Below are 546,915 nucleotides of genomic sequence, written 5' to 3' on the forward strand. Positions count from 1 at the left end.
TAGACATTTTTCCAAGAAAGATATACAGATGACCAGTAGATATATGTTCAGCATCACTAGTTATATAAGAAATACAAATCAAAACCAGAATGAGATATCACTTCATACCTATTAGAATGGCTATTATTTTTATTAAAAAAAATTTTAACTGATTTTAGAGAGAGGAGGGGGGTGGGGAGGATCAGGAAGTATCAACTTGTGGTTGTTGCTTCTCTCTTGTATGCGCCTTGGCTGGTCAAGCCCAAGGTTTTGAATGGCGACCTCAACATTTCAGGCTGATGATCCATCTACTGAGCCATACAGGTTAGGCTAGAATGGCTATTATTAACAAGACAAGAAATAGCAAAGTTTGGAGAGAATGTGGAGAAAAGGAGCCTTCCATATACTGGTGGTGGGAATGTAAATTGTAAGACTAGGACTACCTTATGATCCAGCAATTCCTCTTCTGGGTAATTACCTGAAAAACATGACAACACTAACTTGTAAAATATATGTACTCCTATTTCATTGTAGCATTATTTACAACAGCCAAGACATGGGAGAAACCTAAGTGTTCATCGACAGTGCCATCATACCTTTCCTTCTTCAACCTCCAACCCTAGACTGTGGCCCAAGGTTTTACAGGTGAAAAAGACACTGCCCATCACAAGTACTGCTCCAACCGAAGACCCATTCACCCCCTACCTTCATTTTTTAAATTTTTTAATTTTAATTTTTATTTTTTTTGTATTTTTCTGAAGCTGGAAACGGGGATAGACAGTCAGACAGACTCCCGCATGCGCCCGACCGGGATCCACCTGGCACGCCCACCAGGGGGTGACGCTCTGCCCACCAGGGGGCGATGCTCTGCCCCTCCAGGGCGCCGCTCTGTCGCGACCAGAGCCACTCTAGTGCCTGGGGCAGAGGCCAAGGAGCCATCCCCAGCGCCCGGGCCATCTTTGCTCCAATGGAGCCTCGGCTGCGGGAGGGTAAGAGAGAGACAGAGAGGAAGGAGAGGGGGAGGGGTGGAGAAACAGATGGGCGCTTCTCCTGTGTGCCCTGGCCGGGAATCGAACCCGGTACTTCTGCACGCCAGGCCGACACTCTACCACTGAGCCAACCGGCCAGGGCCCCTACCTTCATTTTTAACATTAACAAAAAACTGGCTGACACTTGGAATTCACAAGATTATATTTGGGCCAACTTGAATTCTTAGGCAGGGATATCTATCACACCAACTGCTGTATAAGAAGAATGGGGTCCTTACCACCCATTCCAGCCCCTAGAGAAGGCCCCTAGCAACCACGATTTGGGGTTTTGGGTTTGTTTTTATTTATGTTTTTCAATTTCCTTACATGATAGGTAATGTAAGTTTGGGTTTATTACAAAGAATAAGTATGAAAAAGCTAATTTAAATGATTCATAGTCCAGACAGAGGTTAGCGTTGCTGAATAGATATTCTAGTTTTTATGTTTCCTATGTCATTTTTAAGTAAAACTGGGATTTTATTGCATAAATTATTGCAGAACTATTTCTTGTGAGAGAATATTTCTGTTTGCCTTTCCTCAACACTCTCTTAGATGATCATTTTATTTTAATTTGAATATAATTCACGTATCATTTAACTCTATTAAATTATACATTTCAGTGGTTTTTAGTGTATTCACAAAGTGGTACAACCATCACCGCTATCTAATTCTAGACCATTCTCTATCTGAGTAGACATCCCCTATCTACAGCAGCCACTCCCTATTCTCTCTGCCCTCAACTGTGGCAGCCACCAAGTTACTTTCAGTTTTCATGTTTTTTTTTTTCTATTTCAGTTTTTTATATAAATGGAATCACACAATATGTGGCCTTTTTTTTTTTTTTTTTTGCATTTTTCCGAAGCTGGAAACAGGGAGGCAGTCAGACAGACTCCAGCATGCGCCCGACCGGGATCCACCCGGCATGCCCACCAGGGGGCGATGCTCTGCCCATCTTGGGGTGTCGCTCTGCTGCAATCAGAGCCATTCTAGCACCTGAGGTAGAGGCCACAGAGCCATTCTCAGCGCCCGGGGAAACTTTGCTCCAGGGGAGCCTTGGCTGCGGGAGGGGAAGAGAGAGACAGAGAGGAAGGAGAGGGGGAGGGGTGGAGAAGCAGATGGGTGCTTCTCCTGTGTACACAGGCCAGGAAGCGAACCCGGGACTCCTGCACGCCAGGCCGATGCTCTACCACTGAGCCAACCGGCCAGGGCCTATGTGACCTTTTATGTCTGGCTTATTTCACTTACCATGATGTTTTCAAGGTTCAAACATACTATAGCATTTATCAACGCTTCATTTCTTTTTTATGACCAGATAATATTCCACTGTATGGATATGCCACAATTTGGCCATTCATCAGTTGATAAACATTTGAGTTGTTTTCATTTGGGGCTATTATGAATAATGTTGCTATGGATACTTGTTTCAAGTAGACATATGTTTTCATTTCTCTTGGCTATATAACTAAGTAGAGTTCCTGGATCGTATTGAAACTCTAAGTTTAAGCATCAACTCATAGTTCAGGCACTTTAGCTGTTTTTTTATTGCTTCTCATATGTGCCTTGATGGGGTCAGGGGTCACAGCAGGGGGCTCTAGCCAAGCCAGCAACGCCTTGCTCAAGCCAGCAACTATGCAATCATGTCCATTATCCTGCGCTCGAGCCAGTGATTCTGCACTCAAGCTAGTGAACCTGCGCTCAAGCTGGTGACCTTGGAGTTTCAAACCTGGGTCATCAGAATTCCAGGGTGATGCTTTATCCATTGTGACACCACTGGTTAGGCAGCAGAGTTGATTGTTGTATAATTATTAATTATTGCATTATTTTCCGTACAAACAACTGTCATCTACTTTGCCATGTGATTTGAAAATTTCTTCTCCCGTTCTGTGTGCTGTCTTTTAACTTTCTGGATAGTGTGCTTTGAAGCACAAAAGTTTTTATTTTTGATGAAGTTCAACTTATCTTTTTTGTTATTGTTTGTGCTTTTTGGTGTCATATCTTAAAAACCATTGCCTAATCAAAGGTCACAAAGATTTACACCTATAATTTATATTAAGTTTTGTGGTTTAAGCTCTTTTTTTTAAAAGTTGTTTACTGATTGCTTCTCATATGTGCCTTGACCAGGGGACTCAAGCCAAGCTAGTGACCCCTTGATCAAGCCAAAGGCCTGGGGTTCAAGCTAGTAAACTTGGGCTTCAAGCCAGTGACCTTGGGCTTAAGCTAGCAACCTCGGGCCTTTGGATCATGTTGATGATCCTACACTCAAGCTGGCAAGTCTATGCTCAAGCCAAAGAGCCTGTTCTAGCTGGTGACCTTGGGTTTCAAACCAGGGCCCTCAGCATCCTGGGCTGACACTCTATCCACTGTACCACCACCAGTCTGGCGGCTAAACTTATATTTAAGTCTTTACTCCATTAAGAAAAATAGCTTTAATGAAGTATGATTGATATATAATAAACCGCACATATTTAATATATAATTTTGGACATAAGCAAACACCCATTAAACCATCACCACAATCAAGGTAATAGAACTGTTTATTAAATCAAGTTTCTTTGAGTTCTATTTATTTTTTCTTTAATCCTTTTAAAGTTAATTTTTGTATATGGTGTAAGGCAGGAATCCAACTTCATTTTTTTATATTGGATTTCTAGTTGTCCAAGCACCATTTATTAAAATTTTTTTCTAACCCTACTGGATTATCTTGGCACTCTAGCCAAAAATTAGTTGATCATTAATATAGGGGTTTATTTCTGAATTTTTAGTTCTATTCTATGTTTACCCTTATGCTACTATTACACAACATTTTTTTTTTTCTAGAAAAAAGAAAACACCTGTGAATTTGATAAGGATTGCATTGAATCTGTACAACAATTTGGAGAGTATGTTATAGCAATATTGAGACTTCCAATCCAGGAACATGGGATATTTTCCCATTTATTTAGATTTTTTTTTTTAAAGTTCCTATTGATTTGAGAGACAGAGAGAGGAAGGGAGAAAGGAAGAGAAACATCAACTTGTTCCGCTTAGTTTCATTGGTTGCTTCTCACATGGGCCGTGACCAGGAAGAGATCCAATCTGTGACCTTGGTGTGCCATGGGGATGCTCTATGCATAAAGCCACTTGGCCAGGGCCTAGATCTTGTGTGTGTGTGTGTGTGTGTGTGTGTGTGTGTGTGTGTGTGTGTGTATTTTTCCAAAGTTAGAAGCGAGAAGGCAGTCAGACAGACTCCCGCATGCACCCGACCGGGATGCACCCAGTATGCCCACCAGGGGCAATGCTCTGTCCATCTGGGGCGTTGCTCTGTTACAGCCAGAGCCATTCTAGCACCTGAGGTAGAGGCTATGGAGCCATCCTCAGAGCCCAGGACAACTTTGCTCCAGTGCTGCCTTGGCTGCAAGAGGGGAAGAGAGAGACCGAGAGGAGGGAGAGGGGGAGGGGTGGAGAAGCAGATGGGCGCTTCTCCTGTGTACCCTGGCTGGGAATCAAACCCGGGACTTCCACACACAGCGCCGATGCTTTACCACTGAGCCAACCGCCCAGGGCTAGATCTTCTTTAATTTCTTTTAATAATGTTTTATAGTTTTCAATGTATAAGTGTTTACTTCTTTTGTTATTTCTGAGTATTTTATTGCATTTGATGCTACTGTAAATGGCTTTTTTTTAATATAAAAATAATTTTATATCACACAGTTCAGTATTATTAGGTACATTCATACTCTTATGCAACCATCAGCATTACCCATCTCCAGAACTCTTTTCATTCTGCAAAACTGAAACACTAACTGCCCATATCCCTCTCTACCCAACCTCTGACAGTCGAAGTTCTACCTTTTTCCCTGTGAATATGACTACTCTAAAAACATCAGATAAATAGGGTTGTCCAGTATTTAACCTGTTGTGACTGGTTCATTTTTCTCACAGGGTCTTGAAGGTTCATTCATTTTGTTGTATCATGTGTAAAATTTTCTTTCCTTTTAAAGGCTGAATAATATTATAGCCGCAAGTTTATAAAAAATGTTTTGAAGTTGCAGAGAGTGAAGTGGCCGGCAGCTTCCTCTCCACGATGCTGTTTGAGGCTGCCTTGCAGTCTGAGGCTTTGCTTTCCCAGAAGTGACAGATTTCCAGAACACCAAAAATTCTTGTCCTGGAATTGGGAGGAGAGATCCATCTGTACCTGGCAGATGAGGTTCTCATCTGGGTTCCACGGACAGTCCAGCACCTGACACTTAGCAAAAAGGTTTACTGTTTTAAATATTATGCACATATATAATTTTAAACAGTAGAAATTGAGTTTCTAGAGTCAAAAGGAGTCATTCAAATATCTCAGCACAATGCATCAGAAGCACCTGGTGAAATAGACCCTGAGATTCTCCTCCTGGTCTCTGCCCGCTCCAGCTGAGTCCTGGGCAGTGTCTGCCCATCGCCTCAGTTTCCTGGCCTTGGGCTGGGTCAGGTTCTGTCCTCAGCTAAGTGCTCCTGGAATTCCATGGAAAAGGTCCACCTGACAACCACTCTACTCTCACCTGGGGATTCCCATCTCTCTCTCTCTCAGAATTTCCCAGGATACTGAGAAGTTGTGGTCTCAAACCATGAAAAGGTCCTTGAAGACTCATGGCTTTACCCAGATCCTCAAATATGTGATTTGATGCTCATTCAGGGTAGGAAATTTGCAAGACTTTCAATAGTACAATTCATTTATTCATTGAATGTTATGGAGTGCTTTTTGTGGTTTTTTTTGTTTTGTTTTTTGGTTTTTTTGTTGTTTTTTTTTACAGACAGAGAGAGAGAGTCAGAGAGAGGGATAGATAGGGACAGACAGACAGGAATGGAGAGAGATGAGAACCATCAATCATCAGTTTTTTGTTGCAACACCTTAGTTGTTCATTGATTGCTTTCTCATATGTGCCCTGACCACGGGCCTTCAGCAGACTGAGTAACCCCTTGCTCAAGCCAGCGACCTTGGGTCCAAGCTGGTGAGCTTTGCTCAAACCAGATGAGCCCGCGCTCAAGCTGATGACCTTGGGGTCTTGAACCTGGGTCCTCTGCATCCCAGTCCGACACTCTATCCACTGTGTCACCATCTGGTCAGGCATGGAGTGCTTTTGACATTAGGCCACATGCTAGTCCCCAACCTCGGGAGCACACACACACTGCAAGAATATTTTAAAACTTATTTATAACATACCAGCAATTGTGATATGCCAGATGTTCCAACCATTTTCAAATATTAATTATTTAATACTACTCACAACCTTAGACAGAGGTCTGTTTATTGTTATTGCCAATAATCTTACAGAGAAACTGAGGCACAAACAATATTACTCTAAAACCTTATAACTGTAAAGTATATATTAATATCTCACAATTACAGTGGACCAGGCATCTGTGCATGGCTTGGCGGGGGCTTCTGCCACTAGGTCTCTATGAAGCGTGGGTGTGTTTCAATGGGGGATTCACTGGGGGCGGATCTGCTCCCAAGTATCTTAAGTGGTTATTGTCAGGGATTCAGCTTGGACTGAAAGCCGGAGTTCCTACTTGCTGGCCTGGGGACTCTTCTTGATTCTCTCCCACAGGGCCTCAGCATAAGGGAACTCAAATTATTGGCACTTACTCTCCCAGGTCCAGGGACATAATGGGAGGGGGGGATGGAAGAAAGAGAAATAGACAAAAAAGGGAAAAAACTGAAGAATGCAAGAATGATTTTCTCTAATTTCAAGCCCTTAAAAGTACTGACCTGAAAATGAGGCCAAGATGGGCAGTGACCTTCCCAAATCACACAACAGGAAACTGCGTCTGTTTTGAGTGGTATTCCATGCTAGGACTTCCTCAATCCTTTAAGTCCTCCATTTCTGTGTATGTGCATCAGATTTATGTGAACAGTCCACAAGTATTCTAGATATTACCTACATTTGGTATTGTCCTTAGCAAATGTTTTTCTATTACCATTGTGCAGGTTGGGGGACAAAGAAGGCCCCGAGAGGCACAAAACCTTTTGAGAAAACAAAACTTGTAAGAAAAAAAGAGGTCTGAACTCAAGAATGAGAACCTGGTACATTTGCAGAAAACTGTCGGGAGGAAGACTGTTGGATAGTGGTGTACAGTTAAGGAGAAGAAATGGGCAAGGAGGGGAGCGGTTAAAAACCCAGAGGGGGCTTTGGGTGGGTCTGGTTGGAGGCAGAGGCCCAGGTAATTGAACCTAGAAGAAGTGACTTTACTGCCTTGATGACAGACTCCAACAGAAGTTAGAACTTTGGTAACAGGCACCCATATTTTAAAGATGGCCCCCTATACAACTCACTTGACCAGAGACATTCGAGAGAGTAGATGCTCTCTTGTAGTTCCCAACTTTCCAAGGCCCTGCACTGAGAAGAGACCAAACTGAGAGCTGTTTCTGTTGCTATCGATGGTCGCTCACTCCTCACCTGCAATGCTTCGAGCGATTTGGCACGAGGCAAGCTCAAACAACACGGGCAAGCTCAGGACAGGCCAACCTAGGCCAGGCCACAAGAGTGATCCCACCTGGGCAGCCCCACACCTATTACTCCTCATGGTGTGTGTGTGTGTGTGTGTGTGTGTGTGTGTGTGTGTGTGTGTGTGTGTGTGTGTGTGTGATGGCGGTGAGGAGGGTTGGGATGTGGGCCCATCTTGTGCGGGGCCTAGAGGGTCTGTCTTGTTCATACCCCAGGTCCTGTCTGGCGAATGGGAAAGTAAGCACTGGGGCCAGGTTCCTCAACCCACTCATTAGTCCTGAGCTCTTCAAAGTGCCATCTCATTCTTTCTTTGGCTAGAGTTCTAGGCAGATGCCCCTCTGCCCCTGACCTTGGCGGCAGAATTTGTGGTGGGCCGAATCCCCTGTGGCAGTGCCCAAGCAGTCCACAGATGCCTCCTGGCCCAGCCACTGTGCACTGTCATTCCAGAACTTCCACCCCGGAGATCATGGAGGAGTTGGTGTGTGGGAACAACCATTCCCTGTCCTCAGACATGGTGCAGGTGCAAAGGCAACCAACAATGACCAGGGCTGGTCTGAGGTAAGAGGTAGCTCAGAGGGGTCTCCACACCCAGAACACATGATGACCATGGGCAGCTCAGAGCCCAAACTCAACTCTGGAAACCCCCAGGGGTTTCCTAGGGCTTTTTCACTAGATTGTTCCAATGTCCCAAAGGAATCTGGACCCACACTCTTCTCCTCCAGCTACACGGCAGGGTAGAAAGACACTTCTCACATATTTCTAGGAATATTAGAGAAATAATTATGTTCTTTTTACTTCACAGTAGACCATAAGCATCTATACATTTTGTTCTTTTTGTCTTAACTAAGTACCCCAGGTATCCTGTGCAGCAATCAGCTTGACTGTCCTTAAGATTTCTTCTGAGCCATCATCACACTCGATAGCAAAGTTCATACAAAGAGAGTAGATGGGATTAAGTTATTCAGTGCGTTTTTCTGAAATCATGGGGAACTGCCATGTGAGGAGCTGTGAATCGTATTCATAACATCCCATAAGGCCTTTTGTAACAGCAGGCAGCCTTTCAATACTATTGGATTAAAATAGTTGATGCAGTTCAATGCAGGTGCCATTTTAGCAGTGCCATTGGGAACACTTAACTGTGCCCTAAGGGGTTGACATAATATCTTACCACTTTGGGTGGTGTAAACGGTAGGCATTTATTTTGTCACAATTCTGGAGACGTCCCAGTGTGAGATGAGGGTGCCAGCAAGGCTGGTTCCCCCTGAGGGGTGTCTCTGGGCTTCTAGGTGGCATTTGCTAGCTGTGTTCCAGGCCTTCCCCTGTGCGCCCAGGTGTCCTCCCTCTTCTAAGGATGCGTTCATCGTGGGTTAAGACACACACACCAACAAATTCACTTCACCTTAATTACTTCCTTAAAGACCAGAAATCCAACTAGAGGCATGTTCTGAAGTGCCAGGGGTTAAAAAGTCAACATGGGAATTTGGGTGAGGCAATTTAGCTCACAATACATACCAAGTCCCTGCTGGAGATGGACACCAGGAAATGGGACTGCTGGTGAAAGGGTAAGCCTAAGTAAACTATTAGCAATTCCAAATTGAAGAGGCTGCACAGGTGATGTTGCCACCAGCAGTTTCTTGTGATGGCTGCTTCTTTGCACCCAGCCTGATGCAGGGATTTCTTGTTCTTTTAAAATTTTAACAATCTGGCCCTGGCCGGTTGGCTCAGCGGTAGAGCGTCGGCCTGATGTGCGGGGGACCCGGGTTCGATTCCCGGCCAGGGCACATAGGAGAAGCACCCATTTGCTTCTCCACCCCCACCTCCTTCCTCTCTGTCTCTCTCTTCCCCTCCCGCAGCCAAGGCTCCATTGGAGCAAAGATGGCCCTGGCGCTGGGGATGGCTCCTTGGCCTCTGCCCCAGGTGCTAGAGTGGCTCTGGTTGTGGCAGAGCAACCCCCTGGAGGGGCAGAGCATCGCCCCCTGGTGGGCAGAGCTTCACCCCTGGTGGGCGTGCCGGGTGGATCCCGGTAGGACGCATGCGGGAGTCTGTCTGACTGTCTCTCCCCGTTTCCAGCTTCAGAAAAATACAAAAAAAAAAAGAAAAAAAAAAGAAAAAAATTTTAACAATCTGACATCAGGTTATCTAATGCAATCGCATTGGTTCCTTGATTTGCAATTGCATCTCACGTACGTTGAATCACATGACAGTTTTTCGTCAGCCCCATGAGTTTTTCCCCTCCTGATTCCTGCCCAGTAATGAGATTTCTTCACTCTGGAATCTCCTGGCATTTGCCCCTTTGCTGAATCTGAGATTCATAATGAAAGTCTCAAAACACCCTGGTGCTTGGTTCTGCAGATTGGGCTGCTGGACACGCTGTGGTTGTTCATGGTAATAATTTTTTCCTCCCACAATACAAGTCAGATGTCTGCTTCCCCATCACTGGCCAGTGGCATTTCTTCAGACTTTATCTGCACCACCAGGGCTCCCAGGGCTCCAGGCTGCCCCTCTGATTCTGGAGTTACACCATCAGTTCTCTTGGCTCTTGAACCTACTGGTACATGCAGCAGATTTTGGACTTGACAGTCTCCATAATTGTGGGAGCCAATTCCTTACAATAAATCTTTTTCTCTCTCCTGGCCGTTGCTCCATGGTAGCATATATGACCAAGAAGAGGGCAGAAGAAGCAGCAGAAAACCTTAGGAGCTGCTGAGGAGGAGTCCAGATCCTGAAAGTCCAGGATTTTGAAAATTCTCTTCATCAGGTTGAGGCATTTCCTGTCCATTACTAGTTTGTCAAATGTTTTTATCATGAAATGTGTTGAGTTTTTCCCCAAATGTTTTTTTTCTCCATCTATTATGATGCTCATGTGGTTTTTGTCCTTCACTCTATTAATGTGGTATTTTGCATTAATTGATTTTCACATGGTGAGTCAATCTAGCATTTCTTGGCTAAAACTAACTTAGTCATGATGTATAATCCTTTTCATGTGTTGCTGGATTTGATTTGTTAGTATTTTGTTGATTTTTTTTTTTTTTTGTACATACCTTCACAAAGAATGTATCCTTTTGTTTTCTTTCTTTGTGATGTCTTTTTCTAGTGTTGGTATCAAGACAAACTGGCCTCATGGAATGAGTTGGGAATTATTCCCTCCTCTGCTTTTGAAAGACTTTGTTAAGTATTTGTGTTATTCTCTATTTGGTGAGATTTACCAATAAAGTTTCTGGGACTGATATTTTTTGTAGGAATTTATTTTATTTTATATTTTAAACTACAAATGGCTTAATCAGTGAATTCTTTGCTTGTTATAAGTTCATTTAAATTTTCTATTTCTTCTTCAGTCAGTTTTAGTATTTTGTATCTTTTTATGAATTTGTCAATTTTATGTAGGCTATCTAATTTGCTGGCAATTGAGTGTGCATAGTATTTCCTTATAATTCTTTTTTACTTATGCAAGATCAGTAGTAATATCCCCTTTTTCATTCATAATTTTAGTAATTTAAGTCTTTTCTCTTTTTTCTTGGTCATAGACTCTTGGCTTTTAACAAAGATAAAATGATTTGTGCCTCCATGCTTTCAGAATGCCACCTCACCCCAACTCCTCTTGGTCTTGCATCTTTCAGAAATGTATGGGTGAGTGGTCCAGAATCAAGACCATAAATTTACAAAGAGAATAAGGAGTCATGTATCCACCTGGCCCTGGCATAGGGACCCCCAAGTACTGGGAAACAGGTAAGCAAAGGCCATCCTGTATTATTGTTCTAAGTAACAATTCTGCAATAGTTATTCTAGATTAAATTATTCAGATTTTTAGAACTAAACTCCTGGCAATCACTGTGTCCTATGGATTGTTCTGGTTGTTGAGACAGATTGTAGGATAAGGCATACCAATGTGGCCAGGAAATTGGTGTTTCTTTGAATGAATCAAGATTCTCATTATGAAGAATTGAAATGTGACTCTCCCTAGAAGAGGGAAAGAGTAGCGAGATGACCTCAAGACAAAAAACCAGACCCAGAAATGAACTATTCCTATGAGTGGAATTCTTAAGAGGTTTCCTTTGTTTACTTGGACTCTGGAAAGTTATATATAGCATTCATGGCTTTAACTTAGTTTCAGTTTTGAGTAGGTAATAAACACACAAAGAAAAAAATATTAAACTACACAAAAGACACATAGGGAAAATAAGTCTTCCCCTCCACTTCCCCTTTAGTCACCCAAAGACATTTTCTTGGATCAATCTCAAACCTTGACTAGAGCATGTTACAATCCACAGCCTTGTTCAATGGTACTGAGAGGACCTGATGATGAAAAGTATGGCCTTCTCAGCCTATCTCCTCCTTTGAGGCCAGGTTGGTAGTAGCAGCATAATTTGGGGTGTTTATAGTTGTCTAGGAGTTTGAGATAGCACCAAGTAGAAGACCACAGCATGGCTCAGAGAACCATTAAGAGCATAGTAAAGGCTCAGGTTGCAGTGTGCACAGGCAATAATCCGATGTGAGGTTAAAACTCCAGTCTCCAAATGTATAACTGAAAACTGACCCTTGAAAGAAAGGGGTGGGAGGAGGCTCCATCTTACTCTTACAAGAATAAAGGTGAGCCAATTAGCAAATGTGTAGATCAAATCAGGAACCATGACGTCCACCTCCCAAAACACACAAACAATAAGCATTTTAAAGCTATTAGGTCTACAATTTTTTTTCTATAAACTTTGGCTTTTGTTGGGTCTCTTCTTTGCTCTTCCACTCTCCTTTTACCTCGTTCTCTCTGCTGTTCTGCCCCCTCCTGTCATACCCACACATGCCCAGTCTTTATTGCAGTGCCATTTACCTCTGCCCCAAGAAGAGTATAATCCTGACGGAAAAGAGATCCCTCACTTTTCTCTTTAATGATACTATTTTGTGACTATTAAGGCAAGCCATTTAACCTTGCTGAACCTTAATTCTCACATCTATGAAACTGATGACTGCTTATATATTTCCCAGGCTTACTAAGCAGAGCAATTATAAAACACTTAAGCAGAAAAAAAAAGATGCATAAAGTTTGTTCATCATTCTGTTCAAACTTCAGACCTCTGTTGTTCAGAAATCTGTCAGTTCTTGCTTTGAGTATTATGGTTGCTGCAGTCTGGGACCTCCTATGCAAGTTCTTAGTACAGAACATGTCATCCAGAGAGAACATCTTATTGGATATTGTTCTGGTCTTAGAAGAGGGATAGAAATCTGCAAGAACCAGTTTCTTCCAAAAAAAAAGAAAGAAAAGAAATGGGGAATGGGGAGAGCTGTGGTTTGGAGGGCAGGCCACTGGGAGGACAGGGCTGCCACAGGGAGGCTGCTGGTGGCCGAAGGACTATTTAGAAACTGAGATTTGAGCTTGCCTCAACGTGGCAGAGAGTTGAGGAATGCTACTGAGCTGAGAGCCTCAGCAGGATCAAATAACTTACAATAACTTTAGAACACATTTCCTGTATGAGGAATAACCATGTAAGGGTAAATCCTTATAACCATATAAGCCATACCCATATAAGGCTAAAGTAAAAGAAAAAGTTAAAATCAAACCTGTGCATCTGTATATCACATTTGCATGTATAGTTGATTTATTCTCTCTTTATATCCCAAACTTTCCACAGTTAGTATATTTATTTATATAATCAGAAAAGAATAAGTTAAAGTTTATTTTATAATGGAAGCAATCTAATAGTTCCAAATATAAAAATGGTAATATAGTTATGGAACTTTAAGAACCATTTAAAAAGCCCTGGCCAATTGGCTCAGCGGTAGAGCATTGGCCTGGCGTGTGGAAGTCCCCGGGTTTGATTTCTGGTCAGGTCACACAGGAAAAGTACCCATCTGCTTCTCCACCCTTCCCTCTCTCCTTTCTCTCTCTCACTCTTCCCCTCCCGCAGCCAAGGCTCCAAGATCAAAGTGGGCCCAGGTGCTGAGGATGGCTCCATGGCCTCCGCCTCAGGCGCAGAATGACTCCCATTGCAAAGAATGGCTCCCATTGCAACAGAGCAATGCCCCAGATGGGCAGAGCATCACCCCCTAGTGGACATGCTGCGTGGATCCCAGTCTGGTGCATTCGTGAGTCTGTCTCTCTGCCTTCCTGCTTCTCACTTTAGAAAAATACAAAAAGAAAAAAAACAGAACCATTAAAGATAAATAAAATGTATAACAAATCAATATGGAAACATGGTTATGGCATAGTAAATATAACACTAAAAGAGAATATACCAAAACATTAATAGTTAATGTTTTCTGAAGGCATTTATTTATTTAGGAGACTTAGAGGTTTAACTTGTATAACTGACCCTGGCTCTCTCCCCACTTCAGGACTCTGATTCTTGTTCCTCCTCCTCGTCTGGTGCAGAACTCCTTTTGCTCAAATCCAGTGCAATTTGGTTGACAGATGCTTCAGTGTCATGCACCAACATCTCATCTGACTGCTCATGTGCAGCTTAAGAAGACAGTAACTCATCCCCTCTTCTAGAACAAGTCATTGATTGGAGGACCAGTTCTTAACCCTGGAGCCGGTTCAGCTGGGCAGTCAGTGCGGCCGTCAACCCAAGCAGCGCCGCCTCCCCCTCGCGCGGCGCTTGCAGCCGGCTCAGCATCCCCACTTCCTCTGCCCTTCACGTAGCCAGTTTGGCAGGCTCTGGTGATGACACCCCTTTGAAGGGCTTTTTAAATGTATGAGCAGTTTTTAAAATTTTTTCTAAATTTTAACCTTTCTTCGTGATTGTTCTATTCACTTCAAAACTTAAAATATATTAAAAATGATACAATTATATACTTTTTCAGGATTTCTGGGATCTGAGCATATAGTTAAGAATAGAGCAATAAATCCAGAACACAAACCAGTCATTCACATGGAATGCTTTGACTTGTGGTGGTGAGGTGAGTGACAGGCATCTACCAGGAGGAAGATGTTTGAGGCCAAGGATGAAGGGCACGGGGGGTCCTGCTTCTCTCGGGGGGCTCTTCAAGTGGAGCTGGTCTGTGTGATCGTGAAGGGTGACCTGGACCTTGTGAGTTTGGGGATTCATGTTGTTCTTTGTGTTTACTCTTTTTAATCCCCAAGCCTTCAAGTCTTGTTCAAACACACTGGCCTCATTTGTGTCCATTCTTGGGGACAGCTACACTTCCGGGGCTAGAATGTCTTACAAGGAGAAACCACCAGCTGAGCATGAGCTGACAGGCATGGAGCAGAGAGCCCTCAGCTCAGCTCTCCTTTCCCCTGGGAGAATGTCCCCCGGTGAGGACCGGAGACTTCAGTGCTTTATTTTCACTCTGGATATAGGCATTTCCCACCAGCTGTCAAGCAGCTTGGAGTAATGGGAGGGCAGGAGGCCACAGTCCCAGGATAGCATCTCTGTAGCTGTAGTCTAAAGTTGTCAATGTGGCAGTTGCTAACTAAGTGACCACATTCCTTAACAGTCTTCAGTTCTGTCCAGTTTCAAAATGACACTTACACTGCTCCATGTCTTCTTAAAAGCCCAGCTCTGTAAAGATGAGATTGAAGATTTGATATCTGTAAAGCCAGTAGCCATGGCCACCATCACAGCCGCCTGGCCCGTGCAGGTTCACATTAGATTTGGAGAGATGGTAATGAAACAATGAAGCCAAGAACTGGTGGGACATTAGCTTTAATCCTAGCTTGCATCCAGTGGGTGAGAAATACACACAGTGGGAAAACACTTCCCTTTCCATTCAGGGCTCCCAAAGCCACTGATTTATTCAAGTTTCCTAGAATCAAAGGTTTCTAACCTCACCAGTCTTATTCACCTCTGTTTCCCATCTCCTTCTCTCTTCACAAACTCTGCACAAACTGGCTTCTCCTTCAGCACTCTGCCATCTTGGCTGACTCTCCTCTCCACCATGTGGCCTTTTTTCTGCTCTCTGCTCTCCAATGCTAATCCCAGGAATTGAGAGAGAGAGCAAGCTCCCAATCTGCCAAATTTTATAGTGTAGAAATCAAAACCTTTAATCCAATATACAAACAAAGAAGTCTCTGATACAAAGTCACTTATCTGAGGCATAATGGGATTCCTCATGAAGTGTACCACCCTACATCAAAAAGGGTGGGAAATGCCCTGGCCAGTTGGCTCAGTGGTAGAGCGTCAGACTGGCGTGCAGGAGACCCGGGTTTGATTCCCGGCCAGGGCACACAGGAGAGGCGCCCATCTGCTTCTCCACCCCTCCCCCTCTCCTTCCTCTCTGTCTCTCTCTTCCCCTCCTGCAGCTGAGGCTCCATTGGAGCAAAGTTGGTCCGGGTGCTGAGGATGGCTCCATGGCCTCTGCCTCAGGCGCTAGAATGGCTCTGGTTGCAACAGAGCAATGCCCCAGATGGGCAGAGCATTGCCCTTCGGTGGGCATGCTGGGTGGATCCCGATTGGGCACATGCGGGAGTCTGTCTGACTGCCTCCCCATTTCCAACTTCAGAAAAAAAAAAAAAAAAGAGTGGAAAAGGCTTGGTCTTAAAACTAAGCCTTAGGCTGTAATGACTTTGCCAGTTTACAGCCTATCTCCCACACCAAAAGCGAGCAAATATATATGTCATATTTAAAAACTATTTGACCAACAATATCTCAGTGTATTCTCAGCCAAGACTTATTTCTCCCCCCAGAACCAATTGTCCACTGCAATGTAACCTCCCGAAGAGCTCTTATCCACCCTTGCTTCTGTGTTTCTACTACCACTGCCTGTGCTGCCCCATGATTTTCTGTCTAGTTTTTTTTTTAATAAATTTTTATTAATTTTAATGGGGTGACATCAATAAATCAGGCTACATATATTCAAAGAAAACATGTCCAGGTTATCTTGTCATTCAATATGTTGCATACCCATCACCCAAAGTCAGATTGTCCTCCATCACCTTCTATCTAGTTTTCTTTGTGCCCCTTCCCCTCCCCTCCCCCTCTCCCCTTCCCTCCCTCTGCCCCCCATAACCACCACACTCTTGTCCATGTCTCCCAGTCTCGTTTTTATGTCCCACCAATGTATGGAATTCTGCAGTTCTTGTTTTTTTCTGATTTACTTATTTCACTCCGTATAATGTTATCAAGATCCCACCATTTTGTTGTAAATGATCCAATGCCATCATTTCTTATGGCTGAATAGTATACCATGTATATGTGCCACATCTTCTTTATCCAGTCTTCTATTTTTTTTTTAGAGTGATTAAAGCCTTTAAGCAAACTCTTGGCCAATACAGCAAGAATCCATAAAAGAGTAGTGTCCTTAACATGTTCACCAAGTCCAGGTTGGCACCATCACCATGCCAAATCCCTTAAAAATGCAACCCAACCCCAGTCAGTCTGTTAGGAGCTTTCACAAGGAGCAGGAGTCCAGGAAAAGTCCACATCCAGGAAAAGTCCGCATGGCACTAGAATTGTTGTCACAATTCTATACTTTGCAGCTCACGTCCAAATCCCATTGACTGCTGCTTCTACCTGGTAATGATTCAGGTAGACTGGAAAAGCCATCTGCAGCATGTGTGGAGATAGAGCTTCTGTTCTCTGCTGCCTGGAGAGATGAGACCAGGTTGCTTTTCTCTGGAGCTCTGCGACTGTGGCTTGGTAAAGAGAACCTTGGGATACACTAAGTTGGGTGGCAAAGGTAGATTCATAATAGAAGTTGGCAAAAGGGAGAAAGAGAGCTCTAAATTAGGAGTAGGTCCCAGCCTGAAATATGAGTGGGGCATTGAGGTAGGAGGAATAAAGGAAACACTATATATTAAACAAAGCAGCAGAAAATAGGACTATCAACACCCACAACAGAGATCTTCGAGGGAAGAATAAAAAACCTGACTATTCAGGCAAGACATAGTTAAGTGGCCCTTGTGCAAATGAGATCAGTTTACCTGCTTCTTGGGAGAAATACCCTAGGCTCGTCCACAGTGTCGTAGATGGGGCCGACAGCCCTAGGCACCTTCAGCCTTCTGTGGCAAAACCCAGCATTCTGGGCAAGGTTAGGTCATAGGTGGCTGGAGCAAAACTGGAAGAGACTGAACCCTCCCTTAGAGGAGTGAGGGGGAAGCCTACCTTCCAGTGTCCCTGTTTCCTCACAGCAGAGGCGTGTAAGCCTGGCAGGCTTTAGCTCAATGACCTTCCTTTCCACTACTGAAGCAGGACACAGATGGCATCCTATGAGACCCCTTTGGGGCATTGAAGCCTTTAAGGGTGTATCCTAAAAGCTGGTAGTTCACCTGATCTCTTTTGGGCTTTTTCTGCGTCTTGGTATCTTAAAAGCCATGCTCAGAAGATTTGGCTGAGGGGTTTGAGAATCCCCACTCACTTATATAAATCTTTTCCATATATCTGGAGCTATTTGGAAAAAGACAAAACAGTGTTATTAGCTGGATCAAATAAAAGAAGGTAGTAGTTTGCAGGAGAAAAAGATTTGGTGTCTCCTGTTCATCAGCATTCAAAAGAAATTTAAAAAATTTTAAGTAAAAAGCATGATATGGTAGACCCATAGGAGTTCCAGGATATGACTCCCCCCTTTTAAATTTTTTTAAATTGACCTTAAAATATTTGCTGGGTACACTTTAATAATACCTTGTCTTTAAAGATTGTAAGAAATACACATAATTTGAAAGGTTTGACAAAATACAGTAAATGCTTTTGCTCCATATGCAGGAGAGCATTATCAGTTTAACCAGTTTAGGAAATCCAATAATAGAACAATGCATACAGACAATGAGCTATAACATGCTTAGCAGCCTTTCCTGTTCTGACAAAGGTTACTATAAATCCAGAATAGGTATCCAGTGTAACGTGGACATAGGACTGTTTGCCAAATGAAGGTATATGAGTAACATCCATTTGCCAAAGTTGTCCTGGTAGGGGTCCTTGAGGGTTAACTCCAAATGAAGGGACAGATTGTAGTATAGGACCCCTTGGACAGGATTTCCCAATCTGCCATGCTGCTTCCCGAGAAAGTTGAAACTGTTTACACAGGCTGCAGCATTCTGGTGATGAATAAATAGTATGAGACTGAATTGCTCGATCTGTCATGATTGCTCCAAATAATTTTCTTTTGGGTAGCTTGATCAACAAGGGCATTCCCTTGTGCTAAAGCTCCAGGGAGCATGGAGTGAGCTCGAGTATGTCCTATAAAACATGGAGCTTTATGTTGACATACAAGTCTTTGAAGAAGAAGGAACTGCTGATATAGTTCATCAGCATTTGTCCCTAAAACAGCAGTCTTTATAGTGGAAACACCATAAGTAAATATTTGCTGTGTGTATATAGATTAAAGGGGGAATATGGCAAATGCTGAAAAGCCATGATAATGGCATATAATTCTAGTCTTTGAGCTGATTTTAAGTTGACAGTTTCAGTATAAAATTGTCCATTGATTTGCAAGAGCGATTTGCCATTTAGTGGAAGTTTCCCAGAGCCATTGTTGTTGATCCTTTGAAAAAAGGAACAACAAAAATTTTGAGGCTCAAAACCTATAAGTTGTAAGGGTTGCCTATGCCCCTTGATAATCCAGAAGGCAACAAGATCAAAATATGGAAGTGTATTCCAGGGGCTATTAGATGGTTCAATGTGCCCAAGCTGTAGCTGCTCTTGTACCAATTGAGCAGCTGCCCTAAGTTTCTCCTGAGAAAGGGGCCGTTGGTCTACCCATATAGGATTATCTGATTTCCAACTAATTGGGTCTGCACAATGCATTATTGAGGTAGCAGGAGCTATCAAGGCCCCTATGCTAAATTTTGATATCCTAATCCACACCTTCTGGTATTGGGTGCCATTTCTATAGGGGTGAGAATTCCTCGCTGTTCTTTTCCTAGTCCCTTGGTGGGCAAAAATCCCCGATCAAGCATCTGAGTACTGACTAAACCATTAGGACTGACAAGCAATGCTCCAATATTTTTCAAAACATCTCTACCCCACAAATTAACTGGCCATCCAGGGAGCTCATAAGGCTTAAAAAATCCAGAATAACCTTCTTAATCTTCCCAATGTAGAAAACTAGAACTTTATTGAGGGGATTTACTCTGCCCTATACCTTGTAATTCTGTGGCTGCTGCATGAGTGGGCCATGAAGGAGGCCAATGTAGGTTAGCAATAACAGATACATCAGCTCCAGTATCTAAAAGTCCTTTAAATGTATGCTCATGTATTGTTAGTTCCATTTCAGGGTGATCCTGACCTATTTTTTTCAAATCCAATTGGCAGAATCAGAAGAGTCAAATCACCAATTTTCTTGGGGCCCCTTTTGCAGGATGTGGCCTGAGAAGCAGAATTAGCATCCTTATACTATTCTTCTAACTGCCTGAATTAGCCATGAGACAAATTATTTTTTTTTATTAATTTTGATGGGGTGACATTGATAAAATTGTCTTCCGTCACCTTCTAACTGGTTTTCTTTGTGCCCCTCCCCTCCCCCAACCCCCTCCTTCTCCTCCCCCCACCCTGTAACCCCAACACTGTTGTCCATGTCTCTGAGTCTCATTTTTATGTCCCACCTATGTATGGAATCATACAGTTCTTAGTTTTTTCTGATTTATTTATTTCACTCAGTATATTGTTATCAAGGTCCATCCATGTTTTATAAAAGATCCAATGTCATCATTTCTTATGGCTGAGTAGTATTCCATAGTACATATATACTAAAGCTTTTTAATCCACTCGTCCTCTGACGGACACTTGGGCTGTTTCTAGATCTTTGCTATTGTGAACAATACTGACATAAACATGGGGGTGCATTTCTTCTTTTCAAACAGTGCTACGGCATTCTTGGGGTACATTCCTAACAGTGGTATAGCTAGGTCAAAAGGCAGTTCGATTTTTACTTTCTTGAGGAATCTTCATACTGTTTTCCACAGTAGCTGTACCAGTCTGCATTCCCACCAGCAGTGCAGGAGGGTTCCCTTTTCTCCACATCCTAGCCAGCTCTTATTCTGTGTTGTTTTGTTGATGAGCACCATTCTGACTGGTGTGAGGTGATATCTCATTGTAGTTTTAATTTGCATTTCTCTAATGATTAGTGATGTTGAGCATTTTTTCATATGCCTATTGGCCATCTGTATGTCCTCTTTGGAGAAGTGTCTATTCATTTCTTTTGCCCATTTTTGGATTGGATTGTTTGTCTTCCTGGTATTAAGTTTTACAAGTTCTTTATAAATTTTGGTTATTAATCCCTTATCAGACGCATTGTCAAATATATTCTCCCATTGTGTAGTTTGTCTTTTTTTTTCACTTATTTTTTTTTATAATTTTATTTTTTTAATGGGGCGACATCAATAAATCAGGATACATATATTCAAAGATAACAAGTCCAGGTTATCTTGTCATTCAATTATGTTGCATACCCATCACCCAAAGTCAGATTGTCCTCTGTTACCTTCTATCTAGTTTTCTTTGTGCCCCTCCCCATCCCCTTTCCTTCTCCCTCCACCCCCCCCCCCGTAACCACCACACTGTTATCAATGTCTCTTAGTTTCACTTTTATGTCCACCTACATATGGAATAATGCAGTTCCTGTTTTTTTCTGATTTACTTATTTCACTTCATATAATGTTATCAAGATCCCACCATTTTGCTGTAAATGATCCAATGTCATCATTTCTTATGGCTGAGTACATAGTGTATATGTGCCACATCTTCTTTATCTCTTCTTTATCCAGTCATCTACTGATGGGCTTTTTGGTTGTTTCCATGTCTTGGCCACTGTGAACAATGCTGCAATGAACATGGGGCTGCATGTGTCGTTACGTATCAATGTTTCTGAGTTTTGGGGGTATATGCCCAGTAGAGGGATTGCTGGGTCAAACTATTTTCAGTTTTTTGAGGAACCACCATACTTTCTTTCATAATTGTTGTACTACTTTACATTTCCACCAACAGTGTATGAGGCTTCCTTTTTCTCCACAGCCCATCCAACATTTGCTATTACCTGTCTTGTTAATAATAGCTAATCTAACAGGTGTGAGGTGGTATGGTATCTCATTGCAGTTTTGATTTGCATTTCTCTAATAACTAATGAAGATGAGCATCTTTTCATATATCTGTTGGCCATTTGTATTTCTTCCTGGGGGAAGTGTCTGTTCATGTCCTCTTCCCATTTTTTTATTGGATTGTTTGTTTGTTTGTTGTTGAGTTTTATGAGTTCTTTGTATATTTTGGATATTAGGCCCTTATCTGAGCTGTTGTTTGAAAATATCATTTCCCATTTAGTTGGCTGTCTGTTTATTTTGTTATCAGTTTCTCTTGCTGAGCAAAAACTTCTTAGTCTGATGTAGTCCCATTCATTTATTTTTGCCTTCACTTCTCTTGCCTTTGGAGTCAAATTCATAAAATCCTCTTTAAAAGCCAGGTCCATGAGTTTAGTACCTATGTCTTCTTCTATGTACTTAATTGTTTCAGGTCTTATGTTTAGATCTTTGATCCATTTTGAATTAATTTTAGTACAAGGGGACAAACTGTTGTCCAGTTTCATTCTTTTGCATGTGGCTTTCCAGTTTTCTCAGCACCATTTATTGAAGAGACTTTCTTTTCTCCATTGTGTGTTGTTGGCCCCTTTATCAAAAATTATTTGATCATACATATGTGGTTTTATTTCTGGGATTTCTATTCTGTTCCATTGGTCTGAGTGTCTATTTTTCTGCCAATATCATGCTGTTTTGATTGTCGTGGCCCTATAATATAGTTTGAAATCAGGTATTGTAATGCTCCCAGCTTCATTCTTTTTCTTTAGGATTGCTTTGGCTATTCGGGTTTTTTTATAGTTCCATATAAATCTGATGATTTTTTGCTCCATTTCTTTAAAAAATGTCATTGGAATTTTGATGGGAATTGCATTAAATTTATATATTGCTTTGGGTAATATGGCCATCTTGATTATATTTATTCTTCCTAACCAAGAACAAGGAATATTCTTCCATCTCATTATATCTTTTTCGATTTCCCTTAACAATGGTTTATAGTTTTCATTATATAAGTCCTTTACATTCTTTGTTATGTTTATTCCTAAGTATTTTATTTTTTTTGTTGCAATCGTGAAGGGGATTATTCTTTTGAGTTCATTCTCAAATGTTTCATTGTTGGCATATAGAAAGGCTATTGACTTCTGTATGTTAATTTTGTATCCTGCGACCTTACTGTATTGGCTTATTGTTTCTAGTAGTATTTTTGTGGATTCTTTGGGTTTTTCGATGTATAGGATCATATCATCTGCAAAAAGTGATACCTTTACTTCTTCTTTTCCGATAGGGTTGCCTTTTATTTCTTTGTCTTGTCTGATTGCTCTGGCTAGAACCTCTAGTACCACATTAAATAAGAGTGGAGAGAGTGGACAACCCTGTCTTGTTCCTGATTTAAGGGGGAAAGCCTTCAGTTTAGTGCCATTTAATATGATGTTAGCTGATGGTTTATCATATATGGCCTTTATCATGTTGAGTTATTTTCCTTCTATACCCATTTTGTTGAGAGTCTTAAACATAAAATTGTGTTGTATTTTATCGAAAGCCTTTCTGCATCTATTGATAAGATCATGTGGTTTTTGTTCTTTGTTTTGTTGATATGGTGTATTACGTTAACTGTTTTACGTATGTTGAACCATCCTTGAGATTCTGGGATGAATCCCACTTGATCATGATGTATTATTTTTTTAATATGTTGTTGTATTTGATTTGCTAGTATTTTGTTTAGTATTTTAGCATCTGTATTCATTAGAGATATTGGTCTGTAGTTTTCTTATTTTGTGCCATCCTTGCCTGGTTTTGGTATGAGGGTTATATTGGCCTCATAAAATGTGCTTGGAAGTATTGCTTCTTCTTCTTCAACTTTTTGGAAGACTTTGAGTAGAATAGGAACCAAGTCTTCTTTGAATGTTTGATAAAATTCGCTGGTATAGCCGTCAGGGCCTGTACTTTTATTTTTGGGGAGGTTTTTAATGGTTTTTCTATTTCTTCTCTACTAATAGGTCTGTTTAGGCTTTCTGCTTCTTCTTGACTCAGTCTAGGAAGGTTGTATTGTTCTAGGAATTTATCCATTTCTTCTAGGTTGTTGAATTTAGTGGCATAAAGTTTTTCATAGTATTCTACAATAATTCTTTGTATATCTACGGTGTCCATGGTGATTTCTCCTCTTTCATTTTGGATTTTGTTTATATGAGTTCTTTCTCTTTTTTCCTTGGTAAGTCTTGCCCAGGGTTTGTCAATTTTGTTGATCTTTTCAAAGAACCAGTTCCTTGTTCTATTAATTTTTTCTGTAGTTTTTCTGTTCTCTAATTCATTTATTTCTGCTCTGATTTTTATTATCTCCTTTCTTCGGCTGGTTTTGGGTTGTCTTTGTTCTTCTTTTTCTAGTTCCTTAAGGTGTGAAGTTAAGTGGTTCACTTGGGCTCTCTCTTGTTTGTTCATATAGGCCTGAAGTGATATGAACTTCCCTCTTATCACTGCTTTTGCTGCATCCCATAGATTCTGATATGTCGTATTGTCATTTTCATTTGTCTGTATATATCTTTTGATCTCTGCACTTATTTCTTCTTTGACCCATTCATTTTTTAAAAGTATGTTGTTTAGTTTCCACATTTTTGTGGGATTTTTTTCCTCTTTTTTTGCAGTTGAACTCTAGTTTCAAGGCTTTATGATCAGAAAATATGCTTGGTACAACTTCGATTTTTCTGAATTTGCTGATGTGTTTTTGTGGCCCAACATATGGTCAATTTTTGAGAATGATCCATGTACACTGGAGAAAAATGTATACTCAGTCACTTTGGGATGAAATGTCCTGTAGATGTCTATCATATCCAGGTGCTCTAGTGTTATGTTTAAGGCCACTGTATCATTGTTGATTCTCTGTTTGGATGACTGATCTAGAGCCATCAGCAGTGTATTGAGGTCTCCAAGTATGATTGTATTTTTGTCAGTTTTTGTTTTAAGGTCAATAAGTAGCTGTCTTATATATTTTGGTGCTCCTTGGTTTGGTGCATATATATTAAGAATTGTTATGTCTTCTTGATTCAGTGTCCCCTTAGCCTTATGAAATGACCATTTTTGTCTCTGAGTACTTTTGCTTTCTAGTAGTCAGCATTATCAGATATGAGTATTGCTATGCCTAGTTTTTTTGGATGTTATTTGCTTGAAGTATTGTTTTCCAGCCTTTCACTTTGAATTTGTTTTTATCCTTGTTACTTAGATGAGTTTCCTGTAGGCAGCATACAGTTGGATTTTCTTTTTTAATCCATTCTGCTACTCTGTGCCTTTTTATTGGTAAGTTTAATCCATTTACATTTAGTGTAATTATTGACACTTGTGAGTTCCCTATTGCCATTTTATATATTGCTTTCTGTTAGTTTTGTGTCTTGTTTGATCCTTCTCTTTCATTTTTCTATCTTTTGTTTTTATTTGGTTGTATTCCATACATCTTTCCTCTGTTGCTATCTTTTTTAAATCATGTGCTTCTGTGGTGTTTTTTTCAATGGTGAGTACCTTTAAGTAATGAAAAGGGTTCCTACCCTGTTCATTGTCGTGCACTATTTTGTGAGTATTTTTGCACTCCATCGTCCTTTGCTGCTTTTAATCTCCATCCTCTCCCCCCTTTTCTTTTTGTTGTTGTCACAGTTTAAATTTGGTTTTATTGTGTTCTTCTTGGAGCTTTTACTTGTGGCTCTGTTTTTTTTTTTTTGTTCTTTGTATCTGATTGGAGAACCCCCTTTAGTAATTCCTGGAGTGGGGGTTTTCTGATGATAAATTCCCTCATCTTTTCTGTATCTGTGAATGTATTTATTTCTCCTTCATATTTGAAGGATAGCTTTGATGGGTATAGTATTCGTGGCTGAAAGTTCCTCTCTTTCAAGACTTTAAATATTGGGGTCCACTCTCTTCTAGCTTGTAGTTTCTGTTGAGAAATCGGATGATAATCTAATGGGCCTTCCTTTATAGGTTGTATTCTTCTTTTCCCTGGCTGCCTTGAGAATGTTTTCTTTGCCGTTGGTTTGTGCTGATTTCATTATGATGTGCCTTGTAGGAGGTTTGTTGGGGTTTAGAAAACTCGGAGTTCTGTTTGCTTCTTGAATTTGAGGCTTTAGTTCTTTCCACAGGCTTGGGAAGTTCTCATCTATTATTTGTTTGAGTATGTTCTCCATTCCTTTTTCTCTCTCTTCTCCCTTTGATATACCTATTATTCTTATGTTATTCTTTTTGATGGAGTCAGATAATTCTTGTAGGGCTATCTCATTTTTTTAAATTTTTGAGTCTCTTTCTTCTTCTCTCTGTTGTGCCTCAAGTTGCTTGTCTTCTATTTCACTAATCCTACCTTCTCTCTGGCCTGATCTATTAGCTAAGCTTGTTATTTCATTTTTCAGCTCGTGAATTGAGTTTTTCATCTCTGTTTGATTTGTTTTTATAGTTTCAACTTTCTTGGAAATGTATTCTTTGTGTTCATTGAGTTGTTTTCTGAGCTCCCTAAATTGCCTTTCTGTGTTTTCTTGTATATCTTGGAGTATTTTTAGGATTTCTATTTTAAATTCTCTGTCATTTAACTCCAAGGTTTCCAATATATTAAATTTTTTCTCCATAGATTTTTTTCTCATCTATCTATGTTACCTCTCTTTCTTTTGTATCCATGATATTCAATTATCTCTTCCTTAATGGCATCTGAGGGTGGTTTTGTTGATAGTATTAATGAGATTTAATAAAGAATAAAAAGTTAAAAGAATAAAAAATCAAAAAGATTTAAAAAAAATTAATAATGAAATAAAGAAAAATAAAATAAAATAAAAATGAAAAAAAATTATTCCTCCCCCTCCTTTTTTCCTCTCCTCTCCTCTCCCCTCTTTCTTGAGAAAATCTTGTGGTGAACTGTGAATTATATTGTACTAAACAGAACAAACAATGCCTGTAATGAAGGGCCTCAATTGGCGAGAAGTAATAAAGAGGCAAAAAAAAAAAAAAAAGAAGAAAAGAAAAGAAAAAAAGAGAGAAAAAAAAAGGGAGTATGGACCCACTAAAAGCAAATAAGAAAAAAATTTGAGTCAAGAATAAAATGATTTGCTTTTAGGTGTTGGTTGACTAAGAGTTATGATGAGAGGAATAAGAGGGAAACAGGAAAATGGGGGGACAAATTAAAAAATTACTATTGTATTTAGTGGAACAAGAACTAGATAAAATGGAGAGCCAGGGATGGGAGCACTGCTAGTAAGTTAAAAAGGTGAAGTAAAAAACCCCGAAAATGCCACAAACATAAGTTTGAGTCCCAGATAAGATAATTTGTTCGTTATTGAGGTTTGAATGAAAGGAGACGTAGAGGAGAAAGGAAGAAACTAATATAGAGGGAGAAAAGAAAGAGAGAGAGAGAAAAAAAGAGGGAACCACTAAAAGAAGAAAAAAGAAAAAAGAGGACAGAGAGAGAGAGAGAGTTAAGGGTTTTGGAGTGTAACCCTCATAGAGAGAAAGGAAGAGGAAAGAAAAGATAATGGGAGATGTAACACTTATAGGTAGTGTAGTTCAAGGAGAGGAGAGAGTAAGACCGGCAGAGAGTTAAACGACCAAATTGGAGGAGGAAAAAAAAAAATCAAGAATGAAGATAAGAGAAACAAACGAACAAATATATAAAATGGGAAGGTTATAAAGTCTGCGGATTATTCTTGATTTTGAGAGGTTATCTTCTTGCTTTTTCTTTTCTTTCCCTCTTCCTGATCAGTGACTCTGTACCCCGAGTTCTGCCCCTTTGGCACGCTCAGGTAGAGGTTTGCAGTTGATAAGTCTCTATGGCGATGTCATGTATTGTGCTTCAGTTTCGTTGGCAGTCAAGGCTCATTAGCATTTATAGGCTCTGACAGTGAGAGAGTCCATGTTCCTGGAGCCTCTATCCTAGTCTTTCCTTCCTCAATTAGTAGCCTGATAATCCAGCTATGGGGTTGCTGCTGCCTGTGCCTGGATAGTAAGAGGCACAAAGAGCTGGCAACTCCCCACTCTATTCCCACTCAGCACAGGGCTCTGGGTAAGGCTCAGTCAGTCAGAGCTGCTAGCATAATCAAGCGGGGCTTCCCTCCACTCAAAGACCTCTGGCTCTGCCACTCTGTCCAGTAACACGGGTGGGCGCCCACTCCTGATGTGCTCGGAGGACTCTCTTGGCCACTCTCCATGTGTACAGACCAGGATATCAGGCCGGCCGTCTTTCACCCTCTGAGTGAAACCCTCGCCCGCACGGAAAAGTTTCAGCGTTGGAATTAGTTCTTGCTCCCTCCCTGTGCACGGCTTTTTCAGGGTGCTGGGGAGGCCTGGGGATTCCGCTTTCGGCCCACACAGAGGCCTCTGACTCTCCCTCTCTGTGGGATAACACTCCTGGGGCTTTCAAAGGAATCTCTTGCCGACTATCTGTGCTCGCTGACCAGGAGATCTGGGCGAATGGCTGCCCCACTTGTCTTTCTTTGTCTGGGTTTGGTGCGAGTGCTAGCTTGTATTGCCTGGGTTGCCACAGGAACAGTTTTTTCTCGGCTTGGATCTCTGTGCCACAGCCTGGTTTGGCCGTTTGTGCCGCGGCCTGGATCTATTCACACCCTTTGCCCGCCTTGGTTTCTATACTCTCAGTTCCCAGTGAAAGTAGCTCTATTTAGGTTAGTGAGGAAGGCGGATCATTTCTTACTTCCTATTTCCTTCGGGGTTTGATGATATATTTAGCCAATTTTTCACTCGACCATACCTTTGGGTGTATTGCAAAACATCTGGAGGCTCCAAGGATAGGTTTTTCTGTTTCTGATTGAAGATCTTGTTGAGTTTTGGGGGAGATTTATTAGTACAGCTTCCTACTGTGCCATTACTCTGACGTCATCTCTAGTTTGTCTTTTTATTCTGTTCTTATTGTCTTTAGCTGTACAGAAGCTTTTTAGTTTGATATAGTCCCATTTGTTTATTCTTTTGTTTCACTTGTCTGTGGAGTTAAATCAGCAATATATTGCTGTGAGAGATTTCAGAGAGCTTACTGCCTATGTTTTCTTCTAAGATGCTTATGGGTTATGGCTTACATTTAAGTCTTTTATGCATTTTGAGTTTATTTTTGTCAATGTTGTAAGTTGGTGTTCTAGTTTCATTTTTTTGCAGGTAGCTGTCCAATTTTCCCAACACCATTTGTTGAAGAGGCTGTCTTAACTCTATTGCATGCTCTTACCTCCTTTGTCAAATATCAGTTGTCCATAAAAGTGTGGGTTTATTTTTGGGTTCTTAGTTCTGTTTCATTGATCTATATGCCTGTTCTTATGCCAGTACCAGGCTGTTTTGAGTACAGTGGTCTTATAATATAACTTGATATCCAGAAGTGTGATACCTCCCACTTTATTCTTCCTTTTCAAGATTGCTGAGGCTATTCACGTTCTCTTTTGGTTCCATATAAATTTTTGGAATATGTGTTCTATATCTTTGAAGTAAGTCATTGGTATTTTAATTGGTATTGCATTGAATATATAAATTTCTTTGGGTAATATAGACATTTTAATGATGTTTATTCTTCCTAACCATGAGCATGGTATATGCCTCCACTTGTTTGTATCTTCCCTAATTTCTTTTATCAATGTTTTATAATTTGCCAAGTACAAATCTGTAATCTCCCTGGTTAAATTTATTCCTAGGTACTTTATTTTTTTGGTTGCAATGGTAAAGGGTATTGATTTTTTAATTTCTCTTTCTTACTGTTCATTGTTAGTGTATAAAAATGCTTCTGATTTCTGAGTATTGATTTTATATCCTGCCACTTTGCTGAATTCATTTATCAGGTCTAGTAGGTTTTTGAGTGTGACTTTAGGGTTTTCTATACACAATATCATATCATCTGCAAATAATGATAGTTTTACTTCTTCTTTTCCAATTTGGATGCCTTTTATTTCTTTTTCTTGTCTGATTGCTGTGGCTAGGACTTTCAGAACTATGTTGAATAATAGTGGTTAAAGGGGGGCACCCCTGCCTTGTTCCTGATCTTAAGAGGATTGCTTTCAATTTTTGCCCATTGAGTATGATGTTGGCTGTGGGTTTGTCATAGATGGCCTTTATCATTTGAGATATGTTCCCTGTATTCCCACTTAGCTGAGAGTTTTGATTATGAATGGGTGCTGGATTTTATCAAGTGCTTTTTCTGCATCTATTGAAATTATCATGTGGTTTTTCTTTTTCCTTTTGTGTAGGTGATGAATCACATTGATTGATTTGCAAATATTGTATCAGCCTTGCCTCCCAAGAATAAATCCCTCTTGATCATGGTGTATAATTTTTTTTCATATATTGCTGGATCTGGTTTGCTAATATTTTGTTTAGGATTTTTTCATCTAAATTCATCAGGGATATTGGCTTCTAATTTTCTTTCTTTGTGTAGTCTTTGCCTGGTTTTGGAATCAGAATTATACTCGCCTCATAAAAGGAACTTGGACATCTATTTTCCTCTTGAATATTTTGAAATAGCTTGAGAAGGATAGGAGTTAGTTCTTCTCTGAATATTTGGTAGAATTCACTTGTGAAGCCATCAGGACCATCTATTGTTGTTCTAATATCTTTGAGCATCCTAACAATCGTTAATTTAAACTCTGCATCTGGTAATTTGGTTATATCTGATTCATTCATTTCCTTTTCTGGGGATTTCTCTTGGTTCATTTGTGTTGCATTTCTCTGCCTTCACATTTTCTTTGTGTAAAGGAAGGTTTTGGCCACTGGAGTCCACTGGGTTTGGCCTCTGTTCCATAGGTATGGTCTGTCTGTAGGCCCGCCATCCCCTCTTCTGTTGCTGCCTAGGGCTTTTGGGTTTGGGCATTGCCAGGGCCTGCCCACTGGGGCTGTTGCTGTGCTTTCCACCTCTCCTTCATGGGAATGGCTGTGATCACGTGCTTGGGTGCACAAGCCTTCATGGCCTTGTCCTTTGCCCCACCCCCATGGGTGGCTTTATGCTCGGCCCTGGGGACAGTGGCGAGCACCTTTGCTCAGCTGTGCATCTCTTCCTGTTTCTGGGCTTTTGCCCCGCTTTTGCAGGAGAAGCCCGCTGGTGGAACTGCTGCTAGCCTTGGTTCTACCAGCCGGGCAGGAGTGTGTGCCCACCCTCAGCTTAGTGGCGGAACTCTGCTTGTTCTGGGCTTTGGGCTCCACCTCCATGGGAGGAGCTGGCTCCCAAGTCAGGCCACAAGCCAAGTTCCGCACGCGGGGCAAGGCTGTGCTCCTGCGCCCTTGCTCAAGGGCTGGTCTCCACCCCTTCTGGGGTTCCCGCCCTTCTCCCGCAGGCTGGATTACAGGCTGCTGGCAGCTGGGTTTGACCACTTTTGCACGCCTACTCCTCCCCAGCCGGGCAAGTCCGAGCTCACACCTGGGGCTCAGTGGTGGCCAGCAGGTTTCCGCCCTTGCCAACAGAACCGCACCTCTGCGTCCTGCCGCCACCTGCCCTCCAGTGAGCCCTCAGCCGTGTGGGTGGGGGCGCTGCAACTCAGACCCTAACACTCACTACTGTAGTCTCAAAAGCTCCCTCCTTCTAAGCGACTCTTCTCTGAGTTCTGTGGGAGAGCTTCTTTGGCTGCTCTCCTGCTTCCCTTTGGTGGTATTGCTCTTTCAGGGGGATATATTCACTTCAGATTTGGGGAGAGACTGGTCCCAAGGGTTAGGGTGGCTGTCCCTCAAAATGTTTATCCCTATGCCTCCTAGATTACACTCTTTTCCTGCTACTCTGGTACTCTCCTCTCTCTCCCCATCCCCTGGAGCCCCAGGTGAGTGGTTGTGAGAGAGGTTTTCTGCACAGTCCCTTTAAGAAGAATCCTGGGTATGAGAAATCAGTCTTTTTTTCACAAACAGTATCCTGACTTGTTTCCAGCTAAATACTGTCCATACACCTCTTCTAAGCTCTGGGGCTGCAGGCTGGGACTTTGTTCCTGGGGCTCAGGACCCTCCCCTCTCTACTAAACTCACTTCCCACCACGTAAATCTCTCCCGGCTGCCGTTCGCTCTGGGGAGCTAGGCAGCCCTCTCTGCATTTCTGCTTTTCCTTCCAGTCTCAGTGTGGCTTCTTCAGTGTTCCTTGGTTAGAGTCCTCTTAGTTTAGTCCAAAGTTGGTTTTTCCAGATGATAGTTCTTAAAATTAGTTTGTAATCCACTTTAGTTCTGGGAGGTGGATGTTGGTACGTCCGCCTACTCCAGCGCCATCTTGTCTTACCTTCTCTCTAGTTTTTGTAATAGCCTGGAAACTGACTTCCCTGCCTCTGTTCTTAGAAACCCCACCCCCAAACGACCAAAGTGGTATTTTTAAATGGATTTGAGCATGTTACTCCAATGTTGAACCCTCTTGCAGCTCTTACAGGACTACAGGACCTAGTCTGAATGTCAGTCTGAGATTTAAGACCCTCTAAAGTTTCTCCCTGTCCTCATTTCCCTTTTCGTCTTTGACCATAGGCCCCATGCTCAAGCTGCATATTACTGAAAGGTCCTTCCTTTTTAATCTTTTTTTTCCTTTTCTCTCCATCTTCTCATTATCTTTTTATCCAAATTTCTTAAAACAGTAGTAATAACAGCAATAAAACCTATAAACATGGGAAATAAAAGTGAAAGAAAAAAATCACAATCCAACCACCCCAATGCATAATTACTTTTTTATTTAGTATCATTTATTGGTAGTTAATTATTTATTTATGTGCATACTAATTATAAGTCAGAGATATGTTTATTATTACTGCCTTTGAAGAAGAAGAATCAAAGTTTCAAAGAAATCACATTTCCTCATTTTTGTGTATGTTACTTCACAGATCTCACTTATGATTTTAATCACAGGTTAGAAAGTATGAAATTTAGTTCTCAAGTTCAGAAGGATAAAATACTTTTCTTCAGTTTTCTCTGACTCAATTTATTCATTTCTGTTTCTGACCCTTTTTTTTGGTTGTGGTGGAAATTTCATCAATATTCTATACCTCTCTCCCTTCTGGGTTACATCTATGTTTTAGGGAGCTTGTGTTGGATATCCAATGTCATCTAGCCACACTGATATTGTCTGAAATGAATACCATCCTGATTTTCCCTTGAGCATTGGTTAATGTCAGCCACTGACGAGAGCAACATTGTACCAACCTATGCGGTTTTGTCTTAATTTAGTGTCCCCTCTGTGCCAGTTTTGAGTGTGGAGGGGTCATTGTTTAACTCTCACCAGGACAGGGCTGGGGGACTCTGCAGGGCTCTCAGCCATTGCCCATGTCAGTTTCTTTTCTCTGGATCTTGCCTCCTCTCCAGAGCACAGCCTGTTGAGGGAAGCATCAGCCCCTCTCTATGATGCCTTGTAGGGTCTCTGCTCTCGGTGCTTGTCCAACTCTCCTTTCCTAATATTTTTCTAATCTGAGTCCTTTCTTTTCTCCTAAGGAACTAGACTCAGACATTTGAAAATACTTCTTTTCTCTGCTTGATGCTATCTTGACTTTTTCCTGACACAAAGGTCTAATTTGGTGTTTGAATAGAGGGAAGGGTCAAGGAAGAAAAAGGAATACCAAGGAAAATTGTTAATATTTCAAAAATGCTCTTCTGACAGAATAGCATAGATAAAATTCTGTTTTCTGCTTTTTCTGTATTGACCATAAGTAGGTCAAATATTATCACATAGTGTTTAAATGACAGTTTTTAGCACTTGCCTAATATGTTGTTTAAATTCTGTGAGGGTGTGGGGTTTGTTGTGTTCTCTGGTCTAAAAGAGACAGGTGAAGCATGCCGGAATGTGGTTGGCTTCAGGACAGGGTAACGGGAGGCTCTGTATCCAAGGTGACTTTGGGATCCTCGACTTGTTGCTGCTAGCGATAGTGCTTTAGAGATATAGACATAATAGAGATAATGAATTAAACATGTTTTATTTGGGTTTCTAGTCCTGTTTATATTGAACAAAGTTCTATGGTTATGTGCTTCCTCAAGAGGCTGATGCTTTGAAAGACCAAATAATGTTCCCCATATTCTAAAGCAGCTCACAGCTGGGTGAATAATACTGACTAAAGGCATTTTGGATACACAGAGAGCTGTAGAAAATAAGTAAAAAGACTCAGTTTCATGTAATTTTTTTTTTAATAGAGAGGAAGGGGGGGGAATATTGGTCTGTTCCTGACCAGGGATTAAACTGGCAACCTCGGTGCTTCGCAGTGATGCTCTAACCCAGTGGTCCCCAACCCCCGGGCCCCCGACCGGTACCGGTCTGTAGAGAAAGAATAAATAACTTACATTATTTCCGTTTTATTTATATTTAAGTCTGAATGATGTTTTATTTTTATAAAATGACCAGATTCCCTGTTGCATTCATCTAAGACTCACTCTTGACGCTTGTCTTGCTTACGTGATACATTTATCCACCCCACCCTAAAGGCTGGTCCGTGAAAATATTTTCTGACATTAAATGGGTCCGTGGCCCAAAAAAGGTTGGGGACCACTGCTCTAACCAACTGAGCTACCCAGCCAGGGCTGGGTTTGATTTTAAAACATTTAGTTGATTGGCCATAATGCAACATCTAGTACACTAGACTTTGAATCCAATGGTTCAAATTCAAATTTCCATGCCAATTAATTTTGTTTGCTTGTACTATGACATAATGCAAAGCACTTCCATTTCTAGAATTTCTATATACAGTATACAGAATTATCTCAGATGTGGCAAACTTGTTGGATGGGGGTGGGGGTGTGAGGAGATCAAAGCAAATTATTCTGAAGCAGAGTTTGCACAGCAAACATAAGACTTGGTTTTCTTTAGCTTGTGTATTTGGGTTGGGTGTGTGAGGCAGGACTGAAGCCACCCCCAGCCACCTAGGGCACAGGCACTCATTTTTGATGCAGGTTTGGCGTGTCTAACAGACCTTGTCACATGATCTTGAGCTTAACTTCACTTCACCTGACTTCTCTAAATGTTAATTTTCTCATTTAAAATATTGATAACCATACCTACCTGTTAAGCTTGTTGTAAGGATGGACAACAGTGTGAAGTGCCTGGCACACAGTAGGAATTAAGCATAGGGTAGCTATTTTTAGTATTAGTATTGCCTGTGAAAAGGTTCAGTAACCTAAACAGAATGATTAGGGAGAAAAGAAGAGGTTTAAAAAAGTAGTACCAACAAAAAAATCACTTAGCCTGTTATGACTGTCCTTTGGGGAGTTTTAAAAGCTGATCATTGCTTGATTTCATGATATTACCCTTCTCTGGGCCCCATGGAGTATTGTGTGACATGTTTATTAGTTTAAGTAATTTAGCTTCTTGAGACTTTAGACTTTGTGCTACTGAACATTCTCTGGGGAGTTACAAAACCAAAATTAAGATTTCCTTTAAAATATTAACAAAAAAAGTAAATAAATATAGTATCTTCTTCCTAACATAAATAGGATCTTTCCCTTCCTCACATAAGATGCCATCTGATAAATGACTGGCTTTAAACCTACACTACTTAACCATCCTACCCTTCCTTCCCACAGCCCACCCCAAGTTAGCACTGGAAATTAAAAGCTTAAGTTCCATCTCAAAGCAATGCCTGTAGATCAAAGATAGGACATTCCAAAGGGCAGAACAGTGCATGTACTTGAAAAAAGAAAAGAAGAGAAACCAGAGAGAGAGACAAGACCAACAAGCATCGTATCTGAAGAGCAGCTCTGGGAAGAGGTAGGTGTGGGAGGTGGTGACACAGGGTCGAGAAGAAAGAAGAACTGAGTCTGTAACCCAGCGCACCCTCTTGACAACCCTAGGGCAGCTGGCTCCACTCAGTCTCATCCTCAAAACGTTATCTCCCAGTGATCTCGCAAACAGCGTAGCTTTCAACTGAAGGCACAACTCCGTATAAATAAACATCAATGATGACTCTTACCTGAGAATATTCCCACTAGTCTTGGAAACCAGAATTTCTCAGAAAACCTGAGTGATTGGCACTGTTCTGCTACTAATGATTTGAGAGAACTCCAGGAAATCACCTCAGTGCCCTCACTTGTATGCTTTTGTTTAGCAAAGTATTGAGTGGTGCCCATCAGCTAGGTATGTGATAAATCCTGATGATGAAACAGATTACAAGAGGGCAATGGTCTTTACCATTATGTTGCTTACTGTGTAGTAGAAGTAGACCAAAAACAAACAACGAAAAGAAATCATTTCAAATGATGGTGGGTCCAACAGGTAAGTGAAGAAAGAGCGTTAAGGCTAAAGCAAGTTGATGACCAGAGAGATACCCTGGGGCTGGCAGGATGGCCGAACGTGGGCACTGCCGGCAGAGGAGACGCTGGGCACAGCGGTGAGAGGTGAAGCGGAAGGGTGCCCTGTGGACCCACCCTGTGGGACATGGGAACGTGGGAAGGCCAGGCCACGGGTTCATTTGAAGAGCAGTGGGAAGCCCTTGGTGGATTTTAAGCAGAGATGATCTCATGACACATGTATGGTATGTGAATATTTCTATATCCCTGTCAATCTAAAATTCCACTGTTCTCATCGTCCCCTTCAAGTGCTTATGGCCCAAGTAATCCCTTTGACATAAGAGAAGTTAGAAAACTCCTGTCTAGGTACTCGCTGACCACTCTTCCCACCTGTCCCATTTGCCTGGAACACTTAGCCCTCTGCTGTTGTTTCATATCCACATCTGAAACCGTTTGGCAACTCCCTGCAAGTCCCATGTGGGATATATGACCTGAACCTTCGTGACTTTTGATAAACTGTGTCCCAACTTGCCTTCCATTCCCTGTAAACTCAGAGCATAGCCTGACTAAAGCCTCTAGCCTAGAGTTCTCAACCACAAGAATTCTTTTTCATGAAATCATTTACTTTCGTAACAGTTTGCTTGAGGACAGTTTGATAAGCTCCTTGTCAAAGAAGACAGAAGGAATCCAACAAATATTTGTACGTGTCCTGCTTGCCCACAAAGATAAAGTTGTTATCTCCAAATTATGACCTCCAAAGATGTCCTAAGCCTTTGGGCTTACGTGTTTAGGACATACAGTTAGAACGCAATGGACACAACATGGCAGGGAACCATAACCTCAACGTCTGCTTTTAAGCAATTTAACTCAGGGGATCTGAGCAAACAACTGGCCTTTTAAGACTCCTTTTCACACAGAAGTACATGTAATTTCTTCATCATGCCTTCATTTAGCTTGGTAATATATTGCAGCTATTGTGCTGCTTTCGTGTTCTTTACAGCGCGACAGGAGAAGAGGAGAAGCAACAGCTCGAATACCTTCCGATCTGTATGGATTGCTGGTGCCCAAAGCCAACCTTTCCCAGGAGCTGATAAACAGCTTTAAGATTCAGTGTCCTCTCTGCTGTCATTTGCCTGGAGAGCTGTAAATGTCAGTCTTGTTAACTTCCTCACAAACAGAGCCCATTGGTGAGTCAAAGCAGGCAGATGCATGCTCCTGATGAACATATTAAGGCACTTCATTCCCTCCTTCTCCTGGGGACAGTGGGAGGACAGAGCTGTGGAAAAAGCCTGCGCAGCTTACAGATGAACTGCGTTCTTTAAGCTGAGCTGCAAGATGAACACTCACCTGAAACATGCCAGTGAAACGAAAGAGCTATTTTCATCAGGTTTTCCTAGGGTTGGAACAATTTGGAACAATAAGATTGAATTGTTAGGTCACAAAGGACGGCAATTGTAATGCATAGGCCATCTTCTTAGGATAGGTGATCTTAATGACAGGAATTAAAAAAAAGCAACCTCTTTCTTGGCTGTTTACATTTATTTCCATCTTTGCTAAAAACTCCCACTCTATCCTTTACATTTTCCTGTAGGATTATGTGTAAATTGAAGTTGTTTTAAAATTTCAATCACTTCAGACTTATCTGTTAGGTCTTTTTTTTTTTCTCCTTCTAGAATGCTAATAAGTCCTCCAGGCAAAGTCTTATACAATCTGTTTTCCTTGAAACTATAAGAACCTTGTTAACTAAGTGATATGCAGTAAACCAAACATTGTGTGGTGTCTGTCTGCCTAGGAGATAGAGCTGTTCTCCCATTCAAGTCCTGGAAGCCGTCAATACCCCCTTTGCTCTAGGCATTTCAGGACAGTTCCCAGGGAAAGAAAAGAGAGAGAGAAAGGAAAAGAAAAGAAAAATGGAAAAAACAGTTTTACAAACTTTTGGGATACATAGAGAATCACAGTCTTTTTCAGTAAGATAATGAATATACTTGGGGAAATAAACAAATTGAAAAAAAGACGGAGACAAACACATGTTGACTATTTTTATTCTTTGGCAATAACCTAATAAAAAGTTTTCAAAATACATTATTTTGACCAGGCTTTTAATATGAAAAATATTACTAGATGTAAAGCAGCAATCTCTTGATTTTTAAATTTTAGCTTCACGTGTTGAATTTTTCTAAAAAAATAAAAACTGCTAAGTCCAGTAAATTAATAATTAGAAAGATACCAAAATTGATAATAATGTCTTCAGTTTTTGCCAAGGGTTATGGAAATGACCAGGCTTAATTCTAGCTTTTAATAAACTTTTTCAAATGTCACAAATTCAAACAGCTAAAATTGAATTTAAAATCTTCTGTACGTCAGCTTTGTTCCAAACTTTTCTCCAGGGTTATGCCAATTTAGAAATTGTCCTTAAAACCACAAGGTCCCACAAATCCCCTTTGAGGATTGAAATGCTTTGCTTAAGGAACAAAGGATATCTCTTGTGAAAACCTCTTACATTAAAGAACATAATTACAACAAGTGACTTATTTATTATTTAGTGAATTATAGTGTTTTGTTATTCTAGCAATGTCTCAGTTTCTTTATTTTCTAAATTAGAATCTCCCATACATATAATGTGTCGTGGTCACGAACTTTATCTTCCTTCCCCCCTTCTCTCTCTCTCCCTCTGTGTTTATGGGGCAAGGGGAATGGTTAGATAGAATACAATATGGTCAGTTATGTCTAAGTAATTTATTTTATTTGAAATAAAAGGATCATATTACAACTTGAGAAATAGTCAAATCTGGAAGAGCTAGACTACTGTTCCCCTAATTTAAAAGCTCAGTAAGATGATTCAGTTATTATTTGTAAGCATAACATACTGTACATCTGAAATTGCAAACATGGACCTCAACTTACTTTTTGGGTAATTTCCTAGGGGAACCCTTAATTAAAGTTACTCACTTCCTGCCTTGTGCCCTCCTCTCCTGCTCTTCCCTGGTGTCCACTGGACACGATCAAGGAGGAAACTCTGATGTATGCAGTTAGTTTCTCTGACCTGCAATTGGCTCTTCCATTGAAAGTAGATCTTCCTATCTGTGCTATCAGCATTTTGCTGAAATACTTCACTGATGTGTAATAACTCATTTAATACAGATAATAAATGGCAACAACAGAAAAATTTATCACAATCTGAGAGACTTAGATATAATTTCTGAACAGAGTAAGTTGGAGGATCCTAGAGGTATTTTCTTCTAACAGCATCACAACTATATTAGGAGTTGGCTGAAAACTCACGCTAGTTGTTTCAAGGGTTCAGCGTGAGGCCTGATTCAGATGAGCAGGAAATAAGTGTCTTTGTGAGCATCACTGTGGATAGGACTCTGTGATTCTGAGATCTGGAAGGCTTGGAATTCCTCAGGAGCAGCCACAAGAATTTCTGCATTTTTTTGTAGTGCCTAAGGACAGTTCAAAGGGATCAGTACTCTGATTTCTAAAGAGATTAGGGTTAAAGCAAAGAAGGAAGAAATAGGAGTAGGGAAGGAGAAAGGAGAGGGAGGGAGGAAAGAGGAAAGAAAAAACAAAAGACAACAGAAGTTTGTTTAATATTTAAAGGCCAAAAATTATGGCATACTTATCTCTGAGTACTTTCTCCCCTTATGTTCTATGCGCATGTGTGGGTGTGCACCCACATGTGTGAGAGAGGAGAGGAGAGGAAAGAAGGAGAAAGAGGAAAAGGAAGAAGAGGAAGAGAGGGGAGAAGAAGATAATGGGTATAATTGGTTTGTATTTTAATCTTCATTTCACAGAGTCATTTTTAAATTAGTTCTCCTTAACCTACCGCCATCTCTGACCACCCCAAAACACTAAGATCTGGTGTTTATCTTCTTGTCCTCAAAACCTTCCCTGAGCAGCCCCGCCCAGGGCAGTTTGCTCCCTCAGTCTCTCACTTACTATTTGCACTAGCCATTTGGCCCCTATCTATGACAGCCTGGTGGTGCCACTTATCTTGTCCCATGTGTATGTCTTATCTGTCCAATTAAATTCAGAGCTCTTAAGAGCAAGATCTACTTTGTTTTTTGTTTTTAAATCGTATCCTTCATGGGAGCTGACTGAGTACAGTGCTTTAAACATGTTCAATAACAATCTGTTGATTGATTAAACAGTTGAGAAAATAGGACATTTTTCAAGATCACTCTGTTGGCTAAAAAGAACAAGGTTTAACAATCTTCATGAGCAGGAAATCTTTATGAAGAACCGAACTCCTTCAAGGTTTCATTTTGTGTGACGGGAGGTTGAGGATAATTCCAATTCTCTCTTCTAGTAATGCCTTATCTTTCATAGACAAACTACCCACCTTTGCTGTAGTATCCATTTCAAGTTATGCATTTTAACAAAAGAGGGTTTTTGAGGCGCTCTGTGTTGAACAGTTAGAAGCAAATACAGGAATCAGTTCCTGGAGTAGTAGCCTTTCTGTTCTCACATCTCCTTCAACACATCAAAATTTCCTTCTTCATATTTCTCTCCAGAAGCACCGTTTTTCACGGTAGCAAAGTTCTACTTAGGACTAATTTTCCTTCCTGCTGTTTTTAGTGCAGATCACATCGTTCTGCTTAGATTAGCAGTCAGGGGGTATTTCTTGGTATCCTGGACATGTATAGAAATTGAGTTGGTCACAACAAGCAATAGTTACGGAGCACTTAATATTTGTGAAGTGCTTATCAATCTTTTACCAGTTTGCCTTTGGAAGAATATTGTTGATGTGGGCTGCTATTTTCTGAATTTCCAGATGGAAAAGAGCAGAAAGGTTAAGTGACTTGCCTGAAATTTGATAGTATGTTGCCAGTAGTGCTCCAGTATTAATGCTCCACAATTCTTGAGTGAAAAATGTTATCCATGTTTTCTTTCCATTTCTGAAAGCAAATATAATCCTAGAGCTACCCATTAGCCACTGATTTGTAAGACGATGGAAGTATTTGATTCGTGGTTTTCATTTGTTAAGAGATTAGAAGGGCCTTTAACAAAATAAGACTCGTTCAAGGAGTTCTAGAATGAAGAAATTCATTTTGTGGTATAGAGGTGCAGATAAAGTTACAATAGGACTTTTTTCCTTTTCTTTATTAACCACAGTAGCCAGCTAGTCAAAAACCTCAATTTAAAAGTTAACAATAAAGCTCTTCTTTGCTAAAAACACTTTTTAGGCATACTTTTTATTTTTTTTGAAATAATTTTATACATCAAGAGAAGTGAGGGGATAGTGTCAGACTACTGGGATTGGGTGGAGGATGTTTGTAAAGGTGACCAGCTCTTATCTGATCTGTTCCCAGAGTAATTTCTAGGACTTATGTGGAAGAAAAAGCCAAAGGACTTGTCTTTAGCGCTTCTGTAGCTACATTCACCTTATGTCTGCATACAGCCTTGCTTTAGAAATATGGCCTTTAGTCCTTGTTGTTATATTAATTAACATCTAAAAGATTTTATAATCCTAATATTGACTTATTTTTGATAACTATAATTATTCTTTTTCCTCTACATATCATTAAGGGCTTATTCAATTAGAGAGGACTTTCTTGCCCCAAGAATTTAAGAGTCAAATGAAAAAGTCATTTTGGAGGTGACCTCCCAAGGCAATGTCACTCTGATAATCCAAGCACAATGTAACCACAGAGCACATTTATTTTTCATTTCACAGCTAGCATGTTAATTCCCAATTTATTTCACTCTGTCTATCTCTGGAAAAAGCTTGACATTAAAGATATTTTTCCTTTTACCAGACTATGTCTTTGGACTGTGAAGAAGAAACCTGAGCACACATGGCAGGGCATTTGGCTCTTTGTGCACTAATAATGCCCAGCAAGTTCACCTCCTCAGGTCAGGTTTGTTAACTTCCTATTAAGAAGGACTTTTAGGACAAAGATTAGTTGGGCTTCTGCATTAATAGCAGAAATAATAAGTGACATTTATCGACTGTGATCTGTATGAGAGGCAGTGACACAACGACTTTACATGTACAACAACCCTATGAAATACGAATACAAAGCCCAGGATACTTTCAGGGTAATATTATCTTGAGTGAGCAGATGAGTGAGAGTGGACTTAAAATGGATAAGGGAATTGCATGGGAACTAGAACTGGAATCAGAACCTGGGCAGTTTTATCCAGAGGCAGGTCCTTAGACCTTCCAGAAGCTTCATCCAGTTGCTGTTTCTGGGTCAACATTTAGGGAGGTAAGAAAACATCTTTCCATAGCTAATAGGCTATAGTTCACTGTCTGCTGAACACTCATTCTATGTAGAATATCAAAATTCATAAACTCATGAAAAAAATGGGTCCACAAAATACTGTGAAAGAGAATGAAATTTAATTTATCGTAAAGAATATATGTATCCCAGTGTGCTGAAAGGACCGAAAGAGAAGAGCAGAGTTTCTTTATTTTGGTGGACAAAAATTTTTTATTTCCTCAAATCCTTAAAATTGCTGATTAGGGTGGAAATGCCAGTCTGCCAGCACCTAGAACAAGGGGGCATCGTGCTTTCTTCCCACCCCCAACAGTAAAGTGACTTTAACAAATTGTGAGGAGTTTTAACAAGGGTTGCCACCTGACAGTCAATGGTTTAAGAACTTCAAGAATAATATAATAACCTTAAGCAAGTTGAGATTTTAGAAATAATTAATGCATATAATGGGTCAAATTATGTTATATATGTATGAAAAATGAATCTTGACTTACCTCACACCATATCAAAAAAGTAATTACAGATGGATTATGTGACAAAATGTGAAAGGAAAAATAATAGAGCTTCTAGAAATTAACATAGGAACATACCTTTGTAACTTTGGAGTAGAAAAATATTTCTGAAACAGTGTACAACAAATATTAACAATAAAAAAATGACTGGCATATTGGACTTTGATAAAATTTAGAGCTTCTGTCATCAAAAGTCACCTTTAAGAGACTAAAAAGGCACCCACAAAATAGAAGAATATATTTGCAATGCATAGAACTTACAAATGACTCATAGCCACAATATTTAAACAACTTCTGTAAATCAATTAAAAATAAGGTAGACCATCCAGTAGTAAAGTGTGTGCAAAAAACTAGAGCAGAGATGCCACAAAAGAAGATACTTAATAAATATTATTAGTAATCAGGGAAATACCAATGTGATTTCACTACACCTTTACAGAAATGGCTAAAATTGAGAATGCTGACAATACCAAGAAACCAGCAAAGACACAGAGTAACACACAACTGCTGGCAGGAATGTAAGTTAGTACAATCACTTAGACAACAGTTTGTCAGTTTCTCTTAAAGCAGGACATGTGTATATCCTATGATTTTACTTCTAGGAGTATATAATAGAAAAACATCCATATGTTTACAAAAGACATGTTCAGAACAACATTATTTATAATAGTCAAAAACTGAGAACAGCCCAATTGACCATCACAGGAAAATAGAGAAATGAATTGCGGGTATATCTATATAATGGTATATACTACAGAGCAATAAGAACGAATGTGTTACAAAACATGTAGCAAAATGAATGGATCCCATAAATATAATGTTGAGGCACAGAAGTTAGACTCGAAAGAATGCATACCATATGATTTTCTTTATATGAAGTTCAAAGACAGGCAAGACTTACAAATAGCAATGGTAATGGAAATCAAGATAATGGTTATGCAGCATAATTTCACCTACCCTGACTGATATACTACCAAAAATGCTGTCTTCTCTCCAACCACTTCTAGGAAGAAGCTTTACAGTTTAACAAGACTGGCTTTGTCAGTGGTTGCTCTGATCCTAAAGTAAAGCTGTCATGGACCAGCCCTGACGGTATGGTTTGATTGGCCAGAGCATCACCCTGATAGGCAAAGGTTGCGAGTTTCAGTTTCTCTCTCTCCCCTCCTCTCTCTCCAAGAAAGCAATTAAAAAAAAAAGTTGTAATGGACCAGAGGCCCCATTCAAACCATGATGGATAAGTAGCAGGAACAAGAAAAAAATGTAGGTTGTCTCTATGTAATTAAAAAGACTGACTTCATTTTTTGATGTTGCACTGCTGACATCTTTTAAGCCTCACCCCTCAAAGCAACTCACACGACTCGGGATGCAAAGGGGTAGGAAGAGTGCAATCTACCACGTGTTTAGCAGGAGGAGAACCAGAAATACTTGGTGAACTGCACTGTTGTCTTCCATGAGCGAATCTTACAGGCCCAGTAGGGTATTGACAGGGAAAGAAAGAACACTGTTGAAACTGAAGGAATAATGTGAGCAGACACGTGGAAGGGTGGGTGGTGCGCCTTAATTAGAGAATGCTTAAATGAACATGTGGGAGATGAGATTAGAAAAAAGGATAGAGTTTAGTAATAGAAAGCTTTGAAAATTAAGCATTTTGGACTTGTAGCATAAAATGCAATCAACAATTTTGAGGGTATTAGACGTGCGTTTTCAGTTAGATAGTTTAGATAAAATAATAAGTTAGGAATTTATTATAACAAGGAAGAATAAAGACTGAACTTTGGAAAACATCTGCCTTTAGGGAGTATGCTGAACATAATGGAAGCTAGTAAAGAAAACCAAGAGGAATCTATCGGAGACAAAGGAGAACAAGATTCAGGAGTAGAGAAATCAGGGGCGAGGAGAGTGGCCAGAGTGCCTCCCAGGGCCAACGGGCAAACAGAGGAGCAACAGAAAGAGACACTGGATTTGGCTGTTGAGGGGTGATGAGTGCTGTTTGGGAAAGACATTTTAGCAAAGACGTGGGATTAAACAGCAGGAAGATTATGGCAAAAAAAGGACGAAGCGAATATAGGATATGCTTTTGGTAAATTTGGGATTGAAAAGATGGTAAAATATGTATGGGAAAATAGCTTAAGAGAAATTTTCTGGAAGACTTAGCTGTATACCTTGGCATGCTATTCTTATATACTTTCCTTAGAGCAAGGTCTTAATTTAAAATAAATTGTGCTAAAATCTAGCTACAACTCTTGGTAAATTCTATATCCTCAGTGCTTTTTAGGTGTGGCCAGGGAGAATTCCACAAGAGTGGGTATGTGATTCAAGAGGGCCAAGATGGAATCAGCCCCAGGACGTGTCTGCAGTGATCCAGAATTCTTCTACTGGGTTTGGAAATTGGCCAAATTTAAATTGAGAGCTGCCAGTGGCCATTTTCCATTACATGGGTTGAACCTGCCTAAGAGTGTTACCAGCACTGAGAAAAAAAGAAACAGAATATAAAGGTAGAAGCCTAGTCCCAGCATGGCCCGCCTCCAGCTGTGCCTGAAACAAGTTCTAAACGATACATTTCTGTTAGGTAAGCCAATCAATCTCACTTTTTGCTAAAACTAGTTTGAGTTGGGTGTTCTGCCATTTGTAACTGGGAGAGTCCTAATACCAAAGTCACCTAAAGCTACTCACACATACCCTGCGCAAGAGCCTTCTACATCACAAGTGGGATTTAAACAAAATGAACACTTGTTAAAATCTGTGAAGCTGTGATTATAAGAAATTCTGAATAGAATTAAATTGAACATTTGTCTTTCCTTAGATTTTGATGGGTTTCACTGTAGGAACAGAAAAAATGTAATAAAATTAGCATTAACTTTTGAGTCATCAGTTTACATTGTTTTCTTGAAGATATAGTTATGGGAAACATATGCAACAGATTATTTAGTTGTTTTCCTCAAATGGAGCATTTAAAAAAAAGTCACAGCATTGCCAGTAAGACAAAGGATAATTAGTATCTCTGATCTTTTTAAGGGAGAAATTTTCCATTTCTATGATATAATTGCAAAGTTCCACAATCGAAAAGAAACTTTTCCCACCCATGCTGCATGGGCTGGTCTTCCTTATTTGTTTTTGGATTAGTTCCCAATTGACATCAGACACAGCAGCACGACCCTTTCTCTTTCGTGTGGTATCGGGAAGCATTAATTTGTAAGTTGTAAATACGCAGCTCTCTCCTGAAGGTTAGCCTTCACTGAATTGCCCCGGGGACAAGAGATGAAGAAGTCTTCCTCTTGCAGAATTTTTTTTAATCTAACTTTCAAAAGGAGCAGGAAGCAGCTTGTCCATAATAAATCACCAGCAAGTGCTTAAGAAGGCCTTGCAGTATTAAAACATGTGCTGACACCAAGAATAAAGGGCACTCATGTTGCTTTTGATTCTATGAAAAATTATTTAGATGCAACTTATGACACTGCAGTGGCTTTTGAAGAGACTGTGGACCATGTAGGGCAGCAAAATAAAGCACCATCCATGGTTGAATTTCTCTGCAAAGAATGTCCAAAAATTCGTACTCATGTTAATTGTATAGACAAAAAAGATGTCCCAGAAAAACAGGTTTATATGAGAAGATGCTCCATGAACATTTTGAAATAAAAGATAAGTTGCTTATAGAATTCTGTGATTCACTGGATCCAGAAAGAAGAAACAAATTTCCTGGGAAAAGTTTTAATTGTAAACTAAGTCTCAAGAAGACTTTGCCCTCATTATGGGCCCTGATCACCGATCATTTGACTGCTGACATGCGTGTGATGGAGGCTGGAAGGGATCTGTGTGTAAAGCTTGGGCCTATGGAGCTTGACGCAGCTGCTTGCGGCTCCGTATTAAAGCCTAGGACTGTCCTAGGCAGCAGAGGCTCCACGTTGTTTATAACTGGCTGCTGCACACTACATCACATTGTTTCCGAATTTAATCAGAAGTGCAAATAAAGCCTTGTTGACTGAACATCGAAAAGTAAACAAATAAGTAGGTAAAAAATGAATTGCCAGCAAGCAATTGTTCCAAGGAAGAAAAGTTGATATTAATAGAGGCAGTATTTTTCTTTCAGTCGGAAAGATCTTTTAGTAAATTTGGAACAGACAACCTTAAAAACCTAGTCAGCTAAGAATTAGAATGCCACATAAGAAGAAATGTGTTTTATATACTCAAGCATGCTTCTTCCTCTAATTGGGAGGTAGTTGCATTCAAATATTTATATTTAAATTATCTACAGCATTTGTAAATTCCACACATGTGAGCCACAGTTTCCTTTTTGTTTATATGCCAAGGAGTCTTACTAATCCATTTAATTATCAATGGGAATAAGGCATCAACAAGGACAAAATTGTGGCATGACAAAGTTGTTCTTTGAACCCTGCATGTAATTATACAGAAATATTTTTAATACATTATCATATGTTAGAAGAAAAAAGGCAATGGTCTGGGGTCAGAAGACTGGTTCTTAAGTCTTGCTTTACTGCTTCCAATTTAGAACCATGGATAAATTAGTTCATCTCTCTGGATCTCAGTTTCCTCAGCTGTTACAGGGGCTTGTTGAGGAGGAGTCTTTGAGACTTTGGTTAATGTCTGTTGCTATTGCTATGTAACAAATCATTCCAAATTTACTGGCGTAAAACAACCACTATTTTATTGTGTAAACAGATTCCATGGGTCAGATAGCCAGGCACGGCTCAGCTGGGCAATTCCCTTTGAGGTGCTCAGCTGGCAGATGAGAAGGTCTGGAGGGTTTAAGACAACTTAGTTAACATTTCTTGGCAGAGATGAGCTCAATCTGCGGACTGGAACACCTGCACCTAGCTTGTCCATCATGGTAGCTTTTCCAGCCTGGTGGTTCAAAGGCAGTCAAACTTTTTACATTCCAGCTGGCTTTTCCCAGAACAAGCACACCAAGAGAACCAAGTGGTTCCAACCTCGTTTTGGAAATCACACACCATTACTCTCACTGTATTCCGTTTGTCACAAACTTTCCAGATCCAAAGGCAAAGGAGATAGATTCCACCTTCTGATGAGGGCAATGTTGAAGGATTTTGAAGCCGTTATTTTAAAACCATTACACCTATTTATCAGGTCCCAAATACTATTTCTCATTATTCTTGTCTAACAGTCTGTCCATTCTCTTCTTCTTTCTTCCCACCCTTCATCTCTCTCTTTCTTTTTTTTCTGTGACAGAGACAAAGTCAGAGAGAGGGACAGATAGGGACAGACAGAAAGGGAGAGAGATGAGAAGCATCAATTCTTCGTTTCAGCACCTTAGTTGTTTATTGATTGATTTTTCATATGTGCCTTGACTGGGGGGCTATAACAGGCCGAGTGACCCCTTGCTCGAGCCAGCAACCTTGGGTCCAAGCTGGTGAGCTTTGCTCAAACCAGATGAGTCCGCACTCAAGCTGGTGACCTCGGGGTCTCGAACCTGGATCCTCCACATCCAAGTCCAACGCTCCATCCACTGTGCGACCACCTGGTCAGATTCTCTCTCTTTCTTTATTTCTTTTTCTTCCCCTTCCTTCCTCCCTCACTTCCCCCTCCTTCCCTCCCTCCCTCCCTTCCTTCTCTCTCTCTCTCTCTCTCTCTCTTTCTTTCTTTCTTTCTTTCTTTCTTTCTTTCTTTCTTTCTTTCTTTCTTTCTTTCTTCTTCTTTCTTTCTCTTTCACCAAATATATTAGTCCTGACTCTGGTCAGACATACAGTAAAATTGAAGACAAAACAGAAGCATAACACCTTGTCTTTATGGAGTTTACAGTCCAATGAGTGACACATACACATTAATCAGATGCAAGTATTTATAAATTTTACTAAGTGCCACCAAGGAAAGGTACAAGGGTCTCTGTGGTGCCACATCAGAGAGACATGTTTCAATCAAGGAGTCTTCCCTGAGGAAGAAATGTTACTTTTGAGACCTACAGACTATGTTGTATAGGTGAAAGGTATCAATACAATCCCACTCAAGACTTTCTCCAGTTGCCCTGTTGCCCCCAAATTTCTTTATTTAGACGACCCTTTCTTTCTATCCTACTTGATGGCTCCTTAGTAGTTGTTCGTTTCAGAAGTTATATGTATGATGTTGAATACGTCCCTCCTATCTTCTTGCCCTCAGGTACCTGTTCTGGCTCCCTACTTCTAGCTGAATAGAATCAGTAGGTTAACATGGCGTTGGAGGTCCTCCATGCACTGGTCCCGTCCTCACTTCCTGACCTCAGTGCCCCATACCCTTCCCTTCCCCTCCCCCAAAGTTAGAAGTGGGGAGGCAGTCAGACTCCCGCATGCACCCGACTGGGACCCACCTGGCATGCCCACCAGGGGGCAATGCTCTGTCCATCTGGGCTGTTGCTTCGTTGTGGCCAGAGCCATTCTAGCACCTGAGGTGGAGGCCGTAAAGCTATCCTCAGCACCCGGGACAATTTTTGCTCCAATGGAGCCTTTGGCTGCGGGCGGGGAAGAGAGAGGCAGAGAGAAAGTAGAGGGGAAAAGGTGGAGAAGCAGATGGGCGCTTCTCCTGTGTGCCCTGACCGGGAATTGAACCTGAGATTTCCACATATCGGGCTGACACTCTACTGCTGAGCCCCATACCCTTTTTGAATTCCATGTTCCAGCTGAACCAGTCTACTTGCTATTCCTAGAGAATGCATTAATTTCTAGGCCTCTGATCTTTGTCCTCACTGTTTTTTCTTTCAGAGATGACCTTTCCCTTTTCTCTACTCTTAAAATACTTTTATTTTTTCCAGGTTGTAATGAAGGGCCACCTCAATTGTAAAGCCTTTCTTACTCCCTGAGTATAATTATTCTATCCTCTAAGTGCTCCCGACAGCCCTTTACTGACCTGCTTTCCATTCTGCTTTGTTAGCTACTTCCTCACTCCTACTAGACTGTAAGGCCCACGAAGGCCGGAACCATTACGAAATCTTGCCTGTTCTCAAAGTGCCCACCTCAGTGCTTTTCCCATAGTCAGCATTTGATAATTGTTTGAAGAATGAATGAATAAATGAATGAGTGAATATACTATTTTTATCAGATTATAGGATTATGAAGTATCGGAAATTTTGCTACCTTTTTAATATACTTCAGCATTTAGTATGGTGGGTAGTACCTGAGAATCCTGAGAAAAAAAGACACCTACTAAGAAGGGCTCCTAGTGGCTAACTGGGCTCAAATAAAAAAAAAAAATGCAGAGCCTTGGCAGTCACTTCTGCACAGGAGCCTGTCACACAAACTGCACTTCAAGGACAAGCCTGTGCTCAACTGCCTGCCTCTACACAGAACTGCCTGCCTGCACTGTGTTTCTGCCATCTGAGCGAGCCTTTATAAAGGAGTTCCTAGAATTCTATTTCAACCAATAGAAGTGAGGCTTTTCCCATCCAATTGGAGCAGTGCAGCTCCAACCAATCAGAGCAGCTCTATTCTGACCAACCAAGACATTGCCTTTTGGACCATTCAAACTATAAGGATTTGGAGTCCTCCTTTGCATGAGAATGGACCAATCAGGGACAAGAGTAGGGACCTCTGTCCTTATAAGTCAGCTTCCCCCTAGCTTGGATAGTGCAATTTCCTTTTACTGAAGTCTGTCTCTCTAGCTGAGCTGAAGCACTGATGATATCTCGCCAGATCAGAGTAAAGTAGACCCACACAGTGCAAAGTAGACTGGCATCAAGAGCGGAGCAGAGCAGAGCTGACCGTGGAGGAACAGAGCAGAGCTATGTAGCCAGAAAGGGGATGGGCCTCAGGGCCACCTCACAACCAAGCTTTTTCACAGCCCATGCTGCATCACAATTGAGCTTTTTGCATAAGTTTCCTTCTTCACTGCACCCCAGATTGGGGATTTCTGTTGGTGTTGAACTGCACCAAAAACCATCGGTTGACATACCCAAACTGATTTTTGACTGTAAAATCATTTGTAGCTTTCATATGTACATATTTTAAATACCCCCAAACCAAAATGTTTTGCACACAGTGTTGATTACATTTTTAACCACTTCCACTAAATCATAAGTTCTTTGGGCAGGAACTGTGTTTTCCTTACATTTGTGTCTTTTATATTTCCAGTTATTTGTTTTATATATATAATCACTGATATGAAATAAAAATACTTGTAAACTATTTCTTAAGTTTAAAAGTTATTCTTTCACATTTATTCTGCAGACATCACTGTGCTGAGAAATATGTAAATATGGGTGCGCCTCTATTCATGTATTAAAAGTCTGTGTGAGCCTGATCAGGTGGTGGCACAGTGGATAGAGCATCGGACTGGGATGCAGAGGACCCAGGTTTGAGACCCCGAGGTTGCCAGCTTGAGTGCAGGCTCATCTGGTTTGAGCAAAAGCTCACCAGCTTGGACCCAAGGTCGCTGGCTCGAGCAAGGGGTTACTTGGTCTGCTGAAGGCCCGTGGTCAAGGCACATATGAGAAAGCAATCAATGAACAACTAAGGTGTCGCAACGAAAAAACTGATGATTGATGCTTCTCATCTCTCTCCGTTCCTGTCTGTCTGTCCCTGTCTATCCCTCTCTCTGACTCTCTGTCCCTATATAAAAAAAAGGTTTAATATTAAAAAAAAAGCCTGTGTGAATACAGTTGGCTGCGGATTTGGACATGCTATGAAGGAAGTGATCTAGTCTGGGAAGTAACCACATTTAGCCATAAGTCTTGGCTATAGCTTAATAACTCGTAAGTAGATCTCTATCTTGTCCTTTATGTAGGTGTTTTCACTTGTTTGCATATTTTTTTTTATTTTTGAAGAGGATGATAATGATAACTCTCTGGAGTGGTGAGGATAAAGGCTGGAAGTAGAATTGATAGTCATAAAATGACAAAGGGTTAGACTCAAAGAGGCTAGAAAACTAATGAGTCCAGCTCCTTCATTCTACAAATGGGGAAACTGAAGTTCAGGTTCACACTCTTGCCTTTGTATCCCACAATGCTCAATTTTGGGGAGACTGACATAAACAAGGAGACAAGTTAAAGGAAACATAAAATTTATTGAGTGTTTTTCTTCTGAGGGTCTCTTCCAAACAGCACTTCTCTGCAACACATGTATTGGATCCCAGTCAGAGCTTAGAGAGTGCACTTATTTATACCACAAACGACATCAATCATACATCTTGGAAGCCACAGTGCTCACCCCCATGGGTTCACAGCCATTGCTAAAAAGTCCCCTGATTTCATTGACCTCTGTGTGTCCTGGAGCCTTGACCTGTAAGGCTCCCTGGTGCCAGAATGTCTGCAGCTGTAGGATCAAAGACTCTCAGGGGAAAAATCCACTGAAATGAAGACGGGTAAGTTATTAGACAAACCAGCTATATGCCCCAGAATCCTTATTCATCTGGAAAATGTCTGAACTGTATCCCAAATAAAAACATCAAACCCTGTGACTTAAGCATGGCACAAGCCAGAGGCAGACTTCTACCTGCCAGGCCAGGCCACATTGCACCTGGCCTCCAGAAGTACTTGATCTGCCTGGCACATAGTACATGCTTAATAAATAATCTGTGAAATAAATGAATCAATGAGGTGTCATGTAATGAAAGGTACAGATATAGCAAACTTGTTCAGAGCAAAAGATCAAGCAAGTTAAAAGTTTTTTAATAGGGGGTTAGCTATTTAAGTTTAAGTCCTGAGATTGATGTCTAGATTCCGTTTCCAGCTTTCTGGCAAGCAAGCCAGAGTGATGCAGTGGGCTTCACTTAGTTTTACTGTGGAGGAGCACACAGGAATCCAGAGGCTCATATGTTTTCTTATTTCCTAGAGAAATGAGGCATGTGAGGAATCCCTCTACAACACACAAGTGTCATTTATGTCTTGAGGACTTGTGAAGGTTCTTCCTTGGTTTGCAGCCAAAGTGATTGTTTGCAACAAATTGGCAATACCCTCCCAAGTGGTGGTTGTCCAAAGTCTCTGCTTAAGGAGAATAACTCAGTTTTTGTTATCACCCCTGTCTGCCTGTGCCTGTTGTTTCTGCATGATCCTCAGCCAGGACCCGCTGTTGGAAGCTGAGCCTCAGAGCATTCTTAAAATACTTTCTATGTCCTCTTTCCTTACAAATGCCCTTCCTCCCATAGTCTTATAGAGTTAGATGCTATGATATTTTTGCAGTCTGCTATACTTAGCATGGCTTATAATCCTTGGCCACGTTATCTCAGGCGCCCCCTTAAGAATTCCTTCACAAATAAAGTAACCTGAGTAGAATAAAATCCTTGATGATTGATTGATTGAGAGAGGCTCGCAGTACACTACAGCTCTTTGCTCTGGTCCCTCCTGCCTGGTCTGTCCATTCCATTTAGATCTTTTCTCTTATTTACAGCCAAGCTCCATGTTTTCCCTACTGTTGTTTGCTAGGTCTATAATAGCATCTATCACTGTATCTGCAGCCATAATTCAAATTTGAGCTTATCTTCCTCATGATATTTGCCAAACAAAGTACGGGAGATTTGTGCACTTTAAATTTACTTTTCACACTGGCATATATAAAATTTAGTCCCAGAATTTTAGAACTACAGGGACCTTACACTTAATTTTAGCTCTTGCATTTTACTCATGAGAAAACTAAAAACCCCCAAAAGTAAAACGATACGCTTTGAAGTCCTTAGCCTGGTAAGTATTGAACCTATTCAAACTCTTTTATGCTGTTTATTTCCATGTCATCGCTGTTTTGTGAACTAGATTTCATTTCCCAATTCATTATATGATAATTTGTACCATAAAAAGCACTCAATGTATTTTTAGTTGATAATAAATGAATGAACTAAGTGAAATAATATCATCATCATTTATTTTATATTCAATTTCAACCACAAAAATAATGAATTAGTACATAAATTAGAGTCACTTTAAAGTAAAAATACATAAAATACATAAAATCTTTCGGTCATGATATTTTATGGCAGAATTGATGAGTTTTTCATTGTTCTAAATCAGCCTTATTATAGAATATCAATTACAAATACCTTTTTTAAAAAAAATTTAATTCTGACAATTATTTCTACTAAAAATATTTGTTTTAATATTATGAATTTTAAAAATCACCATGATGTAGAGAATCTATCTACAAAAGTAAATTCCTTCTTCTAAAATGCCAAGTCAATGAGAGTCTTGTATGTAAGAAGTAGATTTATAAAATAGAAAAACAATTCAATCTTTGCAGAAGCTTCTACAAACAGCAGCTGTGAGAAGTGTTCAGAACAAAGAAAGGGTCATCCTTTAAAAATACAGGAAGCTTTGATCTTTTTCCATGCCTAGAGCAAGGTGAAAGGGTAGAGTCTCAAACAAGTCTGTGTATTTAAGTTAAATGACACTTTCAACATGTGCGGGCAGGTGGAAGGGTTACTCAAATGGTGAAAAACACAGGGTGCTGATCTTGTAACTATAAAAATATACCAGATGTAAAGTAAAAAACAATAGGTTGAACGATCGGAAATAATGCGCCCTTACAAGCGAGTGACTAGATACTATAAGAATGTGAGTGAGTATCCCAGTCTGTTGAGGCGCAGTGGATAAATGCTGAGGTTGCCAGTTCGAACCTCTGGGCTTGCCTGGTCAAGGCACATGTGAGAAACGATGAGTTCATGCTTCCTGCTCCTCCCCCCCACCCCTTCTCCTTCTCTTTCTCTCTCTTTCTCACTTTTCTCTTAAATCAATAAATAAAATCTTAAAAAAAAAATAGAATGCTGAGTAATAAAACCCTAGTAATTTCGGAGAGTTTATATTCTTGCTCATAATTTAAAGTTCTATAGTTCTTTCTGAGCTTGTTATGCTTCCTAGCCACGTAGCCACAGATGCTTTGGACAGACCTGAGGAATAGTGACTCATTTATGAAGATCCAGCTTTTGAGAGAACACCCGCAGGACAGTGAAGGAAAGTTGGGACAGCTATGCTTGTGTTTTGACTCATGATAGCGAAATGTTAAGCCCTTCAGATATTTGCTAATTTTTCCAGAGATAGCATATTTGTCTCTGCGAGGTCCATCCAGTCACTGCGTAATGATTTGTGGAAACACTCCTGATTTGTGAGAGCTGTGTAAACAGTGCCTCTGAACATCCTTGACACCCACCCACTCAACTTCCAAAGAAAGCTTAAATCTGTTTGGCAAACCCAGCACAATATTTAGAAACACTGCTTCTAGTGAGTAGTCCATGATGGATACTTGGGTTTTACCTTTCTGAAGTCATAACTGTTTGATTTTATTTATTTATTTATTTATTTATTTATTTATTTATTTATTTATTTATTGAGTAGGAACTTTTCACTCTTGCTCACTCTCTCTCTTCTACTGATGGAAAAGTGACTCAGAATTCTTTTTTTTTTTTTTGTACTCTTTTTGAATTTAGAAACTAAATGTAATGGGGTGACATTGATCAACAAGAGCACACAGGTTTCAGATGAACATCTCCATGGCATTTGAACTGTTGATTGCTTTGTGTGCCCTTCACTCATATATTTGTTCCTCTCATTTTGTTTTTAAATGGAAAGAAGAAGCACCAGTATGCTGTTCTCTTCTGCCTATTGCAATCAGTCATTGCTTGGTGGGTTCTACTAATTCCCAGGAGAATCCAAGCAGGGAGATCAGAAGAAGAAAAATGAGAGCGCATCCTAAGACCCCTCGTTTCACTGTTTGTGGGGCAGTTCTCCAGTCTGTGATGGCAGCTCAAGGGAATAGACCTTCAGTCCGAGGTAGCACTCACCTGGCACCCAGACGCTGGACCCACATACAAGACAAAAACCCAGTTATCAGAAATAAGCCACCAGGCCACAGATGCAGACAAGGGCTGTTTGATGTGGAGTCCCAGTGTATCGGCCCGAGCCCCGAAATCCTTCTCGCCTTGATTCAAGTGTCTGCAGTGGCCTGGAGCAGGTCTGTCTGCATGTGGAGTCCAGAGCAGGGCCACATGTGGGGGACCAGCAGTGCCACTGCAGTTATGCAATGTGCACACAAAATCGCCTGACCAGGCTGAGACCTAGCCCCAAACCCCTACTCACTAAACCAGGGGTCCCCAAACTACGACCTGCAGGCCGCATGCGGCCCCGAGACCATTTGTCCAGCCCCCGCCGCACTTCTGGAAGGGGCACCTCTTTCATTCGTGGTCAGTGAGAGGAGCATAGTTCCCATTGAAATACTGGTCAGTTTGTTGATTTAAATTTACTTGTTCTTTATTTTAAATATTGTATTTGTTCCCGTTTTGTTTTTTTTACTTTAAAATAAGATATGTGCAGGGTGCATAGGGATTTGTTCATAGTTTTTTTTATAGTCCAGCCCTCCAACGGTCTGAGGGACAGTGGACTGGCCCCCTGTGTAAAAAGTTTGGGGACCCCTGCACTAAACCACGTGCCTCACACAGCTTGTGTGGGCGCCTTGGCAGCACCTGTTTGTAAATCACCAATAGGGCTGTCTTTGTGCTGCACATCATTCCTGGGGGCTCTATCGATATGCCACTTTCAAAAATAAATCAGAAAACTCTTTGTAAGCATCAAATTATGTATTTTTGTCTTAAAGTAGTAATTGTTTTAACAAATAAAAACTTCCACAATTTTGATAATTAAGTTATAACACACCTTCATTTTAAAGATATCAAGACTGTCATCAAATAAAGTGGCCTGGCTCTCTCTCTCTCTGACCTCTGAAGAGCCCCTGCCAAGGAACAGAAGGAGGGAGCATGGGCTGGAGCGAGCCCGGCGGCCGGCCACCTCCCTGGGAGAACACTGCCCTAACCGGGCTGCCTGTCCGCTCTGATCATTTCTCCTACAGGAAATGTCATTGCTCCATTGCATTGCAAGAAAATGATGTCATCGTGGGGCCCGGATCCATTTCCTGACTTTTAACCTGAGTCTTGTAACCTTTTTCAGCTGTACTGCACCCAGAGAAAATGAAACACATTGAAAAGTAAAGGCCAGCATGTCTCATAAAGGCCTTTGAGGTCCAGGGCGGGGCTCACTTCTGCATAAATATTAATGATTAAAGTACAGTTTTGTTTGGCTATCACATCCTGGATATGGCACGGACCCAGTATCTAGAAAAGGAGAGGGGAAGAAAATGGTATTCAGGATGTATCTGTCATTTCTTGGCAGAAACCCTTCCTTTTCCTATATTGGGTTTAATTAGTAGGGACAATGTTCAATTTAATTAGGATGTCTTGTTTCATTTAAATAGTGGTGGGAGTTTTTGTTGTTAAACTCTTTGTAAATAATGATCCCAAAACTGATATTTTAAATCTTAAATATTGCATTTGGGTCTCTATGTTTTAGGATTGGTTAAAACCTCAGCCTAAATGACATTATTAAGCTATTTCCTGGAATGTCAAGGGCTGAAATTGACCTGTCAAGAACAACTCTGTTCTTTCAGGGATTTCAGAGAACAAGGGCTCAGATTGCATTCTTGCTCTGTTATTATAAATTTTTCCCTGGCAGGAAACCACAGGGTCTCAGATAATTTGCATACATCCAATGAGAGCGATCTACTATTCTGTGGAGGTTTTTAAAATTGCATGACAACACCATGGAAGAATCTCATATGGGGAAAGGGGATTTTTTCCCCCTTTTTCTTAAGCCTCATTTTAAATAGCTTCCTTCCCACAAGCTGATGTGTCCACATTCAAAGAATTATAAGTAACCAGCCCAGTTTTCAGCCTTGGATTCTGTCACTCGTCCAGTAATATTAACAGTCACACAAAACTGGAAACAGGCTGTTTAGAGTAAAGGTGCCTTATTCCTTCTGGTCTGTAAAGCAGACATTTTGGCACAGGATGGTGAGCGTTAACCATTTAGTTCTCTTTGGGCAAGTGCATAGCAAAATGTCTGTTCATTTTTTTTTTTTTTTTTTTTTTTTTGTATTTTTCTGAAGCTGGAAACGGGGAGGCAGTCAAACAGACTCCCGCATGCGCCCAACCGGGATCCACCCGGCACACCCACCAGGGGCTGATGCTCTGCCCATCTGGGGGGCTCCTCTGCTGAAACCAGAGCCAATCTAGCACCCGAGGTGGAGGCCATGGAGCCATCCTCAGTGCCCGGGCCAACTTTGCTCCAATGGAGCCTTGGCTGCAGGAGGGGAAGAGAGAGATAGAGAGAAAGGAGAGGGGGAGGGGTGGAGAAGCAGATGGGCGCTTCTCCTGTGTGCCCTGGCCAAGAATCGAACCCAGGACTCCCACACGCTGGGCCGACACTCTACCACTGAACCAACTGGCCAGGGCTGTCTGTTCATTTCTTTGTGAACACAAAAGTAAGAAATAACTCCTCATATTTCTTGATATCTGACTATATGTTTGAACAGCTTATACATAGGATTCTAGTTAACCTAAAGCACCTGGTATTAGACTACTTCACTTAGTCTTCATTTGAGATCCTCAGAGTTTTGCACATTTGCCTCTTGCTCAAGTTCTGGGAAGTGACTATTGAACTTCACGGGTCCTGTAGTTGGTGCCACAGGAGCTGGCACTTCACCTCTCAATACAATGCCTAATAGTCACCTTAAATTCTTTCAGAGCCAAGTGGAATATAAGTAAGGAAGCAAAATGTAAGTGAGTCAATAAATAGTCAGGATGTCCAGTATTGGGTGGGAATGCTCAAATAATATTAAAATTAATTCAGACAGTATTCTGGTAAATTTGAAGTCCCTACCTATGTGATCACCAGGCCCAGGACTAGATGTCATATTGCTGCATTAAGTGACAGATAAATATATTGATTGAAGAGCTGAGGCCTGGGAGGCACCTTATAGGACATCCAGACACCAATAGTTTATCTGTGTGTCCTTGAATATGTCGTTCAGCTTTCCTGAGGATCATATTTTATTTATGATATGTCTAAAGTGTTATATCTAAAATTTTTATTCTGTACTTGTCTATACCCAAAAACACTGATGTTCAAAGGAATCTAATAAGTGTGTTGAATGAATCCATCCATAACTCTAGACACTATTTTTGAGTGCTTAAGGTGTGTTAGATTTTCTGCTATGTGCTTTACTTATATCATATTACTGAATTCTCTCAGCAAGTCTGGAAATTAACTCTATTTGAACTGAGGCTATGGCTTAAAATGGCAGAGGACAAGGATCTGAATCCAGGGGTTTCTTATTCCAAAGCCCCTACCTCTTTCTGCCACACTACACCAGTGGTTCCCAAATGTTATCATGCATCAGAAGGGCTTCTTAAAATAAGGCTGTTGGGACCTAGCCCCAGAGGTGATGGTAATTATGCTGGTTTGGGGACCACATTTGAGAACCACTGCACTGTGCTATTAGGAGCTACAGGTGGGACCAGGACACAGAGAAGATAAGAGCAGATCTCTGGACAGATTTAATAAAAACTTCTTACATTCAGAGACATTCAACAGCTGGAGGGGGTTGCCTCTGGGGAGTGGTTCAGCTGTCATATGGGTCTTGAGGTATTTGATGAAAAGTTGGAGTAAAGGGTGTCTAAGATTCTTTCTTACTATTAAACTGTTTGTCAGGAGTGCCAAAAACAGACTTCAGAGAGGCCAGGAGGGAAGGTTAGACTCTCCTCGCAGGGCACCTGTCTCATTATGGCTGCTATTCAATGTGTCAATTGTGTTTGAAGATCTAAAGTCACTCTGGTAACAGCAGTGAAGAACTAAAAAAAAAATTCCCTTAATTTAGGTATTTTGAAATTACAATTTAGTGAAACATCACCCAGGAACAAGAGAAATTTGAAGAAAACATTCATTCACTGCAAATTTTTATCTCAGTTTTTAAAATTTCTATGCCAACAATGATGAAATTTCAGTTTTTCAATGATAACATGTAAATCAGAAAAAAACAAGGTTAACAATTAAAAAGGACTAAAATTTACAATTATTTCAATTTTTTATTTTATAAGAACACAGAGGAAAAATGTTCAAAGATCAAAATAATTTGGCCAATATTTCAAAATAATGGCCACAGACATAACAAATTTAAGGGGAACATTGCTTCAAATTTATTGTTCATTCTTTTGACCCTAGGAAGAGAAGAAAAATAAAGTAGTGTTTATTTCTACAATTTATCAAAGAGAACAGAGTGTCACTTCTGACATTTAATTTAGTCTTTTTTTTTTTTATGTCAATGGAACCCAGTGAAGGATGACGGAAGTAACAGCACCAGGGTGCCACTTAAGAATTTAAGAGTAATCACCAGAAAGAACAAAATTGGTGATACTGGTAAAGGGGGGTGGCAGACAGATATAAAAGAGAAATATATGTGTAATAAGATATGTGGTGCGAGTGCAAAGCAGTCAGGAAGAACTATGAGTTTTGTGGGCAGGGGTCATTTAAGGAAGTGGGGAAACTTTGAACTTTGTGTTGAATATCTCTCCTGGTCATTTGCTGTTTGTTTTGTCTGGTTTGGATTGGTTTGGGGATTTTTGAAAATTAATATAAAAGGTAAAGGGCATTTTCCAAAATCTTTGGATGGCAGCCAAGAATTTAAATTTGATTAGAAGGAATGAGAAGATAGCAAACGTTTCTTGAGTACTTATCAAGTCCCTTGCCCAGTGTAAGGCTCTTAGCAGTGATCACATCATTTCATTTTGCAACATGTGAGGTAGATGTTATTTCCATCTTACAAATGAGGAATCTTAAGTTCAGAGAGGTTTGATATTGATTTGCACAAGGCTACTCAGATAGTATGTGATAGATGAAACAATTACACCTCAAACTGTCTGATTTCGAAAGTACCGTGGCATATCAAGTTCCCCGTGTGCCATAAATAATGCTGAAAGCAATTTTTCTTCAATAAACCACTGCTCCTCGGTATGGAATTCAAATCTCCTTTTTCCTGTGCATTCCTTCCTGGAGATTCTTCTCGGATTCCAATCACCACAGTAAATTCCCCATGACACGTGAATTATTTTTAAATTTGAAATAGTCCTGCTGTAGGTGTAGGTAAGCGTTCAGCCATGGCTAGGAAGACCTAAAAGTGACATTTAGTATTGCAGTCTACTACTCTGCTACTTTGAATTCTATACTCTCAGTCCCACCTTTCCTGCTTACCTTAGACAGTCCCTGTCCTCACGGAACTCAAATTTTTAAAGAGAAGCTAGACATGTGGATGTAACAAGAAGGAGGTTGGCTGTAACCCGAGTGTGAAGGGGAGCCACAGAAGGATGGAAAGCAGGGGAGTAATAGGAGCAGATTTGAACTTCAGGGAGCTTATTTGAGAACCCAGGTGTAGAATACTTCTTAAGAAAGACAAGATGAACAACTAAGGTACTGCAACAAAGAATCGATGCTTCTCATCTCTCTCCCTTCCTGTCTGTCTGTCCCTATCTATCCCTCTCTCTGACTCTCTCCCTGTCTCTGTAAAAAAAAAAAAAAAAAAAAAAAAAAGAAAAGAAAAAGAAAGACAGGATGGCAAGACTAGAAGCAAAGACATCTTAAAGACAGAAGTTGGAGGGCAGAACTAGGGCCATGGTTAGCACAGAGAATGGGAGACACAATGGAGGAATGTTTAAGAGGTGCAGTTATCAGGATGTGGTGACTGACTTAGGTGTGAGGAGTCAACCTTGACTCCACGCGTTAAATTTTTCCTGAGTGCTTCCAGTGCTGGCGACTAAGCTGGAGATGCAGGAAGAGGAGCAGGTGTGGGGGACAAGGAGATGATCAGCTCCATGAACATCGTGAGTTTGATGTTTCTGAGGACACCCAGGAGAATGTCCAAAAAATAGTCAGATGTAGAGCTCATTAGAGCAGAAGAGGAAACTGAGTTACAGGTATAGATGTGTCAGGCATCAGCTCTGAAGTGGTAATGAAGGCCACCAGCCTTTAAAGCAGGGGTCTCAAACTCGCGGTCCACGGGCCGCATGCGGCCCACCGAACAATTTTGTGCGGCCCGCAGACTAATTCACGAAGTTCAAAATATTTTGGATAAAATTAAGTAAGCCTAGGGGCCTACTTGTATTTTTCATTTCTCTAGCATCCTAGCTAGATATTAGCTTAGTTAACAGCAGTTGTGATGCGAACTACAGTTTCTGGTCGTTTTGTGACACTGAGTAAACTGCATGTACGATTGTGCTTGTTGTACTGATTTTTTTTTGTTTTCAACTGCAGTGAGAAAAGTGTTGCGTAACAGTTGCCTTTTGTAGACCTAGTGCGGCCGCCGAACGGCTGTGATCTTGCTCTGCGGCCCACATGCTGAGTTGAGTTTGAGACCCCTGCTTTAAAGGGTGAATAGGGCAAAAGAGCTCTCTCAGGTGGAGGAGGAAAACCATGAAGAAGGAAGAGAACCAACGCAAAAGGAGCCTGGAAGTCAAAGGGAAGAGGATTTCATTAAAAAAGTGGTTGATAGTTTCAAAGATTGTAGAGAGGTCCAGGAAGATATGGACTGAGAAGGCTTTATTAGGCGTGGTTATCTACAGGTCAGTCTTTGCCATGGGAGATCCAGCGGAAGAAAGGCAAAGTTGCTAAATAAATATGGACTAGATTCAAACCGTCTCATAGCCCATGTCCTTCGATACTAGATGTATTCTAAACTCAAAGCAAGTCATCATTAACATCTGATATGTGACCAACAAAAGTCATAAAATGTCCAATGGCAAGCTCCAGTACCTCATTGGCTAGACTCTCAAGCTTAAGCCCTCTGATTTCTTATGAGTTTTCACAGTGGTTTTTAATTAATGATGAGATGTGGAACTGAGTATTTACCCCAAATGAAAAGAGTAAGACTTTCACATTGACTCCAATTGCTCTATCTTGTCTTCATGGTCAAGAAACCCCTTTGCATCTTCTTGGGCCCCTCCAATGTCCCACATTTTCACTCTTGCCAAGTCGTATTGATTCTACCTCTTAAATATCTGTTACATGTATCACCTCTTCTCCATGCCCACCATCACTCCCTCACTCAGATCTTGTTCTTCTTGGTCTCCTGGCTCAAGTCTTTTTTTTATTTTTATTTATTTATTTATTTTTTTACAGAGACAGAGATAGAGTCAGAGAGAGGGATAGACAGGGACAGCCAGGAACGGAGAGATGAGAAGCATCAATTATTAGTTTTTCATTGCGCACTGCGACACCTTAGTTGTTCATTGATTGCTTTCTCATATGTGCCTTGACCATGGGCCTTCAGCAGTCCGAGTAACCCCTTGCTCAAGCCAGCGACCTTGGGTCCAAGCTGGTGAGCTTTTGCTCAAACCAGATGAGCCTGCGCTCAAGCTGGCAACCTCGGAGTCTCGAACCTGGGTCCCTCTGCATCCCAGTCCAATGCTCTATCCCAGTGTTTCCCAACCTTTTTTGTGCCATGCCCCACCTTAACCTTTCTAAAATTTTTATGTCCCCCCTATGTAACATACATAATTTTTAACATTAAAAAATTGATTTGTTCACTTAATAAACATAAATGATAGGTTCTAGGAAGAAATCACTATGAAATTGTTAACAAAACACAGTAAGTAAAATTTCAAAACATATAATGAAAAACAGAAATTTAAATTCCAAATAATTTTAATACAAATTTTTCTATATTAATTTATTATTTTAATTTAGTGTGATCCTTGAGCTTGATGCTTGCTGCACAGAGATTTTATATTAGGTTCCAATTTGGTTAGCTTTAGTCTCAAGTCTCCACGTTGTGTTATATCCAGCCGATTTCTTTTTTTTACCAGTAAATCATTTACAGCACTAAATTCACATTCAGCTAAAAATGAAGATGGAAACGGTAGCAATAGTTTTCTTGCACATTTGGTTGAATTTGGGTATTTGATTTCTGTTTCCTCACAAAGCCATGCCATTGCTCCTTTGATATTAAATAAAGCTTTAACTGACTCATCATTTTGCAATTCTGCGAGTTCTTCTTGATACTGCATATTTGATATATCAGACAAATCCACTAACATTGGCTGCATCATCCATGTTGGGAAATCAATTTGTTTTAAATCAGAAAATCTTTTTTTTAAATCAGCCAATAGAATATTCAAATGTTGACAATAACAAGTAAAGCGGTATCAGTTACTTCACATTTTTGGAGCCAATGAAACTGTTTAAAGTTTTTGTTGTTAATATGTTTCTGACATAACTCAATATTGGTAATGAAACAAAATATCTTTGCTTTTGCATTGACAAGAGTTTTATTTGTTCCTTGAAGTTGCTTATTTAATATATTTAGTTTTTTAAAGATATCGGCTAAATAACTCACAAATGCTTTACCATCTATTGTTAACAGATACTTCATTTCAGGTTTGTCGCTTAAAAAATCACTAAGAGTATCAAACAGTTCCATAAATCTTTTCAAACAATTTCCTTTAGATAGCCATCTTACTTCAGTATGAAGTAAAAGTCTCACATGGTCTTCATTTTGTTCTTCACAAAATAGCTTGAAACGACGCTCACATTTGGCACTAGCTTTTATAGCATTAACACACTTTATTACTGTATGTAATACTTCATTCAGAACAGGCGAGATGTTTTTAGCTATCAAGTTTTCCCTATGAATAACACAATGCACAGGAATCATTTCTGGATTCACATCTTTCATCAATTTTAAGCAGCCATTTTTCTTGCCCATCATATTGAGAGCACCATCTGCAGCACAAGATGTTATATTTTTCATTGGTATATCATTGACATCTAAGTAGTTTTTTTAGCTTATTATATATATCTTTGGAGGTAGTGGTGCTTTCTAATCTTTTACAGAACAACATTTCTTCAGCAAAATGTCCTTTATCAATATATCTTACGTAAGTTATCAATACTGCCTCACTGTCTCTCAAAGTTGATTCATCCATTTGCACGGAGAATTTTCTTGTTTTCAGCTTTTCAATAAGTTGTTTTTCAATATCCTCACTCATTTCGTCTATTCTTCTGCCAACAGTATTGTCACTGAGTGGCATAGCTTTTACATCTTTGTCATCTTTTTCAAGAACCGTTTTAAGAAATGCTGATATTGACAGTTTAATTAAATTCTCTCCTATAGTGTGATTTTCTCCAGTTTTAGCGATGAATAAAGAAATTTGATAATTAGCCTCAAGAACACGATTATTAGTTGAAGTATGAGCAGTAAATAGAGACTTTAATGTTGTTCTTTTTTCAAAATTTTTCTTTAAAGTTTTAAAGTAACTGAAATCTGAATTAATATGAGCACTATGTTTCGCCTTCAAATGCGCCTCAAGACGACCTCGTTTCATTGATTCATTGGTCAAGCATTGCTGGCATAAAAGACAAAAAGGAATCCGCTCATTGTGAACAGCGGGTATGAACCCAAATTTTAAATATTCCTCTGAATATTGATGAGTTTTTTCTTGCTTGCACCACTCATTTTACTATGGGCTATAAGAAATAAAAATAAGATCAATTAAAAACTAATATTAAAATATGTGTTAAAATATATTCAATGTGACATAGAGTAAACATATACTAAAAATTCATATTTATTTAAATGTATATAACACATTTACTACACTACCACCGCAAATCAAAAGGTATCTATATTTTTCCACTTGACAAAATTTTCCGGAAAGTTATGCTTCTAAAATTAAAATTGTCGTGCATACACTATAATAGCCCCAATAATATTTATAAAATATTAGTGCTTTCTAGCCCCGATGCAAGAAGTACTTACTAAAGAGTTTAATATTGATAAAAATAAAATCAAATACTTACCAATTATATCTATACAATATATATGTAAATTTATTAAATCAACGAGCTTTTACAACAGTTTTGACTGACACTTATTTCAAATTAACACCAACTGAATGATGTGAAACACTACAGAAGTTGCGATGGGCCAATTAGGTGAGAATAACTGCGTTGTTTAGTGAATTTTTAAAACGTCCGTGGTTCCCCGCGGTAGACGGCACGCTCCGCGGTGAACCCAGGACAAAGTTTACTTGACGATGCCAATCACCCAGTTGATATTTTGGTCTCGTCAAACGAAATTATACTTAATAATTATTTACCGCAATTATTTAAGAATTGCATTTTTTGTTAAATTTGGCACCGATATCTAGCATTGCATTTAAATGGCCTGGGGCGAAAGAGTTAAAGTTGTGTCAAGTCCATTTTCAAATTGCCCCCTTAACTATCGAATTGCCCCCCTGTGGGGCGTGGGCCCCACGTTGGGAAACACCGCTCTATCCACTGCACCACTGCCTGGTCAGGCCTGGCTCAAGTCTTATTTCTCCTCAGGCCCTGCAAGTCAATGGAAGACCTGAATGTGTCTTGATCATCTTTCAGTCTCTACCCTTTACCCTCTAGCATAATTTTGGGAGTTAATATATGCTCAATAAATATAAAGAATAAAGTATAAGTAATGATTGTTGTATTTAGGTCATTGGGTTCTTACTCCTTGAGAAAAGTCATATTTAGTAACAGAGAACAGAAGATATTTCTCTTATCAAATAGATACTAGTTACTATCCGGCACCTAGTGATTCATTGCTTTAACTGGCAGCTTTCCTTCTCATCTAGAGTACTTAAGTGATAACTAAGAGAAGAAAAACATTTTAAAACAATCTTTTTTTTTTTCCAGATAATCTGGAGTTATAAGTTTCTTACTTAAACAGTAATATGACAGTAATTTTTTTTTTAAAAAAAGACAGCTTAACAAGATAATTGGGTTGGTTTGATATGACACATTGAATTTATTTTCTGGTTTCTTTCTCTTTTTTTAGATTTTATTCATTTTAGAGAGAGGAGAGAGAAGGCAGGGTGGAGAGGAGCAGGAAGCATCAACTCCCATATGTGCCATGACCAGGCAAACCCAGGGTTTTGAACCAGCAACCTCAGTGTTCCAGGTCCACGCGTTTATCCACTGTGCCACCACAGGTCAGGCGACATATTGAATACTGAGCAAAGAAAGGTGTTTTTCTAAAGCGGTCAAAGTGAGCTGTGAATCTGTGACAGCTCTCAGACTCTCTCCTGAGTAATATTGCTGGCATATGTAACTTCTTGAACTATCATAGTAAGGCTATGTGGTGTACCCCAACGACACATTAGTGCGGCATAGGACAGGCAAAGAGCCAGTCATTGCTGCTCAGATTTCCCCCTTCTGAATGGTGATCTTCTCCAATGGAATAAAATTGTATTTCAAAATCACAGGCTGAAACAGCTTGGATTGGTCTTAAGAGGCTGGCCAGCAAACCCTGTGGTCTTAGAGATGAAATTTCACGTTCACCTCTACCGATGTGTGCAGTGGTAGACTGCTGCGTTGTCCAAAGTTTCTGCTGGCTCCTGGGCTAGTCTGGGAGGGAAAGTATCATTGTTATTCCCCCACTCCACACAAATCCCATTGTTTTTCACCCCATTTACTTCCTCTGTTTCTCTTCTGTCTTTCCTATGGGAAGTGAACTCAGGCATCCAATGATAGTCTTTAATTCTCTTCTTTAATTAATAAATGTTAAAGTCCCCAAGTAACACTGTTACATATTTAAATGGTTTCGTGCTTACATATTAGTACCACTATAATCATTCTGAAATAGTTACTAGAATAAATTCAGTTTTCTTTGTTGAAAACTCAATTTATACAATTATAGAAAATGGAGACTTCTGATTTCTACTCAATATTTTGTCTTTTCAGAAAACAAAAATTTGTTATTTGTTTTAAATATAACACTTAAATTTTGATTGAGAATATATTATTAATAATTACATCTTACAATACGAGTAAGGAGCAAAAAAAAAAAAAAACCCACTAGGGTAATTTATATTAAAAAACTAAATTGACTTCATGTCAAAAGGAAAATATGTTGACACTAATTTATAAAGTAAAAATTGACAAAGAGCTCTTCTCAGGCTACTAACCCCTTCCCACTTATTGTTTTCTCTTTGAAAAAATATCAAGCTTATTTTAATATATTACTTTAGTTTCACTCCGTCCCTTAGTAAGTTGCTGTCACCCTTAGCATGGTTCCCCTGATTAAATATAATTAAAATATTCTGGAAAAAATAGCTGTTATTTCTAAAATATGAGTTTATTTTTGTCTGTGAGAAACATAAGAAAGATTGTCCACAAAAAGCAAAACCATGCAAGGTCACTTGGAACAGAGAACAATGAAGATGCCCAGCTAGGAGGTGTGGCCCAGTCGCACGAGCCTGGGCTCCGAACCCACGAGACCTGGGGGAGAACCCTGGCTCCTCAGCTGGGAAATGCAGATAGTAAGCTTTGAAGTTTTGTGGAGAATAAAGGAGGTAAAGCACCGAAATGTAGTAACTGTCCAATAAAGAGCACCTACAACTGTCCTTCTATTATCCAGTTTTATGTCATGGCTATCACTATTCCAGACAAAATAATGAGATCACAGAAATAGTAATAGCCTGAATTGTGATTATTTTTCTAGATTCTGATGTTTTTTTCTACTGACCAATTTGAAGAGACCACATAAAGAAATTTGTAAGGAAGAAATACAATGGATTCTTATTGTTCTATAGTCCTGCTTGAGTTTTATTTGAGTTTAATCCAAGGGGATTTATTTCTCAAAAAGCACCAGAAAGATCTACTTATAGCCCAACCTGAGGCCTCAGACCTTGAGGATGAGTTAGAGATAAACTCATTTCAAAACGTACTTATAGCTTGACCAGGTGGTAGGTGGCTCAGTGGATAGAGCATCAGACTGGGATGCAGAGGACCCAGGTTCAAAACCCTGAGGTCACCAGCTTGATCATGGGCTCATCTAGCTTGAACGTGGGCTCACCAGCTTGAGGGTGGGGTTGCTGTCTTGAGCATGAGATAATAGACTTGACCCTATAATGGCTGGCTTGAGCCCAAGGTCATTGGCTTGAGCAAGGGGTCACTCGCTTTGCTGTAGAACCCTGGTCAAGGCACATATGAGAAAGCAGTCAATGAACAACTAAGGTGCCACAACAAAGGATTGATGCTTCTCGTCTCTCTGCCTTCCCTTCTGTCCCTATTTCTCTCTCTCTCTCAGTTTCTGTCACAAACAAACAAACAAACAAACAAAACAAACAACCCCCCCCCACCATATTTATATTGCTAATGATTATGGGTAGGGCCACTGGTAATTCAGAGCCAGTATATTGCTACTTGCTATGTCTTCATTTTGGAAGAGTCCTCCACTGATAAATATTCTGTCCTTATATGTCTTTTTTTTTTTTTTTTTCTGAAGATGGAAATGGGGAGGCAGTCAGACAGACTCCCGCATGCGCCCAACTGGGATCCACCCGGCATGCCCACCAGGGGGCGATGCTCCACCCATCTGGGGCATTGCTCTGTTGCGACCAGAGCCACTCTAGCACCTGGGGCAGAGGCCATGGAGCTGTCCTCAACACTCAGGCCAACTTTGCTCCAATGGAGCCTTGGCTGCGGGAGGGGAAGAGAGAGACAGAGAGGAAGGAGAGGGGGAGGGGTGGAGAAGCAGATGGGCGCTTCTCCTGTGTGCCCTGGCCGGGAATCGAACCTGGGACTCCTGCAAGCCAGGCCGACGCTCTACCACTGAGCCAACTGGCCAAGGCCTGTCCTTATATGTTTTTCAACTGCATTTAAAAGAGTTACCTACAACTTTTATGGAAAGCAAATGTTTTTCAATTCATTGAAATAAAATAAAACCACTGTCTCACATGATAAGGGGGAAAATATTTTCTTTCTCCCTTTCATTAAAAAAAAACACACCTAAAACCCAAACATAACAATGAATAATGAAAGGAAAACAAATGAAGCCATTCCATTCTGTGGAGGAGGGCAGAGTGGCTGCAGGGGACAGCTGCAGTGCGTTTGGCGTCCCAGTTCTTTTCTTCCTGTCACTTTATTACTTACCGAACCAAGAATGTAGACAATTCTGGCTATGGTTGTTTTGCGTTTTAGTTTCTCGACTTAAAGTCTGTTGTGCTCATTTGCTTCTTGTGTCCTAAGCTGACAGGGTCACTTCAGCCTGTGTGCATGGAGCCACACAAGCAGGGGGGATTTACTCCTTTCGCAGCTCCACCCCTTCCCAGGAGGCCCTTGAAATTTGGAAGGGCTCACTGCCTCAGTCAGCTCAGGCTGCTATAACAGGCTACCATAAACTTGGTGGCTTAAACAACAAACATGTATTTCTCATAGTTCTGAAAGCTGGAAGTCCAATATCAAGGTGCCAGCAGAGTCAGTGTTTGTTGAGAGCCCACTCCTTTGTTTGAAGATGACCATCTTCTTGCTTTTTCCTTCCATGGCAAACAGAGAGCTATGTCTGGTCTATTTAATGTCTCATAAGGACACTAATCTCATAATGGGGCACTACCCTTAAGACCTCATCTATACCTAACTACCTTCCAAAGGCCCCAGTTCCTAATACCATTACAGTGGAAATTAGTGCTTCGACATGAATTTGGTTGAGGTGTGACAGACACCTAGAGCCCTCACACAATGCCTTTGTGAGTGTTTATCAAAATTGTCAAGCCCTTTATGACTCAAGCATTTTTCACTGTGGTTTTGGTTGGGTACCCATTCACTGCATGCTCACATACCATCACTGTGTGACCTTCAGCAAGATGTTCTCAAATGTTTGTGTCTCCCCTCCTCAACCCCTATGATGATATTTGGAGGTGTATCATTAGAAAGGTAATAAAGTTTAGGAGAGGTCATGAGAATGGAACCACCATAATGGGATTAGATCTTCCTCTTTTCAGAAGCAGGCACAAGAAAGGTCATGTGAGCACACAGTGAGAAAGCAGCCATCCATAAACCATGAAGAGAAGTTTCACCAAATACCAACCATTAATTTGAACTTCCAGCATTCAGAACTGGAAAAAAAAATGTGTGTTCAGTAAGCCATCCCATCTATAGCTTTTTGTTATAGCAACTCAAGCTGACTGGGACACAAGATGACTTCAATTCTACTAAACTGAAAGGCACAGGAGTAGAAATAATGAATGTGGTAATTCCTAAAGGGGTGTTTAATTTATTTTTGAAAACATGTTTTTAAACTTATAGAACAAAACTCTTAGAAGTGAATATATATTTTTAAATTTTATTTTATTGATTTTAATTTATTCTGTTTACCTAGACTCTAAAGTCCCCCCAAATGCATCCCCCTCCCCCGTGTTCCCCTCAACATCCACTTTGCCGCCCTCCCTGCAACACCCTCCCCTTTTCTTCCAGGATTATCCCATCCTATCATCCCCTTTCCCTCTGTCTCCTTTCCCTCTGGTCCCTTTGATCCCACCTCTGTCTCTATTCCGCTCCTCAGTTCACATTGTTCATTGGATTCCTCGAATGAGTGAGATCATATGATATTTTTCTTTCTCTGCCTGGCTTATTTCACTTAGCATAATAGTTTCCAGGTCCATCCATGTTGTTGCAAATGGTAAGATTTCCTTTTTCGTGGCCCCATAGTATTCCATTGTGTATATGTACCACTGCTTTTTAATCCACTCGTCCACTGACGGACACTTGGGCTGTTTCCAGATCTTCGCTATTGTGAACAATGCTGCCATAAACATAGGGGTGCATTTCTCCTTTTGAGTCAGTGCTATGGTGTTCTTGGAATATATTCCTAAAAGTGGGATGGCTGGGTCAAAAGGCAGTTCCATTTTTAATTTTTTGAGGGATCTCCAAACTGTTTTCCACAGTGGCTGCACCAGTCTGCATTCCCACCAGCAGTGCAGGAGGGTTCCCTTTTCTCCACATCCTCGCCAGCACTTATTCTGTGCTGTTTTATTAATGAGTGCCATTCTGACTGGTGTGAGGTGATATCTCATTGTGGTTTTAATTTGCATTTCTCTAATGGTTAGTGATGTTGAACATTTTTTCATCTCCCTATTGGCCATCTGTATGTTCTCTTTGGAGAAGTGTCTATTCATTTCTTTTGCCCATTTTTTGATTGGATTGTTTATCTTCCGGGTGTTGAGTTTTATAAGTTCTTTATAAATTTTGGTTATTAACTCCTATCGGATGTATTGTCAAATATGTTCTCCATTGTGTGGTTTGTCTTTTTATTTTGTTCATATTGTCTTTAGCTGTGCAGAAGCCTTTTAGTTTGATATAGTCCCCTTTGTTTATCCTGTCTTTTATTTCACTTGCCTATAGAAATAAATCATCAAATATATTGCTGCAAGGGATGTCAGAGAGCTTACTGCCTATGTTTTCTTCTAAGATGCTTCTGGTTTCAAAGCTAACATTTAAGTCTTTTATCCATTTTGGGTTTATTTTTGTGAGTGCTATAAGTTGGTGGTCTAGTTTCATTTTTTTGCAGGTGGCTGTCCAATTTTCTTAACACCATTTATTAAAGGGGCTGTCTTTACTCCATTGTATGCTCTTACCTCCTTTGTTAAATATCAGTTATCCATAAAGGTGTGGGTTTATTTCAGGGTTCTCTGTTCTGTTCCATTGATCTTTATGCCTGTTCTTATGCCAGTACCAGGCTGTTTTGAGTACAATGGCCTTGTAGTATAACTTGATATCAGGAAGTAGGATACTTCCCACTTTATTCTTCCTTTTCAAGATTATTGAGGCTATTCGTGTTCTTTTTGGTTCTATATAAATTTTTGGAATATGTGTTCTATATCTTTGAAATATGTCATTGGTATTTTAAATGGTATTGCATTGAATTTATAAATTGCTTTGGGTATATAGACATTTTAATGATGTTTATTCTTCCTATCCACGAACATGGTATATGCTTCCATTTGTTAGTATCTTCCTTGATTCTTTTATCAATGTTTTATAATTTTCCAAGTACAAGTCTTTAATCTCCTTGGTTAAATCTACTTCTAGGTAATGTGCTTTATATTTTTCATTGCAATAGTGAAGGGGATTTTTTTCTTAATTTCTCTTTTTGACAGTTCATTGTTGGTGTATAAAAATGCCTTTGATTTCTGAGTATTAATTTTATATCCTGCCACTTTGCTGAATTTATTTATCAGGTCCAGTATTTTTTTTACTGCAACTTTATGTTTTTCTATATATAGTATCATATCATCTGCAAATAATGGTAGTTTTACTTCTTCTTTTCCAATTTGGATGCCTTTTATCTCTTCTTCTTGTCTAATTGCTGTGGCTAGGACTTTCAGGATTATGTTGAATAAGAGTGGTAAAAGGGGACACCCCTGCCTTGTTCTTGATCTTAAGGGTATTGCTTTTAATTTTTGCCCATTGAGTATGATGTTGGCTGTGGGTTTGTGATAGATGGCCTTTATCATGTTGAGATATGTTACCTGTATTCCCACTTTGCTGAGAGTTTTGATCATAAATGGGTGCTGGACTTTATCAAATGTTCTTTCTGCATCTATTGAAATTATCATATGGTTTTTCTCCTTCGTTTTGTTTATGTGATGAATCACATTGATTGATTTACAAATATTGTACCAGACTTGCATCCCAAGAGTAAGTCCCACTTGATCATGATGTATAATTTTTTTCATATATTGCTGGATTCGGTTTGCTAATATTTTGTTGAGGATTTTAGCATTTAAATTCATCAGGGATATTGGCCAATAATTTTTTTCTTTGTGTTGTCTTTTCCAAGTTTTGGAATCAGAATTATGCTCTCCTCATAAAGGGAGCTTGGAAGTCTTCCCTCCTCTTGTAGTTTTTGAAATAGCTTGGGAAGGATAGGAGTTAGTTCCTCTTTGAATATTTGGTAGAATTCACCTGTGAAGCCATCTGGCCCAGGGCTTTTGTTTATTGGGAGTTTTTTGATAACTGTTTCAATCTCATCTTTTGAATTGGTCTGTTTAGGTTTTCTCATTCTTCCAGATTGACTTTTGAAAGATTAAATGTTTCAAGGAATTTGTCCATTTCACCTAGGTTGTCTAATTTTTTGGCATACAGTTCTTTGTAGTATTTTCTTACAATCCTTTGTATACTACTATGTCAGTTTTTATTTCTCCACTCTCATTTTTAATTTTATTTATTTGAGTCCTCTCTCTTTTTTTCTTGGTGAATCTGGTTACAGATTCATCGATCTCGTTTACCTTTTCAAAGAACCAGCTCTTGGTTTCATCAATCCTCTGTATTTTTTTTTTTTTAGCCTCTATGTCATTTATTTTCACTCTGATCTGTATTATTTCCTTCCTTCTACTTCCTCTGGCCTTTACTTGCTGTTCTTTTTCTTGTCCTTTTAGATGCAAGGTTAAGTTGTTTATTTGAGCTTTTTCTAGCTTCTCAAGCTATGCCTGTAAATCTATGAACTTCCCTCTCAAGACTGCTTTGTTGTGTCCCATAAATATTGAGTTGTTGTATGCTCAATTTCATTTGTTTCAAGAAAATTTTTTATTTCTTCCTTGATCTCATTGTTAACCCATTTGTTATTTAAGAACATGCTATTTAGTTTCCAAGTGTTTGAGTGTTTTTCAGTTTTTCTGTTGTGGTCAATTTCTAGTTTCATGCCATTGTGCTCAGAGAAGATGCTTGATTTGATTTCAGTCTTCTTAAATTTGTTGAGACCACTTTTGTGCCCTAACATGTGGTCTATCCTAGAGAATGTACCATGAGCACATTCAAAAAGAATGTATATTCTGCTGCTTTAGGGTAAAAGGTTCTGAAGATATCCATTTAATCTAGTTGATCTCGAATGTTCTTTAAGTCTGCTGTTTCTTTGTTAATTTTCTTTTTTGAGGATCTATCCAGTGATGTTAGTGGAGTATTGAAATCCCCTACTATTATATATTGCTGTTGATATTGCCTTTTATGTCCATCAAAGTCTGCTTTATATATTTAGGTGCTCCTATATTAGGTGCATAGATATTTATAATGGTTATATCTTCCTGTTGGATTTCTCCCTTTATCACTATGTAGTGACCTTCTTTATCTTTTACTATAGCCTTTGTTTTAAAGTCTATTTTGTCAGATATAAGTATTGCTACCCCAGCTTTTTTTCATTTCCATTTGCATAAAATATTTTTTTCTAACCTTTTATTTTCAGTCTATGTGTATATTTTCTTTTGAGGTCTGTCTCTTGTAGACAGCATATGTATGGGTCTTGTTTTCTTACCCATGCAGCTACCCTATGTCTTTTGATTGCATTATTTAATCCATTTACATTTAAGGCTATTACTGATATGTAGTTGTTTATTGCCATTTTATTCTTTAAATCTACATTTCTTTTTTACTAGATTCCCCCCCCCTTTGTTCTGTTTACATCAGGCCCCTTACCATTTCTTGGAGCATTGGTTTGGTTGTAATGAATTTTTTGAGTTTGTTTGTTTTTGTCTGGGAAGCTTTTTATTTCTTTTTCAATTTTAGATGCTAGCCTTGCCGGATAAAGAAGTCTAGAAGTCTTGGTTATAGGTTCTTGTTCTACATTACTTTGAATATTTTTTGCCATTCCCTTCTGGCCTGAAGTGTTTCTGTTGAAAAGTTGGATGTCATTCTTATTGGGGCTCCCTTGTAGGTGATTGACTGCTTTTCTCTTGCAGTTTTTAGTATTCTTTCTTTATCTCTTAGGTTTGATATTTTGATTATGATGTGTCTTGGTGTAGATCTCTTTGTGTTCCTTTTTAATGGGGTTCTCTGTGCTTCTTGAAGCTGTGTGACTTTTTCCTGCATCAATTTAGGGAAATTTTCAGCCGTGATTTTTTCAATCAGGTTCTTTATCCCTTGTTCTTTATCTTCTTCCTCAGGAATCCCTATCATGTGAATTCTCTCTATGTTGTCACAGAGCTCTCTTAGAGTTTCCTCAGACTTTTTTCTTTTAAACAGTTTTTTAAAATTTATTTATTTATTTATTTTAGAGAGAAGGGACAGAGAGAGGGAGAGAGAGGCAGAGAGAGAAAAAGGGGGAGGAGCAGAATGCATCAACTCCCATATGTACCTTGACCAGGCAAGCCTGCGGTTTCAAACCAGCGAACTCAGCGTTCCAGATCGACACTTTACCCACTACACCACCACAGGTCAGGCTCCTCACACTTTTTGTCCTCTTTTTTTTTTTTTTCTGTTCTGCTTCAGTGCTTTCACTTATCTTGTCTTCTAAATCGCTGATTTGATTCTCTGCTTCACCAAGCCTGCTTTTAATTCCTTCTAGTGAAGTCTTCATTTCTGGTATTCTGTTTGTCATTTCTGTCTGGTTCTTTTTTGTGATTTCAGTGTCATTTTTGATGGTTGCAATTTCTTTATATAAGTGCTCATTAAGTCCATCCATTGTAGCTTTGAGATCCTTAAGCATCATAACAATCATTATATTAAACTCTGCATCTGGTAATTTGATTACTTCCATTTCATTCAGTTCTTTTTCTGGAGATTTTTCTTGTTGATTTATATGGTTTACATTCCTCTGTCTTACCATTGTTTCTGTGTGTGGTTTGCAGGCTTGTTAGAGTTGTTGGTCTGAGGTTGATTTATTTAATTTGGCTTCTCCTCCAGGCCTTTATTCCTCTGCCTCTGTGGGTTGGTTGGATTTTAATTCTCCATAACTAGTAGAACTGCTTTAAAGTCTTGATTTTTCTGCTGGTTGTTTGCTGAACCCAGCAAGGGAGCTTCTGTTTGCTGATCTCAGCAGGGGGCTTCTATGTTTAGGAGAGGGGAAGTGGGCTTATCTTGTTTTTGTTTTTTGGCCCTATTTGAAACTGTATTCAGGAATGGGGTGGGCGTGACCTCTGAGAATTTGAAGGTGTGTTCTGCCTAGTTACTCTTCGAGGACTGGTGCATTTTCAGTATAAAAGGAGAGGTGTCTCAGGTCTTCCTGGAAACCTGAGTCACTGCCCCTCCCCCTTACTTACTCCTTTCCAGAAGGCCTTTCATGCTTTTGGAGCTGGAGAGCTTTTTGGAGGTGGATCACCTGGTTCTACTCTAGGCTTTTGCTGGGTGGAGGGAGTGACCCCTCCCCCAGCTATGGCCACCTCCACACTGGAGAATGAGTCATCTCAGCTCATGTCAGGTCCCCTTGTCTCCCTCTCCTCACTTTCCTCATGCAAGACCAGTCAGTCCTCTCAGCCATCCTTGCCCCCAGAACCCCAGACAAGTGACTGTGAGTGTTATTTTCTGCTCTGTCCCTTTAAGGCTACTCTTTCACCAGCCGCTTCCCACAGACAGAACTCTCATTCTTCTCCCCACTCAATGCTGTCCAGCTATCTTCTTCAGACCCTGGGTTTCTAGACTGGGTCTCTGGTCCTGATACTGAGGACCCCCACCTCTCAGTGTCTCTCTCCTTGTAATGTGAGCCCTTCTGGACTCTCAGCCTCAGCCTCTGCTCGCTTCTGGGAGTGGGGGGAACCTCCACCACACTCTCTACCAGGATTGGTGTGGATTCTTTTGTGCTCCTTGGGTTTTTTGTTTGTTTGTTTGTTTGTTTGTTTTTTTACAGAGACAGAGAGAGAGTCAGAAAGAGGGGCAGATAGGGACAGACAGACAGGAACAGAGAGAGATGAGAAGCATCAGTCATCAGTTTTTCGTTGCAACACCTTAGTTGTTCACTGATTGCTTTCTCATATGTGCCTTGACCGCGGGCTTTCAGCAGACCAGGTAACCCCTTGCTCGAGCCAGTGACCTTGGGTCCAAGCTGGTTAACTTTGCTCAAACCAGATAAGCCTGCATTCAAGCTGGCTGTCTCAGACCTGGGTCCTCCACATCCCAGTCCGAAGCTCTATCCACTGTGCCACCACCTGGTCAGGCTGTGCTCCTTGGTCTTTGAGTCCTGTTCTTTTAGTCTGAAGTTGGTTTTTCACGATGATTGTTCTTAAATTAATTTGTAATCCAGTTTGGTCATGGGAGGTGGCACTCTGTGTGTCTGCCTACTCTGCTGCCATCTTGGAACCCTTACAAGTGAATATTATCTATAATACTGACTGTTACATATGAATCTGAAAAAAATTGATTTTGTTCTATGATATAATAAAGTACAACTTTTTTTCCCAAATCTTTTTTTTTTTCTACAGAGACACAGAGAGAGAGTCAGAGAGAAGGATAGACAGGGACAAACAGACAGGACTGGAGAGATGAGAAACATCAATCATTAGTTTTTCGTTGCGCATTGCAACACCTTAATTGTTCATTGATTGCTTTCTCATATGTGCCTTGACCGTGGGCCTTCAGCAGACCAATTAACCCCTTGCTCGAGCCAGCAACCTTGGGCTCAAGCTGGTGAGCTTTTGCTAAAACCAGATGAGCCCTCGCTCAAGCTGGTGACCTCGGGGGCTCGAACCTGGGTCTTCTGCATCCCAGTCCAACACTCTATCCACTGCGCCACTGCCTGGTCAGGCCCAAATCATTTTTAATCATTTAAAATGTTACTTACTCTTTTTAGCATGTGAGGAATCTAACAATATAACTATATGAAGGTTCAGTAAATATAGAACTACTCTATATAACTCTGTATCTCAAAAAATGATCCACTTTTCCTTTTAAGAAAGTTGTGTGTTTTCTAGAATTTTGATAAATAGTACATTCATTTCACTGCTGGGAATTTTGCCTAATATATTCAAGATTTCTACATGGTAACAAAGGTTTGTTCAAGCTGCATGTGCTCTTTGAGGGCTTGGTGCAGCAGTGTGTTTATTAAGGCCTAACATCATATTCCATTATGTCAGCTACTCATCCTCCCTAGTGAAACATGATCTGCCACCATTGTGGACTAAGTGGTGTCAAGTCATCCAGAAACACTCACCAAAGACATGCTGCTTATTAAATTTATCTGAAACTCTCACCCAAACTAGTGCTGCATTCTATGTAGATGGGAAAAATGCAATTCTGTTTGGAAGTGACACTAAGAGAATCTTGTGCTAGGAAAAGAATTTTCATCAGAATCTCTTGGGTCATGTATTAAAAATGCACATTCCCTGCCTCCAACCCCAGAGTTTCTGACCTGTTAAGAATAGTCTTGGATTAGATCCAGAAATCTTGTTTAATAATAAAGCTGGGCGACTCTGACGTCATTGGTCCACTTGGAGAAACATGCTGCCAGGGTGTGGCACAAGGATGTTTACAGTTGTGAGTATGCAAAACGCAGAATTGACTCTTATATTATTATTTATTAATTATTGTTTTATTTCCCATGTGAACAACTGGAAACCCATTGCTGCCCGCCTTGCTGTCGTGTTGGGTCTTATACCTAGCTTAGAAGTTGTATACCAAGAACTATATCCTGAGCAAGGTAGGCCATTGCAAAACTCTGTAGTTAGAGAACTTTGCCCTGTTTTCAGTTAATTTTCTTTCTTCTCAGGCACTTTAGGTGGCCTTGTATAATTGGGTCTCCACGGGCCTGACTTATCTATTAGTTCTTTGTAAAATTTTCTTTTCTTTTCTCATTGCTTTCTATCTTATGTTAAACCTAAATGTTATAAATGTCATGCCTAAAATTACAGTCAGGTGTCTGATTAACCATCCAAGCTGAGGGGTTATGGTTGCCAACACTTTAATTTGTGTTTTTCTTAGATATATGATCCTTTTAATAAAGAGCTCTAGAAATTAGAGGTGTTCACCACAAGAGAGAAATCTCAAATACAAATCTTCTAGATGCCCTGGCAATACAATAGGGGTGGAAATTTTGGTCTCTTCATCTCAATTCTTGGCGAGCTTCTGGTAAAATCAACTCTGTTCAGAAGAATGTACAGAATTTCCTTTGCAGATTCATGTAGAAGTTTACAAGGACAAGATTGACCACAAACGGCATTGAGAGCATCAATCTTGTCTTTCAGCTTCGATGATTAGTGTTGATAGGATGAAATTGGAGAGAAAGTGGCTAACATTATGTAAATTCACCTAATTTGAATATAATACTGACTTGAATCATAAAGCCAGTTGAGATAAAAATTAGTTGGTGCTACCTACAGCCATATCACCTCAGCATATTTCCAGTTATTTCTACAAAAACAATTATTAAGCATCTATTATGTGCTACACACTGACTGGCTTAGTGATACAGGATACAGTGGTGAATAAGAGAGACAGATTAAATATTAATATACCAAACTTTCCACTGTGGCATTCAGGATGGAATGAGAACCAGCTCCCCCTTTCTTGAAACTTACATTTATGTGTCCATTCAAGGTGAGTCTTGCAGAGAGCTGGAGGAACACCGTCAGAACGCACGGAGCAGGGCAAAGCTCAGGCACAGGTTAAAGGTCTGAAGTGTCAGGTGGTACTCCTCATAGTGTGGTGGGTCCACACAAACTGATTGGAATTTTGCATATGGAAAAGTAAAGGCAACTGCATATCCAAGATAATTGGTCCCTGTAACCCCTGAAAATGAGTAGAAGCAATACAAGCCAAGGAGAGCCGATTCCAAGGCTACTGCAAAATAAAGTGGACAACCCATATGGTTCAGAATCACAAAAGTGAAACTAGCTTCCTACTGCAAATAAAGGAGAAACAAATTGTTACTTTGGGAACTAGATTTTTCCAAAGCTTCTTAGCAATGTGAAGAGAAAGAAGCCAGGTCTTAATCTCTCTTACTGGGAAATGAACAAATGGGTCTCAATCTTGTGTTCTGTCCAATCTACATTACAGAAGAATACCATCAGCCAACTGGGGCAAAGAATAAACCATTTAACAAATTTTCATTTATCTCCTGTCATGTGTTGAAAACCAGTCGGGGGTGGTAAAAACAGATGAGTAAATAGAATCCTTGCCTTATCCGAGGATCTTGCCACTGACATCCCTTAAGAAATTGTTAGAAACGTAGAACTTCAGGTCTTAGATAGTCAGGAAGGGAGAGAGATGAGACACATCAACTCATAATTGCAGTACCTTAGTTGTTCATTGATTGCTTTCTCATATTTGCTTTGACTAGGAGGCTCCAGTTGAGCCAGTGATCCCTTGCTTAAACCAGTGATCTTGGACTTTAAGTCAGTGACCTTTGGGCTCAAGCTAGTGATCATAGCATCATGTCTCTGATCCCACGCTCAAGCCAGTGACCCCATGCTCAAGCTGGTGAGCCCGTGCTCAAGCCAGATGAGCCCGCACTCAAGCTGGTGACCTTGGGGTTTCAAACCTGGGTCCTCACTGTCTCAGATCAACGCTCTATCTGCTGCACCACCACCTGGTCAGGCCAAGGTAGTTTTTCTATATTGTGGGATAACTTGGTTATATACTACTAAAATTCAAGGTCTTAAGACTTTTCATTCTTTTTTAAGGAGAAAGAATACAGGCAGGAGATTTCAAAATGAGGAGTTAAGACTTGAAAATATATACTGAAAGCAGAGAAGCCTAAAGATCTGTTTCTTCAAGATGAGATCCAGGAGCCTTCACACTGGCCGTCCTCCCCCAAGGACAACACATACAATAACCAGGGAAACTTGTGGAAAAGGTTTGGAGCAGGAATCAGGTTTAAAAATTTTAATTGAGAACATAGTTTATTACTAAAATTCATCATAATAAGGAGTCGATCAGAAAGAATTCAATTATAATTGAAAACCACATTTTTTATATTCCACACTGAACTAGTAGAGATTTGATCTTTAAACCCACACCACCATTCTCCTTGATGCTGTAAAAGGGATTCTGTAATAAAACTGACAAGTCCAGTGCTGGGAAGTAACCTCACAGGGTGATCTGATAATAAATAACTAACTGGGCAGATGTGGTAGGTAGTCACATCCCAGTCATATAACTTCTTTAGTAAAAGGTTTATCTTTGCCTTAAGCAAATCTTGTCCATCATTCTTATGTATCTGGGTTAACACACTTTTGAAATGTCTCTTCTCAGACACCTCCTTTTAAGACATAGCCATCTTCAAGAGAGCACGGAGTCCTGTGCGCTGTCCTGTAGTCCAATCCCCACCCGGCTCCTCCACCTCCATGTCATCTTCCTTACGTTCCCTCCTCAATATCAAAGGCTTAAAAGAAACTGCAAAACTGTCACTCTCTGAAGAGGTTTAGATCTTGCTTCTTGGCAATTGTCATCCATTTTGGCTCAAATAAAATCTTTTAAAACTTCTTTACAAGTTTGGATGTGTCTCATGTCAACCATGTCTACGTGCGTACCAAGTATCTCCAGGTCCACTCTTTGGAGCCAGCAGGAGGAGTACGCCAGCTGTGAAGGCCTGCGAGAGAAGACGGACAATAACATCCATGCGAGTATGTACCTCTGCAAAAAGCTCCATCTGTCTCCCAATCTGATAACTTTATCTTAACTAGAAGTAACAGCAAATGGCTAAATGGATTTATGGCTCCAATCTCCTCTTCATCTGTTATGACAATGAGGGAAAGAAGCCATCAGTGTCATAAAGACATGATTCATGAAAGCTCATTTAAAAAAACTTTTTTTCTGAGTTGCCTCTGCCATCACAGTTATATAACCTTTGCTACAGTAAGGTGTCATGGCGATAGAAGCTTGGCTTTATAACCCTTGCCATATACTCTGTTTTGATTAATTGTCTGTCTATTGTTCATCCTTTGTACTAATTGCTGAAACTGCACATGGGAAGAACAGGAATAAATGTGCCAAAAATCCCTGCAAACCTTCTCAGCAGCAGCACTATCTTTTACTATTTGTTTTCTCTTGAAAAAGCCTGCTGGTGGGATACAAATACATGATCCTTGTTTCTCAAGTAACAAAGATTATCATTAGAATGAATGCATGATGGGGCATTTATTGTTCTGGGTGCAGTGGTGTCAAGCTTTTCAAAAGAGAGTTCTTTATAGTCTACATTGAAGTAAAAAGGCACAAAGTGCAGAATAAAAGTAGTTAAACAAAGAAGGGAATGGTGTCACTAGAATTATGCAATAGGTAATGAAAGAAAGAAAAAAAATTCTGGGCTCATCCTTGATCCAGCATTAGGTCTTATAAAGGAGACCTTTGTGGCCATAGAGCCTGTGCTGGTCAAATAAGTTTTTAAATATAACATATATGTTTGCTCGCTTTGGGTGTGGGAGACAGGCTGTAAACCGGCAAAGTCATTATAGCCTAAGGCTTAGTTTTAAAACTAAGCTTTTCCTCACACCCTTTACTGTTGCATAATAGGGGGTGGTGCACTCTCATGAGGAATCCCATTATGCCTCAGATAAGTGACTTTGTATCAGAGACTTCCTTATTTGTATATTGGATTAAAGATGTTGATTTCTACACTATAAAGTGGGGGCAGACTAGGGGCTCACTCTCTTCAGTTCCTGAAATTAACATTAGCGAAGAGAGCAGAGAAAGGCCATGTGGAGGAGAGGTGAAAGCAGCCAAGATGGCGGGGTGCTGAAGGAGAAGCCAGTTTGTGCAGAGTTTGTGCAGAGAGAAGGAGATGGGGAACAGAGGTGAATAAGGCTGGTGAGCTAGGATCCTTTGATTCTAGGAAACTCAGTGGCTTTGGGAGCCCTGAATGGAAAGGGAAGTGTTTTCCCACTGTGTGTATTTCTTGCCCGCTGGGTGCAAGCTAGAATTAAAGGTAAAGGCCCACCAGTTCTTGGCTCCATTGTTTCATTACCATATGTCCGAATCAAACCTGAACATGCATGGGCCAGGCGGCTGTGATGGTGGCCGCGGCTACTGGCTTTACAGCCTGGAAATCACTTATTTCTAACCCATACATCATTTGTTCCTAGTCAAGACATGTTTTGAGATTGAGAGAAAAAAACAGGAAGAGATGTGCTTGTTATAAGATACAGAATGAAGACAGGACTAAAAATAGTATCATTTAGGTTTTTGACAGAGAAATAAACATGAATGGATATATAGTATCAACAAATTTAAGGGCAAAAAATCAGAGCCTGTACCAATGTAGTTTTGTGGTATGCCGCTTTTGTAGCTCCAGATCTGGTATATTTATTATTTTGAGACCTAGCTTTTCATTTTCCTGGCATATTTTATTTTGAATGTTGGACTTAGAGAATTTGAGGGGAGGGGCTTCACACACACACACACACACACACACACACACACACACACACTCACACAAAACTTCTGTGTAGATAAGCCTGAAATTCCAGACTTGGCATCGCCATACCATGAAACTCCCATAGATAAAAACGAAACCATCTGTAGTCAAAAGAGCTGGGCTTGATTCTGTAAGAGGAAAGTTTCCAGGGGATCTTAGGGAGGCTAGGGCAGCATAAATAGTACAACCAAACAGGAGAATTATTAAGAGCAACTGTAGCACTGCCGGCTAAGTCCCGGGCTAGTCTATGCTTTCGGGGGCAAGGTGCTCAAATGACACGTCACTCCTCTGTGAGAAACACTGAAGCCAAGGAGATGGAAGCCAAGGAGACACCCCCCTCCTGGTTTAACTCAGAGAAGACAGCCCACGTTATCAGATGCTTGATTCCAAGTTGCCTTAACTACTTTGAATGGTTTCTTTCCTTTCAAAAGTTGAAAAATGCTGTTGTAGCTGCCAGCTTGAATTTTGCTTTGTTTACACAAAACTTTGAAAAAGACCTTTCATGGAGTAGGCTGGTGTGTGAATAGCAGTAACTTGTTAAATCCACTCTGCAGACGTGGCTGGGGCCGGAGCTGCACACATGCACACTGAGCCTGCGCATCTGTCTTTACTGGTGCCCTCAACTGTGCATGGGAAATGGAGTGGGGGTGTTCCCCAGGACTCAAAGCCCTCCCCTTTTATTTCTTAAAAATTTTTTTTTGTTTTTAGATAGGGATAGGAAAAGAATAAAAAAGGAAGAGATTTGAGGTATGGAAGAGGTCACGTGGGAAAGAAAAGGGAGGAAGGGCGTTTCTGAGTGGTTGGGCAGAACAGGGTAGTCAGGTAGTGAGGAAGGACTGAGAGGGAGGTGTGCTGGGGAGGGTGCACTCTCCTCCCTCAGCTCTTCTTGATAGAAGAGCTAGATGGGCAGTTCTAGGGACAGTATTTGAGTTTTGCAACAGTTGCTGCTAATATTCTGATTGCACCGTAATTGTAAGCCCTCCCACTAAATCTTTAAATTGTGCAATAAAGGGTGCAGTTCCTAGAAGCAGATGCATTGAAGGAAGCAGGCAGCAGTCACAACAGGAACAGAAACTGTTAGAGGAATCATTTTAATATAGGATACCAAAACAAGGGATACCAGAACCAGGAATAATGACAACAGTGAACATTTTTGAGCACTATTCTAAATACTTTACGTGTGTTCATTTTATGACTCTGTGACATAGATCATCTACTTTATATATATATATTTTTGACAAAAGCCATGACATTTATTGTACTATAGTAATTACTATAATGTTTCTATAACTATAACTTGAAATAATCATAATTTTATTTAATTTTATATTATTAAACTTTCTTTTTCTTTCTTTTCACCCTGACCACAGTCAATCATAGCTGTCCAGATGACCAATTTAAATGCAAAAATAATTTCTGTATGTTTTATTTTTTAAATTCACTGCTTTTGAGAGAGTGAGAGAGAGAGAGAGAGAGAGAGAGAGAGAGAGGAGAAAGAGTGAGAAGCATCAACTCATACTTGCTTCACTTTAGTTGTTCATTGATTGCTTCTCCTACATGCCTTGACCGGGGGTTCAGGCCAAGCCAGCAACCTTGAGCTATAAGACAGTGACCTTTGTGCTCAAGCCAGCAACTTTGGGATCATGTCAATGATCCTGTGGTCAAGCCAGTGACCTCACACTCAATCTGGCAACCTTGGGATTTCAAATCTGGGATGTCAGGGTTCCAGGTCGAAGCTCTATCCACTGTGCCACCACTGGTCAGGAATTGCTGCACTTTTAAAGTGAAGCACAGAGAAGCTAAATAAGGTGAACAAGCTCACTAAGTAATAGTTTTATAAATAATGATTTCCACTCTCAATGGAATTTACAGTCCAGATGGGAAAATAGTGCATATATACGATTGTCCACAAAGTAGGCAAGAAGAATGGGTGCTTTCTGTGTGAGAAGAGCTCAAGGACAAGATGCCACTTTCAGAGGCATGATCATGGGGGAAGGCACCGTGGAGGAAGCAAGACTTGGACAGGGACCAGAGTTCCCACCCTGACGCTGCCCTTTGGAATACTGATTTTAAGGGGCTGTTAAGAAATACAAGACTCGAGAGACCTGAAGATGGCAGCGGAGTAGGCGGATGCACAGATGCCCAACTCTCACCACTAAACTGGAATACAAATCAATTTAGGAAAAATCAGCATGAAAAACCAACTCTGGACTACAAGAACAGCTCTCAAAAACCAAGGAGCAAAGAAGAAGCCACAACAAACCTGGTAGGGAGTGCCTGAATCTCCCCTGCTTACAGGAACGAAAGGGGGTGGGAGGTGAGGCTGAGAGCCCAGAGGGGATCTCACTTCAGGAAAAAGAGCAGAAATTACTGCTCACAGCCACTTGCCTGGCGACCAGGGAGTGAGGTGTGTTGAAAAGACCAGTTTATCTCCCAAGTGGAAAGGAGAGAGAGAGAAACAGACTTGAGGGGCTAAGGAATGCAGGAGACGACCTAAAAAAGCTGACTCATTCATGCTGGAGGTGGCCATAGCTGGGGGAGAGACTGAGTCTCCCACAAAACAGTACTAAATTGCTTCCAGATCAGAGATCTCCAGACATCTCTCCAGCTCCAATCAGCGCAACAAGACACAGCTGAAAACAAGAAGTGGGGAGAAGGGGCAGTAACTCAGGTCTCCATGGAGATCTGAGATACACCCCCCCCCTACTGAAGCTGAGAAAACACCCTGGCCCAGAAAGATTAGTTGGTGGAAGAGGCCTTCAGAGTCTCAGGTTACACCCATTGCATTCCTGGATACAGTTTCAAGGAATCCCCCTGCTGAGATCAGTAAACAAGACTAAAACCTGTTAAGAAAACAAACAAACCAAGACTTCAAAGCTGCCCACATCCGAAAGTGGATTACAAATAATAGCTGATACCAACCCAAGAAGACCTAGAAATAACACGACTGAAAACTGGAGGCAGACAACACCAAGCCTAGACTCAACCAACTCTACAAACAAAACACCCAAACACAGACAATGAGAAGACAAAAAAGTTCAATCCAAATGAAACCACAAGAGAAACCTTCAGATGAACTGAGTGGTATGGAAATAATCAAACTTCCAGATGTGGAGTTCAAAATAATGATTGTAAGGATGCTTAGGGATCTTAGAATAACAATGGATGGTCACTATGAACACCTAAATAAAGAAATAGCAAGTATAAAAAAGAATCAGTTGGAGATGGCAAATACAATATCAAAAATAAAGACCACAATGGAAGGAATTAAAAACAGGATAGATAGAGCTGAGGATCGAATCAGTGAGTTAGAGGACAACTGGAATGAAGGCATGAAAGCAGAGAAGAAAAAAGAAAAGAGACTCAAAAAGTCTGAGGAAACTCTTAGGGAGCTCTGTGACAACATGAAGAGAAATAACATCTGCATCATAGGGGCTTCTGAAGAAGAAGAAAAAGAACAAGGGATAGAGGCTTTGTTCAATCATATAATAGCTGAAAACTTCCCTAAATTAATGCAGGAGAAACTCTCACAAGTTCAAGAAGCACAGAGGACTCCATTAAAGAGAAACCCAAAGAAACCTACACCAAGACACATCATAATTAAAATACCAAAGCTAAGTGATAAGGAGAAAATATTAAAAGCTGCAAGAGAAAAAAAAACTATCACCTACAAAGGAGCCCCTATAAGGATGACATCCGACCTCTCAACAGAAACACTTGAGGCCAGAAGGGAATGGCAAGAAATATTCAAAGTAATGCAGAACAAGAACCTACAACCAAGACTACTTTATCCAGCAAGGCTATCATTTAAAATCGAAGGAGAAATAAAAAACTTTTCAGACAAAAAACAACTCAAGGAGTTCATTACAACCAAACCAATGCTGCAGGAAATGTTAAGGGGCCTGTTGTAAACAGATCAAAGTAGGAAAAAATATAGCAAAAAAGGAATACAGCTTTAAAGAATAAAATGGCAATACACATCTACATATCAATAATAACCATAAATGTAAATGGATTAAATGATCCAATCAAAAGACATAGGGTAGCTGCGTCGATAAGAAAACAGGACACCCGTACATATGCTGTTTACAGGAGACACACCTTAGAACAAAAGATACACATAGGCCCTGGCTGGTTGGCTCAGCAGTAGAGCGTCGGCCTGGCGTGCAGGGGACCCGGGTTTGATTCCCGGCCAGGGCACATAGGAGAAGTGCCCATTTGCTTCTCCACCCCCCCCTCCTTTCTCTCTGTCTCTCTCTTCCCTTCCCGCAGCCAAGGCTCCATTGGAGCAAAAGATGGCCCAGGCGCTGGGGATGGCTCCTTGGCCTCTGCCCCAGGCGCTAGAATGGCTCTGGTCGCGGCAGAGCGACGCCCTGGAGGGGCAGAGCATCGCCCTCTGGTGGGCAGAGCATCGCCCCTGGTGGGCGTGCCGGGGGGATCCCGGTTGGGTGCATGCAGAAGTCTGTCTGACTGTCTCTCCCCGTTTCCAGCTTCACAAAAATACAAAAAAAAAAAAAAAAAAAAAAGATACACATAGATTGAAGGTAAATTGATGGAAAAAAACATTTCATGCAAATGGAAATGAAAAAAAAGCTGGGGTAGAATACTTATATCAGACAAATTGGACTTTAAAACAAAGGATATAGTAAGAGATAAAGAAGGCCACTATATAATGATAAAGGGAGTAATCCAACAGGAAGATATAACCATTATAAATATCTATGCACCTAATATAGGAGCACCTAAATATATAAAGCAGACTTTGATGGATTTAAAGGGCGAGATCAACAGCAATACTATAATAGTAGGGGATTTCAATACCTCACTAACATTACTAGATAGATCCTCAAGAAATAAAATTAACAAAGAAACAGCAGACTTATTGGATACACTAGATCAACTCGATTTAATAGATATCTTCAGAACCTTTCACCCTAAAGCAGCAGAATATGCATTCTTTTCAAGTGCTCATGGTACATTCTCTAGGATAGACCACATATTAGGGCACAAAAGTGGTCTCAACAAATTTAAGAACATTGAAATCATATCAAGCACTTTCTCCAATCACAACAGCATGAAACTAGAAATGAACCGCAATAGAAAAGCTCAAAAATTCTCAAACACATGGAAAGTAAATAATGAATGGATTAAGAATGAGATCAAAGAAGAAATAAAAAAATTCCTAGAAACAAATGGCAATGAGCATACAACAACTCAAAATTTATGGGACACAGCAAAAGCTAAAAAAAGCTCAAATAAACAACTTAACCCTGCATCTAAAAGAACTAGAAAAAGAACAGCAAGTAAAGCCCAAATGTAGTAGAAGGAAGGAATTAATAAAGATCAGAGCAGAAATAAATGACATAGAGGCTAAAGAAACAATTCAGAGGATCAATGAAAGTAGGAGCTGGGTCTTTGAAAAGGTAAACAAGCTCGACGAACCTTTAACTAGACTCACCAAGAAAAAGAGAGGGAGGACTCAAATAAATAATATTAGAAATGAGAGTGGAGAAATTACAACTGACACAACAGAAATACAAAATATTGTAAGAAAATACTATGAAAAACTTTATGCCAAAAAACTAGATAACCTAGATGAAATGCACAAATTCCTTGAAACATACAATCTCCCAAAAATCAATCTGGAAGAATCAGAAAACCTAAACAGACCGATTACACCAAATGAGATTGAAACAGTTATCAAAAAACTCCCAACAAACAAAAGTCCGGGGCCCGATGGCTTCACAACTGAATTCTACCAAATATTCAAAGAACTAACTCATATCCTTCTCAAACTATTTCAAAAAATTCAAGAGTAAGGAAGACTTCCAAGCTTCTTTTATTTTTTTATTATTATTATTATTTTTTTTTTTTGAAGCTGGAAACGGGGAGAGACAGTCAGACAGACTCCCGCATGCGCCCGACCGGGATCCACCCGGCACGCCCACCAGGGGCGACGCTCTGCCTACCAGGTGGCGATGCTCTGCCCCTCCGGGGCGATGCTCTGCCGCGACCAGAGCCACTCTAGTGCCTGGGGCAGAGGCCAAGGAGCCATCCCCAGTGCCCAGGCCATCCTTGCTCCAATGGAGCCTTGGCTGCGGGAGGGGAAGAGAGAGACAGAGAGGAAGGAGGGGGTGGGGGTGGAGAAGCAAATGGGCGCTTCTCCTATGTGCCCTGGCCGGGAATCGAACCCGGGTCCCCCGCACACCAGGCTGACGCTCTACTGCTGAGCCAACCGGCCAGGGCCCAAGCTCCTTTTATGAGGTGAGCATAATTCTGATTCCAAAACCAGGCAAAGAGAACACAAAAAAAGAAAATTATAAGCCAATATCTCCGATGAATATAGGTGCTAAAATCCTCAACAAAATATTAGCAAACCGGATCCAACAATATATGGAAAAAATCATACACCATGATCAAGTGGGATTTATTCTGGGGAGGCAAGGCTGGTACAATATTTGTAAATCAATCAATGTGATTCATCACATAAACAAAAAGAAGGAGAAAAACCATATGATAATTTCAATAGATGCAGAAAAAGCTTTTGATAAAATCCAGCACCCATTCATGATCAAAACTCTCAGCAAAGTGGGAATACAGGGAACATACCTCAACATGATAAAGGCCATCTATGACAAACCCACAGCCAACATCATACTCAATGGACAAAAATTAAAAGCAATACCCTTAAGATCAAGAACAAGGCAGGGGTGCCCCCTTTCACCACTCTTATTTAACATAGTCCTGGAAGTCCTAGCCACAGCAATTAGAAAAGAAGAAGAAATAAAAGGAATTCAAGTTGGAAAAGAAGAAGTAAAACTATCATTATTTGCAGGTGATATGATATTGTATATAGAAAACCCTAAAGTCTCAGTCAAAAAACTACTAGACCTGATAAATGAATTCAAAGAAGTGGCAGGATATAAAATCAATACTCAGAAATCAGAGGCATTTTTATACGCCAACAATGAACAGTCAGAAAGAGAAATTAAGGAAACAATCCCCTTCACTATTACAACCAAAAAAATAAAATACCTAGGAGTAAACTTAACCAAGGAGACTAAAGACTTGTACTTGGAAAATTACAAAGCATTGATAAAAGAAATCAAGGAAGATACAAACAAGTGGAAGCATATACCGTGCTCATGGTTAGGAAGAATAAACATCATTAAAATGTCTATATACCCAAAGCAATCTATAAATTCAGTGCAATACCAATTAAAATACCAATGACATACTTCAAAGATATAGACCACATATTCCAAAAATTTATATGGAACCAAAAAAGAACACGAATAGCCTCAGCAATCTTAAAAAAGAAGAACAAAGTGGGAGGTATCACACTTCCTGATATCAAGTTATACTACAAGGCCATTATACTCAAAACAGCCTGGTACTGGCCTAAGAACAGGCATATAGATCAATGGAACAGAACAGAGAACCCAGAAATAAACCCACAGTTCTATGGACAACTGATATTTGACAAAGGAAGTAAGGAAATACAATGGAGTAAAGACAGCCTCTTTAACAAATGGTGTTGGGAAAATTGGACAGCTACCTGCAAAAAAAGAAACTAGATCACCAGCTTATACCACTCACAAAAATAATCTCAAAATGGATAAAAGACTTAAATGTAGGCCATGAAACCATAGCATCTTAGAAGAAAACATAGGCAGTAAGCTCTCGGACATCTCTCGGAGCAATATATTTGCTGATTTATCTCCACGGGGAAGTGAAATAAAAGACAGGATAAACAAATGGGACTATATCAAACTAAAAAGCTTTTGCACAACTAAAGACAATAAGAACAGAATAAAAAGAGAAAGTACACAATGGGAGAACATATTTGACAATATGTCTGATAAGGGGTTAATAACCAAAATTTATGAAGAACTTGTAAAACTCAACAGCAGAAAGACAAACAATCCAATCCAAAAATGGGCAAAAGAAATGAATAGACACTTCTCCAAAGAGGACATACAGATGGCCAATAGGCATATGAAAAAATGCTCAACATCACTAATCATTAGAGAAATGCAAATTAAAACCACAATGAGATATCACCTCACACCAGCCATAATGGCGCTCATCAACAAAACAACACAGAATAAATGCTGGCGAGGATGTGAAGAAAAGGGAACCCTCCTGCACTGCTGGTGGGAATGCAGACTGGTGCAGCCACTGTAGAAAACAGTATGGAGATTCCTCAAAAAACTGAAAATTGAACTGCCTTTTGACCCAGCTATCCTACTTTTAGGAATATACCCCAAGAACACCATAGAGTGGCTCCAAAAGGAGAAATGCACCCCCATGTTTGTAGCAGCATTGTTCACAATAGCGAAGATCTGGAAATAGCCCAAGTGTCTGTCAGAGGACGAGTGGATTAAAAAGCTTTGGTACATACATACTATGGAATACTACTCAGCCATAAGAAATGATGACATCGGATCATTTACAATAACATGGATGGACCTTGATAACATTATATGGAGTGAAATAAGTAAATCAGAAAAAACTAAGAACTATATGAATCCATACATAGATGGAACATAAAAATGAGACTCAGAGACATAGACAAGAATGTGATGTCAATGGGGGTGGGGGGGAGGGCGGATGGGGTGAGGAAGGACAGAGGTGGTGGGGGAGGGGAGGGGCACAAAGAAAAGCAGATAGAAGGTGACAGAAGGCAATTTGACTTTGGTGGAGGGGTATACAGCACAATCAAATGTCAAAATAATCTGAAGATGTATTCTCTCAACATATGTACCCTGATTTATCAATGTCACTGAATTAAATTTAATTTAAAAAAATTTTAAAAAAGAAAAGAAAAAAAAGAAATGCAAGACTCAAGAAGAAACTTTGCTCATCCCCCTTCTTTCTGCCAAAAGAGTCAAATAGAAAAGCCAGCTTCAGGAAGGAAATCATAGGATGTTCCCTTTAGCGTAGTTTAAATTAAGTGTAGTAAATAGGAAGGCTTTAGGCAGGGGCCTGTTACTAGAAAGCCCAGAGTGTCCCATTATTTCTGGGTTGCCTAGCAAGAATATGTCTGTCCTGTGTGCTCAACTCTTCCTCAACCACCTGTACATCACCAGTTCTCACTTCAGAAATCTAAGGTCCTTTTGCCGAACTCTTCCCCACCTCCCCTGCCCTTCTCTTTTGTCCAAAATGTCATATGTACCCAATGTTGCCTCACTGTTTCTGGAATTTTCTTGCCTATGTCAGATTCCCATGCACATGTATTCAAATGTGATTTTCTCTGCCTCTCTTAATTTGATTATTAGCTCAGCTAGAAGAACTTAGTGGGAGGAAAAATATTATTATTTTTAGCCCCTACAAGTTGAACTAGATTTGAAAGAGAGATGTGATTTCAGTGGGAATCAAAAGGAAGTGCGTGCAGGCAGCAGAGCAGCAGGCGCACAGGCAGGAAAGTGGCAGTCATCCTGGGGGAGCAGTCAGGCAGGAGCCCAGGCCTGTGCGGGTCGCTTCTCAGCAGGGCAGAGCAGGAAATCAGGCTTGAAAGCCATGGAAAACCAGGTCGAGGAGCCTCGCAATTCAGGCTGACATACATAAATTTCAGACAATGAAGCAACACTAAAGGTTTCTGAAGGAGGAGGTAGACTGACACAGCAGAGGTTCAGAAAGTTGAGCTTTCTATTTGTAATGCCGGTGGCCGTGGCCATGCAGGTTCCCACTGGATTCGAGCAGACAGTAAAGGAACTGTGGAGCCTGAGGATGGTGGGCCATTTCTTCATTAGTCTCACAATGGTGGATGAAGCAGGCAGGGAAAACCGCTTCTCTCTCTCAGGACTCCCAGACAAAACTGGCTGGGGGAAAATACCCTTTCTCCAGCAAACAATAGCAAGCAATGACCCCTCCCAATGGTGGCAGGCAATCCACAATTTGCAATCTGCCACCCTGAGGGCAAGCACCCGCAGTCTTACACAGACTACACACACGTGGTGCTGCCCCGTGCTCACGCACCAACCAGGAGAGTATAAGCAAGCAAACCTAATGCTCTTGTAACACACTGGCTTGCCCAACACTACTGCAAGCATACTGGGTTGAAATGGAGTGAGCATGGGAGGTCACTGTAGGGCCTTGGTCTTGACATTTTTTTTAATCTCTACTCACAGTAAGAAATATATAAGGTCTACCAGAAAGTTCTGTCCGTTTTTGGAATAAAACAAAATACAAATTTTTCTTACCATCAATAAACTTTACTAAATAATATAATTGCCATTATTATTAATGATTTCTTGCCAGCGTGAGGGCAATTTATATATCCCATTTTTGAAAAATGTTTTATCTTTTGATGCGAAAAATTGAACCAGTGCTTGTTTGATATCTTCTTCATTTTTGAATTTTTTGCCCTTCAAAAAATTTTGTAAGGACAAAAACAAGTGATAGTCGGAGGGTGCTAAATCCGGGGAATATGATGGATGCTTATGGATGCATGGACAGACATACTTCTGTAGCATTTCTTCCTTGTTGAAATTCGTAAAAATTACAGTGGCGTAAATGAACTTTATCAGTAGCCATAGGTACACTATCGCTTCACACATAAGACTAACATGAATCAACTTTGTTTTAGTTAATTTGCTACGTCAGTATGTATACATTAAGTGATAAAAATAGAGAGGCACACATGCGGCAAATAAACATGTGCTTACGTGTCGAAACTTGTTATGATAGAAACGAACAGAACTTTCCGGTAGACCTTATATTTTGGATCATGGCCAAATTATAAATATTTTTATATCTAGCAAGAATAATAATATCCTTATTTTGTGTGGCACACTCTAATATTCTCTGTTCTATTCTATTTGATTCATGTTATATAAATGCTGTTAGCTACACAATGAATTGATTTTATAACTCACCAACGGTGAAAGTGTCGCAGTTGGGCTACCAAAATTATGTAGGCATACAACCTGGGGGGATGGGAAGTGGCCCAGAGTTGGGGGTGGCTGCACAGTGAGAACAAGAGGAGTGAGCAGTGAGGCATATGAGTACGCCTCATAAAAAAACAAAAGTTACTTGGAAACTGATTGTGAAACTGAGGGTCCTCGCAGTTCTGATTCGATTTAAACTGTCATTTTAAAGTTAAACTGTAGTTTTAAAGCAATCATTTTTTGCCTCCTTTTCTCTCTCATGTGACAAGACCATAGTCTCTCACCTTGATGATAACTGACCCCTGAGGTAGCAGAAAATAATAGCTGGGTTCTGACTAACAGTCACAAGGTTTAAGTCCCTGGCAGGCTGAAAAGGATAACATCTTTATCTAAATTGTGTTTTAGCTCCTGAGCCAATAAGGCAGTATGACTCCCTTGGAGTCATTACTTTATCTCTCCTTAAAACTAGTTCTGGATCCCAGAGCTGACCTCGAATTGTCCTCAAGACCTGACAAAATGATTTATTACCCTTATCTCATCCCTGACCAATCAAATCCTAACAGACCTGGATCTCTAACCCATAGTGTCCTGTGACTTACCCCTATATAATCTGTAGTCTATGGTGCCATGAGGGAGTTGGCTTTCTCAGGACATGAGCTTGCCCATCTCCAGATTGGTCAATCTTAATAAATGAATTCCTTTCTTTACTGCAAACCCCCAGTTTGTGTGCACTTTTTGGCCAGAGTGTGCAGACAGAATGAACTTCATTAGTGCACTTTGGTGACAACTGGATACGACGGGGCAGGAGCGGGACAGAGGGTGGGAGGTTTCAGGCAGTGTAACCCAGAGCACAGTCCTGGGACAGCAGGATGAGTCCTTGCGAACTTGTCAGACATGCAGAATCTCAGGCCTTCCCACAGATTTACTGAATCAGAGTCTACATGTTCACAAGATCCCCAGGTGACTCACATACACATTACAGTTCTAGAAGCACTAATTTAGAGGAAAGGATTGAGTCAAACATTGCTCCAAGGTTTAAAATTAGGTTCAAAGACAAGGAAGTCAGAAGAAGAAATAGTTGCTTGTGGTGGTAAGACAATTAATTTCTTTTTTTGGATAAGCTGAACGTTGGTCAAATAAATTTGTAAATATCATGTATATGTTTACTTGCTTATAGTTTGCATTGGGTGTGGGGGACAAGCTGTAAGCTGGCAAAGTCCTTATAATCTAAGGCTTAGTTTTAAGACTAAGCCTTTCCCTCCCTTTTAATGCTAAGGTCTTTTCAACATCCTTCTATTACTAAGATTTTCTCAAAACTAAGCTTTTCCCCACACCCTTGACTGTTGCATGATGTGGGGTGGTGCACTCTTATGAGGAATCCCATTTATGCCTCAGATAAGTGACTTTGTATCAGAGACTTCCTTGTTTGTATATTGGATTAAAGGCTTTAATGTCTACACTATAAAATAAGGCAGACCGGGGGCTAGTTCTCTCTCTCTCTCTCTCTCTCTCTCTCTCAGTTCCTGCCATCAGCATTGCAGAGGAGAGGCAACCAAGATGGCAGAGTGCTGAAGGTGAAGCCAGTTTGTGCAGAAAGAAGAAGATGGGGAACAGAGGTGAATAAGCCTGATGAGGTAGAAACCTTTGATTCTAGGAATACTCGGAAGAGTCAGTGGCTTTGGGAGCCCTGAATGGAAAGGGAAGTGTTTTCCCACTGTATGTATTTCTTGCTTGCCGGGTGTAAGCTAGGATTAAAGCTAATGGCCCATCAGTTCTTGGCTCCATTGTTTCATTACCATCTGTCTGAATCAAATGCGAACCTGCAAAGGCCAGGTGACTACTGACCTTACACTAAACTTAAAAATAATTTAGAATATCTACTCGGAGAATTGACCATCAGGTGGTTAGAAATCACAGGGCCATTGTAGCGTAAGAGACTTGAGCCATGGTGAAACTGAGTCCCTTCTGTAGCAGAGGAGGGATCCGGAAAGGCATGTGGAGATCCAGCCCTACCTTCCTCCCAACTTCCCGTCTCAATGCAGGGTTCTGAGTGAAGCACTTTTGCTCACCATTAGTCAAGTCACTGGACCCTCAAGGTTCAGATCTTGTGAAACTCACTATACTTTGGTTTCTTCATCAGGCTTGATTTAAAAGCCAGGTTTTCTGGGATTAAAGTAGAACTCAAAGAAGAACAAAGACAACCCAAAACCAGCCGAAGAAAAGAGATAATAAAAATCAGAGCAGAAATAAATGAAATAGAGAACAGAAAAACTATAGAAAAAATTAATAGAACAAGGAGCTGGTTCTTTGAAAAGATCAACAAAATTGACAAACCCTTGGCAAGACTCACCAAGGAAAAAAGGCACAGGACTCAAATAAATAAAATCCAAAATGAAAGAGGAGAGATCACCACAGACATCATAGATATACAAAGAATTATTGTAGAATACTATGAAAAATTATATGCCACCAAATACAACAATCTAGAAGAAATGGATAAATTCCTAGAACAATACAACCTTCCTAGACTGAGTCATGAAGAAGCGGAAAGCCTAAACAGACCAATCAGCAGGGAGGAAATAGAAAAAACTATTAAAAACCTCCCCAAAAATAAAAGTCCAGGCCCAGACGGTTATACTAGTGAATTCTATCAAACATTCAAAGAAGTCTTGGTTCCTATTCTACTCAAAGTCTTCCAAAAAATTGAAGAAGAAGCAATATTTCCAAACACATTTTATGAGGCCAACATAACCCTCATACCAAAACCTGGCAAGGATGGCACAAAGAAAGAAAACTACAGACCAATATCTCTAATGAATACAGATGCTAAAATACTAAACAAAATACTGGCAAACCGAATACAACAACATATTAAAAAAATAATACATCATGATCAAGTGGGATTCATCCCAGAATCTCAAGGATGGTTCAACATACGTAAAACAGTTAACGTAATACACCATATCAACAAAACAAAGAACAAAAACCACATGATCTTATCAATAGATGCAGAAAAGGCTTTTGATAAAATACAACACAATTTTATGTTTAAGACTCTCAACAAAATGGGTATAGAAGGAAAATATCTCAACATGATAAAGGCCATATATGATAAACCATCAGCCAACATCCTATTAAATGGCATAAAACTGAGGACTTTCTACCTTAAATCAGGAACAAGACAGGGTTGTCCACTCTCTCCACTCTTATTTAACGTGGTGCTAGAAGTTCTGGCCAGAGCAATCAGACAAGACAAAGAAATAAAAGGCATCCATATCGGAAAAGAAGAAGTAAAGGTATCACTTTTTGCTGATGATATGATCCTATACATCGAAAACCCGAAGGACTCCACAAAAAGATTATTAGAAACAATAAACCAATACAGTAAGGTTGCAGGATACAAAATTAACATACAAAAGTCCATAGCCTTTCTATATGCCAACAATGAAATATTAGAAAACGAACTCAAAAAAATAATCCCCTTCACGATTGCAACAAAAAATAAAATACCTAGGAATAAACATAACAAAGAATGTAAAGGACCTATATAGTGAAAACTACAAGGCATTATTAAGAGAAATAGAAAAAGACACAATGAGATGGAAAAATATTCCTTGTTCTTGGATAGGAAGAATAAATATAATTAAAATGGCCATATTACCCAAAGCAATATATAAATTTAATGCAATTCCCATCAAAATTCCTATGAGATTTTTTAAAGAAATGGAACAAAAAATCATCAGATTTATATGGAACTATAAAAAACCCCGAATAGCCAAAACAATCCTAAGGAAAAAGAATGAAGCTGGGGGCATGACAATACCTGACTTTAAACTATATTATAGGGCCACGATAATCAAAACAGCATGGTATTGGCAGAAAAATAGACACTCAGACCAATGGAACAGAATAGAAAGCCCAGAAATAAAACCACATATATATGGTCAAATAATCTTTGATAAAGGGGCCAACAACACACAATGGAGAAAAGAAAGCCTCTTCAGCAAATGGTGTTGGGAAAACTGGAAAGCCACATGCAAAAGAATGAAACTTGACTACAGCCTGTCCCCGTGTACTAAAATTAATTCAAAATGGATCAAAGACCTAAATATAAGGCCTGAAACAATAAAGTACATAGAAGAAGACATAGGTACTAAAATCATGGACCTGGGTTTTAAAGAACATTTTATGAACTTGACTCCAATGGCAAGAGAAGTGAAGGCAAAGATAAATGAATGGGACTACATCAGAATAAAAAGTTTTTGCTCAGCAAGAGAAACTGATATCAAAATAAACAGACAACCAACTAAATAGGAAATGATATTTTCAAACAACAGCACAGATAAGGGCCTAATATCCAAAATTTACAAAGAACTCATAAAACTCAACAACAAACAAACAAACAATCCAATAAAAAAATGGGAAGAGGACATGAACAGACACTTCTCCCAGGAAGAAATACAAATGGCCAACAGATATATGAAAAGATGCTCAGCTTCATTAGTTATTAGAGAAATGCAAATCAAAACTACAATGAGATACTACCTCACCCCTGTTAGATTAGCTATTATCAACAAGACGGGTAATAGCAAATGTTGGAGAGGCTGCGGAGAAAAGGGAACTCTCATCCACTGTTGGTGGGACTGTAAAGTAGTACAACCATTATGGAGGAAAGTATGGTGGTTCCTCAAAAAACTGCAAATAGAACTACCTTATGACCCAGCAATCCCTCTACTGGGTATATACCCCCAAAACTCAGAAACATTGATACGTAAAGACACATGCAGCCCCATGTTCATTGCAGCATTGTTCACAGTGGCCAAGACATGGAAACAACCAAAAAGCCCTTCAATAGAAGACTGGATAAAGAAGATGTGGCACATATACACTATGGAATACTACTCAGCCATAAGAAATGATGACATCAGATCATTTACAGCAAAATGGTGGGATCTTGATAACATTATACGGAGTGAAATAAATAAATCAGAAAAAAACAAGAACTACATGATTCCATACACTGGTGGAACATAAGAACGAGACTAAGAGACATGGACAAGAGTGTGGTGGTTACCAGGGGTGGGGGGAGGGAGGACATGGGAGGGAGGGAGGGAGAGAGTTAGGGGGAGGGGGAGGGGCACAGAGAACTAGATAGAGGGAGGCGGAGGACAATCTGACTTTGGGCGAGGGGTATGCAACATAATTTAATGACAAAATAACCTAGACATGTTTTCTTTGAATATATGTACCCTGATTTATTAATGTCATCCCATTATCATTAATAAAAATTTATTAAAAAAAAAAAAAAGTAGATCTCAGTAGTTAAGGTGCTATGGTCTCCTTGCTGCATGCTTTCTAGCAGATCATGCCTTTAAATAACTAGTTCAGAAATTTTAGGAAAACTGGTTATCACGTGGCTGGCAGATTCATACTAGCGGAGTCTGAGGACTAAAATTTGTGAAGAATTTAGGAAGCCTTGAATAAAAGGCACCAAACAAATTCAAAGAGCTGTGCCTCTTGTAAAAATCTCTTTCAAGTCTCCAAAGAGATATGGAGTTATTTACAAAGGGAAATGTCAATATGATTGAAGTGTATAAATTATCTTTTTACCAGAGGAAGATACACTTTGCAGGCAAGTTGAGAAGTGACTGGCAAGGAAGGTTGTGAAACGAGTCTGAGATCTTTAGAGGCTGACCCTGATCAGATAGAGCTGTGTGGTTCAGTAGGAAACTCACACTAGGAAAAAGAAATTGTGTTTCAAATTTAAACATTATTAAAAGAGTGAGCACTCTTAATACTTTCCTTTTTATGAGGATTTTTTCCTGCTTCAGTATAAATACCAGCTTGATCTTTAGTTTTTGCAACCTAATCAGAGTTCAACCGTATAAATAATTCTGTACCACTAGCATGGATTGCATGGGATTTGTTCACTTATTCAATAATGTTAATCGGACAATATTTACTGAACATCTAGTATATGACTCATTCTTTTCCAAGTGCTGGAAATACAGCAGTAAACAAAAATTTTAAAAAATCCCTGACCTTGTACAATATACATTGGAGGAGAGCAAACAAACAATAAATAAGTAAATTATATAGTATATTAGATGGTGATAGGGCTTTGGGGAAATAATAGAACAGAAAATACCAATTGTGAGGGAGGTTTGCAATTTTAAATAGGGTAATGAGGGAAGTCCTCATTGAGAAAGTGGCATTTGTTCAAAGAATTAAAAGAGGTTTGGGAACCAGCCACATATGGCAAGAGGCTTCAGGCAGAGAACAGGCAGTACAAAGGCCCTGAGGCAGAAACACATCTTGGCATCTTTGAAAAGAATAAGAAGTCAACCAATGTGATGGGGAAGAAATGAGCTAATGGAGAGTGGTAGGTGATGAAGTCCGGGAGGTAACAGGATGGGGAATTCAGCAGGTCATCAGGGAATGGGATGGGTGCATCAGGTGGCAAGGGATTAGCAACAAAGGGTTTGGACAGAGAGATAGCACCGGTGAAAGGCATGGTGACAACTAGCACTTGTATAGGGCTTTAGTATTTGCAAAGCTCTTTATCATACAATCTATGTTCAAATTGTATTCATTCTGAGTGTCTTAGAGTTAGACAGTTTCTCATAGGCTTTCTTACCTGTAAATACCCACATTTTATAGGCAAAAGCAATGGGGAACTGGCTAAGTGGAGATTCTGCTCCTGACCACATACCAAGAACGTCAAAGCCTCACTTTTAGGTAACATCTCAGTTAAAGTCTGATCTTTTAAAAGACTTAAAATGTTCCCTCTCCCAAGAGTGACTACATTTTAATAGGAAACTTCTTAAGATCAAAAGCTCCACAGTTGAATTCTTCAGTGATGAATGTCACGTAACCCGTGAAATAATGAGTAAAGGAGGCCTGTGTGCCTCTGTAATTCCTCAGTCTTACTACCTTGGAGCCAGGGCTAGATGAGCTCACTTCTGTGACCCACAGAGCCAACCTCCCAGTCTGACCTGTCATATGTGCAATCAGTCATTGAGCAGACTCTGAGCACCTACTCGGTGCTAACTTGTACTTGGCACATGCACACCTTCCTAGGGAACTGGAAGTGTGTGAAATCCATCACTCAGCTTCTTGAATTATTTTCAGGTCAAACAGTTGTGTGCAGAGAAGGAGGGAGAAGTAAGATTTTGGGCTTGTGAATCTGGGTCATGCAGACAAATATCAGCATTTCCAATGAAAGAATTAAGTCTGAAAGTTATTTGACTCTGTTTTCCATTTTAAAATTCTTTCTCATGGTTGATATTTTTTATTGAATTTATTGGGATGACATTGGCTAATAAAATTATATAGGTTCCAGGTGTACAATTCTATATCATCTGTATATTGTACTGTGCGTTCACCACCTCAAGTTAAGTGTCCTTCTATCACCATTTATCCTTCTTTATCCTCTTCTACCTCCCACCACCTCCTGATAATATATAATATATAATGTATAATGTATAATATATATCATATATATAAAATATATATGATATATTATAATAGATATCTTATAATCAAATATATGTATTTAAAATGAAATTATATATATATTATATATATATATTTAAATTCCAGTTTCAAAAAAAGATTTAAATTTCTCAGAATATCAAGGTGAGGGGATTAAAACAAAATAACTTTTTTTGTGTAACAGATACAGAGAGAATCAGAGAAAGGGACAGTTAGGGACAGACAGACAGGAAGGGTGAGAGATGAGAGCATCAGTTCTTTGTTGCGGCACCTTAGTTGTTCATTGATTGCTTTCTCATATGTGTCTTGACTGTGGGCTACAGCAGACTGAGTGACCCCTTGCTCGAGCCAGTGACTTTGGGCTTAAGCTGGTGAGCCTTGCTCAAACCAGATGAACCCATGCTCAAGCTGGCGACCTTGGGGTCTCAAACCTGGGTCCTCCACATCCCAGTCTAATGTTCTATCCACTGCGCCACCGCCTGGTCAGGCTAAAACAAAATAACTTTTTAAGAATTTCTTGAACAGTATTTATGTTATAGTATACATAACGCATGATAAAATGATTTTAAGAAAAATCCTATATTTAAAATGCAGCTAATAGAAATTAATGTACTAGGCTAAGTCCTGATTTTCTGTAGAATTTTGACTTTTTCATATTGTTGGAAAACTTAAAAAGGACATGTATTCTGTTTCCTCTTTCCCTCCCTCCTTCTATATTCCTTCAATATATGTAATAAAATGTTTTCTTACTAAAGCTCCATTCCAAATGGAACAAGCAATCCAGACACTCCATCCGTGAACCAAAGCTTGTAAGAAGAGAGAGGGAAGAAAGCAGTGACTACAGAGAAAACACTGAGAGCCCCCAAAGTAATGAGAACTCAGCCAGCAGCCTGGTACAGGCCCTGCATTTTCCTCTGTGACTTGGGTCCTTGGTCTCAATGATGTTCTGTTACTAAAACATGAGGGTATGTCAGCCCTCAACAAACAGAAGTTTCTTAGAGACGGTAGCCACGACATACGCGGACTGTTGATCTACTTGGAAACAAGACTCTGATTTATTAGACCTATGATTATAAAATGTAATGAAATAATCCTTGAAAGACACAATAAATTCTCCTAATAGTTTACTTTAGAGAGAGAGAGAGAGATCATTCCTCATTTGGGGTTAATGCCTTCATTCCCTTCTTTCTGCCCTGTCCTGGGGAGTGACCACTTCCTGGCTTAATCATATTCAAAATCTTGCTGACTGAGCTAATTGTTTCTCAACTCAACCTGCCTGGTGGTTCCAGCATAAAGCCAACATCCTCTGTGCACAATAGATCCACATTCCCAGCACAATTTCCCACCGAATAAACAAACAAACAAAAAAGCACTTTGATCACTTTTCATTCCCTGTAATGTAAATGATTTAAAGCAAAAATAAGACCTCTCTCTCCCTCAAAGTTCAATTCTATTATAATTATTTTTTATTTTTTAATAGAAATTTTATATGAATTTATTCCTAAATAGGCATACACTTCATTCTGGAGTCCTACACTGTTTTCACTAAACTGGCTTCATCTTAATTATTTTATTGGTAATTCAATTATCAAGTAAACTGCAAAGATAAAAATGTATGCAGTTGTAAAATAAATTTTGATGAGTGATTTAGTAGTTAAATAAAGGACTGACCTCCATTTATTCTTGAATCATAATTTAAGATTTAGAGGTCAGGCTTCTGTACATTTAAGGAATTGCAGAAATCTTCCTTGTATCTAAGAAGATGGTACATACGTGTTTGTGACTTAGAGGCATGTTTGGCTGTCTCTCCAAGATAATATCTTGAAAACACAGACTTTATTCTGAAGCTATCAAAATTATTTTTCTATTCAATGTCAATACCTTTTTATTTACATAAAATGATGAAAAATAATTTTATGGATGGAAATACAGTGGTTTCAAACATGGTTTTGGTCTCAGACAGAGCTAGGATCCTGGTTTTGGCCCACTCTCTGCCAGGTATGTTTCCTTGGGCAAGGCCAATGTACTTAACTATCCAGGTCTGTTTCTTCATATAGGAAATGGGAATAAATCAACGTTTATCTCACCAGGTGTTGACTGAGAAGATTAAATGAGACAACAATGTAAAATGCTCAGCACTGAGCCCCGCATAGCAAAGATACTCAGTTCTTTGTTCTTGTGTTGAGAATTTCATCTTTGGAATTATTTCAGCATGGGACAGAGGCACAGTCATTATGTTGCTTTTTCATCTAATAAACATTAGATTTTTTTTTATGTGGTTATTTTTTTTTATTAATTTTACTAGGGTGACATCAATAAATCAGGGTATATATGTTCAAAGAAAACATGTCCAGGTTATCTTGTCAATCAATTATCTTGCATACCCATCACCCAAAGTCAGATTGTCCTCTGTCACCTTCTATCTAGTTTCCTTTGTGCCCTTCCCCCTCTCCCTTTTCCTCCCCCCCCATAACCACCACACTCTTATCAATGTCTCTTACTCTTGTTTTTATGACCCACCTACGTATGGAATAATGCAGTTCTTGTTTTTTTCTGATTTATTTATTTCACTCCGTATAATGTTATCAAGATCCCACCATTTTGTTGTAAATGATCCGATGTCATCATTTCTTATGGCTGAGTAGTATTCCATAGTGTATATGTGCCACATCTTCTTTATCCAGTCATCTATTGACGGGCTTTTTGGTTGTTTCCATGTCTTGGCCACTGTGAACAATGCTGCAATGAACATGGGGCTGCATGTGTCTTTACGTATCAATGTTTCTGAGTTTTGGGGGTATATACCCAGTAGAGGGATTGCTGGGTCATAAGGTAGTTCTATTTTCAGTTTTTTGAGGAACCACCATGCTTTCTTCCATAATGGTTGTACTACTTTACATTCCCACCAACAGTGAATGAGGGTTCCTTTTTCTCCACAGCCTCTCCAACATTTGCTATTACCTGTCTTGTTAATATTAGCTAATCTAACAGGTGTGAGGTGGTATCTCATTGCAGTTTTGATTTGCATTTCTCTAATAACTAATGAAGATGAACATCTTTTCATATATCTGTTGGCCATTTGTATCTCTTCCTGGGAGAAGTGTCTGTTCATGTCCTGTTCCCATGTTTTTATTGGATTGTTTGTTTGTTTGTTGTTGAGTTTTATGAGTTCTTTGTATATTTTGGATATTAGGCCCTTATCTGTGCTGTTGTTTGAAAATATCATTTCTCATTTAGTTGGCTGTCTGTTTATTTTGTTATCAGTTTCTCTTGCTGAGCAAAAACTTCTTGGTCTGATGTAGTCCCATTCATTTATTTTTGCCTTCACTTCCCTTGCCTTTGGAGTCAAATTCATAAAATGCTCTTTAAAACCAAGGTCCTTGAGTTTGGTACCTATGTCTTCTTCTGTGTACTTTATTGTTTCAGGCCTTATATTTAGGTCTTTGATCCATTTTGAATTAATTTTAGTACAAGGGGACAAACTGTAGTTGACTTTTATTCTTTTGCATATGGCTATCCGGTTTTCCCAGCACCATTTGTTGAAGAGGCTTTCTTTTCTCCATTGTGTGTTGTTGGCCCCTTTATCAAAAATTATTTGGTCATATATATGTGGTTTTATTTCTGGACTTTCTATTCTGTTCCATTGGTCTGAGTGTCTATTTTTCTGCCAATACCATGCTGTTTTGATTGTCATGGTTCTATAATGTAGTTTGAAGTCAGGTATTGTAATGCCCCCAGCTTTGTTCCTTTTCTTTAGGACTGCTTTGGCTATTCCGGTTTTTTTTTTAAATTTATTTATTAAATTTAATGCAGTAACATTGATAAATCAGGGTACATATGTTGAGAGAAAACATTTCTAGATTATTTTGACATTTGATTGTGCTGTATACCCCTCCCCCAAAGTTAAATTGTCTTCTGTCACCTTCTATCTGGTTTTCTTTGTGCCCCTCCCCTCCCCCAAGCCCTCTCTCCTTCTTCACCCCATCCCCCCTCCCCCCACCCCCACCCCTGTTGCCATCCCATTCTTGTTCATGTCTCTGAGTCTCATTTTTATGTCCCTTCTATGTATGGATTCATATAGTTCTTAGTTTTTTTTCTGATTTACTTATTTCGCTCAGTATAATGTTATCAAGGTCCATCCATGTTATTGTAAATGATCCGATGTCATCATTTCTTATGGCTGAGTAGTATTCCATAGTATATATGTACCATAGCTTTTGAATCCACTCGTCCTCTGATGGACACTTGGACTGTTTCCAGATCTTCGCTATTGTGAACAATGCTGCCACAAACATGGGGGTGCATTTCTCCTTTTGGAGCCATTCTATGGTGTCCTTGGGGTATATTCCTAAAAGTGGGATAGCTGGGTCAAAAGGCAGTTCAATTTTCAGTTTTTTGAGGACTCTTCATACTGTTTTCTACAGTGGCTGCACCAGTCTGCATTCCCACCAGCAGTGCAGGAGGGTTCCCTTTTCTCCACATCCTCGCCAGCACTTATTCTGTGTTGTTTTGTTGATGAGTACCATTCTGACTGGTGTGAGGTGATATCTCATTGTGGTTTTAATTTGCATTTCTCTAATGATTAGTGATGTTGAGCATTTTTTCATATGCCTATTGGCCATCTGTATGTCCTCTTTGGAGAAGTGTCTATTCATCTCTTTTGCCCAGTTTTGGATTGGATTGTTTGTCTTCCTGGTGCTGAGATTTACAAGTTCTTAATAAATTTTGGTTATTAACCCCTTATCAGATGTATTGTCTAATATGTTCTCCCATTGTGTAGTTTGTCTTTTTATTCTGTTCTTGTTGTATTTAGCTGTGCAAACGCTTTTTAGTTTGATATAGTCCCATTTGTTTATCCTGTCTTTTATTTCACTTCCCCGTGGAGATAAATCAGCAAATATATTGCTCCGAGAGATGTCCGAGAGCTTACTGCCTATGTTTTCTTCTAAGATGCTTAAGGTTTCACGCCTACATTTAAGTCTTTTATCCATTTTGATTTTATTTTTGTGAGTGGTGTAAGCTGGTGATCGAGTTTCATTTTTTTGCAGGTAGCTGTCCAATTTTCCCAACACCATTAGTTGAAGAGGCTGTCTTTACTCCATTGTATTTCCTTACCTCCTTTGTCAAATATCAGCTGTCCATAGAACTGTGGGTTTATTTCTGGGTTCTCTGTTCTGTTCCATTGATCTATATGCCTGTTCTTATGCCAGTACCAGGCTGTTTTGAGTACAATGGCCTTGTAGTATAACTTGATATCAGGAAGTGTGATACCTCCCACTTTATTCTTCTTTTTTAAGATTGCTGAGGCTATTTGTGTTCTCTTTTGGTTCCATATAAATTTTTGGAATATGTGGTCTATATCTTTGAAGTATGTCACTGGTATTTTAATTGGTATTGCATTGAATTTATAGATTTCTTTGGGTAATATAGACATTTTAATGATGTTTATTCTTTCTAACCATGAGCACGGTATATGCTTCCACTTGTTTGTATCTTCCTTGATTTCTTTTATCAATGCTTTGTAATCTTCCGAGTACAAGTCTTTAGTCTCCTTGGTTAAGTTTACTCCTAGGTACTTTATTTTTTTGGTTGTAATTGTGAAGGGGATTGTTTCCTTAATTTCTCTTTCTGGCTGTTCATTGTTGGTGTATAAAAATGCCTCTGATTTCTGAGTATTGATTTTATATCCTGCCACTTCTTTGAATTCATTTATCAGGTCCAGTAGTTTTTTGACTGAGACTTTAGGGTTTTCTATATACAATATCATATCACCTGCAAATAATGATAGTTTTACTTCTTCTTTTCCAACTTGAATGCCTTTTATTTCTTCTTCTTGTCTGATTGCTGTGGCTAGGACTTCCAGGACCATGTTAAATAAGAGTGGTGAAAGGGGGCACCCCTGCCTTGTTCCTGATCTTAAGGGTATTGCTTCATCAATCTTGTTTACCTTTTCAAAGAACCAGCTCCTAGTTTCATTGATCCTCTGTATTGTTTCTTTAGCCTCTATGTCATTTATTTCTGCTCTGACCTTTATTATTTCCTTCCTTCTACTACATTTGGGCTTTACTTGCTGTTTTTTTTTTCTAACTCTTTTAGATGCAGGGTTAAGTTGTTTATTTGAGCTTTTTCTAGCTTCTGAAAGTGTGCCTGTAGTACTATGAACTTCCCTCTCAGCACTGCTTTCGCTGTGTCCCATAAATTTTGAATTGTTGTATGCTGTGTCATTTGTTTCTAGGAATTTTTTTTATTTCTTCTTTGATCTCATTCTTAATCCATTCATTATTTATCAACGTGCTATTTAGTTTCCATGTGTTTGAGAATTTTTGAGCTTTTCTTTTGTGGTTCATTTCTAGTTTCTTGCCGTTATGATTGGAGAAAGTGCTTGATATGATTTCAGTCTTCTTAAATTTGTTGAGACCACTTTTGTGCCCTAATATGTGGCCTATCCTAGAGAATGTACCATGAGCACTTGAAAAGAATGTATATTCTGCTGCTTTGGGGTGAAAGGTTCTGAAGATATCTATTAAATCGAGTTGATCTAGTGTTTCCAATAAGTCTGCTGTTTCTTTGTTAATTTTCTTTCTTGAGGATCTATCTAGTGATGTTAGTGGGGTATTGGAATCCCGTACTATTATAGTATTGCTGTTGATCTCGCCCTTTAAATCCATCAAAGTCTGCTTTATATATTTAGGTGCTCCTATATTAGGTGCATAGATATTTATAATGGTTATATCTTCTTGTTGGATTACTCCCTTTATCATTATGTAGTGACCTTCTTTATCTCTTACTATATCCTTTGTTTTAAAGTCCAATTTGTCTGATATAAGTATTCTACCCCAGCTTTTTTTTCATTTCCATTTGCATGAAATGTTTTTTTCCATCCTTTTACCTTCAATCTATGTGTGTCTTTTGTTCTAAGGTGTGTCTTTTGTAGACAGCATATGTATGGGTCCTGTTTTCTTATCCACGCAGCTACCCTATGTTTTTTGATTGGATCATTTAATCCATTTACATTTATGGTTATTATTTTTTTTTTTTAAATAAATTTTTATTAATGGTAATGGGATGACATTAATAAATCAGGGTACATATATTCAAAGAAAACATGTCCAGGTTATCTTGTCATTAAACTATGTTGCATACCCCTCGCCCAAAGTCAGATTGTCCTTCGCCACCCTCCATCTAGTTCTCTGTGCCCCTCCCCCTCCCCCCAGCCCTCCCCCTGTCCCCCCTCCCCCCACCCCTGGTAACCACCACACTCTTGTCCATGTCTCTTAGTCTCATTTTTATGTTCCACCAATGTATGGAATCATGTAGTTCTTGTTTTTTTCAGATTTACTTATTTCACTCCTTATAATGTTATCAAGATCCCACCATTTTGCTGTAAATGATCTGATGTCATCGTTTCTTATGGCTCAGTAGTATTCCATAGTGTATATGTGCCACATCTTCTTTATCCAGTCTTCTATTGAAGGGCTTTTTGGTTGTTTCCATGTCTTGGCCACTGTGAACAGTGCTGCAATGAACATGGGGCTACATGTGTCTTCACGTATCAATGTTTCTGAGGTTTTGGGGTATATACCCAGTAGAGGGATTGCTGGGTCATAAGGTAGTTCTATTTGCAGTTTTTTGAGGAACCACCATACTTTCCTCCATAATGGTTGTACTACTTTACAGTTATGGTTATTATTGATATGTAGTTGTTTATTGCCATTTTCTTCTTTAAAGTTGTATTCCTTTTTTGCGATATTCTTTTACCACTTTGATCTGTTTACAACAGGCCCCTTAACATTTCCTGCAGCATTGGTTTGGTTTTAATGAATTCCTTGAGTTGTTTTTTGTCTAGGAAGCTTTTTATTTCTCCTTCAATTTTAAACGATAGCCTTGCTGGATAAAGTAGTCTTGGTTGTAGGTTCTTGTTCTGCATTACTTTGAATATTTCTTGCCATTCCCTTCTGGCCTCAAGTGTTTCTGTTGAGAAGTCTGATGTCATCCTTATGGGGGCTCCTTTGTAGTTGATAACTTTTTTTTCTCTTGCAGCTTTTAATATTTTCTCTTTATCACTTAGCTTTGGTATTTTAATTATGATGTGTCTTGGTGTAGATTTCTTTGGGTTTCTCTTTAATGGAGTCCTCTGTGCGTCTTGGACTTGTGAGAGTTTCTCTTGCATTAATTTAGGGAAGTTTTCAGCTTTGATATGATTGAACAAAGTCTCTATCCCTTGTTCTTTTTCTTCTTCTTCAGGAACCCCTATGATGCAGATGTTATTTCTCTTCATGTTGTCACAGAGCTCTCTAAGAGTTTCCTCTGACTTTTTGAGTCTCTTTTCTCTTCTCTTCTCTGCTTTCATGCCTTCATTCCAGTTGTCCTCTAACTCGCTGATTCAATCCTCAGCTCTATCTATCCTGTTTTTAATTCCTTCCATTGTGGTCTTTATTTTTGATATTGTATTTGTCATCTCTGACTGAATCTTTTTTATACTTGCTATTTCTTTATTTAGGTGTTCATAATGACCATCCATTGTTGTTCTAAGATCCCTAAGCATCCTTACAATCATTATTTTGAACTCCGCATCTGGAAGTTTGATTATTTCCATACCACTCAGTTCATCTGAAGGTTTCTCTTGTGGTTTCATTTGGATTGAACTTTTTTGTCTTCTCATTGTGTTTGGGTGCTTTATTTGTAGAGTTGGTTGAGTCTAGGCTTGGTGTTGTCTGCCTCCAGTTTTCAGTCGTGTTATTTCTAGGTCTTCTTGGGTTGGTATCAGCTGTTATCTGTAATCCACTTTTGGATTTGGGCAGCTTTGAAGTCTTGGTTTGTTTGTTTTCTTAACAGGTGATAGTCTTGTTTACTGATCTCAGTAGGGGGCTTCCTTGAAACTGTATTCAGGAATGCGATGGGTGTAACCTGAGACCCTGAAGGCCTCTTTAGCCAGCTAATCTCACTGGGGCAGGGTGTTTTCTCAACTTTAGTAGGGGGAGGTGTATCTCAGATCTCCATTGAGACCTGAGTTACTGCCCCTTCTCCCCACTTCTTGTTTTCAGCTGTGTCTTGTTGCGGTGATTGGAGCTGGAGAGATGTCCGGAGATTTCTGATCCGGAAGCAATTCAGCTCTGTTTTGTGAAAGGTTCAGTCCCTCCCCCAGCTATGGCCGCCTCCAGCACGGATGAGTCAGCTTTTTTAGTTCGTTTCCTGCATTCTTTAGCCCCTCACAGTCTGTCCTTCTCCCTGTCCTTTCCACTTGGGAGATAAGCTGGTCTTTTCAGCACACCTTGCTCCCTGGTCACCAGGCAAGTGACTGTGAGCAGTAGTTTCTGCTCTTTTCCCTGTGTGAGATCCTCTCTGGGCTCTCGGCCTAACCCCCCCCCTCCGTTCCTGTAAGCAGGGAGATTCAGGCGCTCCCTACCAGGATTGTTGTGGCTTCTTCTTTGCTCCTTGGTTTTTGAGAGCTGTTCTTGCAGTTCAGAGTTGGTTTTTCATGCTGATTTTTCCTAAATTGATTTGTATTCCAGTTTGGTGGTGAGAACTGGGCGTCTGTGCGTCCACCTACTCCACTGCCATCTTTTTTCCCTAAACATTAGATTTGACTCTTCCAGATAAATTTGGTAGAAGCTCCCAAAAGGACCTCCTGTATAGTGAGAAGAAAAGCTTCTTTGATTCCTACTTTTGTTTCTTTCTATTTGTCTTTAATAGCCATTCCACAGGGTAAGCCAGAATCTGAAGCAGTTGCATGCCTGGAGGTACAGAATCCAGGAATCCAGCCTAGGCTTTCTACTGTCACTGTTATTTTCCATCTTCTCTCCACATTGTGAGAGTACAATCCCTGCTTTACATTTTCCTAATGCCACTAGATAAATTCCACAAAGGCAGATGCTTACAAGCCTCATACACCACATAGATCAGCAATTTCAACATTTTTTTGTGTCATAACATACATAAACTAATGAAAACTAAAATTCTGCAGTATACCAAAATTTTTTTTGAAGAACTGACAAAAATAATAGGTATAATTTTGATTCATTCACACCAGATGGCTATTGTTGTGTTTTGGCCATTGTCATTTTTTATCTAAGGGAAAAGATCTTTGCCCTGACTCAATAGTCAAGCATTGTATGTTTTAAAAATTCTTGTTGCACACTGGTTGAAAATTGCTGCCCTAGATGTACATGACATTTCCAACACCTAGAATCGTGCCCAGCTCAGAGCAGTATACAGTTGTTGAATTAGTGAATTAATGCATTAGACTTGTGAGCTATGCATTTGGTGTCCTATGGGTCTGCCAGGTGTGGATCTGCTTTGTGTGTCCACTGTCGCCAGGGTGTGCTAATAATGTTAGTGCTTTTGCTTGGTATCCAGGGAAGCGGTTTGTACTGAAGAAGACTCGTGTGTTAGTATTTGATTTGAGCTGTTTTGACTTTTTCCTTTACTTTTATCTCAAGGTTATAGCTACATAGTATGTCAATATACTGTGTGGGTCAGAACACTTTATCCTGTTTGGAAAATAAAGACTGTTGAAATACTCATGTTAAACAGTACAAAGATGGCAAACAAAGAGAATATTTTTGTTTTAATTTGGGGGTCAGCCCAATTATTGTTTGTAATACTGACAGGCTAACCCTGACATTGCCAATGTGACTTGTAAACTTGAATTTATTAACAATCATGAGAGTTGCCATTTAACATAACAAAGAGAAGGGACAGGTAGAACTAAGAGTTTGTCTGTTTCCCTAGCTGCATCTTCCTGTAGGAATCTTTCCACATGTTCCCGAAAGCAAGGTGAGTTTTAGGGAGGGCAGCAAATAGGCAGGAAGAGAAAGTGTCATTCTGCCCCTGGCTGGGGCTTCTTTTCACATCTCTGTTCTCAGTGTCCAGCAGCCAGCAAGGTTCATAGGGCCTCTGTCCCTTCCAGGACCCTTCCCTCCTGTTTGACACTAATTTACTGAAAGGTGGGTTTGTAATCTTGGTGGACGTGGTGGAGTCGAGGACTTTGCTTTGCAGACTCTACTGGCCCCTGTCTCCAGGGGCTCCCATGATATTGGCTCACAGAAGAATGATAGAAGTTCCACCAAACTCTTCAATCCTTCTTTGCCACATACACAAAAAGCGCCCCCCCCCAACAAACTGACAGTTTGATTCCAACACTCACTCATCCAGCCACACAATAATAAGTAGCTGATCCCCCAAGGAGATGAGACAACACCAGCTGAGGGAAAGAAGCAGATTTGGATGTTCTCTATCTCCTTAAATATGTTCCTTCATCTGTGAACCCTAGAAACAAGAGCTCTGGGTGTGCTACAGCCTTTTTTTTAAAAAATTAGGTTTTAAAGCTACAAAAGAGGTCCATTTTAATTGCCAACATAAAAGAAAATAAAGCTCCAAACAAGAGATAAAATTAAGAAGCTTTATTTCCCCAGCAGCTTCAGATGGCTAGCTTTATTTGTTCACACATCAGAGAGGTAGCACCTGTAGTAGAAAGAGTGTGAGCTTGGCCTGAGAAAGACCTGGGTTTGATATTGGGGATTATATCTGATCTATACAAAAGAAATAAAATAAAAAACCTAGAAAATCAAAACTCTGCTACCCTCAATACATAACTAATAGAAACACAATGCTTAAGGATGCTTTTACAATGGAAAATATGGCAGCCACCACCTTAATCAAGTGATCAAATTTTATATTATCAACACCAGGGCAAACTGACATCACTGCCTCCTGATATGATGCAATGGAAGTACACACTGTCACCCATATAGAGTTTCTGGAAATAATGTTTAGTCTGAATCCAATCCCAAAGCAGCAATCAGACAAATTCAGATTACAGGAACATTTGACTACGCACTAGCCTGGACTAGTCAAAATGTCCATGTCATAAAAGATAATTAAAAAGTTACAGGGATAGTCAGGAAAATTTAAATATGGCATTAATATTAGACAATACTAGTGTATCAGCGTTAAGTACCTTGAGAGTAGGAATGCCATTGTAATCATGTAAGAGAATAGCCTAGAACTAGGCAACAGTGTTCTTTAGGCTTTCTTCCAACATTTCTGTGGCGTTGAAAATTTAAAATTAAAACGTGAGAGAACAAAAGGGAAAGAAAAGATTTAGCTTTATGAACTGCATACAGCGAATGGCCTAACTTTTCCTCAGTCATACAGCCATGGTGGCTCAATGCCCCTTGGGAATATTGATGGGTGTAGGTCGCAGTGTCAGGCAGGTGAGGCAGGGGCTGCTCTGCTCTCCCCCAGCGCTGGACAGAAACTGTCTTCCCACAGCAGGAACGATGGAACAGGTGTGTTAGGTTATCCTGTACAGCTTTTCTTTTTTTGCCTTTCCAGTATTCCAGTTCCAGTTTCTTAACTGGATGAAAAGCCTTTCCAATGCTTGCTTATAATGCAAATTTCCCTCAGCTTTTTACTAGCTGTTGGACTTCAACTCTGAATGAACCCTCTCTTCCCATAATGGCTTGGGGTTTAAGGAGAGGAAAGTTCAATTTTTATCATCCCTAACTGGGAATTGTCAAATTTAAAGCCTTCCAATCTGCAAGATGTTTGGGCCTAAGTAGAGATTTGTGCATCAGCTTGGACTTACCTAATTCAGATTTTATCTGCCTTTTGTATATCTGACCTTCAGATATGTTTTGAAATCATCTGGAATTTATCAGAATTTTCCCATGTTTCTGCAAAGCCAAACAACTTAAGTGTGTCACCGACCAACTTGTACAGCTAGCTGTTGGTTTGCTTTCCCAAGCCTCGCAGCTGCAAGGAAATGCTCTTCCTGGCAGACCTGACCGTGCCAGGCAGCCTCCCACAGGCTACTGTCTGTCTTTCGGAAGGCTACTCACTCTTCTCTTGTTTTATCACGGGGACAGACGGGCCACAGATAGAACTGTGATTGTGACAGTGGTTGTGATTGGTGCTTTGGCAACCAAGGAAAGGAGAGACACTAAGAAAACAGGAAGAGAGAAACAGTGGGGGAATCTGGGGAAGAGGGGGGGCAGAAAAGATGGAGAAGAACAACAAGAGAGGAGTGGAAACACAGAGGAAAACATTTCTGAAGCCAAAAACAGCTTCTTGCATCACTCAGATCCAGAGCCTGGGCCTGGGCAGGGCTGGTTCTGGGACAGAGGAGCAATGGGGGCTGTGGGCTGTTCCTGCATGTTTTACAAAAGGTGTTTGAGGGAGGACAAGGGGAAATAAACAGGAAAACTGACAACAAAAAAGGCAGAATGAGAAAGAAGCTCTAAGTGCTTGAATTGTTCTCAGATTGTGCTGGTGTTAAGTGCTTTTTAGGCACAAACCTTAAGTCCTCTCAAACAGGAAATAATATATTCATTTAGTTCCTTCTCTGGGCATTTTCAAGAAAGAAAAGAACCAAAAGTTGCTTTCTTTCAACCTCTCTCTAAGTTTGAAAATTTCAAATTAATAAGTAAGAGAACAGAAGGGAAGTAAAGATTAGCTTTATTAATTACATAAAATAAAAGGCTAAACTTTTACTCAGACAGTAATGTTGCCTCAATAATCCTTGAGAATCATTGAGAATAATGAGGCTGATATTGTTTAGTGAAAAACTAAACACATTTTTTGATCCAATTATGCAAAAGGCACAGGAGGTAAGGATGATTAAGGTGCATTCATAGAAGTCCTTTATAGTTGTCAGTATTAGTCCCATTTAAAAGATGACAAAACTGAGGTTTTGAGACATTAAATGACAAAGATAACACAACAAATTAGTGTCGAATCCTGATTTTGAACCTAGGAATGCTTAACTCCAAAGTCTGTAATTTTTTTCTCTACTAGATCAGTACACAAGTGTACGTCTTTTTAAACACACGTACACCTGAAAATTGAACCATGAAGTATGCCAAAGCATATGGAGCTATACTCAAACCAAGGACATACAGGAATGGAGACGCTGCTGCATCTGCACAAAAGAGACATTATTAGAACTGCTGATTCTACTCCCAGTTACAAAGGAAAAGAAAAAGCAACAACAGACTTCTTGGTATTTCTGTTTTAAAATTAGAACAAAGGGGAGAGACCTAAAACCAAAGTTTCATTTCTTTGTATTGATGTAAAAATCCCAGAATTCCTAACGAGTGCATTGTGGTGGCTATTTTCCCACTTTTTACTACTTCATGTGTGGGCTCTTTCCCAAAATATGGAGGTGGACCGGGATGGATGGCTGTCACATGCTGGATGGCTGCTTCGGGGGCTAAAACAAAATGAAAATGAGGAGCAGCTCAGGGCAGTAGAAAGAGAGCAGGGCTGTTTGGCTTGAGAACATCCAAACGTCTCATAATCTTGTTGTCCTTCTCAGCAACATGTGGAAGGTAGACTATATAATTTCTAAGGCTCCTTCTATATCTATGATTTCATGACCTAAAATAAATCCCCAAAGAGCAAACACGCCCATGTGGCCAAAATGCCTGTTTCTAAGAAGACTTTATCAGTAAGAATGTAATCTCCGTCAGGGCCAGATTGCCAGCTAGATCCCCCTCTAGCTGGTACAAGCAATGCATACATAATAAGCACTGCACACTGTATACTGGCCAGTGGATTCTTGCTAGAGAGGTTTCAACTAGGGCTCCTCAAAGGTGGCCTCATTTTGACCCTCATGGCACATAAATAGGCCGCAACCGGGGCCAGCATCCACCAGCTGAATAATTAATAGCCTCTGAATAACAAATTGGTGACCTCAGTCCAGCTCTGGTGACAATGTCATAAAATAATTAAAACTTACCTACAAACAGCAGAGGCCAAGGAAGGCAAGAATTGAAGAAACATGAAAATGTCTCACTCCTCTTACCCAGCTCTTAAAAAGGGATGAAAAGCTGGGAAGGAGCTGGTGGCATTCCCAGGCCTGGAGCCCCTGGTGTAGATGAACAGAGAGGTGAGAATTCAGGGAAGCTCTGGACATGCAGAGAATTCATGGCAAATAAATCTTCATCCCCTGGCCAGAGGTGACCAGGTAGAGTGAACCTCTCTAAACCAGTTTCTGATTGTTCAGGAAACAAAGGCCTTACTCCGTGTTTTATAAGCAATTGTTAAAATATCAGGAGCCTCAATTTTCTACCTGACTTTATTCTGTGTAGATCTTGGCTATATGTTTACTATGTGTCTTCTCAACTAGAATGAAGTCTCCATGAAGACAAGGGCTTAGTTCTGTTCACGGCTACATCGCAGAGCCAAAAATAATGCCTGGTCAATAGTGGAAACCTAGGAAGTATTGATGAATGAGGAGGTCACTGTTTATCACAATCTCTATTCATCTGGAGTATTTTGCTATGAAAGTTAGCTCTTCAGGACATCACTTAGAAACATTTAGTATCTTGATACCTTAAATACCTCCATGAAAATCCACACAGAAGCACAAGCACAGTTTTCCAGGTTAGGTCACCAAGCGGTGAGATTTGCACTATAAACGCATGAGCATTGTATGTAAATGTATGGGAGAAGTGGACTCAAATGCCCCGTTCTGGGATTATTTTGGTCTTGCATGTGACATACTGCCATATGACTCTGTGTTAAGTAGAGGAAGACAGCAGGTCACAGACTAACCGCATGAATCCAAGCAAGAACTTCTGCTTCTGGGAGATAGTTCTGATGTGCACCTTTTTAATGCACTGATAATACTCTTAAGAAAGCTCATGTTCATGGTTATCTATCTAATTTACTGGTGTTTATTTTTTCACATACTTTTGTACTTTTTTTTATATGACCACTTTTTATAGAAAATAAGTATTTCCCCTAATCTGTAGAATAATGAAATAATAAAGATATTAAAATTTTTACTTGGGATAACTTTGCAAACTTATGTTCCTATTGTATTTCCATATAGACATTGTGATCTTTTCTGAGATAAGACAACCCCAGTAAATGGAGTGCATCTCTATGACATAGGAACGGGGTAACATAGTATAAACACCACCTACTCTCTGCAGATCATTGGCATAATTTTTATATAAAGTCCCACACTTCTCTTTTTTCTTTCATCAATGCAGATATGCAGATATCCTGCTCTGGCTTTTATTTACTTTGTTTGTTTGTTTGTTTGTTTTTTGTTTAAAGAAGCACAGTAGGAGAGAAGGGACTTTCTTGGGACTTCCCATCACATTGTCCCAGTGTACATAAGCCTGTCTGGTTCTTCCCACGTTCCACAAAAACCTAATCGACATAAAAGAGAAAAGCTAGGCCTAAGTAAATTTCCCTTATCTAATGGACATGTTCACTTAAAAAGACGGTGGGGCAATGAGAATGAAAAGTATACAGGAATAACCTAATTGGAGAATTACAAACACAGCTGAAAGGACTGAGAGATCAGCCAATCCTCGCCTGACGTTTCACAGAATAATTCCATGGTTAAGATACCAAGGGGAAAAGCCATTTAATGGTAACATTAACCTAAAATATAATAAGTCAGCTGTGGCCAAAGATCTCTCTGCTATATCTGCCTTTAACACTAGGTGCTGCTCTTCTGCTATTTATAGACTGGCGTTCCTTTGATATGCGTCAGGAACTGGACCTGTTCATTTGAGTTCTAGTCTGCAAATGCTGAGTTGTTTTTTTTTTAAGATTATAGTCTGCTAGAATATTACATGTTTCATTGAACTAACTTCTATTAAATACTGAACCCACTGAAACAGCTGCTCTGGAAAGTGATCGATATATGCCAGGGAAAGGCTACTCCAAAGTTAAATTTTTCAAATTGTCCTAATTCAAATATTTACTTAAACTCTGTTTTTATATTATGTGCAGTGCAAGGGGAATGACATTGTTAGCTGTGTGTTTACTGGAATTGACTTGTCTGTTACAAGGCCACAGATAAAGTTTGTTTATAGAAAAACAAAATCTAAAAAAAAGTTTAGCGCTGTTCTATCGGGGGTTTAATACTCCCACACAGACAAAGTGGGAGAAAGGACAACTTCCTAGAACTTTTCTTTTCCCATGGCAAATGAGGACGGAAATGCTTTAACCCCCTCTAGTGACAGATGAGCCATTAGATTAGTTCAGTGGTACACAATGGGAATGGTAACACCATAGGAAGAAACAGGTCATGCTTACACAAGTTTGTATTTTAAGAAGAGAGCAAATTTCCAATTCACCTTTCAGTTTATAGGTTATAAAATTCAGGTATAAAATATAAATCTTTAATATCATTACTCAGTTCTTTCCACTTGGTAAAATTTGGTATAAGTTCAGCATAACTGTTCAACTTCTACAAGTTGCATATGTTATAATTATCTTTTACTGCTTTTAAAATTTTTTAGATATATAATAAAACAATGTCTCCCATATTGTTGCTAGACATAAAATTTTGGGGGCTATTTACCAATAACTATTTGTAATACCAATAATCAGGCAGTGATGCTGATAACAGCATAGGTTTTTAGCAGAAAAGAAAGTGGAGGACAGAAACCAAGAGTGGAAGCTCTTAAATCACATTGCAGAGCTTAGAAAAGGGAGAGGAATAGTTCACGTCAAGTTAGCTCGTAGGATCGATCATATAAATCCTTCGGTCTGGTCCTAAAGACAAGGGTTCTTCTCACTTTTATAGTTTTGGTTTTAGGTTGAAAACACTAAGTACTTGGCAGAAGTTTCACTTTCTTACAAAATGTTCTTTTCAGCCCAAACACAGATATTCTTTTCTAAAGATTCTGTTTCCTTTGCATCCTTTGAGGATACAACTATGCTTTGTGGGGTTTTTTTTGTTTGTTTGTTTGTTTTTTTGTATTTTTTCTGAAGCTGGAAACGGGGAGAGACAGTCAGACAGACTCCCGCATGTGCCCGACCCGGATCCACCCGGCACGCCCACCAGGGGCGATGCTCTGCCCACCAGGGGGCGATGCTCTGCCCCTCCGGGGTGTCGCTCTGCCGCAACCAGAGCCACTCTAGCGCCTGGGGCAGAGGCCAAGGAGCCATCCCCAGCGCTGGGGCCATCTTTGCTCCAGTGGAGCCTTGGCTGCGGGAGGGGAAGAGAGAGACAGAGAGGAAGGGGGGGTGGTGGAGAAGCAAATGGGCGCTTCTCCTATGTGCCCTGGCCGGGAATCGAACCCGGGTCCTCCGCACGCCAGGCCGACACTCTACCGCTGAGCCAACTGGCCAGGGCCTTTTTTGTTTTTTGTTTTTTTTTATCTGAAGTTGGAAATGGGGAGACAGACAGACTCCCGCATGCGCCCGACCGGGATCCACCTGGCATACCCACCAGGGGGCAATGCTCTGCCCATCTTGGGGCGTCGCTCTGTTGCAACCAGAGCCATTCTAGCACCTGAGGCAGAGGCCACAGAGCCATCCTCAGCGCCAGGGCAAACTTTGCTCCAATGGAGCCTTGGCTGTGGGAGGGGAAGAGAGAGACAGAGAGGAAGGAGAGGGGGAGGGGTGGAGAAACAGATGGACGCTTCTCCTGTGTGCCCTGGCCGGGAATTGAACCCGGGACTCCTGCACGCCGGCTGACGCTCTACCACTGAGCCAACCGACCAGCGCCTGCTTTGTGGTTTTGATACCAGATTCACTTAAAATGTTTAAAAACAGAGTGAACTCTACTTCTTCTCTCAATTCTGTCTTCACAAAGATTCTCCTTTCCCTGCCCCTTAGAGCCTCAATGATATGTAACATAGTATCCACTGTTATTTTGGCATTTCTTTTTGTTAGGCTCCATATTAAAGTGGGCAACTTTTGAAAAGTCAGGTCAAATTCCTGATCCATGTTCTTGTAAACTTGGGGTGAGGTGTTTATGTGTGAAGAGAATTATTTCCTATAATGGGGAAAAGGAAGAATTTTTGAAGGGTTCCATTTGGAAATCAGCATTTAATGAATGGCAGGAAAGAGCAGCACAGCGCGTTGGCCCTGAGGCAGTCTCTGCCCTGGTTAGCCAGACCCCTTCTCTCTGGGCCATTGGCAGGAAGGAGCAGCACAGCGCGGTGGCCCTGAGGCAGTCTCTGCCATCGTTAGCCAGACCCCCTCTCTCTGGGCCATTGGCAGGAAGGAGCAGCACAGCACAGTGGCCCTGAGGCAGTCTCTGCCATCGTTAGCCAGACCCCCTCTCTCTGGGCCATTGGCAGGAAGGAGCAGCACAGCACAGTGGCCCTGAGGCAGTCTCTGCCATCGTTAGCCAGACCCCTTCTCTCTGGGCCATTGGCAGGAAGGAGCAGCACAGCGCGGTGGCCCTGAGGCAGTCTCTGCCATCGTTAGCCAGACCCCTTCTCTCTGGGCCATTGGCAGGCGAGTCTGTGCAGTGTGTGTAGGGAGTAAGACACAGTAAGAGCTCTGAAAGCAGACTTAACATTTATACACACCCACACACAGACATATATACACAAATCACAAAATACTTACCCTTTGTTTTTCTTAATGCTAAATTGACAAATGTTTTTTTTTAAATACTGCTCTTCTAATGTCATGTACCAATCTTTACCATCCCTTTCTATCCTCCAAGCAGGTTTCATTTTCATAGTTCCAAAAAGTTGAATATGGGTCCTGCTCTTGCTTAAAATTCTTTCCAGCCTAGCTTAACGACCTCTATTTTTCAAGTTCGCTCCAAGATTGAGACAAATTGCTCTACAAAAGGCAAAATAAAAAACAAATTATTACTCTTTTGCCCCATTTTATGTTTTATTATTCAGTGTTTCCTAATAATACATTCTGTAAGTATTGAAATGAGCACACGGTCCGAGTCCCAGAGACAAAGCCACATACAGTTAATGCAAGTCAGGGTCCCAGAAGACAGCTCACGCACAATTTATATTTTCTCCTTACCTGATATAGAAAAAATAAAAATAAAATGGGGTTTAATACTCCCAGTGATATGCATTTTTAGGCCAGTGATAAACCATGGGCTTTTAATACCCACAGCAGGCCCCAGAGAGCCCTCACTGAAGCCTGTGTGACAGCCACAGAAGGGAAGACGCAGTGAGGAGGGCAGACCGCATTACTACAAGGTGCTACTAAGAAGCTTATGGAAGTCTAACATCATTAAAGTACTAGAACTGTTTGACTGTGGTCGGCTAAACCCACACATACTGTGAAGAATTCATTTTTATGTATTTACAACAATAATAATGGCAATACAAATTTCCCCCAAATCTATTTACTTTTTTTCTTGTTAATTCTGGGTTACAAAAAGTAGTAATTATAAGAGACATTTCAATAAACACATATGTTTTGTCAAATACAGGAAGTATTTACAACATAGATTTAATTATGTGTTGAAAAGTGTAATTATTTCAGTTCGGCAAACCTTGTGCTCTTATTTTGTTAGAGGGGAGATTTGCAACATTTTCTGGTGCACTGTAGTGAGCAAACGTCTTCCTTTTGAATACCCATTTCAGTAGCTGTAGAATAAGCAATCAGCTGGTCTCTCTAATCTAAAGGCGGCATTTGTAAACAGAGGATGCTGCTTTGCCCAGGTGAGTTGCCTTTTATCAGTATTTCCTCATAAGGAAAGATGCCTGTTGAAGTACATCACTTTTCTCTTCAGATTTTTCATAATAGTTCAAAACACTATGATTCCCCCGACCGCACCATTTCCCTCTGGCTTTACTGCCACCTGCAGTTAGTTATGGGACTGTCCCAGTTCTCCAGGATAATGTCCCATGTCTTGCTGGGAGTCTGCCATTCCTGCAGCTCAGCCTCCCACACTCATTTCCTCCAGCTGCCTCTAGGTGGCCCTGTGCCTCATGCCTTCCTCCAGCTGCTGAAGTAATTGTGCTGCTGTGTGTCCTTGGCAGATGGTCCCAGTCTGATCTAGCACTTTATCTTTGGACCAAGTCTCTGGCCTTGACTCTCTTTCCTTGGGAGTTTTCTTCCCCAGCGAAGTCCTCAGCCAGCTGGACCTGGAATGTCCCTGAGCTTGTCTGAATCTGCAGTAATTTAGGGTGGGCTTTGGGCCTCAATTATATAAAGATTGCTGCTATTACTATCAGTCACCGACTATTTTGTGCTTAGCATTCTGACTCTAGAAAAAGATGATAGGAAGAAAGGGATAGAGAAGAAAGAAAAATACAGAGGGAAGTGGGAGGAGAGAGAGAGAGAAGAAGGGAAGGAGGAGGGAAGGAAGGAAGGAAGGAAGGAAGGAAGGAAGGAAGGAAGGAAGGAAGGAAGGAAGGAAGGAAGGAAGGAAGGAAGGGAAGGAAAGAAGGAAGGAAGGAAGGAAGGAAGGGAAGGAAGGGAAGGAAGGAAAGAAGGAAGAGAAAAGAAAAGAAAAGAAAAGAAAAGAAAAGAAAAGAAAAGCTGCAAATTTTAAACTGAGATGACTAATCAGAGAGCTATCCTGATGCCAACTAAAAGACTTCTGGCAAACAGTCAATCAACATCCATCAAGCCAAATAGCCAGCTCCTCTTATAGGAGATGTCATTGCAAAAAACACTTCCTCCGCCCAAGACCAAATCCAAGTTCATGATTTTAACAAATGAAAGTAGAACACTTCTAGCCATCAATTTTAAATTCATTTGTGGCCTGGACATCAGAAACAAGCTTAGCTCTAACAATTTTGAAAGAATTTATGCAATATATTTTTACAAATACTCTCATGGGGGAGGAAGTTACAAGTTAGGGAAATTGCATAAGGTATCTGCTCCTTAGCCAATCTAAGTACAGTACTAGGTCCAAAGAAGAGTATGAACTTCGAGAACACCAGCAGCCATAGTGTGGTTGTGTTGGAGTTGAGGGATGTTTCCAAAATTCTCTGGGATAAGAAACATCTCTCTTTTCTCCCCTCTCCAACGCAATACAATTGACCCATATGGGCACAAATATACAAGTAATAAAGGTTGTCATCTAATCAGAGAATGGGGGAACATTTACCTTGTTCTAGGTGTGACATTTTTATTATGCTACCTAACATCCCAGTAGCTTTGGGCCAGGCACCTTGCTGAGCTGAAGCACTCAAGCCTTCTACTGTGTCAGCTCCCTAGTCACCGGCCATCCACAAACGTAGAGTTGATTTGTTGAACTGTACACTCACCACTGCTTAACTTCTTGGTTAAAATCCACTCTCCTATTCTACTGCAGTCATTGTGAATCTTGATTCTGATACATTCCATCAGTTTCCATCTTTAAATGTAATAAACACAAAATTTTGTAAAATTAATTTTAATGAAGTGACATTGGCAAATCAGGGTACATATGCTCAGAGAAAACATCTCTAGGTTATTTTGCCATTTGATTATGCTGCATTCTCATCACCCGAAGTCCAATTGTCTTCTGTCACCTTCTAACTGGTTTTCTTTGTGCCCCTCCCCTCCCCCAATCCCTTCCCTCTCCTCCTCCCCACCCCGTAACCCCCACACACTTGTCCATGTCTCTGAGTCTCCTTTTTATGTCCCACCTATGTATGGAATCATATAGTTCTTAGTTTTTTCTGATTTACTTATTTCGCTCAGTATAATGTTATCAAGGTCCATCCATGTTGTTGTAAATGTAAATGATCCAATGTCATCATTTCTTATGGCTGAGTAGTATTCCATAGTATGTATGTACCAAAGCTTTTTAATCCACTCGTCCTCCGACAGACACTTGGGCTGTTTCCAGATCTTCGCTACTGTGAACAATGCTGCCATAAACATGGGGGTGCATTTCTCCTTTTCAAACAGTGCTATGGTGTTCTTGGGGTATATTCCTAAAAGTGGGATAGCTGGGTCAAAAGGCAGTTTGATTTTTAATTTCTTGAGGAATCTCCATACTGTTTTCCACAGAGGCTGCACCAGTGTGCATTCCCACCAGCAGTGCAGGAGGGTTCCCTTTTCTCCACATCCTCACCAGCACTTATTCTGTGTTGTTTTGTTGATGAGCGCCATTATGGCTGGTGTGAGATGATATCTCATTGTGGTTTTAATTTGCATTTCTCTAATGATTAGTGATGTTGAGCATTTTTTCATATGCCTATTGAGCATCTGTATGTCCTCTTTGGAGAAGTGTCTATTCATTTCTTTCGCCCATTTTTTGATTGGATTGTTTGTCTTCCTGGTATTGAGTTTTACAAGTTCTTTATAAATTTTGGTTATTAACCCCTTATCAGACGCATTGTCAAATATATTCTCCCATTGTGTTGTTTGTCTTTTTATTCTGTTCTTATTGTCTTTAGCTGTGCAGAAGCTTTTTAGTTTGATATAGTCCCATTTGTTTATCCTGTCTTTTATTTCACTTGCCTGTGAAGATAAATCGGCAAATATTGCTGCGAGAGATGTCAGAGAGCTTACTGCCTATGGTTTCTTCTAAGATGCTTATGGTTTTACGGCTTACATTTTAAGTCTTTTATCCATTTTGAGTTTATTTTTGTGAATGGTGTAAGTTGGTGGTCTAGTTTCATTTTTTTGCAGGTAGCTGTCCAATTTTCCCAACACCATTTGTTGAAGAGGCTGGCTTTACTCCAATGTATGATTTTACCTCCTTTGTCAAATATCAGTTGTCCATAAAAGTGTGGGTTTATTTCTGGGTTCTCAGTTCTGTTTCATTGATCTATATGCCTGTTCTTATGCCAGTACCAGGCTGTTTTGAGTACAATGGCCTTGTAGTATAACTTGATATCCGGAAGTATGATACCTCCCACTTTATTCTTCCTTTTCAAGATTGCTGAGGCTATTTGTGTATTCTTTTGGTTCCATATAAATTTTTGGAATATGTGTTCTATACCTTTGAAGTAAGTCATTGATATTTTAATCAGTATTGCATTGAATTTATAGATTGCTTTGGGTAATATAGATATTTTAATGATGTTTATTCTTCCTAACCATGAGCATAGTAAAGGCTTTCATTTGTTTGTATCTTCCCTGATTTTTTTAATCAATGTTTTATAATTTTCTGAGTACAAGTCTTTAATCTCCCTGGTTAAATTTATACCTAGGTACTTTATTTTTTTGGTTGCAATGGTAAAGGGGATTGCATCTGAAAATAATGATAGTTTTAATTCTTCTTTTCAAATTTGGATGCCTTTTATTTCTTTTTCTTGTCTGACTGCTGTGGCTAGGACTTCCAGAACTATGTTGAATGAGTGGTGAAAGAGGGCACCCTGTCTTGTTCCTGATCTTAAGGGGATTGCTTTTAATTTTTGCCCATTGAGTATGATGTTGGCTGTGGGTTTGTCATAGATGGCCTTTATAATGTTGAGGTATGTTCCCTGTATTCCCACTTTGCTGAGTTTTGATCATGAATGGGTGCTGGATTTTATCAAATGCTTTTTCTGCATCTATTAAAATTTTCATGTGGTTTTTCTTCTTCCTTTTGTTTATGTGATGAATTACATTGATTGATTTGTGAATATTGTACCAGCCTGGCCTCCCCAAAATAAATACCACTTGATCATGATGTATGATTTTTTTCATATCTTGCTGGATCCGGTTTGCTAATATTTTGTTGAGGGTTTTAGCATCTAAATTCATCAGGGATATTGGCCTATAATTTTCTTTCTTTGTGTTGTCTTTGCCTGGTTTTGGAATCAGAATTATACTCACCTCATAAAAGAAGCTTGGAAGTCTACTTTCCTCTTGAATTTTTTGAAATAGCTTGAGAAGGATAGGAGTTAGTTCTTCTTTGAATATATGGTAGAATTCACTTGTGAAGCCATCAGGCCCAGGACTTTTCTTTTTTGGGAGTTTTTTGATAACTGTTTCAATCTCATTTGTTGTAATCGGTCTGTTTAGGTTTTCTGATTCTTCCAGATTAATTTTTGGAAGATTATATGTTTCAAGGAATTTGTCCATTTCATCTAGGTTGTCTAGTTTTTTGGCATGCAGTTCTTCATAGTATTTTCTTACAATATTTTGTATTTCTGGTGTGTCAGTTGTTACTTCTCCATTCTCATTTCTAATTTTATTTATTTGAGTCCTCTCTCTTTTTTCTTGGTGAGTCTGGTTAAAGGTTTATCGATCTTGTTTACCTTTTCAAAGAACCAGCTCCTGGTTTCATTGATCCTCTGTATTGTTTCTTTAAGCTCTATGTCATTTATTTCTGCTGTGATCTTTATTATTTTCTTCCTTTTACTAGCTCTGGGCTTTACTTGCTGTTCTTTTTCTAGTTCTTTTAGATGCAGGGTGAAGTTGTTTATCTGAGCTTTTTCTAGCTTCTTGAAGTATGCCTGTAATGCTATGAACTTCCCTCTCAGGACAGCTTTTGCTGTGTCCCATAAATTTTGAGTTGATGTATACTCGTTATCGTTCTTTTCTAGGAATTTTTTAATTTCTTCTTTTATCTCACTGTTTACCCATTCGTTATTTAATAACATGCTATTTAGTTCCAAATGTTTGTGTATTTTTCAGTTTTTCTGTTGTGGTTGATTTCTAGTTTCATGCCATTGTGATTAGAGAAAGTGCTCGATATGATTTCAATCTTCTTAAATTTGTTGAGACCACTTTTGTGCCCTAACATGTGGTCTATCCTAGAGAATGTACCATGAGCACTTGAAAAGAATGTATATTCCGCTGCTTTGGGGTAAAAGGTTCTGAAGATATCTATTAAATTGAGTTGATCTAGTGAGTCCTTTAAGTTTACTGTTTCTTTGTTAATTTTCTTTCTTGAGGTTCTATCTATTGATGTTAGTGGGGTATTGAAATCCCCTACTATTATAGTATTGCTGTTGATCTCACCCTTTAAATCCATCAAAGTCTGCTTTATATATTTAGTTGCTCCTATATTAGGTGTGTAGATATTTATAACGGTTATATCTTCCTGTTGAATTGCTCCCTTTATCATTATGTAGTGACCTTCTTTATCTCTTACTATAGTCTTTGTTTTAAAGTCCATTTTGTCTGACATAAGTATTGCTACCCCAGCTTTTCTTAAATTTCCATTTGTGTGAAATATTTTTTCCATCCTTTTATCTTCAGTCTATGTGCATCTTTTGTTTTAAGGTGTGTCTCTTGTAGACAGCATATGTATGGGTCCTGTTTTCTTATCCACGTAGCGACTCTATGTCTTTTGAACGAATCATTTAATCCATTTACATTTAAGGTTATTATTGATATGTAATTGTTTTTGCCATTTTATTCTTTAAAACTGTATTCCTCTTTTGCTATATTTTTTTTCCCCTTTGATCTGTTTAAAACAAGCCCTTTAGCATTTCTTGCAGCCTTGGTTTGGTTGTAGTGAATTCCTTGAGTTTTTTTTGGTCTCGAAAGCTTTTTATTTCTCCTTCAATTTTAAATGGTAGCCTTGCTGGATAAAGAAGTTTTGGTTGTAGGCTCTTGTTTTGCATTACTTTGAATATTTCTTGCTATTCCCTTCTGGCCTCATGTGTTTCTGTTGAGAAGTTGGAAGTCATCCTTATGGGGGATCCTTTGTAGGTGATAGTTTTTTTCTCTAGCAGCTTTTAATATTTTCTCTTTATCACTTAGCTTTGGTGTTTTAATTATGATGTGTCTTGGTGTTAATTTCTTTGGGTTTCTCTTTAATGGAGTTCTCTGTGCTTCTTGAACTTGTGAGATGTTTTCCTGTCTTAATTTAGGGAAGTTTTCAGCTATGATATATTTGAACAAAGTCTCTATCCCTTGTTCTTTCTCTTCTTCTTCAGGAACCCTTATGATGTGGATGTTATTTCTCTTCATGTTGTCACAGAGCTCTCTTAAAGTTTCCTCAGACTTTTTGAGTCTCTTTTCCTTTTTCTGCTCTGCTTCTGTGCCTTCATTTATCTTGTCCTCTAACTTGCTGAATCAATTCTCAGCATCATCCATCCTGCTTTTAATTCCTTCCATTGTGGTGTTTATTTCTGGTATTGTATTTGTCATTTCTGACTGATTCTTTTTTATTATTTCAATGTCCTTTTTTATATTTCCTCTCTCTTTATTTAGGTGTTCATAATGACCATCTATTGTTGTTCTAATATCTTTGAGCATCCTAGCAATTGTTATTTTAAACTTTGCATCTGGTAATTTGGTTATATCTGACTCATTCAGGTCCTTTTCTGGGGATTTCTCTTGATTCATTTGTGTTACATTTCTCTGCCTTCTTATACTGTCTGTGTAAAAGAAGGTTTTGGCCACTGGAGTCCACTTGGTGTGTGGCCTCTGTGTTCCCTAGGTGTGGTCTGTCTACCCCTCTGCTGCTGCTGCCTAGGGCATTTGGGTATGGGCCTTGCCGGTGCCTGTCCACTGGGGCTGTTGCTGTGGTTTCCGCCTCTCCTTCATGGGAGTGGCTGTAATCACGTGCTCATCCTTGGGTGTACAACACTTGGCCTTGCCCTTCACCCCCATTGGTGATGTTATGCTTGGCCCTGAGGGCTGGGGTGAGCACCTTTAATCAGCTGCGGGTCTCCACCTGATTCCAGGCTTCCGCCTTGCCCTTGCAGGAGGAGCCCGCTCGTGGGACATCTGTAAGCCTTGGCTCAACAGGCCGGGTGGGACTGTGTGCCCATGCTCAGTAGCGGGACTCCACCTGTTCTGGGCTTTTGGCTCCACCCCCTCAGGAGGAGCCAGCTCCCAAGTCAGGCCACAAGCCTCGGTTCCGTGGGCGGGCAAGGCTGCGCTCCTGTGCCCTTGTTCAAGGGCGGGCCTCCACCCCTTCTGGGGCTCCTGCCCTTCTCCCACAGGCTGCATTGCAGGTGGCCCATAGCTGGCCTTGACCACTTTTACAGGTCCCCTCCTCCCCAGCCAGGCAAGACTGAGCTCACACCTGGGCCTCAGTGGTGGCCAGCCGGCTTCCGCCCTTGCTGACAGAACCGCACTTCCATGTCCCACTGCCGCCTGACCTCAGGCAAGTCCTCAGTCGTGTGGGTGGGGGTGCTGCAGCTCAGACCCTAATACTCACTACTGTTGTCCCGGAAGCTCCGTCCTTCTAAGCGACTCTGCTCTGAGTGCCGTGGGAGAGCCTGCCTGGCTGGTGTCCTGCCTCACCCCCCACCCCCCGCTGGCACTGCTGCCTCCAGGGGAAACACCCGCTACAGATTTGGGGAGTGACTCATCCCAGAGGCCAGGGTGGCTGCCTCTCAAAATGCTTCTCCCTGTGCCTTCTAAATTACACTCTCTTCCTGCTACTCCAGTCCTCTCCTCTCTCCCAGTTTCCCGGAGCCCCGGGTGAGTGGTTGTGAGAGAGGTTTTCTGCACGGTCCCTTTAAGAAGAATCCTGGGTCTGAGAAATCAGTCTCTTTCTCACAAACAGTATCCTGACTTGTTTCCAGCTAAATACTGTCCATACGCCTCTTCTAGGCTCTGGGGCTGCAGGCTGGGGCTTTGTTCCTGGGACTCAGGACCCTCCCCTCTCTGATAAACTCTCTTCCCGCCATGCAAGTCTCTCCCGGCCGCTGTTTGCTCCTGGGAGCTGGGTAGCCCTCTCTGCGTTTCCACTTTTCCTACCAGTCTCTGTGTGGCTTCTTTGGTGTTCCTTGATTGAAGAGGCCTCTTAGTTTAGTTCCAAGTTGGTTTTTCCAGATGATGGTTCTTAATATTAGTTTGTAATCCATTTTGGTTCTGGGAGGTGGAAGTTGGTACATTCACCTACTCCATCGCCATCTTGTCTCTCCCAATAAACACACATTTGTTATGTACATCTAGGTAAATAGATGAAGATACCTGGACTCTTGTGGCAACGTGCTCAAGTCATTGCACCAAGAAGATAATCACACATTATAATAAACATAATAAACATTTTTTGGAAATGATGATTCAATCAAGTTTGTTTCCATATAAGTAAAACAATCTGAAGAAAACACACACACACACACACACACACACACACACACACACACACACATTCTTTCGACTTACCAGCCCAAGGCATGGTCATAGTAACTGATTACTAGGGCACTCCTGCTGGCTCACTGTGATTCTTCCTCATCTAAGAAAAATAATAATATTCCTGAGTAGTTTTCTGTTTATAAAAGTAATAAGTGACTCTTTAAAAGTAGGTTTTTCAAAGTAAATGCATAAAGAAGAAAATAAAAGCCTCAAAATATAATTCCTATTATTGTAAACAGTTTGGTTTATTTGCTTTCTTCTTTCTTTCTCTCTGTCCACTGCTCTGTCACCCTCCCCTCCCACAGGCACACCTGACTCAGTCCTCCATGTTAGCCCTGCACCTCCCCTCTCCTCAGCTGAAGTAACTGCACCATAATCACTGGGCACTCTGAGGGAATATGGGCATGACAAAATTGTAAAAAAGAAGGGGGATGAGAGAATTTTACCAAGAGCTTCAAGCCTAACTGTAAAATACAAATGTTTACAGAGTAATTATTCTTGAAACAGATCAAAGGAAAACAAGGAAGGTTGCAGGGTAGATTTGGAGTTATCACAGCCAGGAGCAGCTCAAGATCAAGAGAACATAGCCTCAGCCAATCATGTGCACCAAGGAGCCTCATGGGTGTCAAGTCAGTGCCCAGGTGTTCTTACTGCTGTGCAGTGGAAGCCACCAATCAATAGTGGCCAGCCAATTGTCTTGCAAGTTATACCCTTCTGTGGGCACCACATGACACAGTCCTCTCTTCAATGGCCCCAAATAATATCAGAGGAACAGATAAATCAACTCAATATATATACCCTATACAGGGTCATATATACCTGTACATCTATAGCTACACCTATACATCTCTGTGTACCACCAACCCAAGGTTTTGCCAATGTAGCTGCCTGATCTGTGCCAAATCGAGGCACTGCCATTATCTCCACAGCTGGAAATCTGTGCCAAGGCTCTACCCATGAAAATCAATCTCTCTCACAGCCCTGAGTCCTGACAGCCCAACATCTATTCAAACTGCATTGGGTTAGAGAGCGGTTTTGTTCCATACAGCTTTTTCTCTTCAGCTCTACACGAGCTTTGTTATCTTATTGCACATTTTTAAGATATATATTTCAAAACTCCCAGTGAGGTAAAATATTTTTCATTTACTCATTTGCCATTTAATTTTTTCTTTTTTGCAGGCTGACTATGTAGCTCATTTTTCTGTTTGTTTTCTTTCATGTGCCCCTATTTTACAAACCCTTTGCTCAATGAGTACGGAAATCATATCTGTAGATGTCAGATGCCCTGAAGTCACTGAAGGTCTTACTAATTTCCATGGATTAAAAATAATAATAATATGCCTTATGTCTTCCCCTTGACTACCTATGGAATCCCCACTTTAGTAACTTCTTCACAAAAATTATGAAACCCTAATAAATCCTGGGGCTCTTTGTGGCTCAGTTCTAACAGTCATGACCAAGGAATCACAGTCCAACAAACACAAAGTGCTTTTTTTTTCATTTCCATTTACGTGAAATATTTTTTTCTATCCATTTATCTTCAGTCTATTGTGCATCTTTTTGTTTAAGGTGTGTCTCTTGTAGACAGCATATGTATGGGTCTTGCTTTCTTATCCATGCAGCTACCCTATGTCTTTTGATCGGATCATTTAATCCATTTACATTTAAGGTTATTATTGATATGTAATTGTTTTTGCCATTTTATTCTTTAAAACTGTATTCCTCTTTTGCTATATTCTTTTTCTCCTTTGATCTGTTTACAACAGTCCCCTTAGCATTTCTTGCAGCCTTGGTTTGGTTGTAGTGAATTCCTTGAGGTTTTTTTTTTTGGTCTGGAAAGCTTTTCATTTCTCCTTCAATTTTAAACGATAGCCTTGCTGGTAAAGTAGTCTTGGTTGTAGGCTGTTGTTCTGATTTACTTTGAATATTTCTTGCCATTCCCTTCTGGCCTCAAATGTTTCCGTTAAGAAGTTGGAAGTCATCCTTATGGTGGCTCCTTTGTAGGTGATAGTTTTTTTTTTTTTGTCTAGCAGCTTTTAATATTTTCTCTTTATCACTTAGCTTTGGTGTTTTAATTATGATGTGTCTTGGTGTTAATTTCTTTGGGTTTCTCTTTAATGGAGTTCTCTGTGCTTCTTGAACTTGTGAGCTGTTTTCCTGCCTTAGTTGAGGGAAATTTTCAGCTATGATATGCTTGAACAAAGTCTCTATCCCTTGTTCTTTCTCTTCTTCTTCAGGAACCCTTATGATGTGGATGTTATTTCTCTCCATGTTGTCACAGAGCTCTCTAAGAGTTTCCTCAGACTTTTTGAGTCTCTTTTCTTTTTTCTGCTCTGCTTTCGTGCCTTTATTTATCATGTCCTTTAATTCACTGATTCGATTCTCAGCTTCATCCATCCTGCTTTTAATTCCTTCCATTGTGGTCTTCATTTCTGATATTGTATTTGTCATTTCTGACTGATTTTTTTTTATTATTTCAATGTCTTTTTTTATATCTGCTCTCTGTTTATTTAGGTGTTTGTAATGACCATCTATTGTTGTTCTAATATCTTTGAGCATCCTAATAATTATTATTTTAAACTCTACATCTGGTAATTTGGTTATATCTGTTTTATTTGGGTCCTTTTCTGGGGATTTCTCTTGACTCATTTTTGTTGCATTTCTCTGCCTTCTATTTTCTCTTTGTAAAAAAGTTCTTGGCCACTGGAGTCTACCTGGTGTGGCCTCTGTTCCCTAGGTATGGCCTGTCTGCAGGCCCGCCACCCCCTTTGCTGTTGCTGTGTAGGGCCCCTGGGTGTGGGCATTGCCAGTGCCTTCCCACTGGGGTTGTTGCTGTGGTTTCCGGCTCTCCTTCACAGGGTGGCTGTGATCACATGCTCAGTTGTACAAGCCTTAGTGGCCTTGGCCTTTGCCCCGTCCCCGTGGGTGGCATTATGCTCAGCCTTGAGGTCATTGGCAGCACCTTTGCTCAATTTTGGGTCTCCGCCTGTTTCCGGGCTTCTGCCTCGCCCTTGCAGGAGGAGCCTGCTCATGGGAGGGCTGCAAGCCTTGGCTCCACAGGCCAGGCAGGAGTGCATGCCCACGCTCAGTAGTGGGACTCCACCTGTTCTGGGCTTTTGGCTCCACCCCTGCTTGAGGAGCTGGCTCCTAAGTCAGGCCACAAGCCTCGGTTCCACAGGCGGGGCAAGGCTGTGCTCCTGTGCCCTTGCAAGGGCAGGTCTCCACCCCTTCCAGGGTTCCTGCCCTTCTCCTGCAGGCTGGATTACAGGTGGCCCGCAGCTGGGCTTGACCACTTTTTTACGCCCCCTCCTCCCCAGCCAGGCAAGACTGAGCTCACACCTGAGCCTCAGTGGTGGCCAGCTGGCTTCCGCCCTTGCCAACAAAACTGCGTTTCCGAGTCTTGCCACTGCCCTCCGGCGAGCCCTCAGCCGTGTGGGTGGGGGTGCTGCAGCTCAGACCCTAACACTCACTACTGTAGTCCCGAAAGCTCCCTCCTTCTAAGCGACTCTGCTCTGAGTGCTGAGCGAGAGCTTTTTTGGCTGGTGTCCTGCTTCCCTTTGCTGGTATTGCTGTTTCCAGGGAAAATATTCACTTCAGATTTGGGGAGTGACTCATCCCAGGAGTTAGGGTGGCTGTCTCCCAAAATGTTTCTCCCTGTGCCTCCTATATTACACTCTCTTCCTGCTACTCTGGTCCTCTACTCTCTCCCCATCCCTCGGAGAGCCGGGTGAGTGGTTGTGAGAGAGGTGTTCTGCGCGTTCTCTTTAAGAAGAATCCTGGGTCTGAGAAATCAGTCTCTTTCTCACAAACAGTATCCTGACTTGTTTCCAGCTAAATACTGTCCATATGCCTCTTCTAGGCTCTGGGGCTGCAGGCTGGGGCATTGTTCCTGGGCCTCAGGACCCTCCCCTCTCTGCTAAACTCACTTCCCACCACACGAGTCTCTCCCAGCTGCCGTTCACTCCGGGGAGTTGGGCAGCCCTCTCCGCATTTCTGCTTTTCCTACCAGTCTCGGTGTGTCTTCTTCAATGTTCCTTGGTTTTAGAGTCCTCTTAGTTTAGTCCAAAGTTGGTTTTCCAGATGATAGTTCTCACATTCTGTCTTTTCTATGATACAAATGCCTATCGATTCTGTGATAGTAAACCAGAATCTTAAAATAATTAACACTGTCCTTTCAAAACAAAAGTTGCACTTTAATAACAAGTGGGAGAGTTTCTGCTTTTCAAGGAAAGTTGGGCCATGGTGAGAGCACAGTGAAAGGAGACTTCTGGAAATGCTTCCTTAGCTGACTGACCTCCGGAAACATGTATCACTTATAACAATTCTCATATCTGCCCACTTTAAAGAGCTTAGAGGTAGATATTTCTTATTCCTTTTAAAAATCATATCCAAAAAGACAGAAATGAGTTTTGAGTCTATTTGTTAAATACATTTTAAGATATATAAAAATGCAACACCTCTAATTAGTTGGCAAATATATATCTATATCTATATATATAGAGAGAGATATAAGGTCTACTGGAAAGTTTATGTCTGTTTCTATCACAAGTTTTGACATGTAAGCACATGTTTATTTGGCGCATGTGTGCCTCTCTATTTTTATCTTAATGTATACATACTGATGTAGCAAATTAACTAAAACAAAATTGATTCACGTTAGTCTTATGTGTTAAGCGATAGTGTACCCATGGCTACTGATAAAGTTCATTTACGCCACTGTATTGTATATGAATTTCAACAAGGAAGAAATGCTACAGAAGCATGTAGAAATTTATTGAAAGTGTTTGGTGAAGGTACAGCTTCTGATAGGACATGCAGAAGATGGTTCAAAAAATTCAAAACAGGTGATTTCGACCTTTCTGATAAGCCACGTTCTGGGCGACCATCTTTGATCGATGACGATGTTGTTAAGACCATGTTGGAGCAAGATCCTTTTCTGACAACATCAGCGATCACAGAAAGGCTTAATTCAGCTCAGCAAAACATTTTGGACCATATTCGGAAGATAGGATTGGTGTGGAAATATATTATTTAATAAAGTTTATTGATGGTAAGAAAAGTTTGTATTTTGTTTTATTCCAAAAATGGACAGAACTTTCCGGTAGACCTTATATTTATAGTTATATAAATATATATTTCTTTATGATATTGAATGAATTGGTAGCAGTACAAAAAGGCTTATAAACTCAGGTCCATGATGCCCTACCCACAATTCTAAAATCCAAAAAGCTCTAAAAACCAAAAGCTTCATTTGAAACTCATTTAGCAGCAAAGCCTGCCCAGAATTAACCTGATGCCATTTGCAGTCTTGATTTCCCCATGCATTGTGCCTATTTACATCCTTTGCTGCAGAAATATGAGGGTGTTTAATTATGGGGTGCTGCCCCAGGCCTCCCTGGGGGTGCTTTATAATGTATATAAGCTATATGAATTTTCCAAAGTTCATATAATTCTGAATGTCCCACATTCATCTGGCCCTAAAGATTTTGAACCAATACTGATTTCCAGCAGTTGATATGAGATGAGTAAAGAATTGCAAAGTATTCTTGCTGATATGCAGATGGCTTTTTCATTGTACTTTAATGTTAAGGTTCTATAATTCCAAAATTTATTCCCTAAATTTTTATTGTTATAAGGATAGTAGAGTTACATCTTTAGACAGAAGTTACCATGGAAGTCAAACAGATTGTCCCACCAAAGAAATAATATAAATACGCATACATAAAACATATATAAGTAATATGTAGCATATACTATATTTTTCGCTCCATAAGATGCACCTGACTATAAGACACACCTAGGGTTTTAAGGAAGAAAATAGGAAAAAAATTCTGAACCAAATGGTATGTTAAAATATTTAATAAAATACTGTATTTTTTGCTCCATGAGATGCACGGGCATTTTCCCCTCTACTTTTTGGGGAAAAAAAGTATGTCCTATGGAGCAAAAAATATGGTATATGTTATATATATATAAATATATGTAAAACATATTTATCATTTATAATCTACAGCATAAATATAAAACATTTATATATAAAAGTTTCTATTTTATAATATATAACATATAATTATGAAACATATTTGTATACAAACACATATACACACATACATATATATTTCTTTTTCCACTTTGTCCTTACAGAGGAGTTTTAACTTCTGGGAACACTCTGAGCTCAACTGAAGCTGCAAGCGGAGAGGTTTCTGAGAGATGCTTTGCTATATGCGTGGTATGAGGGTAGGTGTGTCTTGACTGGCCTTACAGATAGCCTGAGGCATGAGTTTGAAAGTGCATGTTTAATGTGCCAGATTGCACAAGTGTGAAAACCTATACCAGCAACAATTTAGTAATAGTGTCCATCGGATTACTACTGGAAAATGAAAAATTATGCAGGGAGTTGAAAATGTTTCAGACTCCTTAGCTGTTAGCAAATGTTTGCCAAGGAAACACTTCCATAACTCTCTGGAGGGTAAAGATTAGAAAGCGCACGGGCAGAGATTCAAGCGGCTCTCCCCCTAGGAAGTTTTGCCAGTCTTACTATCATTAAAGAATACTTTTATAACTAGTCCTTCCATTTCTAGTCTAAGTTATAAACATTTGCTGGTGTAACAAACATAACTTTCTAAATCTAAACTGAAATAAGAAAGTGTAAATTGAAACAAATGTTTGTAGAAACATTTAACTTGGAAAATGCAAAGAATGATGATGTGTAATGGAGTTCGAAGCCAGACAACTGTGAGACTAAAGGTGTAATATACAACTGCAACCAGCACTACAGTTATGAACTAAAGTGCTGAATTGGTTGTATGTTCACTTTGCTGAAGGCTGAGTCACAACTTGATGGGAAGGAAATTTGTCTTTAATTTTGAAATAAGAATATTCATGGTATAGAAAGTGGTTTAAAGGTGGTAGAACAGAGTTCTAGAGGGCAAAACTGCAAGAGCTCAAACTTATATTTCATCATCAAAACATTTGCCTAGCTAAAGATTAAAAAATACAACAGTAATGCAAATGATTGGCCCCATTAAGTGATATCTTCACTAAGTCATCTCCCCATGAACTTGATATTGTCAGGGCATAACTAATGCACTCGCTGAATAAGGCTCATCCTGAATATTTAATCTCCTTCCTTGGTTTTCCTGAATATTGGTTTCTTTCTATTCATACCAAGATGCAGAATCCTACCACTTCCAACACCAGCATGGGAAGCCCACCCTTGCGTGGACTGTGGCTTTGTCTTCATGCTTCTAACCTCACCAAATGCAGTTTATTCTCCATATAGAAGTCAGCGTGGTCCTTCTAAATCAAAAGTCAGATTACGTCAGTCTTTAGCCCAGAGCTTTCATATCAATTAATGTTAAATTCAAACTTCTTCTTAGGAACTTGCTCCCTGCCACCCCCCTCTGACCCATTTTCTATCACTTGGCTCCTTGCTCACCGCATTCTATTCACCTTTGCCTCCTAGTTTCTCGTGAAAACACCAAATGCATTTCTACCTCATGGCCTTTGTACCCTAGTCCCTCTGTCTGGATGTTCTTTCCCAGACATTTACTTGCAAGGCTAGTTTCTTTTCCTCTGCTCCAATGTCAACTTTTCAGAGAGGCCATCTGGGTTGATCTCCTTCACCCCATCCCAGAAATCCTGGTCTTCTTCTTTACTCTGGTTTATATTTCCTTATATTACTCACCACTTCTGGACATATTCCAGGTCTGTCCTCCTACAGAAAAGCACGACTCACCATTTTGTTCATGCAGTATCTTTAGCTACTAAAAGAGTACCTGCAATAGAGTAGACTTTCATGATGTATAAATGAGTGAATACTTATACTTGCTATCCCCTACCTTCATGCATGTAATTTTCCCTAAATTCTCCTTAATTCCAAACACATAAAGTAATCCACAAACTTCCATTCTCTGAAGCATTTTCTCAGTCTGTTGGATCTTGCCTCTAAGCATATCCTCTGTTTGGCTCCAATACATTTTTATCAACATTCTCTACAGATTTGAGTGTTCTTACATTGACAAAATCTCTGACGATATGTAAGATTTGGAAAAATGACAACTCCCAGCAATCAACAAATCTCTCAGGAAAATAGAAATAATTACATACTATATCTGAAACGTATTGATGGCAGCCCATAGCTTAAGTTTATCTCTAAGCAACCTATGACCTTTTTAAATTTTATTCTTCTAGCTCAAGAAAGCAGAAATTCAATTATTGTGAGGGCACTTAATTATACTTCTGATTATAGTTAACAGAAAGACCAATTGTTGTAGGTTAGTGCCAAACATTTTAATGATGACATTTAGGAGTTTGGGAGTTTATTTTAAAGCCAGCTGCTTCTCAATCAAAAGCACTACCATTTCTGAAGGCAAGCCTGTAAGAGTGCAGTTACTTGTGTGTATGGTACCAAATCATCTGTGATTAATAAAACTTGAGAAAGAAGGGGAGGAAAGGGTGTTCAGCCTCTCAGGAACATGCTTGACTTTACTTGCCAAACTTCTCTTAAGCAATACTCTCTATGCTCAGGGGGCCATGTGCTTAATTGTAAAAATCTGTCAGTATCACGGGATTCAAAAGACATCAATCACGTCTGTCAACAAGGAAGGAGTGATGGCCGTGTGACTTTTCTATCATTAGGAAAAGATGTGCTCAAGAGAGAAAAATATAGTCCAAGGAGGGCGAGTTCCAGACTATAAGGTCACCCCTCCACCCCCATTTTGGACTGAGATACTATATTTTTCATTTCATGCAGTTCCATGTGTGCAGTAAGACATTATGTAACTCCGTCAGTCTTGGCTGTGCAATATGCACTAAGTGCTATAAAGTGGCCATCATTATTAACAGTTTGTTGTATGTGGAAGAGATGGCCTCCTTCGGCTTTGGCAAAATGCAACATTGTGTAATGAGACTAGAGCTGGCCTCTATTCAAAACTATACTCCAAAAGGGCTGCTAGTCAAGCCACATGACAACATGACAACTGGTTCTTTTTTTTTTTTTTTTTTTTTCACAGAGACAGAGAGAGTCAGAGAGAAGGATAGATAGGGACAGACAGACAGGAATGGAGAGAGATGAGAAGCATCAATCATCAGTTTTTCATTGTGGCACTTTGTTTGATTTCTTTCTCATATGTGCCTTGACCTTGGGGCTACAGCAGACCGAGTAACCCCTTGCTCGAGCCAGTGACCTTGGGTCCAAGCTAGTGAGCTTTTTACTCAAACCAGGTGAGTCCGCGCTCAAGCTGGCGACCTCAGGGTCTCAAACCTGGGTCCTCTGCATCCCAGTCCGATGCTCTATCCACTGCGCCACCGCCTGGTCAGGCTCTGGTTCTTTTTTTTTTTAAGACTTTATTCTAACTGGACTAAAAACATCAAAATTGCTGTATTCGGACAGTTCCATGGGTGCCATGGGAATTTTCCATGTTTTACTCCTGATTTATTATTTCATGCTGAGATTTCTGAATTAACCCTAGCTTGAGCTTTAAAGACATCAAGACACAACTTCCAGTCTCCTGTGTTCTAAACTGGGTACTTCACTGAGGCTGGATACTTTTCCTTATCTGTCAATTAGCCATAACACCTACTCCTCCTGGAAGTTGGAAGAAGGCTTACAGGTGACCTCAGCAAAACTCCTACTTTTAAATCATGTCACCTCAGGCAAGTCATTGCACCTTTGTGATCAGCTGTTTCCCTACTTGTAAAATGAGCCAATCACAGCTATCAGCTGAATAGATGATAATTTGGTAACACAGGCAAAGCTACTAGAACAGTGCCTGGGCACTTGAGTACCTGATCATAATGCTACTAATGCAGGTGACCACTCCCTAGGTTGACGCGGTTGACTTAATGAAACACTGGGAGAAGAAAAAGACTACGACACCGACACCGGGACCAGGGCCCAGGCCTAGCAGCTGGAGCCTTTAAGCTCCACAGGGGCGGCAGCCGGCACCATGAGGCTCCGGGACTGAAAACCGCTCCGCCCCACCCCTGCCCGGGAGAGTCCGGGCAGCGAGTTCCGGGCGGCGGCGCAGCGCGGTCCCCGTTCGGGCCCTCCCTCCCCTCCTCCCCTCCTCCCTCCCCTCCTCCCCTCCTCCCCGCCTCCCGCGCCTCCAGCTGTGCCAGCCGCGCCTGGGCCCCGAGAACCCGCCGCCACCGCGCGGGTGCCCGCGGCCGACTGGTCCTTCAGGTAGGAGCTGGGAAGGGCTCCCGCGAGAGCCTGCTTTCCGCGGTCCTCGCCCTCCGTCCCTCCTCCTGCCAACCCCGGGCTGCGGGCCGCTGCCCGCCCAACTCGGACGGGACCTTGCCAGAGCGGCGGCTGGCGCCAGCGCCCCGCGGCCTCGCGGGACCGCCTCCCCGGCGACTCTCGGGGTCCTCGGCGCACGCCCTCTGGTCTTGACCCTGCAGAATGGACGCCGACGGCTCGGGGGCGCACTTTCGCGGGGGCGCGGAGCCACGCGGGCCCTGGGCCGAGGCTGGGCGGTGCCTGGCTGGGCGCCGCTGCCCCGTCGCAGCGCAGCCCGTCGGTCACCCCCGCGTCCCCTCGCGCGCTGCGGGGTGACAGGGATGGCGGCGCAGTGGGCAGTGCTGCGTCCCGCGGCTCGGAGCCCAGTCTGCCAGATGCGCGGTCCCGGGCGTATGGACACACAGCTGCTCGCTGTGGCCCTAGGAGGTGATGACTCCGAGGTGGGGCAAGAGACACGGGAGTCTGGAGCGGGGCGTGTGTTAAGGAGGTTGTTTCTTGCCCCAACTTAAAGTTATTTGGGACCTAGATCTCAGCTCCAGGAGTGCAGTGCTCTGAGTTTGGACAGGATTTTGTGACACCCTTCAGAACTGGCCTCACAGACTTAGTCCAGAGCTCCAGCCACGCCTATATTTGCTCCTCCTTATCTCAGATTATTGCCTTCTTTACTTCCTCTCTGAAGTTCTACATGCAAGTAGATTCTTAAGGACCACCAGGGTTTCTGTGTTTGATCGTCCCTGTGTCTTTACCCACAATGGCGAGTTTCGTTAACCTCATCTGCCAGGCCAGTTTTCAGTGGGCCTTCGGAGGGCTGAGGGCCGGTGGGAGACTAGCCATCGAAGACCTCTGTGCTGTGTTAGGATGGGCTAATGAATGGTGGTTCCATGAAAGCCTGAAGAGTCAACAGCGTGTAGTTAACAGACACCGAATTTAAACACTGCCTATTAGAATAAGGATCTCTTTAAGTAGTAAATGTTCTGTCTGTCTGTCTGTCTCTCTCTCTCCTCTCTCTCTCTCTCTCTCTCTCTCTCTCTCTCTCTCTCACACACACACACACACACACACACACACACGTGAGTTTGTACACAGGCTTTTAGCTTGAATTTGTACACAGCCTTTCAGTGTTGTTTGGAGCCTTTTAATTAATTGTTTGAACTCCCAATGTGTCTTCTCAGGACTCAATATAATTCACAACCCAACTAAAAGTTAAGGCTGAGAAAGATGTATGTGTCTTTTACCCCTGATGCCAGAATAGGTAGGAACTATGGTGCTCATTTAGGTTTACTGGGGACATGCTCATTGAAAGTTGAGTACTGTGTGTTTAAAAATTTTTTGTTATAAAAATTCATTTGTCTTGAGCTCTTGCAGGGTTTTTAAAGAGATCATTTTATTGCGGTAAAATACACAAAACATAATATTTGCTGTCTGAACTACTTTTAAGCATATAGTTCAATGGCATTAAGTACTTTCACATGGTTGTTCAGCCATCACCACCATTCTTCCCATCTTTCTTGTCGGGTTTTAATAACATTTTAATGATAATGATGGTGTTGCAGGCTTTAGTTTTCTCACTAAGCAAGGCTTGAGTTCCTTCCCATAGCTTTAGAGAAATGCACTTTTAATGAGAAAGGTGAAAAACCATAACCAGACTGTGTTTAGTGAATCTTATCTCCATTTGGAAAGTTCTGATACCCTGCTGTTTTAGGATATGCTTGTGAGCTATTTAAATTTGTACGTAAAGGTATTGTGAGATTTAGTTTTTAAGAGGGAGAAACAGGTAAGGGACTTGTTGATAGTTTCCTTCCCTTAATAGCTAACAGAAAAATTTTGTGTCCTGGAGCAGTACAGTAGCATTTATTGAAATTATGACTAAGCTTAGATTGTGGCACCTATTTAATAAGCGAAAGCAGTTTGATCCCACTAGCTGGTGGGTGTAGCAATTTCCTCTTCATTCTAGGTGTTGACTAGATTCATGGTAGGGGACCCAGCACATAAGCTATGGCCCTTTAAACTCCCAGTTGGTCTTGGTCATTGTCTTCACTAAAGAAGTGTAGCTGTGACCAGTAGTGGCTCAATGGATAGAGCATCAACCTGGAACACTGAGATTGCCAGTTCAAAACCCTGGGCTTGCCTGGTCAAGGCACATATGGGAGATGATGTTTCCTGCTCCTCCCCCCTTGTGTCTCCCTTCTTTCTGACTCTCTCCTCTCTCAAATGAATAAACAAAAATCTTTAAAAAAAAATTTAAAAAAAGGAAGTGTAGCTGTGCTAGGCCTGGTTTTATGTTTACAATCTTTTAAGTCTTAGCACCAAAAATAAAATGTGTTCTCCTGCTGGGTATGGTTAATTGTTGTTGCAGGGTTAAAATGAGAAACTCATAACCTAAATTTCCCATAAGCTTGTGGTATTGTGATTAGAAAAGGAATCATACAAATTGTTATCTTATGCTGCAGTGGGAACGCATTCCCATGTGTTAGTTTCCCTAAATTCGCGGTGCAGTGTTGAGTCTGGGTCCCAGATGTTTCAGTGCTGAGTCTTTAAACAGACGGTGCACGTATAAGTGTTTCACAGTCACTATTCTTTCTTTTTTCCTTTTGTTGTGAATGTTTTCTAATTTTTGAACTTATGGAGCCAACATTTCAGTGAAAGAATAAAATGATTTGTTTATTTAATCAACACTTATATGCCAGGTGCTACATTAAGCATTTTACAACATGAACATATTTCACACAGGGTTGTTTTGAGAATTAAATGTGCTCATCCCCATTTCACAGATGAAGTAATTCGAGACACAGTAAGATTGTACAAGAAAAGACTGGCACAAGGCAAAGCTGGGGTTTCATTCCAGGCAGCCTGAACCCACAATTTTGAACTACTAGCTCACCAGAAAAATTAAACCTGAGATTCCACCCTCCTAACAAATGAACTTTTTTTCCAGGTTGTTCTATTCCTATCCTGTCCTTGTCCTTAGGGATAAAAAAATTGACATAATTGCAGTCGGAATGTAACACAGTCAATGAGTTCAGCTCCCTTGTTTTTTCAGAAGAGGAAATTAGGTGGAGTATGGTTATGTCCCGGTTGAGAGCGCTGGGGCAGGGTGCTGGCCACCCTCTCCTCAGCCAAGCCTTAACTCTTGATTGTGAGTAGGTTGGGATAGGGATCCTGGGGGGTCTGGAGATCCGAGGTGTGTATTTAGGAGTGGATGGTTCTTGCCAGTTGTTATACCATCCTGGAGCTAACCTGCTTAATAAGGGTCCGGGTTACGTCAGGGGCAGAGAGAGTAGAAGCTGGTGGCAGATTGTGGACCATGGGAAGTCTTGCTGCTCAAGCCTCCGCAATCCCAGATTCCTTCCCCCATAGCTGGTGAGGACTGGGACCCTGGGCTCCCCGCTGGATGAGGGGAATATTTTATTCTGACTTCAATCATTTTTTTAGCTTTTTGGATCTAGAGTTGGGAACTTTTTAAAAAGCCTCTGACGCACATAAGAAAATCAGCCAAGAGCAACATGGAAATAAAAATAATTTCATTTAGTTGATTCTTTTGTTGAGAGAAAGACTTCTAAAGGCATAAACTGACAAACTTTATATTAAGAACAGAAAAATCAAAGTTCAGGATTCAACAGTGATTTTTTTTTCAAAGTAAGCTTTTACAGACAGTATATTTGGGTGAAGGAGAAAAATGAATAAACATGGGGGAAAAGCAGTGGAAAGGGAGGGAGAAGCAATTGCACAGAGAGCAGGAAGTTGAAGAGGGGGGCACAGAAGGAAAAGTCAGGGTGCTAAAACCTTGTCAGGTCTTGATACAAAATTTGATGTTCTACTCTTTTTTTTTTGTTTGTTTTTTACAGGGACAGAGAGAGAGAGAGTCAGAGAGAGGGATAGATAGGGACAGACAGGAACGGAGAGAGATGAGAAGCATCAATCATCAGTTTCTCGATTGATTGCTTTCTCATATGTGCCTTGACCGCGGGCCTTCAGCAGACTGAGTAACCCCTTGCTTGAGCCAGCGACCTTGGGTCCAAGCTGGTGAGCTTTTTGCTCAAACCAGATGAGCCTGCACTCAAGCTGGCCACCTCGGGGTCTCGAACCTGGGTCCTCCGCATCCCAGTCCGACACAGTATCCACTGCGCCCACCGCCTGGTCAGGCAATGTGCTACTCCTTAACAAAGCCCTTTGACATACCAAAGAGGTTGAAAATGATCTTTCATTTGGTTTATCTATGTGATCTTAATGTTGCTTAAAACCACTGCTAATCAGCAAAGCCTGGGTACAAGGAGTTACCTGGGAACTCTTAACCCCTGCTTGGGATCTACATAACAATCTAGTCTATTTTTGTTTACATCACATTTATATTAATGGATTTCATATATAACATCCTCATTAAAATTGTGTTTGCAATTCTTTTGTTTATCATCCATCTTCCCTGTAAGAGGACAAGGCCCTTGAGGTCACGGACTGTGTTTTTGTTATTTTTGTGACTGCCCTGTCCATTGTAATGTACAACAGATGTAAACTGAATGAAAGAGTGCATTGATGCATGAGGGAAGATGGTGCAATTCATTTCATTCCAAATATAACATTTCCAGAAGAGAATGTTTTTATGGCCAGTGTTTTACTTATTTATTCTACTGTGCTGTTAATTCTTACAAATAGATATGTAGATGCGGACTGGCCGCTCTGTGGCATTAATTAGCAGCTATACTCATTTCATTGTGCTTTCTCTGCAGCGTTCTCGACCTTAGTTCTGATAAAGAAGTCCTTTGGAGTGCAGTAACTGTGAGGTAGCAGTGGACTAGGCTGGCAGTTACAGGGCTTGGAGAGAGGGATGGTGTGGATATACAGAACCCAAAGTGGGAAATTTGATAAAAGGGCCTAAGAGTAGAATTAAAAAAAAAATTAGAGATGAAGTTTAGATATTGTTTTTTAAATCTCACCATTATCCCCACTTTGGAATAAAAGCATATAAGCTAAGGTAAGAGAATAGGATTTGGGATAAAATGTCTTTTTGGTGCTAATATGATTGTGATGTCAGAAAGATTTAAAAACAAGAAAAGGAGAGGGGGAAATGCAGCCAGAATCCGATTACCCTAAAGGGAAAACCCACTCGGTAGGATAATGTGGATGGTAAATATTGCAAAGCTAGGAACACGGAGCAAGACTCTAGCCCTAACTCTCACATCCCCCAGCCCCAACCCAAAGCTGCCACTGTCTTGGCTGGAAATGCAGGGTCATGGGGCAGTGGTTAACCCAAGCAGGTCTGAGGCTTGTTAGATACCATTGGGCCCCACAGGTCCTCACTGGGAGAATAATGATTATGGGTCTCAGCCTAGGAGCCAGAGAGTTTGGAGCCACATACTGAGCGCTCTAGCACCATGTAGTATGCGATAAGTAGCTTAAAAATCCCCTATGCCTTGATTTCCCCATCTGTAAAATGGGGATAAAAATAGTACCTCTCTCAGAGGATTATTGTGAGGATTGCAGAAATGCCTGTAAAATGTTCAGCATAGAGCCTGGAACATAAGAGTGACAGTAAATGTTAGGTGCCCCACTTTTACACATCACCCTCCCCTCTCCACCTCAAACCCAGCAGGAGCAACATCTGTAAATGATATTAGTGCTAGAGTAGAGTGGTCCTGTGGGAATACAGAGGAAGGACATATGCATTTGCCCAGGAGGAATTCTTGGGTGACAACGGGATTCCAGGAAACCCCAGTGATAGAAGCAATAGAAAGATTTCTGGCAACAAAACTGGTTACAATTTGAGAGAATGAACTAACTGTACACCTTTGACAATTATGGTACTTATATATACTTGCAGGGTATGTGTTTTGATGTTAGCTAGAAAATTTTTTTTGTTTTTTTCCTGTTTTTCTTTTTTGTTGTTTTTTTAAATTTGATTTTTTTTAAATGTATAACCATAGCATAGCATTTAATAAAGGAAATATGATTTATTTAATAGGAGAAGCATAACATTCAATAGAAGAAGCATGAGCCATTGTTCTTTATTGATGGTGTATGTATAAGGGTATATAATAAAACAATGTTTAGAATTAGGAAGAATAGAGTATACTCTTAAGGTAAGAGTGAACTAGCTCATGCAGTGTTGGAAAAACACCCGTCCCATCACCTTCTGTAGCTTCACATTAAGTGGGAAAAGGGCATAGCTGGCACCATCAGTTTGACAGGGGTGTGGTAATTCATATCTGCAGGAATTGTGGATGTTTGTCAATGGTCAATAACATAGAACAGCAGTTTTCACACTTAAAAAAATTGTGGTTACTGCTCTCCACCTCTGTCTCCCCAAAACCACTTTTCTGATTGAGCTCTTCTATGATATCTCAGTATGTAATACACCCAAAAGCATAGCCGTCCTTCTTGACAATTCCTAGATTTGGATAGTGGACCAGCTGCCTCCTTACATCTCTCCACCCCGCCCACCTCCTGACACCAGCTGCCCCTCAGCTGCTGGAACCGTGGGCTCCTTGGAACAGATGTGAAGGCATCGCCATACCTTCATTGTAGGGAAGAGAAAACTAAGATCTGAAAAGGGAAGGGCAAGAAGAGGCAGTGGACTCTTTTAAAATTTTTGCTCTTGGTGTGGTAGAACTGGCTCATTCTGAGAGCTGATTTTTAAATTTTTATGAATTTCATGAACCAATTGTTAAACATGCCATTATTAAAATTTAAATGATCTAAAGTTTAGATTTTGAACTTAAATTATATTAAAAACAAAGGTAATAAATACCATGTCATCACTTACTAATTATTTTTACTAAATTTTCTGGTATCGGTGCTCTTGACATTATTTACATCTGTTTTTTCTATATGATAAAAATACTACAACTACTGCACATCTTTTCTCAAACTGCATGGTAAGTGACATCATACTGGTAGCTTGAAAGCAGCTATGGTGGGAATATTTACACCATGGGAACTTGCAAACCCTACAGTTAGGGTTTCTCCCCTGTTCCTAGCTAGTTAAGCATTTGTCAGCACACCACTGGTTTTCTCCCTATATGACATCAGAGCTTCTTTGCTCCCTCCTTTCTCATTGTGACTAATGAGATTTGCCTAATTCTTGTCTTTCAGCTGTCACAGTGATTCTAAATTTGGGGATGTGAATTGGGGGCAAGGAATACACTTAGTTGTGCGTTATTTTTATCTGTCTTTTTCTATTAGCTGGTACAGATTGGTTTCAAACATTTTAGATCTCAACTGCACTCAATTTAATCCTTGATCCTATTTTTTTTCCCTGATCCTATTTTTTTTTTTGTAGAAATAGGATTCTTCTTGACTCTACCCTCCTGTCCCCAAAGAACTTGCCCTCTCCCCACCTCCAACCACAGTAATTCTAAGGTCTGGATAAGCAAAATCACCTGGGAACTTATTTTTCATATTCCTAGATCTGTCACATACATACCTGCTATCAACTGATGGTCATTGATGCCAATTCAGTGCTTACAGGAATTTTCAATTTGGGGTGTGGTGAAGAAGGAAACTTTATTCAGTGCAAACAGCTCAGTTGTGATACAGCATGAGAACAGCAGGCTGTGGAACAACTCAATAGTGTTACAGTTCAGTTGTGAAAAAGCACAGCTAATGAAGTGACCCTGGGGCAAGGCCCCTTCCCTGACTAGATAGCTCTACTCTGCTGGCTCAGGTCAGCTCTGATCTGCTTTGCCCTGTTCTGCTCTACCCTGCTCTGACTGCTCTGGACTAGCAAGACATCTTCAGTGTTTCAGCTCCATCCCAGGAAATGCAGTCTTCAGTCTTTGGTAGATAATGGAAACTGCATTCCCTGATCCAGAGGGTAGAAGATTTATATAGTGAGCAGGCCCTGGCCCTGGTCCCTGATTGGTCTGTCCTCATGCAAATGAAGACTCCAAATCCTTGCAGTTTGATTGGTCTACAAGACACTATCCTGATTGGTTAGAATGGAGCTGCTTTGATTGGTCAGTGAAGATACTGATGAGACTAAAGCTGCACAGCTCAGTTTAGGCAGAAAAAGCTTCAGTTCTATTGGATAAAATACGATTTCAGAAACTCCTTTATAAGGTCTTGCGCAGGTGGCAGGAGCACAGTGCAGACACAGTTCAGTGCAGGCTTTCTCCCTGAAGTGCAGTTTGCATAAGAGGCCCCTTTGTAAAAATCACTCCTGGGCTCTGTTTGCTAAATTTGAGCCCAGTTAGCCACCAGGAACCCTTCTCAATGGGAATCTTTTTCCTCAGGGTCCATACTACTACATCAGAATTCTCAGCGTGGGGAGGACTCAATGTAGTAGTTTGTAAGTTCCCCTGGGATTTTGAATAGCATCCCATGCACCTGTTTGTGCATGCTCCTGGGGGCCTTGCTGCCCCGCTGTGGTGCTACATGTGCTCTGTTGACTGTCAGGACAGTTTGGCTGTTGGACCTTTGCCGCAGTGCACAGGAGCCTTTATTTTTATATTTAGATTCAAATTCTCATACTGAGAAACCTAGCATTTAGAACCCAGCTCTTTGCCTCATGAACTTGTTCCTCGTACCAGGGCCTCATTCCCTGAGCTCCGTTCTTTGGAGCCTGGTTCCTACCTAAGGAGACAACCCTTTTAGAGCCTGGAGACGAGCAGGGGATTTGGGTGTGCTGGCTTTATTTCTACATTAGCCTCAATTTTCACCTTAACTATAGTTGCCCATCCCTGGGGATTGCCAGGAGGGTTCTGTTTCTGGAAAACACCAAGCTTCACTCCATCTTAGGGCCTTTGTACTGTGCTCTTCCCTCTGCCCAGAACACCCTTCTCCTAAGTCTTTGCATGGCTGGCTTCTTTTTGACATGTGGGTCAATGACAAAAAGTTCAAATGTTACCTCCCTGGAAATGCTTTTCCCTGACCACCACATCTGCCTCCCCACTCAGCCTACATAGCTTTCCCCACCACCTCATTCATCCTGACCTTTTACAGTAGGTTGTTTTCTTCCTGGCACTTACCATCATCCAAATGCTTTCTCATGTCTTGTATTCTTGAATGCTGAGTTTTCCTCATGAGAGCATTAGCTCCATAAGAGTAGAACTTGCCTGAAATGTAGTAAGCCCTCACTTGTTAAAATGAATGCCTCTCCAATTTCTATATAAGTATATGATATTAGTGTGAACCCTGGATTCCCAAGTGATTCATCTGTTTTCCTAACCATTCTTTCCAGACTTTACAGATGTCACCATGCTCATGACAGTGATTCATTGCTGAGATATTACTGCCATTTGGAACAAGGGCCACTCTCAAAGGAGAAGTGAAATCCATAGCTTTTCAGTAAACCTGCACCTTTCATGTTCAGAGATCTTACAAGGACTTGATTCTGCTGCACCTCTTTATCCTGTAGTTATTTAATCTGTGATAGAATGTATCAACTAAACATGAAAGTAATGTAAAATAAACCTAATCGATTTTTGGAAGTTCTTGTTTCCTCCTTTTGTGAGTTCTATCTGGGCGGTTTGGGGCAGGGTTAGAGGGGTATGCATCACTCTGTAAGACTCCAGGAGGCCAGAAATGCATGTTGGAAATGTTTATCTTGTCTGATCTCACTGCAAGACATAGAATAGGCTTGACTAATGGTGAAGTAACTTTTGTAGATCTGTTGCAAGGAAAGGCCAATAAGGATGACAGTGAAAGCTGTCACCCTGTGTTTGCAATAGTTTCTGCTCATGCTGGTGTTGGAGAATTTATCAAGCACAGTCTCTTGGTGCTGACAGTGCTCAGACAGTCGTAGTGCATCTAAGAGGTGCCTTTGCCTGCATAGAGCTTGTGGTCTATCTAATACAATCAGCTAAAGGCAGGACGGAGTCGTGCATTCGAGTCCTGCCAGACCCCTGCAGTGGGCTTGTATTTTGTAATGATAACAGGCTCCAGTTCTCTTGACAGTGATTTTCAAACAGTTCTGTCTTTCAGGGCAGACTAGACCTGGAGCAGAGGCTGGCACCAGGGCTGTAGAGCAGAGCTCTGAAGCATCTCTAAACTCCAGTTTCAACAGGAGCATCTCATGAAAAATACATAATTTTATGCATTTGACTTTTTAAAAATAAACTTTTTGCTTTAGATTTACAGAAAGTTGTGAAGATAGTATACAGGGGTAAATTATGGTTTTCTATATCATAACACCTTACATTAGGTTGGTACATTTGTTACAATTAATGAAGCATTTTGATACATGATTGTTAATTAGAGTCCATACTTCATTCAGATTTCTTTAGTTTTTCCTTAATGTCCTTTTTGTATTACAATATCCCATCCAGGATACACCATGGCATTTAGTAGTCATGTCTCCTTGGGATATTCCTTGCTGTGTCTCAGACTGTCTGTGTTTTAGTTGACCTTGACTATGTAAAGGGGTTACTATTAGGTGTTTTGTGGAATCAGACTGTCTGTGTTTTAGATGACCTTGACTGTGTAAAGGGGTTACTATTAGGTGTTTTGTGGAATCAGACTGTCTGTGTTTTAGATGACCTTGACTGTGTAAAGGGGTTACTATTAGGTGTTTTGTGGAATGTTCCTCATTTAGAACCTTTATGATGTTTTTCTCCTGATAAGACTGGTTTTGAGAGGAAGACCACAGAGGTAAAATACCATTCTCATCACATCATATCAAGGGGCCTACTGTGAACAGGACTTATTGCTATTGATGTTGACTTTGACCACTTAGCTGGGGTAATGTTTGTAAGGTTTCTCCATTGAGAAGTTACACTTTCTGCCCCCAGTGCTGTACTCTTTGGAAGCAAGTCACTGTGGGCAGCCCACGCTATTGAGATGAGAGTTATGCTTTACGTCCTAGAGAGGGACACATAGCTACATAAACTGTTGGAATTCGTCTATATAGGAGGTTTGGCCTTTTATCTCCATTTGTTTATTCATTCATTTATTTATGTATCAGTATGGGCTCATGGGTATTTATCTCATATTTTGGATTATAACCCAATATTATGTTATTTACTTATATTTGGATTTTTAAAGATTTTATTAAACACAAACATTCTGATGACTAAAGGTGTTAGAAAACTTTTTTCATAGTTTTAAAAATCTTTTCCTCTTTCTTTTAAATTCTATTTATGCATTTATTCACTTGGAACAATAAAAAGCAAGTTATTATTTAGAATTTAATTATGCTTTTTTTTTCAAGAGTCAAGTTAAAATATAAGCATTTAAGTTATTTTTGAGTAGTCGAGATCAAAAGGCACTTTGCCCCTTTTGTAAGCTGAGTTTGTGCTAAGACCTTTCAATTATTGCTGAGATCACCTATGGGGAGATTATAGTCATCTGTCTTCCTGAAACTCCTTAGGGAGTGTAATAACACACAGGGATTTAGGAATAATCTTTGGCCTTCTTTTCTTTTTTCTTCAGATTTTCCTCAAATAGAAACTTTGTAAATGCTACTCAATGTACTTTTTCATTCTTAGCACTGGGAGAGTGGTAGACTGTTACAGGACCCTCACAGCGGCTTCCGTGCTTCCTGTTTCCAAGACAAATCTTCCCTGGGCAGTGTCTTCTCCACTAAAGAATGTAATTAAATAAACTCTATGAAAACGTCTATTTCACCCTTATAAAAGCATCTACAAGTCTAACATACAGCAGATTCTAGCATACTTACTCCCTGGTTTAAAATAGAGAGAACACATGCTAAAAATAGTTCATTCCCTTTTCTTTTTTCAATGTTATAGATTTTCTTTGTATTTCATTAAATAATTCTGTTCTAAAATCCAGTGCTTTTAGGTGTTCTTGTTTCTGTGCTAGTTTATACACACTGAAATTTGGAAGAGTGATTTTAGATGCAGGCAGGTCCTTCTTTTTTTTAAATTGAAGTTGTAGGCAGACAGTTATACTCAGAGACCAGATTACCTGGCCTTTTGGGCCAGAAAGATGCTTGTGACTCAGGTGTTGGTTAGTGGCTTAGTGTGTAGCCCATGCAGCCCTAGTGCTCTGGTGCCCCACTGAGGACTCAATCCTCCTAAAGGAGGACGAGGCCCATTTTAGCATGGCTGACTCCATAAGTTGCCAAGTAAACTTGACCTATGGGTCAGCTCCTAGAAGCCTTAGGTAATATACCCAGAGCTGGGCCTTGAGGTCTGGCTGGACAGGTCTGAAAGAGTTTACTGTTGCAATTAAATAAGAGGTAGCAGTATTAACTTAGGATGTGTTGAGAAGTCATTATTGCATAGTAATTAAGCACAAATTAAGCATAAAGAATAAGCACTTGACTTAATTAACTGTAATTAGAACATTCTCTCCTGATACTACCCAGGATTTTTCCTCAATTCACTTGTCTATTCCATAGGGGAGGAAAAAATAATTTTCCTTCTACCTTTTTAAATTCTTCTGGCTGGGCTAATAATTCAACTAACATCAGACAGATTAAAAGGAGAAAATGTCTTAAGTTTATAATGTATGTACATATGTTCCATAAGACAGACATGAGGACAGATGGCAAAATTAAACCTATGTGCCATCTTGAGCTAAGGAGAAAGGAGGGCTTTTGGGTTGGAACTTCAAAGGGCAGAAAGGCAATTCATGTGGAGATAGAAAAGCAAACATGTGGTAAAGAAATGTTTGCTAAGCCATCTTTAACAGTGGGACATGAGAGGACTTTGATCCAGTGGACCTGGGAGGTTCTTCCCCGTCACACACTAGTTCGTGTTAAACTGAGGTATCTGTGATGGCAGCTCCCTTCCTGGAGCAGGTCCTCTCGCTAAATTCCTTTAGGGAAGGTCAGAGTTTCTCTCTGAGTCGTTTGCTTCTTAAAAATATACGCTTAAGAATAACCTCCTAAAGGCATATTTTGGGGTGGCAAACTCTGCTTCCCCTCAATTCACTGTCATAGACCTTTAATCTGATGGTTTTTATGCAGTGAAACTTTCTTAACACTTTGATTTCCTAGGGCAGAGGACTCAGGGAGGCTATAAAACTTGTACATAATTTTAAATAACTATATGTGTTATGAGCAGGAATCAGCAGAAATGATGAATATACTTTTTCTTTTTTTTTAAGTTTTTATTTATTTACTTTAGAGAGCAGAGAGAGTGAGAGAGAGAATGAGAGAGAGAAGGGGGAGGAGCAGGAAGCATCAACTCCCATATGTGCCTTGACTGGACAAGTGCAGGGTTTCGAACCAGCGACCTCAGCGTTCTAGGTCGATGCTTTATCCCACTGTGCCACCACAGGTCAGGCTACTTTTTCTTCTTTGTAATGGTGCACAAACCAAGCTGGGTCTGGGGCAGGGAGGGAAAGGTATTGCTCAGATAGGCCTGGGCGTCTTTGGTCAGGGGGTCCTCTTCACTGCAGTCCCGGAGCTGATCTGGAACAAGGGAGGTACAGCTCCGGGCCCAGAGGATGGTGACCACCCAGCGGAGGGTCCTTTGGCCCTATTTTCACCTCTGGGCCCACCAGCCACCCTGAAGCCCCTTCTCAGTGTGGACCTGGAGGAAATTATTTCCCAAAACAGCAGTTTGGTTTCCATCAAAGTGTAGATCAGCTGCTCAGTGCTGCAGAGATGGGTTTAGAATAATGTTACAGAAGATGGTATGTGATTGTAATTCACTGAGCACACCCTCTTCATTTCACCCTGTGCCGCATCCCACAGCATTTTAACCGTCCACTTTGACCTTGTCTAAACCACTTTCCTGCTGTTGCTGACTACAGAGCAAGTCTAGATGAGTGTTAAGCTGGATTTGGTGCCCTGAGCACTTTTTCCTTCCCTTTAAAGTTTCCTTAGGTTTCACATTTTAAGGGTCAGTGATACTTACATTTATCTGTAATTTATCTATTATTTTATAAATGAACCATGAAAACGTGGAAAATGAATTTGAAAATTAATCTCATATAACAGTCATCACAATAAGGAAGAATGGTACTTGAGGAGTATTGAGACTAAAAATTCTAAAGATTGAGAGAAAAAGTATAAAATTTCAAAATATTTAGCTAACTTTATTTATTTATTTATTTTAAATAGGAGGTCCAAAATAAAGAAGTGATAAATTTAAAACTTATTTCCATCAGTACCTGCTAGTTCTCTTCTTATTAAGATATTTGCTCCTGACCAGCCGGTGGTGCAATGGATAGAGCGTTGGACTGGGATGCCGAGGACCCAGGTTCGAGACCCCGAGGTCGCCAGCTTAAGCGTGGGCTCATCTGATTTGAGCAAAAGCCCACCAGCTTGGACCCAAGGTCGCTGGCTCGAGCAAGGGGTTACTCGGTCTGCTGAAGGCCCACGGTCAAGGCACATATGAGAAAGCAATCAATGAACAACTAAGGTGCCGCAACGCGCAACGAAAAACTAATGATTGATGCTTCTCATCTCTCCGTTCCTGTCTGTCTGTCCCTGTCTATCCTTCTCTCTGACTCTCTCTCTGTCTCTGTTAAAAAAAAAAGAAAGAAAATTTGCATACATTTGGTTAAAGTTGCTTTAAAAATATTCATTTAAAAATATTTTTAAAAGACAACCTTTTTAATTCGCCTCTAAAACCATTCTGTAAGTATAGTTTACTTTCACAGTGAGTTCTGTAAGGAGTTTGAACAATGCCAATTCAGAGGACAATTCTTCTGTTCCTGCAGGATCCCTGCTTTCGTACAGAGGGCTTCTCTGAGTAAGCCTTCCTGGCCAGCTGAGCTAATCCAGCTGAAGATACAGGTTAAAAAATGACCGGATTTGTTCATTGTACAATCTGTCATATTAGGTCATTTAAGCTCACTATCTGCTATGCTTATGCATGAATTAAATGGTCTACATTCACAATTCAAAACTATGAACATGCTGGAGAGAACTCTAGTGTGATATTAAGGATAACCTAAGTTCTGGTGTGGTCTCTGCTACTATCTTAGTGTGACCCTGGGCAATTTATTTTCAGAAATTTCCACTAATGCTTTTCTCTGTTTTAGGCCCTGCTCTGAAGCTGGGATTACTTAACCCTAATCCTTTTTAAATTAGCTGTATTCCGGGGATTTAAGGTCCAGTGCAGTGGTTCTCAGAGGCCACCATGCATCAGAATTCCCTGGAAGGCTCATCAGAATAGAGTGCTGGGCCTCACCCTACAGTATCTCCACTGTGTGAAGCATTTGCATATGTAACAAGTTTCCAGATGCTGCTGACGCTGCTGGTCTGGGGACCACGATCTGAGAACCACTGTTCTAATGGTTTAGCTGACACATCAGTAACCACAGTTCAAAGATTAAATGCCGGGAAATAAGTACAAGTAATATGCAATGGGAAACGGAATGGAGAAATGGGTCAGAAGATGAATGAGCAGTTGGAGACCTGAGAAGCTCTAATGGGAGAGGGAGAGGTTAAGCAGGATCTTGACCAGTGGAAAGCTCTTTAACAGGAAGGGCATTTGGGGGAATGATAACATCTCAGTCTTCTGATGGGAAGGAGATTACAGAGTGTACATGGGAGCAGGGGTATAGTCTAGCATCTGTGGAGTGGAGGGTTGGTGTGGGGGTGGAAGGAGGAACAACTAGAAACAGATGGAACTGAGAATGAGAGAGCTGGAAATCAAACTAAACATGTTCTTGGTTTTTGGATTTTGGCAGCTAGGGAACAGCATGATCAGAGCCATGCTTACGACGGGCAATTCTGGCTTTGTGATGGATGGCCTCAGAAGAGAATGAGTGCTTTTGGGAGAGCTAGGTGGGAACTGGCCTGAAAAAGAGCCTGAAGGTGTGGGATGAATTGCACAGAAGGTACAGATGTGGTTGGTTCCTGGGGATGAGGGAGAGGGAAAAGTCCAGGGAGACTGAGGAGTCAGGTCTGAGCTGGTGGAGAAGAGTCGTGGTGGCAGGGTTCCGTGGGTTGGGGGTGGGGGCGTAGATTGGCTAAGAAGACAGACCTCTCGGAGCCTTTGTTGCTTTAGGACCAGATGCTCTTAAAGGTCTCTTTTTGTGTGGCTATAGTTATTGTTTTGATGGTTTTTGCTAGCCTGAACTATTACAGAATATATTTGTACAAAGAGTAAATGGTTTATGTATATCAGGCATTCATATGTGTGTTGATTGGTTGATCAGTGTTAATCATTAGTTCTAAAATATTTACATCTGTAAGTAGCCTTCTTTCTGAGCTCTTCTTCATTTTGCTTTTAGTTTTCTTAGTATGTCTTCCTTCCATTTCATGCATGTGAGCAGTTTTTGATCATGCGGTCTATGTATTTTAAGTAGGTGTGGCAGATATTTTGAACCTCTTTGACTCTTCATCACAATAATCATACCACATACTGAGTCATTAGTATACAATGTGGCTTCCCGCTTGATTACAAACTTCTGAGTAAAGAACATGTCTTATCCATTGTTGTCTTCCTCACTGCACTCATCATAAGTGATTTTACAAAGTGGCCAGCAAGTATTTGTGGAATTACTCAGGCAATACTGCGTAATAGTCTAAAGAGAAAGGGAAATGCATGTGTCTTGGGAGGTAGAAAGAGGAAACAGTTAATTCAGTAGACCTTCCTGACCAGAACAGAGATATTCACACACACTTTAGTACCCAGAGCCAGAAGCCCATAAAAACTAAGAGAGTGTGTTTAGCTTTTGTCTTAAAATTAGCCATTTAAAATCTTAGCCCAGACCTTTCTACTCTGGGCTGCAATTTTTCTCAATTCATAAAGTTTTGAAAGGGGTAAATTACAGATTTTTGTAACTCTCTGTACACCCTTTTGAGGAGAATGCCTGGCAGAGGGAACAGCATGAGCAAAGCATTTGAGAGAGGCAGGATTGTGAAGCAGGAGAGGGAGTGGGGGCTGGTTTCAGTGGGCCATCTGTGCTGAGGTAAGGAGTTTGGACTCTACCCTATAAGAAGGTCTTGTGCCAGGGAGTGCCATCTGGGGAGCAGGAGTGAAGGACCAGAGACAGTCACATCGGGGAAGAGATGTTATAGGATTGGTTATTGCCAAAGGCATCTGGTTACTGAATTCTGAAGGATCCTCTCAGGAGAAGTCTTATGAAATGCATCTCAGTGCATTTCATAGAGAATAAAAGGGAGAAGCTTTTATCCAGATATTTTTTCTCCCATTAAATAAAAGCAGCCCCGCTTTTTAGACTTTGTGTGTCTGATTGCCAGGCAGGTTGCCAAGGATGCCACAGGAAGCTGCATCAGAGGAGCCTGGGTGGGAGAGGTCCCATTAGGTTACACTGGTGTGAAGCAGGTTGGACTCTTCCCGGAACTGGCTACCATAACAATGGGAGCAACACCGGGTGAGCAGTCTAAGAGGACTTGAAGTCATGCGTAATAGGTGGCCATCCAAAGAGATTTTGAGTGAGTCTTAACAAAGCAACCACCTAATCAAATTTATACAATAGTGTGTCGGTAAATGTTTAACAACCAGCTGTCCAGAAAAATGTGTATACGTACATATACAGCAAGTCCTAAAATACATCATCTTATTTAATGTTGCTTTTATAATGTTGATGAGAAAAAAAATTGATTCCCAGCCAGGCCACTGCTGCGTGGAGTATTCATGTCCTCCGCACGTTGTGTGGGTTTTCTCCAGGCGCTCTGGTTTTCTCCCACATCCCAGTGACATGCACACGGGGGAGCTGGTCTGTCTGCCTTATCCAGTCTGAGTCTGTGTGTGGGGGTGAGTATGTGTGAGTGGAGCTGCGATGGCAGGGCGTCCTGTTGAGGGTGGGTCTCACCTTGTGCCCTGAGATACCAGGAAAGGTTCTGGGCCACCTTTGACCCTGAACTAGAATAAGTGAGGTGGAAAAGAATTTTCTTACTTGTTTTATTAATCTTTCATAAGCGTATCTGTGGCTCATATTTATTTTAGTGTTTAAAATTAGAAGTGTTTATGTCTTTATTTAAAAGTTTGATGATGTTTTTATGACTAACAATATGCCATAGAAACTTAACTCTTTTTTTTAAAATATAAACTTTTTTTTAGGTTTTATTTATTTTAGAGAGAAGAGAGAGTGAGTGAGAGAGAGAGCGAGAAGGGGAGGAGCAGGAAGCATCAACTCCCATATGTGCCTTGACCAGGCAAGCCCAGGGTTTTGAACTGGCAACCTCAGGGTTCCAGGTCGACACTTTATCCACTGGGCCACCACAGGTCAGGCAAAATTTAACTCTTGTTTATATCAATTAGCCTCTGGTAAAATTGGATTTTCAAGAAACTACTAATGACATTAAGTGACAACACTATATATATGTATTAAAAAATTTACTAATATGAAGAATATGTGGCACACAGTTTACAAATAATACTAAAATATACAATACTGTATCATATAAAGTCCATATAGCTAATTGATTCTGAAAGGTTTTTGTTGGTTTTTGCTGAACTCTTATATCTGTAGCCAACCTGTGGTTATAACTGACGAAGGAAGGTGTTTGCTGTTTTCCTGTTCCTGCATGGAGTGAGATAAAGCGAAACAAGGAAGGTGCATCCGGAACCTCATTTATTCAGGAAGCATCTTCTTTCTGAGTTGGGTAGTAATGGAAGGAAATTTCCTCAACACTTTGTTTTATTCACCCTGGAACCCATAGGCACTACACATTTTATTTTCTCCATCACTTTCATAAGCCTAGGTAAGCAACAAAACAAAAACAAGCTGTGATTCGTAGGGTTTCTCCACCTCTCTGTGAAGGGACTCTCACTGTGGCTGATTTCCAGTCATAGGGAGACACAGCTGCACAACATTATACAGTATTTCCACTTGCAGGTAAAATAAGCATCAGTAACCCTTAAAAGCATAGATATTACTTGTGTACTAACATAATAAAGAAGTGACTAATTTTGAGTATTTATTACTCTTGGGTTTATTATAATTTATTTCATTGTCAGTTTAATTTGAAATGATTTCTGTATTTAACAACTGATTCATAAAATTCCTAAAAATTTACCAATCTGTTCTCGGAGCTGGGATGAGCTAGCCCAGCACACTCCTGGAGTTCTGTTTCTAGAAGGTCATGGGTTTCAATCTGTAGAAATGTTTGGAAGGATGTGTTCAGGAGGCAGGAAAAAAGAACCTGAGTTATGACAGGGGTGAAAAGGAGGAGACAGACTGAGGAAATGTCTTCAGGCCCTGCCAGCACAAGGGTTTGAATAGTCAGGTTAATAGACATAATGCACATGTCACTGGTTCAAATGTGGATGTGTAGGACCTTGAATGAAAGTCTCCTTCAGGGACTCTTGAGTCTCTGAGACAGGGGTCAGGAACCTATGGCTCGCAAGCCAGATGTGGCTCTTTTGATGGCTGCATCTGGCTCACAAACAAATCTTTAATAAAAAAAATAACGTTAAAAATATAAAACATTCTCATGTATTACAATCCATTCATTTCCTACATCTCATGTTCATGGTCGCAGGTGGCTAGAGCCAATCACAGCTGTCCTCCGGGACAACACCAAATTTTTATTGGATAATGCGTAACATACACGGGTCGTTGTATGGCTCTCATGGAATTACATTTTAAAATATGTGGCGTTCATGGCTCTCTCAGCCAAAAAGGTTCCTGACCCCTACTCTGAGATATCTTACCTGTGCTTACAGAGCCCCACCCATTTCCTGTCTTCTGCTTTGGCTTCCTTGTTTTTTTGTTTGTTTGTTTTGTTTTTAATAGGGATCGAGAGAGGGATAGATAGGAACAGACAGACAGGAATGGAGAGAGATGAGAAGCATCAATCATCAATTTTTCATTGAGACACCTTAGTTGTTCATTGATTGCTTTCTCATATGTGCCTTGACCGCGGGCCTTCAGCAGACCGAGCGACCCCTTGCTCAAGCCAGTGACCTTGGGTCCAAGCAAGTGAGCTTTGCTCAAACCAGATGAGCCTGCGCTCAAGCTGGTGACCTCAGGGTCTTGAACCTGGGTCTTCAGCATCCCAGTCCGATGCTCTATCCACTGCGCCACTGCCTGGTCAGGCTGGCTTCCTTGTTGATGACCATATAAGATAGAGGGATGTGGGGGTGAGGCCCCACCTACCAGAGCAGCAGTACCTTCCTAGAGAATGGGATTCATGCCAAGGAAGCCACTTGCCAGGCCTTGCTCTTTCAAGTTTGCTAAACTGAGGGATGGAGCTCCAGAAGGAAGTTGGAACCTACTGTATGCCCCACAAAATTTGTCTCCAGGAGCCTGAAGTTTCTGAGTTTGCTTTTCCATGAACCACAGAGGCAAGGAAGAAGACAGTCTTCTACGTTTCTTCCTGCAGCTGCTGACTGCAGCGGACTCTGCCGGGCTAGAGCTGGGCAGGGCAGCAGCCCCTCTCCCCTCTGGGGCTTGGCTGCTGGAAATCCCAGACGTCTCTCTCTCTGAAGGCCCCCTTCTCCCCTTGCACGTCAGCTGGTCAGATGAATGACCGAAGGCCAGGAGTCCTCGGTCCATCTGCACTCCGGCGTGTATGAATGTAATTTGGAGGTCAGCGAGCCCGCACTACTCGTAGTAGAAAAATAAGACGAAGTTAATAGATGGGTGGACGTGACCTTGGGTACATGGTGGAGCCAGTAACAGGTTTGGAGTATGGCGGGTGGTATATGTGTGGCTGGGCTGTGGGCAAGGGAAAGAGGAGGGAATTGAGATGCCAGGCAGAGAAGTTTAATCATGGTCAGTTTTGAACTTGAGATGATAGGTGTCTGTGGGACAGTTCAGTGAGCTCTGGGCCCTCAGGACAAAGAGGGGAAAGAAATGGGTGGACTGAGAGTAGTAAAGTTGGCAAAACCATGAATGTCTATGAGGCCTGTTCCCATGAGGCCGTAGAATGAGAGTCAACTGGTAGAGCAGCCAGACCTTAGAACCCTGAGGAGAACAGTGTTTAAGGGATGGTGTCGAAGTTAGGAGCCCAAGGACTGGATGGAGAGGAACATCCAGGGACCCCTGACGGACAGAAATGGCACAAACAAAGGAGCTAAGGCACAACAATGGTAGTTCATACTGGGAACACTTTGACTCATTGTGTTCACACTTACAGTTTCCCAAGTTTATCTATTCAGAGTTTTGATTATGTTAACTTCACCTTCCTTCCTCCCTCTGAAAAAAGGAGTCAAAGATACTGCTGTACCATAAATGACCTAGGGTCAGAGAGCTGACACTTTTGCACCACGGTAATACTTTGATCCAGCCTTTTACAGTTATTATGAGGAGAAAAGAAATTTACTTTAAGCTAAAGGTATGGAAAGTGTCAACTTTTTCCTGTTTAATGTTTCTTGCTGTGCTTTTCATATTAATCACTTCATTTTCCCCTTGCTCGAGGGCCTGATAGAATTTTCTCTCACAGTTGTCAGCTGCCTGTGTGTCAGGCAGTATTTTGCCATGATAGAGTGACACAGTGGAGCTCAAGTTGGCCAGGTCACCGCACAGTGTGTGCCACTCTTGGTGGTTCTGGTCACACACCCCCAGAACGCCCAGGGTTACTGAACCAAATTACAGGCTTTAAAATGACCATTGGTTTGCATTCAGCAAAAAATATACCCTAGCCATGTTCAAGGGGCATCAGTTCTGGAGGAATTATATGACTCCAACATGAAAAGGCAGAGCCCTTCTGAAGAGATAATGGAGTGAATTTTCTATAGCACAACTCTGTCGAATAAGTGGATTTGGATGTGACCACAGCCTTGCCATATGAAATGCTATTCCATGGGAATTAATGTTCATGGCTTTGTGAAGGCATTTATCACAGACCAAAAACTTTTCTCAGCATCTTTTGCCAAATCATAGGAGCATGGAGAAATAAAGATGAGCTTTTACCGTGACAGTCTGCTCTAAGTCTCTTAAACACTTAATGTGTCCCCAGCACATAGTGGTGAAATTCAATATAGCCATTCCTTATAATGTAGCAACTTAGATGTGTTAATCTACTGCTAAGGGAATAGGAAAACCAGAGAAAACAGTCCTTATATCAGTTAGGCACTGCATGTAGCTGTCAGGAGCAGAGACCCCAAATAGTGGCATTATTGCTCATGCAAGAGCAGGCTGGAAGTAGGTAGCCATGAGCAGACAGGATGCTGTGGGAATCACCAGGCTCTCAACAGCTCTCTAAACTGTCGTCTCCAGGACATCTCCTTCCCCGAGATGGCTGCTGGAGCTCCAGACATTGTAGTTCCATTCCAGGCAGAGAGGGGAGAGGGCACCCCAGCTCCCTTTAAAGAATCTGGGTATTCTGGCACTTCACTTAATCTCACTGGCCAGAGGTCAGGTGTCTGTTCATACCTAGCTGCTGGCATTTTCATTCACTCTACATCTCTATAATATTATAAACCTCAGTTTTTGAAAAATTGAACCCACCATCCTCTGCTTTCCTGGTCCATATTGCAAGAGACTGGAAGAGAGCGCATAGAAGACTGACATTCTTTAGTGTCTTTCTGGATGGTCCATGCCAAGAGGTCTTTCTCAATGTCCTGTCAACAGTACTGACTGTAGCGTGAGTCAGCCAGGGTTTGAGGCAGAGCAGGTAGGTTACATAGATTTAGGGATTAATCCAAGAAGGAATAGGCTCAACTCAATTGTGGGGCTGCCTAAGAATGCTTGACATAAGGCAAGCAGTCAAAAAATTAGTCTCATGGGCTGGCTGGCGCTCCAAGGGCAGGACTAAAGCTGGGAGTTTCTGAACTCAGAAGGCCTAAGCCCTCTTTTAAAGGCTTTTAACTAATTGCATCAGTCCCACTCAATATAATTTCCCTTGTGACTAATGAAAGTGAACTGATTAGCTATCTTAATTACATCTGCAAATTCCCTTCACAACAGCAGTAGATTAGTATTTGATTTAATGACTAGGAAAAAATGTATGTAGGCTGCAGCATGGCTGCTGCCTTCCTTTACTCTCACCCTCAGGAGAGGCTACCTTCAACTCTTAACAGGCAACAGGGAATCCTGGGGGATTTCAGCCCAGCCACATTGACACATCACAAAGCCATCTCAGGCTATTGTTTAGTTGTCAATTACAGAAATGAGTGAAGAAAAAAAAAAATCAGTGTTTCTTCATGTCTAATATTCTGGCAGATGATGCCCCAAAGCTGTTTGGTAGCTAAAATGAAGTCCTATATGATGTTAATTCTGCCTTTTTAAGTACCCTTTTCTGCTTTGTTTTCCTTCTCCACTTATCATATATAGCTAAGACTTTATTTTTCATGCTTTTGTGAGGTAAGTAAAAAGAGCTTTGCAGTTCATCAGCCATTGTGAGCTCAGCAAAGTTAACAGAACTTAACATTTGCTTTCAAAACTAATGGTAAAATGTTCATTTTATGATTTTTAATGGCACAATCTTTTTTTTCATTTGTATCTTTTTTGTCTTGCTTATACAGAGATACTAATGAACCGTTTTATTCTTTATTCATGTCAATACTGGCTTTTGTAATTAAAGAAGTTAGTAGCATTGCAAATCTGTTTTTGCTGATGAGACTCAGATACTTATTAATCTTTTATTGAGAGTTCTCTATTCTTTTATAAAAATTAACAGCTCTGTTGAAATATGACTCACAACCCATAAATTATATACCTGTAGACTGTACCATTCAGTGACTTTTAGCACACTCCCAATGTGCATTGGTCACCACTAATTTCAGAACCTTCATATTCTTTATATTAAATATATGGGTGAGTGTTTAAAGACAGGTGAAGAATTGGAAAAACTCAGTTCTGTTGTCTGATTTAAATTAAATTCACTTGTAAGGAGATATTAGTGACTTTTGGTAAGAGCAGAGTTGCCAACATTTGGTCTTAATTCTGTAAAGAGAATACATATAAGGCCTTGTTAAGGGATTTTCTAACAAGTTTAAGTATATTATTCCCTCAGATGTAATTAAAAATTGGAACTTTCATTCATTTGTTTAGCAAGTGTTTATTGAACCTTTACTTTGTGCCAAGCTCAATGCTAGGCACTGGCAGTCCCAAGTCAAATGAGACTCTCAGCGCCCTGTGGTCAGGTGGGTGGAGAGAATGGAAGTCATTCTGATGGGTCTTCCTGATGCCTTCTTGACTGTGAGCTCAGGAGGCACCACATGCAGGAATCTCGTAACCATGAATCTGCAGGAAGTAACCGCATCTGTAGAGAAGGTTTTGACAACACATTTGAACATTCCTTGAGAGACCCAAGTCTTTTTAGGGGCTGGTCTCACAGCAGATCTCTTCTGTGGACACAGAGTCTGAGGAGTGCAGAGAATATCGCTGCAGTCAGTGAGGTACGAACTGAGGGGTTCCTACTGCAGTATGGGTGTGTCCTCACTTCCTTGAGATCTCTACTTAAACACCAGAGAGGCTTTCCCTGCCCATCTCTCTGTAATGGAGATCTGTCCTGCTCCATCACTTTGTGCTGCTTTTTATTGCTTCTGACTCTCCTATGTTTTATAGTTATGTGTTACTGCAGCATCCTCACCTTCCCAATAAGAGCAGATTTTTGTCCTGTCTGCTGGGCCTCCCAAGTTCAGTGTTTAGTACCATGACTGGCACTAGTCTGTGCTAATATGATTTGTTGTGTACATGAAGGAGCAAATTATGGAATTCTGTTTATATGGTTCCTTATATAAACAGAAATTAATTTTTTATATATATATTTTCTGAAGTTGGAAACAGGGAGGCAGTCAGACAGACTCCTGCATGCGCCCAACCAGGATCCACCTGGCATGCCCACCAGGGGGTGATGCTCTGCCCATCTGGGGCATTGCTCTGTTGCAACCAGAGCCATTCTAGTGCCTGAGGCAAAGGCCATGGAGCCATCCTCAGCGCCCGGGCCAACTTTGCTCCAATGGAGCCTTAGCTGCGGGAGGGGAAGAGAGAGACAGAGAGGAAGGAGAGGGGGAGGGGTGGAGAAGCAGATGGGCACTTCTCCTGTGTGCCCTGGCCGGGAATCAAACCCGGGACTCCTGCACACCAGGCTGACGCTCTACCACTGAGCCAACCGGCCAGGGCCCAGAAATTAATTTTCTTTCAGGGGTCGTCAAACTTTTTATAAAAACCGCCCACTTTTGCAGTGCTGGTCGACCTGGTCCCTACCGCCCACTAGTGGGCGTTCCAGCTTTCATGATGGGCCAATCGCAGCGCTGTTTGGTTGCACGGTAGGGACCAGGTTGACCAGCACTGCAAAAAGTGGGCGGTTTTTATAAAAAGTTTGACGACCCCTGCGTGAGGCTGGTTTCTCATTGCAAAACTTCCTTGTTTAAGCAAGAAATGTGGCCATCTCTGACTTTTCTGCCTCCCTGCCCCCCTAACTCAGCAGCAACCAAAATCTTCGCCAATGCCCTCTTTCCATTTCCACTGTGGCCACTGCCCAGGTAGGCTCTTAGCTCATGGAATACTGGAATATGGCTGGGTCTCTGCCTCCAGCTTTGCAGAGTGATCTTTCTAAAGTGCAGAATAGATTATGTTATTCTACAGCTTAAATCCTTCTATGCTTTCTGTTACCAAAGAGTGGGTCTAAAACTCCTTAGCATGGCATTCAAAATCTGTCTCAGGCTGTTATAACAAAATCCTGCCAACTGGGCATCTTATGAACAACAGAAATTTATTGATCCACTTGTAGAGGCTGGAAAGTCCAAGATTAAGGCAAGTGCATAGTCATCTTCGGGTGAGGATCCTCTTCCCTGTTCATAGCCAGGTCCTTCTCACTGTGTCCTCACATTGTTAAAGGGGGCTAGGAGCTCTCTGGAGCCTCTTTTATAAATCACTCATCTCATTCATGAGGGCTCCACCCTCATGACTTAAGCTCCTTCCAAAGATCTCCTAGTACAGAACTTTTGGGGATTAGGATTTCAACATATGAATTTTAAGGAAACACAGACATTCAGATCATAGCAAGACCCTTCTCCACATGGCTGTCACCCAGTTATTCCACTTTTCCCAGCTCCCTCAGTCTACTTGCATCCTCTCTGCCTCTCTCCTGCCTCCCTCCTGCCCTAGCTCTGTTGCTCTCTCTGCAGGATTCTCAGCGCCAGAGGATGCTATGTGCTCTCCTGCTCTCTGGCTCTTTGAAGAGGATGTCCTTCTGCCTTTGTCCACTTATGGAGAAACATTCTGTCCCTCTCTGGAGTCTCCCCCTCCACCCACTTTCCCTGCATGCTCAGTCACTTTGGCCCACACCTCCATGCACAGCTCTGTTTATGCACAGTGTACCTTTGTTCGTGGGCCACGGAGGCTGCCCTCCCCAAGACAGCTTTCCATCTTGACTCTGTGGTCCTCACAGTGCCTAGCAGAGAGTGGGTACTCAGTACATATCGAAATGAAGTAATAAAATTTCAATAAGTGGCCTCATTGACAGATGCAAACCAACTCCTATAATGTCAGTGGGGATTAAGTATAAATGGATCATTGGCCTTGGCAAGAGAAGTATATAAACAGATCTGTAATAGTGTTCTTAAACTGTCTTTGGCAGTGATGTGTTTTTATAAATGTAAAGAACCACAGATTAGCAAATATGGCAAAGATCTTTGGTCCAGGACTGCACTGAGTTTTAGCATCATCGTGACAGTACTTTTCTGGGTCAGTGTTCAGGAGACATAAAAAGTTTTTAGAACAATTCAAAACATGTGTAATAAAAGTGTATTTTATTTGTTGCTGTATTGTTTTTGTCTGTTGGCTTTGGTGTTTATTTAGGAAGCTAATGAGAGACAGGTTGTTAGAAGACCAGAGGCAAGCTCTTAGGTTTACTAATGTACTAACTGATTTCAGTTGTATGAGCCACCCAGCAATTATATGCGTTAGGAAAAATCCATCCCTCCCCCCTCCGAGGTGTTGTGAGCTTGTGAATCTGGCTTGATTTTCTCAGCAGCTGGTAAACTGAAAATCCCTCTTCTCGCTCTCTAGCACCCAACTTACTGTTTTACAGGTCCGCACAGCCTCCTTCCAGTCCTTAAAAGAGAAAATGAGGTGCACTCACAATGTTTTATTTTGTTCTGAGGCCAACAATCAAATACCTTAAAAATGTATTACTTTTCATTAAAAAAATTAAGTTAATTCTCATGTTATCTGAGTTGCACTATATTATCAGGGAGAAGATATTGGGAGGCTCTGGAGTTAAACTTGCATCAGCCTGTCTTGTTTCTACCCACCCCCCACATACGTACCACCCCATGAATATTTAAAGAGGAAAATAGGTCCCTACATTTATTTTCTGGGCATGTAGACATCTAAATGAGTTATAATATATGCGAGTCTACTTTAGATTATTTTTTCTGATGTGGAAATTCATAACATTTTCTCTTGGGTTAATATTATGTTATGGTTTTGAGGCTTTTCTTATACAACCAGTTCTTGCAGTGTGAGAGAAGCATAGCCACTTGGGGGCACCCAGGTATTTATTTAGTGAAAAAACAAACTGAAGGAATTACCAGGGAAAAGTAATTTGATCTCAATAAAGAAGAGAGAAAATAGTTAGACCATTTTAATATAACTAATCCCGAAAGTAGGTCTGTGTTGAGTACAGATGACCATATATCCTAAGGAAGGAAATTCACCAGACAGCCTAAGTTACTATACAGAGTCAGTAAAACCTCAGACAGGTTCCTGTTTGTTAGTGGGCACTTCCGCCCAGACACGTAGTCTTGGGGTAGGCTAATAATGAAAAAGCAGAAAGTCATTGGCAGGAGAAGTCAATTGTAAGCTTTCCCAGGGCCAACAACGTGTTTTCTCATCCTTTGTTGTGTGCTGGGTGCCTAAAACTCTACTGGAGACATGCTCTCAATAAATACTTGTTTAATGAATAGCTGGATGGGTGAATTGAGTGAACATACAAGGAACTAGCAAAGAATGCGTGGACAAGGCTGAGGTTTAAGCAATGATAACCTATTAATAAAGGGAGTTAGCATGAGACAACTACAAGGCATTGCATGTATTTTAAGATATATTTGCTTGGCTAGAACATCTGTATGAGAGATGAGAATTGGTGGGGAAATTTCCATGTTACCTATTCTGGTTGAAAGTTTGTTAGGTTGAGTTATTGTGTTATCTATGTATTATATATATAACACATATAGTAGACCTTTCATTTGCATTTTGAGTATGTAATCAAACAACATAAAAGTTGAAACAACATGGACACTCAAATTTTAATTTTATGGCATCATCTGCAAATTTATGATTATAATGTTGCTTTTTCAGGCATGAAAGATTCTCACATTCCTTTTAAATTCTCAAATACATTCTATTATGTTAAAAATTATTTTTAGTGTTCCAAATGCTTTATCCTTTTCTAATTCCTTGAGAATTGGAGGCCCAAGGAACTGCTTTGGTAACTCAGTGGCTTTGCTAACCCCAACAAGTAGTCAGGACTCTGGGCAGAGGGGACTCTGGATGGCGGATTTGGGGGGACAGGACCCTGCAGTGGAGGACTGTTCGGACCAACCATATCCAGAGGGGTCAGGAGTGGCTGCTCCTTGCTTCTAGCTTCCTGAGCCTTTTCTTCAGAAATTCACTTTCATTCATTCAGCCAGGGGCAGATGAACCCTACACATCTGCTAGAAATCAAGCCCACTGGTTACTGATGAAGACCAGTTTACTATTTTATTTGTTTTGAGAAAATTATTTCCACGTACTCTGGGGTTGTTTATTGGTGGTTAAAATATTCTTCTAATGGGAAAATCTTCCATGAAACTTCAGGAAGCTCACCCGGCTCCTTGGAGAGTCCAGAGCAGAGCGAAGGTCACCTGACTCTGGCTTTATCCTAAAGCCCAGTTTCCACCTTGGAAGTCCAACCCCAGAGGTGCTCACTGAGTATCTGTTGCATGTAAAGGAAGGGAGCCGCAGTGGTGGAGCCCTGTCTACGGGGCAAGCCCTGGCTCGGTGCTCGTATACACTTGATTTTACATTGTGGTGGCTGTTAGTCTCACTGGATGGGTAAATCACTGTGGACAGTATAGGGCTGAAAAAAGCAGCCTATGCCTGTAAGGACATTCTATATCTATGCTGTCCAGTTTGATATGGAAACACATGGTTTTTGAGCACTGGAAATGTGGTCAGTTCAAACTGAAATATGTGGTCAGTGTAAAATGCACACTGGATTTCTGAGACTGGGTACAAAAGAAATGTAAAATATCTAATATTTTTTATATTGATCACATGGTGAATAATACAAAGGTAAATCATGGACTGTTTCAGGCTGAAATGTTAGATGATTCTCCCTAAGGGGGAGAATCTGTACATAACTGATAGCTATGTTACCATACACACCACAAGAAACATCTTAAGAGGTATAGTGCACATCTTTGGGGGTTCTAGGGGAGTGTGCTCACTCTTTGTCTTGGAGTCTGTGTTTGAGTTGGAGCCTGAAAAATTGGACAAGTGGAAAGGATGAGCAGATGGAGGGAACTGCCAGAGCAAAAGGTCAGAGATGAGGCAGGAGAAACCTTGGAGGAGGAACAGGGGTGTTCACTTGCCTGGGACATGATGTGTTTGCAGGAGAGGGGTGAGGGCTGGGCTTAATGGTGAGAGGAAGGGCTAGAGAAACTAGACTTTTTCCTGCAGCACTTATGCCAGTGAGAGTGTGGTGCCTCGAGATGGTATCTTAAATACCCAATGGCTGTTCTAAAATTCTGAATGCATGAAAGAAGTGCTAGCATCTTTTTTTTTTTTTTTGAGTGAGGTGACTTAATACTTAAATTAAAAAAAAATTCTCTTAAAGTAACTTTGAGTAGTTTCTTCAGATGCCGTTAACATGGTTTTGTTTTGCTCCAAATAGCAACGTGTTCTCTTTAGGAGTGGAAAATATATGACAAAAAGGGATGTGCTGAGAGTCAAGAAAATATCTTTTTCTCTTGTAGTCAGTTTGTTGAGGTGAAAAATCATACTAGCTCTTGATATTTTCTATTCTATGAAAATAAAGAACACTTCTATAAAAATTGCACTTGAGGCCATGAGGGCAGATAGTGCCCTTGAGTCTTGAAATGACCAAAATGGTACACAAATAGTCTGAACACGTAGAATTACAGAGTGCTGAAAATGCTGAGTGTTACAGTTCGGAGGGTAGAGTTAGGATTCAGACATCAGGGTTCAAATCCCAGCTTTACCATCCACCAGTTTTCTGCTTGCTTCTAATATCCCCAGACTAACGATTTTACCTCCAATTCTTTGAATCTGTGTTCTTTCTGCTTTTCATCAGTGCACTGTGTACCCTACCTTTAACCCGCTGATGACCCAATAGTCCGTGGTCCACTGTTGTGTGCCTCTCTCCTCCCTCTGTTTTGCTCTCCTGCAGAATCCAAGGCTGGTTAAAATCAGGGTTATACAGGCATAACTCTGCACTTTCCTCCAAAGAGCAGAGCAGCCTGGGAAACATACACACACTCACGCACACACATCCGATGACATTAAGTTGATCCCTCCACTCCTCCATGGGCACTCAGCACTTTGGCAACACTACCATATTCCTAGTACGTTTATTCATTCACTCTTCCAGTTGACTATTTCACACTGTTGCTTCTTTGCTCAAACCGCCAGCATCCCCTCCTGTATCTCTCTCTCAGCTGATAGTCTCGCTGCCTATTTCAGTAGGAAGCTAGAAGCGGTCAAAACAGAAGCACCACATCTCCCACCACCCAGTCTTCCTGCATTACCCATAACTGTTCCCCAAACCTCCGCTTTTTGCCATGGATGAACTGTGTGTGCTCCTGGCTGGGGTTCGTCTCACCCGCAACCCACCAGATCCTCTGCTCTTGTCTATTCAGACCCCTGCTTCCACAGTATCCTCCCATTAGCTTCATCCAAGTTCCTCTTCTTCCTGGATCATTCTTATTGAACATTCTAATAAATAACTTCCTTCTGTAGAAATACCCTCCCCTGTTAATCCTTTGTCTCCCACCAGCTTTGCCAAGTTGTTCTCACTGTCTTCAATTCCTTACAATCTTCCCCCACCCAACATTTTCTTGCAAACGTTGTTAAACATACAGAAATGTGGAAAGGATTTTACAATGAACACCTATAGAACCATCACCTAGACTTTATAATTAATGTTTTATTTGCTTTAACACATCTTGCTATTTCTTCATCCCTCTGTGTTTTCATCAATCCATCCTATGTTTTCGATACATTTTATTTATTTATTTAAATTTTATTTTTCTCCTGACCAGATGGTGGCACAGTGAATAGAGCATCGACCTGGGATGCTGAGGACCCAGGTTCGAAACCCTAAGATAGCTGGCTTGAGCATGGGGTCATAGACATGACCCCATGGTTACTGGCTTGAGCAAGGGGTCAGCTGGAGTCCCCCCCCCCTAGTCAAAGTGCATATGAGAAAGTAATCAATGAACAGCTAAAAGTGCTGCAACTACAAATTGATGCTTCTCATCTCTCTCCTTCCTGTCTGTCTGGCCCTCCACAACATAGGGCTTGGACCATCCTGTTTTACAAAGTGTTCCCCTAATGTTTCCAGTGCCCACCTGGCACCATACGTAGTTATTACAACATTATTGACTGTATTTCCTGCTGTACTTTATATCCCTGTGACTGTTCTGTAACAGCCAATTTGTACTTCTTAATCCCTTCATCTTTTTCACTCAAAATTCCAGACCCCCTTCCCTCTGGCAATCACCAATCTGTTCTCTGCATCTATGAGTCTGTTTCTGTACTGCTCACAAAAATTAGGGGATATTTCAAAATGAATATGAAGTGATAAGATATCCCTTAATTTTTGAGCAGTGTATTTTGTTTATTTATTTTATTCTTTATATTCCACATAGAAGAGAAATCTGTCTGACTTATTTTGCTTAGAATAACACCCTCTAGGTCCATCTATGTTGTTACAAAAGGTAAGATTGCATTTTTTTTTACGGCTGAGTAACATTTCATTGTGTATGTGTACCTCAGCTTTTCTATCCACTCATTTATTGATGGACACTTGGGTTGCTTCTGTATCTTGCCTATTATAAATAATACTGCAATGAACATAGGGGTGCACATATCCTTTCACACTAGTGTCTTGACTTTCTTAAGATATATCCCCTGAAGTGGAATTACTGGGTCACAAGGCAGTTCCATTTTAAACTTTATGAGGTACCTCCATACCATTTTCCACAGAGGCTGCACCAGCCTGCATTCCCACCAGCAGTGCAGGAGGGTTCCCCTTTCTCTACATTCTCACCAAAACTTGCTGTTTGTGGATTTATTGATGATAGCCATTATAACAGGTCTGAGGTAATATCTCATTGTGGTTTTAATTTGCATTTCTCTGATGATTAGTGATGTTGTGTATCTTTTCACATGTCTATTGGCCACCTGTATGTCCTCTTTGGAGAAATGTCTATTCAGGTCCTTGACCCATTTTTAAATTGGATTCTTTGGTATTTTTTGGTGTTGAGTTGTATGAGTTCTTTATAAATTTTGGATATTAAACCCCTTTTGGATCTATCATTGGCAAATATGTTCTCCCATTCAGTAAGTTGTCTTTTCATTTTTTTATGGTTTCCTTTGCTGTGCAAAAACATATAGTCCCATTTATTTATTTCTTCTTTTGTTTCTCTTGCTAAAGGAGACATATCAGAAAAATATTGCCAAGAAAAATGTCAGAGATTTTACTGTCATTGTTTTCTCTAAGAATTTTATGATTTTGCATCTTACATTTAATTCTTTAATCCATTTTGAGTTTTTTCTTGTAAATGGTACAAGAAGGTGGTCATTTTTTTTTGCATATATCTGTCCAATTTTTCAACACCATTTGTTGAATGAACTGTCTTAAACCTCATTGCATGCTTATGCCTCCTTTGCGAAATACTAACTGACCAAGGAGATGTAAACTTGTTTCTGGCTTCTCTATTTGTTCCATTAATCTGTATGTCCCTTCTTATGTCTGTATAATGCTCTTTTGATTACTGTAACCTTGTAGCATAGCTTGATATCAGGTAGCATCATTCTCCTAATTTCATTTCTTCTCAAGATTTCTGTGCCTATTTGAGGTCTATTGTGATTTCACATAAATTTTTGAATTATTTGTTCCAGTTCTGTGAAAAATGCCACTGGTGTTTTGATAGAAATTGCATTGAATCTATAGATTGCTTTGGGTAGTATGGATATTTTAACAACGTTAATTCTTTCTATCCATGAGCACAGTATATGCTTCCATTTATTTGTGTACTTTTCAATTCTTTCTTCAATGTTTTATAATTTTCTGTACACCAGGTCTTTTACTTCCTTTGTTAAATTTATTCTTAGGAATATTTTTTGTTGTTGCAATTGTAAATGGGATTGTTTTTTCAGTTTCTTCATTATTAGTGTATAAAAATACAACCAATTTCTGAATATATATTTTATATCCTTCTATCTTACTGAATTCATTTATAAGTTTTTGGTGCAATCTTTAGGATTTTATATATACAGTACCATGTCATCTGCAAATAATGACAGTTTTACTTCTTCCTTTCTGATTTGGATGACTTTTACTTCTTTTTCTGGTCTGATTGCTATGGCTAGGACTTCCAATACTATGTAGAATAAGACTGGTAAAACGAGACATGTCTGTAATTTTCCTGATCTAAAGGGAAACATTTTTAGTTTCTCTGCATTAAATATGATGTTAGCTGTGGGTTTGTAATATATGGCCTATATTATATTGAGGTATGTTCCCTCTATTCACACTTTGTTAAGAGTGTTTATCATAAATAGGTATTGGTTTTGCCAAATGCTCCTCTGCATCTTTTGATATGATCATATGGTTTTTTCTTCTTTTTCTTTTCTTTATTTATTTACTCATTAAATTATTATTAATTTTAATTTATTTTATTAACATGGATTCAAGTGTCCCACTCAATATAACACCCTTACTCCCCACCTCCATGTCCCTCATTACATCCCTTTTGTCCCCTTCTCCCTAATTCCCTCCCCCATTCCCTCTGGGATTTGCTGTCCTGTTATCTGTATCTGTGTGTTCGGTATATATACTGATATAATTTCACTAATCTTTTTACCTACTTTGATCCTATCCCCTCATTCCCCTTTCCTGTGACAGCTGTACCTCTGCCTCTATTCCATTACTTAGTTCACTTTGTTCATTAGATTCCACATATAAGTTGAGATCATATTATATTTATTTTTTTCCCCTGGCTTATTTCACTTAGCATAATAATCTCCAGGTTCATCCATGCCATCACAAAAGATAAGGTTTCCTTCTTTTTCATGGCTACATAGTATTCCATTGTGTATATGTGCCACAGTTTTTAATCCACTCTTCCACTGATTGACACTTGGGCTATTTCCAGATCTTGGCTACTGTAAACAATGCTGCAATAAACATGGGGATGTATATTTTCTTTTGAATCAGTAATTTAGTATTCTCAGGATATATTCCTAAAAGTGGGAGAGCTAGGTCAAAAGATAAGTCCATTTTTAATTTTTTGTGGAAATACCATACTGTTTTCTACAGTGGCTGCACCAGTCTGCATTTACATCAGCAGTGCAGGAGGGTTCCCTTTTCTCCACACTCTCACCAGCATGTATTGTGTGTTGATTTGTTAATGAGCGCCATTCTGACAGGTGTGAGGTGGTATCTCATTGTGGTTTTAATTTACATTTCTCTGATGATTAGTGATGTTGAACATTTTTTTATCTGAGTATTGGCTATCTGTATGTTCTCTTTGCAGAAGTGTCTATTCAGTTCTTTTGCCCATTTTTAAGTGGATTGTTTACCTTCCTGGTGTTGAGTTTCAGAAGTTCTTTATAAATTTTGGTTATTAACCCCTTATCAAATATATTGGCGAATATGTTCTCCCATTGTGTGGGTTGTCTTTTTATTTTGTTAATGGTGTCTTTTGCTGTTCAAAAGCTTTTCAGTTTGATATAGACCCCTTTGTTTATTTTGTCTTTTATTTCACTTGCCCATGAAGATAAATTTTCAAAAATATTGCTACAAGAGATATCGGGGAATTTACTTCCTATGTTTCCTTCCAAGATGTTTATGGTTTTGTGACTTACATTTAAGTTTTTTTTATCCATTTTGAGTTTATTTCTGTGAATAGTGTAATTTGGTGGTCTAGTTTCATTTTTGTGCATGTACCTGTCCAGTTTTCCCAACACCATTTGTTAAAGAGACTGTCTTTAACTCCATTGTATGCTCTTACCTTTTTTGTCAAATATCATTTGACCATAAAGCCATGGGTTTATTTCTAGGTTCTCTGTTCTGTTCCATTGATCTATATGCCTGTTCTTATGCCAGTACCAGGCTGTTTTGATTACTGTGTCCTTGTAGTATAAATTAATATCAGGAAGCGTAATACCTCCCACTTTAAACTTCATTTTCAAGATTGCTGAGACTATTTTTGGGTTCCATATAAATTTTTGGAATATTTGTTCTATATCTTTGAAGTATGCCATTGGTATTTTCATATGAATTGCATTGAATTTATAGATGACTTTGCATAATATAGACATTTTAATGATATTTATTCTTTCTATCCATGAACACAGTATATTCTTCTACTTGTTTGTATCTTCCTGATTTCTTTTTGCAATGTCATATAATTTTCTGAGTACAAGTCTTTTACCTCCTTGGTAAAATTTACTCCAAGGTACTTTATTTATTTTTTGTTGTTGTTGCACTAGTAAAGGGCATTGTTTCCTTACTTTCTCTTTCAGACAGTTTATTGTTGGTGTATAAAAATTCCACTGACTTCTGAATATTAATTTCATATTCTGCCACTTTGCCAAATTCATTTATCAGGTCTAGTAGTTTTTTTTTCGTTTTTTTTTTTCTTCGTATTTTTCTGAAGCTGGAAACAGGGAGAGACAGTCAGACAGACTCCTGCATGCGCCCAACTGGGATCCACCCGGCACGCCCACCAGGGGGCGATGCTCTGCCCCTCCGGGGCGTTGCTCTGTTGCGACCAGAGCCACTCTAGTGCCTGGGGCAGTGGCCAAGGAGCCATCCCCAGTGCCCGGGCCATCTTTGCTCCAATGGAGCCTCGGCTGCGGGAGGGGAAGAGAGAGACAGAGAGGAAGGAGAGGGGGAGGGGTGGAGAAGCAGATGGGTGCTTCTCCTATGTGCCCTGGCCAGGAATCGAACCCGGGACCTCTGCACGCCAGGCCGACGCTCTACCACTGAGCCAACCGGCCAGGGCCTGGTCTAGTAGTTTTTTGACTGAGACTTTAGGGTTTTCTTTGTACAGTATCGTGTCATCAGCAAATAATGATAGTTTACTTTTTTTTCTAATTTGGATGCCTTTTATTTCTTCTTGTCTGATTTCCATTGCTAGGACTTCCAAAACTATGTTGAATAAAAGTGGTGAAAGGGGGCATCCTTGCCTTATTCCTGATCTTAAGGGGATTTCTTTTAATTTTTGCCCATTGAGTATGATGTTGGCTGTGGGTTTGTCATAGATGGCCTTTATTATGTTGAGGTATGTTCCCTGTATTCCCACTTTACTGAGAGTTTTGATCATAAATGGGTGCTGGATTTTATTAAATGCTTTTTCTGCATCTATTGATATAGTCATGTGACTTTTATCCTTCCTTTTGTTTATGTGATGAATCACATTGATTGATTTGCAAATATTGTACCAGCCTTGCCTCCTCGAAATAAATCCCACTTGATCATGATGCATGACTTTTTAAATGTATTGCTGGATCTGGTTTGCTAATATTTTGTTGAGAATTTTAGCATCTATGTTCATCAGGAATATTGGCTTATAGTTCTCTTTCTTTGTAGTGTCTTTTCTTGGTTTTAGAGTGAGGATAATGCTTGCCTCTTAAAAGGAGCTTGGAAGTCTTCCCTTCTCTTGAATTTTTTGAAATAGCTTGAGAAGGATAGGTGTTAGTTCTTTTTTGAATGTTTGGTAAAATTCGCCTGTGAAGCCATCCAGTCCAGGACTTTTGTTTGTTGCGAGTTTTTTTACAACTGTCAATTTCATTTCTTGTAATTGGACTGTTTAAATTTTTTGATTCTTCTAGATTGAGTTTTGGAAGACAGTATGTTTCTAGGAATTTATCCATTTCACCTACATTGTCCAATTTATAGATCTTCATAGTATTTTCTTATAGTTCTTTGTATTTCTGCAGTGTCAGTTGTTACTTCTCCACTTCCATTTCTAATTTTATTTATTTGAGTCCTCTCTCTTTTTTTTTTTTTTTTTATGAGTCCAGTTAAAGGTTTGTCAGCCTTTTTTACCTTTTCAAAGAACCAGTTCTTGGTTTCATTGATCTTCTATATATTTTTTTTAGCCTTTATGTCATTTATTTTCACTCTGATCTTTATTATTTTCTTCCTTGTACTTTCTCTGGGCTTTATTTGTTGTTGTTTTTCTAGTTATTTTAGATGCAGTGTTAAGTTGTTTATTTGAGCTTTTTGTTGCTTCTTAAGTATGTCTGTAATGCTATGAAGTTCCCTTTCAGGACTCATTTTGCTGTATCCCATAAATTTAGAGCTGTTGTTCTTTTTTCTATTTGTTTCAAGGAAATTTTTGATTTCTTCCTTGATCTCATTGTTAACTTATTCAGTATTTAATAACATGCTATTTACCCTCCAAGTGTTTGAATGCTTTTCAGTTTTTCTATTGTAGTTGATTTCTAGTTTCATGCTATTGTGATCAGAGAAGATGCTTGATATGATTTCAGTCTTATATTTATTGAGATTTGTTTTGTGTCCTAACATGTGGTCTATCCTAAAGAATGTACCATGAACACTTGAAAAGAATGTATATTCTGCTGCTTTAGGGTGAAAGGTTCTGAAGATATCTATTAAATCCCACTGATCTAGTGTGTCACTTAAGGCCACTATTTCTTTTTTTTTTTTTTTTGTATTTTTCTGAAGCTGGAAACAGGGAGAGACAGTCAGACAGACTCCCGCATGCGCCCGACCGGGATCCACCCGGCACGCCCACCAGGGGAGATGCTCTGCCCACCAGGGGGCGATGCTCTGCCCCTCAGGGGCATCACTCTGCTGCGACCAGAGCCACTCTAGCACCTGGGGCAGAGGCCAAGGAGCCATCCCCAGTGCCTGGGCCATCTTTGCTCCAATGGAGCCTTGGCTGCGGGAGGGGAAGAGAGAGACAGAGAGGAAGGAGGGGGGAGGTGGAGAAGCAAATGGGCGCTTCTCCTATGTGCCCTGGCCGGGAATCGAACCCGGGTCCCCCGCACGCCAGGCCGATGCTCTACTGCTGAGCCAACCGGCCAGGGCTAAGGCCACTATTTCTTTGTTAATTTTCTGTCTGGACAATCTATCCATTGATGTTAGTAGGGTATTAAGATTCCCTACTATTATAGTATTGCTGTCACTCTTGCCCCTTATGTTCACCAAAATCTGCTTTATATATTTAGATGCTCCTATATTAGATGCATAGCTATTTACAATGGTTATATCCTCCTATTGTATTGCTCTCTTTATCATTATGTAGGGACCTTCTTTATCCCTTACTATAACCTTTGTTTAAAAGTCTGTTTTGTCAGATATAGGTATTGCTACCCAAGTTTTTATTTCATTGCCATTTGCATGAAATACTTTTTCTATCCTTTTACTTTTAGTTTTTGTGTATCTTTAGTTCTGAGGTGGGTCTCTTATAGACAGCATATGTACGGGGCCTGTTTTCTTATCCATGCAGCTACTCTATGTCTTTTGATTGGAGCATTTAATCCATTTACATTTAACGTTGTTATTGATATGTACTTATTTATTGCTATTTTATTCTTTAAATCTACAATCCTGTTTTTCTCAATTTCCTTTTTTCCTTTGCTCTTTTTATAGCAGGGCCCTTAACATTTCTTGCAGTACTGGTTTGGTTGTAATGAATTCCTTGGGTTTTGTTTTGTTTTGGTTTTTTGGTCTGGGAAGCTTTTAATTATTTCTTCTATTTTAAATAATAGCCTATTTAAAATAGGCTGGATAAAGAAGTATTGGTTGTAGTTTCTTTTTTATCATTATTATTCATTTTAATGGGGTGACATTAAAATTGTCTTCCGTCACCTTCTATCTCGTTTTCTCTGTGCCCCTCCCCTCCCCCCAAACCCTCCCTCCCCTTCCTCCTCCCGGGTAACCACCACACTCTTGTCCATGTCTCTGAGTCTCATTTTTATGTCCCACTTATGTATGGAATCATATAGTTCTTAGTTCTTTCTGATTTACTTATTTCACCAGTATAATGTTATCAAGGTCCATCCATGTTGTTGTAAATGATCCAATGTCATCATTTCTTATGGCTAGTATATATGTACCAAAGCTTTTTATTATTTTTATAAATTTTAATGGGGTGACATTGATAAATCAGGGTACATATATTCAGAGAAAACATCTCCAGATTATTTTGACATTTGATTATGTTGCATACCACTCACCCAAAGTCAAATTGTCCTCCATCACCTTCTATCTGGATTTCTTTGTGACCCTCTCCTTCCCCCATGTCTGCCCTCTCCTTCCTCCCCCCCTCCCCATCCCCCACCCTGGTTACCATCACATTCTTGTCAATGTTTCTGAATATCATTTTTATGTCCTATCTATATATGCAATCATATAGTTCTTAGTTTTTTCTGATTTACTTATTTCACTCCATATAATGTTATCAAGGTCCATCCATGTTATTGTAAATGATCCGATGTCATCATTTCTTATGGCTGAGTAGTATTCCATAGTATATATGTACTAAAGCTTTTTAATCCACTCGTCCACTGACAGATACTTGGGCTGTTTCCAGATCTCTGCTATTGTGAACAATGATGCCATAAACATGGGGGTGCATTCCTCCTTTTGGAACAGTGCTATAGTATTCTTAGGGTATATTCCTAAAAGTGGTATAACTGGGTCAAAAGGCAGTTTGATTTTTAATTTTTTGAGGAATCTTTATACTGTTTTCCACAGTGACTGCACCAGTCTGCATTCCCACCAGCAGTGCAGGAGGGTTCCCTTTTCTCCATATCCTCGCTAGCTCTTATTCTGTGTTGTTTTGTTGATGAGTGCCATTCTGATTGGTGTGAGGTGATATCTCACTGTGGTTTTAATTTGCATTTCTCTAATGATTAGTGATGTTTAGCATTTTTTCATATGCCTATTGACCATCTGTATGTCCTCTTTGGAGAAGTGTCTATTCATTTCTTTTTCCCATTTTTTGATTGGATTGTTTGTCTTTCTGGTATTAAGTTTTATAAGGTTTTTTTATATAAATTTTGGTTATTAATCCCTTATCAGATATATTGTCAAATATGTTCTCCCATTGTGTAGTTTTTCTTTTTATTCTGTTCTTATTGTCTTTAGCTGTGCAAGAGCTTTTTAGTTTGATATAACCCCATTTGTTTATCCTATCTTTTATTTCACTTGCCCATGGAGATAAACCAACAAATATATAGCTGCGAGAGGTATCATAGAGTTTACTTCCTATGTTTTCTTCTAAGATGCTTATGGTTTCATGGCTTACATTTAAGTCTTTTATTCATTTTGAGTTTATTTTTGTGAATGGTGTAAGTTTGTGTCTAGTTTCATTTTTTTTGCAGGTAGATGTCCAATTGTCCCAACATCATTTGTTTTTTTCTTATAAATTTTAATGGGGTGACATTGATAAATCAGTGTACATATGTTCAGAGAAAACATCTATAGGTTATTTTGACATTTGATTATGCTGCATTTCCATCACCCAAAGTCCAGTTGTCTTCCGTCACCTTCTAACTGGTTTTCTTTGTGCCCCTTCCCTCCCCCAACCCCCTCCCTCTCCTCTCCCTCAGCCCGTAACCCCACACTCTTATCCATGTCTCTGAGCCTCATTTTTATGTCCCACCTATGTATGGAATAACATAGTTCTTAGTTTTTTTTATTTACTTAATTTGCTCAGTATAATGTTATAAAGGTCCATCCATGTTGTTGTAAATGATCCGATGTCATCATTTCCTATGGCTGAATAGTATTCCATAGTATATATGTACCAAAGCTTTTTAATCCACTTATCCACTGATGGACACTTGGGCTGTTTCCAGATCATCACTATTGTGAACAATGCTGCCAAAACATGGGGTGCATTTCTTTTTTTAAAACAGGTCTATGGTGTTCTTGGGGTATAATCCTAAAAGAGCTATAGCTAGGTCAAAAGACAGTTCGATTTTTAATTTTTTGAGGAATCTCTATACTGTTCTCCACAGTGGCTGCACCAGTCTGCATTCCCACCAGCAGTGCAGGAGGGTTCTCTTTTCTCCACATCCTCACCAGCACGTATTCTGTGTTGTTTTGTTGATGAGCGCCATTCTGACTGGTATGAGATGATACTTCATTGTGGTTTTAATTTACATAACTCTAATGATTAGTGATGTTGAGCATTTTTTCATAAGCCTATGGCCATTTGTATGTCCTCTTTGGAGATGTGTCTATTCATTTCTTTTACCCATTTTTTGATTGGATTGTTTGTCTTTCTGGTATTAAGTTTTGCAAGTTCTTTATAAATTTTGGTTATTAATCCCTTATCAGATGTATTATCAAATATATTCTCCCATTGTGTAGTTTGTTTTTTTATTCTGTTCTTATTGTCTTTAGCTGTGCAAAAGCTCTTTAGTTTGATATAGTCCCATTTGTTTATCCTGTCTTTTATTTCACTTGCCCGTGGAGATAAATTGGAAATATATAATATATTGCTGCGAGTAAGGTCAGAGAGCTTACTGCCTATGTTTTCTTCTAAGATGCTTATGGTTTTATAGCTTACATTTAAGTCTTTTATTCATTTTGAGTTTATTTTTGTGAATGGTGTAAGTTTGTGGTCTAGTTTCCTTTTTTTGCAGGTAGCTGTCCAATTTTCCCAACACCATTTGTTAAAGAGGCTGTCTTTATTCCATTGTATGCTTTTCCCTCCTTTGTTAAATATTAGTTGTCCATAAAGGTGTGCATTTATTTCTGGGTTCTCAGTTCTGTTCTATTGATCTATATGCCTGTTTTTATGCCAGTACCAAGCTGTTTTGAGTACAAAGGCCTTGCAGTATAACTTGATATCAGGAAGTGTGATACCTCCCACTTTATTCTTCCTTTTCAAGATTGCTGAGGCTATTTGTGGGGTTTTTTTTTGGTTACATATAAATCTTTGGAATATGTATTCTATATCTTTGAATTATGTCATTGGTATTTTAATCAGTATTGCATTGTATTTATAAATTGCTTTGGGTAATATAGACATTTTAATGATGTTTATTCTTCCTAACCATGAGCACAGTATTTGCTTCCACTTGTTTGTATCTTCCTTGACTTCTTTTATCAGTGTTTTATAATTTTCTGAGTACAAGTCTTTAATCTCCTTCATTAAATTTACTCCTAGGTACTTTATTTTTTTTGGTTGCAGTAATGAAGGGGATTGCCTTCTTAATTTCTCTTCCTGACAGTTCATTTTTGGTGTATAAAAATGCCTCTGATTTCTGAGTATTACTTTTATATCCTGCCACCTTGCTGAATTCATTTATCAGGTCCAGTAGTTTTTTACTGAGACTTTAGGGTTTTCTGTATACAATATCATATCATCTGCAAATAATGATAGGTTTACTTGTTCTTTTCCAATTTCGATGCCTTTTATTTCTTCTTTTCTGATTGCTGTGGCTAGGACTTCCAGGACTATGTTGAATAAAAGTGGTGAAAGGGGGCACCCCTGCCATCTTCCTGATTTTAAGGGGATTGCTTTTAATTTTTGCCCATAGACTATGATGTTGGCTGTGGGTTTGTCATAGATGGCCCTTATCATGTTGAGGTATGTCCCTTGTGTTCTCACTTTGCTGAGAATTTTAATCATGAATGGGTGCTGGACTTTATCAAATGCTTTTTCTGCATCTGTTGAAATTATCATGTGGTTTTTCTCCTTCCCTTTTTTTTTTTTTTTTTTTTTTTTTGTATTTTTCTGAAGTTGGAAACGGGGAGGCAGTCAGACAGACTCCTGCATGAGCCCGACCGGGATCCACCTGGCATGCCCACGAGGGAGCGATGCTCTGCCCATCTGGGACGTCACTCTGCCGCAATCAGAGCCATTCTAGCGCCTAAGGCAGAGGCCACAGAGCCATCCTCAGCGCCCGGTGATGCTCCAGATGGAACTCCAATGGAGTCTTGGCTGCGGGAGAGGAAGAGTGAGACAGAGAGGAAGGAGAGGAGGAGGGGTGGTGAAGCAGATGGACACTTCTCCTGTGTGCCCTGGCCGGGAATTGAACCCGGGACTACCACACGCCAGGCCGACACTCTACCACTGAGCTAACTGGCCAGCGCCCTCTTCCTTTTGTTTATGTGATGAATCACATTGATTGATTTGTGAATATTGTACTAGCCTTGCCTTAATCCCACTTGATCATGATGTACGATTTTTTTTCATATATTGCTAGATCTGGTTTGCTAATATTTTGTTGAGGATTTTAGCATCTAAATTCATCATGGATATTGGCCTATAATTTTCTTTCTTTGTGTTGTCTTTTTCTGGTTTTGGAATCAGAATTATACTTGCATCATAAAAGGATCTTGGAAGCCTTCCTTCCCCTTGAATTTTTTGTAATAGCTTGGAAGGATAGGAGTTATTTCTTCTTTGAATATTTGGTAGAATTCACTTGTGATACCATCAGGCCCAGGACTTTTCTTTTTTGGGAGTTTTTTTGTTTTGTTTTGTTTTGTTTTACAGAGACAGAGAGAGAGTCAGAGAGAGGGATAGATAGGGATAGACAGAAAGGAACGGAGAGAGATAAGAAGCATCAATTATTAGTTTTTCATTACGACACCTTAGTTGTTTATTGATTGCTTTCTCATATGTGCCTTGTCCGTGGGCCTTCAGCAGATGGAGTAACCCCTTGCTCTAGCCAACGACCTTGGGCTCAAGCTGGTGAGCCTTGCTCAAACCAGATGAGCCCACGCTCAAGCTGGCGACCTCGGGGTCTCAAACCTGGGTCCTCTGCATCCCAGTCTGACTCTTTATGTACTGCACCACCGCCTGTTCAGGCTGTTGGGAGTTGTTTGATAACTTTTTTTTTTTATCTCATTTGTTGTAATTGGTCTGTTAAGGTTTTCTGATTCTTTCAGATTCATTTTTGGATGAGTATATGTTTCAAGGAATTATCCATTTCATCTAGGTTGTCTAATTTTTTGGTATACAGTTTTTCATAGTATTTTTTACAATATTTTGTATTTCTGTTGTATTAGTTATTATTTCTCCAATCTCATTTCTAATTTTATTTATTTGAGTCGTCTCTCTTTTTTTCTTGGTCAGTCTGGTTAAAAGTGCATTGATCTTGTTTAGCTTTTCAAAGAACCAGCTCCTGGTTTCATTAATTCTCTGTATTGTTTCTTTAGCCTCTATGTCATTTATTTCTGCTCTGATCTTTATTATATTTCCTTCCTTCTACTAGCTCTGGGCTTTACTTGCTGTTCTTTTTCTAGTTCTTTTACATGCAGGGTTAAGTTGTTTATTTGAGCTTTTTCTAGCTTTTTTTTTTTTTCCCGAAGCTGGAAACGGGGATAGACAGTCAGACAGACTCCTGCATGCACCCAACCAGGATCCACCCGGCACGCCCACCAGGGGGCGATGCTCTGCCCACCAGGGGGCGATGCTCTGCCCCTCCGGGGCATCGCTCTGTCACGACCAGAGCCACTCTAGCGCCTGGGGCAGAGGCCAAGGAGCCATCCCCAGCGCCCAGGCCATCCTTGCTCCAATGGAGCCTCGCTGCAGGAGGGGAAGAGAGAGACAGAGAGGAAGGAGAGGGGGAGGGGTGGAGAAATAGATGGGCGCTTCTCCTGTGTGCCCTGGCCGGGAATTGAACCCGGGACTTCTGCACGCCAGGCCGACGCTTTTCCACTGAGCCAACCGGCCAGGGCCTTTCTCTAACTTTTTAAGGTATGCCTGTAATCCTATGAACTTCTTTCTCAGGACTGCTTTTGCTGTGTCCCATAAATTTTGAGTTGATGTATGCTCATTATCATTCATTTCTAGGAATATCTTTATTTCTTCTTTGATCTCATTGTTAATTCATTCGTTATTTAATAACATGCTATTTAGTTTCCAAGTGTTTGAGTATTTTTCAGTTTTTCTGTTGTCGTTGATTTCTAGTTTCATGCCATTGTGATCAGAGAACATGCTTGATAATGATTTCAATCTTCTTAAATTTATTGAGACTGTTTTGTGTCCTAACATATGGTCTATCCTAGATAATGTACCATGAGCACTTGAAAAGAATGTATATTCTGCTATTTAGGGTGAAAGGTTCTGAAGATATCTGTTAAATCCAATGATATATGGTATCCTTTAAGTCTGCTGTTTCTTTGTTAATTTTTTTTTTTTTGTGTGGATCTATCTAGTGATGTTAGTGGTGTATTGAAATTTCCTACTATTATAGTATTGCTGTTGATCTTGCCCTTTATATTCATCAAAGTCTGCTTTATATATTTAGGTTCTCGTATATTAGGTGCATAGATATTTATAATGGTTATATCTTCCAGTTGGATTGCTCCCTATATTATTATGTATTGACCTTCTTTATCTGTTACTATAGCCACTGTTTTAAAGTCCATTTTGTCTGATATAAGTATTGCTACCCCAGCTTTTTTTTCATTTCCATTTGTGTGAAAAAATTTTTTTTCATCCTTTTACCTTCAGTCTATGTGCATCTTTTGTTTTAAGGTGTGTCTCTTGTAGACAGTATATGTATTGGTCATGCGTCCGAATGGTATCCACCTGGCCTACCCACCAGGGGGTGATGCTCTGCCCATCTGGGGCATTGCTCTGTTGCAACCATGGTGCATTCTAGCACCTGAGGCAGAGGCCATAGAGCCATCCTCAGCACCTGGGCCAATTTGCTCCAATGGAGCCTCGGCTGCGGGAGAGGAAGAGAGAGACAGAGAGGAAAGAGAGGGGGAGGGGTGGAGAAGCAGATGAGTGCTTCTCCTGTGTGCCCTGGACCGAATCAAACCCGGGACTCCTGTACGCCAGGCCGATGCTCTACCACTGAGCCAATTGGCCAGGGCAGGTCCTGTTTTCTTATTCACTCAGCTACCCTATGTTTTTTGATTAGATCATTTAATCCATTTACATTTAAGGTTATTATTGTTATGTAATTGTTTATTGCCATTTTATTCTTTAAAACTGTATTCCTCTTTTGCTATATTCTTTTTCCCCCCTTGATCTGTTTATAACAGGCCCCTTAGCATTTTGTGCTGCATCAGTTTGGTTTTAGTGAATTCCTTGACATTTTTTGTCTGGGAAGCTTTTTATTTCTCCTTCAATTTTAAACAATAGCCCTGCTGGATAAAGTCTTGGTTTTAGTCTCTTGTTCTGCATTACTTTGAATATTTCTTGCCATTCCCTTCTGGCCTCAAGTGTTTCTGTTAAGAAGTCAGATGTCATTCTTATGGGGGCTCCCTTGTAGGTAGCCTTTTTTTCTCTAGCAGCTTTTAATATTTTCTCTTTATCACTTAGCTTTGGTATTTTAATTATGATGTGTCTTGGTGTTGATTTCTTTGGGTTTCTCCTTAGTGGAGTTCTGTGTGCTTCTTGAACTTGTGAGAGGTTTTCCTGAATTGATTTAGGGAATTTTTCAGCTATGATATGATTGAACAAAGTCTCTATCACTTGTTCTTTCTCTTCTTCTTCAGGAACCCCTATGATGTGGATGTTATTTCTCTTCATGTTGTCCCTGAGCTCTCTTAGAGTTTCCTCAGACTTTTTGAGTCTCTTTTCTTTTTTCTGCTCTGCTTCTGTGCCTTCCATTTATCTTGTCCTCTAACTCGCTGATTCAATCCTCAGCTTTATCCATCCTGCTTTTAATTCCTTCCATTGTGTTTTTCATTTCTGATATTGTTTTTGTCATTTCTCACTGATTCTTTTATATTATTTTAATGTCCTGTTTTATATTTGCTATATCTTTATTTAAATGTTCGTAATGACCATCTATTGTTGTTCTAAGATCTTTAGCATCCTAACAATAGTTATTTTAAACTCTGCATCTGGTAATTTGGTTATATCTGACTCATTCAGGTGTTTTTCTGGTGATTTCTCTTGATTCATTTGTGTTGCATTTCTCTGCCTTCCAATTTTGTCTGTGTATAAGAAGGTTTTGGCCACTGGAGTCCAATGGATGTTACCTCTGTGTTCTATAGGTGTGGTCTGTCTGCAGGCCCCCCACCCCCATTGCCCCTGCTGCCTAGATAATTCCGGTATGGGTATTGCCAGTGCCAGCAACAGCTGTGGTTTCCGCCTCTCCTCTATGGGAGGGGCTGTGATCAATTCCCAGGTTTACAAGTTAGTGGCCTTGGCCTTTGCCCTGCTGCCACAGGTGGGGTTATGTGCTGCGCCTGGCCGCAAGCCTCAGCACCGCAGGCAGGGGTGAGAACCTTTGCTCAGTTGTGGGACTCTACCTGTTCTGGGCTTTTGCCCCACTCCCACTGAAGGAGCCAGCTCATGCATCGGGCTGCAAGCCCTGGTTCTGCGGGCCAGGCGAGGCTGCCCTCTTTCTCTGTACCCTTGCTCTGTGGTGGGTCTCCACCCCTTCTGGGACTCCCACCCTTCCCCTCAGGCAGGTTTTCAGACAGGCCTGCAGCTGGGCCTGATCACTTTCACACATTTCTTTTACCCCCACTGGGCAAGACTGAGCTCACACTCAGGCCTCAGTTGTGGCCAGCCAGCTTCTGCCCTTGCCAACAGAACCGCGCTTCCGCGTCCTGCCACCACCCGCCCTCTGGTGAGCTCTCAGCCATATGGGTGGGGCTTTGCAGCTCAGACCCTAACATTCCATACTGTAGTCCCAAAAGCTTTCTTTTTCTCAGTGACTGTGATCTGAGTGCCATGGGAGAGCTTGTTTGGCTGGTGTCCTGCTTCCCTTTGCTGGTATTGCTGTTTCAAGGGGAAATATTCACTTCAGATTTGGGGAGTGACTCAGCCCAGGGGTTAGGGTGGCTGTCCCTCAAAATGTTTCTCCCTGTGCCTCCTAGATTACACTCTCTTCCCATTGCTCTAGTCCTCTCTCCTCTCTCCTGTCCCCTGGAGCCCCAGGTGGGTGGTTGTTGGAGAGGTTTTCTGCGAGGTCCCTTTAAGAAGAACCCTAGGTTTGAGAAATCTGTCTCTCACAAACAGTATCCTGACTTGTTTCACAGCTAAATACTGTCCATATGCCTCTTCTAGTTTCTGGGCTGTAGGCTTGGGCTTTGTTCCTGGGGCTCCGGTCCCTCCTCTCTTGGCTAAACTCACTTCCCGCCACGCGAGTCTCTCTGGGCTGCTGTTTGCTCCCAAGAGCTGGGCAACTCTCTCCATGTTTCTGCTTTTCCTACCAGTCTCAGTGTGGCTTCTTTGGTGTTTCTTGGTTAAACAGTCCTCTTAGTTTAGTCCAAAGTTTGTTTTTTCAGATGATGGTTCTTAAAATTAAGTTGTAATCTACTTTGGTTCTGAGAGGTGGAAGTTGGTACATCTTTCTACTCCATCGCCATCTTGCTGCTCCTCCCTGGTTGTAGTTTCTTGTTTTGCATCACTTTGAATATTTCTTGCCAATACCTTCTGGGCTCAGATGTTTTTGTTGAGAAGTTGGATGTCATCCTTATGGGGGCTCCTCTGTAGGTAATTAACTACTATTCTCTTGCAAGTTTTAGTATTCTTTCTTTGTTTCTTAACTTTATTTTTTTATTTATTTATTTTTTTAATAAATTTTTATTAATGGTAATGGGATGACATTAATAAATCAGGGTACATATATTCAAAGAAAACATGTCTAGGTTATTTTGTCATTAAATTATGTTGCATACCCCTCACCCAAAGTCAGATTGTCCTCCGCCACCCTCTATCTAGTTCTCTGTGCCCCTCCCCCTCCCCCTAACTCTCTCCCTCCCTCCCTCCCTCCCATATCCTCCCTCCCCCCACCCCTGGTAACCACCACACTCTTGTCTATGTCTCTTAGTCTCGTTTTTATGTTCCACCAATGTATGGAATCATATAGTTCTTGTTTTTTTCTGATTTACTTATTTCACTCCGTATAATGTTCCAATAAAAAAATGGGAAGAGGACATGAACAGACACTTCTCCCAGGAAGAGATACAAATGGCCAACAGATATATGAAAAGATGCTCAGATTCATTAGTTATTAGAGAAATGCAAATCAAAACTACAATGAGATACCACCTCACCCCTGTTAGATTAGCTATTATCAACAAGGTGGGTAATAGCAAATGTTGGAGAGGCTGTGGAGAAAAAGGAACCCTCATTCACTGTTGGTGGGACTGTAAAGTAGTACAACCATTATGGAGGAAAGTATGGTGGTTCCTCAAAAAACTGCAAATAGAACTACCTTATGACCCAGCAATCCCTCTACTGGGTATATACCCCAAAACCTCAGAAACATTGATACGTGAAGACACATGTAGCCCCATGTTCATTGCAGCACTGTTCACAGTGGCCAAGACATGGAAACAACCAAAAAGCCCTTCAATAGAAGACTGGATAAAGAAGATGTGGCACATATACACTATGGAATACTACTCAGCCATAAGAAATGATGACATCAGATCATTTACAGCAAAATGGTGGGAACTTGTTTCTTAACTTTAGAACTTTAATTATGATGTATCTTGGTGTAAGCCTCTTGTGATTCCTTTCTAATTGGACTCTCTGTGCTTCTTGAACTTATGTGACTTTTTTCTTCATCAATTTAGGGAAATTTTCAACTATAATTTCTTCAAACAGATTCTCTATTTCTTCTTCATTCTCTTCTCCTTCAGGAACCCCTATGATGCAGATGCTTCTCTTCATGTTGTCACAGAGATCTCTTAGAGTTTCCTCAGTCTTTTTGAGCCTCTTTTCTTTTTGCTGCTCTGCTTCTGTGCTTTTGTTCATCTTGTCCTCTAAATCACTGATTTGATCCTCTGCTTCATCCAGCCTGCTGTTGATTCCTTCTAGTGCTGTTTTCATTTCTGATATTGTATTTGTCATTTCTGACTAGTATTTTTTTATGATTTCAAAGTCCTTTTTGATACTTGCTATCTTTTTATTTAGGTGCTTGCTCATTGTGTCTATCCATTGTTGGTCTAAGATCATTGAGCATCCTAAAAATTATTATTTTAAACTTTGCATCTGGTAGTTTGGTTACTTCCATTTCATTTAGTTCTTTTTTGGGGGATTTCTCTTGTTGATTCATTTGAGTCACATTTCTCTGTCTGCCCAGTCTGTGTATTAGATAGCCCTGTCTGACTTTGAAATTTTTGTGTGGTCTTTATGAAGAAGATGGACTTGGTGGTACTGACCTCCAGGCCACCTGTTTTCCTTGTTCTAGGAATGCTTCTTAAGGGTACTATTTTTCTCTTTTTGTATTTGAGTATTGAATGCAATTGGTCCTTTTGTGGGTATGTTTATCCCTTTGGTTTGGCTGGCTCTGAGAGTCAACCTTAATCATGTATGTTACACACTATGCAATATGTCTGTCCTGTTGGGCATGTTTATTCTCCACAGTTTCTGGTGCCTGTTGGACTTCTCCTTTGGGCATGCTGCTTGTGTGGCTAGCTGCATCTAGGATTGATGCTGTCTGGCACCCATAAACCAGTTCATTCTAGATTTTCTTGAGTTGGTGTTAGCTGTTGTTTGTAACCCACTGCGGGCAACCTGTCTGCAGCTACTATTCTTTTTGCTATTTGTTTCTGTGTTTTCTTTGCCTGGGTAGTGTGGGTGGGGCCAACCTTTGTATAAGAATTAGCTTCTTCCTGCTTAGAGATGACAGCAGCTCCATAAAGGCCCTAAGCTTCCTAAGATTTATCTCTACTTTTCAGCTGCTCCTCCTCCTCTTGCAGCTGCCTGGTCTTCCCACAGAGTCTTCTGTAGAAAGATAGTCTGTGGGCTCAGACTGGCCTCACCAACCAACCACTCTACAGGTTGCATGCTTGGTGGGTTAGGGGAGCTGAAGTTTGAATACAATGTTAGTGGGATCCCTTACTTCGGGGGTCTCTTGGTCAGGAGCTCAGTCAAAGGAATGTGGCCCCTACTCCAGAGCATAATCCCTCAGCCACTGCTGGATACTGAAATTTTATTTCTCCCCAACAAGGTGAGCATCAAGTTCAGTTTGAGTGTTGCTGACAGTTCCTTCTGCAGAAGTTCTTACAGCTGGTGAGACCCTAGTCTCATGGAGGAAGACTGAGAGAGTCTTCTCCTGGGGCTGACTGTGCCTCCCTAGAAGGTGGCTAAGCCCCTTGACCAGATCCAACAATAGGCTCACAGGGACTCACATGTTAAATGTCCATGCTCCAAGCCTCTCTCCCTTTCCCCCTGTGGAATCTAGTCCTGCAGGGTAGGATATCCAGCACCCAGGCCAGCTGACTGTGAAACTCCACCCTATCCAATGCACATGAGCTGCTGGATATTAAGGGTTGTTAGGTCCTGAACCAATGCTCTCTGCAGATGGCCACTGGATGTGCCAGCCCTGGGCCTCCCTAGCAGGAACCCAGTGCAGACCAGTGGGAGACACTTTCTGTGAGTGGCCCTCAGCAACCTTATTGGAGCTACAAGCAGTCCAGAGTTTATGGCTGCCTCTGCTGGTTCCAGGTGTGCATGGAAATACCAGGTTGCACACCTAGGCTGGCTTTTACCCACTCTGGGCCTGGAGGAAGGTCCACTTAAAAGGCCAATGTTCCTTGAGTCCTGTCTCCTGCAGTCTCTGTCTGCTGGCTGCTTGTTGGGCTTGAGCACTGAAAAAACCTTTGGTAGAGTCTAAAGCTGGTGGCAATTCAAGGATTAGAAAGGGTGCTAGGTGTGGCTTTGCCCCTTTTCCCCAGGTGTCAGTCTGTCCAGACTTTTTTCACAGACCTCAGGAGGGTGTGGCCCCAGTAGTCTGGTAGGTGTGGCCTCTGAGACTCAGAGGTGTGGTCTGCCTGCACTCTGGACAGTTTATACTGAGTCTCCTGTGAGGCAGAAGCACCAGACTTAGACTCAGGAGCCTGTGGGGGGAAAGCTCCAGCCTCCACACTAGAAAACTGAGTTGCTGAAGTGCCCCTGCTTCCTGGCCTCTCAGAACGACCAGTCTCCATGACTGTGGTAGGAGAGACTCCCGACTACAGAGCAGTACCTTTTCCCCAGGCTGATGCTGCTCAGAGGGGACTGCTCCACCCAAGAAAGATGGGCGACTGCAGTATTGGAGAATGACTCAGCACAGGGGTTCTGGTGGCTGTCCCCCACTGTGTCTCTCCCTGGGCCTCCAACTTTACACTCTCCTCATGCAACTCTATTCCTCCTAGCTCTCCCTCCACCAGAGCTCTGGGTAAGTGACTGTGAACAAGATTTTCTGCATGGGCCCTTTAAGATGGAGCCTTTGTCTCCGAGAGCTGTCTCTTTCTTGCAGACTGAAACCTGGCTCTTTTCACCTCCAAATGCTGTCTGGGTACCTCCTCTAGGCTTTGGGACTCTAGGCTGGGGCTCCGGGTCTGAGGCTAAGCACCCACACCTCTCAGCATGACCCTCCTAGCAGTGAGAGTCTCTCCAGACCCTCAGCCTCTGCTCGCTTCTGGGAGCAGGGCAGCCCTTTCCACATCTCCGCCCTTCCTACCGGTCTTGGTGTGGCTTCCTCTGTGATCCTTGGTTATAGACTCCTCCTTGTTTAGTACAAAGTTAGTTTTTCAAGATGATTGTTCTTAAATTCAGTTGTAATCCAATTTGGTCCAGGGAGGTGGCAGTTGTAACGTCTGCCTACTCCATCACCATCTTGGAATCTTCTTTTTCTTTATGTCATATATCACATTGATTTGTGGATATTGAATTAACATTTGGTTTCATTGATATTTTGTACTGTTGTTTTTTTTTTTTAAGATTCTACTTTGTTTATTTATACTCTGAAATTTATCATGTCCTTCCTTCTACTCATTTTGGGGTTTATTTGTTGCTCTTTTTCTGGTTCTTTTAGGTGTGAGATTTTCTTGTTTCTTGTATTTTGAGATTGGCCTGTATTGTTATGAATTTCACTCCTAGGAGTGCTTCATCTATGTCAAATGATTTGGGGTTATGTTTTCATTTTCATTTGTCTCAAGTTATGATTTTTTTTCATTAATCTAATTGTAAACTCATTCATTGTTTAATAACTTGTTATTTAGTCTCCATGTCTTTGTGTGACTTTTTTGTGTGTATTTTTCCAAATTTAGAAGCAGGGAAGCAGTCAGACAGACTCTCGCATGTGCTTGACCGGGATCCACCTGGCATGCCCACTAGAGGGCGATGCTCTGCCATCTGGAGCGCTGCTCTGTTGTGGCCAGAGCCATTCTAATGCCTGGGGTGGAGGCCATGGAGCCATCCTCAGTGTCTGGGCCAACTTTGATCCGATGGAGCTTTGGCTGCAAGAGAGGAAGAGAGGAAAAAGAGGGGGAAGGGTGGAGAAGCAGATGGGCTCTTCTCCTTTGTGCCCTGGCCGGGAATCAAACCTAGGACTTCCACACGCTGGGCTGATGCTCTACCACTGAACCAACCAGCCCGGGCCTTTATGTGATTTTAAATTTTTTCTTGTGATTGATTTCTAGTTTCATACTAGTATAGTCAGGGAAGATTCTTAATATGATTTCAATCTTCTTAAATTTATTGAGACTTGTTTTGTTGCCTAACATATTACCTATCCCAGAAAATGTTTTATGTGCTCTTGAAAAGAATGTATATTCTGCTGCTTTTGGAGAAATGTTTTTAAAATATCAATTAAATCCATCTGATCCAATGTATCATTTTAACTCTCCTTTTTTTTTTTTTTTTTTTTTTTTTACAGATACAGAGTGTCAGAGAGAGGGATAGATAAGGACAGACAGACGGGAACAGAGAGAGATGAGAAGCATCAATCATCAGTTTTTCATTGCGATACCTTAGGTGTTCATTGATTGCTTTCTCATATGTGCCTTGACCATGGGCCTTCAGCAGACTGAGTAAGCCCTTGCTCGATAAGCCTGTGCTCAAGCTGGCGACCTAGGGGTCTCGAACCTGGGTCGTCTGCATCCCAGTCCAATGCTCTATCCACTATGCTACCGCCTGGTCAGTCCCAATGTATCAATCAAGAATGCTGTTTCCTTGTTGATTTTCCGTCTGGAAGGTCTATCCAGTGATATCAATGGGGTGTTAAAATTCCCTACTGTGACTATCTTACTGTCAATTTCCCTTTATGTCCATCAGTATTTGCTTTATATACTTAGGTGCTCCTATGTTGAATAAATAAAATATTTACAAGGGTTATATCTTGTTGGATTGATACTTTTATCATTATGTAATGTCCCTCTTTGCCTCTTATTATAGTTTTGTTTTAAGTCTATTTTGTCTGATATAAATATTATTACCCCAGGTTTTATTTCATTTCCATTAGCACAGAATATATATATATTTTGTCTCTTTACTTTCAGTCTCTGTGTGTATTTCAATTTGAAATTGGTCTCTTGTGGGCAGTATATATATGGGTCATTTTTTCTTATCCATTTAGCTACCTCGTATCTTTTGATTGGAACATTTAATCAATTTACATTTAAAATAATTATATATAGGAACATAGTTATTGATTTCTCTCCTCTTCTCCTTCTGGTACCTCACTGATGTGGATGTTGTTACACTTGATGTTCCAGAGGTTCCTTAAACTGTCCTCATGTTTTTTGGATTCTTTTTTCTTTTTGCTGTTCTGATTGGGTGTTTTCTATTGCTTTGTCTTCCAAATTTCAGATTCAGTCCTCTGCTTTATCTAATCTGCTGTTGACTCCTTCAAGGGTATTCTTTATTTCAGATATTGTGTTCTACATTTCTGACTGGTTCTTTTTTATGGTTTCTATGTCCATTTTTATGCTGTGGTAGTCCTCAGTTCCTTGAGCATCCCTATAACTATTGTTTTGAACTGTATAGTTGGTAGATTGTCTTCCTTCATTTCATTTAGCTCTTTTCCTAGCAGTTTCCACTGTTCTTTCATTTGGGGCATGACTCTTTTTCTACCCACTTTTGCTGCCTTCTGTGTTTGTTTCTGTGTATTAGGCAGGTCTACTATGTCTCCCCGTCTTGGTAGAGTGGCCTTATGTAGTAGGTTTTCTGTGGGGCCCAAATCACCCCAGCTGGGTGCTCTACAGGTGTCCCTTGTATGGGTTATGTGATCCCTCCTATTGTAGTTTTGTCTTGATCGCTATGGGTGGGGTTGACACTCAGGCTGGCTGTCTGTCACGATTGGCCATGACCACAGTGAACAATCTACTGTGTAGGGGTTGACCCCATGAAGAGGAGTTGGTCCCAGCTGGATCTGGTGCCTGCTGAGGCCTCCTTCTGGGTGTGCTTCTTTTGGAGTTACTTGGGTCATGCTCTGTTTTGGTCTGAAGCCAGCCACCAGGTGTGTTGGTTCTGTGGTTTTTTGGGAGGGATTCTGGTGCAGGGCAATGTTAGATGCTATCTGTGACCAGCCCTGGGCTAACTGTTAGGAGCCACAAAGTAATCCACAATGTAGAGCTGCCAGTGCTGGACCTTGGTGTATGTGGGAGGGAACAAGCTGCATAGGCCAACTGCCACTAGTACTGGTCCTGGGGAAGGTTGCAAAAAGTCTAAGGCACACCGAGATGCTGTTGCCTGCCAGCTGCCCATTAGGCTTAACCACTGAAAGAGCCTCAAGCATCATGCAAGTTGCATGAGGTGTGTTCTCAGTTATCACCAGTGAAGGTGAATGATGTTCACTAGGTTATTACAGTTTCAAACTTGGCACCAGTTCTGGGTCTGAGACTATTCAGCAAAATCTCAGAGTACACCAATGCCAGCCACCACCTGCCTGGAGCCTGCAGACCTTTTTGGTGGGGCCTCAGGAAATCATCAGGATAGAGCTAGTTTAGGTCCCCAAGCTACTGCTCAATGGGGGTAGGGACTAACACAGGAATGGTGGTACCAGTAGGGCTTGGGGGGAAATGGTCTTCACCTTAAAGCTACATACTCTATCTCTCCCTGCATGTCCTTGGCACCCCTTCTGTCCCCCACCCCCATCAAACTTGCCTGGAACTCCTTGAGAGATTTTTAAGAAAGTTTGTAACACGGGCCTGCTTCTGGCAGAGTCTGCAACTGTGCACAAACTGGGTTGGGCAGGGCCTTAAGGACTTATCAGGGTATGGGGCTAGTGTGATTCCCCAGGCTAATGCCATGTAGGGTGTGGACAAGGCCCACTGGGGGTGAGGATGACGGAGACACAGAGACCCGACTCCGAAGATGGGTTCAGTGATGCAGATCTGATTTATTCAAGAAGTAAGCTAGCTTATATACACAGGTTCAGCCTATTGGGTGTTACAGCATGTACTTCACAGCCAGTGGCTAAAAAGGTCAGGGAGCTGCCTGGTTGGCGCCGAGTTACTTCCTTACAGCGGGCGAGCTCCCTCCTGGGTGTGCCTAGGAGGGTTTCAGGTGCTGGAGTGTTCTCATAACATTGCATCAGCCACAGCTGCTAGGAATGCGCTCTGCACTCTACATTTCCCCTTTCTCTTTTAATTAGGTCCAGTTGGACTTGATAATGACAGCTTGCTGTCGTTGTCTCTATGGGCAGGATAATGCCAGGGTGGGGAAAAGCAGCCCAAACATGGGGGTCCACCCGGGTCTGGTAGTTAGCGGTTACTATAGCACACATAAGCAGAAACAGTACCAGGGCCTGGGGGCCCGTCAGGGGCCATTCTCTGGGCTTGTTCCGCTAAAGCCTTCATATCCCCCCAGGTGACGGGGTGTACACGTTGGCTGTGAGGTCTTCTTCTGGAGACTCACCATTTCCTGGGTTGGGGGGTTCATTGGAGGGGTCATCTTAGGACACTGGGACTGGCCTTATGGTTCGTCTTGGGATCCAAATTGGCTGAGGGCTGTTTTCTGGGAAGACACAAGCATAACCTCTCCCTTGCGTTAGAAGGGGGTGTGGACCCTGCCACTGTGCCATGGGTGGGTCCTTCCAGCGTACCAATGGTAAAGGGGTTCAGGAGTGGCAACTTCTGCTTCTTCGGCTGGCGGAGCCGATGGCACAGTTAGCAGTTCGGTTGGTTTTGTTTTTGCACGCTCACCCACGAGTGTGTTAAACTCGGAGGCTAAGCCACTTTTCTCCTCAGTGGAGGGGGGGCGAGTAGGGAGGTAGGGGCTCCTCAGGGAGAGGGGTAGCCTGTAATATTTTTGGAATAGAGGGATAGTTCTCGGTGGAAGATGGCTAGTAGGGCAGGAATGAGGCTGAGGGGGAAGGTTTGCCCTTCGTGTACTTCCGCTGAACGGAAGCGCTTAAGAGCTCGGGCCCAAGTATCAGGGTCCCAAAGAGGTGCGTCCGGAAGCCAAGGGTTGAAAAAAGGCGAAAGATTTATGCAATCTGAAGAGAAACCAGAGTATCAAGGGTTGAAACTTGAGAGGATTTCCTAGTAGGTACAAAGATCCTTAACTTTAACTTTAACTCGCCTACAATAGGGCATGGAGTGAGGGAGAAGGTTTCCTATTGCAGGGGGTCACTCACCTGTCCCTTGGATGCTGGTTGGGTCCCTGTTCAGGCACCAGTTGTGGACAAGGCCCACCGGGGGTGAGGATGATGGAGACGCAGAGACCTGACTCCAGAGACCAGGTTCAGTGACACAGATCTGATTTATTCAGGAAGTAAGCTAGCTTATATACACAGGTTCAGCCTATAGGGTGTTATAGCATGTTTTTCAAAGCCAATGGCTGAAAAGTTCTGGGAGCTGCCTGGTTGGTGCTGAGTTACTTCCTTAGAGTGGGCAAGCTCCCTCCTGGGTGTGCCTAGGAGGGTTTCAGGTGCTGGAGTGTTCTCATAACATTGCATCAGCCACAGCTGCTAGGAATGTGCTCTGCGCTCTACCTACATGGGGAACTGGATTACCCAAGAAAGATGGTGTCTGTGGGTGGTACAAGAGAAGGACTCAACACAAAGTCATTGGTTGTCCCTCCAGCCCTCTCCCCAAAGCCACAAAACTCAGTCTCTCCCTGTGTGACTCCAGCACACTCCAAGCTGCTGTCCCTCTGTGGGAGCCCGAGTGAGTGCCTATGAACAAGATTTTGTACATTATCTCTTTAAGATGTATGGTTTCTAGCAGCCTCATCTCTCCTGGGTGGATTGAATCTCTGGTGATTTTCACAGCCAGATGTTATGTGTGCTCACCTTCTTGGCACTGGTGTTCTAGGCTGGGGAGCCCAGGGTGAGGTTGAGACTTCTTCCTCCTCAGGTAGGAACCTTTGCAGCTGAGACATCTTTCTGGATTCTCAACGTCGGCACGTAAGTTAAGCCTTATGGGTGAGCCTGTTTCACATGTCCACTCCTCCTTCTATATGGCTTCTATAGTATATCTCTAGGTATAATATTTCTGTTCATCTAATCTTCAGATGGTTATCCAGGTTAATTGTTCTATAATTAATTGTAACCTCAATATGTCATGGGAGAAAGTGACTGCAGCTTCTCCCTACTCTGCCATCATAGATCTCTTTTCAGAGTCTCTTCTTAACCTGACATCTCCATCTGCAACAGCTGGTACTGCTGGCGGAGAGGCAGTGGATGTTGCCACATGCCCAGGTGATTATCAGCTCCTGCCAGCCCCATACTCCCTTTTTCAGAGTTTCCTGGAGCCAGTGCTACCTCAGACTCCCACTAACATGGGTGGGGATCATTCACCTGTGGAAGTAGCCAGTAAAGCAGCGTAGGGAGAGGAGCTAGATACATCTTAAAGTGAGTTGCAGGCATCAGCATACTCTCACCTAAATATTTTACTGTTTAGTTCAGTTTTGGTATAAAATGTATATATACCAAAATGTGAAAATCATTCAGAGTTTTGACAAATGTATATACCACCTCTGCATTCCAAACCCTTATCAAGGTGAGAAACGACTAACGCTGTGGGAAGTTCCCTCATGCTCCTTCCCAATCAATCCCAGCCCACTCTCCCATCTCCTGCCAGAGGCAACCACCATTTTGATTTTTTCTACCATATATTGTTTTTTACTATTCTAGGAGATTATCAAAATTGAATCATACAGTCTATACTCTTACATGTAAGTTCTTTCACTGAACATGATGTTTTTGGAATTCATCCATATCGTGTATTATTAACTTATGCCTTTCTATTGCTAAGTATAATGTCATTGTTTGACTATACAGTAGTTTATTTATTCATTTTCCTATTGATGGATACCTGGGCTGTTTCTAGTTTGGGGCTATTATGAATAAACTTGTCATGAACAAATACAGATGTCTGTTTGCTGATATATGTTTTATTTTCTCTTAGGAGTGAAATTATTGGGTCATAGGCTAGGTATATATTTAGTTTTTTAAGAAACTGCTAGAGGCCAGGCCTGTGGTGGTACAGTGGATAGAGCATGGACCTGGAATCCTGAGGTCGCTGGTTTGAATCCCTGGGCTTTCCTGGTCAAGGCACATGTCAGAGTTGATGCTTCTTGCTCCTCCGCTATTTCTCTCTCTCTCTCTCTCCTCTCTAAAATGAATAAATAAAATCTTTGATAAAAAGAATAAAACAAACAAAAAAAAGACACCACTAGAGTTTTTTCTAAAATGGTTGTATGGTTTTACACTCTGAATAGTATGTGAAAATTCTGCCTGCTCTACATCCTCTCCAGCATTCGGTGTATCACTCTTTTTTAAAAATATTTTTTAATATTTTATTTATTGATGTTAGAGTGAGGGGAGAGAGAGAGAGAGAGAGAGAGAGAAAAGCAGGGGGAGGAGCAGGAAGCATCAGCCCATAGTTGCTTCTTGTATGTGCCTTGACCAGGCAAACTTGGGCCTTGAACCAGCAACCTCAGCATTCCAAGTTGATGCTCTATCTCCTGCACCACCACAGGTCAGGTGGTTTGTCATTCTTTTTAATATTTATTCTTTCCAGTGGCTATAGAGTGATAGCTCATTGTGCTTTTAATTTAAATTTCTCTGATGACTATTAGCATTAAGTACTTTTCATGTGTTCACTGATAGTTTATCTTCCTCTGTGAAGTGTGTGGCTAAATCTATTGCTTTCTTTATTGAATTGTAGGCATTAAATGATATATTCTAGATATCAGTCTCTTATTGAATATATGATTTGCATGTATTTTCTCCCAGGCTATGATTTACTTATTCATTGTCTTAATGAGTGTATTTTTGACAAGCACAAAATTTTAACTTTAATTATGTCTAATTTTCTTTCTATGTTTATTGCTTTCTGTGTCATATCTGAAAGCTTTATAGTTTTAGATTTTACATTTAGGTCTATGATCCATCTCAAATTAACTTTGTGTATGGTGTGAGTTTGGGACCAAGAGTTATTTATTTTTGCCATATAATATTTACTTGCTTAGCATCATTTATTATAAAGCTTTTTTTTTTTCTCCTCTATTGGATTTCTCTGTCAACTTGTGTGAATTCAAGGGAACATATAAGTACAGGTCTGTTTCTAAGCTCTCTATTCTGTCTCATTGACCTAGTTAACCCCATGCCAATATCAAACTGTCTTGATTACTGTAGACTTACTAGTCAAAGTCTTAAAGTGAGGTAGAGTAAGTGCACCAACTTAGGTCTTATTTTTATGACTACTTTGGCTGTTCTAAGTCATTTGTACTTTTATACACATTTTAGAATTGACTTGCCAATTTCTACGGAAAAGCCCAGTGAGATAATTTTGATTGGGATTGTTGAATCAATAGATCGGTTTGTGGAGAACTGACATTTTAACAATATTTAGTCTTATAGTCTATGAACATGGTATATCCACTTATTTAGTTCTTTAATTTCTCTCAGCAATGTCTTGAAGTCACGTCCTCATTTGAACCCACTCCACTTAGGTTTCTGTGTTCAAATTCCCCTAAACTACTCTTGTTTAGGCCACCTCATGTTTCTGTATCCAGTGGCCAATTGTCTTTTTCTCTCTTCATCTCTTAGCTGCCTTTGGCATAATTGATCATTCTGTCCTTGAAGCATTTATTTATTGGGCTTTGGTCTCACCATGCTATCTGGTTTTCTTCTCATATCACTAACAGAACAGCTTTGGCTTTCTTTGCTAGATCCATTTAGATGGATCTTAAGCCTCCATCCTCAGACTTCTGCTCTTTATCCATTCTCAGTCAGTGTCACGGTCTAAATATGTTGTTGAAAGCCACTTACAGTGTTTAAAGCCATTAGACTCCCAATTTTATGTCTCAGTTCTGAATTCTAGATTTACATATCCAACTTCCTACTGATCCTCATTTAGATATCTAAATGATATTTTAAACTTAAACCATCCAAAGTGGAACTCTTGATTTGCCCCTAAAACATAAGGCAGCTCCTCACTCCCTCACTCTACGCTGCATTTCTCAGCTCAGTAATGCATCTTTTCTCCCTGCTGCTCATATGCCAATCTTAGGTTTTTCTTTAAGACCTCATTTATTTTTCCTACACCCTGCTTCAGAACCCACATTACAAAATTCTCTTAGCTCTTTCTTCACAGTAGATCTGTTTTACAGCCATCACTAGTTCAAGTCACCATCATCTCCCACCTGAACTACTGCAGTATTCTCTAAATAATCTGCTTTCTCTCAGTCTATTCTTTACACAACTGGAGTAATCTTTTAAAATATCCCAGCATTTCACTCCTCTCCATTATATGTAGATGGAACAAAAACTGAACAATGGCTTACAAAGCCTTACATGATCAGACCTCCCTGTTTGCTCTCTGACTTCAGCCTCTTCTATTGCTTTTTCTTTTACATCCTGACTACACTGCCCTTTTTATTTTTCTTGAACTCACCAAACTTGTTTTGGTCTCAAGATCTTTGCAGTTCTGTTTTCTCTGCCTGGAACATTTTTGCCAGATAATTACATGGCTTGATACCTTATTTCATTTGGGTTTCTACTTAAGTGTCATCTCCCCCGAGAGGCCTTATCTGACCACCTTACCTAAGGAGTAAGTCCCTTACATTGTCACTCTCCTGACCCTTACTTTCCTTTGGCTTTCTTCTTAGTACCTATCATTACCTGGTTTGATATTTAGTGGTTTTATTTGTTGATAGTATGTCTCCTCTGATAGAATATAAGCTCCCTGAGGATAGGGGCTTTCTGTTTTGAATCATTAATGCTGTTAACAATGCCTGTTACATAGTAGGTGCTCAATAAATATAAGTTGAGTAAATGTTCATAAGCAAGTTAACCTTGCTGGTCCCATTCTCTTCATCTGAGAAATGGGGAAGGAAAATAATGGTATGTACCTCATAGGACAGATATGAATATCAAATGAGATATTGGGTATAATAATAATTGTGGTGATAGTGTTGACTATTCTTATTGAAATTACTATTAAATAATAGAAATGATTTAAGGCTCATAATCAATCAACAAATAGATGTGAATGCAATGTTAGATAGAATTTGCCAATTATGCATTTTATTGTGGCCAATTTCAGAGGTATGACTTGTGGTTCACAGTTATTGATAACTTAGTTGGAGGAAATAGATATAAGTACACAAAAAGTGAAAGTCCATAAAATATTTAAATAACCAATCCAGACAACACTAAAAATGTCATCAGACATAATTAGTTGTCTACTGCATTTGCTGATGATTTTATTCTAGGTGTGAAATAAAAGTGATTTTCTTTCAAAAGCAGAGTGGTCTGAGAAGGCTCTGTGACGATCTGGGCTGCCCCTTGAAATGCTGGGAAGGATGTGAATTCTTTCCTGGCCAGAGGGGAAGGGCATCTGCAGGTAGGGCTGTGGCACAGACCCAAAGAGGAGGAAGAACTAAGGGTTGAAAAATGAATTAAACCAGTTTGGCTGGAATAAGAGGTCTTATGAAGAAACTTTTTGAGAGCAGTGTAAAGAAAACAGGGCAGGGAAAAAGCAAGTGGCTTTAGGCTACAAGAACTACAGGGTGACAGGAAGCCCTCCCTTAGATTGGGCAAGCAAGGAAGGAAGTGCTTCTGGGTGGTCAGAAGGTAATAAGTCACAGGCTGTGGCTGCAGGTTTAGCCCCTCCCCCACCGGGCGGTGGCTGTGGTGTCACCCTCTTCAGGCTGTGCTGTCACCAGTCTCAGTGGGTGGGCGTGTCAAGTCCATGTGTCCATGCATCTCTGTGTCCACAGACAGGCAGCAGCTTGACGGCTCCCTTTCTATTCCAGGGGCCCAGAAACCAATTTTGAACTTTCTATATTTACCCACAAGAAGTCTCACTCTAGTTTTTAGGTGGCTGTGACCAGGGGCAAGTGGCAATTTTCACTGTCTCCTTATTTAAAAAGAGGAAGGATAAGAAGAAGAAGAAAAGAATAAAGAAACTTGGAAATTAAAGGCTGATCAATAAACATAATAACTTACATTTTAACATGCATATTAAGAAATACTCAACTTGTTTTTCAGAAAAGCATATTATGTCAGTCATATAAAGCCACATTCTCATTATTGTGTAAAATTATATGCATTATTGTGCATGCATTATACAAGAAGGGGCCAAAGTAGCCTGTGAACTGATAAGGTTATAAAAATGAGATAGATTATCTAGCCAACCATGAGATAAAAATTGCTTTAATGATATAATTTTGTGTAGATTTGCAGTAACCTAAAAGGGTGTCTGCTCATGTACCTTAAAATTTTTATTACCAACTTAAAAAATGTCATTACTGCTTGGAGAGTTAGAATAGATTTCAGAGCAATTTGTAGGAATTTAAAAAATTACCCTGTAAAAGTATGAGAACAAAATTAAATAAAATATAGATATGAGCCATGGCAGATGTTGCAGAATAGGGAGTGGACAATAAGCGACATTGTTGGTAATGCAGCCTTGGCAGCGTGCATCGCAGATTCGGTAATGCGCCAGCTGGTGGGCACAGCGAGGGCGGAACAGAGAGCCTTGTTTCAGCTTGTCTGATTTCAAGCTAATTGTTTAAGTCCAGGTTTCTCTTCTGGTTATAGCTAAAGGAAAATGCAACAGTTGACATATTGTAAATCCTGTAATTCACCCTGAATCACCAATCAGAACTAAATAAAATATCTTTGAGCAAAGAATCCAAATAACTTGTCATTGTCCGCAAGTGGAAGCTGGACGAGAAGCAGGACCCACTGGTTCTGCTCTGCGCTCACTGTTCTTTCTCTTCCTGGTCAGGTTCTACCTCATATGATATAGGGTAGTGCTCCCCAACCTTTTTTGGACCACGGACTGGTTTAATGTCAGAAAATATTTTCACGGACCGGCCTTTAGGGTGGGATGGATAAATGTATTACGTGACCGAGACAAGCGTCAAGAGTGAGTCTTAGACGGATGTAACAGAGGGAATCTGGTCATTTAAAAAAAATAAAACATCGTTAGACTTAAATATAAATAAAACGGAAATAATGTAAGTTATTTATCCTTTCTCTGTGGAGCGGTACCGGTCCGCAGCCCGGGGGTTGGGACCACTGAGGTAAGGGATCTGCTCTTCTTTTCAGCCCTCTGTGCTCATGACTGTGGTTCCATGGAGTAGAGTGGAAGACGCCACGGTCCCCCCCTGGGACTGAGACAGTGCTCTGGCCCCAGGGACTGGTGTCTTCTTGGTCTGTGGCTCTTCACAGGTCTCAGGAAGGTTAGCATCTGTCTTTTCTTACTCCTGGATCTTGTGCTGAGCTACTGAGATGATCCTGTGAAAGCACTTTATTGACACAAATGAAGGGATTAGTATTTTTATTATTTCAGGGTGTGGAGTTGGTGAAGGAAAGAACACAAGTCAGAAGTCCTGGCTTTGCATCGTGGGCTTCTCATCCCAGGTCCCTCGTTCTCTGAAATGCATTTTCAAAACTTCCTCCTGTGTTTTCTCTTGACCCTCTTAAATCAGATGTTCTTTACATTTTTGTGTGTGTGCTACAGCACCACTTTGGCATTCTAGTGAAGCTAAGAAATCCCTTTTCAGAATAATGTTTAATGAGTACAATTAAATCTATAAACTTAAATGCATAAAATTAGAATGTATAGGATCACCAAGGAAACCAATTATACTGACAGACAATTATCAATATACCAAAAATGCAATTTTGTAATATATAGTCTTTACTAATACATTACATACCAAGAGCTAGTGGTAGGTCTAATAACTACTACAATGCTAAATTTTAGTGAGAGCTCACTAATATTAAAATTAAATTTTTCCCCAGCTGTGGCCTGAATTCAGTCTAAGATCCCCAGAAACCCCTTTCCTGAAAACTTCACCCTTTTATGCGGCTCTCTGTCCAGGGTCAAAGTTATTTTACCCACTGCTGCCCTCCAGCTGCAGCCACCCTTGCAGCACTGACTCGGCGATGTGACCTTCTGTAAAGGCAGGGGACTGGAGCACCAGCCCTGTATCATCGCCCACCACCAGCTGTACCTCCACCCCGGATGGCGCCCAGGACCTCACACATCGCCTCCAAAGCCACCCCACTGCCCTCTTCCTGCCAGCCTACTCCTCTGTGTGCCGGTCCTGCGGATCACAGGAACAGCGCCGGTGTGGCTCAACCCCAAGCCTAGCTTGAGTGAGGAAGTTAGTAAGCACCCTTGCTGCCAGGATTACCGCCCCAGCCTCCGTGATGAAGTTGATAGAACTGTAAACACACATTTTAAAGCACTGGTCTGACCTTTCCTTTCCCTGGATGTCTTTTAAGTTTCTACTCACCCCACAAGGCCAAGTTCTCCTTACTTATCTTTCCAAGATGCACATCTGGTCACTTTCTTGTTTAGAAATTTCTTGGCGATGCCTCTGCCCCCATGATGTGACATCAGAGGACTCCTGCTTTCCTTGCAGCATTTCCCCTGCAGATTCCCCAGCCTTCCCAGGCTCTCCGCGCTCCTCCAGTGAACCCCCCTCCCCCCCCCCCTCTCCCCCCCCCCCCCCCCCCCCCGGCCCGTGTTCCCCGTTGCCTTGGCAGGCCCAGCATGTGCTCTCTGCCTGGGGGTCCCTTACCTGCCACGGCACCTTCAGGTCTCAGTTGTGTCTGCTTTGCTGGGAAGCCGTTCCCAGCCTGTGCCATCGTGAGGCCTGTCCACAGAGCAGTTGTGACCAGCCATCTTCCCTGCTCTGACTGGACCCTGCAGGCTTTCACGGGCTGTGTGCACTCACTCGGGGGACAGAACTATTAAAATAAGCGTTTAGGAGAATGACTTCAGAGCCAAACAGCCTGGATTCTAACTCCAGCTCCACCAACTAGCTGTATGACTGTGGCAAGGTATTTACCCTAATGTGGGTGCATCACTTTTCTCATCTGTAAAACTTTTATAATACAGTGGTGAGTTTTAAATAAGTTAACACTTGCAAAACACTTAAGAACTGGGGCTCGCTTATAGTAAGAGCTTAAACATTAGCTATTATTGTTAGTTTTTGTTTCAGCCATGTGGCATAGGCTCATTTAACTTTAACTTTTGTTGGAGTTTTATTAAAGACTGTAGTGTAACTTGAAACACAATATTTAATTGTTCATCTCCATTGAGGTTGAGATTGGATGTCAATTTTTAGCAGAAATAATTTATATGAGACAAAAGAAACACTTTTTGACAGTAAGGTAGGGAAACTCCTGGGAATACAGCCTTTTAATAGAATGATAGAGATGTCACCCCACCGGTAGTTAGCTAGTGGAGTTAGGGATTTATCCATATTTCTTTCATTTCAGAGCTGTTGAACTCACAGAATTTTTTTTATTTTATTTTTTTGCAGCTCTTTGGGTAAAGGAGTGATAAATTTTATTAGAGGATTTTTCTTTGAAATCAAATCATCATACAGTACATGTTTGCAAACTAGATCTACAGAGAAGAGATGGTTTTGAATGTTATTACTTTTTGGTTTTTGCATGGGTATTTTCATATCCCCTAGAAATATCTGCTCTTGTAGGGGAAAACAACTTCATGATCCTTACTACACACTGTATGTGACATTAATGTGCTCTTATAATTGATTCTTTATTTTTGTTTTACTTCCAATATCAAAGTAATAGTTCCTGTGAGGTTGATTTCTTACTTGTGCCACCAGGTGGGGTACTGGCTCCTTTTTGAGGCATGGGACTCCTTTGTTTAGGGTAGTTTTCTCACTGGGGTGACTGTGTTGTCCCTGTCATTCTAAAGTGACCTCATGAGAAATCATGGAGACCTGACCTGCGTCTGGGTGGGGGAGGCAGGCGAGTCTCAGATGTAAGGAAATCTTGGGTTTTTCCTGCCTGCTCTTGTTGAGCTCATATGCTAATGTCTTAGGTCTCATAGGTTTTGAGTAACTTGACTTTTACCAGAAATACGTACAAATCTATTTGCCAACAAGTGAATCAAGTTTTTCTTGGAATATCTGGTTCAATCTTATGGCTTCAAAGAAACAATAAAGTTAGGTAACTTTGACCATTATGTTATATAGCTCTTATTCAAATAGAATAGAAATCAAGTTATTAGAATTGAAACTATTTTGGAGCTGAAAACTAGGGGAAATTTTTGTATATTGTAGACACAGTATGTTAAAAAGCAGAGTATGGATTCTTTTTTTTTTTTAAAGTTATCTTTTTGTATATATAGATACATTCTTAGTAAGATTTAGTAAATTCAGCAGGTCCCAGCTCGAATGTTGTTGGTCAAATAAGTTTTTATTTTTCATTTTATTTTTTTTTAATTCATTTTAGAAAGGAGAGAGAGAGAGAGAAGAGAGAGAGAAGGGGGGAGGAGCAGGAAGCATCAACTCCCATATGTGCCTTGACCAGGCAAGCCCAGGGTTTTGAACCTCAGCATTTCCAGGTCGACGCTTTATCCACTGCGCCCCCACAGGTCAGGCAGAGTATGGATTCTTATTCTTTCTTAAGCAATATACTAGAACATTGTTGACCTTTAACCCTTTGAATAGTGAGTTTTTTTTCATGCTTGCTGACCCCTAGGAGTGAGTTTTTGTTTTTTTTTCAAAAAATGAAATTAGTTCCAGTTGTAGTTTTATTAACTTTAAATCATGTTTGTTTGATAACCAATTTATGGAAACAAGAAGAACATACATTTGCCTTTTTAAAATGTTGCCTCACACATTTTTAAAATAAAAATTTTTGTACTATCATACTCTGGATGGTCAGGAGGCATGAGGACATACATGAATGTTCATTCTACTCAAAGGGTTAAGATATAAATGCCCTAAGGAAATTACCACTTACATTTTTTTAGAATGAAAAATAAATTTAACTTCCATACTTTGAAACCATAATAAGTCACATTAAGTTCTATTTTAAACTATAAAAATTACAAAACCACCAAAAATCTGTTATCATATATGTACAACCTAAATGTAATTGGCAAGACTGAATTATGAGTGATTTTCAGATTGATTTACAGACACCAAGTCAGAATCAGAAGTTAGAAGGTTCTTTGATAAATTTTCCTCTTGAACTTAACTTAGTTTTTAGATTTTAGTGATTAATGAGGTTTAAGACCTTTTTAATGTGATCTACCCCCCAAAATCTGAAAATACAAATGACATGTGACTTTGAGACTCAGTAACAATAACATGATGTGTCCTTCTTACACAATGTGAAATTGCAGTGTTGTACATTTCACCACCACCATCACCCAACTTGAATAACGACATAAAACTCATTTCATGGCCCTAATGGAAGGCAGACTGTATTCCTCTTGTTTAAAATAAATGAGTCACTTTAGTACAGTGTCTGAAGGGGGACAAGGGTTTGAATATTCTTTGTTTAAGTTTGTGTGTTATAGTTTTCTTGGACAGCAAGTACAAAAACGAAGCCTCAGCTCGTGCTCTCTGTGATTTTATTTCTCATAGCCTCCCGTGTCTAGTTACCATACGGGGTGTGGTTTCAAATTCATTACTAAAGCTTATAGGCTAAAGTGCTTTGTGGGCTTGGCTTTGACTTAAGTTGCCTTTAGAGAGGCAGAGCCCAAAACAGGGAACAGACTGTATTCCGTGTGTGTGGATTCCCAGGGTTGTCAGTGTTTTTCCTGTCTCGACTGTCAGCTGTTTTGGAGATTAGTTTCATAGTAAGGATTCTTTTGTTAAAGCAACATGGAGCAACCATTTTCACAGCGGCACCAGGTTAGTACATAACATTTTGAACTTTGTGCTGCATATGTCAGATTTTCTTTCTGTGCTTATTGGGCGATGAGAAGACAGCATAACATTTGTGCTGTTACTGTGCTCTTTTAGAAAATAATGGAGGTTTGTGGTTTACAATTCTCCTTATACTATATGCATTGTTCGACACTCTTAAATGCAGTGGAATCCAAGAAGAAATAACCTATCTGTGTTGAATTTGCTGTTTAGAGATTTGTACTTGTTTGTAAGCATTTTTCAGAGTTACTTTTTGTGTGTGTCCTCCCATCAATCTTCTAGGTATAACTGTGATTTTGTGCACATGACTTCATTTTATTTTTGAATGTTCAGCGGCAGGGTGTCCAGTCCAGCGAGTGGCGTTCCTCCCACACTGGGGCATGCCTGGCGCCTGGTGTCCCTGGGGCCTGCTCCTCATAGCTAGTGAACCAGAGTATCGTTTTAAGTTTCTATTTGAAAATAAGTCTGGCATTTTTCTAGAATATTTCATAAAATAGCTGCCTGGGAACTGATGTGGGCAGAGTGTACAGGTGGATTAAGCTGAACTGACCTCTTCCTTAGGTGTCAGTTTTTAGGTGAGTCCTCAGAATCTGAGATTGCTCCAGGAGTAAATATGAGCAGAAAGACGGAATGTGCCTTGTAAGATATAAGAGTATTGTTAATAGTAGTAAAATGAAATTAAGTCAGTGAAACTAAGTATCATGAGAATATTTTCCTTAATTTCATTACCTGAAAAATCCAGAGAGCAATTTCACCTTTGTGAACTTGTCACCAATGCCATCCAGCATGAAATTGATCTATAAGAGCTCAGTTTGATAATGTTTTAAAGTTTACTGCACTTTATGAAATATACTTGATTTGATGTTATTTTCAGTGTGCTTTGATTCAAGATAATGTACTAGTGCTTTACTAGATGCTGCTCTGCTTCTGTTATTGCCAGTTTAGTCTCCTCTAAATACAGTATTTCAGAAAGGGTCTGTTCTCTCCTCTTCAGTTCTGTTTTTAAAAAAAAGAAAATAAAATTAAGGGAGAAGAGAGACAGAAATAGGTACTTAAAAACATCTTTGAGATGACTTGCTAAGTTTTAAGGATCCCAGTTTGCATTTCTGCTAAGGCTGAAGTTGTAAAGTTATGGCCGCATGCCATTTCAGGGTTACGAAACGGACTGTACTTTACACCCTAACACACGGTTGTGCAGCCATATCACTGCGCTGCTCTGCAGGTGCTTTATTTAAAAGCAAATCTTAAAGGTTTTTAGTAAATTTCCCTCAAAACCTGTGAAGATTGCTATGACTTGCTTAATATATGCTATTGTTGCATGTATGTGCTGTTAGTAACTATTAAAGCTATTCATTTAAACTTTAAAGGAAGAATTTGGTCAGTCTGATTGTACCTGCCCAGTGATTTTGAAAGACCACACAAAGACGTTTTACTCATTGATTACTTCTTTGCACTTATTTTGCATGGATGAAAGTGTTCCAAGGCTTATTCACATCTGGGAGGTCTCAGTTTCTGTGTTCTCAACTGCTCCGTGTCCTTTTCTTCTAGAGATGATAATGAAACAAAATCCCACTGATTAGAAACAGGAATAAACAATGAGAAAAGAATAGAATAAGAGGGGGATACCCTAAAAGCCAAATTTTAGGGTTTTCCCAAAGAATATTCATTAAAATAAGTTTCGGCCGAACATGGGCAGAGAAGAGACCGCGCAGTAGAGTGTCAGTGTCTGTGCTTTGGGGATCATGTGGCCGAGCACATCTTGTTTCTGACTCTAGGTCTGGACACGCATGGCCATTCTTGTTCTCGTTTTGCCAGACTTAGTTTTGTTTGGTTCCATTTCTGCCTTTTGGCAAAAATCAGAGAGGGATATGTCTCATTTTCTCTAATTTTAAGTTAAGCTTTGAGTTGATTAATTTTTATCTGACATACTTTCTTGCTGATATTCAAAGTGTCACTAATGTCCGAAAGCTCATGAACCTGGCAAATGATCCAGAGGCATATGAACCTATTTCCTTTTAAAATGAATCTGAGTTTTGAGGTTGGAGACAAATCCTGTGCTGAACTATTTCAACGTGAATTGGCCCACACTCCGAGCATTAGGAAACTTGAATGGCCGCAGAAGAGAAACACTCTAAAAAAGAAATGGCAAAGTAGGCCTAACTGTGATATTAGAGGTGGTTTTTCTGACTGCTGAACCTTGATAAATTTTCACCTTTGGGCCTGTTTCACTCACACCCCAGATCATTCTCGTTTCCGCCGTGGTCCGCATCTTTACTCGGCGCCTTTGGGAGGTGTCAGCGCTGCTCTGCAGTGTCTGTCTGTCCCCTGAGATTCAGGTGATGGCTGCAGTGAACAGTGCCACCTCCACCTTTTTCTTGCCTAGGCCTTGCACGGTCACTGAAGGTGCCGGCGTGCCGGACTCTTGTGCTTACCTGTCCGAAGGTGGGGACAGAAATCAGGGGACAGTGTGATGCCATCCACCCCGGAAATTCACTATTTTAGTAAAGACAATAAATGCTCTCCAGTGGGGTTGCAAAGGCTGACAACAGATTTTGCTCCCAGACTGATCTGGCCAGACCTCCCCAGCCCCCTCTTTCATTCTGAAGAACTCAATTTAAGTTGCACCTCTGACACTTCTGGGGTGATGGTCACAGGAGGCATGGCAGGAGTAGCGGAGGCAGTGGAAAGAGTAATAATAATAACTAGCACTCAAAAATTTCCTAAGGGCCGTGCTGTTCTAAGCATCTTATTTAATCCACACAACAGCCCTAAGAGGCCAGTTGTCTTCGTTATGCCCGTTTTCCCGCTGTGGAAACTGTTCCAGAGAGGCTATGTAATTTTCCTCAAGTCCCAGCAGCTAGTAAGCAGCAGTAACAGTACTGTGCCTTGGAGGGGCCCCACAGTGGGGGGAAAAATTGATATGAGAAGTTCACGTTCTTGGGAAATGGAATCTGATATTCATTATTAATGAGAAGCAGCCATGTAAATACTGACACCTGTGCTGCTTTTCAGACTCAGAGATACTGGTTGACCCACTGTCAACCAGTAGTAAGGCATGTCCTTTGTGTTATTCTTCTGCTGGGGTGAGTGTGTGCTCTGCTTTCTCAACTGTTTTACTGGTGACCAATGACAAGAGCATGCTGACCAAGGCAGTCTATAGAGGTTGCTTGTGCTCAGTAAATGAGACCAGTGGTGACCAGTCCACTTTGGAAAAAAAGCCCACAGCATTGAAAACTGTCTTTCAACTACATAAGCTAATCTTGGAACTTTTTAAGCCTAAAATAATAAAACACTGAGGCTAGGAACTTGGATCATCTGATTGTTTGGCTTGAATTTGGCTTGGGAATGCCTCTTCATTCCTGCCCAGTGTGATTTCCTGCTGAGAATCGGAACTCTGGTTATTTTATCAGTCCTGAAGGCTTTCTGAGGCACAGTGGAAAGCCAAGAAGATGAGGCATGTATTTCCTTTAAAAACAAATGTGCATTTGAAATGTTGAATAAGTCACCAATATCTGCTAAACTTCAACATGTGGCAAATGAGTTTGGAATCTTGAACAATATATTAAAATATAGTCCATGAATTAAGGAGCCAAGTTATAAAAAAAGAAATCAAACAAAAATTGTAATCTTTGGCTGAGGAAACACTTTCTCTTCCTAAAACCAATAGAAGAAATCACTAAAAAAATAGGGTGGTAGCTTGAAATTCTTAAGGCAGGAGTTTGCAAGGTTTCAGTACAAAAATACTCATTGAAGCATCATTTATCATCATGAAAAGTTGGAAATAAGATATATAGTAAAAGAGGAAATTTACATGATGAACCATCATGCAGCTATTACAATTTTACTTATGAAAAATTGTAAAAGAAGGAAATGGTAATGCTAGATCTTTAAGTTAAAACATTGGATATCAGACTATTTGTACATCACAGACTTGGCCATGTTTAAAATATACCTCTTTGTGTGTGTTGTGCTCAGAGAAATAGTAGAAAGGATAGTCACCTTAAGTTAATAAGGTTTAGGGTTTAGGGATTCGAGGTGGAATTTTTGATAGTTTGTATTTATTTCTGCAAGGTAGTAGTCTAAAACATGATTGCTTTATATTCAAAAGTAAAAACTACTCTTAGAAAGAAATGTGAGAATAGGACATACCCAAATTTAATAGGTTAACATCACCCAAAATCTACTTAAGTTAGTGACTCTAAGAGTGATTTTAATTTCCTCAAATAGTTTGTAAATGTAAGGTTTCTTTGAAGAAAAATTTATTATTTGTATAATAAAATAGATTAGGAGTGACAGGTCAGAGTTGAAGCAAGATCAATTTTTATAAAGGAGAGGATACTTTTACTGTGGACAACAATTATTTTGCTACTTTAATGCATTATTGTAGGCAACTATTTTTTTATTTTTATGCATCAGGTTGAAATTTTCTGTCAGATGTTATAGTTAATAAAATTTTAAGGTGACTAATTTATTTAAGAAGGAATGTGTGCTGAAGCTTATTTAAATACCTGAAACATCAGTCCAGGAAAGACACTTGTATGGATTTCCATTGGATTGTGATAAGTTTCCTTGGTATAAGAGCAGTTGATGATGTTTAGAAGAAGACCAGTCAACATATTGAGACAATCCTTAGAAGAGATGGTCCAATTGGAATAATGTAGATGGGAAAGAACCCAAGAGTAGTTGATTTCGTTCTTTCCCTTCTTCATTGTACAAAGGAAGCCCAGAATGATTGTGTCCCGAATGCCACAAGGTTCTGGCTGATTCGGTTGGAGACTTCTGGGCCTTTTGAGGTGTTTTGACTCTCCCATTGCTATTTCTAATATTCCATTCTGTTCATTTTAAAAGTTTAGTAATGATGAATGAAATTGTATTTCCAGTTTTCCTAGGTTGATAAAAATCAAAAGCTAAGACCATTCAGCACTTCCTAACAACATTTGAAAAAGAGCCTGAAGACTTATTACTGTTTCCAAGGAAAACTTTCAACCTGACAGGCATGGTTTATATTTTCATCATTGTTGGGTGAACATTTTGTTCTTGAGTACAGGCTTAATTATTACACATCTGGTTTCCATGTTTGTTCTGAAAGATAGCAGCCGTATGAGTGACTAGAGATCACTTGATACTATACCCTGGAAATTATTCCTTAGCAGCTTTATTGAGTGTGTATAACTTACATATCACAAAGTTAATCCCTTTGAAGAGTACAATTCAGTGGTTTTTAGTGTTTTTACAGAGTTGTATAGCCATCATCGTAATGTAATTATAGAGCATTTTCTTTTCTTAAATTTAATTTTATTTAATTACACTTTCCATTCAGTATCATTTTGTATTAGTTTTAGGTGTACAGCATAGTGCTTAGACAATCTTATACATTACCAAGTGTTCCCTCTGATATTTCCAAATGGCACCATACCTAATCATTACAGTATTGTTACCCAAATTCTGTTTGCTGTACTTGACATCCCCATGACTATTTTATAACTGCCAACCTGTACTTTTTAATCCCTTCACCTTTTTCACCCTGTCCCCCAAACTCCTTCCCATCTGGAAACCATCAGTCTGTTCTCTGCATCTGTCTCTATGGTCTGTTTAATTGTAGAACTGTAGAATATTTTCATCACCCTACACAGAAACCTGTATTCACCCTCCCTTCTCTCCTTTTTTTCTCACCTAGTCCTAGCCAACTCTTCTACTTTCCACCTCTATAGATATGCCCTTGCTGAACACTTTATATGAATAAAATCATACATTAGGTAAGAAGACTGGAACTTTTAATTTGATGCTCAAAGACCACTTAGTTGAACATGGCCTGGGTGCTGTGAGGGCCCTTTTTTCTCAACAGTGTTCTAGAGTGTGAGATTAAGACCAAAAGAACTCAACTTTTTCATCTGTTTATTAGATTGAGGAGTGTATATTTGTTTTCTGGACTTCCTACATTTAAGATTCAAATAAAAACATTGGAATTAAAAACTTATGTGGGAATACATACCTATTAATATAAGATTGTTATAAATTATGCTGCAAAATTGTTAGGTTAGACCACTGCTTAGTTGGGACCTTTAGTATATTACTTGACTTTTCTAAGACTAAATTTCCTTACCTATAAAATGGGTATTATAATATCATCACTTACCTTGTAGGGTTCTTGCGAGAATTAATGAAATAGTGTATATAAAAGGCTACCACAATGCTTGGTGCTTAATAAGTGTTAAGTGAATGTTAGTGACTATTATTAGTGTCATTTATATTAAAATGTAAAATGTTCATTTATTAAATTTTTAAAAAGATTTTTATTCATATTTTAGAGAGGAGAGAGATAGAGAGAAAGAGAGAGGGCAAAGGGGGGTGGATCAGGAAGCATCAACTCCCATAAGTGCCTTGACCAGGGAAGCCCAGGGTTTCAAACTGGCAACCTCAGCATTTTAGGTCAATGCATGGGACACTGCCACAGGTGACAGCTGGTGTGGTATTGGGACTCAGAGTGTGGAGGTGCATTCAACATCTCACAATATGTATAGCTACTATTTATTAAGCACTTACCTTGAACTAAGCTAGAATTAGAGCCCAAACTGACTCTAAAACTAGATAATTATGGTGTAAACTTGCCACTCAAAGCAACTAGTTTCCTTGTTCTGTTTTCTAGAATGTTTTTATACATATTAAACTGAAATGTACACTCTTGTAGGTGTCCCTGTCCTTGTCCCCTTGACTGTCATATTATCTTCTACTGGAAGACGTAACGCCTAGTCAGATAGTCCCCCAGATAGCCGAAGACAGCTGTCATGGCCCTCACCCTGCTGTGCTCCCTTGCTTGGTCGTCAGGGTTATTTTTATTGTTCTTTAGATTATGTAGTCCTATGTACTACAGCTGCTCCTTTTTCCTGGAATGTGCTTTCCTTTTGAGTATGCTCAGTAAACTCTTTTGTGGTCTTCAAGATTCTTTCCAAAGTGCCCTTCTTTTCAGCAGTAACTTTCCCCAGTCCCCAGATTGAGCACTTCCTTCTTAGGCCTCTCTCTACACTTCTCTTCACACTCTGAGACTTAACTGTTAAAAGTTTGTTTCCTCCTCACAGTTCCTTTGTCAGGGAGAGCTCTTGACCATTGTGCCCCTCAACCCCATCCTTGTACTTGACACAAGGTCAACACAGTGGAAGTGAGAATTTTGATTTTACTTCATATGGATATCTAACTGCATTAGGTTTTACAGAGGTATCAACTAGAGCAGTGGTAGTCAACCTAGTCCCTACTGCCCCCTAGTGGGCATTCCACCTTTCATGGTGGGCAGTAGCAGAGCAACCAAAGTATAAATAAAAAGATTTAATTATAGTCAGTTGTTTCATAAAGATTTATTTTGCTAAACTTAGCGAAAATCTGACATAAAGTACTTGGTAAGTAATTATTATTATATGCTTTAACTTGCTGTAACTCTGCTTTATAAATTTTATAGTGTAAAGTTACTTTCCTACTTTATATATATATTTTTTAATAAATAAATTTTTATTTTAATGGGGTGACATCAATAAATCAGAATACATATATTCAAAGAAAACATGTCCAGGTTATCTTGTCATTCGATTCTGTTGCATACCCATCACCCAAAGTCAGACTGTCCTCCATCACCTTCTATCTAGTTTTCTTTATGCCCCTCCCCCACCCCCTCCCACTCTCCCTCCTTCCCTCTCCCCACCCCCCATAACCACCACACTCTTGTCCATGTCTCCTAGTCTTGTTTTTATGTCCCACCAATGTATGGAATCCTGCAGTTCTTGTTTTTTTCTGATTTACTTATTTCACTCCGTATAATGTTATCAAAATCCCACCATTTTGTTGTAAGTGATCCGATGTCATCATTTCTTATGGCTGAATAGTATACATGGTGTATATGTGCCACATCTTCTTTATCCAGTCTTCTATTTTTTTTTTACAGTGATTAAAGCCTTTAAGCAAACTCTTGGCCAATACAGCAAGAATCCATAAAAGAGTAGTGTCCTTAACATGTTCACCAAGTCCAAGTTGGCCCCAACACCATGCCAAATCCCTGAAAATGCACCTCAACCCCAGTTCAGTCTGTTATGAGCTGTCACAAGGAGCAGGAGTCCAGGAAAAGTCCACATCCAGGAAAAGTCCGCATGGCACTGGAATTGTTGTCACAATTCTATACTTTGCAGCTCACATCCAAGTCCCAATGACTGCTGCTTCTAGCTGGTAATAATTCAGGTAGACTGGAAAAGCCATCTGCAGCATGTGTGGATATGGAGCTTCTGTTCTCCTCTGCATGGAGAGATGAAACCAGGTTACTTTTCCCTGGAGCTCTGTGACTGTGGCGTGGTAAAGAGAATACACTAAGCTGGGTGGCAAAGGTAGATTCATAATAGAAGTTGGCAAAAGGGGGAAAGAGAGCTCTAAATTAGGAGTAGGTCCCAGCCTGAAATATGAGTGGGGCATTGAGGTAGGAGGAATAAAGAAAACACTATATATTAAACAAAGCAGCAAAAAATAGGACTATCAACACCCACAACAGAGATCTTCGAGGGAAGAATAAAAAACCTGACTATTCAGGCAAGACATAGTTAAGTGGCCCTTGTGCAAATGAGATCAGTTTACCTGCTTCTTGGGAGAAATACCCTAGGCTCGTCCACAGTGTCATAGATGGGGCCGATGGCCCTAGGCACCTTCAGCCTTCTGTGGCAAACCCCAGCATTCTGGGCAAGGTTAGGTCATAGGTGTCTGAAGCAGGGCTGGAAGAGACTGAACCCTCCCTTAGAGGAGCGAGGGGGAAGCCTACCTTCCAGTGTCCCTGTTTCCTCACAGCAGAGGCATGTAAGTCTGTCAGGCTTTAGCTCAGTGACCTTCCTTTCCACTACTGAAGCAGGACTCAGATGGCATCCTATGAGACCCCTTTGGGGCGTTGGAGCCTTTAAGGGTGTATCCTAAAAGCTGATAGTTCCCCTGATCTCTATTGGGCTTTTTCTGCCTCTTGGTATCTTAAAAGCCATGCTCAGAAGATCTCACTGAGGGGTTTGAGGATCCCCATCTGCCTATATAAATATTTATATTAAATAGATCATATATCTGGAGCTATTTGGAAAAAGATAAAACAGTGTTATTAGCTGGATCAAATAAAGAAGGTAGTAGTTTGCAGGAGAAAAAGATTTGGTGTCTCCTGTTCATCAGCATTCAAAAGAAATTAAAAATTTTTTAAGTTAAAAAGCATGATATGGTAGACCTGTAGGAGTTCCAGGATATGACTACCCTCTTTTAAATTTTTTTAATTGACCTTAAAATATTTGCTGGGTACATGTTAATAATACCTTGACTTTAAAGATTGTAAGAACGACAAAATACTGTAAATGCTTTTGCTCCATATGTAGGAGCATTTTCAGTTTAACCAGTTTAGGAAATCCAATAATAGAACAATGCATACAGACAATGAGCTATAACATGCTTAGCAGCCTCTCCTATTCTGCCAGAGGTTACTATAAATCCAGAATATGTATCCACTGTAACGTGGACATAGGACTGTTTGCCAAATGAAGGTATATGAGTAACATCCATTTGCCAAAGTTGTCCTGGTAGGGGTCCTTGAAAGTTAACTCCAAATGAAGGGGCAGATTGTAGTATAGGACCCCTTGGATAGGATTTCCCAATCTGCCATGCTGCTTCCTGAGAAAGTTGAAACTGTTTACACAGGGCTTCAGCGTTCTGGTGATGAATAGTATGAGACTGAATTACTCAATCTGTCATGGTTGCTCCAAATAATTTTCTTTTGGGTAGCTTGATCAACAAGGGCATTCCTAGGCCCTGGCCAGTTTGTTCAGTGGTAGAGCATTGGCCTGGCATTCAGAATTCCTGGGTTTGATTCCCAGCCAGAGCACACAGAAGAAGAGCCCATCTGCCTCTCCACCCCTCACACTCCCCTTCCTCTCTGTCTCTCTCTTTTCCTCCCGCCGCCAAGGCTCCAACGGAGCAAAGATGGGCTGGGCGCTAAGGATGGCCCCGTGGCCTCTGCCTCAGGCACTTGAATGGCTCTGGTTGCAACAGAGCAACACCCTAGATGGGCAAAGCATCCCCCATGGTAGGTGTGCCAGGTGGATCCTGGTCGGGCGCATGAGGGAGTCTGTCTGACTGTCTCCCCGTTTCCAACTTCAGAAAAATACAAAAAAGAAAAAAAAAGGGGGGGGGGGGAATGCCCTTGTGCTAAAGCTCCAGGGAGCATGGAGTGAGCTCGAGTATGTCCTATAAAACATGGAGCTCTATGTTGACATACAAGTCTTTGAAGAAGGAGGAACTGCTGAAATAGTTCATCAGCATTTGTCCCTAAGACAGCAGTCTTTATAGTGGAAACACCATAAGTAAATATTTGCTGTCTCTATATAGATTAAAGGGGGAATATGGCAAATGCTGAAAAGCCATGATAGTGGCATATAATTCTAGACTTTGAGCTGATTTTAAGTTGACAGTTTCAGTATAAATTTGTCCATTGATTTGCAAGAGCGATTTGCCATTTAGTGGAAGTTTCCCAGAGCCATTGTTGTTGATCCTTTGAAAAAAGGAACAACAATAATTTTGAGGCTCAAAACCTATAAGCTGTAAGGGTCGCCTATGCCCCTTGGTAATCCAAGAGGCAACAAGATCAAAATATGGAAGTGTATTTCATGGGCTATTAGATGGTTCACTGTGCCCAAGCTGTAGCTGCTCTTGTACCAATTGAGCAGCTGCCCTAAGTTTCTCCTGAGAAAGGGGCCATTGGTCTACCCATATAGGATTTCCAAGTAATTGGGTCTGCACAATGCATTATTGAGGTAGCAGGAGCTATCAAGGCCCCTATGCTAAATTTTGATATCCTAATCCACACCTTCTGGTATTGGGTGCCACTTCTATGGGGGTGAGAATTCCTCGTTGTTCTTTTCCTAGTCCCTTAGTGGGCAAAAATCCCCGATCAAGCATCTGAGTACTGACTAAACCATTAGGACTGACAAGCAACGCTCCCATATTTTTCAAAACATCTCTACCCCACAAATTAACTGGCCATCCAGGGAGCACATAAGGCTTAAAAAATCCAGAATGACCTTCTTAATCTTCCCAATGTAGAAAACTAGAATTTTGTTGAGGGGATTAACTCTGCCCTATACCTTATAATTCTGTGGCTGCTGCATGAGTGGGCCAGGAAGGAGGCCAATGTAGCTTAGCAATAACAGATACATCAGCTCCAGTATCTAAAAGTCCTTTAAATTTATGATCATATATTGTTAGTTCCATTTCAGAGCATTCCTGACCTATTTTTTTTAATCCAATTGGCAAAATCAGAGGAGCCAAATCACCAATTTGCTTGGGGTCCCTTTTGCAGGATGTGGCCTGAGAAGCAGAATTAGCATCCGTATACTTTTCTTCTAACTGCCTGAATTAGCCGTGAGACACATTCTTTTTTTTTTTTTTTTTTTTTGATTAATTTTGATGGGGTGACATTGATAAAATTGTCTTCCATCACCTTCTAACTGGTTTTTTTGTGCCCCTCCCCTCCCCCAACCCCCTCCCTCTCCTCTCCCCCACCCTGAAACCCCAACACTGTTGTCCATGTCTCTGAGTCTCACTTTTATGTCCCACCTATGTATGGAATCATATAGTTCTTAGTTTTTTCTGATTTACTTATTTCACTCAGTATAATGTTATCAAAGTTCATCCATGTTATCGTAAATGATCCGATGTCATCATTTCTTATGGCTGAGTAGTATTCCATAGTATATATGTACCAAAGCTTTTTAATCCACTCATCCTCTGATGGACACTTGGGCTGTTTCCAGATCTTCACTATTGTGAACAATGCTGCCATAAACATGGGGGTGCATTTCTTCTTTTCAAACAGTGCTACGGTGTTCTTGGGGTATATTCCTAACAGTGGTATAGCTGGGTCAAAAGGCAGTTCGATTTTTAATTTCTTGAGGAATCTCCATACTGTTTCCACAGTGGCTGCACCAGTGTGCATTCCCACCAGCAGTGCAGGAGGGTTCCCTTTTCTCCACATCCTAGCCAGCACTTATTCTGTGTTGTTTTGTTGATGAGCACCATTCTGACTGGTGTGAGGTGATATCTCATTGTGGTTTTAATTTGCATTTCTCTAATGATTAGTGATGTTGAGCATTTTTTCATATGCCTATTGGCCATCTGTGTGTCCTCTTTGGAGAAGTGTCTATTCATTTCTTTTGCCCATTTTTGGATTGGATTGTTTGTCTTCCTGATACTAAGTTTTACAAGTTCTTTATAAATTTTGGTTATTAACCCATTATCAGACGCATTGTCAAGTATATTCTCCCATTGTGTAGTTTGTCTTTTTATTCTGTTCTTTAGCTGTGCAGAAGCTTTTTAGTTTGATATAGTCCCATGTGTTCATTCTGTCTTTTGTTTCACTTGCCCGTGGAGACAAATCAACAAATATATTGCTGCGAGAGATGTCAGAGAGCTTACTGCCTATGATTTCTTCTAAGATGCTTATGGTTTCACGGCTTACATTTAAGTCTTTTATTCATTTTGAGTTTATTTTTGTGAATGGTGTAAGTTGGTGGTCTAGTTTCTTTTTTTTGCAGGTAGCTGTCCAATTTTCCCAACACCATTTGTTGAAGAGGCTGTCTTTACTCCAATGTATGCTCTTACCTCCTTTGTCAAATATCAGTTGTCGATAAAAGTGTGGGTTTATTTCTGTTTTCTCAGTTCTGTTCCATTGATCTATATGCCTGTTCTTATGCCAGTACCAGGCTGTTTTGAGTACAATGGCCTCATAATATAACTTGATATCTGGAAGTGTGATACCTCCCGCTTTATTCTTTCTTTTCAAGATTGCTGAGATTATTCGTGTTCTCTTTTGGTTCCATATAATTTTTTGGAATATGTGTTCTATATCTTTGAAGTAAGTCATTGGTATTTTAATTGGTATTGTGTTGAATTTATAAATTGCTTTGGGTAATATAGACATTTTAATGATGTTTATTCTTCCTAACCATGAGAATGGTATATGCCTCCACTTGCTCGTATCTTCCCTGACTTCTTTTTTTTTTAATTAAATAATTTTATTTTTTAATGGGGCGACATCAATAAATCAGGATACATATATTCAAAGTTAACAAGTCCAGGTTATCTTGTTGTTCAATTATGTTGCATACCCATCACCCAAAGTTAGATTGTCCTCTGTCACCTTCTATCTAGTTTTCTTTGTGCCCCTCCCCCTCCCCCTTTCCTTCTCCCTCTCCCCCCTTCCCCCGTAACCACCACACTCTTATCAATGTCTCTTAGTTTCACTTTTATGTCCTACCTACGTATGGAATAATGCAGTTCCTGGTTTTTTCTGATTTACTTATTTCACTTCATATAATGTTATCAAGATCCCACCATTTTGCTGTAAATGATCCGATGTCATCATTTCTTATGGCTGAGTAGTATTCCATAGTGTATATGTGCCACATCTTCTTTATCCAGTCATCTATTGATGGGCTTTTTGGTTGTTTCCATGTCCTGGCCACTGTGAACAATGCTGCAATGAACATGGGGCTGCGTGTGTCTTTACGTATCAATATTTTTGAGTTTTGGGGGTATATACCCAGTAGAGGGATTGCTGGGTCATAAGGTAGTTCTATTTTCAATTTTTTGAGGAATCACCATACTTTCTTCCATAATGGTTGTACTACTTTACATTCCCACCAATAGTGTATAAGGGTTCCTTTTTCTCCACAGCCTATTTCTTTTATCAATGTTTTATAATTTTCCGAGTACAAGTCTTTAATCTCCCTGGTTAAATTTATTCCTAGGTACTTTATTTTTTTGGTTGCAATGGTAAAGGGGATTGATTCCTTAATTTTTCTTTCTGACAGTTCCTTGTTAGTGTATAAAAATGCCTCTGATTTCTGAGTATTGATTTTATATCCTGCCACCTTGCCGAATTCATTTATCAGGTCATGTAGTTTTTTGATTGCGATTTTAGTGTTTTCTATATACAATATCATATCATCTGCAAATAATGATAGTTTTACTTCTTCTTTTCCAATTTGGATGCCTTTTATTTCTTTTTCTTGTCTGATTGCTGTGGCTAGGACTTCCAGAACTATGTTGAATAAGAGTGGTGAAAGGGGGCACCCCTGCCTTGTTCCTGATCTTAAGGGAATTGCTTTTAACTTTTGCACATTGAGTATGATGTTGGCTGTGAGTTTCTCATAGATGGCCTTTATCATGTTGAGGTATGTTCCCTGTATTCCCACTTTGCTGAGAGTTTTGATCATGAATGGGTGCTGGATTTTATCAAATGCTTTTTCTGCATCTATTGAAATTATCATGTGGTTTTTCTCCTTTTTTTTTGTTTATGTGATGAATCACATTGATTGATTTATGAATATTGTATCAGCTTTGCCTCCCAAGAATAAATCCCACTTGATCATGGTGTATGATTTTTTTCCCTATATTGATGGATCCGGTTTGCTAATACTTTGTTGAGGATTTTTGCATCTAAATTCATCAAGGATATTGGCCTATAATTTTTTGTGTGTGTGCTGTCTTTGCCTGGTTTTGGAATCAGAATTATGCTCGTCTCAAAGAAGGAGCTTGGAAGTCTTCCTTCCTCTTGAATTTTTTGAAATAGCTTGAGAAGGATAGGAGTTAGTTCTTCTTTGAATATTTGGTAGAATTCACTTGTGAAGCCATCAGGCCTGGGACTTTTCTTTTTTGGGAGTTTTTTGATAGCTGTTTCAATCTCATTTATTATAATTGGTCCGTTTAGGTTTTCTGATTCTTTCAGACTAATTTTTGGAAGATTATATGTTTCAAGGAATTTGTCCATTTCATCTAGGTTGTCTAGTTTTTTGCTGTACAGTTCTTCATAGTATTTTCTTATAATATTTTGTATTTCTGTTGTATCAGTTGTTATTTCTCTACTCTTGTTTCTAATTTTATTTATTTGAGTCCTCTCTCTTTTTTTCTTGGTGAGTCTGGTTAAAGGTTCATCGATCTTGTTTACCTTTTCAAAGAACCAGCTTTTGGTTTCATTGATCCTCTGTATTGTTTCTTTAGCCTCTCTGTCATTTATTTCTGCTCTGATCTTTATTATTTCCTTCCTTCTACTAGCTCTGGGCTTTACTTGCTGTTCTTTTTCTAGTTCTTTTAGATATAGGGTCAAGTTGTTTATCTGAGCTTTTTCTAGCTTCTTGAGGTATGCCTGTAATGCTATAAACTCCTCTCCGGACTGCTTTTGCTGTGTCCCATAAATTTTGAGTTGATGTATTCTCATTATCATTTGTTTCTAGGAATTTTTAAATTTCTTTTTTGATCTCATTATTTACCCATTCATTATTTAATAACATGCTATTTAGTTTCCAAGTGTGTGAGTGTTTTTCAGTTTTTCTATTGTGATTTATTTCTAATTTAATGCCATTGTGATCAGAGAAAGTGCTCGATATGATTTCAATCTTCTTAAATTTGTTGAGACCACTTTTGTGCCCTAATATGTGGTCTATTCTAGAGAATGTACCATGAGCACTTGAAAAGAATGTATATTCTGCTGTTTTAGGGTGAAAGGTACTGAAGATATATATTAAATCGAGTTGCTCTAATATGTCCTTTAAACCTGCTGTTTCTTTGTTAATTTTCTTTCTTGAGGATCTATCTAGTGATGTTCATGGGGTATTGAAATCCCCTACTATTATAGTATCGCTGTTGATCTTGCCCTTTAAGTCCATCAAAGCCTGCCTTATATATTTAGGTGCTCCTATATTAGGTGCATAGATATTTATAACGGTTATATCTTCCTTTTGGATTGCTTCCTTTATCATTATGCAGTGACCTTCTTTATCTCTAACTATAGTCTTTGTTTTAAAGTCCATTTTGTCTGATATAAGTATTGCTACCCCAGCTTTTTTTTCATTTCCATTTACGTGAAATATTTTTTTCATCCTTTTATCTTCAGTCTGTGTGCATCTTTTGATTTAAGGTGTGTCCCTTGTAGGCAGCATATGTATGGGTCCTGTTTTCTTATCCACATAGCTACCCTATGTCTTTTGTTTGGATCATTTAATCCATTTACATTTAAGGTTATTATTGATATGTAATTGTTTATTGCCATTTTATTCTTTAAAACTGTATTCCTCTTTTGCTATATTCTTTTTCTCCTTTGATCTGTTTACAACAGGTCCCTTAGCATTTTTTGCAGCCTTGGTTCGGTTCTAGTGAATTCCTTGAGTTTTTTTTTGTCTGGAAAGCTTTTTATTTCTCCTTCAATTTTAAACAATAGCCTTTCTGGATAAAGTAGTCTTGGTTGTAGGCTGTTGTTCTGCATTACTTTGAATATTTTTTGCCATTCCCTTCTGGCCTCAAGTGTTTCTGTTGAGAAGTCAGAAGTCATCCTTATGGGGGCTCCTTTGTAGGTGATAGTCTTTTTATCTCTAGCAGCTTTTAATATTTTCTCTTTATCACTTAGCTTTGGTGGTTTTTGTGTTTTGTTTTGTTTTTTTTTTGTATTTTTCTGAAGCTGGAAACAGGGAGAGACAATCAGACAGACTCCCACTTGCGCCCGACCGGGATCCACCCGGCACACCCACCAGGGGCAACGCTCTGCCCACCAGGGGGCAATGCTCTGCCCCTCCGGGGCGTCGCTCTGCCATGACCAGAGCCACTGTAGCACCTGGGGCAGAGGCCAAGGAGCCATCCCCAGTGCCCGGGCCATCTTTGCTCCAATGGAGCCTTGGCTGCGGGAGGGGAAGAGAGAGACAGAGAGGAAGGAGGGGGAGGGGTGGAGAAGCAAATGGGCGCTTCTCCTATGTGCCCTGGCCGGCAATCGAACCCAGGTCCCCTGCACGCCAGGCCGACGCTCTATCGCTGAGCCAACCAGCCAGGGCTTTAGCTTTCGTATTTTAATTATGATGTGTCTTGGTCTTGATTTCTTTGCGTTTCTCCTTAATGGAGTTCTCTGTGCTTCCTGAACATGTGCGATGTTTTCCTGCCTTAATTGAGGGAAATTTTCAGCTACGATATGTTTGAACAAAGTCTCTATCCCTTGTTCTTTCTCTTCTTCTTCTTCAGGAACCCCTATGATGAGGATGTTATTTCTCTTCATGTTGTCACAAAGCTCTCTTAGAGTTTCCTCAGACTTTTTGAGTCTCTTTTCTTTTTTCTGCTCTGCTTCCATGCCTTTATTTATCGTGTCCTCTAACTCACTGATTCAATTCTCCGCTTCATCCATGCTGCTTTTAATTCTTCCATTGTATTCTTTATTTCAGATATTGTATTTGTCATTTCTGACTGATTCTTTTTTATTATTTCAATGTCCTCTTTTATATTTGCTATCTCTTTATTTAGGTGTTCATAATGACCATCTATTGTTGTTCTAATATCTTTGAGCATCCTAAAAATCGTAATTTTAAACTCTGCATCTGGTAATTTGGTTATATCTGATTCATTTAGGTCCTTTTCTGGGGATTTCTCTTGGTTCATTTGTGTTGCATTTCTCTGCCTTCGCATTTTCTCTTCACGGGAGTGGCTGTGATCACGTGCTTGAGTGCACAAGTCTTGGTGGCCTTGGCCTTTGCTCCGCCCCCTTGGATGGCATTATGCTCGGTCCCGAGGGCACTGGCGAGCACCTTTGCTCAGCTGTGGGTCTCTGCCTGTTTCCGGGCTTTCGCCCCGCCCTTGCAGGAGGAATCTGCTCGTGGAACGGCTGCTAGCCTTGGCTCTACCGGCCGGGCAGGACTGCGTCTCCCTACTTTATAAATCACCATTACTATGGAACCGGTTGGTGGTTAGAAAATTTTACTACTAACAGAGATACAAAAGTGGGCGGTAGGTATAAAAAGGTTGACTACCCTTGAACTAGAAGAAATGTCTTTGGACAAAAGATGTGTAGGTAAACATTGATTAACTGAGGACGAAAAGTAGCATCTTCTGGGAAATAAGACTCTGATGAAGGCCTTTTGGTCCGTTACTGTGCCATTCATTTTTAGTTGGTAAAACTCTCCACTAATTGCCTGATGAAAGTAAGATGCTTGTTTGCTGGGAAAGGCTGGTACCCATCACCTTTGCTCCAAGGCATTTAGATAAAACTGATTATAACATTGACAATGTGGTTGAATCACAAAGTTCACAGTAAGCTTTGTACCGGTATTCAAATGATTGATGATAAAGAGAAACAGTCCAAAGTTGTGCTTCTGTTTTAATCTGAAATGTTAGCAGTTTTTCATAGAGTATGGGTAGAGGTTTTTCCTCAATGCATAGAGGGGTAATTTTTTTTAGGTACCACCTTGTGATTTTATTTTTTATGGATAGAGGATTAATTTAAGAAAAAGTATGTAATGGGGCAACAAGGGAGCTGGCCTACATGTGAAGGAATGTTGTGGATGTCACCAAGAGTTTGCTATCATTCAAAAAACTGGTCTTTATTTTAAATGGACTCATTAGGCCCCAGCCGAACATTCTACATGGAGCAGGTCAGGCATGCTGGCGGTGTTATCTGTCTGGACTTTCCCAGTGCCTGCTCTGAGGGCTAGACTTCATATCACTCTGTTCCATGGCCACAGGAGATGCTGCCTCCTGCCACGTGAGTTTGAATTTGTCAGTCTTCAACATCCAAACTGAGTTTTGCTTTCCATACGAGTTGTTGAAATACCAGACAACCCAGTGAATTCATTCATCTTCTCCCTTCCCTTTTTGCATTTAGTGCTAACAGTTCCCTCCCATCAGCCTATGCTAATGGAGGCCTAGGGCACTTCTACGTGGAGTGGCCCCCAGAGGTCTAGCCTAGGTCCGGTGGAGGAAGAGTCAGGTGTGAGATTCTAGCGTTGAGGTGGCACAGGGTGCAGCCTCTGAGACCAGCAAGGAGGGTTTCCTGGAGGGCTCTGAGCTGGTGCCATCCAGGAGCTGATGGCACGCTCCCTGTTGGAAGCTCTCCATTTCCCAGGGCTTTTTCACTCCTAAAGAGCTCATCATTTTAGAAAGTTGTCCTTTATGCTGATGTGGCATAGGTCTCTCTGGAATATCCATCCTGTATTCCAGGTCTATCCCCTGATACCACAAGGACACATCTACTGACACCCGTAAGTCTTCAAGTATTTAAAGGGCCTCTCATTTTTGTTTGGCCTAAAAACTCCAGATTTTTTTCAATTGTTTTTTGTAATGCATGTTTTTCAGACTCTTCTCCAACCTGGTCTTTATTCTCTGACTCTCCATGGTTTCTTGTTCTGTGGTCCGAGGACCACACACAGTACTCTAGTGCAGACTGACTAGCAGGCTGGGGCCATGGGCTGCTTTCCTGGACACTGCTCTTCTGAAAATGTAGTCCAAGAGTGCACCAGGTCTTTCAGAACAAACCATGTTAACACGTGCCGCTTTTTGAACAATTACCATTTTCAAGGCTGTGTGCTGAAGAGCCTTATATATGCTATGCCACTTAATCTTCAGACAGCACAGGTAGGAAGTCCCATTGTATTTCCTTGATTCTAGGACACTGTTAATGGCAAGACACACTATCAGTTAAATTTCAGTGTTTCAAGGAAAATAGACAAAGAAAATTCCATTACATTAAGTATAGACAGAAAGTACAAGAGTCTGCCAATTTTGGGAAAGGTTAGTGTGTGTGTGTTGGGGGAGGGGACAGAAAGTACATCTTAGAATCATGGAAATATGGTATCTCCATTCTACACATGCGGAATCCAAGCTTATGGCATTTGAGTAGAAGGGGAACCGGGACTCAGATCAGTGCTGCCGATTGCAGCTTGTGCTCCCACTGTGCGCTCCCACTGTGCATGCTGCTCCCTCCCGAGGAGCCCTAATGTGCAGTTGGCTCATCCCAAATTCCCAAGGCTTTCTCACAAAACAGCTGTCAACCCAGGCAACCCTAGTCTGTACCTGTGTGTCTAAACCTAAATGCAGGTGTCTGCCTTGATTCTCGGCAGTGGACAGCTTTCCTGCATGCCCTTTCCCCTATCTCTTTAGAGTGTTATTACTAGGTCAAAGAGTAGAAATGTTTTATGGCTCTACAAACATAGTACTACATTATGTCTGAAAATGGTATATTCGATAACAATACGACCAGCAGTGACATTGGTTTAACACCCTTGTTACAAGTTTTTATTGTAATCCATTGCTGGTCTCATTCAGGCTGGGAATTTGGGTGTGTTGTGGGGAACTCATCCATTTGATTTTCTCCTGGGATTCCTGAGGCCCCCTGAGCCCCTCTCACGGGCTGCCCCAGGCCTGTGCGTTGCCTGTCCTTGCTCCTTTGTAGTTAATGTGTGCCTCCTGTGACTGTGGCCTCTGGACTCAGCTCTGAGTCAGAGTCCTCGGGCTGCACTGCCCTAAACTGCTCGGCTCTCGGCTTACCCTCTGACTTTGAGCAAGCTCACGACTCTCTTCTTTCCTTTTTTGTAAAACCCTGAATTATTTAATATGGTTTATTGAAAATCTCAGAATCTAGAGGACAATTTATGATGGTTACAGAATAAATGGGTAGAGAATTAAAAGCAATTCTTTTTTTAGATCCATTCTGGTTGAAGTCAAACCTTTTAGGTATCTGGATGATTAATTAGCAAGAATTTCATTCTAATTGCTCTAGTTCTCCCTGGATGAAGACAGGGAGGAAGTAGAAATTGTCAGGAATGTATAATCAAAGGCATTAAGGAGAGGAACCTGCCTGGAGATTTCAAATGACAAAAGAACAGGACTGAAGACAAGAAAGAATTCCCACTCTTGTGCAATGTGTTCTCTTATCTCCAGAAGTATGGAATTGTAACTAGAAAATAAATGTATTTTATTTTTTATTTTTAAAATGGAAATAAAGGGAAGAGTCAAATATACACCTTACGTTCCACTAAGACCACTTTCAGTTATGTGCATGGATTTTAAATGTGGAGTTATTGAGTTTCATAATTCTGTTTAAACAGGTAAGAAATACTGACGAAAAGTGAACTGAGGTGCTTCTTTAGACTCTGACTCAGCCCAGCATCCCACATAGCTCTTGTGAGAGGATGGTTCTGTCCTGCACTTCTTGGCTAAAAACACACCATGTCTCAAACTGTCAGCATGCCACTTAAATGAAAACCACAAACCATATTGAAATAGCTCACAGTTTGCTTTTGTGTTGTATTGTGCTTTTAAATGTTTTAAGGTTCAGGATAAAGTTACCCTGATAAGAAGTGACTCCTGGCTTGTGAATGAAGGTGGTAGATGTTACAGATCTTGAATTTTATCAGTCCATAGCACAGCTCTCCTCGTTGCCTGAAGAATGATTCAGTGCTTGCCAAAGATTTAATATATTTTTATGTGTTTCATGATACTTGCCTCTGAAGACACAGGTTTGGACGTTTTAGAAGGGAGAGAAACTACAGGTGCACCTTACAGTTTCAGCTATTGCATCTCTGGCCAGTTCCGTGGGGATCTTCATAGGTCCTCTGTCAGTTTCTGTGTGCCTTTATTCAGATGATGTAAGGTCCTGATACAGCCGTAGCAAGCTGGTTTTGTTCTCACTGAGCCTGACACATTTCTATCATGTTTTCCTTCTCAGACCTTCTCTCTTTCTGTCAATAAAACAAATATATCATTTGGAGCTAGTCTAAACCAGTGCCTTTCACACCGATGTCCATATGAATCACCTGGCTATCTTGATCGAAAGCAGATTCTGATTCTGGGATGTGGCCAAGGTTCTGCATTGCCAGCAAGCTTCATGCTGATGCTTGTGCTGCGTGGACTACACTCCAGTTCCATGGAGTAACAAAACCTCTAAGCTTTTACTGTCAGTGCTCCCAGGGGGACAAGTGGTGGGAAAAGGTAAGCAATAATGTCAACTTTAATTGGAGGAGCCTCACATGTTTATTGATCACCACAATTACTTTGAGGGGTGCTGAGTTGAGCTCAGAGAGGCAGCAGGGCACATTGTTTAAGACCCTGAGCCCTGCACTCCTCTCTCTGCCATTCAGCAGTTGAGATACATTGGCACATTATTAATCTCTCTAAACCTTAGTTTCTGAATTTGTAACAATGCAGATAATATAAATACCTACTTTATAAGGTTATTGTGATGATGAAATGATATAATGCATATAAAGTACTTAGTAAATGCTTGCTAAATGTTCACTAGAAAGAATTTATTGAATACTAACTGCACACCTGGCATGTTAAGGTAAGTATGTAAAGATTAAATTCAATGGGGATTGAACTGTTTTACTTAGGGGGTCCGTGGAGTCAAGATTTGAGCGAAAACTTTACACTCCAAAAGCAGGTCTTTTCCTACCTAATTCTGTGTGCTCTTTGGCTGTTTCTTCTGATGTGTAGTCATATTATGAACACCTGTTTCAGACAATTTTGAGTGTGACCATGTACTGAGTCACAGTGAACGCAACGCCTTCTAACCTTTAAAACGCAAAGTGAGATATTTGGTTTCTTGGGTTTGTTTGAGTTTTCTGCAAGGACAGAAATTAAAGAATAGGTTTTTGTTTTGTTTCTTATCAGCTGAATTGTTTTGATTGATCAATCAGAACTAAGTGGTATCGATGGATAGGCATAATCAATTTCTATTCTGGTGGATCAAATTCTGAGCATACATCTGCTTTCCACTTTGGCATCTACCTCTTTAAAGTGATTTTGAAAGGACTCTGTCTTCACATGAATTTACTTGTTTTTCTAACACAGGCTAAAAAATTTTCACCCTGACTCTCTTCCAACAAGAACCAGCACAAGCATGTGTGTGCCTATGAGGAGACAGGCATTTGAACTTTTTATCCATCTTTTGTACTTGTCTTTGGAATCCTGTCTTGGAAAGAAAACGGTCACTGACCCAGAATTCAGCTTTTCTTTATCTAATTATTTCTCTAGTTATGGAGACTTGCTGCTTTTTGAGTTTATAATAGTTCTCTTTGTGATGCATACTTTTGTATTTTTTAAAAAGATACTAGTTTGGTGAGAATTCCCCAATATGATGTTGTGTTTGTGAAAACATAACCTCACTGAGCAGAGCCTTCAGGAACTGAGAGCAGTGGGATCGAAGCCATGTTCACTGTCATTGACAGATTGCTCTCTTTAAATGTTTTGATGGTGTATTTTTTTTTCTGTTTTTGGTTATAAGTAGCAATTTGTCTATTTTCATAATAAGAAATGTAAACATGATATTTGCCACTGGTTTTTATTCTGTGAGAACAAGGAAAATTACCTGTTCTTTCTTTGAGAATTGTTGATAGACTTTTTAATAACTCTGCTCATTATTTTAGTGTCTTTGCAGATTTTTTAAAAAAATCATCTTCATTGGGATATAATTTACAAACCATAAAATCCATCCATTTAAAGTATACAATTTAAAGGTTTTTGTATAGTCAGATAATTGTCTTTGCAGATTTTTGCCGGTACATTTTTTCTTTCTTTTTTTTTACTGTGTGTGCCCCAAAGCCTCCATATTACCATTTCTTTAATGACTTTTGTTACTACTTACAGTTTGGGGTAAATATAGGTGCTCTAACAATGAATTTTTAGAAGCTACTAACTTAAGGCACTTCCTGATTACATTACGGCTTTTTATTAACTTTATATTAGTGCTATTTTAATGATGGGTCAATAATCTGTTAACTGTGCTATGTGTTATTAAGCCTGGTATGTTTCTCATTATTCCTCTATCCTTCCTTCCCCCTACCCCTCACCCTCCGCAAATGCCCAGTTTAGCTTGTTTGCCTGCAATATTGCATTGTTTCTCAAATGTGACAGAACTGAACTCCGATGGTCCCATGAAGCCATCACTTCACATGGCTGAAACTCCTCTGGGGACCGTCGTTCAATGTAGTGACTTTATGAGGAGAGCAGAGCCAGTTTCTCCTTAGCCCTGCATCTTTTTTATTTGGGAAAGAATACTATTGTTTAGCTGGGTAATGAGAAAATAGCCAATTGAAAGTGATGCAGCTTATTCTACAAAATCTTACTTTGGGAAGCCCAAACTTACTGTAGCTGTGTGGCTCCAGGCCTCCAGCATCAGAGTTTGGGTGGGACGCGGTGTCTGGAGACTCGCAGTTCAAGTTGAAATGCCTTCACTTATTATTATTAATAATAGGTCACATCACCTGCCCTGTAACCTATGCCCTACTACACTACACCTTTCTGTTTGCTTGTTTCCTCAACTCACTCTGGTTAGAGAGAAAATATAGCGGTCACATTGAAGAGATATTTAGAATTTGGCAGGACTTATTGACTAGATAGAGAGAGTCAGAAAAAGACAATTGCTGAGGATGGGATTAGGATTTGGTATGTGCAGCTGGGTAGATGATTTCAGTTCATTGAGAAAGAAAACATAAGAATTAGAAATGTTGCCTGACCTGTGGTGGCGCAGTGGATAACGCGTCGACCTGGAAATGCTGAGGTCGCCGGTTCGAAACCCTGGGCTTGCCTGGTCAAGGCACATATGGGAGTTGATGCTTCCAGCTCCTCCCCCTTCTCTCTCTCTGTCTCTCTCTCTCCCTCTCTCTCGCCTCTCTAAAAATGAATAAATAAAAAAAGAAAAAAAAGAATTGGCAATGTTTTGGGTTTTGGAAAGTGATGAGTTCTATTCTGAGTATATTATGTGCTCCTAATGCAGAAGTTCATAGGCAGTTGGATATATAGATCTGAAGCTTAGAGGAAATAAAGACGGGAAAAAGTTACTGAAAGCCCAGTAGACACTAGTGACTGGGAATACAAAGATGGTATCTGACTTTAGGGAACATCTAGCCTTTCAGGTAGACAGAAGCCAAGTAAAAGGGAGTATACTCAATGGTGATATCACCTGGCAGCCATAGAAACACCAAGGAAAGGAAACATCAGCACAGACTGTTACTATTAGAATGAATGAGATCAACCTGAGAAGTGGGAAAGAATGATCCCAGGACCCTGAAGAATACTAGCATCTAAATGCTGAGCAGAAGAACCGCTTCAAAGAAGTTTTCATCTCAGTGGCTGGAGAGGGAGTAGGAAAACCAGAAGAGTGTGGAAACACGAAAGCCAAGAGAAGAGACTTAAGAAGAATGGAGTTAGGAGTTATACAACAGTGGGGAGGTATCCTTGGAATTGCACAATATGCAGGTGGTTTGGGGAAAGCTGGTGGAGGGTAGAGGTGGAAGCCAGTGACAGTGGGGTGAAGAATGGGGGAGGAGTGATGAATTTAAGGAAGAAGCTGACAACTTTCTTAAAAGTTGGCTTTGAAAAGAGGGTGAAAGAGATAGCTGGGCTGACTCAGCTGAAGTTGGAATCCATAAACACTAGTCACACAGTTCAATGCTTTTTCTGCATTTATGTTCAGAAGCCTGGGGTTAAGAGCCAAGAAGACAGATAGTTGGATAAGCCCAGGATTGAGCTTTGCCAGACGAGTGCGACAGGAAGACAAGGAGACACGCGAGTAGAGGTACTCAGCAAGAGAGGAGATAGAATGATGGCTCACATGCTGGCCCCTGGACGAATGGGCCTGAGGCATGGCGGGGCGCGGAGGGAGTAGGAACAGCTTCTCAGAGATTCCGTAGGGGCTGCCTATCAAAAGTTCTGGGAGAAAAGCTGCTTTCACTGCTGTTCACCACATAGGATGGTGATTTGCTGGTTTTAATAATAAGTCACAGGGAAGATATGTAGCCATTTTATCAGGAGCCCTATTTTTGCGATTTTTGCAGGTTTAGTGGGACTATACAATTTATGTTTGTTCATCTCACCAAAGGAAGGTGGAAGTGGAATCTCTGTTGTTCTGGCTGTATCCTTTTCTAGATTTCTTTTGTTTCAATTAAACTTTTCTAGATTTACTTTTTTGTTTTAATTCATTTATGTTCCTTCCAATAAATAGTTTGGTTTGGCACAAGGCAAGCAGGCTAGTTTCCAGATATCAGGTTTTGTTGGAGAGGGTATATGGAATATTTTGTACAGCTGAGTAGGAAGAGAGGAGCTTATAGGGAATGGAGAAAGCAGGGAATGTGAAGTTCAGGGTCAGAATCGGAGCTGCAGACTGTCACTTACCCGGTGTGACCATGGTCAGACCTCTTATTCATTTTGAATCATTGCTTCTTTAGCTGAAACGAGGATTAAAAATAATGCTGTTTGCCCCACAGGATTAGGAAAATCAAATAAAATGTACATGTGAAAATTTTTTTGTAATCCAGAAAGCATTACACACATGTTCTCTGTTTTGCCCATACTGTGCGCTTCTCTAGGACTTATATTCACATGTATTCATTTCTCATTTGGTCCGCAAACAGTAACTGAGAGCTCAGTAGTCACTGGGAACTAAGAATCTAGAAATGACCTCTCCCTCTGGGGAACTGAGGGTCTTCTAGAGGAGCCAGAGGCCAAGAGCAAAGGAATGATCCCAATGAATTCACCTAGATGCCATGCAAGCACTGAGAAGAGGCATCTAAACCAGTCTGGGAGATCAGTGGAGGCTTCCTGTAGGAAGTGTCCCTGAGACAAATTCAAAAGAGTGATAAGAGTGAATTAGGCAAAGAAGAAAATTGGAGGAAGGCAAAGCTGAGAGGGATCAGCCTGTGGATGGCTGAGAGGTCAGAGAGCATGGAGCACGTTAGGTTCAGCCCAGATGAACAAAGAAACCTAATACCTTCCAAAGCTTCACTATGAAGTCACCGCAACAGAGAAGAGAGAGGTAGAGAGTCACACGTGTAACTGAGATGCTTGGCTATGTTTTCATGGGAGAGCAGGGGAGGTTGATAAGGAAGTTGATTCAGGGAATGTTAGAGGAGGGTTGGAAACAAACAAGTGGGAGACAGGAGAGGTGGGAGGAAAAGCCCTCTTCTCGGTTTTGTTGCAAAAAGAGGCATATACACAGGGTGAGGAGAGGAGTAATAAGCAAATTCCTTCCCTAAAACCCTCTTTTCACAGTGCAATAAAATGCATGAGGTTGTTTTGTAGCCCCAGAGCCTAGCATGGTGCTCAGCGCATTGTGGTTGTTCGATAAATACCTGTTGAGTGATTTCCCATCATCCCAGTCACCTCGCCCACAACACAGTCCGACTGGAAAGCAGGCTGACTCGCCGGTCTGGCCAGTGCACTCCACCTCTGTCCAGTTCACTGGAATTTGGCAGGCTGTCTTTCAATTTGCCATTTCTCGTTAGCACGATGCAATCTGACCCTCAGAGATGTTGCAGAGTCAGGTGTCACTGGAATAGCTCTGTGCCATAGTCACATTCATGGGAGTGGAGGTGTCTTGCTCAAGGAACAGCGTAGTTCTTTCCCGGCGGGCCTGGCAGCCTGTCCACACCTACTGAGCAGAGTCTGGCTGCGGCTGAGAAAAACTGGTTCAGGTAGCTGTCTGGTCATCCGTAAACATTTTGGTTGTAGTCCAAAGCTGCATTAAATGGAGAAACAATCTACTCCACAAACAGTCTTATGTGAGTGTGCAGGGTACAAAGGAGTTCTAGTCTCCTCTCTGCTTTTTCCGGGTGAGCCTGTCTTCTCTGCATTGAAGGAGAGTGGACCAAATGAATAGCAAGATTATCATGTGTAATAGATGTTACTGACCAGATGTTGGATGGTTTCACCAGACAGATGACTGATTTCATCAGTCTAAAGATTGTATCCTCACTTTTTACCCAGCGTTTGCCACCAAATACATGAGCCATACAGGCTAATTGAATTGAATTGCATTAGCTTCTATTTCTCAGATGTACACAGTAAAAAGTGCCCATTGATGGTGTGATTCACTTTTTTCATTTAATTAATATCTTCTCAACAAGTGCTAAAGGCATGAGGTAAGTCAGACTTGACTTCTTTCAGAGATGACAAGGATCTTAGAGCCCCTGAACACAGAGGTTAGAAAAATTAGAGGCTGTATCCAGGCTCAGAGGAGAAGGTGGGCTGTGATCACACCGTGATGCTGTTTGTGGGGACGGGATTGGAGAGTCTGGACACAAGTTTATAACATGGTCATTCTGGGTTCCCAAGGCGCTCACAGCTCAGTAAGAGTGAAAGAGATGTAAACAGATAACTTCACTTAAAAAATGTTAGATTTGTATGATGGAGACCAAAGGAATGACAAACACCTTGAGTTTCCTATTTTTCACAGTTAATTTGGTATTTAGTAAATGTCTGTTGCTAATGTTTTATTTTCATTTCACTTGGCTAGAGTATCAGTATTTGGTGATTGATATACCTTTGCTATTAATACTAATAGTAACTGTAATATTTATAATATTGATTATGTATTGAGTTTGTACTTTGTGTCAGGTTTTGTACTTGACCTGTAATATTCTACCATCCTATTAAATAAGATTAGCTTCATTTTACAGTTGAAAGAAGTAAGTCTCAGAGAAGCCCTGTGTAATATCAGTAATGTCAGAGGCCAGTAGTTATAACACTAATAAGAGGCAGACCAGGATTAAGAACTCATGCTTTTAACCCAGGTAGGTACTCAGGGTCTGTACATCAGTTGCAGATAAGCCAAAAGACAGAGTAAGGATGGATTAGGTGGGGACTGGAGATGGGGCTCCTATAACAAGGTAAACCCAGTAGATTCAAAGTTCTCACCTAATTTTGAATTGGCTAGTGTTTTGTGTTTTTTTTAATCCAGCAAAGAGTTTTGAGTGCTTACTGTGTATTTTGTGGGGACAACCCAGCTTCCTGTCTCCAAAAGTCTACAATATCACAGAGGACATGAAGCATACCCACAAACCTCTGAGATACAGGACTTAGAAGCCAAGTGCTGTGAAGCTTAGTCAAGAGAGATGTAAGCTCTGCCTTTGGGGGAAGGGCAGAGGAGAGCCAGGAAAGGTTTAGTAAGAGAGAGTGTGGAAGATCTCATCAAGCAGAGAAGTGGAGAAGAGGTGTTTAAAGTAACAGAAGAAGATGCCTGTGTCAGGGGGAAGACCAGGGCAAAATGTACAGTTTAGTGCAGAGTTATAAATCAAGTGCTCATGTAATCTCTACTCAGGTCAGGAAACAGACTTGTGCCGGCCACTCCAGAAGTGGGTCCCACATGCCCTGCCTCGGGGCCAACCCTCTGATCCCCACAATTATCACTTCCTTTGTGTTTCTTTGTAGTTTTGTCACCTCAGTGTACATCCCCATACACAAGAGTTTAATCTTGCCTGTTTTATCATTTTATTTGATATATATTTTGAGCCACTTTAATCGACAGGTTTCCTGTATCCTCTTCTTCTCCTTAGATATATTTTTCGTTGAAAAACCCAGATCATTTGACCTGTAGAGTTGCCCATGGCAACAGAGTCAGGCTTGATCCCTAGGACCAATTTGACTAGACAGTAGCCAATGAGCAGCAGTTGAGTAGAAGGTTGAGCTATAAAGACATTTTGAAGCCCCATTGGAAAGTGCTTTGAATGCTGTAATAGTGAGCTTCGGCTAGGTCTACCATGTGTGTGTGTCAGTGTTTGTCAGGTAAAACAAAAGTTTGAAGAGGTCAACTTCATAGGTTTTTGAGCCAAGGAATAGCATCTTCACAAAGATCCTTTTCAGCTACATATATTTGTAGGAGTGGCTCTACTGGTCATGATATTAAAAAAGTGAATCAGTGAGTGTGAAATCTTGAACTAATATGCTGATGTTTGGTTGTCATTTTCTGTAGCACTGTGATATAATATAAAATTGCTAAGACTTTCCTATAAAATCTGTGTAAGTGAAACTGTGAAATAAAGAATGGTAAGTTCATAGTATAAATACTTTTGTTACTAGCATAAATATTATAATACAAGCATTGGCCATGTAAGTCTTAAATCAAGACATGTAAAAGGAACCAATAAGTAAAAGGAAGAAATTAAAGAAGGTTGTTGAAAGAGAGGGATATTTGTGTTGATTTTGCTTAAGGAAATAAAAAAATACTCACTGTTTTTCCAAATGGCTTATTGAAAACTGCTACCACAAGTAGAACTAAACAGGGTAGTGTCTCACAAGTACTATTTCTTAGAGTCTTAAGGAACTTCTTGGTTTCATTATTCATTTTGTTTTGCTTTTAAAAAGTAAGAAGGCCAATTTATAATAATCACAGCTAACCTGTACATAGCACTGTCTTTGGGCCAGGTTTTATATTTAACATTTTATGTTAACTAAGTTAATCCTTACAACAACCTAATAAGGTAGACATTATTACTGTCCCCATTTTATCTATCAGAAAGTTGAGTCACAGAGTAGTTACATTACTTATCTAGGTTTACACAGCTAGTAAGTGGTGAAATGGAGATAAAAACTCAGGTAGCCATACAACTCGACTACACTGCCTCTCAACTTGAATCCAAGTCAGCTGGGGCCAGTGGCCCAGGCATTTTCCTAGTAGGAAGGCTATGTATCTGTTTTCAGTCTGAAATATCTGTTCTCTTTCATTTCACTAGGACTTGGGTCTGAGCCCTGACCCACTGTACACCACAGCCGATGACCTGGCACAGCATCCTTGTCCTCTTCTCTTTGTACCTCAGCTTACTTCTGCTGTGGAAATAACAATAATAGAGTATTTTCTAGTTCAAATGAGATCATGTATAGAAAAATGTGGTGAAGAAATAAAATGCTTTATTTATTTATTATTTATTTTTATTTAGACAATTAAATTTAACAGGGTGACATTGATCAGCTAGAGTACATAGATTTAGAGAAAACATCTCTACATCATTTGGACAGTCAATTATGTTGTATAACCATCACTCAAAGTCAAATCATCCTCCATCACCTTATATTTGTTTTTCTTTATGCCCCTCCCCTTTCTCCGCCCCCTTCATCTCCTCCCTTCCCCTTCCCCTGGTAACCACTGCAGTCTTATCTATGTCCATGAGTCTCAATTTTGTGTCCCACCTATGTATAGAATCATACAGTTCTTAATTTTTTCTAATTTCCTTATTTCACTCAGTATAATGTTATCAAGGTCCATCCATGTTGTTGTAAATGATCTGATGTCATCATTTCTTATGGCTGAGTAGTATTCCATAGTATATATGTACCACATTTTCTTTATCCAATCCTCTATTGAAGGGCATTTCAGTTGCTTTGTTTTTGCTATAATTTTAATAAAGTTTATTATTATCTGTACTTCTGTATTTTGAGGAATTTGTGAAATGAGTTTCATTATATTTTAGATGCTGAGATGCTTAGAATAAGGAAAGGGACCTGCTAACTTGAATAGTTAGATTAGCCAGTGCTAAGGAGGGGAAGCTTTTAAATGAATATATTAAAGCCCTCTTGTTTTAACAGTTTGAGTCACATTATTTTTTTAAAATAACTATTTATTGATTTTAGAGAGAGGAGATAGAGACAGAGAAAGGGATGTGAAGAGCAGAAAGCATCATCTTGTAGTGGTTGCTTCTCGTATGCGCCTTGACCAGTTGAGTGGGGGTTTCAAACTGGCAATCTCAGCATTCCAGGTTGGCGCTTTATCCACCATACTACCACAGGTCAGGTTTAAAAGTTTAATTGAAGCAATTGTAATAGCTTTTCCAAGAAGGCAAAAGTAAATATAACTTTGTTCTGTGTTTTTTTCTTACATGGGTATCACTACCATGAATGATGGAAACCCCAACTTTATAGACAAGAGCCATGGACCATTAAGGCCTAATTTAGTTGTCTCAAGAGGCCACATTATTTTAGTTTCGGTATATTTCACTTTATCTTTTTACTGGATGTTGAACTAATCCCCAGGCATGGCTCACATTTGTGAATGCCAACTGTTGTCAGTAAGAGAAATCAAATTTGAATTACAAGCAGTCCTTAGGTTACGAGTGAAATAGGTTCTGTATGTTTATGTATTTATATGCACAGAAAGGTAAAAATAAATACTATGTCAAGATAAACGTCTAAGTTGCATTTGATAGGTAAGTGTACTGGTTTCAACTTATGTACAAATTCAACTTAAGAGACAACCTGCAGAACTTATCTCATTCATAACCTGGGGATTGCCTATATAGTAGTAGATTAGTTCGGGAAAAGCAACATATATTCATTGATTCACTTGAGTATTCATTGAGCTGTCTGTGGCCTTTGTTTGTTTCTGATAAGAATTTAATGATCATTAGGATGGTACTTCTGAATGTAATAAGTAATTTTTGTCTAGCTAATTTTAAGATTTTCTCTTTTCTTTATATGCAACAGTTGACTTTAATGTGCCTAAGTGTGATTTTCTCTGTATTACCTGCTTGGGATTTACCATAGTTCTTCAATCTGTAAATTTATATCTTTAATCAAATTTGATAAACTTTTTTGGCCACTATTTCTTCAAAGGCATTTGTTTGTTTTATTGCCTCATTTTCTCTCTAGCCTGTCTGTACCCCTGGGACTCAAATTGCATGAATGTTAGATCTTTCGATATTATTGCATAGGCCACTGAGGCTCTGTTCAGTCTTTAGAAATCTTCCTTCCTCTTTGTTCTTCAGATTGGATCATTTCTATTGATCTGTATTTAGGTTTCTTGGCTCTTTCTGTCATTGCCATTTTGATCTTAAGCTCTTCTAGTGAATTTTTCTTTTTTTCTGCTGATATTTTCTATTCATTTATTCAACAAAAGTTGTTCCTTTTATACCCTTGAATATGTTATAATAGTTGCTTTTAAATCCTTGTCATATAATTTCAACATCTCAAGATGGGTCTCCATTAATAGCCATTTCTCTTCAGAATGCTGTTTCTTCTATGTCTAGTGAGTTTAGGTGATGTTGTGACTAATATATTGTGGGAACTCTGGATTCAGTTATTTCTTTAAAGAGTTTTTTGTTTGTGTTTTTGTGGATTTCTTTTAAAAACAGACAGTTAACTTGGCTGGACTCATACTACAGACTGCATTTCCTGTGGTGGGCAGCAGCAGATTTCTCTTTAGTATATCTAAGTTACCTTGGAGGGCTCCCCTTGCCTGCAGGAGTCAATAGCCTACTCCTCCATGTGACACTCTTCTTTCTAGGACTTCCCACTTCCCTTTGTAGCTGTTGTGCTTGCCATGAAACCTGTTCTGTGGTTCTTCAAGCCAGTGACATTATGAATTTTCTCACTGAGGTTTAGTCACCCAACTTGGCATGGTGGGTCAGCCCTTAGACAAAAAGAGTGACGTTCTTTTCTTTCAGGTATAAATTCCCTTCCAGTTTCTGTTTGTTCTTGATTGTTCTGCAGGCAGTTCTTTTTTTTTTCTGTTTTGTCCACAATTTATGGTCATTATCTATGGGACGGCTGATCTAATAGGAGCAACACCTCCTCCATTACTGAAGGCCAGATGTTGTGATCCTGGATAATTTTTTTGTGTTTTTTTTTTACTTTTTTTTTTTTTTGTATTTTTCCAAAGTTAGAAGTGAGGAGGCAGACAGACTCCAGCATGCACCACATCAGGATCCACCTGGCATGCCCACCAGGGAGCGATGCTCTGCGCATCTGGGGCGTAGCTTCATTGTGGCCAGAGCCATTCTAGCACCTGAAATGGAGGCCATGGAGCCATCCTTAGAGCCTGGGCCAACTTTGCCCCAATGAAGCCTTGGCTGCGGGAGGGATAGAGAGAGAGATAGAGAGGAAGGAGAGGGGGAAGGGTGGAGAAGCAGATGGGCACTTCTCCTATGTGCCCTGACCGAGAATCAAACCCAGAACTTCCACATGCTGGGCCGATGCTCTACTGCTGAGCCACTGGCCAGGGCCTCCTGGATAATTTTTATATAAATTTTCATTTTGTAATTACCACAGTTTCATGCAGTTTTGTTCCAGAGCTGCTGTGTATACTTCTTCCAGTCCCTTTTGTACAAATAGTATAGCTTTTGGAGGCTCTAGGTTTTTTGTAGGAGTTTCACTTCCAGGCCTCTGTCTCCTATAATCCTGAGGTTATGTCTCCTAACAGTCATGTGAAAACAGAAAAGTAATCCCAGACCCCTTATCCAAGATCAAAATCCGTTGGGCCTCTTCAGCTTCAGTCCCAGTATATCTATCTGACTTTAATTTGTTTCTTCATTCCTGGAAACTGAAAGTGTTCCCTCATTACTGTTTTTGTTGCTGCTGTCTCCATTTTTATCCTTCACTAAGTATTTTCCAAAAATAATTACAATTTATTCAGTAGTTCTGTGTTTGTAGTGGGAAAGGGAATGCCAACATTAGCTTAATTCATTTTGTTTCTAGATGTTTGTAGCAGTGTTTTCTATAGTGGGCAACATCAGACCACTCCCCAGAATACAACTCTGTCTAATTCCTGTGCTCAAGAAGAGACTGAGTTGTAGGATGGATATATGGACATTGGACAGAGATCTTGTAGCTCTTAGAATAGCTGAGGGCATAGGAGCAACTAACATTATTTCAGCATCTATTACAGCCTAAGGTCTAAGCCACTCACTTTCTACCATGTAATTCTTACAATTCCTTATTTATTTATTTATCAAAAATTTTTTTTGTATTTTTCTGAAGTTGGAAATGGGGAGGCAGTCAGACTCCTGCATGCGCCCGACCGGAATCCACCCGGCACGCCCACCAAGGGGCGATGCTCTGCCCATCTGGGTCGTCGCTCTGTTGCAACCAGAGCCATTCTAGCACCTGAGGCAGAGGCCACAGAGCCATCCTCAGCACCCAGGCCAACTTTGCTTCAATGGAGCCTTGGCTGTGGGAGGGGAAGAGAGAGACAGAGAGGAAAGAGAGGGGGAGGGCTGGAGAAGCATACGGGCGCTTCTCCTGTGTGCTCTGGCCGTGAATCAAACCCGGGACTCCTGCACTCCAGGCCGATGATCTACCACTGAGCCAACCGTCCAGGGCCCAATTCCTTTTTAAAATAGTGTTATCTCCATTTTACACATTAGGACACTAAGACTTAAGAGCTGTCAATAACTTGTTTGAGCGCCCTGAGTCATAATTCAAGCTGTTTGACTAAAAATTACATACCTTCCATGATACTTTGCTGCCTCAACAAAGCTTTTAAAAAGTACATACATAGGTAAAAAGTTGAGACTTTGCTATGTTTACCAGCAGTTGTGACAAAGTTTGAGAGCTCATTAGCACTGAGGAATGTCCGGAGGAGTTTACATACGTGTTTACCAGTTTCATTCTTCTCATAGGTGAAATTCATGTATTATCATTGAACATGCTCTCTATGCTAATTAAACTTGCACTAATGGAGATTTTTTTGCTCATTCCTTTGAAGGGAAGTGAAGGAAAAGAATCTGAATTTAAACACTTGGAATGAATTTTAATGTTTAACAGTTCTTATGAAAGAACATAGGTTTTTCTAGCTAAATGGGACTGACATCATAAGATACAAAGATCAGTATTAAGAACAAGAATCATGGCCTTGGCAGGTTTTCTCAGTGGCTAGAGTGTTGGCTTGGCAAGTGGACATCCCGGGTTCAATCTGTGGTCAGGGACCCTATGAGAAGTAACCATCTCCCCCTCTCTCTCCCCCTACTCTCTCTCTTCCCCTCCTGCAGCCAGTGGTTCGGTTGGTCTAAGTAACAGCCTCAGGCACTGAGGATAGCTCAGGTGATTCAAGCATCAGCTCCAGTCAGGGATTGCCAGGTGGATCCCAGTCGGAGCTCATTCAAGAGCCTGTCTCTCTATCTCCCCTCCTCTCACTTATAAAAAAGAAAAAGATAATATTAGTAGAAATGATTATATTAAAATCATCGAATTAATATTTATAGCTTTATGATCAACATGTTTTTGTTCAAAAGCATCACTGTTCAATAAAAAAATATGTAGTATTCAGAGCCAGTGGGAAAAACAAATTTTTTTTTTTTTTTTGGACAGAGGAAGGGAGAGAGAGAGACAGGAACATCGGCCTGCTCCTATATGGGCCCTGACTGGGGATCGAACCAGCAACCTCCATGCTCTAGGATGACACTCCAGCCAACTGAACTTTTCAGCCAGGGCTTAATTTTTATTGGTTTTTAGAGAGACAGAGGAAGAGAGAGAGGGGGGAGGGGAAAGGAAAACATTCATCTGTTGTTCCACTCAGGCATGCATTCCTTGGTTGATTCCCATGTGTGCCCTGACTGGAGATTGAACTCATAACCTTTTCATTTTGGGACAACGCTCTTGACTGACTGAGCTAACTGGCCAGGGCCAAAAAAAATTTTCTTAAAGTCATTTGTTAAAAATATATTTTAAAAATTCTTCAATTAGCCCTGGCCGGTTGGCTCAGTGGTAGAGCATTGGCCTGGCGTGCAAGGGTCCCAGGTTCGATTCCCAGCCAGGGCACACAGGAGAAGCGCCCATCTGCTTCTCCACCCCTCCCCCTCTCCTTCCTCTCTGTCTCTCTCTTCCCCTCCCGCAGCGAGGCTCCATTGGAGCAAAGATGGCCCGGGCGCTGGGGATGGCTCCTTGGCCTCTGCCCCAGGCGCTAGAGTGGCTCTGGTTGCAACAGAGCGACGCCCCGGAGGGGCAGAGCATTGCCCCCTGGTGGGCAGAGCGTCGCACCCTGGTGGGCATGCCGGGTGGATCCTGGTCAGGTGCATGCGGAAGTCTGTCTGACTGTCTCTCCCCGTTTCCAGCTTCAGAAAAATTAAAAAAAAAAAAATTCTTCAATTATAGTTGACATAAAATATTATATTAGTTTCAGGTATACAACATAGTGTGATTAGACATTTGTATGACTTACAAAGTAAGTGATCATCCCAATAAAGCTAATACCCTCAGACATCATACATATTTATTACAGTATTATTGACTATATTCGCTATGCTGTAATTTACATCCCTGTGATTATTTTTGTTATATAACTGGCAATTTGCACATCTTAATTCTTTCTTCTTTTTCATTCATTCCCTGCCCCTGCCTCCAATCTGGCAGCCACCAAAGTGTTTTATCTATGTGTTTGTTTCTGCTTTGTTTGTTTGTTCTTTAGATTCCACATATACATGAAATCATATGCTATTTGCATTTCTCTGTGACATTTCACTTAGCATAATACCCTTTAGGTCCATGATGGCGAACCTTTTTATAAAACCCGCCCACTTTTGCAGTGCTGGTCAACCTGGTCCCTCCTGCCCACTAGTGAGCATTCCAGCTTTCATGGTGGATGGTAGCAGAGCAACCAAAGGGCACCACCTTTGGCCCACCAGGAAAGCTGGAATGCTCACTAGTGGGCAGGAGGAACCAGGTTGACCAGCACTGCAAAAGTGGGTGGAGTTTTTTTAAATTAAATTTAATGCAGTGATATTGATAAATCAGGGTACATATGTTAAGAGGAAATATCTCCAGATTATTTTGACATTTGATTATGCTGTATACCCCTCACCCAAAGTCAAATTGTCTTCTGTCACCTTCTATCTGGTTTTCTTTGTGCCTCTCCCCTCCCCCACCCCCTCTCTCCTTCCTCGCCTCATCCTCCCCTCCCCCACCCTCCCATCTCTGTTGCCATCACATTCTTGTTCATGTCTCTGAGTCTCATTTTTATGTCCCATCTATGTATGGATTCATATAATTCTTAGTTTTTTCTGATTTACTTATTTCATTCCATATAATGTTATCAAGGTCCATCCATGTTATCGTAAATGATCTGATGTCATCATTTCTTATGGCTGAGTAGTATTCCATAGTGTATATGTACCAAAGCTTTTTAATCCACTCATCCTCTGACGGACACTTGGGCTGTTTCCAGATCCTCGCTATTGTGAACAATACTGCCACAAACATGGGGGTGCATTTCTCCTTTTGGAGCCGTTCTATGATGTTCTTGGGGTATATTCCTAAAAGTGGGATAGCTGGGTCAAAAGGCAGTTTGATTTTTAATTTTTTGAGGAATCTCCATACTGTTTTCCACAGTGGCTGCACAAGTCTGCGTTCCCACCAGCAGTGCAGGAGGGATCCCTTTCCTCCACATCCTCGCCAGCACTTATTCTGTGTTGTTTTGTTGATGAGCGCCATTCTGACTGGTGTGAGGTGATATCTCATTGTGGTTTTAATTTGCATTTCTCTAATGATTAGTGATGTTGAGCATTTTTTCATATGCCTGTTGGCCACCTGTATGTCCTCTTTGGAGAAGTGTCTATTCATTTCTTTTTCCCATTTTTTGATTGGATTGTTTGTCTTCCTGGTATTGAGTTTTACAAGTTCTTTATAAATTTTGGTTATTAACCCCTTATCAGACATGTTGTCAAATATGTTCTCCCATTGTGTAGTTTGTCTTCTTATTCTGTTCTTATTGTCTTTGGCTGTGCAAAAGCTTTTTAGTTTGATTTAGTCCCATTTGTTTATCCTGTCTTTTATTTCACTTGCCCGTGGAGATAAATCAGCAAATATATTGCTTCGAGAGGTGTCGGAGAACTTACTGCTTATGTTTTCTTCTAAGATGCTTATGGTATCATGGCTTACATTTAAGTCTTTTATCCATTTTTAGTTTATTTTTGTGAGTGGTTTGAGCTGGTGATCGAGTTTCATTTTTTTGCAGGTAGCTGTCCAATTTTCCCAGCACCATTTGTTAAAGAGGCTGTCTTTACTCCATTGTATTTCCTTACCTCCTTTGTCAAATATCAGTTGTCCAAAAATGGGTGGTTTTTATAAAAAGGTTCGCCATCAAGGCTTTAGGTCCATACATGTTCTCACAGACGGCAAGATTTCATTCTTTTTTATGGCCATGTAACATCCCAAGTCTAATTTACCACCTCTTCTTTATCCATTTGTCTATCAATGGACACTTAGGTTGTTGCTTTCATATCTTGGTTCTTGTAAATAATGCTACAGTGAACATTGGGATGCATAGGTCTTTTTGAAGTAGTGTTTTGGATTTCTTTAGATAAATACCCAGAAGTGGAATTGCTGGATCTTTTTTTTTTTTTGTCTCCTGTTATAGCCTCTGTTTTAAAGTCTATTTTGTCTGAAATAAGTATTGCTACCCCAGCTTTTTGTATGTTTCTTTCCATTTCTGTGAAATACCTTTTTTCATCCTTTACTTTCAGCCCGTGTGTGTGATTTTCAATCTAAAGTGGAGTCTCTTATAGGCAGTGTGTATATGGGTCTTCTCTTCGTACCTACTTATCCACCCTGCCTTTTATTGGCGCATTTATTCCATTTACATTGAAATAATTATTGATAGGTATATCGTTGTTGCCATTGAATTACTCATATGTATATATTTTTCATCTTCTTAAAGAAGTCTCTTTAAAGTTTTTATACTACTGGTTTGATGGTGATGAACTCCTTTAGCTTTTTCTTGTCTGAGAAGCTCTTTTATCTGTTCTTTGATTGAAAATGATGGCCTTGCTGGGTAAAGTAATCTTAGTTGTAGGTCTTTGCTTGCTAGTTCATCATTTTGAATATTTTGTGCCAATATTTTCTGACCTGCAAAGTTTCTGTTGAGAAATCAGCTGACAGTTTTATGGGAGCTCCCTTGTAGGTAACTAACTGCTTTTCTCTTGTGATTTTTTTTTTTTTTTGTATTTTTCCGAAGCTGGAAACAAGGAGGCAGTCAGACAGACTCCCGCATGCACCCGACCGGGATCCACCCGGCATGCCTACCAGGGGGCAATGCTCTGCCCATCTTGGGGCATCGCTCTGCCGCAATCAGAGCCATTCTAACGCCTGAGGCAGAGGCCACAGAGCCATCCTCAGCACCTGGGCCAACTTTGCTCCAATGGAGCCTTGGCTGCAGGAGAGGAAGAGAGAGACAGAGAGGAGGGAGAGGGGGAGGGGTGGAGAAGCAGATGGGCGCCTCTCCTGTGTGCCCTGGCCAGGAATCGAACCCGGGACTCCTGCACGCCAGGCTGACGCTCTACCACTGAGCCAACCGGCCAGGGCTTCTCTTGTGATTTTTTGAGATTCTCTCTTTGCCTTTAACCTTTGGCATTTTAATTATGATGTGATGTATTGTGGGCTTCCTTGGGTTCATCTTGTTTGAAACTCCCTCTGCTTCCTGTACCTTTATGTCTGTTTCCTTCACCACATTAGGGAGGTTTTCCATCATTATTTCTTCAAATAGGTTTCAATCCATTACTCTCTCTCTTTTCCTTCTGATAACCCTATGATTCGAATATAAGGGAATATTTGTATGCTTCATGTTGTCCTAGGGGTCCTTAAACTAAACTCATTTGTTTGGATTGTTTTTTCTTTTTTGATGTTTCGATTGGGTGTTTTCTGCTACCTGTCTTCCAAATTGCTGATTCTTCTAATCTATTATTGATGCCCTTTAATGTAGTCTTTATCTCAGTTATTATTATGTTCTTAATTTCTGACTAGTTCTTTTTATGTTTTCTATCTCCAGCTTTATGTTTCCTACACCTTTGTTAAAGTTCTCACTGAGTCCATCTATTTCCCCCTAAGTTCATTCATTGAGCACCTATAACCACTGTTTTGAACTCTGTGTCTGATAGATTTTTTTTTTGGTCTCCATTTTTTTTTGTATTTTTTTAAAATTATTTTTATTTATTTATTCATTTTAGAGAGACAGAGAGAGAGAGAGAGAGAAGGGGGAGGAGCAGGAAGCATCAACTCCCATATGTGCCTTAACCAGGCAAGCCCAGGGTTTTGAACCAGTGACCTCAGCGTTCCAGGTCGGTGCTTGATGCACTGCGCCACCACAGGTCAGGCCTTTTTTTTTTTTTTTTTGGTATTTTTTTGAAGTGAGAAGTGGGGAGGCAGAGAGACAGACTCCCACATATGCCCAACCGGGAACCATCCAGCATGCCCACTAGGGGGTGATGCTCTGCCCATCTGGGCCATTGCACCATTGTACCTGAGGCAGGGGCCACAGGGCCATCCTCAGCACCCGGACCAACTTTGTTCCAATGAAGTTTTGGCTGTGGGAGAGGAAGAGAGGGATACAGAGAAAGAAGAGGGGGAGGTATGGAGAAGCGGATGGGTGTTTCTCCTGTGTGCCCTGGCTGGGAATCGAACCCAGGACTTCCACACACTGGGCTGATGCTCTATCACTGAGCCAACTGGCCAGGACTGGTCTCCATTTGGTTTAGTTATTTTTTTCTGGAGTTTTGTTCTGTGCTTTTATTTGGGACATGTTTCTTTGTCTCCTCATTTTGTTAGTCTCCCTGTGTTTGTTTCTATGTATTAGGTAGAGCTGCTACATCTGGTTTTGGTAGACTGGATTTATATAGTAGGTGTCCTATGCGACCCAGTTATTTAGTCTCTGTGGTCACTTGAGCCAGTGCTCCAGGTGTATCCCTTGTGTGGGTTTTGGTTCCTTCTGCTATAGTTGAAACTTGATTGTTTTTGGCATGTCACTGAGGCTGATTGGCTGTGAGGACTGGCCATGACTACAGAGGAGAGCTGTTGTGCAAGGTCTGACTTCTCAGAGAAGAATTTGCTTGAGTCGGGCTCTTGTGCCTACAGAATCTGAGGTTTGGGTGTGTCACTTGTGAAGGTGGTTGGGTGTTGCTCTGGTGTGTTGTGAAGTTGGCCACCAGATGTGTTGGTTCGGGGCCCTCTGCTGCAGGCCCAGATCAGCTGATGCCTGTGCCCTGCCCTGGGATACTTGGAAAAAGCTACAAAGTGATCTGCAGCTGGTTGCCACTTTTTCTGGGCTTAGAGGTGCCTTGGAGAGGCTAAGCTACAAACGGAGGCTGGCTGCCACTAGTGCCAGTCTTGGGGCTGCTTAGCAAGAGGTAGGGGGCACACCCAGGTCAGCTGCTTGTTTTGGGTTTGAGAACCTTTGTGAGATTTTAGGAAAGACCATAGCATGAATCAAGACAGGCCCTTTGTGTGGAAAAGCTAGAGGTAGCTTGGGTGTGCCTGAAATTTGGGTGTGGTAGAGTCTCAAAAAATCACCAGGTTGGGGAGACCAGTGTTAGCCAGGTTGATAGAAACTTAGACATGGTGTCTGTCTGAACTTGCAGGCTGAGTGGAAAGAAGGTCAACAAAGGACAGTGGCACCTGCCCACACTTTTGTCTAGCAGAAAGCTGCCACTTCAGCCTTTATCTTGAAGCCAGACAATTCATTTCCTCCCTGTATGTCCCTGGTATTTTTCCAGTTGCTGTCACAGTACTGGAGCTCAGAGCGAGTGAGTTCAATCGCATGTAAGTCCGGGCACAGGCCATTTGAGAGGAGTCCTCTGTTTGCAGCAGCCTTCTGTCTCAGCCTCAGTTTGCTCCACTACAATCCCCACTGGTTTTCACAGTCATAATTTATGGGGACTTCTCTTCCTGGCACTAGAACCCTAGGCTGGTGGCCCTGGTATAGGGCTGGGATCTCTTGCTCTTTGGAGGGACCTCTATAGTTGAGATATCTCTCCCAATTTTTAACCAGCACACATGGGTGTGGAACCAACCCATTCCACGTCTCTGCCCCTTTTACCAGTCTTGATATGACTTCTTCTCTATATTCTTAGTTATAGTACTTCTGTTCAGCTAGATTTAAGTTGTTCATAATGATAGTTCTGAAGTTTAGTTGTAATTTTGATGTAGTCTTGGGAGGAGGTGAGCACAACATTTACCTACTCAACCCTCTTGACCAATAATCAAAGACCTTAAAGTCATTTTAATAGAGATTAACTGTATCCTGGAAAATATATTTATTTTGCTCACCCACTGGATTACCAGTGGTCTAATTCTCTCTTAGTGAGAAAAATGTTTATATCATTTTATTTAGCATAATTTATCCACCAAATTAAAGTGCATTCCTTTGAATTCAGTATGTGCAGTTAGCTTCTTTTCCTAAAGACCCATCACAATGCATGACATTCTTTTCTTAGCTGTGGAAAATGAGATATTTGTTTAACAGAAGCATGTTATTTAAGAAGTCTGACCATGGTTTTCAATAATATTAATTACCTTTTTTTAATATAAGGAAGAATTTTCCCTTTGGGATCCTTATTGACTTAAATCAATCTAGTGGTTGTACAAGTCTCTCACTCATCACACCTGATAAACTTATTAACAAACTTGGAATCAAGAGAGGCCCTCCCATGTTTTCTCTCAAATACAAATGTTTATATGTGCATTGTCTTCACAGCGGCAGGAACAAATCTTACTTAGATGTTGACTCAAAATCCTCTCCTACATACCCTGGGCATTTGGGCTAGGTTTTTACCACCTGGTTGGGGTGGCTTAGATTGTGGTGTTTTCTCTGTCATTTAATGATTCTGAAATAATGTGTCTATTGTAAAGTTCTTAACACAGGTGACTCCTTACTAATTTCCCTTTCTAGATGAGGGAACTAAGCATGCAGGTGCCTTTGCCCAGTTAGTCAAAGCAAGAGTAGAAGCAAACTAAGTTGAATCCCATCAGGATGCTGTGTGACCTTGAGGAAGTCACTTAACCCATCTGTGTTCTCACTTTCCTTGTCTATAAAACGGGACAAGAATAATATCCAATCTGTAGGGCTGTTGTGAGGGCATGTTGAATTAATGCATGCAAAGCGCCTGGTCCCTAACTGAAACATAGTAAATGAAATGTGAGTTTACATTTATTTTTTTTAAATTTTTTTAAAGATTTTTTTTATTCGTTTTAGAGAGGGGGCTGCGGGGAGGAGCAGGAAGCATTGACTTTCGTATGTGCCTGGATCAGGCAAGCCCAGGGTTTTGAACTAGTGGCCTCAGTGTTCCAGGTTAACGCTTTATTTACTGTGACACCACAGATCAGGCTACTTTTTATTTTTACTATTAACTTCAACACAAAATGGATTTCTGCAAGAGGCAGGATGGTTCGGTGGTTTGTGGTGGTTCTAACACTATCCTAGCCAAAGTGTCCTGGTTAATAGAGCATGAGCTAAGGTAGGCTATACTGGAAGCAGCAAGAGTGAGGGGAGAAGAGAAGAGAGGCTGGGGCATGTGCAGGGTGGCGCACTAGCTGGCTGGCCGGAGCTTCACAAAAACCAGCTAATTGCTTGCTTACAGAGGATAACTTCCAGTGTGTGGTACCACTGTGCTCAGCACCATCGGACAAGGAGGAGTGGGAGAGGCACACCTCTGCCAGGTTTTGAACACCCCTGTTCTCACCGGTTCTATGACTTGGTTCCCCACCGCCTTTTCTACCCCCCCCCCCCATACACATAACTCGGTTCCAACATTTTTTCTGAATTCAGGAGCCTCAGGATGTTTAGCCGTAGGTGGGTGGAGCCTGGGTGCTGTAGTCACTGTAGCTCCTGCCAGGCTGTGTCATGAAGGCTATTCCGGAGCCCTGGCCCTCAGCCAGGAAGGAGAGAAATGGCTGGTGGTTTAGGGAAAAGGTGAGAGTGGAGGTGTTAGGGACGCCCACTGAACCTGTGGCACAGCCAGGGGGGCAGGCAGCACAGAGCCATTCCAGGGGGCCCGTGCACTGGGACCAGCCCCCCCACTCACAATGGTGCAGCCTCAGGGGGCTGCTGTGCTCCATGTCTTTGATTCTAAATGAGATTGTAAGGATTAGAAATGATACGTGTAGTGTGTGATTGATCAATCCGTGACTGGCCCAAAGTAGGCACTCAATAAATAACATATTTTTGTATCCAACCATATTTGAAATAGAGATCAGTTTCTGTTAACACTTGGATTTACCTCTAGAAATAAAACATCTGTTTGAGTTCAAAGATGATTGAGATGAATAATCTGGTTAGAACTACAAACGGTGATATTTAACCCTAGGACATATCAAAGGAAATGACAGAACCAGCTCATAGTAGAGAGTAAAGGCCAACCAAGGAGGTCAAAGGATTTAGGCAAAATCATGAGAACCGAGAAATGATTTAGTGCTAAAAATGCTTTATGTAATTATAGACTTGTTTTTGTTTTTAGCTAGAGAAAGGAGAAACATGGTCTCTAACTCCTATTCTGCAGACCCAGGGAGTCTAGATTACTTAGCACCATTATCTTCAGTCTTGACATCTTAGGGAGAGCAACAGTCGGTTTTAGGCCCCATGGAGGCTCTGATAGGTAACCAGGAAGGAAGGATAAGTCAGTGGGAGTTTGCTGTATTCTGGTGGCTTCAAGATCAGATTAGATATGGAGCCCAGGGGGAGGACAGTGTTTGGGAATCAAACTTCTATCTCTTGGAACCGTATAAACAATAGCAAGTCTACACTATGTCCATGTCATAGAGCAGCAGCTGAAACCCTGAGGTTGCTAGTTATCCAGGTTACACTGATAATAAAAATAGAGTGAGCCCTGACCGGTTGGCTTAGAGGTGGGGCGTTGGCCTGGCATGTGGGGACCCAGGTTCGATTCTTGGCCAGGGAACACAGGAGAAGTGACCATCTGCTTCTCCACCCCTCCCCCTTTCTCTCTTTCTCTCCGCTTTCTCTCTTCCTCTCCTGCAGCCATGTCTCAAAAAAAAAATGCCCAAGTTGGCCCTGAGCATTGAGGATGGCAGCATGGCCTTGCCACAGGTGCTAAAAAAAATGGCTCAGTTGCTGAGCAATGGAGCAGCAGCCCCAGATAGGCAGAGCATTGTCCCATAGGAAGCTTGCCAGGTGGATCCTGGTCAGGGTGCATGGGGGAGTCTGTCTCTCTGCCTCTCTTTTATTTTATTTGATAAAAAATAAAATAAAATAACAACAAGAAAGAATAGAGTTAAATTAGGTCATTTGACCTGTCCCTACATCACTGACATTTTATTATCGGTCCAAGGCTCATAGTAAGCCCTTCACTCATATTTGTAGAGCTGGTATTCTTTAAAACAACAAAAACTCAAAGATTCAAGTAAACGTCGAGTCATTTTTCCAATGTGTTATTTTCTCAGAATATATATGGTAATCTAGAATGCCAAATATTGTACTAAAAGTCAGCTAAACTGAAGAAATATTTATCCAAGGCTTCCTATATCACTGAGATTTAGTTTAGTGTTTGAATCCACATGAATGACTTTTGCACCGCAGGGACATCACATCAGTCCTAAACAAATCATTGCTGTAAGTTGTGTTTGGGGTGGTAAGGGAGTATGGATCCACCAATTAATGTCATCACAATGAGAAACAGGAAAACAAGTAATCCCTATAACTCGGGTTTTTGTTTGTTTGTTTTTTAAGAATTTATTCATTTTAGAGAGGAGAGAGAGAGAGCGAGAAAGGCTGAGGAGCAGGAAGCATCAACTCCCATAAGTGCCTTGACCTGGCAAGCCCAGGGTTAGAACCAACGACCTCAGCGTTCCAGGTTAATGCCTATCCAATGTGCCACCACAGGCCAGGCATCAGTTTGGTTTTAAGTGATCTAATTATAATTCATTTTAATTATAATTAAGATGTGAGTTTTGGTTTAGAAACTCATTGCATTTATTTTTCTTGGTAAACACAAATAACATTGAAACACTATGGGGGCCAGAACTTTGCGTGTTATTTTAGAAATGGAAGCAAATCACAGTTATTTTCATAGAATGAAGGTGGAAGTTTTTTCTTATTGTTCCTTTTTTAATTGTGTTATTCTAAGCGTATGTAAAGGAAGGAGTGAAGTCTTCTGGTGTCCAGCCCTCTGGTACTCCAGTCCCACCTCTGACAGGGTAAATAGCTGGACTTTGGAGTCAGATCCACCAAAGTGTGTCCAGCTCTATCACTTCCTAGCTCACTAGCCTTGGGCACATTGCCCACCCTCTCTAAGCTTCTCATCTTAAAGTGGGGGGTAACAATGGAACCCAACTCCTAAGATTGTGAGGATTCAGATAGGTCACGCCATTAATTTTTTTGTATCCTGTCTTGTATATAATACATACTCAGCCAATACAGTATTGGCTAATGCTAATATTTATTTCCATATTAATAGTATGGTTGATAATGTTATTATTGTATTTTGTCTAAGACAATTTGTTTACATATGTGTTATCTGGAAAGGAAAATATCTGCTCCCTTTGATGTCCTATTTTGCAATCATTTTGAAAATTAAGATCAGAAGAAAACTAAATTTTTCTGATTTCACCACTGAATAACTGGAGGTAATTAAATGTTCCCTGCAAAGATTTTTAATTCTCGTATTCAGCACCAGAAGGAAAGAAAAAAAACCTATTTAGTTCCCAGATACAGATGCAAACAGAAATAAAACACAGCTGCTGTTATTGCTCTATGGGCACTGTCTCTACTTGGTACCAAAGAGATAATCTTGCAGTATAATTTTATAAGGAGGTAACAAAATCAATTACATTATCTCAAGTGTAAACACTGAAGCTCTTACCCTGTTGCTGGTTAAGATAGGCTGTAACTATGGCAGCTGCTCACCCACCATTATATATTATTTTAGATGAAAGAAAACATGGGCTAATTAATGGAGATTTGGCTAGGAGTATATCTGGCCTTACAGCTTGATATTTAAGAAAGAGACCAGCAATACAATTGGTGGATGAACAGTCAACACAAAGCAACCATGAACACAAGTGAAGGCAGTGAGACAAATAATTTGGTTCACTTTTCATTATTAAATGGTAGTCTTCACAAAAGGATGAACAGTTTATAAACTGTTAGGTTCACTGAAATTTCATATGATCTTATAAAATACATTGCTTACAGAAACTAGGATATCAGGGAACATGCAGATACTCCAGTACTTTCAGCCTTTTGTATAGTGCATTTTCAACAATAAATGAGTTGATTTTGCATCTCATTTGCATAATCAAACAACTTTCTTTTACTTGTTTGCTTTTCTGATGTTCTTGTTTAATAAAAATAAAAAATCAAATGCTTCTTTTCTTATTGTTCATATTCATTTTGAAATATCTCCTAATTTTTTTCTGAGCAATACATTATGAACCATACAAATAAAAGGTTAAGAAGAAATTTAGGAGGTTGTAGGGATATGTTGTTTTCATAATGGTAATGACTATGGGGCTAGTAGGGTCTTTTCCAGAATGATGGTAATTACAGTAGAGAATATATTTTGATATTTTGTTGTTACAGAATTTAAACTTCATAGTAAGGATTAATTTATAGACATTCAAACCTGTAACATAAAATCAATAATTATGAATCTCTGTACCAAAGTTCATGAGATTTCAGAGCCAGACAATTCTGCTTTATAAACTCAACACCAACACAACTTAACTGACCTTGGACAATTAACTTCAACCGAATCTTTAAAAATAATCATAAATACCAGGTAGGGTCATTGTATTAAATAAAATTACTGCACTGAAATTGTGTTTAGCACCAAGTAAACACTTGACAATAAGTAAGAGGATTCCTTAATTTCTTTTCTCATTCTTCTTTAAGTTTTTCATGTGTTATGTTTTCATTCTCCCTATTTTTATTATTTTATTTTTAAATTATTTTTATTCATTTTAAAGAAGAGAGACAGAGAAGAGAAAGAGAGAGAGAGAGAAGGAGGGGAGGAGCAGGAAGCATCAACTCCCGTATGTGCCTTGACTGGGCAAGCCCAGGGTTTTTGAACTGGTGACCTCAGTGTTCCCTGTTGATGCTTTATCCACTGTACCACCATAGGTCAGGCCACCATTCGCCCTATTTGAAACAAGATATTTATTTTAGCTTGATCCAATTACTATAGTGTTTATTCCACTTATTTACCATATATAAATTATTCTGGCCTCTGTATATTTTTAATTTAACATTCATTTTTTTATTAATTTTAATGGGGTTACATTAATTAATCAGGGTACATAGGTTCAGAGAAAACATCTCCAGGTTATTTTGACATTTGATTATGTTGCATACTCATCACCCAAAGTCATATAGTTTTACATTACCTTCTCTCTGGTTTTCTTTGTGCCCCTCCTCTCCCCCCACCCCCTTCCTTCCACTCCCCACCCCCGGTAACCACCACACTTTTGTCCATGTCCCTGAGTCTCATTTTTATGTCCACATATGTATGGAATCACATAGTTCTTAGTTTTTTCTGATTTACTTATTTCACTTAGTATAAGGTTATCAAGGTCCATCCATGTTGTTGTAAATGATCCGATGTCATCATTTCTTATGGCTGAGTAGTATTCCATAGTATATATGTACCACATCTTTTTTATCCAGTCAGCTATTGAAGGGTTTTTTGGTTGTTTCCATGTCTTGGCCACGGTGAATAATGCTGCAGTGAACATGGGGCTGCATGTGTCTTTATGTACCAGTGTTTTTGAGTTGTGGGGGTATATTCCCAGTAGAGAGATTGCTGGATCATATGGTAGTTCTATTTTTAATTTTTTGAGGAACCACCATACTTTCTTCCATAATGGTTGTACTACTTTACATTCCCACCAACAGTGGATGAGGGTTCCTTTTTCTCCACAGCTCTCCAACACTTGTTATTACCTGTCTTGTTGATAATAGCTAATCTAACAGGTATGAGGTGGTATCTCATTGTAGTGTGGATTTGCATTTCTCTAATAGCTAATGAAGATTAGCATCTTTTCATATATCTGTTCACCATTTTTATTTCTTCCTGGGAGAAGTGTCTGTTCATGTCCTCTTTCCATTTTTTTTTATTGGATTGTTTGCTTGTTTGCTGTTGAGTTTTATGAGTTCTTTGTATATTTTGGATATTAGGCCCTTATCTGAGCTGTTGTTTGAAAATATCATCTCCCATTTAGTTGGCTGTCTTGTTTGTTTTGCTGTCAGTATCTTTTGCTGTGCAAAAGCTTCTTAGTCTGATGTGGTCCCATTCATTTATCTTTGCCTTCACTTCCCTTGCCTTTGGAGTCAAATTCATAAAGTGCTCTTTGTAACCAAGGTCCATGAGTTCAGTATCTATGTTTCCTTCCATGTAATTTATTGTTTCAGGTCTTATATTTAGGTCTTTGATCCATTTTGAATTAATTCTAGTACAAGGGGACAAACGGTAATCGAGTGTCATTCTTTTGCATGTGGTTTTCCAGTTTTCCCAGCATCACTTGTTGAAGAGGTTTTCTTTTCTCCATTGTGTATTGTTGGCCCGTTTATCTAAAATTATTTGACCATATACATTATTTGGTTTTATTTCTGGGCTTTCTATTCTGTTCCATTGGTCTGAGTGTCTATTTTTCTGCCAATACCATGTTGTTTTGATTGTCGTGACCCTATAATATAATTTGAAGTCAGGTATTGTAATGCCCTCAGTTTCGTTCTTTTTCTTTAGGATTGCTCTGGCTATTTGCAGTTTTTTATGGTTCCATAAAAACCTGATGATTTTTTTGTTCCGTTTCTTTAAAAAATGACATTGAAATTTTGGTGAGAATTGCATTAAATTTGTATATCGCTTTGGGAAATATAGTCATTTTGACTATATTTATTCTTCCTATCCAAGAACAAGAAATATTTTTCCATTTCATTGTATCTTTTTCGATTTCCCTTAACAATGTTTTGTAGTTTTGATTATATAGGTATTTTACATTCTTTGTTATGTTTATTTCTATGTATTTCATTTTATTTTTGTTGCAACCATGAAGGAGATTGTTTTTTTGAGCTCGTTTTCTGATGTTTCATTGTTGGCATATAGGAAGGCAATGGACTTTTGTATATTAATTTTGTGTGCTGTGAACTTACTGTATTGGTTTAATATTTCTAGTAGTCTTTTTGTGGAGTCTTTGGGGTTTTTGATGTACAGGATCATATTATCTGCAAAAAGTGAAATCTTTACTTCTTCTTTCCCGATATGAATGTCTTTTATTTCTTTCTCTTGTCTGATTGCTCTGGCTAGAACTTCCAGCACTACGTTGAATAAGAGTGGAGAGAGTGGACAACCTTGAATTGTTTCTGATTTTAGACAAAAAGTCCTCAGTTTTATGCCATTTAATATGATGTTATATGATGGTTTATCATAGATGGCCTTTATTATATTGAGATATTTTCCTTCTATACCCATTTTGTTAAGTGTTTTAAACATAAAATGATGTTATATTTTATTGAATGCCTTTTCTGCATCTATTGATAAGATCATATGGTTTTTGCTCTTTGTTTTGTTGATATGGTGTATTATGTTAACTGTTTTATGTATATTGCACCATCCTTATGATTCTGGGATGAATCTTACTTGATCATGATGAATTATTTTTTAAATGTGTTGTTGTATTTGATTTCCTAGTATTTTGTTTAGTATTTTAGCATCTGTATTCATTAGAGACATTGGTCGGTACTTTTATTTTTTGTGTTGTCCTTGCCAGGTTTTGGTATGAGGTTTATGATGGCCTCATAAAATGTGTTTGGCAGTATTGCTTCTTCTTCAGTTTTTTGGAAGACTTTGAGTAGAATAGGAAACAAGTCTTCTTTGAATGTTTGATAGAATTCACTAGTATAGCCGTCTGGCCATGGACTTTTATTTTGGGGGAGGTTTTTAGTAATTGTTTCTATTTCCTCCCTGCTTATGGGTCTGTTTAGACTTTCTGCTTCTTCATGACTCAGTCTAGGGAGATTGTATTATTCTAGGAATTTATCCATTTCTTCTAGATTGTTGAATTTGATGTCATATAGTTTTTCATAGTATTCTACAGTAATTCTTTGTATATCTATGATATCTGTGGTGATTTTTCCTCTTTCATTTTGGATTTTGTTAAGTCTTTTCTCTTTTTTCTTTGGTGAGTCTTGCCAAGGGTTTGTCAATTTTGTTGATCTTTTCAAAGAACCAGCTCCTTGTTTTATTAATTTTTTTCTATACTTTTTCTGTTCTCTATTTTGTTTATTTCTGCTCTGATTTTTATTATTTTATTTCTTCTTCTGGTTTTGGGTTGTCTTTGTTCTTTTTTTAGTACCTTAAGATGTGAAGTTAAGTGGTTTACTGGGGCTCTCTCTTGTTTGTTCATATAGGCCTGAAGTGATATGAACTTTCCTCTTATTACGGCTTTTGTAGCATCCCAGAGATTCTGAAATATTGTATTATTATTTTCATTTGCCTGTATGTATCTTTTGATCTCTGCACTTATTTCTTCTTTGACCCACTCATTTTTTCTTTGACCCACTCATTTTTTAAAAGTATGTTATTTAGTTTTTTAAAAGTATGTTATTTTTGTGGTTTTGTTTGCCTCTTTTTTGCAGTTAAATTCTAGTTTCAAGGCTTTATGATCAGAAAATATGCTTGGTATAATTTCAATCTTTCTAAATTTGTTGATGTTATTTTTGTGGCCCAACATATGGTCAATTCTTGAGAATGTTCCATGTACACTAGAGAAAAATGTATACTCTGGCACTTTGGGATGAAATGTCCTGTAGATGTCTATCATATCCAATTGTTCTAGTGTTTTGTCTAAGGCAAATATTTCTCTTTATTGATTTTCTGTTTGGATGAACGATCTAGAGCCATTAGTAGTGTATTGAGGTCTCCAAGTATGATTGTATTTTTGTCAGTTTTTGTTTGTAGGCCAGTCAGTAGTGGTCTTATATTTTTTGGTGCTCCTTGGTTTTGTGCATATATATTAAGAAGTGTTATGTCTTCTTGATACAATGTCCCCTTTATCATTATGAAATGACTGTTTTTGTCTCTAATTACCTTTGCTATCTTGTAGTCAGCATTGTTAGATATGAGTATTGCTACACCTGCTTTTTTTGGATATTATTTGCTTGGAGTATTGTTTTTCAGCCTTTCACTTTGAAATTTTTTTATCCTTGTAGCTTAGATGTGTTTCTTGTAGACAGCATACAATTGGATTTTCTTTTTTAATCCATTCTGCTACTCTGTGCCTTTTTTTTTTTTTTTTTCTGAAGCTGGAAACGCGGAGAGACAGTCAGACAGACTCCCGCATGCGCCCGACTGGAATCCACCCGGCACGCCCACCAGGGGTGACGCTCTGCCCACCAGGGGGCGACGCTCTGCCCCTCCGGGGCGTCACTCTGCCGCGATCAGAGCCACTCCAGCACCTGGGGCAGAGGCCAAGGAGCTATCCCCAGCGCCCGGGCCATCTTTGCTCCAATGGAGCCTCGGCTGCAGGAGGGGAAGAGAGAGACAGAGAGGAAGGGGGGGTGGAGAAGCAAATGGGCGCTTCTCCTATGTGCCCTGGCCGGAAATCGTACCCAGGTCCCCCGCACACCAGGCTGACGCTTTACCGCTGAGCCAACCGGCCAGGGCCCTCTGTGCCTTTTTATTCGCGAGTTTAGTCCATTTACATTTAGTGTAATTATTGACATTTGAGGGTTTCTTATTGCCATTTTATATATTGCTTTCTTATAGTTTTGTATCTTGTTTGGTTATTCTCTTTTCTTTTTCTATCATTTGTTTTTGTTTGATTGTAATCCATACTTTTTTTTCTCTGTTCCTTCCTTTTTCAAGCTATGTACTCCTGTGTTGGTTTTTTCAGGAGTGGTTACCATTAAGTAATGGAAAGCATACATATCATGTTCATTATAGTACATTATCTCATGAGTGTTTCTGCACTCCATCCTCCTTTGGTACTGTTAATCTTTGTCCTCTCCCCTTTTTTGTTTCTTTGTCATAGATTAATCTTGTTTTTATTGTGATCTTGATGAAGCTTTTACTAGTAGTTTTGTTTTGTTCTTTGTGTCTGGTCGGAAAACCCCCCTTAGTCTTTCCTAAAGTGGGGGTTTTCTGGTGATAAATTTCCTCATTTTTCTGTACCTGTGAATGTTTTTATTTCTCCTTTGTATTTGAAGGATAGCTTTGATGGATATAGTAAGTTCCTCTCTTTCAGAACTTTAAATATTGGGGTCCACTCTCTTCTAGCTTGTAGAGTTTCTGCTGAGAAATTTGTTGATAATCTAATGGGCCTTCCTTTCTATGTTGTATTCTTTTTTTCTCTGGCTGCCTTGAGAATTTTTTCTTTGTCATTGGTTTGTGCCAATTTCATTATGATGCGCCTTGGAGTAGGTTTTTTAGGGTTAAGATAACTCGGTATTCTGTTTGCTTCTTGAATTCAAGGCTTTAGTTCTTTCCACAGGCTTGGGAAGTTCTCGTCTATTATTTGTTTGAATATGTTCTCCATTCCATTTTCTCTCTCTTCTCCCTCTGATATACCCATTATTCTTATGTTGTTCTTTCTGATGGAGTCAGACAATTTCTGTAGGGCTAATATTTTTTTAAATTCATGAGTCTCTGTCTTCTTCTCTCTGTAGTACCTCTAGTTGCCTGTCTTCTATGTCACTAATTCTCTCCTCTATCTGGCCTGTTCTATTGGCTAAGCTTGTTACCTCGTTTTTCAGTTCATGAATTGAGTTTTTTGTCTCTATTTGATTTGTTTTCATAGTTTCAATATCCTTGGTGAAGTATTCTGTTTGTTCATTGACTTGTTTTTTGAGCTTCCTAAATTTCCATTTGTACTTTCTTGTATATCCCTGAGTATTTTTAGGACTTCAATTTTAAATTCTCTGTCATTTAACTCCAAGGTTTCTAAGTTATTGAAATTATTTTCTATAGATTTTTTTCTCATCTATCTGAGCTACATCACTGTCTTTTGTATCCATGATATTCTATTTCTTTTTTTTAATGCCATTTAAGAATGGTATTGGTAATAACACTAATAAGAGTTGATAAAAAATTTTTTTTGAGAAAATGCAGTGAAAAACTGAAAATTCTATTGTGCTAAGTGGAACAAAAAATATGGAGAACAGAGTGAATGTGTTGGGGGTTAGTGACAAAGAAGCAAAAAATGAAGCAATAACCCACAAAATTTCACAAGGAAATAATTTGGATCAAGAATAAAATAATTTGTTTGTAAATGATGGTCAAATGAGAGAAATAGTGTATGAGAAAAGAAAAAAAGAGAAAAAATAGAAATACAGTGAAAAATGAAAATTCTATTGTATTCAGTGGCACAAAAACTATAGAATGGAAAGCCAGAGTTGGAGGAAATGCTAAGTACATAAAGAGCGAAGTAAAAAGTACAGAAAATGCCACAACAAAAAAATTTAAATCCAGAATTAAAGAATTTGTTTGTGGGTAAGATTTGAGTGAGAGAAAAAGTGAACAAGAAAAGAAGAAACAAAAAGAGAAAAAAAATTATGTTATGTTTTTTGGAATGTAACACTCATAGGAAAAATAAAATAATGGAAAATGTAACACTTATGGGTAACAACATTCAAAACGAAAAGAATAAAACAGAAAAAGTATAAATGGACCAAGATGGAAAGAAAAAAAAAAATAAAAAATACAAGAAAAGAATGGAAAAAGTTATAAAGACTGAATTTTTCCTGTTTTTTTTTTTTATAATAATTTTATTTTTTTAATGGGGTGACATCAATAAATCAGGATATATATATTCAAAGATAACAAGTCCAGGTTATCTTGTCGTTCAATTATGTTGCATACCCATCACCCAAAGTCAGATTGTCCTCTGTCACCTTCTATCTTGTTTTCTTTGTGCCCCTCCCCCTCCCCCTTTCCCTCTCCCATTCCCCCCTCCCCCCCGTAACCATTTCCTGGTTTTAAGAAGTTATCTTTCTTTTTCTTTCTTCTCTCTCTTTTGGCTGGTGGCGCTGTACCCCAGGTTCTGCCCTGTGGCACTCTTAGGCAGAGGGTTGATGTGTCGCTATGGTGATGACATAAACTAGGCCTCAGTCCCCTTGGTAGGCGGGGCTTGTTAGTGTTTGCAGACTCTGACAATGGGAGTGTTCATTTTCCCGGAACCTCTCCCCAATTCTCTCCTTCCTGAACCAGCAGCCTGGGACCCAGCTGTGAAGTTTCCCCAGCCATTGCCTGGAGAGCAAGAGTCTCTAAGAGCTGCCAAATCCCTTCTCTATCCCCACTCAGCACAGGGTTCTGGGTAAGGCTTTGCCAGCCAGAGCTGCCAGCAAAATCAGGCAGGGCTGGGAGCCGATCGCCTTTCAGGTGTCTTTCTATGAGCCTCCAGGCATGTCTAGTATGCCTCAGCTCTCTGCAGGTCTGCTCTCCAGAGGCTGTCTACAAGCTGCCTGCACACCCTTCCTCTACCACTTCCACAGTTCTCTTCCCCAGGAGTGTGCTTTGTTAGCCTGTATGGCAGGTGCAGGCGCTGCACCCAGACAAGTCTGGGTGTAGGGAAGCTGGCTTTCGTGCACTTCCTGCACTGTAGTTTGGGAAGCCGGGATAATTCAGAAACTCTGGTCACAGCCCACACAGAGGGTCACTACTGACAGTCTCCGACCCAGCCCGTTCATTCAGGAACAGGAGCACCCACACCCAAAGCGCCAGGTGGATCCACTCGCACACTGCCCGCACTCGCCGACCTGGAGACCAGGAGCAAACAAGTCAACTGCTCGCCCACCTCTGCCGGGGTCTGCTGCTGGCATTAGCTCCCCGTGGGCTGAGCCACTGGCACACTCTCTCCTCAGCTTGAACGTCTCTGCCCTAGTCTGGGTTTTCCCATGCCCTCAGCCCCCGCTTTCTCTCAGTTCCAAGTGAAACAGCCCTTACTCAGGTCAGTGAGGAAAGCAGAATACTCCGTTTTCCGTCTTATTTCCTTCAGAGTGGGTTATATAGTCAGCCACCTTTTCGCCCAATCATACCTTTGTTTGATGTATGTGTATTTCAGATGCTCCTGAGATTTTTTTTCTGTCTCTAATTGTTGAATTTGTTGAAGTTTCAGGGAGAGGTATTGGCAGTACTCCTCATGGTGCCATTTCTCTGACATCACTAACATTCATTTTTAACATAACACTCTGTTTAAAGTCATTTGCAGTAACCCTGGTTTTCCTTTACCATGTTAATAATGTTGGCAAGTTAATCATAAGACCATTTCATCAATAGAAAATACCTAAAGGTTTTACAAATTCACAAGCAGCAATGATATTATGTAATTTCTTACATGATTTTTCTTGTCTCATATCCTCTAAAAGCTTTTTATTACCTTGTATTTTAAATAAAGCAAGTCTTGGCTCATGGTTAGCATCTAATAAGTGTTTGTGAAATGGAGAAGGAAGGAAATAAATATTTTTAACTGTGACTAGAGGCAACAGTTCCTCAATGGAAGACAAATAGACTTTGATTAAATTATGCAGGTTAAGAACATTCTGCCACTTGCTTCTCGTATTCATATGAAAACTATTTGGGTTAATTTCATGGGGTAGGAGAAGTGTTATATTAATTACATTGTAAGAGAAGGCTGAACAATTTATAGCATTTTTTATCTATACTTAGGGTTTCAATTTTAGAGGGACCCTAGAAATGAATTGGCTCAACCTCCTTAAATTATAGACGAGGAAAGCAAGGCCCTGAGACTTTAAATGATTTCTTGTGCTGAGCTGCAAGAGGAATTCATTTCCTATTCTTTTCATTTCAGTTAGCCTCTTGCCTGAACACTTGTTGTTGTTGTTTTTTTTTTGCTTTTTTGTTTGTTTTTTGTATTTTTCTGAAGTTGGAAACGGGAGGCAGTCAGACAGACTCCCACATGCGCCCAACCAGGATCCACCTGGCATGCCCACCAGGAGGCGATGCTCTGCCTATCTGGGGCGTCACTCTGTTGCAACCAGAGCCATTCTAGCACCTGAGGCAGAGGCCATAGAGCCATCCTCAGCGCCCAGGCCAACTTTGCTCCAGTGGAGCCTTGGCTGCGGGAGGGAAGAGAGAGACAGAGAGGAAGGAGAGGGGGAGGGGTGGAGAAGCAGATGGGCGCTTTTCCTGTGTGCCCTGGCCGGGAATTGAACCCAGAACTCCTGCACGCCAGGCCGATGCTCTACCACTGAGCCAACTGGCCAGGGCCACCTGAACACTTGTTTTACTAAAACTTCCATCTATTCCAGGGACACTTGTCTATCTACAAAAATATACAGGAAGATAAAGACAAAGATTGAGAACATCAGCTCCTGAATCAGATCTGGTTTCAGATCCCTTCTTCTATGTGACCTGGGGCAGATTGTCCAAAGTATTCAACACATCAACCTAATATCTACATGCCTCAGTGTCCTTATTTATAAAAGAGGAGTGACAAACTCTTGTCACCTTCAAAGTAGAGATAACAACCCTTCATAGATTTATTATTGATGATCAATGTAATAATGTATATAAAGGGTTATCACCCAGCCAGATGTATACTAAGCAATTGTATGTTATTACAATATAAATTGGGAGTGGGGCCCTGGCTGGTTTCTCAATGGATAAAGCACCTGGCATGCAAATATCGTGGGTTCAATCCCCAATCAGGGAAGCAACCATCACACATGTGCTTCACACATGAGAAGCAACCATCTGCTTCTCTTCCCCTCCCTGTCCCCTTTCTCTCCCTCTTCCCCTCCCATAGCTAGTGGCTCGATTGGTTCAAGCGTAGCCCCGGGCACTGAGGATAGCTCAGTTGGTTCAAGCATTGGTCCCAGATGGGGGTTGTCGGTGGATTTCAATGAGGATCCATACAGGAGTCTATCTATCTCCCCTCCTCTCGCTTAAAAATAAATAAATAAATAAATAAATAAATAAATAAATAAAATAAACTGGGAGTGGGAGAAAAAGTTGAAGGGAAGTGATATAGGTAAAGATAGTCCTATATTTTGCTAATAGTAGGCCACAAAGTTGACTCCAGACACGATTGAATAGAGCCCACAGAGAACTTAGTTATGTTAATTACATATGTAGTCAAACCAGAACCATTCTTTTCTACTGCCATCTTGGAATTTCCAGCCAAGATCTTTTTCTACCAGACACAAAAGTATAGGTTTAGAGACTTGCTGAGTTACAGTAAGGGCTGCTTGAGTTGGCAGGCAACTCTCTTAACCTTTTCCACAGAGCCCTCTAGCTTTTTGATAGCACCTGCAGGAGAGAACCCGGCTAGGTGTCATCCATTCAGCACGTTCCATTCTGGGAGGACCAAGACCTTGGAGAATGCCAGGGATGAATTTGGCTCATGTAGCTTATTTCGCTCATCACGTCAGATGTTCCTTAATCACAGAGGCCAGCCTTATTATCTTTATATAGTCACTCTTTGCATCTTACAGAGAATGATTATATGTGCTCAGGAAATGTGTGTGATTTGCAGTACTAAATGAACATGTGTGCAGGAGTTACTGGTATGAAAGCCCTTCTGTTTTAGGGCCAGCTGTAACAGAGAGGTTGTTCCAGGCAAGACAGATTTTTTTACCCAACTCTGATGACTGTACTCAAGGCTTAAATCTCAGTGTTTTAAATGAAAAATAAAATCTATATGAACTCCTCTTCTCTGGGTACCAATGTGCAATGACTTGTGTTATTAAATGTCAATGAAATAGAATGAGTTTTCTTTGAAAAGGAAAGAAGTATAATTCTAATATATCTTTGTAACCCTTTGCTTTTTCCCAGCCCCTTCGTTTTTACCTTGTCCAAAGCCAACATGTCACTGAAAACTGAGCCAACAGTAAATATATCTGCACTGCAGAAAATCGCTGCTGACATGAGTAATTTGATAGACAACCTGGACACTCGGGAGCTCCACTTTGAGGGAGAGGAGTTGGACTATGATGTGTCTCCCAGGGATCTCAAGATACAGGAAGGTAAAGACTGATGGTCTGAGCCAGGAGAAGGCAGCTTATCAGGGTGGCTTGGCAGAGCACAGATTTGAAATAACCAGCAAATGATTGATCTCCTTTGCTGATGTCATAACACTGGGCTGAGACTGTTTCATTAACTGTTTTCTCGTTGTTACATGTTATTATTTAAAAAGATGCCTGCAAAAGGCAAGCTATGCTAATACCATGTATTCTGGCAATCTCATTGTGTTCTTGAAGTAACTTTATTTACTTATTTGTTTTTTAGTGTATATCCCTTTCTCTGCTATTTATAAGACTCAAGGATTTAAGGAGCCTAATGTACAGATGTACCTTTCTGGCTGTCCAATAAAAGCTCAAGTTCTGGAAGTGGAGCGCTTTACGTCTACATCAAGGGTCAGCGCGTTTATGGACTTGTATTAGTCAACAAATACGAACTAACACACTGCCATTTTCCTTCCTCCCAGACATGCCGATGTTTTTACTTTTTGTTGTTGTTGTTTGTCACTTCCAAGTCCTCATCACCTCTCAAGTTCTTGCTTTCTTCTCATTTAGTCTTTATTCAAAGATGCCTTTTTCCCTATTCTGGAAAATGCATTTTTCTTAAAAAAAAAAAAAAAAAAGGCAATTTAGAATTTTAAAAAATTGTACAGTGCCTCTCCTAATCATTCTTGCTCCCAAGTTTTCAATGTGGACTCCTGGGGAAAGCCATTCCATTTAGAATGCCAGATATATGCCAAGAAAAAGTTTAGCTTTCCTAATGCTTAAGTAAGAACAGGATAATGCTACCTGTCTCTTGAAAGAAAAAAAGAAAGCCAGGATGCTGGGTTGGTTAGAGCCACTGCCTTTGGACACCGCTGAGAGAATTCTGACATGCCCGCCTCTCTGAGTCGTTCCTGGCACCTACCCTTTAGACCCTGTCACGCCCTCTCCCTTTGAGCACTGGAATGGCCTTGGGAGTGAAATGTCTTCAATCAAGCAAAGTGACATACCCTGAAAGGGATTGAACGAGGACTAGCTGTGAGCGTAGCTGCCTTTGCTCAGTTGCTGCCTGGACTAAGCAGTTGTGAAGTCTTATGGATAGGGAGGGTTGCTGCAGGGGTTGGCCTTTGTTTCTTCAGGATAAACTCAGGTCATGGCAGAGTAAGGCCACCATCGTCTCCTGCCTCTGAGGAAGTATGGAGTAACCTTTCTGCCCGGGCAAGCTTTGCCTTTCCTTTTTCTTTGTTTGGAAGGGTGACATGTGCTGCCTGGGTCCTCATGGCTTTGCCTAGTGGTCTGTCCCGACCAACCTGTGCAATCCTGATTCCTGGTTTGCCCCCACCTTGGTGTACAGCCTTTCCTCTAGACTCTTCCTATGAGTGGAGTCCATACTCCCTGGTACACCACCAAGCATTATTACTCAGGGCTCTAAGAGGAAATTTGCCTTTCAGTTGCCTACCAGCTTTAAGACTGAGAGGCAGTAATGTGAGGGTTAAATGCATAGACTTCAGAGCCAGACTGCATGGTTTAATTTCTGTCTGCTTTGTGATCTCTTGCCACTGTTCCTTCAGGACCAGGGAAGTCTTCACAAGTCCCAGGGGACTCTCCTCTCCTTGTGGTTTCTTCCCCCATCACACCTTCACAGGCAGTTCCTTTATTAAGGCTGCTCAAGTTATTCCAGTTTCAATTCCAGTAATTCTGCTGGGATGTTGTCTGACAGAAGTGACACTCAGCTATACAGCATGTAGTATTGAACTTCACAGCTGGCAGGCTGCACCATAGCTTCCAAAGCTTTAAAATCTTCAGAAAGGACATAGTCTGTTTCTATTGTATAATACTTCCTCACTATTGTTAAGAAACTTAGTGTACAAAGTTTGGTTTATAGATGATGGATAAAAGTTGGCATTTGCAATGTTTGGTAAGTATTCAATTCTCTTATGTCAGAATGTATAATCTTAAGAAATGTGGCAGCTTGCTTAAATTGTATAATTTTAAAAAATTAATTTGACTTACCTAATAGCATTTTTCACTTGAATGCAAAGTTTCTGGCCACTCTTAGTTCTCCTGCATCCTTTGTGAAGCATGAAGCAGGATGATGCCTATAATGTTGTCCATTGTGGAAGGCAGCGTGTAGTATTGAACTAGGATTTGGTTCCTTCCACTTCTGGTCATAGTGACCATCATGGATCCTCCCTCGAGGCAAAGCGAGTGCTACATTTTAATATTTCCCAGTGGTATGGTTGGATTTCAGATTTAAGAGTACAAGTTACATCAACTCTTGTGCTCATGTTTTATATACTACATCTGAACAGAGTGGTCATGCTTTAGAAATCTGAGCAATATGCCAAACATCAGTAATGAACGGCCACAGTTCAGGAGTTGCACATGGGGTTGCTAACACGAGGGCCTGGAGAAACTAGCAGAGTCGGAGGCATTTCCTCTTCCATCGCCAACAGCGATGGCACCCACGCCTCCTGGCAGGGGCCAGTGTCTTCTAGGGGGTCCAGACTACCAACTCTTCTGCCTCCTCCCCCCGCCACACTGTGGGAGCTTCCTTCAAGATCTCCTGTGTTTCATTTATAAATATCTCTCCTTCTGTCTCCTGACACTTTCTACTATACCAAAACTTCTATCTCCCAGGGCTCTTAGCTCTTGTAACTGAAATAACTCACTTGTCACCAAGATATGTTTGCATCTTAATAAGACATTTTTAATTTTTAAATGGATATTCATTTTAGTTAAGTTTCTGAGGAAAATAGTTTGTGTGCAGGAAGTATCTGGGGAAAATATTTTGTGTTTGCTCTTTCCCTCCGATGGACTTATACCTTTCTGGGTACTGGCAGCGCTTCAGGGCAGTTAGGATGGACCTTCAAACACACTTCAGAGGCAGGCATGATGCTGTTCGTAAAGGGCAAGAGGTGGGCTAAGATAGTGTTCCTGGAATCCATTTCTCCAGCTTCTTTTCCACCTACTCCAGCTGTCTGCCAGCTTCTTATACTTTTGGACCATCCTCGGATGGCTAATTTGGGACTTCACTCACTGTCTCTTTGACTTGGTTTCTTCTTTCAGGGGTGTGTGTGCCCATACATGTGTGTGTGTGTATTTGGAGCCATAGAATGTATGGGAGTTTTTCTTTAGTGCAATTCTGAGTTTATCGTCTGTATATTATAAGGCAAACATTTAAGAGAATATTCTGGCCCTGGCAGTTGGCTCAGCAGTAGAGTATCAGCCCAATGTGTGGAAGTCCTGAGTTCAATTCCTGGTCAGAGCACATTGGAGAAGCAACCATCTTCTTCATCTCCCCCCCCCTCCCCATTTCTTTCTCTCACTTCTCTCTCCTCCCCTCCTGCAGCCATGGCTTAAATATTTCAAGCAAAGTAGGCCCTGGGAGCTGAGGATGGCTCCATGGCCTCACTTCAGGCACCAAAATAGCTCTACTGCTGAGCAATGGAGCAGTGGCCCAGATGGGCAGAGCATCACCTGGCAGTGGGCTTGCCAGGTAGATCCTAGTCGAGGCACATGCAGCAGTCTGTCTCTGCCTCCCCGTTTCTCACTCAATTTAAAAAAAGAGAGAATATTTTGTAATAGTTGATTTTGAAAACGTATTACTTAAGTACTTAGCAAAAATAAGTAGGTTGGATTTAAGGGTACTTCTATGTTACTTATTAGTTATCTATTGTTCATTGAGAGATCTTGGAATTTTTGTTGTTATCTAAACTACTAATCATTTTTATTTATCCCTGTAGGTACGAAGTATCAATCTTTACACTATTGAATTAACACATGGGGAATTTAAATGGCAAGTTAAAAGGAAGTTCAAGCATTTTCAAGAATTTCACAGAGAGCTGCTCAAGTACAAGGCCCTTATACGAATCCCCATTCCCACTAGAAGGTAATTATTTCAGAATTAATTATAAGGTTATCCCAGTGTCCAAGTTGAGTGGACAGAGTATTTTATTCATATTATGCGTTCACTGTCCATTGTTGGTGGATATTTTGTATTAAATAGGCTCTTCTAACAATAAGCCATCTCATGAAAAAATAGAGTCATGGCTCAAAGAACATCTAATAAGTGTTTGCATTGCGTGTGTGTGTGTGTGTGTGTGTATTTTAGACACACATTTAGAAGACAGAATGTCAAAGAAGAGCCTCGAGAGATGCCAAGTTTGCCCCGTTCCTCAGAAAACACGATCAAAGAGGAACAGTTCTTTGGTAGAAGGGTAAGTCCTTCACTATTCTGATGTTCTGAGTGTAGTTTTGTGGCACTGTAGAAACATGGCATATACTGAGGGGTGAGGTAGGTCTGGATGCAACTCTTCTTGCCACTGATCCATCACCCGTGCTGGTCTCGCTTCTCTGGAACTAGTTAAGCAGCCCGTTCTTTTCCAAGCCATTCTGGCCCTGGGGAGGTTGCATTTTTCCAGAAGAAGGAGAAGAGTTTTTATTGGTGTTATAAAGGAGCAGTGTTGTAAAGAAGCTGTTTTCCCTGCAGGAACTCCTTTGGGCTTATTGTGAGTCAAAATGAGCTCATCATTGAGAGTTTTGAGATCTACTTTTTAAAAACAATGTCTTTTCATACAGTTGCTTCAGAATTGGTAGTAGTTTGTCCTAACTGTATGTAAAGTCTTATTCCCACACTGTAGATGAGGCAGTGGGGTCTAGGAAGAGCAGGTCAGAGTCATAGACATGCACATCAGTAGGACCGAACTCACCCCTGCTCTACTTCAGAGATATGGCCCTACATAGAAGAGATTTTTTTTTTACTAGAAAATTAACAGAAAATTAGTTCTGTTTTGCCATCTGAAACTTATGGTCTGAAAGGGATGTTTGATTTCTCCTCTGTAGTTGTCATCCTATTTAAAAACATTTTAGAGACCTGGAATACAAACTTTTTAAGAAACCTAGACAAATAAAATGCTACAGTTGGGGGGTTACCATGTCTACATACATGCGGCTGAAAGTGATGAGCTGTGGCTTTAATAGCGCCTCGGCATGCACTGTTGTCAGTATCATTGACGCTCCCCCTCCCCCACTACTTTAATATTTTAAATCAGGGTACAACTTACTAAAAGGTCGTTTTTGTTTAACTTTCCTCCTTGTTTTTTCCTGAAAATCTGTTTAAAAATTGAAGTATATCTTTCACTAAATTCACTGTTAGATTTGAGGAAAGTCAGGTGTTTGATAAGATCAACAAATGCTTTAAAACCACCTACTGTGGGCAAGTCTCATGTTAGTAACTATGGAAGATTAAAAGAGTATACAACTGGGGCCTTGTCGGCAGTTCATAAAAGGCCTAAGCTTGGAAAAAGTTAAATCATGAGAAGAGATTTAAATAATGGTTCAAGGGAACTATGGAAATAACTCCTTAATAGTATTCAAGATTGCTTGTCCAGTGATAATATTAATAAATCACTGAATAACACAGAAGTTAAGATGGACTGATGATCAGATTATTGTCACTTGAAATTTTCTATAAGTGTGATGATGTTATCTCTTATCTAAAATATTTGCATTACAGAAACAACTGGAAGATTACTTGACAAAGTTGCTAAAAATGCCCATGTATAGAAACTATCATGCAACAGTAAGTACTATTCAGTAACTTAAATTTTGAATTTATAGGCCCTGGCCGGTTGGCTCAGTGGTAGAGCATTGGCCCAGTGTGTGGAAATCCCGGGATTGATTCCCAGCCAGGGCACACAGGAGAAGTGACCATCTGCTGCTCCATTCCTCCCCTCTGCCCCTTGTCTCTTTCTCTCCCTCCCCCTCAGAAACCCACATTCTTTCTCTTCCTGCAGCCATGGCTTGAATGGTTTGAGCAAGTTGGCCCTGGGTGCTGAGATGTCTCCATCACCTCACCTTAGGCACTGAAATAGCTTGGTTGCGGAACAATGGAGCAGTGCCCCAGATGGGCAGAGCATCACACTATAGGGGACTTGCCAGGTGGAACCCAGTCAGGGTGTGTGTGGGGGTCTGTCTTTGCCTTCCCACCTCCCCACCTCTCACTTAATAAAAACAAACAAACAATAAATAAAATTTGAATTTATAAAATTGTAAATGGTCAGCTAAATTTTGGATTATTTTATTAACACAGTACTTGTATCTACTTTGGGATTATTTCTTGCCTAAAAATAAGTGAAATAAGTACAAAAGTGATTTTTTTTTTTCCTGAAGCTGGAAATGGGGAGAGACAGTCAGACAGACTCCCGCATGCGCCCGACTGGGATCCACCCGGCACGCCCACCAGGGGGCGACGCTCTGCCCACCAGGGGGCGACGCTCTGCCCCTCCGGGCCTTCGCTCTGTTGCGACCAGAGCCACTCTAGCACCTGGGGCAGAGACCAAGGAGCCATCCCCAGCACCTGGGCCATCTTTGCTCCAATGGAGCCTCGCTGCGGGAGGGGAAGAGAGAGACAGAGAGGAAGGAGAGGGGGAGGGGTGGAGAAGCAGATGGGCGCTTCTCCTGTGTGCCCTGGCCGGGAATCGAACCCGGGACTTCTGCACACCAGGCCGACGCTCTACCATCGAGCCAACCGGCCAGGGCCAGTACAAAAGTGATTTGACAGCTAGGATCTAGGATATGGTGGTGCTATTTTAAGATATAAAATATAACTGAATATGTCTAGAACAATAGATTTATATGAACTTGAAATGCTGCTGCAGGCTAGATTGTCTAGAAACCAACCTTTTTTTCTTAGGCTTTCAGAATTATGTCCCAAAGCATTTCTGACCCTTAGGAGAAAACATTAAGTAGGAAGTAATGAAAACAGTTGAGCAGATTTGAATGCCCAAAGATTGTACGGAGCATTATATGAATGCCATCTGATTGACCTGTGACACTTATAAAAGGCCTGTGAAAGTGAGAAGCATGGGAAAAGCTAGGGAGAGCAGAAACTCGTGGAAAAGAAGAGAGGGTGGGGCTTGGAAGCAGCTGGGAGGCACACAGCGACCAGCATGGTGCAGTGGGCTGGGCTTCACAGGCGGCACCAGAGGACAATGCGCTCTGCCCTCTTAGGGGCCCTGGAAAGTGCAGTGTTTTTACAGGGTTATCCTTCAATTACCTACAGGCCCAGATAACTGAGGATGCACTGGATTATTGTATTTGTGTCTGTGTTTGTGTGAACTGTATTGCTGTGCAGTTGAATGCATGTCTGTGGTGTCAGTATAAACTTGAAAGTGGGTGCAGTCATGACTTGGATTCTAGTTTAGAGAATGGTATCACATAAACACTGCACAAAAGAGGGAAGCCCTGTGTATATTTAGAGAGGAAGCAAGAGCACCTGGACCCTTAGGAGTATTTTGGCAGCTCTGCCCTCTTGCTGCCTACCAGCATGTGAGGCACGCACCCAGCCAGTCCCCTGCACACACGAAGGACCTGCAGCAATTGCCCTGTAATGTTAGATGATAGACTTGAAGGAGCCTGTATACTTTCATAAACCCAGAGAAGAGTTTTCCCAGGGAAACCAGAAATCTGGGTTCCAACCAGAATATCTCAAGAGAAGGATGATGGGAAGGATTTCTTCCTTTTTAGTACTTGGAAACATGCAACTTGAAAGAATGTACAAGTAAAGTTATTACTGCTCTCATTACTAAAAATGCTGCTTCCTATTGTGTTCTCTGAAATCTGTTTTCATATATGCTGTTTTCTTTAATAGGGAACTATTTAAATGTGCACTAGGACCAGTATGCAGTGATTTTCCACTTGTTTTACTTTTCTGCCTGCCTGTGACTTGTACCTTTTTCTTTGGTTCTAGAACCGTATTTGCTGAGTTCAGTCTTCTCTTTCCATGTACGTTATTATATTTTGGATTCTAGTGTTGATTAAACATTTTTTAATGTTCGCTTTAATTTCTTTTTTAGTCATAAAAAATCTTTCCAAAGTTGATCCATATTGTACTTAGCAATTTCAGGATGTCCCCTAATCATTTCCTTTGGAAGGGAAAACCTGGTTATAACTGACTGAATATATGATATTTCTCATTCTTGATGGCTACTTAAATGATTCTCCCCAACAACAGAATTCTCAGAAGTGATTCAAACACAGAATATAATTTGATCTAATTTAACTCTCTGACATTATTTTACTTTCATACTAAGTGCAGTCTAGCCTGGAGATGAGATGTACACAGCCTTCCACATGTGCAGTCTAGCCTGGAGATGAGATGTATACAGCCTTCCACATTTCTGACATTATTTTACTCTCATACTAAGTGCAGTCTAGCCTGGAGATGAGATGTATACAGCCTTCCACATTTGTGAAATTAGATTGACATTTATGAGTCTCCTTTAATAATTGTGAGAAACATCAAAACTTCTGTCTTCAAAAGCATATTAACAAGTTATTTTCATATAGTCATATATAATTTATTTTTATTTTTCTAAGTGAAAGACAAACCTATTATAAACCTATTGTCCTTCAGCCAATAGGATAATGGCTCATAGGTCAAGGGATCAGATAGGATCTTATCCCTAATTTCAATACAATTTCAATGAAATTAGACTTGTACAGCTCTTTCATCCTACTTTTACATGGTCATTGGTTGGGTCAGTACAAACAACTTTCTTTTCCTCTAGGAATATGAAGACTTCCTTTGTTTATATTCCTCTTTTCCTCTTGAGGTTCTGAAAATCAGTCTCCTGGTATTCTAGTGGATTTAACAGCAGTTAGTCCTTTCAGAGATGACTGGCAGTTCATTCTGTTTTCTCTACTCATTTGTAGAATGGGGATATGTGTATTTGGCCTCTTATCAAGGCATAAATATGTTTTTTTTAAAAAGAAATATATTGCCTGACCAGGTGGTGGCACAGTGGATATAGTGCATCGGACTGGGATACGGAAGACCCAGGTTTGAGACCCCGAGGTCACCAGCTTGAGCACGGGCTCATCTGGTTTGAGCAAAAGCTCACCAGCTTGAGCCCAAGGTCGCTGGCTCGAGCAAGGGATTACTCAGTCTGCTGAAGGCCTGCGGTCAAGGCACATATGAGAAAGCAATCAATAAACAACTAAGGTGTCACAACAAAAAACTGATGTTTGATGCTTCTCATCTCTCTCCGTTCCTGTCTGTCCCTATCTATCCTGCTCTCTGACTCTCTCTCTGTTAAAAAAAAAAAAAAAAGATTGTTGAAAAAAGAAATATTTACTCAATTATACTATAACATATACAATTTCAGACAGGATTCCTTTTTTTTTGTTCTGAGTCGTATTGGTGTTGGCTACAGTACCAAGCCCACTAGCTGGGCATTTAAATTAATAACCCCAGAATGCTCATCTTCCAGGGAATTTAAAGGAGGAGTCATTGGGAACAATAAATGTACTTTTTCCTGACTAAAGGTTAAAATCTAGAAATGAAACAAAGTACAAAATTTCCAAGAGAAGGGCCCTAAACTGATAGGGTGATATTGCTAACTTCAAGTTAATTATCTGGCTCCTGAAACTTAGATTCCTTATCTCCAAGGTGGTGATTATCTTGAAGTTGCAGTCTTGAAGGTGAGAAATCTGAAACTAAAAATCCCACAGATTAGCAACCCTGAGCTCACATCTCCCTTGCTTTGTAAGATGAATAACTTTTCCTTGAGGGGAAGAGTGGGTAATGACTAATCAAGAGTGAGTAATGACTAATAAACACCATTGAGTGCTCTGTGGTGTTTCCATGCCAACAGAAAAAAGTTGTGCTGATTGAAACAGCAGCATCTGCAAATTAAAAGCGGTATTGTCATTCTCATGTGGAGTCTTAGAGTTAGGAAAGTGCAGAGGCCTCCGTCCAGCCTCCCAGTGTCCTCCACAGGTTAACTGCCCTCTTTTTCCTGAGCTGCTTTGTTTCACCTGGAAGGCAGCCTCTCCTGAGGAGCTGAGCTCACTTCCCACACTTACTACAAGGGCACTGCCCAACCCCACACTCCTGTTTTGGAGATTTCCCACTTGGCCCTCTCTTGAATTTTGTTACCTCAGGAATAAAGGGGGCCTCTGAACATTGCCCTTTCTTCTGATACAAAGACAGGCTAGAGAAGCAGTGTGTATGGGATTGCCAGGTAGTTTCTAGGGTTTGTTATTACCCTTAGGGCTTGTTTCTTGTGCCTTGACAGGGAAACTCTTTGCTCCTCTGTTTGGCTAACATACTTTTTGCAAATTCCCTGGGGAAAAAAGATATTGATTAGTATGTTATTCAAGAGATCAATAAGACCTATGAAATAATTGCCAGGCTAAATTAATGATTAAATTCTTACTCTTGAGAATACCTGCCCAAACAAGAGAATGAAAGTCTTATCACTAAAGATACATGAAGAAGTTAAGACAACAAAATCTCTGTTAAATTTCAAATTTATTATTTAGGCTTGCTTGTAAATTGATCTTGCCACATTTACTTCTTTTTTTTTTTTTTTTTTTTTTTTTTTTTTTTTTATATAATTTTATTATTTTTTTTTTTTTAATGGGGTGACATCAATAAATCAGGATACATATATTCAAAGATAACAAGTCCAGGTTATCTTGTCATTCAATTATGTTGCATACCCACCACCAAAGTCAGATTGTCCTCTGTCACCTTCTATCTTGTTTTCTTTGTGCCCCTCCCCACCCCCTATCCCTCTCCCATTCCCCCCTCCCCCCCCCGTAACCACCACACTCTTATAAATGTCTCTTAGTTTCACTATTATGTCCCACCTACGTATGGAATAATACAGTTCCTGTTTTTTTCTGATTTACTTATTTCGCTTCGTATCATGTTATCAAGATCCCACCATTTTGCTGTAAATGTTCCGATGTCATCATTTCTTATGGCTGAGTAGTATTCCATAGTGTATATGTGCCACATCTTCTTTATCCAGTCATCTATTGATGGGCTTTTTGGTTGTTTCCATGTCCTGGCCACTGTGAACAATGCTGCAATAAACATGGGGCTGCATGTGTCTTTACGTATCAATGTTTCTGAGTTTTTGGGATATATACCCAGTAGAGGGATTGCTGGGTCATAAGGTAGTTCTATTTTCAGTTTTTTGAGGAACCACCATACTTTCTTCCATAATGGTTGTACTACTTTACATTCCCACCAACAGTGTATGAGGGTTCCTTTTTCTCCACAGCCTCTCCAACATTTGCTGTTACCTGACTTGCTAATAACAGCTAATCGAACAGGTGTGAGGTGGTATCTCATTGCCGTTTTGATTTGCATTTCTCTAATAGCTAAAGAAGATGAGCATCTTTTCATATATCTGTTGGCCATTTGTATTTCTTCCTGGGAGAAGTGTCTATTCATATCCTCTTCCCATTTTTTTATTGGATTGTTTGTTTGTTTGTTGTTGAGTTTTATGAGTTCTTTGTATATTTTGGATATTAGGCCCTTATCTGAGCTGTCGTTTGAAAAAATCATTTCCCATTTAGTTGGCTTTCTGTTTATTTTGTTATCAGTTTCTCTTGCTGAGCAAAAACTTCTTAGTCTGATGTAGTCCCATTCATTAATTTTTGCCTTCACTTCTCTTGCCATTGGAGTCAAATTCATAAAATGCTCTTTAAAACCCAGGTCCCTGAGTTGAGTACCTATGTCTTCTTCTATGTACTTAATTGTTTCAGGTCTTATGTTTAGATCTTTGATCCATTTTGAGTTAATTTTTGTACAGGGGGAGAGACTGTAGTCCAATTTCATTCTTTTGCATGTGGCTTTCCAGTTTTCCCAGCACCATTTATTGAAGAGGCTTTCTTTTCTCCATTGTGTGTTCTTCGCCCCTTTATCAAAAATTATTTGACTATATATATGTGGTTTTATTTCTGGACTTTCTATTCTGTTCCATTGGTCTGAGTGTCTATTTTTCTGCCAATACCATGCTGTTTTGATTGTCGTGGCCCTATAATAGAGTTTGAAGTCAGGTATTGAAATGCCCCCAGCTTCATTCTTTTTCTTTAGGATTGCTTTGGCTATTCGGGGTTTTTTATAGTTCCATATAAATCTGATGATTTTTTGCTCTATTTCTTTAAAAAATGTCATTGGAAGTTTGATGGGAATTGCATTAAATTTGTATATTGCTTTGGGTAATATAGCCATCTTGATTATATTTATTCTTCCTAGCCAAGAACAAGGTATATTCTTCCATCTCATTATATCTTTTTCGATTTCCCTTAACAATGGTTTATAGTTTTCATTATATAAGTCCTTTACATTCTTTGTTATGTTTATTCCTAAGTATTTTATTTTTTTTGTTGCAATCGTGAAGGGGATTGTTCTTTTGAGTTCCTTCTCAGTTGTTTCATTGTTGGCATATAGAAAGGCTATTGACTTCTGTATGTTAATTTTGTATCCTGCGACCTTACTGTATTGGCTTATTGTTTCTAGTAGTCTTTTTGTGGATTCTTTGGGGTTTTCGATGTATAGTATCATATCATCTGCAAAAAGTGATACCTTTACTTCTTCTTTTCCGATATGGATGCCTTTTATTTCTTTGTCTTGTCTGATTGCTCTGGCTAGAACCTCTAGTACCACATTAAATAAGAGTGGAGAGAGTGGACCACCCTGTCTTGTTCCTGATTTAAGGGGGAAAGCCTTCAGTTTAGTGCCATTTAATATGATGTTAGCTGATGGTTTATCATATATGGCCTTTATCATGTTGAGATATTTTCCTTCTATACCCATTTTGTTGAGAGTCTTAAACATAAAATTGTGTTGTATTTTATCAAAAGCCTTTTCTGCGTCTATTGATAAGATCATGTGGTTTTTGTTCTTTGTTTTGTTGATATGGTGTATTACATTAACCGTTTTACGTATGTTGAACCATCCTTGAGATTCTGGGATGAATCCCACTTGATCATGATGTATTATTTTTTTAATATGTTGTTGTATTCGATTTGCTAGTATTTTGTTTAGTATTTTAGCATCTGTATTCATTAGAGATATTGGTCTGTAGTTTTCTTTTTTTGTGCCATCCTTGCCTGGTTTTGGTATGAGGGTTATGTTGGCTTCGTAAAATGTGTTTGGAAGTATTGCTTCTTCTTCAATTTTTTGGAAGACTTTGAGTAGAATAGGAACCAAGTCTTCTTTGAATGTTTGATAAAATTCGCTGGTATAGCCGTCTGGGCCTGGACTTTTATTTTTGGGGAGGTTTTTAATGGTTTTTTCTATTTCTTCTCTACTGATAGGTCTGTTTAGGCTTTCTGCTTCTTCTTGACTCAGTCTAGGAAGGTTGTATTTTTCTAGGAATATATCCATTTCTTCTAGGTTGTTGAATTTAGTGGCATAAAGTTTTCCATAGTATTCTACAATAATTCTTTGTATATCTACGGTGTCCGTGGTGATTTCTCCTCTTTCATTTTGGATTTTGTTTATATGAGTTCTTTCTCTTTTTTCCTTGGTAAGTCTTGCCAAGGGTTTGTCAATTTTGTTGATCTTTTCAAAGAACCAGCTCCTTGTTCTATTAATTTTTTCTATAGTTTTTCTGTTCTCTATTTCATTTATTTCTGCTCTGATTTTTATTATCTCCTTTCTTCGGCTGGTTTTGGGTTGTCTTTGTTCTTCTTTTTCTAGTTCCTTAAGGTGTGAAGTTAAGTGGTTCACTTGGGCTCTCTCTTGTTTGTTCATATATGCCTGAAGTGATATGAACTTCCCTCTTATCACTGCTTTTGCTGCATCCCATAGATTCTGATATGTCGTATTGTCATTTTCATTAGTCTGTATATATCTTTTGATCTCTGCACTTATTTCTTCTTTGACCCATTCATTTTTTAAAAGTATGTTGTTTAGTTTCCACATTTTTGTGGGATTTTTTTCCTCTTTTTTGCAGTTGAATTCTAGTTTCAAGGCTTTATGATCAGAAAATATGCTTGGTACAACTTCAATTTTTCTGAATTTGCTGATGTTGCTTTTGTGGCCCAACATATGGTCAATTCTTGAGAATGATCCATGTACACTGGAGAAAAATGTATACTCAGTCACTTTGGGATGAAATGTCCTGTAGATGTCTATCATATCCAGGTGCTCTAGTGTTTTGTTTAAGGCCACTATGTCTTTGTTGATTCTCTGTTTGGATGACCGATCTAGAGCCGTCAGCGGTGTATTGAGGTCTCCAAGTATGATTGTGTTTTTGTCAGTTTTTGTTTTAAGATCAATAAGTAGCTGTCTTATATATTTTGGTGCTCCTTGGTTTGGTGCATATATATTAAGAATTGTTATGTCTTCTTGATTCAGTGTCCCCTTAGCCATTATGAAATGGCCATTTTTGTCTCTGAGTACTTTTCCTGCCTTGTAGTCAGCATTATCCGATATGAGTATTGCTACACCTGCTTTTTTTTGGATGTTATTTGCTTGGAGTATTGTTTTCCAGCCTTTCACTTTGAATTTGTTTTTATCCTTGTTACTTAGATGAGTTTCCTGTAGGCAGCATACAGTTGGATTTTCTTTTTTAATCCATTCTGCTACTCTGTGCCTTTTTATTGGTGAGTTTAATCCGTTTACATTTAGTGTAATTATTGATACTTGTGGGTTCCCTATTGCCATTTTATATCTTGCTTTCTGTTAGTTTTGTGTCTTGTTTGATCCTTCTCTTTTGTTTTTCTATCTTTTGTTTTTATTTGGTTGTATTCCATACATCTTTCCACTGTTGCTATCTTTTTTATCTCATGTGCTTCTGTGGTGGTTTTTTCAATGGTGGTTACCTTTGAATAATGAAAAGGGTCCCTACCCTGTTCATTGTAGCGAACTATTTTGTGAGTACTTTTGCATTCCATCGTCCTTTGCTACTGTTAATCTCCATCTTCTCCCCCTCTTTCTTTTTGTTGTTGTCACAGTTTAAATTTGGTTTTATTGTGTTCTTCTTGGAGCTTTTACTTGCGGCTTTGTTTTTTTTTGTTCTTTGTATCTGATTGGAGAACCCCCTTTAGTAATTCCTGGAGTGGGGGTTTTCTGATGATAAATTCCCTCATCTTTTCTGTATCTGTGAATGTTTTTATTTCTCCTTCATATTTGAAGGATAGCTTTGATGGGTATAGTATTCGTGGCTGAAAGTTCCTCTCTTTCAGGACTTTAAATATTGGGGTCCATTCTCTTCTAGCTTGTAGAGTTTCTGCTGAGAAATCTGATGATAATCTAATGGGCCTTCCTTTATATGTTGTATTCTTCTTTTCCCTGGCTGCCTTGAGAATTTTTTCTTTGCTGTTGGTTTGTGTCAATTTCATTATGATATGCCTTGGAGTAGGTTTGTTGGGGTTAAGAAAACTAGGAGTTCTGTTTGCTTCTTGAACTTGAGGCTTTAGTTCTTTCCACAGGCTTGGGAAGTTCTCATCTATTATTTGTTTGAGTATGTTCTCCATTCCATTTTCTCTCTCTTCTCCCTCTGATATACCTATTATTCTTATGTTATTCTTTTTGATGGAGTCAGATAATTCTTGTAGGGCTATCTCATTTTTTTTAATTTTTGAGTCTCTTTCTTCTTCTCTCTGTTGTGCCTCAAGTTGCTTGTCTTCTATTTCACTAATCCTCTCTTCTATCTGACCTGTTCTATTAGCTAAGCTTGTTACTTCGTTTTTCAGCTCGTGAATTGAGTTTTTCATCTCTGTTTGATTTGTTTTTATAGTTTCGATTTCCTTGGACATATATTCTTTGTGTTCATTGAGTTGTTTTCTGAGCTCCCTAAATTGCCTTTCTGTGTTTTCTTGTATATCTCGGAGGATTTTTAGGATTTCTATCTTGAATTCTCTGTCATTTAGCTCCAAGGTTTCCAATATATTAAATTTTTTCTCCATAGATTTTTCCTCATCTAGCTGTGTTACCTCTCTTTCTTTTGTATCCATGATATTTGATTTTCTCTTCCTTAATGGCATCTGAGGGTGGTTTTGTTGATAGTATTAATGAGATTTAATAAAGAATAAAAAGTTTAAAAAAAATAATAAAAAAAATCGAAAAAAGTTGTTTTTTTAAAAAAAAATTAAGAATGAAATAAAGAAAAATAAAATAAAATAAAAATTAAAAAAAAAAAAAAAAAAAAAAAAAAAAAAGGAAATTATTCCCCCCCTCCTTTTTTCCTCTCCTCTCCTCTCCCCTCTTTCTTGTTAAAATCTTGTGGTGGACTGTGAATTATAACAAACAATGCCTGTGATGGAGGGCCTGAATTGGGGAAAAGTAATAAAGGGGCAAACAAAACAAAAAAACAAAAAAAAAAAAAAAAAAAGAAAAAAGAAGAAAAAAAAAAAAAAAAAGAGCGTATGGACCCACAAAAAGCAAATAAGGAAAAAATTTGGGTCAAGAATAAAATGATTTGCTTTTAGGTGTTGGTTGTCTAAGAGTTATGATGAGAGGATTAAGAGGAAAACGGAAAAATGGGGGGACAAATTACAAAATTACTATTGTATTTAGTGGAACAAGAACTAGATAATATGGAGAGCCAGGGATGGGAGCACTGCTAGTGAGTTAAAAAGGTGAAGTAAAAACCCCCCAGAATGCCACAAACATAAGTTTGAGTCCCAGATAAGATAATTTGTTTGTTATTGAGGTTTGAGTGAGAGGAGATGTAAAGGAGAAAGGAAGAAACTAATATAGAGGGAGAAAAGAAAGAGAGAGAGAGAGAAAAAAAAGAGGGAACCACTAAAAGAAGAAAAAAGAAAGGGGAGAGAGAGAGAGAGTTAAGGGTTTTGGAGTGCAACCCTCATAGAGAGAAAGGAAGAGAAGAGAAAAGATAATGGGAGATGTAACACTTATGGGTAGTGTAGTTCAAGGAGAGGAGAGAGTAAGACCGGTAGAGAGTTAATCGGCCAAATTGTAGGAGGAAAAAAAAAGTATCAAGAATGAAGATAAGAGAAACAAACGAACAAATATAATAAAATGGGATAGGTTATAAAGTCTGCAGATTATTCTTGATTTTGAGAGGTTATCTTCTTGCTTTTTCTTTTCTCTCCCTCTTCCTGGTCGGTGACTCTGTACCCCGGGTTTTGCCCCTTTGCCACGCTCATGTGGAGGTTTGCAGTTGATAAGTCTCTATGGCAATGTCATGTATTGTGCTTTAGTCTCGTTGGCAGTCTAGGCTATTAGCATTTATAGGCTCCAACAGTGAGAGAGTCCGTGTTCCTAGAGCCTTTCTCCTAGTCTTTCCTTCCTCAATTAGTAGCCTGATAATCCAGCTATGGGGTTGCTGCTGCCTCTGCCTGGATAGTAAGAGGCTCAAAGAGCTGGCAACTCCCCACTCTATTTCCACTCAGCACAGGGCTCTGGGTAAGGCTCAGTCAGTCAGAGCTGCTAGCATAATCAGGCGGGCTTTCCGGCCATTCAAAGACCTCTGGCTCTGCCACTCTGTCCGGTAACACAAGCGGGTGCCCACTTCCGGGGCGCTTGGAGGAAACTCTCACTCACTGGCTGCATGCGCAGACCAGGATATCCGTCCAGCAGTCTCACGCTCTGAGTGAAACCCCCAACCGCAGGGAAAAGTTGCAGCGTTGGAATTGAGTCTCGCTCCGTCCCCGTGCGCGGCTTTTGCAAGGCGCTGGGGCGGCCCGAGATTCCGCTTTGGCCCGCACAAAGGCCCCTGACTCTGCTCCTCTGTGCGATAACACGGGCATGCACTGCCGAGGCACTCGGAGGAATCGCTCACTCCTTATCTGCGCGCGCAAACCAGGATATGAAACACCCTCCGGCACGGAAAATCTCCACCGTTGGAATTAGTTCTCACTCCCTCCCATGCGTGGCTTTCCCAGGGCGCTGGGGCTGCCCAGAGACTCTGCCCTCGGCCCACAGAAAGGCCTCTGACCCTGCCTCTCCGTGAGGCAACACGGGCACTGACTCCCGGGGCCTAGGAAGAAATCTCTCGCCCACTAACTGCGCACCAGCCAGGAGACCGGGTAAAATGGCCGCGCCGCTTGTCTTTCTTTGTTTGGGTTTGGCGCGAGTGTTAGCTTGTATTGCCCGGGTTGCCACAGGATCAGATTTTCCTCGGCTTGGATCTCCGTGCCACAGCCTGGTTCGGCCGTTTGTTTCGCGGCCTGGATGTATTCACCCCCTTTGCCCGCCTCAGTTTCTATATTCACAGTTACCAGAGAAAGCCGCCCTGTTTAGGTTAGTGAGGAAGGCGGAGCATTTCTTACTCCCTATTTCCTTCGGGGTTTGGTTATATATTTAGCCAATTTTTCACTCAATCATACCTTTGGGTGTATTGCGAAGCATCTGGAAGCTCCAAGTATAGGTTTTTCTGTTTCTGGTTGAAGATCTTGTTGAGTTTTGGGGGAGATTTATCGGTATCGCTTCCTACCCCGCCATTACTCTGACGTCATCTCCACATTTACTTCTAATCTGATATATCTGTATTAAAATATTTATTGCTTTTGTAGTAATATAAAGTTATAGTAATTAAATATATAGAAATATAAAAATATTGAAGATATATCATATAAAAGTAATTAAAAGGATATTAAAAATAATTATTAAAATTAAGTAAAGTTATGCCAATTGAATAGGAATTAATATAGTGGCTTAGTGCCATAACTCTGTACTGTGATAAACAGACTCTGACTTACAAGCAGAGCCCAGTTAGTATGTGTGTGAAGTTATACATAGATAAGAAGTGGCTTGGTGTTATTTACATTAACTTTGTAAATTAATGAAAATAAGAACATCTTAAAAAGTGATTTAATGTAAACATTTCAGTAGATTGACATAAAGGGGGTTCCCTGCGAGGAACTCCCAAAAAGGTGGTTTGAGGTGATGATCCTGTAGATTGACACCTGTTAGAAGGCATTGGCCAGAAAGGGTACTAAAGCTGAGGGGCCCCTGCTGCGTAGTCGCCCAGACTCCAGCGTTGATGTGGACTGTCTCCATGCCGCTCTGAGCTCTGACCAAAGCCAGCCAAGAGGAGCATGCTGACGGGCCCCCTTAAGCTGTACCCAGGCATGCCAAAAGGATTTGTGAGTAATAAATTGCCTGTGTGATTATTGCAACTAATTTGTGCGTCGGTCGTGTCTTTCCTCCGGCATTTAACAGTAGCATCCTCATAGCCACCTCAAGAGTAGTCTCGAAGAGGCTGCCAGCCCTGCTGATAAGCAGGAGTGTCCCACTGCACAGGAAAGTCGAATCAGGGACGCTTGATCGACGTAGAGCTTAGGCTCTACTGGGACAATTGCCAGAGATTTTTCTTTTTCTCTATAATAGGGCTAGTTCTGTCTTGAAATCTCTCTGTAGTAAAACTTTACTAAGCCATTAGGATAATTTTAAAATTTCATATTAATGTATAACTTTCAATTTTCTGTATTGCTAATGTATACTTTTTAACTTAGATGAAATTCTTTACACATAACAATTTTGTTATGATATTCTAAAGCTATGATTTCTGAATTATTTCAAAGATAATTTTGTCAACTATGATAAGAGCTATGTGAATAAAAAATATCCAGATATTAGATAAGTGGTTTCCTTGATATTTGCTCTTCATTCCCAATTCTTCCACCCAGCTGCTCGGGGACTTGGCATAAGTTAGTCACACCTCTGTGGAAGTTTCCCAGTGTGAACTGGGATTGACATTTTCTCTCTCTCCCTAGAGATAAAATGAAAGTTGTGGCTTAGGGTTTTAAAACATTTTGGTTCTGTGGCTCAGTGTGCAGGGTCACTTTTAATGTGTGTCACTATGTTTTCCAAGTAGTGAACATTTCCACAAGTCAGGATTAAAAATTCCTGATACCAAATCACCGTGTTTTATACAACAAATCAATATAAAGACATTGACTTTTAAAATACATATAAAAAATTCAGTGTGGATATATATTTGATTTGTGGTTTTTAAGTGCTTTTGAATTTTTAGTACTTCCTCAAATAACCCTAAAAAAGAAATATATGCGTCTCACTGGTCCTCGCAGGATTGACAGCTCTGCGAGATTTGTAAAATTTTCTTACAAGGTTAATATTAGATATTTCCAAATACATACAAATAATTTAAAAGAAAATTGTTGTGTTTTAGTTTGTTCATTCCATTTACAAGCCCAGATCAAGTACTATTTCCTCTGAGATGTCATGTCAGATAAGAAGTAGTCACCCTGTCTCTATAAAGACTTTCACATGTAACTGTTAGGGTTCTTCCCTCAGAACTTTGTTGATGTGGATATTTCTCCATGTCTGGTCTCTTCTCTGCTCCCTGATGCTAGGAGCATATATTTTTTGTCTTTGATTTTTCTAGTAAGGCTGTTATTGACATGTTCTAAGACCATTGGCAGTTCTGGGCTTACTGTGTTCACTTCTGTAAACAGGAAGCAAAATAATGTTATACTCTAGTTGTTTCAAGGAGGACATGAGGCCAACCTTCTGCATATGCTAGGAATTACATAACATGCATTGGTTTTCCGCTCTGTGCCTCCACGTTTCCATCTAGTGCTCACCTGGTTAGAATAAAGCTGCTCAGTTTGAGTAAGATAAATGTTGAAAAACTTTTTGCCCTTGCAGCTTAATTTTTGAGGATACTGACTGGTCTGACCTAATTCTAAATACCCCTTGCTAATTTTGTGATCTTGGACAATTCATTTAACTTCTCTAAATCAGAGGTTGGCAAACTATGGCCCATGGACTGAATCTAGCCTACTGTCAATTTTTGTGTGGTGCACAAGCTAGGAATAGTTTTTACGTTTTTAAATTTTGAAGAAAATCAGAAGAAGAAGAATATTTCATGACATAAAATTATATTGAATTTATATTTCAGAATGTATAAATAAAGTTTTAATGGAATACAGCCATGCTTATTCGTGTATGTTTTGTCTATGGCTGCTTTCATTATACAATACTTTAACTTTATGGTTCACAAAGCCTAAAACATTTACTGTCTGACTATTTGCAGAGAAAGTTTGCCTATTTTAGCTCTAAACCTCAATTTCCTCTTCTGTACAGTAGGGAAAATAGCACCTCTTTCAGAAAGGTTTGAGATAATGTGTGAAAAATGCTTCGTACAGGGATAATAGATATTAAGCACTCAGTAAATGTCAACTGTTGATGGTATTATATAGTATTTTAGTTTTTAATCTCATAATATAGTTAAGGTGGATCAAAAATTCTCCTCCTTTATATACTCACTAAAACTATAATTATTTTATATTCTAATTACTTATTAAATTTAACATTTTTTAATTATTTAGTTTTTAATTATTTAATATTAATTTTATTACATTTGTATTAGAGTAGTTAGGTATTTCTGATGTTCAAAGACCTCCTCAATCTCCCTTCCCCTCAACCTACTTTGCCTTTACTTTTCTGTTCCTCTCCTTGTCTGACTCACTAGCCCAACTGTGCACACTGGGACCTCTCACCTCTCCTGTTCCAGGTCCCTCTTCATCTCCTGTCCATATGTCCACACGCCAAGTCTAGTCCAGCTTTCAGATCGGGCACCAGCACTACTCTCTTCACACAACTTTCTATTATCTGTGTGTCCACTGTGCCGCACAATCCCCCTTCCCCAGCAACAAAAACAAACACGAAAGACTTTGGGGAGTAAATTCTTTCTCCATGACCTTCTTGAGAACTTTTTTCTGTATGTAAGAGCACACAACACTTTCTTGGTTGTGTTTTAGAATTACGTATATACTTCTAACCTGTACTCTCTCAGGGAAATGCCATTGTTATTGATCTGTGTGGTCTGTCCAGCACCCCGAATGTGTTTATACATTGCAGTACCTAATATGTGGTTTTTTTTAAATGCAGAATTTGTTTTTTCCCGATTTTTTTAAGCATGGATTTTTGGCCTCTTTTCAGGCGGAATTCCTTGGTATAAGCCAGCTGTCTTTCATCCATGATTTGGGACCAAAGGGCATGTAAGTTCCAATGTTGGATCTTTAAAAAGAAGTGTGAGAGTTGATAAGCATTTACATTTGATTTACTGGCATGCCATGATGATGGCTCTCACCTGGTTTCACTGCTGGCCTCTTCTCAACAGAGTCAGTTGGTGCAATGGAGGGCACCTATTTATACAAAACAGGGTGTCTTGCTGTAGCTAGCAACAGCTCCACCCTCTTATGTGCTTATAGCACTAATTTCCTCTAACCACACAGTTGAAATGTTTAATACAAGTAGCACATATACTGCTCACAAAAATGAGGGGATATTTTATCACTTCATATTCATTTTGAAATATCCCCTCATTTTTGTGAGCAGTATATAATGAGTGAGAGAGTGCAATAAAAATCAAACTCTATATTATGTATTTGGAAGTTGCTAAGATAGTAGATCTTAAAAGTTTCATCACAAGAAAATATTGTAACTATAGTAATGGAGGTTAGCTAGACTTATTGTGATCAGTCACTTTACATTATATACAAATAATTGAATCACTGGGTTGTATACCTAAAACTAATGTTGTATGTCAGTTATACCTCAATGTTTAAAAAATTATATATTCAAGATTTCTTCTTCTAGTCACTTAAAGAAGTTAGCTGTTTATCATTAATTTTCACGACTAAAAATAATACTGTGCAAAATGCATATTATGTAACAAGATTGAAATTTACTTAAGGATTATTTTCCTTCACAATAGGGGAGCTTGAGCTTAACTATTTTTAGTAAAGATCATTGTTAGTAATTGTTTTAAAATATTTCTTTGTTTAGCCATTATTCTTGTTCTTGGTTTTCACATATTTCAAAATCAAGATCTTTCTTCTACCAAAGCTACAAGCCTTTGCTCTACTTCCTTTGACATGGCTTGGTCTTAACACTGTAGGTATAGGGATGCAGAAATGTGTTGGAAACCATGGGTTGGCACCTCTTATGATCTGAACAGCAGCTGGACCATCCTTATGGCAGCCCTTGGCAATGTGAGGATTTTTCCAGGCTGTTACAATGATTAGAGGGAATGCTGAGCTTTTAGAGCTAGAAGCCAGGATGCGTAAGATCCTGCAGTGTGCACAGCACAATTATGCTGCTCCCAAATTCAACAGGTCTACATCGACCAGAGTGCTTTAAAAATTAGCTGCTACAGTATTCAGTCTAGCAAATATAGTGCTAAGCTATTTCAAAATGAGAGAGGAAAGAGTGGGGAGGAAAGGCATGTGAGAATGAAACAGGTATTTAGTTCCAAGTGCAAGGCTGTGTCAGCTAAGAATGTATTGGAAATTTGAAGATGATGGGTTAACTTGATATCTTTTTCAGAGAAGGCATGATAATGAAGAGATCCGGGGGACACAGGATACCGGGCTTGAATTGTTGTGGTCAGGGAAGAGCCTGCTACCGGTGGTCAAGAAGGTAGGACTAAGGAATTTTGTGTATTTGTTTTAATAAACTGGATATTAGGGAAGTTTTTTCATACTAGTTTTAAAATGAATTATAAATTAATTATAAATCCTTTGAAAGTCATAGCAGAGAAAATTTTAAGTTATTTTAAATTCTAAGTTTTTATCATCTGTTTAAACATTTTCCTCAAATCTAAACTTGTAGGCAGAGTGTAAAAACTATATACATAAAAACCTGGTGTACAATAGGACTCAAAAATTGGCCAGCCCAAGAACATATACAAATGGCTAATAGGCACATGTAAAAATGCTTGACATTGCTAGTCATTACGGAAATGTAAACCGAAGCCACATTGAGCTAGAACTTTATACCCACTGGATGGCTATAGCAAAGAAGATGGACAATAGGGAGATCCAAGATGGCAGCATATGAGGTGAGTGTTTTACTCACTTCCTCCCAGGACCAAACTGGAATTACAACTAAAATATACATGAACCTAAACAACCAACTGAAGACTAAGTGGAGAGAAGTCTCGTAATCAAGGATTTATAAAAGAAGCCACATTGAGACCAGTAGGAAGGGTGGAGCTATAAAATGGGCTGGTCCTGCTTCCACCGGCAGCAATTGAGGAACTGGGGAGATGTCTCACATGCAAAGGCTCCCCCTAAGAAGTGTGAGGTCTCAACCTCACACTAGGATCCCCAGACAGAGCACCAGAGCCAAAAGAGGCACACACATAACATCAGGCCATGAAAATGAGTGGGAATTCTTTGTGCCAGATAGAGACAAGAGTCTGCTAGAAACAGACACCTTCCTAAAGTGCCAATGAACAAAATATCATTCTCTGCCACTCACCCTGGGCTTGGTGGAGGAAGGGTGGAGCAGACTGGAATCCAGTGAGGAGAGACCAGGGTTTGTGGTCCTAGGGAGAGAGCTAAGGGACCAGCCACTGGGACCCCTGTCCTGGGTCACTACCCCCTACTGCAGATATCATCTTTCTTGGGTGAAATACTTCGCTCCTTACAGCATCAGCCTGGGGGAACACTTAGCACCCTCTGGACTTTCTGTTGTCCCCACCCCGTGGAGCTCACACCCTGCTGAGGAGCCAGCTGCCTCAGCCATGGTATAGAGGTGTGGGCAGACTCATGGGGTATCAGTGACTGAGTGGTGTGGTTTTGGGATGGTGGCCATTCCCCCCACTTTCCTGTCAACTAACTAGCACATCCCCCTCATGGGAGACACTGTAGCCCCATCTTCTCAATTCCTGGTGGCTCCATCCTGCCAAGGACTGGGCAGAATCTGGAACAGACTCAGTTGTATGGCTCTGGAGTTGGGGCCACTTCTCCCACCTTCTGCCAAGCCTGACTGGTACCCCCTCACAGGAGACCCACAAGCCTCACCCTCTTCCAGTGGCCCCACCCTATTGAGCTTGGGCTCCTAACACAGTCTTAGACAGACTGAGTTGTGTGGCTCTAGGCTGGGAAGCCATTTCCCCCTCATATACCTAACCAATGCAGAGCTATCTCTTCACATGGCTACTTCTTGGTTTATTTGGGCCTGTTAAACTCATCTGGCCTCACCCTGATGATTCTTGAGACCCTGCTGTCTCACAAAGGCCTGCAGGCACCTGGCCGGTGGCAGCTAGATTTGATATCCCCTGGGACATTTGCTGAATGGCTTCAGATCCAACACTAGGACTGAGTTTGAACCTGTATGAATCTGGTGAACACCACTTGTCCATATTGAATGACTCACTGAGAAACTACCTATGCAACTAGAATACCCCCAGAGGCTCTTTAAGTGACTAAGCCTAATAGGCAGCAAGCAGGCAAAGGCAGATCTTGGGGTTTCTTGGGACTTTTGTTGATTTGCCCCTGGGTCCAGAACTGATAAAAGCAGGCTTTGGTGTGCATCCTGGTATTTCCTGTGTACACGCAGGTCCAGCAGATACAGCCACAAACTGTGGATTGCTTTGTGGCTCCAAACAAGGTTGCCCCGGGCCAGTCACAGGAAGTGTCTGATTTTGACCAGCACCAGAGTCCCTCTCAAGAGGTTCTAAAACCAACACAGGCAGTGGCCAGTTTCATCAGAGCAGGATCCAATTAGCTTCACAAGTGGCATATCCAAAGGGAGATCTTAGATCTTGGCAGGGACAAGATACTGCTGAGGCAAATTCTGCATCATGTGGTCAGTACCTGCACAGCAGCTTGTACACTATTGTCAGGGTCAGTCCTCACAGTCAGCCAGCCTGAAGGTTGACCCCACACACAAATGAGCCAATAGCAATTAAGACTCAGTTACAACAGGAGGGCCCATATAACCCATACAAGGAATATGCCTAGAACACCCAGATCAAGAGATCAAGGGAGACTATGCCACTGGGTTTCATAGGACATCTGCTACATAGGGGCCACCCTACCAAGATTGGGAGTCATAGACAATCTATCTGATACATAGAAATAAACACAAAGAGTATTCAAATTGGGGAGACAAACATGCCCCAAATGGAAGAATGGGGGAAATCTCCAGAAAAAGAGTTTAAAAAAATGGAGATAAGAAATATATCGGGGAGTGACGTCACGGAAATGGCGCCGTGAGCAGCGCGTCCGACAGATCTCCCCAAAATCACAACAAATTTATCAACTAGAAACAGGAAAATTTATCTTCGGAGCAAACTGAAAGCAAAAGGACTGTTATCACTCGAATCTGAGAGACGAGGGTGTGGAGGAAGCTACCGCAGGGACGTTCATTCAAGCCGCGAGAAAGTGCGCCGGTGGTAAGTCATCCCGCACTCGGAAACCGCCGCCGCCGCCGCCACCGCGAGCGGTGGGTCGGTTGCAGAGCCAGCGGCAAACAGCCGCTGGCGCGCTCCCGGTCTGATTGCAGACCGAGCATTGCAGACCGAGCACTGCTAACGTTCCCAGCGGCCCGCGCACGGGGAGCGGGAGAGGCCCCAGGGCGGTATTCCCTACTTGGGAGATTCTCTCCGCGGGCGGGGCACCTCACCCAGCCATTCAAGCTAACAATCAAGCGTTGGGGGAGGGGCGCGCGCAGGCAGCCTGAAATACCTTCGGGAGCACAGCTGCGACCCAATTACTAAAATTAACTTAACCCGTGAAATCTGCGCACCCTCGGTTCTAATTGATAAGATCTCTCTCAGTTCACCGACCCAAGACAAGAGGCGTGATATTTTTTGGTGCCTCTCGCTAAAGGGGCGGGGGCAACTTCTGATTGATAGAGCCTCCATATTTAGGGATAAACGCTAACAAGAAGGACTTGGCAGATAATAAGATCTATACCACACTAGTCGCAAGCAGAGACTAGTGCCTCTTTTTACCGGCCAAAACAGGCTACAAAGTGTGGAAAGCCTGGGTTGAGAGGTCCAACGGAATGCTAGGCGTTGAACAATCACCTTGATAACAATTGACTCCCACCCCCGCCTGATTACACTGGAGGCCCTGACTGTCAGAGCCCTTCCCAGAGCCTTGCACTGAGTGGGGATAGAGTGGGGATTTCCCAGCTCTTTGAGCCTCTTACTCCCCAGGCAGAAGCAGTGGCAGCCTTGGGGCTGGATCGCCAGGCTGCTGGTTCAGGAGGGGGGGACTGGGAGAGAGAATCCACGAAGGCGAACTCTCTCGTCGTTAGACCCTGCAGACGCCGGCAGGCCTTGACTACCAACAAGAATAAAGCCAATTGTGTGACATTGCCATAGAACCCCATCAACTGCAAGTCCCTGCCTGGGTGTGGCGCAGGGGCAGGGCCTGGGGTGCAGAGTCGCCGACCGGGAAGAGGGAGAGAGGAGAAGGAGGAAGAGGTTGACATCTCAAAATCAGGAAAAATCCACAGACTTTGCAGCTTGTTCCACTGTTTGTTGGTTGTTTTTTTTTTTGTAGTTGTTGTTGTTTGTTCCTTCTATCTTATTGCCTTTATTTCCTCCACCTCAGCCCTTCTATTCTCTGCCCATCTTATGCTTCCCTTTTCTTGAACTACACTACCCATAAGTGTTACATTTTATTTCTCTCCTTCATCCTCACCCTCCTTTGGGGTTATACTCCAGGACACTTAATTCTCACTCTCTCCTCTTTTGTTTTTTTTGCCTTATTTTGTTTTTTTCTCTTCCTTTTTTATTTCTTCCTTCGTTTTTCACTTTTTCTTATTTTTTCCTTTCTATTCGTTTTTTCTTTTCTCGTTTTACTTTCCTCCCATTTAATCCTCAAATCACGAACAAATTAGTTAATTTGGGACTCAAGGTTTTTTTTTTGGCTTTGTTTTTCTTTTTCGGTTTTGTTTTTGTTTTTTTCTGGTTGGTTTGTTTTAGTGGCATTTTGGGTCCTCCCAAACCAAGGTCTCCATTGTATTTGGTCTTTGCTCCACTTAATACAACGTATTTTTACTTATTATTTTTATTTTTTCCTCTTGATTATTCCTTTTTTTTTTTTGTCCTTTTTTCTGGTTCCCTCTTGTCCCTCTCATTATATCTCTTGGTTGACCGTCACCCGCAGGCAGATCAACTTATGCTTGTCTAAGATTTTCTTCCCTTTTTTTTTATTTTTATTTATTTATTTATTTTTTTTTGCCCCCTTGAACTCTTCACCGCAAACCAGGCCCTCCATTATAGGCACGATATTTCCCTGAGGAGGGGAGAGGAGGGAAGGAGAACAAAGAAAAAAAAAAGGGGGAAATAATAAATTATTACTGCTTTTTTTTTTTTTTGTGGGGTGTTTTACCCTTTGTTTTTTTTTTGTTTTTTTTTTGTTTGTTTGTTTGTTTTGTTTTTTTTGTTTTTGTTTTTGTTTTTGTTTTTTACTTTTTACTCTTTATTAATTCTAATTAGTGCTATCAACAAGACCACCCGCAGATGCCAATAAGAAAGAGGAAATCGAATATTATGGATACAAAAGAAAGAGAGGTAACACAAATAGATGTGGAAAAATCTATGGAGAAAAGACTTAACATATTGGAAGCCTTGGAGCTAAATGACAGAGAATTTAAAATAGAAATCTTAAAAATACTCAGAGATATACAAGAAAACACGGAAAGGCAATATAGGGAGATCAGAAAACAACTCAATGAACACAAAGAATATATTACCAAGGAAATTGAAACTATAAAAACAAATCAAACAGAAATGAAAAACTCAATTCACGAGCTGAAAAATGAGGTAACAAGCTTAGCTAGCAGAACAACCCAGATTGAAGATAGGATTAGTGAAATAGAAGACAAACAACTTGAGGCACAACAGAGAGAAGAAGAAAGAGACTCAAAAATAATAAAAAACGAGAAAGCCCTACAGGAATTATCTGACTCCATCAGAAAGAATAACATAAGAATAATAGGTATATCAGAGGGAGAAGAGAAAGAAAATGGAATGGAGAATATACTCAAACAAATAATAGACGAGAACTTCCCAAGCCTGTGGAAAGAACTAAAGCCTCAAGTTCAAGAAGCAAACAGAACACCGAGTTTTCTTAACCCCAACAAACCCACTCCAAGGCACATCATAATAAAGATGACACAAACCAATGACAAAGAAAAAATTCTCAAGGCAGCCAGGGAAAAGAAGAGTACAACATATAAAGGAAGGCCTATTAGATTATCATCAGATTTCTCAGCAGAAACTCTACAAGCTAGAAGAGAGTGGACCCCAATATTTAAGGCCCTGAAAGAGAGGAACTTTCAGCCAAGAATACTATACCCATCAAAGCTATCCTTCAAGTATGAAGGAGATATAAAAACATTCACAAATACAGAAAAGATGAGAGAATTTATCACGAGAAAGCCCCCACTCCAGGAAATACTAAAGGGGGTTTTCCAACCAGATTCAAAGAACAAAAGAAAACAACACCACAAGTAACAGCTCCACCAAGAACACAATAAAACCAAACTTAAACTGTGACAACAAAGAAAAAAAAAAGGGGGGGGAGAGAATGGAGATTAACAGTAGCAAAGGACGATGAAGTGCAGAAATACTTATAAGATAGGGTACTACAATGAATATGGTAGGTACCCTTTTCATTACTTAATGGTAACCACCCTTGAAAAAACCACCACAAAAACACATGACTTAAAAAAGGTAGCAACAGAGGAAAGAAGTATGGAACACAAACAAACAGAAACAAATGATAGAAAAACAAAAGAGAAGAATCAAACTAGATACAAAACTAACAGAAAGCAATTTATAAAATGGTAGTAGGGAACCCACAAGTGTCAATAATTACACTAAATGTAAATGGATTAAACTTACCAATAAAAAGACACAGAGTAGCAGAATGGATTAAAAAAGAAAATCCAACTATATGCTGCCTACAAGAAACACATCTAAGCAACAAGGATAAAAACAAATTCAAAGTGAAAGGCTGGAAAACAATACTCCAAGCAAACAACACCCAAAAAAAAGCAGGTGTAGCAATACTCATATCTGATAATGCTGACTACAAGACAGAAAAAGTACTCAGAGACAAAAATGGTCACTTCATAATGATTAAGGGGACACTGAATCAAGAAGACATAACAATCCTTAATATATATGCACCAAACCAAGGAGCACCAAAATATATAAGACAGCTACTTATTGACCTTAAAACAAAAACTAACAAAAATACAATCATACTTGGAGACCTCAATACTCCGCTGACGGCTCTAGATCGGTCATCCAAACAGAGAATCAATAAAGATATAGTGGCCTTGAACGAAATACTAGAACACCTGGATATGATAGACATCTACAGGACACTTCATCCCAAAGCGACAGAGTATACATTTTGCTCTAGTGTACATGGAACATTCTCAAGAATTGACCATATGTTGGGCCACAAAGACAATATCAGCAAATTTAGAAAAATTGAAATTGTACCAAGCATATTTTCTGATCATAAAGCCTTGAAACTAGAATTCAACGGCAAAAAAGAGGGGGAAAAACCCACAAAAATGTGGAAACTAAACAACATACTTCTAAAAAATGAATGGGTCAAAGAAGAAATAAGCGCAGAGATCAAAAGATACATACAGACAAATGAAAATGAAAATACGACATATCAGAATCTCTGGGATGCAGCAAAAGCAGTAATAAGAGGAAAGTTCATATCACTTCAGGCCTATATGAACAAACAAGAGAGAGCCGAAGTAAACCACTTAACGTCACACCTTAAGGAACTAGAAAAAGAAGAACAAAGACAACCCAAAACCAGCCGAAGAAAGGAGATAATAAAAATCAGAGCAGAAATAAATGAAATAGAGAACAGAAAAACTATAGAAAAAATCAATAAAACAAGGAGCTGGTTCTTTGAAAAGGTCAACAAAATTGACAAACCCTTGGCAAGACTCATCAAGGAAAAAAGGCACAGGACTCAAATAAATAAAATCCAAAATGAAAGAGGAGAGATCACCACAGACATCATAGATATACAAAGAATTATTGTAGAATACTATGAAAAATTATATGCCACCAAATACAACAATCTAGAAGAAATGGATAAATTCCTAGAACAATACAACCTTCCTAGACTGAGTCATGAAGAAGCAGAAAGCCTAAACAGACCAATCAGCAGGGAGGAAATAGAAAAAACTATTAAAAACCTCCCCAAAAATAAAAGTCCAGGCCCAGACGGTTATACTAGTGAATTCTATCAAACATTCAAAGAAGACTTGTTTCCTATTGTACTCAAAGTCTTCCAAAAAATTGAAGAAGAAGCAATACTTCCGAACACATTTTATGAGGCCAACATAACCCTCATACCAAAACCTGGCAAGGATGGCACAAAGAAAGAAAACTACAGACCAATATCTCTAATGAATACAGATGCTAAAATTCTAAACAAAATACTGGCAAACCGAATACAACAACATATTAAAAAAATAATACATCATGATCAAGTGGGATTCATCCCAGAATCTCAAGGATGGTTCAACATACGCAAAACGGTTAACGTAATACACCATATCAACAAAACAAAGAACAAAAACCACATGATCTTATCAATAGACGCAGAAAAGGCTTTTGATAAAATACAACACAATTTTATGTTTAAGACTCTCAACAAAATGGGTATAGAAGGAAAATATCTCAACATGATAAAGGCCATATATGATAAACCATCAGCTAACATCATATTAAATGGCACTAAACTGAAGGCTTTCCCCCTTAAATCAGGAACAAGACAGGGTTGTCCACTCTCTCCACTCTTATTTAACGTGGTGCTAGAAGTTCTGGCCAGAGCAATCAGACAAGACAAAGAAATAAAAGGCATCCATATTGGAAAAGAAGAAGTAAAGGTATCACTTTTTGCTGATGATATGATCCTATACATCGAAAACCCGAAGGACTCCACAAAAAGATTATTAGAAACAATAAACCAATACAGTAAGGTCGCAGGATACAAAATTAACATACAGAAGTCCATAGCCTTTCTCTATGCCAACAATGAAATATTAGAAAACGAACTCAAAAAAATAATCCCCTTCACGATTGCAACAAAAAAAATAAAATACCTAGGAATAAACATAACAAAGAATGTAAAGGACCTATATAATGAAAATTACAAAGCATTGTTAAGGGAAATCGAAAAAGATACAATGAGATGGAAAAATATTCCTTGCTCTTGGATAGGAAGAATAAATATAATCAAAATGGCCATATTACCCAAAGCAATATACAAATTTAATGCAATTCCCATCAAAATCCCTATGAGATTTTTTAAAGAAATGGAACAAAAAATCATCAGATTTATATGGAACTATAAAAAACCCCGAATAGCCAAAACAATCCTAAGGAAAAAGAATGAAGCTGGGGGCATTACAATACCTGACTTTAAACTATATTATAGGGCCACAATAATCAAAACAGCATGGTATTGGCAGAAAAATAGACACTCAGACCAATGGAACAGAATAGAAAGCCCAGAAATAAAACCACATATATATGGTCAAATAATCTTTGATAAAGGGGCCAACAACACACAATGGAGAAAAGAAAGCCTCTTCAACAAATGGTGTTGGGAAAACTGGAAAGCCACATGCAAAAGAATGAAACTCGACTACAGCCTGTCCCGGTGTACTAAAATTAATTCAAAATGGATCAAAGACCTAAATATAAGACCTGAAACAATAAAGTACATAGAAGAAGACATAGGTACTAAACTCATGGACCTAGGTTTTAAAGAACATTTTATGAACTTGACTCCAATGGCAAGAGAAGTGAAGGCAAAGATAAATGAATGGGACTACATCAGAATAAAAAGTTTTTGCTCAGCAAGAGAAACTGATATAAAAATAAACAGACAGCCGACTAAATGGGAAATGATATTTTCAAACAACAGCTCAGATAAGGGCCTAATTTCCAAAATTTACAAAGAACTCATAAAACTCAACAACAAACAAACAAACAATCCAATAAAAAAATGGGAAGAAGACATGAATAGACACTTCTCCCAGGAAGAGATACAAATGGCCAACAGATATATGAAAAAATGCTCAGCTTCATTAGTTATTAGGGAAATGCAAATCAAAACTACAATGAGATACCACCTCACACCTGTTAGATTAGCTATGATCAACAAGACGGGTAATAGCAAATGTTGGAGAGGCTGTGGAGAAAAAGGAACCCTCATTCACTGTTGGTGGGACTGTAAGGTAGTACAACCATTATGGAGGAAAGTATGGTGGTTCCTCAAAAAACTGCAAATAGAACTACCTTATGACCCAGCAATCCCTCTACTTGGTATATACCCCCAAAACTCAGAAACATTGATACGTGAAGACACATGTAGCCCCATGTTCATTGCAGCACTGTTCACAGTGGCCAAGACATGGAAACAACCAAAAAGCCCTTCAATAGAAGACTGGATAAAGAAGATGTGGCACATATACACTATGGAATACTACTCAGCCATAAGAAACGATGACATCAGATCATTTACAGCAAAATGGTGGGATCTTGATAACATTATAAGGAGTGAAATAAGTAAATCAGAAAAAAACAAGAACTACATGATTCCATACATTGGTGGAACATAAAAATGAGACTAAGAGACATGGACAAGAGTGTGGTGGTTACCAGGGGTGGGGGGAGGGAGGACAGGGGGAGAGTTAGGGGGAGGGGGAGGGGCACAGAGAACTAGATAGAGGGTGGCGAAGGACAATCTGACTTTGGGCGAGGGGTATGCAACATAATTTAATGACAAAATAACCTAGACATGTTTTCTTTGAATATATGTACCCTGATTTATTAATGTCATCCCATTACCATTAATAAAAATTTATTTAAAAAAAAAAAAAAAAAAAAGAAAAAAAAAAGAAATATATCGGATATAAAGTTTAAAACACAGTTATAAGGATTTTGATGCAGAAGGTCCAGACCAAGAAAATGGATCTGGTGTTGTGGGATTCCAAAAAAAAAAAAAAAACCCCACAAGGAGGACCAGATGGAGCAGCCTTTATTACTTACATACGGGAGCAGCATCGATGGTGGCTGGTCAGTGAAAGTTCCTGATAAGCCTTGGGTGGTTACTAAAGAGAAATTTTTGTCTAACAAGCAGGTAAGTAGGGGTAGGGGAAAGGGTATACCTGTTCTGTATTGCCCCTCCTTGATACATATCAGGTAACTCAGTTCCATTGTTCTTAGAAAACCTTAGTTTCAGTTTGACACTTTAATCTCATGACCCAAGGCCGGAATCTGTGACCACTGCTTCACGTAGCTGGGGGAGGGAAAGGCCATGTCCAGCATCAACCCTACAAAGGATGCTCAAGGAACTTAGTGAGAACTTCAACAAAGAGACAGCAAGCAAAAAAGGACATAGAAACCATAAAAAAAAGTCAGAAATTAAGAATATCCCTGAAGGAATAGACTGTAGGTTGAATGAAGCAGAGGAGCAAATCAGTGATTTGAGACAAGATAGCAGAAAAAACCCAATCAGGGCAGGAAAAAGAAAAAAGAATTTTAAAAAATTAGATTAGTTTAAGGAAACCTTGGGACAACATGAAGCATAACAACATTCATATAAAGGGATACCAGAAGGAAAAGAGAAAGAATAAGAGATTTAGAACCAATTTGAAGAAATAATGACCAAAAAGTTCCCTAACCTGGTGAAGGAAAAAGACATACAAATCTAAGAAGCACAGAGAGTCCTAAACAAAAGGCCCAAACCAAGATATATCAAAATGACAAAGGTTAGCCTGACCTGTGGTGGCGCAGTGGATAAAGCATCAACCTGGAAATGCTGAGGTTGCCGGTTCAAAACCCTGGGCTTGCCTGGTCAAGGCACATATGGTTGATGCTTCCTGCTCTTCCCCCCCCCCCTTCTCTCTCTCTCTCTTTCTCTCTCTCTCTCTCTCTCTTCTCTATAATGAATAAATAAAATCTTTAAAAAAAAGATATACTTAAAAAAATAACAAAGGTTAAATGACAAAAAAGTAAAATGACAAAAGTTAAAGTCAAATAGAGAATCTTTTTGTTTGTTTTTAGCAAGAGTGAGAGAAGGGGGGAACAGACAGGGACAGACAGGAAATGAGAGATGAGAAGCATCAACTCGCAGTTATGGCACTTTCAGGCGTTCATTAATTGCTTTCTTATATGTGCCTTGACTGGGAGGGGGGGTTCTAGCTTGTTGAAGGAAAATCAGACCCCAATGGAGGAGACATTCAGACAACTTAGTTAACAAAGGAAGGAGAATTTATTAGTAGCCAGTGGAGCATGTGGGGTTAGTAGCACCAAAGCATAAGCTCCCCAAATTAGATTTTCTTACAGTTTATATACCTTTACAGTGTCTAAGCAATGGGCATGTGATTCTTTTGTTTAAGGTTTCCCAGGATTCAAGGAGAGGGGAGGTAAGCAAGGAGGAAGGGGTTTCCAGATCACTGGTCATAGCTATATACAGATCCTGCTTTCTTGCTTTGTATTGCAAATGGCTCTAAGCAAACATTTAGAGAACTATGGGATGTAGTTAATTTATAACTTGCTGACTCAGTTATTCCTGCTGGCTCTTTTCCCTTATATTTTTCTGGTTTCTCCCTTCTCAAAGCAGGAGGGAGGCTTGCTCCCTCCTCAAGCTAAGCCAGTGACTCCTTGCTCAAGTCAGTGACCTTTGTCCCAAGCCAGCAACCATGGGGTCAGGTCTATGATCCCACACTAAAGCCAGAGACCCCACACTCAAGCTAGTGAGCCTGTGCTCAAGCCAGATGAGTCTGCGCTCAAGCTGGTGACCTCAGGGTTTTGAACTTGGGTCCTCAGCATCCCAGGTTGACCCTCTATCCATTGCGCCACCGCCTGGTCAGGCTAAGAGAGAATCTTAAAAGCAGGAAGAAAAAGACAGCTGATATCTCAACAGAAACATTTCAGGCCAGAAAGGATGTTTGAAATATTCAAAATGATGAAAAACAAGGACCTACAACCAAGACTCTTTATTGAGCAAGACTATCAATTTTAAATTAAAGAAGAAATAAAGAGCTTCCTAGACCAAAAAAAAAAAAAAAGCTAAAGAAGTTCATTGCCACCAAACCAATATTAAAAAAAGTGTTGGCTTGGGCCAGTGGCTCAGTGGATAGAGCATCAGCCCAGCATATGGACCTCTCAGTTTCTATTCCCAGTCAGGGCACACATGAGAAGTGACCATCTGCTTCTCTCCTTCTCCCTCTTCCTCTTCTCTCCCTCTTCTCCTATAGCCAGTGGCTCAATGGGTTCGAGTGTGGCCCCAGGCACTGAGGATAGCTCCGATTGTCCAAGAGTGTCAGCCTCAGGCACTAAAAGTAGCTCAGTACTCTAGCTTTGGTCCTGTTGGGGCACATACAGGAGTCTATCTCACTGTCTCCCCTCCTCTTACTTAAAAAAATGTTAAAACATCTTCATGAAGAGGAAGAAAAACAACAACAGTAACAACAGAGGAACACAGGTATAAAGAGTAAAATGGCGATACAGGCAGTCCCCGGGTTACAAATGAGAGAGGCTCCATGGGTTTGTTCTCAAGTTAAATATGCATGTAAATTGGAACAGGTACCTTTACCTATTAAATGCATCTTAGATGTTTGTTTTTACGTAGTATTTATTTCTACATTTCTGTGCATATAAATACTTAAAAAAACATTTTCAATTACAACCTTAAACAATCTTGGATGACGCAGAAGATAGTGGACTTGTGGAGAGGATGGACTGGTGTTAGGGAATCAGGGTCTGAGCCTGCAGCTGGAGTCAGTTTCCTGAAGTAGGCATCAGGGAGGTTTGTACAGAGCTTGTCTGTTTCTCATCGTAAATGGCCCTGTAGCATCTCAGGCCTCCGGTAACTGTATGGTAAACTTTGATGAACCTGTCCGGTATCAGAATCTTGCTCCTCTGACTTTGCCATTCCTGATTCAATGAGACAAAAATCATCAGCTAACACTTTTATAAAAAACTATTTCATTTCTGGAGGGTTTAGATCCCTGTTTTCTTCTTTAAATGTTATCATCAAGCCAGATGCCTAAGCCATCTTGTTCCATAAGGTCTTCATTCATTAGTTCTTTGCCATGGGAGTTGAGTAACTCTATGATATCATTTTCACTGATGTCCAACTGCAGTTGATTACCAATAGCCCTTATGATGCTCCATTTATAAGTACAAGTTGTATGTAAGTCAGATGTTTGTAACTCAGGGACTTACTGTAAATATGTACCAACCACTAATCACTTAAAATGTAAATGGTTTATATGCCCCAATTAAATGACATAGGGTAGCTGAATGGATAAGAAAACAAGACCCATATATATGCTGTCTACAAGAGGCCCACCTCAAAATGATAGATACACAGAGACTAAAAGTAAAGGGATAGAAAAAGATAATTCATGCAAATGGAAATTTTAAAAAACTAGGGTAGCAATACTTCTATCAGACAATATAGACTTGAAAATAAAGGTTATGATAAAAGACAAAGAAGGACACTACATTATGATAAAAGGATCAATCCAACAAGAGGATATAACCCTTGTAAACATTATGCATTCAACATAAGAACACCTAAATCTATAAAGAAAATCTTGATGGACATAAAGGGAGAGATCAACAGTAACACAGTCTAATAGGAGATTTTAATAATCCATTGACTTCAACAGATAAATCTTCCAGACAGAAAAATCAACATGGAAACTGCAGCCTTAAAGGACACACCAGATTAGATGGATTTAATTAATATTTTCAGAGCATTTCACAACAAAGCAGCAGAATATACATTCTGTCCAAGTGTGCATGAAACATTTTCTAAACACATGTTAGAATAAAAAACAAGTCTCAAAAAATTTGAGATTGAAATCATATAAAGCATCTTCTCTGACCACAATGGTCTGAAACTAGAAATCAATTCCAAGGAAAAGAAAGAAAATGAAAAACACATAGGACATGGAAACTAAATAACATGTTACTGAACAATAATTGGGTTAACAATGAGATCAAGAAAGAAATAAAAAGATACCTTGAAACAAATGAAAATGAGAACACAACAACCCCAAATCTGTAGGATATAGTGAAAATAGTCCCAATAGTGAAATATGTAACAAGAAACCTACCTCAAGAAACAAGAAAAATCTCAAATAAACAATCTTAACTTTATTACACTTACTTAGAAAAAGAACAACAAACAAAGCCCAAAGTAAGTACAGGAAAGGAAATAATAAAGATAGTAGCAGAAATAAATGAAATAGAGTTTAAAAATGAAAAACATGACACAAGATTAATGAAACCTAGAGCAGGTTCTTTGAAAAGGTAAATAAGGTTGACAAGCATTTAACCAAACAAATCAAGAAAAAAAGTGAGAAGACCCAAATGAATAAAATTAGAAATGAAAAAGGAGAAGTAACAACTGACTCCACAGAAATACAAGTGATTATAAGGAAATACAGTGGTCCATCATTCATCCTGGGAGTTAGGTTCCAGAAGCCCCCACGATAAGCAAAAATCCATGAAGTAGTGACCTTATATATTTTATTGTTTTTATATATTTTAAGGCTTTATAAACCCTCCCCACACTCTTATAAACCTTTCCCACGCTGTTATTAACCTTTCCAACACTTATTTTGCTTATTTTACAGCAAAAATAATTAATATAATAAATATATTAAAATACCTCTATATGCAAAATCCTGTGATATAGCAAAAAATCTGTGATACAAAATTAGATATATACAATTTAAAAATCCGTGATACAGTGAGACCACAAAAAGTGAATCGTGATATGGCGAGGGACAACTATTACAAACAACTATATGCCAACAAATTGGACAATCTAAATGAAATAGATACATTTTTAGATACATACAATCTTTTAAGACTGAATTAGGAAGAGCCAGAAGAGACACATTACAACTAATGAAATTGAAGCAGTAATCAAAAACTTCCAAGAAACAAAAGTCCTGAACTGGATAGCTTCACAGGTGAATTTTACCAAACATTCAAAGAAGAACTAACATCTATCTTTTTCAAACTATTCCAAAAAAATTCAGGAGGAGGGAAGACTCCCAAACTCATTTTATGGGCCTGCATTATCCTTATTTCAAAACCAGATAAAGACACTACAAAGAAAGAAAATTATAGGCTAATATACCTGGTGAACATAGATGCTAAAATCCTCAACAAAATAATGCAAACCAGATCCAGTAATACATTAAAAAGATCATACACCATGACCAAGTGCTACTCATTCCTGGGATGCAAAGCTGTTACTGTATCCACAAATCAATAAACATGGTGCACCACATAAACAAAATGAAGGATAAGAATCACATTATCCTATCAGATGATTTTTGATGAGGAAAAGCATTTGATAAAAACCAGCACTCATTTATGATAAAAACTCTCAGCAAAGTGGGAATAGAGGGAACATACCTCAACATAGTAAAGGCCATATAGGACAAATTCACAGGCAACATCATAGTCAATGAAGAAAAGCTAGAAATGTCTCTGTTATGGTCAGGAAGAAGACAGGGATGTCCATTTTTTCCACTCTTATCCAACATAGTACTGGAAGTCCTAGCATAGCAGTTAAACAAGAAGAAAAAATACATCCAAATGGGAAAGGAAGAGGTAAAACTGTCATTTGCAGATGACGTGATTCTGTATTTAGAGAACACTAAAGATCCCACTAAAAAAACTACTAGAACTAATAAATGAATTCAGTAAAGTAGCAGGATACAAAATAAATATCCAGAAATCAGTTGTGTTTTTATATATCAATAATGAACTATCAAAAGAAAAACTAAGAAAACAGTCTTATTTACAATTGCATCAGAAAAATATCTTGAATAAATTTAAGCAAGGAGGTAAAAGACTTGTACTCAGAAAATTATAAGACATTGAAGAAAGAAATTGTAGAACATACAAATAAGTGGAAGCATATACTATGTTCATGGGTAGGAAGTATTAACATCATTAAAATTGCTAACCAAAACAATGTATAAATCAAACACAATACCTATCAAGATACCAATGGCATGTTTCACAGAACTAGAACAAATATTCAAATATTCCAAAAATTTATATGGAACCACAAAAGACCCCAAATAATAGGCACAGTAATCTTGAGACAGGAGAACAAAGTTGGAGGAATCACACTTGATATCAAACTACACTACAAGGCCATAATAATAAAAACAGCATGGTATTGGCATAAAAACAGACATATAGATCAGGGGTCGGGAACCTTTTTGGCTGAGAGAGCCATAAACGCCACATATTTTAAAATGTAATTCTGTGAGAGCTATACAATGACCCATGTATGTTACGCATTATCTAATAAAAGTTTGGTGTTGTCCCAGAGGACAGCTGTGATTGGCTCCAACCACTCACAACCATGAACATGAGCAGTAGGAAATGAATGGATTATAATACATGAGAATGCTTTATATTTTTAACATTATTATTTTTATTAAAGATTTGTCTGTGAGCCAGATGCAGCCATCAAAAGAGCCACATCTGGCTCGCGAGCCATAGGTTCCCGACCCCTGATATTATAGATCAATGCAATAGAATAGAGAGCCCAAAAATAAATCGATGCCTTTATGGTCAATTAGTATTTAACAAAGGTGGCAAGAATGGGCTAAATGTAGTCTATTCAATAAACAGTGTTGGGAAAATTGGGCAGATACGTGCAAAAGAAAAACAAATGAGACCACCAACTTACACCATATATCATACAAGAACAAACTCAAAAGGAATTAAAGGTTTAAATGTAAGACTTGAAACAAAAATCCTAGAAGAGAACGTAGACAGTAAAATCTCAGATATTTCGCATAGCAATATTTTTTTTGACATATCTCTCTTTGAGCAAAAGAAACAAAAGAAAAAATAAACAAATGGGACTACATCAAACTAAAAAGTTTTTGCACAACAAAGGAAAGCAGCAACAAATGAAAAGACACCTCATTGAGTGGGAAAACTTATTCCCCAATGATACATTCGATAAGGGATTAATATCCTAAATTTATAAAAAAAAAAAAAAAAAAAAAAAAACAGTATACAACTCAACAACAAGAAACTCCAATCTAATTCAAAAATGGGCAAAGGACCTGAATAGACACTTCTCCAAAGAGGACCTACAGATGACCAATAGACCTATGAAAAGATGCTCAACATCACTAATCATCAGAGAAATGCAAATTAAAACTACAGTGAGATATATCACACCTGTCAGAATGGCTATCAATAAATCTACAAACAAGTATTGTCGACATTGCAGAGAAATAGGAACCCCCATGCCCTGCTGGTGGGAATGCAGACTGGTGCAGCCACTGTGGAAAACAGTATGGAGATTCCTCAAAAAACTTAAAATGGAACTGCTTTATGACCTGGCAATTCCTCTTCTGTGTATGGGATAAAATTTTTACTAAAATAAAAAGGGAAATAATATACTGTAAAATATTTTTTTTTCAAGTAAACTTCCGGAACTTATATGAATGTCCCCAAAAACCTGATGTGTAAGTAACATCATGGAAAATTCAGAGACATCCACCTGAGGTAGCTTCCCACCCTCACCCATCCTAGTTGTACAGAACCCTGGGGAGGACTCAGACGGAATCCTAACGCAGGAGAGAAAGGAGTATAAGCCAGCCCGCCCTGTGGCTGCCTCTGCCCCACACCATGCCTCCTAGGTGGCAGGTCTGCCCGGCACATGGGGCCCTGGAGAGATTCCTCCCGAGCACTCCGCCCCAGTCAGCAGCTTTGCTAAGGTAGCTGCTGCATGCCAGTCACAACGTTTTGGACTGCAAGCACCTGTGAGTCCTTGACTGAAAACTGGCTCTGGGCTGCTTGTGTGCAGAGCAGGACAGGAGTATTCATAGCCCCACGAGCAGCCCTCAGCTAAGAGCTAGCAGGAGTCTAGCTAGCCCTTTTACCCCTCAGGTAGGATGATCCTGATACAAACTCTACACTGTCCTCAGCAGGTTTGCAGCTCATCTGACCACAGTAAAGGGCATGAAAACACACCCACTTCCTGCTCTTCCTTCCGTCCTTCCCTACCCATGCTTTTTAATAAGCTCCCTAATATGCCCTTTAGAAACTACTTTCACTGAAATCATTGTCTCAGGATTGACTTCTGGGGCAATCCAACCTAAGATGTGTACTCAAGAAATGGAAGCCTTGGTCTGGTCCATTCAGTCATTTATTGAGTGTCTGATGTTTCCTAGGCTGCTGGGAAAACAGCATGAACAGGACAAAGACCCGGCCCTCACGGAGCTCTGTGGGAGGGAATGCAGGCAGTGGTGTAAATGGTGTGGAAGCAGGCGGGCCAGAGCTCTGCAGGAAGAGAAGGCAGCGGGATTGTGGGGGCTTGAGGGCTGGAGAGAGTGGCTTTAGCCCCGAAGTCAAGGAACCGACATTTGAGTTATAACCTCTATGAGAAGGGGCACCCAGAAAATATGGGGGAAGACTTTGTTATACAAATGAAACACACCCACTCCTCCTTTTCAATTTTGGATTAAAATCAGGCCTCCCTGTGGATGAACATGTAAGCAGAGGATTGATTGATAAGAAGGAACCATCCGTGGGAAGATCTGGAGGGAAAAATTTCCACGCAGAGGACTAGTGAATGTAGAAGCCCAAAGTAGAATAAGATTGTCAGGTTGAGGAACAGCCAGACCAAGGTATTGGGAGAGGACAGTGGAGATGAAGCTGAGAAGGTGGTGGCCGGCTCGGGTCTGCCCATCTGCATTTTAATGCCACAGCAAGTAGTAGCGGAGGCAGGAGGCACCCTGATAAATCATAAGCTCACCTGGTTTAAACCAGAATATTTATAAAAGTCAGATTTATTGGTGCCGGGAACTGTGCTAAGCAATGTACCTGAGTCATCTCAGTTAATCTTCACAAACACATAGGAGTTTGGTAATACTGTTACCCTCATTTTGCAGATTTATACTTGGGGCTCAGTTGCCCATGTTCACACAAGCAGGCAGGTGGCAGAGCCAGAATTGGAGCCCAGGGATGCTGACTTGAAGGTGGGCGCTAAATCCCCCTTGGGACTGGCTTCCAAAAGGCTGGTTGATAGATTCCTTTCTTGATGTATCCTCTCATTAAATATATATATAGACAAAAGAGAGAGAAGGAAGAAATCAGAAGAGTTTTCATGAATGGTATAATTAAGAAGAGCTCTAAATAAAAGCCAGCTCTAAATAAATGTTAACTAATGACTGTTAAGAGGAATCATTATCTTTTGTGTTCAACTGTCAAAATCCAGCTGTCACTACTAAGCAATGCCGTATTTCTAGGCTGCCACATCTTGGAGGGGTGTGGGAGGAACCAGTCACATAGATTCCACCTGAATGGCACCCTCTGGAGTTGAGCAGCGCCTCACCATGCAGTGTACCCTGCCATCTCAGTTCTGTTGCTGCATAGGCTGTTAGCTATCTGGAGCCTGTGTGCACGTTAGAGAAAATGCCCTTCCTGCACGCTGATGTAGCTAGCGAACATCAGTGCCCTCCTTCAGCAGGCATCCTTGTGCAAGGCAGGTCTGCATAGTGATACCTGGTAGCCTATCCCCACGAACATGATTTGCAGCCCTTGGCCCTGGTTGTTCCACCACAAGCCTGTGCTCTCAGGAGCATTTCTGAGATTTGTTTTGTAATGGGAGCTGGTGCACCGGGATATAGGTCATTCCACTGTCATCCCACACTGTTGTCTCTGGTGTGTAGTCTGGTCAGAACTGGGTATGGTGCCATTCAGGTATCCTTGACCTACTACTGGCAGGAAAGTTTACAAGCTGGTATGTTTGACTTTCTTCTCAGACTGGCAAGCCTGCCAGCTGCGGTTTTCAAAGGCTGTGGCTCCTTCCCAGTCAGCACACAGGGAACTGGGTCTCTGGGCCTGTGCCACATCTGCTCTCCGACTTCCCCTCACAGTCAAGCTGACAGAAGGGGCTTCATCAGACATGGGATCCATCTACGCTCTTTTAGCCTTAACTGAGTTTTATCAATAGGCAGCCACATATGTGTCTGGGCTCATAATTCAGCCTTGGCCATCAGGATCACTAAGTTACCATTTGATATCATGATAGCATTCATCTGAGCCGTGCTATGAGAATTCTTATAACATGCATAATTTCTGCATTTGCTGAAAATTATTGAGAATATTATCCATTATATTGTTCAATTGCCTTGTGTTAGGTCCCAAATTAGAAACGTCCTTTGGAATTTAGCTTTTTGAGTGCGAGACCTCTTTATTTCTTTAACTTTTTCATTTGATAAGAAAGGCCAGGAAGCTCAGACTCACATTAGTGTGCCATCACCACAATTATATTAGCACTCTGCTTAGGTATTTGCTTTCTTTGACCTTTATTTTTTTCTTTTATCTTTTTTTTTAACAATATGACATGTATGTCCCTTATTGTAAGTTACTCTTAGTTCATCTCATTCTTTTTTTTTTTTTTAATAATTTTATTTTTTTAATGGGGTGACATCAATAAATCAGGATACATATATTCAAAGATAACAAGTCCAGGTTATCTTGTCGTTCAATTCTGTTGCATACCCATCACCCAAAGACAGATTGTCCTCTGTCACCTTCTATCTTGTTTTCTTTGTGCCCCTCCCCCTCCCCCTTTCCCTCTCCCATTCCCCCCTCCCCCCCCCCCGTAACCACCACACTCTTATCAATGTCTCTTAGTTTCACTTTTATGTCCCACCTACGTATGGAATAATGCAGTTCCTGGTTTTTTCTGATTTACTTATTTCGCTTCGTATCATGTTATCAAAATCCCACCATTTTGCTGTAAATGTTCCGATGTCATCATTTCTTATGGCTGAGTAGTATTCCATAGTGTATATGTGCCACATCTTCTTTATCCAGTCATCTATTGAAGGGCTTTTTGGTTGTTTCCATGTCCTGGCCACTGTGAACAATGCTGCAATAAACATGGGGCTGCATGTGTCTTTACGTATCAATGTTTCTGAGTTTAGGGGTATATACCCAGTAGAGGGATTGCTGGGTCATAAGGTAGTTCTATTTTCAGTTTTTTGAGGAACCACCATACTTTCTTCCATAATGGTTGTACTACTTTACATTCCCACCAACAGTGTATGAGGGTTCCTTTTTCTCCACAGCCTCTCCAACATTTGCTATTACCTGTCTTGCTAATAATAGCTCATCGTACAGGTGTGAGGTGGTATCTCATTGCCATTTTGATTTGCATTTCTCTAATAGCTAAAGAAGATAAGCATCTTTTCATATATCTGTTGGCCATTTGTATTTCTTCCTGGGAGAAATGTCTGTTCATATCCTCTTCCCATTTTTTTATTGGATTGTTAGTTTGTTTGTTGTTGAGTTTTATGAGTTCTCTGTATATTTTGGATATTAGGCCCTTATCTGAGCTGTTGTTTGAAAATATCATTTCCCATTTAGTTGGCTGTCTGTTTATTTTGTTATCAGTTTCTCTTGCTGAGCAAAAACTTCTTAGTCTGATGTAGTCCCATTCATTAATTTTTGCCTTCACTTCTCTTGCCATTGGAGTCAAATTCATAAAATGCTCTTTAAAACCAAGGTCCATGAGTTGAGTACCTATGTCTTCTTCTATGTACTTAATTGTTTCAGGTCTTATGTTTAGATCTTTGATCCATTTTGAGTTAATTTTTGTACAGGGGGAGAGACTGTAGTCCAGTTTCATTCTTTTGCATGTGGCTTTCCAGTTTTCCCAGCACCATTTATTGAAGAGGCTTTCTTTTCTCCATTGTGTGTTGTTGGCCCCTTTATCAAAAATTATTTGACTATATATATGTGGTTTTATTTCTGGACTTTCTATTCTGTTCCATTTGTCTGAGTGTCTGTTTTTCTGCCAATACCATGCTGTTTTGATTGTCGTGGCCCTATAATATAGTTTGAAGTCAGGTATTGTAATGCCCCCAGCTTCATTCTTTTTCTTTAGGATTGCTTTGGCTATTTGGGGTTTTTTATAGTTCCATATAAATCTGATGATTTTTTTACTCTATTTCTTTAAAAAACGTCATTGGAAGTTTGATGGGAATTGCATTAAATTTGTATATTGCTTTGGGTAATATAGCCATCTTGATTATATTTATTCTTCCTAGCCAAGAACAAGGTATATTCTTCCATCTCATTATATCTTTTTTGATTTCCCTTAACAATGGTTTATAGTTTTCATTATATAAGTCCTTTACATTCTTTGTTATGTTTATTCCTAAATATTTTATTTTTTTTTGTTGCAATCGTGGAGGGGATTATTCTTTTGAGTTCATTCTCAATTGTTTCATTGTTGGCATATAGAAAGGCTATTGACTTCTGTATGTTAATTTTGTATCCTGCGACCTAACTGTATTGGCTTATTGTTTCTAGTAGTCTTTTTGTGGATTCTTTGGGGTTTTCGATGTATAGGATGATATCATCTGCAAAAAGTGATACCTTTACTTCTTCTTTTCCCATATGGATGCCTTTTATTTCTTTGTCTTGTCTGATTGCTCTGGCTAGAACCTCTAGTACCACATTAAATAAGAGTGGAGAGAGTGGACAACCCTGTCTTGTTCCTGATTTAAGGGGGAAAGCCTTCAGTTTAGTACCATTTAATATGATGTTAGCTGATGGTTTATCATATATGGCCTTTATCATGTTGAGATATTTTCCTTCTATACCCATTTTGTTGAGAGTCTTAAACATAAAATTGTGTTGTATTTTATCGAAAGCCTTTTCTGCGTCTATTGATAAGATCATATGGTTTTTGTTCTTTGTTTTGTTGATATGGTGTATTACGTTAACCGTTTTACGTATGTTGAACCATCCTTGAGATTCTGGGATGAATCCCACTTGATCATGATGTATTATTATTTTAATATGTTGTTGTATTCGATTTGCTAGTATTTTGTTTAGTATTTTAGCATCTGTATTCATTAGAGATATTGGTCTGTAGTTTTCTTTTTTTGTGCCATCCTTGCCTGGTTTTGGTATGAGGGTTATGTTGGCCTCATAAAATGTGTTTGGAAGTATTGCTTCTTCTTCAATTTTTTGGAAGACTTTCAGTAGAATAGGAACCAAGTCTTCTTTGAATGTTTGATAAAATTCGCTGGTATAGCCGTCAGGGCCTGGACTTTTATTTTTGGGGAGGTTTTTAATGGTTTTTTCTATTTCTTCTCTACTGATAGGTCTGTTTAGACTTTCTGCTTCTTCTTGACTCAGTCTAGGAAGGTTGTATTGTTCTAGGAATTTATCCATTTCTTCTAGGTTGTTTAATTTAGTGGCATAAAGTTTTTCATAGTATTCTACAATAATTCTTTGTATATCTACGATGTCCGTGGTGATTTCTCCTCTTTCATTTTGGATTTTGTTTATATGAGTTCTTTCTCTTTTTTCCTTGGTAAGTCTTGCCAAGGGTTTGTCAATTTTGTTTATCTTTTCAAGCAACCAGCTTCTTGTTCTATTAATTTTTTCTATAGTTTTTCTGTTCTCTAATTCATTTATTTCTGCTCTGATTTTTATTATCTCATTTCTTCGGCTGGTTTTGGGTTGTCTTTGTTCTTCTTTTTCTAGTTTCTTAAGGTGGGAAGTTAAGTGGTTCACTTGGGCTCTCTCTTGTTTGTTCATATATGCCTGAAGTGATATGAACTTCCCTCTTATCACTGCTTTTGCTGCATCCCATAGATTCTGATATGTCGTATTGTCATTTTCATTAGTCTGTATATATCTTTTGATCTCTGCACTTATTTCTTCTTTGACCCATTCATTTTTTAAAAGTATGTTGTTTAGTTTCCACATTTTTGTGGGATTTTTTTCCTCTTTTTTGCAGTTGAATTCTAGTTTCAAGGCTTTATGATCAGAAAATATGCTTGGTACAACTTCAATTTTTCTGAATTTGCTGATGTTGTTTTTGTGGCCCAACATATGGTCAATTCTTGAGAATGATCCATGTACACTGGAGAAAAATGTATACTCAGTCACTTTGGGATGAAATGTCCTGTAGATGTCTATCATATCCAGGTGCTCTAGTGTTTTGTTTAAGGCCACTATATCTTTGTTGATTCTCTGTTTGGATGACCGATCTAGAGCCGTCAGCGGTGTATTGAGGTCTCCAAGTATGATTGTATTTTTGTCAGTTTTTGTTTTAAGATCAATAATTAGCTGTCTTATATATTTTGGTGCTCCTTGGTTTGGTGCATATATATTAAGAATTGTTATGTCTTCTTGATTCAGTGTCCCCTTAGCCATTATGAAATGGCCATTTTTGTCTCTGAGTACTTTTCCTGTCTTGTAGTCATCATTATCCGATATGAGTATTGCTACACCTGCTTTTTTTTGGATGTTATTTGCTTGGAGTATTGTTTTCCAGCGTTTCACTTTGAATTTGTTTTTATCCTTGTTACTTAGATGAGTTTCCTGTAGGCAGCATACAGTTGGATTTTCTTTTTTAATCCATTCTGCTACTCTGTGCCTTTTTATTGGTGAGTTTAATCCGTTTACATTTAGTGTAATTATTGATACTTGTGAGTTCCCTATTGCCATTTTATATCTTGCTTTCTGTTAGTTTTGTGTCTTGTTTGATCCTTCTCTTTCGTTTTTTTATCTTTTGTTTTTATTTGGTTGTATTCCATACATCTTTCCTCTGTTGCTATCTTTTTTATCTCATGTGCTTCTGTGGTGGTTTTTTCAATGGTGGTTACCTTTGAGTAATGAAAAGGGTCCCTACCCTGTTCATTGTAGCGAACTATTTTGTGAGTACTTTTGCACTCCATTATCCTTTGCTACTGTTATTCTCCATCTTCTCCCCCCCTTTCTTTTTGTTGTTGTCACAGTTTAAATTTGGTTTTATTGTGTCCTTCTTGGAGCTGTTACTTGTGGCTCTGGTTTTTTTTTTTTTTGTTCTTTGTATCTGATTGGAGAACCCCCTTTAGTAATTCCTGGAGTGGGGGTTTTCTGATGATAAATTCCCTCATCTTTTCTGTATCTGTGAATGTTTTTATTTCTCCTTCGTATTTGAAGGATAGCTTTGATGGGTATAGTATTCATGGCTGAAAGTTCCTCTCTTTCAGGACTTTAAATATTGGGGTCCACTCTCTTCTAGCTTGTAGAGTTTCTGCTGAGAAATCTGATGATAATCTAATGGGCCTTCCTTTATATGTTGTATTCTTCTTTTCCCTGGCTGCCTTGAGAATTTTTTCTTTGCTGTTGGTTTGTGTCAATTTCATTATGATATGCCTTGGAGTAGGTTTGTTGGGGTTAAGAAAACTAGGAGTTCTGTTTGCTTCTTGAACTTGAGGCTTTAGTTCTTTCCACAGGCTTGGGAAGTTCTCATCTATTATTTGTTTGAGTATGTTCTCCATTCCATTTTCTCTCTCTTCTCCCTCTGATATACCTATTATTCTTATGTTATTCTTTTTGATGGAGTCAGATAATTCTTGTAGGGCTATCTCATTTTTTTTTAATTTTTGAGTCTCTTTCTTCTTCTCTCTGTTGTGCCTCAAGTTGCTTGTCTTCTATTTCACTAATCCTCTTCTATCTGACCTGTTCTATTAGCTAAGCTTGTTACTTCGTTTTTCAGCTCGTGAATTGAGTTTTTCATCTCTGTTTGATTTGTTTTTATAGTTTCAATTTCCTTGGACATATATTCTTTGTGTTCATTGAGTTGTTTTCTGAGCTCCCCAAATTGCCTTTCTGTGTTTTTTTGTATATCTCGGAGGATTTTTAGGATTTCTATCTTGAATTTTCTGTCATTTAGCTCCAAGGTTTTCAATATATTAAATTTTTTCTCCATAGATTTTTCCTCATCTAGCTGTGTTACCTCTCTTTCTTTTGTATCCATGATATTCGATTTTCTCTTCCTTAATGGCATCTGAGGGTGGTTTTGTTATAGTATTAATGAGATTTAATAAAGAATAAAAAGTTAAAAAAAATAAAAAAATAAAAAATCGAAAAGAGTTGTTTTTAAAAAAAATTAATAATGAAATAAAGAAAAATAAAATAAAATAAAAATTTTAAAAAAAGGAAATTATTCCCCCCCTCCTTTTTTCCTCTCCTCTCCTCTCCCCTCTTTCTTGAGAAAATCTTGTGGTGAACTGTGAATTATAACAAACAATGCCTGTGATGGAGGGCCTGAATTGAGGAAAAGTAATAAAGGGGCAAAAAAAAGAAAAAAAAAGGGGGGGGTTATGGACCCACAAAAAGCAAGTAAGGAAAAAAATTGGGTCAAGAATAAAATGATTTGCTTTTAGGTGTTGGTTGTCTAAGAGTTATGATGAGAGGAATAAGAGGAAAACAGAAAAATGGGGGGACAAATTAAAAAATTACTATTGTATTTAGTGGAACAAGAACTAGATAAAATGGAGAGCCAGGGATGGGAGCCCTGCTAGTGAGTTAAAAAGGTGAAGTAAAAACCCCCCAAAATGCCATAAACATAAGTTTGAGTCCCAGATAAGATAATTTGTTTGTTATTGAGGTTTGAATGAGAGGAGATGTAAAGGAGAAAGGAAGAAACTAATATAGAGGGAGAAAATAAAGAGAGAGAGAGAAAAAAAGAGGGAACCACTAAAAGAAGAAAAAAGAAAGGCGAGAGAGAGAGACAGAGAGAGTTAAGGGTTTTGGAGTGCAACCCTCATAGAGAGAAAGGAAGAGGAGAGAAAGGATAATGGGAGATGTAACACTTATGGGTAGTGTAGTTCAAGGAGAGGAGAGAGTAAGACCGGCAGAGAGTTAATCGGCCAAATTGGAGGAGGAAAAAAAGTATCAAGAATGAAGATAAGAGAAACAAACTAACAAATATAATAAAATGGGATAGGTTATAAAGTCTGCAGATTATTCTTGATTTTGAGAGGTTATCTTCTTGCTTTTTCTTTTCTCTCCCTCTTCCTGGTTGGTGACTCTGTACCCCGGGTTCTGCCCCTTTGGCACGCTCAGGTAGAGGTTTGCAGTTGATAAGTCTTTATGGCAATGTCATGTATTGTGCTTTAGTCTCGTTTGCAGTCGAGGCTCATTAGCATTTATATGCTCCGATAGTGAGAGAGTCCGTGTTCCTGGAGCCTTTCCCCTAGTCTTTCCTCCCTCAATTAGTAGCCTGATAATCCAGCTATGGGGTTGCTGCTGCCTCTGCCTGGATAGTAAGAGGCTCAAAGAGCTGGCAACTCCCCACTCTATTTCCACTCAGCACAGGGCTCTGGGTAAGGCTCAGTCAGTCAGAGCTGCTAGCATAATCAGGCGGGCTTTCCGCCCACTCAAAGACCTCTGGCTCTGCCACTCTGTCCGGTAACACAGGCGGGCGCCCACTTCCGGGGCGCTTGGAGGAAACTCTCACTCACTATCTGCATGTGCAGACCAGGATATCCGGCCAGCAGTCTCACGCTCTAAGTGAAACCCCCAACCGCAAGGAAAAGTTGCAGTGTTGGACTTGGCTCTCGCTCCGTCCCCGTGCACGGCTTTTGCAAGGCGCTAGGGTGGCCCGAGATTCCGCTTTGGCCCACACAAAGGTCCCTGACTCTGTCCCTCTGTGCGATAACACGGGCATGCACTCTGAGGCACTCGGAGGAATCTCTCACTCACTATCTGCGCGCGCAGACCAGGATATGAGGCCGGCCGCGTTTCCCTCTGAGTGAAACCCCCACCAGCACAGAAAATTTCCACCGTTGGAATTAGTTCTCGCTCCCTCCTGTGCGCAGCTTTCCCAGGGTGCTGGGGCTGCCCAGAGATTCTGCTTTCGGCCCACAGAAAGGCCTCTGACTCTGCCTCTCTGTGGGGTAACACGGGCACCCACTCCCGGGGCTTAGGAAGAAATCTCTCACCCACTAACTGCGCACCGACCAGGAGATCGGGTAAAATGGCTGCCCCGCTTGTCTTTCATTGTTTGGGTTTGGTGTGAGTGTTAGCTTGTATTGCCCGGGTTGCCACAGGATCAGTTTTTCCTCGGCTTGGATCTCCATGCCACAGCCTGGTTCGGCCGTTTGTGCCGCGGCCTGGATCTATTCACCCCCTTTGCCCGCCTCAGTTTCTATATTCACAGTTACCAGAGAAAGCCGCCCTGTTTAGGTTAGTGAGGAAGGCGGAGCATTTCTTACTCCCTATTTCCTTCGGGGTTTGGTTGTATATTTAGCCAATTTTTCACTTGACCATACCTTCAGGTGTATTGCAAAGCATCTGGAGGCTCCAAGTATAGGTTTTTCTGTTTCTGGTTGAAGATCTTGTTGAATTTTGGGGGAGATTTATTGGTATCGCTTCCTACCCTGCCATTACTCTGACGTCATCTCCCATTCTTTTTTACTAAGAGGAACAGCCTATATATTTTTAAAAAATGAATAAAATGAACTGTGCGGAAATCAATGTAGATTCATCTACATTAAATCCCAAATTATATAACCACTAAACCATAATGTGATTAGCAATTTCAGTAAAGATTTATTGTAGATTTCTTTTAAATTCTGAATTTTCCATTTTATAATATTAATTTACGTGCAGGTGTTCTGGCCTTATCCCATAATGTCATTTACTTTGCCCAGTGTGTGATAGAATATACCTCATATTACTTTATTCAGTTATCCACTGAATCATTTGATCACTGCACAATTGCAGGTGAATGTGATATATGATGCCCCATGCAATAGGACAGTTATGTTTGTTTTTACTTGATATCGATCCCATTCTCTCTGTCTTGCTCTTCCCAACCTCAGTGTCATGCCTGTCATCTACAGCCTCAGTACTCCTAGTGGTCCCAACATAGGCAACCCTTCTGAGCTTGTTAGAAATGCAGAATCTTAGGCCCTGCCCCAGACCTACCAAACTCACACGTGCACTTTGGCATGGTCCCCAGGTGATGCATATCACTGTCAAGTGTAAGGAGAGCTCTTCCGTCTCAGCACAGTAGCTTGCTGACCTGCCATACTACACCCTCTTTCTCCTCCTCAGCTTTCTCTTTGAAACAGTGCAAATGAGATTATTGCCTTAACAGATTATGAGGATTCCCTTACTTAATAAACACCTTGGTGTTTTGTTTTCTTTTGTTATTTAACACAAATTGTCAAACTTTTTAAATGTATCTTTGGTGGGAGGTGGGACTCTATTACAAGAATCTGAAGAGACCCTGATGATCAGGCAGGTCTAGCAAACACAGGTTCCATGCTATAAAATCAACCGTCTTAGCATGGCCCTCAGACCCTCCTCAGTGTGGCCTTTGCTCTTTTCCCCACTCTCCACTCAATTGCCCAGGTTCTCCCCCACTCTCTCTGAGCTCCTGGCCTACCAGACTCTCCCCAGCACATGCAGCATATCCACACCTTCGAGCCTTTTGGAGACTTCTCCCTCCCTGGGAGATGTACACCTGGAACACCCAACTTTGGGCTCTATGTGACGGGGTCCTTCCTGTCCTCGCTCAGATAGCACCTCTCAGGGAGAGTGCCACTGGTGTCCTCTCAGTCAGAGCTAAGGGCTCCCTTCTTGTACCCAGCACTGTTTGCTTTTCTCTTCTAGTACCTACCTATCCCATTCACTTTAGAATTACCATTGCCTGTGCACCCACTAGATTAGTAAAATACTTTAGAACATGTATGATTTTTTTTAGTTTTTAAAAATTTTTATTAATTTTAACATGGATTCAAGTGTCCCACTCAATATAACACCCTCACCCCACACCCCCTTGTCCTTCATTACACCCCCTTTCTCCCCCTCCCTCTAACTCCCTCCCCCCTTCCCTCTGGGATTTGCTGTCCTGTTATCTGTATCTGTATGTTATGTATATGAAATTTCACTAATGCCTTCACCTTCTCTAATCCCGTCCCCTCATCCCCCTTCCCTCTGACAGCTGTCCCTCTGCTCCCTGTGACCCCACCTCTGCCTCGATTTCATTCCTCAGTTCACTTTGTTCATTAGATTCCATATATAAGTGAGATCACATGATATTTGTCTTTTTCTGCCTGACTTATTTCACTTAGCATAATAATCTCCAGGTCCACACATGCCATCACAAGAGTAATATTTCCTTCTTTTTCAAGGCCACATAGTATTCCATAGTATATATGTACCGCAGCATTTTAATCCACTCGTCCACTGACGGACACTTGGGCTGTTTCCGGATTTCAGCTATTGTAAAAGAACATGTATGATTTATCTTTGTGCTGTTTCTACCTCTACCCTAATTCCTAACTTGTCACTGTACTTTTTTATTATGAAGCTCTTAAACATATATTGAATTAAATGGAAGTATAATTTTGAGAGATCATTTCTCATTGAGCAACATGTAATAATGGTCCCTGGCCTGACCTGTAGTGGCGCAGTGGATAAACTGGAACACTGGAACACTGAGGTCGCTGGTTCAAAACCCTGGACTTGGCTGGTCAAGGCACATATGGGAATTGTGCTTCCTGCTCCTTCCCCTTCTCTCTCTTCTCTCTAAAATGAATAAATAAAAATATATATATTAAAAGTAAATGAATAAAATTTAAAAAAATAATGGTCCCTAAAATCACAAATAATTTGAAATGAACAACGGAATATTGGATGTATACTAGGGTGTTTAAAGGGGGGTGATATTTACTGCGAAACTTATTTGCCTCTTCTATGGTAGTTTATTTTAGCAAACACCTTCCCATTCCATCCTTCCCACAGCTGGGGCTCCCATGAAACCACCTTCAAGCAGGTGCCTGCCATCATCAGGGGCGTTCTTCCGGGCTTTACCCCCAAAGTTTAGAAAGCAAATGAATTACTTTGAATTGCTTTGCACCAGTACTTCTTAGGAATACATAATAGAAAGGTTTTGATTTTTTTTTTTTTTTTTGGCTTCACAGTGATTTAAAAAAAATAAATCACTGTAAAAAATAAAATTGTCTACTATCTACTAGTGTGTTTACTTCAGACTTTTCATATATGTTCTTTTTGTTTCAATAATTCCATGTAACTTTAAAAATACTGAATATCTTTTCCAGGTGGCTGATAGTGAAAGACTCCTTTTTACTGTACATGAAACCTGACAGTGGAGCTGTCGCCTTTGTCCTGCTGGTGGACAAGGAGTTCAGAGTTCAGGTGGGAAAGAAGGAGACAGAGATAAAATATGGACTCCGAATTGATAACCTTTCAAGGTAGAAATTTCAAATATTTTTAAGAGTAAATTTTTTTTGATAAGAAATTATTTTTACTAAAACCTCTTAAAAACAAAGTTTTTCTCCCAACCTTAAAGGAGATAAAATAATTTAAATGTTTAAAATATTTTATTTAGAATTTATTCTCAGTCAAAAATAATGAAACTACATTTTCCTTGTAATAAATTTTTAAGAATAGGATATCCTATGTATAATAGTCAGAATAAATTATCCTGTGGTTGCTATATCTCTGTTTTTAACAATATTGACTACTTGATAATACCATTTTGCCAAACAGATAAATTAAGGAATGATTTCACATTTAAAAAAAATAAAATTTCACTTCATGAATTGAAATCCTTTAACAAAACACTTAAAGAAGGTTTGATTTAGAAAAATTCTGTTTCCACACAGATTTTAACAAAGATACCTTGAAAGGGTACTCAACTGTACATTTGCTATAGGTTTTATTAGTGAGTATGTGTGTGTTGATAAATATGGTTTTTTCCCAGGAACATTGTGGTTCTGTAATATATGTGTGTGTATATATATTTGTTTGCATAAAGTTCAGCCTCATGCATATGAATGTACGTACGTTTCTGTCTTTACACACATTGGCACAGAAATACAGGATGCCCTTACTAACGTATATTTATGTGTGCATGAAGGTGTGTGGAAAAGGTTTGGAACCTCATTGTCTCCTCTGACAGTGGAAGGCTCAGGATTTGTTACTGGAAATTTAGAAGTGCTCCCATTGAGCCTTCTTCCCAGTATGTGTTTCTGTTTTGTGGAGGCCTGCAGAAATCAGGCCACAGTCTTCACTGGTCCCTACAGCAGATCTCTGAACCAGCCTGCGGGGTCAGAGGTCTGGAATATGCCAGTTTGCTTGGCTCTGGTGGACTTAGAGTAAGGAGGGGATGATCTCCTAAAGTACAGTCAGGATGACGTTTTCAGAAGCTGAGGAAATGAGCACCAGGCAGCACAAAGGGAGATGACCCCCACAGGAGCCAACAACTGAGTAGCACTGAGACCTAGGACCTCACCCTATTCATCTTTCATTCTCCTCCTACAGCCTAGCACGGCTCAGGGCTTCAGTAAGTACCCTTACTCATGTTTGCATGAGGGAATAAATAACCGGATTATTTATTTTTGTTACATTAATTGTATTTTAAAATCTTGCCAAAAAATTTTAGAAGTCTCTTTTTTGCTATAAGATGCTGTTTGCTTAAAATGTTCAACTTTCGTCTGCAGTACTGAAACAAAACAGCATGGTTAATCCTTCCATTTGTTTGAAGAGACAGAACACAGTGTGACCATTCTTTTTCACATTTTACTTTTCTTTGAAGGACACTTATATTAAAATGCAACAGTTATAGACATGCTCGGTGGTGGGCAGGGGCTATAGAAGAATTCATCCAGAAACATGGCACCGACTTTCTCAAAGAGCATCGATTTGGGTCATATGCTGCTATTCAAGAGAACACTTTAGCTAAATGGTAAGATCGTTTTGCTCTAAGACTGTCAGACTAGTCATAGCATCTAATTCACCTGGAATCAGTTTCCAAGGCTGTGAAAAGATACAGTGCATTATACTGAACAAGGGCCTTTCTTTATAGGACTGCCTGAGCATTGATCAGTTTTCCGATCTTTAAGATTTGTAACAATGAGCTTTAGATTTTGAAGTTTGATTTTAAAAGCTAACTTTATACATTTTCGTAATGATTTTTAAAAATCATTAGCCATAATTTAAGAAGAAAGAATTTATTTGCTGGATATTTTTAAAAATAAAATCATGTTTAGCATGTTTTTCTACCTGTGGACCCCCTATGATAATGACACCAGGCAGTTTGTTGTTCTGTCAGCAGTAAGGAATCAGGGTGCTTACCTCTATTCACTGTGCCTCCAACATAGCAGGTGGTATTCTCAGGCCCTGATTTTTATTTACACAAAGTAAACAGGGGGGGTTGTAGAGACTCTTGGCAATGGCTTCCATCTTTGGCTTTGCTGTAAGATATCTGTATTTTTTTATTTTTTGTTAAAAATATAAATGAATGAATGACTCAATGAATGAATGAATGAATGAATAAATGAATAAATAAATAAATAAATAAAAGAACTGTCTTTCAGGTATGTTAATGCCAGAGGATATTTTGAAGATATTGCAAATGCGATGGAAGGGGCAGAAGAAGAGATTTTTATCACAGACTGGTGGTTAGTATTTGTCCATGGGGATTGTGTTTGGAGATCTCTTTGTTTAAGAATGAAGAAGAGTGTTTGTTGTGCCGTCCCAGAATCACACATTATGAAGACCAACTGATCCTACGGATGGTTTGGCCAAAAGCTTAGCCAATGAACACTAGTGGCCTTCAGTGACAGGTCTTTTCAAAGCACTTGGCATACAAATATACTCTTAAAATATTTAACTTGAACAATTTTGTATTTGTCTTTCTATTTGGAAGCAAACACTCAATATTCATTTCAGTAAAGATGATGTTGCAGTGCCAATATAGTTGTTGAGGTAGTGAAAATTAATCTTCCTTGGGTAGTTTTTCCTCATTTTGGTATGTCTGTCACCAGGCCCAGTGAATATAATTCTTCTGAATTGTCCCTTTGAAATTGGAATTGTTTCATTTGCCCATTATTAAAATGTCCTTGTTAATGATGAGCCTGGTCAGCTCTTTTGGAACTACATCAGGTTTTAACTTTCTGACCCCCTTTAAAAACATCCGTGAGAGTTATGATGCTTATTAAAGTCACTAGAAGTCTTGTATCTAAAACTCACTTAGCTACTGGGAAATTTTACTCCAGGCATTAGTGTAGGCTTTATAGTCTGACATCAGTTCCAATTATCCATCTGTCAGGACAGTTAAAAATGATTGCAGATGCCAACAATGACTACAATGGAAATGAAAATATTTAAAATGTGTTTTCCTTCTAAGATCTTAGTTGCTTAAAATGTTTCTATTTTTCCATATCCTGTTTCCTTCCAAATGCTACCTTATATATGAACAGTGAAAATATTATCATAATTTATTTCCACCTAATTCAAAATTTTGAGGGGAAGGCAGAGTAGTTAGGAATGGAACTCATCTTTTTCTATGTTTTGCCTCAGAGATGTGAGCTCTACAATTCCAGCGCATGCTTCCCCATCCTGGGTACTGTTATCACTAAGGGCTAGATAATTCTTGGTTGTATTGTTCTGTGCATTGTGGGTTGTTTAGTAACATCAGCATCCCTGGCATTTACCCACTAGATGCCAAGAGCAAAATCCCAGTTGTGATAACCCAAATGTCTTTAGACATTGCCAGATGTTCCCTGAGGCAAAGTCCCTCTGGGCTGAGAATCACTAATCTGGAGTCATTAAATAAGGTGTGTAATGGTCAGCATGTCTATTCTCATGTTGATGGAGAAGTTTAATCTTAGCCTTTATATTGGTTAGTTGCCAGGAATAAAATAAAGTTTCCTACTTAGGAGCTATTTCTTTGGTCAAATACTTTCTAAACAGTTAGGAGAAGGCATTGAAGTTTAATGTTGTACTATATTCCTTGAAAAATATTTCAGAAAGTTTGATGACAACATGAGAGAGACTGAAAATAGTTTTTACCTTCAACTCATGTTTTCATGTTTTATGCAAGAAAATGATATCTCTTTTGAAGGTTGTGAACACTAAAATGCAGACTCACATTTAAACATCTAAAGAACTGGAAATGGAACCTTGAATGTTTTCTATTCTGTCAGCAAAATGAATTCAGGAGGTGATTTCTTTTTCATGACTGCTCTAAGATAACATCTTATTACAACATTCCCTTTGAAATAAAATCTTTACAGTAACATCCCTAACAAATGAAGAAAATTCTTGTCATGCTAATAGATTGCAAAAGGGAGCATTCAAAACCTTAACCAAACACTGATATGTCTAGAGCTGAGAGCATAATAAGCACAGTCAGAGAATACACATGCCCTTTAGAAATGGCTAATCTAATTCAAGACACATCATATACTGAATTAAAAATGGTAGTAACATGTTTCTAAAACAATTATTATACTAGCAAAAGCAGATACAGTGAAATGAGAAACCACTTGGGACCTAGAAGTACCTAGTTCCTTTGTTCATTAACTGAACCACCTACCCATTCATTTGTTGTTTTAGTCACTCCTTCATTCTAGGGCTAGTTAGTAAGCATCTGCTCTGGGACAGGTACTGACTCAGGCCATGTGCATATAAAGATGAATGAGAAGTAGCTCGTACCCTGGAAAACAGAGTCAGGAAGTCATACGTAAAACAACGGAATGGGAAAAACTCAGTCATGAGGATTAACATAGCAGAAGGCATGGAAAGGCAGTGACTGAGCCTGCAGGTGGTGCTGTGGAAGCTTCACAGAAGAGAATGCTGGTCTGGGTCAGGGCATGGAGTTGGCCAGATGAAGACAGGTAAATGTTTTACGCAAAAGGATAGCGAGGACACAGACATAGAGGTGTGAGAGAGCACAGCCATTTTGGAGGACGGTGGAGGTTATATGTAAAGTAAGCATGGCATTCTTTGGGATGGTGGTTGGAGATGACACTCAAAAGATTGGTTAGGAGCAAATTGTGAAGGGCACTGGGTAAGCTGTTGAGGAATTTGAACTTAATCCTGTGAACACTGGCAACCACTGGAAATTTTTAAGCATGAGAGGCTTTTCTAAAATTAAATTTATTAGAGTAACATTGGTTAATAGTTTAACAATATATAAGTTTAAGTTATACAGTTTTATAATGCATCATCTGCATATTCCATGTGCTCACCAACCAAAGCCTAGGCTTTTTCCTCATCATGAATTTTATCCCCTCCCCACCCTCTGGAGAAGGGAGGGGGTTTTCTTGATAAAGAATAAGGAGAAGAAGAAGAAGAAAAAAACAGAGGAACATAGTAATAAAGAATAAAATGGAAATAAATATGTACCTATCAACAATCACTTAAAATGTAAATGGCTTATATGTCCCAATTAAACGACATAGGGTAGCTGAATGGATAAGAAAACAAGACCCATATATATGCTGTCTACAAGAGGCGCACCTCAAAATGATAGATACACACAGACTAAAAGTAAACAGATGGAAAAATATATTTCTTGCAAATGGAAACTAAAAAAAAAAAACTAAGGTAGCAATACTTATATCAGACAATATAGACTTGAAAATAAAGGTTATGATAAGAGACAAAGAAGGACACTACATTATGATAAAAGGATCAATCTAGGCCCTGCCTGGTTGGCTCGGCGGTAGAGCGTCGGCCTGGCGTGCGGGGGACCCGGGTTCGATTCCCGGCCAGGGCACATAGGAGAAGCGCCCATTTGCTTCTCCATCCCCCCCCTTCCTCTCTGTCTCTCTCTTCCACTCCCGCAGCCAAGGCTCCATTGGAGCAAAGATGGCCCGGGCACTGGGGATGGCTCCTTGGCCTCTGCCCCAGGTGCTAGACTGGCTCTGGTCGCAGCAGAGCGACACCCCGGAGGGGCAGAGAATCGCCCCCTGGTGGGCAGAGCATCACCCATGGTGGGCGTGCCGGGTGTATCCTGGTCGGGCGCATGCGGGAGTCTGTCTGACTGTCTCTCCCCATTTCCAGCTTCAGAAAAATACAAAAAAAAAAAAGGATCAATCTAACAAGAAGATATAACACTTGTAAACATTATGCATTCAACATAAGAACACCTAAATCTATGGACAATTGATATTTGACAAAGGAGGTAAGAGCATACAATGGAGTAAAAACAGTCTGTTTAACAAATGGTGTTGGGAAAATTGGACAGGTACTTCCAAAAAAATGAAACTAGACCACCAACTTACACCATTCACAAAAATAAAGTCAAAATGGATAAAATACTTAAATGTAAGGCGTGAAACTATAATCATCTTGGAAGAAAACAGGCAGCAAGCTCTCTGACATCTCTCACAGCAATATATTTGCTGATATATCTCCACGGGCAAGTGAAATAAAGGACAGGATGAACAAATGGGACTATATCAAACTAAAAGCTTTTACATAGCTAAAGACAATATGAACAAAATAAAAAGAAACCCACACACTGGGAGAACATATTTGATAATACTTCAGATAAGAGATTAATAACCAAACTTTATTAAGAACTTGTAAAACTCAACACCAGGAACATAAACAATCCAATCAAAAAATGGGCAAAAGAAATGAATAGACACTTCTCTAGAGAGGACATACAGATGGCCAATAGGCATATTAAAAAATTTTCAACATCACTAATCATTAGAGAAATGCAAATTAAAACCACAATGAGATACCACTTTACACCTGTCAGAATGGCACTCGTTAAAAAAACAACACATAATAAGTGCTGGCGAGGATGTGGAGAAAAGGGAACCCTCCTGCACTGCTAGTGGGAATGCAGACTGGTGCAGCCACTGTGGAAAACAGTATGGAGATTCCTCAAAAAATTAAAAATGGAACTGCCTTTTGACCCAGCCATCCCACTTTTAGGAATATATCCTAAGAATACCAACTCACTGATTCAAAAGAAGAAATGCACCCCCATGTTTATTGCAGCATTGTTTACAATAGCAAAGATCTGGAAACAGCCCAAGTGTCTGTCAGTGGACGAGTGGATTAAAAAGCTGTAGTATATATACACAATGGAATATTATGCAGCCTTGAAAAAAGAGGAAAGCTTACCTTTTGCGACAACATGGATGGACCTGGAAACTATTATGCTAAGTGAAATAAGCCAGGCAGAGAAAGAAAAATATCATATGACCTCACTCATTTGAGAAATCTAATGAACAATGTGAACTGAGGAACAGAGTAGAGACAGAGGCGGGATCAATGGGACCAGGAGAAAAGCAGTCAGAGGGAAAGAGGATGAGAGAATAGGATCAGAGAAGGGAAAGAGATTAGTGAAATTATATATATTATACATAAGACAGCATTATAGAGAGCAAGACAGCAAATCCTGGAAGGAAGGGGGGGAAGGCCTTGGGGGGAGGGGGCAAAGGGGATGTCGAGAGGAACACGGGGGTGGGGGAAAGATTTTTTCAGTGGGACACTTGAATCTTTGTAAACACAATAAATTAAAATCAATAAAAAATTTAAAACAAAAACAAAAAAACTCATAGATACCAACAACAGTATGGTGATTACAAGAAGGAAAGGGGGATGTGGGAGGTAATAATGGGTAGAGGGGGATAAATGGTGAAGGAAGGAGACTTGACTTTGGGTGGTGAACCCACAAGAGTGTACAGATGATGTATTATAAAATTGTACACGTGGAACCTATATAACATTATTAGCCAAAGTCACCCCAATAAATTTAATAAAAATTATTTTTAAAAGCTAAAATAAACACACCTAAATCTATAAAATAAGCCTTGATGGACATAAAGGGAGAGATGAACAGTAACACAGTCATAATAGGAGATTTTAATAACCCATAGACATCAAAAGATAGATCTCCCAGACAGAAAATTTAACATGGAAACAGCAGCCTTAAAGGACACACCAGATTAGATGGATTTAATTAATATTTTCAGAGCATTTCTCAACAAAGCAGCAGAATATACACTCTTTTCAAGTGCAAACAGAACATTTTCTAAACACATGTTAGAGTACAAATAAATCTCAACAAACTTAAGAAAACTGAAATCATATAAAGCCTCTTCTCTGACTACAATGGTATGAAACTAGAAATCAATCACAAGAAAAAATAAACAAAAAACACACAGAGACATAGAGGCTAAATAACATGTTACTAAATAATGAATGGGTTAATAATAAGATCAAGGAAGAGATCAAAAGAAACCTTGAAACAGATGAAATGAGAACACAACCCAATATCTATGGGACTAGTGAAAGCAGTCCTAAGAGGGTAATTCATAGCAGTACAGGCCTATCTCAAGAAACAAAATCTCAAATAAATAATGTAAATGTATCCTTAAAAGAGCTAGAAAAAGAACAACAAATAAAGCCCAAAATGTGTAGAGGAAAGGAAATAATAAAGATCAGAGCAGAAATAAATAAAGTCTTAAAAAAGTACAAAAGATCAATGAAGCCCAGAGCAGTTTCTTAGAAAAGATAAATAAGATTGACAAACATTTCACCAGACTCATCAAGAAAAAAAGAAAAAGAACCCAAAGAAGTGAAAGAGAAGTTACAACTGACTTCACAGAAGTACAGGGATTGTAAGAAAATATCATGAACAATGATATGCCAACAAATTGGACAATCTGGACAACATGGATAAATTTCTGGAAGTATACAATCTTCCAAACCTGAATAGGAAGAATCAGAAAATATGAATAGGTCAATTACAACTAATGAAATTGAAGCAGTAATCAAAACCTCCCAACAAACAAAAGTTCTGGACTAGATGGCTTCACAGATGAATTTTACCAAACATTCAAAGAACTAACACGTATTCTTCTCACACTATTCAAAAAAATTCAAAAAAAGGAAGAATCCAACCTCATTTTATGACATCAGCATTATCCTAATTTTAAAACCAAATAAAGACACTACAAAGAAAGAAAATTATAGGCCAATACACCTGATGAATATAGATTCTAAAATCCTCACAAAATATTAGCAAGCCAGATCCAGCAATGCATTAAAGCAATCATATGCCATGATCAAGTGGTACTTATTCCTGGGATGCAAGGTTGGTACTATATCCACAAATCAATAAATGTGATATACTTCATAAACAAAATGAAGGATAAAAACCACATGATCACATCAATAGCTGCAGGGAAAGCATTTAATAAAATTCAGCACTTGTTTACAATAAAAACTCTCAGCAAAGTGGCAATGGAGGGAGCATACCTCAATATAATAAAGGCCATGTATGACAAACCCACAGCCAACATTATACAAAATGGGAAAAATCTATGTAATTGCATTTTCATTAAGATCAGGAACAAGGTGGGAATGTTTGCTTTCACCACTCTTATCCACCACAGTACTGGAAGTCCTAGCCACAGCAACAAGACAAGAAGAAAAAATAAAAGGCATCCAAATTAAAAAGGAAGAAGTAAAACTCATTATTTGCAGATGACATGATTCTATTTTTAGAGAACCCTAAAGATTCCACCAAAAAACTACTAGAACAGATTAGTTCAGTAAAGTAGGAGGATACAAAAGAAATATCCTGAAATTAGTTGTGTTTTTATATATCAATAATGAATTATCAGAAAGGGAAACTAAAAACAATCTAATTTACAACATCATGGAAAAAAATGTATAATGGAATAAATTTAACCAAGTAGGTAAGGGACCTGTGCTCAGAAAATTATAAGATACTGAAAAAAGAAATTGAAGAAGATACAAATAAGTAGAAGCATATATTGTGTTCATGGATAGTAAGAATCAATATTAAATTGTTCATACTACCCAAAGCAATCTACAGATTCAATGCAATTCTTATCAAGATATCAACGGTGTAGTTCACAGAACTAGAGCAAATATTTCAAAAATTTATATGGAACCACAAAAGACTCCCCAAAAAGCACAACATATCTTGAGAAAGAAAAACATAGTTGGAGGAATTACACTATTTGATATCAAACTATATTACAAAGCCATAGTAATCAAAACAGTCTAGTACTGGCATAAAAACAGACATATGTTCAATGAAACAGAATAAAGAGCCTAGAAACAAACCCACACCTTTATGGTCAAAAATTATTTGACAAAGGAGACAAAAACATACATTGGGGAAAAGACAATCTATTCAGTAATTGAGGTTTTTGGGATAATTGGACAGATACATGAAAAAAATAAAATAAAATAAAGTTAGATCACCAACTTACACCATACAAAAGAATAAACTCAAAATATATTAAAGCCTTAAGACTCAAAACCATAAAAATTCTGAAAGAAAACATAAGCAGTAAAATTTCAAACAGTTCTCATAATAATATTTTTGTAGATACATCTCCTTGAGTAAGGGAAACAAAAGAAAAAAATGAATGGGACTACATCAAACTAAAAAGTTTTGCACCAGAGCCCTGGCTGGTTGGCTCAGTGGTAGAGCGTTGGCCTGGCATGCAGGAGTCCCGGGTTCAATTCCCGGCCAGGGCACACAGGAGAAGCACCCATCTGCTTCTCCACCCCTCCCCCTCTCCTTCCTCTCTGTCTCTCTCTTCCCCTCCAGCAGCCAAGGCTCCATTGGAGCAAAGTTGGCCCGGGTGCTGAGGATGGCACTGTGGCTTTTGCCTCAGGCGCTAGAGTGGCTCTGGTCACAACATAGCGATGCCCTGGATGGGCAGAGCATCGCCCCCTGGTGGGCGTGCTGGGTGGATCCCAGTCGGGTGCATGCAGGAGTCTGTCTGACTGCCTCCCTGTTTCCAGCTTCAGAAAAATACAAAAAAAAAAAAAAAAAAAAAAGGTTTTGCACCAGAAAGGAAACCATTAATAAAACAAAGACAACCCACTGAATGGGAGAACATATTTTCTGATGACATATATGGTACGAGGTTAATATCCAAAATTTATAAAGAACTTATACTACTCAACACCAAAAAAACTAAAACAATCCAATTTAAAAATTGGCAAAGGACCTAATAGACACTTTTCTAAAGAGGACATACAGATGGCTAATATCTGTATGTTTTTGTTTTTTCATAACCCAGAGAAAACTGTTAACATTTAGTGAATTTTTTTAAATAGAATTTATTGGGGTGGCATTGGTTAATAAATTTACAAAGGTTTCAGGTGTGCCAACCATGATCCATCCTTTGTACACTGCGCCATGCAGTAACCACCCAAGTCAGCTCTCCTTCCATCACCACCTATTCCCCTCACCCTCTTCTACCTCCCCACCCCCACTCCTTCCCCTAATCACCACACTGTTGTCTGAGCACTTTTTCTTTGTATAATCCCTTCACCTTTTTCACTCAGCCCCAACCCCCTCCCCTTGACAGTTATCAATCTGTTTTCTGTTTCTATGAATTTGTTTCTATTTTGTTTGTTAGTTTATTTTGTTCATTAGATTCCACATATAAGTTTGTTTTTAATGTCATATTTGTTTTCGTATTTTTTGAAGTGCTGCTGTTCTTCTCTGTCCCCCATGTGCTTCACCTACTGGCCAGTTTGAACAGTAGTATATTTCTTTTTTTCTTTGAGAAAGACAGAAAGAGATAGAGACAGGAAGGGAGAGAGATGAGAAGCATCAACTTGTAGTTGTGGCACTTTAGTTGTTCATTGACTGCTTCTCATACATGTCTTGGCTAGGGGGCTTCAGCTGAGCCAGTGACTCCTTGCTCAAGCCAGCGACCTTGAGCTCAAACCAGCAACCTTGAGCTCAAACCAGCGACATTGAGCTCAAACCAGTGACCTTAAGCTCAAGCCAGCAACCTTGAGCTCAAGCCAGCAACCATGGGATTATATCCATGGTCTGATGCTCAAGCTGGTGACCCTGCGCTCAAATCCAATGAACCTGCACTCAAGCCTGATGAACCCGTGCTCAAGCTGAATGAACCTGCACTCAACCCACAACCTCAGGGTTAATGCTCTATTCACTGTGCCACCACAAGTCAGGCATATTTCTTATTTCAATTTACAGTCTGTGAGGAAAATAATACAGTAATTCATAATACAAGAATAAACTCTGTGTTCTGCATACTCATAATTATAAACTTACTCTTGCCCCACCCTGTATTTAGGTTCAAATCTATGCATGGGCAGCTTGGGAGTCAGCTAAAAGTTATAAATTTTGGGGCCCACTTTTCTGAGCTCCTCTCTCTCTATGATTTTCCCACTATTTTTGAGTTCCCTGTGACTTCCCTTTTTAGTCCACTGGCTAGAAAGGGGGCCTTTATTTACCCTGCTCTGCACACATGGTCTGCCCTGACACTGTATCCAGAGTCAAGCAATGGCTATTTATGTTGTCCTCTTTGAACCACAGCTTTTCAACGAGCTAAATTTTGGTTTCATTCAGTTTTATCTATTGCTATTGTTTTATATTGCATTGAGTTCCACTCATCTATTATTCCTTTTCTTTGTATTATGTTAGGTTTAATTTGTTTCTTTTTCTATCTTCTTAAGATGGAAGCTCTGATTATTGATTTCAAACTCTGTCTTTCTCATAGAAGTATTTAAAGCTATAAACTTTTTTTAAATTAAGTGGGAGGCAGGGAGGCAGAGACAGACTCTAGCATGCCTCCCAACCAGAATCCACCTGGCAAGCCCTCTACAAGGCAATGCTCTGCCCATCTGTGGCCACTGCTCCATTGCTTGGCAACCGAGCTTCTTTAGCTCCTGAGGCGAGGCCATGGAGCCATCCTCAGTGCCTGGGGCCAACTTGCTCAAACTCTTTGAGCCATAACTGTGGGAGGGGAAAAGAGAGAGAGGAAAGAGAGAGTGGAGGGAGGAGTGGAGAAGCAAATGGTCGCTTCTCCTGTGTGCCCTGACTAGAAATCAAACCAGGGACTTCCACACACTGGGCCAAAACTCTACTGCTGAGCCAACCATCCAGGGCCTATAAAATCTTCTAAGAGGAACATTCACTTGGAAGTCCACATGAAGGTCTCTAGAATCAGAATGCATCTTACCTTCAGTAACATCTTACAGTCATTGTGTTTTCTTTCTTAGCGATGCATGTAGTAATAATGCATCTTGCCATCACTGGTGTTCTAGATTCAATGCAATGCAGTATTATACCATTCTTCTGAACTTTATTTATCTAATAATTACTTAATGAAGATTCTGATACAGTGGCTTGTGCATCATAGCTGCTCCCTCCTTGCCGTTGTTTATACTTTGTTTATAGCATGATTATCAGTCTTTATCTTTTTATTGTCCTCCAAATTGAGGGCTCTTTGACAGCTATCTTGAGATCCTTCAAAGTACCCAGTAGAATGTTCTGCATACAGGGTACACAATGCTGGTCTAGTAAATAAAAGATAAGAAAAACTTAATTGTTGAACATAGCTTTAGAAGTGGCCCTAACACTGGAGCCCTCTGAATCCATAATGAATGTATACATAAAAAACTGTAAGGATGTACGTGTTGTTGGGTATATCTCATCTTCAGTGAACGAGCATGTCCAGTGATGTACTGCTCTTCTACTGAAAACAGAACTTTTTAAAATTTATCTTAAACCTTTTCCTATCAATTGCTGCATTTTTGTTTGTTTAGAGATAGATTACCTTTGAGTTGTTTCCTATTCTGAATTAAATATGCAAGTATTTATACTGTATATACCCCACTATTTGCCTGTGCTCTTATTTATCATAACCTATATGTGTGGGGTTTTTTGGATACTTTATGTCTGGGATTTTATTTTCTTTAACTGAATGAAATAGAGCATACTTTAAATTATTACTTTAAAATTCTTTTTTTCTTTTCTTTTTTTTTTATTGAGAGGTGGGGAGGCTGAGAGACAGATTTCCACATGCACCCTGACTGGGATCCACCCAGAAAGCCCCCTACCGTGCAATGCTCTGCCCATCGCCAGGCACTGCTCCATGGCTCAGCAACAGAGCTATTTCAGTGCCTGAGGTGAGGCCATGGAGCCAACCTCACTACCCAGGGCCAACTTGCTTGAACCGTTCAAACCATGGCTGTGGGAGGGAAAGAGAGAAAGAGAGGGAGAGAGAGAGAGAGAAAGAGAGAGAGAGAGAGAGAGAGAGGAGAGAGTGGAGAAACAGATGGTCACTTCTCCTGTGTGCCTTGACCGAGAATCAAACCTGACACTTTCATACACTGGGTTGATGCTCTACCACTGAGCCAACCAGCTACAGCACCTTAAATCTCTTTAGCTCCTTAAAATCTTGTTGTTTTTACCTGCTTCAAGGACTCCTTGGCAAGACAATGTTGCAGCCTAGTGTTCTATAGGACTTTTAATTCTTACACAGTCTCCTCCTCTTCCTCCAGGTCTAGAATGTCAGCAGATGAAGTTTTCTTTATTGTTTGTTTTCCTCATGACAGGAAGTTATATCACATATAGATTTAACTCAGACATTGATGTTGGACCTTAACCCCAAGAGACAAAGTAACTCTACTATATGCTTAGCTGCCTGTGGAATTACTAAACAGAAGATCCAAGGTGTTGTTTATTCTCACATTGGAAAAATTTTATCAGTGAAACTGTCTTCCCTTTTCTGTTCAGAAAGACTCAGGTTCATGGACAATTACTCCATGGTATAAGCAGTCAGCATTTATGTTTATCAGTTAAAACACTTTTGACTTAGATTAACAGAATGCTCATCTAAAGGTAAACAATAAGGATTTATTGGCCTCACTTAATAAAAACAATCCAAAGTTAGGCAATCCCAAATATTGTGGAGTAGTCTAGTGATTTCTCAGCACGAGTCTTTCCCTTTGAATTTCAATATGGCTGCCCCTCTCTGAGAATCATAGTTAGTCCCATATGACATCCATCCTAAAGTCTCTTTTTCCTGTTTTGAGTAAATGTATGTGTCTCTCTCACTAAAAAAAGAAAAATAAAAATTCATTCAAAAAGAAAAAATTTTCCCATCAATGCTCCATGTGCCTCCTCACATATCTCACTGCCCAGGGCCATGTCACACTGTGCTTGCTCCAGCTGCACAGGAGTTGGGAGGCAGGTCCACAGACTGTTTGCACTATATGGCAGCAAAGGGAAGAAGAGGTGGAGAATGGCTGTTGGCTGGGCAACCATCAGTATCCGCATGTGTGTGTCTAACGTGCATGTATAAGACATGTATAGAGAAATCTAGATTGACTTTATGTATGAATAAAGGCTTGTGTTCCCATTGAACTTGTATGTGGATTTGTGTGGATGACTCACCACAGTGAAGGATGGTGATGGCATTTGGGCTAAAATTGCCTTTGCCTTTTATGACACAATTAGACTTTATATTTTGTTTTAATTAGGTGAAATTTTGTGATTTTAGGTTGAGTCCAGAAATCTTTCTGAAACGCCCGGTGGTTGAAGGAAATCGCTGGAGATTGGACTGCATTCTTAAACGAAAAGCAGTATGTACCTTTCAAACAAATGCTGATGTGGTTTCTTAAATGTTTATTACCTCTGAAATGCCTTTTCTTTTTAAAGTCCTTCATATATATTTAAACTTTTTTCTTTAGAGTTTGGCAAAAATGTAGAATATGTACTGTTTTCAAGTTTATTTATTTTTATATTTTTCCTTATTACTCTTGAGTGCATAGCATTTTAGCCTAATTCACAGTATGTATTTTATTAGCATTTTTAATTTTTGTTTTATAATCAGTTATGGACAGTTAATTTTATAGGCCAACATTTGTAATAAAATTTTATTATTGAATAATAAATGATGAAATGAAATACAACATTTCATTTTATTTATTATTCTGTTATTTTAGCAAAAAACAGAGTCATCTGAAATTTTAATCACATGGGGCCAAGCTGATATTAAAGAATAACAAAGAGAAGGGACATTAAGAACTAGTGCTGTTTGCCTCAGTTTGGGGACAGTTCCTAACAGTATGAAATTGTTTCCTGTGCAGTTGACCCTGTAGATTCTGGATGAGTGCTCTTTTGTTATAAAAAGTAAATAACTCAATCAGAACAGGTTTACCAAAGACTACTTCACATTCATATTTCTAATGGATTTTTATTTCTTTAGTGAGAGTAAGGGGGGAGATGGTAGGGGGAGAGATGAGAAGCATCAACTCATAGTTGTGGCACTTTAGTTGTTCATTGATTGCTTCTCATACATGCCTTGACCAGGGTGTTCCAGCTGAGCCAGTGACCCTTTGCTCAACTCAACAAATTTGGGCTTAAGCCAGCAACCATGGGATCATTTTGAGTATTCCATGTTCAAGCTGGTGATCTGTGCTCAGGGTTAAGCTAGATGAGCACGCTTAAGCTGCTAGCCTCGGGGTTCCGAACCTGGGACCTTAGCATTCCAGGTCAATGCTCGAGCCACTGTGCCATCACTGGTCAAGCATCTAATGAATTTTTTTTATCTAGTTCATCTTCAACCAAGTTAAATTAAGTTGAATTAGGATAGATCTGGATTTATTATTAATCATGTTCAAATTGGAGAATGCTAGCCTCTTTGCTATTATTTGAAACTGTCTTAATCTTATTTTATTCTACCATTAAACATTCTAGCAGAACTCCATCTCTAGGATGGAGACTTTAGGATGGATGTCATATGGGACTAACTATGATGCTCAGAGAGGGGCAGCCATATTGAAATTCAAAGGGAAAGACTCGTGCTGAGAAATCACTAGACTACTTAGGATCACTTAGGATCGGGGGTAACAATTTTCTGTTTCTCACAGCCTTCGCACATTTCTCTTTTGCCATCCTTTACATTCCCCAACCCTTTCCCCAAGCACCTTTTCCCCTTCTTCCTTTTTCTTTTTCTTTCTTTCTTTTTTTTTAAATTAAGTGAGAGGTGGGGAAGCAGAGACAGACTCCCACATGTGCCTTTACCAAAATCCACCCAGCAAGCCTCTACCAGGAGATACTTTGCCTGTCTGGACTTCTGCTTTGTTGCTCGGCAACCGAGCTATTTTAGCATCTGAGGGAAATCCAGGGAGCCATCCTCAGCACCTGGGGCCAATTTGCTTAAACCATTCAAGCTATGGCTTTGGGAGGCGAAGAGAGAGAGAGAGAGAGAGAGAGAGAGAGAGAGAGAGAGAGAGAGAGAGATGAGGGGGAGAGGTGGGGAAGCAGAGGGTCACTTCTCCTGTGTGGCCTGATGAGAAATCAAACCCAGGACTTCCACATTCTGGGCCAGCGTTCTACCACTGAGCCAACCAGCCAGGGCCTTCCTCTTCTTTCAATGTTTTATTTCCATGTTCTTACTTTAGGGTTTTTGCATATATCCGTAATATAATCAGACCCAGCTGTGGGATTCAGCCAGTTCCCACCATTGGCAGAATCAATACCTAATTTTTTGTTGAGTTCAGTGAACTGGTTGTTAAAATGGCACTTGTTATCTGGGTTCTCTGTAAAGTGGACACCTGGGAAGCCACTCAATGTGGAAACCACAAATTTACATTCCTTATTCTTTTTTAACATTCATCTGTACAACAGTGTATTCTAAGCTCCCGTAGTAATGTTCATTCCATCCATAAATGAAAAAAATTGCAAGTGAGGATGCCAATCAAGAAGCAATATGAAATATCTTAAATAACAGTTTTATTGGTTTTTGTCAGATATTATTTAATATATTTTTCATTAATATTTTAAAACTCTTATAACATAATCTAATTTTGTGTACCTCTTTTATTCTTATTTAAGTGTTAAGTGCATGAAATAATAAACTACCTTTCAGTATTCATTTTTATATACTTAAAATGGCCATTAGGGCAGAGAACCGATTGTTAAATTATTAGAATCCCACCGCTGCTCAGGCCTCACTGCTAACGTTGAAGGCCAGAGTTGGTTACCTTTATTTCATACATGTCTTGCCACGCAGCGTAATTTTCATGGCTAGTCTGATTTGTTGTCTCAACAAAAGTCTATTCACAAAATTGGGAATTCTGGTCTTGAAGATCATTATTTGCATATTTATTAAATAATTCAGCACACAGTTACTGAGTATATCCTGTGAGCCAGGAACTATACTAATTAATAAGGGTGCCATGTGTGAATAGGATTCCATATCTGCCATGGAAGGCTTGCTAAGAGACACATGTTCTGGGCTCAGTCCTTGTATTACCAAACTTGTTTCTGTGTATTGAATGAGCCATAACTTTCTCCATTGGTCAATTATACTAGCAAATCTTCTTTTCACAGTACTTATCCAACACTTTACTGTTTTAGGTTTCAATCAACATGTGTTTGCTGAATGCCAAGTATATACGGGGCAGTTGTCTAATTATATGGGGAAGTGTATAAATAAGAAACATGATTATTAAAAAGAAGTAAGACAAAAAAAAAAAAAAGAAAGAAACATTATTCTTTACCTGAAGGAGCTTAAAAATCTATACAAGAGTAAATTGAGTACAGAGACAGAACCAAGATTCAAAGGCAGGAAGGAGAGGGTAGGTCTGGTGGGGAACCCCTAACAACATGAAGGATTTAGGGTATTTAGGATGAGCAAAAAAATTAAAAAGAAGTTTCTAGGTATAGGAAATGTGGTAAGGAAACATTCTGGAAGCAGGAATTCAGAACGCTTTGTCAGTCACAGTAAAGTGACAAGGTTAATTCCATCTGAGTTTTAGCATAGGTAGGCTGATGGATCAAGCTAGAAGGGCAGGCTACAGCTGGGATGTGGAAGGTTGATGGCCCAAGCTAGTGGTTTGGACTTGATGGAATATAGTGGGGATCTACTGGGATGGAGGATGTGATGGCTGAAGGTGGTCTGATCAAAATGATGTGTTAAGAAAGTGAATCTAGTAGTGGGAGGAAATGAGAAGAACTCAGATTTAGAGAACTAAACTAGAGCAGTTGAGTGTGAGATGCATACAGAACTTCTAAGTAAACTCCGGAAGATACGACTTTGCCAGACAGGGCTCAGGAGGAAGACCCTGCAAGCCTGGCCCTCCACCTCATGTTAGCTGGCAAATGTTTGTTTATTTCCCTTAGCAGACTTGTCCAGTTGCCTTTTTTATCACAAGCATGGCTTCCCTTCGCTTTTATTGCCCGTGAACCCTGGTGAGGTTTAAGGTGAACACCATGGCCAAGTAATTATTATTGCCTGATTATGGTGTTTCATTTTAATTTTAACAGCTCCTGAACCTTATAATTTTTAAATTATGGATAATGATTTTTTAAATTTCCTAAGGAAATAGTCAACTTATTAAATATTCATTTCTCAGTGGTACATTTAGCAAAAATGCTTCTCCTTAATCTTGCTATACCATATTATTATTTTGGCCATACATTTTTAAAACTTGGATCATTCCAAAGAGACATTTCATATGCTCATGAACACTGCTTCACATAAGTCGTTTTGTTTCTGAAAGCTTCTAACTTCACAATGGGTTGATAATGACATATGTTCTTGCATTAATGGGTTTCAGAGCTCCATAAGATTAATTAAAATAAATTATTTTTTTTCTTTTATCTGATTATGTAGGTTTTTGGGAAGGACTTTAGTGTTTCTGCCTCATAGCCAACATATAGGCAAGCATCTCTTATAATGGCTGTTCCTAGGGGAAAAAAATACAGCATTTTGGTTTCCTGTTTCCTTGGTCTTCTGATATGCAATGTCATTATTCAAAATAGTATAAGCCAACCTTGAGAGGTAGAGTGTTTACAACTCAAATCAGCATCCCTGGGTTTTCCACAGTTCTGCACTTTATTGCACTAGGAGGTGAGATAATTTGCATCATAGTTATGGTAACTATATACCTGTACCCAAATTGTATATTTCAACCTTAGAGATACCTGATACTTCTGATGAGACTTGCACTGAAAGAATCTTCAAGTGTAGCAACCTGAATATTAACAGAAAAAGGTTTATGTCCTCCGGGAACTTTTGTCATCAGATTAAGTCCTTACTGTCCTGGACCACAGGGCACACTCTTTTTTTTTTTTAAGATTTTGCTTATTGATTTGAGAGAGAGAAGAAAGAAAGAGAGAAAAAGGAGTATGAGGAAGGAACAAGAAGGATCAACTCATGGTATGGTTGCTTCTTACATGTGCCTTAACCTGGCAAGCCCAGGGTCCTGAACCAGTGACCTCAGCATTCCAGGTTGACGCTTTATCCGCCGCAGGTAGAGCTAAGAGCACATTCTAGAGTTGAAGTCCATGAATAATGGGAGAGAAGGGTGTTCAAGTTTGTGAAATGAGATGATAATCACATCTGTGCCCATAAAAATCAAAGCAAATCTTATCAAAGTGATAGCCTAGAAGAGCATGGAAAGAGGAGAAGAGATGTTCAACCTCGAAGACTGTGCTTTAGGCCAAACTGGTTTAAAAAAACTCACAAGCATTTGTGCTCTTATATCCTAATGCTGCCTGTATTCAAATGGCAAGGATAGGATTTTTCATTCTTTTTATTTTCATGAAATATTATACCCCTTGGGGAAGTCCTCAAAAAGGATAAAATTAGTGATTATCCCATGGATATATGAGCTAAGTTCTCTTAAAGCAGTGAACCAACCTGACTGCATCTAGAAAATATTTTGACCACAGTACTTTGAACAATCAGAGAAAAAACTGGTTCAGGAGCAAAGTCTCTTGATTTCAAGTATGAAAAAAAAAAAGATTTTTCTTCTCTTTGCATGTAAGATGTGTGTGTAAAAGTTCTAAAAATTCCTGCTATGTATAGTTTTGTGTCTGTTTTACTTGATTAAAATCAAATTAGAAAAGAGGACAGAACTTTCATCTTTGGAAACTCAAGTTGGATGCTGTTTGCTCTGTGGAACCTGTGGGTTAGTTGACTTCAGTAGAGATAAGAAACTTGACATTGCATAATTAAACTCAGGCCATCTGTTTGTTTTCCTACTTCCCCTATTAATACTTTTCTTCTCCCTCTTTAAGCAAAAGCCATTTCCCCTCAAGTCACTAAAAGATATTGGTAAAACATTGGCTGTTTCTAAATGTATATTTTAGATGACAGAACTAATATTAGTCATTTTATTTTCCTAATTTGGCTTTCATTTTGCATAAATATTTCCCATATTTGAAAAAGTCTTCACTATCATGACCCAGGAAATGCCTTTGTTCCCAACAAACATTTTTTCCTTTGCCCTTTACAGTGTAGTTTATGATAAGGTTGTAATACCTTGGCCAAAAGAAGAGGAATTTATTGTTTTATTATCATGGAAGCCTCATCACTAACTTTATCATAGATATGGATGGAGTAAATAATTGTAAACTGGACTGTGTAAAAATTAACTTTTTATATTTAACTACTTCCTTATTAGTCATTTGTATTGAAGACTCAAAGTCTCTACCCTATTTCATTTAGAATTAACTTGTTTCAATGATTAAAGACGTAGTACAGAAGAAACTGTCAGGTATAATAGATGAAGGGTAATAATGTAATCCATTGGCGTTAACATCCCTATTTCAAAAAATCCATTAGTTATGCAGGTAAGTGGAAAATATAAGACTCAGGCCAGTTCCTAGATTGTGAATACTTTCCTTATGAGTAATGATCTCAAAAGCCTAAGAAGTAGAATTCCATCCATTTAGAACAAATGAACCGTGGCAAAAGATGTCAGCTGTAATGTACTATAATTGAGGTTGAAAATTCAGGTTTTAAGCTTCATTTTATATCTTTCAATGTGAAGCTATTTTTTGATAGCTGTTTGTCAGTGCTAAATCCTAAAATATTCAAATAGCAAAGTAAATCTGAAATATAGAGGAGAAAAGGAAATAATATTCTAGTTTTCATTCAGAACCCTCAGTCAGTGGCTCATTGCAGAGCACTCACTGGCCAGACCATTAGACATTAATCTGTTCACTTCTTGTCTACACTCTGACTTCCTGACCTCTTTACTCAAGTCATGGCTATATAATAATAATAAATGATGAGCCATTCCAAAAGCCAGCTGTTAACCAGAAAAATGAAGTTATTTATATATATTTTTATCCTACTTTTTTTTCAAAGCAAGGAGTCTTTTTTTAGGGCTCCCATTTCCTTAATGCAGCCCAGAATGTAAATCTAGTGTGTTCCTTCACAAATATGTAAACTTATTAGATATTACTAATATCGGGAAAGATAAATTGTTAGTATTTTGAAGTGATGTGTTATTATTAGGCTTTGAGGCCAAAATAATGCTTCTTAGTACTAGCAGAGCAGTGTTGGAAAACTGTATGTGTGTTTGGTTTACTCCAAATTCTTACATCCTGCAACCTAAAATACTAATTCCTACTTTATTTCCATTTCTATATGTGAATTAGATGTTTTCAACCCAGTAAAGATTTGTGACTCAAATTTCCATTAAGAACAATGCCTAATTATCATGGATTAGTCATTTAAACTTTATTCTTTGTTGCTATAATTTATTAGACATGGCTACATCTCTAATACTTTAGAAAGTATTATGAAAATTTCTTACTCTACTGTTTGGCATATTAAGTGCCTAGGTGTAGATACATTATCCAATATGCATGCAATATGGTTCAGAATGCTTTCAGAGCCACTGAGTACAGAGAATGCAAATTTAAAAGCTGCAAACTGCACAGCAATACTGAGGATGCAAAGCTAAAAAATAAAATAGTACTTAAAGAAGTTGGGCCAAATGAGACAGAGTGTCCTGGATCAATACATTCTGAAATGTATGTTGAAGGGGGAACCATCTGAGTGGACATGGAGAATGGAGGAACATTTAGGGGAGGGTAGTTTAGCACAGACTAAAATATTGTCACCTCCCAAAACTAGAAAAGAAAATACTAGTACTTTGTACTACCAGCTGCTGAAAAATTTTTAATATATTATTTGTGATTAATGTTTTTTATTTACTGAATTTAGAGAGAGAGAGAAAAGAAAAGAATGGGGGAGAAAGAGAGAGAAACATCGATTTGTTGTTCCACTTACTTATACACTTGGTTGATTCTTGTATATGCCCTGACCAGGGATTGAACCCATAACCTTGGCACATTGGGACAATGTTCTAACCAATTGAGCTACCTGGCTAGGGCTGAACATTGTCTTTTTGATGGTTAATATTAATAACAAATATTATTTATATAGTATATTAAAGTTTACCAGACACTTTAGATTTAATTTGACCCTCATAATGGCCTTGTCTGTTTTCTTTTAGGTCTAAGATCTAAGGATTGATCAGTGTTAATTTGTGTGAGGCTGCAAAATCTCAGGGATTTTTGAATGTTAGAGAAGCTAACTTCTGAAGTCATTTCACTAGTGAAATAGAAATTAATGATTTAATTATGGGTTAAGAGTGTAAACGGGTCATGGAAATGGCGCCGTGAGCTGCGCGTCCGACAGCTCTCCCCTAAATCACAACAAATTTATCAACTAGAAACAGAAAAATCTATCCTCGGGGCATTCCGGAATTCCACACAAACTGATAGCAAAAGGACTGTTATCACTTGAATCTGAGAGACGAGGGTGTGGAGGAAGCTACCGCAGGGACGTTCATTCAAGCCGCGAGGAAGTGAGCCTGTGTGCTATCAACAAGACCACCCTCAGATGCCGATAAGAAAGAGGAAATCAAATATTATGGATACAAAAGAAAGAGAGGTAACACAAATAGATGTGGAAAAATCTATGGAGAAAAGATTTAACATATTGGAAGCCTTGGAGCTAAATGACAGAGAATTTAAAATAGAAATCTTAAAAATACTCAGAGATATACAAGAAAACACAGAAAGGCAATATAGGGAGATCAGAAAACAACTCAATGAACACAAAGAATATATTACCAAGGAAATTGAAACTATAAAAACAAATCAAACAGAAATGAAAAACTCAATTCACGAGCTGAAAAACGAGGTAACAAGCTTAGCTAACAGAACAGCCCAGATTGAAGATAGGATTAGTGAAATAGAAGACAAACAACTTGAGGCACAACAGAGAGAAGAAGAAAGAGACTCAAAAATAATAAAAAACGAGAAAGCCCTACAGGAATTGTCTGACTCCATCAGAAAGAATAACATAAGAATAATAGGTATATCAGAGGGAGAAGAAAAAGAAAATGGAATGGAGAATATACTCAAACAAATAATAGACGAGAATTTCCCAAGCCTGTGGAAAGAACTAAAGCCTCAAATTCAAGAAGCAAACAGAACACCGAGTTTTCTTAACCCCAACAAACCCACTCCAAGGCACATCATAATAAAGATGACACAAACCAATGACAAAGAAAAAATTCTCAAGGCAGCCAGGGAAAAGAAGAGTACAACATATAAAGGAAGGCCTATTAGATTATCATCAGATTTCTCAGCAGAAACTCTACAAGCTAGAAGAGAGTGGACCCCAATATTTAAAGCCCTGAAAGAGAGGAACTTTCAGCCAAGAATACTATACCCATCAAAGCTATCCTTCAAGTATGAAGGAGATATAAAAACATTCACAAATACAGAAAAAATGAGAGAATTTATCAACAGAAAGCCCCCACTCCAGGAAATACTAAAGGGGGTTTTCCAACCAGATTCAAAGAACAAAAGAAAACAACACCACAAGTAACAGCTCCACCAAGAACACAATAAAACCAAACTTAAACTGTGACAACAAAGGAAAAAAAGGGGGGAGAGGATGGAGATTAACAGTAGCAAAGGACGATGAAGTGCAGAAATACTTATAAGATAGGGTACTACAATGAATATGGTAGGTACCCTTTTCATTACTTAATGGTAACCACCCTTGAAAAAACCACCACAAAAACACTTGACTTAAAAAAGGTAGCAACAGAGGAAAGAAGTATGGAACACAAACAAACAAAAACAAATGATAGAAAAACAAAAGAGAAGAATCAAACTAGATACAAAACTAACAGAAAGCAATTTATAAAATGGCAGTAGGGAACCCACAAGTGTCAATAATTACACTAAATGTAAATGGATTAAATTTACCAATAAAAAGACACAGAGTAGCAGAATGGATTAAAAAAGAAAATCCAACTATATGCTGCCTACAAGAAACACATCTAAGCAACAAGGATAAAAACAAATTCAAAGTGAAAGGCTGGAAAACAATACTCCAAGCAAACAACACCCAAAAAAAAGCAGGTGTAGCAATACTCATATCTAATAATGCTGACTACAAGACAGAAAAAGTACTCAGAGACAAAAATGGTCATTTCATAATGATTAAGGGGAAGTTGAATCAAGAAGACTAAAAATCCTTAATATATATGCACCAAACCAAGGAGCACCAAAATATATAAGACAGCTACTTATTGACCTTAAAACAAAAACTAACAAAAATACAATCATACTTGGAGACCTCAGTACACCGCTGACGGCTCTAGATCGGTCATCCAAACAGAGAATCAACAAAGACATAGTGGCTTTAAACGAAATACTAGAACACCTGGATATGATAGACATCTACAGGACACTTCATCCCAAAGCGACAGAGTATACATTTTTCTCTAGTGTACATGGAACATTCTCAAGAATTGACCATATGTTGGGCCACAAAGACAATATCAGCAAATTTAGAAAAATTGAAATTGTACCAAGCATATTTTCTGATCATAAAGCCCTGAAACTAGAATTCAACTGCAAAAAAGAGGGGGAAAAACCCACAAAAATGTGGAAACTAAACAACATACTTCTAAAAAATGAATGGGTCAAAGAAGAAATAAGCGCAGAGATCAAAAGATATATACAGACAAATGAAAATGAAAATACGACATATCAGAATCTCTGGGATGCAGCAAAAGCAGTAATAAGAGGAAAGTTCATATCACTTCAGGCCTATATGAACAAACAAGAGAGAGCCGAAGTGAACCACTTAACTTCACACCTTAAGGAACTAGAAAAAGAAGAACAAAGACAACCCAAAACCAGCCGAAGAAAGGAGATAATAAAAATCAGAGCAGAAATAAATGAAATAGAGAACAGAAAAACTATAGAAAAAATCAATAAAACAAGGAGCTGGTTCTTTGAGAAGATCAACAAAATTGACAAACCCTTGGCAAGACTCACCAAGGAAAAAAGGCACAGGACTCAAATAAACAAAATCCAAAATGAAAGAGGAGAGATCACCACAGACATCATAGATATACAAAGAATTATTGTAGAATACTATGAAAAATTATATGCCACCAAATACAACAATCTAGAAGAAATGGATAAATTCCTAGAACAATACAACCTTCCTAGACTGAGTCATGAAGAAGCAGAAAGCCTAAACAGACCAATCAGCAGGGAGGAAATAGAAAAAACTATTAAAAACCTCCCCAAAAATAAAAGTCCAGGCCCAGACGGTTATACTAATGAATTCTATCAAACATTCAAAGAAGACTTGGTTCCTATTCTACTCAAAGTCTTCCAAAAAATTGAAGAAGAAGCAATACTTCCAAACACATTTTATGAGGCCAACATAACCCTCATACCAAAACCTGGCAAGGATGGCACAAAGAAAGAAAACTACAGACCAATATCTCTAATGAATACAGATGCTAAAATACTAAACAAAATACTGGCAAACCGAATACAACAACATATTAAAAAAATAATACATCATGATCAAGTGGGATTCATCCCAGAATCTTAAGGATGGTTCAACATACGCAAAACGGTTAACGTAATACACCATATCAACAAAACAAAGAACAAAAACCACATGATCTTATCAATAGATGCAGAAAAGGCTTTTGATAAAATACAACACAATTTTATGTTTAAGACTCTCAACAAAATGGGTATAGAAGGAAAATATCTCAACATGATAAAGGCCATATATGATAAACCATCAGCCAACATCCTATTAAACGGCATAAAACTGAGGACTTTCTACCTTAAATCAGGAACAAGACAGGGTTGTCCACTCTCTCCACTCTTATTTAACGTGGTGCTAGAAGTTCTGGCCAGAGCAATCAGACAAGACAAAGAAATAAAAGGCATCCATATTGGAAAAGAAGAAGTAAAGGTATCACTTTTTGCTGATGATATGATCCTATACATCAAAAACCCGAAGGACTCCACAAAAAGATTATTAGAAACAATAAACCAATACAGTAAGGTCGCAGGATACAAAATTAACATACAAAAGTCCATAGCCTTTCTCTATGCCAACAATGAAATACTAGAAAACGAACTCAAAAAAATAATCCCCTTCACGATTGCAACAAAAAAAATAAAATACCTTGCCGGGGTCCAGCCCCGGGGGGGATCCAGGGGTCCCACAGGAGGAGACGGCGTCGGCGAAATCGAGTGAGAGAGCCGAATTCTTTTCTTTCTCTTTATTCTCTAGTTAGCATTTACTGCCAGGCATCTCTGCCAAATGCTAGTACAGCTCCTTTTTTATACACACACACCAAGTTACAATTACATGGTATTAATCATTGCTTCTGTTTCACTATGTTTACATGTTTCCAGATAACAGTTAATTTATATCTATAAACTACAAATCAGGTGGCAAATCATTCAAAGTACAATTAAAAAATAACTTGAATAGCGACAACATCGGTAAAAGCTTTTAAAGGATTAGTACTAACTAATAACTCAACTTTACTGTTGTTGTGAGTCAAGGGGCAGAGAGAGATTAACAGACAGAATCATTAAGGACTAGCAAATGACCACCGCTTGCTCAGGCAAATGGCCTTGAGTTTATGCAGTGTCCTAACTTTCCTCACAAGATAACAAAAGGCTTGCCCATTGAGAAATTGACATAACATTAAGAGTAACTTTTACTTAAAGATATATAGAGTGCACTTGCAAGATAGCTTAGTAGCAACATAATTTCAGAAGACATTAATTGCTATTGCTTCTATGTATGCCCTTCTATACCTCTCATTATCAGAAGAAAGAATTTTTGGGAAAGTTTATAAATCTCATGAGTGTCTCACTGAGAAAGCCCAGCAACTGCCTTCAGTCATAAAACAATTCTCTTAGCAAAACATTCTTTTCTTGCTGACTGCATTCCCATCCCAGGCCACGCAACGGGCCATTCCATAACACCTTACCTAAAATTCTATTGTCTAGTCAAATTTTATTTATTTACTATATTCACACACTAGCTAAGTTCTAGCTATATTCTTTCTAACATGATTAATAAGAAATTCTCCTACAAACTTAACCCTTATGAGGGATATCATAGCCAGCCTCTTATGTTTATGAGCCCAGTTCAAGGGGCTTACAGGCTTTTCTGTGGAACTTACACCTTCTGTCTCATTTCCAAAGAAATTACTACAAATCTACAGGGAAAGTACGGTACTATTATCCCTGTGCCACAAATAATAGCACACACCCAGAAAAAGGGGGGATATAAGGCCAGATTAATTCAAAAAAATCAAAGGGGGAAGTATCGTGCCTTTCCTTTTGCGGTGACTTTGTCACCCCACAGCCATTGGTCTTCACTGCAGTGACTTTGTCACCCCGCAGCCATTGGTCTTCTCTGCTGTGACTTTGTCAGCCAGCAGTTGTGGGTCTTCTCCTGCTGTGACCTTGTCAGCCAGCAGTTGTGGGTCTTCTGCTGCTGTGACCTTGTCAGCCAGCAGTCGTTGATCGGCTCCCGACAATACCTAGGAATAAACATAACAAAGAATGTAAAGGACCTATATAATGAAAATTACAAAGCATTGTTAAGACAAATTGAAAAAGATACAATGAGATGGAAAAATATTCCTTGTTCTTGGATAGGAAGAATAAATATAATCAAAATGGCCATATTACCCAAAGCAATATACAAATTTAATGCAATTCCCATCAAAATCCCTATGAGATTTTTTAAAGAAATGGAACAAAAAATCATCAGATTTATATGGAACTATAAAAAACCCCGAATAGCCAAAACAATCCTAAGGAAAAAGAATGAAGCTGGGGGCATTACAATACCTGACTTTAAACTATATTATAGGGCCACAATAATCAAAACAGCATGGTATTGGCAGAAAAATAGACACTCAGACCAATGGAACAGAATAGAAAGCCCAGAAATAAAACCACATATATATGGTCAAATAATCTTTGATAAAGGGGCCAACAACACACAATGGAGAAAAGAAAGCCTCTTCAACAAATGGTGTTGGGAAAACTGGAAAACCACATGCAAAAGAATGAAACTCGACTACAGCCTGTCCCCGTGTACTAAAATTAATTCAAAATGGATCAAAGACCTAAATATAAGACCTGAAACAATAAAGTACATAGAAGAAGACATAGGTACTAAAATCATGGACCTGGGTTTTAAAGAACATTTTATGAACTTGACTCCAATGGCAAGAGAAGTGAAGGCAAAAATAAATGAATGGGACTACATCAGAATAAAAAGTTTCTGCTCAGCAAGAGAAACTGATATCAAAATAAACAGACAGCCAACTAAATGGGAAATGATATTTTCAAACAACAGCTCAGATAAGGGCCTAATATCCAAAATTTACAAAGAACTCATAAAACTCAACAACAAACAAACAATCCAATAAAAAAATGGGAAGAGGACATGAACAGACACTTCTCCCAGGAAGAGATACAAATGGCCAACAGATATATGAAAAGATGCTCAGCTTCATTAGTTATTAGAGAAATGCAAATCAAAACTACAATGAGATACCACCTCACTCCTGTTAGATTAGCTATTATCAACAAGACGGGTAATAGCAAATGTTGGAGAGGCTGTGGAGAAAAAGGAACCCTCATTCACTGTTGGTGGGAATGTAAAGTAGTACAACCATTATGGAGGAAAGTATGGTGGTTCCTCAAAAAACTGCAAATAGAACTACCTTATGACCCAGCAATCCCTCTACTGGGTATATACCCCAAAACCTCAGAAACATTGATACGTGAAGACACATGTAGCCCCATGTTCATTGCAGCACTGTTCACAGTGGCCAAGACATGGAAACAACCAAAAAGCCCTTCAATAGAAGACTGGATAAAGAAGATGTGGCACATATACACTATGGAATACTACTCAGCCATAAGAAATGATGACATCAGATCATTTACAGCAAAATGGTGGGATCTTGATAACATTATAAGGAGTGAAATAAGTAAATCAGAAAAAAACAAGAACTACATGGTTCCATACATTGGTGGAACATAAAAATGAGACTAAGAGACATGGACAAGAGTGTGGTGGTTACCAAGGGTGGGGGGAGGGAGGACATGGGAGGGAGGGAGGGAGAGAGTTAGGGGGAGGGGGAGGGGCACAGAGAACTAGATAGAGGGTGGCGGAGGACAGTCTGACTTTGGGTGAGGGGTTTGCAACATAATTTAATGACAAAATAACCTAGACATGTTTTCTTTGAATATATGTACCCTGATTTATTAATGTCATCCCATTACCATTAATAAAAATTTATTAAAAAAAAAAAAAAGAGTGTAAACCAATACATATACTTTCTTAAGAAATGTTTTTGCCACTCACATAATTTTTTAAAAAATGAAAAGTTCCATGAAACATACTCCAGGAACATTAAGAGATATTTATTTCAGCTTATTGTATCAGTGTTTTTAATCACTTAAATAATTAAAGTATAATAAGAACAAATGAAAAACCCTAAATCTGTACTATGAATCAGGTCAAGTCTTTCCCAATGACAAGAGTGTGGAAATGTTCACAGGTATGAGACTATCAGACACTTCTAGTAGTTGAGGTTATAATTTTAACTTTCTGGCTATAATTAGTCAAATACTGACACTCTGTCTTGGCATGAAAAGTTGTAGGAAAAAAAGAGAGATAAATTTTATTTTTGATATTTGTGTCTTTATATATACATTTATGTTTCATCTCCTTGTATAGTGTTGTTCATCAAATATTTTATTATACTTGTTTATAGAAGAAATTGTAGAAAGTACAATACACAAATAGAAGAAAAATAAAACAATAATCTACCTGTAGAAATTCTTATTTGTCTCTGTATTTTCTCTCCTGACAGCAAGAGGGGGTGAGGATCTTCATAATGCTTTACAAAGAGGTGGAACTTGCACTTGGAATCAACAGTGAATACAGCAAGAGAACTTTGATGCGTCTACACCCCAACATAAAGGTATTCAGGTTCATCTTGCTGAGCAATGTTTCTTCTTTACTAGTCTTTGGTTTTTCAGGTATATTTTGTTTTGAGTGGTGGTAAAGGGTAGAATTCCCTAATGTGTATTTTGAATGAACAGCTTCATGTCCATCTCAGAAATAAAATACTATACTTTTTTTTTATACTGCTAATATTGATGGAGTCAGCAGAGTTCACATTTCCACTTCTCTTACCCTGATGATTTAGTGAAGAACATACTTCCTAGGGTGGTTTCAATATCTGAGCCTGTCAAGTTTCCAGTTTCCTCGTTAAGATGATCCTGGGACCTCTTGGATGTGATCTCCCTGGGGCATCTCTTGAATACTGATAGCAACAAAGGAAGCTCCTTTAGAATTTAAAATGCATTTCTTAAAACCATTTTGTATAAAGTACTAATAAAATAAATAAGCACAATAAACAATTTAAAAAAAGCTATTTGATATTTTCTCAAATACCTAAAATTTATCAACAATCATTGCCCATTCATTGAGATATACCCAGACAATGAATCAATAAATCTCCAGCAGGCTTAAAGTATATAAAATTTATATATATATTTCACTTGGTTTAAAAATATATATTCCATGTAGATAGTAACAAAAAGAGAGCAGGAGTAGCTATACTAGTATCAACAAAATAGACTTTTAATTTAAAAAATTAATAGTAGACAAAAAAGGACATTATATAGGGGTAGGCAAAAGTAGGTTTACAATTGTCAGAACATGAAACACAGTTTATTCTTGTATTTCTATCTGTTGATTATTGTACTATCTATTTGTGCTACAAATGTAAACCTACCTTTGTCCACCCCTGTATATTAATTAATGAAAGACTCAGTGTAGAAAGAAGATAAAATAAGTGTAATTATTTCTGTACCAATAATAACCATAAAATGTATACAGCAAACATTGACATAAAGGGTGAAATAAACAGTTCTACAGTAATAGTTGGATACTTTAATATTCCCCTCTCAATAATGGGTTGGTATGTATAGAGAATGGAATGTTATTCAGTGTAAGAAAGGAAGGATTGACATATGCTAAAACATGGATGAACCTTGAAGACAAAATTCTAAGTGAAATAAGGCAGTCACAAGAGGACAAATGTAGTATGATCCCATTTATGTGAAATGCCTCCAGTAGTCAAATTCATAGAGACAGAAAGTACAATGATAGTTGCCAGGGTTTGGGGTGAGAAGGGAATGAGGAGTTAATGTTTAATGCATATCGAGGCACAGTTTTGCAAAATGAAGATTTGCGGAGACGGATGGTAGTGATGACTGCATACTATGAATGAACTTAATACCACTGAACTATATACTTAAAAATGGTTAATATGGTAAGTTGTATTTTATGTGCATTGTACCACAATTAAAAATGTTATTTTTAAAAAATACTCTGTAACATTTTAGAAATGTTTCTACATAGAAACATACAAAGATAGGATAAGTCAGTCTATGATCATTTAAAGAGAATTCCATCCATTCAAGCAGGAAGTTAATAACTCCTCAAAGTACCTTTCAAATCAGGAGCTGCCAAATATCTATAGCCCTATATTCATATCCTTACTAGTTCAACTCAATGGCTGCCAACGATCAATAGACTTATTAAATACTTTGCCAAAGATAGATGTTTGTTAAAATTTTTTAGAGCTTTATTTTTAAATAATACCGGGTACAATCATTTTAGGGAGAGAAGGGAGTCAGCTAATTCATGGAGCTGATTTTTACTGAAATATGTGACAAACTTCAAGCCAATTGGCAGTTGCCCCAAAAAGCAGTGTGGGTGAGGGCGGAGGAGGCTTCAAATGTAACTGGGAGTCTCCCTCTGGTAAATACTGAGAAGAAATGTGGAAGTTTGGCAATTTTCTTTGGTGTATACAGAGTCCATGTTGGTATTTGAATCATAGAAAATGCTATTTGGTGGAGAAAACCATCCTATTTTATTATAATATAAAGGACATTTTAAAAAGCATATTGCATATGCATTTTTTTTCCTCTCAAGGTGATGAGGCACCCAGATCATGTGTCATCCAGTGTGTACCTTTGGGCTCATCACGAGAAGCTTGTCATTATCGACCAGTCAGTGGCCTTTGTAGGTGGGATCGACCTGGCCTATGGCAGGTGGGATGACAATGAGCACAGACTCACGGATGTGGGCAGCGTGAAGCGTGTCACCACAGGACCGTCTCTGGGTTCCTTCACAGTAAGTGTTTTTACCTTTACAGAACTGCATGAAAGGGACACAATTTGTATAAATATATGTTCTAGCCCGATTGACTGGCTGACTGATGAGAGGTGGCGTGTCCCTGGGGGAGTAAAGAACAATGAGTCCAACATAGGCTGACTTGGCTTCAAATACCACCTAGCAAGTCAGCGACTTTGCATATTGGTCTCAGTTTCTTCCCTTCTAAGAAAAGAAAACAGAGGCCAATGGAACATTTGCTCTCTCCTAATTAGCTCCTTTGTTCTATAATACGTAAAAGGTTTTTTTTCTATTTGGAAAACGTTTATAAACAAAAATGTACAGCAACTGAGCTTTAAGTTTAATTAGCTGCCTTATTCCAGGTAGCTGCCACAGCTATTGGAATCTTCCTACTTAAAGACATGAAAATAAGATAGGTAATTCTGTTTGAAAGCAGGAAGTTAATTACTTCTCAAAGTACCTTCAAACCAAGAGCTGCCAAAATATATCTCTATGCCTATATCCAGGTACTTATTATTTCAACTCAGGTGGTTGCTAAAATATCAATACACTTATTAGAAAATTTGATGGGCTCCATCCTATATGTTGTTGATTTTCCTGGGAAAATAGAAACTGAGTGACTGGGTAACAGGAAGAATAATTGACAGAAAAGGCATTGCTTACTTAGTGTTTAGCAACTCAACAGTGAATATAACTTATGTCATTGCATTTGAGATAGAAAGATGAATTGGTATGAAATTTCAAGAATTTGGCCTGAAGGAGGAACTACAATGAACTGCCTGGTATGCCTTCGGGAGTATTTAAACAATTCATAAGAATCCCCACTGCCCAGTGGCTGACCCCACACAGTGTTGTGTGTTCGTTAGGAGCCTCCATCCTGTGTCAACTATACACCTCACCAGACTGAAACTAAAGGGCCACAATGTAGTGTATTTGATGGGGTGTCTTTTTCTTCTTTTTTAAATAATTTTTCTCAGGCTGAAACAACAGAATCTATGGAGTCCTTAAGCCTTAAAAATAAAAATGAATCCACTAAAAATCTGAAGAGCGTTAGTGATATGGATTCAAAACTGAAAGGGATAGGAAAACCTGGGAAGCTCGCCAAATTCAGCCTGTACCGGCAGCTGCACCGGCACCACCTGCACAGCTCGGACAGCATCAGCAGCATCGACAGTGCCTCCAGTAAGTCAGCGTCTCTGCTAGCGTTTATCTGGACTGCACTCCGTTCCTCCCTAGCCAGACACTGCATACCTGTGTGCAGAACTTGTCTTTCTATAATGGAGCAAACTGCTCCATGCTGAAAGGGCACTGAATCATCTTATTCTACATCCGGCCATCTCGTGGCTTTGCTGGCCTCATTTTAGAACAGATTTATTGTTTCATTGACACAAGTCATCAGAACAACCACAATTCATGCTTCTGATGGTAGTGGGATGACTAAGCATTTATAAAATAATGTCAAGTTATAAAGGAAAAAGAAAAGTATTAGGTGTACTTTATCAATTTTTTAGAGAAGAAATTTCACTTCTCTTCCCATCCAGAAATATTGTACATCAAGCATTTGTCCTCAAACATCAGATTTTCTACATCTTATAAATGTACTGTTCTTTTTAAATCTGTCTTAAAACGCTGCAATTTTCTGTTGCACAGGACTTGTGACTAATGTTTTTGCCTTACCTAGTTTTAAAAATGATCAAACCTGTTTTCCAGTTTAGAAAACCTGATGTATATACGTATATTTCTTTGTAAAAAAAAGAACTCTCAACTTTCTCCAGGTTATTGTAATCACTGTAGAAGTCGTCAGAATTTAATCCATGGTTTAAAACCCCACTTGAAACTCTTTCGCTCTTCCAATGATTCTGAGCAGGGACTCACTAGACCTCATGTGGGTAAGTGACATGTGACGCAGCGAACCTTAGGCTTCAGCTTGTGCTGCATGGGCAGAGTGAGTGTGTTTCTGGATTGTCTTTCTGTTCACACAGTTTTCATGTCACATATTGAGAGCAAAGCGTAAGGAAGTCCACATGATTCTTAGCCCCCAAGAACCTATAAAACTCCTGCTCTAGGAGAAGACATAACCTAGTAACTGCACAGTGCATGCCCCCTGCAGTTCAGTGGTGCTTTAGAAGTTTTGTGGAAGGTGGAAGGACTGCTCTGTGATAATCCCGAAATATCTTCTTGAGAAGGGGATGTTGGCGTTAGGTTTGAAGGCAATATGATCAGGTAGGTGAGGACAGGAAGACTTCACAGGTGAAAGAAATGAGGGAAGCGAAGGCACTGCATTGAGAAAGCACCAAGTGCTTCTAAAGATTAGAAAACACAACGTTCGGTTCAGATCCAGTCTGGATGAGAGACGGGAAGAGAGCGCAGTCACTCCTGGAGTCCCAGCAGAAATAAAGGAGCTGGGTCTAATTTACTTACGAATCTTGGAGCTCCCTGCCTAGAGGTGTCGTTCTCTTAAGGTGGATATTTAGAAATTGTTATTTGATGACTTTTATAAAAGAACCACACACTTGAGGAATAAATTAATCAGGCCTAATTTATGGTGGTGGGAACGAAGAAGATTTGGCAATGGATCAGATAATCATATTAGTAAATAGCAACCATAGTAAAATTGCACACTAGTGTGCAGACTCTCTGCAGGTCACTGCCCCAATCACTTGTGCAGCTTGGTAGTAATAGTGTTATCTCCTTTTTACAGATGAGGTAAGTCAGGTTTCGAGGTGATTAAGTGACTTGCGCAACGAAGTTCCAGTCCATCAGCTTCCCAGAGCCCATCATGCAGATTGCTCATTGAACAAAAATGCAGATTACTATATCACAACCTTTTGTTCTCATGTACTTTTTAGGAGATGACAGTTAGAACCCAGATAACATGGGTTGATGTGTGTCACTTGTGGTGGCAGAAGCTAATGAACCTGATGAATTAAGCTGGACCTTGAGCAGGGTCCCAGCATTCTTTTGCCTGGGGACCCTGCATTTTTTAAAACTCATTACATTTGATGAACTAAAGCTCCAATGTAATTGTTAAGTAAATTTGTATGTTGTAAATCATAATATTGATATACATTAAAAACAGAAAAATCTGTAAAGGAGGAGTTATTGTATTTATTTAACATAAAGCTAGTACTTGATGCGTAGGTGGGCTCAGGGACAACTCCCAGCAATTCCTGGGCTTGATGGAGCTTCAAAGCCCTGAGACAAGCGCAGGGAGGCCTCTGGGAAGTCCAAAGAGCAGGTCAGGGCTGGAGGCAGGGGCAGATGTTAAAGGGAGAGGGTTGGAAGCAGGTTCAGATAGTGCTTTGTAATTCCACATGTGGCTTTGCTGCTTTAGGACTGAAGTTAAAAATGAGGTGGAGGAGTGAGGTTGCCGAACCAGGAAAGGAGAGCTCTGAAGTATGACTCAGTGGCTGTGCTGCTGACGGTAGGGTGGGGCAAGTGGAAAAGCAGCAGATACAAGCCAGGGGCTGAATACACTACCAACTCCAGCTGAGCAAGCTGATACCCACGGTGGTGACCTGAGGTAGTCCACCAACCTGTGTGGGTGCTGTTCGGGTGCCAGTGGAAACCCCCTCCCTAATAAACTGGGTACATGTCCAGTGCAGCATTGTTTTATTAAGAGAGAGAAAAAGTAAACAACCTAAATATCCAAGAGTAGGGGAACGGTGAAGAACATACTGAGTGTTTCATCCCCTTGAGGGAATTATGCTCTCATTAAAAACTGTCAGTGGGGGCCCTGGCCGGTGGGCTCAGCAACAGAGCACCGGCCCAGCATGTGGAAGTCCCAGGTTCAATTCCTGGTCAGGGCACACAGGAGAAGCGACCATCTGCTTCTCCACCCTCCCCCTTCTTTCTCTCTCTCTTCTCCTCCCACAGGCATGGCTCAAATGGTTCAGCAAGTTGGCTTCAGACACTGAGGATGGCTCCATGGCCTGCCTCACATGCTAAAATAGCTCAGTTGCCTAGCAATGCAGCAGTGGCCTCAGATGGGCAGACCACCCCCCAGTAGGGGGCTTGATGGGTGGATCCCAGTCTGGGCGCATACAGGAGTCTGTCAGTCTGCCTCCCTGCCCTTCGCTTAATTAAAAAAGAAGAAGAACTGCCAGTGGGGATATAAAAATAAATGTATATGATTCATTTGTTTCATTAAATAAGTACTTACTGAGTTCCTATAATATACTGAATATAAAACATACTGAGCTGCGATTGCTGTTCTAGGTACCAGGGATGTAGTGAATAAAACAGATGAAATTCAGTTAATTAGTTAGATGTTAAGGATGGGAATTGTACAAAGAAATAGCTCACCAAACACAATGTATCAGGTGATAAGATTTGTACTGGAGAACAATAGAACAGGGAAAGGGTTAGGACAGAAGGAGGACTTACTATTTTCTATCACTGGTCAGAAAATGCTTCTTTAAGGAGGGGAATTTTCAAAAGAGATCAAAAGGAAGAGAAGCATGAAGATAAGAGACAGCCCGGGGGAGGGCATCCCGCCAGGAGGAAGAGTGGGTGTGGGGCAGCGAAGCGGGAGGTCCACGTTCCAGGAGGGGGCTGGCGGAGGGGGATGAAAGCGAGGTCAGGGGGCCGAGGTGGGTAGGTTACGCGAGGTCTCACAGCCCTCCTCCTAAGGACTTCGGCTTTAACTTTGAGTCAGAGAGTCATCAGGTCTTGAGCACAGGATGAACAAGGTCTGGCTTACATTTTTGCAGGCTCCTTCTTCAGAGCAGTCCTGAAGAGGCAAGTAGTGACCAGGCAGGTACTGAATGCATCGTGAGGGGGGTCCCAGCATGTGCCGGGGCACCGAGTGTAGGGTGTAATCGTGAGGGGAGCTCCCAGTGCCGGGGCACTGAGTGTAGGGTGTAACCGTGAGGGGAGCTCCCGGCATGGCCGGGGCACCGAGTGTAGGGTGTAATCGTGAGGGGAGCTCCCAGTGCTGGTGCACCGAGTGTAGGGAGTAATCGTGAGGGGAGCTCCCAGTGCCGGGGCACTGAGTGTAGGGTGTAACCGTGAGGGGAGCTCCCGGCATGGCCGGGGCACCGAGTGTAGGGTGTAATCGTGAGGGGAGCTCCCAGTGCTGGTGCACCGAGTGTAGGGTGTAATCGTGAGGGGAGCTCCCAGTGCTGGTGCACCGAGTGTAGGGTGTAACCGTGAGGGGAGCTCCCGGCATGTGCCGGGGCACTGAGTGTAGGGTGTAACCGTGAGGGGAGCTCCCGGCACGTGCCGGGGCACTGAGTGTAGGGTGTAACCGTGAGGGGAGCTCCCAGTGCTGGTGCACCCAGTGTATCGTGTAACTGTGAGGGGAGCTCCCGGCACGTGCCGGGGCACCGAGTGTAGGGTGTAACCGTGAGGGGAGCTCCCGGCATGTGCCGGGGCACCGAGTGTAGGGTGTAATCGTGAGGGGAGCTCCCAGTGCTGGTGCACCGAGTGTAGGGTGTAACCGTGAGGGGAGCTCCCGGCACGTGCCGGGGCACTGAGTGTAGGGTGTAACCGTGAGGGGAGCTCCCGGCACGTGCCGGGGCACTGAGTGTAGGGTGTAACCGTGAGGGGAGCTCCCGGCATGTGCCGGGGCACTGAGTGTAGGGTGTAACCGTGAGGGGAGCTCCCGGCACGTGCCGGTGCACCGAGTGTAGGGTGTAACCGTGAGGGGAGCTCCCGGCACGTGCCGTGGCACTGAGTTTAGGGTGTAACCGTGAGGGGAGCTCCCGGCACGTGCCGGGGCACTGAGTGTAGGGTGTAATCGCGAGGGGAGCTCCCGGCATGTGCCGGGGCACCGAGTGTAGGGTGTAACAGTGAGGGGAGCTCCCAGTGCCGGGGCACTTAGTGTAGGGTGTAACCGTTAGGGGAGCTCCCAGTGCTGGGGCACTGAGTGTAGGGAGTAATCGTGAGGGGAGCTCCCAGTGCTGGTGCACCGAGTGTAGGGTGTAACCGTGAGGGGAGCCCCCGGCACGTGCCGGGGCACTGAGTGTAGGGTATAACCGTGAGGGGAGCTCCCGGCACGTGCCGGGGCACTGAGTGTAGGGTGTAACCGTGAGGGGAGCTCCCGGCACGTGCCGGTGCACCGAGTGTAGGGTGTAACCGTGAGGGGAGCTCCCGGCACGTGCCGGGGCACCGAGTGTAGGGTGTAACCGTGAGGGGAGCTCCCGGCACGTGCCGGGGCACCGAGTGTAGGGTGTAACCGTGAGGGGAGCTCCCGGCACGTGCCGGGGCACTGAGTGTAGGGTGTAACAGTGAGGGGAGCTCCCGGCACGTGCCGGGGCACTGAGTGTAGGGTGTAACAGTGAGGGGAGCTCCCGGCATGTGCCGGGGCACCGAGTGTAGGGTGTAACCGTGAGGGGAGCTCCCGGCACGTGCCGGGGCACCGAGTGTAGGATGTAACCGTGAGGGGAGCTCCCGGCACGTGCCGGGGCACCGAGTGTAGGGTGTAACCGTGAGGGGAGCTCCCGGCACGTGCCGGGGCACCGAGTGTAGGGTGTAACCGTGAGGGGAGCTCCCGGCATGTGCCGGGGCACTGAGTGTAGGGTGTAACCGTGAGGGGAGCTCCCGGCACGTGCCGGGGCACTGAGTGTAGGGTGTAACCGTGAGGGGAGCTCCCAGTGCTGGTGCACCCAGTGTATCGTGTAACTGTGAGGGGAGCTCCCGGCACGTGCCGGGGCACCGAGTGTAGGGTGTAACCGTGAGGGGAGCTCCCGGCATGTGCCGGGGCACCGAGTGTAGGGTGTAATCGTGAGGGGAGCTCCCAGTGCCGGTGCACTGAGTGTAGGGTGTAACCGTGAGGGGAGCTCCCGGCACGTGCCGGGGCACTGAGTGTAGGGTGTAACCGTGAGGGGAGCTCCCGGCACGTGCCGGGGCACTGAGTGTAGGGTGTAACCGTGAGGGGAGCTCCCGGCATGTGCCGGGGCACTGAGTGTAGGGTGTAACCGTGAGGGGAGCTCCCGGCACGTGCCGGTGCACCGAGTGTAGGGTGTAACCGTGAGGGGAGCTCCCGGCACGTGCCGTGGCACTGAGTTTAGGGTGTAACCGTGAGGGGAGCTCCCGGCACGTGCCGGGGCACTGAGTGTAGGGTGTAATCGCGAGGGGAGCTCCCGGCATGTGCCGGGGCACCGAGTGTAGGGTGTAACAGTGAGGGGAGCTCCCAGTGCCGGGGCACTTAGTGTAGGGTGTAACCGTTAGGGGAGCTCCCAGTGCTGGGGCACTGAGTGTAGGGAGTAATCGTGAGGGGAGCTCCCAGTGCTGGTGCACCGAGTGTAGGGTGTAACCGTGAGGGGAGCCCCCGGCACGTGCCGGGGCACTGAGTGTAGGGTGTAACCGTGAGGGGAGCTCCCGGCACGTGCCGGGGCACTGAGTGTAGGGTGTAACCGTGAGGGGAGCTCCCGGCACGTGCCGGTGCACCGAGTGTAGGGTGTAACCGTGAGGGGAGCTCCCGGCACGTGCCGGGGCACCGAGTGTAGGGTGTAACAGTGAGGGGAGCTCCCGGCACGTGCCGGGGCACTGAGTGTAGGGTGTAACCGTGAGGGGAGCTCCCGGCACGTGCCGGGGCACTGAGTGTAGGGTGTAACAGTGAGGGGAGCTCCCGGCACGTGCCGGGGCACTGAGTGTAGGGTGTAACAGTGAGGGGAGCTCCCGGCATGTGCCGGGGCACCGAGTGTAGGGTGTAACCGTGAGGGGAGCTCCCGGCACGTGCCGGGGCACCGAGTGTAGGGTGTAACCGTGAGGGGAGCTCCCGGCACGTGCCGGGGCACCGAGTGTAGGGTGTAATCGTGAGGGGAGCTCCCGGCACGTGCCGGGGCACCGAGTGTAGGGTGTAACCGTGAGGGGAGCTCCCGGCACGTGCCGGGGCACCGAGTGTAGGGTGTAACCGTGAGGGGAGCTCCCAGTGCTGGGGCACTGAGTGTAGGGTGTAACCGTGAGGGGAGCTCCCGGCACGTGCCGGGGCACCGAGTGTAGGGTGTAACCGTGAGGGGAGCTCCCGGCACGTGCCGGGGCACTGAGTGTAGGGTGTAATTGTGAGGTGAGCTCCCGGCACGTGCCGGGGCACTGAGTGTAGGGTGTAATCGTGAGGGGAGCTCCCGGCACGTGCTGGTGCACTGAGTGTAGGATGTAAGTGATGGAGAGGACTCTTTAGATTAACTACATTAAATTAACATTTAATTTTTTTAATATAAAAAAACTAATTTATGTAAAAAACCAAAGGATAGTTGAGGCCTTCTGGAGTAGTGCTTTACACAGCCTGTTCCTTGGACCTTGGTGTTTCTCAGAGGTTCTGAAGAGGATACTGACCTTCCTACCTTTGTTAGTACTTGATTCAAACAGAACATCCTGCTCTATTTTTTTATGTATTGGAGTTCCGTGTGAATTTACATTGGGGGAAGAAAAGATTCTACTATTGATGATAAAGGAAGTTTAAAGAGCATAGCTGTACATTTAAGTAATCATGTGATGACCTAAACTTATACTGTTTTAATAGGACTTGAAACCGAAATTAAACAGAGTAACTCTTCATTAAATATTGGAAACTGAATTTTGCTGAGTTAATAACTTCCTTTCCTGGCCTTTGAACTGCAGTAGCTTCTCAGTGACATCAGTTTCCCTTGCGTGCATGGGGCCATGATGAACTGGTCACCCAGTGACTGTCATGGGAGGTACACAGAAATCAGGATGGAGTGTGGAGAGTATTTAAATAGAAAAACTGCACTAGAATCAGTTCATCTTAAGTGTGACTAGTAACTATGGTAGATTTCTATAGTACAATATATATTTTAATTCAAAACCACTCAACCATCTTCAATATTTTTTTTTCTTCCAAAGTTGTATTTATTGCCAGTGGGAGCATTTCAAATTGACATTGCTTTGATTGGTACTTTGTTATTTAAAAATGTTGTTGATGATCTTTTTTTAAGCACAATTAAATACTATAGATCAGGGGTAGTCAACCTTTTTATACCTACTTCCCGCTTTTGTATCTCTGTTAGTAGTAAAATTTTCTAACCACCCACCGGTTCCACAGTAATGGTGATTTATAAAGTAGGGAAGTAACTTTACTTTATAAAATTTATAGAGCAGAGTTACAGCAAGTTAAAGCATATAATAATAGTTACTTACCAAGTACTTTATGTCAAATTTTTGCTAAGTTTGGCAGATAAATCTTTATGAAACAACTTACTATAGTTAAATCTTTTTATTTATACTTTGGTTGCTCCGCTACCGCCCACCATGAAAGCTGGAACGCCCACTAGTGGGCGGTAGGAAGCAGGTTGACCAGCACTGCTCTAGATGGCTGAGGTAGGGGAGCATTTTTTTCAATTAAGTCGAGACAGGTGTTTCTGTGGACGTAAGAAACGTCTAAGCCCATAGAGAATTTGTATGAGTTTATCTGAACCAAACTGACAACAATTGCCAGGAAGCAAAATCTGAACAGATTGAGAAAATGTTCCTGAAAATGGCAATTTTGCGGTTTATTTCATACATCACAATCAAAGGAGAGGGCATAAGGAAGTTATGTCAAATCCATCCATGTCAGATCAGGGAGGCAGGAAAAGGTGAAGTAGGGAAATCTCTGAGACGAAATGAAGGGTAAAATGCAGTGACAAATACTTCTTTTATATTCATGGGTATAAGACAGTTAACATTTACAGCGTGTCCAGATAGTGTGCGGGACCAGGTAACATGAGGGGTGCTGGGGTCTCCGCTGTGAGACTGTGCCCAGAGGGGTCTGAACAAACGGCGACTACTCTGACATTCCAAAGGTACGTTAGTATAGTTGCAAAAAGACAATAGGCAGGCTCGGTTAAGGTCAAAACTGACCTTTGCCAAGGAAGATACGGGTCTAGGACAGGACTACCCACCATGACTTGCTTTTAGAAGTTTTAATTTCAACCCATCCTGTTCAGTCTCTGAGTTTTAAGGCTGCAGGCACAGGCCTGCCCTGAGCTTGTGGGTTTAGCATACGGCCCCCTTTGAACCCACATTTCAAACACAGATATCTAATCTTAAAGAATAATGAATAGTGGGTTGTTTCTAGACTCTTCTCAGGGATGCAATGATACAGATGTATAAGATTTATTTTCTGCTGGCAAAGAGCTTATTATTTAATAGGTAAGCATCAGTTTAAAATATTTTGCTAACCTACTGCCTTAGTCATTCATCAGGGGGAGATACCTTTATGGACAAGAATTGTTAGGGAAGCTTTCTCCACAAATGTAAACCTTGATTCATAATTCCAAAACCCAAAAAGTTTCAAAAACCAAAAGATTTTAAAAATATATAACTTAATGAGGACCTGTTTTGGAACTGGTCTTGAATATAGGTAGACACTCAGTAGGTACACTAAGAAGGGGAAAAACAGGCATTTCAGGTAGATATTATAACCTATGACAGATATGGGAAATGCCAAAAGTATTTATTTTAGACCTAGGTATGGAATGTGGTAAATACATAGAGGTTGACCATTTCATGCAAAATCCTGGGGGTCAGATGTGCTTTAGAAATTAGAAAATTCTGGATTTTAAGATAGTAATATAATACCCACTCTAGATGATGTTACAGTCCTTGCAGGGTCCAGAAAATATCCCATAAGCAAATTATTTATATGTATTTAACACCAAGTAGGGTAAATGAGGATTATAGCCTCTTGTCAGTGCAGGTCAGGTTTTACTAACAAATGAGCTGTGGAAAAAATATTTGGGAGTTAGTGACATCAGAGAAATGGCATTGTGAGGAGCACTACCTCTCCCCAAAATTTCAACAAGTTCTTCAACCAGTGACAGAAAAATCTATCCTTGGAGCATCTGGAAGTCCCACACACTGAACACAAAGGCAGAGGCAGCGGCAACCTAGTAGCTGGATCATCAGGCTGCTAATTCAGGAAGGAGAGACTAGGAGAGAGTCTCCAGGATAATGGACTCTCTCATTGTCGGAGCCTGCAAATGCTAACAAGCCTCAACTACCAACGAGACTGAAGCCTAGTATATGACATCGCCACACAGACTCATCAACTGCAAATCTCTACCTAAGCGTGCCACAGGGGCAGAGCCTGGGGTACAGAGTCACCGACCAGGAACAGGGAGAGGAAAGAAAAAGCAAGAAGATAACCTCTCAAAATCAAGAAAAATCCACAGACTTTATAACTTTTTCCACATTTTTTTCTATCTTTCATTTCTTGTCTTTATTATTATTTTTTCCACCTTGGTCCTTTTATTCTCTGCCCATCTTATTCTTTCCCCTTCTTGAACTACACTACCCATAAGTGTTACATCTCCCATTTTCTTTCTTTTCTTCTTCCTTTCTCTCTATGAGGGTTATACTCCAAAACCCTTAACTCTCTTTTTTTTCTTTTTTCTTTTCTTTTTTCCATTTTTCTTTTTTCTCCCTCTCTATTAGTTTCTTCTTTTCTCCTTCACTTTTCCTCTCATTCAATCCTCACTCATGAACAAATAATTTTATTTTGGATTCAAATTTTTTCTTTGTGGCATTTTGAGTGCTTTTTACTTCGCTTTTTAGCTCATTAGCATTCCCCCCAACCCCGGCTCTCCATTCTATCTAGTTTTTGCTCCACTTAATACAATAGTAATTTTTTTCTTTTTCCTGTTTCCCTCTTATCCCTCTCATTATATCTCTCAGCTGACCATCACTTACAAGCAAATCATTTTATTCTTGACCCAAATTTTTTCCTTTTTTGCATTTTGTGGGTCCCTACCTCCTTTTTTGCCCCTTTATCACTTCTCCCCAACTTAGGCCCTTCATTATAGGTAGTTTTTGTGCCATTTAGTATAATATAATTCACAGTTTATCACGATATTTTCTCAAGAAGGAGGGGAGAGGAGAAAAAAAAAGAAATAATAAATTTTCTTTTTTATTCCATTTTTTTCTTTTTCTTTTTTCACTTTTTCTTCTTTATTAATTCTCATTAGTGCTATCAACAAAACCACCCTCAGATGCCATTAAGGAAAAGGAAATCGAATATCATGGATACAAAAGACAGAGAGGTAGCACAGATAGATGAGGAAAAATCTATGAAGAAAAAATTTAATATATTGGAAACCTTGGAGCTAAATAACAGAATTTAAAATAGAAATCCTAAAAATACTCAGAAATATACATGAAAACACAGAAAAGCAATTTAGGGAGCTCAGAAAACAACTCAACGAAAAAATATTTGGATTTTCAGAACTTTCGGATTTTGTAATTATGGTTAAGTGTTAATTAATTTGTGGAGGTAGGTCCAGTGTCTATATCTGTACCAATATATGGAGACATTGAACCCCGTTGAACCTCATCTAGAAAATGTTGTAGGAATGCTGGGGGTAGGGGGTTGACTTCCTGGGGGGTGGACAGAGGGGAGAGATACAGGTGGCATCTTACTACACTGTGCTAGAGACAATGTGAGTGTGACAAGCGTGTTCCAGTGGGCCCAAGAATAAGATGAAATGGGACAAACATTTTCCAAAGGAGGAATCAGGAGAATTTTAATAGGACTTGGGAAGTGGTGATGGGGTGGTGGGTGGAGAGATATTGAAGAAAAGAATGGCGCCTAAGCGAGGTTCAAATGTGAGTAACTATGAACAGAAGACAAATCTCAAGGAAGGCCTTGATTTCTGGGTGATAATGATTCTAGTGTTCCATGTGATTTTAAGATTTTGGAGAGACAACTAGGTTGACAAAGTCACGTGAGGCACAGGAAGTGGCTGTAGATCTGGAGGCAAAAAGAGAAGCCAGGGCTAAAAGGGTACATTTAGGAGGAAGTTGGAGAAAACCTGCTTTGGGAGGAGGAGCTGGGAAAGATCAAGATGGAGGGTGGATGTAGTGGTAGGGGTAAGCAGCCTTGGAAGCCAGAAATGAGAGAGGAAAGGAGAATGTGGCCAAGCCGGAGACACTGGATAAGGGGCAGTAAGACATCCTTTCCCTGAACTGTAGCAGCCAGAGAGTCTGGGCCACTGACAGAGGAGGACTGCAGAAAACTGGCATGAAAAACCCATGCCGAAAGGCAAGGCAGGTGCATTAAGGTTAATTAATATTGACAAAGCAGACAAGAACATACAGTGAAGAAATGATAGTCTTTTCAATAAATGGTGTTGGGAAAATTGGACTTAACACATACAAAAAAATGAAACTAACCCACCAACTTACACCACATGCAAGAATAAACTCAAAGTGGATTAAAGATTGAAATGTAGTGTTAAAATCATAAAAATTCTAGAAAAAATATACACAATAAAATATCAAACATTTATAGCAGTCTTTTTGCAGGTGTAATTCCTCAGGCAAGGGAAACAAATGAAAAAATAAACAAATGGGACTATATTAAGCTAAAATGCTTTTGCACAGCAAAATAAACTATCAACAAAATGAAAAGGAGCCCACTGAATGGGAGAACATATTCCCCAATGATACATCTGATAAGGGGTTAATTTCTACAATATATAAAGACTTATATTATTCAATACCAAGAAGACAAACAACCCAATTAAAAACTGGGCAAAGAACCTGAATAGGCACTTCTCCAAAGAGAACATACAGATGCCAATTTTGAAAAAGTGTTCACCATCATTAATCATCAGAGAGATGCATATTAAAACCACAATGAGATATCACCTCACACCTGTCAGAAAATAAATCAATAAACAACAGCTGTTGGCAAGGATGTGGAAAAAAGGGAACCCTCCTGCACTGCTGGTGGGAATGCAGACTGGTGCAGCCTCTGTGGAAAACAGTATGGAGATTCCTCAAAAAAATTAAAAATGGAACTGCCCTTTCACCCAGCAATTCCATTTCTGGGGATATATCTAAAGAAACCTGAAATACTAATTCAAAAGAATACATGCACCCCTATGTTCATTGTAGCATTATTTATAATATACAAGATCTAGAAACAGCCCACGTGTCCATCAGTGGGCGAGTGGATAAAAAAAGCTGTGGTACATACACAATGGAATACTAGTCAGCAACTTAAAAAAAGAAGGAAATCTTACCTTTTGGAACGGCATGGATGAACCTGGAGATTATTATGCTAAGTGAAATAAGCCAGGAAGAGAAGGACAAATACCATTTGACCTCACTTACATGTGGAATCTAATGAACAGAGGCATGAATACGTGGAACAGATGAAGAGCTGTCAGAGGGGAGGCAGGTTGGAGGGCTGGATTGAAAGAAGGTGAAAGGGTTAAGCAAAAAAGCCATATCTATTATATATGTGTATATATACTCATACTCACATATATATAAATAAGATATAGAACCCAGAGACACAGACAGCAGTGTGATGATAGCCAGAGGGAAAGGGGGTGGGGAGGTAGAAGTGGGAAAAGTGGGGAGAAATGGGGACCAAAAGAGACTTTGCTTGGAGCAATGGGTGCACAATGCAATGTGCAGATGATGTTTTGTTGAGTTGTACGTTTTAAATCTGTGTGATTTTGTGAACCAATGTCACCTCAACAAATTCAGTTTAAAATGGCAAGGCAGGTCTGACTAATGGTGGCAAAGTAGATAAAGCATCCATCCGGAAGGTTGAGGTCGCAGGTTCGAAACCCAGAGGCTGCTGGTTGTGAGCACAGGCTCATCAGCATGGGGTCGCTGGCTTGAGTGGGGAATCCTCCACACAATTCCAAAGCTCACCAGCTTGAGCCCAAAGGTCGCTGGCATAAAAATCCCAAGGGTGCTGGCTTGAGCAAGGGGACACTGGCAAGGCACCCCATCAAAGCACATATGAGAAGCAATCAATGCACAACTAAAGTGAAAGCAGCTATGTGCTGATGCTTCTCACCCTTTCCCACCCTCTCTCTCCCTTCCTGTCTCTCTCTCATACACACTCTCGCTAATAATAATAATAATAATAATAATTTTAAAGAGGGCAAGGCCAGTGAAATTATGAAATCAATTGGGAGCCAGATACAAACTAATGAGAGCCCCCCTCAGATCAGAGTTGCTGATGTAAATAGCCCTGTCTTCCTGCTCATAGGTGCTCATACTTTTCTGAACAGTAACCACAGTAACTAAAGTATTTGGCTCTTATGCCTTAAATTTTCATTTGTTCTTAGTAGGATCCTGATTTATATGAAATCATTTAGGATATGCCTAAAAACAAAAACAAAATTGAATTTTGAGCAGGTTGAATTCGATTAGCACCAAGACAATTTTCTGAGACTAAGAATTTTCTTGGTTTTATTTTTCTTGTAATAACTGGTTGCTAAGTGAAAGTTAATTTTTAAACAAGTGTTTGTGTGCATATGTAACACTTGAACTTAGAGTTTCTCAATTGCTAACATAAATTTTATATACATGCATATTTTAAAATTTGGAATTTGTCTCATTATTTATCCCATTCCTTGTCCCTTTTTCTTTCTTTAACAAAGTGCCATGCGCCTGACCAGGTGGTGGTGCAGTGGATAAAGCATTGGACTGGGATGCAGAGGACCCAGGTTAGAAATGCTAAGGCCGCTGACCTGAGTGAGGGTTCATCTGGCTTGAGCGTGGGGGCTCACCAGCTTGAGCGCAGTGTCGCTGGCTTGAGTATGGGATTATAGACATAACCCCATCGTCGCTGACTTGAGCCCAAAGGTTGCTGGCTTGAAGCCAAGGTCACCAGCTTGAGCCTAAGGTTGCTGACTTGAGCAAAGGGTCACTCACTTTGCTGTAGCCCCCCAGTCAAGGCACATATGAGAAAGCAATCAATGAACAACTAAGGAGCTGCAATGAAGAACTGATGCTTCTCATCTCTCTCCTTCCTGTCTGTCTGTCCCTATCTCTCCCTCTCTCTCTATCCCCCTCTCTGTCTCTGTCACAAACACACACACACAAAAGAAGTGCCATGCTTATTATGAAGAGCCTATGGGTGAGCTAACAGACCTGCCGGGACTTGGATCTCTGTCTTAACAGAGCAGGAAAATAAATCATTGGGAGAAGTCAATAGAATTCTATTTTTAACACTATTCAGTTCTGTTCATCTTTAGCACTTTAAGTTATTTCTCTTTTATAGAAAATTTCAAACATCTTTGAAGGTTAATTATTCAGTTTGAGCTAGAATATTAGCAATGTATGGGGTGATTGTTTAAAAATGTTTGCCCTGCAAATATTTATTGACTGCCTACTGAGTTCCAGGAGCTATACCAGGCAGTGAGGGGTACATTGTCCACTCCTAAGGAGTTTATAGACAAGTGGGTGGCAGGGAGGGAGCATCATTGCTCAGCTATGTCACAGAATCAGAGGCCCTTGGGTGTGTACCTATTAATGGTGTACAACAGAGCTAGTGACTGTCTGTCCCTACTAGGCTCCAGGGGGTGTCTATAGGGCATGTGACAGCTAATGTGGCTCCTAAAGGATGAGGAAAGATCAGGATGAGAGGGAAGGAAGAGCAGTCCAGGCAGAAGGAATAATGTGCCAACTGTAGAGAGACCTGGCAGGCGAAGCTTGTCCACACAGGGAGAAACGTGTCACACATGGAACCAGCGTTATATAGGGGAGCAAAAACTACAGAGAGGGACTGGCACCAGTTTGGGACGCCAAGGCCTTAGAATTTGACCCCCTGTCGGCAGAAGGTGACCCTAGAAGGCTTTAAGCATTTTAGAAAGACCGTTCTGGGACCATACAGTGGTAGGGTACCCAGTTCAATGCTCTCGCAAGCTGCTGCACGTGGTACCACTTATACATTCAACTCATACTTTTCCATCCAATGTCTATTTGTTAAGTGCTTCTTTTGTGCCAAGCGCTATATCTGTAATTTGTCATTCTGCTTGCCTTCCTGCTTAGTTGTCTCTGTGGCCAATATAGCCCATGACATACAAACAATTTAAGTCAAAGCATTTACCCCTCAGTAAATTGTCCTGGCCAAGCTCTCCATGAAATGTTGCAGTAGATGGCTGCTTTTGTGCCTGTATAATCATAATCTTATGTCTGTTGTGATGATATTTATGGTTGTCATTTATGATTTTAGAAGTAGAGAATGTTAGAGCCTGGAAAATCTTAAGTATCATCAAGGCCAAATTCTTCATTTTACACATGAAAGACTTCTGACCAAAATGGTGAAGTTCAGTGTCACTTACCTGGTTAACTTCAGGCTGGTATGTGGGCTGTTTACAAATTTGAGGTTCTTGCTTTTTGAAATGCAAAAAACAAGAATTCTGTAGTAGGTGTTCACCATATTGATTGAGGCTAGAGCAGGACAAGAGTTCTTATATTCTCTGATCTCATGTTTCTCTACCTGACCCAGGGCTCTACTATTCTCCTGTAGTCTCTCCCAGCAAGTTCTTTGTTCACTGTTAACTCTGTCATCCTTTCTTCCAGTGATCTGGTGGATGATAAACCTCAGGATGTTGAATTTCATTGTCATGTGGCAAACCTGATTATAGCCCCAACTCCCAATGTTAATAAACTTAAGGGTTTGCCAGCCCACAGCCCACAGCCTCAGACGGAATAGACATCCACTGACTTAGTTGTGAGTCTTAAGAAGCCTTTAGGTGTTTCATAAATGACAGCTGAGCCTCCCTCCCTGGGCCCGTGGGCACCGCAGGCTCTGAGCGGGTCTTGCTGTGTTCACAGACACGGGCTCCATCCGCAGCTTACAGACAGGCGTGGGAGAGCTGCATGGGGAGACCAGGTTCTGGCATGGGAAGGACTACTGCAACTTCGTCTTCAAAGACTGGGTTCAGCTGGATAAACCTTTTGCTGGTGAGTACCATGGTAGTGGCTGGCTGCTTATATTTTGTCTGTTTACTTGTTAGCATCTCAACAAGCATGAAATGGCATGATCTAATGCAGGGGTCCCCAAACTACTGCCCGCGGACCACATGCGGCCCCCTGAGGCCATTTATCCGGCCCCGCTGCACTTCCGGAAGGGGCACTTCTTTCATTGGTAGTCAGTGAGAGGAGCATAGTTCCCATTGAAATACTGGTCAGTTTGTTGATTTAAATTTACTTGTTCTTTATTTTAAATATTGTATTTGTTCCCGTTTCATCTTTTTACTTTAAAATAAGATATGTGCAGTGTGCATAGGGATTTGTTCATAGTTGTTTTTATAGTCTGGCCCTCCAATGGTCTGAGGGACAGTGAACTGGCCCCCTGTGTAAAAAGTTTGGGGACCCCTGATCTAATGTCTTGTTTTCCTTTGAATATTTGGTAAAACTTTGGAGACTATGATTCAGTCATATCATTAAGGACTGCTTATAGTTATAGTAACAACAACAATAACAAACATAAAATAGAGCTTACTTTTTTGAAACCTCCAGGTTTTATAGGCATATTTTGGGGATAATAATGTGTCATTCTCTAAAAGATGGTACCCTCCCTTTGGTCATCTTTTCTGCTTATCATCTTCATTTTTTTATCATTAAAGTGACACATTTCTGGATTACCACTGTGCTTCAATGTCTAAGAGGAGTTAGAGATGGCAGTACTTGCATAACCTGATGTTATTTCAACAGGGTGAAAAGGAAAACATAATATCAAGTACACAGCCTTAAGTAATTTGTACCAAATCACATCTTGCCTTGCCTGGTGATTATCTAACACTAGTGAAAGGAAAACATACTGCTCACAAAAATTAGGGGATATTTTATCACTTCATATTTACTTTGAAATATCCCCTAATATTTGTGAGCAGTTTATTTGGGGAGGTGTACAAGGGACTGTGTTCCTCACCATGAGATCTATGTTTCACTTGGTTCGATGGTAGTGTTCCATCCAATCCAAGAAATGTACACATAGTGGACATTACCACGTTTCCTTTGACTTACCACAGTCGAGGTCAGCTCTGGGGTCAGATGGCTCCTGTCTCTGGCACAGAAGTTAGTGATGACTGTTGCCTGGTGCACCCGGGCAGATTTCATTGACAGGCACTCCACTCCCCGGATGCCATGGCATGACATTGCGTCTGTGGTCCACGGGAAGGCGGCTCGGGATGTGGCACGTCACTTCATCCAGCGCTGGAACTTCACAAAGGTGTGTGGATGGTTCTATCATGACTCCGTCCATGTAGAGAGAGACAGCCTGAAAGAGGAGAGAACCCAGAGGGTTGGAAAGAAGGGGCTGCGGTGGCCCCAGCTGTGCCTTTCATCTGCTGTTGGGTGCCTGGTTGTCAAAGCACCTGGTCTCTGGGCAGAAGGAAAAGAACATGTCCTGGAACTTTCACATCACAGATAATTTAGAGCACTAGAGGGGTGAATTTAGAGCACTAGAGGGGTGAATGCTACTATCAGGGACAATGGTTTTAATTCTTTTAACATCTTGGGTGCTCAGTGTTGATTTAAGTATCTGGTCTGGACTGATTGTCACCTGGCAGGGTCATTGTAGGAGGATGGAGTCTTGTTAAGATGGGAAAGCTCAAGCTTTTAAGTCCTCCCCATCCTTGTCTTGCGCTGGATTTGTATTGGAGAGGTGGTTCTAAGCAAAGGGAGCAGGACGAGAGGATGTAGCCTTTGGTTTTTTTCTCCCTGGTTGTGTCTCCTTTAGTATGCCTTCGTTACTCTTAGGAATTTGACCTAACACTCGTAAGTTAAGTACCTATCATCTAGGTGTTATTAAGGTTTCATTTTATTTACTTTAAATGATGATGAAGCATTTGTTATTATTCCCTATAATTTGGAAAAAGATTGAGTTTTATAAAAAACTTATAGTCTCAACTTTATTTTCATTTACATAGCACTATGAAGAGTGGGAGCTCTTAGAAATAATGGAGATATCTTTAACAAAAATTTAGGGGACATGAATGAATAAACCAACTACACAAGTGAACACTAAAAAATTAAAAAACTGCTAATACCTGCGATTGGGTTTTGGATTTTTGATGTTCTTATACACTGCTTCTGGGGGTAAATTGGTACAATACCAAAAAGTTATGGGTTTTTTTGTTGTTGTTTTGGGGTTTTTTTATATTTTTCTGAAGTGAGAAGCAGAGAGGCAGAGAGACAGACTCCACCTGTATGTAACTGGGATCCACCCAGCAATCCCACCAGGGGGCGGTGCTCTGCCCACCTGGGCCACTGCTCTGCTGCATCCGGAGCCATTCTAGTGTGTGAGTTGGAGGCCACGGAGCCATCCTCAGCGCCCGGGGCCAACTTTGCTCCAATGGAGCCTTGGCTGCAGGAGGGGAAGACAGAGAGAGAAAGAAAGGAGAGAGAGAAGGGTGGAGAAGCATATGGGCGCTTCTCCTGTGTTTCCTGGCCGGGAATCCAACCTGGGACTTCCACATGCCGGGCTGACGCTCTACCGCTAAGCTAGCTGGTCAGGGCCCAAAAAGTTTTTTAAAAGATATACAACCTTTGTTTCAGAAAATCTTTTTTAGGTGTTTAAGTTAAAGGAGTAACCCAATAGACCAATCTATTTTGACATCACTTCAATATTTCAAATAAAATGAAATGCTATTTATGCAATTTTATTTCACTATTCATGAAATGCTCATGAATAGTGATTTATTAAACAAATTATTTTTCATACCATTTTACTCTGAAGTTATTTGAAAATGATATATAGTGCTATTGTCAAGATATTTGCAACATAGTAAAAAATCAGTTTACAAAAGAATAATCCCACTTTTGCAGTTATATACCTCTGTAACTCTAGATTATATTTAAGCTTTCTTTAAAATATACAGGATGCATGCGTACTTCAAAAGGTGAAGAAAGGAAAAAAAGTAATTCCCCAGCTTTGGAAAATAGAAAGAAAACAAAAATAATCTATGACCTGTTCACCTAGAAACATCCACTGTTAACATGCTATTTTCTATTTAAAATTAACCTGAATTTCTTTTATAGTCACAAAATAGAGGGGACTGGAACTGTTTTCTCATTTGAATTTTTTACCTTTTTTTATTTATTTTAGATTATGAAATCAAAATACCGGTCACTTTCTTATCCTTTTCTGCTTCCAAAATCTCACACGACAGCCCATGAATTGAAATATCAGGCGCCTGGGTCCGTCCATGCTAACGTGCAGGTCAGTCTTGCTTTTTTTCTTTAACACAAAGTGCCACTGGGTAAAATCATCCTTACTAGACAAAGTGCCTATGCCATTGGTTTCATTCACTATTTCTTTTCTTTTTTTTTTAATAAATTTTTATTAATGTTAATGGGGTGACAAAAAAAAGAAAAAAAATGTTAATGGGTGACATCAATAAATCAGGGTACATATATTCAAAGAAAACATGTCCAGGTTATCTTGTCATTCAATTATGTTGCATACCCATCGCCCAGAGTCAGATTGTCCTCCGTCACCTTCTATCTAGTATTTTTTGTGCTGCTCCCCCTCCCCCTTACCCTCTCCCTCCTTCCCTCCCGCGTCCTCCCTCCCTCCACCCCTGAAAACCACCACACTCTTGTCCATGTCTCTTAGTCTCGTTTTTATGTCCCACCAATGTATGGAATCATGTAGTTCTTGGTTTTTTCTGATTTACTTATTTCACTCCGTATAATGTTATCAAGATCCCACCATTTGTTGTAAATGATCCGATGTCATCATTTCTTATGGCTGAGTAGTATTCCATAGTGTATATGTGCCATATCTTCTTTATCCAGTCTTCTATTGAAGGGCTTTTTGGTTGTTTCCATGTCTTGGCCACGGTGAACAATGCTGAAATGAACATAGGCTACATGTGTCTTTACGTATCAATGTTTCTGAGTTTTGGGGGTATATACCCAGTAGAGGGATTGCTGGGTCATAAGGTAGTTCTATTTTCAGTTTTTTGAGGAACCACCATACTTTCTTCCATAATGGTTGTACTACTTTATAGTCCCACCAACAGTGAATGAGAGTTCCTTTTTCTCCACAGCCTCTCCAACACTTGCTATTACCTGTCTTGTGTATAATAGCTAATCTAACAGGTGTGAGGTGGTATCTCATTGTAGTTTTGATTTGCATTTCTCTAATAACTAATAAATATGAGCATCTTTTCATATATCTGTTGGCCATTTGTATTTCTTCCTGGGAGAAGTGTCTGTTCATGTCCTCTTCCCATTTTTTTATTGGATTGTGTTTGTTTGTTGTTGAGTTTTATGAGTTCTTTGTAAATTTTGGATATTAGGCCCTTATCTGAGCTGTTGTTTGAAAATAACATTTCCCATTTAGTTGGCTGTCTGTTTATTTTGTTGTCAGTTTCTCTTGCTGAGCAAAACTTCTTAGTCTGATGTAGTCCCATTCATTTATCTTTGCCTTCACTTCCCTTGCCCTTGGAGTCAAATTCATAAAATGTTCTATAAAACCCAGGTCCATGAGTTGAGTATCTATGTCTTCTTCTATGTACTTTATTGTTTCAGGTCTTATATTTAGGTCTTTGATCCATTTTGAATTAATTTTAGTACATGGGGACAAACTGTAGTCGAGTTTCATTCTTTTGCATGTGACTTTCCAGTTTTCCCAGCACCATTTGTTGAAGAGGCTTTCTTTTCTCCATTGTGTGTTGTTGGCCCCTTTATCAAAAATTATTTGACCATATATATGTGGTTTTATTTCTGGGCTTTCTATTCTGTTCCATTGGTCTGAGTGTCTATTTTTCTGCCAATACTATGCTGTTTTGATTGTTGTGGCCCTATAATATAGTTTGAAGTCAGGTATTGTAATGCCCCCAGCTTCATTCCTTTCCTTAGGATTGCTTTGGCTATTCAGGGTTTTTTATAGTTCCATATAAATCTGATGATTTTTTGTTCCATTTCTTTAAAAAATGTCATAGAAATTTTGATAGGAATTGCATTAAATTTATAAATTGCTTTGGGTAATATAGCCATTTTGATTATATTTATTCTTCCTATCCAATAACAAGGAATATTTATCCATCTCATTGCGTCCTTTTTGATTTCTTTTCACAATGCTTTGTAGTTTTTGGTATATAGGTCCTTTACATTCTTTGTTATGTTTATTCCTACGTATTTTATTTTTTTTGTTGCAGTCATGAAGGGGATTATTTTTTTTTTAGTTTCTTTTCTAACATTTTATTGTTGGCATATAGGAAGGCTATAGACTTTTGTATGTTAATTTTGTATCCTGCGACCTTACTGTATTGGTTTATTGTTTCTAGTAATCTTTTTGTGGAGTCCTTCAGGTTTTCGATGTATAGGATCATATCATCTGCAAAAATTATACCTTCTTCTTTTCCGATATACATGCCTTTTATTTCTTTCTCTTGTCTGATTGCTCTGGCCAGAACTTGTAGCACCACATTAAATAAGAGTGGAGAGAGTGGACACCCCTGTATTGTTCCTGATTTAAGGTGGAAAGTCCTCAGTTTTAAGCCATTTAATATGATGTTGGCTGATGGTTTATCATATATGGCCTTTATCATGTTGAGATATTTTCCTTCTATACCCATTTTGTTGAGAGTCTTAAACATAAAATTGTGTTGTATTTTATTGAAGCCTTTTCTGCGTCTATTGATAAGATCATGTGGTTTTTGTTTTTTTGTTTTGTTGATATGGTGTATTACGTTAACCGTTTTACATATGTTGAACCATCCTTGAGATTCTGGGATGAATCCCACTTGATCATGATGTATTATTTTTTTAATATGTTGTATTCAATTTGCTAGTATTTTGTTTAGTATTTTAGCATCTGTATTCCTTAGAGATATTGGTCTGTAGTTTTCTTTTTTTGTGCCGTCCTTGCCTGGTTTTGGTATGAGGGTTATGTTGGCCTCATAAAATGTGTTTGGAAGTATTGCTTCTTCTTCAATTTTTTGGAAGACTTTGAGTAGAATAGGAACCAAGTCTTCTTTGAATGTTTGATAAAATTCGCTAGTATAGCCGTGTGGGCCTGGACTTTTATTTTTGGGGAGGTTTTTAATGTTTTTTTCTATTTCTTCTCTACTAATAGGTCTGTTTAGGCTTTCTGCTTCTTCTTGACACAGTCTAGGAAGGTTGTATTGTTCTAGAAATTTATCCATTTCTTCTAGGTTGTTGAATTTAGTGGCATAAAGTTTTTCATAGTATTCTACAATAATTCTTTGTATATCTATGGTGTCCGTGGTGATTTCTCCTCTTTCATTTTGGATTTTGTTTATATGAGTTCTTTCTCTTTTTTCTTTGGTAAGTCTTGCCCAGGGTTTGTCAATTTTGTTGATCTTTTCAAAGAACCAGCTCCTTGTTCTATTAATTTTTTCTATTGTTTTTCTGTTCTCTATTTCATTTATTTCTGCTCTGATTCTTATTATCTTCTTTCTTCAGCTGGTTTTGGGTTGTCTTTGTTCTTCTTTTTCCAGTTCCTTAAGGTGTGAAGTTTTGTGGTTTCCTTGGGCTCTCTCTTGTTTGTTCATATAGGCCTGAAGTGATATGAACTTCCCTCTTATTACTGCTTTTGCTGCATCTCAGAGATTCTGACATGTTGTATTGTCATTTTCATTTTTCTGTATATATCTTTTGATCTTTGTGCTTATTTCTTCTTTGACCCATTCATTTTTTAAAAGTATGTTGTTTAGTTTCCACATTTTTGTGGGTTTGTTTACTTCTTTTTTGCAGTTGAATTCTAGTTTCAAGGCTTTATGATCAGAATATCTGCTTGATACAACTTCGATTTTACTAATTTGCTGATGTTATCTTTGTGGCCCAACATATAGTCAATTCTTGAGAATGTTCCATGTACACTAGAGAAAAATGTATACTTTGTCGCTTTGGGATGATATGTCCTGTAGATGTCTATCATCTCCAGGTACTCTAGTGTTTTTTTAAGGCCAATATATTTTTATTAATTTTCTGTTTGGATGAATGAACTAGAGCCGTCAGTGGTGTATTGAGGTCTCTAAATATGATTGTATTTTTGTCAGTTTTTGTTTTAAGGTCAATAAGTAGCTGTCATATATTTTGGTGCTCCTTGGTTTGGTGCATAAATATTAAGAATTGTTATGTCTTCTTGATTCAGTGTCCCCTTCATCATTATGGAATGACCATTTTTGTCTCTGAGTACTTTTGCTGTCTTGTAGTCAACATTATTAAATATGAGTATTGCTACATATGCTTTTTTTTTGGATGTTATTTGCTTGGAGTATTGTTTTCCAGCCTTTCACTTTGAGTTTGTTTTTAAACTTGTTGCTTAGATGTGTTTCTTGTAGGCAGCGTACAGTTGGATTTTTTTTAATCCATTTTGCTACTCTGTGTCTTTTTATTGGTAAGTTTAATCCATTTACATTTAGTGTAATTATTGACACTTGTGGGTTCCCTATTGCCATTTTATAAATTGCTTTCTGTTAGTTTTGTATCTTGTTTGATTCTTCTCTTTGTTTTTTTCTATTATTTGTTTTTGTTTGTTTGTATTTCATACTTCTTTCTTCTGTTGCTACCTTTTTAAAGTCATGTGCTTCTGTGGTGGTTTTTTCAAGTGTGGTTACCATTAAGTATTGAAAAGCGTACCTACCATATTCATTGTAGTACCCTATCTTAATGAGTGTTTCTGCACTTCATCATCCTTTGCTAATGTTAATCTCTGTCCTCTCCTCCCCTCCCCCTTTTTTTATACTTTTGTTGTCACAGTTTAAATTTGGTTTTATTGTGTTCTTGGTGGAGCTGTTACTTTGGGTTTTGTTTTGTTTTGTTCTTTGAATCTGGTTGGAAAACCCCCTTTAGTATTTCCTGGAGTAGGAGCTTTCTGATGATAAATTCCCTCATCTTTTCTGTATTTGTGAATGTTTTTATTTCTCCTTCATACTTGAAGGATAGCTTTGATGGGTATAGTATTCTTGGCTGAAAGTTCCTCTCTTTCAGGGCTTTAAATATTGGGGTCTACTCTCTTCTAGCTTGTAGAGTTTCTGCTGAGAAACCTGATGATAATCTAATAGGCCTTCCTTTATATGTTGTATTCTTCTTTTCCCTGGATGCCTTGGGGATTTTTTCTTTGTCCTTGGTTTGTGCCATCTTCATTATGATGTGCCTTGGAGTAGATTTGTTGTAGTTAAGAAAACTCGGTGTTCTGTTTGCTTCTTGAATTTGAGGCTTTAGTTCTTTCCACGGGCTTGGGAAGTTCTCGTCTATTATTTGTTGAGTATATTTTCCATTCCATTTTCTCTCTCTTCTCCCTCTGATATACCTATTATTCTTATGTTATTCTTTTTGATGGAGTCAGACAATTCCTATAGGGCTTTCTCATTTTTTTTGATTTTTGAGTCTCTTTCTTCTTCTCTCTGTTGTGCCTCAATTTGCTTGTCTTCTGTTTCACTAATCCTACCTTCTATCTGGCCTATTCTATTGGCTAGGCTTGTTACCTCGTTTTTCAGCTCGTGAATTGAGTTTTTCATCTCTGTTTGATTTGTTTTTATAGTTTCAATTTCCTTGGTAATATTTTCTTTGTGTTCCTTGTTTTCTGAGCTCCCTAAATTGCCTTTCTGTGTTTTCTTTATATTTCTGAGTACTTTTAGTATTTCTATTTTAAATTCTCTGTCATTTAGCTCCAAGGTTTACAATATATTAAATTTTTTCTCCATATATTTTTTCACATCTATCTGTGTTACTTCTCTATCTTTTGTATTCATGATATTCAATTTCCTTTTTTTAATGGCATCTGAGGGTGGTCTTGTTGATAGCACTAATGAGAATTAATAAAGAATAAAAAGTAAAAAACAAATGGAAAAAAATTGCAAAAAAAAGAGAAAAAACTCACAAAAAAACTCAATAATAATTTATTATTCCCCCCCTTTTATTTCTTCTCTTCCCCTCCTCTCCCCTCTTCCTTAGGAAAATATCGTGATGATCTGTGAATTATATTATGCTAAATGGAACAAAAACTGCCTATAATGGAGGGCCTGAGTTGGAGGGAAGTGTTCAAGGGGCAAAAAAGGAAGTAGGGACCTACAAAATGCAAAAAAGGAAAAAAATATTGGTCAAGTATAAAATGATTTGCTTGTATGTGATGATCGACTGAGAGATATAATGAGAGGGATAAGAGGGAATCAGAAAAAAGGAAAAAAAACTATTGTATTAAGTGGAGCAAAGACTAAATAGAATGGAGATCCTGGGTTGGGAGGAATGCTAATGAGTTAAAAAGCAAAGTAAAAAGCACCCAAAATGCCACAAAAAAAAAAAACTTGTCCCAAATTAAATAATTTGCTCATGATTGAGGATTGAATGAGAGGAAAAGTAATAGGAGAAAAGAAGAAACTAATAGAAAGGGAGAAATAAGAAAAAGGGGGAAAAGAAAGGAAGAAAATGAAAGAAAACAAAACAAAAAGAGAGAGAGAGAGTTAAGGGTTTTGGAGTGTAACCCTCATGGAGAGTAAGGAAGAAGAAAAGAAATAAAATGTAACACTTATGGGTAGTGTAGTTCAGGAAAAGGGAAGAATAAGATGGGCAGAGAATAAAAAGACCAAGGTGGAGGAAATAGAAATAATAATAATAAAGGCAAGAAAATAAAAGAAACAAAAAAATAGTGGAACAAGTTATAAAGTCTGTGGATTTTTCTTGATTTTTAGAGGTTAACTTCTTCCTTTTTCTTTCCTCTCCCTCTTCCTGGTCAGTGACTCTGTACCCCAGGCTCTGTCCCTGTGTCATGCTTAGGTAGGGATTTGCAGTTGATGAGACTCTACGGCAATGTCATATATTTGGCTTCAGTCTTGTTGGTAGTCAAGGCTTGTTAGCGTTTGCAGGCTCTGACAATGAGAGAGTCTGTTTTCCCAGAGCCTCTCTCCTAATCTCTCCTTCCTGAATTAGCAGCCTGGTGATCCAGCTATGAGGCTGCTGCTGCCTCTCCCTGGGGAGTAAGAGGCTCAAAGAGCTGGCAAATCCCCACTCTATCCCCACTCAACTCAGGGCTCTGGGTAAGGTTCTGTCAGTCAGAGCTGCCAGTGTAATCAGGCGGGGCTGGGAGCCAATTGCTCTCAAGGTGACTTTCTATGAGCCTCCAGGCCTGTTCAGCAGCCTAGCACGCTGTGGGACCACTCTCCCCAGGCTTTCTGCACTTTGTAGCCTGTTTTGGCTGGGAAGAAGATGCCCTAGTCGCTGCCTGCAGTACAGGAGGTCTTAACATCTGCCAAGTCCCTCTTTTTAGCGTATGTCCCTCAGTATGAAAGCTCTGCCAATCAAAAGTTGCCCCACCCCTTTAGCAAGAGGCACTAAAACATATCACACCTCTTGTCTTAGATTGCTGAACTGAGAAAGATCTTGTCAATTAGAGCTGCGTAGGTCAGTTGGGAGGTGAGCAGACTGTGGGTTAAGCCAGGGGTCCCCAAACTACAGCCCGTGGGCCGCATGCGGCCCCCTGAGGCCATTTATCTGGCCCCCACTGCACTTCCAGAAGGGGCACCTCTTTCATTTGTGGTCAGTGAGAGGAGCATAGTTCCCATTGAAATACTGGTCAGTTTGTTGATTTAAATTTACTCGTTCTTTATTTTAAATATTGTATTTGTTCCCGTTTTGTTTTTTTACTTTAAAATAAGATATGTGCAATGTGCACAGGGATTTGTTCATTTTTTTTTATAGTCTGGCCCTCCAACAGTCTGAGGGACAGTGAACTGGCCCCCTGTGTAAAAAGTTTGGGGACCCCTGGGTTAAGCTAATTTCAGCGATTGGATCCGCTGATCTGATACAGAAAGGATTGCAAGCTGCCCGCATGCCCCTCCCCTGACACTTGATTGTTAGCTTGAATGGCTGGGTGAGGTGCCCCGCCGCAGAGAGAAGCTTGGGCATAAGGAAGTTCACTTTGGTGCACTCCCTGCGCCACTGGCGGTTGGGGTGCTCTGGTCGCAGGGGCGAATGGAGGGCTCTGGGCATGCGGGTGGTTGCTCGCGGCGTGTGGGCGGGCGGTTGCTCAGGTGGGCTGACTCACCACAGGCACACTCCCTCCTCGGTTTGAACGAACGCCCAGGCCGCAGTTAGTTTCCTCTGCACCCTCAGCTCCCTCCCGACTCTCAGTTCCTACTGAAAGCAGCCCCTTCGTCTTCAGTGTGTGGAACTGCCGGATGCTCCAAGGTTAGATTTTGCTGTCTCTGGTTGATGAATTTGTTGAAATTTTGGGGAGATCTGTCGGACGCAGTACTCACGGCACCATTTCTGTGACGTCACCTCATTCACATTTTTCAATAAGGACAACTCCAAAGGAAATCTTAGTGGATCTTTTAAAATTAGTGTTAAATATATTCAATTTATGCTCTTTTCAGCACTCTTTCATAAATATAATAAATGCATGCCCTTGCAAAAGGCCAGTCAAGGAAAGGCTTGTTTTGTAATTATTTAAGTAAAGATCAAACAGTTTGCTACTGACATCACTAATAGGGGTTTATAGGATTTGGACATGAATTCTAGGGAATCTGATTATATAAACAAAATGCCTAACTTAGTTACTTTGTCCTATGCACAAGTAGAGGTGTGTGTATATAAGATATAAAAAGACATTTCAGGCCATAAATCAAATAATAGAACAACCGAGAAGATAAACCACTTAAGAGAAATACCTATAGCAAATACTTAGTCTTCCCAGGCCAAAGGAGACAACTAATTTAAACTTAGAGGCACAGATATATATGTATTCCTATGTAAGTTAATGAATATTGTATGAACCTGTTTAATTTTGTTCTACTTGAAGGGGAAAATTACCTGTGCTATAAGATAAAATATATAGGAGCCTTGATATTAAAAAAAAAAAAGACAATTTAAGATTTGAGATGGTATTAAAATTGTGGCAGTGAACAACTCATCGAAGTTAGCAGATGCTATTTAAGCATCTGTTGAAAAGGCATTGCTGGGAATTATGTATTTTCATGATCAGCAAAGGATGTTTTATCCCAATGTTACATATACATACATCTTCTAATGCCTGTTGATAAAGCCCTGCTTTCTGTATTCTCACTCGGCCACCCTGGTAAGGCAGGCAGGTCCTCTGCACACTGCTCTACAGAATGCCTGCCTTGGTTCACCTTCTCCACATCCCTGGGGGTTGGGTTGGAGATGGGGCTAGCTCAGTGAGCTCTCCTATGTTCATCCCTGATGTGCTCAGGTGGACTGGGCTCAGGAAACTACAATGGCAATTAATTTGAAAGGAAGTTTACCAAGATTCACTCATCCATCAATTCATTTATTCAGTCATGTGCTTATTAAGTGCCATCTGTTTGCATAGTGAAGTTATCAGTGCACACACTCAGATGCTGAGGAGACAGAGAGAAAGGCATTCTCTGCCTCTGGAAATGGAGTTAGCCAGGGAACAGAATGCTGTGATGTTAAAGAATTCTGTTAAAATGCTAGGTGTGGGCTGGGACCAAACGCCACTATGGAAGTACGGGCCAGGCTGGGAGAACTCGCACCGGATGGGGAGAGCGGGGTGTCCCCTCGAAGGAAGAAGCCTGCCTGTGCAGACAATGGTAAAGCCAGCTACAGCAAACCGTTTGCTTTTGAAGAAGTGGTAGGTGGAATTTTAGATAGCATAAAGCCATGGAATGTTAACCTGGTTAATTTAGACCTGATAGGGGAGGTTTTAGTGAACTTTGGAACTTTTTTCTTTTCAACCAGGAAGAGTATGATACACAAATAGTTTATGAAGATTAACCTAGATCAGAGTTTTTCCAAACTGGGTTTAACTGTAAAATGCTAGTAGCTACTCTAAAAAACAAACAAAAAATTTTCCCACAGACAGATACATTTTTGTACATATAAAAAAATAGGATTTTGCCTGACCAGGCGGTGGCGCAGTGGGTAAAGCGTCGGACTGGGATGCGAAAGACCCAGGTTCGAGACCCTGAGGTCGCCAGCTTCACCGCGGGCTCATCTGGTTTGAGCAAAAGCTCACCAGCTTGAGCCAAAGGTCGCTGGCTTGAGCAAGGGGTTACTTGGTCTGCTGAAGGCCCACGGTCAAGGCACATATGAGAAAACAAATAATGAACAACTAAGGTGTTGCAACACATGATGAAAAACTAATGATTGATGCTTCTCATCTCTCCGTTCCTGTCTGTCTGTCCCTGTCTATCTCTCTCTCTATCTCTGTAAAAGAAAAAAAATTTTAAAAAGTAGGATTTTGCCCTGGCCAGTTGGCTCAGAGGTAGTGCGTCCACCTGGCGTGTGGAAGTCCCGGGTTCAATTCCCAGTCAGGGCACACAGGAGAAGCGCCATCTACTTCTCTCCTCCTCCCCCTCTCCTTCCTCTCTGTCTCTCTCTTCCCCTCCCACAGCCAAGGCTCCATTGGAGCAGAGTTGGTCCAGGCGCTGAGGATGGCTCCATGGCCTCCACCTCAGTGCTGGAATGGCTCCAGAGGCAACAGAGCAACACCCCAGATGGGCAGCTCATCGCCCCCTGGTGGACATCCCAGGTGGATCCTGGTCGGGCATATGCAGGAGTCTGTCTGACTGCCTCCCTAGTTCTAATTTCAGAAAAATACAAAAAAAAAAAAAAAAGGATTTCTTAGTGCCTTTGTTATACTGATGTGCATCATGAAATCACTGACTGACCATGCTGAGAATTTCCTAAGCTTACGTGACTGAGGATCTCTCATTTTGTCACATCTGTCTACATCTCTCATAACAAATACTTTGAGTCCTAAAGCTTACACATATAAGAATTGATTAGACTAGAAAGAGAATGAAAACAAGGAGATAAGCCAAGAAGCTGTTACAGTAATTCTACCTTATACTCATTTTGTATTTGTAAATTAGTATTCTTTTTTTCTTAATGAGGACTCCCCTGCAATTTTAAAAGACGTCAAACCTCACAAAACTTGGATCCCAGCTCATGAACAGTTATCATTTTTCGGCACTGTTGAAATCAGTCCAGCTGTGAAAACAGTGGGACAGGAGGCAGCGTGCCGCCTTTGAAGACAGAAAGGCCTGAGAGAAACAGAACCTGCAAAGGAAAAGAGCTCTGTTTCATTTCTCCCATTTGGTGAAGTTTGGATCACAATATTGTTTCACATCACATTATTTACTAGCTCTAAATATTATTCATCTTGTTCTAGACATTACTGTTTTGAGGTTATAAACATATAGGGTTTAGAGGATAAAAGCAATAATCTAGCCTAATCCTTGGTTTTCCAGAGAACTCAGAAAGGTGTGGAGACCTGGGACCTGGCTGTGTAGACTACTTAATTTGTAAAGGGTTTATTATCATAGTTTCAAGCCTTTCAGTCTCTCACCTGTCAGGTGGCAGTAGCCAAATGACAGTTACACACCTTGGTTGAGGATTTAATAAAATTCTTCCTTAGGTTTATTTCTTCTAACATAAGTTTGAACATAGCTTTTAACATAGTATATTGTTCATAACATAATTTAGAGACCACAAGCTTCATTAATTAAAAAATAGCAATATAATAAAGTAGCAAAGGGAAGAGGCAGAGTCTAGAGTCAGAGTATTCAGATTCTATCTTTGCTACATGTTAGCTGTGTAACCTTGTGAAACTTATCTTACTTCTCTATATGCATTACTTTCAGCTATAAAACAGAGGTCCTACTAGTACCTGTCTATTGGGTTGGAATGATGCATAAATAAATGAATCCATGAAAAGCACTTAAAAGAGTATACTTGTTTGAATTATACCAATATTAGCTATAACGTTCAAACTTTCCCTGGTGTTCTTAAAAGTTTGCAAAGAAGAACTTGACATTTCTCGGGAAGGGTCCCCAGGCTAGTTCTGGATACAAAATTGATTCAAATGGAAAGAAGAAGCATTTTTAAAGTTAATAATATATAAAATTCATGTTATTCTTTCATCTGTAAAAGGAAACCTAATTATGTAATCTTTTAACTAAAACAACAACAACAACATTGGGCCCAAACATCCTTGATCACATACTGCTGGTAATTCCACACCAGCCATTGTGCACAGATATTGCAAAAGACTGACACAGCCAGCCATGGAGACTAGAGCTACAGTGATGCACAGGACACCTGTTCCCACCAACACAGACTTCTGCTTCTAATAAAGTTAGCCAAACCTGAGAGCTTATTTCAGCAGCTTCCACCAACACATTTAGAATAATCTTGGGTGTTTGCCCTCAGTGTTGGGAATTCTCAGAAGCCTTCCAAGAGCACTCAGACATGACATAGCAGGGGAAAAGTGTGAGGATGGGGGTTGAGATAAAGTTGGTCCTGAAACTGCTTATATACAGAGTCTATTTAAAAAAATAATGTCCCTGTAAAGAACAAACTTGATTCTTAAATGCTTTCATTACCACTTAAGATAAGTGACCCAGACAGAAGACATTTGACATGTCTATTAACGTTAAAAAAAAAATCAGTGATGCCAAAATAGCATCAATTTAGAATCAATACATTGGAACAATCCTTTTTATTAAATTGGGAGGCTTAATGCAGAAAAGCCATTTCTTAGAAAATCATTGCAAGGAAGTCCTACCAAACTGAGGAAAATAATCCCTCTGGAGTCATGTCTTCAATCTCTTTCTCTATTAATAAAGAAAATATACAAGCAAGTGTGAATGATATTCACATTATACTAGTGGGAAAAATTTGTTCCTATGTGGGGGAAAATATCCAAATGACATTTCAAAGGATGTAGGCATCAATGAAGATTTTAAAGGACAGCAAAATGTTTTATATTGTGATCGAATAAAGGAGTTAAGTTGGGTTAATGCCATGTAACTATTTCTAAGGATACATGGAAGCTGTTTTCCATTTATGAACTAGGTCTCAGTGTGCGACCCTCCCATGTGCTACTGTGAGTCTTGGCTGGCTGAAGCCACACGAGTGGGGAAATTTTGCTCCAAGCCCAGCACTGTACTAAGCTTTATGAGGATTCTCTCAATTAATATTCACCAGTCTATAAATTGTATTCCTGATCATCCCTTACTGTTACAAAGGCAGAAACTAAGACTTTGTGAGGTTAAAACAACAGTGCCTGAGGGCACAACTGGTCAGCCCAGACGCTGCTTTCAATAAGACCCGGAATAGTTGCAGCCACCAAGAGCTCCGCAAAGCACTGCAGCTGTGAGGCTTGCCTCGTGGCATCGTCTTCTGTTGCCACAGCCCCAAATCCAGCGCCAGCAATCTTTTTGCTTCTTTCTGGCTCCCTGGACACCTTAGATAGCCTTTATTTTTGGGATTTCACTCACTGCCCTTAAGCCTTATTCTTCAAAAATTCTCTTCTCTCCTTCTCCTTCAGTGTTAAGTTTTTCCTTTTGTGCAGGGAAAGGATCGTCCTGTTTGAATATTGCATATTGTGATGAGAATGGATGACACTCAACTACAGGAAAGTCATTATTCGAAGGAAAAGCACACACGCGTGGGCAGTTCACTGAACAAAGCCCATGTATTGGTGTTCCTCACCACAGGCAGGATAACTAAGCCCCAGCAGTAAGAGCACTTCCCTTCCTCCCGACCCCTGTGGTGGGAGCTCTCACAAGGGCGTCATCTTCGGCCCAGAGACACACAGCGAATGTGTGAGTCCCGGGAGTCTCTGTGCTCTGGCTGACCAGGGAGCTTGGGGAAATAAAAAGGAATTGTGATATGTGCTGTATTAACAGGGAATAACAGCATTACAGTGATAGGAAAGGAATTTGGGACAAATATGAAGAAAGTTTTGAAAGTTTTCTTTCAAGAAGAGATTTCTGAATTTCAGGCCATATATTCAACTTGGGTCCACTGCAAGTTAGGGTTAGGGCCCATGAAAAGGCTCTCTTTTGCGTTAAAGACTAGGTAACAGTACAAGGAAAATGACTGGTTCTAGTTACAACTTTGAGGCTAAAATATAAAATCAGAAATATGCTCTTTTTATAAGACTTTAAAGCTGTGTCTTCAAACTTGAGGCTGGAAAAGTGTGGTTTAGACATGAATATCAGTACACTTGGGGCAGGAAGATAAGCCACACTTTGTGCGTAAGGAGGTGTTAGAGGCTTGTATCAGTTACACTGGTTTAAAACAGAAATTCAAAACAAGTTGGTCAGGCCACTTAAGAAAAAGGTGACAGAGAGTAAATCTTAAATTTAAAACAAAGGAAACCAAAATGTGTTGGATGTATTTGGCTGTTTATAAACTTTCTAGACCATCAAGTATTTAAAGCAGTTGAGATGATTTGTGTATCACCTCAGGGTTCAATGGTGCAGGGGTAGAGGCAGGGCAATGACAAATTTATATTTTTAATTTATCTTATGATAGAGTTTAATAATTAGAATAATAGTAAATGAATAAGAATGCCAAGCAATTTTTTTTTCAGTTTTACTTGAAAGATATGTTCAAGTCTAACCAAAACTGATAACTTTTTCTAATGACAGGAGTATTCATTGTGACAGAATGATAGGGTTTGGACCCAGTGAGATAGATAATGCTGGACTTCCTGAGGATGGAGGAACCTCCTATGTTCTATGGTTTTACAGGCATCCCCTACCCTTGATTTATGCTCTCCCACAGGCTGATAATAGCATGTTTTTTCTTTTGGCCTTCAAGTGTGCCTGTTTTAAAATTTAAATATTTCTAGAAAGGAAAACATTTACCATTATCTTTCACAGGAAAGATGGCAGATATGTGACCTTTGTGATTTCCCCGTTAACACAGGTGCTGGACATCAACCTTATATTTCTAACCCAGTGTCTAGTTACAATAATCTCTTCAACATAGCTGGAAGCCACTGTGAATCAGACTCGACTTGCGAGTCAAAACCTATATGGCATTCCTAATTTATATCTTATGTAAATGAGTTTATTAAATCTTGAATCAGAGCAAATTTCGAGGGTGAGAAAGGAAAAAATGTTTATGTTTTCTTGATTTGAGAGGAAGACTAAGAAACTACCAACAAGGGTAGTATATAAACTTTGCCTATAACTTTACAGAGGTAGACATCCCGTATGTTGAGTATTTCCTAACTGTCACATATGACAACTGTTTGTATTTGTTATGCCATTTTTTTCTTCATAGTAGCTATGTGTGTGTTTGTGTGTGTAAGAGAGAGAGAGAGGTATCTCAATTGTGTAGCTGGAAAAACTGAGCCTCATGATATTAAAAGTGACTTACTCAAAGTGAAAGTTCTAGTTAAGTGCTAAAACTGACTTTAAAACACAGATCTCAAGAGTTCCTATCTTTCCAGTATACTTTGCAATTTTATACATAGTTTCCAGAGTCATATAGTATTAGGTCAGTATGTGTGGTACAATACTTAAAGGTAGCCTGAATTTTCAGGGTTATGTACCTTAGCAACAAAATTTACATAAAGTTGAGTGGACTAAGAATTCAAACTTCTATTAGTTCAACTTCTATTATTTCTTTTTTTTATTAATTTTAATGGGGTGACATTAATCAATCAGGGTACATAGGTTCAGAGAAAACATTTCCAGGTTATTTTGACATTTGATTATGTTGCATACCCATCACCCAAAGTCAAATTGTCTTCCGTCACCTTCTAACTGGTTTTCTTTGTACCCCTCCCCTCCCCCCTAACCCTCCTTTCCCCTCCCCACCCCTGGTAACCACCACACTCTTGTCCATGTCCCTGAGTCTTATTTTTATGTCCACCTATATATGGAATCACATAGTTCTTAGATTTTTCTGATTTACTTATTTCATTCAATAAAATGTTATCAAGGTCCAACCATGTTGTTATAAATGATCCAATGTCATCATTTCTTATGACTGAGTAGTATTCCCCAGTGTATATGTACCACATTTTCTTTATCCAGTCAGCTATTGAAGGGCTTTTTGGTTGTTTCCATGTCTTGGCCACTGTGAACAATGCTGCAATGAACATGGGGCTGCATGTGTCCTTACATACCAGTGTTTTTGAGTCTTGGGGGTATATACCCAGTAGCGGGTTTGCTAGGTCATAAGGTAGTTCTATTTTAATTTTTTGAGGAACCACCATACTTTCTTCCATAGTGGTTGTACTACTTTACATTCCCACCAACAGTGGATGAGGGTTCCTTTTACTCCACAGCCTCTCCAACGTTTGTTATTACCTGTCTTGTTGATAACAGCTAATCTAACAGGTGTGAGGTGGTATCTCATTGTAGTTTTAATTTGCATTTCTCTAATAGCTAATGAAGATGAGCATCTTTTCATATATCTGTTGGCCATTTGTATTTCTTTCTGGGAGAAGTGTCTGTTCATGTTCTCTTCCCATTTTTTTATTGGATTGTTTGCTTGTTTGTTGTTGAGTTTAATAAGTTCTTTATATATTTTGGATATTAGACTCTTATCTGTGCTGCTGTTTGAAAATATCATCTCCCATTTAGTTGGCTGTCTGTTTGTTTTGCTGTCAGTTTCTCTTGCTGTACAAAAGCTTTAGTCTGATGTAGTCCCATTCATTTATTTTTGCCTTCACTTCCCTTGCCTTTGGAATCAAATTCATAAAGTGCTCTTTTAAACAAGGTCCATGAGTTTAGTACCTATGTTTTCTTTTATGTACTTTATTGTTTCAGGTCTTATATTTAGGTCTTTGATCCATTTTGAATTAATTTTAGTACATGGGGACAAACCATAGTCAAGTTTCATTCTTTTGCATGTGGCTTTCCAGTTTTCCCAGCACCATTTTTTGAAGAGGTTTTCTTTTCTCCATTGTGTGTTGTTGACACTTTTATCAAAAATTATTTGACCATACACATGTGGTTTTATTTCTGGGCTTTCTATTCTGTTCCATTGGTCTGAGTGTCTATCTTTCTGCCAATATCATGCTGTTTTGATTATCATGGCTCTATAATTTAATTTGAAGTCAGGTATTGTAATGCCCCCAGCTTCGTTCTTTTTCCTTAGGATTGCTCTGGCTATTTGGGGTTTTTTATAGTTCCATATAAACCTGATGATATTTTGTTCCATTTCTTTAAAAAATGACATTGGAATTTTTATGGGAATTGCATTAAATTTGTATATCACTTTGGGTAATATAGTAATGTTGGCTATATTTATTCTTCCTATCTAAGAACAAGGAATATTTTTCCATTTCACTATATCATTTTTTATTTTCCTTAACAATGCTTTGTAGTTTTCATTATATAGGTCCTTTACATTTTTTGTTATGTTTATTCCTAGGTATTTTATTTCCTTTGTTGCAACCATGAAGGTGATTGTTATTTTGAGCTCATTTTCTGCTGTTTCATTGTTGGCATATAGGAAGGCACTGGACTTTTGTATATTAAATTTGTTTCCTGCCATCTTACTGTATTGATTTAATGTTTCTAGTAGTCTTTTTGTGGAGTCTTTGGGGTTTTCGATGTACAGGATCATATCATCTGCAAAAAGTGAAACGTTTACTTCTTCTTTCCCAATATGAATGCCTTTTATTTCTTTCTCTTATCTGATTGCTCTGGCTAGAACTTCCAGCACTATGTTGAATAAGAGTGGAGAGAGTGGACACCCTTGACTTGTTCTTGATTTTAGGGGAAGTCCTCAGTTTTATGCCATTTAATATGATGTTAGCTGATGATTTATCATAGATGGTCTTTATTATGTTGAGATATTTTTTTTCTATACACATTTTGTTAAGTGTTTTAAACATAAAATGATGTTGTATTCTATCAAATGCCTTTTCTGCATCTATTGATAAGATCATATAGTTTTTGCTCTTTGTTTTATTGATATGTTTTATGTTAACCATTTTACATATGTTGAACCATCCTTGTGATTCTGGGATGAATCCCACTTGATCATGATGAATTATTTTTTAAATGTGTTGTTGTATTTGATTTGCTAGTATTTTTTTTAGTATTTTAGCATTGGTACTCATTAGAGATATTGGTCTGTAGTTTTCTTTTTTTGTGTTGTTCTTGCTAGGTTTTGGTATGAGAGTTATGTTGGCCTCATAAAATGTGTTTGGTAGTATTGCTTCTTGATCAATTTTTTGGAAGACTTTGAGTAGAATAGGAACCAAATCTTCTTTGAATGTTTGATAGTATTCACTAATATAGCCATCTGGCCCTGGACTTTTATTTTTGGGGAGGTTTTTAATAGTTGTTTCTATTTCCTCCCTGCTTATGGGTCTGTTTAGGCTTTCTGCTTCTTCATGACTCAGTCTAAGAATATTGTATTGTTCTGGGAATTTATCGATTTCTTCTATATTGTTAAATTTGGTGGCATATAGTTTTTCATAGTATTCTACAATAATTCTTTGTATATTTATCATATCTTTGGTAATTTCTCTTTCATTTTGGATTTTGTTTATATGAGTCCTTTCTCTTTTTTTCTTGGTGAGTCTTGCCAAGGGTTTATCAATTTTCTTGATCTTTTCAAAGAACCAGCTCCTTGTTTTATTAATTTTTTCTATAGTTTTTCTGTTCTCTATTTTATTTATGTGTGTTCTGATTTTTATTATTTTCTTTCTTCTGCTGGTTTTGAGTTGTCTTTGTTCTTTTTCTAGTTCCTTACGATGTGAAGTTAAGTGGTTTACTTGGACTCTGTCTTGTTTGTTCATATAGACCTGTAGTGATATGCACTACCCTCTTATTATTGCTCTTGCTTCATCCCAGAGATTCTGTTATGTTGTTTTGTTATTTTTGTTTGCTTGTATGTATCTTTTGATCTCTGTGCTTATTACTTCTTTGAGTCACTCATTTTTTATTTTTTTTTATTTTTTTATTTTTTTTAATAATTTTATATTTTTAATGGGGCAACATCAATAAATCAGGATACATATATTCAAAGATAACATGTCCAGGTTATCTTGTAATTCAATTATGTTGCATACCCATCACCCAAAGTCAGATTGTCCTCTGTTACCTTCTATCTAGTTTTCTTTGTGCCCCTCCCCCTCCCCCTTCCCCTCACCCTCCCCCGTAACCACCACACTCTTATCAATATCTCTTAGTCTCACTTTTATGTCCCACCTACGTATGGAATAATGCAGTTCCTGTTTTTTTCTGATTTACTTATTTCACTTCATATAATGTTATCAAGATCCCACCATTTTGCTGTAAATGATCCAATGTCATCATTTCTTATGGCTGAGTAGTATTCCATAGTGTATATGTGCCACATCTTCTTTATCCAGTCATCTATTGATGGGCTTTTTGGTTGTTTCCATGTCCTGGCCACTGTGAACAATGCTGCAATGAACATGGGGCTGCATGTGTCTTTACGTATCAATGTTTCTGAGTTTTGGGGTATATACCCAGTAGAGGGATTGCTGGGTCACAAGGTAGTTCTATTTTCAGTTCTTTGAGGAACCACCATACTTTCTTCCATAGTGATTGTACTACTTAACAGTCCCACCAACAGTGAATGAGAGTTCCTTTTTCTCCACAGCCTCTCCAACATTTGCTATTACCTGTCTTGTTAATAATAGCTAATCTAACAGGTGTGAGGTGGTATCTCATTGCAGTTTTGATTTGCATTTCTCTAATAACTAAAGAAGATGAGCATCTTTTCATATATCTGTTGGCCATTTGTATTTCTTCCTGGGAGAAGTATCTGTTCATGTTCTCTTCCTATTTTTTTATTGGATTGTTTGTTTGTTGTTGAGTTTTATGAGTTCTTTGTATATTTTGGATATTAGGCCCTTATCTGAGCTGTAGTTTGAAAATATCATTTCCCATTTAGTTGGCTGTCTGTTTATTTTGTTATCAGTTTCTCTTGCTGAGCAAAAACTTCTTAGTCTGATGTAGTCTCATTCATTAATTTTTGCCTTCACTTTTCTTGCCTTTGGAGTCAAATTCATAAAATGCTCTTTAAAACCCAGGTCCATGAGTTTAGTACTTATGTCTTCTTCTATGTACTTTATTGTTTCAGGTCTTATGTTTAGATCTTTGATCCATTTTTGAGTTAATTTTAGTACATGGGGACAAACTGTAGTCCAGTTTCATTCTTTTGCATGTGAGCCACTCATTTTTTAAATGTATGTTGTTTAGTCTCCACATTTTTTTGGTTTTGCTTACCTCCTTTTTGCAGTTGAATTCTAATTTCAAGGCTTTATGATCAGAAAATATTCTTGGTATAATTTCAATTTTTCTGAATTTGTTGATGTTATTTTTGTGGCCCAACATATGGTCAATTCTTGAGATTGTTCCATGTACACTAGAGAAAAATGTATACTCTGGCACTTTGGGATGAAAGTTTCATAGATGTCTATCATATCCAATTGTTCTAGTGTTTCATTTAAGGCCAATATTTATTTATTGATTTTCTGTTTGGATGAACGATCAAGAGCCGTCAGTGGTGTATTGAGGTCTCCAAGTATGATTGTATTTTTGTCGGTTTTTATTTTTAGGTCAGTCAGTAGCTGTCTATATATTTTGGTGCTCCTTGGTTTGGCACATATATATTAAGAATTGTTATGTCTTCTTGATTCAGTGTCCCCTTTATCATTATATAATTAACATTTTTGTCTCTGATTACCTTTGCTGTCTTGTAGTCAGCACTATTAGATATGAGTATTGCTACACCTGCTTTTTTTGGATGCTATTTGCTTGGACTATTGTTTTCCAACCTTTCACTTTGAATTTGTTTTTATCCTTGTAGCTTAGATGTGTGTCTTGTAGGCAGCATACAGTTGGATTTTATTTTTTATCCATTCTGCTACTCTATGTCTTTTTATTAGTGAGTTCAATCCATTTATGTTTAGTGTAATTATTGGCATTTGAGGGTTTCCTATTGCCATTTTATATATTGCTTTCTGATAGGTTTTGTATCTTGTTTGGTTCTTCTCTTTTATTTTTCTATCATTTGTTTTTGTTTGGTTGTAATCCATACTTCTTTTCTCTGTTCCTTCCTTTTTCAAGCATGTACTCTTGTGTTGGTTTTTTCAGGGGTGGTTACCATTAAGTAATAGAAAGCCTGTTCATTGTAGTACATTGTCTCATGCGTGCTTCTGCACTCCATCCTCCTTTGCTACTCTTAATCTTTGTTCTCTCCCCTTTTTTGTTTCTTTTTCACAGATTGATCTTGTTTTTATTGCGATCTTAATGGAGCTTTTACTTGTAGTTTGTTTTTTTTATTGTTCTTTGTATCTGGTCGAAAAACTCCCTTTAGTATTTCCTGAAGTGGGGGTTTTCTGATGATAAATTTCCTCACCTTTTCTGTATCTGTGAATGTTTTTATTTCTCCTTCGTATTTGAAGGGTAGCTTTAATGAGTATAGTATTCTTGGCTGGAAGTTCCTCTCTCTCAGAACTTTAAATATTGGGGTCCACTCTCTTCTTGCTTGTAGTGTTTCTGCTTAGAAATCTGTTGATAATCTAATAGGCCTTCCTTTTTATGTTGTATTCTTCTTTTCCCTGGCTGCCTTGAGAATTTTTTCTTTGTTGTTGGTTTGTACCAATTTCATTATGATATGCCTTGGAGTAGGTTTGTTAGGGTTAAGATAACTCGGTGTTTTGTTTGCTTCTTGAATTCGAGGCTTTAGTTCTTTCCACAGGCTTGGGAAGTTCTCGTCTATTATTTGTTTGAATGTTCTCCATTCCATTTTCTCTCTCTTCTCCTTCTGATATACCCATTATTCTTATGTTGCTCTTTCTGATGGAGTCAGACAATTATTGTAGGGCTATCTCAATTTTTTTTTTAATTTGTGAGTCTCTCTTCTCTTCTCTCTGTATTACCTCTAGTTGCCTGTCTTCTATGTCACTAATTCTCTCCTCTATCTGGCCTGTTCTATTGGCTAAGCTTGTTACCACATTTTTCAGTTTTGAATTGAGTATTTTATCTCTGTTTGATTCGTTTTCTAGTGAAGTATTCTGTCTGTTCATTGAGGGGTTTTTTTTTTAAGTTTCCTAAATTGCCTTTCTGTGCTTTCTTGTATATCCCTGATTATTTTTACGACTTCTATTTTAAATTCTCTGTCATTTAACTTCCAGGTTTCTAAGCTATTGAATTTTTTTCTATAGATTTTTTCTCATCTATCTGAGCTACATCACTGTCTTTTGTATCCATGATATTTGATTTCTTTTCTTTAATGGCATCTGAGAGTAGTATTGTTAATAACACTAATAAGAGGTGATGAAAAAAATTTTTTTGAGAAAGTGCAGTGAAAAACTGAAAATTCTATTGTGCTAAGTGGAAAAAAGACAATAGAATGGAGGGTTTGAGTTGGGGGGAGTGACAAAGAGGCAAAAAACGAGGCTAGAACCCACAAAATTCCACAAGGAAAAAACTTGAATCAAGAATAAAATAGCCCTGGCCGGTTGGCTCAGCGGTAGAGCGTCGGCCTGGCGTGCGGGGGACCCGGGTTCGATTCCCGGCCAGGGCACATAGGAGAAGCACCCATTTGCTTCTCCACCCCCGCTCCCCCTCCTTCCTCTCTGTCTCTCTCTTCCCCTCCCGCAGCCAAGGCTCCAATGGAGCAAAGATGGCCCGGACGCTGGGGATGGCTCCTTGGCCTCTGCCCCAGGCGCTAGAGTGGCTCTGGTCGTGGCAGAGCGACGCCCCAGAGGGGCAGAGCATCGCCCCCTGGTGGGCAGAGCGTTGCCCCTGGTGGGCGTGCCGGGTGGATCCCGGTCGGGCGCATGCAGGAGTCTGTCTAACTGTCTCTCCCCATTTCCAGCTTCAGAAAGAAAAAGAAAAAAAAAAAAAAGAATAAAAGAATTTGTTTGTAAATAATGATCAAATGAGATAAATTGTGTAAGTGAAAAGAAAAAATAAAAAGAGAAAAAGGAAAAGTAAATACAGTGAAAAATGTAAATTCTATTATATTAAGTGGCACAAAACTGTAGAATGGAGAGCCAGAGTTGGGGGAAATGCTAAAGAGATAAAAAGCAAAGTAAAAAGCACACAAAATGCCACAAAGAAAAATTTGAATCTAGAATAAAATAATTTGTTTGTGGGTTAGATTCAAATGAGAGAAAAAGTGAAAGAGAAAAGAAGGAACAAAAAGAGAGAGAGAAAAAAATTGAGTTACATTTTTTGGAATATAACACTCAGGAAATAAAAAGAGAATGGAAAATGTAACACCTATGGGTAATAATGTTTAAAATGAAAAGAATAAAACGGAAAGAGGATAAAGTGACCAAGGTGGAAGGAAAAAAAAGATAAAAAATAAATGAAAAAAAAATGAAAAATGTTATAAAGACTGGATTTTTCCTGGCTTTGAGAAGTTATCTTCTTCCTTTTTTTTTCTTCTTTCTCATTTTGGTCGGTAGCACTGTACCCTAGGTTCTGCCCCTGTGGCACTCCTAGGCTGAGATTTTCTCTTATTTCACTATGGTGATAACATAAACTAGGTCTTAATCCCCTTGGTAGGCGGGGCTTGTTAGCATTTGCAGGCTCCGACAATGGGAGAGTCCATTTTCCAGGAGCCTCTCCCCAAATCTCTCCTTCCTGAACCAGCAGCCTGGGACCCAGCTGTGAAGTTACCCCAGCCACTGCCTGGCGAGCAAGAGGCTCTAAAAGCTGCCAAATCCCTCCTCTATCCCCACTCAGCACAGGGGTTCTGGGTAAGGCTTTGCCAGCCAGAGCCGCCAGCATAATCTGGCAGGGCTAGGAACCGATTGCCTTTCAGCTATTTTTCTATGAGCCTCCGGGCATGTCTAGTATGCCTCAGCTCTCCCCAGGTCTGCTCTCCAGATGCTGTCTGCAAGCTGCCTGTGCACCCTTCCCCCTACCACTTCCGCAGTTCTCTTCCCCAGGAGTGTGCTTTGTTAGCCTGTATGGCTGGCGGAGGTGCCGCACGCAGACAGGTCCGGGAGTAGGGAAGCCAGCTTTCGTGCACTTACCACACGCTGTTTTTTGGGAAGATGGGATTATTCAGAAACTCTGGTCACAGCCACACAGAGGGTCACTACTGACAGTCTCCGACCCAGCCCCTCCCTCTGGGGATGCGGGCACACTGCACCAGGCAGATCCACTCGCACACTGCCAGCACTCACTGACCTGGATACCCGGAGTAAACAAAGCAACTGTTCACCCACCTCTGCTGGGGTCTGCCGCTGGAGTTATCTCTGCATGGGCTGAACCACAGGCACACTCTCTCCTCAGCTTGAACGTCTCTGCCCTACCCCAGCTTTTTCCATACCCCCATCCCTCGCTTTCTCTCAGTTCGCAGTGAAACAGCCCTTGCTCAGGTCAGTGAGGAAAGCAGAATACTCCATTCTCCATCTTATTTCCTTCAGAGTGGATTATATATTCAGCCACCTTTTCGCCCAATCATACTTTTGTTTGATGTATATGTGTTTCAGATGCTCCTGAGATTGCTTTTCTGTCTCTAGTTGTTGAATTTTTGAAGTTTCAGGGAGAGGTATCGGGAGCACTCCTCACGGCACCATTTCTCTGACGTCACTCTATTATTTCTAATAGACAATAATGCAGTTCTTTGGAGATGATGTGAAATCAAGATATTTTCCCAGTGTGGATCATATTTATCTAATTTTCCTTTGGAGTTTTCTTTTGATATATCGACTCTTTCTGTTCACAATTATAGTTTCCAATTTTGTTGCACATATTCATCTAATAAAATTAAATAAAATGTTTTGTGGGGAGCTATTTTATAATAACTACCTCATACTGAATACAGTGATAACATTTTTGAAGATGGCACAATCAATGATTTGATTAAGTATTAAGTTTGAATTTCAGTAGCTTTATAGTTGCAATTTTTTAAGTTACTGATTAGAGTAATAATTGTACCAGATCTTTTATATACAGGTGGGCAAAAGTAGGTTTACAGTAATTTGTATGAAATAAGAATAACCTATTTTGTGTACCCACAACTGTAAACCTACTTTTGCCCACCCATATACAACAGAAAAATTGATTATGAATTGGATCATTTTATATTTTTTTGAAAAGTATAGACCCTTTTTTTAATTTTATTTTTAGTGAGAGAGGGGAAGCAGAGAGATCCTCTCACATGTGCCCCAACCAGGATCCACCTGGCAAGCCCACTAGGGGGCGATGCTCTGCCCATCTGTGGCGTTGCTTCCTTTGCAACCAGAGCCATTTTTTAGTGCTTGAGGCGGAGGCCATGGAGCCATCCTCAGCACCCAGGGCTAACTCACTCCAACCAAGCTTTAGCTGCAGGAGTGGAGGAAAAGAGAGAGAGAGAGAGAGTAGTGAGAGGGAGAAGGGTGGAGAAGCAAATGTTGCTTCTCCTGTGTGCCGTGACTGGGAATTGAACCTAGGACTTCCATATGTGGGCCAACTCTCTACCACTAAGCCAAACAGCCAAGGAGTATAGGCCCTTTTGTAAATTTTCAAATAATGTTGACCTCATGAAGAATAGCTTCAACATTCATTTCAAATCAGGAATAGTAAATCTATTTTTATAGTGATTCTCACATGATGTTCTGCTATCATTTAAGGGAAGTCAATAAGTATTTATTGAGTACTTACTCTATGCCCAGCATTATACTACAATATCAGTCAGAATGCTAAAAAATTACAGTCAGCGGTTTCTAAGTGTTGAAAAGCTTTTATGTCATCTAGTGCACCCTCCCAGGCCCAGCCACAGTCTGCTCTGCAGTGTCCTGACATGCTCCACCAGCACTCAGACACATCCTTCAACATTCTCATTAATAAAAAGCACTTAGTATATAGCACTCACTAGGTGCCAGGCCTCCTGCACACTCCACAGTAATTCATTTACTTCCCTCTACAGCCCTATAGAGTAGATACTCCATTTTATAGAGCAGAAATCGGAGGCACAAAGAAGTTATGAAAGTTGTCCAAGAGCAAAGCCACTAAGTGGTGGAGCTAAGCTTTGAACCTAGGCAGTTCGCTCTGTGTCAGTGTATTTAACATGTACTCAGGTGTCTGAGCTGGAAGCTCATGTTGTGATCCAGGTGGGAGCAGGTGAGTGAGCAGAGGGAAGCTGCTCATGGTTTCCAATTTTGAATGAAAATTATACTGAATGGAAGAAGAAAATATCTGATATTTGATTACCAGCTGGGCTTCTTCATTATGAATTATGTCCAAGGACCAGTTCCCCACCCACCTACTTTCTCTTGACCCATACATGACACTCAAGCCACTGTATTTATTCAGCTGTTTAAAAGAAAAAAGATTGACTTCATTGTATCAATGCATCCAGTGTCATCTCCATTGTCTTATGTTTGCTCATTTCTTATTGCTGCCTCATAGTTGCTCCGCTCGGCTGATGATTGGTCTGCTGGGATAAAGTACCATGAAGAGTCCATCCACACTGCTTACGTCCATGTGATAGAGAACAGCAAGCACTATATCTATATAGAAGTAAGTCTTGCTCATGCAAATTGCAATGACAACCTGCTTTCCCATAAATACCATACAGAGACTGCAGGGTCTCCAGACTCAGGACTTGCTGTATTAATAAATATGTGTAGCAACACAAAGAAGTCTTGGGTCGCTTGAATTTTTACTTCCCCAGCATACTTGAAATTTCCTTTGCTTTTCATTAACTTGGGACTCTAAGTTCCCCAGACCCTTGTTATTAAATGTATCCACTCATTGTAATATTGTTATCAGAAAATAGCCCACATGGTTGTGTAAACTTGGATTTGGCTTGAATTAGAGGGTGGAGGTGTGAAAACACATCCTGCGCCAGGACGGCAGGCACAGGGATCGTTGCTAAAATAGAGACCGCCACTTCACTATTCTGGCGTGTTGGCATAGAGAAAGTGCAGGGTAAGGAGCATGGGAGAGGAAGATGTGAGAATATTAAAGGCAGGTACCACCTTCTTCAATCCTGTGTAACTATTAATTATAAAGCTTTTTTTTTCAGACCCAGAGTTTGTGTTCAAAGAATAGGGAAAAATCTAGGGACACTGGGTTTCCTTTGAGAACCTTAATTTTACTTTCTAACCCATCTAAAGCTACCTCAGAGTACTTGGAAAATCCTAAAATAATAAAAAGTCATGCTGATGCAAAAATAAATTAGAGCACATCTCCTTTCTTTATTTTAGTCTCTTCTTGTCCATTGAATTTTGTAAAAATGTATGGAGGGAAATGGATAGCTGGAGAAAATGATTCAGCCCTGCTTTCTTCCCTCTTGTGGCTGGCCATCTTTCCTTCCACACAGTGGCAATTCATTAGAGGCAGGAGGAAAGAACTGGAGATCTATTTACTTCACAGTCGTGGAGAAAAAGAAGGCTGACTTAAAATATTAGCCAGCTAAATGCAATGTGGTATCCTGAATGGGATCATGCAACAGAAAAAGGATGTTAGTGAAAAAATTAGTCAACTCTGGATAAAGTCTGGAGTTTAAAGTCTATATATCTGATTAGAGTTATTAATTTAAAAAATTATAGCATAAAAATTGAGCTGTTAACATCTGGCTTACGCACTACTCAGAGTCCTTTTGTTTTACCTCTTGTTGGTCGCATTAAGTCAGCTTTTCTTATTAACGCTGCCACACTACTAAATGGCATCAGTAACGCCAAGCTAAAACACATGGATGAGGACAATAAACCTGGTTAACGTACTCCTAGGCAAGGTAAGCGGTCAGCATTCGCCCTGCTCTCCCCGAAAAGGAAGTAAAGGACATGACATGTGGCCAGTGTGTGTTACAGCTTCTGAGGAATGCTAAGCTTCTCTATAATATAAATTCAGAAAAACAAACATGCTTTGGTTCCCACTGAGGTTTTGATTGTTCTGTGCCCGAAGGGAAAACATTCTCAAATGTGTTTCTGCATGTCTTCTTATAAGCTTGTGTCCTGGGGGCAGTTTATAGATTATGCACTTAAGTGTCAGAACGTGTATAATAGTGAACGTGATAATGGTGCAAAGGGATGATAGTATATTGACTCATTTCTTATATATTTCTTTAAATGATTAGCAAAGTTTACTTTGTGATGATTAAAACAAGTGTATTAAAACAATATGTATAGGCCCTGGCCAGTTGGCTCAGTGGTAGAGCGTCGGCCTGGCATGCAGGAGTCCCAGGTTCAATTCCCGGCCAGGGCACACAGGAGAGGCGCCCATCTGCTTCTCCACCCCTCCCCCTCTCCTTCCTCTCTGTCTCTCTCTTCCCCTCCCACAGCCAAGGCTCCATTGGAGCATAGATGGCCTGGGCGCTGGGGATGGCTCTGTGGCCTCTGCCTCAGGCACTAGAGTGGCTCTGGTCGCAACAGAGCGGTGCCCCAAGATGGGCAGAGCATCGACCCCCTGGTGGGCATGCCGGGTGGATCCCGGTCGGGCGCATGTGGGAGTCTGTCTGATTGCCTCCCCGTTTCCAGCTTCAGAAAAATACAAAAAACAAACAAACAAAACAATGTGTATAAATAGAGCATGTTATAGTGATAATATTTGTATCTAATTTTTAACATTCCTTTATGCAGCAACTAAATCTTTTATACCATTATAATAATGTTATCCTGGTTTTTTAGTAATAGTGTTATAGAATGTTTTATAAATACATGAATAACAGACCTACTTAAAGAAAAAAGAAATAAAAATCATTCTATTGGTCTATTTATATATATATATGCTACATACAAAAGAGATTTTTAAATTTTACTTAGAAAATTAAATTGAATGGGGTGATATTTATTAATAAGAGTACATGAGTTTCAGGTAAACACATTTATAGCATTTGAACTGTTGATTGCGTTGTGTGCCCATCACTCAAAGTCAAATCATTTTCCATCACCTTATATTTGTCCCTCTTTACTCCCCTACAAAAGAGATGTTTAAGCTACTTAAAACAGAATTAAGGAATAATAAGAGGCCCAAACCAATGAGATAAGCCCAAAGCAGATACTAGTCAATAATGGAGAAAGGGTAGAGAAAATAAGACCAGGATTCTGCCATCTACCCTGTTAAAAAAGTAAACTTAACTTGAGATAAAATGTTTGTCAACTTAGAATATTTTTATTGAATTTATTGGGATGACCTTGTCTATATAAAATTGGTTAATAAAATTATATAGGTTTCAATGCACAGTTCTATAATACATGACCTGTACACTGTATTCTGTCTTAACCACCCAAGTCCAGTCTCCTTCTGTCACTATGTACCCCCCCCCACCCTCTTCTGCTTCCCCGCCCCCCTCCTCTGGCAATCCTCATTCTTTTGTCTGTGTCCATGAGGTTGTGGGGGGGGGGGTTTGTTTTTTGTGTGTTTTTTTGCTTAATCCCTGTACCCTTTGCACCCAGCCCTCTGCTGCCACCACCCTCCCCTCTGATACCTGAGAGTATTTTCTCTATATTTAGCCAACATAGAATTTTTCATCATTTATGCAATGTGTGAATCTGAAAAAGAAACACAACAGATTTTCCTATTGGTTAAATTTGGAATGTTCTTACCATTCTAAGAATGTAACCTACAGGAATTTGCGTGATGAAATATAATAGTTTAACCTTTTGCTGGACTAAGATGTTACCCCTGTTACTACCTGGGAATGCATGTGATCTGGAATAAGATGAGGTTTTTTTCATTCTGTGATTTACCTTCCTGAGGTGATTTCATGGCTCAGAACATGCCGCTATGTGAAGTCTTTTTTTTAAATATTAATGTAGATTTTTTTTATATACCGCATTTCCCTTATATACATACTACTGAAATAAGAACACTTAAATGATTGTCCTATTTATTTTTCATAGAACCAGTTTTTTATAAGCTGCGCTGATGACAAGGTCGTGTTCAACAAGATAGGCGATGCCATTGCCCAGAGGATACTGAGAGCTCACAGGTAAAGTTTGGGGCATTTTGGCAGGAGTTGTGACTGCAGTTGATCTGGCATTTACTGACTTTTGAAGGCCCTTTTTGTTTTTTTAAACTGTCTTTTCCTAGCAAGCATGATTCAGTTCAGGGAGCAGGATATTGATTCCTTAAGTCTGAGTCAGTTGCTGAGAATTTTTTAGTCCATTTTTTGAAGGAGTGTGAATTCTTCCAGAGCACAGTCATTTTTTCCTGGCCAATCTTTTTCCCACACAGATTTGTGATTTGATTTATTTAATAGCAGACAATTAGCAGAGCTTACTTAAAAATCAAAGCAAAATAGTCATAGTTTTCCGTGAGTTATATTTAAATTCTTGTTAGCATCTGTCTTACTTCTCCAACTCATCAGATTATTTCTTTAATAACATTATTATTAGGATACAATTCACATGCCATATGATCTACTCACTAAGAGTGTACAATTCAGTGATTTTTTTGTGTATCCAGAGTTGTGCAGCCATCACCTGGCCACTTTTAGAATGTTTCCAGTACCCCAGAAAGGAACCTCAGCCCTTTGCCATTGCTCCTTCCCTCCTCCCTTAGCCCCTTGCCGCCATTAATCTACTTTCTTCTCTGTAAATATACCTGCTCTGGGCATTTCATGTAAATAGAACATGTGTTCTTTTTGTGACTGACTTCCTTCAATTAGCGTAATAGTCTCAAGGTTCATTTATTTTATAGAATGTATCAGTATTTTATAGTATTTTTTTTTTTTGTATTTTTCTGAAGTTGGAAACAGGGAGGCAGTCTGACAGACTCCTGCATGTGCCCGACTGGGATCCACCCGGCATGCCCACCAGGGGGCGATGCTCTGCCCATCTGGGGCGTCGCTCTGTTGCAACCAGAGCCACTCTAGCACCTGAGGCAGAGGCCATGGAGCCGTCCTCAGCGACCAGGCCAACATTGCTCCAATGGAGCTTTGGCTGTGGGAGGGGAAGAGAGAGACAGAAAGGAAGGAGAGGGGGAGGGGTGGAGAAGCAGTTGGGCGCCTCTCCTGTGTGCCCTGGCTGGGAATCGAACCTGGGACTCCTGCACGCCAGGTCAACACTCTACCACTGAGCCAACTGGGCAGGGGCGTATTTTATAGTATTTTGATTGTTAGGTAATATTCTGTTATCTGGACATATCACATTTTATTTGTCCATGTTCAGTTGGTGGCTTTTGGGTTGTTTTCACTTCTTGGTTACATGAGCGATGCTGCTCTAAACATTCTATACTTGTTTATATGGAGACAGGTTGTCAATACTCTAGGGATAGAATTGCCAGATTATATGATAACTCTTAGACAAATATTTTGAGGAACTGCCAGGATTTCTCTCTTTTTTTTTTTTCCTTTTTTCTTTCTTTTTTTTTAAGGGAACCACCTGGCAACCCCCATCTGGGGCCAATTATCAAATCAGCTGAGCTATCTTCAGTGCCTGAGGCCAGCACTCGGACCAGCCGAGCCACTGGCTGTGAAAGGGGAAGGGAGAGAGAAGGGGGAGAAGAGGGGGAAGCAGATGATCACTTCTCCAGTGTGCCCTGATCAGCAATTGTACCCGGGATTTTCAGACCCTCTATCCACTGAGCCAACCAGCCAGGGCTCAGGATGTTTTCAAAAGTGGCCATACCATTTTACATTTCCACATTGTATAGAGCTCCACTTTCTCTATAGCATCACCAATGCTTATTATCTTTTTTTTTTTTTTTTTTTTCTTTCATTTTTCTGAAGCTGGAAACAGGGAGAGACAGTCAGACAGACTCCCGCATGCGCCCGACCGGGATCCTCCCGGCACGCCCACCATGGGGCGACGCTCTGCCCACCAGGGGGCGATGCTCTGCCCATCCTGGGCGTCGCCATGTTGCGACCAGAGCCACTCTAGCGCCTGAGGCAGAGGCCACAGAGCCATCCCCAGCGCCCGGGCCATCTTTGCTCCAATGGAGCCTTGGCTGCGGGAGGGGAAGAGAGAGACAGAGAGGAAAGCGCGGCGGAGGGGTGGAGAAGCAAATGGGCGCTTCTCCTGTGTGCCCTGGCCGGGAATCGAACCTGGGTCCTCCGCACGCTAGGCCGACGCTCTACCGCTGAGCCAACCGGCCAGGGCTTATTATCTTTTTTATTGTAACCATCCTGGTAGTTGTGAAATGGTATCTCATCGTGGTTCTGATTGGAGTGTCCCTAATGACTCATGACGTTGAGTATTTTTTTCTGTTTGCTTATTAGCTGTTCATGTGTTATTATGGGAGAAACATCTATTCACATCCCTTGCCCATTTTTAAGCTAGATTGTCTCCCTGTTGTCTTGTTAAGAATTCTTCATGTATTCTAGATACATCTCGTATCATATCAGATTTATGACTTGCAAATATTTTTTTTCATTCAGTACATTCTCTTTTTTCTTTCTTGATAGTGTCCTTTGAATCACAGCAGCTTTTAATTTTGATAAGTCCAGTTTCTCTGTCTCTCTCATTGCTGTGCCTCAGTGTTTAGGCCCCAAGACTGGTGCCTAATCCAAGGTCATGAAAATTCACTGCTGTTTTCTCCTAAGAATGTTATGGTCTTAGCTGTAATATTTAGGTCTTGGATCCATTTTCAGATATTTTATGTGCATGGTGGGAGGCGGATATTCAGCTTCATTCTTGGACATCCAGTTGTCTCAGCAGCATTTGTTGAAAAGACTATTCTTTCCCCACTGAATTCTCTTAGCATCTTTTTATGACTGATTTTAACTCCATGTAGAAACAGCAGAACAAAGAACCAAAACTATTATACTTTTATTATTTCAAGTCACTGAACATATGCCATGGAGAATGTTAAATATATGCACATTTGGGGATTAAAACACTCTTGTCTTCTAGTATCATGTGGTACTTTAATATATTTGCTTCACATACTATATGGGAGCCTGGAAAAGTATTTTTCTTTTGTATATTACTCCATCTTTAACAATCTAGACAACAACTAAAATCATAGTGTTTTAGGGCCGGAAGGAACCTTAAGCTACTTCCTGATTGAACAGCCCCTGGTGACACCGTGGGCCGCCCCTGAAGTGAGAGTGGACCCAGAGCTAGAAAGAGAGCATGGAACGGGAAGGCAGCATCTGCTGCAGATCGTACCTCATGCTTCCAGGTTCACAGAGCACATTAAAGACGAGCACTTTTAAGCTCACCTTGTAAAAGATAGGAAACAAGTCCATCAAATTTCACATTAACTGTGGGTCCTTTATCTTTGATCTCTTCGGTCTCACTTTTTTTGATAGTCACATTACAAAGTGGTATGTCTATCCCACATTCAAAGTTTTAGTTGATATATACACATGTTCTGGAAATATAGTTTATATTTCCCCTTCTTTGTATCTCCACATTATTGTTCATCTCCTGTGTTAATTCCAACTATAAAATTTATTTTGATTTAATAATTTCAAATCTTTGAGTTTGTGTTCCTAAGGAAGGTAAAGGTAGAATTAAAAACTTCATCTTGTATCTGGAAACAGCCCAAGCGTCCATCAGTAGATGAGTGGATTAAAGAGCTGTGGTACCTGTAAACAATGGAATACTATGCGGCCGTAAAAAAGGAAATCTTACCCTTTGAGACAACATGGATGGATCTGGAGTTTATTATGCTAAGCGAAATAAGCCAGGCAGAGAAAGAAAAATATCATATGACCTCACTCATATGAGGAATCCAATGAACAATGTGAACTGAGGAACAGAAGAGAGGCATTGAAAAGGAGTCAGAAAGTCCAGAGGGAAAGTGTTCAGAGGGAAAGGTTCCGAGAGGAGGGGATCAAAGAAAGGAAAGACATTAGTGAAAGTATATACACATAACACAGAGAGATAGAGGGCAGGATAATAAATCATGGAGGGAAGGGGGAAGGCGGTGGGGGGAGGGGCAGAGGGTGTATCAAGGAGAACACGGGGGGAGGGAGGGAGATATAATCGGGGGAACACCTGTAACTATGTAAACACAACAAATTAAAATCAATTTTAAAAAAAAAAGCTCCTCTTGTAGGCAGCCTTCAGTGGGCCCCCTTTCCGCTGAGGCCCAGGATGTGCCAGCCCCAGGCTTATCCCTCTCTCCTCCTTCCTTGACTTCTCTGCTCTCTACTCTTCTGAGACTTGGAACTTCCCTGCCAAAGTCACGTTCCTAGTAACAAGTATAATTTTGGCTGTCGGAAAAGAATGGACTATATAGCACAAAGAAGATGGAGGGAAATAACAGTCAGCATTTGAGCCACCTGACCAAGGAACAAGGCTCTCTTCCAGGTCCCTCCCACCCTAAAGAGATTGAAGTCTTTACACTGCCAACAGCCTCAGCTGGGCTGAGCCTTTCTGTTTCTGCCAGGCTGAAATCCAGGCCCACACCAATTCTCCAAAGTAAGTGCTCTGCTTCCTCCACTTCCTGCCGCTTCCTTCTCAGCAGCCATAATTCTTTACAGAAACAGGTTTTTGCAAAGCCTTCATGCTCTGATCCATGTCTAGAGTCTTAGAATATGATTCACCCCAGGATGAGCTAAGAATAGCTGTGAGAATCTCTGAAGAAAACAAAAGGTCTGCTCTAATAAGTTAAACTTTCCTGAAGTTGAGGCCATCTCCTAACCCATTTGAAGCCTGTCTTTGACAACTCAAATCTCACCAGAGATCAGGGAGAAGAAATCATAATCCACAGTCTAAAATTAACTGGTTTATGCCATGTTTGAGGAAGCCAAAAGACAAAGTAGAACTAACTGACCCAAGTAGAGGACATGTTAAAACACTGTGTGCTAGTCCTGGCCAGCTGAGTAGAGTGTATGGACATCCTGGTGTATGGACATCCCAGGTTTGATTTCTGATCAGGGCGCACAAAAGAAGTGACCATCTTCTTCTCTTTCTCTCCTTCTCCTCCTTCTCTCTCTCTTCCCCTCCTGCAGCCAGTAGCTTGATTGGTTCGAGCATGGCCATGGGTGCTGAGGATAGCTCAATTAGTCCAAGCGCATCAGCCTCAAGCACTAAAAATAGCTCAGTATGTGAGCATCAGCCCCTGATGGGGTTACCAAGTGAATCCTGATCAAGGCACTTAAGTCTGTCTCATTCTCTCCCCTCCTGTCACTAAATAAATAAATAAATAAATAAATAAATAAATAAATAAATAAATAGAAACAATGTGTGCTGTGAATGAATACTCTGAGAGTGAAACCATTCTGCTTATAGAAACTGATGCATGCATAACTTTGATGCCTTGATAAAAAGTTAGGAAGCAAAAGAGTAAGTGCATTTTGCACAAAGTTGACACATGCAGTGAAAAAATGCAGTTGATTAATGCCCCTGTATTTTAATATTAAACAGCACTGAAAAATACACTAGCCCTAGCCTGTTGGCTCAGTGGTAGAGCATCAGCCCAGCATGTGGATATCCTGGGTTTGATTCCCGGTCAGGGCACAAAGAAGAAACACCCATCTACTTCTCCACCCTTCCCCCTATCTTTCCTCTCTGTCTCTCTCTTCCCCTCCTGCAGCTAAGGCTCTATTGGAACAAAGTTGGCCTGGCGCTAAGGATGGCTCGATGGCCTCTGCCTCAGGCACTAGAATGGCTGCGGTTGCAATGGAGCAATGCCCCAGATGGGCAGAGCATCATCCCCTAGTGGGCTTGCCAGGTGGATCTCAGTCAGGCACATGCGGGAGTCTGTCTCTCTGCCTCTCTACTTCTCACTTCAGAAAAATAAAAAATAAAAAAATACAACACTAAAGTACATTGAAAAATGCACAGTTTTGGAAATTGCTCAAACTCTTCATGCTTCTTGTAATATAGACAGACAGTGCCAAATAGTGCTTGCAGACTGTGTGGTATGGGAAATATTCCTCTGGGAATCTGAAATTAATTGGAAACCAAGTATCTGTAGATGTGTGTTCTTTCCAACTCTGTTATCTACAGGTATGTGACCTTTTGATTATATCATGTTGCTTTTCTGACTTTTTTATCACCTAAAAATAAATAATTATCTGCCCTACCTGGCTCATATGAATGAATGCAAAAACAAACAAACAAACAAAAAATATTGAAAACCATAAGCTGCCAGTTCATGTAACAGGTTATTATGTTATTTCCAGGAAATTTATCATCTGGAAATATGGTAGCTCACTGTAAATTCTAGCAAGGAAAAAGAAGCACAATACTCAACTCCTTCAGAATTAATATTTATGTTAGAAACAGCAATGTTTTAATTAAGAGATGTTTAATGTGCCTATTTTAAATGATCAGATGGCTCTCCTGGGTCAGTAAAACTTACTCTGGTTTCCTAGCACTGATGCTTGTCATCCTGAGACAAGTAGAAGCATATTATTTAGGCACTATCTAGAGAGGTCCTGCCAACAGTCGGCAGCTAACTCCTCCGGGAATCAATGTTTGGATTCCCTATTATTGATTCCATAATACCCTCCCCCAAATATAAAGTGAAGTGAAAGGTATTCTGAAGTATTCTAAAGTGAGTTCAGTTTAAAGGTATAATGTGAGTTCAGTTTTGCTTTGTTTTATTTTAATTTTAAGCCCTATTTATTATTCTTTGAAGGTGTACAAGCTTTCCGATGGAAATCACTCATTGTTAATTGAATAAGAATATTATAAATCGTTGAGTTGTTTAAAATCCAAAGTGCATTATATGCATTACTTCATTCAGTTCTCACTGTAACCTTATGATGTGGATGCACAAGTATTCCCATTGTGCAGATGAGGCAGTTGAGGCCAAATGAGATTAGGAAACTTGCCCAAGTCATACTTCTATTGACGGGTGGAACTGAGACTCCAGCCATGTCTTTAGGACATCACCACGTTCACCTCGCAGACACAGGAAGTAGAAAAGTTCTTCAAGAAATCTATGAGAGATACTTTAAAATGATAAAATCAGATAAATATTTTATTTTTAAAAGTTGTTACTTGACAGATAAAAATGTTTTAGGCTTAAAGTAAAATCTACACCTTATAATTACCATATCCTGTAATTTGTGTACCAAATAAGACACATTGGGTGTGTCTCAAAGAAATTAAAACTGAAGTTATAATAAAAGGAATAAAAAAGATTTACATTAAGTATGCCATCTACTGGTTTCACATTTGTTTTGTGCAGGTGGAATCATTTTGAGCTCTATAACATTTCCAGAGAAGAAGTTACACTGGTACAGAGATGACAAAGTATCACAGCCAGAGAACTTTTGATTTAGATCATTTAATTATTTTTACTTGATTCCAAAATTGTATAAATGGTAATCTCAGCAGATAGAGAGACATAAAGATGAGCTCCAGGAAGAGGCAGCAATCATGTAGAACCGGAGCATGTGCCCAGGCACGGAAAGGAGAGAAGGGAGAGACTCTTTAAAAAGTAAGAATGAAAATGTTGGAGCCATGGTGAGAACAGCTGAATAAAAGGTAGATAGAATCTAATCTGGAGGCCACTGAGGGACGTGGCTGCCGGAGACTGCCGAGTCCAGAGAGAAACAAACCTACATATTGAGTTAACTCTGAACACTCCTGCATTTAAAAACTTGCCACTTTCTAAAGATAACCAATGACAAAATTGTGTGTGTGCACTACAATATATAAACCGGCACAATCTGTAAAGTCACACATGAAATATTCAAAGTCAGTGCTAAATAAGGCCAGCATTTCTAGTGGACTAGTGCTAATTTTAGCCAACTCTCTCATTTACAGATGAGAAAGCAGAAGCCCACAAAGTGCCACTGCATTTTAAAAGACATCCCAGACAAAATAAAGTGGGTTATGTCCCAAATCACTGAGAAGCTAGATCCAGTCCTCACATAACTGATACCACTGCAGTATCAAGTTCTCTCCACACAAAACACCAAGGCCCAACCACAATTCTTCGTGTTTCTGGAAGCATTCTCTGCTGTAATATCTACAGCAATGACAGGATTTATAACCAGCTCTTGAAGTTTGCGGCAATGAAATAGGATCTATAAATCTCAAGTTCTCAAAAAATAAAGTGCCCGTCACCGGTCACTAGAGAAGCACAGTGACCCCCTTTGGGGCCTTCTTACGGATCGCAGACCTCGCTCCTCCTGACAGCCCTCCATACTGAGGATGGCCTCGAGGTGCAGGAGAGGGGTTTACAGAGAGAAGAATGAGGGGAAGCAGTAGAGGAGAGCCCCTGCTATAGCCTGTGTACTTGGTAAATTAGTACATACCCCTTTTTACGGGTATAAATAGCGTTAGAGCAATCACAAAAGTTAAAAATATTATTAATCATCCCACATTCTCATTAACCTAAAAATTCACTTTTTATTTTCCCATTTCCATTTTTTTTTTTTTTTTGACAAAGAAAGAGAGTCAGTAAAAGGGACAGATAGGGACAGACAGACAGGAAGGGAGAGAGATGAGAACCATTAATTCTTTATTTTTTTCTTTTTTTTTGAATTCTACCAAATATTCAATAATTTTATTTTTTTTTAATGGGGCGACATCAATAAATCAGGATACATATATTCAAAGATGACAAGTCCAGGTTATCTTGTCGTTCACGTATGTTGCATACCCATCACCCAAAGTCAGATTGTCCTCTGTCACCTTCTATCTAGTTTTCTTTGTGCCCCTCCCCCCCTTTCCCTCTCCCTTTCCCCCCTCCCCCCGTAACCACCACACTTTTATCAATGTCTCTTAATTTCACTTTTATGTCCCACCTACGTATGGGATAATGCAGTTCCTGGTTTTTTCTGATTTACTTATTTCGCTTGGTATAATGTTATCAAGATCCCACCATTTTGCTGTAAATGATCCAATGTCATCATTTCTTATGGCTGAGTAGTATTCCATAGTGTATATGTGCCACATCTTCTTTATCCAGTCATCTATTGACAGGCTTTTTGGTTGTTTCCATGTCCTGGCTATTGTGAACAATGCTGCAATGAACATGGGGCTGCATGTGTCTTTACGTATCAATGTTTCTGAGTTTAGGGGTATATAACCAGTAGAGGGATTGCTGGGTCATAAGGTAGTTCTATTTTCAGTTTTTTGAGGAACCACCATACTTTCTTCCATAATGGTTGTACTACTTTACATTCCCACCAACAGTGTATGAGGGTTCCTTTTTCTCCACAGCCTCTCCAAAATTTGCTATTACCTGTCTTGTTAATAATAGCTAATCTAACAGATGTGAGGTGGTATCTCATTGCAGTTTTGATTTGCATTTCTCTAATAGCTAAAAAAGATGAGCATCTTTTCATATATCTGTTGGCCATTTGTATTTCTTCCTGGGAGAAGTGTCTGTTCATGTCCTCTTCCCATGTTTTTATTGGATTGTTTGTTTGTTTGTTGTTGAGTTTTATGAATTCTTTGTATATTTTGGATATTAGGCCCTTATCTGAGCTGTAGTTTGAAAATATCATTTTCTATTTAGTTGGCTGTCTGTTTATTTTGTTATCAGTTTCTCTTGCTGAGCAAAATCTTCTTAGTCTGATGTCCCATTCATTAATTTTTGCCTTCACTTCTCTTGCCTTTGGAGTCAAATTCATAAAATGCTCTTTAAAATCCAGGTCCATGAGTAGAGTACCTATGTCTTCTTCTATGTACTTAATTGTTTCAGGTCTTATGTTTAGACCTTTGATCCATTTTGAGTTAATTTTAGTGCAGGGGGACAAACTGTAGTCCAGTTTCATTCTTTTGCATGTGGCTTTCCAGTTTTCCCAGCACCATTTATTGAAGAGGCTTTCTTTTCTCCATTGTGTGTTGTTGGCCCCTTTATCAAAAATTATTTGACTATATATATATGTGGTTTTATTTCTGGGTTTTCTATTCTGTTCCATTGGTCTGAGTGTCTATTTTTCTGCCAATACCATGCTGTTTTGATTGTCTTGGCCCTATAATATAGTTTGAAGTCAGGTATTGTAATGCCCCCAGCTTCATTCTTTTTCTTTAGAATTGCTTTGGCTATTTGGGGTTTTTTATAGTTCCATATAAATCTGATGATTTTTTGCTCTATTTCTTTAAAAAATGTAATTGGAATTTTGATGGGAATTGCATTAAATTTGTATATTGCTTTGGGTAATATAGCCATCTTGATTATATTTATTCTTCCTAACCAAGAACAAGGTATATTATTCCATCTCATTATATCTTTTTTGATTTCCCTTAACAATGGTTTATAGTTTTCATTATATAAGTCCTTTACATTCTTTGTTATGTTTATTCCTAAGTTTTTTTGTTGTTGTTGTTGCAATCGTGAAGGGGATTATTCTTTTGAGTTCGTTCTCAATTGTTTCATTGTTGGCATATAGAAAGGCTATGGACTTTTGTATGTTAATTTTGTATCCTGCGACCTTACTATATTGGCTTATTGTTTCTAGTAGTCTTTTTGTAGATTCTTTGGGGTTTTCGATGTATAGGATCATATCATCTGCAAAAAGTGATACCTTTACCTCTTCTTTTCTGATATGGATGCCTTTTATTTCTTTGTCTTGTCTGATTGCTCTGGCTAGAACCTCTAGTACCACATTAAATAAGAGTGGAGAGAGTGGACAACCCTGTCTTGTTCCTGATTTAAGGGGGAAAGCCTTCAGTTTAGTGCCATTTAATATGATGTTAGCTGATGGTTTATCATATATGGCCTTTATCATGTTGAGATATTTTCCTTCTATACCCATTTTGTTGAGAGTCTTAAACATAAAATTGTGTTGTATTTTATCGAAAGCCTTTTCTGCGTCTATTGATAAGATCATGTGGTTTTTGTTCTTTGTTTTGTTGATATGGTGTATTATGTTAACCGTTTTACGTATGTTGAACCATCCTTGAGATTCTGGAATGAATCCCACTTGATCATGATGTATTATTTTTTTAATATGTTGTTGTATTCGATTTGCTAGTATTTTGTTTAGTATTTTAGCATCTGTATTCATTAGAGATATTGGTCTGTAGTTTTCTTTTTTTGGCCGTCCTTGCCCAGTTTCAGTATGAGGGTTATGTTGGCCTCATAAAATGTGTTTGGAAGTATTGCTTCTTCTTCAATTTTTTGGGAGACTTTCAGTAGAATAGGAACCAAGTCTTCTTTGAATGTTTGATAGAATTCGCTGGTATAGCCGTCTGAGCCTGGACTTTTATTTTTGGGGAGGTTTTTAATGGTTTTTTCTATTTCTTCTCTACTAATCGGTCTGTTTAGGCTTTCTGCTTCTTCTTGACTCAGTCTAGGAAGGTTGTATTGTTCTAGGAATTTATCCATTTCTTCTAGGTTGTTGAATTTAGTGGCATACGGTTTTTCATAGTATTCTACAATAATTCTTTGTATATCTACAGTGTCCGTGGTGATTTCTCCTCTTTCATTTTGGATTTTGTTTATATGAGTTCTTTCTCTTTTTTCCTTGGTAATTCTTGCCAAGGGTTTGTCAATTTTATTGATCTTTTCAAAGAACCAGCTCCTTGTTCTATTAATTTTTTCTATAGTTTTTCTGTTCTCTATTTCATTTATTTCTGCTCTGATTTTTATTATCTCCTTTCTTCGGCTGGTTTTGGGTTGTCTTTGTTCTTTTTCTAGTTCCTTAAGGTGTGAAGTTAAGTGGTTCACTTGGGCTCTCTCTTGTTTGTTTATATATGCCTGAAGTGATATGAACTTCCCTCTTATCACTGCTTTTTGCTGCATCCCATAGATTCTGATATGTCGTATTGTCATTTTCATTTGTCTGTATATATCTTTTGATTTCTGCACTTATTTCTTCTTTGACTCATTCATTTTTTAAAAGTATGTTGTTTAGTTTCCACATTTTTGTGGGATTTTTTCCCTCTTTTTTGCAGTTTTGAATTCTAGTTTCAAGGCTTTATGATCAGAAAATATGCTTAGTACAACTTCGATTTTTCTGAATTTGCTGATGTTGTTTTTGTGGACCAACATATGGTCAATTCTTGAGAATGATCCATGTACACTGGAGAAAAAAGTATACTCAGTCACTTTGGGATGAAATGTCCTGTAGATGTCGATCATATCTAGGTGCTCTAGTGTTTTGTTTAAGGCCACTATATCTTTGTTGATTCTCTGTTTGGATGACCGATCTAGAGCTGTCAGCGGTGTATTGAGGTCTCCAAGTATGATTGTATTTTTGTCAGTTTTTGTTTTAAGGTCAATAAGTAGCTGTTTTATATATTTTGGTGCTCCTTGGTTTGGTGCATATATATTAAGAATTGTTATGTCTTCTTGATTCAGTGTCCCCTTAGCCATTATGAAATGGCCATTTTTGTCTCTGAGTACTTTTGCTGTCTTGTAGTCAGCATTATCAGATATGAGTATTGCTATGCCTGCTTTTTTTTGGATGTTATTTGCTTGGAGTATTGTTTTCCAGCCTTTCACTTTGAATTTGTTTTTATCCTTGTTACTTAGATGAGTTTCCTGTAGGCAGCATACAGTTGGATTTTCTTTTTTAATCCATTCTGCTACTCTGTGCCTTTTTATTGGTGAGTTTACATTTAGTGTATTTATTGACACTTGTGAGTTCCCTATTGCCATTTTATATCTTGCTTTCTGTTAGTTTTGTGTTTTTTTTGATCCTTCTCTTTTGTTTTTCTATCTTTTGTTTTTATTTGGTTGTATTCCATACATCTTTCCTCTGTTGTTATCTTTTTATCTCATGTGCTTCTGTGGTGGTTTTTTCAATGGTGGTTACCTTTAAGTAATGAAAAGGGTCCCTACCCTGTTCATTGTAGTGAACTATTTTGTGAGTACTTTTGCACTCCATCATCCTTTGCTACTGTTAATCTCCATCCTCTCCCCCCCCCCTTTCTTTTTGTTGTTGTCACAGTTTAAATTTGGTTTTATTGTGTTCTTCTTGGAGCTTTTACTTGTGGCTTTGTTTTTTTGTTGTTGTTGTTCTTTGTATCTGATTGGAGAACCCCTTTAGTAATTCCTGGAGTGGGGGTTTTCTGATGATAAATTCCCTCATGTTTTCTGTATCTGTGAATATATTTATTTCTCCTTCATATTTGAAGGATAGCTTTGATGGGTATAGTATTCATGGCTGAAAGTTCCTCTCTTTCAGGGCTTTAAATATTGGGGTCCACTCTCTTATAGCTTGTAGAGTTTCTGCTAAGAAATCTGATGATAATCTAATGGCCCTTCCTTTATATGTTGTATTCTTCTTTTCCCTGGCTGCCTTGAGAATTTTTTCTTTGCCGTTGGTTTGTGCCAATTTCATTATGATGTGCCTTGGAGTAGGTTTGTTGGGGTTAAGAAAACTCGGAGTTCTGTTTGCTTCTTGAACTTGAGGCTTTAGTTCTTTCCACAGGCTTGGGAAGTTCTCATCTATTATTTGTTTGAGTATGTTCTCCATTCCATTTCCTCTCTCTTCTCCCTCTGATATACCTATTATTCTTATGTTATTCTTTTTGATGGAGTCAGATAATTCTTGTAGGGCTATCTCATTTTTTTTTAATTTTTGAGTCTCTTTCTTCTTCTCTCTGTTGTGCCTCAAGTTGCTTGTCTTCTATCTCACTAATCCTCTCTTCTATCTGGCCTGTTCTACTAGCTAAGCTTGTTACCTCATTTTTCAGCTCGTGAATTGAGTTTTTCATCTCTGTTTGATTTGTTTTTATAGTTTCAATTTCCTTGGAAATATATTCTTTGTGTTCATTGAGTTGTTTTCTGAGCTCCCTAAATTGCCTTTCTGTGTTTTCTTGTATATCTCAGAGGATTTTTAGGATTTCTATCTTGAATTCTCTGTCATTCAGCTCCAAGGTTTCCAAAATATTAAATTTTTTCTCCATAGATTTTTCCTAATCTAGCTGTGTTACCTCTCTTTCTTTTGTATCCATGATATTCGATTTTCTCTTCCTTAATGGAATCTGAGGGTGGTTTTGTTTATAGTATTAATGAGATTTAATAAAAAATAAAAAGTTAAAAAAATAAAAAATTGAAGAGTTGTTTTTTTAAAAAAAAATTAATAATGAAATAAAGAAAAATAAAATAAAAATTTAAAAAAAGGAAATTATTCCCCCCCTCCTTTTATTTCTCCTCTCCTCTCCACTCTTTCTTGAGAAAATCTTGTGGTGAACTGTGAATTATATTGTATTAAATAGAACAAACAATGCCTGTAATGGAGGGCCTGAATTGGGGAAAAGTAATAAAGGGGCAAAAAAAAAGAAAAAAGAAGGGGGTATGGACCCACAAAAAGCAAATAAGGAAAAAATTTGGGTCAAGAATAAAATGATTTGCTTTTAGGTGTTGGTTGACTAAGAGTTATGATGAGAGGAATAAGAGGAAAACAGGAAAATGGGGGGACAAATTAAAAAATTACTATTGTATTTAGTGGAACAAGAACTAGATAAAATGGAGAGCCAGGGATGGGAGCACTGCTATGAGTTAAAAAGGTGAAGTAAAAACCCCCCAAAATGCCACAAACATAAGTTTGAGTCCCAGATAAGATAATTTGTTCGTTATTGAGGTTTGAATGAGAGGAGATGTAAAGGAGAAAGGAAGAAACTAATATAGAGGGAGAAAAGATAAGAGAGAGAGAAAAAAAAAAGAGGGAACCACTAAAAGAAGAAAAAAGAAAACAGAGGAGAGAGAGAGAGAGAGTTAAGTGTTTTGGAGTGCAACCCTCATAGAGAGGAAGGAAGAGGAAAGAAAAGATAATGGGAGATGTAACACTTATGGGTAATGTAGATCAAGGAGAGGAGAGAGTAAGACCGGCAGAGAGTTAATCGACCAAAATGGAGGAGGAAAAAAAATATCAAGAATGAAGATAAGAGAAACAAACGAACAAATATAATAAAATGGGATAGGTTATAAAGTCTGCAGATTATTCTTGATTTTGAGAGGTTATCTTCTTGCTTTTTCTTTTCTCTCCCTCTTCCTGGTTGGTGACTCTGTACCCCGGGTTCTGCCCCTTTGGCATGCTCAGGTAGAGGTTTGCAGTTGATAAGTCTCTATGGCGATGTCATGTATTGTGCTTCAGTCTCGTTGGCAGTCAAGGCTCATTAGCATTTATAGGCTCTGCCAGTGAGAGAGTCCGTGTTCCTGGAGACTTTCTCCTAGTCTTTCCTTCCTCAATTAGTAGCCTGATAACCCAGCTATGGGGTTGCTGCTGCCTCTGCCTGGATAGTAAGAGGCTTAAAGAGCTGGCAACTCTCCACTCTATTCCCACTCAGCACAGGGCTCTGGGTAAGGCTCAGTCAGTCAGAGCTGCTAGCATAATCAGGCGGGGCTTCCGCCCACTCAAAGACCTCTGACTCTGCCACTCTGTCCGGTAACATGGGCAGGCGCCCACTCCCGGGGCGCTTGGAGGAAACTCTCAGTCACTATCTGCACGCGCAGACCAGGATATCAGACTGGCAGTCTCACACTTTGAGACTTTTCCACATGGAAAAGTTCCAGCATTGGAATTGGCTCTCGCTCCGTCCCTGTGCGTGGCTTTTTCAAGGTGCTGGGGCGGCCCGAGATTCCGCTTTTGGCCCACACAAAGGCCCCTGACTCTGCTCCTCTGTGGGATAATACGAGCGCACACTGCCGAGGCACTCAGAGGAATCTCTCACTCACTATCTGTGCACGCAGACCAGGATATCAGGCCGGCCGCCTCACCCTCTAAGTGAAACATCCACCCGCACGGAAAAGTTTCAGCATTGGAATTAGTTCTCGCTCCCTCCCCGTGTGCAGCTTTTTCAGGGCACTGGGGCGGTCCGGAGATTCCGCTTTCGGCCCACACAAAGGCCTCTGACTCTGCCCCTCTGTGTAATAACACGGGCGCCCACTCCTGGGGCTTTGGAAGGAATCTCTTGCCCACTATCTGCGCGCGCCGACCAGGGGATTGGGGAAAATGGCTGCCCCACTTGTCTTTCTTTGTCTGGGTTTGGCGCAAGTGTTAGCTTGTATTGCCCAGGTTGCTACAGGAACAGTTTTTCCTCGGCTTGGATCTCCGTGCCACAGCCTGGTTCGGCCGTTTGTGCCACGGCCTGGATCTATTCACCCCCTTTGCCCGCCTTAGTTTCTATATTCTCATTTCCCAGTGAAAGCCACCCTATTTAGGTTAGTGAGGAAGGCAGAGCATTTCTTACTCCCTATTTCCTTCAGGGTTTGGTTATATATTCAGCCAATTTTTCGCTTGACCATACCTTTGGGTGTATTGCGAAACATCTGGAGGCTCCAAGGATAGGTTTTTCTGTTTCTGGTTGAAGATCTTGTTGAGTTTTGGGGGAGATTTATCAGTATCGCTTCCTACCCCACCATTACTCTGACGTCATCTCAGCATTAATTCTTTGTTGTGGCACCTTAGTTGTTCGATTGCTTTCCGATATGTGCCTTGACTGGGGGGCTTCAGTCAAGCCAGTGACCCCTTGCTCAAGCCACCGACCTTGAGCTCAAGCCAGCACCCTCACAATCAAGCTAGTGAGCCTACACTCAAGCTGGATGAGCCCTCGCTCAAGCCAGCAACCTCGAGGTTTCGAACCTTGGTCCTTCACATCCCAGTCCAACACTCTATCCACTGTGCCACTGCCTGGTTAGACTGTTCATGTTACTATACATAGTTATATTTTCTGTTGAATTGTAACTTATTTGCTTTTCCTGTTGCTCGCCTGCTCATCTGTCTCAAGTCCATTTCCACACAATAGAAGGACATTTAGTTTAGGTAATTCCTGATAAGTGTGGACAGATTCTGTGATTTCTTGTTATTTCTGCTCAGTATGCCATCAGCCAGGGTCCTACACAGTCTCATCCTCGGTATAGCCACTGAGCGGGCCTGGATCTTTGGGGTGGGGCTTCCAGATCTCAGCATTGATCTGTCTCTGGCTTGTTGTGGCATCAGCTGACTGTAACTTGGCCTCAGCCTTCTCCTGTCATCCTGCCTTCTGCTACTTCTCCTCTATTGCTGTCACATCACATGAGCTGGTGGGTGTTTCTCTGGGGTTCCTCTGGAAACAAGGCTCAGATCCTCATGTCTGAAAGGTGATGGGGTGTGTCCTGTTCTCCCTGGAATTCTGCTTAAAGGCAAAGGACAGAGTCCCTTAATGGAGTCTCATCTATCTTTATACTCCTGCTCAAAGAATCTCTAGTTCCTCAAATCTAAGAAGCTGACATCTTTGTGCCCTGGTTCCTCTTTGAGAGTGCCACCTAGGAGCAATGCCTGCTTCATATCTTCAGTCACAGAGTAGGGGTAGTTAACATCTTTAAGGGGAAAATTACATGATATTTCATAGTATCAGCCTACCACATTTGTAATGATCTTGTAAGTATAACTTTGCATTGGGGCCATTTTAACACAGAACCAGAATTATTTTGCTAGTAGGTCATCATAGTGGTCATCTTTAGTGGCTGGAAAACATTATATCCATTGAGTGACTATAGCATAATTTTGTTAACCATCCCTTTATTATTCAACATTTATCTCCAATTTCTAGCTATTATGTATAGCACTGCTATATGAGTGACTGAGTTTTGAACAAAAAACTTATTTTAACAAAATGCCTGAGAATGCAATTTTATAAAATTGTTCTGGACTAAAGTGGATGGAGTGATTGCTTGCATGGTGGCTTGGTACTCACTAGCTTTTATGTGGCTTTTAGGTCATAAATAATTATGCACATTAGGAGCTCTGGTTCTTGACTTCCACTGATTGCTATCATTACCACCACCCCAAGGTGTCGAGGTGCCATGTTTCAGAAGAAATTAGAATCCTCAGCAGCTGGGAACTGTTGTTTTCTGTGAATGGGATCAAGGAAGGCGATTGGATATACTCTCAAATAGAATTTTTTCTTCATTGCCTTAAACTTAACAATTTTATGGTTTGAAATTCGAGAGCCCTTGTTTTCTACAATAGTGAAAATCTAAGTTGTTTCTGCTAATTTGCTGAACACAGTTTAAAATTTTCATCATTCAGGAAAATCAAGAACTACTACATTGTAAAAAAGAAAAGGCTTTATTTAATAAGACGCTAACAGGGTCCCAAGAAAATGTGAATATTCTGAGTCTTAAAAAGTAAACTTGTGAGAATTTTGTATCTGAAGATATAAGATTTTTATAGGACACTTCTCAATATCCTACATATAAGGTCTCCACTTTTATATCATTTTTGATTTTATTAAGATAAGAGGGAACTGTCTTTTACAACCAGAACCACAAACACTTGGTGTCAAGACTAGCAATACTACTAAAATTTTTCCGACAAATGTGAGAAAAAGCTTTTGTGGGTCAACATGCCTAGCAAAATAACTTTGGAATAACAAAAAATTAGAAACAATTTAAGAGCCCACCAATAGAGAACTGGTTTGAATATTATGGTATGGATGTGTGGTGACATACTAGGTCACTGATGTTAAAAAATGGGTAACTCTATCTACAGAATTTTCAGGATACACTGATAAATGATACAAGCAACATTCAAAATAGTGTTCATAGTTCATAGTTCAATCCTAGCAGTTGTGTAGAAGAAAAGAATACATATCTATACTTATAAATTTATAGACTATTTCTGAAAGAACATGGAAAGTAATAGGAGTTGCTCTCAGGAAGTGGATAGAGGGCTATGAACAAAGGAGTGAAAGAGAACTTGGGGGAGGGGTTATAGTCTTTAAATTAAGTTTCTTGAGGTGGTAATGGCACACAATTCTATGATACGTTATCTGTATATTGCATTGTGCACTCATCGCCCAAAGACAAGTCTTCTCTCGTCATCATGTATTTGGCCTCCTTTACCTGTTACTATTCCCTCCCCTCTTCCTGTGGTAACCACTACACTGGCATCGGTGTTTATGAGTTTTTATTTGCTTTTTATTTTGTTTTTTAATTTCTGTTTTCAGTTTTATATGCCACATATGAGTAAAATTTGTTGACTTTTTCTAACTTATTTTGCTTAGCACAGTAATCTCGAGATCCATCTATGTTGTCATAAGTGGCAGTATTTCATCCTTTCTTATGGCTGAGTAGTATTACATTGTATCTATGTACCATGTTTTCTTTATCCAGTCATCTATCAAGGATGCTTTGGTTGTTTCCATGTCTTGGCCTGAAGAAGAATTTTTTTCAAATCATATAATCTTCTACTGCCTCTTAAATTTGATACTATGAGCATATATTATCCACTAGAAAAAGTAATTTGGTCGTTCCTCAAAAAGCTAAACATAAAATAACTATATGACCCAGCAATGCCATTTTTGGGTACATATCCCTAAAAAAACTAAAATCAGGGACTGAGATACTATGTGCCAACATTCATTGCAGCATTATTCACAATAGTCAAAATGTGGAAACAACACAAGTACCCATCAACAGATGACCAAATAAACAAAATGTGGGTTATACATACAACAGAATATTGTTTAGCCATAAGAAGAAAGAAATTCTGACACATGCTATAACATGGATGAATCTTGAGGACATTATGCTAAGTAATTAAGTCAAATACAAAAGGACAAATATTATATGATTCCACTTAGATGAAATACCTAGAATAGTCAAATCCATAGAGACAGAGAGTAGATTAGAGGTTACCAAAAGTTGCAGAGAGGGGAAATAGGGGTTTTATTGCTTAATTATCACAGAGTTTCTGTTTGAGATCATGAAAAAGTTTTGGAAATTGATATTGTCAACTGATGGGCCTTGATGCCAATTCAACGCTGACAGGAATTCCCAATTTGGGGTACAGTGAAGAAGGAAACTTTATTTCATGCAAAACAGCTCAACTAGGATACAACACAGCTGTGAAACAGCTTGGCAGTGAGGCGACCCTAGGGCAGGGCTGCCCTGGGCCAGGACCCCTCAGACTAGACAGCTCTGCTCTGCTCCTTGCTGGTCTCCTTTGCACTACACTGGTCCCCTCCAGTGTGCTTGGTCTGCTCCGTTCTGGGCCAGTGTGTTCTGGCCTGTGCTGCTTTGCTCTATTCTGCTCTGTCAAGACTCAGTGTTTCAGCTCAGCCAGGGAGATGCAGTCTTCAGTCTTGGGTAGAAAGGGAAAGTGTGCTCCCCTCCTGTGTACCCTGATTCATCTGTTCTCCTGCAAATGAGGACTCCAAATCTTTGCAGTTTGTTTGGTCCTAAAGGCAGTGCCCTGATTGGGCAGAATATAGCCACCCTGATTGGTTGGAACTGTCCATCTCCAATTGGATGAGGAAAGCCTCAGTCCTGTTGGTTGAAATAGGATTCCTAGACCCTCTTTATAAAGGCTGGTTCAGACTGCAGAAACACAGTGCAGGCAGGTAGGTTAGTGCAAGCTTCTCCCTGAAGTGCAGTTTGCATGAAGCCCCTGAGTAGAAGTGGGTTTTATGTTTGTTTGTTGTTGTTGTTTTACATTTGAGCCCAGCTAGCCACCAGGAGCCCTTCTTAGTAAGTATCTTCTTTCTCAGGGTTCAAAATATCGTGATAGTTATACAACATGTGAATGTAAATCACACCACTGAATGGTCCACTTAAAAATGGATAAAATGGCAAATCTTATGTAATATATTTTTTACCACAATAAAAATTCAAATAAGATGTAATTTAATTGAAAGAAAAACATACTTGCAGCTTAACTTCTTCTTCCCAGAAACATTCTTCCAACCTGACTTCATTCTTCCAAAAAACATAGTACCAAGTGCATACTGTGTACAAGGATTCTCTATTGGGCGCTGCTTAAAAAAGAAAGATATGTGGACATACATTCTTTTCAGAAAAATTTAACCACAGCCTAGGCAGCAGATGTGTGTATCACTATTGCGTTGGCCAGGAGGGTGTGAGTGGATGTTCAACGCTGTGCTGTGGGAGCACAGAGGCAGAGCAAACCACTTTTGATGGGAAGGTCCCGGACGGCTTGACCGGGAAGGGAACCTTCGGGAATTCCCGACTCGGAGAGCAGCCGAGCCAACCCTCCTTAGCTGCAAGGTGCGCCTCAGAGCAAAGGTTCAGTGGGCCGGGAGGGTCATACTGAAGCTGGAGAAGCAGTGGAAGCCTGATAGTGTCCATTTCTAAGTGTTCAGTTTAACTGGTTTGGCCTTTTAAATACGTACTGTCTATGGGGAAAGAGCTTACAGATTCTTTCCATTCTTTTCACTATCCTGTTTACCATTTAGGGAAGTGAGCCTCTTACCCTTATCAGGGAGAGAACTTGAACACTTTACCCTTTTTTTTTTTTTTTTTGATGGTTATTTTCCACCTCATACTGTGTTTGCCATCTAGTGATTAATCCCCACCATTACAACAACGTGCTTCAGATGCCTGGTGTCTCAGCACCAGTTAAGGTCACTGGCCTTCAGATTCCTATAGACTGTCACTTCTGCCCTAAACTTCACTTTCCACATGTCCTGATATAGTCATTGGCATTTAGAGAAATCAATAATGAAATCTGACCTGTCAGAGAGAATAATGATATTCACACGAAAGAAAAATGTAGTTGTTGAGAAGACATAAACTTTAGAAATTTGGTATTATGAACTTTAAGTAGGATTGGACTTTAAAACTAACCAGTATCAGCACCTGTGTGTGAATATAGACCCCCCCCCTCCCGGAAATATATGGCTGGGATCCACAGTGAGTGCCACAGTCATTTCCAGGCTTTCTCTTCTTCTTCTTGTATCTTCTAAGTAGAGACAAAGACTTTAACGGCTGTGCCTCCCCATAGCAATGCCTATTTGAACATACTTCTACAAATTTTTACTTTCCGAATGTTGATCAAAGGAAGAAGTCTCACTTTCTTCTATTTGTGCCATCATTGAGTAGCTAAGGCTACTCGACAGCTTTTCTTTTAATCATTTGGGAGACTGAGCAAAAAAAAGAATGTGTTCTACATGCAGGGGATTTAAAAATCACCAGTCGCTCAGAATTCTTGAAGGACCCAGGGTAACATTCTGCCTCTAAACCAAAGCTGTCAGAGCTGAATTAGTGTTTTTAAACAATGATGATTTCTGCATCAGAAAATGGTGTATAGGCCCAGTATGTCTTTTTGCCCCAGAGATACAAGCTGTGAGGAATCATCTACTCAGCAACTATAACCTGAATGCCAACTATTTGCCAGGCTTTGAGCTAGGATATAACTATAGATATCACTTGTTATACATGAAACTATAATGATAGGCTTTGGGAAAATTTTGTTATAACCCCCTATAAAGGTCTATACTATAGAGAGATGAGTACAGTTCCCACTTTACTGCCAAGTTTGCTTATTTTTTCAATTTTTTTATGAGCTGTTAGCAGGAAAATGGCTTCTGGCCTCCAATCCAAGAGCACCCTAAAGTCTCAGATGAGATGGAACATACTGTCGGAAGCCATTAGCACAGTGGCTAAGAGTGTGTGAAATGCTCAGCTGTCATTTTAAACTGTTTCTGTATGTGTCAATTTTTTGTTGACTCTCTGGGTCTGACTTTTGCAGGGCAAACCAGAGATACCGAGTGTATGTTGTGATACCGCTTCTGCCAGGGTTTGAAGGAGATATTTCCACTGGTGGAGGAAACGCACTGCAGGCAATAATGCACTTCAACTACAGGTGCCAAATCCTAAAGTTGTCTGTCTTCAGCTTTCAATCAGTCATGCACTTAAGCTAGTGAAAGGAATGGAAATGTTTGTCCACATCTTTTCAGTGGGGTGTTGAACAAATGAACACTTATCTTTCTTTTACTTTGAATCTTGGTCAATTTACTATTTGGTAAAATTCAAATAGAGCCTAAAATCATAAATGGTCAGCCTAAGACATATGGTGAGTATAAAGGAACTAAAATATTAGTCTCTTTATATTTGTTGCCTAGTATATATGTACATATAATTTTTATAATATATATAAAATATATAATATAGGTATATTACAAATATAAAATAATATATAACATATACTATTTATAAATATATAAAACAATGCACAAAATATAAAATAATATTTATAAGGAGTTCTTGTCTCCATTTATAATATATATATTTATACAAACTAAGGAATTAAATATTATTCTCCTTTATATTCATATATATTTTATATGTATGTATATATTATATATAAATATATAGATGTTATAAATGGAGACAAGGACTTTATATATGCATATATAAATTATATGTATAAATCATATATAAGTATTGATTTTTAAATTATTGTTAAGCTACCAAATAACTATTGACTTTTCTATATTCTTGCAATAAGTAAAGAAAACAGTGCTTTAAAAATGTTATGATTTGTGCATGTTTGTTTATGATTCTTTAGGTAGCTAATCCTTCAACAAGGCTAGTAATAGGAGTCTCTGCTAGGAATGTGAAGCATGAAGATTTTTCTTAGCTCCTGAAATTTTAATTCTTTTTCTCTACCACATCTCAGTTAAAATTATAGAGAAAGTGGTTATAGTGAAATTAATTCTTGATATTCTAAAAAGCAGAGTTTCCATATTCACTCAAAGAGGCACTTGGGGCTTCAGCCTTGGCCAGGGGAGCATCATGAAGAGAGTTGAGAGGTCCCAGCTGGAGAACAGGTGTGGAGAGGCGGGCTTCTCTCTGGGTCACGTGGCTGGGAAAGGGAACAGGAGGAAAGAGTCAAGTGGACAGGCCTGGGCCGACTCCAGATCCCAGTTATGAGCTCTGTGACCTGAGATACAAAAGAGCCCCATTCAACACCACACTCTTAATAAGGCAAAGCAAGGACCAGAACCTGGGTATTTTCTTTTAATCTCCCTTATTTTTCAAGAGCCACCTGAAAGTGAACACTTTATAATCAAATCCTTTTTATTTATTTATTCATTTTAGAGAGGAGAGGGAGATACAGAGAAAGAGAGAGAGAGAGAGGACAGAGAGAGAGAAAAGGGAGGAGGAGCTGGAAGCATCAACTTCCATATGTGCCTTGACCAGGCAAGCCCAGGGTTTCGAACCGGCGACCTCAGCATTTCCAGGTCAACGCTTTATCCACTGCTCCACCACAGGTCAGGCAATCAAATCCTTTTTAGAGGACAAAGGAGACCTTACCCAGAACCCCCAGTGTGTAAAGCACATAAGAGTTCAGACCCTTGATCAATTTGGGAGTGAGGGCTCAGATGCCTTCCTCCTGGGCCCCCTTCCCGGTGGAACCCGTTGGAAAGTCTGAGGGTATTCTGTGCACAGTATGAGTGCCCTATTGTGGTGGGAAGCTTCTTTTTTTAATTTTCTTATTTCATGAAGACTTTTCAAGCTTGTGTCTATCAGCCAGGGTTTCTAATAAAGCTTTTTTTTGTTTGTTTTGTTTCTCCAGAGTAATTGTGTCTGGTGACAGTATAACAATTTTAACTGTGCTTTGGTCTATACACTTAGATTGAAGATTTGCCCAATTCTATAATTTTCTGATTTATAACCTGACAAACAGAGCTTTTCAAGTATTAGAGGCCCTGACATAATATTTAATTGAATATTAACCACTCTAGTTGCCATTCTAACATTATTTTTGGAATATTTCAACTGTAATTATTTTTTGTGACTATTTTCTTAGGTTTGAACCAGCTGAATGAAATAACATGCTTGGCTTTGTTCAGCCACTAAAATTATAACTTTTTATTTTACAAAACATCTCTAGTTGCTGTCATCATCTCTAATAATTTCAGCGTTTCCCAGGCATAACTGTGTTTTTAATTACTTTCATAAAGTAACCAGAAGTCTTTATAATTTATAGACTATTATCAGGGTCTGAGAAACAAAGTCATTAATAGTCAGATATTTGAGACTATGTTTTTCACTTTTAAGGGGTTTGCTGACTTTACAGAGACAGCCCAAGTTTAATAGTTTTTTTAATTCCAAAATTATTCTGCTAAGTGTTTGCCCTTTTCACCTCTGAAAGCAATGTGATTGGGTAAGTATTCTTATCTAGTGAAGCATTCTAAATTTGCCTTCACTGTCAACAAATTTCCTAAGGAGGAAAGTTCATTCATAATCCATTTTTAAAAATAACACCTCTTTGGGTCCTGGCCAGCTGGCTCAGTGGATAGAGCATTGACCCTGTGTATGTACATTCTGGGTCCTGTTCCCGGCCAGGGCACCCCACACAGGGAGAGCAACCAGCTGCCTCTCTCCCCCTTTGTCTCCCCCTTCTCTCCCTCTTCCCTTTCTGCAGCCAGTGGCTCGACTGGTTCACCCCAGGTGCTGAGGATAATTCATTGATCCCAGTGTCACCCTTACGAGCTAAGAATAGCTCGGTTGTTAGAGCATTGGCCCCATATGGGTGGATCCTGGTCCAGGTGCATGAGGAGTCTGTCTCTCTATCTCCCCTCCTCTCACTTAAAAAAATAATAAACAAACAAAACAATAAATAAATAAAACATCTCTTTCTGAAATCAATTTTATAACTTTTTGTATGACCAGGTGGTGGCGCAGTGGATAAAATGTAAGCCTGGGATGATGAGGACCCAGGTTTGAAACCCTTAGGTTACTAGCTTGAGAGTGGGCTCATTCATCTTGAGTATGTGCTCACCAGCTTGAGCGTGGGATCATAGACATGACCCCATGGTCACTGGCTCGAGCCCAGAGGTGGCTGGTTTGAGCTGGGGTCCCTGGCTCAGCTGGAGCCCCTCCCTCGGTCAAGGCACAAATGAGAAATTAGTCACTGAACACCTAAGGTGCTGCAACTACAAGTTGATGCTTCTCATCTCGCTCCCTTCCTGTCTGTCTGTCTGTCTTTTCTCTCTCTCTCTTGCTAAAATATATATATATAAAACTTTTTATTTATTCACCTCAAAACAACTACCTTGTTATATCAGTAACATTACAAAAGTGACTTTCATTGGTTTTTACCTTTAAAAAATTCTGTGTAGCATCTTTTCATAAAAGCACTTGTTCTGCTTTTACTTGAGTTAGGACTAAATTCCAAAAATTGAGATTGGTTCCATTGAAGCCTCCATAATTCTTTCTTCTCTTTACATATTTCAGAACCATGTGCAGAGGAGAAAATTCCATCCTCGGACAGTTAAAAGCAGAACGTAAGTACTGACTTTTCATTTTCTTCATGGTTGCTTTGATGAGTATCATGAATCATTAATTTTTTCACAGTGTGTTTAAAGAATTCTGTTTACAAAAGGTATCTCATGAAATACTTAACAGAGATAAGTTTTTTCTCATTAAATTGTCCAACTCAATGTTCTTACAAAAGCAACGTGATTTGAGATGCATAAGTAATAAAAATGAGAGTATTTTGGCCCTGGCTGGTTGGCTCAGCGGTAGAGCGTCGGCCTGGTGTGCGGGGGACCTGGGTTCAATTCCCGGCCAGGGCACATAGGAGAAGTGCCCATTTGCTTCTCCACCTCCCCCCCTCCTTCCTCTCTGTCTCTCTCTTCCCCTCCCGCAGCCGAGGCTCCATTGGAGCAAAGATGGGGACGGCTCCTTGGCCTCTGCCCCAGGCACTAGAGTGGCTCTGGTCGTGGCAGAGCGACGCCCTGGAGGGGCAGAGCATCGCCCCCTGGTGGGCAGAGTGTCGCCCCTGGTGGGCGTGCCAGGTGGATCCCGGTCGGGCGCATGTGGGAGTCTGTCTGACTGTCTCTCCCCATTTCCAGCTTCAGAAAAATACAAAAAAAAAAAAAAGAGTATTTTATAATATATTTTATTATTTATTTTTATTTATTTACAATAATTGTTGATAATAAGTGGAATTTGTAAGACATTTCAAGACCTTATTTATGTCTTCTCCTTTGATCCTTCACCACAGTCCTAAATAGTGAGCAGGACATAAATGCTATAAAGTTAAAAGATTTTTATGTGGCCTCCTATAAATGTGAAAATTCCAGGGTCTAAATTATTTTGTGTTTGACAGAGACAAAGAGAGAGACAGAGAGAGGGACAGACAGGAAGGGAGAGAGATGAGAAGCATCAATTCTTTCTTGCGGCACTTCAGTTGTTCATCAGTTGCTTTCTCATATGTGCCTTGACCGGGGGCTGCAGCAGAGTGAGTGACCCCTTGCTCAAGCCAGCGACCTTGGTCTCAAGTTACTGACCTTGGGCTTCAAGCCAGTGACCTTTGGGCTCAAGCCAGTGATCATGGGGTCATGTCTATGATCCCACACTCAACCAGCAACCCCATGGTCAAGCTGGTGATCTTGGGGTTTCAAACCTGGGTCTTTGGCATCCCAGTCTGATGCTTTATTCACTGTACCACCACCTGATTAGGTCAGGGTCTAAATTTTTAAGGACATTGTGCTGCTGCAGGTACATAAGAAAAGAGTACAGTAATACCTTTCACTTTTATAATTCTTTGCATTTTCAAAGGTACTTTCTCAGATCTTCTTTTTAAATTTTTTTATTTATTGATATTAGAGATCGTAAATGTTCCTTTTACATAGTTCTTAGCTACAATGTATTTTAACTACAGCTTTACTTGTCTATATCTCAGTGAACTAACTTGAAGTTCAGTATATAGAAGCTGCTCACTAATATTGTATGCCCTGCACAATAGGTTTGAGAAGTCCCACAAGAAATGAGCTGGAGCTAGAACTCGAATTGTCTGACCTTCAGTTCAGATTGTATTAGATTGTGAAACATTGAAGGGTCACATTAGAAAGACTAGATTTTATCCAGAAGGAGATAAAAATGAGGTTGATGGAAACCTCTGATTCCTGGTACAAACTCATCAACGGGATGTTTATATGAAGATGCACTTGCTATCTACAAGTAAAAAAGAAAGAGACTTGTGACAGGTGAGAGGCTTGTGGTAATGAAAAGAAAGGTTATGTATGAACAAGATTGTGAAGGGAGACTTGAGGAATAATGGGAGCAGCAGAGTAAGGGAAGTATCAGATAATCCTAGTGGTTTCAATCCAACTGACTGGGAGGATGGAGCTGCCACAGGGAGGTCTGGAACAGCCAGGAGGAGCCATCACAGAACTATAATGCCATGTGGTACAGCCTTCAGATATGTTAATAACCTCAAGGTTTTGAAGATTTTATGAAGCAGATAATGTATCAGAATATGAGGAGAAAATACTAGTCCTTCCATTTATGTATATTTTTCATTTAAAGAATTAAGATGTCACTAGGAATGGCATAGTATAGATTTCCAAAAATTCACTAATACGTAAAAGCAATAAGGACACTGACAAAAATAGTCAAATTCACCTTTTTCAAAACTGTGGAAATTAACCAAAAGCATATGGCAATCTGAGGACTGTTTATTCCAGAAAGATAGCAGCATCTTGGTAAAAGGAGCAAGCTTTGTGGCATTTTTGTTTGCCATAAATCCATCCTCCTCTCCTCAGTTTTACAGTAGCCATGAAAACCAACTCATCATAATAAAAACTAGCTGCCTAGGAAGGAACAAAATGGGTTTGAAGCTCCCAAACACAGACAATTCTGAGAATTGTCATAATTTGACCTGTGTGACAATTTGAAAGCTTTTTATAAAATTAGTTTAACTATGTTCGAAGAACTAAAGGCAGTACAAAAACAATGTCTCCTCAAATAGAGAATATATAAAATAGAAATTTTTAATTAAAAGGTTTCTATAAAAGTTCTATTTTATTAAAAAAGGAATGGTGTAGTATACATTTTGAATTAAAAATGTATAATAACTGAAATAAAAGGCACATTAGAGAAGCTCAGTAGAAGATTGGAGCAAGCAGAAGAATCAACAAACTTAAGGTTCATTGAGTGTATCCAGTCTGAGGAACAGAAAGGAAAAATAGTGGAGAAAAATGAAGAGCCTCAGAGACTTGTCAAACATCATCAAGCACACCAACAAACAAACACATAATGGGAGTCCCAGAAGGAGAAGAAAGAGAAAAAAGTGAAGACAGAATATTTAAAGAAAAAAAAGACTAAAAATTTTCCAAATTTGATGACAAACATGAATCAACACATTCAAGAAGGTCAACAAAATCTAATCTAAGTAGGATGAATTTAAAAAGAACCACACTAAAACACATCATCATTGAAAGAATGAGAGACAAAGACAGAAGGAGAATCTTGCAGCAAAGGAAAAGCAAATAATTAGTAAGATTAACAGCCAGTTTCTCATCAGAAACCATTCTGTCATATTTTTAGCTTGATAATTTCCTTTGGAACATAAAAGCTTTTATATTTGATGAAATATATCTATTATTACGTGTTTTTTTGTGTGCATACAATCCAAGAAACCACTGCTTAACCTTTATGGGAGAATATGTGTGCAAATAGTATATCTGATAAGGCGATTGTATCCTGAGCATATAAAGAATACTTGCAAGTCCACAATAAAAAGAATAGTCCAATTTTTAAAATGGGCTAAAGATCTAAGTGGACATTTCTCCAAAGAAGATATATAGAAAGTCAATAAACACATGAAAATATGCTCAACATCATTAGTCATTAAGAAAATTCAAGTAAAAACCCCAAACTATAACTTTATACCAACCAACATGGCTATAATTATAATATATTTTATTTTATTATTTTATTTTATTTTTAGCAAGAAAGAGACAGATAGGGAGAGAGATGAGAAGCATCAACTCATAGTTGCTCCCCTCTTAGTTCATTGATTGCTTCTCATATGTGCCTTGGCCAGCAGGGCTCCAGCCTACCCAGAGACCCCTTGCTCAAGCCAGTGACGTTGGGCTCAAGCAGCAACCTTGGGCTTCAAACTAATGACCTTTGGGCTCAAGCCAGCTACCATGGGATCATGTCTCTGATCCCATACTCAAACTGGTAACCCGTGCTCAAGCTGGTGAACCTGCACTCAAGCCGGCAACCTTGGGATTTTAAACCAGGGACTTCAGCATCCCAGGTTGATGCTCTATCTACTGTGCCACCACCTAGTCAGGCAGGATGGCTTTAATTTTAAAAATAAAAATAGTATTGACAAGAATATGGAAATATTGGAGCCCTCATACAGTACTGTTGGGAATTCAAAATGGTTCAGACTCTTGGAAATGCAGTTTAATAATGCCTCAAAAATTAAACAGAGAGCTACCATATAATTCAGCAATTCTGCTCCATAGTATATATCCAAGAGAGTGGAGAACATATGTCCACATAAACACTTGTACATGAATGTTTATAGCAGCATTATTTACAATAGCCAAAAAGTGAAAACAACCCAAATATCCATTAGTTGATGAATGCAGAAACAAAATATGTTAATCCAAACAATGGAATATTATTATTATTATTATTATTATTATTATTATGTGAAAGGAGGGGAGATAATAAAGCATACTCCCACCTATGTCTGGACCAGGATCCACCCTACAACCCCATCTCGGGCTGATGCTCAGGTACCCAGCTATTTTTAGCACCTGAGACTGATGTGCTCCAACAGAGCTATTCTCAGCACCAGGGGTCACATTTGAACCAATCAAGGAACTGGCTGCAAAAGAGAAAGAGGGAGAGAAGGGAGAGGGAAGTAAGAGAAGCAGATGGTCACTTCTCCTATGTGCCCTGACTGGGAATCAAACCCAAGATGTCCATACACTGGGCTGACACTATCCACTGAGCCACTGGCCAGGGCTGGAATATTATTAGATATAAAATGTAATATACCCTGGCCGGGTAGCTCAGTTGGTTATTGTTGTCCCAATACACCAAGGTTGCGGGTTGGATCCCTGATCAGAGCACGTATAAGAATCAACCAGTGAATGCATAGATAATTGGAACAACAAATTGATGTTCTCTCTCATTCTTTTCCCCTTTCCTCTCTCTCTCTCTCTGTCTTTCTCTTCCCGTCTCTCTCTCTTTCTCTCTCTCTCTCTCTGAAATTAAAATTACAACATGAATGAACCTTGAAAATACAATATTATGCTATGTGAAAAGAAACCAGACATAAAAGGCCACATATTGTATGATTCCATTTTTTTATGACAAATTTTAACAGACAGGAAAGTATATTAGTTATTACCAGGGTCTGGGAAGAGAATGGAATGGAAACTGACTCCTAATAAGTATGGTGTCTTTGGGGGGGGGGGGTGTTAAAAAATGCTTTAAAATTAGATAGTAGTGAAAATTGTACAGCATGTCCATATACTTTTAAAAACACTGATTTGCACTTTTAAAGGAGTGAATTTTATGGTATATGGATGTTTAAATGATTTGGAAGCTTTAAAATAATGAATTAAACTTTTAGTACATGTGTATAATTGTGTGTGTGTGTGTGTGTGTGTTGGGTGTTGGGTGTTCAATACTTTTTCACTAATGGTCTGCTTAGTCTAAAAAACTTTAGAACAGTTTTTGATATAAGACATGTACATCACCAGTAATACTTTCTAGAATTGTATCTAATTTCATCCAGGACAGAGAAGATTTACCAGATTTATCCCTGACTTGATTTTCTAGCAGCTTAAAATAGAGATGATGGTGAAAGAATAGGTCTCTATAAGACATACTGATAAAACAAAATCAGGAAAGCCATTCAGTGCTGACAGTGGTTAGTAAAATGTAAAACTGAGGTTATAGAAGAATAAAAAAGTCAGAACAAGCCTATTTAGTTCTCAATCCTAAAAATGGCCTGTGCTTATTATAAAGCATTTCCTTTGGCTCTGGACCCATTTCCTGCCTTTGCCTATTCAGGGGAAAAATTGGATTTTAACAGAAGAAGTAATTTCAATGTTAAGCCCACTTATAAAAAGATTTCCAAGTACCCTGGGAACAAGTCAAAGCCAGACCTCTCAGTGGGCAAATGTTTGTACTCTGAACAGGAAGAACAGATTAATTACATAATGCCCCTTTCTGAAGTACATGTTCTGCTGTTGCTTTTGTTGTTTGTAAATGCATAGTGGGTTGTAAATACATGAACTAGTTAATCTCTAATTGGATAGAGAACTGTAGTTCTCTGCCATTTCAGTTCTTTAAAAATAACAAAACTGCTGCTGTGAATATGTTAACATCCAGAAGCAGTTAGTGTATAATTATCTGATACACCAATCTTTAGGGATTTAGTGTTTAATTTAAAGCATTTCTTTATCATTTTTATTTATTTTGAATTAATGACATTTTAGCATCCATTTAGTATAATTTAACAGAAATAGAGGTATTCACTCAGGATTAGAAATGTTCATATATATGAAGTACTACAAGTTCTTAAGTAACAACTCTTGAAGTCCTTTCACAAATTTTCCTTACAAACATCCAGAACCTACTGTCTTGACTTTCTCAACTTTTAACATATATATATGTGTGTGGAGACGTGTGTGTGTGTGTGTGTGTGTGTGTGTGTGTGTGTAGCAGTTTAATAACAGATATGCCCTAGGGACCTGCACAAACCTTGACATTACCAAATACCTCCATGACATATAACTTAGAAACCTCCCTGATAAATTTTCTGTCTATTGCTTCATATTAACGTTTGTACATACTCCTGGCTTTCTCATATTTTTTCAACAGGCACTTGCTTCCTTAGTATACCCTCACACCACCAGTTAACATCACCAACTTTGTATCTGTTACATGGAGATCCAGTTTTCTTCACAGGATAAAATACTGGCTGGAATAGCTTCTCAACTTGCTTTTCCTCCCTTGCTAGATGGGCACCCCATGGCATTTGGCAGGCCTCACTTGAAAATCATACAAAATGTTCACTTTCTGGCTGGGAATCCTTATCTTTCTTTTGGGTTCTATTACTGGTACTCTTAGCTTTCTTCTGGAAGGCATTTTTCATAAACAAATGTTTTTCTCACATTATAAAAGTTATTTCTCAGTCAATAATGGAGGTTGCCCCGTGTGGGCTGTGAGGCTCTGGAGCTGACTGATACGGCGCATCCGTGCCTTAGCAACTCACAAACCAGGAGCTCCTTAACCTTCAGGCTACTAACAACGGTTTGATATCAAGAACCTTTGAAAAAAATATTTAAAAATAATTTTAGACTTACAGTTTCTAGAGCTGTGATATACCTTCATTCTGATTTCCCAATGATGCCCATTTCCCCCTGAATATATGTAAGTGCGTGTTTAGGGGGGAAAAAACTTTTTTTTGAAGCAACTATAATTCAATTTTCAAAATAAGTAAAATGAACATTGATGTAATCCTATTATCTTGTAGACTTTACTGAAATTTTGCCAGTTGTCTTATTGATGTCCTTTATAGCAAAAGGGAGAGAAGAGATTTTTTTTCTGACCCAAGATTCAAGCAACAATTATGTAGTACATTGGGTTGCCATGTATTTTTTTCTCTAATCTGAACTAATTCCTCAATCTCTCTCTCTCTCTCTCTCTCTCTCTCTCCCTCTCTCTCTCTCTCTCTCCCTCTCTCTCTCCCTCTCTCTCTCTCTCTCTCCCTCCCTCTCTCTCCCCCTCTCTCTCTCCCTTTCTCTGTAAGGTGGAAGACTTATAAACTTGATAACATACTAGTTATTTTATAGATTAGCCTTCAGTGAGAAGATATTTATTGTTTACTCATTCGATTCAGGTTATGCATTCTCAGCAACAACGTCACAGATGTGATATAAAATTACTATAAAATTACTATATTTTCCCATGAAATTAATATGTATTTTGTAGTAAAACACTTTGAGTCTATTAAATATCCAGCTTATCATTCAATAATGTTTTCAGTATGCATTAAGGATTTTTTCTGAATCAATTATTACTACTATGATTCAATTATCATTATTATGATAGTTGCTAAATGCTCATTTTTTATTCCATTACCATTATTTCTTCTATATTTGTTACTTCTAATTTCTTAGCTGTAATTCTACTATAATGAAAGCTTTTCCTTTTTCTACATGCTTGTATTTATTCTTGTATTTATATTGGTATGCATTTATGGATTCTGTTTTATATGGATCATAATTTCTGATGCTCAGCTCATATTGGTGTGGCCTTTAAGAAAATTTTTTTTTTTTTTGGAGAGGCAGGGGGAGAGAGAGAGACGGGAACATCAAGCTGCTCCTGTGTGTGCCCTGACTGGGGATCGAACCGGCAGCCTCTGGCTCCAGGATTACATTCCAACCAAGCAAGCTATCTGGCCAGGGCTAAATTTTTATTGATTTTTTAGAGAGACAGAAAGAGGAAGGGAGAGAGAGAGGGAGAAGAAAAGCCCTTGTTGTTTCACACAGTTGTGCGTTTTTGGGTTGCTTCCCATGTGTGCCCTGAGTGGGGACAGAACCCACACCTTGTTGTTTCGGATTATGTTCTTAACCATCTGAACTAACCATCCAAAGCCTTTAAGGGATTCTCTTAAGGGGCTTTACTGTGGTTTTTTTTTTGTTTGTTTGTTTGTTTGTTTTTTTTTCATTTTTCTGAAGCTGGAAACAGGGAGAGACAGTCAGACAGACTCCCGCATGCGCCCGACCGGGATCCACCCGGCACACCCACCAGGGGCGGTGCTCTGCCCCCCAGGGGGCGATGCTCTGCCCATCCTGGGCGTTGCCATGTTGCGACCAGAGCCGCTCTAGCGCCTGAGGCAGAGGCCACAGAGCCATGCCCAGCGCCCGGGCCATCTTTGCTCCAATGGAGCCTTGGCTGCGGGAGGGGAAGAGAGAGACAGAGAGGAAAGCGCGGCGGAGGGGTGGAGAAGCAAATGGGCGCTTCTCCTATGTGCCCTGGCCGGGAATCGAACCCGGGTCCTCCGCACGCTAGGCCGACGCTCTACCGCTGATTTACTGTTTTTGATATGTCCCCATCTGTCTTTTATTTTTTCCTGGCACAACAAGGGTTTCAGATTCATCTTGTACACTCTTAGAACTAGTCCTATAATCAGCTATTTCTGCAAGGAACCTGGGTTCTTTCAGTGGAAAATAGAATTTAGAAACTAAAACATGGGTGCTAGATATGGTCATTACTACTGAGTTATCACTGCTTTGGGCATTTTGTATTCTGTCTATCTATCAATCAATCATCTATCTATCTATTCATCTAACATCTCTATTGTCCATACTGATACCTCCAGTTCCAACTCCACGCGGCAGGATTCCTTCAGCCTTCTCTCTACTGTTATAACTCCTTTCTCTTCCAGTGAGACCCTGGCTCCTAGTATCTACATACAAAATATGTATCCTTTCCTCAGTCCCAGAATAGACAGAAAATAGTTTCTGAATACCAGCCCATGCTACTTTGAAAAAATAAGTCTTACTAGAGCTTAGTATTGTTTACAATTCCTTGTCTTCAGTCAAAGGGTGTACGTATACTCAAAAGTTAGTGTTCAAAATTTACTTGGGTTATGTTATTAGCTTGGAATATAGTTGGGTTCATTTGCTTTGGTTTGTATTCCATTTTAGGTTTTTAAAATATATCTTTCTTGATTTTTTTTATTGTGTGCAATATCCTTTGCATAGTCATAAATACAAAAAAAGCATACTGAGGTGTGTCACTTTCCTATACTTTTTCTTCCCCACCTATCTTTTTCATCCTATCACAACCCCCCCAACTATGGGAAATCAATTTTATCAGTTTCTATATTATTCTTGCTGTGTTCTTTTTTGCACAAATGAGCAGATGCTGCGAACCAGCACGGCGGGTAATTCCAGGTCCTGAGTGGGAACGGCGTGGAATTGAGAAAATAGACTTAAAGGGAGATAGGTTGGGATTGGGAGGCCTCTGCAAGCTGATGGCAAGAACAGAGAGAGCTCTGCACCCCTACCCCTGCTTTATTTATAGGGCAGAGAGAGTCATTAGCAAATCAATGATATCTCTGATCACATTTCCAAGGCAACCCAAGAATTCTACCAAGTGCAGAAACCCCCCACCATACATAACATCTTAACTTCATAAAACAAAGGATAAAAAGAAATCAGCCTCAAGTCTTTCCGAGGGACATGGGGGATAGGAAGGGACATGGGGGATAGGACGAGTATAAACAGTCCAGCACCACAGATAACATGGAGGTGTGGAAAAAACCAGCCTTTAGCAACTTCACTAAGCAAGTGAGGTGGGGGGTTGGGCAGACTGTCAGCTTACTACCAGTCCCCACACCTCTGTTCCCCAAAAATCTAAACTGCAAAGACCCTGTCGGCTTGCAGTCCCCAACAAGCAGACACATTTTTATTTTCTTTTTCTTTTTTCTTTTACTGAGAGAGACAGGGACAGAGAGAGAGAGAAAGAGACAGAGAGAGGGACAGATGGGGACAGAGAGACAGGGAGAGAGATGATAAGCATCAACTCATAATTGCATCACCTTGGTTGTTTATTGATTGCTTTCTCATATGTGCCTTGACCCAGGTGTGGGGGGGGGGGGGCTCCAGCTGAGCCAGTGACCCCTTGCTCAAGCCAGCAACCTTGGTCTCAAGTTAGTGACCTTGGGCTTCAAGCCAGTGACCTTTGGGCTCAAGCCAGAGACCATGGGGTCATGTCAATGATCCCTTGCTCAAGCCAGTAATCCTATGCTCAAGCTGATGAGCCTGCTCTCAAGCCAGATGAGCCCGCACTCAAACCTGCAACCTTGGGAATTTGAACCTGGGTCCTCTGCATCCCAGTCTGATGCTCTATCCACTGTGCCATCACCTGGTCAGGCACATGTATATTTTTTTATTTCTCCTAATCTCTTTCATAAGAATAGCATACAACATATTGTCTTATGTACTTTGCTTTCTCATTTAATGGTATTCTACTTTTCCTTGCCAATTTCATAGATAAGAAATGGTTTCACCGTGTAGTTTTAATTTGTATCTTATTATGATAAGTGAGGGTGAATGAACATCTTTTCAAATATGTGTGTGTGTGAATTGTCTATTCATATCATCCACCCATTTTTCTCTTAAGATTTTTATCTATCTCCCTTCAATTTTTAAGAGTTCTTTACATATTAGGACTCTTAGCTCTTTATCTGTGACATGCACTGTAAATATTTTCTCCCACTTTGTATTTGTCTGTTGTTTTTGCTTGTGGTATTTTGTATCATGAAAATGTGTTTTGTTTTGTTTTTTAAATATAGTCAAAGTTATCAGACTTATTTTTTTATTGCCTCTGGACAGTTACAAGCCTTCTCTACACTCAGGTTATACAGAAATTCACCCTGTTTTCTTCTAATACTTGTGTGTTAGAAGAAAGACTAACTACACTTCCACTTCTGTCTGACCCAATTGGAATTTATTCTTTTGATTGGTTTGAGGTAAATATACAATGGTTACCTTTCTTCAAATGCCAGTGTAATTCTAATACTAGCACCTTTTATTTTAAAGTTCTAGTCTTTAATGTAAAAATTCTTTTACTAGTCATTTGAGATGCAGCTTTTATGTACATATGCAAAATTTCTATATGTTCTCATATCTGTTTCTGGACTTTCTATTTTATTCCCAGGTTTAACTGTCTATTTATGGGCCAGTTCTACACTGTGTTAATTATACAGACTTTATAGACTATTCTAACATGGATGGGACTAATGCTTCCTCATAGCTTTTCTATTTCTATTTTATTAATAACCATTCCTGAATGTTTATTTTTCCATATAAACTATATCAGGTTTCGAGCTTCATAAAAACTTGCTAGTATCTCTACTGAGATTACATTAAATTTATAAATTAACCCGAAGTAAGTTGGCAGTTCTTAAACATTGAATTGTTCTATTCCAGAGCAAGGGATGTCTTTTCATTTGGTCGGTCTCTTCTTGTGTCTTTCAATAATGTTTAAATTTTTCTTTATAAAAACTTTTCACATTTATTGTTAAGATTTTCTTAAAGTATTTTATCTTTTTTTATTGCCATTGTAAGTGAGGTTCTATCTGGGATTATATCCTTTGAAGGGTTGTTTGTGTTTATGAAGCCTATTGATTTCTATATATTAATTTATAGCCTATCATGCTTATTCTTTTATTGTTTGAGATAGTTTTACCATTGAGTCCCCAAGTTTACTATTATATTACCTATAAATGGAGATGATTTTGCTTCTTATATTTCTTTTGTCTAAAAGCATTGGCTAATACACAGATGTACATATATATTATATATGTATAATTCATGTTACATATTTTTAAGCACATTAAGAAAGCATTCATCATTTTCTACTTTCTTCATTCTTTTTATCAGGAATGGGTACTGAAGTTTGTTGAACTTTTCAGCACCTGTTGAGATAATCATATAATTTTTCTCTCTAGGTTCATCAAGATCATGTCTTATATTAATAGGTTTCCTCATATTGAGGAACCACTAGAATGCATCTCATTTGGTCATGCTGTATTATTTTCTAACTGTGTACCACTAATCTTAAATTTATAAATACCAAGGCTCTATGGCAGGGCTGTTCAAAGAATGCTATCCCCTTGGGGATTTGAGTTATAAATATTCTACTGAATCAGAATCTCTGAGGAGGGTCCCAGGATTCTGCTTCAAACAGGCCCCTCAGAAGCTGTCTTTATATACACAAGAACCATTGGTCTACTGTATTGCTCAGTGTGGATATCCTATGGGAAGTTAGTGTAAAGAATGCTAATTTTAGCACAGGATTTGCTCCATGATTCTTTTAAAAGTTGCTTTATGTCTTAAAATTTTAGATTCTAGATCATGAGCCAACTGCAGGAAAGTAGATGATAAAGAGAAACCCAAAGCTGAAATACTAGCTGCCACCTGTTTATCCATGCATCTACACTCTCATTTATTCAACTCTTCTTTAGCACTATGCCACGATTGGGGACACGAACATGTATAAGAGCTCCACAACAATAAGGGAAATGAAGGATTAAATAAATGTTTGTAAAAGAATATTATTAGGCATTATATTAGAAATATTTTCCAGGAATTACATAGGGATGAAGGGCTTGAAAGAGGAAATGCTCCTCTCTCTGGTTCAAAGAGGAGGCAATGCTTTGTACAGAACATCTTTCCAATATAACAGTAACAAATGGAGAGAAAACAATATTTGCAAAAATCTTCTTTACATGAAACTTTTAAAAAATGCATGTCTTGAACACATGATGTACTAATGCACTAGCCAATCAACTTCTGGGAAGCTAAGCTGTGAGACTACCCCTATATATAATATATATAAGGGGAGGGTTATCTGTAAATGGAGGAATTTCTGTATATAACCTATGAATGAACTTCTTCTCAAGATACCCATATTTAACAGAATCACTGAATAACACCAGCAGTAAAATAGGGAGCAATACATGGAGTATTACATGGAAATAGGAGTAATACATGGAAACTTCAGGAAGTGGAACATGAACTATATCGGTTCTATTAAAGTGCTTTAGATTCTCGTAAAGGAAAAGAAAAAGATTCATATTCTCTTTCTATTAGAATTTGAGGCCCTGGCCGGTTGGCTCAGCGGTAGAGCGTCGGCCTAGCGTGCGGAGGACCCGGGTTCGATTCCCGGCCAGGGCACACAGGAGAAGCGCCCATTTGCTTCTCCACACCTCCGCCGTGCTTTCCTCTCTGTCTCTCTCTTCCCCTCCCACAGCCAGGGCTCCACTGGAGCAAAGATGGCCCGGGCGCTGGGGATGGCTCTGTGGCCTCTGCCTCAGGCGCTAGAGTGGCTCTGGTCGCAACATGGCGACGCCCAGGATGGGCAGAGCATCGCCCCCTGGTGGGCAGAGCGTCGCCCCATGGTGGGCGTGCCGGGTGGATCCCGGTCGGGCGCATGCGGGAGTCTGTCTGACTGTCTCTCCCTGTTTCCAGCTTCAGAAAAATGAAAAAATAAAAATAAAAAAAAAAAAAGAATTTGATATGGTTTGATTCCACTTTATTTATTCTAGTATCAGATGTTGCTTATCCAAGGCAACTACTATGTTGGGGAGGGTCCATAAAAACTTGTGATTGTCACTTCTGTCAGAGTAGTGATTATGGGTTAGCTCGGTATGGAATGCATTTCTTCTTATCACATGAATGGCCCTCACATGATGAGAGGACAATGTACCCAAGTACAAGCCTGGTTCTGCTTTCTCTGAAGAAATTTCCCCAAAATAAAATGTAGTCAGGATTCCTTCATTTCCTGGTATTAATAATTTAGAAGGAGTGTTATTTAATTGCGGACATTTTTATTTACCCAAAGTCTATAAAGTTTAACTGTTCCTTTGCACTGAAGATGCTGCAAACTGTGCATTCATCATGTAGTGTGGGCATACACATCTTGCATTTGATGCAAACCACGGCAGATGTCAACCAAGATAGATGCAAGTATCACACCGAAATCTTGGATTATCTACGCTGACTCAGCTTTAATTATCCCGCCTCAGTACTTACTCACCAAATCATTAAAATAAAATGTTCATATATAAATATATTTTCTGGAAGACATAGAAAGTACTTTAATATGATTTTTGTAAATGTGTATGCACCAGATCAACAGTATAAAATTCTTCAGAGAGCAAAAATAAATAGTGATAAATAGCATGTTATTAAATAATAAATGGATTAACAATGAGATCAAGGAAGAAATAAAAAATTTCTTGAAATAAGTAAAAATGAACATACGAAAACTCCAAATCTATGGGACACAGCAAAAGCAGTCCTGAGGGGGAAGTTCTTAGCATTACAGGCATACCTTAAGAAGCAAGAAAAAGCTCCAATAAACAATCTAACCCTGAACCTATAAGAACTAGAAAAATAACAACAAATAAGAAGAAGCACAGAAGAAGTAGAAGGAAGGAAATAATAAGGATCAGAGCAGAAGTAAAATGACATAGAGACTAAAAAACAATACAAAAGATCAATGAATCCAAGAGCTGGTCCTTTGAAAAGGTAAATAAGATTGATGAACCTTTAACCAGACTCATCAAAAAAAAGAGAGATGACCCAAATAAAAAACAATAAAAATGAAAGTGGAGAAGTAACAACTCACACCACAGAAATACAAAAGATTGTAAGAAAATACTACAAAGATCTATATGACAAAAAATTGGAAAACCTAGGCCAAATGGATAAATTCCTAGAAACAGACAGTCTTCCAAAACTCAATCTGGAAGAATTAGAAAACCTGAACAGACCAATTACAACAAATAAAACTGAATCATTATCAAAAAACTTCCAGAAAACAAAAGTCCTGGATCAGATGGCTTCACAGGAAAATTTTACCATACATTCAAAGAAGAACTAACACCTATCCTTCTTAAGCTATTCCAAAAAATTCAAGAGGAGGGAAAACTTCCAAACTCACTGTATGAGGAAAGCATTATCCTCATTCCAAAACCAGGTAAAGACACTGCAAAGAAAGAAAACTATAGGCCAATATTCCTGATGAACATGGATGCTAAAATTCTCAACAAAATATTAGCAAACCAGATCCAGCAATAGATTAAAAAAGTTATACATCATGATCAAGTGGGGCTTATTCCGGGGAAACAAGGCTGATTCAGTATTCACAAATCAATCAATGTGATTCATCACATAAACAAAAGAAGGAGAAAAATCACATGATTATATCAATAGATGCAGAAAAAGCATTTGATAAAACCCAGTGCTCATTTATGATCAAAATTCTAAACAAAGTGGGAATACAGGGAACTTACCTCAATGTAATAAAGGCCATATATGACAAACTGACAGCCAATATCATACTTAATGGGAAAAAAATTAAAAGCAATCCCCTTAAGATCAAGAACAAGACAGGGGTATCCCTTTCACCACTCTTATTCAACATAGTTTTGGATGTCCTAGCCACAGCAGTCAGACAAGAAGAAGAAATAAAAGGCATCCAAATTGGAAACGAAGAAGTAAAACCGTCATTATTTGCTAATGATATGATACTGTACTTAAAAAACTAGACTCAGTTAAAAAATGAAAACAAATGAAATTGAAACAGTTATCAAAAAACTCCTAGTAAACAAGTTCTAATAAATGAATTCAGCAAGGTGGCAGTATATAAAATTAATATTCATAAATCACCTGCGTTTTGTATACACAAACAATAAACTGTCAGAAAAAAATTAAGGCTGACCAGGTGGTGGCGCAGTGGATAGAGCATTGGACTGCGATGCAGAAAACCCAGGTTCGAGACTCCGAGGTCGCCAGCTTGAGCGCGGGCTCATCTGGTTTGAGCAAAACTCACCAGCTTGGACCCAAGGTCATTGGCTTGAGCAAGGGATTACTTGGTCTGCTGTAGCCCCATGGTCAAGGCACATATGAGAAAGCAATCAATGAATAACTAAGGTGTCCCAATGAAAAACTGATGATTGATGCTTCTCATCTTTCTCCATTCCTATCTCCCTGTCCCTATCTATCCCTCTCTCTGACTCTCTGTCTCTGTAAAAAAAAAAAAAGAAAACAATCCCCTTTATTATTGCAAAAAGGAATCAATAAATAAAGTACCTAGGAGTAAATTTAACCAAGGAGGTAAATGATTTGTACTCAGAAAATGATATGACATTGAAAAAAGAAATCAAGAAGATACAAACAAGTGGAAGCATATACCATGTTCATGGATAGGAAGAATAAACATCATTAAAATGTCAATACTACTCAAAGCAATCTATAGATTCAATACAATTCCTATTAAAATACCAATGACATACTTCACAGATCTAGAACCTATATTGCAAAAAATTTATATGGAACCAAAAAATAACCCAAATAGCTTCAGCAATATTGAAAATAAAAAACAAAGTGGGAGGTATCACACTTCCTGATATCAAGTTACACCATAAGGCCATTGTAATCAAAACAGCTTGATATTGGCATAAGAACAGGGATACAGATCAATAGAACAGAACAGAGAGCCTGGAAATAAACCCACACCTTCATGATCAATTGATATTTGACAAAGGAGGCAAGAGTATGCAATGGAGTAAATATAGTCTCTTTAATAAATAGTGCTGGGAAATTTGGACAGGTACATGCAAAAAAAAAAAAAATTAAACTAGACCACCACCAACTTACACCACTCACAAAAATAAACTTAAAATGGATAAAAGACTTAAATGTAAGTCGTGAAACCATAAACATCTTGGAAGAAATCATAGACAGTAATCTCTCTGATATCTCTTGTAGCAATATTTTTGCCAATATATCTCCACAGGCAAGTGAAATAAAGGACAAAATAAACAATGAGACTATATCAAACTAGAAAGCTTTTGCACAGCAAAAGATACCATTAACAAAATATAAAGACAACCCACACAATGGCAGAACATACTTGCAAATATGTCTAATAAGGGGTTAATAACCAAAATTTATAAAGAACTTCTAGAACTCAACATTAGGAAGGTAAACAATCAATTTAAAAATATGCAAAGAACCTGAACAGACACTTCTTCAAAGAGGACATACAGTTGGACAATAGGCATATGAAAAAATGTTTAATGTCACTAATCATCAGAGAAATGCAAATTAAAACCACAGCGAAATACCACCTCATACCTGTCAGAGTGGCGCTCATTAACAAATTAACATACACTAAGTGCTGACAAGGGTGTGGAGAAAAGGGAACCTTCCTGCACTGCTGGTAGGAATGCAGACTGGTGCAGCCACTGTGGAAAACAGTATGGCATTTCCTCAAAAAATTAAAAATGGAACTTGCCTTTTGACCCAGCTGTCCCACTTTTAGGAATATATCCTAAGAAGCCCAAAACACTAATTCAAAAGAAGATCCGCACCCCTGTGCTTATTGCAGCATTGTTTACAACAGCCAAGATCTGGAAACAGTCCAAGTGTCCATCAGTGAATAAATGGATAAAAAAGCAGTGGTACATATACACAATGGAATTCTACACAGCCATGAAAAAGAAGGAAATATTACTCTTGTGATGGCATGTGTGGACCTGGAGATTATTATGCTAAGTGAAATAAGCCAGGCAGAGAAAGACAAATATCATATGATCTCACTTATATGTGGAATCTAATGAACAAAGTGAACTGAGGAATGGAATAGAGGCAGAAGCGGGTCATAGGGAGCAGAGGGACAGCTGTCAGAGGGAAGGGAGATGAGGGGACGGGATTGGGGAAGGTGAAGGGATTAGTGAAATTATATATACATAACATAGATACAGATAACGAGACAGGAAATTCCAGAGGGGAGGTGGGTAAAGGGATGTAATGGGGGCACATTGTTGAGGGGTGAGGGTCTTGTATTGAGTGGGACACTTGAATTCATGTCAACATAATAGATTTTAAAATTTAACAAAAAATAATTTAAAAAAGCAAAAATAATAAAAAAATATATTTAAAGCATTCTAAATATTCTGTAATAAAACTGATCAAAATAATGATGTAATACAGGGGTAGTCAACTTTTTTATACCTACCGCCCACTTTTGTATCTCTGTTAGTAGTAAAATTTTCTAACCGCCCACTGGTTCCACAGTAATGGTGATTTATAAAGTAGGGAAGTAACTTTACTTTATAAAATTTATAAAGCAGAGTTACAGCAAGTTAAAGCATATAATAATAATTACTTACCAAGTACTTTATGTTAGATTTTTGCTAAGTTTGGCAGAATAAATCTTTATACAACAACTTACTATAGTTAAATCTATCTTTTTATTTATACTTTGGTTGCTCCACTACCGCCCACCATGAAAGCTGGAATGCCCACTAGTGGGCAGTAGGGACCAGGTTGACTACCACTGATGTAATACAACAACAAAGATAAATCGTAGGTGAATTCTGAAATTACACACACCCATACACATTCACACACACATTATACTATCTATTCTTCATCTATTTAAGTAGTATATTTATTTTGATAAAATTGAACATGCCTTTATTGAGCTTGGTCATATTAATTTTAGTAATTTCTTTTTAAACTTACAGTTGGCAATCAGTGGATAAATTACATATCATTCTGTGGTCTAAGAACACACGCAGAGCTTGAAGGAAACCTAGTCACTGAGCTCATCTATGTCCATAGCAAGTTGCTAATTGCTGATGACAACACTGTTATTATTGGTAAGTAGTGGTTTCTGTGTTTCTTGCTTATTGACTCATATCATGCAGAAATCTTTCTATTTCTCCCAAGCTTCCTTCACAGTTGAGAGGGACAGTAACATACTATCTAAAACACTTCTGAAACAGTCTTTTTCTCTTACAACTTTCTAATCCCTGTTTTTCATCTATGAAGAAACAGAGCAATTAAATGGCCATCATGCAATTTATAGTATCTAGAGGCCTCAGTTTGACCCAGCAGTGCAATTATCAGCCTGTTTTCTTTAATTCTTTAGTATTCCCTTATTTTTATTGAATCCAGCTACCTACATTTTAGGGATTGGAAGAAAGGAGAAATAGGGTGGCAAAATGTGTCAGAAATGAGTACCAGGTGGCAATTTGTAACTATTTGTGGCACACCCACCTGACCACTTTCACAGATCTGCTGTTGTGCAAGAGTCAGAATCAGAAGGATATTAAAATATTGTTGCCTCTGTTTTCTGTTTTTTTTCCCCAGAGTCTATGTTTTGGGTGTCAGTAAACAGAGTGCAGGGTATATAGTTAGTGGGAATTGTGAAGCAATGATTATGATGTAGCCCTGGATTGAGGTCTGCAGTCTTTTCTTGTCAAGGACAAGAAATAGATTTCACAAAAGATTTTTCCAAAGTCCTCTCCCCACCAGACAGATTCAGGAGATAGTTACTGGTTGTACATTCTATCCAGATTATATCAACTTGATGGGAGGGATGGGTGTTCATTTGTATTGTTTTATACACATGGAAAGCTTCATTTTCCTATTATTGAATTGTCTTGCTTTCTAATACATATTATGTTACACACACCTTGAAAGGTCAGGATGAGAAACAGTTAATAATCAGTCAGATAAAAATGAGTGGTAAGGGTGTAGGGTGTGTTACCTAGAGTTACAATGTATCCCACTATTGGGGATTCTGCTCATCTGTTTTAAAGTAAATGTAGTTTTTCAGCTCTAATAAGATACTTCCCTATTCTTTAAAAGGGAAACTAAATGTTTTGGAGCATTTTTGAAATATTTTGGCAGTAAATTTGTCTATCCTCCACTGAGAAAAGGGGGAGGGAGATCTCGTATCTAGGAGTAATGAGACTGTCTTATCTGGAACATGATTAAAAGAAAGAAAAAGTAGTTCTGAAGCCAGAAAGTATATACTGTAGACCAGTGGTCCCCAACCCCCAGGCCGCAGACCAGTAATGGTCCGTGGGCCATTTGGTACTGGTCCGCAGAGAAAGAATAAGTAACTTACATTATTTCCGTTTTATTTATATTTAAGTCTGAATGATGTTTTATTTTTGAAAAATGACCAGATTCCCTGTTACATCCGTCTAAGACTCACTCTTGCCGCTTGTCTCGGTCACGTGATACATTTATCTGTCCCACCCTAAAGCCCAGTCCGTGAAAATATTTTCTGACATTGAACCGGTCCATGGCCCAAAGAAGGTTGGGAACCACTGCTGTAGACCACAGTGTGGACACACACATACATACACTTAATAAATGTATGTGTCGTAGAAGAAAAATGTCTGTGTCTCTGATCTCTTGCTCTGTAGGGATCAGAGTTCTTTAGGGATTTATTTACTACCCTATTTCCCCATAGCAAGATTTCTTTTATTTCCCCAAGCTACTCTGGCCTTTCCTTCAGATGCCAATTTCAGAATATCTACTGCTCACAAAAATTAGGGGTTATTTCAAAATAAATATGAAGTGATTAAAAAAAGCTTTTGACTTTTTTTTTATTAAACAAGAAGATCAGAAAAGCAAACGACAACTCAAAGAAAGTTGTTTGATTATGCAAATGAGATGCAAAACCAACTGTTATTTCATTGGTGAAAAGGCACTATTCAAAAGGCTGAAAGTACTGGAGTAGCTGCATGTTCCCTGATCCCCTAATTTTTGTGAGCAGTGTATTTATATTAAATTTGGCAGTTACAGTAGGAAGGGGAATATTGCTGAAATGGAAATACAAACAAAGTGAAATCAAATTCACTTGATCTTTTTAGAAGGATCTCAGACCTCTGGAAGTAAAAATTGACAGATGTAAATATTTTCATTTTAAAGGTCATTTTGACTTTTCACCTGCTTTATGCTACATAAAGTATAAATGCAAAGTAGTTTTCAGAAACAGAGCTCTCAATCAAATAGATTTTACAACTGACTTATCTTCTAGAAAGGTCGCTGAACCCTCAAAGGCTATAATTTATTTAGGCTAGCAATAATAGATCAATTTTGCACCTAGTTCTTATCCACTCTTTGGAAACTGACAATGCAGCCTCAGGCATATGGAGAGGTCTCGCTTTCTTCAGACTTCTTTTTTTATATATAAATTTTTATTAATTTTAATGGTGTGACATCAATAAATCAGGGTACATATGTTCAAAGAAAACATGTCCAGGTTATCTTGTCATTTAATTATGTTGCATACTCATCACCCAAAGTCAGATTGTCCTCCGTCACATTCTATCTAGTTTTCTTTGTGCCCCTTACCCTCCCCCTTCCCCTCTCCCTCCCCCCCCCCAACCACCACACTCTTGTCCATGTCTCTTAGTCTCATTTTTATGTCCTACCTGTGTATGGAATCATGCAGTTCTTAGTTTTTTCTGATTTACTTATTTCACTCTGTATAATGTTATCAAGATCCAACCATTTTGTTGTAAATGATCTGATGTCATCATTTCTTATGGCTGAGTAGTATTCCATAGTGTATATGTGCCACATCTTCTTTATCCAGTCTTCTATTGAAGGGTTTTTTGGTTGTTTCCATGTCCTGGCTACTGTGAACAATGCTGCAATGAACATGGGGCTACATGTATCTTTATGTATCAATGTTTCTGAGTTTTGGGGGTATATACCCAGTAGAGAGATTGCTGGGTCATAAGATAAGTTTTTCAGTTTTTTGAGTAACCACCATACTTTCTTCCTAATGGTTGTACTACTTTACATTCCCACCAACACTGTATGAGGGTTCCTTTTTCTCCACAGCCTCTCTAACATTTGCTATTACCTGTCTTGTTGATAATAGCTAATCTAACAGGTGTGAGGTGGTGTCTCATTGAAGTTTTGATTTGCATTTCTCTAATAACTAATGAAGATGAGCATCTTTTCATGTATCTGTTGGCCATTTGTATTTCTTCCTGGGAGAAGTGTCTGTTCATGTCCTCTTCCCATTTTTTTATTGGATTGTTTGTTTGTTTGTTGTTGAGTTTTATGAGTTATTTGTATATTTTGGATATTAGGTCCTTATCTGAGCTGTTGTTTGAAAATATCATTTCCCATTTAGTTGGCTGTCTATTTTGTTGTCAGTTTCTCTTGCTGAGCAAAAACTTCTTATTCTGAAGTAGTCCCATTCATTTAACTTCACCTTTACTTCTCTTGCCTCTGGAGTCAAATTCATAAAATGTTCTTTAAAACCAAGGTCCATGAGTTTAGTAGCTATGTCTTCTTCTATGTGCTTTATTGTTTCAGGTCTTATATTTAGGTCTTTGATCCATTTTGAATTAATTTTTGTACAAGACGACAAATTGTAGTCGAGTTTCATTCTTTTGCATGTGGCTTTCCAGTTTTTCCAGCATCATTTGTTGAAGAGGCTTTCTTTTCTCCATTGTGTGTTGTTGGCCCCTTTATCAAAAATTACTTGACCATACACATGTGGTTTATTTCTGGACTTTCTATTCTGTTCCATTGGTCTGAGTGTCTATTTTTCTGCCAATACCATGCTGTTTTGATTGTCATGACTCTATAATATAATTTGAAGTCAGGTATTGTAATGCCCCCAGCTTCATTCTTTTTCTTTAGGATTGCTTTGGCTATTCGGGGTTTTTTATAGTTCCATATAAATCTGATGATATTTTGTTCCATTTCTTTAAAAACTGTCATTGGAATTTTGATGGGAATTGCATTAAATTTGTATATCGCTTTGGGTAATATGGCCATTTTGATTATATTTATTCTTCCTATCCAAGAACAAGAAATATTTTTCCATCTCATTGTATCTTTTTTGATTTCCCTTAATAATGCTTTGTAGTTTTCATTATATAGGTCCTTTACATACTTTGTTATGTTTATTCCTAGGTATTTTATTTTTTTTGTTGCAACCCTGAAGGGGATTATTTTTTTGAGTTTGTTTTCTAATGTTTCATTGTTGGCATATAGAAAGGCTATGGACTTTTATATATTAATTTTGTATCCTGTGACCTTACTATATTGGCTTATTGTTTCTAGTAATATTTTTGTGGATTCTCTGGGGTTTTCAATGTATAGGATCATATCATCTGCAAAAAGTGATACCTTTACTTCTTCTTTCCGATATGGATGCCTTTTATTTCTTTATCTTGTCTGAATGCTCTAGCTAGAACTTTTAGCACCACATTAAAAAAGAGTGGAGAGAGTGGACAACCCTTTCTTGTTCCTGATTTAAGGGGGAAAGCCTTCAGTTTTATGCCATTTACTATGATGTTAGCTGATGGTTTATCATATATGGCCTTTATCATGTTGAGATATTTTCCTTCTATACCCATTTGTTGAGTGTCTTAAACATAAAGTTGTGTTGTATTTTATAGAATGCCTTTTCTGCATCTATTGATAAAATTATGTGGTTTTTGTTCTTTGTTTTATTGATATGGTGAATTACGTTAACCATTTTACATATGTTGAACCATCCTTGAGATTCTGGGATGAATACCACTTGATCGTGATGTATTATTTTTTTAATATGTTGTATTCTATTTGCTAGTATTTTGTTTAGTATTTTAGCATCTGTATTCCTTAGAGATATTGGTTTGTAGTTTTCTTTTTTTGTGCCGTCCTTGCCCGGTTTCAGTATGAGGGTTATGTTGGCCTCATAAAATGTGTTTGGAAGTATTGCTTCTTCTTCAATTTTTTGGAAGACTTTGAGTAGAATAGGAAACAAGGCTTCTTTGAATGTTTGATAGAATTCGCTAGTTTAACCGTCTAGGCCTGGACTTTTATTTTGGGGGAGGTTTTTAATAGTTTTTTCTATTTCCTCCCTACTAATTGGTCTGTTTAGGCTTTTTGCTTCTTCTTGACTCAGTCTAGGAAGGTTGTATTGTTCTAGGAATTTATCCATTTCTTCTAGATTCTTGAATTTAGTGGCATAAAGTGTTTCATAGTACTCTACAATAATTCTTTGTATATCTATGATGTCCATGGTGATTTCTCCTCTTTCATTTTGGCTTTTGTTTAGATGAGTTCTTTCTCTTTTTTCCTTGGTAAGTCTTGCCAAGGGTTTCTCAATTTTGTTGATCTTTTCAAAGAACCAGCTCCTTGTTCTATTAATTTTTTCTATAGTTTTTCTGTTCTCTATTTCATTTATTTCTGCTCTGATTTTTATTATCTCCTTTCTTCGGCTGGTTTTGGGTTGTCTTTGTTCTTTTACTAGTTCCTTAAGGTGTGAAGTTTTGTGGTTTCCTTGGGCTCTCTCTTGTTTGTTCATATAGGCCTGAAGTGATATGAACTTCCCTCTTATTACTGCCTTTGCTGCATCCCAGAGATTCTGACATGTCGTATTGTCATTTTCATTTTTCTGTATATATCTTTTGATCTTTGTGCTTATTTCTTCTTTGACTCATTCATTTTTTAAAAGTATGTTGTTTAGTTTGCACATTTTTGTGGGTTTGTTTATCTCTTTTTTGCAGTTGAATTCTAGTTTCAAGGCTTTATGATCAGAAAATATGCTCGGTACAATTTCGATTTTTCTAAATTTGCTGATGTTATCTTTGTGGCCCAACATATGGTCAATTCTTGAGAATGATCCATGTACACTAGAGAAAAATGTATACTTTGTCGCTTTGGGATGAAATGTCCTGTAGATGTCTGTCATATCCAGGTGCTCTAGTGTTTTTTTAAGGCCAATATATCTTTATTAATTTTCTGTTTGGATGAATGAATTAGAGACATCAGCAGTGTATTGAGATCTCCAAGTATGATTGTATTTTTGTCAGTTTTTGATTTAAGGTCAATAAGTAGCTGTCATATATTTTGGTGCTCCTTGGTTTGGTGCATAAATATTAAGAATTGTTATTTCTTCTTGATTCAGTGTCCCCTTAATCATTATGAAATGACCATTTTTGTCTCTGAGTACTTTTGCTGTCTTGTAGTCAGCATTATTAGATATGAGTATTGCTACACATGCTTTTTTTTGGATGTTATTTGCTTGGAGTATTGTTTTCCAGCCTTTCACTTTGAATTTGTTTTTATCCTTGTTGCTTAGATGTGTTTCTTGTAGGCAGCATACAGTTGGATTTTTTTTTTTAATCCATTCTGCTACTCTGTGTCTTTTTATTGGTGAGTTTAATCCGTTTACATTTAGTGTAAATATTGACACTTGTGGGTTCCTTTTTGCCATTTTATAAATTGCTTTCTGTTAGTTTTGTATCTTGTTTGATTCTTCTCTTTTGTTTTTCTATCATTTGGGTTTTTTTGGTTGTATTCCATACTTCTTTCCTCTGTTGCTATCTTTTTTAAGTCATGTGCTTCTGTGGTGGTTTTTTCAATGGTGGTTACCATTAAGTAATGAAAAGGCTACCTACCTTTGTAGTACACTATCTTATGAGTGCTTCTGCACTCCATCATCCTTTGCTACTGTTAATCTTTGTCCTCTCCCCCCCCTTTTTTTTTGTTGTCACAGTTTAAATTTGGTTTTATTGTGTTCTTGGTGGAGCTTGTACTTGTGGTTTGATTTTGTTTTGTTCTTTGTATCTGGTTGGAAAACCCCCTTTAGTAATTCCTGGAGTGGGGTTTTCTGATGATAAAGTCCCTCATCTTTTCTTTATCTGTGAATGTTTTTATTTCTCCTTTGTATTTGAAGGATAGCTTTGATGGGTATAGTATTCTTGGCTGAAAGTTCCTCTCTTTCAGGGCTTTAAATATTGGGGTCCACTCTCTTCTAGCTTGTAGAGTTTCTGCTGAGAAACCTGTCGATAATCTAATGGGCCTTCCTTTCTATGTTGTATTCTTCTTTTCCTTGGCTACCTTGAGAATTTTTTCTTTGTCATTTGTGCCAATTTCATTATGATGTGCCTTGGAGTAAGTTTGTTGAGGTTAAGAAAACTCGGTGTTCTGTTTGCTTCTTTTTTTTTTTTTTTGCATTTTTCTGAAGCTGGAAACAGGGAGAGACAGTCAGACAGACTCCCGCATGCGCCCGACCAGGATCCCTCCGGCACGCCCACCATGGGGCGACGCTCTGCCCACCAGGGGGCGATGCTCTGCCCATCCTGGGTGTTGCCATGTTGTGACCATCCTGGGCGTCGCCATGTTGCGACCAGAGCCACTCTAGCACCTGGGGCAGAGGCCACAGAGCCATCCCCAGCGCCCTGGCCATCTTTGCTCCAATGGAGCCTTGGCTGCGGGAGGGGAAGAGAGAGACAGAGAGGAAGGCGTGGCGGAGGGGTGGAGAAGCAAATGGGCACTTCTCCTATGTGCCCTGGCCAGGAATCGAACCCAGGTCCTCCGCACACTAGGCCGACGCTCTACCGCCTGTTTGCTTCTTGAATTTGTGACTTTAGTTCTTTCCACAGGCTTGGAAAGTTCTCGTCTATTATTTGTTTTAATATGTTCTCCATTCCATTTTTTCTCTCTTTTCCTTCTGATATACCTATTATTCTTATGTTAGTCTTTTTCATGGAGTCAGATAATTCCTGTAGGGTTTTCTCATTTTTTTAAATTTTTGAGTCTCTTTCTTCTTCTCTCTGTTGTGCCTCAAGTTGGTAGTCTTCTATTTCACTAATCCTGCCTTCTATCTGGCTTGTTCTATTAACTAAGCTTGTTACCTCATTTTTCAGTTCATGAATTGAGTTTTTCATCTCTGTTTGAATTTTTTTATAGTGTCAATTTCCTTGGTAATATATTCTTTGTGTTCGTTGAGTTATTTTCTGAGCTCTCTAAATTGTCTTTCTGTGTTTTCTTGGATATTTCTGAGTATTTTTAGGGTTTCTATTTTAAATTCTCTGTCATTTAGCTCCAAGATTTCCAATATATTAATTTTTTTCTCCATAGATTTTTTTCTCATCTATATGTGCTACATCTCTGTCTTTTGTATCCATGATATTTGATTTCTGTTTTCTTAATGGCATTTGATTTCCTTTTCCTTAATGGTTTTGTTGATAGTACTAATGAGAATTAATAAAGAATAAAAAGTAAAGAAAATTTATTATTTCCCCTTTTTTCTTCTTTCCTCTCCCCTCCTCCTTGAGAAAAAATTGTGATGAACTCTGAATTATATTGTGCTAAATGGAACAAAAACTTCCTATAATGGAGGGGCTGAGTCAGGGAGAAGTGATAAAGGGGCAAAAAAGGAGGTAGGGGCCCACAAAATGCAAAAAAGGAAAAAATTTGGGTCAAGAGTAAAATGATTTGCTTGTAAGTGATAGTCGACTAAGAGATATAATGAGAGGGATAAGAGGGAAACAGGAAAAAGGAAAAAAAAATTTTAATTACTATTGTATTAAGTGGAGCAAAAACTAGGTAGAATGGAGAGCCAGGGTTGGGAGCACTGCTAATGAGTTAAAAAGCAAAATAAAAAGCACCCAGAGTGCCACAAAGAAAAAGTTTCAGTCCCAAATAAAATAACTTGTTCGTGATTGAGGATTGAATGAGAGGACAAGTAAAGGAGAAAAGAAGAAACTAATATAGAGGGAGAAAAAAAGAAAGAGGAAAAAACAAAAAGAAGAAAAAAGCAAAAAAGAACAAAAAGAGAGAGAGAGAGAGAGTTAAGGGTTTTGGAGTGCAAGCCTCATAGAGAGAAAGGAATAAGAAAAGAAAGAAAATGGGAAATGTAACACTTATGGGTAGTGTAGGTCAAGAAGAGGAAAGAATAAGACAGGCAGAGAATAAAACGACCAAAGTGAAAGAAGAAGAAAATAATCAAGACAAGAAGATGAAAGAAACAATAAAAAAAATGGAAAAGGTTATAAAGTCTGGATTTTTCTTGATTTTGAGAGGCTATCTTCTTCCTTTTTCTTTCCTCTCCCTCTTCCTGGTCAGTTACTCTGTACCCCAGGCTCTGCCCCTGTGGCATGCTTAGGTAGAGATTTGAAGTTAATAAGTCTCTATGGTGATGTCATATATTAGGCTTCAGTCTCGTTGGCAGTCTAGGCTTGTTAGCGTTTGCAGGCTCCAACAATAAGAGAGTCGGTTTTCCCAGAGCCTCTCTCCTAGTCTTTCCTTCCTGAATTAGCAGCCTGATGATCCAGCTACGAGATTGCCGCTGCCTCTGCCTGGGGAGTAAGAGGCATATCCCCACTCAGCGCAGGGCTCTGGGTAAGGCTCTGTCAGTCAGAGCTGCCAGTATAATCAGGCGGGGCTGGGAGCCAATTGCTCTCAAGGTGCCTTTCTATGCACCTCCAGGCGTGTCCAGTATGCCTCAGCACTCTGTGAGACCACTCTCCCCAGGCTCTTTGCACTTTGTAACCTGTTTGGCTGGGTAGAAGATGCCCTAGTCGCTGTTTGCAAAACAGGAGGTCTCACAAGCTGCCAAATCCCTCTTTTTAACGTGTAGCCCTGAGTATGAAAGGTCTGCCAATCAGAAGTTGCCCCCACCCCTATGTGCATAGCAAGAGGCATTAAAAAATATCACACCTCTTGTCTTACATTGTTGAACTGAGAGAGATCTTGTTAGTTAGAGCCACATAGGTCAGTTGGGAGATGAGCAGACTATAGGTTAAGCTAATTTCAGCGATTAGATCTGCAGATCTGTTCCTGAGTCAGACTGCAAGCTGCTTGCGCGCCCTTCCTCCCTATGCTTTCGTTTTTGTTTTTTCTTTTTTCCTTCCCAGGGCTGTTAGCTTCAATGGCTGGGTGAGGCGCTGCCCGCCTGGAGAAGCCTGGGTGTAGGGAAGTTCGCTTTCACGCACTCCCCTCACGCCGCTGTTCAGAGTGCAGGGACCACACCGAGACTCTGGTCACAGCCTACACAAAGGCCTCTGACTCTACCCCTCTGTCTGGGAACACGGGTGCCCACTCCTGGGGTGCTAGGGGGAACCTCTCGCACACTATCTGCGCTCACCGACCAGGATATCAGGGCTAATGGCGGCCACCACTCACCCTACTTTGTCAGGGTCCAGCGTAGGCGTTAGCCCACGTTGGCTGAGTCGCCACTGGCACACTCTTTCCTCAGCTTGGATGTCTGTGCCGCAGCCTGGTTCCCTCCACACCCTAAGCCCTCTATCTCAGTTCCAAGTGAAAGCAGCCCTAGCTTAGGTTAGTGAGGAAGGCAGAGTGTTCCTTTCTCCATCTTATTTCCTTCGGGGTTGATTATATATATATAGTCAATTTTTCACTCGATCAAACCTTCATGTTCAGTATGTGGAACTTCTAGACGCTCCAAGGATAGATTTTTCTGTCTCTGGTTGAAGAACTTGTTGATACTCTGGGGAGATTTATCGATATCACTCCTCAGGGTGCCATTTCTCTGATGTCACTCTCACTTTCTTCAGTCTTTAGGATCTGGATTTCTTTTTCTTCTTCCCTAAGGATGCAACAGATTTCTCCAATGGACAGTTCCAGAGGTGCTTTTGTTCTTTTTATTGCTATGTAAGAGTGAGCAAATTTGTTGTTGCTGCTCTCAAACTTCAGCCCTGTTTAAGATCATAACACGGAGAACAATGTTGAAAATTCTCAGGGAGTTTGAGGCGTTATGTTAGACATATTTTACATGAAGCACATATCTAAAAGCTCAAGTAAATATCTAAAGTAAGCCACGATTAAACTTTCTAACATGGAATACATATGCCAGAATTATTGCATAATTGATATAAGAAACATGAGTAATTGTTTATCCTCATTTTTTCCTCATGAGGAAATACTTGTTTTCTCGCATCGAAGGTCTCTTTTGTGTGTAGCTTTCATTATCTGTTGGCCTGGATGATCCTGCTGGTTATGCAACCTGAGACCAAATCCAGTTTTCTCATCCATCTTAATGTTGTTATTGAACCAAGTTGACATTTATTTGATTTTCTAAACAAAACAAGGCTGTCCTTCAGGAGAATTTAAGGCTATCCTGTTGGCCAAGTGAAATGATTTTTTTTTTTTTAGTGTTCACTAGTCCACTGCAAAGCACAACAGGGAGAGAAAACATGAACCAAACATTGCTACTGTCCTCCAGAAGTCCTGGGTGGAGGGCCGGCAGGTATTCTTTCTCTGGAGGCCAGAAAGATCCACATGGATATTGCAGAACTGGAGCAGGAAGGTCCGGAAGCGATCAGTGAGGGTGGGTATGAGAAACTGCAGGCTTGCGTGCCTGCTGAGAGCCCATAGTTGAAAGGCCCCAGTAAAGAGGGTTAGTTACTCTTGATCTAGTCTTGTGAATCTCATCCCTCGCTGCATTAGAATTGCCTGGGGAGTCTTTAAAAATACCATGTTATTTGGGGGAAGTTTATTCATGTCTGTAATTTACCTTAAACTAAATCCAAAATAAAGGATGGATTAATGGAGAGATGAAAGGATGGCATGGTATTGGACAATACTAATGTCTGGTTTCTACTTGCAGAAATTTTGATGAATTGGTCTGCTCTGGGTTCAGTCATCAAGGTGTTTTTGTTTTTATTTTCGGCACCAGTATTTCTTAAAAGCTTCCTAGGGGATGCTCATGTGTAGCCCAAGCCAAGAACCTCTGAACTGGAGACTCAGAGAACACCACTGGGTAGAAAGTGCAGAATAGCTCATTTGGGCTCAATAGCAGAATCAGTTTTCCTTTAATAAGCCAAATCAGGGTACAGTGGGTACATCCCTTGTCTATTACTACTGTAACACATGGCTACAAACTTAGTGGATAAAACAGTACAAACACATTGTTCTGTAGTTTAGGGGTCCAATGTGAGTCTCATGGGCTGACCTCAGGGTGTCGGCAGGGCTGTCTTCCTTTCTGGAAGAATTCATCTTCTTGTCTTTTCCAACTTCTAGAGGCTGCCCACATTCGTGACCCCCTTTCTCCCTCTTTGAAGGCAGCAATGTTATATCTCTCTGAAAGTTCCCAGAAGTTCTGGCTCATCCTGCTCTAATCTTCCTCTGAGTCCCTTTTACTTTTAAGGACTCTGTGATTATATTAGGCTTACCCAGATAACCCAGGAAAATTTCCCTATTTTTTTTTTTTTTTTTTGTATTTTTCTGAAGTTGGAAATGGTGAGCAGTCAGACAGATTCTCGCATGCGCCTGACCGGGATCCATCCGGCATGCCCACCAGGGGGCGATGCTCTGCCCATCTGGGGTGTTGCTCTGTTGTAACCAGAGCCATTCTAGCGCCTGAAACAGAGGCCATAGAGCCACCCCCAGTACCCGGGCCAAATTTGCTCCAATGGAGCCTCTGCTGTGAGAGGGAAAGAGAGAGACAGAGAGGAAGGAGAGGGGGAGGGGTGGAGAAGCAGATGGGCGCTTCTCCTGTGTGCCCTGGCTGGGAATCGAACCCAGGACTCCTGCACGCCAGGCCAACGCTCTACCACTGAGCCAACCAGCCAGGGAAAAATCTCCCTATTTTTAAGGTCAGTTGATTAACAACCTTAATTCTATATGCAGCCTTAGTTCCCCTTTGGCATGTAGCACAACAAATCCACAGGCGTTGGGGATCAGGACATGGTCATCTCTGGCAGACGTTATTCTGCCTAGCACAGGAGAATTCACAACTTCTGAAACAAGATGTGAAACAAAGCACAAACCACAAAGGAAAAATAGATAAGCCCAACTGCATTAAAATTCAGAACTGTATTTATTAAAAGACACTATAAAGAAAATAAAAAGATAAATCTCAAACTGAAAATCAGTGTTTGCAGCACACTTACTATTCAAAACATACAAAGAACTCCCATAAATCAGTAGGAAAAGAGAGCATCCAAGGAAAAATGGCCAAATGAAATGTTTAAAGGGACATATTGAGACCATAAGTATATGAAAGATGTTCATTCTCATTAATATAACAATGAGACAAAGGACAGTTTTTAAAATACCAATTAGCAAAAATTAAAAAGTTGTACAATCCAAGTATCGGCAAGGCTGTGGAGCAGCGTCTCCAGCTGCGGACAGAGCACAGAGAAACTCCATGTGTACTCCAGGAAACATACGCACACTGTGTGCAGCGTAATTGTGCATCACAGCAAAACAACCCAAACATCTATCAACAGCAGAGTGAATGAGTCCTGGTGTGTTCAGTTATGCACAGATAAATCCCAAAGCCATAATATTGAAAAGATGCGAATCTCTAAAGATTATATAGGATTTCCTTTATACAAACTAAAAACAAGTCAAAAGTAAGCTATTTTTGTTGTTGTTGTTTAGGAAAGCACAATGGACACCAAACTTTCTATAACTTCTCCTTCTGGTGGGGAGGGGGCAAGTAGGGCATGTACGGAAGACACCCAAGGGCTTCTGGGATGTGGTAGTGTTCTATTTTTCAGCCTGTGCATTAAATTCCTAAATTGTCTATATATGTTTTCATATACTCTTTTTTTATTTTGCTATATTTTACAATGTCTTAAAATGTTCCTTAATATTAGCAGACTTAGAAAATGTAATTTTCTAAAATTTAAGTGGTTTTAAATTTTCAAGGCAATGTCTTAATAAAAACAAGAGATTGTACTTATAAAAAGTACTACGCGAATACAAGTCACCTTTATTGTAAACAACTCAAACTCTAAGTACATATATAAACTAAAAGGTTAGATTCCCCTTACTGTCTACCCTCTCCTCATCAGGAAGCACTCCTCTTTCTTAACGGTTTAATGTGTGTCTTTCTAGAACCTTACTCTTTCTTCTTTTTCATGTTCTATAGAAATGAAATAATGCTATATCTGCTGTTCTGAATTTGGTTTCCAGAATATGGGAACATTTAACAAGAACAGAGGTGGCATTTATATTAATTAATATCTCATTTTCAGTATCTGACTTATTATATTCATCTAAAATTTTCTCAGCCCTTTCTTCACATTTCTATTAAATAGTAGCCAACACTTACTCAGTGTGATTGAGAGTTGGTGCCCCAGGTAACTCCAGATCAGCCCTTGAAATACAATAACCACTCCTATTTGTAAGAATTCAAGCTCAGAATGCCAGGAGTGTATTTCTCCCTTTGGGAGTACCTTAGTAGAAGGGAGATTGGGGACTGTGGTGAAGTGTGTGTGTGTGTGTGTGTGTGTGTGTGTGTGTGTGTGTGTGTCTCCCCATCCCCAGTTTTCCTGATAGTGGAAAGCAGCGCTGACCACAAGGCCCAGAGCGTGCAGCCTGAGAGCGGCCTCTGCTGGATACTAGGGGCAGTGAAGTCCCAAAGCTACACAGTGGGAACCTGGTTCTTCTCCAAGTTCTAGTTCAAACACTGCAGTGGGAGGTGCTTAACCCAGACAGGAGGCTTCTTTGCTACAAATGCTGCTTGCTGATAACTTGTCCCTTTCTATGGCAATGTTCTCTGGCACAGATATTATAGAATATTAACAAGTATCTGGTAATAATGCCAATAATAATTAGCATTTGTAGAGCAGTTTGTAGATTATTATGTGCTTTCTCACATGATCTTACTTCCTACAACAATTCTACAACGTCTATATAATGATCTCAATATAGCAAAATAAAATTAAAGCTGAGAAAGATTAAATGACTTTGCCCACCTTAATGCTGGGCCAACTATCCAGCCCAAAGACATGGCTGTAAATTTTCTGGTGTAATCAAAAAGTATATGTATAAAGAACTCTTAGTTGCTAACAAAACAAAGTGTTTCAATAGCTGTCACCCTGCAGTTCTCCTAAGTGTTCGTGAGGTGCTCCATCCTTTCTCTATCGCCCACGATCACTGTGGGGCACCATTCACAGCCATAGTTATCATAGATTTGTATATTAACCACATGGCAATTTTGTGGCAAATGGCAATAAATCTCTTCAAGATGGGCCATCTGTTTCTCATATACAACATCCCTCCACTGGAGTTTAGGGTAGGCTGCTATCACCTTATACCCTGACTGTCCCCATCACGGTAGGTTTCCAGTGCTCCTCTTCAACCCCACCCATCTCTCCACATCTGCAGAGAAAGTGAACACATGACTACGGCAAGAGAAAAAAGAAGAAAAAATTAGTCAGACCCCTTCTGTGGTTTGTAGGACACCTCAAAGAGTCAAAAGAATGAATCCACAGTGATTGAAGCAGAAAATGTGACGGGGTTTCTGAATACAAGCAGAGGAATGCAGAGAGCGCAGGTTGAACTAACATTAAAATACTTGCCCTTCAATATGAGCCAACATTCTGAGCTCATTTGGATTTAAAAATAGAATGGAGGAAAGTTGATACAGAAGCTCTTTGCATGCCACACAAGTAGGGCAAGAGCATGGAAAACCCAAAGCCACTAATGACAATCTGTGTTTTAGAGTGGACTATTGATTGTGAAGGTACTCTTGGGTTTTGACATTCATAATTATGTGACTAAGTTAAAGTCTACAGAGTCTGATTAAAGCTGAATTGAGCTGGTAAGCATATCTTTTGTTATTTGTTTGCTTAGTGACTATATCAGTAAGAATCCTTCAAGCCACAAAATAGAAAATCCTGCTAGAAGCATGTGAGACAATAAGGAAATATATTGTTTCACACAGCAGAAGGTAAAATAGTTCTAGCACTGGCTAGTTTGACGACTTAAACACTCAGAATCTGTTTTCTTTCTGCTCTGCCATCTTCAGCTTATCTATCTCCTACTGGTTACAAAGTGGCCCCAGCAGCCCTTGGAATCACATCCTCATCCAGCCACTTAAACCAAAATACCCAAAAGCTAAAGGGATAGCACTCTCTTCTTGAAGTTTATTAAAAGGGGGGAAACGCTTTCTCAGAACCCTCTAGCAGACTTTCCTTCATGTCACAATGGCTCGAGTCATGTCAAGTGCCCATTCCTAAGTCAATCACTGGCAAAAAGAAATTACAATGCAGGCTTAGACTGATCAAGATGCACACCTGGGGTAAAGGTCCTGCCCTTTAGAGCACAGCAGCTAAAATTAGGGTTTTGTTAGGAAGGAGGAATTGAGTGGGGAGGGCAACTGACAGTATCTACTCTGATGAGACAATTGTTCAGTTTCACTCTTTCTCCTTGTAGGCTCTGCCAACATCAATGACCGAAGCATGCTGGGAAAGAGAGACAGTGAAATGGCGGTCATTGTGCAGGACACCGAGACAGTCCCTTCAGTAATGGATAGCGAAGAGTACCAAGCTGGCCGGTTTGCCCAGGGACTGCGGCTACAGTGCTTTAGGTGGGTCCCCGAAAGCTGTGTCTGTCTACCCTTCTCCGTCAGTAGACACTGGACCCAGCCCAGCCTCCCATGTCATCTCCAGGTTCCTCTGTCTCTGATACAGTGTCTCCCAAAATGCCGGGTGTGAACTACCAGTGCTGTGGGAGCTGACATTATGTGTGGCACAAACATTTTCTATTTTAGTAGTTTTTTATTATGTTTATATATAATAGAGGAAACTAACATTTTAAATCTATTAATGGATTTAGGACCAGGCCAGGTCAGACTATCAGGTGTCTATTTAAGTTTTTTATAGTGAGTTCATTTTCAGAAATTGAAATAGTTCCAGTAATACAAGGGTATAATAAAAATTATTGAATAAGGCCCTGGCCGGTTGGCTCAGTGGTAGAGTGTTGGCCTGGTGTGCAGGAGTCCCGGGTTCGATTCCCAGCCGGGGCACACAGGAGAAGCGCCCATCTGCTTCTCCACTCCTCTCCCTCTCCTTCCTCTCTGTCTCTTTCTTCCCCTCCCGCAGCCAAGGCTCCATTGGAGCAAAGTTGGCCCGGGCGCTGAGGATGGCTCTGTGGCCTTTGCCTCAGGTGCTAGAATGGCTCTGGATGCAACAGAGCAACGCTCAGATGGGCAGAGCATCGCCCCCTGGTGGGCATGCTGGGTGGATCCTGGTTGGGCGCATGCGGGAGTCTGTCTGACTGCCTCCCCGTTTCCAGCTTCAGAAAAATACAAAAATATATATATATATATATTGAATGAGAACTCCAAAGACTACTGGTGTTAAATTTAAATGGGGAGACTTTGGTTCTTATCTAAGATGATTCCAGATATGGAAGATTCTGCAAGAAGGTGTGAGTTTGAAACAAACCTGTAGTTAAGCAGAGAGAACACAGAGTTAGGAAGCAAGGGCTATGTGGCCCTAAATGAGTCTTTGACTTAATTGTTAATGAGAACTTTCTAGGGCTGGTCTCCAGCTGGCCCCACCCCAGGCCCAGTAGTCTAGGCTCAGGGGTCAGTGATCCTTCTAGAAACTAATTCACTATGCCTTCTTATCTCCTCTCACGCTTCCCTTGCTCCCTGAGATTCGCTGAGCTCCCCACATTCTGTGGGCACCTTGTTCACTCTCCCACCTCTAGGCATTTGCATAAGTTCATAACCATGCTTCTAGAACTGCGTTTGCCAGGACTGGATTGCACAGTGAGAGGCAGCAGCGAATGTTCCTCTATAAGGGCATTGCTTTTAGCTGTTTGAGGAAAGGCACCACACAGGCACTTGTAACAGTACTGTTATAGCCCTTCTGGTTTGAATTATTTAATAACTGTTTTAGCCCTTCTGGTCACATTTGGAAACTGGTTCACTTGCAGACGGGCACGAAATGAGCACCTCACTCCCTGCAAACACTGGCGGCCATTTCCCTCCTTTCTAACTCCAGATTCGGCTTTTGAAAACCAGTATTGGCCCTGGCCGGTTGGCTCAGCGGTAGAGCGTTGGCCTGGCGTGCGGGGGACCTGGGTTCGATTCCCGGCCAGGGCACATAGGAGAAGCGCCCATTTGCTTCTCCACCCCCACCCCCTCCTTCCTCTCTGTCTCTCTCTTCCCCTCCCGCAGCCAAGGCTCCACTGGAGCAAAGATGGCCCGGGCGCTGGGGATGGCTCCTTGGCCTCTGCCCCAGGCGCTAGAGTGGCTCTGGTCGCAAAAGAGCGACGCCCTGGAGGGGCAGAGCATCGCCCCCTGGTGGGCAGAACTTCGCCCCTGGTGGGCGTGCCGGGTGGATCCCGGTCGGGCGCATGCGGGAGTCTGTCTGACTGTCTCTCCCCGTTTCCAGCTTCAGAAAAAAAAAAAAAAGAAAAGAAAACCAGTATGAGTTTCAGTTCCAGAGATGGTTCGCTGGGGATCTCTGCCCCAGGAGCTCATCAAATCCATCCCTCAAAATCTGACTGTCAATACCTTCTCAGAATTTTTATTGCTGTTTATAGCCTTTGTTACTATTGTTTTGCCAGTAAGATTTTTTTTCAAACCATTGATATTTCAATTAGCTTCTAATGTGTTTTGTTTAGCAGGAGAAGAGTTTAAAATTAGTACCCTGCTAATCACCCCATTGATTGCTCACCACAGCATAGATAAGGGGAAAAATACTTCTTGTGTAAACTAGAAATAAATATCATATCTTTTCTGCTCCATGAACCAGTCTTTTCTTTAAAGTGGCAGGATTTTTTATAATTTTGTATGTGTATAATAATTGTAGTAGTAGGTTTTGATTACAACATATTTTCTTTATAGAAAACTTGGCAAACACAGAAAAGCGATTAAAAATTCAAATTTATTTGTAATCCCACAACCTAAGGCTAACAATTTTAACATTTGATATATATCATCCCATTTTTTTATTAATATATATATTGCTATACTGTATTTTTTTAAAAATATAATTAGGATCTTGCAGTTCTACAAAGTTCTTTATTAGTTTAATAATGTCACACACACTTTTCTATGTCATCAAGTATTCTATAACATTTAATGGCTGCATAATATTACATCCTATGAGTATGCCATAATTTCTTTAACTTCTACCTCATTGATAGGCGGAATTTTTGCTGATATAAGAAAAATGGGTATGTTTGTAGATAGCATCTTGTTTACTTCTTAAATTGTTTTCTTCTCTAAGTCCTGACTATGGGATTTCTAGTCAAAGAAAGTGTGCAGTGTTGCTGGCCCTCCAACTTCCTGTTGTATCACTGCCATGTGGAGAGGGCTTATTCCTCCTATCCTTTCTGAGTTCTACTGTTTTATTTAGTCTTAACCTGTTTGTTGCATTTCAAATGGAACTTTACAATTTTAATTTGCATTTTTAAGGGTTTTCCAAGGTGTGTTCATTAGCCAGATGTAATTGTTCTTTTGTACAATAGATTGCCCAGTTGGGATATTTGATTTATAGGTAATTACAAATTCCTATGCTGCATTTGTTGTAAATCTGATTTTCAATTGCCTCTTAATCATATTTAGGGGAAACTTTGATTCTTATTAATCAAAATCGATAATTTTTTTCTTCCTCCTTTTCTTACATGTTTAGAATAGCTTTACTAGCCCAAGATTAAATATGTACTTATATTTTTTCTAGTGCTTATTCTTTTATTATTATTGTTATTGATTTTGGAGGAAGGGAGTGGAAAACATCAAGTCATAGTAGTTGCTTCTTGTACGTGCCTTGACCAGGCAAGCCCAGGGCTTTGAACTGGTGACCTCAGCGTTTCAGGTCGATGTTTTGTCCACAGCACCACCACAGGTCAGGCTCTAGTGCTTATTTGATGTTACTTTTTACATTTAAGATCTGCAATTTACTTTAATGTGAGAAATGAGGTAGGAACCCTAATGTTTTCCCCCAACCAGCCAGTTGCCCCAGAACTGCATGGTGTGTGGTAGGTACTCTGCCTCGGTAACCTGGCCACATAGCCTGACATCTCTAGTCTCTGCATTATGTACTATCAAAAGTCTGTTAACTTGCACTTTGATACCATTTTAATTATTGTAGCTGTATATTTTAATACTACTTCTTGCCACACTACTTCCCCAAATTTGTATTCTTTTCCAGAATAATCTTGGCGACTCTTAAGTATTCATTCTTATACATCAACTTTTGAGTTATTTATTAAAGTTCTCTCATTAGTTTTTTTAATTGGAATTACACTGGATTTATAGATTAATATAAAAAGAATTGATATCTTTATAATACTATTGAAGAATAAGGTATAGGTTTTAATTTATTTAAAATTTGTTTTGTTCTTCAATAAAGCTATTACTGAGTAGGGGTTGTTCTTAAGTAATTGTAAAATTTTTATCTTTATTTTTTATGCTGATCCTATCCATTTCATCCTAAGTTTATTCCTAGGTGCTTTTATTTTTCTTGGCAATTTTTAAACTGTCTTAAGAGGCAGTTGTTCTTGAATAATCATTTTTATTTTGCCACAATGGCAAACACAGAATATATTTAAAAGCACCACAAAATCCTTGTGTCAATTTTAGCTCTTCTTATTGGGAAATATTATCAAAGATAATAATTGTGGCCTAGAACACAGCCATTTTTTCCCTTAAAAAATGCAACTTCGATCCATTTTTCATCTGGACTATTTTTGAATAAAAATAGACACATTTTAATGTGAAATCAATTCTAAGTAGAATCAGTCATACTGCACTGAATGTCACACCTGTGTGCTGAACAGTTCATTAGTCCTAGAAAGTTGTCTAAACTTTACAGACAAAAACCATCACTCAACAGAAACCCTTGTCCATACAAGTAGAGTCAGAATGGGTTAAAGTGACAGATGTGAGAACACAATTTTCTGCAGTTTTTCTACTGTCCCACAGGTGTGTAAACAATTAAACTTAAAATAATCACCATTATACACATCAACATAGAAACAAACTAGTTTTCTCTTGAACCTTAGACCTCAAAAGAATACCTAGTGTACTTCATATTGTTTCTACTATGCATTTTAATATGTTTCTTATAATTAAAAAAACTGAGTCTTTCACTTCATTGTTAATAAGAACTTTCTAGGGCTGGTCTCGAGCTGGCGGGAAAATAATTTAGTACTGGGTATTGTCTGTGTCTGACTCACTTAAATACTTCTTTACATGAGCTCTTCACTGATAACTTGGTAGACACATTCCCTTACCCTTTGTTCAAAATAAAAAGCAAGGTCACAGAACTACTATTTTTGCTCTGTTTTCTGCTGGTTATACTTGGCCCAAATCAAAGGTATTACTATAATTGACTTATTGCTATAACTTGTATAGTCCCTCAAATTAGGTGCAGTAAAATTTAGTTTGGGGTCTTAATGAACAGCACCATCGTGTGCAAACCTCATCCCTTAAGACAGAGACTTGTCTTGGGGTGGTGAACACACAATGCATTAGACAGATGAGGTATTGTGGAAATTGTGCACCTGAAACCTGTATAATTTTATTAACCAATGTCATACCAATAAAGTCAATAAATAAATAAACAAGAAAAATAAGTTATTCCTATGTTGTCTGAAGGAGACATTATTTGAAGTAGTAATAGAATTTTGAAGTTACAAAACTCTAAGATTCCTAGTGAGCCCATGATGCCAGGCCCAGTTAAAGAAGTCTTTTTTTTTTTTAAATAAATTTTTATTAATGGTAATGGGATGACATTAATAAATCAGGGTACATATATTCAAAGAAAACATGTCTAGGTTATTTTTTCATTAAATTATGTTGCATACCCCTCGCCCAAAGTCAGATTGTCCTCCGCCACCCTCTATCTAGTTCTCTGTGCCCCTCCCCCTCCCCCTAACTCTCTCCCTCCCTCCCTCCCATGTCCTCCCTCCCCCCACCCCTGGTAACCACCACACTCTTGTCCATGTCTCTTAGTCTCATTTTTATGTTCCACCAATGTATGGAATCATGTAGTTCTTGTTTTTTTCTGATTTACTTATTTCACTCCTTATAATGTTATCAAGATCCCACCATTTTGCTGTAAATGATCTGATGTCATCATTTCTTATGGCTGAGTAGTATTCCATAGTGTATATGTGCCACATCTTCTTTATTCAGTCAAGAAGTCTTATATAGCAGAGAAAATGCAGACTAGAGCTAAAATGAGATGTTCCTTTATCCCTGTAAGACTGGCTGAGCTCTCAGGAGTTGATAATGTCGGAGAGTACTGGGACAACAAGCATGGTCAATAGTGGATGTATTGGAACAATCTTTCCTGAAGTAAATGTTGCATATTCTTTGATCTAGGAGTTTTCATTCTAAAGTTTCTCCTAAAGTTTTATATGTGGTGAATAAATTATGTTCATAATAATAAAAACTGGAAACCACCAAAGGCCATAATAAAATAATCGGTTGAATTAATTTCCCATGATGGGAAATTCTGCAATCATTAAAAATGATGATGTAAAGCTACGTTTATTTAAATACAGAGAGAGTGACAATAGAATGACGGTTCAATCCAATCAGCGGTCATTTCTGATTTGAGTTTGACACAGTTCTCCTTAGACACTTCATAGGTTCCAGGATGTCACATCCTCCGGCTTTTCTCTAGCCTGATGGCCGCTCCTCCTCTCCACTACTGTCGAGGTGCGCTGGGTTCTTCCTCTGTCTAGACTCACTCCTTTTGGTAAACCCAATAAAAGTCCCATGGCTTTATGAATATACATACATATACAGTATAAAATTTATATCTCCAACCCTTCTCTTCCAAACTCCAGATCCATGTATCCGACTGCCTGCTGAACATTGCCACTGAATATTTAATAGATATTTCAGCAGGATGAAAATTGAATTTCTAATCTTCCCCCACAAACTGGCTCTACCCACAGAATTCACAGTCTCGGCTGATGGAGACTGCATTCTTCGAGTTGCTCAAGCCAAAACCCTGTTGGCATCCCTGATGCCTCACTTTTGCTCACACCCTATCCCTACAGTATCAGTAAAACCTGATGGTTCTCCCTTCCTCTCCACCACCCACGCTGCTGTTGTCTCTCACCGGGATTACTGCAGTAACTCCTGACTGGCGTCCAGGGTCCAGCCCTTGCCCTGTGCAACCCGTTCTGAATACAGCAGCCATCTTTTACTGTGGAAGTCAAATCCTGTCATTCCTCTGCTCCAGTGTCTGCAGTATGTCCCGACTGCACTCACTGTGAAAGGCAAAGTCCTTCTAAGGCCTATTTCCCCACTTCTGTTTCCATTATAGCACCAGCCTTTTTTATATTCTTTGAACCTACCAGGCATGTGAGCAAAAGGCTTTGGATTCAGTTTGAATTTCAGCTCTATTACTAGTATGTCTCCAAACTTTAGTTTCCTATCTGCAAAATGGGAATCATATACCATCTACCTCATAGAATTTTTTTAACATTAAGACTTTCTGTAATTGTAGGGTTTTTGTAATTTTCAAACATGACCTCTAAAACTTGTCTTGTTTTGTTTGAGAATTTCTTATTCCTAGTCCCGTGTTTGTATATGATCAATTCAGACAACATCTAGGATGTGGTTTATTTTAGGCGGACACTCTGTGGATATGAGAGTAGCCGAGCCATGTTCTCTCAAAGAATGTATATCCTAGAAGTGCGAGATGGGCCTGTTAGAAACAAACAAAAAAAACTGCATAAAGTCTCGCAGGTGCTCCAATAAAAACAAAACATGTATGAATTACCGTGGGGATCAAAGGAACAATGTTCAAATCTCCCAGGGTTGATGGGGAGGAAGGGGAGACTGGAAAAGGGGGAGCCATAAAGAGTTTTATAGAGGTCACTTTGGACTGAATTTTAAAAGATGGTAAGTGGGGTTCGGTAAACAGGTAGGCAAAATTCAAAGCCTCCCTAATTACTCCCATCTTGTGCTCTTAAAGTACACCTGGTATTTCTCAAATTTTTAATTAATTCCTTTGAGAGTGATTATTTATTCATTGTTGATCTCACCACCAAATTTAAATCTACCCAGAGAGGCTCCGTGTCATTTGTATTCACTCCTGCACCTTGCAGTTCAGCATAGCTCTTGGACCAGAGGAAGGAGGGAAGGAAGGGGAGGAGGGAGAGAAGGAGGTTGGGAGGAGGAAGGAGGGAAGGAGGGAGGAAGATCAAGTCATGGTTAAGAGCATAGGTTTGAAAGTCAGATGGTCCTGGTTGGAGTCCCAGATATTCAGCTTACCAGCTGCATGGCCTTAAACAAGTTACCTAACCTCTCTATGCTTTAGTTCCCTTACCTATGGAATGAAGGTAGTAATAGTTGCTTTTATGGATTCTTGCTGTATTGGCCAAGAGTTTGCTTAAAGGCTTTTAATCACTGTAAAAAAAAATAGAAGACTGAATAAAGAAGATGGGGCACATATACACCATAGTATACTATTTAGCTAGAAGAAATGATGACATCGGATCACTTACAGCAGAATGGTGGAACCTTGATAACATTATGCGGAGTGAAATAAGCGAATCAGAAAAAAACAGGAACTGCAGGATTACATACATTGGTGGGACATAAAAGCGAGACTAAGAGACATGGACAGGAGTGTGGTGGTTACGGGGGGTGGGGGGAGGGAAGGGGGGAGAGGGGGAAGGGGAGGGGGAGGGGTACAAAGAAAACTAGATAGAGGGTGACGGAGGACGATCTCTCTTTGGGTGATGGGTATGCAACAGAACTAAATGACAAGATAACCTGGAAATGTTTTCTTTGAATATATGTACCCTGATTTTTTTATGTAACCCCATTAAAATAAAAATTTTTTTATAAAAAAAAAAATGAAGATTAACAAATAGTTTTTTAAAGGGTTTAGCACATTTGCTGGCTCATGCTGCAAATGCTAATCCTATCCTCCAAGGTTCTCATCCCTTTAGGCCAAATTACAAGGAAGCTCTTAGAGCAAAATTAAGGCCTTTCACTCTGTCCAACAGTTAAAACTTTCAAGCATCATAGCAAATTAGGGGTTTTGTTTTACAGCTTGGGTTTTTTATATAAACATACACACGTGTGCGCGCACGCACACAAACACACAGATTTAATGATGTTACCACTAGAAACAATGCCTGCAGCAAACTGCTTTAACTTGGGTACTCAATTTGAGGACATTTGTATTTCAGGATTGTCCTTGGCTATCTTTCTGACCCAAGTGAAGACATTCAGGATCCTGTGAGTGACAAATTCTTCAAGGAGGTGTGGGTTTCAACAGCAGCTAGAAATGCTACCATTTATGACAAGGTAAGTTTCACATATCCTCCCTCCTTTTTTTTTCATTGAATCTCATCATAAAAGCACATTATTATTTCTGCGTATTATTGGTACAAGTTATTCTTGAGTGTAAATAACAATATACCTACAAGTTGTGATAAAATACATCTTTTTAGGCATTAGAAAACAAAGAGTTCAAAAGTATCATGAATTATGGTTTAGAAGAAACTTTTAGTGGCATTTTTAACTCTTATGTGATTCTCAAATCCATCATGAAACCCTTAGCAAGCAGTTATCCAGCCTTTGTACAAGTCTGGTGACAAAGGGGGAAGAGGCAGATGGGATAGAAAAATGAGCCAAATCTGGATGCATCCCAGCTCACCCATTTATGTGTAGTGACTTGACATTCTGAGCCTTCAGTTCTATAAATTAGGAATATTCACTAGGGTAGTTATGAAGATAAAGAATAGCCTATTAAATGTGATTATCACATAGTACATAGTAAGTGATATTCCATACTTACAATGAAGTTTATTAATGAGACACTTTCTTTGTTAGACAGCTCTAATTTTGGAAAGGTGTTTTAAAACCAGCCCCATTTGTTAGGGAACCCTGGTACATTCTATCCATCGATTGGGTCCAAGAGTTAAGAGTTGTCTAACAATGAAACAGGTTACTTCACAAAGTAACCAGCTTTCCATCATAGTAAATATTCAAGCCATGATCCGTTGACCATCTATCAGACTGGGTAAGAGTGTGTTCTTCTTCAGGACTGTCAGAGTCCGCTCCAGCATGGAGACTTCATCATTCCTAATGAAACATGACATCCACATAGCGTTATATCATACTGATACTCAAGGCCATGATCAAATAGGTCATGTGTGTGGAGTCTTTTAAAATGTGATTTTAAAAATGCAGTGGACCAGCTTTGTTTGGATCCTAGATAGGGTGGTAATAGCTATTAAAGACATTTGGGGGATAATAGGATAAATATAAATATGGACCATATTTTAAATGACATGCAGTTGATTTCTGAGGTATCAGAATAGTATTGTGATTATATAGACACATGTTCTTATTCTTATGGAACGCATATTGAAGTATTCAGGAGTGAAGTGTTACAATGTCTGAAACTAAACTCACTTTCATTTAGAAAACTAAGTACGTAATTGATAACTTCAAGTAAAAGAACAGATAAGAACATTTTCAGTGTAAATGGTTAGAGAAAATAAATAATGCAATTTTCCTCTTAAACCAGAGCCTCCACTAAAGAGGATGTTATCTTACCCAAAAAGATAACATCAGGGAAATTCCTCACCATGAGTCTGACTTTATCCTGGGGTTAATAATTTGTGTAGATCAGATATTAGAATCTACTTATGATTTTTATTTTTGGAAGGAAGCAAATCTAGCAATTTCTTTGTAGTAAATAAGAAAAGTGACTCTTCAGTGAGGTCTTTGCTGGAACATTAAAACTAATATGTGTTTCATAAAGGGGATATGCTTTCTTTTATTTTTTTAAGATTTTACTTTATAGAAGAGAGAGAGAGAGAGAAGGGGGGAGGAGCAGGAAGCATCAACTCCCATATGTGCTTTGACCAGGCAAGTCTAGGGTTTCAAACTGGCGACCTCAGCATCTCAGGTCACCACAGGTAAGGCGGATATGCTTTCTTTTAAACTTACCGCTCACTTTCCTCCTTGTATTTTCACCAGGTGTTCCGGTGCCTTCCCAATGATGAAGTACACAATTTATTTCAGCTGAGAGACTTTATAACCAAGCCCATATTGGCAAAGGAAGATCCCATTAGAGCTGAGGAAGAATTGAAAAAGATCCGTGGGTTCCTGGTGCAATTCCCCTTTTATTTCTTGTCAGAAGAAAGCCTATTGCCTTCTGTTGGAACCAAAGAAGCCATAGTGCCCATGGAGGTTTGGACTTAAGAGTTATCAACTCAGAGAGTTCCATTCAAAGAACATGCTGTACACAGTGACTCTGGAGATCTCTAACTGCCCAAAACAGTCTAATGCACTCTTGCATCCAATCCTGGATGCCTTGGTTTGGCTGGGAAGGGCTGTTGTCACACCGATGTAAGGACACTGAACATCATCAGGGATTTATCATTCCTCTTGCCTATCCTTGTGAGAAAGGACTGTATCCTTATTGGTAGCATATACCTAACAACATAAACACGTACTCCAATTCCATGATGTACACCAAAGTGCATTTCCTTTACTAACCGGAATTTACATACAGCTGTGATCTATGTTGCCAAAAGTTGTCTGAACCTTCTCATTCTTCTTTGACCTTTATTTATGCAGTTAATGTCTGCTGGACCTGTCCTCCTTTCCTAGTCATACATGTTCTGTTTGCGATCTTGATCATTGCTAGAAGATATCGTAATACCGCTTCAAGGTTCTTCAAGGTTACATGGAATGCCCTTGCCCATCTGGTCCTGACGGGGCAGTGTTCACCCAAGAAAGGATGTGGTTATTCCTTTTCAGTGACTGACAGGACAGTAAAGACTTTAGTCTACACAGCAGCCCAGGTTAGACACTTCTGATAATGTTGACACTATATCATATATATCTTGACACCATAGAGCAACAAGAAGGAATTAAATTCAGTCATTGAAGCAGAGATTTCACTTTGCCTCCAAAGGCACTGACAAGATAGGGCCCACCTGATCAAATTTGAAAACATGAGTAGGATATTTGATTGCACAGCAATCGACTAAACTCAAAAACAGAGCATGCAGCCTTCAGAAACCTCTGGGGCTATGAAATAGATAAGAAAAGAAGACCCCTTAGAGTCCTATAAAATTTCCCATCATCCTTAGCTGCTGGGTTGCTTGAAATTTGAATTTTTATATTTCAAAATCAAACCAGTGAATGCAATTTGTCTTTCAAGAGAATCAAATGTTTCATAACTCATACCAAGTTAATAATTATGAGCCTAACCTTATTTGACATTCAGCTCTCCAGCTGTGTTATCTTCTTAAAGAAAAACTAATTGATTGCAAAATATGTGCTACTTCACTTGCATTATTAATTATACATTAACATTCCACCAGGGCTTCCAAAGAGGTTAGGATATTCATTCATTCATATTGTCCTAGTCTGTGAATTGTTCTGGAAACTGGTTTTTCCTTTTTGGACATTAGAGTACCCTTTGGCATACTATTGCTCTAATTTTACTAAGCAGAACCATTCTTATAGCCAGAAGAGCTCATGTTGGCCCCTGAAAGACCTGTATCCATAAAACATGGGGTAGGTGCAATGCTTACATGTCTGTGGATTACATGGACAGAATCTCCTTTGAGCTATTCTCCAAAGAAGCAAGGACCCAACCACTGTGTTCATGAAGCTCATAGTCCAGTGGAAAAGGTTAAATAGCTGCACAAAGTCAGTGATCTGGGTTAGAGGGACAGAGATAAAGTCACATCCAGGAGAGGATTTCACAGCTAGAGAACTTTTTGCAATTGAAGTGGACGATATAGCCACCAATGGAAAAAGTAGACTTCTATGAATAAATAACTTTTTGCTTAGATAGCTAATCATGGTAATATTACTTCAATCTCTAGCAGTTGTAAATAAGACATTTGCTATTATAACGTGTAGACTGGCATTCAAAGTGTTAAATGTGTGTGAAATACTAAGGATTTCTTATATTTCAGTTTTAAACCATAGAACAGTCAACAAATTGCCTCTTGATTTTATGCCAAAGGTTCAATAAAACCATAAAAATTAAGAGCCTAAAAAGGCCCTTTCCCTTCAAAAAATTACTTAATTCAACCTTTTCCCATTTGATATATGAGGAAACTGAGGCCTAGAGCAGTTGAAGGGCTTATTTAAATCTATCCAACTTAGAGATGGTGAACCTGGGACTAGTGGAATTCCTACAGTCTATTATTGGCCTGTCCTTTCACTTTATCATAGATTTCAGACAGGATATTTTTAAGCTATTTTGAAACCCTGTGATATAATGTATTTAGGTACTTGTCTATCTCCCCTAATAGAATGTAAGTCCCTGGGCCAGGGACTTTCCTGTGTTTTGTTGATAGTGTATCCCAGAGCCTTAACAATTCCTGACACCTATGAGGTGCACAATAAACTTTTGTTCGGTGAATAAACAAGGTGGAGGAGGAAGCTAATGAAATGGAAAACTTATAGTCTCAGACAAGAAACCTTTCTTTTGGCTTCTATGGCAAGTTTTTTTCTACTGCACCTTTTCAAAAGCAAGATGCTCATTTGCAAAGGTGAGAGGCTACAAGACTTATTTAGATGGATTTTATGGAAAATTCAGTACAATAATTGCCTGTTTTGTAATAGCAGTTTACACAGTGCAGCATTCTGCAAAAATCGCATGGGATGTGGACACGAGATGTATTATGTGGCCTAATTACCCTTGATTCTCTAACACCATTACTACCTAATAGAAGTTCGAATAGTATATCTTTCACATTTCAATGTCTGATATAAACTTAAAAATGCAAATGACCTAAAGCCTTAAAAAACTATTATAAATCAGTTCAACATTTCCAGTTGACTGTAATATTTTGAAACAGCTATCATGCTGTGCCTGACACTCTGATAATCTTTGTAATAATTTTTATTTTCAAGAAGGAAAATCCTATGACTGTAAGAAATGAAGGGTAAAAAGTGGTTATGGCCACTCAAAGCTACTCAGATTGTCCAAGCTTAGTCATTAGAGGATACTCATCATACAAGGTCTGCTGCATTTGATCCGTGTCATGTGTTCACTCAGTGGCTCAGCCTACAGGGGGGTGTTCTGAATTCTCAGCTTTGATGCACCAGAGAGGGCTAGAGGGCTGGTCATCAAGTCACTGAGTGACTTCTTTAAAACAAGATATTGATTTAATACCACCTTTGAAGAAAATTTTGTCTATAGATAGTCAAAAATGAATAGTTACTCTCTTATGTAATAACTTGGGAAACTGTAATAGATTGGGAATTAACAGTCTTCCGGGTGCAAACAGCAGGTCCAGAAGTCTCTGCAGACAGAAGACTAGAGGCAGAAGTGATTTTCCATACTGTACAGCATGAAGACCCTGGGCTTCTTCCTGCATCTCCTCAGTCCTCGTTCCTGCAACCTCCATCCAACCAGAGCACCCCCTCATTATGTAAACCATATTAGGGAACAAGAAAAGGACTTCTGGAAAAAACAAAATTTGGCCTCTACAATAAACCTTCAGTTTAACTTACAGTGACTGACAAAATGTTACTTTTCAACAGCGATAATCATTCTTTTTAACATCCCTCGCCAGATAAGGCACTTGAGCATACTGTCACCCTGTGAGGAGGACCCTTCATGACTTCTCTTCCCTCCTTACTCTCTCTTGTATAAAATGAGCATATGCTAAAGGATTTTAAGTATGCTTTGGAATACATTTTATTTCCTTGGAAGATCCTCTGAGGCCAATTATTACTGGCAGTTTGAAGGTGAAATGGGTTGTACCAGGCATGGGCCTTGAGAAATTCTTGAACCTAGAAATTCACTAGAGAAGGAGTTTGTCAGCATCTATCAAAAAGCTGCAGGTGAAGAATCAATGGATTTGCATTATTTGGGGTAGAGAGTGCAGGTGCCAGAATATGATTCCTAATGGCATTTAATTCACATGTGAGATATTTCTGGCATTGATTTGAGATTGGATGGATGCATTAAAGGGACCAAAAATGTCATTGCTTAATTTCTTTTAAGTTATTTTAATTTTTTTATACCATTTTTAACTTTTAACTTAAAAAGTAAACACAGGATAAATGAAAATTTGTCATACTAATAGTTTTAAGTTCTGAAGTCAGAGACTGGATGGCAGTCCAACCAAAGTGCAGGCTTACTTATTCTTTCCAGTTCTCAAGGAGCAATGTTTGCTTTGTTCTAGATAAACTCACTTAAGTGAATTACATCCTAGTTCATTACAATTGCAGCACGTCTCTCTGATGACACACACAAACAACAAACACTTGGCGATTAACATCCAATCAGAATACAGTATTTAGATATTCTGGTTATAACTTGAGCTCCTAGCCTCACCATTAAGGCAGGGTTGACAAACTAAAGCTGGGCTTCCTGTTTTTGTAAATAAAGTTCTATTTGACCACAGCCATGCCCATTCATTTACATGTTTTCATGATAAACTCATCTGCAAATCCTCTCCATAGATGAAGAATCAGTGAGTCTTTCTTAAAGATGGTAAGAGATAGCAAAGAATGTCTAGACATAGTACTTCAAACAAACAGATTGGGGGAGTTTTAATCTCTTACGTAAACAAGGTTTCTAAGTCTCACCTCCCAGAGTCCATCGTTCTACAATAGATTTATTCTAAGAACAGAGTGAAGTGCTTTCAGGAATAAAACTCACATTTTTTTTTTTTTTTTTGGTTCTGGAAAAAGATGTTGCCAGCTAAAGCAGGCTTCTCCCAGCTGAGCAACTGGAGGCAAGCGTGGTTGATGATGTTTATAACTAAAGTATTACATAAAGGAGGGTGGATAGGCATAAGAGTTTGTATTCAGAATGAGAATTATGAACTTGAGATGCTCAGTTACCCTGAATTTTCTTCTGCAAAGGATTGGTAATAATAAATATATCAATTCTCTGCTTCACTATCAATGCTTTATATGCCTGGTCCCTTAACTACTTTTTTAAAAATGTAAATATTGAATACCAAGGCTAGGCTCAACCAGCTCTACAAACAAAACACCCAAACACACAGACATAATGAGAAGACAGAGAAGTGCAATCCAAATGAAACCACAAGAGAAACATCCCGGAAATGAACAGAGTGATATGGAAATAACCAAACTTCCAGATGCGGAGTTCAAAATAATGATTGTAAGGATGCTTAGGGATCTTAGAACAACAATGGATGGTTATTATGAGACCTAAATAAAGAAATAGCAAGTATAAGAAAGGATATTGAACTATTAAAAAAGAATCAGTCAGAGATGGCAAATACAATATCAGAAATGAAGACCACATGGAAGGAATTAAAAACAGGATGGATACAGCTGAGGATCAGATCAGCGAGTTGGAGGACAAGTGGAATGAAGGCATGAAAGCAGAGAAGAAGAAAAAAAGAGACTCAGTAAATCTGAGGAAACTCTTACAGAGCTCTGTGACAACATGAAGAGAAATAACATCCGCATCATAGGGGTTCCTGAAGAAGAAGAGAAAAACAAGGGACAGAGACTTAGTTCAATCATATCATAGCTGAAAACTTCCTAAATTAATGCAAGAGAAACTCTCACAAGTTCAAGAAGCACAGAGAACTCCATTAAAGAGAAACCCAAAGAAACCTACACCAAGACACATCATAATTAAACTACCAAGCTAAGCGATAAAGAGAAAATATTAAAAGCTGCTAGAGAAAAAAAGGCTACCACCTACAAAGGAGCCCCCATAAGGATGATATCAGACTTCTCAACAGAAACACTTAAGGCCAGAAGGGAATGGCAAGAAATATTCAAAGTAATCCAGAACAAGAACCTACAACCAAGACTACTTTATCCAGCAAAGCTATCATTTAAAATTGGAGAAATAAAAAGCTTACCTGACAAAAAAAAAACTCAAGGAATTCATTACAACCAAACCAATACTGCAGGAAATGTTAAGGGGCCTGTTGTAAACAGATCAAAGTGGGAAAAGAATATAGCAAAAAAGGAATACAGCTTTAAAGAATAAAATGGCAATAAACAACTACATAGCAATAATAACCTTAAATGTAAATGAATTAAATGATCCAATCAAAAGACATAGGGTAGCTGCATGGATAAGAAAACAGGACTCATACATATGCTGTCTACAAGAGACACACCTTAGAACAAAAGACACACATAGATTGAAGGTAAAAGGATGGAAAAAAACATTTCATGCAAATGGAAATGAAAAAAAAGCTGGGGTAGAATACTTATATCAGACAAATTGGACTTTAAAACAAAGGATATAGTAAGAGATAAAGAAGGCCACTACATAATGATAAAGGGAGCAATCCAACAGGAAGATATAACTACTATAAATATCTATGCACCTAATATAGGAGCACCTAAATATATAAAGTAGACTTTGATGGATTTAAAGGGCGAGATCAACAGCAATACTATAATAGTAGGGGATTTCAATACCCCACTAACATCACTAGATAGATCCTCAAGAAAGAAAATTAACAAAGAAACAGCAGACTTAAAGGACACACGAGATCAACTCGATTTGATAGATATCTTCAGAATCTTTCACCCAAAAGCAGCAGAATATACATTATTTTCAAGTGCTCATGATACATTCTCTAGGATAGACCACAAGTTAGGGCACAAAAGTGGTCTCAACAAATTTAAGAAGATTCAAATTATATATCAAGCACTTTCTCAGATGACAATGGCATGAAACTAGAAATCAACCACAACAGAAAAACTCAAAAATTCTCAAACACATGGAAACTAAATAGCAGGTTGTTAAATAACAAATGGATTAAGAATGAGATCAAAGAAGAAATTTTAAAAATCCCTAGAAATGAATGATAATGAGCATACAACAACTCAAAATTGATGGGACACAGCAAAAGCAGTACAGAGAGGGAAGTTCATAGCACTACAGGCACACTTTAAGAAGTTAGAAAAAGCTCAAATAAACAACTTAACCCTGCATCTAAAAGAACTAGAAAAAGAACAGCAATTAAAGCCCAAATGTAGTAGAAGGAAGGAAATAATAAAGATCAAAGCAGAAATAAATGACATAGAGGCTAAAGAAACAATACAGAGGATCAATGAAACCAGGAGCTGGTTCTTTGAAAAGGTAAACAAGATCGATGAACCTTTTTTTTTTTTTATGTAGCTTTTCTTTTTAATTTTTATTTTATTTATTCATTTTAGAGAGGAGAGAGAGGGAGAGAGAGAGAAAAAGAGAGAGAGAGGGGGGGGAGGAGCAGGGAGCATCAACTCCCATATGTGCCTTGACCAGGCAAGCCCAGGGTTTCGAACCGGCGACCTCAGCATTTCCAGGTTGACGCTTTGCCCACTGCGCCACCACAGGTCAGGCAAGATCGATGAACCTTTAACTAGACTCACCAAGAAAAAAAGAGAGGACTCAAATAAATAAAATTGGAAATGAGAGTGAAGAAATAACAACTGACACAACAGAAATGCAAAATATTGTAAGAAAATACTATGAAGAACTGTATGCCAAAAAAATAGACAACCTTAGATGAAATGGACAAATTGCTTGAAACATACAATCTTCCAAAAATCAATCTGGAAGAATCAGAAAACCTAAACAGACCGATTACACCAAATGAGATCGAAACAGTTATCAAAAAACTCCCAACAAAGAAAAGTCCTGGGCCCGATGGCTTCACAACTGAATTCTATCAAATATTCAAAGAAGAACTAACTCCTATCCTTCTCACGCAATTTCAAAAAATTCAAGAGGAAGGAAGACTTCCAAATACCTTTTATGAGGCGAACATAATTCTGATTCCAAAACCAGGCAAAGACAACACAAAGAAAATTATAGGACAATATTGCTGATGAATATAGATGGTAAAATCCTCAACAAAATATTAGCAAACCAGATCCAGCAATATATGGAAAAAATCATACACCATGATCAAGTGGGATTTATTCTGGGGAGGCAAGGCTGGTACAATATTCGCAAATCAATCAATGTGATTCATCACATAAACAAAAGGAAGGAGAAAAACCACATGATAATTTCAATAGATGCAGAAAAAGCATTTGATAAAATCCAGCACCCATTCATGATCAAAACTCTCAGCAAAGTTGGAATACAGGGAACACACCTCAACATGATAAAAGCCATCAAAGACAATCCCACAGCCAACATCATACTCAATGGGCAAAAATTAAAAGCAATCCCCTTAAGATCAGGAAGAAGGCAGGGGTGCCCCCTTTCACCACTCTAATTCAACATAGTCCTGGAAGTCCTAGCCACAGCAATCAGACAAGAAGAAGAAATAAAAGGCATTCAAGTTGGAAAAGAAGAAGTAAAACTATCATTATTTGCAGATGATATGATATTGTATATAGAAAATCCTAAAGTCTCAGTCAAAAAACTACTGGACCTGATAAATGAATTCAGCAAGGTGGCAGGATATAAAATTAATACTCAGAAATCAGAGGCATTTTTATACACCAACAATAAACAGAAAGAGAAATTAAGGAAACAATCTCCTTCACTATTACAACCAAAAAAATAAAGTACCTAGGAGTAAATTTAATGGAGACTAAAGACTCGTACTCGGAAAATTCTAAAACATTGATAAAAGAAATCAAGGAAGATACAAACAAGTGAAAGCACATACCATGCTCATGGTTAGGAAGAATAAACATCATTAAAATGTCTATATCACCCAAAGCAATCTATAAATTCAATGCAATACCAATTAAAATACCAATGATATACTTTAAAGATATAGATCACATATTCTTAAAATTTATATGGAACCAAAAAAGAACACGAATAGCCTCAGCAATCTTAAAAAAGAAGAATAAAGTGGGAGGTATCACACTTCCTGATATCAAGTTATACTACAAGGTCATTGCACTCAAAACAGCCTGGTACTAGCATAAGAACAGGCATATAGATCAATGGAACAGAACAGAGAACCCAGAAATAAACCCACACTTCTATGGACAACTGATATTTGACAAAGGAGGTAAAATCATACATTGGAGTAAAGCCAGCCTCTTCAACAAATGGTGTTGGGAAAATTGGACAGCTACCTGCAAAAAATGAAACTAGACCACCAACTTACACCATTCACAAAAATAAACTCAAAATGGATAAAAGACTTAAATGTAAGCCATGAAACCATAAGCATCTTAGAAGAAAACATAGGCAGTAAGCTCTCCAATATCTCTGTCAGCAATATATTTGCTGATATATCTCCACGGCCAAGTGAAATAAAAGACAGGATAAACAAATGGGACTATATCAAACTAAAAAGCTTTTGCACAGCTAAAAACAATAAGAACTGATTAAATAGACAAACTACACAATGAGAGAACATATTTGACAATATGTCTGATAAGGAGTTAATAACCAAAATTTATAACAAACTTGTAAATCTCATCACCAGGAAGACAAACAATCCAATCAAAAAATGGGCAAAAGAAATGAATAGACACTTCTCCAAGAGAACATACAGATGGCCAATAGGCATATGAAAAAATGCTCAACATCACTAATCATTAGAGAAATGCAAATTAAAACCACAATGAGATATCACCTCACACCAGTCAGAATGGCGCTCATCAACAAAACAACACAGAATAAGTGCTGACGAGGATGTGGGGAAAAGGGAACCCTCCTGCACTGCTGGTGGGAATGCAGACTGGTGCAGCCACTGTGGAAAATAATATGGAGATTCCTCAAAAAATTAAAAATTGAACTGCCTTTTGACCCAGCTATCCCACTTTTAGGAATATACCCCAAGAACACCATAGAACTGTTCCAAAAGGAGAAATGCACCCCCATGTTTATGGCAGCATTGTTCACGATAATCAATATCTGGAAACAATCCAAGTGTCCATCAGTGGAAGAGTGGATCAAAAAGCTTTGGTACATATACACTATGAAATACTACTCAGCCATGAGAAATGATGACATCGGATATTTACAATAACATGGATGGACCTTGATAACATTATACTGAGCAAAATAAGTAAATCAGAAAAACTAAGAACTATATGATTCCATACATAGATGGGACATAAAAATGAGACTCAGAGACATGGGCAAGAATGTGATGGTAATTGGAGGGGCAAGGAAGGAGAGAGAGGGGGTGGAGGGAAGGGAGGGGCACAAAGAAAACCAGATAGAAGGTGAAGGAAGACAATTTTACTTGGGTGAGGGGTATGCAACATAATCAAATGTCAAAATAATCTAGGGATGTTTTCTCTGAACATATATATCCTGATTTATCAATGTCACTGCATTAAAATTAATAATAAAAAATAAAAATGTAAATATTTATTAATCAATTAAGAATGTAAAATCAGCAGCAACCTTCTCATTGAAAACAAGATTCCTCATTCTGCATGTGGGAATTTTTAGAGTCAGCATGCTATATGTCTGAGTTAGAGACAGAAATGTCTGCCAGTAGAGCCCTTCCCTGTGTGCCACAAGGGCTGATTTCAGAGTCACAGTGGCCTCTCCTTCTTCCATTCCTTTCCATCCATGAGGTGCGAGATGCAACTGATTTCTTTCTTTCTTTTTCTTCTTTTTTTTGTGTGACAGAGACAGAGAGACAGAGAGAGGAACAGATAGGAACAGACAAGAAGGGAGAGATGAGAAGCATCAATTCTTTGTTGCGGCTCCTTATTTGTTCATTGATTGATTTCTCATATGTGCCTTGATTGGGGGGCTAAAACAGAACAAGTGACCCCTTGCTAAAGCCAGTGACCTTGGGCTTCAAGCCAGCAACCTTTGGGCTCAAGCCAGTGACCATGGGTCATGTCTATGATCCCACGCTCAAGCCAGCGACCCCGCGCTCAAGCTGGTGAACCTTGCTCAAGCCGGAAGAGCTTGCATTCAAGCTGGAGACCTCAAGGTCTCAAACCTAGGTCCTCTGTGTCCCAGTCAGACATGCTATCCACTGTGCCACTGCCTGGTCAGGTGCAATAGATTTCTTTTAAAAGATAATATGCCTTTCGATAGCACAGAATGAGCAAGGTCCAGTGGGGGTGCTGGGGTGCATCAGTGAAGATGAATAACAGGAAGGTATTCACGTGCCCCATCTTCATGGTATTCACACTTCAGTAAGCAGAAAGTGCAAAGTTACTTCCATTTTCCACATAGAAAAGTGCCTTAAAGAAGAGGCTTTTGGAGAATACTACTTGGCCTTAAGACAAGGTGAAATATGTCACTTACAACAATATGGATGGCTCTTGAGAATATCATACTAAGCGAAATGAGAGAGATGGAAAAAGTCAAGAACTGTGTGATTTCACTAAAGGTAAGGTGCAAAACTGAAAGCAACAAATGAACAAACAGGGGCCCTGGTTGGTTGGCTCAGAGCATCAGTCTGGTGTATGGACATCCCAGGTTCAATTCCTGGTCAGGGCACACATGAGAAGCAATCATCTACTTCTCTCCCCCACCCTCTTCCTCTTCTCTTCTCTTCTCCTTTCATAGCCAGTGGCTCAGTTGGTTTTAGTGTGGCCTCACGTGCTAAGAATAGCTCAGCTGGTCCAAGTGCATCATCCTCTGGTGCTAAAAATAGCTCGGTTGATTCGAGCATCATTCCCAGACCAGGGTTTCCCAGTTGATCTCGACTGGGGCACATGTGGGAGTCTGTCTATCTCACATCCTCTCACTTAAAAAAAAAAAAAGAACAAATAAGGCAAAGAAACAAAACTCATAGACACAGACAACAGTATGGTGGTTACCAGAGGGAAAGGGAGGTTGGGGAGATAGCAAAGGGTAAAGAAGGTCAAATGTATGGAGAGGAAAAGAGATTTGGCTTTGGTTAATAAATACACAATGCAATATATAGATGATGTATCATAGAATTGTACACTTGAAACCTATATAATTTTATAAACCAATGTTACCCCAAAAATTTAATTTAAAAAAAATTTTAAAGAGGCAGAACCTTTGCAATGGAGCAACACCCCAGATGGACAGAGCATTGCCCCCTAGTGGGATTGCCAGGTGGATCCTGGTCAGGTGCATGCAGGAGTCTGTCTCTCTGCCTCCCTGCTTCTCACAGAAAAATACAAAAAAAAAAAAAAATTAAAAAGAAAAGTGGCAGAGCCTGACCTGGCAGCGGCAGACTGGGACACAGAGGACCCAGGTTTGAAACCCCAAGGTTGCCGGCTTGAGAGCAGGCTCATTCAGCTTGAGCACGGGCTCACCAGCTTGAGCGCAAGGTTGCTGGCTTGAGTATGGGATCATGGACATGACTCCATGGTTGCTAGCTTGAGTCCAAAGGTCGCTGGCTTGAGCAAGGGGTCTCTTGCTCTGCTGTAGTCCCCCAGTCAAGGCACATATGAGAATGCAATCAATGAACAAGCGATCAACAAACAACTAAGATGCCACAACGAAGAATTGGTTCTTCTGATCTCTTTCCCTTCCTGTCTGTCTGTCCCTATCTGTCCCTCTCTCTGACTCTCTCTGTCTCTGTCAAAAAAAAAAAAAAAAGAAAGAAAGAAAGAAACAAGGCAGAAAGTTTCCTCCTGTTTTAAACCAGAAAGTACTGCCAGCTCTTAAAGGTACCCAAGGTTATTCTGCAAGGCTGACAAATGAGAATTCATGCAGTACAGTGCCAGCTGGATTTGTAAACATAACTTCAAGTGGAAAAACAGAGAACTGAAAGGTGTTCTCACACCCATTCCTCAGTCATTCGGGGTGAAGGTATAAGTAGAGCGCAGTTTCTTCAGAGTAGACTGCATGAGGTAGAATTAATTATATAAATTAAACTCTGAGCATACTTCTTTCTTGATCCCCATCCTACATAAATCTGTGCATTAACTTTTTTTTGGTTCTCAAGGGGTCCAACTATTAACTTTAGATATAGGATATGCTTGGATTCCTGTAGAGAATTTAACTTTCTATTATCCATACAGAGTAAATGTCAAGATGAAGAGTTGACAGCCTGTAGACAAATGCACCCTTAGCCTCTCTTTCAGCTAGCCCTGTACAATAGCCATCGAAGTCAATAACCTATGATCTTGGTAATGCTGCTTAACAGCTTTAAAATCTATTGACTTTGAACAGTGGCCACTTACTTGCACATCTGCTGGAGGTCAGCTGATCTAGGCTGAGCGTGTGCACATCTGCTGGAGGTCAGCTGATCTAGGTTGAGCGTGTGCACATCTGCTGGAGGACAGCTGATCTAGACTGAGCGTGTGCACATCTGCTGGAGGACAGCTGATCTAGGCTGAGCGTGTGCACATCTGCTGGAGGACAGCTGATCTAGGCTGAGCGTGTGCACATCTGCTGGAGGACAGCTGATCTAGACTGAGCGTGTGCACATCTGCTGGAGGACAGCTGATCTAGGCTGAGCGTGTGCACATCTGCTGGAGGACAGCTGATCTAGGCTGAGCGTGTGCACATCTGCTGGAGGACAGCTGATCTAGGCTGAGCGTGTGCACATCTGCTGGAGGACAGCTGATCTAGGCTGAGCGTGTGCACATCTGCTGGAGGACAGCTGATCTAGGCTGAGCGTGTGCACATCTGCTGGAGGACAGCTGATCTAGGCTGAGCGTGTGTCTAGACTGTTTCACGTGTCTCTCCTCCTCCTCCTTGGGCCACAACATTTTCTTTCAAGACAATAGCAGAAGCACAGGAAGGCTATTGAATACACAAATGCCCCTTAAAGACTAAACTGGAACTGGCACCTGGTACTCTGCCCACATTCCATTGGCCACCATAAGTCCCATGCTCGAACCCAGTATCCACGCATCTAGTGGGAAGAATTACAAAGTCACATGGCAAAGGGTGTGGCTGCAAGGCTACAAAAATTGAAGTCAATAAGTCAATGTCCCAAAACATGTCACAGTATTGTACTTCTACCTCACCGCGTCGATGTTGTCTGATTTTCCCCTAGGTACACTGATAGCACTGCACACACATCTGTACTCCCTCCTTTGCCTGACTGAGTGCATTCTTCTGGTGACAAGCACATCCTATAACTTTCCCTTCTCAAAGTCTGGCTTTCTTCATCAGAAAGATATCTGAAACTCAAGGTTACATTAGCCTCTTAAATTTTCCACTCAGGTGAATATAGAGGCCTGAGCAATGTATGGAAGAGTCTTGGCGCCCTGCCTAAAATGAAATAAAAGCCTTCAAATTTTCTTGGGGAAATTTCCTTATTTAAATATTTTTTGAATATGTGACTGTCATTTTATTTTATTTTTTATTGATTAATTTTAGAAAAAGAAGAAGAGAGACAGAAACGTCGATCTGCTCCTGTATGTGCCCTGACTGGGGATCAAACCCGCAACCTCTGCATGTTGGGATGATGCTCCACCAACCCAGCTATCTAGTCAGAGCATGACTGTCTCGTTTTAAAGAGTAGGGTTTTATTGAGTGTTTGATGTATTTCCTGCAATAGAATGTGTATTTTATCCCTTTGTTTTCCCAGAGACTGCCTGTGTTTCTGGCCATGTTTTCCTAACCGCCGGTCAGGCACACAGGCAGGCTGACAAGGAAAGGTACTGCAGGAGGGGCTATTTTAAACTGGCAATTACAACATTTGACATAGTGCCTGCTACTAAGAATTTGTATTCTTCATGTTTCCCCTTCCGGGGTATTAAATTTTGATTAAACCCAAGCACCTCTGACTATCTTCAATAAGTAGAGAAAACTCTGCAGTCTTCACAATGTTTTTATATGCAAAATGAGTCGCTAACTTATCATGCTAATTATCCCTGGTGTTTATCCACCTAAATCCTTAGCAGTCCCTTCAGATTTGCACTAAATCTTCCTGCCAGCCTATGGCATTCTGGGTGATAATATTTTTCTTTATGAAATTCCACTTCCATATTGTATCACATCTAAAGGAAACTTATACCCCTCTTGTGACAGGGTCTTGGGCCAGAAACATCCAATAAAAAAATGTAAAAGTTTCTCAGAAATAATCCGAGGTGAATGTCACTGCTGCTTGGGCATCTAGGGCACAACCCTAAAAAACTGTGCACAATCCAATCCTACAAAAATAACATCGGAACTCACTCAGCCAACCCCTGTGCTCAGTGCTTAGTGTGCAGCATCTTAAAGTCCTGACAACAGCCTCCTAAATGGGGTACCATTGCCTTCCAAGATACCAATGAGAACATTGACCGGCCCACAGCCTCGTACATATTGGCAGAGGCTGGATTTCAACTCAGATGCATTTGACCCCACAGTTTAATTTTAACTTTGAGAGGGCCCCTTAACCAGTGGAGGGATTCAGCCAGTTCGCACCAGTTGGGCAGAACCGATACCTAATTTTCTGTTGAGTTCGGCAAACCGGTTGTTAAAATGGCACTTGTAATCAGGGTTCTCTCTAAGGTGGACATCTAGGCGCCGCCCAATGTGGAAATCACAGATTTACATTCCTTACTCTTTTTTAACGTTCATCTGTGCAACAGCATGTTCTAAGTGCCCATAGTTCATTCTGTCCATATGTGACAAAAATTTGATGGAACTAAGCTTGTAATATTTACTTATTCATATCATAAAACTCATTATACCTTTGATGAAATACTACATTTTAATTCCCTCATGTTTGTTACTTCAGTAAAAAAACATATAATGTAAACAAAAGAAGTGCCAAACAACCAGGGGGTGACAAGTCATTAGGGCAGAGAACCAGTTGTTAAATTATTTGAATCTCACCACTGCCTTTAACCCTTCTCTTAAGAATGAGGAAGAGTTAGAATGGACTCCCAAACTCAGATCCATTACCAAGGTCTGCATGTCTGCACCTGATATTGTATTGCCTCAACAAGAAGCAATTCCTTGGGAACTGTCTTTGAATCCTGCCATTCCATCAAAGCAAATCCTGAATTCCCCACTCTTCTGCACTTCTGCAGAAACATGGCTCCAAGAGCCCTGTCTCAGAGCTACAAACACTGGCCCCAGGACCTAGATGCCTTCCCGTTCGGGCATCTCCAGATTGTTTATCCTAATTTTCTCCCCAATATATACCATTCAGATAATCACTCTTCTTCTAAACATTTTATTCACTGCCTTCTTAGTCATGAAATTCTCTTGCTTGAAAAGATGACTTTGACGCCTATATTCATAGCAGCATTATTCATAATAGCAAAAAATTGGAAACAATCCAAATGTCCATCAATGATAAATGGACAAATAAAATGTGGTCTGCCAATAAAATGAAACACTATTCAGCAATTAGAAGAAATAAAATGCTAGTAAGTGCTACACCATGGATAAACCTCAAAAACAACTTGCCAAAAAGAGCACCTGTTGTACAATTCCATTCATATGGAATACCCAGACAGGTAAATGTGTGGAGACAGAAAGCAGACTGGTGACTTCCTAGGGTGAGATTAGAAGGGGAATTACCATATTTTTCACTCCATAAGATGGACCTGATCATAAGACACACCTAAGGTTTTAAGGAGGAAAATAAGAAAAAAAAATATTATGAACCAAATGGTGTGTTAAAATATTTAATAAAATATACCACATTAATATTTCAACAATCTAAACTCAACAGCAGTATTAACAAATATTAGCACTGTTATTAACAAACGAGAAGAGACTTTAATGTTCAAATACTCTTCTAGAAGCCCAGAAATAAAACCACATATATATGGTCAAATAATCTCTGATAAAGGGGCCAACAACACAAAATGGAGAAAAGAAAGCCTCTTCAACAAATGGTGTTGGGAAAACTGGAAAGCCACATGCAAAAGAATGAAACTCGACTACAGCCTGTCCCTGTGTACTAAAATTAATTCAAAATGGATCAAAGACCTAAATATAAGATCTGAAACAATAAAGTACACAGAAGAAGACATAGGTACTAAACTCATGGACCTGGGTTTTAAAGAACATTTTATGAACTTGACTCCAATGGCAAGAGAAGTGAAGGCAAAGATAAATGAATGGGACTACATCAGAATAAAAAGTTTTTGCTCAGCAAGAGAAACTGATATCAAAATAAACAGACAGCCAACTAAATGGGAAATGATATTTTAAACAACAGCTCAGATAAGGGCCTAATACCCAAAATTTACAAAGAACTCATAAAACTCAACAACAAACAAACAAACAATCCAATAAAAAAATGGGAAGAGGACATGAACAGACACTTCTCCCAGGAAGAAATACAAATGGCCAACAGATATATGAAAAGATGCTCAGCTTCATTAGTTATTAGAGAAATGCAAATCAAAACTACAATGAGATACCACCTCACCCCTGTTAGATTAGCTATTATCAACAAGACGGGTAATAGCAAATGTTGGAGAGGCTGTGGAGAAAAAGGAACCCTCATCCACTGTTGGTGGGACTGTAAAGTAGTACAACCATTATGGAGGAAAGTATGGTGGTTCCTCAAAAAACTGCAAATAGAACTACCTTATGACCCAGCAATCCCTCTACTGAGTATATACCCCAAAACCTCAGAAACATTGATACGTAAAGACACATGTAGCCCCATGTTCATTGCAGCACTGTTCACAGTGGCCAAGACATGGAAACAACCAAAAAGCCCTTCAATAGAAGACTGGATAAAGAAGATGTGGCACATATACACTATGGAATACTACTCAGCCATAAGAAATGATGACGTCAGATCATTTACAGCAAAATGGTGGGATCTTGATAACATTATATGGGGTGAAATAAGTAAATCAGGCCCTGGCCGGTTGGCTCAGCGGTAGAGCGTCGGCCTAGCGTGCGGAGGACCCGGGTTCGATTCCCGGCCAGGGCACACAGGAGAAGCGCCCATTTGCTTCTCCACCCCTCCGCCGCGCTTTCCTCTCTGTCTCTCTCTTCCCCTCCCGCAGCCAAGGCTCCATTGGAGCAAACATGGCCCGGGCGCTGGGGATGGCTCTGTGGCCGCTGCCTCAGGCGCTAGAGTGGCTCTGGTCGCAACATGGCGACGCCCAGGATGGGCAGAGCATCGCCCCCTGGTGGGCAGAGCGTCGCCCCCTGGTGGGCGTGCCGGGTGGATCCCGGTCGGGCGCATGCGGGAGTCTGTCTGACTGTCTCTCCCTGTTTCCAGCTTCAGAAAAATGAAAAAAAAAAAAAAAAAAAAAAAAAGAAATAAGTAAATCAGAAAAAAACAAGAACTACATGATTCCATACATTGGTGGAACATAAAAACGAGACTAAGAGACATGGACAAGAGTGTGGTGGTTACCAGGGGTGGAGGGAGGGAGGACGCAGGAGGGAGGGAGGGAGAGAGTTAGGGGGAGGGGGAGGGGCACAGAGAAAACTAGATAGAGGGTGACGGAGGACAATCTGACTCTGGGCGAGGGGTATGCAACATAATTTAATGACAAGATAACCTAGACATGTTTTCTTTGAATATATGTACCCTGAATTATTAATGTCATCCCATTAACATTAATAAAAATTTAAAAAAAAATACTCTTCTAGTTGTCCGGGAACCCACAGGAACTCATCATCACTAGTGTCAGAATTTAAGAAGCTCAGTCACTCACAATCACTGCTATCACTTTCTTCGCTATTTTCATGTATGATACCATCTTCAGTGCCATCTAAGACATTGCTAATGCCACATTTTTTAATGACCGTACCACAGTTTTATTTGTCACTGACTGCCATGATGTTTTCACCCATCCACAAACTTGAGTGATAGTGGGTCTCTTCATTCGTCCAGTTGGTGTCAGGTCATGATTACCAGCAGCCATCCATTTGTTCCACTCTTCTTGCATAAAGACTTTAAACGGTTTGTTGATGGAAATGTGGAGAAGTTGCAACTGGCTGGTAAGACCCCCAGGAATTACAGCTAGATGAGTCTTCACTTCTTTAAAGTTTTGTGTGTGTGTGTGGTTTCACTAATATGTGCTCTAAACTGGTCAAGCACTAATAGGGCAGCAGGTGACGTCAGCACTTCACACAGAGCTCCAGCAGCTGCAGCACAGCCCTCCACCGCTGCAGTGCGCCTCTCACGTCTGCCCTGGATGAGGCCAGATGAATGCGCCCACACAACATCACTCGCCTTCCCTCCTGCGCTGCATGTAACTGTGGAAACCGGAACCAGGAGAGAACTCTGCAGATGCCGGGGTTCTGCACGCCACATGGCGGGTGTGATTACACTCTCACTGGTGCTCATTTTACATATATTAACCAGCGCAGCACCTGCAGCAGCTAAAAAAAAATGAACATTCGCTCCATAAGATACATGGGCATTTCCCCCTCCACTTGTTGGGGAAAAAAAGTGTGTCTTATGGAGCACAAAATACGGTAACTGTAAAAGAGGCAAGAGGGATCTTATCTGGGTGATGGAAATGTTCTAAAATTGCATTATGATGATGGCTGCACAACCCAGTAAATTTACTAAACATTAAATTGTACATTTAAAATTAGTGAATTTTATAGTATGTAAATAATACCTGAAAAAAGCTACTTGAAAAAGAATCAATTCACAGATAACATTTTCAGTCACATGAAAAATTTTTGGTCAAATGTTTTGCACTGTAAGTCACTGAGAGATAAATTTATTCATCATCCAAATAAATATATAAAGTTCCACCTTAAAGATAGTTATCAAATGAGTTATTAAAATGAAAGTGCTTTAAATCTGAAAAATGGTTAATCAAAATGAAAAATGCCTTTGACTCAGGGGTGGATGGAAATTATTTGATTCTCCTCTAGGTGGTGCTAGGGTCTAAAACGAGCCGTCCCTGGTAACCAGATCCGCATTGTGGAAAATCACCTTTCCCTAGGAGGTAACATCCCTAAAGGGAGCTTTGAGTCCAATTGTCCTTGAGTCCAGAGCTTTCTCCTGAACTAATCTTAAGATAACAGACATCCAACTCTACTGCCAAACTTCTAACTACTCACAAATTGTCAGTTGTACAGTCCACAAGTTAGGCTCGGAGGAAACAGTGTTCATCTTCCATTTCTTTCCATTAGTTTCCATGAAAATACTCTCAGTGCTTTAGAACTTAATTAGGAATGACGGGTCCACTAATCAAACCATTTGTAAAAGATTTCAAAAATAAATACAAGCTTAGCCAACAATGCCACATCAATGAAGAAGAGCAAGCCCCCTGCCTGCTTACACCGCACCACAGTTAATACAGTAGAAGGAACTACGGATAAGCTGTTGTTACTGTGCCATGTCACTTTATCTGTGAGAAAGTTCATGCTTCCAAAGTTATAAGAAGAGCTGTATCACATTTAGGTCTTTAATCTGAGTCCAGTCTCCATTTCTCTCTCTCTCAAAAAAAAAAAAAAGAGAGAGAGAGAGAGAGAGATGGGTTAATAGATTTCCTTTTTGCTCTTCATCTGGTGGTTTCTGAAGGAATTTGGTTGAGATAGAGCCAAGAGCCCAGAGCACAGGGCCTGTGGGCCCCGCTGTGCATCAGGCACCTGAGCCCCTGCACTCCCACAGCACCGACCCTGTCCTCAGTCCTCAGTTCCAGTGGCATCAGGACTGGCCCTTGGAGGATGATGAAAGCCGAAGCTTGTGCCCCATGATGTCTTGCAAGAGGAAGGACACAGAAGCAACCTAGAACACACATGCAGGAGTTGTGCAAAGTGGCAGCTCATTGCCTAAAATTCCTCACTGGTAAAACTACTTTCCCACAGGGGAAGGGTTTGAAAAACAGCTCTTGCCTCCTGGAGCCCTCTAAACACATCGGCTGTAAAAATACAATAGCATGAAAGCTTTGAAAAATGGTATTTAAGCAGCATGAAAATAATCTATGAGAAATTAATGCGAAATCAATTCAGGCTCACAATTTACATCTGCTACATTACCCAAAATGGCTCTCTTCAATAACTGGAAATCTAGGAGCTTAATTCTGGGAAGATTGGAAAACATTTTATGTTTTCTAAGGTGTAGCTGTGCAACCTGTCACCAGAAGGGAAAATCTGTAACCCTTTTAGGCAGAGGCGGATTTAACCAGTGGGCACACTGGGGGCGTGCCCTGGGCCCCCACTTCTGATGGGCCCCGCAAAACCCCAACTTTACATTTTTTTCTAATGACACCAAGTTTGGTTTCATATGTGCAATTTTAACAATAGTACATAATATTTTTTATTTATTTAAAAATATGGTTAACATGTATTTTTTTTCCCCTGTCTCTCTCTTTTTTTAAGGGGCCCACTAGTTTCTTATGTGACTGGTGCCTCAACCAACCTTAATCCACCTCCGCCTTTAGGGCCACCTGAAGCTGGTGTCGTCAAAAAATGCACATTTAAAGTTAACATCCAACAAAAGGTGTTCATGAGGGCCTAGGCCTTTAAACCCAGCCCTCTGCCCAAACCTGCAGTCTTTCCATAGCCAGCAGGCTTTGTCTTTCCTAAATAAAGTTCAGCAATGAGCTGCTCCTGCTTTGAAGGTTCAGTGAATGCCCTGGAGAGACAGCCGAGTTCATCGCTGCGACAGAGCTGGGACCCAGGCTTCTCGCAGACGCACTGCGCAAACCCGCAAACCTCAGGCCCCCCCTGGGGGCCTCTCCCAGCATCCTCACCACCCCCCTCTCAGGCGGGCATAATGCTGATATATGTCGTTGGTCAAAAGTACTGTGAGTCAGCTATGCACAAAGCACATTTGAAGTTCCAGGTTTTACAAGTAATTACAGAAGGAGCATCTGAGAGTGAGAGGGGAATGAAGAAAGGGTGATCTCGGGAGGCTGCTAGCGTTTCAAGGAAAAGGAGTGCCAAGGAAGTGGAAGTTGGTAAGAGTGGCAAGTGCCACTGAGAAGATGAGTGAGGTAAGGCCTGCGTGCCCTGGAGGCTCCGCCTTTAGGAGGGCACAGTTTGCCTGGGAGTACTTCCTGGAGGCGGAGGGAAGCCGTGGATGAGCGGCAAAGATACAAACAATAGGTGTGGGCACAGGTGCCTTCTCCTCTGAAGGGAAAGGGAAGGCGAGGGGGATTGCCAGGTGGAGGCATTTCACAGGGAGGTTTCTTAATATTGCAAAGACTTTGCTGTGACGTCATATATCTATCTAGTGCTGCAATTCAACACAAGGAATTCGAATGTTGCCTGAGCCACCGTCCTCCTTTGAATGGCTCATAGTAGGACTTCAGTAAATGTTTGTGGGAAGAAACAAGGCCACACAATCAGAACTACCTACATGCTGCTTGTTTGAAAGCAGAAATCCTTGCTAATCGTATTGAAAGATTTCACTCCTTCGCTTTGTAAGATTTTGCACTTCTTAGTTGTGCGACCTCAGACAAGTTATGTCTATGGGCCTCCATTTACTCATGCATGAAAGTGTGAAAGTGCGTGGCTCAGAGGAAGCAGACTTTATCTTGTTTATTGTTCTTATTATCATTATTGCAACTATTTGTCATCCTGGGAGCACAGGAAGACATGCAACATCTGTACCACATGTCCAAATAACTCAGAATATTTCACACAAGGGGAAAGGTTTGAAGGACAGATCTTGTCTCCTGAAGCCCTTTCTGCAGTGGAAACAAAATAGCTTTTAGAATACAATCTCATAGAAGCACCTTTTAAAAATATCAAATATAATTCCAAAAACTGTGTGACTGGGATGTCAATGGCAGTTCACCGAGTTGAAACAAATGTAGCCCCTGGTGGCAGATGCTGGTGTAGGTTATATACACGCGGGCAGGGTATCTATGGGCAATGTCAGCACCTTCTGCTCAGTTTTGCTGTGAATCTAGAATTGCTCATAAAAAGAGAAAGAAAGAAAGAAAGAAAGAAAGAAAGAAAGAAAGAAAGAAAGAAAGAAAGAAAGAAAGAAAGAAAGAAAGAAAGAAAGGGAGAGAGAAAGAAAGAAAGGGAGAGGGAAAGAAAGAAAGGGAGAGAGAAAGAAAGAGAGAGAGAAAGAGAGAGAGAAAGAAAGAGAGAGAGAGAGAGAGAGGAGGGAGAGAGGGAAAGAAAGGAGGGGAGGGAGGGAGGGAGGGAGGGAGGAAGGAAGGAAGGAAGGAAGGAAGGAAGGAAGGAAGGAAGGAAGGAAGGAAGGAAGGAAGGAAGGAAGGAAGGAAGGAAGGAAGGAAGGAAGGTTCTTAAAAAACAAGTCTGACAGCAATGCCCTGTTTAGTTACATCTGTGAAAGGAAGGAACCAAAGTATCATGCCAGTGTTAATCCAAATGCGGAGGGACCCGAAATATGGAAGACAGGAGCAAGGTCCGTCGTTTACACATCACAGCTTTATTGTCTAGCTTGGCCAAGCGGCGGGAACTCCGACAGAAATCTGACGGAGAGCGCGCTGGCCCTTTGTTCTACTTAGTTTTTATAGTTTTGTAAGTGGGAAGTACAGAAGCAAAAATTGCAATTAGGAGCCCCTTACCGCTATTGGTTACAGTCATATGTCCTTTAACATGATAGGACCACGTTCAATTTGCAAACCACACATCATTTTGGAGAAAACAAAATTTACAAGTCAACACAATGGTAGAAAGATGTCTCTTTACATATTAAAAGGCCTTCCTATATTTTCTAGTGTTCATCCGCCATCTCTCTGTCCAGAGTCAGACTATTAACCACATGCATTTACATAAGAGAGGTAGTTTCCGTGGGGACAAATGCCCGTAAATGGCTCATAGTTATAAGAAAAGGTTTATTTTGGCTTTTCCCTTCCTGCACCTGGCTAGCCATTCACTCCTTTCCCCACAGGTGTGGTGGAATGTCAGGGAATCTATGCTTTCCTTCCCTTTTCATTTACAATACAATGGCAAGAGCCATCCTGGTTATGCTAATCACACAGTACAGACACTATTCTCACAATTTCTCTGCACACCTTAACCCAAATTAATAAAATGTTCTCCAAGCCTCCTGAAATATTAATTCTGTAGCCTTTTGGTACTTTACAACATCTGCAGGTGAAATGGCTCAGTGGCTCCTCACCAGGAACATGGCCGCCCAGCTGTGCCAGGGCAGCTGTGGCTCTGGGGACTGAAGCAGGGAGGCAGCCTCTGTAGTTTGTGACAGGCCGCCAGAGAAACGGGTGAGATGGGGGTAAGCAGGACTAGGACGCTGATGGCACCTTATAAAATATAGTGTATTTGGTTGATTTTCCTGCACAGCTCAGATGTAGGTGAACCTCAGGGGATCTTCTGAGATCTTGCCCCTGGTCCAGGCAGTGCTCTTACACATGTCCATAATGAGGTGAACACACCCTAAAATGAAACAGTGGCTATCTTACAGAAGTAGGCTGTCGATGGCATCGAGGCAGGAATGCCAAGAAGGTACTGCTCTGCCTTCAGAATCAGGCGGAACTGGTTTGAAATCTTGGCTTCATCACTTAGCTGTATGACCTTGGACAAGTTACTGAATTTCTGACCCTCAGCTTTTCATATATCAAATAGGCATAATAATAGACCCCTCAAAGGGCTGATTTGAGGCTTTAGGGTGATAATGTGTATGAAAAACTTTACAGTGTTTGGTGCATGATGGTTTTTTTTTTTAATCAGCGAGTCTAACTCTTACTACCTTCTGCTTTTATCCTTCATAGAAAAAATAAATAGATTCTAAATGTTACTTCCAAATCCTGATGTTTCATCAGCTTCTAGGGAGAGTAGAATTTCCTTCCTGTTCTCACAAAGATCAGAGATTATAGCGGGGAGGGGATAATGATAAATTTGTTTTTCTTCTTTCTAAAGGTCAGAGCCTAAATTCATGTTTCTCTTGCTGGTTTCTCTCTGACTCATCTTAGTGCTTGAAGCAAATTATGTATTTCCGGTCTCATTTTCTTCATCTGACAAATGGGCTTTATTTATTCATTTCCCTCCCTGTCTTTCAGTACAAACTTCCTGTTTTGGGACACTATAAACTCCATTTCAACATTTTGCTTCAATTTCCTCTTTCAGGAGATGTTTTAGATCTCTTTCCAGCAGTAAGGAATGGGGAGGAATGTTTCTCAGGGGGTGTCATTGAATAATAATACCACGAAAGAGTAGTTCTTAATTTGGTTTTGCCTTCCATGGGACATTTGGCATTGCAATTGCTTTTGGTTGTCACAACCAGGTGGGAGGGTGCTACTGGCATCTAGTGAGTAGAAGCCAGGGATATGGCTAAACATCCTACGCCAGAGGGCAGCCCACAACAAAGAATCATCTGGCCCTAAATGCCAACCATGCAAGGTTAAAGCGTTTCAATGTTTTAACTTTCCTTTTTCTTTTTCCTTGTTTCCTTTACATTTGTTCCTTGGTTTCATTTCTCTCCCTCTCCTCCCTCGTCAAAGCTCCCTCCTCACTCCTATCAATCCATTTCATTCTCTTACCACTAAGTAGCTTTTCATTCTGTCTTCTGAGCTATCATTGTTACTGTCTCATGACCCTCCAAAGTTCCTGGTCCTTGGAGAACATCAGGAAGTTGCTATTCCAGCTCTGTCACTAATTAACCATGTGCCCTTGGGTCAGTCATTTCACCTCTCTGAGCCTCGCCCTCCTTCCTGTAAGTGGACACAGGTCTGAATGATCTCTGAGGCTTGAATCTATGATTGACAACTCAAATGCTTACTTAACAAGCTTGTAAGAAAATCTCAGTGTGAGAGAGGGACCCTATAAAAAAATAACAACCATTAGTTTATTGGTATACAGTCAGAAAGAAAGAGGCATTTAGGTCTTGTGTAAATGCCTGGAAATTCGATCCTGCCAAGGCAGTCAGGGCTAAGATATAATCTGTAGGTGGCTAATATTCAAAAAAATCTATCAGAAGATTAATGAGCTAAAAAAGATATTGATTGTAGCATTATTTGCAATAATAAAAAGTTGGATACAATATAAATAGCCAACAATTGGGGATTGAGACAAAAATTATATTTATATGATGAAATATCATGCAGCTGTTAAAAATATAATCATGATGTTTTTAACAACATGGAAAATATTTAAATTTAGGTAACAAAATTATATATATCTTATACCTACATTTAGTAAAAGAAAGTACACTTTCTAGAGTGAACATTTAAAATTTTTTTAATTAATTCATTTTTAAAATTTTATAATATTTTTAATTAATTTTATTCCTTACTTTCAAGACAATACATGTGTATTTGTAAATAATTTCAAAAACTTAAATGAGAAATCAAAAAAAAGCTCTTTGACTACCATTATTAACTCTGAGATATCTTTTCACTATTTTCTATCTTTTAAGTAGCAGTGGGTTATACTGGTTTTGTGTCATGCATTTTCTTTCCTTGTTATGAAATGGTCTTCCACAAGGGCATTTATTTTAGTTGCACAGTATTCCTTTGTACTATACTAGATCTAATTAGGAGGGGAAAGTACATAAACTTTAAGGAAACAAAGAGTGCCAATTCACTGCCAGGGACCTGGTGGACCTGAATTATTCATGTTTCCTTGGACAAGGTAGGGCTCGTTAGGTCCTGCCATGATCATCAGATGGCACATTGGGTGAGGACCATGAAGTCATTTAGTGTAACCTCTTCACCTCCCTTCGCCCAGCTCCCCGTTCAGTGGATGAGTAGGGTACTGTCCTTCCTACTAACTTGACTAACTTGGTGGACTTGGTTTAATCAGCCGAGCAGGAGAACCACTTGTACGAGGCCCGTCTCCTCCAGTCTCCCTCCCCTGTCCCCCCTCGTCTACTTGACATGACGGAGCTGTGTGTTTCCCAAACCTTTTTCCCCGAGGGCAAGAGTGGGGGTGGGGATGGGGCGCTGGGGGCTTTGTTGTCATCAAGTTCTCATGACACAGGTTCAGTCTGAGATGTTCTTCCCTCTGTGGTTTACTCCCAAGTCTGCATTCCGCTTCCCTGTCTGGAAAGTTATGACATCAGATTTATTGGTTAAAGAAAAACTGCTTACCACTCATTCTTCCCTCTAGCACTCTGAGAATCCTCTGACGTTCCCATGGGCCTCACTGGCAGGATCAACCCCCCAGAGACCCAAACGGCACTGCTCTGGCCAAGGCCCTGCTGACCGAACCAGTTTGCAAAGGACACAAAACTCTCCTTTGTCCTGGTGACTCTTCACTCTGGGTCCATACCTCATTTCAGATGCCCCTTCCAGTCTTCTGCCAGCAGGCAAAACATACCTGACAAACTAACCTTGCCATGTTCTTTAAGGATTCATTATGCTGACATTTGCATAGAGAATGAGGCGATGTGTAATCTGAAGATGTGACTGGGTAAGCAGGGGACCTCAGGTGTCTCTGAGGGATGTCTGACCCCCTTTCCAAGGCTATCACCACAGGCTGGCAGGGGGAGGGGCCCCACAGTGTGCCAGGAGTGGTGCCACTTACTGTCTGTGGGTCTCCACGTTTATTCCTTGTAACACCATGCCCTGGGCATTGTTATCCCAGTATTAATATAGGACAACTGAGACTTCAAGAAGTTAAGTCATTGGCAGAAATTGGCAGTCAGGATTTGAACTCGAGGCTGTTGATTCTAACATTACATCATAACACTGCCTCCACATTAGATGACAACCTATTAAAACCTATATATTGAGTGTCTTACATCTCTGTACACAGTAAACATCTCCAACTGAGCCCTTTGGCTCCAGACATCCGAGACCCTGTAAATTCAAAGGACAGGGGAAGTCTGCTCTAACTCACTTGTACCTGGCTCCATTGCCTCTCCCGCCTCACTCGTGCCTTTGCAATTGCTTCCCCAGAGTCACAGAGGCGAACCACAGAGGACCTGGAGCACTGGTTCTTAAAGTGTGGTCCCTGGGCCAGCAACATCAGCATTTTCTGGAAACTTGCTAGAAATGCAATCTCTCAGGTCCCACACTAGACCGACGTGAATTAGAAAATTCTGAGGGTAGGGCCCACAAGCTGTATTTCAACAAGCCCTCCAGGTGATTCCGATGCGTTAAAGCTTGAGAACCACTCACCTAGAGAGTGTCATTGACATAAATCTATGGCTCCACCCCCAGATCCAATTAGTTGCTAAGCACTGTGAACTCTGCCCCTGCCTTCTAGATTGTCTGCAGCATCCTAGTTGAGACCTGTTAATTTCCACCTGCACTGTGGCAGGAATCTCCTCCCATCATCCCTCACTTTCTTTCAGTCCTTGTCACCCTCCAATACCACATAATCTCTCTGCTCTGATGATGTCATATAGCTATTGGAATAAAATCCCAACTCCTTAACTTGATATTCAGGATCCTCCAAAATATGCCTCTAGCTTTCATTTTTAATCTTATTTCCTCTTTGTCCCTCCCTTTATACATTCTATCCCTAAGTCACACAAAACTATTCACTGCTTGCTCTAGATTCATCCTTTCTCATCTCTGAGCCTTTGCTTATGCTGTTCCCTCTGCCTGGAATTACCTCCCACTCATCCCCACATATCTGCTAAGGTCCAGCTCAAATGTCATCTCCTCCATGAAGTCTAACCACTTCCCTCCCTCTTTCTTTCTTTCTTTCTTTCTTTCTTTCTTTCTTTCTTTCTTTCTTTCTTTCTTTCTTTCTTTCTTTCTTTCTTTCTTTCTTTCTTTCTCTTTTTCTTGCAAGTGAGAGGCAGGAAGGCAGAGACAGACTCCTGCATGCACCCCAATCGGGATCCACCTGGCAAGTCCCTACCAGGTGCTGCTCTGACCAGCTGGGTAGCAGCTCCGTTATTCAGCAACCAAGTTATTTCAGCACCTGATGCCAAGGCCATGGAGTCATCCTCAGCACTTGGGGCCAACTGTGCTCTAACCATTTGAGCCGTGGCTCTAAGAGGGGAACAAAAAGGGTGTGTCCTGACCGAGAATAGAACCTCGCTGGGACTTCCACATGTCGAGCCAGTGCTCTACTGCTGAGCCAACTGGCCAGGGCCTTCTGTCTCTTTCTTGAACTCACATAGAAGTTATCCTTACTTTTCTTATGGCACTGATTAAATTACACTATATACTTACTTAGGGACTTTTGTAAATCTCCCTACTAGGTAGTAAGGGGACAGAGCTGTGTGTTTTTTCATCTTTGCATTTCCTACAACACCCAGAAGAGTGGGAGAGCTTAATATGTGGTGACTGAATGAATGAATGTTGGATTCATATAAATAAAATGGAAAGATTTTTTTCTTCTCTTATTTTCTTAAATACATCTCTCAAAATCAATGATATTATGTTGTTTTTCTAACAAAGTAGTATCCATTTTAACTCCTCTCAAAACTGGGCCAGTTAGAAAGCATAGATTATTACACAAAGTTATCAGAGATGACAATGTTGGTAGAACCAGATCACTCCCACAGTATATGTGATTTGAGTAACATTATGGCAGAAAAAATTACAAGTTTTGTTGCTAACCTTCACCTTGAACAAGCTAATGGACAATTGAGCCCCGGCAATTTTTCTTGCTAAGCAAAGTAAGAATAAAGCAGAAATGACTCTCAAAGAAACAACCGCCAGAACTTGGAAGTCCCCAGTTACAATTGCTGGCCTGGCTTGATTTCAAAGTTGAAAGAGAACTTCTCCAACAGAATTAGTTATCAGGTATTGCACTATGTGGCTTCATCATAGTGTCCCCTATCAGGTATTGCACTATGTGGCTTCATCATGATGTCCCCACTCTAGATCTTCCTCCCCACGGGCTAAAGAAAGGGACCGAGGGAAAGTCTCAGTCCCCCGGGTACGGAGCACCTGCAACAGTGTGCTCAGTGCTGAACAGAAAGCAGCACGGAAAAGCTCACCCTGGTTCCTGGGGTGACTTTCAGTGGAAAAGTCTGTGGCTGTGGAGAAAGACAATGTCTGTCTGGTGTGCTTCAAGAGCAGTCATGATTTTGACAGGTTTTTAATTTTCTTGCAAACTCAAGTGATGAAGATAGATGCAGTCTCTCCTTGTACAGGCCCTGGGCTTCTGCTCTGCGTGGCACTGGACTGCCTCTTCTTTCTGATTCAGCAATGATCTTTTCTTCATAAAGACTGTAATCTCTTTAAGCCTCGCTTCAAGAGGGCAGTGGACACTTTCTCCTTGACGTCCACTGGGGAAGAAGGAAGAGCTGGGGAAGTGGCCCAACGTGCCGGAACTGTGTCCCGGCTGCTGGCATGGCTCTGCCCGAAGGAGAGTGGCTCCTTCTGCACCGTCCTCGCCGAACAGGTGACTCCGGCAATGAGCACCCTCTTCAGCTGTAGCTGCAGTACTGGCACTTCTCTATCACGTATGGTGGCTTCGAGTGATGGCTCTGGGTGATCTTGCTTTATTTTCTCCTGCATAAAGGGTCTCGTAAGAAGCAGGCACATTTCTTAGGTCCAGATTTATTCTATGTCTATCTGAAAAAGTCTTGTTTTGAATGTTCTGAGGTACTTGGACACCTGTTCTTAGCAGAATGCTCAATAGTCTTCCCTGTATCTCAAGATGAGTTTATAGATGAGTCCTTCTGGAGCTGGTGTCACTGTGAGGCAGGCCTCTGGCAGTGACAAAAATTGCCGTTGTTTAGGAATGAATATTTAATAACATGGAAAGATGATCTCCATATACTAAGCATAAAATACAGTGCATACACACACACACACACACATTCACAATTGATATGTGTACCCTCACACAAATATGTGAAAACAGGATAGATTTTAAATATTAACAGTAGTTATTCTACTAGGAGGTGGGTTTTTCTCGTTTCTTTCTTTTTTTCTTTTCTCTCCTGGTACATATCTTTATTTTCCGAAACCTTTACAATGAACAGATTTTGTTTTGGTGATAAGAAAAGACCAGTTAAAATGTTTCAACTTGCTAAATAAATATGTTTTGGGGGGAAAGAAGTTGTCTGGAGGACCTCGGGGTGAGTACTTCTAGGGGCTCTGGGACACAGCATGATGCTCTCTTCTTAGCCATACGGGGCTACGAGCAGCGGCTGCTGGGCCTTTGCACAAGCCTGACTCCTGGGCTAGGGAGGCCCTGGTTCCAGGCCAGCCAGCCACAGCTGACACCGAAGGAGCTAGTCAGGCAGCGGGCAGTCCTCAAGAGCCAGACAGAGTGTTTTCTGCCTCAGTCAGAGTTGGCAGCAAAACCTACAAGCAGAAGCAGCAGTGACCCTGACTCTGAGAGAAGGATCAGGAAGTCCCCACCTTCCCCTGGTTCTTTCCATACTCAGCAAGGTTCTTAAGCATTAATGCCCTGGAGCACCGTGTCCCTAGTAAATGCCAACTCTCGGACAAATTACCTGTTTTCCAATGCGTAAGTAAATTAAGTGCTGAAATTTTGAAAGATGTTATTTACTGGGCTCTCTAGGAAGTTTGCATAATTGTGCTTGATGCTCCTTTCCTGATAAAGCAACTTTGCATTTCATTTTCTCTGCCTCCTGATTTCATTTAAACTGTTGAGGAGGTCAATGAGGCACATCTCTGTCACTACTCCATGGAAAGAGAGTCATCAGTGTGGTTCTGGTGCATATTTTAATCAAGGACAAAGAGCCCTGAACACCTTACACTCCTGAGAACTGCCTTGTGTGGCAGCAGCTGCAGTCTCTGCACCCACAATCTGGGACTGGCCACATTGGGGCAGAGCATGACCTATTACTCCCAGTGTTGCTGATCTTCCATCCTTACAGAGTTCCTCCTACTATTCCTCTTGGAAGCTCTTCACCTTGAAGATGGATCTAATAAGGGGAATGTGTTTATGGGCTACTGGCTTTCTGATGAAACCCATGTATTCTAGATGGTACTTTGCAATCTATTTAAAGCTTGAGGCTGAACATATGGTCATTTAGCATAAATTTCTTTTTCATTAATTTTTTTAACACTAAAAACGCATATTAACTTCCTTTCCATTATATGTATCCCCTCCGCCTCCCCATAAAGACCACTTGAATGTGGTCCCAGGGCAAAATCCTTGGGATGTGGAGTTACACTGGGACCTCTCCTGAGGCTGCTTTAAATCTACTGATTTTAAGTAAAATTTCAGAGGTTTGTTAGAAGATAATAGTAGGAATAGAAAAGTAGAAGTATTTCTCCAACTCTTTTTATTAATAGTGAATATGAGCAGATGGCTAGAAGTCATATCTATGATGTATGTGAACAAGTATTTGAGATTTTTGTTTATCAGTTTAAGTCCATTAAAATTATAACCTTTAGCATTGTTTTATGACATAGACAGAGAGAGTCAGAGAAAAGGACAGATAGGGACAGATCAAAGGGAGAGAGATGAGAAGCATCAATTCTTTGTTGCGGCACCTTAGTTGTTCATTGATTGCTTTCTCATATGTGCCTTGACTGGGGGGAAGGGGGCTACAGCAGACTGAGTGACCCCTTGTTCAAGCCAGGGCTCAAGCCAGTGACCTTTGTCCTCAAGACAGCAACCATGGTGTCATGTCTATGAACCCACGCTCAAGCCAGCAACCCCGCGCTCAAGCTGGTGAGCCAGCGCTCAAGCCGGATGAGCTGCACTCAAGTCAGTGACCTTGGGGTTTTGAATCTGGGTCCTCTGCATCCCAGTCCGACGCTCTATCTACTATGCCACTGCCTGGTCAGGCATAAGCTTTAGCATTTTTAAGGAAGGATTGAATCTTCTCTCTCAATGGCTAAAACTCTGTGATCCTGGAGAAATGTTCCTATCTTTCCTAAACCACTGAAAATTCTTATTACAAATAAATTAACAACATAAACCTATCTTCCCTAAGAGAGATTTCATAATGCCCTGAAAAGGAAAGCGTGACTCTAAGAAACGAGGCCAGTGTGATCTCAACTACGTTTAAAGCGATATTCCTACGCATAGGAAAAGTTTCAGAAAATATGCTAGTATGAAATCTTTGGTGGGTGGGTTAGAGGTGATGGATACTCACCCCCTTTGTTTTCCCGGTGACTATGATTTACTTTCATTAGGAGGAAGACAATTACCATTCAAGAAAGAAGAGCTGACTGCTAAACCACAACTGTTCGGGGGCCTGTGGAATCAGCTTCTTGATTTTAATCTGTGTTTGGGTCCTTCTCCACTCCTGTCTCACTCATCTGTTTGGCCTACGATCTTTGAGGACAAACAACTGCCTGAGTCATGTTTAAGAGAAATATGTTTTTCAGCCACAAAAGAAAATTCCAGGTTGTTGGAGGGTGGAGAGGGCAGTAGGCTTATAAAAAGAAAGCTTTTGTGAAAGAAGTCACTTTCCTCACCCTTTGTGCATTCCACTCCATGCCCAAGACCGTGTTAATGACAGACTCCCGTGTGCAGACATGTGTGGGGAAGTTTCTACAACACGAGGTTCTTTGTACAGAGCCTCTGGCCCGGAGGTCCACAGCAGCTGCAGGCCCTCAGGTCAATGCGAAAGAATGCCCTTGCAGAAAGGAAGCCCCACCAGGGAGCCCAGTGAAACTTCTTCTGCTGGAAAAGCACTCAGTAAGGGCTAGAGCTGCTGAAAGGGTCAAAAGTTTGGGAAGCCACAAAAGAGAATTCTAAAAATAACTGGCCTGCCTCTATGATTCCTTTGCTATTTAAATTTGGGGGGGAAACTCTTCAATAGCATCTCCTTGTCTTTTTCCCACCTCTTTCCTCTCTCATCATTCAAGCCTTTTCTGGTGGGTGATTTCCCTTATCTGACCTCCAAGAGTCAAAAGGAGAGATTTAGAAAATAAACCAGGGATCTAAGCTGTATGGTATCACTTGCTGTGAAGAAGAGATAGAAAAGGCAAGGAGAGTTTGGCTAGCCAAGATCTATGGGAAGAGGCCTGGGAGTTACATAAATCAGCTCACAAATAGAAGAGTGAATGTATTTTTAAAAAACATCAAATCTTCCTAGTCCTGTAATCATTCTCTTAACTGACTGCTGAGGTTTATCAACCTCCTGGGAGCTAGACTCCCTGAGTGTCAGAGTGGAAGCTGCATCAGAGATCATCTCATTCAGGGATTGCAACCTCACTGCCTACAGGGCCCAGGAAAGTGACACACATGAGTGACAAAGAGTGGGTATAAGGCAATCAGGAATGATGGGGCTAAGGATTTAAAAAAACACAGCGCGGGCCAAAGAAAACAGAGCTATTAGCCAATGTTGTCATGCAGGCCGCCCATTTGTGACATATGGCTCCAAATTAATTCACACTAATTTGCGGATGAAGAAATAAAAGCTCAGAATTGTGATGTGACTCACAGGCAAGCAGTGGTGAGACCAGGACTGACAGTCCTGTCCCTGGACTCTTGTGCGGGGCTTTCCTGCCCTCCTCACCAGCGCCTGGGCTGGAGCTGTCACGGGGAGAGCACCTCTCTCTTATCATGAAAGCTGATACTGGGCATTTTAGTGAGACCAGGGGACTCTTCCAACAACTCCACGTGGATTCCTGTTCACCCAATAGGTCATGCCAGCTGCAAATGCCACCACCATGTAGGGCCTTTCCCACACCCTGAATTTCATTCTTTGGCAGCACATGAAGACTTTCCTCCTATTGGGTTCCCCTCTGGGTACAGCTCGGAACTGGTTGCTCTTCATGCCGAAGCTTCCGGCAGCAAAACCAAAGTCTGGGTCTAAAACTTCTGAGTAAAAGATTCTGAGCCTCATTGCTGGTTTTGCTAAAAGATCCCTTTACATTTGTCCCAAGGATGTCAGAAGGGGAATTAATTGCTAGTTTTAAAAGCAGTTTGAAAATTAAGGATGAAAGGATTCCTGGATCTACAAAATACTATTCTAATCAATGGACTGCCTGCCTAGCAATAAGCTGTGATGAGAAATAAGGGGCATTCGTCGGAGGTCCCCAAGTCCAGGTGTCTTTCACACATGTATTTTCAGCATTATCTATTTTTCCAGAGATGTTCCCTTTCCAATATGCTCATGGGAGTTTTGTCCAAGGCCAAAATGTGCATTTTGTACTTTTCAGAGACAGTCGTTGATATTTGTAATATCCTGTGAGTTAGTAACAATGGTACTACACTTACTTTCCCTTAATAATTTCTCTCTATTGACAAACTTCCACATTTCCTCCAGCTTGGTTTCAAGGAGAGTCTTGTCAGATAATGTACGTTTTTAAGTTTCCTCCCCTGACTGACTGGTCCTCCATCTAAGAACTCTTTCAGTTTTCCAACTAAGAGAAACTTTTGATGCATAAATATCAAATGCAGTGCAGAGCTCAGGGGCTATTCGTAGTACAAGCCGAATACTCTTCTGTTAAGTGGGGGAGTGAGGAGCGAGTGGCAGGCCGCAGTTGCCTGGGTCCGGTTTCGGAGCCAGGATGACGATAGCACTCTGGGTTGGGAGACTGGATTCGCTCTGCTGGGAATGCTCAGAATGTCTGCTGGGAACAGGATGTAGCTAGAATTCTTGATTTCTGAGGCTTGTTTTGGATGGCTCATTGACTGCTCCAATTCATTTCATGACTGGTAGTGGTCTCACTGCTCAGAGGGCATGAAGACTGGTTCATGACTGCAGTTCATTTGCTAGTGGACCATGGGTAAACATTCCATGGTTATTGGGCCTGAGAACAGAACAAAGCAATTACAGAGGTTCCCGGAGACTCACGAACCACATAGGTGCTGCGTTGGAAAAGACTGCATATAAATACCTATTTCAACTCTTAGCCAATAATAGCAGATATTTAAGCAGCAATTGCATTATGCCTGGCATTGTGCTAAGCACTTTTCCTGCATTATCTTATGTAATCCTCACAATTATCCTAATGAAGGAGATACTATAATTATGCCCATATTTAGGTTGAGAAATCAGAGGCAGAGAGATGAAGTAACTCATCCCAAACTCCACTGGCAAGTAGCAGAGCTGGGCTTTGGCCTTCTGTCTAGCTGGTTCTAGGACTTGCGTCCTTAATCCATAAAACATATTGCCTCTCATTGTCACAGCTTTGCCATTTATTACCTCTGTAGCCCTAAATGAGTCCCCTCTGAGACTTGGCTATCTCATCTTTAAAATGAAGACAGTTATAACCATTTTGCAGGGCATGTACCTGAACATCAGTCTCTTGTTCGTTTCTCCTCTATCTCTGACTATAAGGGTCAAAAGGAGCTGTTCTGTTCTCTTTCCCCAGTGCCCATTCCTGACCCTGATGATTGGCAGAGGGGAGAGCACCTGACCCAAGAGACCCAATCAGTGTAGCCTATCCCCTTGGCCATACTGTTTGTTCTGGGGGTGGATACCTGACATTCAAGCCCCTCTCTGGAGTATATTTTTCTGGGCAGCACAAAAAGGGAGCTTCAGTCCTTTGGTGGTGGTAAAGCAGAAAGATGGGAGCCAGGCTGTGCTCCCCCGCAAACAGGAAGAGCCTGCCAGAGAATGCATAAAGACCGAAGCAGAGGGAAGCACTGGAGAGATGGCCCAGATCTAGATACTCCCAAGTCTCAGCAGCTCCTTGCTTTTCCCCAGTATAGTTATGGAACCAACAAATCTGCATTTATGCTTGAGCTCATAATAGTTAAATTTTCTGTTATTAGCAGTATATATATATATATACTGCTGAGGAGTATATATAAAAATAAGGAGATCAGGGAACGTGCAGATATAGCAGTACTTTCAGCCTTTTGTATAGTGCATTTTCAGCCAATGAAATAAAAGTTGGTTTTGCTTTTGTTTGCATAACCAAACAACTTTCTTTGACTTATTGTTTGCTTTTCTGATGTTCTTGTTTAATAAAAAAAAAATCAAATGCTCTTTTTTCTTTTTTTTTATCACTTCATATTAATTTAGAAATATCCCTAATATTTGTGAGCAGTATCTAGAAACCTATATGAGCACATGGAGGGATACCCATTTATAAAGGGTTCAGATTTTAGATATACCATTAGCAACAGGCTTAAAGAAGAGGCTTGAATAAGTTATGTCAATCCTGGAAATGGTATCCACTGGAATTTATGGCACATAACTTGGCATTCCAGTGCCATGGATATGTGATCATCATCTCACCCAAAACTTGATACCCGCTTGACCAGGCAGTGGCGCAGTGGATAGAGTGTTGAACTGGGATGCATAGGACCCAGGTTCAAAACCTTAAGGTAGCCAGCTTGAGTGCAGGCTCATCTGGTTTGAGCACAGCTCACCAGCTTGAGCCCAAGGTCACTGGCTTGAGCAAGGGGTCACTACATCTGCAGTAGCTCCCCCAGTCAAAGCACATAGGAGAAATCAATCAATGAACAACTAAGGAGTCGCAGCGAAGAATTGATGCTTCTCATCTCTCTCCCTTCCTATCTGTCTGTCCCGATCTGTCCCTTTCTCTCTCTGTCACAAAAAAAAAAAGAAAAAGAAAAGCTTGACACCTGGCCCATCTGCTCTCTGTGAAAATTTATTGCTTATTTACAGGCCTTTCGAACCCTGGCCTTTACCAGTAATTCTCTTCATCATAGAGCTAGTGTCAAATATCAGAGGGGAAGTTAAATTTATAAAAAATGCTCAGAAACAGCAACAATGACTTCATTCAAAATTTCTCAAGTCTAAAAGTATCAATGCCTTTTTAGGATCTGAACGCCTTAAGCATACTATCAGGATACCCTTTCATTTCTATCTCATCAGTAGCTGGAACTTAAACACAAAAATTATTGAGGTGTTTTAAAATGTCAAGTAAAATTCAGAAGTAGTTCTTCTTATTTTAGTCACTTGGCATGTTGTTATTGATAACTGCTCATTGTAGAGCTAGGAAACATGCATTTTATTTTTTCCTTAAATTTTATAAATGGAGTATTAGACCAAGAAAAACTGGTCTGTAGTCACAGAAGCAACATTAATAATATAACCTAAACTGATATATTATGATTATTAGCACAGTAAATCTTACTTGCGTACATACACACAAAAATACAGGCACACTTTGCTTTCCAAACTATCACTATTTGAACTCAAGAGCCAAATGAATATGTATAAAAGTTTGATCCTATCCCTCCTGCCTTAACTATTCCCCCTTTGCTCTCCAAATTCATTTCCATGCCCAGAAGGCTTACGGCCTGCATCTCCTGGTGGCCTTGCCCTCTCAGTCCTAGTTGGGTATGTCCAATGGGAGATCAATGGGGAGTGTGGTCGAGCTATTTATTTTCTTCTTCCCCTGTTGCAAACACTGTTGATGCAATACCCAGATGACTGTTTCTGTGTGTCCATTTCCCAGCTTCTGTGTCCTTTGCTTTTGTTGGCTGACAATTTACTTCTCTTCAGAAAACCACTGTCGGGCCACCAGGGTTGCTTCACTCAATACGAGAAAGAGCTGGGAATTCATGTCCTCCAGTGATCAGCCAATGATTAAGGCGAAAAGATGAAAACCTAGGTCCTTTGTTTTGAAGTGGGACAAACTCTGGGATGTGACAACTCTAGGGTATAGATTTCATGCCCGAAAAACCTGCAGGGTTATGCTGGGCTGGAACTTTGCTTGAATCTGCATTCTTGCAAAACTTTCTCCCCTTCCCTACCTTGGTTCCCCTATTCTTTGTGTGTCTCCAGAGAGCACTTCCCCAATCATTCACTTACAAGGAATCCTCACCTCAGATTCTCCTTCCAAGAACTTCAACTAAGACCTCCTCTGGTCCCAAGCTCTGCAGTGGCTAAGCTTCTCTACAGACACAGATCCCGGGGCAGGGTGCTCTTCTGTGACTTCAGTTGTCATGGAGACTCTGGAAACACCATCTCTGCTCCTTGTCCCTTCAGGTCTAAGAATACTAATTGCTTCCGATTAATGCTAGTCTTTGGGTTCTTGTTGGTTCCCTTAATGCTGCCCATAAATATGTAAACAGTGTCTAATTTAACTCCTTTTCCATCAAACCCTTTGAATGTACCATCTATTTCTGATTGGGACTCCAATTGAGAATCCTCCCTGCTCTCAACTCTGCTATTCACTAACTAAAAGTTAAGAACCAAATTCATCCACATAACAAGTTAGCCCTTGCTATCCAAATTCTCTGTAAAGAGTCTTTTCAGCCTGACCAGGCGGTGGCGCAGTGGATGGAGCATTGGACTGGAACATGGAGGACCCAGGTTTGAGACCCCGAGGTCGCTGGCTTGAGCACGAACTCATATTGTTTGAGCAAGGCTCGCCAGCTTGAGCCCAGGGTTGTTGGCTCGAGCAAGGGTTCACTCAGTCTGCTATAGCCCCCCAGTCAAGGCATGAGTGGGAGAGCAATCAGTGAACAATTAAGGTGGTACAACAAAAAATAGATGCTTCTCGTCTCTCTCCCTTCCTGTCTGTCCCTATCTGTCCCTCTCTCTGACTCTCTGTCTCTGCCACACAAAATACATAAATTAAATAAATAAAGACTATCTCCATTTGAAAAAAAAAGAATCTTTTCATCTGAACTCAGAATCTAACAAATTAGATTGCAGTAAAGATAAATTACACACATCCACACACAAACATTAGTGTGCACGCACACCCACACACCACCACACTTGCTTCATATACTTATTTTGAAAGTTATACTGAGGATACTAAAACGTCACTTTGAAGAAAAGTGGTGGAAGGTAACTTAACCATGTTAAGCAGATTTCTGATTCTGCCCATGAATTATTAACTGCAATAGAAATTGCCCCTTTGACATACACAACTAGAAAACTATATATATACAATACACACACACACACACACACACACACGAAATGATAGCTTGCAGACTTTGGGCCGGAGGCCAAACAGACTCTCATCTGTGAGAGAAGGGAAACAGATGAGGTAAGCTTTCCCTATGATTACCCCGTTACTGCCCAGAGGCAGCTTTCAGACTGCAGTGCAGGAAAGGGGAAACCCAGGCCGAGTGCAGCAGTCCCACTGAAACGAGGAGGAGATGCAGATTGGATTTCAGAGAGGCCAAGGCAGCTAGGATTGGTGGGGCAGAAGGCCAGAAGCGAGGGAAATGCACAAAGAGAGAACCCTGGGGATCCACAAACAGGCCCCTTTGAACCTCAGCTGAATGCTGACCTGTGAGTGTATGGGCTGAAAACCACAAGGCTGGAAAAAGGAAGAGAAGAAAGCAGCTGAGCAATTCTCGGAGTTCACACAGGGCTGAAAAATGTCCACGTTCCTATTAGTCAGAACAGAAAACCACACAATACACAGAGCATGGGAGTCTACAGAGCATATTGCCATATCAGTGGGGCTACATTAGCCCTAAAACAAAGGCTTCTTTGAACCAACCTAAGAAACCTTTAAAAAAAGGCTCGAAAGGATGAAACTGCTTCTAAGTAACTTAACTGTATGTCAGAACAAAGTGTACAATTATTTTAAAGAATGCAACAAAGTCCAGGACCCATAAATAAAAAAAATTTACAATATCTGTGAGCTAATAAAAAAATTATCAGGGCCCTGGCCGGTTGGCTCAGCGGTAGAGCGTCGGCCTGGAGTGCAGGGGACCCGGGTTCGATTTCCGGCCAGGGCACATAGGAGAAGCGCCCATTTGCTTCTCCACCCCCACCCCCTCTTTCCTCTCTGTCTCTCTATTCCCCTCCCGCAGCCAAGGCTCCATTGGAGCAAAGATGGCCCGGGCGCTGGGGATGGCTCCTTGGCCTCTGCCCCAGGCGCTAGAGTGGCTCTGGTTGCTGCAGAGCGACGCCCCGGAGGGGCAGAACATCGCCCCCTGGTGGGCAGAGCATCGCCCCCTGGTGGGCGTGCCAGGTGGATCCCGGTCGGGCGCATGCGGGAGTCTGTCTGACTGTCTCTCCCCGTTTCCAGCTTCAGAAAAATACAAAAAAAAAAGAAAAAAAAAAAGAAAAAAAAAATTATCAGGCATGAAAAGTAGGAAAATATTAACCATAATATTGATAACAACAAATCAATACAAACACATCCAGAAATAATAGAGGGAATGGCATTAGAAGAAAAAGACCATAAAACATTTATTAGAAATATGTCGCATGTGCTCAAGAATATAAAGGAAAACATAAAGATAATGATAAGAGGACTAGAAGATATAGCTATAAAAAAAGAACCAAATAGAACTTCTGTACAATATTATGTTAAAAAACCACACTGAGTCAGTCTGACCAGGTGGTAGTGCAGTGGATAGAATGTCGACCTGGGACACTGATGTCCCAGGTTTGAAACCCTGAGGTCACCAGCTTGAGTGAGGGCTCACTAGGAGCATGGGGTTTCTGGCTTGAGTTTGGAATCATAGGCATGAACATGGTCTCTGACTTGATGCCTAAGTTTGCTGGCTTGAGCCCAAGGTTGCTGGCTTGAGCAAGGGGTCACTGGGTCAGCTGGAGCCCCAGTCAAGGCATGTATTAGAAGCAATCAATGAACAACTAAAGTGCCACAACTACAAGTTGATGTTTCTCATCTCTCTTCATTCTCGTCCGTCTCTGTTTCTGTTTATCTCTCTCTCACTTAAAATAAAAACACACTGGGTCAAATTAATGGCAAATGAGATACTACAAAATAAAATACTAGTACATATGAATCCCAAAGAATAAAAATTATTCAAAATGGAACATAGGAAGAAAAAATTTTTTTAAATGAACGGGGACCTTCAAGAAAATACCATGTGGCCTAGCATATGACAGATGAAGTTCTGGGAGGAGAGGAGAGAGGGGAAACATAATATATTTAAAGAAAAATGGTTGAAAATCTAAAATTTAATTAAAATGGAAAACCTGTAAATCTAAGAGTCTTAAGCTTCAAACAGATGAAACAGAAAGAAAACTACATAAAGCACATTATAGTTAACTTGCTGAAAAACAGTGATAAACAGCAGCCTCAGAAAAGAAACAAAATAGAATAAAAATATGTCTGGTCAGAAACTATGCAGCCACAAAGTAACACAATATTTTCTTTTTTTTTTTTTAAATTGTAGAGTAGCTATATTTGAAAACATGGTCAAATATAATCTAACAATGAAAAATACATTTGAAATGTAAACTGTGTTGAAAAAAATCTAACCTTTTGAAAACATTTAGTTACCCCAAAGGTTGTGTGTGTGTGTGTGTGTGTGTGTGTGTGTGTCCCTGTTTCATTTTATTTTTAATAATTTTATTTTTTTAATGGGGCAGCATCAATAAATCAGGATACATATATTCAAAGATAACATGTCCAGGTTATCTTGTCATTCAATTATGTTGCATACCCATCACCCAAAGTCAAATTGTCCTCTGTCACCTTCTATCTAGTTTTCTTTGTGCCCCTCCCCCTCCCCTTCCTCTCTCCTTCTCCCCCCTCCCCCTGTAACCACCACACTCTTATCAATGTCTCTTAGTCTCACTTTTATGTCCCACCTACGTATGGAATAATGCAGTTCCTGGTTTTTTCTGATTTACTTATTTCACTTCGTATAATGTTATCAAGATCCCACCATTTTGCTGTAAATGATCTGATGTCATCATTTCTTATGGCTGAGTAGTATTCCATAGTGTATATGTGCCACATCTTCTTAATCCAATCATCTATTGACGGGCTTTTTGGTTGTTTCCATGTCCTGGCCACTGTGAACAATGTTGCAATGAACATGGGGCTGCATGTGTCTTTACGTGTCAATGTTCCTGAGGTTTTGGGGGTATATACCCAGTAGAGGGATTGCTGGGTCATAAGGTAGTTCTATTTGCAGTTTTTTGAGGAACCACCATACTTTCTTCCTAATGGTTGTACTACTTTACATTCCCACCAACAGTGTATGAGGGTTCCTTTTTCTCCAAAGCCTCTCCAGCATTTGCTATTACCTGTCTTGTTAATAATAGCTAATCTAACAGGTGTGAGGTGGTATCTCATTATCGTTTTGATTTGCATTTCTCTAATAACTAAAGAAGATGAGCATCTTTTCATATATCTGTTGGCCATTTGTATTTCTTCCTGGGAGAAGTGTCTGTTCATGTCCTCTTCCCATGTTTTTATTGGATTGTTTCTTTGTTTGTTGTTGAGTTTTATGAGTTCTTTGTATATTTTGGATATTAGGCCCTTATCTGAGCTGAAGTTTGAAAATATCATTTCCCATTTAGGTGGCTCTCTCTTTATTTTGTTATCAGTTTCTCTTGCTGAGCAAAAACTTCTTAGTCTGATGTAGTCCCATTCATTAATTTTTGCCTTCACTTCTCTTGCCTTTGGAGTAAAATTCATAAAATGCTCTTTAAAACCCAGGTCCATGAGTTGAGTACCTATGTCTTCTTCTATGTACTTAACTGTTTCAGGTCTTATGTTTAGATCTTTGATCCATTTTGAGTTAATTTTAGTACAGGGGGACAAACTGTAGTCCAGATTCATTCTTTTGCATGTGGCTTTCCAGTTTTCCCAGCACCATTTATTGAAGAGGCTTTCTTTTCTCCATTGTGTGTTCTTGGCCCCTTTATCAAAAATTATTTGACTATATATGTGTGGTTTTAATTCTGGGTATTCTTTCTGTTCCATTGGTCTGAGTGTCTATTTTTCTGCCAATACCATGCTGTTTTGATTGTTGTGGCTCTATAATATAGTTTGAAGTCAGGTATTGTAATGCCCCAGCTTCATTCTTTTTCTTTAGGATTGCTTTGGCTATTCGGGATTTTTTATAGTTCCATATAAATCTTATGATTTTTTGCTCTATTTCTTTAAAAAATGTCATTGGAATTTTGATGGGAATTGCATTAAATTTGTATATTGCTTTAGGTAATATGGCCATCTTGATTATATTTATTCTTCCTAACCAAGAACAAGGAATATTCTTCCATCTCATTATATCTTTTTCGATTTCCCTTAACAATGGTTTATAGTTTTCATTATATAAGTCCTTTACATTCTTTGTTATGTTTATTCCTAAGTATTTTTTTGTTGTTGTTGCAATCGTGAAGGGGATTATTCTTTTGAGTTCATTCTCAAATGTTTCATTGTTGGCATATAGAAAGACTATTGACTTCTGTATGTTAATTTTGTATCCTGCGACTTTATTGTATTGGCTTATTGTTTCTAGTAGTCTTTTTGTGGATTCTTTGGGGTTTTCGATGTATAGGATCATATCATCTGCAAAAAGTGATACTTTTACTTCTTCTTTTCCGATATGGATGCCTTTTATTTCTTTGTCTTGTCTGAATGCTCTGGCTAGAACCTCTAGTACCACATTAAATAAGAGTGGAGAGCGTGGACACCCTGTCTTGTTCCTGATTTAAGGGGGAAAGCCTTCAGTTTTGTGCCATTTAATATGATGTTTGCTGATCGTTTATCATATATGGCCTTTATCATATTAAGATATTTTCCTTCTATACCCATTTTGTTGAGAGTCTTAAACATAAAATTGTGTTGTATTTTATCGAAAGCCTTTTCTGCATCTATTGATAAGATCATGTGCTTTTTGTTCTTTGTTTTGTTGATATGGTGTATTACGTTAACCGTTTTATGTATGTTGAACCATCCTTGAGATTCTGGGATGAATCCCACTTGATCATGATGTATTATTTTTTTAATATGTTGTTGTATTCGATTTGCTAGTATTTTGTTTAGTATTTAGCATTTGTATTCATTAGAGATATTGGTCTGTAGTTTTCTTCTTTTGTGCCATCCTTGCCTGGTTTTGGTATGAGGGTTATGTTGGCCTCATAAAATGTGTTTGGAAGTATTGCTTCTTCTTCAATTTTTTGGGAGACTTTCAGTAGAATAAGAACCAAGTCTTCTTTGAATGTTTGATAAAATTCGTTGGTATAGCCATCTGGGCCTGGACTTTTATTTTTGGGGAGGTTTTTAATGGTTTCTTCTATTTCTTCTCTACTAATAGGTTTGTTTAGGCTTTCTGCTCCTTCTTGACTCAGTCTAGGAAGGTTGTATTGTTCTAGGAATTTATCCATTTCTTCTAGGTTGTTGAATTTAGTGGCATAAAGTTTTTCATAGTATTCTACAATAATTCTTTGTATATCTATGGTGTCCGTGGTGATTTCTCCTCTTTCATTTTGGATTTTGTTTATATGAGTTCTTTCTCTTTTTTCCTTGGTAAGTCTTGCCAAGGGTTTGTCAATTTTGTTGATCTTCTCAAAGAACCAGCTCCTTGTTCTATTAATTTTTTCTATAGTTTTTCTGTTCTGTATTTCATTTATTTCTGCTCTGATTTTTATTATCTGCTTTCTTCGGCTGGTTTTGGGTTGTCTTTGTTCTTCTTTTTCTAGTTCCTTAAGGTGTGAAGTTAATTGGTTCACTTGGGCTCTCTCTTGTATGCTCATATATGCCTGAAGTGATATGAACTTCCCTCTTATCACTGCTTTTGCTGCATCCCATAGATTCTGATATGTCATATTGTCATTTTCATTTGTCTGTATATATCTTTTGATCTCTGCACTTATTTCTTCTTTGACCCATTCATTTTTTAAAAGTATGTTGTTTAAAACATTTTTGTTGTTTCCACATTTTTGTCGGATTTTTTCCCTCTCTTTTGCAGTTGAATTCTAGTTTCAAGGCTTTATGATCAGAAAATATGCTTGGTACAACTTCAATTTTTCTGAATTTGCTGATGTTGTTTTTGTGGCCCAACATATGGTCAATTCTTGAGAATGATCCACGTACACTGGAGAAAAATGTATACTCAGTCACTTTGGGATAAAATGTCCTGTAGATGTCTATCATATCTAGGTGCTTTAGTGTTTTGTTTAAAGCCACTATATCTTTCTTGATTCTCTGTTTGGATGACCCATCTAGAGCCGTCAGCGGTATATTGAGGTCTCCAAGTATGATTGTGTTTTTGTCAGTTTTTGTTTTAAGGTCAATAAATAGCTGTCTTATATATTTTGGTGCTCCTTGGTTTGGTGCATATATATTAAGAATTGTTATGTCTTCTTGACTCAGTGTCCCCTTAGCCATTATGAAATGGCCATTTTTGTCTCTGAGTACTTTTGCTGTCTTGTAGTCAGCCTTATCAGATATGAGTATTTCTACGCCTGCTTTTGTTTTGGATGTTATTTACTTGGAGTATTGTTTTCCAGCCTTTCACTTTGAATTTGTTTTTATCCTTGTTACTTAGATGAGTTTCTTGTAGGCAGCATACAGTTGGATTTTCCTTTTTAATCCATTCTGCTATGGTTGCATTCCATACATCTTTCCTTTTAAATCATGTGCTTCTGTGGTGGTTATTTCAATGGTGGTTACCTTTAAGTAATGAAAAGGGTTCCTACCCTGTTCATTGTAGTGCACTATTTTGTGAGTACTTTTACACTCCATCGTCCTTTGCTACTGTAATCTCCATCCTCTCCCCCCTTTCTTTTTGTTGTTGTTAGTTTAAATTTGGTTTTATTGCGTTCTTCTTGGAGCTTTTACTTGTGGCTTTTTTTGTTGTTGTTCTTTGTATCTGATTGGAGAACCCCCGTTAGTAATTCCTGGAGTGGGGATTTTCTGATGATAAATTCCCTCATCTTTTCTGTATCTGTGAATGTTTTTATTTCTCCTTCATATTTGAAGGATAGTTTTGATGGGTATAGTATTTGTGGCTGAAAGTTCCTCTCTTTCAGGACTTTAAATATTGGGGTCCACTCTCTTCTAGCTTATAGAGTTTCTGCTGGGAAATCTGATGATAATCTAATGGGCCTTCCTTTATATGTTGTATTCTTCTTTTCCCTGGCTGCCTTGAGAATTTTTTCTTTGCCGTTGGTTTGTGCCAATTTCATTATGATGTGCCTTGGAGTAGGTTTGTTGGGGTTAAGAAAACTCAGAGTTCTGTTTGCTTCTTGAATTTGAGGCTTTAGTTCTTTCCACAGGCTTGGGAAGTTCTCATCTATTATTTGTTTGAGTATGTTCTCCATTCCATTTTCTCTCTCTTCTCCCTCTGATATACCTATTATTCTTATGTTATTCTTTTTGATGGAGTCAGATAATTCTTGTAGGGCTATCTCATTTTTTTTAATTTGAGTCTCTTTCTTCTTCTCTCTGTTGTGCCTCAAGTTGCTTGTCTTCTATTTCACTAATCCTACCTTCTATCTGGCCTGTTCTATTAGCTAAGCTTGTTACCTCGTTTTTCAGCTCGTGAATTGAGTTTTTCATCTCTGTTTGATTTGTTTTTATAGTTTCAATTTCCTTGGAAATATATTCTTTGTGTTCATTGAGTTGTTTTCTGTGCTCCCTAAATTGCCTTTCTGTGTTTTCTTGTATATCTCTGAGTATTTTAGGATTTCTATTTTAAATTATCTGTCATTTAACTCCAAGATTTCCAATATATTAATTTTTTCTCCATAGATTTTTCCTCATCTATCTGTGTTACCTCTCTTTCTTTTGTATCCATGATATTCGATTTTCTCTTCCTTAATGGCATCTGAGGGTGGTTTTTTTGGTAGTATTAATGAGATTTAATAAAGAATAAAAAGTTAAAAAAATAAAAAATCAAAAGGAATTCTTTTTTTAAAAAAATTAATACTTAAATAAAGAAAAATAAAATAAAATAAAAATTAAAAAATGTAATTATTCCCCCCTCTCCTTTTTTCCTCTCCTCTCCTCTCTTCTCTTTGTTGAGAAAATCTTGTGGTGAACTGTGAATTATATTGTACTAAATAGAACAAACAATGCCTGTAATGGAGGGCCTGAATTGGGGAGAAGTAATAAAGGGGCCAAAAAAAAAAAAAGAAAAAAAGGGGGTATAGACCCACAAAAAGCAAATAGGGAAAAAATTTGGGTCAAGAATAAAATGATTTGCTTTTAGGTGTTGGTTGACTAAGAGTTATGATGAGAGAAATAAGAGAGTAACAGGAAAATGGGGAGACAAATTAAAAAATTACTATTGTATTTAGTGGAACAAGAACTAGATAAAATGGAGAGCCAGGGATGGGAGCACTGCTAGTGACTTAAAAAGGTAAAGTAAAAAAAAACCAAAATGCCACAAACATAAGTTTGAGTCCCAGATAAGATAATTTGTTCATTACTGAGGTTTGAATGAGAGGAGACGTAAAGGAGAAAGGAAGAAACTAATATAGAGGGAGAAAAGAAAGAGAGAGAGAGAAAAAAAGAGGGTACCATTAAAAGAAGAAAAAAGAAAAAAGAGGAGAGAGAGAGAGAAAGAGTTAAGGGTTTTGGAGTGCAACCCTCATAGAGAGAAAGGAAGAGGAAAGAAAAGATAATGGGAGATGTAACACTTATGGGTAGTGTAGTTCAAGGAGAGGAGAGAGTAAGACTGGCAGAGAGTTAAACGACCAAATTGGAGGAGGAAAAAAAAAATCAAGAATGAAGATAAGAGAAACAAAAGAACAAATATAATAAAATGGGATAGGTTATAAAGTCTGTGGATTATTCTTGATTTTGAGAGGTTATCTTCTTGCTTTTTCTTTTCTTTCCCTCTTCCTGATCAGTGACTCTGTACCCCGGGTTCTGCCCCTTTGGCACACTCAGGTAGAGGTTTGTAGTTGATAAGTCTTTATGGCGATGTCATGTATTGTGCTTCAGTTCCGTTGGCAGTCGAGGCTCATTAGCATTTATAGGCTCCGCCAGTGAGAGAGTTCGTGTTCCTGGAGCCTCTCTCCTAGTCTTTCCTTCCTCAATTAGTAGCCTGATAATCCAGCTATGGGGTTGCTGCTGCCTCTGCCTGGATAGTAAGAGGTTCAAAGAGCTGGCAACTCCCCTCTCTATTCCCACTCAGCACAGGGCTCTGGGTAAGGCTCAGTCAGAGTTGCTCGCATAATCAGGCAGGGCTTCCGCCCACTCAAAGACCTCTGGCTCTGCCACTCTGTCCGGTAACACGGGCGGGCGCCCACTCCCGGGGCGCTTGGAGGAAACTCTCGCTCAGTATCTGTGCACAGACCAGGATATCAGGCCGGCCGCCTCACCCTCTGAGTGAAACCCCTGCCCACACGGAATAGTTCTAGCGTTGGAATTGGCTCTCGCTCCCTCCCCGTGCGCAGCTTTTTTAGGGCGCTGGGGCAGCCCGGAGATTCCGCTTTCAGCCCACACAAAGGCCCCTGACTCTACCCCTCTGTGGGATAACATGGGCACCCACTCCTGAGGTGCTCGGAGGAATCTCTCGCCCACTATTTGCATGCGCCGACCAGGAGATCGGGGAAAATGGCTGCCCCACTCGTCTTTCTTTGTCTGGGTTTGGTGCGAGTGTTAGCTTGTATTGACTGGGTTGCCACAGTCACAGTTTTTCCTCGGCTTAGATCTCCGTGCCACAGCCTGGTTCGGTCGTTTGTGCCGCGGCCTGGATCTATTCACCCCCTTTGCCCGCCTTAGTTTCTATACTCTCAGTTCCCAGTGAAAGCAGCCCTATTTAGGTTAGTGAGGAAGGCGGAGCATTTCTTACTCCCTATTTCCTTCGGGGTTTGATTATATATTTAGCCAATTTTTCGCTCGACCATACCTTCGGGTATATTGCGAAACATCTGGAGGCTCCAAGGATAGGTTTTTCTGTTTCTGGTTGAAGATCTTGTTGAGTTTTGGGGGAGATTTTAATATCGGTATGGCTTCCTACTGCACCATTACTCTGACCATCACTTTTCACACAATATTTTCATAGGAGCAAAAACCAGAAGAGGTCACCAGCTTGAGAGAAGGCTCACCTCACTGCAAAAAATGCTGAAGGGAGTTCTTCAGGCAGAAGGGAATTTGGCATAAAAAAGACAGAGAGAGAGACAGAGAGAGGGACAGATAGGAACAAACAGACAGGAAGGGAGGGAGATGAGATGCATTAATTCTTCATTGCTGCTCCTTAGTTGTTCATTGATTGCTTTTTCATATACATATATTCCTTGACTGGGGGAGGGGGGACTATAGCAGAGTGAGTGACCCCTTGCTCAAGTCAGTGACCTTGGGCCTCAAGCCAGCAACCTTTAGGCTCAAGCCAGAGACCATGGGGTCTGTCTATAATCTCATGCTCCAGTCAGCAACCCCACACTCAAGCTGGTGAGACTGTGCTCAAGCTGGTCACCTCGGGGTTTCAAACCTGGGTCCTCTGCATCCTAGTCCAACACTCTATCCACTGTGCACTGCCTGGTCAGGCTTCTCATTTTTTGATTCTAGTGTTTCTACCATATGTAGAATTAAATGAATAACATCAAAGACTAATGGGAAAATAGACAGAAGATTATATATCATATATAAAGTCAAAGATAAGCTATGATAAGCTAAAATTGTATAATATATGAACACTAACCAAAAAATCAACAAATGATAATAACAAAAATAAGGAAGTATAGCTAATAAACCAATAGTGAAGCTCGAATGAGATCATAAAAGATAAACTTTTACAAAGGAGAAACAAAGAACAGATGGGACAAGTAGAAAACAAACAGTGATATGGTAAACTTAACCCTCATGATATCCATTACTGTATCAAATATAAATAGTCTAAACATTTTATTAGAAGATAAATTGTCATCTTAGATTTAAAAAAAAAAGCAAGACCAGTGGTGGCACAGTGGATAGAGCGTTGACCCTGAACACTTAGGTCATTGGTTCAACACCCAAGGTTGCTGCCTGAGTGCTGGTTCATCCACAGGATCCTGAGGTTGCCGTCTTGAGCCTGAGGTCACTGGTCTGAACCCTGGTGAAGCCACAATAAAATGGAGCAATGAATTGATGCTTCTAGCTCTTTCTCCCTCCCTCTCTCTCTTCCTTCCTTTGTCTCTCCCTCTCTCAAAAAAAAGAAAGAAAGAAAGAAGAAAAAACACACAGCCAGATTGAAGGAAAAAGATGAGAAAAACCTAACTATGCAAACAGTAAGAAAAATAGAATGACGATATTAGTCTCAAACAAAGTAGTAATTCTTAACAGGCATGCACTTGATAATAGAGCTTTAAAATACATGAAACAAAAACTATAAGAATTGAAAAATAAATAGACAAATTTACAATCATATGTAGAAATTTCAATACCCCTCCCTTAGGAATTGATAGAACAAGTTGGCAAAAATCAATAAGCACACAGAAGACTTGGACAACACGGCCAACCAACTTGACATAAATGAGTGGTTCTCAGAATCATACTGTAATGATGGGATTCTGAAATCGGTTCACTCATCAGTCAGGCGGCAATGAGAACCCTACTACTAGTGGTAGGTATTGATTGTCCCTGGCGTTGCTAAAACTCATTATAGAGAATGGGGATAAAATACAGGGGAAGGGGCTGTACTGCCTTGTACAATGCCTCTGGCATTTGAAAGTTGTGAAGGAAATAACTCTTAAGAATTGTGGAATTGAGTGGCCAGGTGAAAGCAAACTAAATGTTACAGAGACCATGGACAGCATTTAAAGAGACCCTCATTTCTTTCTCCCAGACAGCAGAGTGAGCTGAATGCCAGGCACAATAATTAATTGTAAGAGAGATAGAATTTAAAAGAAGCTAAATTCTCAGATAGGCAAATTCTACACTGAAGTCAGAACCTCTCTGTTTGCAAATTATATCAATACCTGCCTCAGCATCTTATATAAAATTCTTCCTAAATTGAATTCCTTTCAAGAGTTGACCTATACAACAAATACAGCCCCTCCCAAGTCCAGGGTGGATAGGTGATAATGCCTTACACCAAGCCAGAGAAGTCAACAATTTCCCTTGAAACCACAGCTCTATCACCTCACTTTACCAGCCAATGGTTGCCTTGCAGTCAGAGAGTAACAAACGCTTGATGCATCTCTTCCCAGTTTGCCTCACATTCCTGTTCCTGTCATCTAAGAGGATAGCAGATCTTCTAAATGCATTTAATTTCTTTCTTGAGGGTACTTCTAGCCATGGCAGCGTGGCTGCTGGCAATGTCTGCTATGCACTCCGGGCTGACCTTCAGAGAGGAGAGCAGAATTATTTCTAAAAACTCAAATTTACTAGAAAAAAAAATTATGGGTGTTCCCAGGCATATGAATTTAGAAACATTTTGCTAGTCTTGGTTAGATCAGTAGAAAATTCTTTTTGTTACAAGGGTGGGGGGCAGCCATGGAGGGGGGAGATTCTCATACCTAAAATGATTAGCTGTTAGGAGGGCCTTTTAAAGTATTTGAGTCCCCACCCAGAGGCAGAATAAGGTCGGTTGAGGCCCCAGGCGCAGAAGAAAATATTGGGGCCCCTAAAAAAAGAGAGAGAGAGACATAAAAAATAAAAATACATGTTAACTATATTTTTAAATAAATAAAAAATATTATGTACCATTAATGTTAAAATTGCACATGTGAAATCAAACTTGGTGTCATTAGAAAAAAGTGTAAAGTTGGGGTTTTGAGGGGCCCTCAGAAGTCGGGGCCCAGGGCGTGTGCCCGATGTGCATGCCATTAGATTCACTTCTGTTCCCACCTTATCGAAGGACATTTCAAACCATATTCAAGTTAACTAAGTTCCCTGTATTATCTTCCAAACCTCAAATACAGTTAAACAATCGGCTGGTCTCGCCTCTTGTAAGAAAGGAGGGAAAATGGCTGGCCGGCAGGCAAGAAGACAGACATATAGACATATAGACAACCACCACCTACACGGACAACAAACCTTCTCTAATCACATATCATTGTTTGGCTCTGGAACTGGCTACACTTAGTAGATGCATTCAAAGCACTTTTGCTGGTTTGCTTCATCTGTTCAAATATTCTCAAAAGAGGTCTTGTGAGATCTTCTCCCACTGGGAGGCATTTTACAATGAGAATAACTTTATTAATGGTGGTAGCTAAGCATGGTGACTCATTTTTTGGATGGCTGTGTGCCTAAAGGGCCAAGCACAAGTGGTGAAGTCACAGTAGACCGATCAGCCCTGTGGCTGTTGGGATGGGAGGAACAGCATGACCAGAACCACCCTGAGTCCTCATTGGTCTTCTAGCCAAAAGCCTGATTCCTGGCTGCAAAGTCACATTTTTTAGTTTTGTATTTGGAAAATTATATGATTTTTATTTATTGTTTTAGCTACAATAACCCCCTGATTAATCTCCTTGCTCTCTGCCTTGTCTCTCTCCCTTCGAACTCATTCTGTATTTCAATGACAGAACTTTCCCAAACTCATGCCACTCAGGTCCCAAAGCCCACTAGGACTCCTTGCTAGACAATACTTCAAGGACATCTCACTTCCTTTAGTAACATTCAAGGCCCTCTGCAATCACAGCTAATCCCCCTCCTAATCTCTCACCCAATTCATAACTATTATATGCATTGCAATACTACATAAATGTTAGAGTGACTATTTTTCAAACCCAAAATTAGAATACTTGCTTCAACAGATAAAAGAATAATTGTAAGGATGTTTTGATCTGTACAGTATTAAAAAAATATGGGTCTTTTGGCACAATTTCTCCTTCCCACTTCTTTCCTGCCTTGGTGTCACAGTTTTTTCTGCATAGAAGCATTTTTTGCTTCCTCAATCTCCTCTCTTTAATTCCCCAGCCTGTTGATTTTCCATGTGTCTATCCAGGCTCGGATCAAATGCACACCCTCTATCTCACAATTTAAATTAATTTATCTTCTCTTTGTACTCGAGCTATTTTAAAAATCCATTATACATTTTCCCTGCACTAAAGGAGTGTGTGCTTTATTCACCTTTATGTTACCCTAAGCATCTAGTTATAATAAACCTTTCTTGATCATCTGTTACATAGTAAGCACTTTTATTACCTGATTTGATGCTCAAAACAAATGTCTCACGTGTTATTACCATTTTACAACTAAGGAAATTGCATCTTGTAACGGTGAAGTAACTTGTCCAGATCTATGCAGTTGGTAAGCAGTCGGCCTGGATTACAAACCCCGTTATCCGTGGCATCGGAGTTCTGCAAACTCAGGAAGTACTCAAAAAATAAAGCTGTTTTCAAAAATTGCATTAAGTCAGGTACACCAAGAGATAAGGAATCACTCTTCAAAAAAAGTTAGCATGAGGGAGATGAGCGGCCCTGATATTTTCTTTTCATAACAACTCAGATACCAAATAACTGATGAAATTTCAAAGACCATTGTGGATGAAATATAATAGAAATGAATGTAAGCAGAGAATTTTATTTTTAAAGAGGTTACATACACAAAGATGCTTGGTTCAAAACGCATTTCCTCTCTCCTGCATCAGAGGCGGACCTTTTCCCTTTTGCTGCTCGCTGGGCAGTTGCTCAAATATCCCTCCATACTGAGTCAGCAACGACAGCACCGGTCCTGCTTTTCAAGCAGATGTCGCCAGCCACCGTGGAGCGCCAGCCACCAGGGCCTGTGGTTCCTGGGCTCGGCCCACACCGTTCACTCACCTGTGCCCTCATCATTTACCCACGCCCCAGCAGCACCTGGACACAACATGCTGTTCAACTGCTGAGGTCACTGGGGACGACCAGCCAGCAAAACCGACATAGCTCTATTGGAAGTACACTGAAAAGGAGACCAGCTGTGAAAAACTGTTCAGGCTAAATTGTCCTCAGGAAATGTTCTGTCTCCTTTCGGCATGAGAAAAGGCCCAGCTTTGTCTCCCAGGCAGGGACTGCAGTGGGGGGAAGGGGAATCATAATTATGCTGCCATTAATAGCAATATATGAACCCCATCAACCCATCTTGATGACCTCATAATAGGCTCATTGCAGGTCTGACTAGAGTAAGGCTTCCAGAACGAAACTGCTTCATCAAACTTGGACTTTTTTAATGAAATGCCTCTGGCTTCATCATGTGATCAGCTCTGATGGAGTTGAAAGCAGCCGGCTATTCCACTTTAATTTCTTTTTCTTTTCTCCTCTCACCCTTAGGGATTTTGGATAAAAGAGTTTATTAGCTGAGTTCACTGGCTTGTCTCCCCAAAGCCTGGAACTATGCTTCAGACTTCGCCAAGGCCCTGCCTTTGAGAGCGTGCCAGCCCTGGACGACGGGCAGGCAGGTGCAGCCTGTTTGCTCCAGGCAGCCTTCTCACAGAAAGCTCGGGAACAGGCCCACGCGGACAGCCAGTGGTGCTCCGACAACAGAGAGCCCTGAGAAAATAATCATCTTCATAGTCTAGTTACCATTCCATAATCCATTTTCTACAGTCTGAAAGCCTAAAACGTTCTGAGAGACAAAAGTGTTTGTTTTGTTTACAAATTTATAGCAAGCTTGTTTGGAGGTAAAAATCTGACATGAGCTGGCATGAAGCTAGTTATAATCTGTATCTTATTTAGAATGAATGTTTATACATGGTGCTGTAAAACATTAATAAGGTATAATTTTAAGGTATTCCTTGCTAGTGTGCATGTGTGTGTATCTGAAATATTTTAAGTCTCAAAGCTTATATAATCCCAGAGATTATAAAGTATTAAAGACTCATCGTATGAAAACTAAAAATTCCTGCTTAATAAATTCATGAAAGTTTTACTCCATCTCCACATTCATGAATTTCTCTTCTCTCTTACTTAGTTGCAACTCACTTTATTGTCATAGAACCAGCCTTAAACTGTGAGCTGGGAGGCCTGAAAGAAATTGTTTAACCTCTCTGAGCCTCAGTTTCCTCATCTGTGACATAGGGATGAAAATGCCAGCCTTTGTTTCTTCCAGAGTAGTTTTGAGATTCATAAAGAAAGCCCTTTGTGGCCTGACCCGGGGTGGCGCAGTGGATAAAGTGTCAGCCAGGAAACGCTGAGGTTGCTGGTTTGAAATCCTGGGCTTGCCTGGTCAAGGCACATATGGGACTTCATGCTTTCTGTTCCTCCCTCTTCTCTCTCTCTCTCTAAAAAAAATGAATAAATTTTAAAAAATTAAAATAAAAAATCCCTTTGAAATAAGAAACCACCACAAAAATATCAGATATAATTATCAAAGCTAAATCACATGATCATACAGTTGGTGTTCTTATCAAAAAAAAAATTTTTTTTTGGTAGGGGGATAGAGAGAGAGAGAGAAAGAGAAGACAGAGACAGAGAGAGAGAGACAGACACACGGGTAGGAGATGAGAAACATCAACTCATAGTTGTATCACTTCAGTTGTTCATTGACTGTTTCTCATATATGACTTGACTAGGGGGCTCAGACCAAGTCAATGACCCCTTGCTCAAGCCAGCAACCTTTGGCCTCAAGCCAGTGACCATGGGATGCTGTCAATAACACTGCGTTCAAGCTAGCGACCTCGGGATTTCCAACCTGGGACCTGAGAAAACCAGGCCAGTGCTCTATCCACTGCGCCACCACTGGTCAGGCACAAATTCTTTTTGATTTAAAAAAAAGCACATACACCAGCTCTAGCAGGTTAAATCAGTTGTTTGGAGCACTGTACCCATCCACCAAGGTTGCTGTTTTTTTTTGTTTTGTTTTGTTTTTTTGTTTTTTATATGTTTTTATCAACTCTAAAATATTTTTTTTTAAATAAATATTTATTAATGGTAATGGGATGACATTAATAAATCAGGGTACATATATTCAAAGAAAACATGTCTAGGTTACCTTATCATTAAATTATGTTGCATACCCCTCGCCCAAAGTCAGATTGTCCTTTGCCACCCTCTATCTAGTTCTCTGTGCCCCTCCCCCTCCCCTTAACTCTCCCCCTGTCCTCCCTCCCCCCACCCCTGGTAACCACCACACACTTGTCCATGTCTCTTAGTCTCATTTTTATGTTCCACCAATGTATGGAATCATGTAGTTCTTGTTTTTTTCTGATTTACTTATTTCACTCCTTATAATGTTATCAAGATCCCACCATTTTGCTGTAAATGATCTGATGTCATCATTTCTTATGGCTGAGTAGTATTCCATAGTGTATATGTGCCACATCTTCTTTATCCAGTCTTCTATTGAAGGGCTTTTTGGTTGTTTCCATGTCCTGGCCACTGTGAACAGTGCTGCAATGAACATGGGGCTACATGTGTCTTCACGTATCAATGTTTCTGAGGTTTTGGGGTATATACCCAGTAGAGGGATTGCTGGGTCATAAGGTAGTTCTATTTGCAGTTTTTTGAGGAACCACCATACTTTCCTCCATAATGGTTGTACTACTTTACAGTCCCACCAACAGTGAATGAGGGTTCCTTTTTCTCCGCAGCCTCTCCAACATTTGCTATTACCCGTCTTGTTGATAATAGCTAATCTAACAGGGGTGAGGTGGTATCTCATTGTAGTTTTGATTTGCATTTCCCTAATAACTAATGAAGCTGAGCATCTTTTCATATATCTGTTGGCCATTTGTATCTCTTCCTGGGAGAAGTGTCTATTCATGTCTTCTTCCCATTTTTTTATTGGATTGTTTGTTTGTTTGTTGTTGAGTTTTATGAGTTCTTTGTAAATTTTGGAAATTAGGCCCTTATCTGAGCTGTTGTTTGAAAATATCATTTCCCATTTAGTTGGCTGTCTGTTTATTTTTATATCAGTTTCTCTTGCTGAGCAAAAACTTTTTATTCTGATATAGTCCCATTCATTTATCTTTGCCTTCACTTCTCTTGCCATTGGAGTCAAGTTCATAAAATGTTCTTTAAAACCCAGGTCCATGAGTTTAGTACCTATGTCTTCTTCTATGTACTTTATTGTTTCAGGTCTTATATTTAGGTCTTTGATCCATTTTGAATTAATTTTAGTACACGGGGACAGGCTGTAGTCGAGTTTCATTCTTTTGCATGTGGCTTTTCAGTTTTCCCAACACCATTTGTTGAAGAGGCTTTCTTTTCTCCATTGTGTGTTGTTGGCCCCTTTATCAAAGATTATTTGACCATATATATGTGGTTTTATTTCTGGGCTTTCTATTCTGTTCCATTGGTCTGAGTGTCTATTTTTCTGCCAATACCATGCTGTTTTGATTATTGTGGCCCTATAATATAGTTTAAAGTCAGGTATTGTAATGCCCCCAGCTTCATTCTTTTTCCTTAGGATTGTTTTGGCTATTCGGGGTTTTTTATAGTTCCATATAAATCTGATGATTTTTTGTTCCATTTCTTTAAAAAATCTCATAGGGATTTTGATGGGAATTGCATTGAATTTGTATATTGCTTTGGGTAATATGGCCATTTTGATTATATTTATTCTTCCTATCCAAGAACAAGGAATATTTTTCCATCTCATTGTATCTTTTTCGATTTCCCTTAACAACGCTTTGTAATTTTCATTATATAGGTCCTTTACATTCTTTGTTATGTTTATTCCTAGGTATTTTATTTTTTTTGTTGCAATCGTGAAGGGGATTATTTTTTTGAGTTCGTTTTCTAATATTTCATTGTTGGCATAGAGAAAGGCTATGGACTTCTGTATGTTAATTTTGTATCCTGCGACCTTACTGTATTGGTTTATTGTTTCTAATAATCTTTTTGTGGAGTCCTTCGGGTTTTCGATGTATAGGATCATATCATCAGCAAAAAGTGATACCTTTACTTCTTCTTTTCCAATATGGATGCCTTTTATTTCTTTGTCTTGTCTGATTGCTCTGGCCAGAACTTCTAGCACCACGTTAAATAAGAGTGGAGAGAGTGGACAACCCTGTCTTGTTCCTGATTTAAGGTAGAAAGTCCTCAGCTTTATGCCGTTTAAAATGATGTTGGCTGATGGTTTATCATATATGGCCTTTATCATGTTGAGATATTTTCCTTCTATACCCATTTTGTTGAGAGTCTTAAACATAAAATTGTGTTGTATTTTATCAAAAGCCTTTTCTGCATCTATTGATAAGATCATGTGGTTTTTGTTCTTTGTTTTGTTGATATGGTGTATTACGTTAACCGTTTTGCGTATGTTGAACCATCCTTGAGATTCTGGGATGAATCCCACTTGATCATGATGTATTATTTTTTTAATATGTTGTTGTATTCGGTTTGCCAGTATTTTGTTTAGAATTTTAGCATCTGTATTCATTAGAGATATTGGTCTGTAGTTTTCTTTCTTTGTGCCATCCTTGCCAGGTTTTGGTATGAGGGTTATGTTGGCCTCATAAAATGTGTTTGGAAGTATTGCTTCTTCTTCAATTTTTTGGAAGACTTTGAGTAGAATAGGAACCAAGTCTTCTTTGAATGTTTGATAGAATTCACTAGTATAACCGTCTGGGCCTGGACTTTTATTTTTGGGGAGGGGTTTTTAATAGTTTTTTCTATTTCCTCCCTGCTGATTGGTCTGTTTAGGCTTTCTGCTTCTTCATGACTCAGTCTAGGAAGGTTGTATTGTTCTAGGAATTTATCCATTTCTTCTAGATTGTTGTATTTGGTGGCATATAATTTTTCATAGTATTCTACAATAATTCTTTGTATATCTATGATGTCTGTGGTGATCTCTCCTCTTTCATTTTGGATTTTATTTATTTGAGTCCTGTGCCTTTTTTCCTTGGTGAGTCTTGCCAAGGGTTTGTCAATTTTGTTGACCTTTTCAAAGAACCAGCTCCTTGTTTTATTGATTTTTTCTATAGTTTTTCTGTTCTCTATTTCATTTATTTCTGCTCTGATTTTTATTATCTGCTTTCTTCGGCTGGTTTTGGGTTGTCTTTGTTCTTCTTTTTCTAGTTCCTTAAGGTGTGAAGTTAAGTGGTTTACTTCGGCTCTCTCTTGTTTGTTCATATAGGCCTGAAGTGATATGAACTTTCCTCTTATTACTGCTTTTGCTGCATCCCAGAGATTCTGATATGTCGTATTTTCATTTTCATTTGTCTGTATGTATCTTTTGATCTCTGTGCTTATTTCTTCTTTGACCCATTCATTTTTTAGAAGTATGTTGTTTAGTTTCCACATTTTTGTGGGTTTTTCCCCCTCTTTTTTGCAGTTGAATTCTAGTTTCAAGGCTTTATGATCAGAAAATATGCTTGGTACAATTTCAATTTTTCTAAATTTGCTGATATTGTCTTTGTGGCCCAACATATGGTCAATTCTTGAGAATGTTCCATGTACACTAGAGAAAAATGTATACTCTGTCGCTTTGGGATGAAGTGTCCTGTAGATGTCTATCATATCCAGGTGTTCTAGTATTTCGTTTAAGGCCACTATATCTTTATTGATTCTCTGTTTGGATGACCGATCTAGAGCCGTCAGCGGAGTATTGAGGTCTCCAAATATGATTGTATTTTTGTTAGTTTTTGTTTTAAGGTCAATAAGTAGCTGTCTTATATATTTTGGTGCTCCTTGGTTTGGTGCATATATATTAAGGATTGTTATGTCTTCTTGATTCAGTGTCCCCTTAATCATTATGAAGTGATCATTTTTGTCTCTGAGTACTTTTTCTGTCTTGTAGTCAGCATTATCAGATATGAGTATTGCTATACCTGCTTTTTTTTGGGTGTTGTTTGCTTGGAGTATTGTTTTCCAGCCTTTCACTTTGAATTTGTTTTTATCCTTGTTGTTTAGATGTGTTTCTTGTAGGCAGCATATAGTTGGATTTTCTTTTTTAATCCATTCTGCTACTCTGTGTCTTTTTATTGGTAAGTTTAATCCATTTATATTTAGTGTAATTATTGACACTTGTGGGTTCCCTACTGTCATTTTATAAATTGCTTTCTGTTAGTTTTGTATCTAGTTTGATTCTTCTCTTTTCTTTTTCTATCATTTGTTTCTGTTTGTTTGTGTTCCATACTTCTTTCCTCTGTTGCTACCTTTTTTAAGTCATGTGTTTTTGTGGTGGTTTTTTCTAGGGTGGTTACCATTAAGTAATGAAAAGGGTACCTACCATATTCATTGTAGTACCCTATCTTATAAGTATTTCTGCACTTCATCGTCCTTTGCTACTGTTAATCTCCATTCTCTCCCCCCTTTTTTTTCCTTTGTTGTCACAGTTTAAGTTTGGTTTTATTGTGTTCTTGGTGGAGCTGTTACTTGTGGTGTTGTTTTCTTTTGTTCTTTGAATCTGGTTGGAAAACCCCCTTTAGTATTTCCTGGAGTGGGGGCTTTCTGTTGATAAATTCTCTCATCTTTTCTGTATTTGTGAATGTTTTTATATCTCCTTCATACTTGAAGGATAGCTTTGATGGGTATAGTATTCTTGGCTGAAAGTTCCTCTCTTTCAGGGCTTTAAATATTGGGGTCCACTCTCTTCTAGCTTGTAGAGTTTCTGCTGAGAAATCTGATAATAATCTAATAGGCCTTCCTTTATATGTTGTACTCATCTTTTCCCTGGCTGCCTTGAGAATTTTTTCTTTGTCATTGGTTTGTGTCATCTTTATTATGATGTGCCTTGGAGTAGGTTTGTTGGGGTTAAGAAAACTCGGTGTTCTGTTTGCTTCTTGAATTTGAGGCTTTAGTTCTTTCCACAGGCTTGGGAAGTTCTCGTCTATTATTTGTTTGAGTATATTCTCCATTCCAGTTTCTTTCTCTTCTCCCTCTGATATACCTATTATTCTTATGTTATTCTTTCTGATGGAGTCAGATAATTCCTGTAGGGCTTTCTCGTTTTTTATTATTTTTGAGTCTCTTTCTTCTTCTCTCTGTTGTGCCTCAAGTTGTTTGTCTTCTATTTCACTAATCCTATCTTCAATCTGGGTTGTTCTGCTAGCTAAGCTTGTTACCTCGTTTTTCAGCTCGTGAATTGAGTTTTTCATTTCTGTTTGATTTGTTTTTATAGTTTCAATTTCCTTGGTAATATATTCTTTGTGTTCATTGAGTTGTTTTCTGATCTCCCTATATTGCCTTTCTGTGTTTTCTTGTATATCTCTGAGTATTTTTAAGATTTCTATTTTAAATTCTCTGTCATTTAGCTCCAAGGCTTCCAATATGTTAAGTCTTTTCTCCATAGATTTTTCCACATCTATTTGTGTTACCTCTCTTTCTTTTGTATCCATAATATTTTATTTCCTCTTTCTTATTGGCATCTGAGGGTGGTCTTGTTGATAGCACTAATTAGAATTAATAAAGAGTAAAAAGAAAAAGAAAAAAAAAACAAAAAAAAAAACCAAAGGGTAAAACACCCCACAAAAAAAAGCAGTAATAATTTATTATTTCCCCCTTTTTTTTTCTTTCTTCTCCTTCCCTCCTCTCCCCTCCTCAGGTAAATATCGTGCCTATAATGGAGGGCCTGGTTTGCGGTGAAGAGTTCAAGGGGCAAAAAAAAAGGGGAGTAGGGACCTAAAAAAAAAAAAAAAAAGGAAGAAAATCTTAGACAAGCATAAGTTGATCTGCCTGCGGGTGATGGTCAACTAAGAGATATAATGAGAGGGATAAGAGGGAACCAGAAAAAAGGACAAAAAAAGGAATAATAAAGAAGAAAAAAATAAAAATAATAAGTAAAAATCTGTTGTATTAAGTGGAGCGAAGACCAAATACAATGGAGACCTCGGGTTGGGAGGACCCAAAATGCCACAAAAATAAACTAACAAGAAAAAAACAAAAACAAAAGCGAAAAAGAAAAATAAAGCCAAAAAAACCTTGAGTCCGAAATTAACTAATTTGTTCGTGATTGAGGATTAAATGGGAGGAAAGTAAAATGAGAAAAGAAAAAACGAATAGAAAGGAAAGAATAAGAAAAAGAGAAAAACGAAGGAAGAAATAAAAAAGGAAGAGAAAAAAACAAAATAAAGCAAAAAACAAAAAAACAAAAACAAAAAAAAACAAAAAAAAAAAAAACAAAAGAGGAGAGAGTGAGAGTTAAGTGTCCTGGAGTATAACCCCAAAGGAGGGTGAGGATGAAGAAGAGAAATAAAATGTAACACTTATGGGTAGTGTAGTTCAAGAAAAGGGAAGCATAAGATGGGCAGAGAATAGAAGGACCGAGGTGGAGGAAATAAAGGCAATAAGATAGAAGAAACAAACAACAACAACAACAACAAAAAAAAAAAAAATTAGTGGAACAAGTTGTAAAGTCTGTGGATTTTTCTTGATTTTGAGATGTTAACTTCTTCCTTTTTCTTTTCTCTCCCTCTTCCTGGTCGGTGACTCTGTAACCCAGGCTCTGCCCCTGTGTCACATTTAGGTAGGGATTTGCAGTTGATGGGATTCTATGGCAATGTCATATAATTGGCTTTAGTCTTGCTGGTAGTCAAGGCTTGTTGGCGTTTGCAGGGTCCAACGATGAGAGAGTTTGCTTTCGTGGATTCTCTCTCCTAGTCCCCCCTTCCTGAATTAGCAGCCTGGTGATCCAGCTATAAGGCTGCCACTGCTTCTGCCTGGGGAGTAAGAGGCTCAAAGAGCTGGGAAATCCCCACTCTATCCCCACTCAGTGCAAGGCTTTGGGAAGGGCTCTGGCAGTCAGGGCCTCCAGTGTAATCAGGCGGGGGTGGGAGTCAATTGTTGTCAAGGTGACTGTTCAGCGCCTAGCATTCAGTTGGACCTCTCAACCCAGGCTTTCCCCACTTTGTAGCCTGTTTTGGCTGGTAAGAAGAGGCACTAGTCTCTGCTTGCGACTAGTGTGGTATAGATCTTATTATCTGCCAAGTCCTTCTTGTTAGCGTTTATCCCTGAATATGGAGGCTCTATCAATCAGAAGTTGCCCCCGCCCCTTTAGCGAGAGGCACTAAAAAATATCACGCCTCTTGTCTTGGGTCGCTGAACTGAGAGAGATCTTATCAATTAGAACCGAGGGTGCGCAGATTTCACGGGTTAAGTTAATTTTAGTAATTGGGTCGCAGCTGTGCTCCCGAAGGTATTTCAGGCTGCCTGCGCGCGCCCCTCCCCCAACGCTTGATTGTTAGCTTGAATGGCTGGGTGAGGTGCCCCGCCCGCGGAGAGAATCTCCCAAGTAGGGAATACCACCCTGGGGCCTCTCCCGCTCCCCGTGCGCAGGCCGCTGGGAACGTTAGCGGTGCTCGGTCTGCAATGCTCGGTCTGCAACCAGAGCGGGCGCGCGCCAGCGGCTGCTCGCCGCTCCGGAGTGTGGGCGGTGCTCGCTCTGCAACCGACCCGGGCGCTGCTCGCGGCGGGTGGCGGCGGCGGCTGGCGGCAGCGGCTGGCGGTGGCGGCTCGAGGCTGCTGCTCGCGGCTCCCGAGTGCGGGATGACTTACCACAGGCGCACTTCCTCGCGGCTTGAATGAACGTCCCTGCGGTAGCTTCCTCCACACCCTCGTCTCTCAGATTCAAGTGATAACAGTCCTTTTGCTTTCAGTTTGTGTGGAACTCCGTAATGCTCCGAAGATAAATTTTCCTGTTTCTAGTTGATAAATTTGTTGTGGTTTTGGGGAGATCTGTCGGACGCGCTCACGGCGCCATTTCCGTGACGTCACCAGGTTGCTGTTTTGATACCTGGTCAGGGCACATGTAGGAATCAACCAATGAATGCATGAATGAGTGGAGCAATGGATTAATGTTTCTCTCTCTCCTTTTCTCCCTTCCTCTTTGTATGAAATCAATCAATAAAAAATTATTTAAAAAAATACATGATCCATTAGCTTATCTCGGAAAAATGAAAAGACAGCCCATTAAATGGAAGAACATTATCGTTGATCATACATCTGATAAGGAGTTAATACCCAAAATTTATAAAAAAAAATATATACTATCAACACCAAGATAATAATAATAATAATTCAATTTTTAAAATGGACAGAAGACCCAAATAAATACTTCTTCAAAGAGGACATATAAATGGCAAGTAGACATATGAAAAGATGCTCAATGTAACTAATCATCAGAGAGATGCAAATTAAAACCAAAACAAGATACCGTCTTACACCTGTCAGAGTGACAATTGTCAATAAAACAACAGTTGTGAGGATGTAAAGAAAAGGGACCCCTTGTCCACTCTTGGTGGGAATGCAGATTGGTGCAGCCACTGTGGAAAACAGTGGCTTATGACTGGAACTCCCTTATGACTCAGTGATTCCACTTCTGGGAATTTATCAGAAGAAAACCAAAATACTAATTAGAAAGAATATATCCACCCCTATGTTCATTGCAGCGTTATTTACAATAGACAAGATATGGAAGCAAACTAAGTGCCCATCAATAGACAAGCAAATAAAGATGTGGTGCATATGCAATGGAATATTACTCAGCATTTAAAAAGAATGAAATCTTACCATTTGCAACATGGATGGGCTTAGAGGGTATTATTTATGTTCAGTGAAATAAGTTAAGAGAAAGACAAGTATGTGACTTCACTTATATGTGGAATCTAAAGAACAGACTAAACAAACAAAACTGAAAGACTAACAGGCACAGAGCCGACTGGTGGTTGCCAGAGGGGAGGGGTATTGGGAAACTGGATGAAAGAAGTGAAGGGAAGAAGAAGTACAAATTGGTAGTTGCAAAATAGTCACCGGAAGTCAGTACAGCAAAGGGAATGCAGTCATTAATATTGCGACAACCATGTACAGTGACAGTTTGGTACTGGAAATTTCAAGGAGAACGCTATGTAAGGTATGGTTGTCTAACCACTGTGATATACACCTGAAACTAATATAAAATCAATTTGAAAGTAAACTGTAAAAAATATATATTATCTCATCTAATCTTCTGTTGACGTAAGAACATCCAAACCCGTAGAGAATTTTTATAGGAATTTATTTAAGCCAAACTGATGATAATCGCCCCAAAACAGCATCTCAAATGCTTCAGATCAAAAGAACTAGGAAGGAGAGGAGTACAGAGAACTGAGAAAGAAGGAAAGACATCCTCTGGGCTGAGGGTCAGCTTTCTGGGGTGGGGTGGTGCTGGAGAGGACACAATGCCGGAAAGAGTGTGGCGTGAAAGACTCAGGGACGGTGATGAGAATAAACAGGAAATGTGGCTGGGGTAAAATAGGTCCTCTTTACGATATTTTCAGAAACATTAAAAAATATTAGAATTCTTTTTATAAAAACATAGAGACCACTGTGGTGGCGCAGTGGATAAAGCACTGACCTGGAACGCTGAGGTCGCCAGTTTGAAACCCTGGGCTTGCCTGGTCAAGGCACATTTCGGAAGCAACTACTATGAGCTGATGCTTCCTGCTCCTCCAACCTCCCCACCCCCTGAATCAATAAATAAAATCTTTTAAAAAAAAGAGACCGCACCTCATGGTTCAGATTCTTAAAAGTCCTACAAAACTAGACAGATTAATGCTCAGCTTTTAGACTGTCAATCTGGTACTTCTTCCTGTCTTCTCTAAGTCACTTTTGATTCTCTTCCTTATCTCCCAACCGGTGTCCTTTTAGTTGATAAAGACACTTTAATTGAACAAAGACAGTGGACATGTGCTCTAGAGAATGGCTGGCTCATTGCCCTTTCCAGGCAGAGGGTGGGGAACTGGAATGGCAGTCTTCACTCTTTCCTCAACTCATTTTTTGCCCACTTCTTAAAAAAAACACTTATTTAGTATTGCCTAAGTAAAAAGACTTTACCTAAGGGCTAGCTAGCTAGATATACAGATAAAATTAATGTTTAAGGCCTAGGCTTTGAATTAACAAATATTTGACCTTAGATCTGTAAACAAATTACAATAGTGCACAATAACATTATTACAAGGCACAGAAGTCAGGAGTGATCAATTCTCTTTGGAAGGTTGGGCAGTGGGAGTAAATAGCAGCTTAACAGGCAGTCAGACCCAGGTGGAGAGAGCATTCTTGCAAAGGTGGACTATGTACAATTAAGCCATATACAGTGTGAGCCCAGGAATGGTGCAAGATTAGGCTGGAGTGTAGGGGTCAGAGCACAAAGGTGGATTGGGACTTTGTCATGGGGCTGACAGAAAGCCAATTAAAATATTTACTCAGAGAGGCATATTATGATCTGCGTTCAGAAAACTCACGAGGAGGATATAGATTCAAGAGCACACCAGACAGAGAGAGAGCAAGGGGGCGAGTCTTGCAGCAGCAGTCCAAGTGAGAGAACCCAGGTTGCTTGAGCTTGGGAAAGAGGGAGATTTATTCTGACTGGGAAGCTCTCGGAAGACATCCAGGAGGTGGGATTTGACTGTCTTGAAAGAACAGAACATCAAAGACACAGACAGAAGGAAATGAAAACTCCTTGGAGGTAGTCTGTGTTCACTTTAAATCCCTGATGTCTAGCACAGATCAAGTCACATAGAAGGCTTTCAGTGTATGTTTGTTGGATGAATGGAAAGAAAATTCCAGGATGTATTGTTATCTCTTGCTGTATATTAGCCCATCCCCAAGCTCACAACCATTTCTGTTTGCTTGCCTGTCTACACATTAGATGACTGTCTGCTGCACCAGGCTTGGCTGGCTTCAGTGTCAGCACTCATCACGCACTCCAGCATTTGCAGCCCTCTGGTGGGTTCGTGAGTGGCCGATGGCTGTCAGGTTGAGACAGGCTGCCTGATCTGAATGTATCTCCTCAGGAGTAGCCTGGTCTTCTTCCCATGGTGACAGCAGGGTTCCATAGCAAGTGAACAGAAGCATGTACAGCCTCTCAAGGCTTAGCTTCAGTGCTTGTATTGTATCACTCTGCTACAGCCTTCTGGCCCAAGCAAATCACAAGCTCAGCTCAGATTCAAGCGGTGGGGGAAAACTTCACCTCTTGAAAAAAGAAAATGAAAAGTCACATTCCAAAGGGTTGAGGAAACTAATAATATTCATCTTTACAATCTACGACAGGAGGAGAAGGAAGAGGCTGAGCTGGGTTGAAAGGCTGGACTGTGCTGAGCATAACCAGGGAGACGGACTAACAGCGATGGCTCGCACGCAGGCTGGGTGGAAGGTGGGGCGTGCAGAAGAAAGCTGGCATGGATAAGAAGGTAAAAGCCAGACCAGGGAGGGCTTTGAAGACCAGGCTGAGGTTGTTTAGACTGGATTCCCACTTCCCAAGCAGCTCTCAGAGGGTTCTGAGATGGGAATGAACCCTCAACCAAGTTGGGGGTTATCCTTCAGGGGCAGGCTGGGCATTCCAGCTGTGAGGAAGGCACCGACAGCAGGCTCTCCTCTGCCTTGCCCAGCCCTCTCCTTGCCCAGGGCAACTGGGCCTGTTCCAAACACTTTCAGCCCAGCTTTACTGAGCCCACCACAGTAGTGAAGATTACAACATTCTCAATAGCATACAACCCATTTGCCAGCCCAGGCTAATTTTTAGCTCCTTCTTCCTCTCCTTTGTAAGTATTTCGGTAGTAAAATGAATGAAATTAACAATCTCTTGTATTTATGGGACATAAATAGTAAGCCGTGTGGTAAAACCAAGTGGTATTTTCATAGCCCCATCATATTCTCTTTTAAGTATACTTCCCTGCACAGCCATCCAACTAACATGGAGATGTGCTCTCTGATTTGTAGTCTCGAGAACTTAACCAAAGAAAGGCTAGCCACAGAATGGCAGCTGCTGGGTCACTGGGATGTGAGTAGGCCTGAATCCTAAGGCACCTTAAATGATAAAGTCCTTGCACTCTCAAAATAAACTCCTTGCACTGATCACTAAGATGTACAAAATGACAAAATAGGTCACATCACTCGTGCTAAAAATAATAGCAGCACTCCAGGCAGGTTAGCGTGGCTAGAAGGAGTCGTCATGGGACGTTCTTCTCCTGCCTGCATGCGGTTAATTGCTGTGCATCCTCCAGAGGTCCACCTCTGCGTGTAAACTTGGGGTCGTGGCCCTCAGGTTGCCTACCTGACCACTAGACCTAACATGTATGTGGTGTTTAATTATTGAGTCAGATGGATACATGAATGAATGTTCAAACCAAAGAGAGTGAATGATTCTGGACCGACAGCATCGACTTCAGCTCTCAGCTGTGCTACTTGCCAGTTGTGTTTTCAAGCTTAACCTTCTTAAGTTTCATGTTCATTATATTTAAAGTAGCAATAAGGCCTGATCTATGGTTCCACAGTGGTTAAAGCATCGACCTGGAATGCTGAGGTCACTGGTTCGAAACCCCTGGATTGCCTGGTCAAGGCACATATGGGAGTTGATGCTTCCTGCTCCTCTCTCTTTCTCTCTGTCTCCCTCTCTCCCTCTCTCTCTCTCTGCCCCCTTCTGCCCTCTCTAAAATGAATGAATGAATGAATGAATAAATAAATAAATAAAATTACAATAAGAGGCTTCTCTCAGAGTTTTCAAGGAAAAAAGTACCAATACTACTACCTTGTGCAGGGATTGGAAACCTTTTTGGCTGAGAGCCATGAACACCACATATTTTAAAATGTAATTCCATGAGAGCTATACAACGACCCGTGTATGTTACGTATTATCCAATACAAATTTGGTGTTGTCCCAGAGGACAGCTGTGATTGGCTCCAGCCACCCGCAATCATGAACATGAGCGGTAGGAAATGAATGGATTGTAATACATGAGAATGTTTTATATTATTTTTAAGGTTATTATTTTTTTATTAAAGGTTTGTCTGCGAGCCAGATGCAGCCATCAAAAGAGCCACATCTGGCTTGCGAGCCATAGGTTCCCGACCCCTGAGCTAGTGGAGGCTCAATAAATAAAAGGTGAGAATGGGCAAGTTGCAGAAGGAATCAGCCTAAAATCCTGGCAAGGTGGAGTTCTATGTCAAATGTGCAGAGGAAGACATATGGACCAAACCTATTCTATTTATCTGCAGTTTACAGGAAGGTGTCATAAGACCAATCTCACTTTTGGGGCTCCTGACATCTCATCTCACCTTCCTCGTCTGGAGGTGAGCTTTTAATTTGCAGTCCACATGCCAGATGGCAGGATAACATGGACCAAACAAGATGTTACATTGCTAAATAAAGAGAACACATCATGCATTGTATTCAATTGAGTCCCCCCAAAAAGATATGTCCAAGTCCTAACCCCTGGTACCTGAGAATGTGACCTTATTTATAAATAGGGTCATTATAATCAAGTTAAGACAAGGTCATACTGCATTGGGGTGGGTCCCAAATGCAGTGACTGGTGTCATATAAAAGAAAGGGAAGGGAGGAGATTGGGGCACAGAGACACAAGCAGGGAAGAAGGACGTGTGATGACAGAAACAGAGATTAGATTAATGCAGCTACAAGCCAAAGAATGACAAGGATTGCTGGCAACCAGGAACGGAGTCTCCCCTCCAGCTTCCAGAAGGAACAAGTCCCTGCCAAAACCTGACTTCAGACTTCCGGCCTCCAGAACTGCGAGAGGATGCATTTCTGTTGTTTTAAGCCACCCAATTTGTGGCAGTTGGCGGTGGCAGCCCCGGGGAAATGATACACTCACAAATAGCTTTTGTCTAGTCTGCAGATCTGTCCCCAGCCTTTCATGGAAAAAGTTTCACCTCCAGAATGAAACACTTTTAGGCAGCAGGACATTCCAAATGTGAAACTGTAGTCCTGGGAGTAAAGAAGTGAAAAGGGGTAAGCAAGAGGAGGTAACAAAGAAGATAAGGGCAAAAGGAAACCATGAAGGCAAATGAGGACATCAGCATGCTAACAGCGGGCAGGGTCAGCCACAGCCGCCTTCCAGCTGAGTGGAGCTGTGTACAGCCAGCTTGGACAGAGGCTGGAGAGGACAGGTGCTGTGAAGCCAGCCTGGCCAGGACAATTGCAAAGGTTGCACAAGGTCAGGCCAGGAGCCAGGGCTAGAAATGCCCACGTCAGATTCTCAGCAGGCGTTCGACCATTCCGCCCATCCTGCATCACAGGGCTCTGGGTTTGTTTAGCTTGCAAAGGGCTAGCTAGCTTGGCATTCACATGGGCTTTCGACCTAAATCATTCCTAGAAAGCTGTATTTCCTGTGTTTACAGTATCAACTTGTAATGAACCTTTAATTGGCCACTAGTGTATCACCCTATTTCTG

The 546,915-nt window shown here is 40.0% G+C and overlaps 2 protein-coding genes, 1 non-coding gene and 1 pseudogene across 8 annotated transcripts; 2 read left to right on the forward strand and 2 right to left on the reverse strand.

Annotated features, from left to right (window-relative positions):
- Window positions 1-9,182: 9,182 nt before the first annotated feature.
- On the forward strand, window positions 9,183-9,258 carry TRNAI-GAU (transfer RNA isoleucine (anticodon GAU)). Its single transcript has one exon. It is a non-coding gene; the product is annotated as a tRNA-Ile (tRNA).
- Window positions 9,259-13,797: 4,539 nt separating this feature from the next.
- LOC136380107 (snRNA-activating protein complex subunit 5 pseudogene) lies at window positions 13,798-14,082 on the reverse strand (annotated as a pseudogene).
- Window positions 14,083-79,056: 64,974 nt separating this feature from the next.
- TMEM212 (transmembrane protein 212) lies at window positions 79,057-102,255 on the reverse strand. The gene is given in 6 exon segments (XM_066346766.1): window positions 79,057-79,184; window positions 79,187-79,451; window positions 81,082-81,107; window positions 81,110-81,140; window positions 102,098-102,144; window positions 102,147-102,255. Coding segments are annotated over 6 exon segments (606 nt in total).
- Window positions 102,256-140,166: 37,911 nt separating this feature from the next.
- Window positions 140,167-477,625, forward strand: PLD1 (phospholipase D1). 6 transcript variants are annotated; one of them, XM_066347950.1, is made up of 27 exons: window positions 140,167-140,189; window positions 267,835-268,025; window positions 268,288-268,415; window positions 271,748-271,893; window positions 272,116-272,221; window positions 273,520-273,585; window positions 289,687-289,745; window positions 291,076-291,168; window positions 322,492-322,644; window positions 323,991-324,140; window positions 324,772-324,855; window positions 337,519-337,600; window positions 353,027-353,137; window positions 355,162-355,362; window positions 356,340-356,544; window positions 357,138-357,251; window positions 372,892-373,020; window positions 374,172-374,290; window positions 376,169-376,282; window positions 402,168-402,278; window positions 405,605-405,693; window positions 427,990-428,103; window positions 431,484-431,533; window positions 450,127-450,261; window positions 466,334-466,487; window positions 475,079-475,196; window positions 476,880-477,625. In XM_066347950.1, the coding sequence occupies exons 2-27, from the start codon at window positions 267,866-267,868 to the stop codon at window positions 477,102-477,104; spliced, it is 3,216 nt and encodes a 1,071-aa protein (XP_066204047.1). In that variant the 5' UTR covers window positions 140,167-140,189; window positions 267,835-267,865; the 3' UTR covers window positions 477,105-477,625. The 6 variants fall into 6 exon arrangements, with proteins under 6 accessions (XP_066204047.1, XP_066204052.1, XP_066204046.1 ...); XM_066347949.1 differs by lacking the exon at window positions 140,167-140,189 and adding an exon at window positions 208,821-208,975; XM_066347955.1 differs by lacking the exon at window positions 357,138-357,251.
- The last annotated feature ends 69,290 nt before the right edge of the window (window positions 477,626-546,915 follow it).

Source organism: Saccopteryx leptura, chromosome 8 (genome assembly GCF_036850995.1).
Source record: "Saccopteryx leptura isolate mSacLep1 chromosome 8, mSacLep1_pri_phased_curated, whole genome shotgun sequence".
Lineage (NCBI taxonomy): Eukaryota > Metazoa > Chordata > Mammalia > Chiroptera > Emballonuridae > Saccopteryx > Saccopteryx leptura.

What these genes read in the sequence shown, in the direction of transcription:
- PLD1 (XM_066347950.1), top strand. Translation starts at nt 267,866, where the DNA reads ATGTCACTGAAAACTGAGCCAACAGTAAATATATCTGCACTGCAGAAA. An exon ending in ATAGAAACTATCATGCAACA is followed by an intron (nt 273,586 to 289,686) that starts GTAAGTACTATT and finishes GCCTCTTTTCAG; the next exon opens with GCGGAATTCCTTGGTATAAG. An exon ending in CTGCGGCTACAGTGCTTTAG is followed by an intron (nt 466,488 to 475,078) that starts GTGGGTCCCCGA and finishes TTTGTATTTCAG; the next exon opens with GATTGTCCTTGGCTATCTTT.